Genomic DNA, 476,140 nt, shown 5'->3' with positions numbered 1-476,140 from the left:
TAGTACTCGAAATTACCTAAATCTAGCGCTGCTCTGGCCATCCAGGGAGCCGTTCAAGTAGCGAGACATCAAAAAGAGCACGCGCCAGGCGGGATAAAGCCGGCAAGTGAGCGCACAAACATGTCGCCTGACCTGCGAGGACAAGCTAGCAGAGAGCATTACGAACAGGATTGGATTGCATAGGGTAGGATTCTATCCTCGAGGCGCTTTTTGTTCTCGTGGCGCAGCCCCAAAACAAGTTAGGCCCAGGAACGCTGTGTCAGTTCCGGCTCGGGAGCGAATCTTGGGGATGCCGTGAAATCGTGATTTGCCCGTTTCATCTGTTTCGATGGTGTCTCTCTCTTCTCACGTTATTCTCGTCTTTGTCCTACATGGAGTTCTCCTAAAGAAGCAGGGCGAGAAGAGCAACATCAGACGAAAACCACAAACACGGAGATATCTCGTGATTGCAACATGCCCCTTCTCTTCACATGCATAGGCCAAAACGGTACTGTACAATGCAATGGATGTGGGGGTTGTTTTTGTTCAGCCAGTGTCGTTTCTCACTGTTTGAGTCGGAGCAAAAGGGCATCGAATCGTCGGATCGGAGAATTTCAGCCAATCCACCCGCATCGCCGGATTAACATGGCGCCGATAGCCTAACCTTAGCGGCGTGCACAAAAAAGCGGGCGCTCGCAAACCATCCGCACACAATGACAATATCAACACACACCACGGCAGCCCCAAATTGCTGACGCCCTGGCCGTTCGTGTTGTGGACATGTGGGCGCGTGTTTGCCGTGGAGTCCCTCTTTTTCCTGCATACCGCTTGCCACCGACACAGGCGGTCTGGAAATATTTGTCGATAACGCGGGCAGAATCCATTAGGCCCACGTCTGAACCGTACTGCTGCTACATTCCGCCTTTTCTGCCACCCGCCAGACAGGACCATCGTCCAAGCTGCCTCGTCACTGAGAGCTTGGATCCAAAGCCAAAGGGCGGAATCGAGTCGCCAGGCCCTTGTGCGCTACAGACTGCGAGCCGGGCGCCCTCAATCGAGGCCCGTCGTGCGCAATGGGTCGCAAGCCGAATCCCCTCATCCTCGAGTATTTCGTCCGCGGGCCCAAGCTCAACGACAACAGCAACCGCTATCCGCACACGTGCAAGCAGTGCGGCGAGAACTTCCCCAAGGGCCGCATCGATAGCCTGACGACGCACATCACCAAGAAATGCCCGGCCATCTCCGACTCGGACCGCATGCGAGCCTGCCTCGAGCTTCACGGCATCACCACCGCCAGAGCTGCCATCGAGCGTCCTCAGGGCGGGGCTCCCGTCAATGGCCAGCCCACCGCTCAGCTCGCGCTGCCGCAGGGTTGGAGTGCCCTGGAGACTCTCGCCGAAGCATCGCGCCAGGTCGATCTGAACGAAAACAATCGTGGCCAGAAGGCATCCGACACCCCTAATCCTGCTGCTAATGGCGGCGGCTTTGTGCCAGATCGACTGGAGCTGCAGGAGCAATTCACACTGGAGAATCCTCCCGCAACGTACGACAGCCGTCCGCAGACAAGCACCAGCCTTAAGAAAGGCCTTCAGCAGTCCCCATCTCGCTCGACGTCGAGCGTGGGGCCTGACTTGGCAGCTTTTGCAGGCAATGCCGTCGTGCAGGTGGCGTCACCGACTCCTGAGCTTTCACCAGAAGAACGTCTTCAGGCTCTCCTCCCCGCCAGCGAAACATCGCCAGACCCATCCAACATCTCTGTCGCTGTTGCCGCCACTGCCCGCTTGAATCCGTCCTTTCTCGACCCTCAGCTTGTCAACACCGACATTCCACCGCCGACTTCATCTCCTCCAACCGTAGAGGCTCAGGCAACTATCGATCCAGTGCCAGCCTCCCTACCCACCACGCTGCCCACCTCTATACCAACCACTCTCTCCGATGCGAATGTTTCCCAGCCGTGGGGCGAAATGACATACCTGGCTACTACTACCCCTATTCCCTTGCTCACGGAGAATTCTCCAGCACTGCCTCTAATGAGCCGCGGTGGTGTTCGAATGGACACGAGCGATGGGCTCATCAATGGCAGAGCACGCCACGCACGGTCGAGATTTACCCCTGCCAGACGCAAGGAGGTTCAAGAAGTCCGCAAGATAGGCGCTTGCATTCGATGCCGGATCCTGAGAAAAAACTGCGGCAAAGGAACGCCCTGCGATACTTGCCGCAAGGTCCTGGCACCCCGTGTCTGGAGGACTGGCTGTGTTCGCACACGTCTACACGAACAACTTGATCTATATGCTGCTGGCGTTCAGGTCGTTCTATCTCAAAACCGCATCAATCTCATTAAGGATCAGCTCAAGCTCACCAACGATGGGAGCTTGATCGAAGTATCCCATTTTCCCGAAGCAGGCAAAAAGATTGTCTTCGGGGCCTTGGTGTACCCACTGGAGCCAAACGAAACACAGGCGGAGGCTCGTGGAGACAAGACACCATTTCATCAGGTCATCATGATTGACCAAGATTCGGAGGATATCCCGGCCAAGGCCGAGTCGTACATGCGAGATGTGCTGAGTACCTTTATTGAGCGTGAGCCGTCAAAGTTTATGAGAGTGACGCTCGAGGCTGCATGTCAGCAGCTTTCAAAGGGAGAAGACGACCTCCTCAGGAAGGCCTTGGAGTTGTGGGGTCTTGTCGAGAGCATCGATCGCGAACGGCAGTGGACGATTCTAGAGAAACCGAGTGCCGAGGGAGAAGAGCCGAGATGGATAAAGGAAGCACAAAACGAAAACGACGCAGACATTTACACCATGATCTGCATGCAGCTCAACGCTGCCGCGGAGCGAAAGGCTAACAGCACCTCCAAAAGTCTGTTGAACCACATGGACAGGCTGCTCACCGACAGCAAGACAAAGGTCGGATTCAAGATCTATCTCACCGCCATCATCTTCCTCAACTGCGTGGAGAAGTCCACCTGGGCGTTTAAGGCTTGGGAGCAGGACCATCTCCGCCCAGGCTGGCCCCTTGAGCGGGACCCAAGCGTGTTCACCCAGCAGGGCGGCAATTTGGCTGGACTGCTGAAGATGCTCTTGTCCATTCGCAAGGCGTTGCCTCAAACCATGAGGGGCCTAGATGGGAAATTGACAGTTCAAGACAAAGACCCGGAAATCACGGAGTACTTCCATAATCTTGATCTTGATTGTAAGCTTTGCCCAATCCAGTCAATATTACGCTTCATATGCTAACCGTGTCACAGTCGATACCATCGAAGCCCGCCAAAAAAGCTCACAATTCTCTCCTGCCGACTCCCGTTCCCTCGAACTGGCGTTTTGCTCCCATCTTTTACTTCCCAACCTCCCGGCCTAAAGACTTACGAGTTATGAGACAACGACCTGGCGCAACTTCTTTTTTTCCCTTTTTATTATTATTCCATCACTCTAATTACCAACATACTGTGATTCTTCGATCGATTTAGATGACTAAACTGACTTTGCCTCACTGGCCCGGAGAGATTTATTTTTTTTATTACTTTTCAAGAAGAAGGGAGCGGCGCGCATTTAGATGGTGGGCGGGAAACAAAAAAAAAGTACAAAAAGTATGCAAACATTTAGACGAAACACTTTCACGATACGGAGGAACAGGAATATCAAGGGGCAAACCTCACATTCCCTTTCCTTTCTTGCGCCCCCCTCCCTCCGAAACAATCTTCGCATGACTCGGCGTTGGTTCTGGTCCCCACGGTTTCATCGGGCTTCTTTTATTTTTCATTCACAAAAAGCGAGGCACAAAAAAAAGCATGATAGATGGCCTGCTCGGTTAACTTTTTTCCTTTGTAAAGGGGAGGATATTCATCTTCATCTTTTTCTTTTTTCCTTTTGTATCTATTATCCAAAACTACATAGAGCGATGGCGCAATTTCCGGCTTTTTTTTTAAAGACGCCCACGCGCGCTGATTTATCGAATCATTTCGAGCGGTAGCCACACACAAAAAAACCAGTTCACACATTCAAAATGGGAAAACAAATGCTATAATAGATGATTGAATCTCTCTTCTTGTTTCCAACCCCGCCATTAATAATTTGCATCTCCCATGACTCCTCTATAAACTCAAACACCCAAATCTCCCCTTTATCCATGCCCAAACTTCTAGGTCGGCGACATGCTTCCACTGTCCACTCGCGAAACGCCCTGCCCCGGACGCTTGGGCTTCTTGAAGCAAGCGAATTCGTTCTTGCTTGCCTCCCTGAGTTTCTTGAGCACGTTGCGCATCTCAGGCAGCTCGTTCTGCAGCCGTGCGCGGGCGTCGTTGTCCGTGCGGCTGTCCAGCTCCTGGTAGATTTGGCTCTGCAGCTCCGAGGCCTTGTCAGTGGTATAATGGCTCAGCGTCTGGGCAATGAACTCGACGTCGAGGGTAGCTTGAATGAGGGCGCTGAGGGAATAGCGCGGACGTTTGCGAAACGCATCCAACAGCTGCAAAGATGTCTGCTCCAGCAAGAATGAAAGGACCTGAGGTGTCAGTGAGGCAGCCGTAGTGGAAACCTGGGAGTGGACAAGAACAAGCGTCAGAAGCGTCTCGTATACGTATGGCTTGGCCGTCTGAGGCCGTTCTCCTTGCGCTGGTGCCCAATCATGGTCCGCGAGGCCAGAGTGGATGATCTCACGCAGCTTCTCAGTAGCCTGCTTAGTGTAAGACTGGAAGAGGCGAGCGTCGATCTGGCCAAGCACGTCCTTGATAGTCTTGGACTCGTCCGTAAGCTTGACTGAAAATGCATTCTCAAATTGCGAGTTCAGATTAGGGACTACTTGAGACCGCAGAGCCTGCAGATTGCTCAATGTAAGGAGCATTCGAACGTTCTGATACAAGTATTAGCTTGGTGATGGACGAAAAATAGACAAGGGGAAAAAGCGTTCAAAACTTACTCGGTCTCCGGCATCAAGTGTGCTCTTGCCCACTGACGATGCAGCAATGCTGGAGGTAACCCCGTCCTGGCCAATGGACCACTCGTCATCCGTCTTCTTGACAGATCGCTCTGCATTCTCCACCATACCACTCAATGCCTTGTACAAGGTGGTTACGTACTGGCTGCGAACCATCTGGAGCAGCTTGGCCGGCGGCGGTAGAACAATGTCGCCTGCTCCCGGCTTCGACATCGCCTCGGAGATGTAGAGAATCTTCTGCATACCGGATAGAAGAGCGCCCTCGAATGCAGCAAAGCTAGCAGGCATCCGCGTAACATCTCCCGACTCTGCAGACGGCAGCCAGTCCTCTATAAACTTGATATTCTCGGCGTCCCGGTTCCACGCAGCGCACAGAGCTGTTACGCATCGCTCTCTGGAGACACCGGTCAAAGTCTTTAGTTGCTCGAGAACTTGGCTATTTCCCGAGCGAATGGGATCGATGGTGGCAAGGTCAGAGGCACCTGAGCCGACCAATGCCAGCATCCTGCAGAGATAGTACACTCCGCTAATGGAGTTTGACCAAGGAGGCCAAAACGCCAGCTTCTCCCAAGGCTCACCCTTCTTTGGCGAAGATGGCGGCGGGTTATTCGGGTCAAAATTGAATCGAGGGTCCCGTGTAGAGGTTGGGCTCAGGGAATTGCCGAAGCCGCCAGCTGAGGCTGGTGAGTTGGGCGAGACTGGGAGCGGCGAGAAGACCACACTAAGATCTTCAGGGGGCAGCCCAGCAAAGAAGTCATGTATGTGTCCACGCAACAAGTCCACCAATTCCACGATGCCCTTCTCAAGGTCCGTAACATTTTTCTGTGTTAGTTGGTGATGCCCTTGAGACTCATCGTTATAGCCTGTAGGCAGCGTCCTCTGAATATTGCCCTCAATGAAGCCTTGTGCAGTCTGCCAAAACTCGAGGAGGTCCCCAAGAATGCCCTGAGGAGACATTAGGCCGGTCAGAAAAGCAAGCATCTTCTCCCACAGCTCAATGACATCTGCGGAATCGCTCGAGGTTGGTTTACTGTCGATGCTCTGTCGGCCCAGTGTACGTAGGTGTGTGGCCACAACTTTATTAGAAGGCTTCTCATTGGCCGCAAGCCTTCGACGAAGCACCTCAATTTCTGCCTTTGTGTGCTCGGCCGTTGACTGAATCTTGGATTTGAGGTATTCGTATCGACTCAGTAACCATACCCATATCGGGTTTTCGTCGACACCAAGTTCCAGCAGTAGAGTGATGATGTCCATGTGCTGATCCGGCCCACGGCCAACGTGACTCTCGGATTTTGACAATGTGTGTAAGGTAGACAGCCTCTTCCATGCATCCCGTTTGAAACTTTGGATTTGGCGATCAACGTCATACCATACCCGAGCTGCCACCATGATCTGATAGAGCTGGTCATCTTCTGGCATTTGACGGTCGATGTTTTTTGATACTGCGCGCGCATCGTCGGCAAACTTCCTGGCGCGGTTGTATGCTTCCACCAAGGTCTCGTAGTCTTTCCTCTTGATACAGTCGGATATTATGGTGCTCAGCTCCAGTGGATCTTTGAACTGGTTTACGTATCTTTGGAATGACCTCAAGTGTTCCTCCTTTTCGCGCCCTCCCAGAGCTGGTCCCCACACATCTTCGGCTTTGGCAGAGACATCCAATAAGGGAACTTTGATGCCCAAAACACCGTATTCGCTTTCTTTAATCAGAGCATTCTTCTTTCGAGAGTCGGACGACAGGGCCAAGGGATTGTTTAGGCCAGCCCTGCCGGCACGTAAGCTCGTTCGACTGGCATGGCGACCATGGACGGAAGCTCTTGCAGGATTGGTCTCGGTTCCACGATATTTCATTTCTCTGTAGACATTGTCTATAGTTGCCTTTGCCTTGACAAATCTTTCAAAGTTGCTCTCCACAAGCACCTTTAAAGAGGCTGACTTTTGATCGATAGACTGCGAAAGGATATCCAAGCCCTCGAGCAACGTGCGCGTGTCAGCGTGTTCGTGTACCTGCGATAAGAACAGGGTCGGCGAAAAGGTAGTCGAGGACAGCATGAATCGGTTGCCTGTCAAGATGCGATCAGCCCCTGCTGCGGCAGACTCAAGGTGGGAGACTCACGAAGTCGCACGTCATCATGTGCCGGGAGGCCAATTTCTCTCAGCGAACGAACAACGCTGTCTGTGGTGCCCAGGGGATCTGGCTCGTCCTTTAAAACATGGTTGTTGGCAGCTGCTTTTCCTACCGCAGCCTTGCCATCGCCGGCGGCAGACTGGAGAGCCTGATATCGCGACTTTTGGCGGCTGTGCTTCTTAGAGTCGGCTTCGTCCCCGGAGGAGTCGTGGTCATCTTTCTCTGCAGGCCATTCTGAGGGGTACGAGGTGGGGAGCTGGTAGAATTCGAGGATTGTTCGCTCGTAATCGGACATGTTGTCGGGCTCGACGCAATGGCGGGGAGGATGAAGCTCGCGAGCTTAGGGACGGTGTCAAGGATGGCGGGACAAGCTCATGCATGCGGCAGCGGGAGATTGAGATTGTTGGTTTTCGGCCTTGAGGGATCAGGAATGTGTTTTGGCGAGAGGCGTAGCGACCATTGCCTTGGTCGAAGCAGGATCAGCTCCACGATGCGAGCACGCAGCTGCTGCTTCTCCAATGCAAGATCATGTACCACCTGAGTTTAGCAGCAGTCGAGGTACCCCGTACTATTCCAAGGACGCATGCTGCAACTAGCCACAAGCCACACCAGCCTGGTTTCAGAAGAGCAGCCACAGGTCATGTCAAGCCACGGGGTCACCAGCCACCAGCTGGCAGCTCTCTTCGCTCTCTCGCTCTCTCGCTCTCACCAGCCTCAATTCCTTAGTCATGGGGCGCTAGTTCGTGCAAAATCCAAAATCCAATCAAAAATCTGGAACACGGGGAAGGCCGAGGCAAAAAAGCTCAACCAATTAGGCGTAGCTCGGAGCCTGCAGCCGCAAACCGAACGGCTCCGAGGCGCCTGACCGAAGCGGCAGAGCGGAAGAAGGGTCGAAATGAGGGAAATTCCACAGGCGCGCCACAGGCCGTGTGGCTGGTGCTCTCCACTCAGCTCGCTTTGGAGCCACTCGCAGCGCAGTAACCAAGGCTGAAGCGTGCATATCGCCGGCTTTCAGTTTCGCCCATGCCGGGCCCGAGCCAAAAAACTTTCAGATGGCCTTGTTTATTCCTTTTTTTCTTTTATTCCCCTTAGATACCGCCAGCCGACCTCTTTCTTCCCTTTTCTCTCCTCTCTGGTAAACCGCCTTTATATATCCTCGACATATATACACGCACACCATCACAATGCTGGCCATTCGCTCTCTCCAAAACCCTGCCAGGCAGTGCCTGCGAGCAGCTCCCCGCGCTGCCGCCACCTGGTCCATTTCCGTATGAAACAACAGCGCAACAGGCGGACTCGATGAGAATATTGGCTAACGTCTGGTCCAGAACAAGCGATTCTACTCTCAGGAGCGAGTTGCCAAGTACGAGGGAACCAAGGATGCCAATGTACGTCTGCTCGACACATAATATGCGCATTTCCCCCCATCCGCGGCTCTCTGCATGATTTGCTGTGTTTCGTCTATGTCACCAATAGTCGAGGGTGGGGAGGAATAAAATTCACTCAAGGCGCAGAGCTTGGAACTTGTGCAGCTGCCCCGAGAAAGATGCTTACAATGTTGATAGGGCAACTTCCTCGTCAGCTTGATTGAGGGTGATGGTATCGGTCCCGAGATTGCTCAGTCCGTCAAGGACATCTTCGCCGCCGCCAAGGTACGACCACTTGAGACCACAGGATGGAACAATCCGCAAGAGGAGCAACAGATGAAGGCTAACAATGAGATATAGACCCCAATTGCTTGGGAGCCCATCGATGTCACCCCCATCATCAAGGACGGCAGGACCGCCATCCCCGACGCCGCCATTGAGAACATCAACAAGAACAAGATTGCTCTCAAGGGTCCTCTGGCTGTAAGTGGACTAATACTGATATAACTCCTTTCAGATCGCAACAGACGGATTGTGCTGACACATGTACTAGACCCCCGTTGGCAAGGGCCACGTTTCCCTCAACCTGACTCTGCGACGAACCTTCAACCTGTTCGCCAACCTGCGACCTTGCCGATCCGTCGCCGGCTTCAAGACCCCCTACGACGGTGTCGACACTGTCCTGATCCGAGAGAACACCGAGGGCGAGTACTCTGGCATTGAGCACGTTGTCGTCGACGGTGTTGTGCAGAGCATCAAGCTCATCACCGAAGAGGCCAGCGAGCGTGTCCTGCGATTCGCCTTCCAGCACGCCGAGTCCATTGGCCGCACCAAGGTCCGTGTCGTCCACAAGGCCACCATCATGAAGATGTCCGACGGTCTTTTCCTCAGCGTCGCCGAGCGCGTCGCCAAGGACTTCCCCAACATCGAGTTCGACGCCGAGCTGCTCGACAACACCTGCCTCAAGATGGTCACCGACCCCAACCCCTACAACGACAAGGTCCTGGTCATGCCCAACCTGTACGGTGACATTCTGTCCGACATGTGCGCCGGCCTCATCGGCGGTCTCGGCCTGACTCCTTCCGGCAACATCGGTGACGAGTGCTCCATCTTCGAGGCCGTCCACGGTTCCGCCCCCGACATTGCCGGCAAGGGCCTTGCCAACCCCACTGCCCTGCTGCTCAGCTCCATGATGATGCTGCGCCACATGCGCCTCAACGACCACGCCAACAAGATCGAGAAGGCCATTTTCGACACCCTGGCCGAGGGCAAGTCTCTGACCGGCGATCTCGGTGGCAAGGCCAAGACCCACGAGTACGCCGCTGCCATCATTGAGAAGCTGTAAAGAACGAACAGGCGTTTTTTTGTCACTTTTTGATACCTTTGTCACCTCTACCGCTGCCTTTTGCACCACAGCAAAACTACGCAAATCCATCAACTACACAACCCGCCATTCCGCAAAAACTCATAAACAACTCATTCCACGTAACTGGGGCTGCTCCCGTATGAACGTATAATCGAACGCCCCGGTTTACTCGCGCCATACACCATCTTGTTCACTCTTGAAAAAAATTATTTTCACTAGGAGGGGATTTCATTTTATCACGGTTTTCCAAAAGTGTATTGAGATATAGCAAGCATTCAGTACATCGAGGACCCCAAAAAAGGGAGGGGAGAGAGGGGAGGAGGGGGAGGAGGAGAAAAAAAGAAAGCGGTTTAGAATCTGTATGTACAAACTACTGGAACGTGTGTCAGTGCGTGGGTATTTGGGCTTCGCTGCTTGAGTTCCATCCACGGCATGGCAAAATCATCAAAAAACAAGTTTAAAAAAAAGAATGATACCATGAGCCTGTGTCTTTTGATGGTGTTATAATCTTGTACGCACTACTCGGTCAGTAGCCTCGTTTTTCATGCGGCAAGGGTATCGTCGTCGGCATCACTTCTGTCACACGAGCAAGAGAAGGTCATACCTTGTCTCCGCACGACCACATGCGACATGCGACAAGCGTACAAGTAAACACGGCCCAGCCAAGGAGAAACAGAGAAGACCAACGTTGCACGATTATTAATTTGTGCTCACTTTGCAACTCGCAGAAATGACGTAGCTCAGGGTAGTCTAGCATTAAGTAGAAGAAAAGAAGAAAAAAAAAAAAAAAAGGGTCTACTCTATAAAATCTAGACCGTTCAGAAACACGCCTATGAAGTCATGCCGGGGGTGTCACCACATCAAAACGATCGGACCATCCCATCGGAGCGGTAATAGGGTGTGTGCCGAATTGGGCGTGATTTACAAGCCCGCGTTGATTGTTTGCCTTGATATCAGGTATACACCGGATTAGGACTAAGAGATGATAAAGTAGCACTCGAGAGCGGGCGAGTAGATTATATTGCGGATTGGTATTTGAGATGCGAATTGATAGAATTGTCATCAGATATCCAGACTATGATGGGAGAGTCAAAAGAACTCAGATGATTGATATAATACAAGTACAGATTTGATACAGGAGAGACGAAAGCTACCCGCCGCCATCATATTGCAAGGAGCTGCGGTTAGACACGGTAGAGTAGAAGGTGTCCAAGTGCCGCGCTCGTAAAGAGGAAGGGAAAAAAAAGTGGTGTCGTAAATCGTGACGTCTCAGATTCCTTGTTACAGCCCAACCCCAGCCCAGTCCATGTGTGTCCATTTCCGTATCGTACGCCCGGTGAAAAACAAATCTTGTCCAAGACCCCAACTCCGACCCAATGCAGAAAAAAGGGAAAAAGAAAAAAGAAAAGGGCATGCCCAATTGCTGTGTGGCAGGATTGGCTTCCCCAAGTGGCTGTGCAAGGCCATGTACACGCACGCACACTTTTTTGTTGCATCTTGGCCGCTCTCTCCCGTGTAAGAGCACCGCATTCCAACCGTTTGAAAGCGGCCATGCAAAATATAAAAAAAATGAAACCCCCATGGGTCCAGAACCCCTTTCCCTCTAGCTGAGAAAAGACAAGCCAAACAGGCCCCTAACCATATTGCCGGATCCTCCGTCCAGCACGGCGCAGGCTTCCCTCTCGTCATCAGCCCATTGCTTGTGGAGGGAGCCCGGGCGATAAGCAGATCCTCGACGGTTGGGCCGGCTGGGGTAGAAGATATGGACGCGGTAGCACTCGCTGAACCTCGCCCACTTCCAGTCGCGCGGCGAGCGGCAAGCGCCGACCTGGTGAGTGGCTCGGATGACGATGCGGTAGGACTCGTCCGCACAAGGCTGGATCGTGATGTCATAGTCCATCAGGCACAAGCCACACGATCCCGGCGCCTCGAAGCAAGGGACGAGGCCGTCGCCGCCAGTCGCGGGCTTCTTGAGCAGCTCGGGGATGGAGTGGCGGAAGGGCGAGGTCGCCGGAAAGAAAGAAGTGTGCTCGCACAGCTTGAAGTCGCGCGCGCCGGTGCATTTGCGGAACTCGGCCACATCGCTACCAGCTACTGTCAGGACGTAGGTGCGCTGCAAGAACAGCTCGTCGTCCATGATCTTGGCCGATGTCGAGCACTGCACCGTCATCAGGTCTCGCCGCTCGCTCTGCTCGGTGCACAGATTCGCCAGCGGGATGCCGTATTCGGGTCCGTACAGGTGTCTGTTCATGGCGAGCCTGGCATGGATGTAGCTCAGGGTAAAGGGGTTGCCGGTTGGAGAGAATCGATCTCGGCTCATACACTTGAGTCTTTTCCCATCAACGCCCAGTTCAGGCCCAGACTGAGGTCCAGTCGTCTCGACGAAAGGATGAAGCCTGTTGCACGGGTGGCAATAGACAGTGCCCTTACCCAGGGGGTCCTTTTCGATCATGGGGAGGAAGCGCTTCTTCAAGTACGGCGGCAATGCCTTGTACGTCTGTGGAAACAGAGCATAAGTGCTCCGGCAGGTGAGCTTGAAGCTGAGGATTTCTGAATCATTGAGGTAGTCTCCGATGAGGAGCAGAATATCGGAGGGGACGTCGAGAATAGGAGTTCCTTGGGGAGCATCGTTGACGGTTGGAGGAGGTGTAAAGGCGCGGAACCAGCCACCTCTGCTCCAGAGAGTGGTGAGAAGCTGATCCATGTTGAAGTTGAAGTTGAAGATGAAGATGAGATGAGACTACCAGTACAGTATGTTGGGCACTGCTGATAATAATAGCCGCGAGGCTGTGGGGCTTTCGATGATTGATGTAAGTGTTTCTGTTTGTATGTGTGTTTGTGTACGTGTGTGCTATAAAGCTACAAGCCTATGTCAAGCTTCAACCAAGTGGCGATAGTGATCAACAGCAAGATTCAGATCGTAAGATGAATGAACCAAAGATTAATGGTAAAAGAGGAGGAAAACGAGAAATATGATGGCACAAACTACTGAAAGCTAGAAGAGCGGACATCCGGCAAGTTTAAAAAAGGCGACCTGGGCATAGCCATAGGTAGCCAGCAGAGCAGGCGGGCGAAGCCCCAGTGCTGGGTACCGTATTGCCCAAACAGGAACTTGGCGGGGGAGTGCAGTGGGGGGGCGTGCTGGTACAGGTACCGAGACCCCTGTAGCGATGGAGCGTTTAGTGAGATTCTGCATGCACTCCCCTAGGAATACGACTCGTACATGTGCTTGGACAAAGTGGTATAATGCAGTTGAGAATGCAGTACAGAGTACTGAGTAGGTAGTATTTGCATGTACGCAGTATTGGGGATATTTACAAGGTCCAAATTATCAATACCTTGGTGGGTAGACAGATAAGTTGATGATGGCCTCCTCCACAAAACACACAACTACCATGAGGTTAAAGACTGCTACTAATACCGACTTAAGCAGATTCTGACGACATTGTGTCGGAGCCAACGCATCGGTTGGGCGCGCAGAAGGGGTGGCAATCGGCCATGACGGTGGCCCAGAAACACGGAACATGGAAGCAAGACAAGGTCTCGGAATATCGCGTGTCGCAGCTCCATTTTCCATCAGAGAGGCTGGGGGCTTCGGTGGCGCTGTGTAAGAAAACAGCACAGGCACAGGGTCTTTATCCAAAGCTTCTACTGTACAGTATCCTGTCTTACAGGTCAATATTTAACCCATGTAAGCCAACGCCATGGTCTGCTTCGTACAGGTACAAATTCATGCAAATACCACCTTGTATACAAGTATATGCAGCGGCCCTTGTCCGGAGCCACTGCGGACGGGATTCGGGCGCGTAACGCGTGCGCTGCGTCGAGGTGCAGGTGCAGAGTGTGGCTGTTTGTCGTCCATGGCAATGATGAATCATCATTTCACACCGAAATGTGATTCCATCCTGGCCTCAGCCCCAGGTTGAAGCCTGCAGCTCTTATCAACCATGCAGCCACGGGATTGTTTTACGGTACAAAGTACAGGAACATCTAGACCTACATCTAGACTTAGAGTACATATACTTGAATGCTAAGCATACAATTATTTGATCATACCGAACTGTGATTCCATACTGGCAGTACGCAGATAGCGAGTACTGCCATCTGGATGGAACAATCGGATGCTTTGCAGCGAGCAGCTTGCCCCAAGTGACCACTAACAGCCACTACTGCCGCTGCACGTATATCATCCTGCATTCCTACGTGCAGCTGAAATAAAGAGCAGTCATGTGCGCTGCTCTAATCTATCAAAACCTTCCAGTAACCTTGCCCTACCCCTCACCAACGCGGAACCCTCAAGCCAATGACCTCGCCATGCCATCAGCCACCTTCTCTAGACGCCGCATTCAGCAGGGTCACCACGCAGCAAATGTCTCTGATCAAATCGTCCCGTATCTGGGGTAAACGGAGCAATTGCTCGCATGTCGCCAGTCTCACCCGGAACCGGAAAAGGAGCCTGGAGCTGATCTAATTGAAGCGACGGCGACGCGCAACCTCGCCCCCTAGACTCTCTGCCGTGATCTCGACTCAACGCCACCATGAATTATCCTTGCTCTTCAGCTCTTCAGCCGTTCAGCCGTTCAGCTGTTCAACTCCTCCCTCGACCTTTTCCAAGCTTCCCCAGCTATCTCTGCCGCTTCCGCGGTCTGGAAGCCTCGCCTCCCGTACGGCCAGCAGCACTACTGGCAATGGCGCACAATGTCTCACCCTGACGCAAAAATAGAAGCTTCCGAGAGGCAAAAGAAGACGAGCAGCGGCAGGCAGCTCCACTGCTTATCTCCATACCAGCCTTGCACATCGACAAGGAAGACAATGCAGAGGGAAAGGGTTTCGGAGCTCCGTTCAAAAAATACATTGATGCCACGCGCACAGCTCCTCAAGGCCGGGGTCAACCTCAACAGTTGCAATCGATGGCTGCCCGCACTCACCTCTTGCTGGCCTCGGTCTGTGTCAACATGGATCGACACACCATGGCGGGTACCGGTGATCGGCAACGGCGCCAGCTCTAGCGCCGCGCTCATGGACCGGACCAAACCTACACGCAAGCACTACATTGGAAAAGATGATCAAAAGGAAGGCCACAACGACGTCAACAGGGACAATGTGAACCTTGTGCGCCAGCTTGTGTCCTAGCCAAGCAAGCCACAGCCTGATAACACCATCTACGCAGCGCTCCGGCGTCATGCCACTACCCTCGATCAGTGAATGCGGGACACAGAAGCAAGCCACAATCGCAGCATCGCCGTGGGGTTGCAGACGTCTGATTTGCTGGCCTCCCGACACTCTGGCTACGCGTCCCGTCCTTTATAAAACACTGCAGGAGTAACAGGGCTGCCGTGTTGCCGCTGCTGTGCGACGGAATCCCTCTCATTCCAATCCAGCGCTGTTCTACGAACGAGTTCCGGCGTGCTTGTACCCTCATCTAGCAGTCTGAGCCGCGACTTGTGCCTACTTATGCCTCTGTTGATGCCATCACCAGCACACAAGTAGTCAAAGACGGCCCATCTCCACCCTAGCTTAGTTGCATGAATGCCCACGTTTCAACGGCAAACGAGGTGTGTTGACCACGGCGCTGATGGCACGAGATTGCCAGTTGAGCTTCTCGGCATTGATCACGAAACAGGAGCCGAAGTAAAACTGTACTACAGAGCTCGTATGTGCTACGCCTACGGAGTACACTGCCAGCAATGAGGAATCGTGCATATCCGTACGCTATGCCATTGGCCTATATAAGCATATTGTGAAAACACGGAGCATAAAGATGCAGGCTAATGCCGCGTCGAGGGTATCTTCTGCGACTCCGCCTCCCCTCACCCAATACCGGCACACCTGGCCTTGTCTGGCGGGCCATTCACTCCTGTCGATGCCTTGTTTGCCAACGACGTCCAGCCGCTTTTTCATCGGGCATCCACCGATTCTCCACATGCGGAGTGATACGGAGCGATTGGGATCCAGCAATCGAAGCACTGCCCTCGATCGGCCGATGCTACGACCTTGAACAGCCTATGGGATGATATGAAAGCCCCCAAGCCCCCAAAGAACCAGCCTATCTTTCCCACACATGCCTTTATGCCAGCTGTGCATATGATGTATCATACTGTGACCCAACTGAGCGAGTATTGTGAAGATGCCTAGCAATGGGTTCAGTGTGGCCTGTGCTATCCGAGTAGTAATACATTTCTATGGAATATCGTCACGTCGAAACAGTACCTCTCTTTACGAAACATTTGAATTGCACGAGATGATGGTGACTCTGCTCCATCGTGCATAGCTCGGAGGATACTCAGCCACAGAGTATATTCTTTCCAGTGAGTGGATGAGGACCCGTACATTCGCGCACATATACGTCATTCATCTGCATAAATGCAATGCCGCTGGCGATCCATTTGCTACATCACGGTAAGTAATTTACCTAAGTGCCTGTTCTTGTGTGTGGAAGACAAGGGATACAAGTCAGGTGGCCTTGTTTGGTTGGCTTCCGGCTGCATATCCAAAGTCCAGTATTCCCTGTCTCGTCGAGCGAGTGACGAGACTACGGTTGGTTGAGGCCGGATTGAAGGCCTTGGCACACTACTTTCTCATTCGCAGCTTTGATACGACAGTCGAGCGTTGCGAGCCACCAATCGGTGTTGGGGCAGGACAGGATAGGGAGAAGCACATTTTCATTAGCAGTGTACAAGTATCGGCTCTATCAACACGGGTCTATTCGCCTACAGCGTGCGTGATCAAAATGCTTTGACGCAAAAGCTAGCCTTGGAAAGCAATACCCGACGCAACATGGGTGTGCAAGTATGCTTATCTACATGTAGGCATGTTGCGCTCACCATCGGCCGAGACAGCCTCGTCTTGCCGCCGGCTTCGGCTGCCGCAGATGTACGTCAAAGGCTGTATTTGCGTCGAATGGGAGACTGTATATTCTGCTTCATCCCGCTGAGAAATCCATCTGCACCCTGAAAAAAAGGTACGAGACTTGCAAGTTGAGCCTGTAAGTGGGCTGATGTGACGGCACTGCCCAGAATCCTACACTACGATGCGTCCTGGGTTTCCAATTTTGCCATCTGTGCGTGTCCATGGTTTGACCCAGCCTTCTTACTTTGCCATTTTATAGCATATCAAATCTGAGTGTCACAAATGAATTCTAAAACCTCGCTATGTCTCATAAGGAGTCAGATATTATTTTTTATTCTTTTTGTAGAGAAACGATGCTGCCGCGTGTGGGAACACTTTCAGATACCCTATACTATTCGAATGCAACATGATTGTCCGTCAATCTCCCCTTACATGCCTTCCCGTAGCCAAGCTCACTCATCAAGAACACATTTCTCCTCTCTTCTGAGCATATACATGCAGATATTTGTCTCTGCGTGATTCAATGCGGCCCGTGGAGGAGGCCAAAGCGACGCACCATGAATCTCCTCTCCGGCGCATCGCTGCCAATCAAGCATATCACTTCAAATGCATGTAGGATCGAGCTGCCAGGGTTCTCCCTGTAATTTACGACACAAGTTCCTAAAGAAGTACTAAAATATATTACATTCTTTTCTTGGGCAGAGTTCTTGCAACATGCAGGACAAGCACATGCAAGAAAGGGCATCTATATCAAGGTTCAACCGATGGCCTTTCTTATGCCATCTACATAGAGATTTCGTCACGTCTGTGCACACATCAACCACTGCATTAACCCGTCCCGTTAATTCTTTTCTCCTAAGCTAAACTAAACTACCTATACTTGTAAATCTCCTACCCAAATCCGAAATTGTAACGCAGCATCCCCATGGATATATGCTTGCGCTTCGCTGTTAGACGCCTGTGCCGTTATGCCATATATGCTTCCCCCAACCGGCTCGCCCAGTTCTGTTTCGGTCCTGCAAAAAAAAGGTATGTACAATGGAAAAAGGATTTCCCCATTCGCTCCTCGCTTTGTAGCTGTATCAGTAGTTTCGTACGCGATTCTTTCATAGTCTCCCGCTGCGAATCTCCTTGTCAAAGATCTTGACTCCCCATACGTCGTAAAACTGCAGTGGTCCCACCGTCTTGAACCGTAGGCGTGACCCCCCGTTAAACTCGTCATCACTATCGCTCTCCGAGTCGAGACTATCTAGCGGAAGAGGCGGAAACATGTTGTGTGGGCCTAGGTTCGTAGCAGCCGGAACCTTATCCTTGCTCTTCCCCTTGGCCCGCTTGTTGTTCTTTCGCTCATCCGGAGTATCGTTGGTTTCATCAGACGGCCGGATGACTCTGTCGACGCGGTCGTCTTCCATTGCGATCCACTCCAGCTTGAGTTCTGGATAGTGTGACAAATTGTCTACAATGAACCTCAGGATTTCTCTAACAACCCAGATGCAAGTGTCGTTGTTGCGGAAGTGCAGGATGTTGATTGCGCGCAAGCTAATGAGACCTGAAAAATATTGCATGAAAATATGCTGCTCAAGTTAGCCTCTCGTATCCATTATGATTTCTTGCTTTATTGCTTCATTGTACTTACCACAGCCTGGATATTCATGCTCAGTGCCAACTCCTCGAGGTTCCGCCCCTGGGTGCAAATAAGAATCATCGTCTTCTCATTGCAGTCCCAGCGAGTGCCGCTAGCCTCATCTTTGATCATCAATCGCTTAAGCTTGCCAATGTGCTTTTTGAGCACAAGCCTGCGAATCTGTTCCATAGTTGTGAAAGTCGGCAATGAAGTAGTCTCGGGCTTGTTCTTGGGGCTGCGCTCCAGCAGGAAGAGGTCATGTATCTCTTCGAGCTGAGAGGCAAAAACAAGAAATTGGTTGCTCACGTGGTCCGTGAAGATGCTCCTCAAAGGCAACGGCCGCACCTTGTTTGCCTTTGTGAAAAAGGACCAGATAGCCGCCTGGTCACCAACATTGAGAAGGGTTAGCTGCTTAAGGCATGATAGATTGATTGTCTGCGACAGAACAGAGGCTTTGACAGGGACAAGATAAATGCTCAGGGACGTGAGCATCAGACCTCTAGTGCGGCGGACATAGTCACTCATACTGCTGGTGTTGACGCCCGCTGCTCGGCGCTCCGACTCATCCATCTCTTCCTCGATAACCTGGATTTCGTTCTGGAGGTCAGTGACCATGGCACTGAAGCTCCTGAGTTGGGCGTCAGCATCCTTAATCTGCGAATGATCTATTGCCGAGCCCTGGGCATGTAACTCATTGATCTTCTTCCCAATGGTTTCGCTCTGATTCCGGAAATAGTCCAGTTTCGTCATCAGGTTCTCCAAGTTGACTTTGTGCGCAGATGGCTGGGCGGCATTTTCAGTCGTTTTGGAGGGGGCTACGGCCGTACTAACACCAGGTGTAGGAGTAGCAGAGCCCGAGGAGGAACCAAGTTGGCCAGGTTCCGCTTCAGAGGTGTCCCCTTCCACGGGCTTAGGATCGGACCCATCTGGCAGATTTGAATCCTCGGTTTCTCCAAACACATCGTCGATAACTTCTATGTGAGCAATGTCGATATCTTCGGGAGACGCGTCACTTCCGTTCCTCTTTGGAGCCTTGCTGGACGGGCTCTCACCAGAGATCGTTGCCTCGTTCGCCTTGGAACTGGATCCTTCCGCAACCTCCTTAGCCGGAGGGGATATAACAGTTGCCTTGTCTTCTGCGGCTGATGAGCCGCCCTGTGATACACCGTTGGCCGTGCTTGTTGCAGCCTCCTGATTTGGGGGATTTGGCTGCCCGCTAGTCAGTGCCGAGGCTTCGACAGAATCTACATAATTCCGCGCAGCCTTGGCTATGGTATCGAGCATATCTTGCGCTGTGGCAGAGAAATTGGAAGATCCACTGGTAATCGTCATGAGTTTAGTAGAGGCGTTCTTTATGGATTCAATGAATGCTTCTCGAACATCTGTTGCCGAAACTTCCGATTCCTTTTTATCCTCCTCCTGATCAGATTCAACGATAGCAGCCGCTTTACGCGGTGCGCCAGGTCCGGGTGGGAAGAGCTGGAATATTCTACCAAGAACGGACTCTTGAAGTCTACGCTCTTCGTACACGCGAAATTGTTTAGAGTCAAAGCCGCCGTTGTTATTCTGGGCGGCGGGGAGAACCTGAAACTCGTCTTCGACATCCGAGTCGTCTGCGTCGGAATCAGGCGGCGGCCTACGCGACCGGCTTGCCAACCCATCCGAAAAGGATAGTTGTAGCTCAGTGAGCGTCGAGCTAGAGTTCTTGATGCATGCATTGAGCTCGCTCACGATGTCGAGATTTTCGATATCCAGCACACTGAGGCTCTGGAGGTTCTTGAAACCTGAAAAAGTAGAAGGCTCCTTTGCACCAGTCACTCGCTTCCCAGCCTTGTTCTTAGGCGCTGATTTGGACGACGGCGGGAGCAGAGCAGGCGGGGGGCCGCTGACAACAGGCGGCACAACACCCGGAGGCGGAGGCGGAGGTGGCAACAAACTCAGAGGAGCAAGCGGCGGAATGCCTCCCCAATGGGTTGTCGAATCTGGCTGGGGGTGAGGATCGATGGAGACGGGCAGCGGCGGCGGCTGCACGTAATACGAGTCTCCCGCCTGCATCCGTACATGAAGTTTCTTGAGCGATGCGATTCGATGCAGCTCGCGGTAGACAGGTCTGCTGAGCTCCACACGGATATTCCATCTAAAGCGCCGAGACTTAGCATTTCTCGTTCTTACAAGAAAACCCCCGACACTCGGGATCAAGGGCGCAATTGGGCTTGATGCACGCAACAACTTACCGGAAAACCTCGAGCGACCTGGCTTTTCTGAGCGTAAGATGCAGGAGCGTGTTCAAAAACTTGCCGCAGCTGGCGCTATACAAATAGGATTGGTAACAGCACTCCCCCTTAAGACCAGCGCTGAGAGTGTCCATGGATAGATCCCTCAGGTGCTTGGCATAGTCATAATTACTGGTGGTAAAAGTATCAAGACCGCCAGCAAGACCGTCGATGGGGGAGTCGAAGTTGAGATCGTCATCGTCGGGGAAGATGATGTGAAAGTTCCTGTATAGCTGAGCCGAGGCGAGTTCGTGGAAGTGGCGCGAGACGAGAGCAAGGCATATCAGATCGCTCTGGGAGCACTAGACGAGAAGGCCAAGGGGTATATGTAAGCATAGGGTTGCAAATGGGTAGTAGATTCAAATTCTCCAGAGAGATGGGCCTGTAAGAAGGGATTCCGTACATGTGAGATGATTTCCCGTTGAGTTTCGGTGGGCAAGTCGACGAAGGTAAGCCGCTGCTTGATTGGCTGGGCCGCCACCTCGTCGCCGGCATCGCTCGTGGCCATGGTGGGATATGTTGGGAGAGCGAAAGCAGGCAGGCGAGAGGGCGACGCTGGTGAGACGAAGCGCGCTCCTCAGGGCCACAGACGATGCCAGGAAAAGATGTCCTGACGGTTGGCGAGGATCGTCGGCGAAGAGCGCGCAATCAGCCGATGAGGAGTGGCAAAAAGAGGAGATGCGCCGCTAGGACGACAGAATGGGATTGCGGCGCAAAGAGGCGGCAGCGTGACCAGGCGCCGGTATCGAGATTGATCGAGTAATGATGCCGATGACGATACTGGTGTCGATACAGACGCCGACGTAGGAAGGGAATCGGAGGATGTGAGATGACGATGCCCGAGATTGCGACAGCACGAGATGGACGGCGTGAGGAGAAGAGAGGAGAGTAGCGAAAGAGTAACGAGTGCTCGAATCAGTGCAAAACTCAAAGTAAGTTGGAGCCAAAATGGCGTTGGTTGAACAAGGGCAAATCTGTGGCGCTTGTGGTGGACTCTCGGCCTTTGTTCCAACTTGTTTTGTCTGGGATCTCTCGACGCTTGGTCTGGAGTCGGCCTCAAGTGGGGAGGGAACTGATGAAGAATCAGAAGATGGGCCAGGCGGGTAGAGGGGCCGGTCAGCGGGGTGGATGCGAGGCCAGGCGACTTGTTTGGGCGGTTGGCGCTAAGTTTTGGAGAGTTTGGCCCTGTAATTATGGGGGTGTGCTGGCTTTTGGCTAGGGCCGGGCTGGGGGGCTTGGCTGGGGGGGTTTTGGGATAGTGGATGGGAGATGGAGTAAGACGACCAGACGATACGGCTGAAGGGACTGGACATGGAGTGAGGGGCAGCGGCGGGCGGGGCTGCGGCAGGTTTGGAGCTGCTAACCCGATGGCTGATCTGGGCAATCTGCTGTGGTCGGCTTCGTTCCATTGATGGCGTGCTCTGTCGGGACGAGTTGCGGAAGAAGACGAGACGAGCTGAGCAAGATTCACGGCATCTGTCTTCCCCATCTTCAACCCCTGTCTCCATGTCAGCACTTGAGGGCTTGAGGGGAGCGCTGCCGAGCAAATGCATGTACCTGCGTTGTAGCTCATCCAGCTCCCATGGTATTTGCCACTGCAAGCAATTCATCGCGCTCTCGAAGAGGGCCACAGCCGTCTATTGGTCACAACTCAGGTCACAAGGAGGTCATTGAAGCCGCGCTGACGGAAACGGCGCCAGCCGCCCAGGGTAGTATGTATTAGTACGAGTAGTAGGCGGCCAGAGGGACATGTTGAGCCGAGGAACCGTTGGCAACTTGTAAGTACAGTTTTGTAGACACGACACGACATGAACACCGGGGCTTTTCCCAGCTTGCTTAACGATAAAGCAAAACAAGTGTCGCCGGTACATTATATATAAGATTGATGTCTGCTGCCTTGCTGCTATTTTCCACGGCTATTAATAACAGCGAGCCTTTATTTCGATGAGTCATAACCTGCGTGTCGACTAATGCACTCTGCACATCAATACAGTAACAACGGCAGCAATTGAACCTGGTCTGAGAGGATTCCACACACTGTATTTTGTGTCCGCCCAACAACACAACTTAGCAAGTCACTGGTCCATCCTTGTCGTAGTAGTGATATGGATAATATAGTACTTAGCTAGGAACCTGAAACAACAGCACTCCATGATTAACACTCGATGAAATCAATTGACGCTCTTCCCAGCTCCAAATACATCAACACCACTCAACTCTCTATCCCAATACAACCTCGTGATATCTTATTAACCACTTACAACTCCCATCAACTCAACTCAACCAATACACAATCCAACCCCCCCTGGCAGCAACCAAATGCAAGGCAGCCCGGTTAGGCAATTGCCGAGCGGGCCTGGCGATTCTCGCGCCACATGTCCTGCTTTAGCCGCCCCCATCCTTTAGACGCCTTTGCCAACCAAAACACGCGTTGAAGCTCGTCTTCCTTCTGCAAGCTCTTTACGGCAGACTATTTCCCTCTCATTCCCCGGTCGACATTGAGAAAATGCCCGCATCTGCCTAAACGATTGTCCCTGCAACACGGGGCTCCGTGCACGGCTGTCAAACCACACGGACGTACCAGTGACCTCGCACGGGGGCAGCTGTTGGTGGTGACGACATGTATCAGTGACACGGCAGAACCCCCGTGAACCAAGTGGGCTGTGCAAAGCATGCAAACACCTGTGCTGGATCCGTCTATTTTTCAAACCAGCTAATGCAAGTGCTGTTGTTCTTGGCCCTTAAAAATAGCCGTCTCTGTCTTTCGATTTTCTCCAACAATCTTCATTCACCCTCTGCTTCATCCACCGCTCTTTTCATTGTCGCTCTTTGATGATGCGTGGGTAGTTGGAAAAGATAACGGAAGAAATTATTATTCTTCTTCTTAATTTATTTTCGTCATCTTTTTTTCCTTTTTTTTTTTTTTTTAAGTTTGTTTGCATTGCACTTTCGAGGCTCCAGACTGAGACGTCCATTCGTTCTCTTTACTTGCTCCAATCGAGCTCGATTCCCGCCACCTCACCCAACCACATCTTGCCAACCAACAGACTCTCTTCCTTGTTGTCGACTTGAGCAATACGGAAGCAAAAAGGAAAGAGAAAGAGGGAGATAGAAAACATACACAAAAGACACCATCGTCAAGATATCGACGCCATGGCAGACACCGAGGAACCGCAGTTCAATACGCTGGCGGAGAGGATAGCTGCGTTGAACAAGCAGAAGAACTTTAGCAGCGTCGGCACTCCTGAGGCCGCTCGCAAGAAGCCTCCTCCTCCTCCACCTCCTGGGCGTCCTTCTGCCGAATCCCGAAGCCAGACTGCCCCCGTCGTGACAGTCAACGGCTCGGCTCATGAACAAGCGCCTCAGCAGCCTCCGAGACCCGTCAGAGCGAATGCTGATGCACCGCCACCTTTGCCTCGTCGCAACACACAGAATGCGGGCTCACCAGAGGCTTCTGTCCCTCCGCCATTGCCCTCGAGGACTGGATCCTTCCAAGCGTCGCCTGCGCTACCCCCACGACGGCCATCAACGATTACTGTTCCCAAGCCCTCGGGACGGCGCAACTCTGCTTCATCAGAGGCATCGATGCTGTCTACCATGTCGTCTCTGTCTTTGACCAAAACGAACTCTTCTACCACGAGCAATGGGTCCAACGGGACTGTCGTGCACAAGCTGCCACCGGTCTGTGACATGTCCAGCTTGCCCCCTCTCCCACCTACAAAGCGGGAACTAGAGGCAAAGGCAAAGGAGCAAGCTGCCGCAAGAGAGGCGGCTGCTAGAGAAACCACCGTAAGGATGACGGCCAGACAGACGGCAAGCCAACCGGCCATCGAGCCACCCAGACCCAGCCTTCCTCCCAGACTGCCATCAAGGCCAGCCAAGCCCCAGCCTTCGACAAGCACCGAGGCTATAACAAAGCCTACACCAAAGCCTACGCCGAAGCCTACACCCGTCACTGTTCAGATCCGGGGATTCGGCAGTCGAACAGAGCCTCCCAAAATGCCTGCAAGGCCCAAGATTGATGCCGCGGCCGATGACGGGCCCCCTCCGATCCCAATGGCCTCTCGCCCATCAGTGGCCCAGATCCATGCCGCTTCTTCCCGAACGCCGCCGGTTCCAGCAGTGTCTAATGATTGCTGGGTATGCCGAGATTGGAGCGGCCCTGATGGCGTGGCTGCCCAATATCCCAGAGAACAGCTCCCCCAGCATGATGTCGTGGGATATCTTGCCCGCGTGCTCTGCGACCCCTTTCCGTCATACAACGACAAGGCAAGGGCCATCTTCACGTGGTTCCACCACAACATCATGTATGATACCAAGGCTTTTTTTAGCGGTAACATCAGAGGCATGACGCCTGAAGACACGATACGGTACGGTGCAGCTGTATGCCAAGGCTATGCGGACACGTACAAGGCCATTGCAAACAAGGCTGGTTTGGAATGTGTTGTCGTTGGTGGTCATGGAAAAGGGTATGGCTATACTCCTTTGAAACAAGGACAACGACCACCGCCTCCTGACCCAACTGGCCATGCATGGAACGCAGTCAGGGTTGACGGTGGTGTCTGGAGGCTTCTCGACGCCTGTTGGGGAGCTGGCCACATTTGCGGAGCCAACAACTTGTTCAAGAAAGAGTTTAGCCCCGTCCAGTTTACAAACAGCAGCGAACGGTTTGGTCGTACCCATTTCCCGTCTGACGGCAGGCAACAGTTACGTAATGACGGCCGCACAATTACCTGGGATGAGTACTACATCGGGCGCTCTCAGGGTGAACCGGTGGAGGTCTTTGGTAATTGTGGCCAAGAGGGCATTGCTGAAGACACTATCGAGCCTGCGTCAAAGCAAATATCTGTGCACAGCGGCCAAGTTGTCCGATTCCAGTTTGCACATCTATGTGAGCACTGGAAGTCAGAAAAGCATGGCCTTGGGAAGCCTTCCCTATTTCTGTTGCAGATTCACGGCCTCGACGGCCGCAACGATGACTTTATTCCGATTGAGACGGATGGCTACTGGTACTGGGCTGATGTCCACGCCCGAGACCTGGGAGCGCCAGGGCAGTCGGTCATGGTACTGCAACTGACTTCGATGGAGGGACGAGACGCACGAGGCGTGACGGCTCAACAGTATCTTGCTAAGAAGGGGCGGGTTGCGATGGCGTGGGCGTATGTTGCCAAATGGGACTTGGTTTGAGGACGAGGCAGGATGAGCGTAGTAAGAGAGGGGATTTGGATTTTGAAAAGAACATGGCACGTGGAACCGGGAAGACGGGTTATTGATACCCTCCGATATACGAATTATTGCACTGTAGCTAGCCCTGGTGTTTGGGAATTAATTTAGTAGGTAAAGACGAGAAACGTCTTGGTAATGGTATTCTGGAACGATGTATGACGAGGCTTGATAGGATAATGGCTGTCATGAGATTTGATAATGTTTGTTTTCAAGCTACGAACAATCTTTCATCAATTATTACCAGATATTTTGTACAGTATAGAGTAGCACCAGCTATCTGTTTCGTTGTGATGGAACCCAATACATCTTATTGCCATATTACGCCTCTATTAACACCCCCAGCCGTTGCTCAAAACCCCCTTCACCACCTCCTGCATCCTCTTTCCACAAGCTCCACACCACTCTGCACACGCCCTTCGAACTGACAGACTTGCACGTGCACACCCCCCTCCCTTGGAATTGATGACGAAACGCCACTTTCGCTTTTCCGACTGCTGGTTTCAAAAACCTCGAAGTTGATCGACGTGGCAGAAACGGAGCAAATCAGACGAAGCTTCGCATTGTTGTGTTTCTACCGGCTCGCCCCTTTTCTCCGGCATTGGGATCGCGACGGTGCTTGTTTGATGGAATTTCAAAGTCTTTTATTGCGCGTTTCAATGAATTGAAGATTCTTTTTCTTTCTTCAATCCCTTTTTTGTCCTTTGCGACGGGGCTGTCGAGCTCTCGAGCTACATACACAACCCTCCAAACTTGCGCCTCTACAACACCAACCGCCAACCACCAACACCAGTCCTCACCCAATCAAACAATGCAACCGGTCCAATTCATCGCCCTCTAAACCTCCTTCACACACACATCCAAAATCCTTCCAAACAGCCTCCAAACCATGGCTCCCTCCGGCTCCCCGCACGCCTCTGCGGCAACAAGCCTCTCCCGCACCGAAACGCTCAGCCTCGCCTCCCTGTCCGGCGCCTCGCTCGCCATCCTCGCCAACACCTTCCACGGCGACGGCGAGCCCCTCATCGCGTCGCTCGCGCTGTCGCTCATCGCCTTTTCGCTATGCTACGCCATGATCCGCTGGCTCGGGCCGACGTTTATCAAGGCCGGGTTCCGGGGCCGCGACCTGAGCAAGGTGAACGGCGCGGAGCTGCCTGAGTGCATGGGCGCGGTGTGCGCTGCCGTCTATCTCATTACGGTTATTATCTTCATTCCGTTTCCTTTTTACAAGGACATTGTGGCGGCGACGAGCGGAGGCGGGAATCGAGATGTCGTGGTGGAGATACATCATGCGAATGAGGGACGGTTCCTGCACCGATTCCCTCATAACAAGGTGAGATGCCATTCTCTAACTCATATATGAGCTACACATACTCATCATCATCATCACTATCATAGCTCGCCTCCTACCTAGGCGCCATCATCTCCCTCCAAACCATCGCCCTCCTCGGCATCGGCGACGACCTCTTCGACATCCGCTGGCGTCACAAGTGGTGGATCCCAGGCCTCGCCTCCATCCCCCTCCTCGTCGTCTACTTCGTCGACTTCGACGTCACCTCCATCGTCATCCCCGTCCCGCTGCAGCCCTTCCTCGGCGACCTCTTCGACCTCGGTTTCCTCTACTACGTCTACATGGCCTGCGTCGCCATGTTCTGCCCCCAGAGCATCAACATGCTCGCGGGCATCAACGGCATCGAAGTCTCCCAGTGCATCGTCGTCTCCCTGCTCATCGCCTTCAACGATTGCCTCTACCTCTTCACCCCGTATCCTCATCCCGCGACAGACTCCCACCTCTTCTCGCTCTACTTCCTCCTCCCCTGGATCGGCGTCTCCGTCGCCCTGCTCGCCCACAACTGGTACCCGGCAAAGGTCTTCGTCGGCGACACCTACTGCTACTTCTCCGGCATGGTCTTCGCCGTCGTCGGCATCCTCGGCCACTTCTCCAAGACGCTCGGCCTCCTGCTCGTCCCCCAGCTCTTCAACTTCCTCTACTCGTGCCCTCAGATCTTCGGCCTCATCCCCTGCCCGCGCCACCGCCTCCCCAAGTTCAACGCCCGCTCCGGCCTTCTCGAGCCCTCCGTCACCCCCTGGTCCCCCGATCGACAGCCGCACCCTCTCGTCGGCAAGGCTCTGCACCTGTTGCACCGCCTGCGCCTCCTCCGCGTCACCACCGACGAGGCTGGCCTCTTCGTCGAGACGAGCAACCTGACGCTTCTCAACCTGTGGCTCGTCTGGCGAGGCCCCCTGAAGGAAAACCGCCTCGCCTGGGAGGTGACCTTGCTGCAGCTGGGTGTCGGCCTCTTTGGTCTCTTCGTCAGGCATAAGCTGGCGCTGCTCATCTTTAAGGAAGACAACTGGGGCAGCACAGGACAGCATTAAACCACCCACTATACTAGAATTTCTCAATTTCCATCTATACATGTACATATTTTAATTCCTAGAGAGCAAGCAATGAGACACCCTCAAGACTTCAATCACACTCTGCAATTGTCTCCAATAGCATTTAAAAAGACTGAGAGTCCAATTTTCTTGCTCATAGTTCTATCTGGCTACCTGACTTTGAACTGATTCATAACAGAACTTTGGTCCCAACTCGAACAATCGTCTGTTCAAGAAAAAAAAAAAAAAAAAAAAAAGAAGATCAAACAGATTTGTCTGCATCCATTATTTCACATGTCGTCGTCTCAACCCAAAAGCCACAGATAACCCAGTGGCTCATCCATCATCCTATCCGGCCGCCGAGCAGGGAATCGGAAAGAAATATAAGAGTTCCCGCTCTATCAACCCATCCATCCCTTCCGCCCACCCCATCCAGTTAAAAATCATAAATAAAAAAAAAATAGATAAAAGTACACAGGACCCTCTCCCGCCCCCGCTCCCGAAAAACCTGGTTTTTGAAGTGTTGGTGGAAAAAGCAACCTTGTCCTGAAGTTACGCCCCTCCTCTTGAGAAAAGAAACAAAACATAATTTCCCCGGCCCTAGTGTCCAGCAGACTCCCTTTTTTGTATATCCGGAGTGCTTGGTTACCTTGAGATGCCTCTGACTGGCCCCAAACCTTTGGACCAGGTCAAGGATCCAAGATAGCAGGTAGCCTTGTCGTGTAGGCTCAACTCCCTGCATCGACCTTGCGGCTCGGCATCTCCATTGGCGCCAATTCTTCCATGTCCCTAAGTCGTCTTCCCTTTCCCCTAAACGCCCAGTAAACAGAAAAGAAGAGTAAAGTAAAAGAAAATAATCATGGGCAACATCCGAGCTGCCCATTAGCCTTGTATAAGAAATTGCAATAACTCCAACCTCCATTTTTTGAGACACGTCCAGTTGATTTCTCTTCCATTGAACGCGTTACACGCTCAATCGCCAATACCTGCAATGGACAACACAAAATGAACTCAAACGGCATCCTATCCTACACGATTCATGGGTGGCCATTTGTAGCGGCGGCTGTTGCTGTTGTAGGGGTAACCACCGCGCCTTCGACTTTCTCCATGGTTGCTGACTCTGCATTCTCCAGCTTGATCTCATCTGCTTCCAAAGGAGTAGACTTTGTAGAAATCAAACCCAATGAGGGTTTCACCGCTGCCTTGTTCATCCTGCTCTTGGTGTAATCGCTAAGGCTCAATTTCTTCTTGATCGGACTCGGAGCTGCGATAACTCCGTTGACGGTTGTGTTGATACTGGAGATGATTGCTGATTGAATAGCAGAGCTGCTTGCGGATAGAGGCGTGGTCGCACTTGGAGCAGTGGCCGTTGAGGCATCGAGTGCGGGCAAGGTAGGCAACTGAACTCGCAGCTCTGGTGCCTTTGGCTTCTCTGGGGTAACCTCCGCCTCACTTAGAGGAGCGGGTGCTTCTTCAGGAGGAGGAGGAGGGAGCACATCGGGCACTTGCGTATCTACTACGTCTTCTGTTGGAGGAGGAGACGGAGGCGGCTGCAATTCTATCTCAGATTTCGATGGGTCCGGTTTTTGATCGACTTCTGCGTCATCAACGTCCATGGCATCAGCCGTTGAAGGCCGCGGCGAAATAGACAGACGCTTGCGGTCCTCCTCAGCGCGAGCCTTGTGCCGGTTGTTGAGGAGTCGCTGAGAAAGCGAGATGATTCTCTTCTTGCGACAGGGGAGATCTTGCGGCTGGCTGAACCACTCGTCGTCTACGGGGTCTGTCTGAATGCCCATGTCGCAGTAGATGGGCCGCGGCGACGCGGAGGATTGCCTAGCTGGTATATCTGCCGAGCCCTGGCGGGCTGTCGTAGATTTGGAGGGGTTTCCAAGATTCGGTGACCTAGAGCTAGCGGGCGAGCCGGATTTGCTTCGGGAGGTAGTGCTGGCATCAGCATAGCTGCCGATGTGAGGGGTGGAGCCGGTTCTAGATTTTGACTTGGAAGACGTTGACGCCGTTGTGCCGTCCGATACTCTCTTCTTCTTCCTCGGTGGCTGCTGCTGCTCTTGCTCCATACGGCGGAAAGAGTCTTCCACCATGGCCACTTTGCGCTTGTCACGATCTGTAGGCTCAGTTAATATTCCTAGTTGATCAAAGGAGCCTTGTCGCAGCGGGGTTCGATCCCTGCTGGAGGGCTTGCTCCGCGCTGGGACCGAATCATCTCGGCCCTCACGCTCGGCATGCTCGTCGATATGACCTTCGCTGGCAGCACGACTATTTGTCGCATGGCCGGTGCTGCTTGGTGAGATGGTTTGGGCTTTTGTCTTGCGTGATCTCTTCTTGTTGCCGCGGGACTGACTCTTGCCGTAGAGATAGTGTCGATGGAATCGTGCGAAGGCGCAGTTATTATCTTGATCACATGCACAACCACCATACTCTGACAAAATCCGGTCAATCCAGTTGGAAATGGCCGTGTACTCTGTCTCGTCGAGTTCAAACTCATCCTGTCCCGCGCCATCATCATCGCTGAGGCCAAGCAGATGTAGCCAGCGCTGACAGACGCTCTTTTCCAAACGAAAGTCCCACGGCAGAGTAATCTGCTCGCTGGGCGGGATGTACCGGTCGCTGACGAGCCAGAAGTGGTAGTCCGATTTGTTGGTGAGAAACGTGTCTAGCTGAGCGTTGGGCTTGCAGCTTCTCCGGACGTAGCGGGCTAGGGAGCCCTCTTTGCGTGTGTCGATGTAAAGCGGTAGAATGGGATGGAAAAAGACAAAGGGGAGTGGCGACGAGAGATCAGCCCACAGGTTGTCACCATCTGCGCAGTAATCTTTCTGGAAGCCAATCTCGCCATTCAACTCGATGAGTGGCACGTCCTTTTCGATGGAAGACGTTGACTTGAGAGAGCGCCAGCGCAGGGTGGTGCCATTGTCAAGTGCCTGCGTAGCGTCCTTGATCTCAAGCTTCGGTCGCTTTCTCTCAAGTGCAGGCAGTGCGTCTTGGAAGACCTCTGAGTGTCTCCGGCCGACTTCCTTTTCCAAGGCAGAAGACGACTCTAGCCATCGTACCAGAGCGGTGGGAATGGCAAGATTGGCAAATGCATTGGTGCGAGTGTCGGGCACATCGCTGTATAGGGAGCAGAAGCTCTCGGAGTAGTGGTGGATTTGAAAATCGTCGGGGAGGTCGGGAGGAGTCGTGGCGGGACTCGGGGGGTGCGTAGGATTCGCCCGATTGTTCCCATACGAAGGGCTTCGCTTGGAAGGCTGGGAGCTCACGGACAGGGAGGGTCGGTGGGAGGTTTTTGATTTCTTGGCTGGAGGTGGGTGGTGGTCGCCATTGTGGCCGTGCTTGCCGCCTTCTGAAGGCCCATGAGTACCGTTAAGAACAACTTCGCTGGGCCTGGTTTTCTTCTTGTGGCTCTTGGAGGGGGGTCGCTTGACTTTTTTGTCGATGCTCTCCGGTTCCAGGATGGAATTCCTGAGCCGTAGAGTGCGCTCGATCGCCTTTTGTCGGTTCAGTGGTCGGGGCTTGCAGTCGGCACACGAGTGAGAGAAGTCCTCTCGAATGGCCTCCTCCCGATTCTCGGGATAGAAGCAGTCAATGTGCTGCCATGTGTCGCATGTCTCGCAGTATATTGTGTTTCCGTCGTCGTCAGAGAAATTGCAGATACACTTGATTGTGTAGGGCTCTTCCTCTGGCGCCTCGATCTTGTGGGCGACATCGTCGGGGCCGGTCGGGCCCACGAGCGCGATGTGGTTGGCCTGGTTGGAAACTGCGGCTTGCGTCGACAGCGGAGCTGGCTTGTCGGTCATAGTCCAAAGGAGGACCACGCTGGGTAGTCGATGTCGCAAGGGATGCGTGGATTGATTACTGTCGCGGTCTTGAGGGCATGACGGCGCCGGTCAGGACGCGCGCCGGATGGATGAGCTGGAGCGTCGAGCGGCTGAGGATCGCGACCAGCCGCGTCATACGCCGGAGCGGAAACGATGGCGCGGTCGAGTCTTGGACAGGCGGCAGGCGGCGTCTGGGCACTTTGAGCGTCGTGATTTGGGGATTGACTCAAGGGCAGAGGCCTAGTCGTCAGCCGTCAGTAGGAGCGAAAAAAAAATGGGCGACGGGGTTGAAGAGGAGGCGAGAATCACGAGCACAGCTATAGGGGTTTTCATACGCGTCGAGGGCGATGGTTGGACACTGAAGGGCGTCAAATGTTTCTCGCCTCGGTCGTAGAAAATTCGAACACGAGCGGGCGGGAGGCGACTGGATTGTTGGTCGAGGATGGTGAGCAGGCTGGTCTGCGAGAGAGTGGGATGAAGGGGGCAAAAAAAAGCGGCCGTGGGAAACAAAAGGAGGAGAGAGCAGAGACGAGGACCAGGCGGCAGCAGCAGAGGTCGGCGGGCGTCTGGATTGATCGGGCTCCTGAGGCAAAAGATTCGTCAACGGCCGGCAACGGGGATGGAGGAGGAGAAGGAGGATGGGGAGGAGCGACGAAACTGAGAGGGTGTCTTTGCTGCAGCGCGAGAACGAGTGCGGCGGCACCCTCGAGGTACGTACCGGCCAGGGTGTCCAATCATGCAGCGTCGCCAGTCCAAGTCCAAGCCCAGCCCAGCCGTAGCGGCACATCCAATCCGGTGTCGAGGATTCCGGGCCCCAGAGAGGAGAGTCCAGAAGGGAAGGGCAGCGAGCGAGCGAGCGAGCGACTGAGGGGGTACGAGCACGGCACTACGGGAGCAGCAAAGTACTGTGCTGCGCTGTGCTGTGCTGTGCTGTGCTTCGTAGTGCCTGTACCGTACTGTAGCAGCAGTGCCCGTACAGTCGCACTAGCATGGAGCGAGCGCTCATCTTGCTGCAAAAACGCAGCTTGCAGAGGGCGGCACTCATCTCAGCGCCAGGCGACAGAGGCAACAGGCGCTAAGCCCAACGGCGAATGGGCGGTGGGATAGCGACGTCTTAGTGTGCGTCCAAGGCCCATCCATGCACTGGGGCCGTGGGCGTACGAGTACCGAATACCTGCACGGAGCGCCGAGTACCTCGCGGGCTGGCACAGTGGTGAGTGCGCGCCCCCAAAAAGCGCGGCGAGACGGGGGGTGCGCATGTAGTGGTGGCCGGTCGGCAGGTATTCGGTGCTAGTGCCTGGAGGCAGTAGTACGACCGCTCGCAGCGCGGTTGCTGCCTGAGGCGGCGACGTCTGGCGGTGGCATTTGATTGCAGCCCATTGCACTCAGGCCGGCTGGGCAGGGTACGGAGGTACCCAAGAAGTATAGGGAGGTAGTGATAGGGTGCGGAGGAGGTGATGCAGTCCAGCAGGAGAAAATCTGACGGCGAGGGAAATCAAGGTCGAGAACGGGGAGCGGAAGACGGATGCGAGAGAGAGGGGAAGGGGCCGCACATGCGAAGAGAGAGGAGAAAAGAGTGTGCGCAGGCTTGTATGCGCGTCTAGATGCGAGTGCCGTCTGTAAGGTTTTGGGTGGGTAAAGGCAGCGGGTGGGTAATGCGAGAGCCTCTGGATGGCAGGCAGTGCAGCGCAATATGAGAGGAGAGCGTATGAGTTGGTGCTTGGATGGAGTCAGTCGGCATGTGAGATGTCCAAGGGGGGGCCGGGCGATGTTCCTGCACTCCATACGGAGTACATGGCCGCATGAATAATCTTGCGACCGTTGGACACCGAGACGAGAGAAGAGGAGCAACTCACTCGCCGCCATTTGTGCAGCGCCCTCTGGCTGGCATGTGAAGCCATGTCATGTCATGTCGTGTCGGAAGGAGATGGCGATGCTATCGACGCTCGGTGGAGCTGGAGGTTTATAGATAACAGGATTCAGCCGCAGCTTGGCGAGAGAAGCCTGCCAACCTTGTTCAGGACGGCCATGTTGCCTGAGGAGCCATGGGCGGAGGCAGCAGCCAGTCGCATATTGAGCAAAAGGCAGTAGAGTAGAAAGAAAGATATGATGGAGTGAGGGGTCGGAAGAGATGAAGACGATATGTGAGGGCAGAGGTGTGACGACTTCTTGTACCTGGACAGGTTTTTCTCTCTCTCTCTCTCTCTTTGTGTTCTGTTTCTCTGATAAACTGAGCAACAAATGAGAGTTGTTGACCTGGCAAGACGGATTTCCAAGATCAGAAAAAGTGAATCTGATGGATTCGAAAGCCTGTGATGCGGAACTGGGAGTTTAGCGCCCAGCCGCTGTACTGTAGTGCTACTGTAGGTATTCAGGCACATGCCCCCGACAAGAATAGAAGCACAGCAGTGGCGTCACTGCCCAGGTGGTCAAGGCTTGCCCGCCGGAAGAGGCCACTGCCAACGGCTTCCGTACTGTGCGGATGGTGTGGTTGCAGTGAGCAAGGCTGGTGCGAATTTACCACTTTGAGCCTACACGTCTGACCCAATCAATATGAGGCGGGAAATTGAAGTAATTAGCAAAATGGGACAGGATAAGATTTGAGTGGATGGGACGTGACTGGACGAAAAGATGGCCATGCCGGCAGCTGCTCTATTGGGCTGCATTTTTCTTCATCCGACGCAGCAGCAGCAGCCTTTGCATTTGCTTTGCCTGCTTTGCTCTCCATGCTTTGCTTGTGCAGGGCAGCTCGCGAGTACCTGCAAAGTACCTGTACCAGCGTCGCTGGAAGGAGTACGGAAACACAGCCCGCTCCGTACTCCGTCCCTACGACTCCGTGCAGGGCCTGCATACAGCTGCTATTGATGGGTACCTGAGTAGGTACGGAGCAGAGGAGGTATGAACGTTCGATCCAGCTCCCACGGCACAAAGGGGAGGCCGTCAATGAAGCCGTCGACTCCCATACTCGCACCATGTTTTCCCTCAATACGGCACACCAACAGGGCGCATTCTCTCCCCTGTCTACGGAGTACGAGTAGGCACCTACCAACTACTGGCGGACCAAACGCTAATACTTGTAACTACGACAACACGCCCTGAAACCCAACAGACACCATCTGCTCGTACTCGTACGAGTACTAGTACGGAGGCCCTCTCTCAAACTCGCTGCACCAACTTTGGCACAGTCAGAAAACCAACCCGAACTTGTCCCCAAGCGGGGAACATGCCTGCACCACGAAACAGCACCGCCGTCTCATTCGTCAGACGCCAGCCTCTAGTCAAGCCTTGCGCTCGTCATCCCAGCAATAGCCCTGCCGTCACAGCCCCCTGATTGGCCAGTCACATCAGCAGAGCACAATAACGGACCTGAGCGCTGCGCGGCGCGCGAATCGCGTCGCTTCAACCTTGGGTGCGAACTGGGGGGGTTTGAAGCTGGCCAATGAGGCTGTCTGCGCAAGATGTCGATAAAACCTTGGCTGGTAGCTACTACTGTAGGTTTCAGCACCTAGCGTGCATACGACTGGTCGTGTTTGTTTTTGTTTTTGTTTTGTTTTGATTTTTTGTTGAATTTCCACATGTCGCTGGGCGTTGAGCTTGCGACTTTTTTTCTTTTTTCCTTTTTTTTCCCCCTAGGGTACTCTAATGCAGCACCAACCAGCAAATCCGTCATACAACAATTTGGCCCCAAAGCACTTTCGTCAGCACCGTCAGCCTACGCCGCACAGCCTATTGCCGAGTTACAGAGTAGAACGCGGCGTTGCCCCTTTGGAAATTCCCAGTAAGATTGCATTGCGTGTCCCCGTGAGATGGAAATGGGGAATAATGATGTCGATGATCCTACGCCTGTGTTCCCCCTCATGGCTGATCACTGACGCCCATTCTACGGCGCACTGAATGGTAGAATCCCAGCCTCCGCAGGGCGACATCGTGTCCCCATTTCGCTCCCGCACTACGCTCCTCTAACCTGCGCCTCCTCCGGTCCACCAGCCTTCTTCGTGCCACAGTCCAAGCCTGCGCTCACAATGAAAGCACAAAATGGGTAAAATCAAAAATTCCGCCTCCAATGGCCCCGAAGGACAATTGAGCACGGGACGACTCCGCGATGTGCAATGCAGGCCTCCCACACTAGTACTCCGACTTCTTGATCTCGGAGTACTGAAACAAGGTAAGTATGAAGAGGAAAAGAAGAAAGAAAATAGAAAGCCGCGCTGCTGGAGGATTGTTTTATAGAAGATGGCCTGGTCCGTGCGCCATGGCCCCACAGCGCTGCCTAGAATGTAGTGCCTGAGGCAGAAACGACTAGAGCGAATCAACTCAGGCTCCGTCGCTTGCCAAACGCCTCATGCAAACGCCGTGCCGCAGTTGAAGGGGGCGAAAGACGGGGGAAGAGACGGTGAAGCAAGGCGAGGGAGAGAGATCGGCCGCACTTGCTCATCTGCGGAAGAGAGAGAAACATGAGGAAGGAGAAATCCAGCATCATTTGGCCAGTCTTCAGATGATAACCTGTGGATGGCAAGACGTGACTGCTGCTGTATGGATCCTACCTACCTAGTACGAGTACGGAGTACCTATGTAGTAATTCAACACGCAGGACAAAGCACAGTCGCCTTCCACTGCACCTTACTAACGTCTGGTGGCACTACTAGAGCCAAGGGCGCTACTGCTGCTTCTGGGTAGTTAATACTGCCTCTATTACTGTACTTGATTGCGCTTGCGCTCATTGTGCAGCCACGGAGTACGCCGTATTTTACGTGCGCAGGCCATGTACCTGTACCGGGCAGAGCGCATGCAAGGAGTATCAGCGCTACCCCAGCGTTATCTGTTTTGCCATGGAAGTGGAGACTGACTCTCCCCCCTGGCCAATCGTAGCCCCGGCCGGGTCTCATGACGCATCCAACCACCGCTGAGACGCAGCACGGCAGCAGAGCGCCCCGTGACGTTAGTGGTTTGCTGCCGGCGTCACTGTACATGCCCTACTGCCATTAACCAGTACGACGGCAAGCAGCGCCAGCCTCACCTCTACTTTTATCATCCATCTATTATCTCAGCCCGCCTGCTTTCGCCTCCGTTATAGAGCCGGCATCTCTTCGTCGTCTTTCATCCTTTTTTCTCTCCATTCTATCCTATTCCAGACTTATCAACTATTCGTAACGATGCGTTTCTCTACTACCGTCGCCTATCTGGCCACCTGCCTCGCCGCTCCGGCCACGGCCCTCGCCATCTGGGGCGAATCAGCCTCCGCACTGGACGCCAGCCTCAAGGTTCCTGGCGAGAACCCCATCGAGTTCTGCAACGCAGACCGCGATGACGACCTCATTCAAATCACCAAAGTCGATTTGGCTCCTAACCCCCCGAAGCCGTAAGAATCTACCTCGACAAATTCTCCCCGCTAACTGAGGCTAATGATTCCCGATAGCGGCAAGACGCTCCTCATCACAGCCTCTGGTGATGTCAAGAAGACCGTCACACAGGGCGCTTACGTCAAGGTGACTGTCAAGTATGGCCTCATCCAACTTCTCACCACAACTGCGGACCTGTGCGAACAGCTTGGAAATGTCGACCTTTCCTGCCCCCTTGAGACTGGAAAGATGACCATCACCAAGAGCGTCGATCTGCCCTCTGCCATTCCTCCGGTAAGCCTCTTTCCAAACCCATCAACGATGGCATCCCATGCTTACATATCTCGATAGGGAACCTACAACGTCCTTGCCGACGTCTACTCCGCCGATGACGAGAAGATCACCTGCTTGAAGGCCACTGTCAACTTCCCCCGACCGAGCCTGGGTTCCTTTGAAAACACTGAGGAATTGTAACTTTTGCTTTATGCTACGAGAATGATTACGGTGAATTGGCAACGAGGGAGATAATTCGGCTTGTGATTTTCAATTTCTTTTGACTGCTGGGTGTTTTGTTGTAATGGCATTGCTACGGCTGAGTTTGCTTCTGGGCGAGATATGTTGTATTCCTGGGGTGATATTCCGATCCGGTTCATAGGCACATCATTGCGGGGCTTTGTTACTCCTACTAGAGAATGCATGCGTAATATTGATCCCTGATAAACCAGTATACAATCGGCTGTTGATAATCATCTTGATATTATATATCTGTCTCGAGATATCTAGCTTCTTCCGCAAAGCCCTGCACCATCTGTCCATCTCTTCTAGTAATATGACTGCGTGGGTAGTGGAACGTTTACGCTCCCATTAGGTCACGCGCTCGTCTGTATACAGTGTCCTTCTCTGGGTCCCAAGGATGGTCTTTGCTCGGCATTTCGATGACCGTGGGGATCCCCCCGTTTTTCTGGGACATGTGTGCCTCTATGGCGCGTCGTATCCGATTGGCAATCTAGTCCTCTCGCCGTCAGTTCACTACATTTCACCGCCACCATTTCAACCTCTGGATGAACTGACATGCTGGCTGATCAATATGACGCCGACTTCAGGTCTCTTAGCTAATTGCACAAATGCCGCTTCGATCTGTGCGTTTGTGGTCTCGCTTTTGACAGTGAAGTAGTTTGTTTCTTCGGAGTCAAACACGTGCTGTAGACTGTGTAAGAAGACTTGCCAGCATCTCTAGTAGTAGCACTGCTATTGTAATTGCGGGAAGTGAAAAGATTGCATGTCCTTCAGGTGCAACTCACGCCGATGCCCGCAAGAAAGGGACCCGTTTGGTCGGGCTGTATGTGATGGATTTGCGTTAGCAAGATGCGATTCCTCAGCTAGACAGTGAGCGATTTTAGTCCAGAGGGCGAACTTGCCATTTCGGAAATGATGGAGAGGAACTCCACCTTCGAGAGATCGACTTTAGTAGCCATTGCGAGGGCGGACAATGGCGATTCTAGGTGTATAGATGGAAGAGATTTGACGGTTGTTGGAAGCTCCAGATGACTGCTTTTACTAGACTAGGTAGGTGTGCCTGGTAGTTGCATGTTTGAGTGGCCCCCGCGTTGAGCAGCTGAGGAAGATGTACTTTGGATGAAAGTATCGCCGGAGGCACAAGTGGCACCGAAGGGAGCAAATAGGCAACATGTACTACCTACGTACTTTATGCTTGACGAGGCTGTCTGTGGCTTGTTAAAGAGGCTTGACTGTCCTGAGGCTGCTGTGAAAAATGATGGCTGTCATACCCGGCATAAGCTACCTATATATTATCATCATTACAACAAGTCTATTAAGCCCCAGCTACTACATCACCTTGAGGATTTGAGGATTGCATCAATAGGACTAAAATAGGTACTTGACTCCAATGTACCAAACGGAACGTCACTGGGGCGCCCCGTGCGGTGGACTTGCGCTTCCCTTCTACTAATAGGAAGCAGAGGCGCTAGGCTTCAGACGGAAACCTTCAGCAGCAAAATCTAGCTCCAAAGTAAACAAATTCGCCGCCAGTCCAACATTTCTTTGCGACTTCTTTTTCTCTCCAACCACCACCCCGTCGTGGCCATTCCCTTTCTTCCCACGGTGCGATCAGACATCATAGTCTCTGTCGCCTGTGATTAATCGAGTGCGCGAGACTTTCGAATCTCCTCCTGCGAAGATGCCTAGACTCGTGCGGCGGAGACCGCTCTGGGAGCGCATCACGTCTATGCTGAATCCCATGGACTTCCTCCTATGGCTTTCGGAAGAGCTGGAGACGAGGGACTGGGACTCGAAGCTGGCGGGCACACAGCTTGGTTTGGGCATGAACTTTGCCTTTTTGCTGGCGCGCGCGAACTTCGGGTCATCGTCTGAGTGGTCTGACAGCGACATCTTTGGCGACGATATCAACCCTTCGTTGCTTTCTTACGTAGTAAGTCCTCCATGCAGCCATCGCATGGCGTCGCGCTTGATAAACTAACAATCTTGGTACAGACTTACCCCATTGTCTGGGGCCTCGTGCTCTTCTCTTTCGCCAACGCGGCTTATGCCTTGACGCGAACGCGAAAATACCGACTTTTCGAAGCCAACATCGAGCAAGCCCCGTCAACACCCTCGGCGCGACGAGTCCAGGTTCAATCATCTCCTATGACGACATCCTCGCCGCTTCAATACCTCGCCGACAAAATAACATCGGGCTCTGCCGAGTCGCGAGCGCATCCGGATAAGAAACGAGATGTGTGGGAACTCGCGGTATGGGACCCTCTGCCCATCTCCCTGAGACTGGTTTGCTTGTTCAGCCCGGGACACGTTTTGGCCTACCTCCTCTTTCTGCCGCTGGCGCCGCTGGATCCTCAGCCCAGTGTAACTGTCTTCAACACGATTCTCATGCAGGTGGTGCTCTCTGGGCAGATGCTTTTCCTCTCTTCGCGATTTGCGCAGCAGGCAAAGGATAACGCCATCATTCAAAAGGAAGTCATGAACGAGTACAACACCAAGTTTGTTCATCCTCGACTCAACCCCGTTGTCAGAGATGTTGGTACCCAGGTTGCGGCCGAGCACTCTCCCAAGGGTCGTGGATTTGTCCAAGTTGGCACACCGACAACACTGATTAGGAAGTCCTATGCGACGCGAGCTACCTCTTATACCGATTACAGCGATACCATGTCTGCTGGTCGCAGCAACATAATGAAGCCGCAGATGTTCAGCTCAAATGCCCCAGTACGCTCAGAAACCACCCCCACCAACCTAATCCAACCTCGCTCTACCTCTACGTTTAAGCAACACATGATGGCTGATAAGGGCACGGCTCCCACTACAGCCCCAATGCTAGCCTCAGCTGCGGCCACGGCTCCTATACCACTCTCGGTTACGTCCGCAAACACTACCCCTTTTGGAGGCAACATGGGCATATACAATCACAACAAGTCACCTCTTAAGAAGACTATCGGCCTTGGCACCTTTAACGAGCCAGCCTCGCCCCGAAACTCGCGAGAGATGGCGGCGCTGGAGCAGCAGAGGCAGCCTACCAAGCACGCTGATTCGTACCGGTCAGCGAGCGCTCTCAGCAGAAGCGTATCGAACCCTTTTCAGGGGGGGACAAGAAATAGGGGAACACAGCAAGACAGATCGATTAGGTGGTAGCCTTCTTTCGTGTTGCCAAAACTTGATTAGACTTATGGTGCCATCAAGGCAACGGATTCCCATACTTATGCGATGGAATGAATGTATTATTTGAAACTATATGGTAATATTCTCTGTGCTTGGATTCAGTATAGCATAGCATGTCTTCGGCGTTGGGCTTGTTGTTTTATGTGTATTTGGGGGGAGGCTATGGATAATGTGTATGAAGAATAATGCGACTTGGAACAGGCAGAGGAGGAGGAGTATCTTGCTTGTGTATGTGATATCTACGTCTTCTTGTTTGGGAGGCATGATGATATTTGCTGGGTGTCAACTACAGGCACCATAAAAGATTGAATGTATGATTTGGTTCCTACCAGCCGCCTATTCTTACCACTCGAGACGTGAATAGCTGCAAAGAGCAGGCACGAGTGGCCATCTTGTTGCATCACATTGTTGCCTGGGCAAGAGCTTAGCCCCTCATTGTTTGCGGTAGAATATAATTCGTCTGATATCCAGGACCGGGATTTCTAGACTTTGCACAATGAAGCTCACGCAATACATATTTACGGCCCTTGCCTTTCTTCGGCCCCGTTCGAGCAGCGATGAGTCTCCCGCGGCGTTCCCCCGTATATATCGATACATTGTCGATACATGGGTTCGGCGGCCACTGGCTCCTCTGATCTCGTTGACGGCTGTCGCTGCGCTCACCCTGCACCTCCTCAAGATGGCGTATTTCCTACCACCCAAGATCTCGGACGCCGCGATTCGACGAACTACATCTACGCCTCAGGCAGCTCCCGCACCCAAGAAACAGCAGCAGTCACTCATAAGAACCTGGACGGAGCGCCGACGCACTGCCTCGTTGGGAGAGTTTATGAAGAACATGTTTCCAAGTCAGCGCCCTGAACGCGGTGGCACCAGCAGGGGGCAGGGATATTGGGAGCAGATGGAGAATGAAGGGAAGGCACGGCCTCGACGGCGCATGCCAGATAGCCAGTACAGCGTCGGGGACGTTTCGGCGGATTCCAGTCATATTGCTCGCTGGAACGTCCCGAGAGAGCTCTCGGAAGACCAGCCGTCTGGTTTGCCGCAATCAATGCAACAGCAACAACCTGCTGTGCCCGCGAACTCGGAAGCCTCATCGCCGCCGAATGAGATACTGCCGGACCAGAGCTGGAGTTGGAGCCCTCATAATGGCTCTGAAAATTCAATCTCTGTGACGAAGGTAGGGGGGGTTTTACAGAGCAACTACGACGAAAGTAATGCCCTCCACACGAGCAGCTTGGGTATGGATACACAGACTGTGGCAGAGGGAAAGCAACCTCTTAGATATGATTTGCGCCGGGCAAGAGTCAAGGCTCGACGACGCGAACGCCGAAGCTTGAGGGAAAGCGGCGATTATCTGGGTGTGCAAGGAGTCAATCCCCATACCGGAGAGCTGGACATTATGAGTCCCTCTGAAAGCAGTGCTGGAAGCTCAGCGAGCCATCAGGGGACACCACACAGCCTTATGAGTGCATGGCGAGATATTTGGACCAAACACCACAGGCCGGGAGGCTCGCCCAATAAAGACGAGCACATGGAGGGTGAAGACCTTATGATTTCAAGGTCACTGAAGGGGAAGCAAAAAGTGAGAGAATTGAACAAAGGCGTCAGATGGAAGAGACGTGTGGGCGAATGGTCTTCGTTGCAAGAGCCAGACTTGAGCCCCATCGCTCAATCTTTGAAAAGTGCATCCCTGAGCTCTCGTGGGTTTCACTTCTTCCCCTCCCCCCCTTACATATCTTTTACAATCTCAATCATGTAAAAGAAGTGCTAACATTTCTGGGTTGTAGGCAGGCCATCTCACGTTCAGCATCCCCCTCAGGCAATCCAGCAACCAACAGACGTCTCTGACGGTGAATCGCTGCAAGATACCAATCCTCCTCATGCTAAGCCTCTCTCAATCAAGGGACTTGGCAGTCATAACGCTGCTTCATCGCCAGAAGTAACTCCCCCAACCCGCAGCTCGTCCAATTCCACGGTTATTCGGACCCCTCGTCGACAAAGTCTTGCGAATCCTCCTCTCATGTCTTAGGAGCTCCATGAGGGTGAATCAGGCCTTGACGAATCTGGCTCCCATGCGAGCTCCAACCCTGCAGATCAACCCGAGAACAAGCCTTTTTTAGGCATAGCAGCCGAAAGGGACGCCAACCAGCCGCGCGCGGAGGCGAGCAATATAGCCCTTTCGGCAACCCAATCTACCCAGTCGATCCTAGCTTTTGGTCGGAAACCAGAGCGCTACTTCTGTTTCCCAGGAATGACGAGCATGACTCTGTTCAGCCCGGATCAACACTCGAGGATAGTCAGAGAGCCGCCTCCTTTGACCCTTCTCGAACAAAGCCCGTTGGAGGCCACGTCCCAATTACAATCTACAAACAATCCCAAAAGGGCCCTGAGAAGGCCATCGGAGACGCATCGGAACCCACACGATGGGAAAGCTATCGAAATAAAGACAGTGAAGGGGCTGAAGCAGGTGATACCAAACATTCCAAGAGCACAAACATCAACCGGCCCGCTGCAGGAAGAGTCAGTCACCGCAGAGCTTCCTGCAACCTCCCACCACCCACATCGACGACTTTCCAAGGTGGAGATAAATCAGGATATGAGAGAATTGAAGGAGGGGGTAGCAAAACTGGACAAGCAGTGGTTGGAGCAACCTTGGTATCTTCAAACCAAACCCGGGACGGAACACGAGCAGACGAGCAATATCTTGTGCGAAATCCTGGGCAAGAGCAGCGAGATCAAGGACCCTGCCTACATACCCACCATCATCACTACTGGCTGCAACCGCCAAACTCCTCCCTCAGCCTCTCAGCCGGAAGAGCCGATAGGCCTGGACCATCTCCTTCAGCCAACCGGAGCCCGGCAAGAAGAATTGAATTGCAGTGTGCCGGCAGTGAGATCATCCAGGAACAACTCGGGCAACTTTCATTCAAACCCAGCCATGAGCTCCAAGCAGAATCCAACCTCACCAGCAGAGGCCAGCTTGGTAGGCGAACCACGAGCAGACACTACATGTCTGGAGCAGGAGTCTCACAAGATGCAGCTAGGAGAGGGTCTCTGGCAAGGCAGACGTTCAGTGAAGGCTATTATGATGGCTCCGGAAGAAAGCTCGTTGCGCAAGTCAACATTTATACAGGACCAAACATTACAGGCTGCGAATCAAAGCAAGAATCTATCAGCAGCAAGCCAAGATACGCAACAATTAGTGCCCGAGAGCGAAACAAGTCTAGCAGACCACCAAGTGCAGACACACAGCCCTCCGGAGAAGCATCGAGTCAGCCCAGAGCACGGAGGCGAAGACGACACCGAAAGTCTTTTGCCAGAGGACCAGAAACTTGAAACCAAGGCTCTGAATACAAGACCAGGGGAAAAGAGTGATGATAAATTGGAGGCAGAGGAACAGCTTACCGAATTGCAGCGTTTTCTGCCGTACCTGAAGACTTGGGCTCAGCTATACTGGTCAACAGTCTGGCCAATACTTGATCTACGAACTTTACGAGTCCCGCATGAAGGGCCAATGCCTTTGTGGAAGGCCTGTCTGTTGATAGTGCTCGCAACGCCGGCTGTGGGCCTCGGGTTTGTGGCGGTTGTCCAGGGAATGAAGTTTGTCATGTTCGTGGCCTGGCTGCTGGATTACTCTGCGGATGATGAATCGGCAATCTGGGCCTAAAGATGGGCTGTGGAGTCAGCATCTTGGCTTGAAGCTGGACAGATTACTTGCATTTCGTCCAGGGGGTTGGTTCGGGGTAGTTTCGGCCGGAGAAGTCGCGAGAACATTTTCTTTGCCGTAGTGATTAATTTGAGTATGATTATTATTATTATGGCCTATGGTTTGTGTTTTTTGTCTGTTTCAATGTGATTGCTTGCAATATGATTCGACGGCCGCCTTTGTTTCAATTTTTATCTTGCCACATCGTATAAGTGGATGACTTTAATCAACATCTGAAATCAGTATTACAAGAGAGTATAGTAGTTAATTTGGCGATTTTTATTTAGTAGATCCATCTGGGATACCCTGGAGGTTAATTCCAAGATATATGAACTTACAACAGAGCTAGCGCAATCAGAAAAGTGCTAGATGAGCAAATGGTTGGAGGCAGTGAGAATATGTTGGGAGAGGGGGTATTCGTTGTATTGGAATATACCTTAAACTGCATGTACGTCCAGTGGATGTAACTTTGACTGCCTAATATATCATAATTTAAGCATTGAAGCCACTTGGTGATACTGTGCAGCATTTAGCACTGGGTTTGGTTTGACTTTCTCCTAAGCGGCGATATAAAAGGTCGAGATGTCTACAAACCTAAGACCTCCTTTTCTCATTCATTCAGTCATCATACCAGGAGCACCAGCAAGCCATGTTTCGCACCGGCATGGTTAGAACTCTTCAAAGGAGAGCAAACTTTAGCTCGCTAGATACAGAACGGAATGACATTCTACGGAAAATATACGCACCGTTCGCGAAGCTGACCAAGGATTCACCTGAGTATAATGCTCTGGCAGAATCAGGAACGGTCTGGGAGGAGTATTTCCAGCCTGGAGATAGTGAGCGGTATGGGTATTTGAAACTACAAAAGGTAGGTGAGAAGATTGTCTCTCTACTCTATCCAGTATCTCTACTCTATCTAGTAGATCTACTCTATCTAGTAGATCTAGTAGCAATAGTGATGCTAATAGCGGAGCAGTTGTACACGCCTCTGCTAGAAGGTATCGATGCACAGAGAGCCTGTATATGGACTCCAAGAAGCAGAATGTTTCACAGTCTCATCGCGGGATACGCCCACCAATCCGTCTTTATCGAGAACAACAAGCTTCTGCTAGAACACAGCCAGATCATGGACAAACACCTCAAAAACGTTTTTCCTGATCTTGCTATGCCAGCTAGCAGCCTCTCTCAAATAGCACTCCCCGAAGCTCACTGTCTGTTGCCCAACGAGGATGCTAGCCAGGTAGCAGAGTTGCGCAATCATATCGTTGCATCTCGCTGGGTTACAGATGCTGCGTTACGCAATCTTAAAACGGCAGGGCTTTTTGAAGATGAAATTCGATCACTTTCAGCTCTTCTTCTCAGAGACACCACTGGTGAGAAGCTCTACAAGTCGGGATGGGGAGGAAAAACCACACTCGGAGATTACCGACCAACGCCGATACAGGTAAAGAGCAATCCTCTTACCATATTCCCATATCATCTCGAGGTTCCAGCATGCATGCGGCGCTTCATACAGTGGCGCGATAGAGTTACTCGGGAGAAACGCCTCCACCCGCTTATTGTAGCCTGTCAGGCAACTGTGTACTTTTTGCATATACATCCCTTCTTTGACGGCAACGGTCGAGTGTCTCGACTGTTGATGCAAGATTACATGATTCGACACGGCTATGCCCCGGTGGTGATAAAGGACCTAGATCGTGAAGAGTATGTGAGGATGATTAGAAGTGCACAGGAAAGCGACCCAGAGAAGCTTATTTACACGATTCTGACAACTCAGTTGGAGGAATTAAGGAGATTTAGGCGTTACAGGTGGATGTTAAGTGAATCAGAATATCTCTCTTGATAGTGGTTCTTGACATTATGTTAGTGAGGTATGCTAGAGCTACAAGAGCTACAAGAGATACTAGAGATACTAGAGATACTAGAGATACTAGAGATACTAGAGATACTAGAGATACTAGAGATACTAGAGATACTAGAGATACTAGAGATACTAGAGATACTAGAGATATAAGAGAAATTATACATTGCCACTGTTAAAAGGAGTTCCTGCGAAGAGCTCATGCCTAGTGGCTCTTTTCATGGTCAAGTTCCTCTTTCAATAGGCCATTGCACCAGCCCGCTTACGAGATCAGCAGAATTCGTGAGATGAGTCAAACACATATCAAAAATATAAGATGGCGCAGGCGAGTACCCCGATCTCAACGACGCCATTCCAACCGCTCGTCCATCGGACCTCGAGGATAACGTGATGGCCGATGTCGGCCCACAGTCTACAGCAACGACCACCCAGGCACCACGAAAGAAATGCTAATAGGAAATAATACAGGGGAAAGCAAGATGAGCGCCCTAAATCGCGCCAATCAATGTCAAACGGAATGCATTGCCGTCCAAACAAGGCAACGGAGGGCGTGTCGAGATACCATGTGCTAGGCACTTATACGAAGCAGAGCACTATAGGACATTGTAGACCAGTCTGAAAATTCACCCAATAAATGCCATCTTCAATAGTCATTCCACGTTACATCGTTCACTTTTCGGGTTATCAGACTCCTTTGAAGCAAATCTCGTAGCCATCATCCATCATCTTCAAACCCCCCTAACGCCCACTGTTCAACCTCCAAACAGATCCCACGCCAACATCTGTTGGACACACTCTAAGATTAACGGTCAGTAACGATTGCGTTAATGTCAGGTATTCAAGCACGTTTAGCAGTAGAGGCATCCTTATATATCCTCGCAGGCAAAATGCATGCTCGAACTCCACGCAACAGCCGTGCCGGCGGCACAGGTGGCGTAGGCGGTGCAGGCGGCTGTAAGTTTCGCTCTCTAATCCATGTAAACACCATCCTTGTTTTAAAATTCGGTTTATCAGGGCATTGATCCTTCGCCGTTGTCGTTATCGTCGTCGTTTCCAGATACAGTGTATTCGCTGATATTCTTGCCAATTTCGTGGTGGCCTCCGTCGTTATAGTTACCGTATCCTTCTTAGCCGTCACTGAGGTTGTTGACATCGTTCTTTCTTCCAGTGGTTGTATATGCAGCAGAAATCTTATTCTTTCAGAAGATTTCACGACAATTTTGAATATCTGATTGGATTCTGGACCCGGAATTACAAAGCCTTTCGACTTATCCTCGTGTTCATGCAGAATAGTGATATAGGTAAGTGCCGGCTTGGCGGGCGAGTGGAGTTCGAGCATCGTCATCCCTTGCACGCACTCTGTTGGCTTTCGACTCATCTCATAACTGCAACAGGGGGCACTTACTGACTGCCAGGACGGAGGAAGTGCCTTGATCAGGCAGAGTGGTGGTGATGGATCTTGTTGACTTGGTGTAATGCGATGCATCTTGTCTTTGAGGATCATCTCCGTCTTTATACATCCACCATCCATCACAGAAGCTGCTCATAAGGAATGGCCGATGCCATATGTGAACTATATGGAGAGTTAAACTATGTGGGGGGTATGATTTAAACTCAAATTGAGAGGCTCAACAAGGCTGGAACATCTGGTTTAACAAGGCTGAACCAGCTGTATAGCCTTTGGTGGAGAACTCTATTGCGTTGAGTAGTTTGTAGAGCATGATTCTTCGGGCCGACGACTCTTGCCAAAGTCATCGTTTCAGCTCGTGAGCGACTGCTTATTTCCGGGTGCCATATCTCGTTGCCGAGGAACCTTGAAGACTAGGTAAATGCTAATCGGTGGCATCTTTACAAATTCTGCCGTCATGTGGTCTTTAATACGTGAGACAATACGGAGTAATGATGGCCCTGTAAACAACTATCAGCCAGGAACCACAACGAGAAAGAAGCCACTGGCATAGGGCTGTTGCCATGAAGAAAATGCTTGATAATATCATCCATGGATCCTACCTAACCTCGTTCGTCAGAGCGGATCCGCTGTGGGCAACAAAAACCGTACTATGCTCCATCTTGTAGTAATGGAATGGATCCATGGATCCCAAATCGACAACGCATGACACGGATTGAGGGCGAACAATTACACGCTTCACAGACACGAACCACAGGCTGCGCAGACACGGCTAACACGATCGCCCCCCTGTCGAAAGCATATGCAAGTCTCAAGTTAGGTAATCCCTTGCAGCCAACCAGCTCAGCCCATTTAGCAATCGCCCGCTTCATCTGGCTGGCAATTCGGCTTGTCAAGGCAAAAAAAAGTGCCATCCTCTGTTTTGCTGGGGCAAAGCGTCGACGCACTCCGATCATCGGAGACATGCCACCGGTCAACATCGGACTTGGGAGCTGTGATTTGGGCTTCATCCTTCAGGATAAAGCAACAGCATCTTGCTGCTTCCCTCCCCCGCCTTTCTCTTTCTCTCCATTATCGGCTTCGTTATACCAGGTGTGCACATTGTGGACTGTTGCAATTCGCAGACGCGGTGAAATAGTAACAGCTTGAGCTTCGGTTTAAGCTCCATCGCCGCTTACCAGCTTCACCTTTCCACAGCTTCCGTGCCCCTCCTTTGGCTTAGAAAAACGTCACTTTTTGTGTGTTTCGGCCGCCCTTTCCCATCTCACTCCTCCCTTCTTCTCCCCCTTCTCCTCTCAATCACGACACAATGCCTGTATCAGTATCAACCCCGCAGACCCTTTACGACAAGGTTCTCTCGAGCCACATTGTCGACGAGAAGCTCGACGGCACAATCTTGCTGTATATTGGTTCGTCACCTGGCTCTCTCCTCCTTCGGAAGCTTTTAGCTAACCAGAGGGGCAACATTTAGACAGACACCTGGTCCATGAGGTGACATCACCGGTATGCCCGCCCAAGCCTCGGATCCCAACCATTGAAATCGCCGATTGATGAGTTATACTGATATTGTCCCTGCAGCAAGCCTTTGAGGGTCTCAAGTCTGCCGGTCGCCAGGTCCGCAGACCAGACTGTACTCTGGCCACCACCGATCACGTACGTTTCCATTATCGCATTATCCGTCACAGCCGAGGAAAGAATATGCTAACCCAAGCTGTGGCTGTGTAGAACGTCCCAACCACATCTCGAAAAGGCATCAAGGACATTGCCTCTTTCATCAAGGAAGATGATTCTCGGGTACAATGCGTTACCCTCGAGGAGAACGTCAAGGAGTTCGGTCTGACATATTTTGGCCTGGGTGACAAGCGCCAGGGAATTGTCCATGTCATTGGACCTGAGCAGGGCTTCACCCTCCCTGGCACCACCGTCGTCTGCGGTGACAGCCATACCTCTACACATGGTGCGTTTGGCGCTCTGGCCTTTGGCATTGGTACCAGTGAGGTGGAGCACGTCCTGGCTACCCAATGCTTGATTACCAAGCGCAGCAAGAACATGCGCGTCCAGGTTGACGGAGAGCTTGCCCCCGGTGTCAGCTCCAAGGACATCGTCCTGCATGTCATTGGCAAGATTGGCACTGCTGGAGGTACCGGTGCTGTCATTGAGTTTTGCGGCTCCGTCATCCGCGGCCTCAGCATGGAGGCCCGCATGTCCATTTGCAACATGTCCATCGAGGGTGGTGCCCGTGCCGGTATGGTTGCCCCTGACGAGAACACTTTCGAGTACCTCAGGGGCCGACCCTTGGCTCCCAAGTACGGATCCGAGGAGTGGGATAGAGCCGTTGCTTACTGGAAGTCCCTGGCCTCCGACGAGGGTGCCAAGTACGATATTGACGTATTCATTGACGGCAAGGACATCATCCCAACGGTCACCTGGGGCACCAGCCCCGAGGACGTTGTCCCAATCACTGGCAATGTTCCCGACCCCGAGACTTTTGCCACTGAGACCAAGAAGGCCGCTGGTCGCCGAATGCTCGAGTACATGGGACTCACAGCTGGAACTCCGATGGAGGAGATTGTTGTCGACAAGGTCTTTATCGGTTCTTGCACCAACTCCAGAATTGAGGACATGCGAGCTGCTGCCCACGTTGTCAAGGGCAAGAAGATCGCCGCCAACATCAAGCGAGCCATGGTTGTCCCTGGTTCCGGCCTCGTCAAGACACAGGCGGAGGCGGAGGGTATCGACCAAGTCTTCATTGATGCCGGTTTCGAGTGGAGAGAGGCTGGTTGCAGTATGTGCCTCGGCATGAACCCTGACATTCTGTCGCCCAAGGAACGCTGCGCCAGTACCTCAAACCGAAACTTTGAGGGTCGCCAGGGAGCTGGTGGTCGAACTCATCTCATGTCCCCTGTCATGGCTGCCGCTGCTGCCATTACCGGTAGGCTGACTGACGTCCGCAGGCTGGCTGAGTACACTGCCAGCCCTCATGTCCAGGCTCGTATCTCCCCCAGCCCTCCCGTTGAGGCTGCCCACGTCGATGAGCGCGTCGAGGATTCTGATGAGCGAGAGGCCATTGGCGATCAGCCCCTGGATCTCCAGCCCCACACCAACACCTTGACACCCAAGGGTGATTCTACCGGCATGCCCAAGTTCCTCACTCTCAAGGGAATTACAGCTCCTATGGACCTAGCCAACGTCGACACTGACGCTATCATCCCCAAGCAGTTCCTCAAGACTATCAAGCGGACTGGCCTGGGATCGGCTCTCTTCCACAACCTGCGCTATCTTCCCGATGGTGCCGAGAACCCTGACTTCGTCCTGAACAAGGAGCCGTACAGGAATTCGAAGATTCTGGTCTGCACCGGTGCCAACTTTGGCTGTGGCTCCTCTCGAGAGCACGCCCCTTGGGCCTTGCTGGACTTTGGCATCAAGAGCGTCATTGCGCCCTCGTTTGCTGACATCTTCAACAACAACATGTTCAAGAACGGCATGCTTCCCATCCAAATCTCCAACAAGGCTGATATCGATGCCATCGCTGCCGAAGCTCGTGCCGGAAGAGAAGTGGAAATCGACCTGCCCAACCAGCTCATCAAGAACGGTGCCGGTGAAACAATCTGCTCTTTTGACGTTGAGGAGTTCCGAAAGCACTGCCTGGTCAACGGCCTTGACGACATTGGCCTGACCATGCAGCTCAATGATAAGATTGTCGAGTTTGAGAAGAAGAGGACCATCCACACTCCTTGGCTGGATGGCACTGCCTACCTGAAACGAGGCAAGGACGGTAGACTGGCTGCCAAGGCGGTGCCCGTGCCCAAGACAAATCGCGGCGATGAGAAGAAGGAGCCTCTGGAGTGGTAGTTTGGGTGCTTGATGATTTCTTTTCTAACGTCTCCTTTTAATCTGTCTTGTGTCTTTCGTTCTTTATGATATCTCAAAGACGAATAATTACGCCGAGTCTATCATTAAATAGCCCAGTGCGGGTTGATAAGACAAAGGGATGAAAATTAGTGGGTATAGCCTTTAGGTAGCTTGCCATATTGGCCGAGGGCCATGAATCAAAAGGGAAACGCGTCGTTTGTGCGCACGTATACGAGACATGAAGATTATACGCAGTTTCTTTGTTCTGCTGATTGATAACGTGATCCATTTTGTTTGTCAGTTTATCGTGGCCAGTATTGATAATGATTCCAATGATACGATCGGATATCAGAATGAACCCTTGAGGATTCCAATATGGACAACAAATCCGGCCTCGGGACGGAGCTCTGCAGGCATCATCTGTCCTGGCATTCTCCAAACTCGAAAATGCTCCTTAAAGGCCACTAGCCAGCTATTGAACACATCATCGTTTCGTAATTGCTGTGCCACAATGCATAAACAAGGAAGCCCTTGGCCACTGTCCGTCTGACGTAACTTGCATATATCGACACAGGTCTGGATAAAAGGCTGTATCAGGGCGTAGTTGAAGACACAATCGCAAGCAATGAGTGCGTCGAAAGAGAAAACCGAGGGGGAATTGGTCAGCGAAGACGAGACTTGGGATGTTTCCCAGTCGAGGACTTGGAAGTGTATGTCCGCCACGGCGTTCAGGGGGCTTGAAGGAGAGGATTTGTTGGTCCCTCTCTTGGATTTGCCGGTATGAGATTTGGATGATGACGGTTGATTTTCAGCAATATTCTGCAGGACGAGCTTTTGGACGTAAGGCTGGTCCGTGAGAATGTATCGCGAGACCTTGGGGGAGAGGGTTAAAGCATTGAGGGGCGAGATTCCGCATCCGAGCTCGATGATGGTGCATGATGGGGTGAGAACGGTGCGGAAGAGCAGGTTTGAAGGGGAAGCAAGCCATTCTGCGAAAAGAGGTGTGATTTTCCAGAGGACTGTTTGTGTTGAGGTTGTGTTAGTGCATGTTGTCACACCAAGCATGCGGTATCTGCATCTTGCCAGAGGTTAAACGCAAGGCAGAAGCCAGGTGAATAGAACGTACCTGCTCCTGTCGTACCACCTTTACGACTTGAAGCTAACACGCCTGGAGATTGGTGAATGGTAATGTCTCTCCCACCAAGTTGCAGATCCAGGACCGAGGCGTGAGAATCGATGAAGCCTAGTCCTTGAGACGGGATGTCGTTGGCGTAGAGGAGAAAAGTCTCTAGGACAAGGTGTGATTTGTTAGCGAGAGAAATAAGATTTCGATTATATAAGGTAGGGTTGTGAGCTGCGGAGAAGGATAAAAGTGAGAGCGTACCTTCCTCGGGATCCTGGATTTCATCCTCGAGGTGGGAGATGAGTTGTTGTAGGGAGTTGGCCATGGATATATTCCTATGTAAGACAAAATCCCAGCTTTTATGAAACAGTAAAAAAAGAAGTGAAACTGCAAATAAAGATCAAACGCCGTCAAACGCTGCGCTAAAGCTCAAGAGCATGCATGCACGCCAAGTGGAAAACGAAGCATCGTCGTGATTATACCTCAATTTGGCACAAAGACCACCGTAATTCCCGGTCGCCGTATAGGGTAAGTCAAGGCGCGCCAACGACCCACTTTGCGCATCTGCTCACAAATCGAATGGCGAGTTTACGCTGCAGTCAGATTCTTATAATAACCCTTATTGGTACTGAAACCTGCCCAATACGGATCCATCGGCCATACTCGACCGACTATTCATTTATAATTGTTACAAAGATGCACCTCAGAAGATAAGTGAAGACCAAGTTGAAGCAAAATCGTATCAAGAGCTGTTATATATAAGCAACTTCGCAGGCTATGAGAACAAACCATTACAGACGGCCAAACAAGACATCATATGCAATTTTCGTCATATAAGAGTCAAACAAATAATACCCAACAGCCATAATTTCACCTTCGGTCCTCTCTTTTGCACATAGAAGAGCATGATACAGACTATCCTGTCCCCCACTCCAATCGTCATCAGGAAAAGTAGGACTATCGGAAAGAGGAAACTATATAAGGGGAAGAAAAAAGTAAGAAGCTATTCTTAGGTGCAAAACAATACATAGCAGAGCTTCCTTCATATAAGTACCAGTCGCCCGGACCACCAGCGAGAAAGGAGAAACATAAAAATAAAATAAAAAGGAACCATCAACAGAAGAAACCAAAGCAACGTTGAACAATCTACACAAGCCCGTCGTATAAAGACAATGCCGAAACAATCGTCTCGTCTCGTTTGCTTCCCTCTTTGAACTCTTCCATGTCCAGGCTGCCGTTTTCATCCTTGTCCATCATGCGGAAGATTTTTCGAACCCGCTTCTCGGGCGTATCTTCGTCCTCGGGAAGCTTGACCATGGAGCCAACCTATGACCGCCACGCGTTAGCTTTATGACAATGACTCGAGGTTCATAACCACTTTATCCCATACCATTTTGTAGATTGCCTCGACGATCTGGAGCATCTCATCGTAACTTATCTTGCCGTCGCCATCGATATCATACAACTGGAACGCCCAATCCAGCTTGTCTTCCATCTTACCCCGACTGGTAACACTCAGCGCACAGATGAATTCCTTGAAGTCGATACTACCAGACTTGTCGCTGTCAAACACGTTGAATACATGATCTGCGAATGAACTCGGGTCTCCAAACGGGAAAAATTGTCGGTAGATCTTCTGAAACTCCTCTTTGGAGAGCATGCCCGACGGGCAGTCCTTCAGGAAACCTGCATCGCAGAGTTCCAAAGTTAGAAAACGAAATTCGTTGTATAATTCAGCCCAATAGCGAGACGAGCAGATGAGGGACTTCTGATGGGACAGGGTAGAATGCAGACGAAGTTGAGGGAATGAGGGGATCCAAGACTTCTCCATCCCCTGTATCCCGGTGATGCTCACCTTTGTACCATTGCTGAAGCTCCTTCTTATCAAAATGAGTCGACTTCTGGAGCTCGGCGAGCTGCTCCTGCGAGAGCTTTGACTGCCTGCAATTGGAAAGCGAGTAAAATGTTAGCCTCAGCATGACAAGATCCAGGGCAATGCGTGTGTGCCAATCAGCTCCAGTAGAGGCTAGCAGAATCCTGACAGCTAGCCTCCCTTGTTCCCCCTCCCCCTCTTTCGTCGTAAGTGCTCGTGCACATATTCCTTGGCAATATGGGAATTCAAGACTGTAGGGGGGGTTGCGCAAGGCCCACTCACGATTTGCCCATATTTTTCCTAGGCCGATTAAACAGAGACTGTACTGAATGGAAAAGGAGCAGGCGCTTGATTCTTAGGAAGATGACGGCTGTAGAACGAGAGGGCGGCAAATTCCGCGAGGGAAGAAGGATGTCACGAGGTGCGCAGTGGTGAGGGTATCAAATCCAAAGTCTCCGGTGGAATATTGCGCAATCGACCGACGGTTAGGTATCTCGTCACAATTCGGCGCTCAAGGAGAATCAGCAGTGGGATTCGGCTTTGCGCTCGTTCTCGTGCTTGTGCTTGTCAGAGAGATGGTCGTCGCTCGTCGTGGGATGTCCGTCGTCGTAATTGCTGCAATCCTCCGAGGCTACCAGAAAGTATGAGTGCAAGCTCGGACTAGAAGCCAGATGGCGGGCCAACAAGGCAAAGTAATAGGATAGGCAGGATAGACCCGGACCGTGTCAAGAGTTCAGGCCACCGGAGGGAGAGGAAAGAAAGAGGGTTATATGGAGGACGGGGAGGACAATGAGGTCGGTGGGAAGGATATTCGTAACAAAGACGCACGCACGCAAACAAAGAAATCAAAGAATGCGCCGAATTCTAAAAACGGCTTCTTTTTTTCGGTGAGGCTGAGCCAATAGAGTCGGCCGTCGAAGCAAAAGGCGAGGCGAGGCGAGGCAAAAAGGGCTGCGGTCTGGAGACTTGGCTCGGGCCAGAGGCAGATGATGATGGGGAAAAGCGGAGGGAGTCTGTAGCAGAAGGAAACCTTCGGAGAGGGGCCACCTTGTGACGACTGGAGCTTTTGCTTTGCAAGAGCCGCATCGCCCGCTAGGGAACTTCCAGCGCCATGGTCTCAACTGTATTTGCTCTGAGCCTGCCGCTAGCTTGGGGGCCTCCAGGTGGTTGTTTCAGCGTTTGTCAGCGCATCACGTCGTCGTCCAGCGGGCCTGTGGCGGGGTTGGACACAGAGTCCCTCGGATCGGGGCTTTGTCGACAGAGTTGCCGACCGTGTGTCTGTCTTGCCCAAGTGTGCTAAAAATACGAATGAGGAAGCTCAGGATTGCAACAAGCTGCAGCCAAGCCAATACTTGGCCAATTCTGGACATCTAGAGAAAGACTACTGGCTTAATTTCTGTATATCAAGATTGCAAAAAAGCGCAAAAAGAGAAAAAAGATGGGGCTTCACCGGGATTCGAACCCGGGGCCTCCTGCAAAGGCGATTCTGAAGAATCGGGGACTTCAGGTGTATTTCCCGAAGCAGGAATCATACCACTAGACCATGAAGCCAGTTGTAGACTTGAACCCATCGCTGGTTGAAAGCGGGAGAGTTTAATACAATTTATATACGCAGCTCCCTTCCGTTTGATCCAGAGCCGGATTGGCTGTCTCAGTTGCCCCTTTCATCAGATGGCTAACCTGCAATCAATCAGACCGAGAAGGAAGCTCCTGTTTTGAACTTCAACAGGAACTTGGCAACTTGGCAAGCCATTAAACTATCAGACAGACACTAAAGTAGGTGGTGCACCGACTGTTTACTTTTATTTCTTAGGCATATCAAGACCTCGTATGATATGACTTTTATCCACAAGCACATTGTTTCACACCCATATTAACATCCTTGAATCATCACCATGCGTCAGCATTTTGGCCTTTCTTCTCGCCGCCCTGCTCAGTCTGACAATGTCTTTTCCGGCAAAACCCTCTCACACAAGCATTCCAGGTTATTTGGGACCGGTCTTTCGAAAACCTCAACTCAGTCACGCCCATACCCCTTAGAAACACCAAAGCCAGCCGAGACGGCGGATCTAGACTATGAAGAAGACGTGAAGCTTTGCAGCGGATCGAATCTTGCGCCTATTGGCTATGAAGAAGAAGAGATCTTTGGAGCTGATGCTACGCCTTCGAGCAATTGGGGAGCCAGGTCTCTACCGCATTGGCACGAAGCTTTCAAATTCTCCAACTCGGGGAAAGCAAGCAGTCTACGTAACCGATAGTGGAAAGATCACAGATCGCTTCCGCTTCCCCCCAGGAGTGAGGATGGCCATGGCGATGCTCGAGACTCTTCTTTCACCAGCAGCATTACAACTCTGTCACGTCCAGTAATATTGCAGAGCAGCGACCACTTCCCCAGGATGATGAACGACCTTAGGCTTGATGGGTCAGGACCGGCTCTTTTGATGTCGGATATCAGCCGCCATCTTCGGAAAACATCCTCCTCATATCCATCTCATGGTAAAGCATCGACTCGGATTCAGTCACCAGAATCAATGCTTCGTCCAAATAAGCTTAGTCTTACCGACTTGTCTCGCTTTAGCAAAGCCAATGACCGCCTTTCGAATCTCCGCTCTACTCTGTCTTCGAACGAAAGTTATGATATGACTATGGATACTACCTCCCCCGAGGTGATGGAAGAAGCTGTTACTGCCATTGCGGAGTGGCAAGGTCAGCCTCGACCAAGAGCAGCACCATATAATCAGTACGAACTGGTGGAGAGCACAGATGTGCTTCCCAGCGACTCTGCCTCGCAGCAACCGAGCCCCTCCGGAGCGCGTCATCCGATTGGTGCTCGTAGCTCATCGAAAAAAGCGAGAGGATTGATCTGGGAGAGCGTTGATACCATTAAAGATCAGTACGATGGTATCAACGAAGCGAATAATCGATTGGAGAGCCCTGCTCCTACCGTGCGATCGCCATGCACACCTTCAAATCAAGAGCCCCTTCACAAGAAGACTAAACGGAAAGCATCTGTCTTTTCTCTCCACAGCCTGGCCAACCCCCTTTCCAAGCACCCGAGATTTGGTCTACGGAAATGGGCCAGCAGCATGTACCAACAGGGGAGTCAAAGGCTCAACCAGGCCCGACTGAAGTGGATACGTCCTGCTCGACAAGATCGCCGGATGTTTGAAGCATGGAGATTGCGCCATCGGGGGACGACCCAAGAACCATCTCCTTGTAAAGAAAAAGCTAATAGGAACTATGGCATCTATTCGTCTGAGAGCAGGGTATGTGCGAATGAGGACTGGTGGATGGAAGGCGTCAAGATATTTGAGGCTCCCAAATGGATGAACTTTAGCGGCTTTTCTCGCTCTTGAGTGAGGCAATAGCTTGGGCGTGCATGTTGAGTTTCAGGCCGTCCTATAGATGAAATAGGTATTAGATTCATTCGATGAGTGTATAGGCTGTCTGTCTACATTATTTTATCCAAAAGAGAAAACCAAAAAAAAAATATATATATGCAATGTTCCCCAACTCCAAAGTCTAATCCAACACCAAGGCGCTATTATGTGCTCAACGAATAAGGTAGTTGCTTCACCAGCATTCACAGCATGTATCGGAACTTGTCTGCGTGTCTCCTTTTCTTCCCAGGAACAACCAAGCCCTCTTCCTCGACGGTAGTGCCGTCTGCTTGTCTCTCCTTTTCAGCCTTGTCCATCTTGTAGTTCTGTCGCTTCAAGTAGAAACGCAGGATGACAGCCAAGATGGCTACGGAAAGCATGGCCAGTGCGCAGGTCCACATACCGCGGGTGTAGTAGGGCGCCTCACGATCGGGATAGAGGCGGGTGCCGATGAGGGGCCCGCATTGACCGATGAGCTGCATAAGGGCGAAGCCGCCGCCCTGACGACTCTGGCTGGCCTGGTTGTTGATGTTCCAGGCGATGACGAGGGTGACGACATTGAAGAAGCCGATGGCAGCGGGATAGACTGCAAGGTAGCGGACGAAGGCGGGGATATGAAGGGGGTGGGAGAGGGCGAGGATGGCGTAACCAAATGCTGAGGAGAGGGCGTGGAAGACAATGGGAGCGGTTCGGGCGGCGAGGCGATCAGACATGTGAGCGGTGAAGAGGACGATGAAGAAGGCGAGGAGGTAAGGAGGCGCGCTGAGGGCCTGGGCAGTAAGACTGTCATGGCCCATTTCGGTGAGGATTTTCGGCAAGAAGACGGGAAGGGAGGAGTATGCCATGTTGGTGAGGAAGAACATGGCGGGAGTGATCCATGCAATGGGGTCGCGGAGCACGGAGAGGAGCTCACGAGCTTTGATACCGGATGACTTCTTATTGGCCGTGGAGGGCGAGGAGGTCTCGCGACGAAGGCGGAGGCGGGCAACTTTCTTCTCCCGCTTGGTGAGGTAGTGGGCCGTCTGGGGAGAGTCAGGAATGACGCTCCAGGCTATGACGGAGACGATGACCGAGGGGAAGCCTTCGATAAGGAAGAGGAGGCGCCAGGGCGCAATGGGGCTGAGCTGGCCAAGCTTGACGATGACCCACGCAAGAGTTGATGCGAAGCTTGTCGCAAGGGGTGCCGCTGAGATGAAAATTGCTGTACGGAAGGCCAATTCCTGCCTCTTGTAAAAGAAGCTCAGATAAAAAGGAACGCCCGTGAAGCCTGCCTCCCCGATGCCAAGCATAACCCGCAGCGTGATGAGCATCGGGTACGACACGGCGATGGCTTGCAGCGATGCCGTCACCCCCCAGGTCAGGACCAGCACAGAGACGTAGATGTGGGCCGGGATAAGCTTCCAGAGGAGGGACATCCACTCGAAGGCAATGTACGCAATATAAAAGGACGTGAGCGCCCACTCGTACCAGTTGTCGCGAGGAGGGCTGGACTGGAGATCCTCGTCCATGCCGGCGATGCGCGCGTTGCCGATATCTGGAGAGATGGAGTGTTAGCCAAATACAGATTTCCCAATAGAAGATGATTCATTGTATCAGTGGAATGCGACATACTGGATCGGTCGAGAAAGCTCAGCATGTAGAGCAGCGCCACGAAGAGCACCAGCTTGCGGTCAAACTTGCGCCTCACAGCCTTGTCCTCGTCCGGCGTGTATAGCAGGAAGCTTTCCACGGAGCTGACGCTCAGACCACGGCTTCTTCCCCTGCCTCCCGCTGTCGATGGTCCGGCGTCGACATAGTCGCCCTCCATGAGGCGCTCGCTGCTATGGCCACCTCCGATCTTGTATTGGTCCTGTCGCCTTTTCCCACTGCTCACCATCTCATACGTCTCCGAGCCACCACCGACCTGGGACCGCAAATCGTCGTCATCGTCTTCATCGTATACGTCGCTGTCTAGGTGGAATTCCTCCCCCGTCTGGGCAAATGACGGGGACTCAGCGCGGGGGATATGGTAGGCCATTGGCAGGCAATCTGGACGATAAGAGACGGCTTATTCTCTGTGCGCGGCGGCGTGATTGGCGGTCGAGGATGGTCGCCATGCGGTTGCAATTCGCCTCCAAAACAAGCACAGACTGGCTTCTCCCTCTCAGTGCTCCGTATTCTCTCCCAGAGCGGGAATGAATTGGCGGCCCAGGGGGTGCTGGGGAGGAAGATTAAGAAGCTGTTCTCTATAAAATTGTCCCCTGCCAGCTTGCGCGATAGCTACAGTGCAACTCCTATCCCTAGCTACACGTGACAGGGGACGACGTCATATGCTGACTTTGGCGACTTATACGATATTTAGTAAATGCAACAGGCTTTTTGCCAACAAGATTCCACGATGCTGCTTTGTGTTTATTTAATTTTTGCTTTCTTTCACTATCCCCTTTTATTTATCTCTTGTGTATTTTTCAACGACCCTCGTGCAGTACTGTATTGTATCGTATTGTTGTGCATTAGTAACTGCATGCTAATATGCTGTCGCACCTCACTGAGATGCGCCTTGTGTTTCACCAATGGCCTTTGAGCTCTCACAGAATAACGAACAATATCGTGACTTCATGGATTGCATCAATTTTTAAATTAACCTGGGCTCATCCATTACAATGTCCTTGTGCTAATAGTTACACGCGCCAATCCACCTATGCGATATCATACATATAATAATGTCTGTCGAATCCTCTAAGCTTTCTCCCAAGCCCAATTCCAAGCTCCCTTCCATGTCGCGCCTTATTACACCCAATCAGATCCATTAGCAATTGTGATAAGATTGATACAACTTATCCATTACTCAGAAGCCTCCTTTTTGCTAAACAACCGTCGCAGACCTGCCCTCGAGATCTTGCGCCGCAGAGAGTGTTGCTGGTCAACGGGCCGGCCGGCGGCATTCTGGCTGTTCGTGCTTCGCGGTCGTGAAGAACCGGCTGTTTGCTGTTCACGCTTTGGCTCGCTTTCCTCCTCGCCTACCCTTAATTCCTCTATTTCTCTCATTTCACTCTCAAAGCTCTCTTCATCGTCGTCCTGAGGCACGCAACGCTCCTCGTCTCCATTGACGACGACGTACCACTCGATAGGCGCCCCCTGTTGCAGCTCATCACGAAGCCTTTCTAGCCAGTTACCTTCATTCCTCTCCTTGACGAGAGCCTCATATCTGGCCATCTCCTCCAAGACGTTGACGCTTAAATCTATGCGAATGACGTGGTCTGCGACATAGGCAAACGGTCGCGCCGAGATTGATGTTTCCTCCGGGTCGTACTCCTCCAGCAGCTTCACAGGAGAAGATTGGTTGACTAGGACACTGTCCTCAGAGTCGGGAACACGTGATGGCGGCACGGTTAGATTGTCATCCTGATGCGCAATCTTCTTCTCCTCTTGTTTTGCCTGCCCCTGCTGGTTCTCCAATTTCTGCTCAGGCTGCTGCGGTGGTACGCGCTGAGGCAAGTAGTCAAATTTGGTGCCAAGGCGTTCGAGGATGACCGCTGAGGTGGCGCGTCCAGTGATCCAGTCCGGCGCGGCATCATCTAGATCCTCCAGGATAACGAAAATGCGGATCAGTCTACGCGTCCACCGAAAACCGTGACACAAGTAGGTTGGCATGATGGGGGTGAGCGATGATGCTCTGTGTTGTGGAATGAGAGGGAAAGTCGAGAGAAATTCGAGAGACAAAAAGACAGAGAAAAAGCCAAAATAAGCTGTCAAGGGTTGAAATTCATCAGAATCTCACATGTCCCATCTGAATCGCGCGCATTGTTTGAAGCACAGAGAGAGCGCGTGTTAATAGGGCAACGCATGCCTCTAGGGTCAGGAGCCACTAGAAAACGAAGGCAACCGTCTCTATCTTCCTAGGTTGCCGTCTTTTTTCTTTTCTCCTAGTCCTTTTTTGTCTCTGGCAATCTGCGAGGACTCTCTCTCGCCCTCTGCGAGTGAAAGGCCCAGAACAGCAACAGAGGAGGGTGAGGCCTCTCTGGAAGTTGCAGCTGGGAGGATCGAGGCTCAGGAAGGTCGAAGGAGCGGCACACCAATCGCCCGACTTGTGGCACGTGTCTGCAGTCTGTTTATTGATGCGACGGAGTGCCTTTAGGTGGGCTGGTGGAACATTAATGGCTTGACATGGAGGTTGAGGCGGAGAATATTGCTTAGGTTGCAATTAAATCAAATGACAGGCTTGATTGCGCAGGGTTGACGGTTGACAGGTATGTGGATTTGAAGAGATGAGATTCGGCGCCAAAGAGAGACTCAGCAGCATCGAGTTTTCACAATGCTGTTGGTAGAGGGTAGAAGCTCTAGGTACGAACAAGCACAAACTCGATCAGCCTCACTTGTCTTCTGCTTGCTAGTCTAGTGTGTAATTTGACGGGATGACAGCACCAGCATCCCTGCTAATTTAGTACCTGTATGGAGTACATGTAGTCTGCATGACATGGAGCTTCAATGTCTCAGATACTTGCCTAGCGCCTGATACGCCCCGCGTCCTTGCGCGAAGCAGATGGTAAATTACTGGGTCGTACTAAGTTGGGGAATATCCCAGCCGTTAATATCGAGGTATTGATGACAACAGCTGAGCTCTGGGGGCGCTGCTTCAAGCTCGGAACGAGAAGGGAATACCGTGCTGTCTCTCTGTCAACCTGCCACGCCGAATATTGCACAGATCCACCACCAGTCTATCTCGTATCGGCAATTTCTCTAATATTTTCCCCTTAGGAAAGCAAGTACCTAGTAGTACTGTAGCTGTTTAGCAGGTACCTGGTACGAGAGTTCGGATGGCTTGACATTGTACCTAAAACTTTCATCACAATTGCCGAACGTGGCGGATGTCACTCACGCGTGGGCTGATGTATAATTTCGGCCAAACGGGGGTGTGATAGAAACTCTATGGGGACGTTAATAACTGCTCGTCTTCTCCTACTCCCATTTACCTAGTTATATGCTTCAAAATGCCAGAGTGATGCTACGATACTGAAGTCCATAGGTAGCATTGAAAAGGCCCATTATTTGCGCATCCTCTATAAGACACTACTGCACTTACACGCGTGAACGAAGTCCCCGCGGATACGGTTTCCATAAGCATTAATGCTGTTCCTCTTTCACCTTCTTCTAGCATTATACGGCAAGTATGACTACCACCTACGCTTCCATTTTCTCTAGCAAAGTAATTGCTACTTCCGACGTATATAACTATGGGGGTAGCACGGTAGGGTGGTGAGATTGGTTATAAAAAGGCAATAGCCGAGCATTATATTAGAGAGTGACGAATACCACCCCACGTTGGCTATTCAACATCCCGGTCTCAAATTCAAAGCAGGCTGGGTAGTACTAATAGCAGAATATATAGGAAGTAGCAGAAATAGCGGGAGTAGCAGAAAATAGCGGGAGTAGCAGAATATAGTGAGAATAGTCCATACATTAGGAAATGTATATTTGTTCTAGTAATGGTAATAAAAGATCTTCATCCTGCGTTATTATGACATTCGGAACTCCTAGTCGCTGGAGTGCTGAATGCTGAATAGCCCTTCCCTTATATTATAATAACTGATGCAGTTTGAAGATTTGAAACCAATGGATTGTCCTGCATTCTATTTTGTTGGAAAGTTCGCTGGTCGAGCTTTTTTTATCGCAGCCCTGATGTCGTGTTCATCAACAGGAAATCGTATAACACCTTCCGGCATGTCAATACAGGAGTGGCCATTGTCAATATACCAAGTCAGTTGTTCTTTAAAGCTTCGCCGGAGTAAAACCCTATAAAGAGACACAGCGTGAGAGCCTTTGAGCAGGTTGCAATAGAATTCCCTATGCCTTCGTATTATAGCCTCAGCGGCCTGTCGAACCTCCTCTTTCTCATCATCGAGCTGCGCCACAACAGCTTGGAGGATCTCATCAGGCAAAACTAGTTGCTTGCTCAAGACCTGTCCAGCCGCTCGTTGGACGAGCTGATGATCATCTTGGAAATATGCTGTTAGAACCTTCAGAATCTCAACTGGCAAGGACGATTGCAGATCCAATTCTGAGATAATATCGTATCGGTTGGCTACATGCTGATCCTTAAGCTGTGTTATATATTTAAGAATCTCAGCAGGCAAAGTCGGCTGGTTGCATATGGTTACAAAAGCTGACTTTTTGACTTTATTATCCTCATCCTCCAACCGTAGTATTATATTCTGAAGGATTTCGTTAGATAAGGGCGACTGCGGACGCAGAGCGTAAATAGCAGCTTCTCGGACTCTCGGATATTTATCATCTAGATGGGCTGCTATATCCTTGAGGAGGTTGTTGGGTAATGCCGGTTGCTTGCCGAGAGCCTCGAGAGCAGCCACCTGGACTTCCTCATCCTCATCCTCAAGTCGCAGTATTATATTCTGAAGAATTTCGTTAGACACGACCGATTTGTATGCTAGGGTCCTAATAGCAGCCTCCCGAACACTCGTATACTTATTCTCTAGCTGGGCTGCAATGGTCTTGAGGATGTTGTTAGGTAATGCCGATTGCTTGCCGAGAGCCCTGATAGCAGCCACTTGGATAGACTCGTTCTCATCCTTGAGCCGCGCTGCAACATCCTCAAGAATGTTGTTAGGTAAGGCGGGTTGACGGCATAGAGCCTCAATAGCAGCCATTTGGACAGATTCGTCCTCATCCTTGAGCCGCGCTGCAACATCCTCAAGAGTGTTGTTAGGTAAGGCGGGTTGGTTGCCGAGAGCCATGATAGCAGCCACTTGGACAGACTCGTTCTCATCCTTGAGCCGCGCTGCAACATCCTCAAGATTGTTGTGAGGTAACTTCGGTTGCGTGTTAAGGGCCCGGATGGCAGCTTCTCGGACAAACCAGTTTTTATCCTTAAGCAGTACTGTTAAATCCTTAGATATCTCTTCAGGGAAGACCATCCCTAGGCGTAAGCCCATAATACCAACCTTTCGTGAATCCTCGTCCTCATTCTTAAGTTGTGCCACTGCATCCTTAAGTATATTAAGAACCTCGACAGGAAAAGCCGGTAGCCTTTGTAAGATTGTAGCTGCAGCTGCTCGAACAAGATTGTTTTCATCTTTAATCCGTGTAGCTACAGCCCCAAGAGCCGTGCTAGGTAAGGCCGATTGATTGCCTAGGGTCGTAACAACAAGCTCTCGGACAAACCCGTCATGGTCCTCAAGCAGTATTACTAAGACCTTGAGGATCTTGTCAGGCAAAGACGATTGTTGGCGCAAGGCCCAGATGGCGTTATATCGGACGTCCCGGTCCTCGCACGCTATCCAGGAAGTTGCCCATTCAATAAAAATTGCTGGTATTGCGACCCGTTTGTTTATTGACCGTATAATTTTTCTTTTCATATCGTCAGACCCTGCGCGAAAGGCGGCGTCCAATGCTTGCTCAGGAACCTCTCTCTCGTTCAATAGGTAGTGATGGGGATCTGATGCGTACTTGTAATGATAATGCAATAAGTAGTGACTGATAAATGACGAGACTTCTTCGAAATTGGGATCTGCTACGAATTCGCATTCAAAGAGTAACCACTTGGACAGTTGTTGTTCCAGGCCGGTTCGAAATGGTAAGTTGCTCGATACCTCACTCAAGCAATGCATGATCAGCCGTTGATGCGTAGGACCTAAAAGGTCGAGTGGTTCCTCTTCGATTTTCTGGAAAAACTCTTCGATATTGGCGGACATTCCTTCTCTCCCAGTATCAAGTAATCCCGCAACAAAGCGCCATAGGATATCGTAGCGCGCTGTGTATTTGTGTTTCTGAAGGAACTCGATAGGCTCAATCTCCTTTCTGCGGCCGAGCTCCACACAATTGAGTGGTTCTCCAGCTAGCCATTGCCGCACAAAATACCGTGCCGCAAAGTATTCCTGGAATGTAAGGTGTATAAAGTGATAGCTTCGGTTGCGGAATTCTGCGGAAAGATTCGAGGCTCGCAGAAATGATAGACATGGGATAGTCTTGGCTGGCAAGAAACCCGGGATGGGGTCGGATATGCGGTTCAAATACTTTGTTTCAAACTCAATTACATCATTGTATAGTCCAGTAAAGGCAAGGCTCTCAAGGAAGGAGATCTCATCCTTAACGAATTCTTCAATCTTTTGGCGACTGGCATCTTGAATATGATCCAGTGTTACCGGATTCTGGCCATGCGTTTTCTTGAGTCGCAACATATCCTTCCTCCACAAGCTAAGCTCTATAGCTTGGTAAAGGGCAGTCATCGTCTCCGGCATATCGCTGTCAATATCTTCCCAGGAATAACAAAGCGCATCAAGCTGGATTGGGATGCGTACAAGGCCCTGGATCAGCCAATGATTTTGAACGAAGGACTGAACTTTGTCGACTGTTTCCTCATCAATTTGGGCTGTTTTCGGGTCGGTAAAGACTATTTTGATATAGTCCTTCACCTGAGCTGGGTAGAATCCGATCGTTTCCAATTCGAGATCCAGGTCAGATGGCAGCTTGCCGGATGGCCGAGAAGTGACTATGATGTTGGGCTGTTTTAAAAGCTCGTTGAGGAAGTTAGACATACTGCCTTCACTCAGATCCTGGGATACCTCATCTAGTCCATCAAGGAGAAATAGGGTCCTGCTACTGGTAGTCTCCAACTCCAATGCCTGGGCCAATTCTCTCGCAAAGTCAGGCTTATTATTCGGCAGAGAAAAATATTCATGAGTGAAGAGCTGTTCAAAGTTGTATCCTGCTTGTTGTCGTCTTTCTTCCAGCTTTAGGTTTCGCAGAGGCACCCAAAGGACGCGGTCAAATAAATTGTTCCATTCGCTCCATGTACCTTGAATGAACTCATGGACAATCTTTTTGCATAATGTGGTCTTGCCAACTCCCGCGCGTCCTCGAATCAAGATTCTTCTTGGTTGTATTGTGCTACCGTTGGGCCCTTCGCGTTGATTAAAGATTGCCGCTAATTCGACCTGCATTGAGTCGTCCGGTGTCTCAAGCTTCTGTCGATGAAAGAGGGAAAACGGAGAGGGCGTTTCGTCTTTTAGCTTTGGTTTGGCTTTGTCTTGGGCAAGCTGTTCCACAATGGCAAGATTGATGTAGCACTGATCCATGGGTAATAGGTCGCCCGAGAGTCGTTCAATCTTGAGGTTGTCTGCAGTATAGTGCTTGTTTCGTATCCAAGCATCTGCGTCGTCAAGCAAGGAATTTGTACGAATATCCTGGAGAATTTCTTCGATTTTTCCAACAACACAGATGTAACCCGGGTCTTCAGGACCTTGAAATTTATTCATCATTATGTGAGATCGATCGAGTGGCAGCGGGTTTTTGACAATGTCTAGAGTTGCTGAAGAACTATCAACTAGCTAACAGGTGTTAACCTATCATCCGCTTGCCGTGAAAATAGTATAAAAGAAAAGACAAAATAGGCGAGGGTTAACTACTTACCGGCTTTGGCTGACAAACTAGGTCAAGTAGGGAGGACGGAAGCCACGAGCTCAGCGGGACTTTACGATGAAGGATCGTCATGCCCAACTCATAGAATGTGTGCACTTGGCAAGGATACGTTTCGTCTTGACACAGCTGAGTAAATTTGCGCACAAGTTCTTCGAGATGGAGAGTCGATCCCTTTACTGTGCCGAGAAGGGTGTTAACTTTTCGGCGTCGGATTAAAGCCCAGGCCCTCAGCCCAGGTTCAGCCCAACTTGCTACGTCTTGGAACGAAGTGCCCCGGAAGGGCGTAGCAAGGAAGACAATCCCGCGTGTTGATTGTCTAATAGCAGTGTATTCATTTGGCGGATGGCTAGCAATCAAGAGAGCCTTCATCAAAATAATGCCCCCAAGACATGATGCAATAAAGACAATCGGGCGGTCTTTCTTCTTCGCATGTCTAGTGTTTGGCATAGGACGTCGTTTGATACCAGCAAGCAAGAGCCGGGCAAACACCTTGGCTGTCTTCTGGATCAAATCTGGCTGTTCATAGAGGTCGGCTGGCCAGTCACACATAAAGATCCGGGCAGAGCCTACTCTTTCCGGAAGCATATGCGGACATGCCAGCCAGTTAACGTTCTCATCGGGAGACTTGGACTTCCACACCCACGTGTCGGGAGATTTCGTGTCCAAGCCATGGATTGCAATGATGTCGATGTCTGTCTCGGTATCGGCGCCCGGGGGAGGGTGGATCTGGGTGAGATTAACACCCCTCTGTCGCGCCATCTCTAGACCGGCTTAATGTGCGATGCGCTTTTAGTTTCTGGAGGAACCCAAACACTAGCACTTCGTACAATTTGAACAAGAGAGGAAACTCAGAGCAATATAGGAAGGGGAAATGGTTCACAAATGAAGGTAGCTTTGACAACACACAGGCAAACATGAACTTGAGACGCTGGGCATAGTTGGGCGGGAAGACGGCGAATCAGGAATGCGAGTATTTATCATCACAATATTGTACGGCATCGTGAACAGTGTTACATGACAGCATGATGCCCAATAGCATTGCAGTTGGGATGCGGCACGGCGCTTCCGTGTCATAGGCGCTGTACCAATCCTTCTGCCGGGTCTCTGACCAGTGATGTTGCTTATAGCCTGTCATCCTGTCGATTATGGGGCTTGGCGAACGGCAGGCTCCCGTCGTTAGCACTGCCATGAGAGTACATATAGGTAGCTTGATACATGGGTATGTTGTAGTTAATCCATCAACTGATACTGAACATCACTATACAACACCAATCAGTGTGTTGTCACGATAGTTTCGTACCTCACTTACAGTATGTCAGTAATGTTATATCCTTTATGCTGCTTTTACAGTACTGAATTTTCTGCAACCGGTATGCAGTCGCACATTTCTCGATACCCAAACTGCTTAACCTCTCTAGTACATGAAACGTTACCGCTAAAATAATCCTGGGTTTCACCACTGTATTTCAACTTTTCACCAGTTACACGATTCTAGGCGGAACTTTTCAACTCCAATCAATTGTCAATTTGCTATTTATATCTCTACCCCCCTTTTGCTTATCATGCTATATCCTGCAAATGCCCGTCATGCGTCAAGTTGAGATTGATCTTTGCTATTGGTCCCAAAAACATACCCAAAACATCCTTTCCGTTATGCAAAAATGCGACTATCAATGCTCATGTTTCGTTTATACATTTATGCAATGTTGGTATATGGGAAAAAGAAAAGAAACAGAAAAGTAAAAATGCAACAACAGTGTCATTCTTTCGTTGCCTTCGTATACCGAGGCCCGGACTCTCTTGGTCACGCCCTCTACAAACTCACGCCTCCGTCATGCTCGATTCCTTCCATGGATCCCAATCCAAAGTCGAAATCCATGTCTTTGAGCATATCACCAAGCTCTGCATCCGAAATGTTAATGTCCATGTTCGTTGGCACGGCGGATGGGAAGTTGTTCGCGCTGTCAGGCTCTTGCCTGATGGGTTCTCCGGATGCCAATTCGGGAAGCCTGGTGAGCAACCAGGTCTTGAATTTTCCCAAAAGTATAGGATCATCAGCGGCGGTGTGATCAGTCTTGAGAATATCCTTTGCCTTGGCTTTTAATCCTGTGTCCGAGGGCAAAACTCCCTTATCCATAAAGTATGCCTTGGCGTATTGCTGCAAGCCCCATTCCAGCTCGCGAGAGCAGAAAATCACGGCCGGTTTCTGGTTTGGAGATGATGTCAACTCCTCCAAGTAGCTGTTGACTGCTGAATGTCCTGCCGTAATAGACTTGGCACCGGTTCGCATCTCTACTTCGACATCGTTAATGACCAGTTCGTGGTCCTTGCGAATGGCATATGGTGGTGCAAAGCCCGTTCCACCTTGTTCCAGCGCCCACGCATAGCCAGGTGGGAGACCCGGGCCGGAGTCGTTGATTATTCCAATGTCTCTTTTAAACCTGTGAAGCCATTCTGCGTTATCGGCGGCGGTGTAGTTCCAAGGATCGTCACTAAAAACTTCGTCAGCGTGGCTTATCTAGAGGGTGTGCATTAGAACTTACTCATCATACAAGATCCATCGAGCTTGGTACTGCAGCTCTTCATCTGTTGGCACATGGCGATTGGGATTATTCTTGGACATGGTAGAGGTAACCCATCTCTTGAGTTCCTTCTCTAGCCTCCTGTAGCAGTTGGCATCGTTAAGGAAGTACTGGAACGACCTCAAATGATTGCCGTTCTCATCAAGCCTAGACTGGAATTCAGAAAAGGGGTTTGGCGCAGCAGTAGAGAGAGAAATCGAGATTTTCTCAGATGGTTTGCTGGTTATCCCAGTGGCGCCCTTAAAGGAACTTGATAGAGTCGTTTGACCAGGAGCATTGCGCTGCCTAAAAGCTGCAAGCCATTCATGATTATCCGCCACAGTTTGGTTCCAGCCGTCATCGAATTCGTAAATGGTAATACGAGCCTTTCGTTGCAGTTCTTCGTCTGTAGGCTCTCTACCCATAGAGCGCTGCTCCTTGAGGAACGCAACCAGCTCAGACTCCAGCCTGGAGTAGTTGTGGATGGTGGAGTCGATCGAGTTTGGATCTGTCGACCGGATCGACTTATGCTGGACATCTTCGCTTCGGGGCAGATGCGCACGCCGACGGAACGGTGCGAGCCATCTCGTCGATGCCGTGATCAGTCGCAACAACCAGTTAGCAACCGCCTCCGAGGGATGAGTGCACACTTCTTCGACTCGTCCCACAATCTTACGCGCTTCCTCCTGAAGCTCGTCATCCATTGTCGTGAGGCCCAGCAATTGCTTGGCCTTGACGTATTCGTGGAGCTGCCTCTCCATGGGGCACTCCTCGAAAAGGTTGTCCTTGCCGTTAATCTTGAGGGTTTGAAGCCTGTTTTCAGCCGCGCCACGGAGAGGACCAAACCTAGCTGTCTTGACAATCGTCTCGTGGCTCATGATGATGTCACGAAGCCATGAGACCTGCGTCGCGATTCCTTGCAAAGATAACAACTCGGAGGCGAAAATGATACGACATCCTTCCAGCAGCATGTCTTCGTCGCTTGGTGACCGGCCGTGTTGATCCCAAAAGTTGCTGCCGAAATAGGCCAGCTCTAGTTTGATCAACTCATAGGCATTCCTTGGCGATTCGGGCGGAGATGCGCCAGCATTGTACGGCAGAGGAGATTGTCGTTCATGATGAATCAAATCTATATTTCAAAAGTTAGACGCCTTGATCTGATCTATGGGATACTGTAATGGTCTCATACAGGGAGGGATCGAGTTCTCGACCATGTCCAACACAGGTACTTCAAAACCCCAGTCACCCTTCCAGTCCGCCATGGAGTAACCAGTCTTGAAATGCTCCGCAAGGTGGTCAACTCGAATAGTCCAAGTATCCATCACAATGCCGCAGAAACCGCACCTCGACCGAATCTCGGGAGTTGCCACTCTCCAAAGTTTCATTGCCCAGTCCATGAATTTGACGTTGTGAACCAACCGAAGGTGCTGGTTCAAGTGGTCCTTTCGATAGAACGTCCTCTCTTCCAGAGACCGCTCCTGACAGGCCGAGTGGTTGTGAGTCTCCACGTGGGCATCGTCTGGGTTCACCTCGCCACAGAATACGCAGCACATCTGCCCGTTGTCTGGGTTGACAGAGCGAGGACCATCCGGCGCACACACCCATCTCTCCAAGGACAGGTGAAGTGATTTCTCATGCCGCTGCCAGTCGTGCTTGGTTCGGAAGGTTTCCGTACAGAAAGTACACTGGAAAGTCTTCAGCGGGACAGAGAGGCTAGTTGAGCCTCCCTCCTTGCCAGGCGCCGCCCTTCGCCTCCTTCGCCGTCTTCCCTTTGTGCTAAAGGCCGCCGAGCCGAAGGAGCCCCATGACTTTTGCGAGCCATGAGAGAAGGCAGATCGAAGAGAACCACCACTGGAGTGGGATGTTCCCACACTGCTAGCAGAGGACTGATTGCAGAGTGACCTGCTTGATCCGTCGTCTGTATAATTGAAACTATAAGGACTGTTGAGACCGGAAGATACTGCAGATGACGACGATGCAGTAACGGCCCTGGCAATGGCGGTTACGGAAGCCGGTTCGTGTTCAGGAGGAGAGTGCTCCCAACGCTGAAGCGGGTTCATGGACTCGAGAGCAGGTGTTCCTCGTCTGCGTGGGATATCGATCGAGGCAGACAGATTACCAACATGGGGAGAGGTTGACCTCGGAGGCTGAGCCTTACCGCGGCGCCGGGCATTTGCCAACCAATTGGTTATCTGGGTTTTGTTGAGGCCAGTCTGGCGCTGAAGCATCTCTTTTTCCTCGTCGCTGGGATAGGGGTGTCTGTTATGAGTTGATAACCATGTTTTCAGAATCCGGACTGACTCTCGAGAGAACCTGGCACCAATCTTGGGCGGGGTTCCGGCCTTGGCACTGGCAATGCCATCATCAACTGAACCGGTTGTCTGCAGGTTCATCATGTCCAAGAAGGATGGGTTACCGAGAGGCTTCACTGGCTGGATGTTGATGAGGTCTTCCTGAGAAATGGAGTTGATGGGCATATCAGTGGAAGACCAGGAGAGTCTGGTAGACTCGGGGTTCAAACTATCAGGGATGACTCCCCCAAAGCTGCATTCGAGCCCCAAGGCAACACAGCTAGTACAGTAGCCCTTGTGAAGACCTTCTCTGATTTTTTTGCAAGAGTATCCGCCCAGGACGCAGTGAGCACAGGGATTCTCCGGTGTCTCCCAGAGCAATGACTCGGTGATGTCTAAGGGAACGGACTCGACTCCCGGGATCTGGGAGAAGTTGTTGTGTTCAAAGTGCTGAAGAGCACAGAAGCTGAAGTCATCCTCATTGACATTCTCGAGCACAAGACCAATGTCATCCTCGGCAGGGTTTCCGGTGGACGACATGTTAGGTACAGGTGGGTAGACGCTGTCAGCGGCTAGCCCAGCATTGTCCCAGTTGACATACTCGTCCAGCTCATCAATGGAGGTCATCTTGGTCGTTTATGTGAAAGGGCGCGCCGTGCTATCGTCTTGAGCAAGCGGAAAGGCGTGCTCACTTCATCCAACCAGAAGCCACAGAATGAATGACTTGGAAAGGGCGCGCGGCAGGGTCTTAACAAGACAAGATGAGTCGACCCCAGATGGCGTCCCACCTTCGGATCCGATCCCAATGAGAGAAAAACTCCGTCCTTGGCCACTAATGATCTGAGCCAAGAACAATTGAACGTTGTGGGATTGGAAATAAAGATTCAAACGTGATTTCAGTATTGACCTGTTGAAGAAAACCGCAGTTGGGATTGCAATAACAGGAGAAATGTGGCTCGAGACAAGGCGGACCGTTGCCAGTTTTGTTCATCCGCGCCTGTCCAAAAGGCGGTTCTGCCTACCCACGCGATCCCCAGCAGGGTCTCGCCGTAACGAGGACAGACAGCCCCATCTCCACGGCTTTGTGGCTCCCACAAGCGGTGCGGCATGGCGCTGGAGCCAGTGGGAGCAGAGTCATGAGTCTGGGCTGGTGGAGCAAGCCTCAGCCGGAGCCGGGGCATGCAAGGCAGGGATTGGCGGCGTTACGGTCGACATGAACTTGTCAATTCTGCGCCCTTCGTTTGACAAACAAGCAACCCATCCAACCGTGTGTCGCGGTACTGTGTGGGGGTCATGGAGAAGAGGCGAAACTGTAAGATACTACCTGTATGTACGGAGAAGACATGCCTCTTGGATCTTTTGCACACAGTACAGACACTATCTCGACGGTCGATGCGCAAATCGTTCCCCACGCTGATACATAAACATATAGCCCGATGACGGCCTCACTGGCTCGACCCCCTACCCTTCCGTCGTGGCCTGCCTCGATTACTCGCCAGATGGGTGTGAATCAATACGACGCCGTTGCGCCATGCGGAGTGCGGAGAAGGTAGGAGATCACGGATCTCTGATTACGGACCAGACGGAGTAATCATCGCTCTAGTACTCTATTGAGCACTAAAATTTGTTCCGTGTTATGGACACCGGCCTTGGGATTCTTCTTTGTTCCCCGACATGCCACTGTCCCACCCAGCCGATTCCTTGATTGCTGACTCCGCCAATTCTCGAGCTTCGCCGTGGCGGTGCGAGAGGTGCGGTGTGCTTTTAAAGTGAGGTGGTATTCAAGGTGCACTGCTCCTTGCTCTGTCTGAAATTATGAGTGATTCAGGCAGAATGCTCAGGGAATATACCTGGGAATATACCTGGAATAGCATGACATGACGAGAATGGGCAATCTGCTGCTGACAAACCTGTGGTCGTATGGTGATACGAGCCATGTGTATGTACGAGTATGTAGCATCATCTCTCAGACAGACTGACGCCGCCATTTAGATCTACTAGTCCGTCGAGAATTGCCCGATCTCCTCCAGGCAATTCCTGCAATGGACTGCTTCGTACTCGTAAGTGGCATGACAAACGCTTTGCATCCGATTATCAGAGCCGCCGGCGACACTAGAGCCCATAAGGCAGATGACTAGTATCTTGGGCGCCAAAGATATCGAAGCAACTAGGCCGCCACTACGCCGTAGTTGCTAAGGCATATGAAGATGGAGCGATGCCGAGTGGATTCACCTTGAAGCACGAGGACATAGTATAACAATAACGTTATACCTCCGAAACTAGCTCGTCCCATCGTCGTCGCCTGGCCCCGCGCGGACAATCCTGATGCCTGGCAGCTGGCGAAGGCTCTAGAAACTTCGGCAATAGCGTCCTTGTGATGGATGGTGTTGGCCGGTGGCTTCTGGCTTTGTGGACTAACCGCGAACGTGGTGCTGACACCGAGCAAACTCGAATCGGCGGCGTCAAACGGCACGTGGTGGGGCGGACGCTGGGCCGCATTCCACTTTGAGGACGGACAAAGTACGAGTAGTTCGCGGTGAGGCTTGATCAACATATAGCGAAGCTCTAAGTCGCCAGCAGCTCCGAGTCAGGAGGCCGTTGTTGTTCACCCCCATGGCGGTCAGTCTTGTCGCAGGCATCGTGGGGTTTGACGCCATTGGGGCCCTTTGGTTTGGGTGACTCAGGAAGAAGGTGTTGATTCTACTACGTTCCATTGGCTATCGTTTCAGATTCATCTCGGAAATGAGATGACCCATATCGTTTCTTGACAAGCCTGACGGTGAAGCATTGACGAGTATCTAGCTAATTGCCGATATTTACTTGCCTGGAGGTTGGAAGCCGTCCGATTTGTCACGTTTCGAATCACAACCTCGCTTGAACAAGGAGAGATGAAGACAAAGCCGGGATGGAATCATACATGGGACGATTCTACGTTGGTAGCACATGGCCTTGGAAAAGAAGCGTGACAAACAAACAGAATCTACTCGCACCTGTTTGAATTTCGTCTATATAGACATTCATAGGTAAGATGAGGATTTCGGATGCCAACATGAGACGACGGACTTGACGACGTGGTACTGTCTTTCCGAGAGACGATGGTTTTTGATATTATACAGCATTCCTGGCTGTAAAAATGATTCTACTCACAGGTGATGTTTTCATAATATTATCAGTGTAAGCTGGCATAGTGCAGTACACTACAGTTGCAACAGCTAGCCGCATTGAGCCGCTTGATTTGAATTTATCGAATATGTTTCGCAGAATTCCGGGGTTCTACAGTGGCATTGTTTATTTTGATAAATTTCAGTCTAAACTCAAGGCAAGTGAAGAAATATTGCGTGTCACTTCTATTCGACATGTACGGTTTTATCGATATTATCAAGTTGGCAAGAGAGAAAATGAGGAAAAGCCTGTGACACTTTTGATTGCGAGTAAAATCTCACACTCTTTTTATCATTACGCCTGACTAGGATTTATACTCAAACGCCTCTCTTTTGATCAAAGAATTGATGGTTTCGAGGCATTCGTGGACAGATGATAAATATGATGAGATTTATTCCATAATCTCTGAGTATTTTACTGCACCATTCCGCTCTAATATGCATGTGGTAGCCACCAATCAGGCCGAGTCAATTCACTCTTCTTCTTAAAGCCATATTTCCAAGGCTTTGCGACTCTTGCATCGTTGGTGGATTCTGAAGGGCTGCAGGATAATTTTTAACTTCCAAGAGCCTCTCTTATAGCACCGAGAGTGTTTGCCATTGCAACTCCTGGTAATACTCATCCGTTGTTCTGCTTGATGAACATCAACTGCTCCAAGATGCGGAGTTATGCGTTCTCCAGTTGCAGAATCTGTTCATTTAATACATTGCCCGCATTCTTGAATGCGGAACACAGTTTCTTGATTTCTCTGTTGTATCTAGCTCGCATATTTAGCCGCTAATCTACATCTCTAGGTAGCATAAGCCTTGCTTTACACAGTTGTCCACCGTTACAATTATGAATGGCAAGGGCGAGCTCGGCACTCATGGTAGCTGGCAAGGTTGGCGAAGAAAAACAAAGTCGGTGCAGCTGCCGACCTATAGGATCAGGAAGAAGAAAACCTGTCTCCTTGTGTAGCGTATCCTTCCGGTGTGGCGTGCAGTCAACTGACGGTGAATCGAAACTCGCAGACACAATGAGAGAAGCCACAGCGGTTGGGTCACATTGAAGGCGAATCAGAGACCTTATCTGTCCTGCAGGTTGGATCGGGCTGGCACTTTAAGGCAAAAATTTCTTCTGACATTGGGGATAGGATTCAGTCGGTGACGGAAGATAGTTTCAGCCATGCAGCTTCGGAAGAGACCCCGCTCAGGTGTAACTCGACATCTTCCGAAAGCTGGGGTTGGGGGAAAAAAAAGGGGGGGGGGCGGATCTGTGAGAAATGCGAGAGCCTGGTTTGTAGGTGAAGGTATTCAGCTTGTCTGTAGGGATCCAAGAATTGCGACTATGAAGTGCAACTCTCTCCGCTGTGTGTGATCTTCTGTGTGAGAGTGAGCTCGGGCTACATAGGTACTCAGATCGTCTACCCACGATTACACTACGGAATACAATTGCTATCAAACTAAACATCATGGACCCTGTAAAATCTTTATACATGGAGGCAACTCGCGACAGAACCGCTGATGGCCAACAGAGGACAACACACCCAGCAAACTCACCGTCATCAATGCAAGGGGTATGGATCCGCGAGAAGAGGAATCTCGGTAAGAGTGATTTAGGGAATGTATGACTTGAACGTCACGAGGATTGCTCGAGGACCCTTTCCACTCGAGCAGTGAAGCGGATCAAGAAGAAGGACCTGCCAAGCGCACCTGAGCGTGAGATGCAAGCCATGGCCAAGTTCTCACGAGAGCCCGTATTATCCATAGTCCGTACCTTTCAGAAAACCGCGATGATGACCCCAGCAATTTATTACGTGCTACGGCTGGTAAGAGGACAAGAACTCGCTCTCCATAGCAATGGAGTTATGCGAACGCGGAAACTTGGGTCAATATATTAAGGATCAGGATGCCCTGCCGGAGACTACGGCGCAGAGCATTACACAGCAGGTATTAGATAGCTTGGCCTCTATGCATGGAAGAACACACGCACATCATGACTTGAAGCCAGAGGTACTCACCTTCTAAGCCCCATGCCAAAGGGTTCCAGGCCTAACCGGGGTGCCTAGAACATTCTCATTGCAAGACTCAATCCACTAACAGTCAAGATCACTGATTTCGGGTTCACCAAACAAACCAAGGGCCAGCCTGGATACTCTATACTATTGGGTACAATGGAATTCTTCCCTCCAGAGATCATACTCGCATCTGAGATTGAGCAGGGAAAAGTGGACGTTCGTCCTTTTCCCGTCGATATGTGGTGCTTCGTGGAAACCGTTGCTCGAATGCTTACCTCACGCCTTACTTCATCACTGAGAGTTCGTTTCAGAAGTACTGCATAGACAGAGTATTCCCGACTGCTGCATTTGAAATAGCAAAGATCTCAGACGAAGCCATTGACTTCATTGCCTCCTTGACGAAAGCACAATCCTCTAGCAGGATGACAACGGTGGCAGCAAAGGCGCATAAGTGGACGAGGAGCAGTATATCGGAAAGACGGCCATCTTCAACCGCTACCAGCATAAATGTACCCCCAGCAGCCCAGCCTGTGGCTAGAAGCTCAGTTGTTACTCGCAATTCACAGTCACAGTCACGGTTGCAGCTGCAGTCCCACATACTTCAATGGGGAAGCTGAGTGAAAAGCATATTTCGTTTGAACTACTTTTTGGGTAAAACTGGGTAAAAGAAACAAAATGGTTGGTTGAGTTATCAATCAACCAACCGGCGTGTTAGTCGTTTGACGACGCTGAGGGATCTTGGGTGTCAAAGATGATGAGAGGCATCGGCGAGCCTGAATTGTTGTCGATTTACCTTGTGAATAGGTCCTTGTCGAGTTGTAAGCGGGGAAGAAAAAGGAGAGAAATGAAGAGGCAAGCAATTACAGTAACGGAGTCACTTCTTTGTATGTATCTGATATATAGAAACAAAAATTGCGTCATACTACTAAGCTTACAGGTGCTCAATACACAAGGTAGAAGCTCATGATATGACGCTCAAGTAGACAGACGTAGACCCAGGACGGCCCGTACAGGGATCAATCAAGCCACAAACACCGGCCCATGCCTCGCGAGAGGTGAATTACCCTCTCTTTCAATTCAGGCAGGCGTACCTGCAAATCTTCCTTCTAGATACGCCGTCCGTCCATCCAAGACGCTATAAGTCAGTTCCTTTTCCGATGCGCCACAATGGATAGCTGTATTTTGAGAAGAAAATAACAAGAAAAAAAAATTGAACAAGAAGAAAAAGGTCATTGACCAAGTAGCAGGAGCTCATTGGCCATTGGCAATCATGCCGTCACCGCCTCCTATCATTCACTCCCCTAGTTCCATAAGTTCTCGTTCTTTTGCAGCGAGCATCTCTCGCATTCGCTCAGCCTCTTGCTTCAGTAGCATTCTACGTTCTGCCTTGATTCGCTCGCTATCTGCATCGTTATCTAGAGATCTAGATGTCGCGTTCAGCGGCGTAAATCCACCACCGCCTGATAGCCTCGGCGATATGCTAGCAGGAGACCTTAGAGGCGGCAACGAATATTCTCCCCGATCCGCACTGGTAGGCGCGGGATTTAATGGCTGATCGGCACTTGTTGATGGATTGAGGATAGATTTGATGGAGGAAATTCGCTTCGCACTTTCGTGACTATCTGCGCCTTTGACAGAGTCTGTCTCCGTTGATGAGAACGATCGTTTTCGGGTGGGTGAGAGGAAGGAGGCAGGCGATAGGGAGGACTGTCTGTCGTCAGCTATTGCTGAGTTCATCGAGGCCAGTGGCGCCAGTTTATTCTCGTCATTCATCGACGGTGGCATGCTGCGTGAGGCCGTACTATGTTGGTGATAGACTGCCAAATCAGACGCAGACGCAGATGGCAGTGGTGAAGGATTTCGACTCGAGCGCATCGCTGGTTCGGGTTCGATGGTCAGAGGGTGGCCAGGGCGATGTCGAAGACCTAAATTTACAGATCCGTCCTCGTTGATAGTTCCCCTCTCCGGAGTCCTCTCCTGGCTTTGAGTTTCGACTCCCTCCATGCCCTCATCCATATCCTCGTCGTAAATCGCGGGAATCACTCGCTTTCGTCTTTTGATGGTGGCCTTCTTCATAGTAACTGGTCTATGCACACCATGTAGTTTGTAATAAAGTCCTGAACATCACCCCAACTGGTTAAAAATCATACAAGCAGAAATGAATGCCTAGTATCAACTCACCACAAGCATTGCAGATAGTATGTCCGCTTTCATCTCTCCTCCATAAAGGGGTTATTGTAGTGGCGCAGTTCTGGCATGCTATTATGACCGTAGTATCTCGCTCTTGCGACTGGAGGGCATTGATATCGATTGGAACAGGCTCATTTTTGGTCTCAACACGGCCATGGCATCCCCCTTGCCGCTGCCCAACATTAAGCTGGGCGCTTTTAGACATGCGATTATTGTATGCAGGACATCCGTTGCATCCTTCAGCGCCGCCAGTCCCGTTACAACGGCCGCCGCCGGGGCAGGTGCCTGACTGCGTTGCATCGGCGGCCACGTAGGTTGCGCCAGCGACATTTGGTAGCAATTTCGGTGCAAGGGAAGAGCTTGGCTTCGCAGCGGACGGCTGGGCCGAACCGGTGCTAGGTACCAGGTTGGGCGGCTTTTTCAGGCTTGTAGGCCGAGCAGCATTCCGGGCCTTCAAGTATAGGCCACAGGCGTTGCAGATAGTAGCACCCTGGGGGGATCTCCTCCAAAGGGGAGTTCGGGTGGTGTTACAGTTACTGCACAAGGCGTCAGCAATGGGATTCAAAGCAAAACGGCATTCCATGGGTCACAAGAGAAGCTTACCTGCAAACCTGCCCACCTTGTTCTTGCACATTTGCTGCCAGCGTTTTTCTGGGTTTGGGTGCACTTGACGCACTCCTAGGACTGCCGGCAGTCGACGAGACGTCGTCATCGATGCCTACATTTTCTTTTTCCCTTGCACTCGGAGGAGAACTCTCCCCGGCATGCTTATGCCTCTCGCCATCGTTTTCCACCGAAGAAGCTGACTTTATGGGCCCAGGCGGCGTGGTTTCACGATTCTTGGCTGACATAGGTCGAGAGGGCAAAGCTGTCCTCGCCGAGCCAGCTTCCCGCTGAGGGCCGATGGGCGGCGTCCCCGGCTGTAATGTTTCACTCATTTCCGCGCCGAGAGTTCCTAGGAATATCGAAGCCTGCTCAGTAGATGATGCCTAATACCACGAGATATGTTGGGCGTGGTACGAGGGCTGACAAATAATAGTGGCGCAAGCACGGACTCGTCAACCGGCCTCCGAGTCTACCATTTGCAAACGGGGGATGGTCGGCCTCGAGGTGGCGAATATATCAGGGCAACGTATTCTTGGAAGCACCGATAGAGAGAGTCGCTCAAAAGGCCGAAAAGTGACGACAGGTGATGGATCAAGATATTGGCTGGTGGTGGTGACGAGCCGGCAGCCACGTTGTGCCGAATCCGAGTCGTCAGGAGACAGGTAAATTAACGTATCAAACGGTCAGGATGGGGGCCAGATGGCCGAATGAACAGGCCACACCTCGGCCGAGAGCTCGTCGACGCAGCGTAAATCGTCTGGGCTATCGATACGGAGGTCGAGGAACAGCCGCAGCTTGCAGAGGACGGAAGGGTTCGAGAGGACCAAGCAAAGCCAGCGGCGAGTCCAGGGTTGGGCAAAAGTTGGAGGAATTGGGGAGCGGGGCCTTTGGAAGCGAGACGAGATGAGAGTCAAGGCGAGTCAAGGCGAGTCAAGGCAAGGCAAAGGCGGGGACGATGCGATGCGAGGCGATGGGCGGTTCGATTCGAGATGCTTCGGGCGATGTGGTGTGATTTGTGGTTCAAGCTTTTCCTGCAGCATGTACAAAGCTGGGTACTCGACTCTGTAAAGTGGCCCCCGATCTCTGGCCGAATCTGAGCCAGATCTGGAATATAATACGGAACGAGGCTGTTGGATACGGAGACGAAATGGTCGAGGCACAATGGCTGAGCAGATGCCGCAGAGCCCGGCAATCAAGATGCCGCTGTTGACGATGAGAGAAGCACGTTGGGCTCGGCACTAGAATAAATTACGAGTCGGTACACCGACGACGTATCTGCACTGGTAGTTGATCTGGGTGGTATCGAGGCCGCAGCGTGTTGGGCTGGCGTGATTGCCGTGCTTCTAGCACCTCAGAAGCGTCACTTCAGCATGCAAAATGCCCCGAACGAAGCCCCAAGCCCACTGCAAGCCCACTGCAACCCACCGCTGGTCCGCCGCCAACCCACCGCCTACGCAAGGTGGCCAATGAGGCTGTCGTGATACGCTGTCAAGATGCCTTTGCTTACAATAGTCGCCGCCTGATTGGCCGCAGCGGCGCAAATCGGTCGTTTGCAAGGGGCAGCCACAACCTCGCGCCTGCGTCGGCCATCGGCAAGGCTAGTCCCGTTGCAGCCTGCCCAATTTGACGCGATCAGACCGATAAGATAACGCGGTACCTGGATCAACGTACCTCGTAGCTCCAGCCGTCCGGACCTGTGATCTGCAGAAATACATCTTCTGTTCTTTGACGCTGTACAGTAGAGCAAACACCGCTCTCGCCGTCCTGATTCCACGATCTACCTGGCCAATTGCGATCGCATATCTGCCAGCTCCTATTTTCCTCTTCATCTGAGGCCTGAGCTCGACTCAATCCCTCCCCAGCCGCCCGAGATGGCCTCAGACATCGGCAGCCCCAAGCGGGAGCTCACGCCCACAGCGTCCCTCTCGTCGATCCCCCAGAAGCGCGCCTTTGACGAAGGTCACAGTCCTGCTGTGCCGTCACCGTTGAACCCAGACGTCAGGCCATCTTCTGAAGCTCAGCATGCCGACGATGCATCACAGTCGGGGCGTTCCAAGCCCGTCAGGACAAAGAAGGAGACTCTCAAGAAGCGCGAGGCCAAGGGCGGCGACAGCAACCCCGCCACTCCAGATCCCAAAGCTGGACGCGAGGCTGAGCAGAGCGAGAACAGCCCGTTGCGCTACAAGCTGGCGCCGCCCAAATTATCTGACTTTGACCCCCCTCGAGGACCTGTCATGACGCTGCATCATCGGGTTGACGGGCCAGGTGGAGAGGCAATCGAGTTCATGGAAACCTCAGACCAGTAAGCAACTATGTTTTCAAAGCCCACCGACCATGCTAAACTCCAAAAACAGCGTCTTCAACAAGAAAAACTTTCGTTACACTCCCTGTATCGCCGATCCTCTCTTCCCCTCTACGTTATACTATCGACAGACCGAGCCAGAGCCTTTTGGGCCAAGAATGAGCTTCGAGGATGCCGCGACTCACGTTTTCTTCGACAAATCCGGCCGACAAGTCACCACTGACAAAGGCTTCCGTATGGCGCGGGCCAACGTAGCCGTACGCGAAGGAAGATGGTACTGGGAATGCAAGATTACACAGGGCATACAGCCACCAAAAGACGGCGACTCAAAGTCAGTCGGTGGGAAGCATGTACGTATGGGATGGGCTAGGCGGGAGGCCTCGCTTGACGCCCCCGTCGGCTTCGACGCCTACAGCTATGGCATCCGAGATGTCTCAGGAGAAAAGGTCTTCATGTCCCGGCCGAAAGAATTCTTCCCTCCTGGCGAGGGCATAAGAGAGGGTGATGTCATCGGCCTCGAAATTCAGCTACCATCCGAGCATTTGCATAGGAAAATCATGGCCGGCCACTATAACCCTGCCGTAGATGCAGCGGACGAACCCGCGCCGTCAACTGCAGAAGCAGCCAACATTGTGCGCGACCGAGTGCCGATCCGATTCAAAGCGCACACATACTTTGAGAAAATCGAATACCATACTACAAAAGAGCTAGAGGATCTTATGAATCCTTCGCCGGCCGCATCAGCAAGCTCATCGACTGACGCTCCCAGCCCTACGCACCCCACACCTGCCCTTCGCACACTTCCCAACTCTCACATCAGAATCTACAAGAACGGCGTGCTCATGGGTACGCCTTTTGAGAATCTCTTGGGGTTCCTCCCCCCAGCATCCAAGCCAATGCCCCAAGTCGGAGCCCGAGAAGGCCTTGATGACGGCATGCTGGGCTACTATCCTGCCGTCAGCGTGTTTAGGGGCGGCGCAGTCGAGGTCAACTTTGGGCCAGATTTTTGGTATCCGCCAGCGGATTACGACTCTACAAACGGCGAGGTGGATATGATCCAGCCTGATGGCCTCAGCGCAAACTCTCTCCATGCTGTTGTCGAGCGCTATCAGGAGCAGATTGCCGAGGATATTGTCTACGATATTGTTGACGAGGTGGACTTTTGGATGCAGGATGGTGGTGGCGCTACGAACCAGGCGGGCGTTGATGAGAAAACGAAAGAAGTGGCCATGGCACCTGGAAGGGAAGAAATCAAGGAGTTGGTACAGGACGACTAATTTATGTGATTATTGTATCACATACTTACTGGAATAAGCCTAAATCAAAAGATACCCAAATACGCATACTACCAAAAAAAGAAATAAACATAGCAACCAAGAAAAAAAACTGCTAATGTCATTATCCAAAACCCATATCGTGCTCATCTCATTACCATAAGAAAGGGGGTATCGTTCCATCTCATGAAAGTAGACAACTTGTTGTCCATTAAGAGTGATTCTTTTCTTCTGCAGGGGCATCCGAAGGCAGCGCATCATCAGGCCCTGAGACCTCTTTCGGAGGTGCAGACTGTTCGCCTTCTGGAGAGGTTATGATGACTGGTATGATTCCCGCAGCTGCTGCAGCTTCTGTAGCTTCTGTAGTGTCCATAGCCTTTGCAGCTTCTGAAGCGTCTTTAGTATCTGTAGCTGGTTCGCTGTTCTCACCGGATTCCTCATCCGCAGAAAGCTCTGCTAGACGCCGGGCCGCGGCTTCGTTTCCGGCCGCTGCCTCTTCACGAAGAATACGCTCTTCGCGGCCGCGCTTGTAGCAGTACCAGAGGACCACAAGCAGTACTGCGCACAGTTAGCTTCATTACAACATTAGACAACGAAGGTGGAAACTCACGGCTTAGAGCGACGCTCCAAATGACATTCATGCCAATGAAAGCCGGCCATCTTGACTTCAAGACTTCCACAATCGCCCTGAGCATCCCAACAATTGCACCTGGTTTCTTCACCAGATCCGCCAAGTTCTGGCCCAAGAGCATCCTCTTGGCTGTGCCCTTCATGCCGCCCTCGACTACCTTGATCCCCTGAGACTCCGCCGCAGCGGCCAGAAGCTCTGGTGCCAGCGTACTGGTCAGTTTTTCAGGAAGCTGTGTAACAAGTTTCTGCAGCGACGAGGGCAGTTTTTCAAAGATCTTGTTGATGGAGCTATCACGGTCCTCAAAAAGCTTCGTAAGGTCATCGTAGGCAGTGGGCACGCCGTTGACAAGATCCTTGAAGACCTGCGTGAATTTCTGGAGGAGATCGGACGAGTCTTTGGATTCGGACACAGCCTTATTGTTTTTGGCGGAGAGGTTTAGGCGATCGAGAACGCGCGTGAGATCCTTCTCCTCGCGCTCGGCCTCTTTGGGCGTGACGTTTTCGGTGTCTGGCTTGAGCGTCTCGCTAGGCTTGGGGTTATCCGCTGGCTTCTTGTTTCTTGTAAACAAGAGCGACAGCCGGTTGGGTTTCTTTTCCGTCTTCTCTTTTCCATTCTTTTCTGGCTTTTCTTCGGCAGTCTCATCTGGTTTCTTTGCGGCCGCCGTCGCCTCCCCAGCGTTCTCTTTATCCTCGTCAGTGTTCCTATTCGATTCATCGCCAGAAGCTTCATCGCCAGAATGCCAATCTACATCGTACGTGTAGATGCGCGGCGGTAGCGGTGGTGGAGGGCCATCGTTGCTCTGGGCGAGGAGCTCCTCGAGGAATCGCTCGTCTTCAGGCTTGAGGATTGTTTTTTGGTGCTGGAGCTCCGAGCTAGACGAATCATAATTCTCGTCTTTCTTTCCGTCTTCTTTATTTGAATCCGTAGCTGACTTTCCCTCGCTCTTTGTGGTCTCCTTTGCACTCTCCTTCTCTTCTCTGTACTTTTTGAATTTCTTGTAGGAAAAGTATTCCAGCATCTTGCTCTATCTCGGTCGCAAGGGTCGGTGTAACGGTCGTGAATAGGTCGCAGTTGTTGGATAAAGGGTCGAGCGATAGGAATTTGAAGATGCAGAGTATAGGTGAAGTATCGCCTCCCTGGAATCTGATTAAATTAGTAGATCGTTGACACGTGCAAGCCAACTCGTCACGATGTCAACTTTATCCGAACAAAGGGTAGTCGTGAGAGTGATGTCATTGAGTACAGCACCCCTAAGCTTTGACCAATCACAACTGTAGCGCATCTCAGCCAAAGTCCTGGTGTGAGAGTACGTACCCGCTGCATTCAGCACTGTAGGTAGATGAGCCAAGTGATATCTACACAATACATCCAATTTCATAAAGACAACAAGAGACACATAGTAAATGATCACGATAGAGTTGTTCAGCATATTTCTTCAGTTGCACAACAAAGTTGTTCTAGGGTATCATTCTTAAATGGTAGTACCAAATCCCGCCCATCATACAGTCATGTATATCCGTGATAATACCAGCCAAGGTAATTCAGACGACAGCGCAAACTTTGTCGCTTTCGCCGTTAATTCATATCATCTCCTTATTCCTCCTCCTCGCCTTCGCTCTCTTCGTCACCTCCCTGCTCATGCACAATCTCATCTGCCAGCGCACTCCTGTGACCACCGCTCTGTCTTCGCCCCCTTCGATACGCCTCGGTCATTGTGATGGCTCTCTCTCCAACGTAGTGGTCCCCAGTCCATTCCCGGGAGCATTTGGGGCAGCTCGTTCCTCGCCGTGACCTCCAGAATGCCTCTTGACAGATGTCGTGCAACCGCAGTGTGCAGTCGGGATCTGAACACCTGAGCCCCCAGGTCACAATCTCCTTACATGCCTCGCAGAATTTAATCTTCTGCCACTCACCAGGTTCAGCGTCTGGATCATTGTACATATCAATGAGCCAGGGACGTAGCTCTAGGAGTGCTCGCGGTGTCAGCGAGTAGAAACCCTCTCTGCTAATCTCAAACCAGCCCCCCTCAACAAGACTTTCGAGGACGTTTTCCACCTCGCTGTGCTTCAACCCCCTATCTGTCGGAGCCTGTGACTGATCTTCTCCATCCCCCTGGCTCTCCCTGCGCGGTGGCCTTGCTAGTTTGATAGCTTGCATCTCGGTAATACAGAGCGACTCCAGCCGGGGCCGGTTAAACTTGTCAAACATGGCATCGAGAACCCGCTTGATGAAGGATAACTCCTCTGGGCTGTATATTGTGGCGAGCTGCGTCTGGGGGTCGGAAGTGGTGTTGACGAGGGCAAAAAATCTCTCCTTGGTGACCTGGTGCTGCGTGCTCCGAATCTCATAATCAAACTGGGATGCTGCGGCCGAAGCTTTGTCGATGTAGTCAAGGAATACCTCTTCCGAGACCTGGTCGGGCCTGCATTCTGTACTTTCTGGATCGCCAGCATTGTCGGCGTTGATGATGGCGGCAATTATTGGCTGTGCTTCTTTGTAGGTCAATGTCCCGTTGGCAAGGAGGGCCTGAAGAAAGGCCCTGTTGCCATGCCGGTATCCGGACTGGTTATCCATGGATCGTGTTCGATGGGCTATGCGTTCTTTTATAAGTGAAAATGAAGAGAAGGGCCCTTATGACGGTAAAAGTGCCGGATGGTCCCAAGAACTTCTGCCGGCTCTCACTGAAGCAGATTCACAAAACGCGTGAAGAACGCGTGCCTCTTTAATCGAATGTGGCGGTGCGTGGCTTGGCTTGGCTACTAGCACTCGAGAGATGATGAGAAAAAAATGGCCATTATCAACCCCTAGCTATGATGATGATCCTTCATCTACCTCTATATTATGTCTCATAGAAGATATACAGAACCAATCCGATGTATTTTAAATACATCTCACCATCTGCATAAATTGCCGAGCACTATTGCGCATCTACATTTCTCTGGATCTATACGGTTACTACCTAGATACTGAGTACAGGAAACCACTTAGTAGATAGCTGTATTGAGAGCAGTTTACAAAGTTGATCTCGTTAAAGTTATTTATTATTCTTGCTAGAATCCTCTTCATTGTGGAATAGACTTCTTCTGCTCAAGATTTACCATGGAACTTATACTCTTCAGTTGATGCATTGAACACAGTTCTTGGTGTATAACTGCGCCACAGCACCGCTGACTCATCACTTCGGACTGGCTAACCACTACACGTCGGCTTTGTCCTAATGAAATTCAATTCATCACTGTGTCAACACAAGGCAAATCCCCAAAATACTGACTGCTCTTTGCTGTCGATATATAAATTACGCCGTACCACCGAGCATTCTCGACAACCTCATCGTGGCACGCAATTGTCGCTGGGATTTATTTGGAGCTGCTCTTCCTTCGTATCCCTCAAGGTTTACAACACGATCTATCAGTGTGCTCTTTGAGAGGTCACCAGGATTAGCAAGCGTCTTATCACGCATCTACTCAAGCATCTACAGCCATCCTTTGTCTCTTCTCTTTCGGCTATTTGTATGGGATATCCGAACTCTTGAAGGCGCTTCAGGTCAAGGGGTCACGAGACCCACGTGTCGGGATAGGCAGCGTGTGGTCGTGAAGCATTACAGCAGCAGCACCCGTCTGGAGCGAGCTGTATCATGATCTAGAAGCCATGGACACCAAAGATTTTGATGTGGTCCGCATTGCAAGGAGCGATGGAGCCGACACCGGACCAGGGTATTGGCCAGTGACAACGCCAACACCAGCGGCTACCACCGCCGCTAAGAAGACAGGCAAGGAAGCCACTGTCGCAGATAAGACGCCGCGAACAAAGCCGCAGATGACAAGGTTAGCTGAAGATGACCCGAGATTTGTGGAGTGGCGGATCAAGTTGGGAATTCTGCTGAAGCAGGAGCTTTCACCCAACCCAGACGGTAAGATTCTCCTCCCAGCAAAGGCGCTGTGATGCTGCTTGGACACCACCTAATGACGTTTTCTCCACACAGAAGGAAACCCGTGGTATGTGCAATTCCCACGAGGCTACTGGTTATATGAAAAGTCCAAGCATCTGTGGGTGTCTGGGTACCCCACCAAGACAAAGCTATTCAAGAGTCCGCAGGAATTTGGCGTCCACTTGATATGGCTGCTGTCAGCATCCAAGGACTACAGCGACTGCTACTGTGTTCACTGCAACATTCATGGTCCTTCAAAGCCTCTAGCTGCTTTTGAAGAGGCGGTGGCAGCGCAACCTACATCTCAAATCTCAACTCAACCCTCTATCCCAGCCCCATCCCCAGTCCCTGCCCAGGCTCAAGCTCAGGTGCAGGCGCAGGCTCAGGCTCAGGCTCAGGTGCAGGCTCAGGCTCAGGTGCCAATTCAACCTCCTATTCAGGCCCTAAGCGAAGTCCCAGCGAAGCCTGAGAAGCTTGAGAGACCCGTCAAGGTAACGCCAGTTCCTTTACCCACAATTCCAGGCCAGCCATCTCTCAAGCCGGCCAATATTACCCCTCGTCCACAACCAGTGCAGCAGCCTCAGCAGCCTCAGCAGCCTCAACAACTCCCACAGCAACTGCCACAGCCAAAGCCTATACAGCAGACTCCTGTACCGCTGCCCACACCAATTCAACCGCGTGAATCGCGCGAGCCGATCCAGCCCACACAATCCGCTCAACCCACTCAGCTTATACAACCAAACCTGTCCCAGCCACTCCCTACAGCTGTCCCGAGTCCTTCAGCTCCGGTGCCTGCTGCTGCGCCTGCAGGTGCCACACCGCTTCAGCAACAAACACTTCAGCAGCCAAAACCCCAGGCTATCCAATGGTCACTTAAGGGGCCACTGCTCTTCCGGGCTGGAGAGCTCGTATGGTACCAGACCGGTAATACCTGGCGGCTTGGGATTATTTCGGCCCCTGGTACTATGACCCCCAGTGGTATGACATTCGAGTTATTACCTATTGGCCATGCCGTGGTGCCTCAAGCAAATGTGACCAAAGCTGAGGCCGACTTGCGGCCATTCCACTGCTATAGCGTCCCTTCCGTCGACATTGCAGAACTCAAGGACAAGGTGTTTGACGATGTGCCTTGGGAAAATCTGTTTCAGGCTGCGGGGAACAATGCAGTTCGACGAGATCTTATTAACCTCGATGCTTCCAAGATGGCTGCCTCAAAGGTCGATTTCTCTCACTCACTTTGGACCCGTCGCGGTGACGACCCCACCGGAAAAGCCGTGTCCTATTACGGCTGTTTTTTCGGTGCTGAGCGCCTCGAAATCGGCGATGCCGTACGGGTGAAAATGGCAGGGGCTGAAGCGAACTCCAGCCAGACAACCGTGATGGGCTTGCTGCACATCTTCACTAGCGCCGACTATCCCGGCTCTGTTTTCTTCCGCGGGCCAATCTATCAGCTGTCGAAGGGCCCTAGTCCCGCAGGCACCGTCATCGACGATGAGAAGGACAAGCTGCCCCTCGCGCTGCAGGAGGAGGTTCGATGGCGGACACAAGTCACGCGAAGTCGGCAGTGGTGCTGGATTCTCATTAAGGATAATGTTGTGTTTAAAGAGCAGTCTATTCGAGGCCGCTTTTACCCTACGCATCGACTGATGCCTATTTACAATATGAATGACTTTAGGGGCCTAGTCGCGGGGCAACCGTTGAGGGATCAGCATATATACTTGAATAATCGGATGGATGGAGCAGGAGGGAGACACATTGGGCGGAAGGCGAATCGACTCGATACGCTGGGGCCTTGTGTGCCGCACACGGCAAGGCTGGTGCTCGAGCCACACATCATAGAGGAGTAGTTATTTGACTTTAGGGGATGGGCGTAGTTCAAGAGTGTGATTTGTTTATCATTTGTGAAGAAAATGGAAAGGCAACATGGAGTTGGAATGCCCCTGAAATGGATGATGGCATAATACAATAATAGTGTGTATTTGTTCGAGTTGGTAGGTAGAGTATACAATTCTTTGGGCAGTGCCGTCACAGAAGGAGGTACATATAAGCGTAACACTCATAACAGATATACAAATATATTTATATATACCAATCGCCACCCTCATCAAAGAGAGAGGGGGGGATGGGACAGAGAGAGTGTGTGATTCTTTTTTTCAAGTTGAGCCTTTTTCACGGTAACCAACATGTGGTTAGAACGATGGGGAGACGAATAATCAAGGTTGACAATATGAGTGTTAAGGAGATGATCAAATAAACGATGTGGGAATGTGAGGAAAACCAGTCGTGCTCTCTCGCTTTTTGCGCTTAAAAACAAAAAAAATCTCAACCAAATAAAAATCACAAAAAAGACCAAGACAAAACAAAACTACTCGTTCATCAATGAGCTGACCATTCCGAGTGAAGCCATCTTTTTTTCCCCTGGCTCGTCCACCGTATCCACCACGCGTTGCCCTCCTCTTAGCCAGTAGGTAGAGCGATGGATCCGATAGATCGCTGCTCGTTTTCCATCTCTCCCTTTCTTTGGGTTGTTCATGACAAAGGAAAATGAGAGTTGCTGCTTTTCTGCAAGTTGGCTGGACCAACACTGAGTAATATATAATGGAGAGAGAAAAAGAAAGTCGTCCCAGATGAAATTCGATGTCTGACAGAAAGGGGAGAGGTGAGGAAGAGGAGATGAAGAACGCTTCAGCAGGGAAACGACGCTCTAATAAATTCGAATAACATCGTCAAAGCCGTCTATGTAAAAAACAAAACAGACGTAAAGGTGAATGGAAAACGTGACGGGAAAAGAAAATCGCTCAAGGATCGATGCAGACAACAGCTTCTCCGTGCTGGTCAAACCAAGACAGACAAATCCTACGTGACTTTAAGATTGTCCAGTTTGACTTGTATCTGTTTAATAACCTCCGGGTCGGGTATCGGTTCCACCTTGCGAGGCCGAGCACGAGGAGAAGCCTTTGATTTTGGATTTTTACACTTCCTGCATTCCGTCCCATTTGCGGCGTCCGTGGGATAAACCGCTTTACACTTTTCGCATTCGTAGTGAGGTACACTGTTGGGACCAAACTCGTCGCCAGGATACCCAAATGGATATTTGTCCTTCTTTGGCCTGTCACATATTCTAGTCAGCACTTGATCACGCTACTTTCACGAAGGCATGAGTCTGAATGAGTCAACTTACGGGTCTCGAGGGCAGTCTGTGCAGCGAACGTGACTGCATCTCTCACATATTTTAGTCCCAGCCATGAATAGCGTCTGGCACTCATGACAGGTTCGTCGGACACGTTGGCGAGGCTTTTTATGGACAAGGTCTTGGCCTCCCGTCTTGCTTGGGCGTGTAAGCACGATTTTCTTGTCCTCCGGGCCGTAGTCGGGCAGTATCGGGGCGTTCTCGCGGTTGGCCTTGATCTTAGCAGCTCTCCTTTCGCGACTGGCAATGGCCTCGGCCTCAGAGAGCTTCGGTGGGTAGCGCGTGCATTTGGTGCAACGGCCGTGGTTGCAGTTGGGGCATTCTTTAGCAGCGCCAAAGGTAGCGTTGCAGCGATGACAGGTTCGTCGGATGCGCATCCTGATGGGCTTGTCCATGCGAAGTACGGTATCGCTAGGGATGGCGTTCTGCCACTGCATCGGTTGAATCTCCAGGCCAAATCGTTCGTTCAGCTTCTTGGCTCGCTCTTCAAACAGCTCCAGCTTGGAGAGTTTGCTAACCCCGGCCATACCCTCATAAGCCCGCGCTTCGGTGGTTTTGACGGCGACATGGCTAATACTTGGACTATATTAAAAGGCTTGTTAGCACACTGCAATTGAGGGCCCGGAAGTGCCAATGATTGATTGTCGCATCACGGCAAGTGGCCGAAACAGGGCAGATGGGCAAAGCCCAAGAAAGCAATTTCAGCGTCACACATACGTCTTGGGAGCGCCTTCAGCTCTGGGCGCTGGAACCGTGACAGGTGCAGCTTCGCTGACCTTGACAGTCTGTGAGGGTGCGACAGCTTGTGGTTGACGCTTAGAGCCGGCCGAGTCGCTTCGCCGCCAAACGCCCTTGACCTTGGAAAACACCTTGCTCATTCCCTTCTTCTCCTTCTCGACCTTGGGCAACGATGCCTCTGGTTGGGCGGAGGAGCTCATGGTATCGTCGTTGGTTGCAACGGTCGTTGTCTCAGTACTAGGTGAACCCCAAAAAAACCGTTTGGCACGTTGAATCCGGTAGGCTGGTAAACGGGTATCGAAATGACAGTCCTAGGTGACCTGTCGAAACAATCGGAATCCTTCCGCAGATTTTCTTTCCTTTTTCCGCACTCTCCTTTTTTGCCTCTCTTTTTTTGCTTTTTTTGCTCTGTTCGGGAATAGCTACCGCTACCACGGTAAATAGCGATCCTTCGGGGTCGTAGGTTTTTTCGTTGGTTGGGCAATGCTGGAATTGAAGTCGACAAGCGTTGTGAGGGCCTGGACCTAGAAATGGAGGGGGGAAACGGCCCAACGACAGCGCATCATCTGACGACGTGCTGCGACTGAAGTGAAGCCGGACACAGCGAGGACTCGAGGGCTTTGGAGTGGTGTGCGAAGATTAGAGTCTGAGGAGAGCGACGGGTCGCACAGCGTCCTGGAGGTCCAGCGGTTTTAGCGCTGGTGCCGGGCTGGCCCAGGTGCTGCTAGGCCTGCAGCTTCAGCAGTCTTAGCGCGCAGCAGCTCGCACCGTGGACGCACCGTGGTCGGACCCCTGCGTTGCGGCGACCGAAACAGGCCAGCGCGGCGTCAGATGTACCGTGCAGGGTGCTATTCGCACTTACACGGACCGGCTCCAGCAGTCCGGGATGGCTCCTTCCTCAAAGCAGCACTGGCTCCCTGTTATCTGCAGGCAGGTACAAGGCACGGACGCCAGGAGGCCAATGCCAGGCAAGTACCTACCTGTACAAGCAGGGCAGGCGGAAATCGCCTCCGCCAACTTGGAAAAACCATCACCACGAACCACATTCCTGGCATCGAAAGTGGCGAAGAAGAATTCATCGGCTCGGCGAGGTGGAACCCAGGCCGACGGAAAATCTTGTTTGGATTTGCCATTTACCTACCGACCGTCGCAGGTGCAGGCGCCGGTGCTGCACGCTGCCTCTGCTGGCGACAAGTCAAGTCAGTCCAATGCTGCCAGCTACGACCAGTCCAGGTACCGCTACCTGTACTCACTACTCACTGCACCGTGCGATGCAAAACTGGTGGGCGAGACTCTGAGCAACCGCGCGACTCATGGGGAGCTCCTATTTCAAGCCCCCACTCCCTAGGTATTAGCAACGGGCGACGATGGGGCTGCTGCCATGGGTGTCCAGCGCACCGGAGCCTGGCGCGGGGTCTGTCCATTTTCCGCCCCAAGCACGCTGGGAAACACGACGCCAACGACGCAAGAGGGTCCAGACAATGGCCTGTGGTTGGGCGAGCAGAGTTTCGGACCCAGCACGCTGGGAGGATGGTGTGCGGGAAGCGTGTTACGGGAGCTGCCAGCGGGAACACCAGTCTTTGACTCCCGTCAATCCGCACCCAGCCCGTCGGGTCCAAGCAGCGGCGGTCGGGCTTTGCGCCAGACAGATGGCACTCCGCCAAGATGGACAGGATGCATCCATCCAGACACCTACAGTAGCGCGCTGCAGCACGTCCTGCGTCTGTGAAACGCGCAGATGTCAGTGCGTGCGAATATCCTGCTGGCACCACGATTGGCGCACCAAACATCGAATCGAGGAGGTGATCCGGCCATGGGAAGGTGGGGGACCTTTCCGACGAATCCCGGCTCGCTCTGGTTTTACATTACTGTACGGAGTACGGAGTACACGTGTATCCTCCCTACGGAGAATTCCATCACAATACTGCGACCAGGCCTCCGTTGTCGAGACAGCCTCTACCGAGCACAGGGCGACGGCCTACTACGTCCGAGCATTGGGCATTTCTCTCAGTCCAACACATGGCTAACAGGGCTGCAACATGGCGATGGAATTACCGACTTTTGAGCTTGACATGGGCTGTCGTATTCTAGCCCTATCACAAGTAGGCGAAACAAGCCCGTGCTAGTGCTGCCAGGAGTGCTTTGGACGTTGACCGAACGGCCTGTTCTATCTTTCTGTACCGACCCTAGGGTTGATCGACCAAGCTCCGGCAGAATTCATCCAGGGGGGAGGCTGTCCTAAACCATTTCGGCAGCCTCTGAAGAAATCTCGGGCGCATGGGTTGGCCTTTGATTATCGCAAAACTACTATATTTCCGAGTTTGTACATCCCTACTCATGCTCGGACATACCATTGCAACAACCTCGCGAAAAACGCGAGGCCGTTTTTCAAGGTTACTACTATGATGTGGCGCGGTAGATACAAGTACGATACAGGTATGTATTTGCGAACTCATACAACCGCTCTGCATAGCTCCAGGGCAGGCCGGTTTCGTATCTCACATCTCTGGTAGGAATTATTACTACTTCACGGAGTATTGTTACTCGTCCTACCCTACCCTCTATAGAACCGAATCCGTCCGTCCGTTGTCATACCCCAAAGAAGTCGTGTGAATCGCGGAAATTGCAAAATGCCTTCTTCTTCTACGGCCATTTCTGGCAATCACTGGTCTGTGCTGGGAACGTGGACAACAACAATCGCAAATTAGGCACCGGGGAGGAGTACGCCGTACCGGCTACCAGGTATCAGCAGCCAGCTTTCGCGTCTGGCACCGTTGCTCATGCAAGTCGACGTTATGGGCCACCTTAGTCTCTACCATGAAGCTTAGGCGAGACTTGCAAGAGTTCGCCTGCACACGCCATCTACGACGCCAACTCTCACAACTATCGCGCTTCTAGAACGGCGAAAAGTACCAGCTACTGACTAGCAGGCTGCACATCAACAGGAAGCGTCCATGTCTCGAAACAGGAAGCTGGCCCGACAGTATGGCGTCGAATCCCCGCACGACACGACATTTTCTGACACTGTGGCTCTACGTCGGCGAGTTTTCTGATGTGTCAACTCTCACACAGTTAGCTCAAACGCGCCCGCTAATTTGAGACCCTGTCAACTTGGAAGGTGCATCATGCAGCACGTCCAGATACCCTAGCCAGGCTTCGTTTCCGCGGCTTGGCCTCTGTACCCGGTTACGACTCAAGAGAAGTCACAGCAACCAAAGGAACATGCTTGTAAACTCTGCTCCCCTTGATGGCCTGAAGGGGGGGGATGCCTGTGCCGGCACGTAACGAGCGGCGAGAACAGACCAGTCACAGACGGCAAAGGACCGATGCTTTCTTGGCATCCTTTACCATCCATTGCCACGAGCCAAATGCAGATCCACATCCACTGACGGTGAGTTGCTGAGGGCGATCGCTTAGCATATACTAGGCGGTCACAACCCGGTGTTGGCCGATTGCGACGACGACGGGAAAGAGGCAAAAAAGCTGGTAATCTAAATACAGGCGCAAGCATGAATGCGAAACGTCATGCTGAATTTTGCTTCACCGACAAAACGAGGCCACAAGTGTAATGACCCCGTGGCGCAATGCCCAAAAGCTCTCAGTTGCCTCGCCCCTTGGGGTAGCATTGCCGATAACATCATTTCGGGATTTTTTGCCCACATACCTGGGCAACCAGGCCAGCTGGTACGCTCTACAGTTCTCTCACCAGCATGTCGCCACACACTCCAACAGGGTGCATGTGATGTGGCAGAAATATCTCCCCTTTGTGTGAATTCGATTTCTGGCTCTTGGTCAATGAGCTTACATTATCTCCGAGGCGAGGGTCTCTCTGTTTGCGGGGAGGCTATTCGGATGGTGTGCATGGCTGCAGATTGCTTCAACAGCTGCAGACTACCAGTAGCGCACCCAACAAGCCGTTACATATTAGTACGCTGCGTCCCACAGTCCTGGAGACCGGTGCAACAACGAGACAGCGTGGCATGCAGGTCGTTTCATTCTTCCGCGAAGCGAATGGCACCCTCTGAGCCACGCATACAACCAGATGAGCATACAAATGGCTCGTCACAAATAATCCCAAACACAGAGTGCATTCCGTGGGGGCGCTTCCCTCGGTTAGACAGCGAGCATCGCTTCTCGGCGAACGATGATGTTGTTACATCATAGAGGTGAGTCCGACAACTTGCAGTCTCATGTGTCCTATAAATATGCATACCTGATATGCAACCATCTCTCCGTATTGGTACTGGCCATTCTTTATTTCGCACAGTGGTCATCGATACACGTACATACCTACAGTATTACAGCAGCTCTTGCTTCCGAGCAGCCCCGCGGAAGATGAGCTAGATGATCCGAGCATATGGAGTGGTATCCATGTGATAATTGCAGGGTTAAGTACGATGTACATGTGGTAGAAGTGAGAAACTGCGTCAACCGCGAACAACCTCTTACTTCACAGAGCCTTGCACAAAGTCAGGGCTCATCGCGCTACTACATGTGTACCAACGCTGACGCTTCTTAGGCGAATGCAGAATTGGGGGGCTGATTCTTTCAACGCCAATGTGGAGGCCCTCCGGCGTCTCAAAGCTGCTGGCATTCAAAGTCGGTGAGCCTCCAGCGCTTCCCACAAGCCGGCAGTCAGATCTACTTGTGCAAGCACGAGTAAGCTTGGATGAAGCAACTACTAGCACTTGCAGTCTAGTGCGAGCTGCCATCCGATCGGTTTTGCACTGGCCCGGGAAGCAACCCGATTTTCGTCGCCCGTCGGTGGAACCGGGACCATCAGCGTGCGTCGAGGACAGCGCGCCCTGCATTGCACCCTGGGCCTGGGACCGAGTATGTGGATGAGCCAATGGGCCGGGCAGCTTAATAATGATACCACCACACCATCACTGCCGCTCTTGAGACAGAGCTATTAGCCTAAGTTGCAGCAGAATGCAATGTGAGTGGTTCTGTTTTTGGGTTGCAATCGTACGATGATAGCCACGGGGAAACGTCGTTGGGCTTCCGAAGAAATGACGTCCCATCCCTGCCTCCCTACAACACATCTGCTGCTGCCACCTCCTGTCTTCAAGCTGTTCGAACAAATGGCTCAAGGTACCGAGACCAACTCCCTCCTCCACCAAAAAAAAGGGAGCGTTCCATCACTAGGTCTCGCTTGTGCTAACCAGCTTCAACTGCCAAGCTTCAATATACGATGAGTGGAAAATTGCCAAGCCCGAAGTGACATTCCAAAAAGCCTTTCGCAACACCAAGCGTGGAACCAACGATGAACTGTAGGCGAGGTGGTAGACTACTTCGTATGTATAGTCCCGAACCCTCGGTAGAGAGGCAGTTGTCCGACAAGCGATTTCACAGCTAGCAGCAATATTCAAAGTGCGGAGCAAGACTCGGACACAGGCCGACGATATGCGGCCAACTACTGCCCGAGGAGGGGCAGTGATGTAACTATCATTCGTATGTTATTGAGTGATTATTTCCTTTTGTTGACAGCATCTCCTGGAGGTACCATTGTACATACAGCTACTTTGCAACCTGACGGTTTACCTCCTTACTTACCTAGTATTAGTAGTAGTACGGGATGTCTCATGGGTATCGAAGCAGTTTGCCAACAGTGAAAGTGTGGTCTTCAGATTGCAAACAACCCCGTATATCGGGACAATGAGATAGGAGAACTGCTACTCCAGTAACTGACAAATGCCTATAACAAAGTTTAACCCTAAGCTTTATAACTCCGGAGATTCCAGTAGACGGAACTGCCATCCTTGTTTCCCTAGCTGCGGTTAGATTCGTCTAGCAGATTAGAATGGAGTCCTCCACTACGGAAGGCCACTTTAAAACGGACATCTTGCGTGCAGATGCTGACTTTGAATGATGCAAAATCCTTCCACGGTCGGAAAATAAGTAGAGGTAGCTAATTTACTCCAATAGCAGTTAGTACTGGGTCATGGTGTTCATGATGAATAATACATAATACTCTGTTCTGCGAGGAGCTACCCTAGGCCATGACATGTTTGCATCTACTCTCAATGTGATTTGAATGCCACAAAGGAAAAGGAGAGAGAGGGGGAGAAGCAAATATGAAGATAACAAGAGGGAATATTAAATTGCATTAAAAAAACTAGTTGATAAATCATATTGTAATGCTATGCTGTGTAGAAAGCAGCATGTGGAATCGGCTCTTCACCTGTTGGTATGGCCCAATAGAGAGTCTTTAGACGCAGGCGTTCCATACTAGACAATAGAATTAAAGTCAAGGGAAATGAGTGATGATCATAAGATATTATAGTAAACAGTGATTATCAACTTGATTGTATTTTGAAGATCAGATAAATAGCTAGATACATGTCAATAGAGGAGTGCGAGTGGTTGCTCTCTCGATAAATTTATACTGTCATTTCTAAAATTGACGACTCTTGGCGCCATTCTTAGCCACGGATACACTGAACTGATCTCGCCTCGTTGAACCAGTATCCAGTCCACTTGCCAGTATGTCCATCGTTCCAGGTTTGCAAATCGGCAATTCCAGGGGGCCAGATGCCACCAGAGTTGAGGTTACCAGAGGTGGCGACGCAGTTGCCGGGCTCAACAAACATTGAGCAGATCCAGCCTAAAGTATGAAATCATTTAGAATATGGAAACTCGAATCTCTTGGGAGCTGTTTATGGTACAATGCTTACCTGAGTCGGGTCCGATTGATCCCAGAGTCTCCCAGGGCGAAGTCCAACAGCCACCATCGGTCATTTGAACATCTATGCACAGGTTGCTTGGTGTCCAGTTGCTAAGAGTTCCCGTAATTAGAACGTTTCAAGAACATGTAATGAGCGAGAGATAACTTACGGACCGGGGCAGACGTATACACCATCGCCAGCAACTCCGAGACTCAGCAAAGAGCTCGCGATAATTGCGGTGGTAAGTGACTTCATTTTGATTCAAGTGCCTGGAAAGAACACCCAAGAAGACTGTATAAAGTTGTTTTACTTTAATGATTAAGCATATTCAGCGCAGGATTCACCTCCTTTTATAGTCAAGATTTTCCTTTACGTAGACGTGGGCAGGTTGTGATAATAGTACCATCGTATTTCACAAGCGTACATGCATTAATAGCACTTGCAAGCTGTTTGGCGAGCATCTCATGACTTTTGTGGACAAGCTCGCTTCCTCTACGCAGAAACACCTTTCTCGATCGAGCTCGAGCTGGCACTACCCAAGTGCCGATGTTCCGAGTAAGCTGACAAAGTTCCACTTTAGAGATGCGTAGTTGTAGGCTTCAACTCCATCAACACTTGTGATTTGCGGGAATTGGTAAAATTGAGTGCCGTGGTAAACTACTAATATGCCGACGATGCGGTGAAAGAAGATTTGTCTAGTCGTGGGATTTTGGGCTGACAACCGCATTACGCTAGAGGCATTATTGAACGATTGGTAAACATCTAATCTGAACTGAAAAGGCATATAATGAGAATTATAGTATTTGTTTTACAAGAAGAAGCATGCTGTAGCTTTCTTTCTATAAGCGAGAAAGCCGAAGCGGAGATGTGCAGGGCTGAGCTAGATGCGCTTATTGGACTGGGTAGGCATCGGGGATATTTATAGTATGGCGATTCCAATCGAGAATTTGCATTCTCCTAATGCCGGAGCTTAACATGGGTATCGTGTGAGCCTGCGTTCTTCATGTTGAGTACCTTATGTATATGGCTTTAGTGATTGGCATTTTAAGTTCAAACAATTACTACTAGGTAGCTAGTTTCGAGTCCTAGTATACAGATAAACCGGTTAGTTAGTTACTATCTGAGCAATGGGAATATTTATAAGAATGATGGACATGATCGGAAGACAGCATGTGACTCTACCTAACTCTTCGATCTAATTTACCGGTAAGCGGGGAAGTGGGAGACGGCTCTCGTTAATTTCAGGTATATCACCCGAAAGACACCACACCTTTTACATGTGTAACTCCTTGGTAAGCTATATATATGTGTGTGTAAGTTTCATGTAGTTGCTCTAGTATTGTGCTGTGTGGCTCTATAGGTGCAGGATGCTGACGGCTTAAGTTAGGGGTTGGGGATCATGCATTTGGTTGGAGGATGATGATGATTTAATAGTACAGGTGTGGTAGACTAGTAAACATGGGGTTTGAGACACCACGTGCGACAGAATATACTGACGAATAGAATATGAGATGCTGGTTATTCATGGGTGGAATAATCGGCTATATATAAGATGGAAGCGGGCGTTGAGGGAAGATGGGTGGTGCCATAATGGATGTGGAATTATATCGAGGGTTGTCAACCAATAGTGCTTCTGGGTTACTGAAATGATGATTCATTCGGAATTAACGTAGTATTCTTGTGCATAGGCAGTCAAGGACTGGTTATCCTTAATGGTCTTTTCAGAACAGAGTGGCGAGGCTCTATTCACTCTCACATCTCGTCGTCGATAATGGTGAACTATGAAGATGATACCGAGAATGGGCAAGAGCAGTAATCTTATCTCTGTTAGGATGTGGAGAATCCCTGGATATTTTCAAGACATACGCAAAGTCTACAATAGCATGGCCGAATGAGAAAGTTGCCTCATATTGTGCTTCATTACTCTATATTCATTTTCTCGCGTTCTCGTTAAACCAGGTCTCTAGTGACTTTCAGAGCAACATGATGCAAAGTACAAGTACAGGCGCTACAACGGCGCCAATGTCGTCACTTCGGCTCATTGCCGGCAAAGGGCGCAAGTACCGGACACCAGCGCCAGTAAGGAAATGAACTTTGATGCGACAACGCGTGGGCGCGGAAAATATTGTCTCAGCACCTCCATTTGATCCTTCGAGTCACCTCTCGCAGCAACCAACCGCCCGCAACAACCGCCATCACCACGCATCGCTCTCTCTTCAGCGCGCCAGACTGTGCAAAAGTTCACTGCACGGTCACCACTCTCATCCCCTCTCGACCTCTTCTCTCAGCTATATGACCCAAGAGCCTCTCAAGACTCCAGCACCGCTTCTCAACACCAACCATCTCGACTCCCTCCACCTCTCCCAGCATGGCTCTCTTCCCCGCGATGCCAGTGGCCTTGGTCGAGACCGCTCCGGCTCCAGCCTCGGCGCACAGCATCTTCGCCCCGGCCCGGACCAGCATCAGCCCCTCCCGGGCGACGATGCCGGGGTCAATGCCGACCAGCTGGACGAGAAGCTACGACGATTGAGCCTTGACAAGGGCCTCGACGATCGCCCTTCTGTGCCTGGACAGCGGATTTCCGAGTATGAGAAAGCTCTGAACCCCCAAGCTGCAAAGCAAGGCCCTGGATTCCAGGTCATAAAGCGCTCAGAACCCCGCTCGGATGGGATCCGTCTCGATAACTTTCCAAATGGTGTGTTTTCTCCTATTGTACGGCGTGTTCACGTGCGAATACTCTACTGACGTATACTGCCAGAGATCCTGACGCACATTTTTTCTCACCTGCCGCCCGACTGCCACTCCTCGGTGGCGCTGGTGTCGAAGCGATTCTGGGCCCTGGTTACCACTCATCATGCTTGGCGCATGGCGTTTATGCGTTATTTCCCAGGACACACTATCCTAGAGAGCAATGGCAAAGCCGCCGCCGCCCACCCCTTGACCGGCCCATCTTCCGATGTTATGCGCTTCGAGACTCGATACTTCCCTCGACTTACATCGCTGGCTACTTGGAGAAGCGAGTATCTTTTGAGGACTCGCCACCTGAGGAGCTTGGCCCGTGGCAAGCCAGGGACTCCCTCGGGAGGGAGCTTGTCTGGCCGGGTCGGCCGCGCCGGGAAGAAAGCAAGCGCGGTTTTGACCTACAACTCGAAGCTGCCCTGGCAGGTGACCAACCTCCACGCAGTCTTCTTGAATGGAAAGAAGCCGCCACGTGTTATGCAAGGAGCCGGAGATCTCGGTGCAGCAACCATTAGCGATCCCACCACTGGCAAGATTGAAAAATGGGGTCTTGAAGATCTATTTACAACCCCACAGCTGGATGAGGTTGCTCCTAATCTGGTGCCATATGGCTTGGGAGACGGCCCAGCCGGTGTCCCCAACGTGATGGATGTGAGCTATACTTACGGCATGATATCTGGCGAGGGATTCCCAGGTGGCCGGCCGTTCTTCCGAGGGGTCAATGAAATGCGTGGCCGCTATATCGGTGCAGAGATCAGCGCTGTGGACACCCACCCGGACATCCCCAAGATCCCCGAAATGTCTGATGCGATTTGCAGCGTATGGATAGCCAAGTCGTCGACCGTTACATCAACCACTCAGTCAATGTGTGGCATGCTAACAGGCTCGGCTCTCGGCATCATTACTGCCTATTCGCTTGGTTGGGATACCACGGGCCCGAGATATGCCAATGGTGGTGTCACAGCACGATGGGTCATTAGCCCTGGTGTCCCCATCATATCCCTGAAAGTTGACGACAGCTTCAACCAAAAGCGCAAGTCATCTTCCAGGGTCTGGGCTGTGGCATTGAATGCGCTAGGCGAAGTTTACTATCTATGTGACGTGCCTATCGGAAAACCAGTTCGAGCTTCTGCAGAGGAAATGACGAGAAATGCCTGGTATGCTGGCCGTACAGTATACTGGCACCTTCTAGAGGCAACTCGCAGAATTGCTCGGGAGGACGAGCTGGACAAGAACGCAACCCGTGGAGGGTATTCGCCCCGATCACCCTCAGCCAGCATGCATCTCAGCCAGGAACAGCTTGTGGCTGAGGCCCGAGAAATAGAAAAGTTTATGCGCTACAGGCCCTCCCACTTCCGAAAAGTGTGCGAAGGCTGGGATATGCAGCGGAAACTAGAGGTGGATTTCGCAAGTGATGATAGCAAAGGTGCTGGGGAGAGCATCTTCGTGATTGACTGCGGTCTGGCCGAGAACCGCCCTGCTGGTATTCAACGTTACTCGCGTTCCTTGATACCTGTGCAAGCCACTCCTAGCGAGTCAACGACACCTCTTGCTCCGGTTTCTACATCACTGTTTGGTAGCATTGGAGGGTTTGCCAATCGGATTTCCCCGATTTCCGAATCTCACACACCCTTGTCTCCGCCGCCGACTCCGAAGTCACCCCCCATGCCCTTGACAGTTATTCATGACTGGTCCAAACAAGTGTTTGATCTCAGGGGCTACAGCCACGATGTTGTGACGTCCGTCGCTTTGGATAACTCACTCTCCTCGCTTTTCACGCTAGGGGAAGACCCTCTGCATACAGCAAATGAAGCGTCCTCTACGACGAGTCCTTGGGCCGATCACGGGGCAAGAGAAATCCCCGGGCGTAGAACTCGCTTCATCGTTATTGGAACCAACAGAGGTGCGGTTCTTGTTTGGAATGCCCGGGATGACGATAGAACCCGTGAGATACAACCACTACGCATTCTTCAAACAGAGTCCCCAGAGGTAACTGCAGTTGCAGTTTCTGGGCTGTACCTCGTTCATGGTGGCAGTGATGGTCTTGTGCAAGCCTGGGATCCTTTGGCATCCACGGCTGAGCCTATCAGGACCATCAACGCCAGGTCAAATGGGCGAGTCCCTCGTCACATGTTGGTTATGAATCCAGCACTACAGGAGAGTACGTACGCGGCCGTGAGAGCCATACACCTCGACCCTGATCCCACAACCCTTCAAGGTGTTGTCTCTTTTGGAGCATTCTTGCGATATTGGTCATATGGATCAAATGGTCATGCCGCAGGCCGTAAACGACGCGTCCGACACTCTGACATGGACGCTCGGCTCGCCAGTCGTCGTCAAGGCCATGCAGTATCAGGATACATTGCCTCTGAGGAAGCTGAAATGCGACGGGAAAATGAACAGCAGGCTCGCGAGCACAGCCGCCGCCTCAAGAGATTCGGCGCGCTGGGCGACTTGACCGAAGAAGAGGCGCTCCTTTATGCCCAAATGGTCTCCGAAGAAGCGTACAACGTAGAGGAGCAGCGACGGGCCAGCGATTCGGCAGCTGATGCCAGCCTGGACACTGCTTCTTCCGTCAGCGAGAACACTGTATCGACTCTGACGCCAGATCCAAGTGTCGCCGGTCCGTCTGCTTCAGAAACCAGTGGCGTGGCCGAAGATGAGTACGAACAGCAGATTCAACAGGCAATACGATTATCCTTGATGGAAGGGGTCAACAACGATGTGGCACAATCGCCTCTGGATTCACGAGGTAACAGCTCTGGTGATTTTGACTTTCCCGTGAATGTCAAGTACAAACAGAAGAATGGTAAGAAGGGGACTGGCTCGCCGTCCGCAAGCCACACACCCGTCGGTGGTCCTTCACGACACACCACTACCGAAGATGAGGACTTGGCCCTGGCCCTGAGTCTTAGTATGCAAGACCAGGAACGATACTCGCCGCCACCGCAGTCAGCAGATGCGGACTTGGGGCTTGGAATTCAGCATGAGGAGTTTCCCATTTTGCCTGGTGATGGAGCTGGAAAGGGGAAGGGGAAAGGTGTGCAGAGGTGGTGATGGAGAGAGTGTGATCTTGTTGCGAAGAAGATGAGCAGAAATCGTTTCATTCTACCACATGGGCACGGTATTGCCGTGTCCCATCTTTTAAAGAGTGCTCTAATCAGATGCTCGAAACCATTATTAGTGCGCGTATGTTTTAATACAATCGTTGCTTTTATAACCCATCCTGTAAACATTTCCTAAGGAAGCAGCTGTGTGCCCAACGTGCGTATGGTAATATTGTACATGATAATTCGAATATCCAACAAGCATCCCATACGTTATTTAATGTATACTTTACAGATTTGCGTCAACGGCCAAGAAGTCGTAAACGGCGATCAGATGAAACATGACGATACAATTGACATGCAAGAGCTGAACCGTTACATCACTCATGCAAGTATCCAAACGCTTATTACGAAAAAGAAGCACATAACGCTGCCAATGGACACATCTCGGCGCCATGAAAACGCACCACTCTCATCGCCATCCTCACGATTACCATGACCACCCGTCTCAACCGGAAAATCAGGTGTCAAGGCTCTATTAGAAGAAGATAACGTCGCCGTGACGGAAGACCCAGGATAAGTCAGTGTCTGCGACGACACGACCAAGCCGCTGGGACCGATAGTGATAGTCTGGTTATCTATGACGGTTGTCTCGAAGTTGTTCAGATCGCCGTCTTGGTTGATGGCATATGTCGCGCCGTTGACAACGACGAGAGACGGAAGGACTTTCCCCACAGTGATGCCTCCAACTATTTCGTATTCTGTGGCTTTAGCGTTTGCCGAGGGCCCGCCGATGGTTGTACCGTGGAGGGATATGCCCCTTGGGCCGATTGAGATGGTTTCTCCGTTGATGACTGTTTGATTGGGGGCCATGTTGAGGCCATATGTGATGGTTGTAGAGTGCAGAACCACAAGAGAAGTGCCTATTGCCGTGAGCATCTCTCCTCCCGTCACGATCTCGTGAGTGGGCTGCGGCGACGGCAAGATGAGAGTTTCGCGACCGACGGCAATAGTTCCTGCTCCAAGAACAACTCTCTGACCGTTGATACTGGTGGTGGTTTCTTGGAGTGGGATTCTCACAGTGTTGCCGTCGATGATAGCTTGCGTGCCAGAAACTATTACTGGAATACCTCCCAAAGTTCCACTTGTCGCTGCCGGTATAGGAGGAGATGATGCTTGTGGTGCGGGTTTCGTGATTGTCGAGCCCAGTCCCACAACTGCAGTTGGGAAAATAGTGAATACTTCGTTTCCAACTGTGACTGTAGTTGTCTGACCTGGCTTCAGGTTAGACACGGTCTTGCTATTGATAATGACCTGTTCTCCCCCGGCGGTGAGTTGAAACGTGGGAACCGGCCGCTGCTTTACGCTCTGCGGGGTATCAAATGTAAGAATATCGCTCTGCGAATCGTCTATGGCCTCTACAGTCTTGTGATGGCCGTCTCCAATGTCGCCAGTAACCCATGTTTGGCTATAAACGGGAGTTGGTTCAGGTGAAAACACCACGGATGGATTCTTATCGGTCGTGATGAAAGTTACGACATGCCGAACTAAAGAAAGAAACGGCCTCATTGTGACGATGACTCCACCTCCACCCTTCCCAGCGGCATCAGGCGTCTGTGTAATAGTTTCAGGAAGATCAATGGAAAACGTGGGGAGCGGAATCGGGAGGTCAGACATAAAAAGGTCGTACGAGGGAGAGGCAGAGGAAGGGGCTATGACAGTTAATGTTGACGTTGAGTTGGATATACGGGTGGTACTGAAAACCGTTATCAGGGCTTCGCCAGCAGGAGAGCAATAATTTGGCGTTGTGATTGGTGAATAAGGGGGAGTGTAATCAGTGCTGTTGCCATAGAATGTAACTGTTGAAGTATAAACAATAGAATATTCTGTAACGGCCTTGTCACTAGCCAGTGGAGTACATGGCTCTGTTGAACTTGTGCTTGGTAGTGATGAAGAAGAGGTTGGAAACGTAAGTTTTTCGTTAGTAGTTGCAGCAGCTGATGAGCATTCCGATGCATCGCCATTTCCACAAATAGTGAAAGAACCAGTAGTAGAACCAGTTGTTGATGTCGATACTCGAGTCGGAACTTCTATTGTGCGTATATCCTCGGTCGCTGGAGGCGGAGTAGTTCTTCCGGGGTCGTCGATTTCAGTGCCAGTTATGTCCACATTACGTGATGGGGAGGACGTTGAAGGAGACACAGAAGATGGTAGCAAGCTACTTGTGGTATTATCTGTTGATGGCACAGACGCTGTCTCGGATATCGATAGTACATCGTGCTTCGTAGTTGGATCTGCCAATTCTGAGAGTGTCACCCCTGCTGCTGTTGATGCTGCCGTCGATAGGCCATGCTGAACAATTTCAATGCTGGTGTTGGACTGAAACTTTCGCCGCTGGTGATGATATAGAATCTCTGCATGAAAAGATTAGTAACACCATTTCCACACAAACAAAGCCAAAACCTCAACGCACCTGATCTTACAGCTGCCGTAGCACACTCTATTAAAAGTGATGCGTAGAACAACAGAACATTTGCGTGTTTCATCGTGCTCCCAACGGCCTGAATCCCTCAAGTCGGTGAGTGACTAAAATGGAGCGTACAGATGTAGAAGGAAACAATTTGGTAGGCCATCAGAGTGCTATCACCACCGGATTGTAGTGATCAAGAATTACCAGGACTTGATAAATTCACTAGAAGATACAAAGCAAGTGCAGGATTTTGCACAAACAATGATCAGTGCTAGAAGTAGGCTCTGGGTTGTATAAGGCGAGAGGCAAGAACAAATAATGAATGGGCTCGGTTTGCTACATGTATGCATGGGAAAGCCTTGTGCGGAGCATATGTGAGTACGCCAACGTCGCACATAGGCACAGGTACAACGTATAGCACACGGCATAGATCATAACTGCTGTGGTCTGCCGCAGACGACAAGAGGCGAGTGGAAGTCGGCCTTCAAACTACTCCGTGCATCCCCTAACAGTTGTTAGCCTGGTGCTAGGACCAACACACGGTCTCGAGCTCCAGAAAAGGAGACGAGGTATCGAGTGACTTTGGCCGCAGCCATATGACACATAACATATTCTGTATTAGAGCAATATGGGTGGTAGCATGGACTTCCAGCTGCTGTTGCTTGGCCCTGGTGATTCTGTAACAGCATTCTGCAATCTTGAGCTGACCGAGCCGCGAATATTGCGGCTATCTGTACGTCCATGCTTGAAGGATTGGGCCAACTCCGCAGCCTGCGTTCAGCCATTCCGAAATTGAGGCATCGAGAATGGGGACACAACGCTAGACGATGGAGAGAGCGAAATGGGAAGACGCGTCCATCCAACCAATAGACGTGTATGTATTCTGGGTGTTGGGAGGGGCATGAGCTAATAATTAAAAAGGGAGAAGATGGTCTTATTGTCTCATTTGAGACTTGAGCCTGCTGTCTGTTAAAATTTCCTGCAGGAGATGGGCTGAATAATAGCCCATGCCCCGGCTGCAGGAGGATTCACTGTGTGACGCAAGTATCAAGGACATGGCTGCAAAGATGGTCGAGAAAATGGCCGCCTTTCAAGCCTCCGCTAGAGAGCGGGTGGCGGAGAGCGGGTTATGCCTCGAAGGGGGTGCTTTCCATGATTGACCGATGTGTAAGTTGAGTAGCAGTCGGGGCCTCAGTAACGGCTGGGTTGCTTATTGGATGGTCCGAATACACGGATCGCGACAGCTTCCCATCTCAGCTTCGTGTGAGCACTCTAACTTCGGGTGGTCTTGTTCTCCCTTGGTTGCAATATTTTCTAGTCGTTCCATACCCTGCATGGCTCATTGAAATAGCGGGTGCGTACCAGCAAGAGAGATTATCACAGACTAGTCGGCGGAGGAGAAAACCTGACATTTGCTTTTTGTCTATTGTCTGAGACATTGCTCCCTTGGCTCAGCCGTTCCGCAACCTGTACAAATAGAAAGGTTATGCTCGGTTTGTGCACACCAGACCGCTTGTAAATCCCTTGCTCAGCCGACTATTGTTGCTACTAGCAGCTGCAAGGAGTAGTAGTGCGGAGAACTTGGCATCTAAAGGCATGCCATCGATAGGCCATGTTCTTGGTGTCGTTGCAGGGGGTGCCATCCTTGTTTCACTGGTACCGTACACCATCCATTTCATAGCTCCAAGGCCGATTGACAAGTCATCTTTTTCATTTAGAGCCCTGTGTGTTTGGTTCGACTCCGCATGTCCATCAACGATTTGGTTTTTTAGCTTTCAGCGGTGCGGAAATGGCGTTCGTATCGAGAGATGAGCATGAGATTTCGGGAATAGCTCTCTCAGCGCGTAGGATCCTTCGTTGGAAGATGTAAATGGTTGCGATTCAGCAAGGGGTTGGATAAAGGTCCTGGCCTGTCTTGTGTTGCTGCTGCAGTCCTCACGATTTGATGGCTGTGTCATAATCTGTGGTCGAGAGAATGAAGCTGCATGTGGCTGCGTAATTGATGATTTTGTAACCGTTGGATCGCATGGGGTTTAGCCAACGAATACAAACAAAGTGCACGTCTTTTCTGGAAAATATATGTCATATGGTTTGTGATTGCTGCTAGGTGGTTTGCTTGTATGTTGTCGAGGAAGAAAAGCCCTGCGTCTATTTTTTTTTCCCCCCGAAGTTATCTAGGGTAGGTAGCTGTTGGTGTTGTGGCATCGTCAGTACCAAGTACAATGACTACCGCTGTTACAAGCCAGTAACTCGCGCCATTCTCAGGTATTGCGAACTTCATCAAGCACAGTCGCTTAGCAGGCAGTTAGAGTTTAGTACCTAGTGCCAAAGAGGTACCTTCAAGTTATAGCAGTTGGGACACCGAGGAAGGCACCCACCCTCTTCATATTCATATTGATATTACCTGCTGGCTATTTACCGCTTGACCATGCTTTCAACCCCAGCAGCATCGCAAATCTCATTACTGGCCTCCAATGGAATACTGCCAACACATTTTGAAGCCACTCAACCCGCAGGAGTCTACCAAGCATCTGCTGTGCTAATCTCACTTGGAGGGAGTAGCAATACGAGTACTGGTGGGCAGCATCGCTAATATTCCATCGCGGCAGACAAGGCACCCGTATGCGGCAGGGAGCTTAGCTCCGGCACACACGTCCCCGGTCAGCACTTTACTTGTACATGGCGCAAGGGCAAGCTACAACGAACGGGAGTCAGTACGCAGAGCAGACAAGCAGAGCACTGGTGGGCGTTTGGACCTCGACTCTCCAAGGAGGGGCCAGTCGCTTGGCAGCCTCTACAGTACGGCATACCGGGATACTCGAGACGAGAGCAATGGCTCGCATGATACGGGCAGTGGTACATACTCGTACGACTGCCTGGGTCCTGAGAACCGTGTGGGATGGTGGGGAGGGCGGGTGGCTCTTGTTGATCCCGGCTCTAGCCATCGAGCGGTGGATCCCATCTCCAGATACTGCTGATCCTGGGCTTTGACCCCGGCTGTCCAGATGCTGTTGCTGGTGCTGTTAGACTCCCGTTCATCTCAATAAGCCAAGTCGGCGTTGTTCTGCTGTTGCAGTATGACGATACCATGGCTGGCCTCGGAGGCGCCGTGCGCTCGTTTGAACGCGAAAACCATCGAGGAACATTCGCATTCCAACAACGTTGAATGGCCATAGACAGCGCTCTGTATTTTGTACCAGAGCAACAATTGATGTGCATCACGCAGTCACACCGAGTCCAGGGCGGTTGCCAGGCCAGGCATGTGAACAGCGCCCATCAAGCCTAGTGCGGTGCTGGCTTGTATTCCGTACATGTCCGAAACCTCGTGAAGCCTAAAAGTACAGGCAGGTAGACTACCCTCATGTCTCGCCATCAGTGTCTGACCCGCATGGCAGTTGGGCCGAGCACTCTCAGCACAGCTTCGTCACCGAAAGTGTCGCCAGATCTCTCATTCTTCCACTCTTGTAAGCATACTCTGAGTAGCATTTGCCAACAGGCTGTTACTGGCGTTGAAGTGCGCAGGTGAGCTGACTGCTGGGCGTACTTGCAGAAATAAGATTCATGTACTACCAGCACGGGCACTTTGATGGGCCAAAGCGCTCCCTGCTTTTTACATTTCAGACACATGGTGATGATGAAATAGAAGCGGTCAAGCCTAGACTGTCTCAACCCGCGTTGTTATTGCAATATGCTGTCTTGCATTGCAGGCTCATCATCCAGGGCGCTACGTGCTTCTCTGTAGCTGCTCCAAGAGATTCGAGCACTCCATTTTACAGGTATCAAGGAACATACCCGGTGGCGCGTCCAGAAAGCGTGGGCCACCCCCAAAGTGTCGCCCCAATGAGGCATTGACAACTGAAACCATTCCCCATCCCTGCTCCCGTTCTGGCTGGCAGCCATTACGGCTAGATATTACTACTGGCATTAGCGCTTCCGTGAGCCATTGATGGCTTGGTGGCTAGACCAAACTGGCGTTGCTAAGGTGGTCGGAGCGCGCTTCAGTATCAGACATTCGGGATAGAGTCCCTGCTCATCCCAAACTGACAGCTGGAATGTTCTAAATGGGCCCCCATCGGGTAAGTGGCAAGTGTGCAGAACAGATGTCCATCCCTTTGGGTCGAACTGTCAAGGGCGCCGCCCCATTTCCCGACGAGGTTTTTGGAAGATCGGTCTAAAGCACCCGTGTTGTGTACATGTATCCAGTACTCGATACCGTTGGCAGCATCCCCCCTGGCACGAGGTACACCACCAGCCATCCATTCGAAGGGCCACTGACAGGTGGCCCAAGCCTTGCATTTCTATCCCTCACCTTCGTTTTTCTTCATCTATACACCGCAGAGGCAGTCCCGTGGAACCTCATGCTGTCCAAGAGCAAGGTGTCCTTGCTGCGTGAATCTGCCTGCCGGACCACGAGGTTTGTGGCGTTCCCAGTTAACTGAACGCTGCAGATTCCCTACGGCCCCACGACCTTAATCTTATGGATGCAGTGCTGCGGTAGTGTCAAGAGTACAACGCAGAAGCTGAGAGACTTTCATAACACCAGGCTCTTCATCCCCAGCAATACTGTAACCTGGGGGGATTCTTAACACGAAAGCTTGCGGCGTCGCAAGGTCGCCATCGACGAAATGCGTCGTGATGTCCTAGTGATTGTAGCAGTAGCCGGTCTTGCTTATGCAAATGACCCGGCCCCGGTGTCATTTGATGCCGGAGATTGGTATGTTTACTTTTTTAAAGCTGCCTTCTGTTAATACCAACATCAGCGTTATAAACACTCGTCATCGTGTGACTAATGTCGAATTGATAGGCTTGGTATTGATGGTAACTGGTCAACCATCAAAGTCTTACTGGGCTCGAACTCGGATCTCGTCAATGTTCTTATGAGCACGTCACTCTCTGAATTTTGGGCCATTGGACCTGGAGGCTGTTTAAAAAGTACGTCCCAATCTCGACTTGATCGGGGGCCTCCGTTATTCGCAAGAGATTTCGCGGGATCAGGCCATAAACGTCCATCTATCAATCAAGGAGCTGACTCGGGCCTCATAGAGGAACCACACTGCACGGCTGCTCGCGGTGGTATTTACACTCCATTTGCATCTAAACATTGGTCATACATGGGAATTTGGCAGCTCGGTTTGGACTACTTGGGCTATGGTGGGAACGGCCAGTATGGATTGGACACAGTCAATGCATACAGCACGATTACCGATATTGGATTCGGCATGTCCAATGTCCTCATGTCTGCGATCAACACAACAGACTACTATTTGGGCTATTTCGGCCTCGGTATTACACAAGGCAGCTTTGGTCATGAAGTCGCTCAATCACCTTTAACACAAGCCGTCCATACCTTTGGATGGATTCCCAGTTATAGTTATGGCTATACAGCTGGCGCTGCCTACCGTACGTCTTCAGTTTACCTACATGAACAGCCAGTGCTAACATTAAAGGACAGGAAACATGCCCGTATCGATTACCTTGGGCGGCTATGACACGGCTAGATACGTGCCACACAGCGTCGACTTCACCTTGACTCCGCAAGACAACATGCCTCGCGCCTTAATCAGAGGCATCGAAGCATCTGTGAATAAGAGCACCACTAAGCCCAAAAAGTGGCTATCCGAAACAGCAAGCCTTTCAGACTGGAACAACTCTTTCACAGCCTTGATTGATAGTACCACGCCATATCTGTGGCTACCAAACACAGTCTGTGATGAGTTTGCAAATGCATTCAACTTGACATATAACAAGACATTTGATCTATATACCCTTACGAATGAGCAGTATAACAGCTATGGCTCATCAGATTCCTTCACCTTCACCTTTAGCTTTTCGAGCTTTGATAACCATGACAATTTTGGATCTCCTCTGGATGTACCGGGCCTGGTAAACATCACTGTGCCAATGCGAGCATTCGTGAGCCTATTGCAATACCCTTTTATGAATCAGACAATCAAATATGGAGACCCGGCCGTGCCATATTTTGCACTTCGGAGGTCTCAAAATGATTCCGCAATCATCATCGGCCGATCGTTTCTACAGGAAGCATACCTAATAACGAAGTATGACGAGGCTGTATTCTCAGTTCACCAGGCCAAATTTCCTCAACGGCCTATAGCAGACGCAAACTTGATAGCCATCAAGCAACCTAATAACAGCCCTTACCCGCCACCACCGAAACAGACAGGCACGAAACTAAACACAGGACAAATGGTTGGCATCGCTGTTGGTGCCATTCTACTGTGCCTATTCTGCCTTGTGAGTGTATGCTATCTGTGCCGCCGAAGAAGATCGCAGGAAAAGGGCGAGGAGACAACCACCAAGGAAACCAAGGACAGCGCATCCACAATTGTTCCGGATACACCAAGGATACCGAAGCCTGCCTTGTTTTGTAAATTTACACGACGCAAAAGGTTACAGAGCGATGTGACAAAGTCCACTACCACTGCCGTTCTCTCACATTGCATGGAGGCTCCAGATTCGGAAATCTACGAACTCCCAGCCCCTATGGCTCCCGTTGAACTTGATGCAAGTGATGGAGAGGATAGCGGCTCAATAATTTGCGATACTATTCCAGGCACGGACACGACAAGGAGCCTCAGCGCATATGAGGTAGCGAGGAGGAAGATGGACCGACAGCTTCAGGGCCCTGTTCCTGAATACTCGCCACCTCAGCTAGAGATTGTGCTGCCGCGAGAAAAGGCAATATCACATGATACCGGCGCAGCTTATGCGGCCTGGAGTAGGGAAACAACACCTGTCTCGCCAATGAAACCTGGATCGGGAACCAGCTCTCTTCCAACATCGCTTCCCTCACCCATCTCTTCTGGGTCGGGGTATAGTAGTCATCCGGACAATACGTCGCAACCAGCTGTTACCCCTGTTGCGACTCATATATCAGACAGTGGCTCAACAGGTGTGCACGAGCAGAGCGACGAGGAAAGTACGCGACTGGGGGCTAGGTCAAACTCAGGAGACTCAGAAAGCCAGGGCCAAAGCTCATCTCCAATGGCGTGCCAGAAAACCCCAATTGACCCAACAAACATTGTCTGCTTGGGCAATCTCCCAGAAAATATGCAATCGCTCAGACACAGCATCATGTTGGCGCATATCGTGAGCCAAGAGAACCGCGATAGCATTAGTAGCTTCACACCCCGGTTCAAAGCTGAGTTCCATCTTTCCGAACAGAGTCTAGGAAGCAACTATACAGATGAGGAAGAACGAATCATGCATGAAGTGACGCGGCAAGCTACATTCTCCCTTGCCCGGTCAAAAGGGGAGCCATCCTCTGCTGAACCGACAGGAGAGCGAGGAGAGGAGCACAATTTGGGCACAAACAACCCTTATTCTTCACGGGGAGAGGAACGAATAGATGGGAATGACCTCATCCATGTCCCTCAAATGGCAGAAAAGCGATATAGCTGGGAAGACTAACGGCCAATTTGCCAAAACTCTGATTCTGCCCGGTAAGATAAACGTCAAGTATCTGTACTTTCTTATTGTACTTCTTCCTTTTATCACTCTTTGTTACAGTCCTTTCATTTTTCTCTTTTTTTCGTCTGCTACATAGCTAGCAGTGGAGTTTTCTTTGGAGGAATGGGGCTGGTGTATTCTCCGAGCTATTGGCATTTCACAGGTGAGACCATGAATGTATTCAAAAAATCTGGACCAGGGAGTTTTTATGGCGGATCTTATACCACCACTTTGCACCGCAATTTTTTCTTTTCTGTTTTTATACAGATTCTTTTTTGTAACTTGTACACCAGAGATGACGGATACCTATATATATATATATAGTATGAGCAGGTTGCCAGAGGAGGGCATGTTTTGAGTGGTGATGGCGAGGCTCCTTCACATGGCTCTCTGGCTTCTCTTGTCGCATGCTTAGATAGAAATAATAAAGTTAGAAAAAAAAATATCAATCAGATTCGTGAATACTTTCGCTACTAACTTGAATCGTCAGGTAGTAATGGCCTAAACAATAGCCCATACCCCATTCTAATGCACTCTATGAATATCATGTTTCGCCTCTATCTGCGCACGCCTTCACCAAATTTCCTGCCACCATGTTATTGCTCTCAACATCTCCTTACGAGTCTCCTCGTCCCCATTTTCAGTAAAAGGGTCAAAGACGGCGCGTTTGCATGCATCGGCCATCTTCGTGGAGCCTCCGCAGACGGCAAAAATGGCCCTCTGAGGAATCAGCTTCTCCAGCCGGGGAGCTTCCTTGCGAACCAGATCTTGGACGTAAATCTTCTCGCGCTGGTCTCTTGAGAAGGCCGTAAAGACGAGCAGCTGAGAGTTTTTCTTGGCTGCATCTTCCGCGAGCGCACGCCACTCGTCCTCGAAGAAGTAGTCAGCTGCGCGGTTACGGTTGCCGAAGAAAATGATCATGGGTGCTGGGAATGGATGCGTAAGGCGTTCGTGGATGAGGGACCGCACGGGAGCGACGCCGGTGCCCGTGGCCATGGCGATGAGCGGCCTCTGGGCATTGGCGGTGCCGTGGATGGGCGAGAGGACATGCTTGTAGGAGACGCGGAGGGTTGCGCCGGGGAGGAGGCTGGCAAGATAACGGGAACAAAGGCCTTCCCGGGGCTTGCGGAGGATGGTGCGATATTTTACCATGGCGACCAAGAGGTCGACTCTGGTGGATGATTCGTGTGAGGGATGGACTGCACTTGTACCTCCGTTGGCGATGCTGAAGTCGCGGCCGCGGATGAGCGGGAAGACGTCGAGGAGACGCTCCGCCGGGATCTTGACCGAGGTGAATTCGTCGAGGACCTCGATGATGCTGCGGCGAGAGCGCGTGGCGTAGTCAAAGTACTCATCCATGTATTCAGGCATGTTGAATTCGAGCAACCGCTCACGGTGGTACTCGTCAGACGAGAAGTAGGACATATTCTTCAAGAAGGAGCGGCGCGGGATGGCGGTTATGTCGATGTTGTTGAGGAGCAGGTCGCGGAGCGTACATGATGCCGGAGCGTACAGGTTGTGCGGAAGGGACTTGCAGGCCGACAGGTCAAGCGGCCTGTCGGCGACGCTGTTCCAGTCCATAAGGTCAATCAGCTTCTGAACGTCATGCGGGAAGTTCTTTGGGTAGAGCGTGAGGCAGTCTCCCGGGACGCATCTGACCCTTTCACCAGATGGATGAGCGGGTATGTCGAATGAGGCGAGGCGGACATCCTGCCAGTGTTCCTGCGGCGTCAATCTTTCGTTCTGTGTCAGGGTTGCTGTCCATCCGGCTGGTATCGGCAAGAGACCTGGGGGTGGCAGGTTGGGCTCCGTGGGCGTGGCATTGGTGTGGTTTATTGAAAGAGAAGACACATTAATCTCCTGAATCTTTTCAGAGAGAGCATTTAGAGCTGGGCCAAGAGACCAGCGGGGAGGAAGAATGGTGTCCTCGGGGATGGGCTCCAAGCCCGACGGAGGTGGGTAATGCTCCAGGAGGTGCTTTTTCAGGTCCTCAGCCCATCTGATGAAACTACCGTCGATGCTAGAGAGATAATGTATGAGCTTCTTGCCAACGTAGATTCCGGGCCATAAGAAAGAATATAGTTGGGCCTACCCATCTGGAAATTGTTCATCTGCTTCATAAGTGTCGATGAATGTGGCAGCGCCAAGCTGGTCCAGTCTGCGCACAAGCTTTCGCGCAGCCCAATTAAACCTGGACACAAGTCGTTCATGATTAGTTTACATGACCATATTGAGACATAGAGGTAGTGTATGAAAGGCATTTTTCATACTTGAGATACGTGCTGTCGCCAAGGCCGAAGCAAGTGTACCTCAACCGACTCAAGCAGTTTGGTGGCAACTTTTTCCGCAGGAGCTTTTTCCAAAAGAGGAGCGAGTTGTGAGGCATGTCACCCTGGCCGGTTGTTGAGATGACAAAGATGACGAGCTGGTGCTGTAGTAGAGCATTCTGCAACATGGGGGTTGTCGTTAATCACATGTTCCCGGACATCTTCTCCTGTTAAGCGACAGACAACGTACAAGATCTGTAGCATCAAGCTCCTCAACATGGCTCTCGAAATGGAGCCTCTGGCACAGCCGGCCAAGCTCTTCGGCTATATCCTGGGCATTGCCTGTTTCTGACCCATACAGGACCAGGACGCTTCTCTCTTGGCTTGCCATGGCGACAAGGGTAGACGAACTGCCGAACGCCAATCGGATTGTTGCTATGCGTGCTCACAAGGAACAACTATGACTCGCATAGTGTCGAGAGAATTGCTTCTTCTCCAGAGTGTAGATGCGCCTATCGCATTGGCATTTTTATTCTTGTACGAGGAGTCTCGCTAGTTTGCATGTAGGAGAAAAAAAAGCGGGTGTCCGATGCCGGGCTGCAGCCGTTTTTGGTGGAGTCCATCTGATCTTATCGGTTCATGCTGCTTTATCTGATCAGAATTGCCTCTCCCGGCATGGAGCCACGTGCCGTGACATGCAAGCAAACGAAGTTAGTAAATCAAGACAATGGACGAAAATAAGGTTAAATCTACTGTTTTGGACAGACTGATGATGGTATGGACCTTGAGAGAGTTTGAGCAGGATACATGTATAGAATTCGGCCCGCAGACTTGAGTTCCTAGGAAGCTTTCCTGAGCAATGATTTATTTCATGTCGCAAGCATCATGTGTGAATCTGATGCCAAGGTACAAACCAACACAACACAAAGCCTCACTTCAAGCTACTATGCGTGATTCCATGTTTGCGTTGCACATGTCTGCAAAATCTCTTTGCGCTCAGCAACATTTTATCAGTGCTTTTTTAGTCGCCAACGGACTGGGTATCTGGGGACGGCTTGCTCCGTTCTTGTGGCTGGGCTAGCAAACAGCTCGGGGCAAGCTCTAGACACAACTACAGTACCACAGGCAACCTCGGCTGCTGGCAAAGACACAGAGCAGAGCCAATGAGTCGGGGAACCGCTGTTTCGATGATGCCCAATCTTAGTACCTACATATATAAGGCAGCATGGCAGATGCCCTGCGCAAACAAGTGTCTGCCCGGTGAAATCAGATTTTAAGCGAGACAATCAGCAGTGCTGAAGCTTCCCAGGATTGCACTTGTTTGGCCATGGCTCGGGCCACGTTGCCCACCTTAGCTGGGTGGATCGGCGACCAGGGCATCGAGATCCCCCTGTGCGACCATCCTATCTGGACGATGAGCCAAAGTTGAAGCTCAACAGATGGATTGGTCGCCGTGGTCCCTTGCAGGTGTTTTAGGCATGTTGGTCGTGTCTCCTGTTGCCTGTGCCTGTGCCGCAGCAAATAAGCCCGAGTGGGTAAGAAACCGGAGAGCCTGAGTAAGAGGCGTTGGTGAGTTGTCGGTAGCTGCACGTCCACATCAGACGACTGAATAAGCGTGGCTGCCGTCACGTCATGCTCGAGCTGCGTTACTGTGCTCATCCCCTTTCCCACCGATAATATGGAATGCAGTACTCGTATGGGATCCATCGATATTAGTATTGGATTGCAATGCTTGGGAGCAAACTGCCGCCTCCTATGTAAATGCAAGGGAGGCATGGCTGGAATAGGGGCTTCTGATGCAGTGGCAGCTGCCCTTGAAACAAAGCTCCCTCACGAAGCGCAGCATACAGTATTGCCTTAGCACTACCTAGGTAGGTACGGTGGTAAATTATGGGGAGAAGCAAGTTTCACAGCGTTTACGGGCGGTACCTGCCCGTTGGCAGCGCGGCAGGCACGGACAACCTTGGATGCACTGCATTGGATGATGTACTGATAGCACGGTTTACAGTTCTGCCAGGTACCGTCTGTCCATCTGGATTGCATCAACCGCGCCTCTGTAATGGAACCTTATAACATGGAGCACCCACAGTGCCTGTATTACTAAAGTACCTACTTGCAGCTTGCGTGTTCAACTCCGCACCTGCTACCTGTGCAGTAATAGTGCTCCATCGCAGGATATTAGGCCATCCAGCAGGCATCTTAGAATAGGGGCGCATTGCAGTGCCTTGCCTGACCACCAGCTTCCACGAGTTCCAGAATGTCAGGAACAAGATACACCTTGACCGCATCTGCCCAGGGGCCGCCGGGTACTTGCAACGCCGGTACTGCCTGGTAGCGCTACTCGGTACCCCAAAGCCGGGGGATACATGCCACGACTTGCGCAGGAGGGGTCTGGACTTGCCGCAGCGCCGCCTGAGCTCCGCCCAAGCTCTGCGCGAGTGCTGCCTGCCTTCCCCTCCTCCCTCGTACCTGCCGGGTCGCGGGGTACCTGCCTGCCGAGCCTGAGTGCACCTGCGATGCTCGTACCTCCCCCCCTGCACGGTCCTTCCCAAGCACCACCTCCGAAAAAATATTTCAGTTATCGCACGCCTCGCCTCTCCTCCTCCCCTTTTCCCTTTCTCTCCATCACACACCTTCAGTCAACCTGTGTTTCCGCGCAACGCATCGACGTCTGTCTCCTCTCAACTTGTTTCTAGGGCACCAAGCTACCCTGACCCAACTCCCTCCCTCATTGCACCAGAGTTCAAGTCCGACTCTCTTCCACAACCACACGTCATACGCCGACTATAGCATCTCCTCTCCATCCGACTCGTCACCATGTCTGCTACCAACGTGGAGAAAGGCCCCGACGCCAACCCCGTTAATGACGCTGCAAACGCTCTGGGCAACCTCTCAATCAACAAGCCTGCCGATGATAAGGCTGCCGCCAACGAGGCCGCTTCGGCCAGTGCCGCTGAAGGTCGCCGTCTGTACATTGGCAACCTGGCATATGCGACAACTGAGGGAGAGTTGAAGGATTTCTTTAAGAGCTACCTTGTGTAAGTAGCCCCTCGTCCTTTGCACCTTATTTCTTTGTTTCTACCTACCACGGCATTTTTGGGGGGCCTCTTCACTTCTCTTTGACCTTGAGGCCGGTGACAAAGCACATCCCACCGTGAACGCTTCGGCGGCCCAACTTTGCGACGGTGTCCTGATTGGCGGTGAATGTCACTCCGCCCCGGCATTGCTAGCATTGCATCACGCGATTAGCCTCTCACCTATTTCTCACCCCCGCAAGCCCTCAGTAGAGCCTGCAGTTTGCCTGTGCCTCGGTTTCCCATCTTTCTACTGCCAATCTCTTTTGTTCTATTTCATTTCATCATGCAGAGCATGTACTGACGGCCCAATCCTCGCAGCGAGTCTGTCTCGATCCCCAAGAACCCTCGTACTGACCGCCCGGTCGGCTACGCCTTTGTCGATCTCTCTACCCCCAACGAGGCTGATCGTGCCATTGCTGAGCTCTCTGGCAAAGAGATTCTCGAGCGAAAGGTTTCTGTTCAGCTCGCTCGCAAGCCCGAGCCTGCTGGTGAGAAGCCCGAGGGCGCCAACGGAGAGGGTTCTGGCGCAGAGGGAACCCGCCGCCGAGCCTCTGGCCGTGGCCGTGGTCGCGGCCGTGGTCGTGGTGGACGCGGTGGCCGTGGCGGCCGCAATGCCACTGGCGTAAGTCTCTCCCTTCCGGGCTGTTGTCCGACACGGTACTGACATGATTGTTTCAGGAGGGCGATGAGAAGAAGGAGGATGCCTCTGCTGACGCTGCCGGCGAGGCTGAGCCTCTGAAAGACATTACCAACACAGCCTCGGACGAAGCCAAGGGCGACAAGAACGACAAGAAGAACCAGAACCGCCCCCAGCGTGAGCGCCGCGAGCGTGGCCCTCCTGCTGACGGCATTCCTTCCAAGACCAAGGTCATGGTTGCCAACCTGCCATATGACCTGACCGAGGAGAAGGTGAGTTTTGTATAGCCCAAGTTTATGAAGATGCGTGCTAAGTTATATGAGAAGCTCCTTGAGCTCTTCAAAGAATACGAGCCTTCGTCAGCCAAGATTGCTCTCCGACCCATCCCCCGCTTCATGATCAAGAAGCTTCAGGCTCGTGGCGAGGCGCGCAAGGGACGTGGCTTCGGCTTCGTCACCCTGGCTTCCGAGGAGCTCCAGCAGAAGGCCGTTGCTGAGATGAACGGAAAGGAGATTGAAGGACGTGAGATCGCCGTCAAGGTCGCCATCGATAGCCCCGACAAGACCGACGAGGAGGCCAATGCTCCCGCAGCCGCCAACGGCACCGAGGAGGTCGCCGCTGAGGCCCCGGCTGCTACTGCTTAAATTTAAGCGCGGCAATTTTTTTTTCACAGGCTGAACACATTGCCGCCTACGTTTGATGAGTACTCTTTATGATATGGCACGCGATTTGGACGATTTCAATTATGACGCCAGGACTGGCTTTTATATCTTCATTGGGGCTGGAAGGGAGCTACATTCAAATATTGCTTCAACTCTTCATATCCCCAAGACGGTATAACGTGCCAGCTACTTCTTGACAAGTTAATATTTCCCCTCCTTTGGAGCATGGGATTTGAAACCGAAAAAAAAAGGCCGCTTCAAATGTTTTTTTATTTTTCGTAAATGCCTTTCCTAGTTACTATTTTCTTTTAGCTATGCGGTAACTCAAACCAAGGGCGGCAGGCAAAAAGGAAAGCGAACACGAGAATGAAAAGAGTATATTTTGGCTGTGATTTGCTGCATTGTGTCCTTTGAGTGATGTCTTTGTCTTGTTTGTCTCTCGATGGCTTTCCTTTCTCTGAGTATTCTGAGTTGTGCATGTGTAAACAGACAAGCCTGCCCTTTGTTGCAATTGGCGAGGGATTCATTATACGACTTGGAAATGCTTGTACAATTATATCAGGCATCGACGATAACAAGCATGATGGATGCACCAGTACATGGATAATGACCCTGGTAATCTACCTCCCAGTTAGAGCTGCCCAGGCTTGGCGGGCGCAGTTCTTGATCCCATGTCGGCATTGATACACAATCTACTGGATTCGGGGTCCGCTTGGAGGGACGCCTTGTTTGCAGTGTTCGAATTGATTCTCGCCGCCCAGATCAAGTTATCACGGTGCAGCAAGCTATACGAGGGAGAGTCGAACCATGTGCAAGGTGCAATGCTCGTTGTATTCCGGTTGCTGCAACTTGAGGATTCCGATAATACCAATGATGGCTTGGATGGCGATAACGGGGCGAGAGGCCTGCGTCTCAATGGAGACAGCGCTGGTGCTATTTAGTGGCTGCATGTGCTAAATGATAGGCATTTGATTCATTCCCTGGCACAGCATGGCGATAAGAGGCAATGGGTGGCATTGTCCAGGGCCAATAGCCTGCGAGCGGCGCAAAACCTTGGGGGAGGGAACAATGTATTCTATCTACCAAGGTTTAGTCCACATCAACTCTAAATGGATGATATAAAACCAAAATAAAATAAAGACCGGAAAAACAACAAATGTTTGTTGTTTATCTCTGAGTTTCATCACTAATTAGAAGTTTGCATATAGGATGTCAAGAGATTTGGATGCAAGTGTACGAGTATGAAAAAGGTACAGGCAGCTTTTGGTGGCATCTGACCTACTGTTTTGGAGACTTTTGCGTCTGAACTGTAATGTGCAGCAGACCTGCAGAGCACGGCGAAATTATGGGGTTTCATGTTTGGGGGCTCCAAGACCAAAGGCCCCGCTCCCCTTGCCGCGACAACCTCCCTGCTGCACCAGAAACATCACGCGCCAGAGCCGTCGAGTCGTTGCAAGTTCGCCTTTTGTTTTTGTCACAACTCGCAGCCGCTGCTTTTGCCTTTCCTTCACCTCTCCATCCACGCTCTTCTTCGGAACGCAATGGCTTCCAAGGCCATGTGGGAGGTCGATCCCGAGACTCGGTCCAAGGTACGGCGCATCTTCTTGCTTGCTCCTCGTCCCCCCTTTCGCCAGCCGGCGCATCGTCTGCTTTGGCAACGGCCCTGATGACGGCCAAACAACTGACCTGGCCCTGATTATCCTACTATAGTTGGCCGCTCTTCAAAAGGAATCCAAGAACAATGTCTGCTGCGACTGCAATGCCCCGTCGCCACAGTGGGCGTCGCCCAAATTCGGCATCTTCATCTGCCTGACGTGCGCCGGCGTCCACCGCGGGCTCGGCGTCCACATCTCCTTTGTCCGAAGCATATCCATGGACGCCTTCAAGGCCAACGAGATTGAGCGCATGCGCCTGGGCGGCAACGAGGGCTGGAGGAAGTTTTTCGAGGAGCACGAGGACACTAAGATGAGGGGGCTCACCTGGGACGACGCCACCATTGCCGAGCGATACAGCGGCGAGGTTGGCGAAGAGTGGAAGGAGAGGTTGACATGCAAGGTTGAGGGACGAGAGTACGTTCCCGGCGAGAAGAGGCCCGTGACTACACAGTCGACCCCCGCCGCTGCGAAGCCGTCTACTCCTCTCGGCGGTTCCGCAAACCGAAGCCAGAGCCCCCAGCAGGGCGGAAAGGTCAAGGTGGACGACAAGTATTTCGCCAAACTGGGAGCAGACAATGCCTCACGGCCCGATGACCTGCCTCCCAGCCAGGGCGGAAAGTATGCTGGTTTCGGAAACATGCCTACCTCCGACAAGTCCAGCCAGGGAGGGATGCTGCCGCTGTTTGACGATGTTCAGAAGGACCCAATGGGCGCCATCACCAAGGGATTCGGCTGGTTTGCCTCCACCGTGTCCAAGACCGCTAAGACGGTGAATGATGGATACATTCAGCCCACTGCGAAGAGCGTGAGTTATTTCCCCACTTGTTTCTATGAGTCCCGCTCTGCAGATTAGCAGCAATTACTCTACTTAAGCTAACACTTTTGCTTTCCCCTATCTCTAGATTGCCGATGGCGAGTTTGCCAAGCAGGCCCAGTTGACGGCCGCACAGATTGCCAAACAAGCACAACTTGCCGGCAAAAACGCACAAGAGGGCTTCACCAGATTTGTCGAGGGCCCCGACTCCAGCAAGCGAAGCGCACCTCTGGATGCCAGCCGCAAGGACTTTTGGGATGATTTCTCCAGCCTGGCGGAGCAGCAGAAGCCCAACAATGCCATCGGCACAAGTGCTATAGGCATGGGGAAGAAGACGACCCCAGGAGCCCCGGCTCAGAAGCCCAAGACTGGCGATGAATGGGATGATTGGTAAACAGTTAAGATGATTTCATGTTTGCTGGCGTTGGAGTACTATGGCCTGGAGAGATACACTTTGACGAAATATGAGCGTTTGGAATAAATTGACAAGATGATAGCCGTCATCCAAGACACGATGGCCCATATACCAATTATGACGAGTGACCTCGAGGCGAATTCAGCTCGTTGAACGAGCCTGGATGAAGAAACGGCATGACGGAAGCCGCTGAGACGCGCCTGTTAGATACCAAGTAGGTGGGTATGCATCTGCTTTTATGTGTGTACCTGCTGCTCAGACTACAATAGGATGGTATTGCTGGAGAATAATGCTGCCAGGGGGAGAAAAATTCATGTATATACAAGATGCATCTAAATAATAATTCATTTTTCCCATCCCGTAATAATTATGTTGTATCCATGACATCTCCTGCTTTCTAACTTGGTCGAATCAATGATATCTCTGGCCCGACGCCGGGATGATGTCACGTGAGTGAGTATCCGAGGTTGCACGGGAGCCGGCCCTAGCCGGCAGCTGTAGGTTTCGGGTTGTCTCTTGGCCCGGCTATTTCATGCTCGTATGTCGAGATCAGGAACGTCCCTCATTCTGGTCACATCCAACCCATCAAACACCCAGAAATTACAATGTCTGCCCTGCGGATTCTCGTCCCTGTCAAGCGAGTCATTGACTATGCAGTAAGAAGAGCCCCGATTTCCCATTGTCCGCTTTGAGGAGCAGGCCAATTGATCCAATCGTCAACAGGTCAAGCCGCGAGTCAACAAGGCCCAGACGGGCGTGGAGACGGCCGGCGTCAAGCACTCGATGAACCCATTCGACGACCTGTCAGTCGAGGAGTCGGTGCGAATCCGCGAGAAGAAGCATGCGCCCGGCGGCGTCGAAGACATCTGCGCCTTCTCGGCCGGCCCTCCCAAGGCACAGGAGATTCTGCGGACGGCCATGGCCATGGGTGCTGACCGCGGCATCCACGTCGAGATCAAGGAGGGCGAGGAGTTGGAGCCGCTGACTGTGGCCAAGCTGCTGAAGAAGTCGGTGGAGGAGCAGAAGAGCAACCTGGTGATCCTGGGCAAGCAGAGCATCGACGACGACGCGGGGCAGACGGGCCAGATGCTGGCGGGCCTGCTCAACTGGCCGCAGGCAACGCAGGCGAGCAAGATTGAGTTTGGGCCCGACGACGCCGTGACGGTGACCAAGGAGATTGACGGCGGCGTGGAGACGGTGCGGGCGAAGCTGCCCATGGTAATTACGACGGACCTGCGACTCAACACGCCGCGGTACGCTACGCTGCCTAATATTATGAAGGCGAAGAAGAAGAAGCTGGACAAGAAGACGCTTGAGGACTATGGATTGACGAATGAAAAGAGGCTGAAGGTGCTGAAGGTTACAGGTGAGTTGACTGAATTTCTACATGGCTGTCTACTCTTCCGGGATGACATTGAGGCTAATATATGTGTGATGAACAGAGCCGCCGCAGAGACAGGGAGGTGGCAAGGTTGAGGATGTCGATGGGCTGATTGGAAAGCTGAAGGAGCTGGGCGCTCTGTAAAAGGGGGGATGCGTACATTGTAGATCTGGTATACTTTGGTTTTAACTAGACGTTCCATTTACACCTGGTATGGTAGATAGTCTATTACAGAGGAAATGATATATCAATGCGACGTCTACCTTAATCAATCTTGCATTATTACAAAAACTTAAAGTCCATTCTCTATCGGATTGCACCTCTACAGCCTCAGCAATTGACTACTTACCTCTACGTCAACCAATGCCTCGACATTGTTCCATCTGTCCCGCCATCTACGGCTATTAAACTCATCACGTCAAACCTAGTGGCTTCGCAGCAGTTACTCGCATATGCATGTGCAAACCATGTAAACCATGTAAACCATGTAGGGCCACGCCCTGCCGCCATGCCATGCCACCTCTGCCTGCGCCTTTCTGCATCTCCAAAACTCGTCTCTCCCCCTGTCTTCTCTTCTTCTCCCGCAAATCCCGCGCAATGACTGCATTGTCAAAATAGGGCACACGAGCCACAACGATATCGGCGCCCCAGAGCTCGCCCAAACAGGACAAGCCGGGCTTGTCAGAGCGGCACTAACAGGCTTGCAACGGCAAATCCAGCCAACCATTGGCCAGCAATTAATCGTTGGCCCAAAATCATCAATGAGCAGAAAAAAAAAACCGATGGCACTAAACTATTATCTGACCCCTCCGGTGCACCCTTTTCTTCCTCTCCTCTTTTTTTTCTCTTCTCTTTCTTCTCTTTTCTTCTTCACCATCTGTCAGAAGAGTCAACAGTCCAATCGCACTTTGTGCAAAAGCCCGCATCAGCTCAATTCAATCGTACCAAGAGTGCCTTGTGCCTCGATTATATATCTTCGACCTGCTGTTTCTCAATCCGCCCTTATGAACGGGCGCCCGTCGGAGTTCACTTCTCAGGTATGTGACTCTTGTCTCGCTCTGTGCTGTGATGTATATCCACGGCTCCCCACGTGCCTTTTACATACAACTCCATTCTCCCCCACATTGGGCAGCGTTGGAACAGCCCTTGTTTGCTTGAATTATAAAGCTCTGCGTCAATTGCTTTCAAAATGCTAATATTGTGTTCTACAGGACTATCTCTCTGGTTGGTGTTACCGTGACTCACCCCCTCATGATGTCAACTAACAAGAAGCTTCATATAGACCACCTGTGGAGGGCTTTGTCAGCTTAAAGCAGGCCTCCCCCAACCGATAACTGCCTCTCACCACCTGTAATTTACAAAAACAAACCTCGAAACCTCAATCCGAACTCGCCGCTGCCATGTTCTCTAAGCTGGCAGCTAATTTTGCCCAACGAGCGGCTGGCTCTGCCGCGGGCACCACTCGCCGGGTGGCTTTCCAGACGCGATTCGTGTCCAGCCAGACACTTGCCAATGGCAGCAAGGGCAGGGCAATTCCTTTCCAGAAGCCTGGGTCTGTTCCCGCCACGTTTACCATTCGAGTAAGATGCGCCATATAGATCCTTCTAACACATATACATGACTTGTATAAACCATGTACTGACATGAATGTCTAACAGGATGGTCCCGTCTTCCGCGGCAAGGCCTTCGGCGCCAATGCCAACATCTCTGGCGAAGCTGTCTTTACCACGTCTCTGGTTGGCTACCCCGAGTCCATGACGGACCCCTCCTACCGTGGCCAGATTCTTGTCTTCACCCAGCCCCTGATTGGCAACTATGGCGTTCCCTCCAACGAGCGCGACGAGTACAACCTCCTCAAGTACTTTGAGTCTCCCCACATCCAGTGTGCCGGTGTTGTCGTCTCCGATGTCGCCCTCAACTACAGCCACTGGACCGCTGTCGAGAGTCTGAGCGAGTGGTGTGCCCGTGAGGGCGTCCCCGCCATCTCCGGCGTCGATACTCGAGCCATTGTCACCCACCTCCGAGAGCAGGGTTCATCCCTCGCTAGGATCTCTATTGGTGACGAGTACGACGCTGATGAGGATGAGAGCTTCGTCGACCCTGGCCAGATCAACCTGGTCAAGCGAGTCAGCACCAAGGCTCCCTTTGTGATTGAATCCCCTGGCGCTGACCTCCACGTCGCCCTCATCGACTGCGGTGTCAAGGAGAACATCCTCCGCAGCTTGGTCAGCCGAGGTGCCTCGCTCACGGTCTTCCCCTACAACTACCCGATCCACAAGGTGGCCGATCACTTTGACGGAGTCTTCATCTCCAACGGCCCCGGTGACCCAATCCACTGCCAGGAGACCGTCTACAACCTTGCCCGCCTGATGGAGACGTCTTCCATCCCCATCATGGGCATCTGTCTCGGCCACCAGCTCCTCGCCATGGCCGTCGGCGCCAAGACCATCAAGATGAAGTACGGCAACCGAGCCCACAACATCCCCGCCCTGGACTTGACCACCGGCCAGTGCCACATCACCAGCCAGAACCACGGATACGCCGTCGACGCCAGCACCCTGCCCAACGACTTTAAGGAGTACTTTGTCAACCTCAACGACGGCAGCAACGAGGGAATGATGCACAGGACCCGCCCCATCTTCTCGACCCAGTTCCACCCCGAGGCCAAGGGCGGCCCCATGGACAGCTCCTATCTCTTTGAGAAGTACCTCGAGAACGTCCGCGCTGCCAAGAGTGCTCAGCGCGTCTACAAGGACAACCGACCCAGCCAGTACGTCCTCGACGTCCTGAGCAAGGAGCGTGTGGGCGTCGAGCCTGTTCCTCTTGTCGGCTTTGCTTAAAGAAGAGCCGAACTCTAGGAAATTTGAATCTTGAGGGTTTTTCTATTTAGGGCGTTTTGAAGTAATTGGGGGAATTGACATTGTTTTCATGGTCTTTGCTTTGAATGCTATAGTTACTCTTAACTAAAAAGAATCACAATTATTTCATATCAATTACAATCAAATAATCGCCAGTGACGACTTTTTGACTATTCCTATAAGTGGTAGGTAAAATAAGCGTCATGATCAGAATCACCGGCTTATCGTAGAATTGTAATTGAAGCAGGCACTCTTGTAAGTAAAACACTTGGACACAAGATCACAAAGAGATGTACGTAGTAGGTTAGGAGGTACCTAGATAGATCGACCAGACGTATGTACGTAATCGTAGCAGACGTAGGAGGTAGGTGGAGAAATAAAGATTCACAAGTCTTTCCAACGGAAGAGAAATTGGACAACTTCAAAATATACAAGACTCATACATCTGTATACACAGGTATCCTACATTAATTCATACACGCATAGGTCCTCAAGCAACCCAATGCAGCAGCCCCTCAGCCAAATATAGCAAAATTCATATCCATCTTTCCCTCGTAAGTCCTCCCGTGTTGCCACACTATTATTGTTATACCCTTTATACCACCCTCCCTAAACGCCATGAAAACCGCTAACTCCCTGTATCCATACATCCGTTCCCCATAGAGCCCCCATCCTCCCCCATATCACGGCGTGATAAGACCCCCCCCCCCCCCCCCCCCAATTTCACCGTCATCTGGATATATCTAGTCCCAGCTACTCGCAGGATAGCCGCTGCCAGAGCGACGGCTGGAGCCTTGATTGCTGGGAACATATCGATCGCCCCGGGATCGAAAGTGGGGTGATGCTCGTCGCTGCCGAGGACCGCTTCCGCGTCCACCACGGCGCTCTGCTTCGCGATGAGGAGGTCGAATGCCTTCGAAAATCTCGCGGCCTCGATCCACAAAGTTGTCGCCGCCCTCGAAGGAGTAGCGGTTAGAGTTGAAGTGGGAGCTTGTGTCCTCATTTCTGTAGACCGATATATTGTCCAGGCGGCGGCGAGCGACACTCTCGGCTACGGCCTGGTATGGAATGTGAGGGCGGGCTTTGGTGCTTTCAACAACATGGTCCAAAGAGCTGGCGGTGGAACGCGGACCTGCACGCCTGCCTCGTGGCCCGGTGGGTGGCGGGCGCATCGTCTCAGAATCCCATTGTCGGCTGCGGTCACCCTCAAGATCCCTTCCTCGGGCACGATCATCCTCGCCCTCATCCTCGCGATGGCCGCGATGCGCCCGAGGGCCAATGGGCATAGCATTGGCACTTCCGAGGCCCATACGTGGCGGCGGCGGTCCAGCAGGGGCAGGTCGTTCTGGTTGTCCTGCTCTCGATGTAAACGTAGATTCTACCAATGCGGCCTGGACTGTCCCACGAGAAGGTCCATCCGTATAAGCCACCTGCCAGCGGATTGACGACCGTCTACCGCCAGCTTCTTCCGTCTCGATCCATTCGTCGACTCTCTCAGGGGGGATAAAGTCTACCGAAAGCGCCTTGCGGTTGCTTTCATTAGGCCAGACGGTGTCGTGGAGTGCAGTGCGAACTCGTTGGGCGGTGGCTACCGAATCGAATGCAACAAAGGCATGAGTACGGATCTGGTCCAGGTAGAATCTGGCAATGGCGTCCTTTCCCTTGTTAGAATCATGCGTGGCGGCAAGGCTGACGAGATGGTTCTGGAGATCATCGGGGCGCAATGGGCGCATCAGGTTGCTAATGTAGATCGCGGTAGTAGGCGCGTGCAGCGCCGGCTCCACGCTCCTCTCCATCTCGACGGGCGGAACGTCTGCCACGGTGGAGGATTGTTCTTCGCGCGAGACACTGGTCATATCAATATCGGCGCTCGTTTCGTCTGCAGCAGGGGCTTCATCAACACGTGCACGCTTCTGTGCTATATCTTCTTCGGTAGGTAGCGGGCTATCAGAGCGTCGCTTGCGCTTCTGGGCTTCTGGCGTTGGTTCGATAGAAAGCTCTTCAGTAGGCTCATGTGTGGGCACCCGTGAGGGCTCCTGCGAGGGTTCTTGTGCGGGTTCTTGGGGGGTTGGGGAGGCAGTTCGTTCGAGGGGCTGCTCGTTGCCAGTTGGCGGGCGACTGGCGGCTGTCGCCTCACGATCCTGACCAGCATCGCCTTCTGGAGCTTCGGAAGGTTTCTCAGAGACCGGCGCGGTTGACTCAGGCTCAGCGGGAGCTGGAAGCGCAGGGTGATCCTCCATTGGCTGCGCAGGCTTGGCTTCCTGGCCTTGATCGGCTGTCTCCTCGGGGGATGGATCACGATCTTTCGTGAGAGAGGGCTGCGCGGCTTCAACGGCATCCGGTTCGACAGCTGCTGGCTTATTCTGCTCTTCCGATGCATTTTCGCCTTCCTGCTGCGCGGCCTGTTCGTCGGCAGCCTCCAGTCGCGCAACTAGCTCCGCCTTGAGACCGGCATAGGGCAGACCGCGGCTCTTGAGCTCTGCTTTGAGGTCGACAACTTTGAGCTGCGACCAGTCGGCCATGGTGATGCGTTTGTAGATGCACTTCGGCACCTACTACCAATGACTCGAAGGGGGGTAAAAGGGCGGCGGTTTCTTGTTTGCTTTGTTGAGTTGCTCGTGCGAAAGGGGGCGAATGCGGCAGGCGGCAGAGCTTTAGATGTGGAAATGCGCGATGACGAAGCTGGTTGGGGCCAAATGGAAGAGATGGGCAGAAATGCAAGGCTTATGCGACGAGTAAAACGACGTTATGGATGCAGATGCGAGTTGGAGAGCAGCGCTTTTCTCCGGCTGGGTTGAAGGAGAGAGGCTGCGAGGCGCGTCGCGAAAGCGTTAGACGGTCAAATGCTTGTGAAGCTGCCCCTGCAGGGCTCCAGTTCAGCTGCATTTTTTGGGCCAAGTGGATGGACCAAATCGTGATTATGTAACCGACGGGTATTCCGATTCCGGGCTAGCGTCCACTCATTGGCACTTCCATTTCACTTCCATTTGTGCTCCGTACTTTGTACTTTGCAACTGAACTGACGCTTTGCGTTTGAATCCAACCAAGGCGTCAAGGCTTGTATCACGACGCATAGCTGCATGGAGTAGTACATCAGTAGCGCATTTCCTGCAGACGGTTTCCAGTAGCTGGAAGCTCTGGCTGGTTTGATGCTGCCCCTCGTGACCACCTGCTGCGAGCGACACTGCCATGTCCGCATTTGCTTTAGTAGTTTGGGGTTAGGCCTCTGCACAGGTACTGCATCTACTGTATGTATTGTACTCGTACTGCCCGAGATACCTACCGCTTCCCAATGACTCCAATGCTCGAGGTTCTCATTCTCTGGGGTCTGGCCATCAGTGCACTCGCTTCATCGGAAAGGCAGCATCATGATTTGCCCGTCCAGTGCAGGTTAGGCGTTTTACTTCATGCGTGAATTGAGTTTTGACTTTTGGCGGATCCCAGTGACGTGAAGCATGGAAAACACATACTGTACATGGCCCATGTACCTTGGAAAAAGAGCCAAGCAGGCATAGATGGATTCCCACCAGGATCCGATCCGCTTCACAAAATGCAGGCCTAGCAAGGTTCCCCGCTTCAACTCAATCAGTACCGGTGCATCGCTGGCTAAAATTCATCGAGACCCGGCTCAAGGTGAGCAAAGTGGGGGTGATCAAAGTATTACTCCGGAGTAGGGGCAAACGCTTGTCCCCGCTTTGGTTTGACGTTGACTCTTTCTCTCGTGAGTGCCGTCAGGCAGCTCATGGAGTAGAGGCATGAGGTGATTTGTAGGCGGTGACGGTGACGGCGACAGCAGTAAAAGGTTAAACAATAGTAGTAAAAAAAACTGAGTTCCAGATTCATTCCATTCATATCATAATACTACAGCTAGTTCTTCGATGAACACGGCGGATGCTATAACATCGACCCGCAAGATTTACTACACAGCCAAGCTTCCGCTGGCGATTATATGGCGTCTGTATTGCTGCCATTTACACGTCGAGGCCGTCAACGACGACTCCCTTGCTCCAGTTCCACTGAAGGAGCCTGGTCACCTCGTCTGCACATTTATCATCCACCAGGGCGCTGACGAGATACAAAGCCGCATCCACGCCAGCGCTCTGACCCCCCGCGGTCACCACCCGAAGACCACCGAGGCGCATCGCCGCACGTCTCACGATGGACTCGCGACGTGTGTTGGATTGCTTGAAGGAGATGCTTCCCTTTCTGTTATGCAAAAGACATGATTAGCAAACAAGTCTGCCCGTAGATGTAGAATCATGGTAGTGTGACAACTTACCGGCCGTGAGGTCGTCCAGCATCGGACGCGCGGCGGGTGTATGGGCTTTCGTCTTCAGTGAGCTCAAAGCGAAGGTTGTTGACGACATATCGGGCATCCTCGATGACGTCGGTACGCTCAGTCAAGAGTCGGGTAGCAGCATCGCTGCAGAGGTTCTCAAATTTGGTAAAGTGGTCGGGGTGGGTGGTGGCAGAGAGGCCACAGAGGATACCCTCTCGGGCGAGCAGGTGTGAGCCGGTGCAGACGGACAGGACGGTTCGTTCTCTGGCCGGATCCTTCTTCTGAAGGTCGGAAAAGGCGGTGATGAGGCCAAGTGGCTCAAGTTCCTTTTGGATGATCTCATCGACGTTTCCGCCGAGGATGACGAGAACGTCAAAGTCATCAAGGCGTTCATGGGCCTCTCGGAAGGTGATTTGGGATTGCACAATGGCGCCTTGGGTAGAGAGGACCTGGGGCTCACTGCCAGCCAGAGTTATCTCAAATGCTTTGGTGGCTGTTTGAGAATGCGGGGAAAGCTGGTTAGCATTTGGGCCCAACCTTGACAGCCTCGCAATACGTACAATCATCAGCAAAGTCATGCTGCGCCTGGGCAAAGACAGCCAATGGGCCTGCAAAGTCAAGCATATCAAACTTGGGATGCAGAGCAAAGAGAACGTCGAGGGGTTCCTGGTCAGCAATAGCTGAAGTCTTATTCGCAGCCATTGTGAATGCGGGGGAGGTGTTCTGTGTGGGAGAGAGACAAGTGTGTGTGATTCAGATGGAATTGACGGCTTCAGAGTGCAAGCCGACAGGTGGATGATGCGAATTGAGGGATGAAGAGGAGGTAGACGTCTTTGACGCTGTCAATTGAGATGTTTGAGGGTATAATCAAGGCGGATGAGGAGAGGAAAAGAAGAAAGAAAGAGTAAAAACCAAAGTCGAGGAGCAGAAGAAATAGCCAGTAGCTCCAAGTGAGGGGGAGGCGAGGAGGGGCTCGCGGGAGGGGATCACGCGATGACGGTTCAATTGGTCCAGCAGCTGCTGCCTCAAGCTTCAGGGCTTCATCAGGGCATTCGGGCGGTTGGGATGCTGACCTGACTGTGTGTGGCTCGATACATGTCGAGTGTCTGCGACATTCACGGCCGTTTACGTACCACCTTTGCGGAGCCCATCAGCAGGTCGATCGAGCCACCGACAGGCTACTGAAGCTCGGGTGCCCGGGGCTTGCAGCGCTAGCAGCCAACGGGTCCAGCGGGCCTCCAGCGGGCTCCAGCGGGCTCCAGCAGGGCCTACCAGGGCCTACCAGGGCCTGTAGTGCAGTGGCCCAGAGCTGCTTGCAAGTGCCCTAAGCTGTGCTTCAGTGGAGTCATGCGGGAGGGGATCATATTGATCAAGTCATTGCGGGGTAAAGGTACTAAGGGAGTTGGGCCCAGCGCAGTACCGAGAACCTGCTGTGACGCCCGTGGCGGGGTGCGTCGGAAGGTTCCCTTAACATTTTCTGCTCGTTCTGCGCCTACGCCGCATCCGGGTCTAGCGCAGCCATTTCCTGCCTGGCCTCTACAAATCTGTCGCTGCAAGCTCGACGTCCTCTCAAAAGCTTGTTCTCCATCCGGCTAAACCTCAGCAAATCCAGCGCGCAACACCATCTCCAAAAACGCGAGGTCCCTGATTTTGGCCAGCCTGACGCCTGCAGCGCATCTGCTGCCTCTGTTCCTGCTGGAGAGACCTGCCGGAAGCATCCACGATCCAGGCGGTGGCCACGGTGGCCTCAGCTGCGGCCTGGTGCACATCTTGCCGTGATGGCTTCTACAATGTGAGTCGATCGCCCATCAACGGGGTCTAGTTTATGGGGGTTGACTGGCCTGCACCTCGGATTGATTGACTGACCCACCGTGGCAGATCCCTCAAGGAGCTGTCCAAGGCCATCAAGGACTTTATCGTCGAGCCAACCCTGCCCCTTCCCGATGATCTCAGCGAAACAATTGCCGGCTACTTGCGGAGGCGTGAGAAATATGACGAGGCTGCGTCGGATCGGCTGCAGGAGGAGCTGCTGCTCATCTTTGATAAGAATGTTCGGGGCAACCCTGCCGCGTCTGGCGCCTGGCTGAGCATCTTGCGCCGGCTGTTTACTGTGCTGCGGACTCCCGAGCGAATACTGGTGTGGCTGGACGCTTGCAAGGGCATTCTCGACAAGACGGGATTCGACAAGAACGTCGTGGCCGAGGCCATGGAGATACTGAACGAGATTGTCACCGTTTCCGACGAGTACCACGATGACATTGGCAAGGACTCGGCGTCGAACCCCCTCATCGATCGACTGTTTGAGATATGGATGGACGATTTTCACCCTGCCCGTTTCGAGGGCTATCAGCCGTCGGAGCACACTGAAAAGATGATAAGCGATGCGCTGGGGCAGTTTGGGAAGAAGCGACCAAAAGTATGTACATTCATACGTTCACCGCCGTGTCTTCCCATTCCCATCTCTCTTGTTCCCTTTGTGTTCTTTTGTTAACTGCTCGTTACTAACCGGCATCCAGGAATTCTTCTCCTCCTTGGACGGCTACCTTATCAAGAAAAAGTACAGAAGAGCCAGTCTGAATTTCTTCTGTTCATTTATCCAGTCACAACCGCCTCACTTACATCAAGTGGCTCAAACCCCTTTATTTACCGATCTCTTGACATGCCTTCAGCAAGACACTTCGACCACTGTCATCTCGGCTGCGCTGACCGCTCTCATCATGCTACTGCCGCACATGCCCAGCTCTCTGGTGCCACACTTGCCCACTCTTTTCAACATCTATACCAGGCTACTCTTCTGGGAAAAGGAGAGGTCGGGGACCATGGAGTCGCCCTTTCACGATTCCGAACAGGCAAGCCGGTGGGAGGTTTTTGCATACGACCCGGAGACGGAAGACACCAATATATCACACCTATCCAACTACTACACGGTCCTATATGGCCTATACCCTATTAATTTCATGGACTACATTCGCAAACCGCAGAGATATATGCGCCATGCCAATGTGTCCGGTGCGGACGAGATTGAAGTACAGCCGACGGAGATTCGGCATCAGTCAGAACAATTCAGGAGATGCCATATCCTTCACCCTAATTTCTATACCCTCACAATCGAAACGGAAAAGACAGATTTTGGGCGGTGGATCAAGAGCGAAGCCGCCGAAGTCGTCGCCGAATGTATGGCGCTGTGTATTGCACCAGAATCCCAGATGTTTGGCGAACACGAGCTATTGCATCTTCCAGACTCTTCGGCTCAGGCTCTCAACGACGAGTTGAGCCAAGTGAGGTCAGATCCTGGGTTGCTGAGCAGCTCAGTAACCAAGGTGAATTCGTGGAGGAACACTCACATGTCGGCGACAGAGTCCGTCACCAGCGACCGTACTCCCTCAACATTGATGCGGCGTGGCTCCCAATCTAGCCATCACTCGGCAAGAGACTCTGGCGAAGCTGCTCGAGCCAGGGATATGTTTGGCGTGGATAGCCCCTCTGGCACTCAGCTGCTCCAGTCGGCTTCCCATACTCAGCTTCAAGATCTCATCAGGTCGAATAAGGCAATCAAGAGCAGTCTTCACCAATCCTTGGCAAACGATAGCGTGCCTTCTCTTGCTCTAAGTCATCAGGAGTCTATTGTCGATAGGCCATCTACGATGATGACGCTGCCGCCGCAAACTCATACTCCCGTATCGGCTGGGGACAGTAGCAACGCCCAGATTGCTCACCTGCAAAGACAACTCATCTTGCTGCAAAATGACCTCAGCTTTGAGAGATATCTCAAGCAGCAACACATGGCCCATATCGGCGAGCTTAGAAGAAGGCAAATGGCGGAGGCTGCTACAGAGGCAGAAATGCAGAATCTGATTATGATGAACCGAAACCTCAAGAGCCGCTACGAAGAGGCCAAGATGGCTGAGATGCAGGTCCGCAAGGAGTCAGAAAAGAGCCGGGCCATGGCGAAGAAGTGGGAAGCAGACCTTGCCAACAAGCTGAAAAACCTGCGTGAAGAGTCAAAGAAGATGCAGACGGAGATTGAATCGGTTCGGAAAGAGCTCGAAGAGAGCCTGCGAGAATGCGAAAAGCTACGGAAGCTCGTGTGCGACGCCGAGGTGAAGGAGCTGAATGCAAAGCAAAACATGCAGTCGATTGAGATACACGGCGCCGAGATTGACCGGCTTAAGGCGGAAGTTGAGCGACTGTCGCTCTCGGAACGAGACTATCAAGCGAGGGAGGTTGAACGAATGGCGGCGGTCAACGCAGCCGAGGAGGCCCAGAACCAGCTGGAAACGCTCAAGCTGCAGTTGACAGCTTCGGAGGCAGAGATGCAGCGAGCAAAGAAGCTTTTCCAATCCCAGGTGGCAACGCTCCAGGCACAGCTCTCTGAAGCTCGTGACGAGCGGAACAGACCAGCGGTAACGGTGAACATTGCAGTCGAGAGCGCTCTTGCGGCTAGCCGTGCGAAGCAGGCAGAGATGCAGAAGCAATACAGCCTGCTGACGCGCAAATACACGGTGCTGCAGTCGTCTCTTCTGGATATGCAACTGGAAGCATCGCTTGCAACGGAAAAATCGAGCATCGCGGAAGGTGAGGAAGACGGCATGTCGTCGTCTACAGGCCCAATGTCGATGAAGTCAAGGCCGCTGCGACTTCTCTCAACGACGGAAGCAGCCGAGGGAGCAGGGTACAATATCACATCTTCTCCCGGATCAAACCCTGGGACTCCTACATCCTCCGTGCTGCAGCCACTACAACCAACCAGCTCTGCGGGTACGGGTGGGACAGATGGACAGTCGTCGTCGGCCAATCTGTCGATGAGCCCGGAAAGAAGCTATTTCAGCGGTAAGTCGGACATGGCTTGCTAACCTCATGCACCCATATTTGATGATTGGCAGCACTAACACACGCACACAGGTGGACTCCAGAGTATGATTCGAAGGGACAGTAAAGACAAGGCCAAGGAGGAGTCTGGCAAGCCCAAAAAGGAGAAGAAGACGCTGGGACTAAGGGGGATCCGGGGATTTGTTGGCAGTAGCTAGTTGATATTTGGGTGGATTATTGCTCCAGATATCGATTTCTCTTTGGGTGAAAATGAAGGATAACTGTATGCATATTTGCAAGGGCAACTGACTACTCGTGGGTATACGATAGAACCGGACATGGAACAGTGGTGTGGAGTGTACATGCATTTGGGAGCCGATGATATGATGACTAGAGCCAGAGCCCAGGACTATGGACAATAATGAGGACACGAGTATAATTTCTTGGTCAGAGAATTGGGAGAAGCAGAGCCATGTTAACGAGTATTTTGCCGTGAAGCACCATTTCCTTTTCTTTTTCTTTTACTTATATATAGGTACAGTCTTGTTTCAACCCAAGATGGAAGACATACTACAAAGTGCCAGCTCTTAAACTCAACCTCAGCTTCAAGACAACAATCACGTGCAACTGAGAGAATCACAAGCTGAGACAACAGAATGGAGGGCTAACTCCAATAGTAGGGGCGCCATGCAGGTACAGCTTACGAAGCCTGTGGTCCCCGAGCCTTTTAACTTTTTCCTCTGCGTTAGCGGGAGCCACAGCGCGGGATTCGGAGCCGGAAGGATTTGGCAGCAAAAGTATATGGGATTGAATTCAGGGGATGGGACATTCAGTTGGATTGGTCTGTTGTTTTGATAGAAGCCCGAAGTATATGAGCTGGGCTGCATTTGTAAGTGTAAGTGCGGTGTAGTTTTTCTTTTTCCTTGGGAGGGAACTGCACCTGTTTGTGCTTAGCGGCTAAATGGAATACGATGCTTGACTGCCCTTTTGGTGAACACGAGGTCACGAGGGGGGGTTGTATGGAGTACTAGGCGGTATAGCAGGTGGTTGGTGTTGGGGTTAATTGTTATTTGAGTGTTGGCTGAGCTTGGAATGGCTGTGTTGTAGAGGCGAGGGTGTCTGGGTAGATAGCAGTTGTTTTTCGCGATATGTTGTGATTTTTTTGGGTATAGAAATGGACTGTTTTGTGGAATACAGAGAGGCATAACCTTGTGTCGGCGTCTCGGACCGAAGAGGAGCGAAAAGACAGCATCTGTCAGTGGGTTTAGCGCGCCACGAGCGAACCGGGGGGATGCCGGGCAGCCGCTGTGGCGTTTTTTTCTTTCTATTTTTTTCTCTCAACTGTCAGTGACGGTTCGCTGTCTGTCACAGGGATTTGATGGGTAGAGGCGATGGGTGACGTGGTGGGTTGGACGAGTCACGCTGTCTGTTCGTATCGCATTGATCCCTACCAGGTTGCCAGGCCTGACGCTCGTTCTATCGACGATCTACCGACGATGGCGATGATGCTATGGCATGGCCAATGACGTCGTTTTCGCCATTCGGTCTTGGCGTGGGCACAGCATGAGCTGAATCGAGCGGCATTTTCTCTTTTCTCTCTTCTCTCTTCTTCCACGGCTGCTCCACCGCGACCAACAAACCGGGTTGCTCCATCTTGGGTTTCCATATTTTTGGTGTCTTTTGGTGGGCCGAGTTGAGGCCGTTGCCAATGAGTTGCTGCTATGGATGGCGATGGCTTGCTTTGCCCTCGTGGCCTGTGACACTTGAACCCCTGTGGCTTGATTTAGAAGAGCTAAAACCGATCTACACAAGAACAGAAACAGGTAGAGAAAAACACCGAGATGGACAGAAAGAAAAACAGCTCCAGAAAAAAAAAACGAGGCGGTGGTGTGGTGACACTGAAGTGGGTGCGTTTGTGCATTTGTGCCTTGCTTTTTTCGGCATCCACGCCAGAATCTCGTATCCCAACTCACTCCGCTTCCGCTGGCTGACGTCTCTTCTGGCTTTCCTTTTCAAGGCTGACCTCCCTTTTCCTCGTCATCTCTTTTCTTTCTTTTCTTTCTTCTTATACCGTCTCTCCTCTAAACACCAAAACAGTCGCTTTCATCCTTATTTCTTGGTCTCATCCCCCGTGGCTGTCGACCTTGTCCCTTCGCTTTGACCTGTGATAGCAAGTAGACATATCATCAGCCATACTTTGCAAGGACATTCGCTTGTTTTGCTCGGCTTCATCTCGTTCGCTTTTTTTGGAACCGACGACACCTGATATCGCCACCTCAGCCCCCCGGATTTCCGTCTTGTCATCCGGATCTCCCGCCGTGTTATATAGAGGAATAAGAAAGCAGCTTTATCGACATCAGATATTGTACTGGAATTGAACAAAGGAAAAATGCCTTCTTCATCCACCCTCCTCACTCTGGCCACGGCCATTTCGGCCGTCAACGCCGCCTACCAGGGCTTCAACTACGGCTCGACCTTTACCAACGGTCAGCCCAAGGCCCAGACTGATTTCGAGGCCGAGTTCAAGACGGCTGCTGGTCTCGACGGCACCGATGGCGCCTTTACCAGCGCCCGTCTGTACACCATGATCCAGGGCGGCACCCCCAACTCGCCCATTTCTGCCATTCCCGCTGCCATCAACACAAAGACCAGCCTGCTCTTCGGCCTGTGGGCGTCTGCCGGCGATGCTGCCTTTGCCAACGAGATTGCCGCTCTCAAGGCCACCATTAGCCAGTACTGCGGTCAGCTCGACGGTCTTGTTGCCGGTATCTCTGTTGGTAGCGAGGATCTGTACCGAATCACCCCTACTGGTGTTGCCTCTCATGCCGGCCCTGGAGCTCAGCCCGGAACTCTGGTTAACTACATCAACCAGGTCCGTGACACCGTCAAGGGCTCTTGTCTGTCTGACGTTCCCATCGGCCACGTCGACACCTGGAACGCCTGGGTGCTGGACTCGAACAAGCCTGTCATCGATGCCGTCGACTGGCTCGGCATGGACACCTACCCCTACTACGAAAACACAAACGCCAACAGCATTTCCAACGCCAAGTCTCTGTACGAGGCCGCCCTGCAGAAGATCCAGAACGCTGGCCCTGGCAAGGAGGTCTGGGTCACTGAGACCGGCTGGCCCGTCAACGGCGTGAGCTCTGGCGATGCCATTGCCTCTACGACTAATGCTCGTGACTACTGGGTGCAGGTTGGCTGCCCCAACTTTGGCAAGACCAACGTCTGGTGGTACACTCTTCAGGATGCCGCTCCCGATGCTCCCAACCCCAGCTTCGGTGTCATTGGCAGCCAGCTGACCGAGACGCCTCTGTTCGATCTCTCCTGCAAGAACATCGACACCAATCCAAGCAACCCAACGTCGACTTCCGCAGCCCCCAGCAAGCCCTCTAGCTCCTCCGCTGCTGCTTCGTCCACCAAGGTTACTACTCCCACCTCTGAGTCCAGCTCCAGCTCCAGCTCCACCTCCACCTCTGTCTCTACCACTACTAACTCAGAGCCTCAGTCTACCAGCTCAGACTCTCAGCCTAGCAGCTCGGACTCTCAGACCACCACCGACTCTGGCTCCCAGTCTACTACTGCTTCAGAGCCGCAGACTACTAGCTCGGAACAGCAGACTACGACCTCGGAGGCTCAGACTACTGGTTCCTCGGGCTCTCAGACCACTGCTTCAGAGCCTCAGTCCACTAGCAGTGCGTCGGCCTCTTCCGCCGCCCCTACCACCTTTACTACTTCTGTCCCCTTCCCCAGTTCTAACGGCTCTGTGACCGCCTCACCTACTGGTGGCTCACCTACTGCTCCTGGGTCCAGCTCGAGCGCTTCTCCTTCCACGACCAACGTTCCTGGAAGCAGCGGTAACAAGCTGAGCTCTTTCGGAGCCGCTGCCGCTGCCGTTGCCGTGGCTGCTTTTGCTCTGTAAAAAGACAAAAAGCTTTTGGCCCCGTTGGTGTAAATAAGGGCCTTTTTTTAATGAATCAGAAACAAAAAGAATGTCGTGAGATTGATCTCGAGGAGATACATACAATGTGGAGGAAATCATGTCTTTAATGAGTTTTGACGGGGGTTTCGGCATATCTACCTAGAGAAACCTCGGTAGATTTGGTTGTTTGGTTTCTTGTTTTTAATGCCTTATACGTCTTGTCTATGGATAATTTCCTGTGGACTACTTAATGAATGGCATTGGCACTTACGGATAAAGGGGGTTAACGGATTACAAGGATGAATGATCACACTCCTTTATGATGGATGATATAAAGATATAGGACTGAAATATATGACAATACTATTTATATTGACCACTTGCACATGGTGTACTACATTTATTGATATTGCGAACGCAGGCATCAAGGAGGTCCATACGTCGAGCGGTCGTCGCCAATAACGTCCCAAAACTCCTCCACAAACTCTCTCTGTCCTGCCGTCGCCGGCCTCACGGCGAGATACCTCCGATTGTCTACGGGCGGATTCCAACCCCCGGGATGGCCGTCAACCATGACACCACCAGCCTCGACAAGGACGCACCAGGCAGCGGCAACGTCCCAGGCCCAGGACCCGCACTCCCAAAAGGCGTCCTGCTGGCTGGCAGCGACACGGCAGATTGCGAGGGCGGCGGAGCCGGAGCAGCGCAGGGAGTTGACGAAGCGGCCGCCATCGGAGGCGGTGCGGAGGAGGGTGGTGAAGACTTTGAGGTTGAGGGCGAAGTTGGGGCCTTGGCGATCGGTGCCGAAGTCGATGGCGATGCAGGCCGGGGAGAGGCCTTGGAGGGGAGATTTGGGGGAGAGTAGCTGCTGCTGCTTCGTAGTATTTCCGTTGTTACTGTTGCTCTGTGTGGTATGATATACGCCGTGGCCCTTGATGGCGGCCCAGAGCTCGTCACGGAAGGGATTGTAGACGACGCCTACGGTGGGCAGTTTCTCCACGACGAGGGCGATGGAGACGGCGACGTCGGGGAAGCCGTGGACAAAGTTGGACGTGCCGTCTATGGGGTCGACGATGAAGGTTGGGTCGTCTGTGATGGTCTGGCCGGGGTGGTATGTCTCTTCGCCGATGAAGGCGAAGGAAGGATAGTGGGAGGCGAGGTTTGTGCGGATGAGGGATTCGACTGCTTTGTCTGTCTGGGTGACGATGTCGGCAGCTGGAAAAGAAGCAGATTTATATGAGTTAGTGATGCTTTTTTAGCGGGTGAGAAGGATGGTGAAGGGACGGACTGTTTTTCTTGGAGGAGGTTGTGAGGGGGGTTGGGTTGGCGGAGAGGATGATGGTGCCGGCTTCTTTGGCGACGGCTATGAGGCGATCACGGAGAGTCTGGAGGTCTTGCAATGCCAAGTTACTGCTTGGACTTGTGGTGGACTCCATTTTGGATCGATTGACACCGAATCCTGTGCTAGAAGCAGAAGACAAAGACGAGGAGAGGGAATCAGAGGGCGTGTTTTGAGCATCATATACGTATCTCGTATGGACTCCATTGTGGACATCTATTATGATATTTCATCTCCAGAATTATACTGATTGAACGAGAATAAAAGCAATCTTGTGGATGAAGTTTGACAAGTGCATGGATGCGTGTAAGTGAGGCCATCAAGGTTCGTCGGCAACAGATAAGCGCCGTCATCGGCTAGAGATAAGCCGCCATTATTCCCAGATACGAGCAGCGGGAATCGTCCGCTCTCGCTAGCAAGTTGCAACGCCTAAATCGAGCACGTTTTTTTGGACTCGCGCTTCCCAGTAAAGCTTCCCCTCACCGTCTCACCGGGGCCCCTCCTTCCTCAGAGTGTGCAATGGCTTCAAGCAAGTGCTGACCAGCCTAAATGCCCCCAAATACCCAGCCCCACGTGATTGTGCCTACAACAGGTAGCAATGCCCGTATACTCCCTCTGCTAAGCCGGAGATGGACTCCAGTAATGTAATGTAATCCAAACCTCTCTCCCCTTCCTACATACCTATTCCAGTCACCGAGATTCCTCCCGCTTCAGATGCATCGTGAGGCCGGATCGGAGCCGGATCCGCTATTATGCAGACCCTAGAGCCAAGGAGCTCCGGCGTGCCGCAGCAGCCCTATCGGGGCCGAGTCCGGAGCGGCTGCCTCACCTGCCGGTCGAGAAAGGTCAAATGCGATGAGCTCCGGCCGGTTTGTCACAATTGCACGAGGCTGAAGCGGCGCTGCGTGTATAAGCCGAGAAAGAGTCAGCCGGGCCAAGCAGTGACACCTCAGACCCCGGAGCAGCTCATACCGGACGGATCTGCTGATAACAATGCCTCGGGATTTGGACAGTCGGCAGAGGTGGAATTAGCCTCGCAGCAGTATCCGAGTCCGCTGTCTGAAGGAAAGGATGGCGTTTATATACAAGGGATTTCGCTTGATGGTGACCTCAGTATTACTGATGGCACCGAAACGAACCCATTTCTATCGCCGGATAGCTCCATCGTGGATATTACTGCGCGCTTGGAGAAGGCGCTGCGGCAAGATGCCATATCTGGCACCACAGACGATGCTGAATTTGAGCCCGCCTCGCCTCCAACCTTGATATCCCGTGATATAGAACTCACAACCACTATCGATGTTTTGGCCATTCGAGAGGTGCCTCTGCAGCCGTCGATTTCATTCTTCATTGAGAGCGTCGACTGCCCAGCTATAGCTCCTTTTGATGCTATCAATTGGCGGCGCATGAAGGCTCAAGTTGCCGAGGTTGGCATGAGCAATGAAGCCGTGGCCGAGGGGATTGTGGCTCTTGCTACGCTTTATAAGGGGCAGATGTACGGTCTGCCGCTGTCCAAGGCCATGTCTCTCTATCAGTCTGCCAAATCGACATACGAAGAGCTCTTGGCCGATAGTACCCAAGATTTCGACATCGTCTTGATAGCAACGTTTCTTTTGAGTTTATTCGATGTTGTACAATATTACGAAACTGTTCCTCTTCTCAGAGAGCCGAGCGAAGCGTTTCTCACCAGATTAAGGGCATGGAAGCAAAGTCAACTCCCATCTTCTCCACTTGTAATCAGAATTATTGCCTGGTTGAGGATACTTCATACAACAACAATACGCGGTGGAGGTACGGGGCTCCTCTCGGATGACATTTATGAACTTTTCTCTAGCTGCGGCGATAGCATGCCCAACATTGCTGCGCCGTTGAATGACCCCTCGGACACATCGACTCACATTTATGAGATGCTCACCACTCCGATCTTCTACTTTTATTTTCAGCTCCAGATGATATCTGGTGAAATTGCGCAAATGACCCATTACCACCGCTCACGCACCACTGGCGTGGACCAAAAAGATGTAGTAGAACAAATGGCACACATCAGCTCTCGATTGCATACTCTGTGGGATAATCGCTGTGCCACTCAGCGCCAAACTTCCGAGGACCTGCGTGCTCACCTTGCGCCCAAGGTTGCCGATCCCATCATTGCACTGGTTGGAATGGCTAGTGCGGCGTACCATGCTGAATTTATTGAAATCGGTCGCGTCTTAGGAGACCCCATATCTAGATCTGCAGAATCAAGGCAGGCAATGCACCATTTACGAGAAATCGTTGACGGGGATTGGAATGCTCAGGAGGAAGGCGTTTTGAAGACGGGATATCTCCGCCCGCTCTTTTTATATGCAATTGAGTGCATGGATCAAGCCGAGAATAAATGGGCTGTAGAGCGGTTGGAGAAGATCAAGAATCCAATCTGCCGGAGCGACTTTTTCGCTGCGTTTGGCAGGGAACTTTCGGAGGCACAGCTGCGAAAGGAGAGGAGGGTTACGACCAAGTTTTTCTGTATATGGTATTTTGGAGTGCCGCCTCCATTTCTGTGAGGATGTAGCGTGGAATGATGGGCCCTTTATTAAAATGGGATTAATGATTGTAAATACCGGAATGTAAGGCCAATGGGAAATGTATTTGGTTTTTGGTCAGGTAGTTATCTTGGGTGGGAGGCGTTGGTCAGGGGAACGGTAGCTATTTTCACCGTTTGTCATTACTTATATACATTGATGCACATAATCTCCAGACAAAAAGCCCATTGAAAAATTGGAGAGGTTGAAGAATGGATCGGTTCTTTACTTAAGTAACGTAGAGCAAGTATAAGGATCAACACTGTCTTATCAACTACTGATTCGCCGTTTATATGTACTACCATCATGCTCTACCACCTTTTTGCCTTTAGTTTTCTATCTCGTCATCTTTAAATCTTCTTTTCATCGTCCCCGCAAATAGCCTCAGTCAAATCAACCGGCGTCTTGGAAAAGTTTCGGGCGGAAATCTTCCTCTCAAACAAGATATCCAACTCGGCCGTCGTCCGATCCTTGGGCTCAGGAACGCAAAAGTAAGTAAAAGTGATGGAAATGAGACACCCGCCGGCCCAGAACAAGCCCGTCTTGGCGCCCCAGTTCCAGGCCGTGGGGTTGAGCTGGTAAGGGGTCAGGACGCCGGCGATGATGGTGGTGACGGCGTAGGTCCAGCGGGCAAGGACGACGGACTTGCTGCGGAGGAGAGAGGAGGGGATCTCGGAGCAGAGGGTGTTGGTCAGGGGTCCGATGGAGCAGTTGTAGAGGAACGAGGAGACGATGAGGAGGGAGCCGATGGCCCAGGCGAAGGCGGGCGTGGGGGATCGGGATTGCGGGACACCGAGGGCGCCGACGAGGATCGTGATGATGAACATGAGGACGAGACTCCAGAAGTAGATGGTGCGGCGGCCGAAGAGGGGGAGCAGAACCCACTGTGTTTTTTTTTTTTTGGAGGTTAGTATTGTTACGATATGATCTAGTCATCCTGAGATAAAGGGGGTGGTAAGTTCTCACAGAAAAGAAGCCGCCTACAATGGCGACTGCGAAGCCCACGATTGTCATGTTAAAGGCCTGAGTGGTAGGCAGACCAGCCTGCTGCAGGAAATACGTAGAGTATCCGCGGAGAGGATTGCCGTTGAGCGTCTGGATGCAGTAAATGCCAATGACGATGAGGGTTCGCCGAAGATTTGTCCCCTGAAAGCAAGCGAGGTACGATGTCTCGGCGTTGACCGAGCGCTCGTGCTCTGTGGTGACCACCATGAGGGCAATGTTCTTGTCAATGTCAAAGTTGACGTTTCTGTCCGACGTGAGACGCTTGACGACGGCCCTGGCTTCCTGGAGGCGGCCCTTGCGGACGAGCCACCAGGGGGATTCGGGGGCGAAGAAGATGGCGGGGATGAGGATGAGGGGCCAGACCCATCTAGATGAGACAGAATGTTAGTCGTTTGTTTGGATGGAGGTTGAAATAGAGATGGTGTTGAGGATTTGACTTACTGAACTGCGAATGGGATTCTGTAGGCCCATTGAGAGGTCATGGGGAGGACGCCGCGGAGGATTCCGGTGGCAATGAGTTGACCAAACGCCTTTTGAGCTGTTAGCTTGAAACTGATATTGAGGTGGATTATGATTGATGGTACCCAGCAAAAGTTGACGTAGTTGGTGAGATAGGCACGCAGGCAGAGGGGAGAGATTTCAAGAGCATAGACAACGGGGATTGTCTGGAACAGTCCGAGAGGGATACCTGATGGCCATGTTAGTGACCAGCAATCAACACTGTTTATTATAAACCACTCACCGAACAAGACCTGTCCAACCTCAAGAACCGTCAAACTGGGGGCAAAGAAGGTAATAAAGATGAGCCCAATGACACTCATCATGCCCAAAAGCATCGTCTTGCGGAACCCAAACCGCTCACTCACGTAACCCGCCAACAAGAGCCCAATCAACTGTCCCGCCGACGACCCATTGCTCAAGCCCGTCTGCCACGGCGCCGAGATCTGGTACGAGCCCGGCTTGACCTCCTGGCCAAAGGCCTTTTGAAAGGTCGGCTGGGCGAAGAGCGTGCCGATCAGCTTGGTGTCGTAGCCCTCCATGACGACGGCGGTGGACATGACGATGCTCCAGAAGACACCGGTGGGGTAGAGCGAGAGGGCTTGGAAGAAGGTCAGGTCGTGTTCTTGGGCGTTGGCATCTTGGGCGTCTGATATGTCGAAGGCTGTGGGCTGGACAGTTTCCGCTGGGGGGTCTTGGGATGGGCGACCCATTGTGATGGGGAGGAGGAGGAGGAAGATGAGGATGGAGATGGAGATGAAGCAATGGTGATACTAAACTAAGATGATTATTTCCTGTTGTTGTTCTCTTTGTCTTTGCAATTGAGTAGATAGAGGCAAGTTTCAAGAGGAATTGGAGGCCTTGTGATGATGCGGTGTCATTGTCGCAATTGGCATTGTGCTCCTCTTATAAGATTTCGTCTGATCCCTCACAACTCCCAATGTATATGCAGAGTAGTACTAAGTATGTAGTACCAAAACACCAAGACAAGCGTTCAATAATACGAAAGGGAAAAAACCTGGGGAAATAGAGTCTAGACCGGCGGACCTTGTCGATGCTAGTCCCAGCTTCTAATCCATGCCAATTGAACAGCCAAGCCAGTCACAGTGGCAGATCCGGCAGCGTGGTTTGCCTTACCAGGACTTTAAAGCAAGGTAATACATATAATTTTGGAGAATGTGAAGCCAGAGAGCTCGGTATAATTGCCGAAGAGACGAGTTGAGGCAGTTGTTGGAAGGGTGTCTGCTTATCTCCAGGCGAGGCGCTTATCTGGTGCCGAGCAGCCAAAGAGAATACGGCTAAGAAGCACGCCGGGTGGGCTATTTAGGCAAGGGAACTTTTTTGGAGGCTTATTTTGTTGTTTTAGAGTAGGGCGGGTAAATAGTATTGGTCGAGGCTAACATGACTCGGGAATGTGTAAGACGAGGTTGTCACTGTTTGGTGGTAGTATAGTTTACATGTGGTTTTCTTTTTCTCTCGGGTGATGGCCGAGAGCTATTGAATTGAGTTTTACGAGATGGACATGGGAGTAAAATCTAATAAGCGATGATATAGTCAAGGTGTTTATTTGGTGGTAGATTAATACTGAGAGCTGTAGTGGAAATACATGCATTAGACGTGATCACATTTATGAGTGCATTCAAAGGCTACATTAGATTATATGCATGTGTATCTGTAACTATGTATACAACAAGAAAATCCAGCACCGTCTTACTCTTGCTCCCCGAGATAAAACAGTCTCGGAAATGCATACATGTTTTCAAACGTGCAAAACTCCACCGGCCCAAGATCAAACTCCCGCTGCAGCGCTGGCAAATGCTGCGCAAACACCTGATTCAGCGCATCCCTGTTCTCGCCATCAATGTGCCTCATCAGATACGCCATGCTAATATGAAAGCCGTATGTCTCGTGGTTCGGCGCTCTGAAGCCCAGGGTATCGGCAAGTCTGTCACGCAGCCGCCGCATGCGCTTCTCCTCCTCCGGTGTTGCTCCCTCAATTTCCAGTCCGATGCCGATGACGGCAGGGTCAAAACCCCGGATTCGCATCTTGTATGGCGGCGCGAGGCCCTCCTTTTCCAGCTCCAGGCCGAGGGCCCTCAGCTTGCGGGAGAACTCGCGGGTGCACTCGTCGAGAGGCAGCTTTTCCATTCCAGGAGGCCACATGCCAGGCTCACATTCCTTGTCGCGGAGGCCGTCGAGGACGGTCATGTGCCATGAAGGCTTCGGCAAGAGATGGACGAGCTTGGAGAGCACGGGATGTGAACTCAGAGATGCGTGGAGGGCGTTCATGCCGGGCTGGAGAGGAGAGTCGGCGGGAACATGGCAGACTGTGGTGTTTCCGGGAAACCGCTGGACAACTCCATCGGCTGAGAATTTCTCTGGGATGCCAATGGGATAGAGTGGCCGCTCAGCTGTGACGGCAGCTGTGGTTACTGTTGTTGATGTGGTAGACATATTTGCTTGAGACGAGGATGTGATGATGTGATGCCGTAGATCCGCGGCCAGCAGGGTTGAGCGATTGAAAAAGATAAGAGTGAATTGGATGAAAAAACCCGCGTCTCGTCACATCTTGTCAAGATTTCTGATATTTCACGACTTTATAACAAGCACGTGGGATGCGAGATGACGATCGGTAAACCATCCATGGGATGCTCGTCGCTACGAGATAAGCCCATCGCCTGGAGATAAGCTTTGGATGTCTCTTTTATGGAGATGCGAGACCGGCATTTTCTTAGTGCCAGGTACGGAGCTTTTCATAGACTTTGCAAGTGTACAGTAGTGACGGATCGGATGTGCCAGTTGCCACGTGCGTGCCGGAACGCCAAGTCGGATGATGCCATGATGGGTTGATGATGCTGACAGATGGATATGACCAAAGTATTGAAACTTGGAAGCGAAGCTCGATTGTTTGTTTGGGGGGAGATTGATATAAGGTTAGCATGCAAGGTACTGGGTATTGAGTGGTGATCATGCCACTAACACGATGTTGGATTATCTAAGCAAAAGACCATGTTAGCAGCTAGATATACCAATTGGCAGCTTCTCTATTCATCAAATCGTTTCTTTACATTGATTATCTCTTCTATAAAGTCATATTCATAGGTTAACTGCCATTGTTGGTCGCAGTATTTGACTCCAAGTTTCCGTATTGCAGCTCAAATTAACATCATGCCTATCCGCTATTTTAAGCACTGCAGTTCAGGCACCATGTACCCAGACAATTGACAAAACAGGCAAAAAGTGGGTTCCGTAGCATTGACTTTCGTGTCTTTCTGGCGTGTCTCGATTTGGTCATCCCTCACTCGACAGCAAAATCACCATCACCATCTCCTTCCCAGCCATTGACGAGGGAATTCTCAGGCTGCTCGACGCAATGGCTCGAAGCAGCGCCTTTAGGACTCTGGCGGCGGCATGCGTCTTTTTGCTGGCGGCCTGTGCGGCGGCGTCGCAGATCAAGGGGGCCCCGGCAGCTGTCGAGAGTCTAAGCCTGGAGGAGCTTGATGGCCAGCTTCAGGTACGGGTGCAGGATATAGCTTCACACCTGTGATATTCATGGCATATGCTGACTGAAAACCTTCTCTTCTTGCGCGTCTAGACATGTCCCGTTATCCAGGAGCTCAACGCCGCCAAGCGCGCCCATTTCGAGACTGCGCCGTCGTCCTTCACAACGAAGCTCTTCTCCGTGCTCTTCCCCGGCTCGCCCGCAGTCAATGCGCTCCTCGCCACGCTGTACATATCCGGCCCGCCCAACTTCCTGCTGGCCCTCGTCCCGACCAACATCGACCCGTCCTCTCTGTCCGTCATGGTGGCCTTTGCCGTGGGAGGACTGCTGGGAGACACGCTGTTCCACTTGCTGCCGGAGATCTTTGTCGGGGAGGACGAGCCGGATAGGGCCAGGTTTGTGCTTGTCGAACCAAACCGCAACCTCATTCTCGGATTTGGCATTCTGGTTGGCTTCATGACGTTTGTGGCTATGGACAAGGGCTTGCGGATTGCGACTGGCGGCGCTGGACATGACCATTCACATGGACATTCTCATGATGAGGGGCATGCTAAGAATACAGATGTCGGCATCTCCACTGGAGCAGACACTCACAAGAACGAGGCCAAGTCTCGCAAGACAAAGAAGGGTGACAAGAAGAGCCAGGCCGACGAGCAGTCGCAGCCCAAGGAGATCAACCCCAGCGTAAAGCTGGGAGGCTATCTCAACTTAATGTGAGCACCCCAGACAGATACAACAGACTCCAACAGAGCATCAGTCAAATACTAAACCCTCCCCTCCCCTCCCAGCGCCGACTTCACCCACAACATCACCGACGGCCTCGCCATGTCCGCCAGCTTCTACGCCTCCCCCACCATCGGCGCAACCACCACCGTCGCCGTCTTCTTCCACGAGATCCCCCACGAGGTCGGCGACTTCGCCCTCCTCGTCCAGTCCGGCTTCTCCAAGCGCGCCGCCATGGCCTCCCAGTTCGTCACCGCCATCGGCGCCTTCATGGGCACCCTCATCGGCATCGCCGTCCAGGAGTTCGGGTCCGGCCCCGGCGGCGACGGCGAGCTCATGCCCCGGAATGCGGGGCTCTGGGGGACAAGCCTTGTAAGTTCAAGAACTAACCCCCCTCTTTATACTCTCTCTTTTTTTTTTTTAGTAGGTTGGCGTATTAACGTGTATACTGTTAGACATGGGGTGACATGTTGCTGCCCTTTACTGCCGGAACCTTTTTATACGTCGGCACCGTCGCCGTCATCCCGGAACTGCTAGAGACGGGCCCAAACAAGATGCTGGAGCTGCGGAAGACACTGACACAGTTCACAGCCGTTGCTGTCGGCGCGGGCATCATGTTGTACATATCATGGCATGAGTAAGAAAGCGACTCAAGGAAGCATATACTGAAATAGACACACTAGATGTGTGAAGCCGATATGGCCAAACATCATATAGACAGATAAGCATATCAAAAGTCTAACTCGGCATTTCAACCCTTAAATCATCTCTCCTACCAGACGATGCTCAAAAAGAGGTCAAATGGAACACGGACTCAATAACTGTGCATCATATCATGTTCATCAAATGTAATACCAAAATAAAAACTACTCAAAACCAATGTTCAGGCTATCCCTCCTCCTAATCCGGTATGCCATCCAACAATGAAACAGCCCTACCATCCCATCTATACAAATAAATTCATGGTGCCTAACCCATGAGCGAAGAAAGAAAGAACAAAAACGTCGGTATCTTGAAAGACAAGAGGAAACAAATAACTGAAATGAATATGATGAGCAAGCCATTGGGGAATCTCCCGTGTGTGCCAAAACCCTCCGTTCATAATCCCATCACTATCAAACTCCACAGGTCTCATTTCAATGGACATGTTACTTTTTTTGTATGCTTCTTTTTTTTTCGAGCTTGAATTTTCCCGGTATAATCATTGGTGGTATCATTTGGTATCGTCTCATTCATGCGTGCATCCTTAATCTTGGAAGAACTTGATGACTTGCTGCAAATCTCTCAAGCCGACGCCGTGCTTGGGGTAACAAATGTAAACCTCTTCACCCAGGGCACCAAACTTTGATCGGAAGCCAGCCTTTCTGCGCAGCCCAAGACTCTCGACAATGGAGCGATAGGTGGTGGCAAGGAACTTGGCTCGAATGCCGTGAAGGTGCTCACCAGGAGTCAGCTTCTCCGACACACCAACACCGAATGTCACCTGGCCGGTGACGCACGACAGCGCGTGCTCAATGAGCACCTCGATGGCGCCGTTGACGGCTCCGGGGAAGTCCAGAGCCCACTTAACCTGCCAGCCGTGGCGGGGAGACAGCTTGGCCAACACCACCATGGCGTGCACCTTGCCGTCCTTCTCGGCGGCGAAGTAGCGTCGGTGCTCCGGGTCGACCCAAGGGCGCACCTCGGTCAAGTGCACCTGCTTGCCCTTGCGGTTGGCCTTCCAGGCCTCAATGGCAGGGTTAGCGCGCGAGATAAAGTCCTCGTCGGCCTTGACTTCGTGAATCTTGACGCCCTCACGCTCGACTCTGCGGGCCTTGGGTCCGCCAGCCGGGCTCTGGTGTCTCGCAGTGTCAACACGCTGCTCCTCGGTACAGGAGAGGGTTCGCCAGCCCAGGTCGTGTGCCAGAATCTTCTGCACATCGTACGAGACAAGCATCCACATGGGGACGAGGCGGAGCTCTGTCACGACGTACTTGACATACGATGAGATGACGTCCTTGTACTGCGACTTATCACAGAGAGGATCACCAGTGATCATGGCAAATTTCTCCTGCTTGACAAATCCAATGGCAGCGCCAGACTTGTGTCTCCAAATCTCAAATCGCTCGTCGAGCCAAGAGGTGTTGGAGGCATCGCCATAGTTGGCAATGAGCTTCTCGACCGGGGGAGTGTGGAGTGCGGCATACGGCTTGGTGGTATCGGCCTCGGGGTGGGGCAGACCGGGCTTGCGGTCGGGGAGAGACTTGGGGTCGCGGTAGAAGAGCGAGGCATTTCGTACATCTCCGAGCTCGAGCATCCAGGTCACGATACGCTCGAGACCGAGACCGGCTCCGGCATGGGGTGGTGCACCGAGGTCGAAACCGGCCATGTACTCTTCCATGCCCTCCTCGGCGATGCCAGCAGCAGCCATGTTGGCACGCAGCTCAGCGGCATCGTGGATACGCTGGCCACCAGAGCAGATCTCTTGGCCGCGGATGAAGATGTCAAAGGATCGGGTCCACCTGGGATCTTCGGGGTCTTTGTGGGTATAGAAGGGGCGAGCGTTTGTGGGGAAGCGGTCTAGCACATAGTAGTCGGTGTTATACTTCTCCCTGACAAGTTCGCCAAGTCGGATCTCGTCGGATGTGGAAAGATCCTCTTCAGGGGCCTCACGGCCATCGTCTCGTAGCATCTGGAGACCGTCTCTGAAATCGAGAATGAGCGTCTCGTCCAGATACTTGAACTCGCTGCTAGGCCATCGCTTCTTGAGGACCTCGACCTCGGGCATTTCGTAAACGGTCTTGAAGACATTCTTGAGGAATATATCAAGCACCGCAATGACCTCGTGGTAGTCATGCTCAATGGCCATTTCAATATCCAAACCAGTGTACTCGGTAAGGTGGCGATGGGTGTTTGAATTTTCCGCGCGGAAGACGGGACCAATCTCATAGACACGACCAAAGTCGGCAGAGACAGACATTTGCTTGGCGAGCTGGGGGCTCTGGGCCAAGAAGGCCTTGCGACCGAAATAGTTGACCTTGAAAACAGAGGCGCCACTCTCAGTGGCAGCAGGCTGGAGCTTGGGTGTCTGGATCTCCAAGAAGCCTTCCTTCTCGAGAGTGTCACGGAACTGGCGAGCGACCATGGATCGGATGCGGAACAGGGCCTGGTTAGCCGGGTGTCGTAGATCAAGGATACGCGATGACATGCGGTTGCGCATGGCCTCGGGGGGTCTGTAGACGCTGAAGGGAGCGCTCTGAGCTGGGTTCACGAGCCACAAGCCATGAATATCAATCTCGACATTGGAGACGGTGGCGGATCGGACAGGCTCAGGAGGCGCCTTGAGCACGCCGTTGATTTGAAGCAGCGACTCAGCAGGAAGCTTCTGCACCCATTGGACCATCTCCATGTTTTCCCTAGAAAGGACGCCCTGGATGGAGTAGGTCTGGTCACGGAGGAGAAGGAAATCGAGGGCCTTGGAAAGCTGGCGCTGGGTGTGTATACGGCCGCGGAAGTTGACTTCGGTGCCGATGGGCAGCGTATCCAGCTCGGCAATGGTGTTGAGCTCGTACGGGTGCGTTGGCCAGTCAGAGCCGCTGCTGCGTACGCTGTCAAACGACGTGGTCGAGTTGTCCATGCTGGATCGTGGAGAGCCCTGGGCCGACCTACGACCGCCTCCCTCGTTCATCGTCGCCAGAATCTGGCGCGTGGCCTCACTGTGGATGGCCGGAGCAACGGGCGAGTTGGGGATGGACAAGGATGAACCCACGGGGGTCGCAGACGTGGGCGTGGCATTCATCATGTATTGATGGTAGCTGTTGCGGTTGCTGCTAGTGCTGCCATAGGCCTTGGGGAGATGGTCGCGAGGCACGGAACGGTCAGGGCTTGCTCGTCTGCTGCTTCTCGTGCTATTAGACCGCAGAGGAAGGCCAAAGGCCGAGAGGATGGGGGAGTTTCTCCCGCTGTCTGTGCCCGGCATGATGACGATATATGAATGACAGGCTTATTTTCAAGGGTATTGTTGACTGAAGGACTGAGATGTGTAAAAACAGAGGTACAAATAACAAGTAGCCCCTGGTTTATCGCCGCCAAAACCCGCGGATCAACTTGATTGATTGGTTCAAGAGTCAAGATTGTAGATTGTACAATGAGCGAAGAGAGTGTGGCAACGCAACGCAACTGGGCGGGCACAAGTTCCGCTATGCTGTCGACGTCCGGAGCTCGCGGGGCTGGTTGGCGGGGTCGCAATCAGTCAACGAGCAGATGCAAGCTGCAACTGACTGGGGCTCTCTAATTGGTGCGGCGCTATGGTTCCCTTTCAGGACTGATGATGTTATCGAAACCCTGGCCCTGACAGCTTTTGCGTCGTTTTTTCGCCTTGCTTCACGGTCAATGACGCTGGACTGAATCACTGCAGCGTCGAGGAGGAAGCTGTCAAGCGGTTGCTGGGGGTCTGATTCGCCCGTGGGAGCTATTTTTGGCTGTCTGGCAATATAATCCGGTAGTGATATCTCGAGGGAGGGTGACTAGCACCAGGATAGTGGCGAAAGCAGAAGCAGGTTCAGATTTCCACTGCACTGTTCTGATTCCTATGTGTGTTGTGTGTGTGCCTTGAAGCTCCAGGCAGCAAGTCAATGGAAGCGGAGGATGAAAGGATGGAAGGGAGGAGGGGGAGGCGGCAAGAGCTGCTGCTGAGACTGCTCAAGCCTTATATAATACAGACAGCAACTTCAAGCACCTTGGGGGGTGCAAGTGTCTCTGACAAGGGTGGGCTCAGAAAGAAAGAAAAAAACTTGAATCCATCAATACCTCTTACAGATGCTACCAAATCACAGTCACAGTCTCAGCAACTCGCAGATGGCCGAACCGAGCTACGGGGCCTCGACCTGCTGTATCCACTCCTCGGCAAAGCTCGTGAGGCCGTCAGTCAGTCTCTGCCATAACGCAAAATCCAGATCTCCACCCCTCAACCTTAGACTCCGCCCGAACCCGACAGCCTATCCGCCTGGCACGTTGGAGACGGAATTATCTGTGTCATTGGGTGGCAGCTGAGGGGGCGGGCGAGGTAACTCGCGGTTAGAGGTTCCAGTGGGATGCCATTAGTTAGCACTTATCTAAGCACATGCATGCAGGATTCCGTTTAAGATTCTCTCTTGCTAGTCTTTCTAGTCCCTGGGCGGCCTGGCTTGTGAAATTCTCCTCTAGACTCTGCGCACTTTCGGCCGGCACTGCTAGTTCTCTCCCGGCGTCACACGACGAATTAACGCTGTTGGGCGACAATCGGGCAGCCGCATTCAGCACGCACGCGGACTACGGACTCTAGATAGGGCGCGAGGAGCATGCCTGGGTCTCAAGCTGAAACCGCTTCCCAATGATGAATAATGCTGTACTCCGTAGGCATCGGCGCATATATGCAGGTGAAATTCTACAGCCCTGCATTAGTAGCCATGATGTAATTGTGCCATTATCTACAGAGTACAGAGTACCTAACTTCAGTCCTACTGTACCTCCTACCACGGAATCAAAGACTCATGAATACTCAGGGTACCTTACCACTTGTACGCGTACCGTGCCTGGAGAGCGCCTCGCCTGCGAATTGCATTGCTAGTGCTGCCGATTAGTGGTTAAAGTGACATTGTGCAGAATTTTCCTCGCCTGTCGCATACAGTATGAAGCGCAAAGGTGCAGTCACACACCATCCCGGAATGCTGACATGAGAGAATTGCGAACTAGCCAACCACAGGCCAGTAAGAAGGCTCAGAGCATCTGCCGGCGTCTTATAATCTCTACGCTATTCGACTTGCACCGCAACAGACAAGAATCCTTTGAAGACTATGCCTATTAGGGCGTTGCTAGGTGCTGCTGCTACTGTGCAGATGCTGGAGTTGCTGCAGGATTGCCCTGTATAGCGGCCGAGACCGGGCAGCTTGATATCGCGTGGGATGAATGAATATTCACGCATTTGCTCTGTCTCTATCATTGAACCAACGCACTCAGCTGGAGAGATTCATTCAAATGTTTACTAAGTGATGTGCTCTATAATGACGTCAGCCTTTGTAAGACTCCAAAAACCAAGAGAAACCCACACACAGCAAAGCACAAGGATATCATAGACCATCATCTGCATCGATGCACGGACCGGCATCGTGCGATCAGGTCGCCAAGCCATCATATGAGCAGCGCCAGATCCCGCATCTCTGTCTGCAGCCGCCGCCGAACTCGACCGACGTCATGGCAGGTCTGTGCTCGCTTTCCAGCTCCTTCTACTGCTGTACAGCACTATGTATGCTGCCGGACCCCTGCAAGAAATTACGGAGTAGCCTCTCCGTTTTACTGGGGTTGCTGCACTACTACTGCATGCAGTATCGAATTGCCCACGGCCTCTGTCGCCCTGCTTTCTAGAAGTTCGTATTTCGAACAACCAAACGTCTTTCAAAGTCCCGGGCCCCAACAATCTGCCAAAATGAACAAACCAAATCGCCTCCTCAGCCATCGTCGGCGCCATATCGCAACCACCAGCTTCTCCTCCTCCTTTCAGCCCCTTCAACCCATCAGATAGTCTCCCAATCCCCCCCCCCCAAAGAGACTTTTCGCCGATCCCAACTCTGCTAGCGCCAGTCCCGACGCTGCCGAACCCGCTTCCGTCTCTTGTGTCGCAGCGTCTCCACGAAATTGATCAAGCCAGCCATCAACTATTAGTCCGTGGTTCCTTTGGCGTTGCACCCACCAAGTGTAGTGTTCCATGCAGGCCTTTCTATTCTTTCTCCTCTCGGTTTCTGCTGTGTAAAACGCGCGCTTGCCATCCTCACACACCTTCTTCACTGGCCGTTCCCTACTTAGATAAGGACTATCCCAATGCTTGGAACTTAGTAATAAGCCCTAAACGGGGGGAGCCACTTCCACTCGTAGTAACAGGGCAAAACGATATGGGACTTGTACTCCGCATTTCCCAAGGTCAATCGACGACCTCGGAGTACCGATGACGCGTTATCCAGACTGTAGCAGAACAGCCGCAACGTGGCAAAACACAGTACTGGCGGTTCATCCCCAAGATCAATCTCAAGTATCGCCTAGTACCTCGTCTTCTCCTCTTCCATCTAAGCCAAGCCGTACCTTTTCCGTGCCTCGTGCGCCACCCCTCATCTGATCAAACTTTTTTTCTTTCTCTTCCATCTTTCCATCTCACCGGATTCGCTCCACGCCCCTCTCCCTCCATTCACCCCGCCTGTCTCATCTCATCCCCAGAACAGCCAATCCGCGTTCGCCCAGCCTTTCCGCAAGTCTGGCTGTATAGAGACCAAATTGTCCTTCTTTTGATACAGAAATAGAGGCGGATGACACTGAGCGCGCCTGCCACATGGAGATCATCCCGGAACCCATCAGGAAACCGACAGTCCCGGAACCTGATGACTATGTCAACCCCTTAGAGGCAAGTTCCCGCTGGACCCTGAATGCGCGTGCTCAGGCCATCCGCTATGCCTCCAGCCTTGGCTTCAGCATCGCCAACCGCACTGAGCCAGCGGCACCTACGCCCTCCACCGAGTTTTGGGTTGATTCGACGCTCGCCGAATGCAAGGGCCCCAAGAAGATCAGGGTCGAGGTGTGGACTCCGCCTCGCCTGTCCATCGGGCCTCGTGCCGCCGTCGTGGCCCTCCATGGGGGTGGATGGATCCTCGGCCAGGGCACCGACAATGCGCGCTGGGCATGTGCTGTCATGACCTCGCTGGATGCCGTCGTCTTCACTGTCAACTATCGCCTGGCCCCCAATTACCCCTTTCCGACGCCCATTGAGGACTGCGTCGATGCCATCCTGCAGATCGCGAAGCGCGCTGCGCAGTTTGGCATTGACCCCAATCGTATGATCCTCTCGGGCTTCTCCGCAGGTGCCACCACAGCCCTCTCCAGCTGGCTCATTCTGAAAGAGCCTGCGCGCTGGAACTACACGCTGCCATTCGCCGTCCCCCGCATCACTGGTCTCGTGCTCTTCTATCCAGGCCTGGACTGGACAATCAACAGGGCAGACAAGAGGCTGAGTTGCTCCCGTCCCGATCTCACCTTGTCCAAGGGCCTGACAGACCTCATCGATGCCTCTTACGTCTATCCTCCTATTCCTCGTCACGAGCGTGCCGACCTGAGGCTCTCTCCTGGTTTGATGCCGGATGAGCTCATCAAGAATCTGCCGCCCGTCCATCTATGCTTATGCGAATATGACATGCTTCTCGCCGAGGGCCTCCGCTTCTCAGAGAGACTAAAATCCCTGAAGAAGACGGTAACTGTCCGTGTCGTCGCCGGGGAAAAGCATGCATGGGACTGCCCTCCGCCAATGGTGCAGAAGGAGAGCGTCGAGGTTGAATACGGAGAGGCGACCCAGGCCATGGCCAATTGGTTGGGTCAGGAGCACGACACGGACCGGGAGTCGATGCGGTCCATGAAGACGAAGCGTCTGCGGATCCCCCGGCCCAGTCTCATGGCCTTTCGGTCGAAATCAACAATAGGGCCCTTTTGATTATTTTTCCTGTGATTTCACGAGCCTATAGCGTTCCCATTTTTCACTTTTTCTTTTTTTACCGCCATCGTCTCTGATTACCTCAGCCACTCATGCTAGGCAGACAAAGGTTAGAAGACAAGACAAGACAAGACAAGACAAGACAAGACAAGACAAGACAAGAAATGCGTGCATGGGGTATGGTTACACCCAGGCGAATGCTACTGTATTTAGCGAATGGTTATTACTGGCGTTGGGGCATGCATAGAAGTGGCGAACGGGAGAAACCGGTGTTGCTTTGATATAACCGGGAAATGCCTGGCAAGATATAAATGTTATTTTTATTTCAACCATCAACGGAAGCTGAATATAATCGATTATCTTATGTCATCACTAGCCATTCTTTGTTCATCTCAAATTTATACTGTAACGTTAGAAGTTTCATACGAAGTAAGAAGATGTGATGAATGGATTTTCCCACGCCTCCCATCGCCCACCCCTTCATCACATCTCTAATGTACCTCATGCACGCCCACGGCTTTCACATCCGCGGCTTTAAGCATGAAGCACCAATCAATAGTATCGACACTTTAGCCTTTTCACTTCCAGTCTCCGGAAGCATGGAGCCGGGAAGTCAAGTGGATTTGGGTGCCTTGATGCGGGTCAAGCACGTGGATCAAAGGTCCGTCCGTCGGAGAGAGGCATGTGCCGGGGGTCGATCGATGGTGTTGCTTGGCAAGATCCGCCGGAAGGGCGCTTAACGACAAAATAATAGTCGTTGACAACGGAGTACTCCGATTCGTTCTGGCACAGTGAAGATGTACGGAGGGTGTGTGGGATATCTAGTTGAAGCTATTTGTGGTGCCGGTTCGGAAGGTTCGGATAGGCTATTGGGATCATGGGGTGCGGATTGAGCACGAGGTGGCTTGATGTTTTTGGAGAGGGATTGGTGATTTTGAGGTGAATAATAGTACTTGGAGTTGGAGGTTTTTTTTATGATTGTGGGTTAATTAGAGTGCTGACGAGATGGCCGAGGGAAGATGTGCCGGAGGAGGGGGTGTTCCCTATTTTGAGAGGAGGGGGGTGATTTTGGTGATTTTGGGGTTGCACAACTCTGGATGCCTCACGTAGGGAGAGATAGATGGACACATGATGCTGCTTTCGGGGATATTGATGGATGTGATGGCTGTTGACGAGGTGTTCCGGAAGGGATTCCCAGATGGGCAGCCTTTAGATGATCTGGGTGAGTGAGATGGTGCTAACCTGGAGGATATCGATGGTGGCGATGGGCGCATTCAACGACCGACTTTCAAGGGGCAATGAGCATGGAAATACTTATTCTAGATATATGGCGTTAATTTGTGGATGATTTGATTTTATTTCCTTTTCTCTCTTTCGTGGTGATGGGTATTTACCCGCTTTGTTGGGTTTGATTCATTGTATGAACATGGCCTTGTGGTGTAATGCGAGTCAATGTATATAGTATTTTATATAGACGAGGCGTTGACTGGACTACACCCAAATTTCTCATCGAATCCGATATTCTTAACTGTATTCTTAAAAGTATCTATCATAAGACATAATGCAACCACGCCTTCCGGCACATTGGTTTCCTTGGGCTTTGGGCATCGCGCAAATAGAATCCTTGATATTGCATTCTACGAGATATAAAGCAATATTCGAAAAAGCTATCATTAAACTAAAGTCTTGTTTCCACTAGAATAGTGTGATCAATGCATTGGCTACGCAATAAACGTAAACTCACAGTTTCTTGGCGTACGCCCGGCTACTACCGAGGTAGATCTTGATCAAAGCTGCGCTATCATGACTCTCGGCAACGGAGCACATATCCAGCATCCACCCACCAGATATAAATCACAATTGTAATGTAACAACATTTCTAGGCATTCAATACTGCCTCTGAAATGCATTATATCAAAGGACACGCAGCTTTCAATTCATCTCCAAGACGCTAGTATGTTTGACCCAGCTAATAATAATAGATATACTCGCCTCATGTCGTTCCTTCGTAAAATTACTAATATGTACTAGAACGTGCTAACAGGCCGCTTGAATGCTAGCCAATTTACCACTTAGCCTCCTTGCTCTCGACAAAGGCCTTCAGAATGGTGACAATCTTCTGCAGAGCGGCCAGGTAGACCGTCAGGTCAGAGGTGACCTTCTCCTGGTCGGCTCCCAGCTTGGTGTAGAAGTCGTTACGGTAAGGGCAGGCGCTCATGGCAGCACTGAAGACGGGCTTGATCAGGAAGCTGTGGTGAGGCTTCAGGGTTGAGCCATAGGCGGTTCGGAAAGAGTCGGCAAGCTCCTCGGTGGGCTTGGCGACGTTGGCACTGAGGGCCAGGCAGGTAAACTCGAGACCACTGGTTCGGGAAGCCATTGTTAGTGACAGAGTTGTTTATGCAGAGGGCCTGGTTTTACGTACCGGACGAGCCACAGAAGGCCCTCGGTGGCAGTGTGCTTCTTGGTCTTGAGCTCGTTGCGGCAGAGGTCCTGGATGTTTCCAGACTCGGCGGGAGCGGCGAGCTGGCGGTCACGGAGTTTCTAAGCGTGAAGTCAAACACGTCAGCAACTAAACAACTACCCAATTGACTAGCTACCTTGTAGGTGGACTTGGGGGCTCGACACTTACCTTGACGTTGCCAAGCATATCATTCTTGACGGGAGAGAAGGCAACAGAGCCCAGAACATCTAGACGAGCAAAATGATTAGCCGTAAAGCTCTCCCCGGTGAGTCTGAATGCATAGACGCAGCAGAAACCTACCAAACATGGTGGTCAGGGACTCAGCAGCATCGAGGAACTGCGTGGTAGCAACGGCATTGCCATTTTCGGCATCAATGGGCACGTCGACAAAGGACTGCTTGAAGGTGTGGACGATGGTGGCGCCCTCGGGGATGGAAAGAGCAGACATGATGAACTGAGTTTTTGCTTTTCTTTTCTGTAGATGCTCTGCAAAACGGAAACAAGAAAATGGAGACGAATTGAATTGGGGGGAAAAGGAAAGGAAAAGAGTATCAAGTCGTAAGTCGGTGAATGCTCGACATTCTGCTTGGGGAGCTGGTGGGGGCAGAGGCACAGGTGGGGTTTTGGCCAGGTGTCTCAGGAGAATGCGAGAAAGGGGCCAAGGGTCAGGGAGATTTTATGGGGCAGGGCCGGATGTACCTTTCCGTGGCTGGGGCGGCGAGGAGGTACTTGTACTCGTACACATGCATGTACTATTTGATATACGAGGCTGCTTGAACTCAGTTCAGTTCAGTACCTACCTAGGCAGTATTACTTCGGGGAGACGAGGAGGATTAAGGAGGCTGGGAATTATTGTGTCCAATGTACGTATGTAGTACCGGGCAGGTACATCGGAGAGAGACTACATGGACAATGTTATTGAAGGTATCGAGAATGTACTCGCATCCCACCGTCAATTGCTTCCACAGCTCGCCGCCAATTGGAACACGTCCATGCTGCTGCATGTGCATGTACTCCGCATTTATCGAGGCATGGCATTGGTTTCAACCAGATCGCTACCGGCACCGAAGCACCTGGAGGCTTACCTAAGGCAAAGTCAAACCCGTCCAAGCAAAGGGACAGCAGTGGACCTATTACGCGTCAGTAGAGCGCATGTGAATTGTGATTAAACGATGTTTACTGCCACTACAGAGTTCAATCACATAATCTATTCAATTCTATAGTCTAAATTTAAATTCAAATGCATAGATATAATTTTCTTTTTATTACCAAGTCCAGAATCGGATGATTGACGGCAAATCTTCATCTGTCTTGCCTCCATCCCATGTGCCTTGCAGCGTCAGGCATCTTGCTTCTTTGCAGCTAGCTTAGATCTCCTAGATTCAGCATTCAATTAACAGATGCATTCACACATTCTAACATTGTTATTTATAGTTAATTACAAGAATAAATCAACTCATATGAGAGCTGAAAACAATGGCATTGAATGGCTACGTCACCTTGCTCAACCAACTTGTCCTTTCGGTAGTCTCCAGGGTCCTTGAAAGTCATGACGTCACGATTTTGCTGCTGCAACAATCAGGCCCCTCCACTCAATCAGCCATCGAAACCTGCCCAAACAAACGAATTCGGGTGTCACGCAACCCCCAAACTTGAATAACCCGCCAAGGCCATGTGAATGCCGCCCAGCAGCCGCAGCTGGAACAAATTGGCTTTGCATTATCACCCAAGCTCGCCAATCTGGAGCCGCCAATCTTTGCTGTCATTCGACCTCAGCCCCGTGGCGCCGCCAACATCGGCCGCCAGTTCCCCCTCTCCGAGACAGCTCTGCTGCTTGGTGATGGACAGGGTTTGTTCGGCTAGCTCTCTTCGGGTCGATCCTTCGTCATGGTCTCATCTTGTCAAAGTCTGCTGAGCTTGGACCCCCGCTTCCTTGATGGCTTCGTCTTGGCATAGCTACCATTCCAGCTATATATATAGTCTAGATTGTTTTATTAGATCCTCCCATGTCGTCATGCCGCTTTACTGAACCATTGACCTGCTTATACCATTTAATATTGTCTTATTTCATCAGCTGTTTCCTCAATCTGTGATGCCCATCTCCCATCCATCTCCTATAACGAATCGCCTACCATCAAACCAGTATATTAGTTCCATCAATTTCAGTGGTCAAAATGGCAGCTCCTAAGCCCGCACAACAAACTGGAGGCCATGGCTTCCACGGCTTCATGGATAGCTTAAGAGGCAAGCTCCACGAGACAAAGCTCCACGACGCCAAAGTAGCCGTATCAAATAAGAAACACCAGATCGGAAAGTTTGGCAACTTGTTCAATAGAGACCACCGCCACGACGAAGAGCACGAGATTCGCTGCGACAAAAAGAGGACTCAGATCTGCGCATCTCATCGTTTCCAGTCGTATTTCCCTGAACGGGAAGGGAACCTCGTCAAGTGGTATGTGGATGGGCGGGACTATTTCTGGGCTGTATCTGTCGCTTTGGAAGAGGCCAAGGAAACCATCTACATTGAGGACTGGTGGCTCTCGCCAGAGCTCTTCTTGAGACGGCCGCCCCATCAGAAGCAAGAGTACAGACTCGATCAGATTCTGAAACGAAAAGCGGAACAGGGAGTCAAGATCTTTGTCGTCGTTTACAAGGAGGTCGAAGCCGCACTTACCTGCAACTCGGAACACACCAAACATGCCCTGCAGTCCCTCTGTCCGGAAGGCACTCCAGGATACAACAACATCAAGATTATGCGACACCCAGACCACAATGTTCTCGAAAATGCGGCGGATATGACAATGTACTGGGCACATCACGAAAAGTTCATCGTCGTCGACTATGCTATAGCTTTCATCGGCGGTCTTGATCTCTGCTTTGGGCGATGGGATGCTCGCCATCACCCGCTGTCAGATATCCACCCCGATGAGGTGCAAAAACAGGTTTGGCCAGGCCAAGATTTCAACAACAATCGAGTCATGGACTTCAAAAAGGTGCAGGACTGGCAAGACAACGAGCTCAGCAAGGCGGACTACGGCCGGATGCCCTGGCATGACGTCTCCATGGCTGTCATCGGCCCTTGCGTGTATGACATTGCTGAGCACTTCGTTCTGCGGTGGAACTTTGTCAAGCGGGATAAATATAAGCGTGACGAAAGGTTCGACTGGATTATTCTAGAGGGCCGTGAAGGCGAGGATGAGGACTTGATCGGAGTACAGCGGCCAAAGTATCCGCAGGGCGACTATATCAAACATCCCCTGAACCCCCTGAGCACCAAGAATCTGCTCGGTCGAGGAACTGTCAATGCTCAGATCGTGAGATCCAGTGCCGACTGGTCCAGCGGGATCCTGACAGATCGATCTATTCAAAACGCATACGCAGAGACTATTGCCACCGCGGAACACTACGTCTATATTGAGAATCAATTCTTCATCACTGCTACCGGCGATAATCAATCCCCAATCCACAACACTATCGGTGCGGCCATTGTTGAAGCTGTGGTTCGAGCAGGGAAGGAGGGTCGGAAGTTTAGGGTCATTGTCGTTATCCCTGCTGTTCCAGGGTTCGCAGGCGATCTTCGAGACAATGCCGCTTCTGGCACAAGAGCCATCATGGATTACCAGTACAAGTCAATATGTCGCGGAGAACACTCCATCTTTGAGCAGGTCAAAGCTCAAGGAGTTGACCCTACCAAGTACATTTTCTTCTTCAACTTGAGATCCTACGACCGCCTAAACAAGACACCGGCAATTACTCAAGCGGAGGAGAGGACGGGCATCAAGTACCAAAAAGTCCAGCGAGCCCTCGCCGAAGATATCATGGGTGAGGGAATCCATGGGACGTCTGATCCCATAGAGAACGAAAGAGACAACCACATGGGCCAGGAACGCGAACAAGAAAAAGGTCGCATCGAGGCACTGCAAGCAAAGGAGACTTTTGAAAAGGCCAAGCCCAAGGAAGAGGTTCAGACGTCGATTTCTGTAGCACATCACGCCATGGCTGACCAAGATCCTTTGGAAGACGAGCCATGGGCAGACCCAGAGTCTGAAATGAAGAACTGGATCCAGGAGGAGCTCTATGTGCATGCCAAGCTGCTCATTGCCGATGATCGAGTGGTGATTTGCGGCTCGAGCAATCTCAACGATCGCAGCCAGATGGGAAATCACGACAGTGAGCTGAGCATTGTCATGGAAGACACGAATATCGTGCGAACGACTATGGATGGAAGGCCGTTTGAGGCAGGATACCACGCAATGAGTTTACGACGATTCCTCTGGCGAGAGCATCTCGGCCTTCTCCCTCCGCAGGATTTTGATGCGAAGGATGACATCAACGCCCTGCCACCCAGCGTCGAGCCCAATAACAAAATTTACGATAATGATGAGAGCTGGAAGTTTGTAGAGGATCCGCTGAGTGACGAGTTATGGAATATGTGGACGAGTCGAGCAGACAAGAACACGGAGCTCTTCCGCCACCTCTTCCACGCTGATCCAGACAACCACAGTAAGTCACTTCCCGCAGCCTATTGGCCGCAAATGATAAGAAGCAACAAGTATCACAAGACTAACCACAAGAGCTACCTAGTCAAAACATTTGACGATTACGACCGCTATCTGCCGCCCAGAGGCGTCAAGCCGGGCCACATTTTCGACCAGTTCATGCCGCCCGAGGAGGCGAAGAAGAAGCTGGCGCAGATCAAGGGGCATCTGGTGTGGATGCAGATGGACTTTTTGAAGGATGCAGAAATGGCGGAACGGGGGCTTCAGCTTAATGCATGGACGGAGAGTGTGTATACTTGAAGTGCTGTCTCTTTCATTTTGGGGGAAAGGATTAATAAATATTCACCGCCTTGAGTTGGCTATAGTAACAGAAAGTCGTAAATAATTCCAGGTACTTAAGGAGCTGTGTACCTACTTAAGTAATATTGACCTAAAAGATCATTTCAACTTGGGGTGCTGAACAGCCACTCCCTAGGTATTTTTATGATTCTTCGTGGGTAGGGCTGTTGACATTGAAGGGCTTGAGACGCCGCTGATGAGCAAAAGACGGCAGTTGCAATAAACGAACAGTGATTATCCATCCATCCAACCATGAATTATGCACCTCGGCGCCTAAATCGTAGCCTCCAGCCACATCGATGCATTATCGGCCAATGCCTGCGAATTTCGTGCATCTACCAGAAACCTCGTTGCCGAAGCGCGGCCGCATATACGGTCGCATCAAGCAGGGGGGGAGAAGCGAAGCCCTATGCGAGAAACTACAAGACAAGTTAAGCAGTAAAAGTAGCACCAGAGTCTTGTTTGTCACAGGCCAGTCATCGCGCTCGATGGGTGTGAAAACGAGAGGAGACGAGATTTGGGACACAGTAGCGGCTTGCGCTTGTGGACTGGAAGCGCCGCAGTGGTGGCCAATGGTAGGGGCGAGGTGGTCACAGAGGGGACAATCACACGCATAAGCTTGGTGACATGAGGTTGATATGAGTGATGGAAAGGTTTTGGCGTTGACAAGGAGCGAGTTTTGCTTGTTTCCCCCTCTTTTGGACCTTTGACTGCTCTTTGGCTTTGGGTTGGCACCTGTTTTGGGCAGGAGGTGAGAGTTGAAGCAGGTATTGTGTGATGTTGAGTCGGTGAAGACGATACGAGTGGTGGAGGAAGCTGGAAGTTGGGGAGCAAAGAAGCTGAGCGGCAAACATCAGCAGCTGGTAGCGCTGAGTGACAGCAACAAAGACTGCCAAAGGGGCAGAAGAAAAAGAAGAAAAGCACCCGACAACACATCACCCGGCGCTATTGCTGGATCAGCTGTTGCCGTCGACTATGATCTTCACAGTTGAGGCTATACTCGTATACTCGCAGATCCTTGTGCAGGAACCCTTGTTTCTTTGGGTGCCCAAGCCCTCGGCAGGATTCGTTTGACAGCGGCAACACGCCGCAGCCTGTCAGTCCTTCTACCAACGAGGCGGCAGTCATCTGTTGTATGCCATCCATATCTATATATCCATATGTGTGTATCATGCTTGCGGTCTCGTTTCAGCCTTTCCATCTCCTGTCGGCCCGTGCTGCGTGGTACATCCATGGTGCTGCTGCGCTGCTTTGGGCTGTCTTCAGCAGCTGCACGAAATCAATGCTCGCTTCACGCCGGTCCAGGGGTCCCCCGCCAGCTACCAGCTTCTGTAGCGGCTCCTGTAGCGCCCCACAGGGCCTCTAGCAACTCTAGTTACAGAGCGGTATGCTCACTGCAGTAACACTAACAGTACCTAACAGGCGCCGCGCCCCACGCTCGCCGCCCAAACCCAATCCAGCGGCTATTCCTGAGCCATCATGGCATCACCGCAGCAGCCCAGCAAATCACCAGTTCAGGCCAAAAGCCCTGGCTGCTCCCTAACCCGCTGGTTGCTTTAAGCTTTTTTGTCCTTTTCTGCAACCTTGCCTTTACTCTGCTGTGCATCCAGCAATTCACAGCATCTCCATCGACTCGCCTCGATCCGATTGCTGCTCTCTCTTGCCGTCGTAGCTGTCAAGGAGAGACCCCGCTTCAGAAGCCAAAATCCACGACCACGAGATACAAAGGTAGAGGTGGCACAAAGCCTACGTTGCAGCTCCTGATCTTACGTTGCCTCCACACAAAACAGCTCGAGACACGCAAGGCTACTACGCAAGCCGCTTCGCCTCTGCGTCTTGCTTCGACCTCGACCTCAGTCTTGGCCTGCGTCGACAATCTCCCCTTCGACCTAGCTGGCATACAAACGGCACCAGTGCTTACAGCTCCCTCTCGTTCGTTCTCCGCCACTTGTGCTGCTGCTCTTCTCCCCTCTCGCCAGCAACCAGCATCCCGATTCCGATATACATCTCGTGCAGCTTGCCATCGCACCACACTGCTGCATCCCGCTGGCCGTCTCTGTCCTCCGCGCCGCCGACGCGCATGCGACTTGCTGGCCGTCTCAGCCTTGGCCATTGAGTCTACCGCCAGTCGCACAAGATGACGCAGTCTCCCATGATAGCCGCGCCGCCCAAGGCAACCAACGAGATTGACTGGGTCACGCCTTTGAAGTCCTACATCCGCGACACCTACGGCGATGACCCCGAACGATATGCCGAGGAGTGCGCAACGCTCAACCGCCTGAGGCAGGACATGCGAGGCGCGGGCAAGGAGAGCATCACAGGGAGGGATATGCTCTATCGTTACTATGGACAGCTGGAGCTGCTGGACCTGCGCTTTCCTGTGGACGAGCAACACATTAAGATATCATTTACATGGTGAGGTTCCGTTCCATAATATGATCGATATCCGCCATCCGGTCGAGAAATGCTAATTACAAATCTACTCATCAGGTTCGACGCATTCACCCACAAACCTACGACGCAATACTCGCTCGCATTCGAAAAGGCCTCCGTCATCTTCAATATTTCGGCTGTTCTTTCCGGCCACGCTGCCATACAGAACCGAGAAGACGATTCTGCACTCAAAGTTGCCTATCACTCGTTCCAAGCGTCGGCCGGCATGTTTACATATATAAATGAGAATTTCCTGCATGCTCCTTCATTCGACCTGAGCCGAGAGACTGTCAAGACATTGATCCATCTCATGCTTGCCCAGGCACAGGAGATCTTTTTGGAAAAGCAGGTCAAGGACCAGAAAAAGCCTGGCTTGCTGGCTAAGCTGGCTTCGCAGGCTGGATACCTCTATGGGCAAGCTGTTGAGGGCGTGCAGGAAAACGTCACAAAGGTCATATTTGAGAAGGTCTGGCTGACCATGGTCCAGGTAAGCTGCAAAGTTGCCAGGGGAATGTTTACCCTGCATTCCGCATTATTCTCTGAATTGTGTATGCAATGAGATGGCTAATCTAGCAATGAAATCAACGCAATTACAGATCAAAGCCAATCTTCTCAACTCCATAGCGCAGTACTACCAGGCAGTGACAGACGACGAGGCTGGCCAACATGGCGTGGCGCTATCACGACTCCAGGCTGCCGACACCCTGGCCAAGGAAGCCGACCGATTAGCGAAGAGCTTTCCTACTGCCGTTCCGACCAATGCCAATATCGGTGCCGATTGCAGCATCCATCTGCAGGAAATCACAAAACGACAGTGCTCCATAGTGCAGGAACGGCTACGAGAAGCCATCAAGGACAATGACTACATCTACCACCAGACAGTCCCCGCGGAAGCGAGCTTGCCCCAGATCGCCAAGCTACCAGCCGCGAAGCCGATTCCTGTATCTGAACTTTACGCAGGTCAGGACATCCAGCGCATCACCGGGCACGATCTGTTCTCCAAAATTGTGCCCATGGCGGTGACTGAATCCGCCAGCTTATACGATGAAGAGAAAGCCAAGCTTATACGGGCCGAGACGGAAAAGGTAGATACGGCGAACGGCGAAATGGCAGCCAGTCTGGACTATCTGCGACTTCCAGGGGCGCTGCAAGTGTTGAAGGGCGGTTTCGATCAAGACATTCTCCCCGACGAAGACTTCCGGCAATGGTGCGAAGACGTTGCCAATCACGAGAATCCTGTGAGCATCTTTGAGTTTCTGCGGAGCGAGAAGGAATCTATTGTGTCTACTCTGGACAAGAGCTCCAAGCAGCTGGATATGGAGGAGAGCGTGTGCGAAAAGATGCGATCCAAGTATGAAAACGAGTGGAGTCAGCAGCCCAGTGCACGCCTCACGACGACCCTACGGGGAGATATTCGCAATTACCGAGAAGCTCTGGAGGAGGCCAGCAGGAGCGATGGCCAACTAGCAGCGAAACTGCGTCAGAACGAAGCCTGGTTCGACGAGATGCGGGGCGCCGTTGCGAATGGACAAGTTGACCAACTCTTCTCAAAGGCGGTTTCTCAGGCCAAGGGAAGAGGCAGTAACGCCGTCAGTCCATCTGGAAACGAGCCGAACCTGCTGGATGCCGACTTTGACGAATCTGGACCGACGGTCGTGGAGCAGATTGCAAGGGTCGAGGAGACTCTCAAGAAACTCAACCTTATCAAGAGAGAGAGGAACCAGGTCCTCAAAGATCTTAAGGAGAAGGTAAAGAAGTCGTCTCATAATTTCGCCAATCTTATTTTGCGGACGACAGACTGATAATTAATGAAACAGGTGCACACCGACGACATTTCGCAAGTCCTCATCCTTAACAAAAAGACAATAGCAAACTATGAGCAGCAACTCTTCAAGCAGGAATTGGAAAAATTTCGTCCTCACCAGAATCGCTTGCTCCAGGCCAACCACAAGCAGTCGGCCTTGATGAAGGAACTCACGGCTACATTCAACACTCTGCTGCAGGACAAGCGCGTGCGGGCGGAGCAGAGCAAGTATGAATCCATCCAGCGACAGAGGCTATCGGCGATTGGCAAGTATAAGCGAGCTTATCAGGAATTCTTGGATCTGGAAGCTGGCTTGCAGAGCGCCAAGAACTGGTATTCGGAGATGAGGGAGACGGTGGAGAGCCTTGAGAAGAACGTGGACACCTTTGTGAACAATCGGAGGTCAGAGGGTGCGCAACTGCTCAACCAAATCGAACAAGAACGGTCGTCGAACAAGACGCAGCAGGCAGAGCTGGAACGGGAGCGGCTACGAGGCCTCATGGAGCGGATGTCGATGGAGCCGGGGCAGCCAGCGGCACCACCCAAACCGCCCTCGCAGAGGCCAACACCTGCACCCCTGATGCAGCAGCAAAACCAAGCTCCCCGGTATGGGCAGAGCGGCAGCAGCAATGGCTACCAGGGACAGTTCCAGATGCCTACATCGCCGCCACCAAACCAGCAAAACTTTCCGGGTTACGCCAGCCCTCCTCCTCAAAGCACCTTTTCGCAACCTGTATATAATCCTAGCACATACGGCAGAAACCCTGGGCCGACATCGCCACCACCGAACCAGACGTCCTTTAATATGAACGTCATGAGAGGCCCTCAATCACCACCGCCGACACAGACATCTTTCGCACAGCACCAGGCGTATAGCACGTATGGGGCCTTACCTACACAACAGCAGCCACCGCAGCAGCAGCAGCAGCAGCAGCTCCCTCAAGGAGGATATATACCTCCTGGCTTTGTGCCACCACCGCCTCCACCGGGCCCTCCTCCGCTAGGTCCTCAGCAGACTATTCACTTCGGGCAGCAGGATTATGACTCTGCAACTGGCCACCCACAGAGCGCACAGCCTCGGTCAGCTCAAGCACAGCAGACACATGATCCATGGGCCGGGCTGAATGCATGGAAATAACGAGAAACAGCGCTTCTGGTGAGGCTATCTACCTAATGGGTATTGAGACAGTTGGTTGGATGATAATGTGAAGGCATGGTTTAAAAACACGCAGAAGAACCAGGGTAGTTTTGAAGGGTAATGTCGGACCAGGGGAAGAGGGTGTAAAAGAGACGGACAAAGGGATAGAAGTATGTATGCTGACGGCATCAATAATATGTTTCTTTCTTTCTCTGTTCATGAGCATAGATGGCAACAGTGTATTGCGAGAAATTCCAAACGGCTGGGCCATTGGTCTTATTGCTTAATCCTTACTCCCACCAGTAGCGTCACTGCTATTGTAATATGCCAAGTTCATGTAGCGCATCTTGGCGTTGTGTTCAAGTGATTGGCCGCAGATCGGGCAAAGGGGCTGTATAAACAACGTGATTTGCTCCCACGGTTCACATTGATCAACCGAAAACCGGACAAAGTTCCCCCATGAGCAAGACAGTAGCACAAAATTGGAGAAATTGCGGAGTAGCCAAGCGTGGAATCCAACTATTTGGCACCCCGCAAAACTCGGTCCCCCGGAATATTTAGAGCCGGTGGGAGGCGTTTAATTCGACCGCTAAAGGGGAGCCATAGCGCCTTGATGTTGTTTTAGCAAGAGTTCGGCTTTTGGAGGCGAACAGGGGGGGAATGGAGGCGAGACGGGGTTTGTCCTCCGCTTTCTTTGGTGGCTGCGGGTGATGCTGCAGGTGTTGGCAAGGAAGTGATTATTCTGGGAGGCTGGAGGACAATTGAGATGGGCAATGGCGGATTATTGAATCGATAAGGATATGAGTGGTTTAGATGAATGTCATTATGGCATCAATCAAATTGATATGGAGGTGGAAATATCCGTCGGGAGAGACTGGACAACTCGAATTGACGCTGTGGCAGTACAGCTGGAGTCTGTAGGTGGGTTCTTAGGCCTCGAGTTAGTGAGCGAGGCCCTGAAGAGCCACCTGCAAACGGAGTCAAGACACCCCGCTAGCAGCGTCGAGTACGTACCGAGTCGCTGGCTATAATATTAGCCGACGGCCAATGATGTATCTCCAAATAAATCATGCAGGCTAAGGTAAGATATCTATATAGTCTATCTTGCGACGACAACCGACAGGCGACGCGCGAGGACAGAACTCGACCCTTTTCCCATCTTCATCTTTCTCTTGGCGGGCATCAATTGCATTTTATTTTGAAAAAGGACGGATTGGATCGGCGATTGGCGTGTTTGTTTGGTTCCTGTTTTGGAGATCCCGTCAAGACCGGCTTTTCGGCCGTCATCACCGCTCGTCAGCAGAAACAAGAGACAGACAGACAGACATAGAGAAGATGGTGCTCACAGGCAGCGATGTCGCCAAGCATAACGACGAAAAGTCATGCTGGGTGATTATTCATGTGAGTCGCTCTCTTGCTTGTTGGTCCAGACGGGGTGAATGAAGCTGGTGGACTGACTCTCTCTCCGTCTCTCCCTCACTAGGGCAAAGCATACGATGTCACAGAGTTCTTACCGGGTATGTCATGAGAGAGCCGGAATAAGCATTCGTTTGCCTACTCTTACTGACGTGGGATATCAAAACAGAGCACCCTGGAGGAGAGGAAATCATTCTCAAATATGCCGTATGTCGCGGACTCCTTCACTCACTCATGACCCCCTCATATCATGTCCCTACCTACTTGCTGACACCAACATCCAGGGCAAGGACGCGACAGAAGAGTTTGACCCGATTCACCCCCGGGACACGCTCGACAAGTATCTCGACAAGTCTCTGCATCTAGGGCCCGTGGACATGTCCACCGTTGCTCAGGAGACCAAGAGAGAGGACCCCGAAGAGGCCGAGCGCCAGAAGAGGATAGCGGAGATGCCGCTGCTGTCGGAATGCTTCAACCTGCACGACTTTGAGGCCATTGCGCGGAGAACCATGAAGAAGGCTGCGTGGGGATACTACTCCAGCGCAGCCGACGATGAGATTGTACGTCTTTGTTTCTCCGCCTGTCAATCCAAAGCCGAGGTCTGGCTTTTCGCTAATCATCTCATGTAGACACTGCGTGAGAATCACAGCGCCTACCACAGAATCTGGTTCCGCCCCCAGATCCTCGTCGACGTCACAAACATCGACCTCTCCACCACGATGCTCGGCACCAAGGTCGACGCCCCCTTTTACGTGACGGCCACGGCGCTGGGCAAGCTCGGCCACCCAGAGGGTGAAGTCCTGCTCACCCGCGCCGCCCACAACCACAACGTCATCCAGATGATCCCCACGCTCGCCTCGTGCTCCTTTGACGAACTCGTCGACGCCAGGCAGGGCGACCAGGTCCAGTGGCTGCAGCTCTACGTCAACAAGGACCGCGACATCACCAAGCGCATCGTCCAGACGGCCGAGCGCCGCGGCTGCAAGGGCCTCTTCATCACCGTCGACGCCCCGCAGCTGGGCCGCCGCGAGAAGGACATGCGCCTCAAGTTCACCGACAGCGGCAGCAACGTGCAAAAGGGCCACAAGACGGACAACAGCCAGGGCGCCGCCCGCGCAATCTCCTCCTTCATCGACCCTTCCCTGAGCTGGGCCGACATCCCCTGGTTCCGCAGCATCACAAAGATGCCCATCATCCTCAAGGGCGTCCAGCGCGTCGAGGACGTCCTTCGTGCCGTCGAGGCCGGCGTCCAGGGCGTTGTGCTGTCGAACCACGGCGGTCGCCAGCTCGACTTTGCGCGCTCTGGCATCGAAATCCTCGCCGAGACGATGCCCGTCCTGCGCCAGCACGGACTGGACAAGAAGATCGACGTCTTTGTCGACGGCGGCGTGAGGCGCGGCACCGACATCATTAAGGCCATGTGTCTGGGCGCAAAGGGCGTCGGTATCGGACGGCCGTTCTTGTACGCCATGAGCACGTACGGACAGGCCGGTGTGGAGCGTGTGATGCAGCTTCTCAAGGACGAGATGGAGATGAACATGCGGCTAATTGGGTGCGCCAAGATTGCCGACCTGCACCCTGGATTGCTGGATACGCGGGGTCTGTTTGTGCATAGCAACTCGACGCCGGTGGATTCGTTGTCACAGATTACGTACGATCCCCTGGTTGTTCCCGGCCAGAGAATCAAGGCGAAGTTGTAGGCTGCCGTGGATGTTTAAGGGGGAGAGGGGGGGTTTTGGATAAATAATCGTAGAGAAAGAAAGACGAGACCAAGAGCAAGATAGTGTATGATAATAAACGAGCAAATGGATTTTCATAAACACAAGTCTAATCTATTTAACCAGATACTTCTCCAGATTAGTTTATACGTGCCTCATTATGTGAAAAAAACGTCCAATATCATAATAAAACTTCATCCATCTACAGTAACCCCCCTCCTCATCACAGTCCGCTCAAAAACTCCCGCAGCGTCATCGGTTTCCTCACCGCATTATTCAACCCTTCATGAAACGTCACCCACACCTTCTCCTGGCTCGCCGCCTTCTTCTCCGCCAACCCGCCCGTCACCTCCGCCAGCGGCTGCGCCTGGATAATGCGCCCAAAGAAGTCCTTCTTCACCACCAGCCCGTCTTCCACCACCGCCAAGTCATGCTTCTGGCTCTGCGTCGGCTGAAGGAGCTGTTGCTGCGGCTCGCCTTCGCCGATGGCGTATCCGGCTTGGAAGCGCGCTTGGCGAGCATGTGTCTCGCGGAGGGCGAGCGTGCGACGAAGTTCCTGGTCGAGGACCTGGCGGACGGCGAAGCGGGTTGGGGCTTGGGATGAGAGAAGAGCTGAGGCTGTTTCATAGGTGGCCAGGGAATCAATGTCACTATGAGTTGGGTTGTTAGCTCGTTCACTTATACACGTAGGTGTGATGAGGTATTGGAAAGGGGCCAAACTTACGGGTCCATGCGGTAGACAAACTGCGGACCGCGACTAGACATCACATCGCTCTCAATCTTGCCTTTATGTAAGGCAATACCCACCTCGGCGAGCACTTCCGACGCGCGCTTGACCATTGCTCGCTCACTCTCCTTGCGCACACTCGCAGTAGTGCCCTGACTGCCGCCGACGACAACGGGCTTCACATCGGGCGACAGCATGCGGGCCAAGTAGGGCATGAACTCCGTTGAGACGTCCTCTGCGCTGCGGAAGAGGCGCATCATGGTTGGGCTGAGCTGGCTTTGGAGGGACTGCAATTGGGCGCGGGTTTGCTTCTCGGCTTCAAAGGCCTGGAAGTCGGCGCGCGGGCCGGAAAAGGGGATTGTAGGGCCTACTTCTTCTTCTCCGGGAACGCCAGATCGCTGGTTGTGGTTCGACCCCATGCCGCTGGCAAAATGCCGAATTGGTGACGCGAATAAGTGGTGGCAGGCTAGGACAGGCTGCGCTAGATAGGGCGCGAGTTCCCATTCCTGGCTGGCAAAGAGCTTCGACTGGCAGGCATCGTGAAAGTACAGCCAGTCGTAAGCTTGATTCGGCTTCGAGAGATAGGAATCGTCGTTGAACTCGCGGTTCGGATACTCTGCGAATATCTCCGTCACAATGTGACTGATTTCGCCGCTCGAGTCCACCATCTGCCGAAGACACTCCATGGCGTACTTCTTTTGATGCTCTCCAAACCCAAGCTCCGTCTTTGGCTGTTCGTGATGCGTCTTGGACTTGGCCAAGTTGAGAGCTTGCTTAGGGAAGCCACCTCCTTCTTGAAAGAGGCGAGAGATGATATCTTTGACGCTGCCTCGCCCGAGTCCTCGAGCCCCCGCCGAGCCATTAGCAAGTTCCTGGAGGATGTTTCGCTCGATCCAGTCTCTGGTGAGGCGTTGGTTATCATTCAGGCTCGAGGCCTTGAACCGGGCGGCCACCCATTCACCCACGACCATGACACCTCGAAGGTCGCCTTGCACGGTACTTTCTTGCCCTCGCTTGGCATCAATGCCACTGGCCATTCCCCATGCCGTTTCACATAGTTTGCGTGCTGCATCCTTGTCACATGGAATACCCTCCTTTTCAAATACTGTCTTTAAGCGACCAACTACAGTGTCCAGTGTTGGACGGCCGACGTGAATAATTTCGGCAAGATTCGATTGCCTAAGAGGCCTCAGAGAAGGATGGTAGACGTCGTTGCATATTAGAATCAAAGGTCGCATCAGGCGGAAATCGTCGCCCTTTTTCTTTTTGCCATCATAAGACTTGGTTACCCCTGAAGAGTTCTTTTGGTCGATGAGTACCAAGTCAATCAGGGCTTTGATGAAGCCACCCTCCCCTGAAGCGCCAGATCCCGTTACCACGCCGTCCACCTCGTCCACCACGACGCAAGCAGGCTTGGCAACTTTCTGAGACCCGTTCAGTGCCTTTTGATTGCTGACATTTTTGACGCTCTCCGTCCCAAGACTGGTCCGGATTCGATTCTTGACAACGTCGCGACTGCGGTCATCGCTGGCGTTGACTTCAATCACTTCGTAGCCGGCCTGTTTAGCGCAGACATGAGCTAGTGTAGTTTTCCCCAGTCCAGGCGGCCCTGTTAACATCAAGATCTTTCGATGAGGCTTCTCCTCTTCAGCCTGAGAATGAGGGCCGTTGCGTCTCTGTACTTTGGGCTTTGCTTTGGCTGTTCCGGGAAAGACGAGCGGATCCCACTTCTTCAGCCAGCGTAGGACAAGTCTATTTGTGCTGTCGTCTCCGCATAAATCCATAAAGTTTCTCGCGCGGTATTTCTCGGTCCATAGCATAGTCTTTTTGGGTTTCTTATCGGATATAGATGTAGCCTCCATAGATCGAACAGCTGAATTGGTGTCCGGGGATGGTGGGTTATGCTGCTTCTCAGCCAATTCGCTTGTGGCGGCGTTGATCAGATTGTGTATGTCCACGCCATAGTAGTCTCGCTTCGCCCGCCCTTCCTTGGTTTTCGACCTGGCTGCCACCATAGATTCGTAAGATTGGGCAACAACCTCTTTGCGCTGTTTAATCGTAACTTCACTACCACTGCATGTTTTTAGCTTATAAGTAGTCTTTGACCGGCTTCCAAAGATTGGCGCAGTAAGTAGTGAGCTTGGTTGGGACCAGTGAGGCCCTGTTTGTGTTGCAGTATTCTGAGTATCCTCGGTGAGAGTCGCATGAACTGTCGGGTGGTTGACTACTGGGCGCCCCTCGCGGAGGGCGATGTTGCTGCCATCTCCATTCGCATCTCGAGCACCAAATATGGGGCTCTGTGGCCTCTGCTCGTGTTGGACCTCTACTTTACGCCTCTTGGATGGAGACCTGGAGCTAGCTCTAGGCCTATTCTCTATATCTGATTCGGAGTCGGAGTCAACGAAAGGCCCAGTGACGCGAGGCTTCTGTGTGGGATATTGGATATCATGAGGTTTGGCGCGCTTTGTTGGAGGAGACGGAGGGTCGCTCGGAAAGGTAATTGGCGAGGATGCTGACAGCATTTTGCTTGGATTAGTGGTTCAATGTTGAGAAAAATAAGAGAGGCTCAAAATATACACAAAAGAAGGGAAGAATTGAGAATGTCATCAGCCAAATTCAATGGTGGCTGCTCATACAATACTTTGTTATACCAAGAAAACTCTCGACGCGTCTCATTATGGGAAGTGGGCTGGGACGCGTTGAGTGGCCCCGCTTTCGGTGGCTGCTCGGTGGCTCGGTGAGTCGGTGCGGGAGCGTCACACCGGCCGGCAGAACATCGGCTGCGTGGCACCACCAGAAAAAATGACACCCACATATCGAGCTCTAAACAACGGCCTCAGTGATCTCGTCAAGCCGCAATTGTCACCGGTCGGCTCGCCAAGATGAGAAAGCCGTACCGTTTCTACAGTTTAGCCCGTCCGGTAAGTTCAGAACTGCCTTGGAATTGGTCACGCTGCCGGAGCCACGGCGGCAGCATGAGGGTTGAGCTCGTGTGATGGCGGGGATCCTAGTTGCTGATGTTGAAAACCCTACAGAAACTGCGACAATCATGGAACAAATACAACCTGTATAACCTGTACCGCCAAACTGGTCGAGAACCCCAAATTCGAGGCACTCCCACATTCTTCCAGCAGAAATGGGCGGCCAAGGCCAAGACCCGATCATACCACGGAGAGCACATTCCCGAGAAGAAATGGGTGCGGCTCTTCTCCCGTCGACTCCTCTCCGCTGTGGACATGCCACCAGAGTATTTGGCGGCGCATGATGGCTCTGAGCAAGCCGCCGGCCGTGGTTCTGGCTTGACGACGTCAACAGTTACGGCCGAGACATTCTCCAAGGTTCCCGCACTCAGCACCCAGGAGCGCTCAAGGAGGAGACCCCTCTTTGGCGATGTGAACAAGCTGCTGTCGGATCAATTCAACAACATGACCCCTTATATGCAGATGACATTTGCGCCTTTGGAGAGGAGGCTGGATACGGCAGTCTTTCGGGCTCTGTTCGCCAGCAGTGTACGACAAGCCCGTCAGTTTGTCATTCACGGAGCCGTCACAGTCAATGGAAAAAAGGTTTGTTACATCTGTCTTTACGATGTGCATAGTTGGATGTCATATATACTGACGCAGTTACGCAGATGGTTCACCCATCTTACCAGCTGAATCCCGGCGACATGTTCCAGGTTGACATTGAGAAAGTCATGTACGGCACGGGCGTACAGAAAGAAGCACAGGCGCACAAACGACTTCACGAAAACCTTGAGGCAAGACAAAAGAAGGCGGATCAAGCATTCCAAAATGCTGTGAAGAAGCTGGGCGGCGATGCCACCACTGAGCAGGCCGCCGCCGAGGGAGAGACTGAAGGCGAGAAGCCTGAGGCTGAGGCTGAGGCTGCCGAGGGTGAGGCCGCTGCGAGCGAAGACGCCGGATCATTGACCCCCGAGGCCCAATGGAAGTTAAACAACAGGGCCTTGAAGTTTTTGTTGAAGGATGTCAAGAAGATTTTGAAGAACAACCCCAAGGACCTCACTGCCAAGGAGAAGAAGCAGCTCCGTCTCTTCCGAGCAGATGCTAAGCGCTTCCTCTCACATCCTGAGAAGAGCGAGGCCGATGCTGTGGAACTCATTGATGAGCTGCAATTACAAATGAAGAGTCACGAGCTGATGCGAGAGAGCTTTGAGAAGCTTGACCTGAAAGAGGGCCAGGACCAAAGCCAAGCTGAGGCTGGAGCTGAGGCTGTCCAAGCCACTTCAAAGGAGGGCGAAGAGCAGCCAGCGGTCAACAGAGAACGAGAGGTTGAGAAGGGTTTGGAAGGCCTATCAGATGAGCAAAAGACCAAGGCCAAGCGGATAATTGGCGATGCCCAGCTATCTAAAGATGAGATGAGGAAGCTCGCCCGGCTGCTTCAATATGACGAAGAGAACCCCATTGACGACTCGAAGCCATACGCTACCCCATGGAGGCCCCGCCCTTACATGTCAGCGTTTGCCTTTATTCCCCGTTATCTCGAAGTCAACCCCAACATCTGCGCCGCCGTCTACTTGCGACACCCGGTTGCTCGAAAGGGCACGGCCGAAGTCCCAACACCTTTCAGCTACTTGACTAGTCAACTTACCCATAACTGGTACCTTGAGCGGGGTTAAGGAGAGGGCGTTTAGAAATGTTTAGGAAGGGTGGCGTGTATATGATGTATAACTCTGCGAAAAAGAGCGAAAAGGAGAAAGATTACAGTCCATGTAGGCTATGTATGATGATAAAAGTTGAGGTTGGGTTGGATTTCCTCCCATGCCTCGGCAATGTAATAGTATATACAAAGGAACTATGATATGAGAGCCTGAAAGAAACCCAAGCCCCGATTGTGGATATTTCGCTGTCCTACGCCCAAAGGATACAGAACGCAATAGTCCCTTAAGAAGATGATATTAATCGGGCTATTTGATTACCGTGGCATGTGAAAGAAAGCTCTTTTTGAAAACCAGTGCCCGAGAATAGTTGCCACCGATAGACAGCGCAGCAGTTGTCCTATTGAGTCAGCGAAGGATGAAACTATCGAGCTAAAGATGTTGTAAGATTTTAAACAGTCATACGAGAATGCTCCTTCTAGAGAAATATTATAGCAGTTGCTAACTATATGCGGAGTGTATTAACAAACTGGGCAATCTTTTACAATGGCGCTCTATGTATGAAATAGGCAAAACACTACGAAAGTTTCGTTTTCTTTCCTGACAAATTCATGGCACGGCCTTCCTATTGGTGATTTCCAAGTTCAATTTGTCCAATCACTGTTAACCATCTTGATTTGTAATTTCTTTACTACTGTCTCTCTTCTCAATGCTTGTTATTTCGCCATTATGCCTTTGCCTCCCTTCATAGTCACGCGGAATCCCCCGTAATTTTTTTTATACACTATACAAATGACCTTACATATGCATCTATTCCATAAGCGGCCAACGGATAGCCATTTAAATATTAACCTTGAATATTCTCTTCACAGATCAGCAGCAGGAGGCAAAAGTCCTCACCACTAGTCCTAACCAGGCAGCGGAGCCAGTGTTACAAGTCCAAGAAAGAGGCTGCTCGGTTTCGCGTGCCTCGCTCGCGTCGCCTACACGCTGTCTGGAACGGCCGATGACAAGAAATTCTCCGTGTCGAAATATGGGGAAAACAAGACGCTGCTTTATAATCGTGCTACTCGTGATGCATCAGTCCACCAGGTTTTTTTTCCCTCCCAGTCAGGTGCCTGGCCAATCCCGACTTTTCGTCGCGGCCTGTGCCTGTCCACTTTTTACGAGATGTTGCTATTACGGGAGAGAAACCAGCAATTCGGAATAACCGGTTGCTGGCGTTCCGAGAACTGCCTCCGTTGTTTGAGTGAGTGTTTTGTTTTTGCTTGGCCATGCGACCACTTTACCGTGACGGGTCAATTCTCCAGCTGCTTGCTGTAGATGCCGTGTAGAACCGCCCAAGAACCCGGGGTTTGATACTTGAACAAGTACAAAGGACAATTGCCCCATACATGTACAGTTTATCTGTTTGCTCGTCAATGTGATTTTGCCCCGTGAGACCGGCAGACCGGGTCCAAGGCAATCAGGCAAAAAGAGGGCGAGCCTCAAAAGCCGCTCCAGCCTTAGACCCCGTTCTGCCGGATTTTTTGGAACATGGAAGCTTTCGCAGCGGCCGCGATTCCGACCTAGCGGCATTCGCCACTAAAATGTTCCAAGTTTCGGCGAGCCGCCCGGCCACGGCCTGAAGGACAACCCAGCAGGGCCCTGACAAAGCACCAATAGCAGGCGTCGCATTAGCCTGTAGAAGCTGAAGCTGTACGAGGCTTCAGGGCATTACGGCCACCGAGACCCGTCTGGACCAGAGCCCGTTCAAAGCCCGTTAAATCTCGAGGCGCATGTCGTGTCGTCAGTCTCACTCCCGATACTTCATCTCAACTCTTGCCTTCGCATCCTTGCTAGACTTGTCCTCCTCTCTCCCTGCACTAGAGTACTACTCCATTCACATAGTCCCACCACTGCTTCAGCACCGTTTTCGCCATTGCATTTTATAGCAAGTCGCTGCTGCTGTGCCTCCATCCCACACATTGCGCAAAGTCAATCCGACCGGGAGTCCCCCGCATTTGTCTTAACAGTCTCTAATCCGACCTCCGGAAGCGCCGCGACCAGCAACCGACTGTTGAATTGATTCAACATCGCGGCTGCAGGGCGTGTTATGACAAATCACTAGAGTCCCATAGGCTGGATCTTCGCCCAGGAACGCCAAAGGCTGCGAGACTCCTCATCACGACATCCTCCGGCTGAATCACCGCCAAAAGGCGTTTTATCCAAGTCATCCATTCCGAAGCCATTCCGCCCCGACTTTATCCCTGTAAACACCCCAGAGTCGATGTGACACCGCGCGCCAGCACAGTCGATGCTAGCGCTCGATTTGGCTATTGCTCTTTGCACAACACAATCCGCATCTCGACTCTCCAGCCATAGCTGTAACCCCCGTTCCTCCCTCGCCATGGAGGGCATGGACCTGACGGCCGCCTCGTCCTCTGCCGCCTCGACGCCTGCTTCTCAGGCAAAGAAGAAGTCCCGTCGAGGAGCCGACTCGACCAACCAGAAGCGAAGATGCATCAGTACCGCCTGCGTTGCTTGTCGGCGACGCAAGTCGAAATGCGATGGCGCGCTGCCCAGTTGCGCCGCTTGCGCCAGTGTCTACGGCACTGAGTGCATCTACAACCCAAACTCAGACCACCGCCGCAAGGGAGTGTATCGAGAAAAGGTCGACAGCATGAAGGCCCAGAGCTCGACGCTACAAATCATTGTCGAGGCCATTTTGAATGCCACCGACGAGGAAGTGCCCGAAGTCGTAAACAAGATCCGGACCTGCGACAATCTCGACACAGTGGCTCAGGAGCTCCTCAACATGGGCTCGGGGATCAAGGGAGAAGATTTTGACGACCAGATAGATGATGAGTCCATGGCTTTCCAGCCCGTGACAGGGGAGCAAGAGCTCGCTGGCAAGATGGGAGAGCTGCGACTCGAAAATGGCTCAGTGCGCTTCATTGGTGGCACCTCTCATCTCATCTATCTGGGAGATCCTCACCACGATGGCATCGAGTATGATTCACCTTCTGAGCCCGGAATATGCGAGAACCCCATCACTTCATGGACTCGGGTAACCACTGATCCACGCCTCATCATGCACCTCATGAACATGTACTTTAATTACCACTATCCCTACTTTACCACTCTCTCGCGCAAGCTGTTTTGGCGCGACTTCATGAGGGGCAAGGCGGGCTTGTCGCAAGGCACCGCATACTGTTCTTCGCTGTTGGTAAACGCAATGTTGGCGCTGGGTTGCCACTTCACCGATATCCCGGGTGCTTTTGGCATCCCCGGCGACAGCAGGACGAAAGGAGACCATTTCTTCGCCGAGGCCAAGCGACTGATTATCGAGAATGACGAATATGAGAAGCCTCGACTTGTGACGGTGCAAGCCCTAGCACTCATGTCTGTGAGAGAGGCGGGTTGTGCAAGAGAGGCCAAGGGCTGGGTCTACAGCGGCATGAGCTTCCGAATGGCTCTCGACATCGGCCTCAACCTCGAAGTAGAGGGCTTAGACAAGGAGCACATGTCGGAAGAAGAAGTAGACGCCCGACGCATCACGTTTTGGGGGTGCTTCTTATTTGACAAGACCTGGTCCAACTACCTGGGCCGCTTGCCACAGCTCCCGAGGAATTCCTTCACCGTTTCTAAAATCGACGTCTTCCCTGACGAAGATGCGGCGCTGTGGTCGCCTTTCACTGATAAGGGCTTCGACGAGTCTCTTGCCCAACCATCAAGGACACGAGCAGTTGCTCTCCACTTGTCCAAACTCTGTGAAATCAGCAGTGATATACTTGTCTTCTTCTACCACCCAAGCCACATAAAGAGGGCCAGCAGCAAATCTCTTGAGCTCAAGAAACTCGGCGAGCTTCACCAACGGCTTGAGGAATGGCGGAAGAATCTGCCCAAGGAATTCGAACCAAAAGAGGGCTTGTTGCCAAACGTGATATTGATGCTGTAAGTTGGCCCGTCTGTTTGCAACTAACAACCCATGGGAAGTATGTGAATAGCTGACTTGAAGCTCCTTTAGCTCATTCTTCCACCTCCAATATATTCACCTCTTTAGACCTTTCTTGAAATATTCTCCAGCCGCATCGCCTCTGCCATCTCATATATCACCAAGACGGATTTGCACCGCAAATGCAGGTGCCATTTCAAAGCTGATGAGGCTATATAAGAAATCCTGGAACCTGCGGCAAATCTGCAACATTGCAGTCTACATGATACACAGCGCATGCACGATTCACCTGCTCAATCTACCAGAAAAGACGGCAAAGCGAGATCTGACCCATGGCCTAAAGCATCTGGAAGAGATTGCGGAGGATTGGCTCTGTGCAAGACGGACGCTAAGTATCCTCAGCGTTTTGGCTAGAAAGTGGAAGTGCGAAATGCCAGAAGATGCCGAAATTATCCTCAGACGGACAGACGAGAGATTTGAATACTACAGCACATCTGAAGTCCCCTCGCCTGGATCGAGCAACATGGCCCCTGTTTCGCCAGTGACCTCAGAGGAAGGGGCGGTGCAAGCTCCTCGGCATGAGTATGGACTGACGATGCACCCGACGTCAGAGCCCATAGCTCAGCCGGTAGCACAGACGTCTATCGAGGAGCGGATGTCTATGGAGTCACCCATGTCCCTGGCCAACAGTAACCCTCATCCGGATCAGCAAGGCATGGCCATGGATCCCACGCAAATGGATTTCCAAGATATAATGGGGTGGTCACAGCAACTGGGGATTCCCTTGAACTCGGGGTCGCCGGGTCTCTCATCCGCCACTCAGAGCCACGTCTCGTCGGACATGGGCCACCACCAAACCCGAACTCAGACCCAAAACCTAGGTATGGACAGTCGCGAGTGGCTGTTGAGCGACTCGGCGCGGCTACACCAAAGCTTCGGGAGCTGGGATATGAGACCGCAGGCAGGACCTGCGAATCAAATGTTCATGTTTGGCAATGGTCAGGGAGACGGTGTGGGAGTTGAGACTCCGGATTTGAGCTCCTTTGACTCACTCACCGAGTCGTTGACGACGCTCAATGCGTGGTTGCCGTCTGGGCTGGAGTAGAGAATTTGATAGGGAGGAGTTTTTTTCTTTTTTTTCTCCTTTAATACACCAAAAGTAATGCTGCACACATGTGGTCGTGCTTGCACTTGAATGACAAGCCCTTTTGGCAAGACATAGGGGAAATACATCAAGGTGTACCTTTTTGGCTATGATTTCATTTTAGGTAAAATGATGGAAGCTGTGCTTTGAGAGCGAGGGTACGGAGTAGCTATAGGTCCAAGCCATCTAAACTCGGGATACCCTATCTTTTTTTTTTTTTTTTTTTTTTTTTTTTTTTTTTTTTTCGCAATGTTGGCCCTTTGTGGTCCATGCAACGTGTTAGCAGGACAGCGGCTGAGAAATAGTGCCGTTTATCTACATGTAGGATTATGTAGTCTAAGACATTCCCCTTTCTATTATGGGGCGCTAAATGGATGGAGTCGTGTATGAGCATGTCACTGAGGATACTTGTAATCACTTTGATAAGGAGACGATGTAGGAAGAAGGCGTGGAATTGGTCCAACTACATGTTTCCTGAACGGGGCAATGGAGAGAGAGAGGGAAGAGTTTCTACAGTTTGAGATTTGCCACGAGTGGGCACAATTCGATAATTCCAAGTACTTACCCTTTATCAAATGGTCTTCTTGTCGTCTGCCGTGTATCTTTACCGTGTCGTTGTCGTTGTCGTTTGTTTCGAGGCGATCCGCTCTCTAGACAGGGATCGGCAAACCCTTGCAAGGAAAAAGCAAAGAGAAAAAAAAGTCACTTTATCGATCTTGATGCGCCCGCTCGGTCGTCGGTGGCTGGCCCCTTAGCTCGCCTCTTTTGTTCTTTCGAGCACCTAGAGACAACATTTCATCAGCGCCAAGCGAAAACGAGACAAGGCAACCATTTTTATGGTCTTCAAATCGAAGCGAAGTGCCCCGAGTATTCTCCCACTGACGTGCCGCCGTCCTTTCGTTAGGGCCCCCCCCTCTCCCCTCTCCCCTCTCCCCTCTCCTTCTCTGCCTTGTGATTTTTTTTTTGTTCTGTCTAATATCGGACTCGGTTCCAGACACCGAAGGGACCCCGGGGGATTTCGACTTTGGGGTAATTGGGCGCATTGCTCACGCCGTCGTACTGCTAGTGGAAAGGAGGGAGGTGTCTTTGGGCGGGCCATTCCGAAAGGCCCAGCGGCCACAAGGCACACGTGAACAGGCAGGGGAGGGACCGTTTTTCCTGTCTGGGCCTGGAGAGAATGGGGTCAGTAGGTCATTCGTCTCTTCGGCTGGGCTTGTCTTTTTTGGTTCCCCTCAGTTCTTTCGAGGGAAGGAGAACGGGCAGAAGGGAACAAGAGGCAATTGGGTCGCTTTTGAGATTTCGGGACGGCTTCTCTCCCACCCCTTGCAATATAGGTATGCAGAGCATCGAGAAAGAGGCCGTTTTGCTGGGGGACAAGGGGGGGTGTTGAAATTAGAAGGCTTGAGATGACATACCGCAAAACAAGATACTCGTACAGACCGGTGGACCGCGTCTTGCTTATCTTATAAATCAGACAGAAGCCATTGCCATTGGCACCGAAGTCGCTGAGCTCTCTCGAGACAGAAACCAAACCAAACCAAACCAATGAGTCCCGTCCCAGGCAGAGCTAGTATTAGTATTGCCATGCCTTGCGAAAAGAAGCGGAGCGCCACTAGCAGGCTAAAAGGCCCGGCCATGGGGCAGGAGGATACCTACAGTAGCAAGGCGGGATGGAAAACAAGCAAAGCAGCCGAAGATTCGCTTGGGTAAACATGTCATATTTTTTCTCTTTTTTGCCTTGGATACAACTTTCTTGTTCCAGGCGAGCCGCAGAGATTGGGTCTCCGCAAGACACACAAAGAGGCAAATCGGGCGGACTAGAGAAACATGCTCAGCGGCTCGAGCTGCAGCAAAGATTGGCGCGGGTTAGAATCGTTCCAAGAGGTGAGATTATGGGGGGGGGGTCCCCTCACGATAAGACGGGCCACGGGACAGGGGGAAAATGACGAAGACGCACTCACACACCCCCAGTCGGCCGCAGGAGACAAATCTTGTTTGCAAGACGCCCACATGCGCCCCGGAATTACCTGTAGCGGTGCGGTGCAGGCACAAGCACGCGTGCGTACAAGCGCAGAGGGGATTGGCATTGCCAATTGAGCTTGAGCATTGGCTTCGGCATCGTGGCCAGTCCTCCAATATTCGTTCTGCGTTCGTGAGGTTTCGCCGCGTCTGGGGATGGGCAGGAGATTGCTGATTGACTATGAGAAAGAGGCAATTGGTTAGTATCTCATCAATTCGCTCACCCACACACACAAACACTCTATCTCGCCTGTCTTTTTTTCCTCAGTGTCGTTTTTTCGCCTACCATGCGGATAGGGCCGATATTGACAATTGCGGCGACGGGGAATGGGGTGATTGTGAGAATGAGAGCTGATGAGCAGACCATGACTTACCGTTAATTGCCAATGGGCCACTTCACGATATTGCATGGCCTGATCCCCAAGTACATTGTAGAAATGATTTTTTTCAGCTCTGGGAGCGGCGATCTCCCTCTCCCTCTCCCTCCTCCTCCTCTTCTCCGTGTGGGAGGGAGGTGCGCGAGCTCTACGGAGTATCAATTGTCGGGTTAACAAGTTTAATAATATCACATCTCCATCTCGTCGGGATGATCAGGACAACTGCCTTGGTTTGTAATCGGAGTTTAAGGCTGTTTCTGACTTTAACCTTTTGCCAATTGCCGGGAAGCCTGAGTCTGGAACCATGTCGATGATGCTATTTTGCAAAAATACGAAGCTGTTTTGAATTGCCAAAAAAGCTCCTTCTTTTTGTCCGCCGTCGCCCCGATTCTCCTGTTCTTACGAGCGATGTACGGAGGAGCTGCCGAAATGTCCCCCAGGAGTCGGCCCATGCGTTCCCACTCCCCAGCTTTGGGGCTTGGGCTTTTGCTTTTTTCGGGATGCCGGGCTTGTCCTTGTCGATCCAAGCCAAGCTGGCCCTTCCCCCGCGGTGGCGTTTCCTGGAGAAAAACCAAGGACGACAGAGCTGGATTGGATGTGTCAATTGGGCTGAAACGGCAAATTGTCATGATACGAGGACAGGTAAGATTTCGCGGTTCCCCGTCAAAGGTCGCACGTCGGCGTTTCTATCTCGCTCTCTGGCGTTCCGCAACATGGGAACGATATCCCGTCTGCTTGGGAGCAGGGCAGGCACCGGGTTTTGAGCATTTGGCGGGGAAACGGGGAAATGGGGAAATGGGGAAAATCTGGAGATGTTCCCAAATATACTCCGGAGTGACAGCTTTGACAGATCTCGCACTCGACAAGGCTGGGGCGCGGGTCAGGGTCGCATTGGCAATATAAAGGCTGCTCGGCCGTTGCATCGTCGCATCGTCGTTTGTTGATGATGCATAAACTCACCTCCAGGCTCAATTCATTAGGCAGCGGATCAATGCCAGACCTTGGCTTTGCGCGACTTCTCGTGGGCGCGTCACTGGCTGCAAAACTCCGGGGTTCGGCCCGAGTACCGTTGGCCACATGCAGGTCTTGGTCGAGCTTGAAAACAGGGGCCTCAGCGTCCCATTTCGGCGCTATACTAGGCGCTATACTCCGTACTAGAGCACTACAGTCTACTATACAGTGCCTTAGTAGGACAGGCAGGGTGAGGCAGGGTGTGGCAGAGACTTGGCCCGGCCGATGCCTTGCGGGACGCCGTTGGTACGAAGTACGCGGGGCTCTGCCGGCGAATCTGGGGCATGGCCATGTATCGAGTACCGCGCGGAGGAGCCACTGCCAGGTCCCGGCGAGGTAGCTGCGTGCTTGTGTCGGGCTTCGTCCACCAATCGAGGCGCCATCGACATCACCCTCTTTGTCAATCTTAACTCCCCCGTCTTAATTTCGTCGTGTCAGTGATGCGGTAGCGGGTATCGTCACCGGTATTCGCGGTTCAGGGGGCTACTGATCGCGCTTACATACCGAGTACCTGCTTTATGCCGTAGCAATACGAGCACAGCACAGACTGCCACCCCATATTATAGAGGTGGTATATAGCGGTAATACGACTCCCGTGTCGTGTCTTGCGCGGGTATTCGTATCGAAACTCAACTTGTACGAGGATTCGTATTACGACGACACGACACGGACGAACGCATACCTACCTACTTGGTCATTGTCATTGTCACTGTCATCACCTGCTCAGATCAAGTGGCCTACAACTATTCTAACCGACATATACTATTCATAGCTAAAGCAAACTACTATACTTAGCAGGCAATGCTCTCTTCTCTGCCGCCGCGGCTCTTACTGGGTTGGGGAGTTGACGCATTCAGACCTCCTCCATGTGTACAAGTTTCCCTCTCCGGCCCGGGGTAGCATCATATATAGTCTTTTTTCCCGATGACTTGTCTGGAAGTAGGATGCCGCTTGCCATCTGCCCACGTCTGCAGGAAACATGAATCAGGTCCCGAAGGCGCTGAGGGTGTATCGCCGCAACGCAATATATTCCATCACCCCCGACTTGGACTTGGAGGGGAGATTTGGCCCGCGCGATGCTACCAAGCACCAGCGCCAAGCTTCATCAGAGCTCTCTGCTTTGGGCTTGGCCTCGCTGCTGCTGCTCTCGTGTGCAGTCCAAACCCCGGTTCCCATTCTGCCGTTTTAGCTTAGCTTGCTGGGGACAGCGCTAAAAGCTCGCGAGCTGGTCGGCATCATGGAGTTTCTGGAAACGGTTGCGAGGATCCGTTAGCAAACGGACGGAGAATTAACATCGACCTGGTTATGTAATATATCCCGCAGCTCCATGTTGCACCCTGACTTTGAGGTTATCTGCGGTTATCTGCCTACCTAAGACACCAAGCCTGCTCCAATAGAAGCCGGATAGAAGATGCTTATACGAGTACTTGGAGCTCTCAATGGGTCGTATTCCCTGATGCAGAAATGGCAAATAGGTAGCAACGTGCAGCACGTGACTCCAATGTTGGCTGGGCAATTCGTCGTTCCTTTGCTCCTTTGCTCCATCCACAGGAGAATCCTCTTCAAACTTCTGCTGCTGCTTGTTTCTCTACGGCAATTCATCGCCCTCGAGATGCTAGGCAGACAGGCAGGCACCTCCCCTCCCCGATCACGTTGCTACAGATCGACTATTGAAAATTTTATTCTCCGTCATCTTTCACATCTCAGAAACTCCGGATAGCTCGCTTCACAACCACCCTAGCGTGAATTGCCGCTGAAATCGTCGGAGCTGGAGAAACCGTCAGCCCATCCATCACACACAGCATGGCTAGGCTGTCTTGTTCTAGGATTTCTCCCACATGACACCATGTTACGGCGCGCCTCAACTATCGAAACCCACCATATCCACCGCGAAACTCGGTCAATTTCAACAACTGCCAATGCGAATGCGTCGACGTCTAGGCAGTCAGATGGCTGAAACTCCCTGCTATTATGCACTGCCATTGGTAGCATCGTCTTGAAATGCCTCAAGGCGTAGCCAGCGAATGATTCAGCACAGCTGCCGACTTTGGGGCGGCTAGTTGGAGATCAAGCGACCCTTTGTCTTAACAAAACCAGCCGATCCGCAGATCTCATTATAGTTGCCAATTAACCTTCTGAAATGGGAGCTTCTTCCGGGCGCTAGGTCAAAGGATTTTGGCCATTGACAAGACTCAAGCCGGTGCGTAACGTGCCCATGGCCAGAGTTTGTTTCACCAAGACGGCAAGAAGCCAATTGCTCCTAGTGTTCTGGCCAATACGTTACCAATCATCCGCTCTTCATGGTGTTTTCCCATGTGAATCGCAGGACAAAATAAGCGGGACTGCAAATTGCCAACCATGACCTCGAGACAATACGGTATACATACGCATAGACATTATAAAGTAAGTGAGAAGCAGTCTCTCTTTTTTGTCCCTCTCAATTTCTGCAATAGTTAACTTACATCTATCGGGTTTTCCCACTACAGTGAGTGTTGTCTCTTTTGCGGAATCGCCTCTTTCGTCTACCGCTTGCATGTGAATCGGCACCTACCCTGGCAGATCTTCCGATCATCCGCCAATGATTGACAAAAATCATGGCACCTACCATTTTCGTCACAAGCCCCGTCCAATGATCGCCTCAACGCTTCTCTGCGGTTTACAGGTACGAGGACTTGCTGATCTTTCAAGTATCTGATGTTAAATAGGGCTCGCCAACGTCCTTGTTTCATTTGGCTTGGGCCATCAAGTCTGTCTGAGACCCAACTCATCAAGCTGAGAATAATCAGGGAATCAAAAAGAAGAAAAAAGAGGCGAGAGAAAGGGGCGGAGAGCAACTCAACGTGGCAGAAGCTGGGGCTCTTTCCATAGAACCGCAATCATAATGCCTTCTCACAACTCCATTTCTTTTTTGGCTACATTGGCTTCCGTTGCAGCCGCAGCCTCTAGGATTTGTCCCAGCAACACTCCACTCTCATGCCACAACACTACCGTCGTCAACGACTCTTGCTGCTTCATTCCATCTGGTCAGCTGCTTCAGACTCAATTCTGGGATACCGACCCCCCCACCGGCCCTTCTGGTAAGTAGTTCCCTGTAGCCTAGCACGATGCAACTCAATATTACCTCCCAAAGTGGGGATAACTGCTTAATGGTGCTGCTAGATTCCTGGACCATCCATGGGCTCTGGCCGGACAATTGCGATGGTTCATTTCCCCAGACGTGCGATGCCAGCCGGGCATATTCCAACATTACTGACATTTTGACTGCCATGGGTGCCGATGACACCCTCCATTACATGCAGACCTACTGGAAGGACTATCAGGGCCATGACGAGTCTTTCTGGGAGCATGAATGGGGTAAACATGGCACTTGTATCACTACCCTGGATCCCGGCTGCTACGATGACTACGTACCCACCGAGGAAGCAGCCGATTTCTTCTCCAGGACCGTGTCGTTGTTCAAGACGCTGCCTACTTACCAGTGGCTGGCTGATGCTGGCATCACCCCGGACGGCTCAAAATCTTATGCCCTGGAGGACATCCAGTCAGCACTCTCCCAGCAGCACGGCGCCGACGTGACCCTGGGCTGCGAAGGCAAGAGTCTGAATCAAGTCTGGTATCACTTCAACGTCAAGGGCTCTTTGCAAGACGGCCAGTTTGTCGCCACGGCCCCGGATGGCGCCAAAAGCACCTGTCCCGACTCCGTCTATTACGACCCCAAGAATGGAGGTGGCGATGGCAGCCGTAACCCCCGCGACTGAAACGGTGGATGGGACGATTCGAGACGAGGGCCAAGACATACAAGGCAAGACAAGACGGGGAAACAGAGAAACATGCTTGTACAAGGCCAGAGTGTGGGGATCGGCGGACGGGACGGGGATCTTTTGTTCATGCATGTATATTTGCGCTTCGTCATGTATACTACACTGCCATCTTGTGACTCGCCAATAACGGTGATGGCATCTTTTGGCGATGTCGATGGAAGCGCAGACGCCATCATGGATGTCTCTTTGCTACTGCCACCCGGACGTCTGTTTATTTGCACCTTTGGCGGCCCGACAAGCGGCTTACGAGTGCAAGGCAGAATTATTGTCCTAGCAGCAGGCTACTGTCAGTTGGTCCGCCACCAGAATTGATCAATGTACAAGTACGGAGTACTAAATACACACATACCGAAACCCGCTGCTCTCGGATTGATACCGGTGATAGTGGCATTGGCCCCTATAATAATCGGTGCTAATGTACTCCGTAGCTAAGGTACAGTTCAGTAAACTAAACTAAGCCGCAGCGATGCAGAAAACGGTGCCGAACAAGGGCAAGTGGCCCGCGATGACACGGACCTGTGTGAGTCCTTGGCGCTTTCCACTTGCAACATGCGCTTGCGACTTGCCAAGCAACGAAGCAAAGAGGCAAGCCACCGCAGATTTTAAAGCGGCGATGGTCAGGCACTAAACGGCTGCCCAATCACAGGCCGCCCACGGGAATTAAAGCTGTCTGCCGCGCGATCTGGTTGGCCCATGCTTGCCCCAACGTCTGCAGGCAGGTGCGAGCTACTTGGTTACTCCCGTGAGCGTTCCTGCTCTTGCGGCACGGCTTTGTTCTCCGCGCAAGGACCTCAGGGTTGAGTCTGACCTGCTACTGCCTTGCTTCGTATTCCGTGTTTCGCAGGTCCGTGCTTTTTTTTTTTTTTTTGGTCTCTCCATCTGGGAATTTTTTTTTCCGTGTCTTTATTTCCACTTACTTAGCCTCCCCTCTTTTATGTCGGCGACTCGCTTTTATCGTTTTTACTATACTGTACCCATGGTGGACGCTGAATCTCTTCTCTTCTTTGTCTTCCGTCTGCCTCATTTCCCTCGATCGCCATGACAACCATCTAATCAAACATGCAGTCAGATGAGGGGATGCCAAAAATTTTTCCTCGCTTAGCCCAACGGAGACCATTTCCGAGCGCCGACTCCCTCTCTTTTCTCCCCTTGTCCGGTTGTCATTTCCCGGCACGCCCTGTTCTTCGTTCGTCTGGTTGGGGCAGCAAGCCCAAAACCGTGGCGCCACTTGGACGACCCCATATCCGTCGCATGGCCCCCCTGTACGCCTTTCCAGAAGCGCTTAGAGTGGCTTGACCCATTGGGAAACGGCTCCGACTTGCCATCTTGCTGAGCTCAGGTCCGAGGCCACGGTTGATGGACGGCAGAGGCAAAAGCCACTGCCCACAAAGAGGCTGGCCTTGGTCTGGCTCGAGAACTAGCCCACCAGCAAAATGGCCACCAGCATGCCGCCAGTGCCTGCTGGGACGGTACACCTTCCAAGCGCCTCCACGGCCGACGACTAACCCCGCATAATGGTTCGCTGCTGAAACCGGTCCTTACCACGGCAATAAACTGTCGGCTTCGATACGCGTGGCGTCAAGTCCCAACAGCCTGCTAATGCATGTACCTGGGACTCTGAGACTGACAGGCACTGCAGGTTGCCCGACGGAAGAGCATCGGAAAATACGTCGGAGGGACGCGGCTCTATCGCCTTGAAACGGTATATCGATTCGCCGACCCTGGCGGCTCTCTGAAAATGCTCCGTTTTCTCGTCCCATCTTGGTTTATACAGTACACGAACGTGTTGGACGACGAAAATTGCGGATTAGTACCTAGCCTTCTCTCTCTGCCGCGTTTACGCCATCACCCCCCCTTTCTTTTCTGCCTCTTCTTTTTTTGACTTTTCTTTCTGTCTGAGGAACAATAATAATAGTCCGTCTGCCCCTTTGACAACGACCACGTTGTGATGGCGCGCCTTTGCGGCTTTGCCTCACCCCCCCTTTGCTCGATCGTGATGTAGCGGGCCCGGGAGTCATGGAGACAAGCAGCTCGAACTGCGAAAAGACGGAAACACCTGCTGGCAAGCACCAGTGTGATGATGCTACTAGTATCTCCGAAAATCCCTAGCTATCTAATAGCAATCGCCCTAAGGAGGCGCACCAATTGTGAATGCATCACTGCACCCCAGCATCTCCACTCACAAGTCCACCTCCACAAGGTGCTCCATCCCCATCCCATCCCATCCCATTCTCCATCCATCCATGACCATCACTTGGCCACCATCAACTCCGCCTCCACACCCATCGACGGCTTCCCTTGTTCGCCCACCCTGGCGAGGTCTCCTACGGGGCCGCCCTCATAAGCCTTGTCTAATGGAGGCCCTCCAGTGCGTTGCGTGAAGCGAACAGCAATAAAAATTCAAGGCGTCCCCATATATTAGTTCCATGATGGATCTCTCTTGTTGTATTCTTTAACTAACACCACCCCAGTCTCTGACCTGACTGCCACCTCTTTCGCTGCATTGTCATCATTGTTTTGTTTCCGTCATTGACTGGTGCTTTTGCCATTGTCAGGCTGGCAGCCGTGTAGCTCGTCAAGGCGCGCTCGCGATACGGAGTTTTGCCTTTTTACCTTTCCCCTCTTTATGCCTCGTGCTCAACAAGTGAAAGCTGTCATCGGCGAGTCACGTCTCCGTCAAGAGACCGATTGATTTGCAGCCGAACAGTTCATCTCTGGAGGATGCCGGCCTAACGAACAATCAATCAGTCTCTTCTAAGCGCTTTCATTGGGTGCCTACTTTGTGGCAGAAGCAGTAATTGTCATAGGAATTTTCTGGTCCCGAGTTTGGCGCATTTTCTGCGCATTTTCCTGTATAGCGGTTTGCTCCCTTTTGAGGGCTACAGCCCCGTCTCCTCAACGCAGCTTTTATCGGAAAGATAAAACCAGCAACAGCAATAGCAGTCCGAGTTTCACACGGAACCACCGCTCTGAAAGCATCTCGGACTGAATATTCCAGTCCTGCTTTCGAACAGTGCTTTGCTGTCATACAGCTCAGCCGTCTCTCCTATTTCATCATCTGCTGCTACCCATCCCAGCACGCGCTGCATCCTACCAGCCCGTCTCAACAAACAGCAACTTGATATCCATACGCTCATCATCCTCATCATCTTCGAAATAAATAATAAACGCGCCAAAATGTTGTCAAATCCTCTCCGTCGCTATTCTGCGTATCCCGACATCTCCTCGGCGTCCTTTGACCCGAACTACCATGGATCTCAATCTCACCTCCACTCGATAAACGTAAACACGTTTAACAACAACGGCCACCCCTATCCTATGCAACACCTTTCGCAACACGCGGAACTTTCAAACTCGCGTATGATAAGGGCCAACCCGGCGCAGCCCAAGCAGCGCCAGGGCTCCCTTGTTGTTGCTAGAAAGAATTCAACGGGAACTACTGGGCCAATAAGGAGAAGAATTAGCCGCGCCTGTGACCAGTGCAACCAGCTGCGTACTAAATGCGATGGTTTACACCCTTGTGCCCACTGCATAGGTATGATACCTCTCATTCCCTATGGTAAAGCTGCTTCTATAGATATGTACTAAACGTTACTAGAGTTTGGTCTTGGCTGCGAGTACGTCCGAGAGAGGAAGAAGCGAGGTAAGGCTTCGCGCAAGGATATTGCTGCCCAGCAGGCGGCTGCTGCAGCGGCACAGCATTCTGGCCAAGGCCAGGATGGCCAAGAGGACCGCAAGCTTTTACGCCAGCACAGTGAGTCCTCACGTGGCAGTACTGAACTACCTCAAGCAGCCCACGACCCGTCTCAAGGTCACATCGAGGGCTCCGTTAGCTCTTTTAGTGATAATGGGCTGTCCCAACATCCTGCGATCGGGGCGATGGATGGTCTTGAAGATCACCATGGCCACGTCGGAGTTGATCCTGCCTTGAGCAGAGCTCAGCTGGAGCCGTCGTCCGCAATGAGCTTGGGTGGATATGGCGATGTTCACCACAACTACGATAGCCCCGGCATGAGTGGGCATGTGATGGTGGCCCCTTCATATGGCCAGACTCAAACCACCATGCCCGGGTATTCGGGCATTAACTATGCCACACAAGCCCCGAGTCCGGCAACTTATAGCAGTGACGGAAATTTCCGAATCAGCGCCGGTCATATCCACGAATACCCCATGGCAAATGGGAGCTCGCCTTCGTGGGGAGTCTCACTAGCCTCGCCTTCTGGCCAGTTCCAGCTTCAGCTTTCGCAGCCCATTTTCAAGCAGAGTGATCTGCGATACCCTGTCCTTGAGCCCCTATTGCCTCACCTGGGCAACATCCTCCCCCTTTCGTTGGCTTGCGATCTGATTGACTTGTACTTTTCCTCATCTTCGTCGGCGCAAATGCACCCAATGTCTCCATACGTTCTGGGCTTTGTGTTCCGAAAGCGCTCTTTCTTGCACCCCACAAACCCAAGACGGTGCCAGCCTGCACTTCTTGCGAGTATGTTGTGGGTAGCAGCGCAGACCAGCGAGGCGTCTTTCTTAACAAGCTTACCCTCTGCGAGGAGCAAAGTCTGTCAGAAGCTGCTCGAGCTGACTGTTGGACTTCTCCAGCCCTTGATCCATACCGGCACAAACAGCTCATCCCCCAAGACTAGCCCGGTAGTTGGTGCGGCTGCCCTGGGAGTTCTCGGCGTTGCCATGCCGGGTTCACTGAACCTGGATTCCCTGGCCGGCGAAACAGGTGCCTTTGGCGCCATTGGCAGCCTCGACGATGTCATTACCTATGTGCATCTCGCCACAGTCATTTCAGCCAGCGAGTACAAGGGCGCCAGCCTGCGGTGGTGGGGTGCGGCATGGTCTCTCGCCAGGGAGCTTAAGCTTGGCCGTGAGCTGCCGCAGGGCAACCCCCCTGCCAATCAGGAGGACGCTGATGCCATCAACGAAGACGTGGATGAGCACGACCTGAACAGAAATAACACACGCTTCGTGACGGAAGAGGAGCGTGAGGAACGGCGACGAGCGTGGTGGCTTGTTTACATCGTTGACAGGCACCTGGCTCTCTGCTATAACCGCCCCCTATTCCTCCTTGATAGCGAATGCAGCGACCTCTTCCACCCAATGGATGACATCAAGTGGCAAGCGGGCAAGTTCCGCAGCCATGATGGAGGTAGCGGCGGCATTAATATTGATAGCTCCATGACAGATGAGTTTGGCGACAGCCCGCGCGTTGCTCGTGGGGCTCACTACGAGTGCCGTGGCCGCAGCATCTTTGGCTATTTCTTGTCTCTGATGACAATCCTGGGCGAGATTGTCGACGTTCATCACGCCAAGAGCCACCCGCGATTCGGCGTTGGATTCCGCTCTGCGCGGGATTGGGACGAGCAAGTTGCTGAGATCTCCCGACACCTAGACATGTATGAGGAGAGCCTAAAGAGGTTCGCCGGGAAGCATCTTCCAATGTCCACGAAAGACAAGGAGCAGCATGAGATTCACGACAACGGGGCCGTGCCAGACATGCAGTCTCCGCTCTCGGTGCGGACCAACGCGTCCAGTCGCATGACGGAGAGTGAGATTCAGGCCAGCATCGTGGTGGCCTACAGTACCCATGTGATGCATGTCCTCCACATTCTCCTCGCAGATAAATGGGACCCCATCAATCTTCTGGATGATGACGACTTGTGGATTTCATCAGAAGGATTCGTAACGGCAACCAGCCATGCAGTATCGGCTGCTGAAGCCATCAACCAGATTCTCGAGTTTGACCCTGGCTTGGAGTTTATGCCATTCTTTTACGGTGTCTATCTCCTCCAAGGGTCCTTCCTCCTCCTCTTGATCGCCGACAAGCTGCAGGCTGAGGCGTCACCAAGTGTCATCAAGGCATGTGAGACCATTGTGCGAGCACACGAAGCTTGCGTCGTGACTCTGAGCACAGAGTATCAAGTAAGTCTTATCATCCTCAAGGTAAATACTTCTGTGAATCGAAGACTAACAGGTTCATTAGCGGAACTTTAGCAAGGTCATGCGAAGTGCGCTTGCTCTGATTCGGGGTCGTGTGCCAGAGGATCTTGCTGAGCAACAGCAACGACGTCGCGAGCTTCTTGCGTTGTACCGATGGACGGGTAACGGAACCGGTCTGGCCCTTTGAGGAGACGACTTGATGGTGCCCAATACACCGGAAGAAATAAACAATACCAAAGAGATAAAAAGCGATCAAGCGGTGATTGTCTCTGTTTCAACATATCAGCCAGTATGGCACAGACGAATTTTCGTTTCAGTTTGTTAGCAAGTGTGCGTTTAGGTTAATTGGTTCTATGGTGTTTGAGGATATTTCATTTCTAGGAGATTTTGACGGATAGTTTAGGCGGACTGAGGCGCCTGGTCAGGTTGGCAAGAAATTATGAGCGACATTATGGTTATGACGGAAAAGATATCCTTGTGATTGTGTGTATGGCAGGCATTGGTCAAGGACATGTTATCTGTATATTGGTATAGGATTTTGGTTTTTTCTCCGCCATCTTGGTGGTGGGCTATTTACTAAGGATACGAATTCAAATTGTTGTACGTCTAGGCAATGACGAGCTTTTGACTGAAGATTAAGAAGTGACTGTTTGGTTTCTGCCTCGAAATAATAGTGAGGGCTGACTGCTTATACGGTTTGAAGCAACTTTGCTGAGGCCGGTGCAGACAAACGGAGATGGCTGGCAGCAAATCGACGGTGAGGGCATGGTGGCGCATATCTAGTAGATGTTTTGTTCGCCTTAGTTGTAGCCTCATGACCAAATACAATATGAAATCGGCCTGTTGCTGTTTCTGCCAAGTAGCGGAAGTAGCAGGTCAAGGAGAGAGCAAAGGTGGTTGATTCACAGCAACAAGAACAATAGGGGCCGAAGCGTGAGTTTGACATGTCTGTTTGCTGAAGCAAAGAGCATGGGTAAGCGGGAAAACGAGGGGGGGATGTATTTGTTGGTGGTACGGGCCGTGATTTTCACCGAGAGCAAAGGCGTGTTTCTTTTTTATGGGCGGGAGAGATGAGAAGTGGCATTGATTCACCCTGAGCTGGCAATAGATGGGCTTTGTATTGTTCTATTGTTCTCGTTTGTTTTTTGTAGGTATGCTCAAGATTTAGGATAGATGGTTGTATTAATTTCTCTAGCTCAAGGTTCTCTTATTACTTCCCTTCATTCTAGTGGTTTAACATATAAGTTGAAGGCGAAGATCTTTGGGTATATGTGAAGCGAAAGTGAAGTGAAAGTGAGAAAAAAAAAAAAGAGGTTCGTTTCTCTGCCACCACCCCTCTTCAGCAACGCACTGCCCCCCCTCGCTCCCCTTTTCTTTTTTTTCTTCTCCTCCAAACATTTGTGCCAATCTTCACCCTTCTTCAACCACCGACCTGCAATCATCGCCGTTTCACCCCCCCAAGCGACGACATTGTAAGCTCCTTGTTCAACCGACTCATATATCAATCTCGTCTCCCGAACGCAACAAGGCTATTTTCTACTTTCCATTTTTCTCGCCCCAGACAAAAAAACGAGAGAGGAAGAGTCTTCTGTTCTATAAAAAGCAAAAGAGAACCATGCTCTCTCCACAGAGTTCAAACGGGACTTTGGGCCTCCTCTCTCCGCCTTTGGCAGGCAGAAAATAAGAAGAAAAACCGCCGGCACGAGCAAAAGAATTTGAGACGCAGGATTTCTTTGTTCTTCTTCATCTTCATTTTCCCAACCCTCCTCTACACATATTTTTCTTCCTTTCTCTCGCTCTATATATTTTGACGGCTCTTTTTTTTTTTTCTTGCAAACATTGTTTTGCCCCTGTGCTGACCCTTTTTTTTTTTTTTTGCTCTTCTTCTTCGTTGTTTATTGATAGGAGTCTGCTAGGACGATACGCTTCTTCTCCTGACATACTTCTCTCTCTCTTGTTGTTGTTGTTTCGTTTTTTTCTTCGTTTTAGAGAGACACTGGCTTGTTTGCTTGTTTCTCCGCTGAAGAAGTACCAAGACACACACACGCCTACGCCTACACACATATACCGTACGCAAGCCCAAGGGGAAAACGCTTTCAGATGTCATCCGCTGGCAAACGCTCGCTTCGTTTGCCCTCTTCTCCGACTCAGGGGCAGGCGAAGCGACGTCGAAATGCGGCCGCCAACTCACTGGCTGCTAGTTTTGGCTCAGCCAACGGCGAGGTTTCTTCGTCTTCTTCGCAGCTAGGCATGAACATTCCAGAATCGGCGCTGTTTGATCCAGCTTCGGCATATCACAGTCTACCGCAGAGGTCTGTTGAAGCAACAGGTCCAGCCGCCACGCCAATTATAAGCATGTCAGCACCCCAAACATCGTCTCGAACACAGACAAACCGCCAGCGAACATCATCGCTCCGCATGGGAGGCTGCTCTCTCGACGAAATACTCCTGTCCATCCCCCAAGGCCTCGCCTCAGCCGAGCACGCCCGCCGCAAAGACGCACTCCAGCACGAAATCAGCTTCCAAGAGCGCAATCCGCCGATCCTGCCGCCGTCCCAGGTCCAAGACTTGCCGCCAAAGCCCTTCATTGCGGACTTTCTTAAGTTCCCTGATGGTATCAGTGATCTGGAGCGTCTGCAGATTGAAACGCGAAACAATGAGATTGCGGCCGAGCACCAGAAGATTGATCGGCAGCGGAATAACCAGGCGGCCAAGAAGTCGCGCCAAGCTCGTCTTGAGGCTTTGAATAATACGCGGGTGCTGCTCAATGAGAAGACGGCTGAGTGTGCTTGGTTCAGGATGAAGGTTCTCGCGCTGGGGGGAAGCACGGCGGATTGGAACATGGTGCCCGCGGGCGTCAAGACACGGCTCATCAAGGAGATTGATGGACGGGTCAAAGTCGTCGAGGGCGAGATTGCGGATGTGAAGAAGCGGGAGGAGGCGAAGAAGAGGGCGGATAGGAACAAACGGAGGGCGGAGGCGAGGAAAGACGAGGAAGAGCAACATCTGCAGTCTTCACAGTAGGGGTATGGGGATCAAGGTGTTGGGTTTGGGATGTTCGGAATGGAGTTTGAGGAATACGAGGACTGGGAGTGATTTATTGTGGATGGCGAGAGAAAGATCGGGAGGGAGGCGTTTGAACCGAATCAAGGATGATCCAAGTTGAATCTACATGTTGGAGAAGGGCGCCTATTCTTTCGAGGTTGCTTTGGCTTTGGAGGAACGAGAGCTTGTTGTTCAATCGCGACGCTCCACGATGCTTCTTTTGGGGGGGCTATATGAAAGGGGCAGGAATTTGTTGAAAATGGTAAAGGGAGAAATATCGAAAAAGGGCGCGAAGAGGGTGTTTTGACATTTGATGAACGTTGACGGGTCTTTCTTCATTCTGCTCTAAAGCTCTAGTCATACGAAATGCAAAGCCAATGTTCTCTAAACCAAAAAATCTAATAGTCCCCCTCTTTCTCAATCTATATCCATGTCCTAGCCCGCTCTTTATAAAATTTCTTCATCATGATGGATGTGTCTGTTTTTTCGGATTTCGTAAGTTTTGATCATGCTCGTCATCATTTCCGTCTATGCACCAGCCTGCCCTTGACCCAGACCTTCTTCGTGTTGCGGTCGTCGCCATTGAACAGCCACTTGGCCACTCTATCGTCCCACGTCTCCCACCCAAACATGTCGACGAAGCCGTGGTCGTCATCCTCGTCGTGCACGTCTCCTTCGTCATTGACCTCGCCCAGGGTCACCAGCTGCGCGTCCCACTCCATGCCCACTTCGAAGCCCCCGATCTTGTCCTCCAGCCCTACGCATCGGGCTCCTCCCCTCGTGGCGAGGTACAGCACCTCTTCCACCGTCAGCTTGACCCTCTCCCTCTCCTTCTCTTGCTCGATGCCCATGGCTACATGCCGGCTCACCATCGCAGCCTGTCTAGCCGCTTCCAAGATCGAATGGCTGTATCCGCCGCTGACGTCCGTCCCCAGCCCAACGTCAATCCCCTTGTCCCACATCCACCGCACCCTCGCCGACCCACTGGTCAAACACGTGTTACTGCATGGGCAGTGAGAGACCTTGGACCCCTTGAGCGCAATCAGGTCCGCCTCTTCCTCCGAGATGTGCACCGCGTGGGCCAGCACCGTCCGCGGCGTGAGCAGGCCACACTTGTCGTAGAGGCCAGTGTACGAATCGGATTCCGGAAACAGCTGCGCCACGAGCTGAATCTCGCCGGGGTTCTCCGAGACGTGAGTCTGGATGGGGAGGCCCGTCTGGCGGTGCAGCTCTGCCAGGCCGGCCATGGCCTCGCTCGAGCATGAAGGGGCGAAGCGAGGCGTCAGAATGGGTGAGACGACGTCAAAGCCGGGGTCGATGCGGCGCACGTGGTCAATCGTCTGCTGTGTCGCCTCCAAGCCATCGGCGGCCGAGGCATCGCGGTAATAGGCGGGATTCATGTCAGTGCTGTCCATGCAAACGCGGCCCACAAACGCCCGTTGGCCCATGGACAGACACAGGTCAGCCAGCAGGTTCGTCGCGGCGACGTCAATGGTGGCAAAGTAGGTGGCCGTTGTGGTTCCGTGAGAAAGCGTGCGGCGGATGCATCTGGAGTAGACTCGGCGCGCCTTGGAGAGGTCCTTGAGGCTGGCTTCGAGGGGGAAGGTGTATGTCTCGAGCCAGTCCAGGAGACTTGATTTGCCAAATATGCCTGCGTTGGCGTACTGAGAAGCGTGGATGTGCGTGTCTGTGTTGTTTGTTTTAGTATAAGCATCCAGAGACTGTGACAATGCTACTGCTGGTATTCCATAACTCACCCACAAAGCCCGGAAAGAAAAACTGTCCCTCCGCAGCCTCCGTCACGTCCACCTCTGCCTCATCCCACCCCAGCTTGCCCAGCAGCCGCGCCTTGACCTCGCTCAAATCTTGCGCATCCCGTTCAATGGCGGCAATCTTGCCTTGGGCGTCGATGGCGATTCCCGCCTTGTGCAGGAAATCCAGGTCCTGCCGTGTCTTGGAGTGCACAAAGGTGCCCAGCAGCAGGAGCTTTCTCTGTGGTGACATGTTGGATTCTGGCTTGGTTCTTGTCTCTTGTCTCTTGTCTCTTGTCTCTCAATCCTTCTTCCCCGTCTCTTTTCCTCTCTCTCTCTCTCTCTCTCTCTTTCTTTCCCTCTCTTTCCCTCTCTTTATACGCAATGATGGCCTCAATTCCGCCTGATTCTCCTATCTCTCTGTGAGGATGAAGCTTTCTAGTTATCAGCCTCCTTTCAACACGACTAATAGGAGACCACAGACGTCAGCAAGCCCCACAGCAGCAGATGGAGATACTGTATATACTAGTAATACAGTACAACCAAGTAATCATAATATGCGGCTCTTACCGTCAGCTATCCAGACTTCAATTTCGCAAAATCCAGCAGGAAACGACTCAATCCCTCCAGAAGCTGCTCCGCCGGGCTCTTAAATAGATGTCGCTAGCCAAGGCCTCCCCCATGGTGGCTCCCCATATTGCGGGCTCCCAGGATTTGGGGGAAGCAAACAGCCACATGCAAGGGACAAACTTGGTTGTCAGAAATGCGGCTAAGCTCGGCGGTCGCCGTGGACCGACGTGGGCAGAACGGTTTGCACCGCCTTTGAGATTAGTCAGCGGGAGTGCAACTGATAAGGCCTCAAATATTGATGTGATATATCAACTTCACTCAACCACGCATTCTCTATGCTGTATGACTTGACAATGGCGTCTTCTATTGAACCAATCGGCTAATGATTAGTGCATATATGGCCAAGTTTGGTGTTCTAGACCTGTAATTGTCGCACAAGATGTGCTCGCGTACAATACGAGAGGGAAATACACGACAAGACAAGCGTTGTAGTTCCTGGAATTCACTTATACTAAGCACCAAGCACACGCTTCAACTAACTGACAATCTAAAAAAGAAAACATATTCGCATTACATATCTATTGTCATGTTAATTGCATCACTAGTATAAAGAAAATCTTAGGCATCTATTGGCCTCCCATTCCATCCATCAAATAAACATGTAGTAACACCACCCTTTTATTTCCCTCTGTACGCCCCTGGCCTTCACTCCTCTCTCTCATAATGTTTGTGTTGCACCGTTTATTTTCATTCTTTACGCAGCCAGTCCAGCGCCCTCGTGGTCGGCACTAGCGCCACTCTCGCTTCCAGTGGTCTCCTCGTCCTGCACATACTTCTCCCAGTTGGCCAGGATCGCGCCAATCTTGGGCGAGTTGGTCAACTTGTACACATCCTCAAAGTACTCCTTGGTGAGCGCAAAAGGCTTGGCTGTCACGTTGGGAATGTACTTGCCCACCAGCTTGGACGGGTCAATCGTTGTCTTGTGGATCTTCTTGAGCAAGAAGGATCGGAAGGGCTTGACACCAGATCGCAAGAAGGTCGAGTGGAAGGGCACGTCGATGCCTCGGAGAGGGATGGTGGCAAAGCCTCGCTCCAGCTCCAGCGGCAGGGGCTTCTTGAGAGTTGCCTCAGCGCATCCGCGGATAATCTCCCGCAGAGCACCCTTGGCCTCCTCAATGTTGCTGCGCATCTCCTCCACATCAATTTTCTGCATCTTGAGGAAGTTGGTAACTCCTCCAAGAGTATCCAGAGCTCGCAGATCACCAGCGCAGACGTACTGCATGTTGGCAATGTTGTAGTTGACAATCTCCAGCAGCCAGCCAGTCTCCTCCGAGATGTTGTTCACGACAAACTGAAGCGCCTCTTCGTTGAATGTCTTTGAGATACGGCTGGGGTTGACGGCACACATAGAGTAGTTGGAACGACCAGTGGCATCACGCTCGACGGCCACCTGCATCGTCAGACCACGGTAAAAGACGACCGAGACCAGACTCTCAATGGGCATGACGTCAGCCAGGGCAGCCAGGGCTGAGTATTCACCAAGAGAGTGTCCAGCAAAGGTGCTGTCTCGGGGAACAAGTCCCTTGGACTTCATGTCCTCAAAACTGGCCTTTTCCATCAGTGTCAAAGCAGGCTGAGTAAACTGCGTTGCCGAAAGGAGACCGGTGGGTGATCTGTATGTGTAGAAAGTCGTCTTCTCGTCAATGTCCTTGAAGATTCTCTCCGACTTGACGGTGCCATCCGCGGCCACAGTCTCAAAGGTCATGGCCATGTAGTTCTGGCGGATAGCCTTACCCCTGGGACCACCAAAGTGCACGGTGAGCTCCTTGGGGTTGTTCTTGACAATGTTGGTGATGGAGAAGCCTTGAAAGAATCAGTTAGTAAGAGGCATGTATATGTAAGATGAAAGAACAATTGAAACTTACCATAGTTGTCGAGCAGGTACTTGTCGGCACGGTCCCAGACCTCCTTGGCCACAGGGCTGCTGCCATAGAGATCCATACCCATACCTTGCTCCTGCGAACCCTGTCCAGTAAAGACGTAGGCAGTCACAGGCTGCTCCACCTCGGCCTCACCCAGCAGAACCTTCTCCTCAGTCTCGGCGTTGATGGCCTCGAGCTTGATAATCTTGCGACCCGTCACCATGCCCACGTGCTGCAGCTTGACTTGGATGGCGTCGTTGGGGAGAACCATGCCGACCAGGGAAGCGTGGAAGCTACGAACTCGGCCAACGTCGTTCTCGGCAGCCCACGTCTCAATCAGGCTTCGGACCGCGGCACTGCTGTACATGCCGTGGGTGATGGTGCCAGGAAGGTTGGCATACTCCGAGAAGACGCGGGACACGTGGATGGGGTTGTAATCACCCGAAACACGTGCATATGTCTCGTTGGAAGCGGGTGCTCGGAGCTGCAGAGGAGTTCTGCCGCTCAGAGGAATGGCATTCTCAAAGTTGATCGGCTGGTCAAGCAGGGTACCGTGACGCTCAAGGTAGTCAATCACGGGGTTACCGTGAGACTCACCAGCCTCATAGTCTACGCTGGCGACCTGGATGATTTCCTTCGTGGGAAGCTCCAACAAGACCTGGCCGCGAGTCTCAACGCTGCTGAAGACGCTCTTGTTCTTGAAGCGCACCAAGCTCTGCAGGCGGAATGTCAGGGTCTGGCCCAGCAGGTTGATCTCGTTAGGGATCTCGTCAAGGGCAAACCACTGCTTGGATCGCAGCACGGCCACGTCTTTGGTGGTCGCCAAGTGCACCTGGACCGGAGTCTCATCCTTGCGCTGGAAGGTGTTTTCGTAATCCGTGTAGGCACCACGGTACAGGAACTGAGAGGTGACCTCCATGACCGGCTTGCCGTCTCGGGTGATGGTGCCGCAAACTTCAACCATCTTACCGGACTCTTGGTTGATGACTGCGTTGATCTGCGCAGTGGTCGTCACTTCGTCACCCATCTTGAGGGGCTCAGCGCCAGGGATCATGCGGAAGCCGTTGGACAGATGCACCAGCTTCAGAAGGTCACCGTCAATGGTGCGAGGGAAGATGGGCTTGGTGATGGCCTTCCATCCAAGCACAATAGCAAAGTCCATGGGCGCATACATGACCTTGCCAGGTCGGTTAACGAAAGCTTCACCGGTGTTGCCAACGGCATGAACGAAGTCGTTGATGGCTTCGGCCGTGATGGTGGTGCTGCCTCCGTCAAACTTGCTCGTGACCATGGCATCAAGGTCAAGGGGATCATTGCCGAACCATGCCTTCCAGTAAAATTCCTTGATGCGGTCGTTGCGACCCTCCATGACTTCACGGATGGGTGCGTATCCAGCATCGGGGTGGTAGGTGAACTTCAAAGGCAGCGCAACCGGAGTTCCCAGGGCGGTTGTCTCCTTGATCATGTTGATGAGGATCTCGTTTTCGCCGTTCAGCTTGACCTCAATGACATCCACATACTGGTTGTGTCTTGGCTGCTCCTTAACGACAATAGTAGTCTTGGAGGGCTCATTGGGGTACTCAATCTCGACGAACAGGCCACGGACAGGGGCAAAGATGCGTCGAATGGGGTTTGTCTGGAACTTCTGGCCCTGCACAACGACATCCGACATGAGGAGAGCATGTCGCCAGTTGCGGTTGGGTCCTGCAAGCAGAGACAGCCAAGAATCAAGCGAGGGCATGACACTGGCAGGAGATGAAGAAAGGCGGTATGTGTTCTTGTGAGTGTCATAGCTGACGGTGAGGCCTTCAACATCAAGAGGAATCTCCGTCTCAACAAGCTTGCCACCGAAGTACTCAGTGGCAGGAATAGAGGCCTCATCATTGTTGTAGAAGTCCTTGGTCAAAGACGCAATGTGGGAGTTGTGAATGTTGTCAAGAATGTCCTGAATGGGCTCATCAATGACGGTAGAGAACTTGGCGGCAGTGGGGCCCTGGAGAATACAAGTTCGGCCAACATCCTGGCCAATGACGGCGTCGAGGTCTTCAGACTGCCACAGGGAATCCTTCTTGAAGTAGAACTCGAAGTTCTCATCAAGGGCGGGAATGAAAGTGACAGGCTTCTGGCCTGGTCGCAGGCAGAGAATGAGGAAGTATTGAACGTCCTGTGCGTTGATGATCTGGTGCTCAGCCTCGGGGTAGTTGGCGAGGATTCGATCAACGGCGCTGTAAGGCTCATCAAGGTCGGCGTAGCTCTGGAGGAGAGAAGGCTGGCCAGACTTGGTGGTGAATCGCTCCTCGACTCGGTGAATGAAGTCACCAGTCAGACGAGTGTAGGATCCATCGATCCATCGGGACTGGTGCTTGACATAGAGGAGCTCAACCAAGCGTCGGACAACCTCTGCGTAGGTCATGTCCTCGAGGTCCACAGCCTTGCCATCCTTGTTGCAGCCGAACCAAACCTTCTGGAAGTCATCATTCAGCTTCTTGATGATGTAGTCTCGGTTCTTCTTCAGCTCAGCAACTCGCTTCTCCTTGGGGATGTTGAAGATCTTCTGATCCATCTCCGCCCAGAACTTGACACCGCGAGTAGCCAGCTTGTGAATTGGCTCGCCCATTTCGGAGCGCACGGTGATGACGCCACCAGCAGGGCCCTTGTAGGTCTTCTCCCACTCTCCATCATCGAGACCAGGAGCGTCGATAATGGCCTGCTTGGCGTTCTTGCTGGTGTGGGCCTCCTTGGCAACCATCATGCGGCTTCCAAACAAGCAGCCGTCAAAGGGCATGGGGGGGTATCCGTACTTCTTGGCCCATTCACCAGTGATGTATGGGTAAGTGTCATCGGCACCACCAAAGCCACTGCCTGCAACCAGGACGATGTTCTCCTGTCGGCGGATTCGGCCGTACATCTGGAGAACAGGCTGGTGGAAATCTTCGAAAGAGTGGTGGCCACCGCCACGGCCACCAGTCCACTGCAGAATGACGGGGAACGTGGGGTTCGCCTTGGCAATGTTGATGACTGCCTGGATGGCCTCGACTGAACCGGGCTTGAATGCAATGTGCTTCAGGCCCAGAGTCTCAATGTACTCCTGAGCAACCTCGATCGAGGGAACACCGGCACCAATCGTCAATCCTTCAATCGGCACACCTTCGGCACGAAGTCTGCCAAGGAGAGGAATCTGCCAGCCCATCGCGCGAGGGTTAACGTAGATGAGGTTGACAGTAATACCGCGGCCCGCAGGAATGGCCTTTTCGATCTTCTCAAGTGCGGCAGTCATCATCTTGGCATTGAAGTAGCCACCACCAGCAAGCTCGATGTGGTAGCCGGCGTTCATGGTAGCCGCAACGAAATCCCACGGGACGGTTGCAGGAGTCATACCAGCAACCATGACGGGGGGCAGACCAAGCAGACGGCTCATCTTGGTGTCCACATACTTTCTGCCGCTGGCAGTCTTGACCAAGCGTGGGCCGTGTTCCTTTACCCAGTCAATGGCAAACTTGACAGCATTCTCCTCGTCTCTGTCGAAGATCTCAGGCTTGTATCCGAGTTCACCAAGGGTGCCCTCAATGGTTCCGGCAAGGATGACTCGGATACCAGTGCCCTCCTTGTTTCGGCTCGTCAGTGCTCCAAGACCAGAGATGCCTCCGGGACCAAAATCAAAGATGTGAGTAGCCTGGGGGAAGACGGTTGCCTTCTCCCAGTTGACAGGATCCCGTGTGATCAATCGGACCAGGGCTGGCACGATGTTGCCGCTGGCTTCGGCACGGAGATCCTTGCCGGTGTTGGTGTCGTAGACTGGGATGCCCAAGGCACTGGAGTCGATGCTGATATCCTTCAGATCTTCATCGATAATGATGGTGGCATCCTCCAGGTACTTGCTGTGGAAAGGAGCAGTGATGGGAAGGAATCTGTTGGCAAATCGAACCTTTCGCTCAGTGTGGGGGACACGGGTCTGGTCGAGACCGGTAGGAGCCTTGACTTTGCGAAGCTGAGAGTTCAGACCGTACAATGAGGTAGGAGGACCCGTAACGACCAGGTTGCGGGGGCTGTTGATGAGGGAAACGCCGATGTGACGGTGGCTTGGAAGATATTGGTTTGTGGCATCAATGTGCCTCTGAACCTCCTCCTGGGACAGGTCACGGATGCTCAACATAGGGGTAGGAGTACCCTCACCGTGCTCCTGAGACTCTCGGAGCATGGTTGGCGTCATGGATGTGGTGGGGAAAGCCTGCTGGCTTCGAGTTCCAATCCAGAAGAGAATGGTCAGGATGGAGCTGGTGATCTCGCGCCACGAGTCCCAAGAATCAGCAGCCGCGGTAGCGGCCGCCATGACAATACCTTGGGAGTGACCAGTGGTTCCACTGATGCGTTCTCTCAGGAGACCGGGGTGAATACCCAAGACCTTGCAAGTAACTTCGTAGTGCGCCATCTGAACCAGCCCAATCAAGGGAAAGCTGACAGGTGCAGTGATGAGATAGTCAACGTCCGGGGTGGCCTCTGGTCTGTGAAGCCATGACAGGATATCAAGCCCCTTGGGGAACATCTTCTCTGCGCTGGGGTGGTTGGAGAGAGTCTGGAGAAGCTCGGCAGCATTTGCAATGAGCTCTCCAACGAAGCTTGAATAGGTCTTGGAGATCTGACGAAGCTCGTCAAAGTACTCCTCAATGTTGCCCTGGCCGCCAAAGATGGTGTAGATCTTGGCCGAGTTGTCGTCAGCAGCCCTCAGCAGAGCAGACTCATGAGGCTTGATGGTGCGGTTTGAGACGGCGCGAGCAATGTAGTAGCATCGAATGACCTCGAGCTTTTTTGACTCGATTCCAGGCAAAGTGGCAGCCAGAGCGTGGACCTCGTTGCCTTGGAGGTAAGCTCGCTCGAATTCGTTGAGCAGCAGCTTGAGGACCTCCTCGTAAGATCCCGCCGCATCATCCTCTCCCTCCTCCACCTCGGAGGCAACAAAGCCCAGATATCTGGCAACTAGCTCGGGTGTCGATGAAGGCTCGTCATCTTGAGCGAGCTCGTCAGTTGCCGGGGGTAGGCTGGCAACAAACCGATCTTTCAGTTCGGAGGCGTGGAAGTGGAGGTTGGTTGGAACGAGAAAGGAGGTTTCGAGAGAGCCGTGAGAGAGAGTCAAGGGTCGCAGAGAGGCGCTGGATCGAGGAGTAGAGATGCCCGTCTGAGGGCCAGTCGCAGTACCGTACATGATGGCGGTGTGAAGAGGGTATAATGAGGGTTGAGTCTGCGGGGTAGAACACGATCAGTGGATTGGGATTTTTTTGGATTTGGCGGGAGCAGCGGAGGCAATCAAGTGACAAACCTGAAGCAATTGACAATTATTAGGGCAACAGACGGAATGTCACTTCTCGTGCCTTGTCTATAATTCCAAGTAACGCGGAGAGGTGTGCAAAGCCCAACCCGGAAGAAAGAAAATTTGTTGCCTGAAGAATCAAAGTCTTACAGAGTGTTGGCAAAGGGGAGGGCGGGCAAGCTTGAAGATGCGGGAGCAATGAAGCACAACCACACCAAGCAAACACGATGAAGATAAATGAAAAAGAAGAAGAGCAGTGCCACCACTATGAGGAAAAGATGGGAAACCCGGACGAGAGGAGGGGGGGAGGGTTGAAGCCGAGATTTACAGTCTAGATGCCGCTCAACGTCCAAGTCGCGGCGGCGCTAATGAAAATTCACAAAGCGACTACTTTAGCATCCATGGAGGTACGCATAGGATAACAAGTACACAGCATGTACATGGGCCAGGCCAGGCTCGCCATTCGCAGTGACCTCACAGAGGGAGCTTGCAACAGACTCGCCAACTTTTTTAGTTCTGTTGGGGATAAGTCGAGAATTTCCCCTTGCCCCAGCCTGGGCTGGACCCCACCATGGGCAGCCGAATGTACCGGTACAAGGGTCCATTTTTGGGGAGGGATGCTGCAACAAGGAGTGTTGAGTGTGTGCAGCCATGCAAGCGATGTATTGCTGTCTGAGATGCAAACACAATGTCTTGTTTGTATCAGATGGCCGGTGAGTACTGTACATAGTATGCTGTATATGCGCGAAATCGAGTGAGTGGCAGACAACTTCAGCCTTGGTCGATCATCTAGACGACAATGATAGAAAACGATCGGCACCACGATAAGGATCGGGGAAATAAGGATAAAATACGCCTCCTTCATGGCATGGCAAAAAGCCACCACATGTTGTCGGCTGTTTCTTTTTCCACACGAGCTGAAAAACGACCTTTCCCATGTACATTTCTGTTGAAAACAAACTTTCGTCTTCATCCAGGATCCAGGTCTACCAAGTGACGATAGATTCGAAGTGGGATGCGAAGTATATTTCCTATACAGGCAATGCCCTCTGCTCTCAATTGCCGACGAGACGGTAGCCTGTGGGAGGATCAGTAAACAAACAAACACCCTGTGATGTGAAATCAGCGCCCTTTGGGGTTTCAACACTTTGATTCTCTCTCTCCGTGTAAGTCATCGTCGCCGGTTGAGTAATCCTCAGCCTCCAAGGATCATTCTCAACCGTATTATTGAGTGACATACGAGTATACTCGTACACCAAGCCTCATGCTTTGGCTAGCATCAATCAAGGTTATTTTCGGACCTCCGAGGGAAATGGGATCCTGATAGAGGCCGTCGGCCCGTTAGCGGCGATGATTATCGTCAACTCAAGCAGGTCAAAACAAGCAGAGGGCAGATGCAACGGCCAGGCAACTTGAATATCCCTCCGAGGCTACTAGATATGCGTCGTAATGCTTCCTCGGTCGAGGTTATCTTGGCCAGAATCAAAAAGCTAATTTTGGGGGCCCCTGGCGAATCCAAAGACACGGCAGGCACAAACTAAGACGAATCAGGCCATATTGACCCCCTAGCCACACCCAGAGATACACATTGTAGACAAGAAAAGATTCCAAACGAATCATTTACCTGTTTGTCTCAGACGGCTCAACGATAAGCATCGCTCCGGAGGGTGGTTTGGGTGGATGGATGTTCCATTGCCAGTGGCTTTTGGAGACGGACCAGGTACAGGTACATGGCCGTTAGATCCGTTGCCACCCTTTCCCATCCAAAACACCAATTCGAGTGGCGGGGTGCAACAAACTTTTTTCTGGTGCTCAGCGGAAGGCTGCGATTGTGCTTATCTTAGCACAAGCCATCCAGGGGGCGCGTATCGATACGACGTGGACAAGCAGACAAGGAAACCTCAACTGTTATCAGGGCGAGCCAGGAATTACCACCATTTTTGCGCCCATTTCGCAATGCTCTTGGGCAATTGCTGCGAGACATCAATATGTTCTGCCCCTCACCAATTGGGCTGCCACGCTCCCTTAGGGCCATGTACTATGTACCGGTACGGCATCAAGTACAGCCTGGCTACACCATCAGAGGGGCCCCGCTGAGGGTTTTGCAGAGAAAATTATTCTTTCTGGCTGCAAGAGTGGCTTCATTTCGAGGGACCAACGCCACGGCACCCAGAGCCGGCTCCATCGGTTCTTACCCCAGGGGGCTTAGCGCGTGAATATGGTTGAGCAGCCCAATGCACCTGCAGCAACCGCGTGGAGGGTGAGTGCCCATGTCACTGCCTTGTACCCCGGTACTTGCAGCCAGTCTCCCCCCCAATACTTTTTCCAGCGTCGTCCACAGGCGGTGGGTCGGGATTCAACAATCAAGACGCTGGCTTCCTTCCATCCGTCCAACCATCGAGGGGGGAATTGGAACAGCAATCAAGCTTTTCTCGCCGTTTCTAATCATAATCCCAAACCATCCCGCTCTGCTGCCGTTCCTCATCTTCCGTGTCTGCCAAAAGCCCTTCTCTCCTCTGCTGCCCCTCAAGGTACGGAGAGTCGGACCAGAACACCATCAGCACTTGGTCGAGCAGCCCAAGCAGCACAAAATATTAAACCATCCCCCAGGCAGGCGTTTCGTTTCGGTTGAGAAGCGCGATCCCCACTGCCGGCGGTCTGATAGACGACTCCGACTACCCGTCTATCTTCCCAATTGATACCCTCCTCTAACACCACCTTTCCCGCCTCACGACGCACCACCATCACCATGCGTCCCGAAGTCGAGCAAGAGCTCGCCCACACGCTCCTCGTCGAGCTTCTGGCATACCAGTTCGCCTCTCCCGTGAGGTGGATTGAGACCCAGGATGTGTTCCTGGCTGAGAGAACGGCCGAGCGCATCGTCGAAGTCGGCCCCGCAGATACCCTCGGAGTCATGGCAAAGCGCACACTGGCATCTAAGTATGAGGCCTACGATGCCGCCAAGTCGGTTCAGCGACAGATCCTCTGCTACAACAAGGACGCCAAGGAGATCTACTATGATGTAGACCCTGTTGAGGAAGAGCCTGAGCCCGTTGCCAGCTCATCCGCTGCCCCCTCCAGTCAACCCGCCACTGCCAGCGCTCCTGCGGCTGCTGCGCCAGTTGCTGCTGCTCCCGCCGCCAGTGCTGGACCTGCAGCTCAGGTTCCCGATGCGCCTGTGCAGGCTGTCGACATTGTGCACACACTGGTTGCGCAAAAGCTCAAGAAGCCTCTGACTGAGGTGCCTCTCAGCAAGGCCATCAAGGATCTGGTTGGAGGTAAGTCGACTAACCCCTCTCTTCAATTACCCCTCCTAAAGATAAAAAATCTTGCTTATCGACCAATTCTAACCGTGTGTAGGCAAATCCACCCTCCAAAATGAGATTCTCGGTGATCTTGGAAAAGAATTCGGCTCAACGCCTGAGAAGCCCGAAGATACGCCTCTCGACGAGCTCTCTGCTTCTATGCAGGCTACCTTCGATGGCAACCTTGGCAAGCACACACAATCCCTCATCGCCAGGCTCATCTCCTCCAAGATGCCTGGTGGCTTCAACATCACAGTGGCAAGGAAATATCTGGAAACAAGATGGGGTCTTGGCCCCGGCAGACAAGATGGAGCATTGCTGCTGGCTTTGACCATGGAGCCTGCCGCTCGTCTAGGAAACGACGGTGAAGCCAAGGGATTCCTCGATGGAATCGTTCAGAAATACGCCGCGAATGCCGGTATCAGCCTGTCATCTGCGGCCGCTACTGGTGGCTCTGAAGGAGGTGCGGGAGGCATGATGATGGATCCCGCCGCCATTGACGCTCTCACCAAGGACCAGCGCGCGCTGTTCAAGCAGCAGTTGGAGCTCTTTGCCAGATACCTCAAGATGGACCTCCGGGCCGGCGACAAGGCGCACATTGACTCCCAGAAATCAGAAAAGGTCCTCCAGGCCCAGCTGGATCTGTGGACCGCAGAGCATGGCGATTTCTACGCTTCCGGTATCGAGCCTGTCTTTAGCCCCTTGAAGGCTAGATCCTATGACTCGTCCTGGAACTGGGCTCGTCAGGATGCGCTCACCATGTTCTATGACATTATCTTCGGCAGACTCAAGACCGTCGACCGTGAAATCGTCAGCCAGTGCATTCGCATCATGAACAAGTCAAATCCCAAGCTCCTCGAGTTTATGCAGTACCACATCGACAACTGCCCCACTGAGCGAGGCGAGACCTACCAGCTGGCCAAGGAACTTGGTCAGCAGCTCATTGAGAACTGCAAGGAGGTTCTGAACGCATCCCCTGTTTACAAGGACGTTGCTGTCCCTACTGGCCCTCGCACCACGGTTGACGCTCGCGGCAACCTCAACTACGAAGAGGTTCCCCGCGCCAGCTGCAGGAAGCTCGAGCACTACGTTCAGCAGATGGCTGAGGGTGGAAAGATTTCTGAGTATGGCAACCGCACCAAGGTGCAGAATGACCTGCAGCGTATCTACAAGTTGATCAAGCAGCAGCACAAGATTTCCAAGACTTCTCAGCTCGAGATCAAGAGCTTGTACGGCGATGTTCTGCGCTCCCTGGCCATGAACGAGAGCCAGATCCTCCCCAAGGAGAATGGCAAGGGCCGAAAGCCAGGTCTCAAGGGCACAAACCCCAACAAGGGCAGAGTCGAGACCATCCCCTTCCTCCACCTCAAGAGAAAGACTCTGCATGGCTGGGACTACAGCAAGAAGCTCACTGCTGTCTACCTCAACTGTCTTGAGGAGGCGGCCAAGGATGGTGTCACTTTCCAGGACAAGTATGTCCTGATGACTGGCGCTGGTGCCGGTTCCATTGGTGCCGAGGTCCTGCAGGGCCTCATCAGCGGAGGTGCCAAGGTTGTCGTTACCACCAGCCGATTCTCTCGACAGGTCACCGAGTATTACCAGTCCATGTACAGCCGCTTTGGCTCTCGCGGATCGCAGATCGTCGTCGTTCCCTTCAACCAGGGAAGCAAGCAAGATGTGGAGGCTCTTGTCGACTACATCTATGACACCAAGAACGGTCTTGGCTGGGATCTCGACTTCATCGTTCCCTTCGCCGCCATCCCCGAGAACGGCCGACAGATTGATAGCATCGACTCCAAGTCAGAGCTGGCTCACCGTATTATGCTCACCAACTTGATTCGCATGCTCGGCTGTGTCAAGACTCAAAAGGCTGAGCGTGGCTTTGAGACTCGTCCCGCCCAAGTTGTCCTCCCTCTGTCCCCCAACCACGGTACCTTCGGTAACGATGGTCTCTACTCCGAGTCCAAGCTGGCTCTTGAGACCCTCTTCAACCGATGGCACTCCGAGGACTGGGGCCACTACCTCACCATTTGCGGTGCCGTTATCGGATGGACTCGTGGTACTGGTCTCATGTCTGGCAACAACGTTGTCGCTGAGGGTGTGGAAGCGTTCGGCGTGCGAACCTTCTCCCAACAAGAGATGGCCTTTAACTTGTTGGGCCTGATGTCAGCTACTATTGTTGATCTCTGCCAGTCAGAGCCTGTCTTTGCCGACTTGAACGGTGGCCTGCAATTCATTCCCAACTTGAACGAGTCCATGACTAAGCTTCGCAAGGACATCATGGAGACCAGCGAAATCCGCAGAGCCGTCAGCAAGGAGAGTGCCATCGAGAACACCATTGTTAACGGAGCCGACTCTGAGGTTCTTTACAAGAAGAAGACCATCGAGCCCCGTGCCAACATCAAGTGTGACTTCCCAACCCTGCCCGATTGGAAGACGGAGGTGGCCCCTCTCAACGATCAGCTCAAGGGTATGGTCGACTTGGAGAAGGTCGTTGTCGTGACTGGTTTTGCCGAGGTTGGTCCTTGGGGCAACTCCCGAACTCGATGGGAAATGGAGGCCTACGGCGAGTTTTCGCTCGAAGGCTGTATCGAAATGGCCTGGATCATGGGCCTCATCAAGAACCACAACGGTCCCCTCAAGGGCAAGCCCTACGCTGGCTGGGTTGATGCCAAGACCGGCGAGCCCGTTGATGACAAGGACGTCAAGCAGAAGTACGAGAAGCACATTCTGGAGCACTCTGGTATCCGTTTGATTGAGCCCGAGCTGTTTGACGGATATGACCCCAACCAGAAGCAGCTGCTCCACGAAGTCGTCATTCAAGAGGACTTGGAGCCTTTCGAGGCTTCCAAGGAGACTGCGGAGGAATTCCGACGCGAGCACGGTGACAAGGTGGAGATTTTCGAGATCCCCGAGAGCGGAGAGTACATCGTCCGCGTCAAGAAGGGCGCTTCGCTCTGGATCCCCAAGGCTCTGCGCTTCGACAGACTCGTCGCTGGTCAGATCCCAACTGGTTGGGATCCCAAGCGATATGGTGTCCCCGAAGACATCATCAGCCAAGTGGACCCTGTCACCCTGTTCCTACTCGTGTCAGTTGCCGAGGCCCTCTTGTCGTCTGGTATTACCGACCCATATGAGTTCTACAAGTACGTTCACGTCTCTGAGGTTGGTAACATTGTCGGCTCTGGTATGGGTGGTGCCAAGGCCCTGCGCAGCATGCACAAGGCCCGATACCTCGACAAGCCTGTTCAGAACGATATCTTGCAGGAATCTTTCATCAACACCATGGCTGCATGGGTCAACATGTTGCTGCTCTCTTCCTCTGGACCTATCAAGACCCCTGTCGGCGCTTGTGCTACCGCCATTGAATCTGTCGACATTGGCGTGGAGACGATTCTCGAAGGCAAGGCACGCATCTGCCTTGTTGGTGGCTTCGACGACCTTGGCGAGGAGGGTTCTTATGAGTTTGCCAACATGAAGGCTACCAGCAACACTGTGGACGAGTTCGCCCATGGCCGTACACCCGGCGAAATGTCGCGTCCTACCACCACTACCCGAAACGGCTTTATGGAGTCTCAGGGATGCGGTGTCCAGGTCATCATGACTGCTCAGCTCGCTCTGGACATGGGAGTCCCTATTCACGGTATCCTTGCCTTCACCACCACCGCCTCTGACAAGATTGGACGATCCGTCCCTGCACCTGGCAAGGGTGTCCTCACATCTGCACGAGAGCACGCCGGCAAGTTCCCATCGCCGCTGCTTGATATCAACTACCGCCGCCGCCAGATTGAGCGTCGCAAGAAGCTGATCAAGCAGTGGGAAGAGTCTGAGTTGGAATTCCTGCACGATGAGGTTGATGCTATGAAGGCCCAGGGTGGTGCCTTTGACGAGAAGGAGTACGCTCAGGATCGCATGCTGCACATCCAGAAGGAGGCCGCAAGACAAGAAAAGGAGCTCCTCCGAAGCATGGGCAACAACTTCTGGAAGAGCGACCCAAGCATCGCTCCACTCCGAGGTGCCCTTGCAACCTGGGGCCTTACCATTGACGACCTCAAGGTGGCCTCGTTCCACGGCACATCCACTGGCGCCAACGACAAGAACGAGTCCGCGGCCATCTGTCAGCAGCTGCGTCACCTTGGCCGAAGCGAGGGCAATGCTATCATGGGTGTCTTCCAAAAGTTCCTTACTGGTCACCCCAAGGGTGCTGCTGGTGCTTGGATGTTGAACGGCGGCCTGCAGATCCTCAACACTGGAGTGGTCCCTGGTAACAGAAATGCCGACAACATTGACCCCATCATGGAGCAATACGACCTGATTGTCTACCCGAGCCGTAGCATCCAGACCGACGGAGTCAAGGCTTTCTCCTTGACCTCATTTGGTTTCGGACAGAAGGGAGCTCAGGCAGTCGCCGTTCACCCCAAGTATCTGTTCGCTACCCTCGACGAGAAGACTTACGATGCGTACCGCGTCAAGGTCGAGGCCCGACAGAAGAAGGCCTACCGCTTCTTCCACAATGGAATGATCAGCAACACCCTGTTTGTCTCCAAGGCCAATGCTCCTTACACTGACGAGCAGCTGAGCGCTGTTCTGCTGAACCCTGATGCTCGTGTGACCGAGGATAAGAAGACAGCAGAGCTCACATATGCGGCCAACTTCATGAAGGCGTCTGAGAAGGTCACTCCTGCGGCCACTGTCAAGGAGACGCAGCAGGTCATCGAGGCGCTCGCTCACAAGGTGACGAGCAAGAACAGCAACGTGGGCGTTGATGTCGAGGATATTCCCTCATTCAACATTGACAATGACACTTTCATTGAGCGCAACTTCACCAGCCAGGAAGTGGCCTACTGCAAGACTGCTCCTAGCCCGCAGAGCTCGTTCGCCGGCCGATGGAGCGCCAAGGAAGCCGTGTTCAAGGCTCTTGGTGTTGCCAGCAAGGGAGCTGGCGCTGCCTTGAAGGACATTGAGATTCTCAAGGACGATACTGGCGCACCTGTCGTTACTGTAAGTTGTTCTAAATACCTTATATTCATGGAAGAGCATTCCGCTAACCTGTTTTCTAATAGCTTCATGGTGAAGCGGCTGCTGCTGCTAAGCAAGCCGGTGTTAAGGAGGTCTCGGTCTCCATTTCACACGCCGATAAGCAGGCCGTTGCCGTGGCAGTTGCCCATTTTTAGATGCCACCATGGATGATGGCTTGATTATGCATCGCATTTAGAATGGGATAATGGGTTTGAATCATAGGGGCGTTGCTGCAGAACAGGAGGCTCTATTGATTCAACTTTTAATATGTATCATGGGAATGACGGCATGGACAGGTAACAGATGCATTAGATTTATGAGACATTTACTAGTACGACATATTAGTTGAATGACCCTTTAGAAGGTCATCTAAAGATTTTTTATTATTTTATCGATTTCTACCATTATGTCTGATCATGCAATTGCTAATGCTCATTGTGATCGATTGACGGCTCGTATCAAACGCCCAGTTTCTCCATTTACCCTAAACCTGACAACTGTTATCAGTAATGTTGATATCCAAAAGTGTAACGGACACAGTGGTGCCATTGGGTATCAATTGATTTCGTAGATTGACGGTTGGCGCATAACATCTCTTTGTCTGGAGAGCTCTCCTCGTCGTAGTTGTCCACCGCCGTCGATATTTCTTGAAGAGCTCGTCCTATTCTTCTTCTTATCCGGCCCGAGTGTGACATCCGTACATGATAGCATTCGTTACTACCATGGCCATTATCATCCCTGTCCCACCTTTTCCCCGATTTCCTCCACATTCTATGCATTTCAGCATCGTCGTTGTCAGCGTCGTCGCTGCTGTTGCGCCCTTTTCTACTGGCCACGTCCCCTTCCACGGCCTCCTCTGCCTCCGCCACGGCCCCCTCTTCCCCTGTCGCCGCCTCCACGGCCGCCGTGATCGCCTCTTGACTGGTGGCCGCCGCGACCGCCACGGAAGCCGCCCTGCTGGCCTTTCTGCTGCTCGGTGACCTGGTCGATGATTTCGTCGGGGACGCGAAGGTATTTGATCTGCCAAGCCCCGAGAGGGTTAGTTGCTGGTAACAGAGGAACTGCTAGTGCGTGGTGCTGAAGGGGTAAGAACGTACATTGTTTCCTTTGACGTAGACTTCTGGGAGGCGCATGAATTTATCTCCTTCCTGTGATTGCATGACGCATATGTTAGAGGAACCGGACCGGGAAAAAAAGAGGTGCGTCTTTTGGGGGAGTCGTTGTAAGCGTACCGGGCTTGTCTGCACAACCTCTTTCAGGGTGAGGTTCATCCACGTATCGCACATGACCAGGTGACCATTTAGAGTCTCTCCGTTCTTGAGTTCGACCAGCATGGGGTGGCCCTGGGCCGCGTTGAGCAATCCGAGAGGGAGCTGCGATCATGCACATTAGCAGCGATTCGTTTCGGCGAGCAGCATTACGAGGAGCCGGACAAGGCAGGGCAGGGCAGGGCAGGGCAGGTCATACCATGATTGGGGAGTGTGCCTCTGTTGGGCGGAGCGCGAGTGGGATTCCTGCTTGTCGGTTCTCTGTCGCAAGGGCTGATGTCGCGTGAGGACAAAAAAGGGCTTGTGGCTCTATTTTTGGACGTTGAGGTTGCGAATGGAAGCTGATATGTGCTAAGTCAGAAAGCTTCTGGAGGAACCCCGCCATGTGCATGACCCCGGCTGCCAAGTACTCCGGTACGTACTTTGTGCGGACAAGGTACATACGAGCGTTCGGAAAGCTTTCCGCGCCAAAATATTCTGAATGCCTCAACTTGAACAACGACACACACAAGCGTGAGGAGTTGAAGCTGCGTCTGCGGCGAGTTGAGTATGCAGCGAGGCCAATTGCTCTATGACGGGCTATGGCGCTGCTTGTGCCCGTCCTTTGACAAAGTAGCCCTACGCACGGCGGTTCATCGACAGAGCTTGCCTCGCACACGATATGCCAGGGCGAGGCCAGTGCATGTGCGGCGCTACGAAACAAGTTCTAGTTTCGCATCATCAAACGGGATATCAAATCATGGATCTTCTCAGCCAAGCCCTCAGCCAAGCTCTCAGACCAGCGAGGCGCAACAGGGAGAAGAGAGCAACGGCGGTAACCTCACAGATGCCGTGACCCGATCCTGGAGAGCGAGACTTCTTGCCCCCACAGCACCATCAGAGGAGACACTCAAAGCCAGCACAACTGAGGAGATTATGGCAGCTCTGGCTTCGCTTCGAGATGCGAAGAGGTGGGCGCCAGCCAACAACCAAGAAGTTGACCAGCATCTACGAATAGTTCAGCTAGTACAGCATCTCATGCGAGTCGAGGATCAGCCTATTACCCCTTTTATTTACGAGTGTCTCATGGACGCCATGGCTCATCCTCGAGGCTCCGTCGACGGCATACGCCGCATCCTGGACGACATGGTCGAGCAGCAGGGGATGAAGCCAACGTCGGAATTATGCAACGCCGCCTTGAGAGCGCTGATGAATCATCCAGACTACGTCTTACGGCTGGAGATTCTCAGTATAATGCAAGAGTATTGGTTTACAATCGACACGCCGGTGAAGCAGACAGTTGCAATTGGACTGCTGCGGGACGACCAATATGAGCTGGCGTATGCAAGGCTTACGGAGATGATTGAGCAAGGAGCCAATGTTGACCCTTGGGTCTACGACATCTTCATCTTGGTGTTTGGGAAGCTCGGGTTCTTGGATGAGATGTTGCAGCTTCTCTATAGACGCAAGAATATCGCTGGCAGCACAGACCCCATGGTCATCAATCTGACATATTACGCATTGGATGTGTGTGGTCAGGCATATCACCATGCGGGGACTCTCTTTGGCTGGCTCTCGGTGGTGCAAAATCACCTTGTGCAGCCGTCAGATGGCATCCTTGAGAACGTACTAGGGACGGCGGCTAGAAACGCAGACGCGCAGCTTGCGACAGAAGCACTGGACATGGTGTCACAACGAACAAGAGCCCAACCCTACCACTACGAGGCCGTCGTAGAGGCCTTTGCTGGCAGCGGAGACTTGGCAGCAGCAATACGAACCCTCAGCATCATGGCAGAAAACGGCATAAGGATCGGACGTGGCTACACCAGAACGCTACACAAGGCACTCAGGGGTCGTCCGGAGCTCTTGAATGACGCCGAAGCGGTGGTGCGGGAGGCAGCCCGTGCTCGTTCCGTGCCTCGTGCGGCCGCGGCTGCTGTGGTTGAGTCAATTGCAGAGGCCGACGGCAGCGCCAAAGCTTTGTCTCTATACCGAGAGCTGCCGACGCTCTGCGACGTGGAGCCGCCTAATGCAAGGATGCTGCAGAATCTAATCATCCATAGCGCTGATGAAGCTACGGCCAAGTTCTTCACAAAGGAGTATGCAGATCAAATTTCAGAAAATGATGACCCGACTCAAAGCACGGCGACCTTGAGTCTTTTGATTACGAAGTGTGCTGAGATTGGCGAGATGGACTTGGCGTTCCGATTCGTGAAGCAAGCCATGGCCAGCGGGATTACGAAGAGTCGATCATTACGATGGATCAGCGTCTTGGTTGAGCAGGCAACTACGAGAGAGGACAGTCGGGTCTGGCCTGTGGTGGATTCACTCCTCAACACGGGCGACGAAGACACGGCCAAGAGCGTGCGCAGGATTCTGCAGCAGAAGAGGATTTCAAAGCTAGCCTCGCAGTGGAGGACGAAAACTCCAACCACGGCGCCCTGAGTGGATGTAGATCTAATAAGAACCCCATCGGCACAATGCAACTACAGTGGTGATCCAAATAAGACTGAAAGCGATGTGGGCAACGTAGCCACCTATACGCATCGATTATGTGACGATGGTCAACTTATCAACTCCTCCGTGTAGGGAAGGCTGAGTCGTTTTGATATACGGTTTATCAGCGGAAGGTTCATATTTCCGATCGGAGAAAAGGGGTGCATTTATAAGAAGCCGCCCGTTTGTAATGAAAGATTAGATGGTAGATTCACACCACATGTCGACATCCTAGCGACATGCCGTGTGAAAAAAGTCTCCAGTTGGCCAAGTCAAGGCCCAGACACAGAGCTATTAGATTCATTCCGAATGCGGCAACTGCAGGGCCCTAAGGGTGGAATATTCAAAGATTTTCAGACAGGCATCACGCTATTGAAGTCCAAACATTTCGGACGGGGCATCACGCTGTCGACGTCGTTGCCCCGTCCCGGAACTGCTCAAGGCCAGATATTCACGGAAGAAACGAGCCAGCCAACCGGACGTCGTTGAATATTGCGTCCCGGGTGAATCGGGCGGCACGGGAGCCGGCGCCTTGGGCTAGGCTGGGCAACAGTCGTGAAAACGTGTGAATTGCGACGACGGATCCCACCTGTCGAAGATGACAAAAGACGGCCTATCGTCTCTCCGAGGTGACTCACCGGTTCACCCAATAGGGCAAGGCGAGCAACGCGGCTCCTCTCTCTCTAGTGAAATCTCGGAAATAGTAATCAAGATGCTCCCTGAGCTCAAGTGCTCAAAGGATTCGGCCAAGGAGCTAGAGCTGGGAGGATCAAAGAGAGAAGGACGAATCGTCACAGTGGCGCTGACAAGTCCCATCAACAATTATTAATGCGTGGGTGGCTGCTGATTGGGCTTGAACGAAATAGATTCCGATTGGGCATAGACGGGAGGCGGGCTTACTAGTGGGATCTGATACAGTTGTGATTGGCTGCTGTTTCGAAGGATGGAAGACGGCAGAGGCTTCAATTCCACATGCTGGCTTTTGACTTTTTGGCGGCTTGTGCTTCTCATCGGGTGGGCAAACGACGCGAGCGGAGAGCGAGATGGAAGAGAGGAGGGAGAAGAACTGATGAAGCAGAGATGACGGCGGTTGAAGAGCGTTTACCAAATTGGGCAAATTAGCCGTTTGATACGAACAAGGTTGAAGTCTGTTTTGTTCGACGGCGAAATACGAGTGAATGGGATGAGCAAACAGAGTTTCGAACGATTTTCAACTGTTGAGCCCGTTTCAAAATCTGACGTTGATCGCTCGGGTCAAAAACCGGAGCAATGGCCATGACCTCGGACTTGAGAAGTGGAATTACGACACAACACAACGGCACCATTTGTCAACAAATAATTGCCTATCTCACTCGAGCCTGAAGCTCACTGTCCAGGGCCAGCACTATCTCAGCAGCTGGAGATTCTAGACCGACCCCAGCACGTCATCCTGCATCTGGCGCATCTCTGCAATCTGCTTTAGTCGCCTTACTCCGAGCCAATCTGCATATTAATCAACAGCAACTATTACCTCCATCTGCGTTAGGCCAGCGTTATGCCAGCGTTATGCCAGCAGCATGCTAAACCAGATTAAGCATCACTTCTACCAGTGCCGACGCCCAGTTCCTCGGAAATGGAGACACTAAGCCATCGTCTTGTTGCAGTAGTAGAGTTCTGACCCTCGGCCCTTGTCATGCTGGTTGGTAAGCCTCTTTGCCCGTTGGGTGAAAGCCTTTTTGTTTTCTCTGCTGTTCTTTTCCGCTTAGATTGCAAAATTTATTCTTTTCTCTATCCACCCGGCACTTGCTAGCCTCGCCGGTCAGCCAATTAGCTAAATCGTCACTTCAGTTCGCAACACGCCCTTCAGACCCATGACAGCGCAACCCCGAATCTCAATCTCAGGGCCGAATCGCTTCGGGCTTAACACAATTGCCTGTTACAGGCAGAGCTGTGCCCCAAGCAAAATTCTGCACGCCTCACTGGATACCTCCGGCGTCCGATCGAATACCGGCTTTACTAAGCTTAACCCCCCAAAAGTCCGCGCCGGGGGGATGTGGTGTTAGCAACGGGCTATGCTAGATTGCATCTTGTCCACTATACTCGGGCTGGCGTCACTAGCATAATGCTATGATGCGTGCATGCTTTGTAACTTCCACATGCCAGCCCGGAGGTTTGGCAGTTTTCCGCTGACACATCTGAGAAGCTTAACATGCCGCATGGATACTGGCAGGATCCATATTCGCTTGGCCAGGCTAGGGCTGATGGAGCATGAGTCCCAGAGCAATGGAATCCGTGCGAATCTATCTGGATCTTGCAAATAACCTTTCCATGGGGGTCGGATTACAGATCAAGAGGAGCTGGTGTGGAGCCGGTTGGCTTGCTCAATCTTGCGCAATGAAGCTCGGGGAGACAAGTGACGGGGGGGTATAAGAACGAAGCTTGTGGCCGTTTACTATCGGGAGGTCAGACTACCAGACATTCCAGAAACATTGGCTTCTTACTCCTGAGCAAGAGAGGCTTGATATCACGAAGCGGCCTCGTATATACCCGACTGTTTATTAAACATTGTGACACACAACATAACGCTTACACATTAATCACATCATCAACGGCCTTTATATATAAACAGCCACAGCCACCGAGCTTTGCTTTCCGTCTCGACAACTTGAGACTTACCAGACGTATATATATAATATCACATCGGATATACACACTTCCCTGTGTCGATTAATCTTGAGCATCACAAAGATCACTCATCTCTGTCTATCATGGCGGACATCATCCGTGACGCCGCCATTGGGCAACTCATTCGCTGGGTGACAAGGAAGCGATATCTCAAATACCCCGAAGAAAGGGACGACTTCACTCTCCCCGAGCCCTGGGTTCAACTCGTCAGCGGCGTCCCCATTACATCTCACAACACATCCACATCAGATACCTCCACAGCTGCCGAGGGCAAGGAGACGGGCGGCATCCTACGCACGCCGTCCAACGGCAGCACCCGCCGAGATGCATCTCCGCCTCCGTCCCGGGCGCCCAAGGATGAGGAGCAGCCTGCCGAGCCCGAGACGCGGCATTCGGAGGAGCACCACGAGGTTTCGCACGAGCACGCACAGCATTCGGACCTGGGCGACATGACATCGCGGAGACGCCACGAGGATCAAGAGCACGAGCTCGAAAAGGTCAAGTCCATCCCCATTGTGCCGCAGACGACAAAGGATGGCGCCATTCTCGTCGACTGGTACTACACAGACGATCCCGACAACCCGTACAACTGGAGCAGAAACAAGCGTCTCGCCATCAACGTTATCATTTGCCTGTACACCTTCGTCGTCTACACCACATCGGCCATCTACACCACCTCCGAGGGCGGCATCATGCAGCGCTTCGGCGTCAGCGAGATCAAGGCCACGCTGGGTCTGTCCATCTACGTGCTGGGCTACGGCATCGGCCCGCTCATCTTCTCTCCGCTTAGCGAGATCCCATTGATCGGACGCAACCCCGTCTACATCACCACCATGTTCCTGTTCGTCATCATCTCCATCCCGACGGCCTTTGCGCCAAACTACCCCGGCCTGATGGTTCTGCGATTCCTGCAGGGCTTCTTTGGATCGCCGTGTTTGGCGTCTGGTGGTGCTTCGCTTGGTGACATGTACAGCCTGATGGCTCTGCCCTATGCCATGATGTCTTGGGTCGCTGCCGCATACTGTGGACGTAAGATACACCTCCCCTCTCATTGTCCTCCTCCTCTCTGTCCTGTTTCTCCTAGCTAACACCTTTTCCCAGCTGCCCTGGGCCCTCTCCTTTCTGGTTTCGCCGTCCCCAAGGAATCATGGCGCTGGTCTCTCTTCGAGTCCATCTGGGCCTCCGCCCCCGTCTTCATCTGCATGTTCCTGTTCCTCCCCGAGACCAGCAGCGCCAACATCCTCCTCCGCCGTGCCCGCCGCCTGCGCAAGCTCACTGGCGACTCGCGTTTCATGTCCCAGAGCGAGATTGACCAGCACAATCTGCACGCTGGCGACATTCTCCTCGATGCCTTGATCAAGCCTCTTGAGATCACCATGAAGGATCCCGCTGTTTTGTTCGTCCAGGTGTATACCGCCATCATCTACGGCATCTACTATTCATGTTAGTTTCCAGTCACTAAATTTTAACCCTTTTTTCAAGCTCTCAAATACTAACCCTCATAACCAGTCTTCGAGGTCTTCCCCCTTGTCTACCCCGTCTTCTACGGCATGAACCTCGGCCAAGTCGGCCTCGTCTTCCTCTGTATCCTCGTTTCCTGCATCATTGGCGTCGCCATCTACTCAGCCTATCTGTACTTCTACCAGAACCCACGCATCGACAAGTTTGGCTGGCCCGTCCAGGAAGAGCGTCTCATCCCAGCCCTTCCCGCGTCCGTCGGCCCAACCATCGGCCTCTTCCTCTTCGCCTGGACCGCCCGCGCGTCTATCCACTGGATCGTGCCCACCATTGGCATCACCATCTACGGCGCAACGGTCTTCATCGTCATGCAAGCCATCTTCATCTACATCCCTCTCAGTTATCCAAAGTACGCCGCTAGTCTCTTCGCTGCAAACGACTTCTTCAGAAGCGCTCTTGCTTGCGGCAGTGTCTTGTTTGCGCACCCGCTGTTCCACAATCTTGGTGTTGCCAGGGGCACCAGTCTCCTTGGAGGCCTGAGCGTCATCGGTATCATCGGTATCTGGCTGCTGTACTTCTACGGCGCCAGACTCCGAAAACTCAGCAAGTTTGCCGAGTCTGGAGAGGCGGACGAGGAGCCTATTACTCAGGAGAAGAATTAAAGGGCGCTGCTAGAGAAGAGAATTAGAATGCAACAAGTTATATGAGTTTTAAGGATGAAGATCCTCATGAATACCCCCCCTCTCTGGATTAATTGGATGAATATATTTGCTTTGTCGTGGCGGGATGTTTGGGGATACGAAAATATTTTCGTTTCCTTTTTTTTTAATGAGTCAAGATGGGCATGGTGCCAGGTATTGGATAAAAGGGAGGTTTTCTGGGAGGTGGTCAAATCGATTCAGCTAGACTTTTTCTTTTGAGAGCATCATATAATAATATCATGACAAAGCGATTTCAAAACCCATTTTTGGGACCAATATAGTGCATCATCATACCATGTTTTGTCTCATTCATACGCTCATCCATTGCCATCCCATTCCTATATCTCTACCCGACGGAGGTGATTCTTCTCCTTAGAGAAAATATATGTACATATAGTAAGGTTGGAGAGCCCGGTTCGTAGCAACAAGGGAAATAAAGGGATGAAAAACAGCTGAATAAACCCCCCCAAAGGGCCAACAATTTATTCAAGCTCACACAGAGCGTTTAAGCTAAGCCATGCCAAAGCAACAAGGGGAAAAGAGAAACTCCATTCGCGCCATGAACTGGGGATGCCCCTCTGAGGGCGCAGATAAAACCCCCCTTACTCCAAGCCATCTGCAGTTCTCTCGCTTAAATCACAGTGAACAGATGAGAATCAAGAATGAGCGGGAGGAAAAGAGGAAAAGAAAAAGCCCACCTCCTACGCCGATGTTTTGGTCTCCATCGCTGATCCATCTCATGAATCCCCCGGCATGTTCCAGCTGTAGTTTGACCCGTGCCCAGCGGTACCCGCATAGCCAGCTCCCGACTGGTTATTGAAGCCATACCACGCCTGGTGCTGTGTTGCTTGTTGTGTGTGCTGTTGCTGCTGGTGCTGCTGTTGCTGCTGGTGCTGCTGTTGAATTTGCGATGGGTATGCGGAATAGTTTCGGTCCGGCTTCAACGCATTCTGGCCTGGCCTGGGCGTCGGATTTTGTGATCCCACGGTAAAGGTCAGCCGCGAATTGCGCCTCGGATCCGAGTTATTGTTACTAAACTCTTGGATTTGCGCGCTTCCCCTTGACCCCATGTGTGTTGTCTGGTTGGTATGGGAGGTGTTTCGGGAGGCGGAATTCCCATAGGAGCCATACGTCTGTGAGCCCGCACGATCTGCAGACAATTTCGTTGCTATTTGTATGGTACCAGCAGTCGTCGTTGTCGCATGCGAATCGTGGCCATAGCCAGAGTACGAGGTGGTGCTGGCCGCATCTCTCTGGTACGAGTATGGCTCGTACGTGATTCTGTCAGTTGACACATCCGGCCCTCGGGTGCTAGAATAACGATCGTAGCTATTATATGTCGCTGAGCCAAGCCCCTTCCCATGGGTATTAGGCTGTTGCCGCTGCCGTTTCGGATCTGACATATTTGGATTCTGAAAGGCATCTGTTGATGTTTCGTGAACCGCACCTCGTTTCTGGAGCTTACCGGTCCGTGAGCTGCTTGCGGCTCGTGAAACATCATTCATTGGCGATACAGCCCCAGAACGTTGAAGTGATGCCGCAGCCACGTTTTGTTGATGGGAATCCTCCAACGTCGGGGACATCGCCGTAAGAAGCCAGGCACTGCTTCGGCCAGGTGAATCGGCTATTCCGTAGGCGGGCTCCTGGGAGTTCTGATTCTGCATCGATGTCACAACTGCTGCTACAACTGCTGCTGCTTGAGTAACTGGGTTACTGCCATTGGACCAGTCCGAAGTTGTCGTGGAATTCAAGGGGCTGATGCTGTCCTCCTGCTGAGTGGTCCTCATCCCCACGTTGCGCCCCGACCCTTTTGCTGAGAATTTGGTTGGCTTTTTTCTGTGTTCATGAGCCATTGGCTGCGTCAGCGTCTGGTCCTGCATCTCCGATGCCAAGATGTTGGAGTAGTAGTGGCGTCCCTGTGGCAGGAGTAGATCAGACAGCGGCACACTGCTCTGGTGTGAAGGCTGAGAGGAGCCAGCTTCGGAGACCCCCATGTTTGTGTGTTGGAAATAGTTCTGCGGAGGATGGTGGTGTTCCCAATCATCAACAGTAACGGCCATATTGTTTGCTAGTGCATCTCCAATCGGCATATGGTCGTCTACAGAGTCATCGGGCAGCTCAGGATAACCTTCCGCATCCTCTTGGAGCTGCTGGTCTTCAAGACGTGTTTCATCATGTAATTCGGCCCCTATCTCGTCCTGCTCATTCTCATCCTGCTCTTCTTGTTCATCTTGCTCATCTTGCTCATCTTGCTCATCTTGTTCATCTTCTGTTGTGATGAGGGCACTGGACTTCACTTTCTTTGGCTTGGGGGCAGCATATTCACAAATCAAACCCGCCTCCCGACACCCGCTACATATTGGGGTTTCTCTCGGACACTACAAGTGCACCATTAGTATCAACAACTTTTTCAACCCCGATTAAGATAAGCGGTTATTTGCCGTCTTACCTTGACTCTGCGCTGTTTACACTGAGCGCAGGCATTTCTTGATTTGCCCGTCCCCCTCCTCCGTCTCGATTTCTTGACGCTTCCGGCGAGGTCTGAATCTGCATTTGCTTCTCCGCCATCATCATTTACCGTTGGACTCTTTCTCCGACTCTTCTTCTTATTTGTGGGGGTAGACGTTTGTAGCACCAGTTCATCAGTAGTGACCGGGCCAGATGAGCTTCCTTGTATGTTACTCTGAGTCGCAGGGGTAGAAGACGGATTTGAAGCTGAAGGCGGGGTAGAGCCTTCTTTATTGCCAGGATGGACAATACGGAGACGCTCCGCGCCATACTTAACGAGCATGTTGAGTGACTCCTTCTGTAGCTCTGGAGATTGATTTGCAAAAATGTTAAACTGCTCTGGCGAAAGAGAGTCTGGCTCAACACCCGCACCCTGAAGCATAACCATGGCAACGTTTCGACGTCGCTCCGCCTCTTCGGGCGAAACGTTGATGGTGAGCAGCCCTGCAGCGGAGTTTTGGGCAGCCGCTGTCTCATCCTGAGCATGCTGCTGTTGGCCAGTTGAGCTGCTGCTCTCCTCTCCCGATTGGAGCTGATTTGCCTGAACAGCGGCAGTATCCTGAGAACCAAGTGCGCTTTGCTCTTCTGGAGCCCCGACATCGTCTGTTTTCCTCTTTCTTTTCCTCGACTTGCTGCCTTCATCCCCCAGCGTTTTTTCGGCATCTCTTTTTTTCCTCGATAAGCCTGGCTGCCTCGGTGTCTTGAATTGTTTATCAGCGGTGGGGAGAGGACGTCGTGGAGATGGAGGCTTGAATAGGATCGCTAGCTGAGCAACTGTGCGGTGGAGAGGGATATGGTCATAGTCAATGGATATAGTTCTACTGCTTCGGGAAAAGGAGATGATGAGTGATCCTCGACAGTCAAACGCAGGCCGGCCTAAGGCTATGTTAGCACATATACAAAGTTCGCCAGGACAATTGGAGATCGGATGCTCACTTGCTAACAGTGGATCAATCTCTCTCTGTGAGTAGTCTGCAACCAGCGGCTTGACCTGGCTCTTGTGCTGTCGCTGCCAGTGCTGCATGGAGCCCTTGCAGACATACGAAAAGGTCCAGTCCTGCGTTGCTCGCGACACCTCCCGCACCGTCCATTCGCTTCCATCAACCTGGCCAACCACAGCGACGAGGCAGTTGGCAATGGACCGCTGCAGCACTGGATCGTCGGCCGGCTGGTTCAGCAGAGCGTCGCTCACACGCACCACACGGGTCGCCTGCCCTTTGTCTGCATCCGTAGACACGCTCGTCGACTGGGCTCCTCCCAGCGACGGATCCAGCGTGCTCAGCCCCTCCAGCGCATGATTGTCTCCCTCCGACACTCCAAGCGTCAGCTGGGCCGATGCTGAAAGGTCCAGCCTTGTCGCAACACGCTCCGCCCGGGTCTCGCTGACTTTGTCACCGAAAACATCTCGCAGTTGTGACTGCAGCTCCTCAACAGAGGCACAAGGCCTGCTGTCGAGCCTGCTGGGCTCCTCATCTCGGAAATTGAAGCTGGCGAGGAAGTCCATCGGCCGTCTGCCCAAAGCCGGTACCGTGGGCGATTGCGCGCTGCGAGGGCGCTACAGAAATTGGGCCACGTCGGGCTCTTGCTGCAGAGACGAGATGAACAGGCGGCGTTTCAATAACAGTGAGGATGAGTCCGCTAGTGCTGACCATGGCGGTGGAATTGGTGATGGCAGATGGCGATCCTAGACCTGGACATGGACATGGACATGGAAAGAAAGAAGTACTGGGGGTGCAAATCGGAGGGGGCGTGAGCTGAGCACCATCACGCGGCAAAAACACACCTTTGGTTGGTGCATTTGCTGAAGTAGCCGCCGTGTTATACTGGCTCTCAGGCGTGCAAATATTTCATTTGCATCATCACAAGGCAGGCTATACAATTCGTCACTATTTAATTTTACTTTGTTGCTATATTTCACTTTGCATGTATTTTTCGTCCCAAATAATGACCAAGTGGCAACAGCTTCACCTGGTCAATTGGTTGGAATCCAATACACACGTGGCCGCAAAAAGCGTAAAGTGAAAAGGCCCATGTAAGTGAATCGCAAACGAGATCAGCAACAGAAAGAAAGCAGCATCGCATCAGTAATTCTCAAAATCTGGCTCATAAGGCTACATCTCATAATTAAATACGTGGAAACTAGATAAAAAGCAAGAAAGAGCCGCACCATAACCTGTACAGAAGAAAGCCGGTGGTTTTGTATACGCTCGTCCAACACTTAGCTATTTTCCTCAACCCATTGCTCTATCCGCTCTACCAAATCGGCTTTCTTACCGCTCGTGCTGATCCCCCTTGCGCCGGCAACATCCTTTAGCTGCACCACTGTCATTTTTGAGAGGCCTTCGCTCTCGACGGCAAGCTTGAGTTGCGCCATGCTAAATGTCGATCCGCTGGGTCGCTCTGCAGCCGCCTTTCTCTGCTTTGCAGGGCGGTCTGAGGTCTCATCTTCCGCCTCTCGTTTCAAGGACCTAGATCTGACGGCCCTATCCGCCTCGTCTTTTAATGTCTCTGCCCAGTCTTCCAAATAACCACCGGCGCGCTTGCTTATAGCTTTATTCTTAGGCTCTGTCAAGTCTTCGGGCTTCTCCGGTACCTCCTCGTCCAAGGCGAGGGTCTGCAGGATCTTGTAGTGCCACTGAAGAGCCGGGTTCGGGTATTTCAAGGGGTTATATATGCCCTTTGGGAGGTTGAGCTGCTGCACAATCACTCTCATTTTTGTCTTGAGATCCTCTGAACAGTCAATCCTGCGGTCGGCACTGATCTCTCGCATGTCATCTGCAGCGGGGAGAGGATAAATCCACAGTCCGGCTGGCAGATATGGGGTCCCAGAAGTCTCATCAGATTGCTCTCTCGAAGGAATCAGAGCAGCAATCATGGGCTGTGCATTGGACCGAAGGACGCACCAAGCGAGACCAATCTTGTCGTCGTTTAGCAGCTTTTGCCACAGGGCTGAAAATACGCGTGAGGACCCAATGTAATCCTCTTCGCTTGGGAAGATGAAAGTGGATTTCTTTACGCTTGCCCAGGCGGGAATCATGTCGCGCTTCTTGAATCCGATAATCCGAATAATGGGCGAGCCGAAATCCCGGAGGTTTTTCTGTTCCTCGGGTGTAAAATATACATACTCGCCGCCAAACTTGTAGGCCTTCTTGATCTCTTGCTTTTCGACAGTTCTCGCAGAATCTTCTGCAATTCTTGTTGTCTCGCCTGTTGCAATCTGGGCTTTTTCCCCATCAAGCCAGATGTAGCACGTTCTTGCTGGTGCTTGTCGTTGCACGATGTTGTAACCCTTGACGGTTATCCGGAGCCCAGGCGCAATTTCAAAGGGCAGATGAAATAATGCTCTCTTGGGCGTCTGTTTGGAGTTGATATTGGAGATGAGCGAATTTAGAAGAGACAATCCATCGCCAGATTTAGAGGTCCGGACTTCAGTGCCATTGGCCTCTGCACCAGGATCGCGATAGACAATATCCTTGGTCTTTGTTAGTTGCGTGGGGAAATGGTGGGAAAGGGTTACAAGACATACATCGTAGAACTTGCCAAGGTCAAACTTTGACTCTCCTCTGGTGATTGGGAATAAGTCAATGGTAATACCCAAATCGTACAGATCCTTTGCTCGGACAGCAGCCGCGGACCTCGCCGCTTTATCTGATGCATGCGGATCATCGTTGTCGGTCACAATGAATAGTCGGCGACTACCAAAGTTGGCAGCCTTTGTGGTGAATATCTGGTTGGCGCAGAAGAGCACGTTTGACATGGAAACAACATCGGTAGTGGCCGGCTTTAGCACCTCCTCTTCGTCCTCTTCATCTTCAACCAGCGCCTTCAATGCCTTGACGTCGTCGGCCGCAGGAACATCGAGGTCAGTGAAGAGGTAGCAATTCGGGTATCCTAACCCGCCGCGGCCATCTTTTTCCTCCCGAAACTTGGTCTTTTCCGTCCCGAAAAGGAGGATGCCCATCATATCTTTAGGATTGGAGATGATGCGCTGCTCCATCAGATGGTGGGCACATTTCAGCGCAGCTTGAACTGGGCTGTCCCGGTCCGCCTTTTTGGAGGCAGAAGCAGGAGGAGGCTCAAGCATTGATGGACTGATTTCAATGGCTAGCAGCACCGCATCTTTCTGCGCCTTGAAGTTCTAGACGAGAAAGTGTCAGAGAGACAACTTCAATGGCAAACCGGCTACAGTCAGCCAGACTGCGACTTACAGACTCATCAAGCTCCTGCTCTCCATCTTCATCCTCATCGTTCTCGTCCCTCCGCCAATCCCGTTGTTTATCTGCCATTTTCGATTGAATGCAAGCAATGGAATTGGTTCAGTTTTCCTTTCCCCCTTTCTTCTTATATTTACTTCCCGGGGACATCAGCCATTCACATGAAAGACAGTGAGAGCCAGGCAACCACGCCGCTCAAAGTGGATGCGCTGACAAGCTCTCAGGCAAACGCGAACGAGTCAGGCAGAATGCGACAGGGATCCGCGAAATCACGTGCAGCTCATCCAAATTGCCGACAGCCTTATTGGTGGGCTGTTGATCGGGGCCTGATAGAGGGGTACTTGTTACCGAGCATATACCGAGTCGATCTGCCACCTAAGCCACAAGTAGCCTCTTAGCGGAACGTCATTCTGTGCTCGATTGCCACTCTCGGAGCTTTCATCAGTGATCTCGGCGCATCGGTGTCTGACATTCTTTACGGGTATTCAATTACTTGTTCTTCCCGCAATGCTCCGAGTTTTCTCTCTTCAACCACCCAAACTTTGCATCTCAACATGGCGTTAAGGCTCACCACACAGCAATTCTCCAAGGGATTGTCAAGGAGCGCAGCAGCTCCTCTTGGCATCTCTAAGCTCGCCAATCATGCCAGACATTTGGCCACGCCCGTCCATCCTGTGACGCAAGATGCGACTGGCTCCAAGGGACCAACGGCCATGGTGTTTCTCAACATGGGCGGGCCTTCGACACTTAACGAGGTCGGAGACTTCTTAAGTCGACTTTTTGTATGTATACCTTGAATCCAATGCCTTCTTCAATGCTCAATGCGCTAACCTCGAGGTGGGATACACTAGGCTGATGGAGACCTGATTCCGTTGGGCAGGCTTCAATCATACATCGGGCCATTGATCTCAGCACGAAGGACGCCAAAGATCCAGAAGCAGTACGACGCCATCGGAGGTGGCTCCCCTATTCGAAAATGGTCAGAGTACCAGAGCGAGGAAATGTGCAAGATCCTAGACAAGATCTGTCCCGAGACGGCACCACACAAGCCATACGTCGCCTTCCGCTATGCGGACCCATTGACTGAGGAGATGTATCACAAGCTGTTGGCAGACGGCTTTGGAAACGGAAAAGGTGGAAGAGCGGTGGCATTCACCCAATATCCGCAGTACTCTTGTTCCACAACTGGTAGCAGTCTCAACGAGCTGTGGAAGTGGCGGCATAGACTGGAGGGCAAGAAGGCATCGGAAACTGGCAATGGTACCATTACTTGGAGTGTCATTGACCGATGGCCCACTCATCCAGGGCTTGTGGAAGCTTTTGCTCAGAACATTGAGGCAAAACTAGCCGAGTACCCAGAGGAGCGGAGGCGCAATGCCATTCTCCTCTTTTCAGCGCACAGCTTGCCCATGGACGTGGTCAACCGAGGTATGACATACGCTTGCGACCCTTTTTTTCGTCATTCTTCCCAAACTTACCAACCAAACAGGCGACCCATACCCCGGCGAAGTTGCCGCCACCGTTCAAGCCGTGATGGAGCGACTGAAGTTTTCTAACCCTTACAGATTGTGCTGGCAGTCTCAGGTCGGTCCGAAGGCTTGGCTGGGGCCTCAGACTTCTGACACAGTGGAGAACTATATCGAGAAGGGCCAGAAAGACCTGGTCCTCATCCCAATCGCATTCACCTCTGATCACATTGAAACTCTGTACGAGCTCGACATTGAGGTCATTGGCGAGAGTGGACACACGGACACGGTCAAGCGTGTGGACAGCTTGAACGGCAGCCCCGTGTTTATCCAGGCGCTTGCTGACCTCGCAAAGTCTCACCTTACCTCCGGCCAGGCGTGCTCACAGCAAATGGGCCTCCGGTGTCCCGCATGCAAGAGTGAGAGATGTGCCGAATCTAAAAAATTCTTCGCCAGCCAGCAAGCTGCAGTTTCGGCCGCTTCGGCTTAAAAATCTTGACAATGGACAAGGAAAATGAAAATTGGACATGCTTGGGGATTCTTGGAGGGCGTGGTACCTGTAATATATTTCACCAGCCTACTTTTATGGTATGATTACTTGAGCTCGTATATACAAGCAGCATCTCGACTAGGTAGGGCTGAGTGGCGGGAGGCTCTGGACTGCATAGACGTGGATAGACTATAACTGGCACTCGCCATTACATAAACGCACACCAGACCTTGCTGTCACGGCGAGGATCCCTCGGAACGGATCGTGCGGCTCCAGACTCGTTCAGACGCTGGGGGAGAGGGCAGACAGGCTCGGCTATCGCGACTTGCGAGCCCATGCCTCAGCGTCTGTGTGGCCCTGATCCAGACCCACCGGAGCTCCATACATGTGCAAGTGCTTCGTATGTGAGCATCAGTATCTGGTGTATTATACGAGGAGACGTTCGTGGTAGTACAAGTACGAGTACATGCGAGCTCCCGTCAACTGGCGGACATTGCGGTATCGTTGCAATGGATGGGATGAAGCAGAACGCGATGCCAGCCCATCATATTCCGGTGGTTGGTATCTCTGACGTCTAGCTGCAGATGGAGGTTGGAATACGATGCCGCCCCTCCGCATCGCTAGCCAGTCATGATGAGCTATGGTCATGTCGCGAATGTTCCGGTGATGCCACCTACCAGTCTGAGAAGGGGGTGAGAATCCCAAATTTCTGTCTACTTTTTATAGTAGTGTATCTAAGCAGAACGAACTGGATATGGAGTCAGAGGAAGGCAGTGCGCTTATATGCTGAGCTTGAAGGAATATTCACTGCTTGTCTCACTAATACAGTAATCCACATACTGCTCCATCCAAGTAAGCAGTCAAATAGCCATCAATAAGAACCACTTTCCGTCGTTGAGCATGTGGGGGTTTGTTTGTCGTGTGGGGCGTTCCCAGACAGTTCTAATTTCGCCCGTCGATCATGTGTGTCTCGCCACAAAGAGGGAGGCAGTCGAGTTGTCAGTGGCCGACGACAGTATCGTGTGGATATCGTGTATCTGCAGGTGTCATGCACTCTGTCAGCCATGTTTATATATGTGGGATATGTTTAGGTGATATACGAGATTGGTGGACCTCTTATGTTTACCACTTTTGCTATCTGCCAGCTTACGTGTTAGTACATGTACAATAGATCGTGAAGAAAATCTGTGGATCAGTGCTCGAGTGGGCTCTCGGCAGCACATACAAGTGCTGCAGAAACCGTAGATGGTCAATCTCGAAATCCAGATCACAGTACTCTCCAGCTTCCATCCCCAAGACATCAACAATACCCGTATTTGCCTGCATTACTGGCTCATCGCAGTTGATGGGATGATTTACCCTACAATTCCCAAATAGGCAACCCTCTGCCCCTTCATGTTATTAGGCACCGCGTCGGATATTAGCCTCTACAAGGATGTACGAGTAGGCAGTTCCCGGCAGGTTTTGGCTTGCCAGCGAAGCGGTTTTGGTTGTTTCACAGGATTGCCACTTTTGCGCTGGCGGCACTGCCATTGTTTCCTCCCATCCAGTCAAACCCGCGTGTGAATTTCTCGGGTGCCAAAGAGCATATGTAGGGCGACTGTCTCAGTCCACAGAAGCCTCGGGATGTTTGCTGCAATTCTGCCGTCCCGTCCAAGTCGACCTGTCCGTGCCCGCGGTGTTGAGTCGAGTCCCTCCCTTGTGCAGTGCAAACAAGCAAGCAAATGAAGATGAGCTTTGCCAGCCTATTAATAGCAGGGACCTTGCTCTGGGCATGAAGACGGCTTGCAGCGCTGGTACCAGTACTGCGCGTCCAAGTACAGGCGCCCGGCAGTAATACGAACAAAGGAGTAGCGAGTGTGCGGAGCAGTGTGGAAGAGAAACGCCTGGAGCTCCTGAAATTAAGTGATATACATTAGGTGCTACCGGGAGCAGTTGTACCTGTACTCGCACTCGTGCCATGCCTGTCGTATCAGCGAGATACCCAAGCCGTCCGTCATGCGACCCTTAAGATTTGACTCGAGCATTCCCAGACGAGGCCGCAAATTTGCTAGAGTTTGATGCCCGCCCAAGCCTCGATCCACAGGCCCGCGCAATGGGGATCGCAGCCGTTCTGCATGGCGTTTCTTCTTCAATCAGGGTTCGCGCCAATGTACCGAGTACATCCAGCTATGGGGGCCCCTCAACGCTGGACAGCAGTGATCGCGTCTCTACTCCGGAAAAGCCTGGAAAGGTACCTGGACCAAGCCCGATCCGCCGCAGCGCCACAGAGCGGATGTGTGTGGCTCGTGCGAAATCAAAAGCTGCGGCCAATCAGCGGCGCCCGACGGCGAGACATGCCCTGCACCTCTGCTAATTGACCACCGCGCCAGGCCATCGGTCCCCTGGAGGACTAGTCCCGCTGCGGCCTAGCCTGCTAATGCACCCCCTTTTGCCATTGATATTGACCACGCCAGGTTGAAGCGAGCAGTGCTGCTGCTCATGGGCCACAGGCTGCTCGTGCAGCACAGTACAGGTACAAGTACAGCCTACAGGTAACGGGCGCCTTATTGGTACCTGGTATTGAGTCGTATTAGCAGCTGGGAGCAGCAGCTGGCGTGGTACGAGTACTCATACCCCGAGCCCCGCGGCAGCCACTGCACCACTTCGAGTACCGGTACTCCCAGCCAGTGGAGTCGGCCCCCTGGGAGGCTGCCAGCAGCTGCTGCACCAGCACAAATTCCTCCCCGTCATCACCCCCGAAATTATCTTCCTCCTGCTCGTCCTCAACTGGCCTCATTGCACTTCACTTCTTCACTCTCCGTCATTGCTACTTCCTCTCCGGCTGGTTGAGCACCTTGACATTTGTCCTTCAATTCACCGCGGTCGTTTCTGCCTCTTGATCCCATTTCTTCGAACCCATTGACACGCGTCGTTATCTGCTAGGGTCTCAGCGCATTTCTCCTTGGTAGGTCGTTCCCACGGTTGAATCCCCGTGCACGCCGCCCACGATGCCTTCACAGCGTTCCCGGAGCAGACTGGCGCGGCGAGCATCTGCCTCTTCCGACTGCTTCCACCTGCTGCGCGCGCGAGCTGCCCCGGGCCCTGAAGCCACCGAAGCTGCTGTCCACTCGTGGCTCCTGGCCGTTTGCCTGCGCTTCTCCTCCCTGAGATGGCCTCACAGCTAACCAATCGCGCAGAATCTCGTCCCTTCTTACCATTCTTTATTAAACTTCCTTCGGCCGCTCCTTATACATCAATAATGGGTAAGAATCTTTCTTTCTTTGAGCTATGCGTGGCCATGTGTGTCCCGTCCGCGAGAGGGGGGCAGGAGGCTTTCTGAACGTGCCACGAGGCACTTCACCACGGCAGCGGGCTTGAGCAACACAAAGCATTGGCGCCTCCTTTTTTCCCACGCACAAGCAGTTTTCGCGCTTTGCTCCCCATAACCACATTCGTTGCTCGCCATCTACTGTTTCTTGGGTCGCTTTTTTGGGCAAAACAACATTTCCGTTGCTTCAAGTACAAATTCCTTATATCCGACTTTTGTAATCCGGCATGACTTTCGATCTGGTACACCATGTCAAATCGCGGGCCCGCAGCCTCCAGCTCGACAAAACTGCCCTGACGCCGGCAATGATTGCTTTGGAGCAGGTTGCAGCCCAGGCCCAGGCAACGAAGCGACTTAGCGGTTTGCCAACGGGGCAGAACGCGGCTGTCCAGTTCTCGGTGCCTGCCTTTGTCCCAGCGGCCATTCGCCGTTACCGCAGCATGCTGGAGGTTGACGAACCGCCTAAACTTGGACCATGGAGCCCCATGTCTTACGAAGAGCTATACTCAAGCCCCATACAATCTGCCGTGGGGTCGGATGACGAGCCAAGCTCTGACCAGTCGACGAGATCGTGTTCTTGGAATATACATTCGCCGGTGACGGTTGAAAGCCAAGAACCTGATTTCTCCAGTCAGAAGCCTGCGCCCTGCCCTCCTGCCCGGTCACCATGCATAGTTCATCTCATACAGCATTCAAAATGTGGACGCTAACCTTTGTCTTATGCAGCTTCCAACGGTGCTGATTCACCACAGGGCGTTGCCTCGCCACCTCCTGGTACGTGTTCTGCCTCCATTGCCCCCTTTGCCAACACACCTGTATTTTCTAACATGAGCGCCACAGCCTCCCCTCCCGCTGTTTCTGACAACAAGAACATTGTTCGAAGAAAGCTGACCGGCTATGTTGGATTTGCCAACCTTCCCAACCAGTGGCACCGTAAGAGTGTGCGAAAGGGCTTCAACTTCAATGTGATGGTTGTTGGCGAGTCTGGTCTGGGCAAGTCGACCCTGGTCAACACTCTTTTCAACACCTCCCTGTATCCTCCCAAGGAGCGCAAGGCGCCCAGCCTGGACATTATCCCCAAGACTGTCACTATCCAGTCTATCAGCGCCGATATTGAGGAGGCCGGCGTTCGTCTGCGCCTGACTGTTGTTGACACCCCCGGCTTTGGCGACTTCGTCAACAACGATGAGTCTTGGCGGCCTATTGTCGACAACATTGAGCAGCGTTTCGATGCCTACCTCGATGCTGAGAACAAGGTCAACCGAATGAACATTGTTGACAACAGAATTCACGCCTGTGTCTTCTTCATCCAGCCCACCGGCCACTCCCTCAAGCCCCTGGACATTGAGGTCATGCGACGCCTCCACACCAAGGTCAACTTGATTCCTGTCATTGCCAAGTCCGACACCCTGACGGACGAGGAGATTGTCAGCTTCAAGGCCCGCGTGAGTTTTACTCTTTTCTCGTTGCAGTGATTTGGTTTGCTAACCAGCTTGTTTCTAGATCTTGGCCGATATCAAGTACCACGGTATCCAGATTTTCGAGGGCCCCCGATATGAGCTCGACGACGAGGAGACGATTGCCGAGAACAACGAGATCATGTCCAAGGTTCCTTTCGCTGTTGTTGGCGCCACCAACGAGATCAAGACCGCCGACGGCCGCAAGGTCCGCGGACGTGAGTACCCATGGGGTATCATTGAGGTTGACAACGAGGAGCACTGCGACTTTGTCAAGCTTCGACAAATGCTCATCCGAACGCACATGGAGGAGCTCAAGGAGCACACCAACAACAACCTGTACGAGAACTACAGAACCGACAAGCTGCTTGCTATGGGTGTTTCGCAAGATCCTAGTGTCTTCAAGGAGGTCAACCCTGCCGTCAAGCAAGAGGAAGAGCGTGCCCTGCACGAGCAGAAGCTCGCCAAGATGGAGGCCGAGATGAAGATGGTCTTCCAGCAGAAGGTGGCGGAGAAGGAGAGCAAGCTCAAGCAATCAGAGGAGGAGCTCTACGCACGCCACCGGGAGATGAAGGAGCAACTCGATCGCCAGCGCCTAGAACTCGAAGACAAGAAGCAGCGCGTCGAGAGCGGGCGGCCGATAGAGAAGGAGGGCAAGCGAAAGGGATTCTCACTGCGATAAACGGCCAGTGGTCCCGCCCGATCGATCTCGAGTTGCGAATTGCTTTCCTGCACGATCAATATCAGAATATCCATGATGTCCATACAATATCTGCTCGACGCCTTTCCTTTTCTCTTTTCGATTCTTTGTCTTTTTTTTGTCGCCGCCTTCTCGCCACTTTATTTTAATCATAAACTCGTATAATCGCCGCCAAGAAAAGTTTGTCTTCCAGAAGGGGGGGCAAGGAAAAACTTTGTTATGAAAACTGGTCATGCAGCATGGAGAAAGTGCAGGACTATGAAGCATTGCAAAACTTGACTTGGTATGGTGGTCGCAGCCAGATGGGGCTGACGCTGCTCCTCTCGAGAGGGGCGTCTTTTTACTTGTCAGAGCCTCATGGGAATCGTCCCAGGACTCGGCAGGCAGGGCGATGCTCTAGAGGGAGAAGTCGCCAGTAATGTCAGGTTGTCCCCTGCCTTTGGAGCAGTTGTTGGGAGGGTTGGGGCCGCCGTGCGAAAAGTCACTCATTATTCATTCCCTACACGATCGTCACACTTACGCTTTCCTTTGAAATCTATGTCGGGCAAGATATGGCCGAAAATACCCTGCGTCTCCGTCTTTTTCTCTCGCCACGCCTTTCGGATAGCTCTTTGTTGCCTGTCTGGATGGAGCAGCGGACTGCGGATTTGAATTTGACTGGAGCAAATGGATGGCTGGAGGAGGGTTGAAACCGCAACTGTTGTATTTTAGTCGTGTGATTGACGTCTCAACACACGATGGTATGTCTAGGCTTGTTTGTCGTATTTTCCTAGCTAGTTTGATTTTACAGTCTCTATTTCCTTTTTTTTCAAACATCTTGAACCCTGTGCGCGTGAAATTAAACAATGCTTGATTCTCTTTTAGCTGCCTAGCTGGACGCTGCAGCTATTGTATGTATAATGTATCGTACAGGTACTTGCATATCCATTTGCGAATTCGTCCATGCTGAAACAAGCATTCCTTGAACTATGCATATTTCCATGAAGTGGATCATGAACTTCCTTGGTTTCATATCCTAGCCAAACTGGTGACCTTTTCAAGCATGAGTGCGTTCAATGATGCGTGATACAAATTATGCTGGCATGGCTTGCGAAGATCCAAATATGAGTTTTGAAGAGCAAAAGAAGAGAAGGGTGTGTGGTTTTTTTTTTCTTTGGCGGTTCCATGGTGGCATCTGCCTAGGTAGTTTGGTTCGTCTCGGTAATCTCCCCCTTTCATTAAAACCTGCTGTATTTCATTTCATTTTCCCATTTTTTTTCTGTCTTGATTCTTTTTTTCTTTCTTTCATATCTCGTTTAAACTTGATTTAATGTCGTTTCATATTAGCCAACTTCACCTCCGTTTCGCATTCCGCAGCAAAAAGGCGCCCACGACACCGGCGGCGATGCCAATGCCGCTGATGATGGCAACACCCAAAAGGCCCTCCTTGGCGACCTTGTCGTCGATGAGCTGGCGCAGGTCGGTGGCCTGGAGGTTGGCGGGCTCCCTGTCGAGGAGGAGGTCGTTGTAGCGGCGGGCCTCGCCGTAGTTGCCGAGCTTGTAGTTGCCGAGGGCGAGGTAGTAGAGGCATTCGCGGCGGCGCTCGGGGGAGACGCGGAAGATGTCGGAGAGGAGGCGGACGCCAAGTTGCTGGTCGTTGCGGTTGTTTGATTTGACGAGGCCCTTTTTTTTTGGCGCATTTGTGAGTTTTTATTCCGTGAGGGATGAGAGAGCAGTTTAGGAGGAAGAGGAGAGCGAACCCAGGCGTAGTTAAATTTGGTCTGGACGCCGACCATTTCGCCTTCTTTTTCGAACTGGGCGCGCAGGACGCTGAGCTCTGAAGGGTTCAGAGGCCTATACAATTGCGTTTAGCTGAGAAGGATCGGATCGCGCGATGCGACGGGGGAGAAGAGGACGAACGTCTCTGCGTCCAGGGCATCTGTCATTTTGAAGAGCGAGTTAGTTAGCTATGCGTATTCCGTTGTAGTTTTTTCGGCATGATGGTTGGAAAGGAGGAGGAATTGCAGCTGTTGCGCCGAGAAAGAGACAGGAGCGCCGTCTTACAGGGGAGTTCTGTAACCATTTTCGGCGTTTTAAGGAACTTTTGTAATGATGGCGGCGCAAAAGAGTTCGTTTCAGCTCAAGAGAAGCGACGACGTTCGAGGGAGAGGCGAGGCGCAAGACGAGGACAGAGTCGCTGTCCTGCAAGAAGGAAATCTGAGAGAAGAGGGAGAATCGAGGAGGGGGAGAGAGGGGGGAGGCGAGGAAAGACAAGACAAGAGGAGAGAGCAGGGGAGAGAAACAGCTGGAAGAAGAGCTGATCGAGGGCCGTTGGCGTAAGTATGATTGTTTGGTCTCGTGAGTTTGCCGATGCGGCTTGGCTCATGGGAAAAGCAAGCTTGAGCCGAAGTGTGGCTGGTGGAGGAGCTTTGCGGGTGTGGCTGAGGTGGGATGACGTTGGCGAAGGAGAGGAGGGGTGTGGCTTGTTGACGGGCAAGGGTTTGGTCGTCCCTGGCGACAGGCTTTAGAGTCTGTCTGGTTCATTAACATTCACTCGCTGAATCTTGATTTTGGGGGGGTTTCACCAACTAAATACTCTGCTAGCAATCATATGCAACCGAATCACGAGCTACGCATAAAAGAAATCATATAAATCATCTTGGAGATTCTACACGCCATTGAGCAACCGCCACAATGCTTCTCGCCGAGGATCCAGCTACTGTACGTTGACCCAGACACAAACAATCCCAGTTGACTCGCCCAAAACTGACCGGCTCGCCCGCAGCTCATCCACCACACCATCAACAACTTCAACATCCAGCCCGACAAGCTCGCCGTCAGCCGCATCGCCGAATCCCTCTCCACCCTGCAGCAAGCCCGCGAGCTGCACGTGCGCGACTCCGACTCGACGCTCAAGCGGCTCGCGCGCCAGCTCAACACCATCAACGCGCAGCACGACGAGCTCATGTCCTCGCACTCGTCCGCCGACCACGCATCCACCATTGCGCGCCTCGACACGCACAAGTTCCGCGTCGCAAAGGCCGCCTCCGACGCCGAGATGGAGGCCGAGCGCCTGGCGCAGCAGGCGGCCGACCTGGCGGCCCGGCTGCAGGAGCTGGAGCTGCAGGGCGTCGACGGCTCCGAGGAGAGCCGCAGGCGGGATCCCGTCGACGACGAGGTGCTGCTGCGGCTCAAGGTGTACCGCAGCTTGGGCATCGAGATTGAGCGCGACGAAAAGGACGGCGAGTGGGCGCGCGCCGTGGTGCGGAATGATAGGAAGGGCGATGTGCATGTGGTGAACATGGACAAGAAGTTTTCGCGGTACTTTTACGCCAATTACTTTTGGCAGACACTGTGATAGAGGAGGATACGGGAATTTAGTTTTGGGGTTTTGGATCGCTGTGGGAATTGCTTTTGTTATTGTCTTGGGAAAGATACCATTCATTTCGAGGAGTTGGAAAAGTGCTGGTTTGGACACGGCGTTGAATACTTGTTATACGATGCATTATTGGAGATTTATTACGACATGCGAGAGCAAGGAATGTCACATACTGGAGAAAAAACCATGTATTAATCTCATCATGGCTATGTGAATACTGTAAAGCAAAGGAAAGAAGAGCAGAAGCAGTAAAAAATTCACACTATAATTTACAAATTTGAGTCGCATGCCTATCCCTCCCAGTCCGTAAACGCCGAATCGGATATCCATTCATATCAATCAATACCTTGCCATGAGAACACACTTGAGCCATATTCCCACCAGTAAGAAAACGAATGACAGGGCAGCAGCCATCCGCCGTCATGAAGCCTTAGACCTTTGGTTCCGGGGCCAGTTTAGCGATCCAATTTTCCGTTTCCCACATTCGTCACATCGTAAATGTCTGCTGCAATTCAACGCCTGCCGTACCAGAACCCGCAGTTAGAGAAGGTTCCTCTTGATTGCTTTGGAAGACATTGTCATGGGAAAGTAGCCGTCATTCTGGCTGGAACCGGGCATTCCCAGGCGCGGAGCAGAGGGCGCTCGAGCCTTGGAGCTGTTTGGAGAAGCCGTTGACACCACCCTCTTCTCGGGGCTACGGGCGCGGCCCTTCATCATGAGGAAGCCACCGTCTGCCGCGCCGGTCGGGCCGCCGGACAAGGTGCGCCGATGATTGCGGTCGTGCAACCGGTCAGGCAGGTCGGAGCGCGAGTTGATGGTGGTCCAGGCTTCGTCATCGTCGCCCAGCCGCCATCCGCCGACGCCTTCAAAGTCTCTCTCGGCGCCGACACTGGGAATGAGGCCCAGCCCAATGTCGCTGGCGGGAGTTGCGGATCCGGCCGAGTAGACGGAGGAACTGAGTCTACGGCGGCGATGCCTCTTGAGCAGGGTTGACGAGGCCGAGGGACTGACGCTGTTGTTGCGGCTGTTGATGGACGACGACGACGACGGAGTTCGCGGAGGTCGCAGATGAGCCTTTGTGGCGCTCTCGGTGAGGTGGGACAGTGACTGCGACACCAAAGAGAGCGCAATGTCGAGGTAGACGACAAAGACGCGGAAGATGAGGATGGAGAAGGCGAATGTGGTGGTGATGCCGGCGAAGATGGCCAGAGGGATGGTTGTGATGAGGAGGAAAGGCACGACGCAGGCGTAGATGGGATTGAGGAGCGCCATGGGGATGCGAGAGATTAAGCGATTGCAGGGTGGTGATGGCTCATGACATGGCTTGTGGCTGATGCGGGTTGAGTTGCTGTGGCTACTGATGATGATGATGGCGACGGTGATGGTGATGGTGAGGATGATGAAGAAGGATGAGTTGTAGTGGCAAGTGGAGAATTGGTGGTTGTAAAATGCTGTGGTATCGAAGGAGCACGCGACACGCCAGAGCAAAATTAATTGTTAAGCCAGAATAGATGTATGTTTATCACAATGGAAGCCAGGCAAAACACGAGGAAAGAAAGGAGAAAAGAAAAGACAAATCCCAATCGAGTCGCTGCACTCGTGGACTGGATGGTAGCACGAAGCAACACAAAGTTGGGGGCGGACGTTAGACGAGACAAGGAATGGAGACGATGGAACAAGCAGCAGCACGGAGCGATTAAGTAGTGGGTCGGCTTGATAAGGAGGAAGGGAAGAGGGAATCTAAAACATAACAAGGCGAAAGAGGGGAGAGAGACTCGGTTAGATGAATGGTGGCGGATGGTCTAGAGGGAGGCGTCAAGGTGTGCGGCATTGATGTTTGGGAGGTTTAGAAATCCAGGGTTGCGTGCAGATGGATGGACGGATTACTGATGCGGTGCCTGGAATATCACATGTTTTTTTCCCCTGTGCTTGGCCGGAACCGGGGTATATTAGAGCACTAAAGCCAGCCTTGTATAGGTAGGTAGTAGCTGTAATAGTACCTGGACATTGCAGAACACAGGGCATTGAATAGGAGACGAGTGCCTCTCTCACGCTCCAAAGGAACAGGCAGCCAAACGAAAGGAGGACCCAGAACATGTCGCATCACACACACCTGCATATTTGGCGTCGCATCTTGCGCACGTCTTCATCTATCATGATTCAACCGCGAGTGCGGGGAAGCGCCATGCCGCGGCGTGGCTGCTTGGTGCTTATTCAGGGGAGGGTGCGAAGCTTTCGGCGGATAAGCAGCTAACGAGGCGTAGGAGAAACTCGGGATTTTGGCATTGGTGAATATGATGTGAGATGTGTGGCGATGGCATCAAAATGTCCATGCCGTGATATGATGCTGCTGCTGACTCTGTGCTGGGTACCGGTATCTCGATAACATCAACACCAGACAAGGCTGAATGAAAGATGAGATGAGATGAGATTTGCGTCCAGAGTGGATCGCCGGCAGACGGCCGCTCATCCCCGCTTTCTCCACCTCTACAACGGTTCGCGATTCAGTAGCAAGACATGCATCTCAGCTCTGTTGTTGTCTCAGTCAGCCAAGCAGACAAGGCTGATTCATCATCACTCTTCATCACTTAATCAGCTACACTCATAGCTATAGCTAGTATTGAGAGACATCTGTATGACAAATGGGGGGAAGGGCTATTCAGCACCCCAGGTGGCTATCCAGCACCCCAGCGACTAAGAGTTGTTCCGAATGGAGTAACAACGTATAATGAAGATCTTTCATCACCGTCTATTACACAGTTCCTGGAGTATCTGCCGCTATCTGCTACTCTCTATATATTCCTCTAATATCTGCCATCATTACTACCTAGGCCGCTTTAATTTTAAGAATGGGATGCTGAATAGCGAACGTGGGGTTCCGGTGCTCTATCCCCATAAAAACAACCTACCTAAGCCTCGCTATACACTACTGCATATTCTAGCTCACTTACGCCTACATATGTAAACATAGCGTAGCATATTAGAATATTTTGAAAATAGAGAATGGCTACTTATATACGAGTATATATAATATACCTGGAATGCTTAGATATAACGCTGTAGGCTAAGTGCTGCAGGTTAAGCGCTGCAGTCAAAGCCCGCTATAGGCGCCCCCGGAGGGTAATAATATAATTCCGCCTTAATCAATCCCAAAGACCTTGATCCAATAAACTGATCGCGATCTATCTGGGTGGCCTCGCTCTATCAGGGTAACTTTAAACGAATGGGAAGACCTTGAACGACCTAGCTGGCCGCGATCTATCTAGGTGATCTCATTCTATCAAGGTAGCTTCAAACGAACGGGATAACCTCGAACGATCCGGTTGACCTTGATTGAACGGAATGACCCTGGTCGGCGCAGCTGCTTTGCTTGCACGCCCTTATAAACGCCTTTAGCGGGCATCAGACTTGTATCAAGCCACAGCCATGTGTCAACACCACCAAACCCAGCCCGATGATGCGCAATCTCAACATCCACCAGTCAGACCGGTCTACAATGATGCTTTTCCGTGGCATCTCGGCGCCTTTGACGCGCACTGCCATCCAACTGACACCATGGCTTCTCTCGCCTCTCTCGCCACTCTGCGCACCCGAGTCCTGGCCATCATGGCCACTCGCTCCCAGGACCAGCAACTCGTGGCAGAGGTAGCAGCCGAGCATGGCATTACAGATTCACTCTCCAGCTTGACATCAACTTCGGATACCGATTCAGCCCGCAGAGGATGCAAAGTCGTTCCAGCCTTTGGATGGCATCCCTGGTTCTCCTACCAGCTATATGACGACTCCATTCCCAATCCTACATACAGCCTCCCCAGCACCGAGGATTCCAATACTTCTACTGAAGAGGATGCCAAAATCGCTCATTACAAAGCCGTTCTCACTCCCTCTCCCCAAGATCCCTCTTTCCTCTCTTCTCTACCCACCCCAACCCCCTTATCATCCCTTATATCATCCACTCGCCAATACCTCACTTCTTTCCCTTTTGCTCTTGTCGGCGAAATTGGCCTCGACAAGGGCTTTCGTCTTCCTCAACAGCGCCTCCCCGACGATGATTCCTCTAGAGATGAGAGTCTCACTCCCGGCGGACGCGAGGGCCGACTCCTCAGCCCGTTTCGCGTACAAATGCAACACCAGCAAGCCATCATGCAGGCGCAATTGCGGCTAGCAGGAGAAATGGGCAGAGCCGTCAGTGTGCATGGCGTACAAGCTCACGGCGTCTTGTATGACACAATAGCGGCTTGCTGGAAAGGCCACGAGAAGAAAGTCTTATCCCGTAGAGAGAAAAAGAGGATCGCCCCCGGCGCCGAGGAAAGCTCATCCTCTTCTGATGACGAGGACTCCTCTTCCGAAAATGACGACAGCATGCGCAGCAAGGAGAAGAGAGCAAAGAGGAAAATCGGCGGAAAGCCTTTCCCGCCGCGGATATGTCTTCACTCCTACAGTGGCAGCGCCGACATGCTGAAGCAGTGGCTCCATCCCTCGGTCCCCTCGACCGTCTTCGTCTCCTTCTCCATAGCCGTCAACATGAGCACTGACGGGGGCAAGGCGAAGCTGGAGAGCGTCGTGCGCGCCCTGCCGGACGACAGGATCCTCGTGGAGAGCGACCTGCACATGGCGGGCGACGAGGCCGAGGGGCTGCTGGAAGACATGTATCGGCTGGTGTGTGAGATTAAGGGGTGGGATCTTGAGTACGGGGTTAAGACGATAGGGGCAAACTTTGAGAAGTTTATATACGGATAGATGGGGGTTTTCTTTTCCTTTTGAATATCATACGTATACCGATGAACACATTATGAGGAAGACATGCCACTACTCTTTAGCGTTTTTAACACGTAGTCAATATAAATTAAGTGTTTCTTATTCAAAATATCTTGAAAATCGCGTCGTCTATTGCATGCTTATTTCATCCTGTCCTCCCGGTAGTATATAACGCCATTGTCCAACCAATTTGACTATTATGGTTTGCTTGTTTTTGTTTGTTTGTTTTTCTTCACAATGATTATTATAAGTATTATGATATGAATCCCTTTTTGGATCCCCAAACCGCTCTTGTCCAGAAAACGGAGTATGAAATCAACAGTCGCCAGGCCTGTTATCATAATACCTCTCCTCTACCTCGTCGTAGGCCGGTGGGCTCACATCCTCGGTGAACCTTGGCGGCTGCGTCTCCTCACTCGAAGTCGTCGTCTCCTGAACAGCAACCAGGTCGCTGAACACAGAGGCTGCCTCCTGGAAAGACGCGAGCTCGTCCTCCATCGAGGTATCCTCCTCTTGGAGCATCAGGCGTGTCTTTTCGTTGAGTTCGATGCGTTTGGGCCGGATGAGGTCTCGGATACTACAAAAGAAATTCGTGGTGCCGGTTCGGCGAGATTGTCTTTCGGCACGGCGCTGGGCGCGGGCTTCACGGCGGCATGTGCGGCTGCTGTGGCTTCTCGCGCGGCGGTTGTGCATTCGTTGGCGGATGGATCGGAGAGCAAAGAAGAGAGCCAGGTGGAAAGTGAAGATTATTGCGAAGAGGGGAAAATAGGTGACGTTCTGTTTGGCCAGCAATTAGACTCCATCGCATTCGAGTTTGATCTTCATATGATGGGGGCTTTGGGGGTTTAGGAGCTTGAGAGAAAATCAGACTACTTACCCTTGGAGAGTGAGTTGGTGTCAGTCGTGTAGAGTTGGAGTCGGCATCGTCCCGGTAGTAGAAAAAGCGCTGTCCTCCTTGACCGTCCACCTGCATACTCACCACAACATCCTCTTGCTTGTGGTTAGGATGAGGGTGGTGAGGACGATTGCCATGCTCGTGATTGCGATGACGATGATGATCACACTTGGGAGGGAGTCCAAGCACAGAGTTCACCCAGTGCTCCATGGTGCCCCGAAGAGTAGAAGATGCCAGTTTGGCCGTCTGGTAGAATGTTTGCAGGTTAAAAGCCGTTGGCGAAGGCCGCATGCCCAGCTTTTCCAATACTTTTCTCTGCTTAGCCTTGACGTGTTCTCCGAGTTCGCGCATCTGGGTTTCCAGCGATACGATGTCTCCAATGTCTGCCTTGATTTCGTCGTCGACTTCTGATAGGCCGGTGAGGGTCTTTATCCTATTCAGCACCCTCTCTTTATCGACCCGAGTAGGAGCATGGCCTTCGGTTGTGTAGACAACTAAATCTCCCCCCACGTCGTAGACCTTGACGGGGGTTCGCTGTCTGAAGCTCGTCACAAAGGACGTCTCGGGGACAGTCTCCCCGTCTAGCGAGAGGATCGTCACCGTCAGGTCCTGATCCCAAGGCACTCGTCGTGCGTGCTCTCTGCAAGTAAAGTTCCAGCTCGCAGTGACGGTGTGGCCTTCCAGGGAGGCAAAGGTCCCTTGGCCGGTGCCGTTGTCATCTTGAGAGAGGAGGAATCCATCGATCCTCACGTTGGCTTGACTGCAAGCCTCTGAGGATTCCTGGATGTCAAGATTGAATACCTTTTGCCGAAGAGATGGTGTGAGTTGATTGTCATGACACTAAAGCATGCTGAGTCTTCTTACCAGAGTTTGATCGACTGTCTTTGCGTCTCTGGAAGCGCTGGTGTCTACTACAGCAACGGCAACGGAAAATGAAGATTCAGCCGGAACACCTGTTCGAGTAGGAAGGAAGAGACGAGTCAGTAATAGGCATCGATGAATGAATGACTGTGTTGTGTTCGGATAGGGTACCCATTCAGGGCAACCAGACTTTGGCCACCCAACCACCTGTTTGCCTCTCATGCTCCTCGTTTTGTCTCTCTCCCCGCCACAGTTACAATACAATACAACAAAATACAATACAATACAATAAAGTAAATCATGGCATACACACCTCGTGATGATACCGGATTCGTCGGCAGAGGCCTCGTCAACACGGCCGTTGGCGCCAGCATGAGCGTCGCCGCCTTGCTAAGACCACGCATTGTGGATTCCAGGCAACGATCTATCGGACGCCGTTCGTTTACAACAAAACACCAACGAAACGACCAAAACAAGAGTCGCAAGGAAAAAACAATGCTCGATGGTAAAAAAGAATAAGCTTAAAGAAGAAGCCTAGAATTACTCCGCACAATGTAAAAGATAGTGCGACCTGAGGAGACGCGCGTCCAAGTACGAAGACGTTGGGAGACCAAGGGAGAGGGGAGGGAGGAGGAGGAGTAAGAAGGGAGGGCTTTTTTTTTTTTACACCGTTCTCCTTCTTCTGCCTTATTGAGGCTGCATTGCAACGGCTACACGAGACTAATGCTCCTGCTGCCGTACGAGCATCGTGAGGGCGCCTTACTGGAAGAAGCAATCAAGATGCTCCATCCAAATCGGTCCACGTATTATTAGGCGTATTAAGACTGGCATTCCGGGGCCAGAAACATTTGATGTCTCCCTTGGAACGAGGCGCAGCGAGGGAGCTGATTTGAGGGCTTACGGGGGACAGTTTGCTCGTACGGGCGGAGTTCAGGCGGCCGAGACGGTTCTTTACTGGGGACGGCAGGCAGTTAGCCCGCCTTGGGCGGTTGCAGTGAGTGCTAAAGCTACAGTGGCCGGGGCCTGTAAGCACCTTGATTTGGGATCATGGACTGGATGTGAGATTGAGGTTGGTCATCCATCCAATCGATTGTTTCCTAAATATCTGCACTCAATTGCTTCTTCGACTGCCGACAGATATTCTTCCCCGGCCTTCAATTCAAGCGCAACAAGCATTCTTCTCGGCTACTATTTCGAGACCTAGTGGGATACAGTACGACTCAGTTCGCGTGGGCAGGGGCTGTCTCGCAGCTGAAATGGAGACCCAACAGGTCTCAGAAGGACGCCATCCAGCGAAATGCTATCCATACCGTAACCTACCTTGCTTCGGGTCATGTAACCAAAAGGACCCAAAGTTGCATCTAGGCTGCATGTCGGTAATCCGGCCAGTGGCAGATGATGGCATCAAGGTATTCCGCCTCTCCCTTTTCGGCCAACGTCCGTGACGCCCTTTTCGCAGGCCACCCGAGCTCTCCCTCGGCCATACGAGCATTACCAAATATTTGTCTGTTCCAAGGGGAACTAGGCCAAAGAGGAGGCGAGCCTTGCTCTCCAGAGGGACTTGACAGGCGGGAGCCTCTACTCCGTATGCTGCCCTAAAAAAGGCTTGGCCTCGTATGGCGACGATCGAGAATCCGGTCCTGCGCACCTTTATTGGACCCAGCCCCGTCGTCGACGAGAGGCCAATCAGTTGAGCTGAAGCCGGCGTCTACCGGCCTCGTATCGTCAGCAGGTTTCAGAGAAAGAGAGCATAAAGGGCCTGTGCCTGGGCTCCTTCTCGCCGTTACTGCCAAATGCTGCAGAAACCGCCTCTGCTGCGCCGCCTCGTCGAAACAAGTTCCCAGTGGCATCCCGGCTCGCCCGACAAGCCATTAGCCGATGAACCCACTGGTTTCCTCTTCTTTGGCTGGAAAAAATGATTTACGGAAAGCATGTGCCGCCGAAGGGGCGTCTGTGCGTCTGGATCTCCTTTCGCGGCCGACGACGAATGATAGGCGAGACGATTCGCAGTCTGACGCGAGGATGGCATCAAAGCGGGCAACGCAACGTGTTCAGGTGAGCTAACCAGGTGGCGGCAAGCCAAGCGCAAATAGTCTGCTCCGGAGCAAGCAAAAGCTTTCAACACGATGCGATACGATGCGATGCGATGCGATGCGATAAGCTATTGCTTGGCCTCGCCATCCTCCCTGTCCGCTTCGTGATCATCGTTCGTTCTCGACTGCTGCCAGATGCAGCTGCCAGGTTCAAGCTGCATCTTAGTATCGCGTAGCCGAATGCCAAGGCACGGGCAGACAAACAAGCTTCTTCCCAAGACCGATCTGGCGTGGCGCGCAGCACCCTTACTCAGGAGCTTATACGAGGTGTCATCTCTGCCTGGCTCCACAGAGCTAATGGAGCAGAGGGCTTTCGTTTGATCAGGATCATCTTCAGTGTCAGGCCTGTTGTGTCACTAGCACGGCGGTTGCGGAGTACGCCGTTACCATAGCCACACGCTCTACCGCGCCTGAGACGGGCCTTTATTGGTGCCATGCCCAAACAAAACGCTGGTTTCGTGCTAACTAAGCCGACATCCGGCCCTGCTTGCCGTGTCTATGTCACAATTCATGTTCCGCGGAGGCCGTTTGATTTTATAGAGCCGCAATGGTTCAATTCCATCTGCCTTTGGGCTGGGTCGAATGCAAACGCCTTGTGTAGAGGTGGTCCTCTCGTCATTTCCCTAAGAATAATGGATTATGGGCCATCAACTGCTTGCCTGCTCCTTTCCAGCGTCGGGCGTTACGGCCACAGCTCCGTTGTCTTCCACGAAATCCCAGACTGAGACACTTCAGCCCTGTGGCTCCATCTGCGACCTCTCTTAGGGTCCGACAACTCTATCTGGTCAATCTCCTCGGGCATAATGACCAATACCCGAAAGTTCCTCCGTGCTAGCTCATCGTTTACATCGTCGACTTCTTGTCCCAACTCCAGGCCAGGTTCGGGCTGCTGTGTCAGAGGAGTGCCGGGCAGTGGATTTCGGAACGAGCCTCTCATTATGGGACTCAGGTTTCCAAAGCTTGCGGTAAGCTCTCTGCTCCAGCTCCATGCATCTTTCTGCTCATCGTCTACAGCCCTCATCCAGGGCTGCAGAGCAGCTCTTACAGGTGCAGCTGCATCCAACTCGATATCCGGACCAATCACATAGGCACGGCCGCGGAACCGCCACTGCGTCCTGGCTTTTTCCATCCAAAAGACGGCTTCGACCGGACCTCCGATAGCAGACTGGACCTCTGACGCCGAAGACGGCTCACGGCTGCTGCCGATAAGCTCGGGGACTTTTTCCATGCGCACGTCCGTCGTGATAACAGGCAAGTCGCTGGCGTAGACGGCTGGGTTGAGCGGCGCCGGGTTCCTAGGATTGTCTGGCAAAGAAGCCCACATGCCTCGGAAGACGACAGTCCTGGCTCTAGGCACAAACTGATTGCCATCGAGGGGGTGGAGCGTGCTCAATGTAAATGTTGGACTGCCCACCTGCTGGATGTGTGAGAGGAATGTAGAGCGCCACGGCGCCTCGTAGCTGGCCATTGTGTGGCTTAGGTGATTGAGAAACTGTCTTGTGCGTCGCACAGGTGTCGTAGGAGTAGTCATGAAGATTGCTCGCCGTGTAGGAGCGTGCTCTATAACTTGTCTTGTGCGAGATTATTGGATGAATCCTAAGTGAATGAGGCGATTTTGGGGAGCTGTATCTGGACCCACTTGTAGCACCTGATGTCTGCTTGTTATAGCGATTAAGCTCACTAATACTCCGTAGGCTCGACTCTTATTATCTACCTAACTACGGGACCTTCTATGGCATATCAAAGTATCATTTTCAAAACGATTTTTTTTTTCTTTCAATTTCCAAAACAAGGACGAATCTAGCTATATGTTGTCCCCCAACGTTTTTTTTCTCCATTGGCGGCAAATTGTGCTTCCATGCTGTTCCTTGCAGTAATATCTTTCTTTCCTTGATTGCTAAGCTGCCAAGATCGCGTTACATAGTGAGACTTGCTACCCTGCAACCAGCATAAAAATGCCAGTTCGCGCGTCATATGCTATGCCACCAAGCGATAAGTCTTTGTTTGATTAGAATGATTTCTACAATGTGGCGCTTCCTTTTCATGCGATAAAACGCCTACGGGGTGATTGCGTTGGGCCTGTTGCCCTACCTGCAATTCGTCATTGTTATTCGAGGGCATCCTATAGTTGTCCTCTGCATAACTCAATTCCTCAATTCCTCTACCCCCGGAGCAAGTCTTCCTTGCAAGAGTCCATATTAATCGCCGTACTATTTGAAACTAAGGACGGGATCGCTGCGGTGTATTAATCTGACCGACCTCGACCAGCATTTTTGCACCACTCTTCTCAACGGCTCACTATAGCGGCGCCACGCTTTTGCATCGTCCTAACGGTTAGTACCTGCTCGGTACCATTGGCGACAAGACGCCGTTGACCGCATGCGGATTAACTGTTGCTGCGAAAGGAGGCTCTCGAGGGCTTCCAAGCCTCAACGGCTCACACCGGGCTTACTACTAACGTGTCCTTGCCTAGTAAAATACGTGGTCTGCTGGTATTCAATACTACTCTGCACTCACCTCCTCATCTCGCGTCGCCTCCAGAGCTCATAAAATGGTTAGTGCGCTGCGGCTGAGACGCAGAGCAACAGAGGCCTGAGCTGGGATTTCTTTAACCCCCCCATTTTCTGCATCTCGTCATCCAATCCAGCGGCTCCTCCACCCTTCCCGCTCCTATTTGATTATCCGCCCCCCTTTGAGTATGTTATTTCCAGTGCTCAAATCCGACAACCAAGAGGGACAACCAAAGAAAATTCCTCCCAAACAGAAACAGCTCCCCCAAAACGACCCGATTTTCCCACCTGTTATTTCCGGGGGACAGTGGCGCGAACAACACGGATCGAGCTCCGCTGACACAGCAAACAGCGCGAGGCAAACCAGGGCCTTTCAGCTCAAAGCAGGCCGGACAAGGCCAGCGCGCGGCTTTATCACCAGTCGGGGATATCATCGGGGAGCTTGGGAGGGGGCGGCTCTTGGATTACGTTAGTACAACGGCATATGGATCTGTCGCTTTTCCAGCAAGGCGGCAACGGCCAACACGGCCGCTCCGTAGCTGTCGGACGCGGCAATGCCTCGTCGGCCTTGACCCCCAGCTCCGTGTCCAATGCCTCCATCGCGTCGCCCGGATCCGTGTCCGGGAGCCTTCGTCTGCCGGGCATCGGCGGCGGCGGCCCCGGAGGCCTGGGTGGGCTCGACTATCGCGGCATTGTCTCTCATGATCATGATGTCGAGTCGCCGCTGCCCGAGACTCATGCGAGTGGGCCACCAAAGAAGAAGCAGAAGCGAAACAAGCCCACGCTGTCATGCCACGAGTGTGTTGAACGAAAGACAAAGGTGCGTGCTGCGCGCGGCTGGTCTCGGCCAGCCCTTGACGCGAGACAAATGTTCCCATTCCCTTCTTCTTCTTTTTGTTCAGGCCGTACGAAATGCCCCTTACTCGCCTCGTCGTGTTTCTTTGCGTGGTTGCATCCGGTCCGTTCGAGTCCGGGTGCCTGCCGCATCACGAATGGCGGTGGAACCGACATTTGAGGTTCCTTATCTGCGAGTTCCCGTCTACTTGTGCTACAGCATGATCTCATGTGTAGATTCTGCCGTATGCCTGTCCTTTTGCCCCAGTTGCCCTACTTCTTCTACGTGTATAATTCCCCTACTTCGGCCCACTTCCGCCACGGCGGCCAAATTTTGAGTCATTCAGGGGGTCCTTTGGTGTGTCACACAGCGATATCACTGACATATTCCCGGTAGTGCGATCGTGGTCGACCACATTGTCTTGCATGTAAGTCAGATCCAAGCTCTATCTATTGACCTACCTTGTCTGCTAATTTTGAAAATCGCAGGCATCAAGCGGCAAACTGAGTGCATATATGCCCATGTTGCCAACGTAATTGAGTGAGTCTGAAGAACCAGCGTCTCGCCCAGTCCCCTTCCACGGACAGCTTCAAGGGTATTCTAACGTAATATCTCGAGTAGGGAGACGTCGAGGTCGGCTGCCAACGGGCGCCGCATGACCAAGCCTCCAAAGAAAAAGCCCGGGTCTTTTGGAAAGCTCCCGGTGCCCAACATTGCGGACAGGAACGCCAACAGTACTGATGACACTCCGTCGAGAGGTGCTATCGCTCTCTCCATCGGCTTGCTATCAAATGTTCCGTACTCTGTGGCCACTGCAAGCAACGTGTTTGGAATAGGCTCGGAACATCCGTTTGCAAATTACTGGACTTGCGAAGGAGGTCTACCCGAAGTCATATCCGTACTCCCCGAGAAGCTCCAGGCCGACATCCTGCTTTCTCGGTATTTCGAATGCGTCGACCCGGTGTACCCCATGATCCATCGCCAGACATTTTATGCCGACTATGAGCATTTTTGGCAGATGAGCATCCCAGAGAAGAATCAGGTTGATGCCGCCTTTATCGCTCAAATCTTTGTCATGCTGGCTTTGGGCACCCAATTTGTCACGTCAACGACAGCACAGGAGAGGAAACAGACGGCTGAGTTTTATGCTTCAGCTAGCAACCAAGCTTTGAGAATGTTCTCCTATCTCAGCACAGCATCAATCCGTTCCATTCAGGCCATGGTTTTGATGACTTATTTTCTCATCAACGACAACCATGCTTCAGACGGCTGGGCATTTGCTGGAATACTGATACGACAAGCGTATGCCATGGGTTTGCATCGTGACCCCAACATTGGTAGGTCGCATCAGATACTACTCCTTGCATGACATGATCCCCCCCTCGCATAATAATCTTAGCTTCTTTCTCTGCTTCTCTCTTCGTCTCTGTGATAGGCCACTAAACTCACCGCACACTCTTTAGTTACACCGGATGCTAGTCCATTTGAAAAGCAGCAGAGACGCAAGGTCTGGCAAGCGGTCTTACTGCAGGACACGTTCCTCACAGTACTTTTGTCCCTGCCGCCATCTGCAACGCACACCGACGTGTCAGTCGATGACTTGCTCGATCATGGATCCTCCATTGCAAGCAGCGATCCAACAGACAACGCCTACATCCGGGGCTCCTGGACGCTGGCGAACCTAGTGCAGGAAACGATATGTTCCCCACGTTCTCTTGATGTGCCCATTTGTGCGACGGCGCGACACAAGTCAAAGCTGATTGCCGACTTCCGAGCGGTGTATCGGTCATTTCCGGATGTTTTCCGCTCGTGGGACACTGAGAGCTTGACGGCGTTGGCCGGGACAAACAAAAGAGTCGTGCGTCAAACGCTGTTTCTCACGAGCAACTACTTTCACAATCTCATGTTGGTTCACGCATCAGAAAGCCCGGACGTTCCGGTGAATGTGCGGGGCACGCTGGAGGCTGCTCACGATGCCATCGGGGCCTTCTTCTTGCTATTCAACTTGCTGGAGAGCGAGGCTCGCGTCTGGTGGGTCTTTAATCACAGGGCTTTTCTTGAGGCTCTGTGTATTGGCAACGTCCTGAGAGAAGCATCCAAGGAGTCCCTGGGCAAGGAGCTACTGGCGAAGGACCCGTTGTTTGTTCGAGCCAAAGCAGACATCAGTAAGTGGAACCGCCCCCAGTTCAACTGAGTAGTGTCAATTTTTCTCCGTCCCTTTATTCCCGAAAGCCATGATGTACCCGTATAGTCCCAGTGTGCTAACGACGTTGGCAGCTCGAATGATTCAGATCATGCAGCAGATGGCCGAGGACTCCGAGGTTGCCCGGACCAGGGTACAGGTGTTGAGCCAATTTCTGCTCTAATGCGTTAGGGGCCCCTAGTTTTACGGCAACTTTATTGAGACGTCTTTTCTTTCTCGTTTTTGTAGAGCACGGTGTTGGAGGACACACTCAAGTCTGTTTTGGGTAATTCGTTTGGCTATGGAACAGTACTGTGCATGTCTCGGGCTTTCCCCTACGACGGCGGAGTACTCGTACGTGTATTTGCATTTGCGACGGAGTGGAGTTACGAGGTACAAAAGAACGTGTTGAATATCGAATAGGTACGCGAAGGGTTGTATTTGAATCGGGCAGAATTACGGAATGCCTCAGCCGCAAGGGGAGGTGGGTTCTGCCACTGATGGCATGACAGCGGCTGGAGGTTCTGGAGTACTGGTACATGGCACAGTTTATATCATGTTCCAGGCCCCATTCCAGCCGCTTCTGAGGTCGGCGACTGTTGGACCACATGGCAGGCCTGCTGAGCCGAGCCTTTCTGGCTAGGATCGGAAGGACAAGGTACCGTCTCCACAACAGATCGGACAGGCTGTTTGCTGTGCCCTTTTGCTGTCTGGTCTTTGGTCTTTGGTCTTTGCCTGAGGGAATTGTGGTGGCGGGTACGAGGGTTGACATGACCAGTTTGCTTGGCCGGGATACAACAATCTGCAAGTACGTGGTATCTGCGGGTCATTTGCGGTGACGAAGTACTGTACAACATGCTGTTGGGTGGGATTCGTGCAAGTGCTAGGATAATATTAAACTTGAGACGTGCATGGGGCGAGAAGCAATAATGTGCGAAGAGCAATACTCGTGGCCTTTGATGTGAGGATTTTCCAGGTGACTCGTACATTAAGCCTGGGTACCTAAGGCAATGTTGAGTGCTGGGAGGTTGCATCGCATGCTACCCGAGAGCGAGTACTTTTGCCTTTTTTATTCTTTTTATTCCTCTGCTCTGCTACTCTGCTCTCCTCCTTTCCTTTCCTATTGGGCCAATTTGTTTAGTGGACGGACTGGATTTCCTTTTTATTTCCCTTGTCCTTTATGCTTTGCGTTTTTTGTTTATCTGATTTGTTCCCTGATTGGGTGTTATTGCGAAGATGAAGGATGGGGGTGTGCGGCTGAACGCATGGTGTGGCAATGACGTGGGTTTTTAAATGAATTCAATGTAACGGTGTGACATTGGGTATATTATCAAGTGTACTGTACTCCGTACGCATGTATGTACAGTAGCTACGGCCAAGGCAATAGGGCATGTCGTATTTTTGATGCAGTGGGCATAATATGTCATGGAGGATGAGTGCAAAGCATGAGCATCCAAGGACCAAGAATGATGGAGATGAAAGGATGAGTGCGATCTCTTTTTTTTGATACTGGAAATGGAAAGAGGATGGCGTATATGTAAGACGAATACTCCGAAAGGGCATCTTTTCGAGCTCAGCGGCTGTGTTTTGTACGGACATCGCCTTTTTGAATACTGTACTGTACGTGCTCGTGCGTGGGATCGGTGACGAGAAGGGAGGAAGGGGATTCTGTGGAGGATTTGCTCCTACCTCTCTGCATGTACGAGGGTGGACTTATACTATAGAAGGCCAGCTGGATCGTGATTTAGAGTCCACCCCTAGGATGACTGACTGATATTGCAAACGCAGGTTTTTGGCGAAAAGAGAGGATCTACGGGCTTGGTCTGGCCGAATCGAGATTCAGGCAGAAGGATCACAGTGGAACCCCCTTTTCTTGGATGTATCTGTGCTCTGCCGAGTTTCATGCTGTTACTGGGAAAAAGAATTGAATCAAAGGTTTGTCAGGAAGGATAGTAAGTAAGTAGTATGTTAGATAGTCGTAGCAGGATAAGTAATCATGTTTAAAATAAAATGATTAGTCGGGCAGGCTGTTGTTTGATTACTATTTACCAGGTAGTCTGAGGCGCTCATTGTAGCCCGGACGGAGGCGGACAATGACGGACGAAATGAAATTCGGGCTTCCGGGACTAAGGAGCGCAAGTTGAAACCGGGGAGGATATAGTAGCAGTAGCCGTAGCCGTAGCCGTACAAGTAGTAGTAGCCGTAGCAGTTGAATTTAGGTATGGTGGAGCGCAAACTGGCACTGTGCCGGCGAAGAATACCTGTCCACAGCTCTCATGCAGGCTGCCGCGCATAGGTGCAAGCAAGCAGCTTGTTCGTCGCGGTCGTATCAGCTAGCCCGAGATTGTATATACATGACATCGTGCTTTTGATTGTTTGCGAGAGGGAAGCGGGGGGGGGGGGGGGGGGGGGGGCGAAGAGGCATGTAGAGTACCTACGTGTTATTACTGGTCAAAACGAGACCCTATGGGGGACTTTTGCAAAGAGCGAAAGATGATGATTTTTCTTCTCGGTACATATCAATACGAGGTATCTCGTGTATCTCGTGAGCGCGAGGCATTAGGTCCTTAGTAAGTACTCCGTAACCAGGTCAGAAAATGGGAGTGAGGGTAAGAGAGTACAAGTACGAGTAAGAAAAGTGCGAGAGTGAGAGTGAGAGGGTGAGAGAGGACCAAAAAAAGAGCCGCCAACAGACGCTGCCGTCGGAACTGGGATGCGGCACGACCCCTGGTTCGTCAATATTAAGGCAGAGTGTGTTGCAACATGAAAGCAAAAAGAATTAAAAAAAAAAAAAAAAAAGAGAGAGAAGAAGAAAAAGTGGGTGCAAGGATCAAGAGGAGGGTTGCATTCCCATCGCCAGTCTGGATTTGATTGATTCCCCATCTGTTTATATTGCCGTATCCTGCAGGACAGTACGGTACGGTACAGGATGGAGTACTTTGGCTCAGTACCGTTACGGTAGGTACCTTGCCTGGTGAAGATGCAAATTTCGAGGGCTGGGATTGGGATCAGGATTGGAGTTTTTTTTTTTTTTTTTTTTTTTTTGGTGGTACGAGGAGGATTTCTGCTGGCATGTGGCGTGAATCCTTTTTGCGTACTGTACACATTCCTCTCTTCTTTTCTTGTCGTTTTCCCTTTGGATGAGATGAGCTACAGTACAGTACTGAACGAGTTGGTGTGGAGGACGGAGCGACGGGACGCGGATTTTCCATCTCCTTTGGATCTTTTTTCTTCAAGGTTGCTTTGCTGGCGAGAGGATTGCTGAAAGATGGTGTGTTGGGCTGGTTGTGGATTTGGCCGTGAATGATGCTATTCGATGCAGCTGGCGAAGAATGCACCAGCGATATGCACCAATAGCATCCTCTGCGAAGCGATCAACTTGCATCTCCGTCTCGTCTCGTTTAACAGAAACGATGCAATGCCAATGCAAGAGGGAAAAAGAATCCAAACTCAAAAAGCCAAGCTCCATGCCACTAGCCCTTAGTCTCGCATCCATCATGATCGCCCGCGATAGCCCACATAATCCTCCGTAGTCAAAAAGCGGGAGAGACAACCAGAGCCCGTTTGTGATCTGGTTGCAGCGCTTGGCAGAAGAAGCGAAGCAGCCCGACCATGTTACTGTGCAAATTACCTCCAGCTATGTATCATTTGCTGTTAGGCGCTCTGCCATTCTGCCGCCGGATTTGGCTTGGGGCTGGAGCAGGGTGGCGAGAGGGAAAAAAAAGGGACATAACAGCAGTTGATCCAAAGCGGTAAGAGATACGCTCGCAGGGCTATGGATGGACTGTGCTCGTAATGCGGCACGACAGAGATGACAGGCCCTTTTTTTTCTTTCTTCTTATTTTATTCTTTTATGTGAGATTTTTTATTACAGTACAGTGAAACAGTATGACGCCCATCGTGGACCTGGGGTTTAATATCCAATTGCCACAACGAGCAGCACACGTTAGCAATAGCCGTACATTAACGTCCTTTTTTAGTCTCGAGATTAAGGCACTCTTTCTTAAGCGAAAAGCTCGGCACGATTTCCCTAGCGCTTCATCGCTTCTGCTGTGGTTTGGCTTTTTTTTTTCTAAGTGCCGGGGGGGGGATATGCAGTCCACATTCACATGCTGTGTCAACAAGGAGCCCCCGACAAAGCTTCTCCATGATGATGTGTCTTCATGGTTTTTTTTTCTTCGCCTTGTTCCTCCCTTTTGATCCAATAGCAGCAGGCCGGCGATAGCATATGATGGGGAATCGGCGTTAGGATTCCAAGAACGCTGTTTGGTTGAGCGGACATTGCCGGCGGGTGCTTTGAATGGATGGCTTGCGGAGACCATTCCATTTCACTATGGAGCATCTCGTTTGCTCTGGGCGAGTCATTGTTCAGCCGATTTTGCATTCCAATCTTTCATAATGCTTTGCACGTGTCTCCATGGGCTGTGTATTACACGTACGAGGAGTAATACCTAAACATAGAACTCCGTAATACGGACCCTTTTCTCTTACTCCAAGTTGCCTATTACGGCAAGATGTCTCCAGCATGAGTATTGATACTACAGTACTATGTACATTTCTTACGAATATGAAGGAGTATTACTGCATGGTGTCCGTACGACCAAGAGGGCTTCGGCAACGTCTCCCGGCCTGCTGCAGTGAAATCACCCTCAAACGCGGTGCCTACTGCTGCTAATGCCGACAGACCCTCCTTTGCGGTGGAGATGGGGATGGACCATCGCTCGCTGCACCCTCGGCATCTCGTCGTCGTTGCCATGATGAACCTTGCCCGGTCCACAAGGCGACAAACAGTGTCACCATTACGATGCATGCATCGTTTCGGCTTTTCGAATCAGAGCACAGTGGATGAAGGGGGGGCGTGGGAGAAGAGGAGGAAGAAACAAAGAAAGAAATAGGGAGGCTGATTGCTTCGTTCGTATCGTTCAAGTGCCGGCCCTGATGGAGCTTGTGGAAGATCCCCTTTTCCCCTGTTGACCAAAGCAGCCCCATTCATCGACACTTGGCTTTTGGGGATAATTCTTTTCCCTGCTACATACATACATATAAGAGATCCCTGTAAAGAGGAAAGCGTACAGTACAGAAAAGGGAAGAAAAGAGAATGGGCGATAGCCGGAGTCGGGCATCTCGATACCCCTTCGCCGTCGGCAAACTACCACCACCCACAACTATACCTAGCACGACGTTTTAAAAAAAAAGGCTTCTACAACTAGACCCCGCGGTTTCAAGTCTCAAACGGAAATAAAATGCACAAACGGGCTGGTCCGGCCGTGGCGAGAGCCGGGCATAGCATAGCCATGCTTGAACATGCAAGGACATGGAGGTTGGCATAGATTCAAGCCCAACTTTAGGGCAAAAACACGCCATCTGCGCAAGGCCCTCCCCTTGCCCTCGCATCCAATTGCCTAGTTGACATCGGATCGAGGAGAATCCCTGCAGCTCTTTTTTGCCTTCTTTCTTGCTGTCATTTCGTGAATCAACGTCTCATGCAGCAGCGTTGCAATGGTCAGAATTTAAGACTCCCATCGCTGCCTTGACCGCATTTACGAAATCTATTTGAGTTTCGGCCTTGTATGCACGTCTGCAGGACTGCAGCTTTGCATTATGCACTCCTTCTCTTCCTTTCACATGTACTTGCAACCAGCATCATCCAAATGGCCTCTCTTTATTGTCTGCTCCCCGGTGTTAGTCCCACCCCGGTCTCCTGTCCCTCAGCGCTACCTTGCGGCCCGAAAGACGATGATTTTTTTTTAGAGGGGGTTTAAGTCGAAAATGTACAATATTACGCCCGTAGATCCCCTTCTGATAGGGCGCTAGCCTGATGCGTGGATCCAGTATCATCATCTCTGATCAGAAGATTGAAGGCCTGTTGTCGTACCTCGACGTATTCTGGATGCGGCAAAAGCGGCGAGCGGCAAGACCCGTGGTTACGTAACCCTGCGCCGACGGTACAACGTTTGCTACTGTACTCCAAACAGTCGAGAGACAAAATAGCGAAAAGCTCTCCGTAAATGAGAAAAAACAACGAGCAGGGATTCGCCGGCGCTTTTTTGCCCACTCTCAGCCAAGCCTAAGCCAAGGGCCAAGCTGCAGCTCCCGATGCGGTACTCCGCCGCCTGACTCGCCTAATCTAGTACATGTGGCAGTACATGTGCGAGGTGCAGCTGATTGGCGGCAGGGCTGGCGACTTGTGATTGCTCCAAAATCACTCGCTCGCTGCAATGCGCCAACAGCAAGCTGCGCAGACCGTCATTCTGCACTGTCGTTGGATGCGGAGCTGGAGCCAGTCAGAGGCCGAGGACAAGAAGTGAGAAACGACCTTTTGCGTGGCGGAGGTGTGCGCATGCGGTCACACTTGCGCGTGCCGTGCTGTGCCGTGCTGTGCTTTGCTGTCTGGACTCATGAGTTCCATGCGAAGCTACAGCATTCGGGGTACTGCAAATGACATGGCTGACAACCTTGAAAGTTGGGGTAAATATCGAGTCGGGGTGAAATGAAATGGTTCCTGTTCGGCTCTGCTTCCCGCCCGGGCTAACATTCGAAAAAGAAACACCAGCCCTGCTCGAAACCAGCTCCAAGCCCGTCAGCTTCTCGACTGAGCAGGTGTCTTTTTGCTGGTTTCCACGGCCCGAGGCGCCTCTTTGACGGACTCAGCATCCGCCCCGGAATCACATCCCGGGCCTGAGCAACCACAGTCTACGAAGTCGAGGAAGTATATCCAAACTGGTTCCCCCCCTTCTTCGTGGCGTCCTGGCACAGTGTGCCCCGCTAGCACACCAAGGTTTCCTTGAGCTCTGCCTCCAGTGGGGTTTCATCCGGATATCGCTGCGAACCAGAGACGTCCATGTTCTACCAGGCCCGGCCGCTGCCTGTTCGGTCGACATGCCCCGTGCCAGGTTCGCTCGCTCATGCCAGAAGCTCTTCTCCGGACGGGGATTCCCTACACGGAGGACAGGCAAGCAAAGAGTGCTGAGCATCTTCATCTGGTCTGGACGATTCGCTTGTTCGCCTAGCGAAGTCTGGCATTGACGCCACAGTGCCTCCATGTTGAGCTCCGTTTGATTAGCTCCGATCCCTTAATCGATCAGCCAAGGTCAGAAAAAGACCTCTGCTCAGTACGGAGTACAAACAACGAGAATAACACCGAATGGACGCTGATACAGGTACATGCCTTGCAAGAAGGAAGAGCAGGTTGCAGCGAATACTGTTCGGCGAAGTCCAGAGACACGGTCGCCGGGCGGAGTGCAACACCCAAGTGGCCAAAGCAGTCTTCTCTCTCTGTTTCTCTGCGTGTCTCTTGCTGGAAAAAGGATACAAGACATTCGGATGCCCTGCGATGCAAAGCAGACAGACTCTTGGCGCATTGTGTCTCACTGCCAATCACTGGTCGCCGATCTACCGGGGACGACGATTGGATGCTTCATCACTGTCTCTCTGAGAGACTCCCACAACGTCTCGTCATCTCGATGCTCGTCGAACTGCGTCTTGTGTTGCTCCCAAGCATGCATTTTGAGAATGCAATTAAACAGTTGGAGCGTGTTAATTGATTCAGACTGTGTGTGGCATCTCCCTGTCATCAGGAAAAGCACCCCCCGGTCTGCTCCGGATGTTACTATTCCGCAACTAACTCTCCCGCGCGCTTGTGCCCTTGGCTGCCGAGTGGGATGCATGATGGCTGATGGACTTTTTTTTCTCCCACATATGATGAGACGCTGCCTCTAAGTGCTCCTGGCGTGCTTGTATGAGTATGACGGCACGCAAGATGCATGAAAATGAAACAGACGAGAAAACCCGGGGTAGAGGGCTGCATTCGCAGTTACAAAAGAGCCATGTTGGTTAAATAATAGGTGGGTTGGCCTGTGCCTGTCCATTGAAATCAAACGGGCAAACGTAGCATAGAGCCCCGTACTTCGTATAGCCGGCCTATGTAGCATCGTGCCCCCTTCCGCTTCGGATCTCGAGATCGGCACTTGGCCATGAGGAAACAGATCCGAAAACGCACGCCCTTTTCTCCCTCCCTCTCTCTTGCTCAACGGCAAACACCAAGGTCGGCCGAGAAAAGGGATCGCAATATCCCCAGCTTTGCGGTCGTGGGCCTTCGGGTCTGATCCGCGATAGTTGAGCTGCAGCGGGCCGCCTTTGGTCGGCGACTATTTCCCTCCGTTTTCTGGCGTCCGTGTTGAGATCATGTTGCTCCCTGTGGTGAGCCGCCCTGTGGATCATGGCCCTGTCAACCGCTACGACCGAGGACGGCCCAAGTATGTCATCGACCAGTTAGGTGTTTAGCAGGGTCGAGTGCTATTCCCGCCAAGGCCTGCACTGACGGACGAGCTCAACCTGACGCCCAACTGCATGAGGAACCCACAACGACCACTCCCAGATTGATTGATTGATTGCGACCTGCTGTCCTGCTCTGCGTCTGCTTCCACCTGAGCTTCTGGACGACGCGGACAGACCCGCTAGTACGAGTATACTGTAGTGAGCCACAATTCACGTCACAGCAGGTGTTGCGGGTGGGACAGGGCACCATCATCAAGCACGAGAGCTCGCGCACTGATGCCGTCTCTCTCCGTGAGCGAGTGTCACAGAGATCTCGACGAGCACAGGTCGCCGAAAGGTTGCAGCCGGCCGTGTTTCCAATCCTCAACACAGGCCAGGCCGGCTATGGCGCCTGATGAACGGCGACGTGGTGCCAGCGGCGGGAGCACAGAGCATCCAGCTCGATGCGAAGTGCGAAGAGAGGTTACACTCTCCGTCGTAGCAATGTGGCATAACAAGAGGCTTGCTTACAGTTGCAGTCGCATGGCAGACTGGGCTGTGTTTGGTTATCCTTGCATTCTTGAATCTTGACAGAGAATACCAGTGGTGCAGATACAGTTTGCACCATCGAGAGAGCCGTGCCAAACTCTGCAGCCTTGCCAGGCGCCGTACGAGTACGAGACTGGAATACTGGAATACAGCGCACGCGGGGAACCTTTTCTGAATTGAATCGGCTTGTCGCTAGATTCGAGCCTAGCGGTGGCATCTCAGCCCCCGTCTCGATTGGCCGTGATGCTAAATCACGGCGGCGTGGAGAGCCGACATGGCGCGGCTCGCGGAAGCATGACCACCTTGCAGATCGACGAGTTGATGCTTACTCGTGCTCGCGCTGGTGATTTCACAACTGCAGTGCTGTACTCGTATTGCCGCTCTTTTCCTTTGTCTTGTTACGTATGCACTTGTGCGCTCCTTAGTCGTCGGCCGTTGATCCATCTCAGCTGGTCGCTGTCCAACAGCCCGTGAATTGGCCGTTGCACTGGAATTGAAGCTGCACTGTGCCAAATACAGACTCTTCGTACGGCCCTGTATTTACTTTCATTGCTGTGCCACTAAGCCCTGCTCCTCTCCATCGGGGTTTAGAGGGGCCGCCTTGGTCCCCACTTGGAATTTGCAGTAACAGAACCCTTTTTTGCCCACAAAACGCCTGGTTGGATTCGCATTAGCCCGCCCCAGACAAAGGAGAATGAGACGACAGATGCCAACGCGCAGAAAAGCTCGCATCCATGCGGGTTTTTGCTTCCCAACAACAACAGCAGCAGCAGCAACCGTAGCAGCCGCAGAAGCCGGCGAATTGCACCGCAGCCACCAGGCGGTCGGCTGAGCCGGCCAAGGTACCGATGTCTGTCGGAGTACAGGCCCGGTACGAGCAGCTGCTGGCAGCTCGCACTCCCGAGGCAGTACATCCCTTGTATGAGCGCACAAGACAGCTGGGCCATGGTACAAATACCTGATCGGGGTAGTACCTGCGCGCCATTGGCCGAGGGCGGCAGATGCGGCATCCGTGGCCATACCCCCCCGTTGCTGCGAAGTTGATGCGAAGTTGAGACTGCAGCAAACAGCGGCACAAGTACAGAGTACCCCATTCCTGCGCTGCATGCAGGCCACCCACAGTGTGTGCTGCAGCTCACCTCGGCCCCAGAGGTACAAGAGGTACAAGCGGCGCGACCTTTGCGGAGCGCGCGGGCGGCCACTGTAGCCGCGACGCCTGTGGATTCGTGTGGTCGGCCAAGAGTGACACGGAGACTCAGGATCCGCGAACTGTGCGTATATCACTGTGCCGTACGGCGGCCCGTGCGCGGCCTGAGTCCCATGTACTGCGTACCTGCTACCTGCTGGCAGCACCTTTCGCAGTGCAGGCACCAACCCTTGCCTCATACAGCGACGCCCCCAGCGCACACGCCCCCAGCGCACACGCCCCCACTGCAGCTGCCGCACTGTGCCAGTACCGGTACTTCGCACTCGTGCTGGCACGCCCAACAACAGCGCACCTCCGCCAAACCTTGCAGCCAGCGCTGTACTGTACCGTACCTTGTAGCACCAGTACCGCTATCCTCGCTACCTCTACAAGGGCCCCGTCTCAATTGACGGCTGGCCGTTATTAATATTACACCACCCTATCTACCGCGCGCCTCTCCTCTCACTCTCTGTTTGCGTCCTCGCTTTTCAACAGCTCTGCCTGCTTTACTCCGCGGATCACCAAGCGACCCTCTTGTTTCTTCTTCCTTTTTTCTTTTAATCCAGCTGTCGTTCGGCCGACCTGAATCTCGCCTAACCAGATCTTACATCTCCCCCTCATCTTCAACAGCGGAAGAAGAGCATCGCCGTTTGCGCCCATTGACGACGAAAAAAAAAAAACACCCCAGCCAGCAGCAGCACACAGACACTTAGACACAACACCCTCTACTATACACTCAGTCTCCACCAGCTCAACGAAACTCTTCCCCATCCTCTTCTGACACGAGCGGAACACTCGACGACTAGCTCTTCCTCCTGAGCCTTTTTCTCTCACCTCGCCAAGGACAAAGCTGGTTACTGCACAAGAGTAGAGGTTCATCACCAAGACCGTCTATTAGTGTTGCGAACTCAACCAGACTGACACCAGACGAAAGCCCTTCTCCCGAGACGAGAGGCTACGTCTATCGGCGCCTTGGAACTTGACCGAAACGGGCCCAAAACGACTCCATCGATTCATTGTTAGGTGTATCGTCACCTAACACCGCCACGATTGCTCCGTCAAGAGTCTCGTCGCGGGAAACCAACTTCCGCGATATGGCTATCGAGGCTCTTAAAAATCTTATAAACAACATACCCGACTGGCAGACGAGGCTCGATGAGCTGAGCGGCCAGGTTGACAAGCGCCAGCTGGAGCTAGCAGCTCTGGCCGAGGCAAACCCCAACAAGGAACCCGAGACCAGATCACTGAGGAATAAGGGCTCAACAGAGTCCCTCAAGCCCAAGGATGATGGCGCAATGCACATCTGCTTCCCCGAAGATGTACCCGCCCAGCAGCCGGATATTACGACAGCTCCCTTCCACAGCAGCAGACAGCGTCGTTCATCACCGCCGAGCCCAGCTGCCGAGAAGCGTCCGGCGTTTCCCAAATCTGCAACAGACACCAACGGAATTCCCTGCAACCGAGTAGTCAAGAAGAACAAGATGACATCGATTTGCTCTGCGGATGGGCCTCGCCAGACATACCGCACGAGGAATATGATCATCGTCTACTACGACAGCTACGTGCAGGGCTTCTTCGACGACCTCGTCAGGTTCATCTCATCAAGTAGGAATCTGATGCGGAAAGCCAAGATGGCAGCCAAGGTGGCCCAGATCAAGAAGCTAGCTGAGATGGAAATACCAGATGATGACAACACTGGTGACGACAAGGCTGCTGAGGCTCTTCCTTCGCTACGATACATTAGCAGTCGGCGGTATGGACCTGCGGCCATGCGCCTGGGCCACCCTGGCCTGGCCAACCAGACACCTGATGTGTACGATGAGCTGGACAAGGCTCTCGAGTTCGTGCAGAGCACATGTGAGCATGGTGCCCACCAGTTTCTAAGGGACGCCAAGTGCAATGAGGAGGTGCAGAAGATTCAGAAGCGTATAGGCGAAGTTCTCGTCATGGCCAAGGAGGAAATGGACCGCGTCGAACGCGAAGAGCCCGAGATGCTAAAGGAGGCGGCCGATGCCAAGCCACGTACCATGAAGCCAATCACCGTAAGCCGGACAATGGTACCCCATCACAAGGAGGTCGACGATATCCACTCGCGGAAGCTCGAGGTGGCAGACTCTGCGGCGCCGAGACTCCCTGTTATGCACGTGGCCGATCGAATCGAGGCGGACCCCGATGCTGGCCAAGACGATTTCGATACCGAGGCCATGCTTGCAAGGATACGATACAACTCATCAAGGCAGATGCGTATGCGTGCCGTAGTAAACTAAAGGGGAAGGGAGGGAATCTTGTTGTTGCATAGCCGATGTAGTTCGGCGTGGGATCAGGAAATGTCGCACATTTCCTCGCCAATGACGGAATGAAAAAAAAAACACTATTTTGTTTTAACGATCCTGGTATGCATAGGAGTTCAGGAAAGGGGGGGTTATATCTAAGCATTTCACACAAAGGGTTACTGAAGCCAAAGCTATACGGGAGTCCCGCATATAGCCGCGAAAGGGGGCATATGGGCGTTTCTGTTTTACAATCATCATTGATTCTTATTTTCATTTTTCAGCTTTTCTCTTTTCTCACCAATACCTCCTTCATTTGGAACTTTTTTTTTTTCTTTTTCTATTGCCATTTCAGCTTTTGGAGCAAAACATTTCGGATCAGACTATACCGGGACTCCTAGTTGAGGGAAAAATTGCATCTTGTCGATATCTCGAGATGGAAGGGCAATGCAGTGCTGGATTCTGAGCCTGTTCCTCTCTCTTCATGACTCTTCATTTCCTTTCTTGTCTGTTTTTCTGTACACGAGTCTTGGATTTGGGGATTCGTTGGTCTGTTCAGCCCATAACCTTCGCTATCTGGTACCATCTCTACAGACGTACCTACACAAATACCATCTGGGCTGTTGTTTTCCTTCTTCTTTTCTCTTTTTTTTTTTGGGGGTAAATGGTATCTGGATATTCCCACTGCGGTTAATTGGAATACATAGTATATTTAATGCAAAGCTGTCAAATCCATTGCTAGTGTCTTATCTTCAACTTTGATATTTGAAAGGCTCCCATGATGGAAGCGTCTTTAGTACTTGTAGATTCAAATACTCACCTAGGTACAATCAATAGGTAGTGGGTTGGGTGCTATTTAGCAGCAGCCTAACAAACTCAGTTTAGTGATGCTAGTGGACGGCCAGGCGCTAAACCCACCCGCTACTGGCCCACCATCCACAGCGGTGACGCTCATAAGAACAAGCGGCGTAGGCAAGCTTCCGTGAGGCTGCGGGCTGCTTTTAGCCAGGTGACGTCCCTCCACCAACCTCCAGAGAGCAGAGCTTCCATCACTGAGAACCTCTCTGGAACCAACCCACCCTCTTGTACTCACGACCCCGACAACATCTTGCGATACCGGCGATTACTCGTCCATCCTGCTGTTCGTTTCGTTCACGTTCAAAATGACGGCTATTTCCTCCCTGGCCGAACGATAAGACGCCACATCCCGCGATTCCCCCTCCTTTGCCAACTGTCTCGACACCTTCTCTAGCTGCTCGGAGGACGAGGGGCTATACCTCTTGCTCATCTTTCTTTCTTCGTCTTTTTCGTTTGAAGCCATGGGCCAAGGGTTCTCTCTCGCTACGCCGTCGGCTGGCGCGGCAGGCATAGATATTGCGCAGCTGCAGGACATTCAGTACGAAAAAGGTATAGGAAATGCACGCTTCATGAAGAGCATCCGGGGGAGACATGAGCACGGCGTGGTGCTGGTCAAGGTGCTAGTGAAGCCCTACCCGGAGGTGCAACTGGAGATGTACAAGAAGAAGATCATAGGTGAGCTCTTTGACGGCTCTGCCCGTAGGGCGATGTGCTGATAGCTTGAACAGAGCAGCGCAAGGCGTTGGCGGGCGTTCCCAATGCATTAGGCTTCCAGCGCATCATCGAGACGGAGACGAACGGATATCTGGTGCGACAGTTTATGTACAACTCGCTCTATGACCGCATGAGCACGCGGCCATTTCTGGAGGACATCGAGAAGAAGTGGCTGGCGTTCCAGCTTCTCTGTGCCCTGCGAGACTGCCACGCGCGCGACGTCTACCACGGCGACATCAAGGCCCAGAATGTGCTCGTCACGTCGTGGAACTGGCTGTACTTGACCGACTTTTCATCCGCCTACAAGCCCATCATGCTCCCGGACGACAACCCCGGCGACTTTTCCTATTTTTTCGACTCGTCAGGCCGGCGGACGTGCTACATTGCGCCTGAGCGCTTCTACTCATCCAGCGAGCCCCCGCCGCAGAAGCCCAAGATGACATGGGCCATGGACGTCTTCAGCGCAGGATGTGTTATAGCCCAGCTGTTTCTCGAGTCGGAAATCTTCAGCCTCGCCCAGCTGTACAAGTACCGGCGCGGCGAGTATGACCCCGTCATTACTCACCTGAGCGTAATCTCGGACAAGGACGTGCGCGACATGATTGCCCACATGATCCAGCTTGATCCCGAGAGGCGGTATTCGGCTGAGCAATATCTCGACTTTTGGAAAGATAAAGTCTTCCCCAGCTATTTCTACAACTTCCTGCACCAGTACATGGAGCTGATTACGGATCCGTCGTCGGGGAATAGCCCAATGTCGGGTGCTGAGAAGAACTTGGGCGAGTCGGATAACCGCATCGACAGGATCTACAATGACTTTGACAAGATTTCATACTTCTTGGGCTATCAAGCCGAGAAGCAGACATCAGGGCCGATAATGCCCAAGTCGAGGCTGGGGTTGGACCATTTCCCGGTGAGGTTGAGTATCCCGACTCACGAACACGCTGTCTCTGCGGATCTCGAGCCGCCCGAGGACGACGGAACGCTCATCTTCCTGACGTTGGTAGTCTCGGCTATGAGGACGACGGCCCGGGCTGCGTCTAGAATCAGGGCGTGCGATTTGCTGTTGGCGTTTGCAGAAAGGCTGACCGACGAGGCCAAACTGGACAGAGTACTGCCGTATCTGATGACGCTCTTGCGTAAAGAGGAGACGGACATGGTGCTCGTGACTGTAATACGAGCCGTCACTCAGCTGCTGCAGCTGGTACGGATGACCACGCCGATAAATTCGCACGTTCTGGTTGAATATGTCCTGCCCCGGATGGAGATTGCTCTCGGAACAAAGTCGTGGACGCCCAACTCTCTGGTACGGGCGACCTATGCGTCCTGTATAGGTAGCCTCGCTTCTACTGCTCAGCGTTTTCTGGAAATGGCATCAAGCCTTAGGGCGGACGGATCAATGCCGATTACCGACCCGGAGGTAGAGCCTGGAACTGATGGCGCTGCTGCCAACTTTGAGAGCATGTTCGATAATGCAAACAGACAGCTTTTTGAGATTCTTGAGAGCCATACGAAGCAGCTCGTCGAGGACCCGGATGTCCATGTTCGACGAGCATTCCTGACATCGGTGCCGGAACTCTGCATGTATTTCCAGGATAATTCTAATGACATCCTGCTTACGCACTTAATCACCTATCTGAACGACAGGGACTGGATGCTGAAGAGTGCCTTCCTAGACACCATTGTGGGCATTGCAACTTTCATAGGAAGCACCAGCCTCGAAGAATTCATACTACCTCTCATGGTTCAGGCTTTGGCGGATCCGGAGGAGAGTGTGGTGCGGTCAGCTTTGCATTCGCTAGCTCAACTTGCAGGCCTGGGACTACTGTCCAGGTCAAAGATCTGGGAACTGGCAGACTTGATAGGGCGGCTCACCATGCACCCAAACATGTGGATCAGAGAATCTGCAGCAGAGTTCCTATCCATGGCTGCCAAGTTCTTATCCCAGGCCGATGTGCAGTGCATATTGCTGCCGATGGTTAGGCCATATCTCAAGATAGAGTCCCTTACCGACTTTTCTGAGCTAAATCTTCTTGACTCCTTGAAGAAGCCTCTTCCCCGGCAAGTCTTTGATCAGGCGTTGACTTGGGCTGCCAAGACGGATAGGGGGGTGTTCTGGAAGTCAGTCTTGGGAAAACGGATGTTATCGAACCAAGTGGCGCTGGCCTCGGCGGCTCGAACATCCAAGGAGTTGATGCCTTCTTCCACGAGCAAAATTAGCCGCAATGAAGAGGATGAGCAATGGCTCGAGAAACTAAGGAATTTTGGACTGAGGGCCGAAGATGAGATGAAATTTCTGGCCTTGTGTGAATATATATGGCGGCTTAGCAAGAGCAAGACGCGAGACACTGGCGTCGTCACGCCCACCGCTGAAGATGAGATTATGCCTACGGGATTTGTTCAGCTGAAGGAGTTGGGTGTGTCTATTCAGACGGTGTTTTTCGACGAAGGCCCCCTAAAGGACCCCTCTGCCGCTCTGCCGGACCTGGAGCCCACACCCCCCATAGCCGGGCCATATACGATCGCGGATGCGTTATTGGACGCTTCCATGACGATAGACGATACAGTCGGTAAGAAGAAGCGTCTCCATTCTCATAAGAGGGTACACAGCATAGGCCCTTTGCCTTCTCGCAGCACGGGACGCCTGTTGTCTCCTACTGGGAGCGGAAGGGCTAGCTCTACCGATTCTCGGATGGCACTGAATTCTCCTCTCGGGCCCGGAGATGATTCCGTGTCTATCAAGGACGGATCATATTCTTCTCGCAGAGGCATCCGGCACCAGTCAAGTGCCCTCAGCCTCTTGGATCGCAAGGACGGCCACAAGTCTATCCCAGAGACTGGGACCAGCGATACCAATGCCTTTGGGCAGGTGGAAGGGCCTTTTACCCAGACGGCGCCGGTGAAAGCCATTTCTCGGCCGAGCACAGAAGGCGGCGAAGCTTCCCGTCTGAGGCAGGTGAGGCATAGCTACGAAGGAACAGATCCCCATGTTCGACGAATGCTCGATAATATGTACGTCGAAAACTTCCCTCGCGACGTGCTAGAATTTGGACCAATGGTCCAGCCCATCTCTGGGGATAAGAGTAGATCGGTCAACGTCCCGGGCGCGGATCCTCCCTGGAAGCCCGACGGGCATCTCGTGGCGACGTTTGCGGAGCACCGCGGACCCATTAACCGTGTCATTCCATCTCCGGATCACATCTTCTTCATCACGGGCGGCAACGACGGTACGGTAAAGGTGTGGGATACGCAGCGGCTTGAGCGCAACATCACGAACCGGTCTCGGCAGACTTACAAACATGGCGAAGGTGCTCGCGTCGTTGCCCTCTGCTTCGTTGAAAACTCACACTGCTTCGTCAGCTGTGCGTCCGATGGCAGTGTTCACGTAGTCAAGGTTGACACGGTTCCCACTAGTGGTGTTATTAGATATACCAAGCTGCGGGTGTTGCGGGAATACCAGCTACCGGAAGGCGAATATGCAGTGTGGTGTGAGCATTTTAAGCAAGAACAAAGCTCCATTCTTGTGCTCGCCACCAATCTATCGAGGATCCTCGCCATGGATTTGAGAACCATGACTTTGCTCTACGTGCTGGAAAACCCAGTCCATCACGGAACGCCAACGTGTTTTTGTGTTGACAAGAAGAGAAACTGGCTGTGCGTGGGGACTTCCCATGGAGTTGTCGACCTATGGGATCTCCGATTCAAGATGAGGCTCAAGGGATGGGGTGTGCCCGGGAAGGGATCTATTTATCGGATTTGCGTGCATCCCAACAAGGGCAGAGGCAAATGGATTTGTGTCGCTGGAGGAACTGGCCAAGGCGAGGTTACGGTCTGGGACCTGGAAAAGACGACCTGCAGAGAGATTTACCGAACTGGTGGCAATAAGGATGGCCAGAAGGGATACACTGCGTGGGAAGTCGATGAAGATAAGCCTGAAGGAATGCTTGGTCGCTTCGCCACAAATCTTGAGATGAGCGACATGGGAAACGCAGATCGAGGGGTACGGGCAATGGTTGTGGGCACAGGAACGTCGGAGGACTCTCGCGAGGTCCGCCATGCGTACATGCTCACGGCAGGGTCCGATAAACGACTCAGATTCTGGGACATTTCTCGAATCGAAAACTCTTGCATCTACAGCGGTCTCCAGCCCGACGAAGTTCCGCCCACATATGCGAGCACGCATCCGACGACATCGATGACGCTCAACACGGAGCGGTTCGCAAGGCATGCGGCGTCTGCGCCTAATGCGGGGACCGGATCTAGGCAGAAGGCCCCCAGGTCGACGGTGATTTCCATGCAACAGCAGCAGTTGTTAAAGTCGCACCTAGATTTGATCATGGATGTGGCGATTCTGGAGTATCCGTATTCGATGAGCGTGTCTGTGGATCGATCTGGCGTGGTTTATGTGTTTCAATAGAAGATTTTTTTTTTGATTTTATTGTTTAGATAGCGGAAGCTCTTGTTCGAGCTTGGGTTTGGGCTATGGCAAAAGGAGGGAAATGGATTGATTGGAGTTGCATCTTTTAGATGGGTAGAGCTACCTCCGTGTATTTTATACGTTCTCTGCATGAGGCGAGGCATGGGTGTTGTGTGGGCTATACCTGCAGCGTTTTGGGGCAGATAAGCGGCTGATGATCAACAATTATGATTGATTATGCTACATTGTGTGAAATTGTAATCCCTGTTTATACTATTTCTCTAGTAAAACGGGTCTTGTAACTGTGCTCATAAGAAGATGTAAGTGAGAGGGAGCTTCTGAGGTGAAGTTGATGTGTGGCGTTAGCTAGATGTGGCGCTGCCAATGTGTGGCGTTCTTAGTAGTGAAATTTCCGCGCCTTGTCCAAACATTTCAGCCTTGCCTGTCTTGAAGTTGGCATGCGACACCAACTGGCGACCTCAATTGTTCCTCTTTCACGGCGTCTCCCCATTCTCACCTCGGATTTTCGCGACGACAATTCGTTTAGCTCTTAAGCGTCCTACTCGATAGCTTGATCAATTGATACAGGCAATTTATAGGCAATTGCCCCGTTGAAGCGAAGCTCCAGAAGCAAACACACGTCCCACGTCCAAACCACCAGCCTCTCGAGGCTATCTCGACTTCTCCCCTTCCACCCAAACCGACGCAATCCCACGATGCGGCTGACGGCCGAACTGATCCGGGACTCGCTGTCCTATCTTAATCCCTTGAAGGAGAGAGAGCTTGATCTCCGAGGTGCGTTTATGCCCAAGGGGAGGGAGGGAAGGGAAACTTGAAAAGAGCAGATGCTACACACTTTTCTCGGCCTCTTATTCATTTTTCACCTTCTTCTTCTTTCTCCTTTTGTTTCTGGAGTTTTTTGATGAAGGATCTTTTGATACATTTGAGGCCTTTTGTCGGTGCCGCTTTGAATAGGACATCGAATTCCCGCGATTGAAAACTTGGGTGTTGCGGGCGTGAGTGATCATCCTCCTCCTTTCCCCTTTCCTCTACCTAGCATGATGGAATGATGTCGGGAGAAACGAAAGGCTGACACTGGATTCTTCCACTTTGATGATGTATAGCCCCACGATGCCATCGACTTCACCGACAATGATATCCAAGTGCTGGGCAACTTCCCGCTCTCGCCGCGCATAACGACGCTGCTGCTGGCGCGCAACCGCGTCACGAGCATCCAGCCCACGGTGGCGGCTGCCATACCTAACCTGCGGAACCTGGTTCTGGCGTCGAATCACTTGGTGGAGCTCGCGGACGTGGATGCGTTGGGGACGTTTTCGCGACTGACGCACTTGGTGTTGGCGGATAATCCTATCACCAAGAAGGAGGTGCGTTTGCAGTATTCACCCGCCCTTGCTCATTATGGAATTTACTGATTGTGGTGGTGTTGATTTGGTGTAGCATTATCGTTACTGGGTCATTTGGCGGTGTCCGTCTGTCCGGTTTCTAGATTACGAAAAGGTCAAGCAGGCGGAGCGGGACAAGAGCCAGGAGCTATTTGGCACAGCAGAGGAGCCTACGGCTCTAGCAACATCGGTATATAACCCTCCCCTCCCCGTCTTGTCTTTCTAATACAGGATATTAACCGGAATCGCGTGATTAGGTCATGGGCAAAAAATCCAAGACGTTCGAAGTCACATCCAACGGCTCATCCGCCGCGCCGTCGAAGCTCTCGCGGATAAAGCTGACGGATGCAGAGAAGCAGAGGCTGCAGGAGAGGATCAAGAACGCAACGAGCTTGCAGGAAATTATTGCGTTGGAGAAGGAGCTCAACGAGGGAAGGTTACCGTCGGGGATTTACGGCGATGCTATGGAGGAGTGAGGATGGTTGGGTGGATGTGGAAAAATAATATCTTCTTTTTGGCACAAGGTTGTTTTTTTGCTCCATGGTTATTTGATTTACTGTCGCTGTTGATTTTTTCATTTTTACAGAATGCTCTCTTTGATGAAGAGATGGGAGAGCAGGATTATTTAGTTTACTCGGGCCATACACTGTACATGGCGGTAGAAAAAACAAAGAATCGCCATGAAATATAAAGTCTTTCCAGCTATATATATAAAAATAACAAAGCTCCATAACAAATGCAAAATACAAATAAGTAACCAGCCATATCCCTACGGACCATGACAGAAATGCCTGACGGTGAAATGCTTGACCCTAGCCCGTCATGTCAACGTCGCCATCATCCTCAGGCTGCGCTGCCTGCCTCATCTCCAGCTCAAGCTGATCACTGGGGTCATTGCTCTCGTCCTTCTTCTCCCTCTCCTCGCCGCGAAGAGACAAGGTGAAGGGGTTGGAGCCGGCCTTTGGCTGGCCGTTGACGGCGGCGGCCTTTGCGGCAGCGGCCTTGGGCTTCGCGCTGCTCCCGTTTGTTGCGGCGCGGGGGGCGGCGTCGGGGAGAGGCTCGCCGCGGAGACGGGCCTGGTTGATCGCTTTTGCCTTTTTGAGGGGGACGGTCTTGGGGGCGACGTCTTCTAGGAATTCGAGGTGGTCGCGGTGTGAAATTGCGTTGGCTTTTTTTTATGTGGTTGGTGGTTAGTTTTTTTTTTTCGGGGGGGGGGGGGGGGGGGGGGGGAGGGGAGAGAGAGAGCGTAATAGGGGGAGAGAGAGAATTGGTGAGACTTACCGACGTCTTTGTACTGGATGTTGCGGCGAGGCTTGCGTTCTAGCTTTGCTTGGGTGTGGGCTTCCTCGGCGAGATGCTGGATGAACATTTCCTATGAGCGAAGGTTAGTTGGGGAAGAGGTGAAGAGAAAGAAGGGGAAAAGACGTACGGCAGCCAGGGTGATGACAAAGGCGGCGTTGTTAGAGCACATTTGGACATCTGGGTCTTGGCTGATGATTTTCTTGACTCTTGATACTGGGGGGAGGAGTTAGCTTTTTATGAAGGAGGATGATGAGGATTTGGGGGGGAAGGGCTTACATGGTAGTTGGGTTTGGCCGGTGGGCTCCTTTCGAGGAGGGATGGCGTTGGTGTTGTAAGGCATGATGACTGATTTCGTCTGGGATTAAATGAGAGGGGTGTTTGAGTTGCCTTGATGAGAGTGTCGTGGTTGATGAGTGGATGGCCTGTGTGAGTGAAAACTCGTGGATCACGCGCTGTGAGATCCCCCTTAGGGTCTGCCGGGAGAACGAAGGCTTCTCGATGATAGCAATCTTGGTCTGTGTAAGAGGAAAGAGATCGTGTATGCGTAAGAGGCCAGAGTTGAAGACTTGTTTCTTATGGGTGGTTGAGAATGGCGGGATTGGGATGAGATGAGGTTGAAGGCTAAGGGAAGGCCTTGTAGACGTCGTTTGGGCTCAGGGCGATATTAAGTAAGCTGCTGCTGAAGATGCTTTGTAGTTGAGGCTGGGGGGGTTCATGGAGCTTCAAGCAAATACGGTTTTTGGTCTAGAGGAGTGCAGAAATATTTTCCATCCGTAGTAACGGTCTGTAGAAGATGATGGGATCTGGGTGACTGATGAACGTCTCTTTTTCGTTCAAATGCTCTATAAAGCAGACGCGACGCTTTGACGCGACCTGGACTGCGTACTGTAGGGTGTCGCAAAATAGGGCCGCTGCATCCACTAAAACGCCGTTTCTAGTGGAGGGCTTCAGCTGCGGCGCATGCACTACGACGGAGTCTCTGCCCTGGAGATCTGCTGCTACAGCGGGGACGGGGCATGTAGTGCGTGCTGCTTAATGCTGCCCGGGCTTATCTTATCCGCAACTGCTTGCATCCATTGATGTCGACTTGCAGCTCTATTTGCGACAGCGTCGCATCAACGCCCTTCAACACCAGATCCTGCCGATCCAAACCATAGAAACGACGAGCGCAGCGCTACCGTAATCGTAACCGAATCGCATCGCATCGAACCACATCGCATAGCATCAGACAAAGCCGCACGCAAAAGGCGTTGGCGATCGGCGCCGTCGACCCAATCAAGCATCCACTCGCCATGGTGTGCATGTCGGAATCATGAATTCAACATCAATTTCCACGGCTGCGCTCAGCCCCGGCATTTCACGGCGCCCGTCTATCAGTTCTCGAGTGTCCTTTGCCGTGTCCAACGCAGAGCAGGGAGAGACGCCGAGGGAGGGCCAGATCGAGGAAGAGATTGCCGAGATCAAGAGATATGAGGTGAGCGAGTGTGTGTTGCCATAGCATATGTATCTGCTGGCGCTGACGGCCATGGTATCCAGGACTTTACAACGATAGGTAAGAGCGAGACAACCTCAAGAGGCACACCTCCGCAGACGAGACTGACCCCGATGCCACGCAGACTGGGTGCAAGATGCTGCGCGAGAACAGGCGCGGCGCAAAGCTCGTAGGAAGCGCACGGCAGGCGTGTACAGACTCGGCCAGCCCGGCTGGAGATATCGGCTCTGGGAATCTTATGATGCTGCGCAGGGCTGGATCGTTGTCACCATCATCGGAGCGGCCATCGGGCTGAATGCGGCGTTTTTGAACATTGTGACGGAGTGGCTGGCCGATATCAAGACGGGCTATTGCACGACGGGGTTTTATCTCAACGAGAACTTTTGCTGCTGGGGAGAGGACAATGGTAATTTTTCTCTTTAAATAATACCCATGGTGTGTTATGTGGCTCACTGACTCTTATTATACAGGCTGCGAACAGTGGCATCGCTGGACTGGATTTGGCCCCCTCAATTATTTCATCTACTTTTTATTTGCGGTGAGCAAACCTACTTTGCTTTCAGGCACTTATTTTGACTCTGTGAGCATTCTAACTCGCCATGCAGACCTTGTTCGCTTGCGTGTCGGCAACACTGGTCAAGTGTTATGCTCCGTATGCAGCGGGATCCGGCATATCGGAGATCAAGTGCATCATTGCTGGCTTCGTTATGAAGGGCTTTCTTGGCTTCTGGACTCTGCTGATAAAGTCTATCTGCTTGCCCCTGGCCATCGCCTCCGGCTTGTCTGTTGGAAAGGAAGGGCCCAGCGTTCATTACGCCGTTTGCACTGGCAACGTCATCTCAAGGCTGTTCAGCAAGTACAGGCGCAATGCGGGTAAGACCCGCGAGATTCTCAGTGCCTGTGCCGCGGCGGGTGTTGCTGTTGCCTTTGGCAGTCCTATTGGAGGCGTGCTCTTTTCACTTGAGGAGATGTCGAGCTACTTTCCGCTCAAGACCATGTGGCGCAGCTATTTCTGCGCTCTGGTGGCCACGGCGGTCCTATCCGCGATGAATCCCTTTCGCACGGGACAGCTGGTCATGTTCCAGGTGAAATACGATCGAGACTGGCATTTCTTCGAAATCGTTTTCTACATCATCATTGGCATTTTCGGCGGACTGTACGGTGCCTTTGTCATGAAGTGGAATCTTCGAGCGCAGGCCTTCAGGAAGAAGTACCTGACAAAGTACGCCGTATTAGAAGCGACGCTGCTTGCGGCGGGAACCGCCATCATCGCCTACCCCAACGCTTTTCTTAGGATCGACATGACGGAGAGCATGGAGATTCTCTTTCTTGAGTGCGAGGGAGCTGAGAACTACCATGGCCTGTGCGACAAGGACAGGAGGACCTGGAACATCATATCACTGATTCTCGCGACGGTGTTGAGAGTGTTTTTGGTCATCATCTCGTACGGATGCAAGGTGCCCGCCGGAATCTTTGTCCCCTCCATGGCCATTGGCGCCTCGTTTGGGCGAACCGTCGGCATCATCGTCCAAGCCATATATGAAGCAAACCCGAGCAGCGTCTTCTTTGCCGCCTGTAAGCCAGATGAGCCATGCATCACGCCGGGCACGTACGCCTTCCTCGGTGCGGCGGCAGCGCTGAGCGGCATCATGCACCTTACCCTGACTGTGGTCGTCATCATGTTTGAGCTTACTGGGGCGCTCACATATATCTTGCCAACCATGATTGTAGTTGGCGTGACCAAGCTTGTCAGTGAAATGTTTGGCAAGGGTGGTATTGCCGACCGCATGATCTGGTTTAACGGCTTTCCGTTTATCGATGGTAAAGAGGACCATAACTACGGCGTCCCAGTCTCTCAGGTCATGCGAAGCTCCGTTGTGTCTCTGCCTGCCAATGGGCTGACGCTTGCCGACATTGAGCAACTGCTGGCCGAGGCAAAATATCAGGGGTTCCCCATTGTGTTGGATAGCAACTCCAAGATGCTGATGGGATACATTGGCAGGACTGAGCTACGGTATGCCATTGATCGAGCAAGGCGCGAGCGTCCCGTTTCTCCAGACGCAAAGTGCGTCTTTTCATCGCATCTGACGCAGACTCCCGCCATTACTCCCATCACACCCGCATTTCGCTCAGACGTCACTGCGACGTCGCCTCTTGATTTCAGCCGCTATGTCGACGCCACGCCTGTGACGGCGCACCCTCGTTTGCCTCTGGAGACGGTCATGGAGCTGTTCCAAAAGATTGGGCCTCGTGTCATTCTGATTGAGTATCACGGGAAGCTCTCTGGTCTGGTAACCGTCAAGGATTGTCTCAAGTACCAGTTCAAGGTGGAGGCGGCGGAGAACCCGAAAGATGACCAGCACATCATTGAGGGACAAGAGCATCTGTGGAGTGCGCTTCGCAGAGTGGGCTTTTGGGTTTCCAATTCGGTGTCGACGGTTTCGCGGGGCCACATTAGACTTAGTGGACAATTTGACCATGAGCGGACGAGTGCGAGTGGGAGGAGAGAGGCTATCTTGGATGGGGACGAGGACGGCGTTGACGAAGGCGTTGAGCTTGAAAGAAGATAGACTGGACTGGCATTTTGAACACGGAGCGAGGCGCTATAGAAGCGTTGCTTTTTGATTTTTCATCTGCCTTGTGTATATACATTGATTGATATCTAAAGTGTGCTATGCTGCTATGATTTTGAATATGACCAAAACAAGCAAATCATGCCGCTCAGCTACGGAGCTCTCCCAAGTCAGGGACGTCCTCATCCCGGTATCTCTCTCCGGCGACTACGTCCTCGTCCAGCTCAAGACCATTGCCAGCAGGCACTGGTTCATACGCCTCGCTCGCCGTGCCTTTGGCGCCATCACCATCGCCTTCATCCTTGCGGCCTGCAATGACGCTGCCGGCAACGAGGAGCGTGGCGCCAGCCCACCACATTGGGGGCAGGGCCTCTGAGAAGATGACGAGGCCTGTGAAGGCGGTGACGAGGAAGTTCGTGGAGGTGTTCATGATGGAGACTTGGGTTGCGGATTTGCCGCGGGCGAGGGCGGTGGTGAATAAAGACCACATCTGTTTTTTTTTTTTTGTGTGTGAGTTGAGTTTAAGTTTGTGAGATGATGAAGAGGAGGGGGTGAGACACTTACGATGCCGTTGAAGGTGAGGTTGAGGACGAAGAAGATCTGGGATGGCATTGTTAGCACTTGTGTGATTTGATTGGGGGCGTGAAAGGGGAGGATTTACGGTGCGGACGATGATTTCGACGATTTGGGAGTGGGATTGTATTCCGAGAGCTTTGGCGACGGCGGTTGATAGAGTTGTTGTGAGTTCAGTAGTGGTTCTGAGATGAAACAGTCATGTTAGTGAATATGCCTGCAAATATACTTGTTCTCACTATCTATTGTCTTGTAGGTAGCTTCATTCATAGTATGCGTGTGTATATATATGCCCATCCTCTTCCAGCAAAGCAGTCATCAATAAAAAACAAAGTAAATAAAAAATAAAAGATAGATCTTACAGCTTCGCAAACACGCCGTTAAACGCCGCACAAGCACCGCTCGCCACGGCGAAAAACATCCAATGCTTTCTCCACGACGAAGATTCCGGGCTGTCCATCTTTGCGGTTGTAGAAGGAGGAGGAGATGAAGACGAAGCGGGTTTGCTGGTGCTGGAGTTGTGAGGCCGGGATTCCGGAGAGGTCGGTTTGACCCGCCGTTTGCGCGCGTCCATTGTTACTGGATTCGGAAGAAGGCCGTATTAGGTAGGCAGTGTGGTTGGTGAGGGAGGCGTGTTTTTTTAGGTTTGGTTTTTTGAGTGGTTGAAGATGGAGGGTTGAGGGTTAGATGGGCTGGAAGAGGGGAGGGATTGGGGGAATGAGAAGTAAATTGGGGTTTGGGACTGGAATATGAGAGACGGATTGATTATTTGACGACGGGCTGGTGATTGCCAATTGAGGCTGATGAGGACAGCTGGAGTGTGGAAAGCAGTGAAGCCACAGCAGAGTGACAGTGAGTGGGAGAGTCGACGGTTCACCGCCACAGTGGCGCTCTTGTTGCTGTGGCTCTCGTGACTCCAGGGGGCAGCAGCAGGCACATGTCGAAAAGCATCGTCACATTACATGGCCTTCAGCGTAAGAATCCTCAGTAAGTATGTATTATTCATCTTGTCTATTTCATCCATGGCCCGATCGAGACCCAGTTTCCCAATATTTGCTTAATAGATGAATCAATGCCTTGTCCATGTATCCGTAACCCCCAAAACGCCGTTACCGCCAGTCCTGTCGCCGTTATTGATGGTATACCTCCCTGCTCTCTTTGTTCTTGCCCTCCCATTCTCGTCCATCGGTATGCGTGCAAGCCATTCTCCCGTAGGGCTTTACTACTGTCCTTCGCCGGGTCTCTTTGCGTTGCAGCTGACAATCTTGACCTTGTCTGCCTGAACAGAGACGCTGCCGTTGTCCATCTTGAATGTCACGTTCTTGATGAGGAAAGTCCACACTTCGTCGCAGAATCGGTATGTGTCCAAGCTTCCCTGTTTTTTCAATGCACTTGTCAGTCTCTCCCAAACTCGACGCAAGGCTCCAAGGCCCGGAATTGTAGCATGCGCATTTTACCTTGAATTGGAGCCGGCTCTTGACGTTCTTCTGCAGCGCCTCGGTGATTGCCTGGTCAAAGTTGCCCAGGATCTTCATCGCCAGTTGCGGATGGATGCGCTCTTCGCTAATCAGATCATCGAGCGTGTCGGTCAGGGCGAGCCCAATACTGCAAAAGCATTAGAAACGACGTCCCTTGGTGGCGGCTGCAGTGAGTGAGTGGCGCATTACCTGCTCCGACGGTAGAGCTCGTAGAACGATTGCGCGCCGCTTGCCATGGTTGGAAATGAATGCGGGGGTATGCAGTGTAAAATGAGCGAGGCGCTGTGAGTTGTTCAAGATTCGAAGAGTCAAGATTCAGCGAGAGAGAGAGAGACGATGCGCCTTTGGAGGAGGAGGTTTGGGTCAAGTTCCGTCAGTCGGGACTGCTGACAGAAGAGTTGTAGCCTAGCGCAGTGACTCTGAATTAGGTAATGAAGGGTGTGTACGAGTATGTGCTGGAGTTTTAGGTATAGCAGCCCGTGCTAAAGGCAGTTTACAGCAGTCGGGATAAGGCTAAGCTCGCTGGAAGTCTGAACTGGGCTCCGACTCGACGCACCCCGGAGAGCCTCCAGGCGGTCCCACAGCGGCTGGTGCTGGAATCCGGCTGAGTCAGCAGCAAAGGGGAGCCGTTTGTCATGTGACGTCGGCCATTGTCGCGCCTCTGTGCTCCGAGAGCTTGAGCCAAGCTTGCAACAAAACGACGAGCCCCAGCACTTCTGCTTCGACTCGAACACCAGACGCAGCACCAGCACCGTGCAATACAAACCATGAGTCTCACGTACGGAGTCGGAGGAATCGGGTCGTTCCTGACCGTGGTGGGAGCGTGTATGTGCCCTCATCCTGCCCGACTGTCACATCCATCATCGTCGCTATCCATGTCGCTGGCGTCGTCATGATCATCATCAAGAATGGAATGCAATGCAATGGCACTAACACGGGCAATCATCAACAGACATGCTCTTCACCGGCAGCGGCGAGTCCTTCAACGTCGGCGCCTTTATCGAGTCCGTGTCGCCCTACGCCTGGGCTAGTTTCGGCATCTCCCTCTGCATCGGCCTCTCTGTCGTCGGTGCCGCCTGGTAAGTCCTCAGAGAACAATCAACGCACCTCCCGCTAGGAAACGAAGAGGAACAAGAGCGACACGACGAGACCACATCACGAAGAGGCAGACCTTGCTAACATTATTATCTCAAACCACAGGGGCATCTTCATTACCGGATCCTCCATCCTCGGCGCCGGCGTCAGGGCCCCCCGAATCCGAACAAAGAACCTCATCTCCATCATCTTCTGCGAGGTCGTCGCCATCTACGGCGTCATCATGGCCATTGTCTTCTCCTCAAAGGTCGAGGCCGTCCACGGCGCCGAGCTCTACTCTGCCGATTCCTACTTCACTGGCTTTGCTCTCTTCTGGGCTGGTCTGACCGTCGGCGCCTGCAATCTCGTCTGCGGCGTTGCTGTTGGCATCAATGGCAGTGGAGCTGCGCTGGCTGATGCGGCCGATGCCTCATTGTATGTGCAAACCATCCCCTTTATCCCTGATATCTGTCGCTTTAGCGGATAACTGCATCTTCGCATTTTCATACTAACCATTTCAATTTAGGTTTGTCAAGATTCTCGTTATTGAAATCTTCAGCTCCGTCTTGGGACTTTTCGGCTTGATCATCGGACTGCTGGTTTCTGAAAAGGCTCCTGCCTTTGGCGCCAAGCCCACTTAAACACGCTCACAAGGGGGGACCGTTGGAAGATTTTCGCACTTTATATCACAGCCTATCTCTGTCTCTGTGCGGCACCTACTTTCTCTCCCCGGGATGGTAGAGAGAGAAACCCGACATATGCATTGCGACGATAGTTTTTGGTTGGGCGTTTGGAAGATTGGGCTGTAGACGATGTTAATTTTTTTTTCTTTTTGTTACATTTGAAGCTGTACGACTAGCCCCGTGTATACTAGCCAAGGGTAAAGACAGCTGCGGATGCTCGAAATCTACCTAGTAGGCATCATTTTGAAGAGTTATAAATGTGTAAAAGAGCAAGCAACAAATTTTCGTCCCTTTCCCTCTCCCTTCCCTGTTCATATTGACCAAGTACAAAATAGCCGTACTATCTCACAACCTGTGTTTTGGGTATCAGCTACCAAACTACATACCAAACTGCCTCACCATTTCACCCTCCGCGTATAGAATTCATTAGCAGAGCGTCAACCTTGGAGCCCTTGTCCAGCTTCCCACTGCCACCGGGCAAGCAAAGCAGTGCATTGGCCGATCTCAAGCTGCCCACCTTGGAACTGCGCTGTCCTCCGGTGCTGCTCGCCGTCAGGAGGCCGTCCTGGCCGATGGTCACGACGGCACGATGGAATTCCGGTCGGGAGTCTAGATTGAATTCATGGGCCAGTGTGACGGGGACCTTGGGGAGACCGACGGGAGAGACGCCAGACTGCTTATGCAGAGACGGCAGGACGAAGAGGTGGAATGTCACGAGCGCGGAGGCGGGATTGCCGGGGAGGGAGAAGATGACCTTTGACACACGGTTGCCAGCATTGTCCTTGACGGGGATGGTGGCAAAGGTGCTTGGCTTGCCCGGCTTCATGGCCACGCGGCCAAAGTGGATGGTGCCGCCGAGGGAGCGCTCGATGGTGGGCTTGAGGAGGTCGAGCTCGCCCATGGAGACGCCGCCCGTGGTGATGAGCACGTCGGCTTCCCGGAGGCCGGCGCGCAGTGTCTCTTCGAGGGTGCCGGGCTTGTCGCTGGCGATGCCCAGGTCGATGACGGAGAAGCCCCATTCCCTAGCGGCGGAGATGAGCGTGATGCGGTTCGTATCGCGGACTTCGCCCAGCTTCAGGCCGCCGGGCCGGTTGTAGTCGACAATCTCGTCGCCGGTGGAGAGGATGCCGATGACGGGCCGCTTGAAGACTTGGGCCTCTGCCACGCCAACGGCAGCAAGGAGGCCAATCTCTCCCCCGACTCCGGATATCTGCTCTCCCTTTTTGAGGATCACGGAGCCTTGCGCAATGTCGCTTCCAATCTCGCGCACATTTGCGCCGTCTGTGACACCGCCCGCTTGGATCTCGACTTCCTTCTCCTCCTTACCGTCGTCCGTCATGGTCTTGAGCGTCGTGTCTTCCACCATGATGACGGCGGTAGCCCCTGGGGGTAGCGGAGCGCCTGTTGTTATCCTGGCGATTTCTCCCTCTTTCAAAGGTGGTATCTCTCCAGGGGCGGCATGGGACACGCCGGCCACGGGGAATACGCCCTTTACGTTGCCGTCTTTGGGCACGACGACGGCATACCCGTCCACGATACTGGCTCGAAAGGCTGGCACGTCTTCTTTCGCCTTGACATCCTCGGCCAGCACCAGGCCAACAATCTTGTCGTCGACTTTGACGGATTCCGTTTGTGGTTCTGGCGTGTGCTCTGAGATCAAAGCAAGAGCGTCATCCACGGAAACCATGGGATAGGGGGACTCGCGGTATCGTTTCGCGGAGCCCAGACTGAAGTCGTTGGATAGATGAGATGCGCTAGTGGAGCTTGGGGTGGTGAATCTCTGCAGATTTGGGTGGCCGTGGCCCTGTCCGGGACCATGGCTGTGGCCGTGAGAGTGGCCGTGGTGATGGTGATGGTGGTGGTGCTGTGTCGATGCTTGGGACGGGGAACGATCAATGCCGGCATCAGCCTCAAGCTTTTTGATGCCACCGGCATGCAGGGCTCTTGAATTTGAACCTGCTGCTTGAAGACAGGCATGCGGCAGCGTCTTGATGATGGCTTGGAGGTTCTCCTTGGCCCCCTTGGGCGAGCCGGGCAAGGTGACAATGACAGTCTTATTCCTGACGCCAGCTGTGGGGCGGGACATCATGGCGACTTTGATAGATGGTCAGCTTGATGTACGATTGATGGGTGAGATATCATCTTTGCTTGGTGACTTACACGGCGTTATCGCGAGAGATGCTGATAGCATGGCGTGGATCAGGCCGGGAGCCGTCTTGTGTATCATTGGGGCAACGGCCTATTCAAATGTGATTGGATTGTTAGTATGGAGAGTCTATATCATGATTGGACTCAGGCTTTTAAATAAATCCAAATCCAAATCCAAATCCGCCTCACTCACCTCTGGCGTCACATCTGCGACTGAAAACCCGGTGCCGCCGGTTGTGACGATGAGATGGACCGGATCAGGGCCGTCCGTCCATGGCATGATACTCCGCTGGATGTCCAGGACATTGTCCGAGACAATGCGTTCATCGACAACATCCCACCTGCCGGCGCCATCCTGCATCAGCACCTCGCGGAGCACCGTTGCGGACGCATCGGCGGAGGGATCTCTTGCGGCTGTGGTTGAGACGATGAGAATTGCGGCATTGAATGGGCCGTCCATGGTGACGAGGCTTGACAATATCGCGAGAGAGCTTATATCCAATCGGGCGAGGAGATGAAATCCAAAATATTTCCAAAATATCAATACCTGTCCCTATAGCTATACCACCGACCCCAGGAATTCCAAACCCTGCCTACTAATCCACGATAGCTACTAGGTAGGTATTGAAAGTGAAAGAAGATGCAAGTATGAGCTTCTGTTGGGCATGTGTTGGGAGCTGTCCAGAAGCACGGAACGATGCAGTGCTAGTCCGAAAGCCTGCTGTGCTAGTGCCAAAGTAATTGCTCCCAGCTAATACCATTCAAGCCAAAGTCGCGGCTGGGCGTCTCCGGATGCAAACAATCTAATATATGTACTGTACTGTACTCCGTGCATGTGGGATTCCGCTCCAAACCCTCAGAAACGGCATGTAGCATGCGGAGGTTTTTACGGGTGCACAGTCGTGGAGCCCAGCCCAGCCACCCCGAGCAGTTCCCCTAAAGCGCCGCTTTTAGTGCTTCTGATAAGCTTCTCGGGCGCTGGCCAGCAGCGAGTTCCAGCGCGTGCAACAGTGGCCCCCCCACCCTGCAGATACCCCGAGACCCGAGTTGGCGCCATGGACTATTTTTCGGCGTCAAATCTCATCGTCTGCTGCTCTGCTGTAACATTGAACCTCGTTTTTCGTCCACTCGCATCGCTGATCCTCGCCACTACGGGGGCCCGGCATTTGCTCTCTGCCGAGTCTTTTCCCACTCGGATCTGACAATCTGGCAAATTCGCGACGTGACTGACTGGACTGACTGATCCATCATGGTGCGCATCAAGGAGCGATACCTGCTCGTCAACATCATCTACCCTCCCAATGCCGCGGGATCCAGGGCTCGCGTGCCCGCTCTAGTTGCCCAGCACCAGCCGACCATTGCGAAGCTGACGCCGCAAGCTCTGGTCAGGGCCATCAAGGCCGAGGTGCTGCTGCTGTATGGCGACTATGGCGCGGGAGCTTTGGAGGGCAACCTCTCAGGTGAGAGAATCCTGCTGTTATATGCTACACTGTATCTTCAAATAGTAGTAGGACTAGCTAACCGTACAAACTCTAAAATAGTCAAATATCTGTCTCTGGCCACATCCACCTTCATCCTCAGGTGCAATAGGGCCCATTACCGGCTGCTGTGGTCCGCATTGACCTTCATGGACCGCGTCCCCGTCAAGGATGGCCGGCCATGCATCTTCCGGGTTGTTCGTGTTAGCGGTACCATCCGCACGATCGAGGAGATCGCCGTGGACCGAGCTCGGAAACTCATCCTGGCAGTAAAGGCAGAGGCCAGCTCTCATCCGCAGTCCTCGCTGTCCATGGATCTTTTGGCCAAGGATGACGCCATGCTGGATGTCGTGGACAATGACATGAGCGACGACGGTATGGAAGATGGCAGCTGACGTGGCAATTGGTTATTTATTATTTCTTTCTAACTACCCGGACACCGATATCCTCCGGTATCGTCATGTCGCCAAAGTCGGGATCCATCTCTGCCTCCGCGGAGGGAGCTGGTTGTGGTTGTGACTCGTCCACCTCCATCCCGTGCTCCTCCTGCACCCTCCTCTGCTCCTCCTCCTCGGCCTCTCGCTCAAGGCGGTCATACTCGTCCTTGTGATCGATCCACCGCTCCTGGATGTCCTGTACATCCATCATGGACGCTTCATTCCTCATTGCAACCGCCCATACCGTGTCATTGGCACCTTCAGCACCTCCGAATACATAACCCCCTGCGCGATCAATCACGCGGAGCAGATGCATCATGCTCTTCTTGTTCTCGACCGCCAGCACCTCGTACCGGACTAGGCCATAGCTTTCAATCATGTGTGCTATCGCCTCGTGCAGTCGGCCAAACTTTTCGTTCCGCATTCCTGGGGATTCCGCCTCGAGGAATGGCGTTAGATGCGTCAAGTCGTCGACATCGGTATAGTATTCTAGGTTGAACGGCAGCTCGTCGTATGATGCTATCTTGTCGATTTTAGAAAGCACATTGACGTGTGGCATATCCATCTGGATCATGGCCCGGAGCGAGAGGAGGACGTTGGAAACATAGAGGGATGGCTGAGTAAGGCAGAAGGAGTCGGAGAGGTGTACACAGACAAACTAACACAGGGGACAGTTAGTAAGCCCTGTTCGTACTGCTTCTGGCAAAACAAACTGACTCTAAATCCAATCTTCTGAAGCTTGTAAAAGACGTTTCTTAGCGAGTTGTGATGCGTGTAGAGCTCGACTTGGCCGGGACAGTCGAACAAGATGTAGTCTTCCCCAAACTCTTTTAGCCCTTCTTCCAGCCATTCGTAGTTGTTCTCAAGCTCCTCGAGAGCATATAGGATGCCGCCGTTGGGTCCCAGGCGATCTTCGCGCATGACATCCTCCAGCTTAACCAAGTCGCGAATGTCGAGAGCGCAAGGGTAGTTTGTATGGTCGTTGGCAGGGTCGAGGTTTACGACGGAGCACGCACGCCCTATGGCGCCCATAAACTGGTGCACTGAAGGAAGACAAAAAAGAAGAGCTTCATGTCAGTACCAAACTCTGGTCCAGTTCAGAGCAAACATGGGTTTCAACATACTGCCATCGCAGTAGGTACTCTTTCCCGCGCCGGGGCTTCCGAGAACAAGCTGCGCAAAGGGCATCTGGCAAGGTGGTTGATTCGCTGGGTCAATGTGGCATCGTCAGTCTCGAGGCTGAAGGTGAAGCCCGCTGTCGAAGAGAAGACAGAGCGCGGGTTGTTGGAGGAGAAATGGCAATACCTGCTTGACTTTTGCGGCACAGCAGACAGGACGACTAAGCACGCCAACAAATTGTGGCGCTGAGCTGTGGTAGTATGTTTATAAATAAATTCAAGTCTAAGTTTGCTCCAGCGACTATATTGGTGGTTCTAAGTTATAAATAATCGTTCAGATTAATATTAATTATCGGTCTTTATTCCAAAGCAATCTCATGTACGCATTAATGATTAACAAGACAAAATACAGGCCTTCTTGCTAATGCGCTGTGAATCTCTTGACATAAAAAAAAGGTGGGGTGGTGGGGTGCTGATGCCGGCAGAATCTCGGCTCCGAAGCTAAGCTCGAGGTCAAAACCACATGCTTGAAAATTGATCACAAGCTTCCCTCTTTTTTTTCTCTCTCTTTTTAATATCTCAAAAACTTGTCTCCCCAAGTTTGCCCTCGCGGCAAAACTCGCCCCAACGGCTTCCATTAGTCGCTCTGCATGATGCTGGGCAATAATGTGCAGCACCATCTCCAACCATGGCATCTGACTTGTCAAATGCTGCTCGGTTGGCTGGGAGCCTCTCCCAGAGCGTCTCTGGCGCCATGGACTCGCCGTCCGGCCCGCTCACCATGAGCTACGCGACCGTTGAAGCTGCCCGGGCCTCTTCCGGCTGGCTCGGACTCATCGGGTGGCTTCTCTTGAGCATCATCAACTTCATCACCACCGTCCTGTACTGGGCCATCCGCACAGTGACCATTACCTTCCCAAGTGTCCTGTACACTCTATTCTCCGCGAGTTGGACAGTCACCATGAATGCTACCACGCTGTATGCTGCCAATCCCTTGGTTTTGCTGAGCCCCTCAAGACTCACAGCCTCACTAGCATGTTCATCGTTGCAGCTATCGTGTCGGCGGTCAGCTGGGTTGTCAGGTATCGCATCTTGAATATGTATTCAAGATTGCCCCCTGAACCTCAACGGAAGGAGCCTGAAATCGACTTGTTCCCAGATACCCACGAAGGTGGTATCAAGTCCGGCCTGGCCAACTACCTGGACGAGTTCCTGAGCGCCATCAAGATCTTCGGTTACCTCGAACGATCCGTGTTTCACGAGCTCACCCGAAGCATGCAGACTAGAAAGCTTATTGCTGGGGAGACTATCAATCTAGAAGAAGAAAAAGGCTTCTGCATTGTTGTTGATGGCCTGGTTGAGATTTTCGTCAAGTCGGGTAGAAATCCTCGAGCGCCTGTCAGGAGCGGATCTCAAACCGAACTCTTTGATTCTTCTGACGATGAGGATTCTCTGCCTGGTCAGCAAAGGTATCAGCTCTTGACTGAAGTCCGCAATGGAGCGCCCATGTCGTCTCTCTTTTCCATCATGTCACTGTTCACAGAAGACGTGAGGTTGAAATCGCATGAAGAAGAGACTACTCTTCGACCGACTGGAGGTCGACATCACGGACGTGGCGATCCGCTGAAAGAGTCTGCTGGAAAGCTTTCTCACGCTCCCACATCCATGCCAAGCACGCCGCATCTGGATCCTAATGTGGAGCACCCAGGTGTTAGGTACGGCGATAGCATTCTGTCGAATGGCGCAGGTGCCTCAAAGATCCCGCCCATATCGTTGGAGCCTGCTGTTGCCTTTGAGCCTAGCAAAGATAGACCAGGGCCGCCAAATCGGCTGTTATCAAGCTCGGCACACCCTGACATCATAGCCAGGGCAACAGTTGATACCACTATTGCAATCATACCTGCAAGTGCCTTCAGAAGGCTCATCAAGATCTACCCCAAAGCTACCGCACACATTGTTCATGTGATCCTTTCTCGGTTTCAAAGGGTAACGCTTGCACAGGCGTTCAACTACCTTGGTCTAACGGCTGAGGTCCTGCAGACCGAAAAGGACATGGTTAAATTTACCACGTGCCAGCTTCCCAACATTCTTCGTGGAGACGCTCTGAACAGACTGAAGGAAAAATTTAGTCGCGAGCGGGAGCGCATTGGTGAAGATCAAGAGACCAAAGGCATTGCCCTGCACAACTCGGCAGTTAATAGACGCCGAAGGTCGAGCACAGCTCTACGAAAAGAGATAGCCATGCAAGCCATTGCCAAGAATCGATCTGTGTCCTCTACTGCAAACATTGCTGCATCTGCGCGTGATCCCCGATTGGCCCGCGGTCTCAACCCTGGGGATCTCCTCGCAGGCGCACAGCTCACTCAGGCATTGAACAGAGTTCCTGTCCCGCCAACTCCCGTCCGGTCCCCAACAGATGTTGGTGCAGAGGAGAGCATATTCAGTCCACTGACCCAAAAGACGTTTAATCCATTTGATTCGGGACGGCATGCTCGCATCTCGACGGATCGGGATTCAGTCGATGAGGATAACCTCTTTAGAGCCTCTATTCTCGAATGTGTCTTCAAGTCCCTTGGCCTTGATGCGGGTGGAACCTCGTCGAGAGATGTCGACTCGATAGAAGGATCCCCGAGACTGGTAGGATCCCCAAGGTTGATCTCTACAGACCAGCGGCGTGCAAAGACCATGTACACGAACAATGCATTTGGCTTCATCGCACCGTATGATGGGTCGATTGATGGGGAAACTGAATCATTGACTTCGAACGGCTTGGCTGGCCACACTCCACCAACTGCACATTCTCTGGCCCACGACATGATGGATGAAGTCGAAATCGTCTTTTTCCCCAAAGGGTCGGTGCTTGTAGAGCAGGGTGAGCGAAGCCCTGGCCTCTACTATGTCGTAGACGGGTTTCTAGACATTGGCACCACGGTAACTGATGGTGCGCAAAACATCTTTCAGAAATCGGGCTCGGCATCCTTCAGCGCAGAATCGCTTCATTCAGATTATCGATTTGAAGGCTTGTCTACCAAAGATTCGAACCATGGTACACCGTACTCTTCGCATCGGGACCAAGGTCGCCGCCGAAGTGTTGCCCTCATTAAGCCGGGTGGCTTGGCAGGGTATATCGGGAGTGTATCTTCTTATAGATCCTTCATTGATGTCGTGGCCAAGACGGATGTCTATGTTGGATTCCTTCCTCGAGCTTCTCTGGAAAGAATAGTCGACAGATATCCCATCATCCTCTTGACAATGGCCAAGAGGCTGACTCACATTTTGCCTCGACTCATCCTGCACATTGACTTTGCCCTCGAGTGGGTTCAGGTCAATGCTGGTCAGGTGATATTCCATGATAGTGACGAAAGCGACGCCATATATATTGTTCTCAATGGACGTCTTCGCCTTGTGGAAGATAGACAAGACGGCGGAGTATCAGCGCGGGCCGAATTTGGGCAAGGCGAGAGTATCGGAGAGCTCGAGGTGCTGACCGAAACTGCGCGCTCTGGGACTTTGCACGCCATTCGGGATACCGAGCTCGTTAAATTTCCTCGCACTCTCTTCAACAGCCTTGCCCAGGAGCATCCTAATATTACTATTAAGATTTCCAAAATCATCGCTTCTAGAATGAGGGCAGCCGTGGATGACTCCACCAAGTTCTTTGCCAAGGAAGCAGGCTCTGGTGCTGTGAACAATCAACGAAAGTCAACCTTGAACCTTCGGACTGTGGCTATCTTACCGGTTACATCTGGCGTTCCCGTCGTGGAATTTGGGCACCGTCTTATGAATGCGCTCGCCCAGGTAGGGCCACAAAACGGCGCAACCTCGCTGAACCAGTCTGGGATCCTGAACCATCTGGGGAAGCATGCGTTCAACAAGATGGGCAAACTCAAGTTGTCGCAATATCTCGCTGATTTGGAAGAGAAGTACGGATTGGTGGTATACGTGGCAGGTAAGCTTTTTCTTTTATTACTCTTCCATCTGAAAATCCACATGCTTTGTATGATGACAAACTCTTTACACCGGAGACACCGTCTTTGATGGCTATGTTAACTCTAATTTTTTCCTGATCGCATAACTTATTGGCTCACTTATTGTTGCAAACATCTCTTGTATTGATCTATACGCTAACATGAGTGACTCTCAAGATACCAACGTCAACTCGCCATGGACGCAAACCTGCATCACTCAAGCTGACAGTATTCTGCTTGTTGGACTAGCTGAAGGCTCCCCAGCCATTGGAGAGTACGAGCGCTTTATGCTAGGGATGAAGTCAACGGCACGAAAGACTCTGGTTCTGCTTCATGCTGAGCGATTCTCGCGACCTGGTCTTACACGGTCGTGGCTGCGAAATCGTATGTGGATCAACGGTGGCCATTATCATATCCAGATGGCGTTTAGAACAGACGCAATGCCCGCCCATCCTCCGTCGAAAAAACTAGGACAAGCTCTCAAGGAAAGGGTGCAGGTATTGCAAGCTGAGATTCAAAAGTACACTTCGAGGAATGTGCATCATACTCAGTATTACTCGCCTGATACACCGTTCAAGGGAGATTTCCATCGTCTTGCTCGTCGGCTTTGTGGAAAGTCTATTGGACTGGTTCTAGGCGGCGGTGGTGCACGAGGCATCAGCCAGATCGGAATCATCAGGGCGATGGAGGAGGCCGGCATTCCGGTTGACATCGTCGGCGGCACATCAATTGGAGCTTTTGTCGGCGCATTATACGCCCGCCATGCAGACGTTGTGCCCATGTTTGGATTTGCAAAGAAATTCGCGGGTCGCATGGCAAGTCTCTGGCGATTCGCTCTCGATCTGACGTATCCATCTGCCTCTTACACAACAGGGCACGAGTTCAATCGAGGCATATTCAAGACTTTCGGGAATACGCAAATCGAAGACTTTTGGCTGGAATACTACTGTAACACCACCAATATCAGCAAGAGCAGGGCAGAGTTTCACACGAGCGGATATGCGTGGCGCTACATTCGAGCTTCCATGTCCCTTGCCGGTCTGCTGCCTCCGTTGTGTGACGAAGGCAGCATGCTGCTCGATGGTGGCTACGTGGACAATTTGACGGTATCACACATGAAGGATTTGGGAGTGGACATCATCTTTGCCATAGACGTTGGAGCGTTGGATGATGACACGCCCCAGACGTACGGAGACTCGTTGTCAGGCATGTGGGCATTCTTTAATCGGTGGAATCCATTCTCAGCCCACACCAATCCGCCCACGCTGGCAGAGATCCAGGGCAGACTCGCGTATGTCTCGAGTGTGGATGCGCTGGAGCGGGCAAAGACAATGCCGGGATGCATCTACATGCGCCCGCCTATTGATGGCTACGGAACGCTAGACTTTGGCAAATTTGATGAGATTTACAAGATGGGCTACGAATTTGGGCGTGAGTTCTTCCAAAAGCTCAAGGACGAGAACAAGCTGCCGCTCACGGAGGAGACTGAGGCGAAGAAGGCGCTGCGAAGAACAACAGCACCTAGACGAGCCAGCATTTAGACATTCAATATTAGATAAGAGCCTGTGTTTTATTCTCTTGTTCTGAAGGCAGACTAGACGGCATTGGGCGAAAGCTTTAGCAGCGTGACGATGGCCAATGAATGGATGAATAATGTACTTCCGAGTTCTTCTTGCTCACCTTGCCGCCTTGTTTCTAAGTGAGACTGATACCTTTCGAAGTTGTGATACAGACGTGCTATGACGAAAATGACGAGTCTCGACTGACCTCAAGTGGATCGTTAGCCCAAGTCTGTGATCGCCGATCGCGATATGCAGGGATTGAGCCGCTTGATTTTGCCGGTTGGCTGCAGCCAGTGGGAACATGAGCCGCAGCGCGAGTGACATCATTTTGAGGACAATCGCCAGGTTCAAGTTTTGCTATCTCGGTGAAGCCTGCCATGACGCGTGGCGGAATGATGGTGAGGAGGAGGTTTGTTTATAAATCATGAGCAACTGCACTCGCTGTTGAATGCGGGGAGAGCTCATCAATCACAACAACTTGACCAATCAGTTATGAAGAACTTTACTCTTTTATAACCTCTTGTCTCTATCTATCCCGATATAAGTGCATATAAGTGCAAATGCCCTCCTCAAGACGAGATTATCCCAGCAGTCTTTATCCCGAAGTCGGATCAAGCTACAAGTCCAGCTACAGCAACAGCGACAGCAACAACAGCATCAGTAGCTATTCTTCTCGGAGGAATAGCACAAACCACCACAGCTATGGCGACTATCCACGAAGCAGGGATCATCGCCACCGCGACAGAAACGAAAGACATTTTCGAGACGCTCATTCCACAAATACAAAGGACTCTCGGCGCAGCTACTCCCACGATCGAAACAGAGATGACAGAAAAAACAGCGGCGGTAGCAGCAACAGCAGCAACAACACTATCAAGCAACGCACCAGAGGCATCTGGGAACGAGCCATACCATCAGATTATCGACCCTCGCAGGCCGATCCAGATGCGAGGCGGGAGCGGCTGTCCAAGGAAAAGGAGTGCGGGGGGTTTGACTGGACGCAGGGGATGGTGCTGGGATTGATGGGGGCGGCGGCGCTTTTCAGTGTGGAGAGGTCGCTTGTTAGGAGGCAGAAGAAGGATTATATTCAACATTGAATGGGAATAAACGTTATAGTGTTTTGCTTTGCTCTTGGTGGGAGTCTTGCTTTTTCTATTATGACATTATGAAGGATACTATGATATACGATACCAACACAAATACGAGGTCTTGCATGAGGACATATATATATAGTCTATATATTCATCTAAAAGTATCAACGCCTATATACTCGTGTCTAAATCATTCCCCTCCCCTCTGCAAAATCTACTCCAGCTTCAACTGCGCCTCAATCGTCTCAACCAACAAGTCAAACAGCTTCTGCACATGCTCCTCCCTGATCGCCGCCACTCCCGTACACACTCTAATCGCAAAGTGACCATTCACCACCGTGCTCGTCAAGTAAAACTGGCCGCTCGCATTGATCGCCTCATACAGCTTCTCCGTCCGGCTGTTGATCTGGTCCTCGCCATCGCCCTTGGCCCGGAACGACACCAGGCCAAACCGCGCCTTAGTGAAGATGGTGAACAGGTCAGGCCGTGTCACGAACTTAGCCTCCAGAGACTCGCCCTGCGTGACGCCGTTCTGAATGTGCGCTTGCAGGCCGCGGATGCCGTAGCTGCGGAGGACGAACCACAGCTTCAAGGAGCGGAATCGTCGGCCCAGGGGGATCTGCCAGTCGCGGTAATCGGTGACAAGTTCGTTGTCGCTGTACTGGTTCCGCAGGTAGGGGGGCTTGATGCTAAGCGCATTGATGAGATGGCCACGAGCGCGAACCCAGACCGCGGAGCAATCAAACGTCGTGAGCATCCACTTGTGGGGGTTGTAGTTGAAGGAGTGGAAATCAGCCATGGGCTTCGCCAGGGGCTTGTTCTCGTCGAGGAGCAGCGCGGCACCGGCATAGGCTGCATCGACGTGGACCCAGACCTCGCCAGGCTTTCCGGCTCTCGGAGCCAGGGCCTCGGCGATGCTGGGAAAGTCGTCGACAGCGCAGACGTCTGTCGTTCCTAGCGTGGCTGTCAAGTAGAACGGCTCGAGGCCCTTTGCCTTGAGCTCATCGAGCGTCTTTGTCAGAGCTTCACCCGTCATGGAAAAGCCATTCTCTTCTGACACCGGCACCGTGGCGAAGCGCACTCCCAAGACTTGTGCGGCCTTCTTGGTGCTCGAGTGTGCACCTGCACTTCCCAGAGCAACCAGCTTGCTGCGGAGTCTCCAGGTTTCCTCCTCCTTCTCCTCACCCTCAGGCAGATGAGCCGTTGCCTCGTTCAGGTACTTGTCCCTAGCGGCAACCATGACCGTCAGAATAGCCTCGCTCGCGCTTCCGTGAAGCACGCCACCGCCGTGAGTCGGTCCGCCACTCAGGAAGCATTCAGGCAGTCCCAAAGCCTGGGCCAACCAATCCATCACAATCGTCTCCAACTCAGTTACCGCAGGGGAGCAGATCCAGTTGAAGTGAGCACCGTTGAAGGCATTAGAATACATCTCAGCAATGGCGGCAGGGTAACTGCTCGAGCAGGGGAAGAAGGCCATGAATCCGGGAGACTGCCAGTGCGTGATTCCAGGCAGGATCTTGGACTGGATATCGGACTGAATCGACTCCCATGGCTCGGGATCAAGAGGCGCTGAGGCAGGAAGAAGCGGTCTCAGGTAGCCGGGCTCAACATCAGCGACAACTCGATGATCAGAGATGTTGTCATAGTAGTTGGCAACTGTTGGCAGATTTCAATTCACTCATCAGTCTGATGTTGCTTTGAAGTAAGGATATATAAAGAAACAAAGACAGATACTCACTCTCATCGATGGCCGCCTTGGCCGCCACCCGAAACTGTTCTGTATCCATTGGGTTCGCCATGTCTGTTTCTGTCGCTTTCTGTGTTGTCGATATTTTCAAAGGCTCTCGCTGGCTTGTTATGAACCGTTTTTGATGCGTTCGAAACTCCAGATTGTGGCGATTTCCATCAACTTTTAAAATATCGACTCTGAACCCTATGTTTTTCATCCCCCCACCAGTTCCGACTCGGCGGCATAAGCCCATGTGGAGAAGCCACTTCGGATTCTTCGCCATCTTAGCGTTTTTTGGTCCCGGAAACACGACCGAAACTGCCATCGATTAAGGACTTGGCCATCCTTTATCGGGGTAATAAAGCTCGGGCTCTGCAGCGGAATGAGTGGACCCCATCAACGCAGTCTGAAATCTTTTCCTGGATTTCCGATTCCGTTCCCCACACCAACACGCTAGCACTCGTTCTGTAGAATGTTGAAAGCCGTCCTTTCTTCTTCGAGGAGTTGTAGAATCCGTGGCCAAGTTGATCTTGCTGCAGGAAGGGATGCAATGTCAAATATGTCGTTCTTATCGCGCCCTTTGATGACACGACGCCTTCTGCATGATTCGGCTAGATGTAAGTACCGATTCAAGCAGACCAATGATTAGTGATGCCACTTAACGTTGGAGTCTCACATGCCGCCAAAGTTTCCGTCAGCGCCGCTCGCATTCATGGCGGCATGGCGGCGGCAAGATAAGAACCCGTCTCCATATGCTGAGCATTGAAAATAAAGCAAATCACACGACATGACACACGATTATAGCCAAGAGACTGAGTTTGTTTTATCACTGACAAAGTACCCATGGCATATGGGAGGCGCTGCACTTTGCTACCTGTAGTTGTTAATGGCCTTTCATGATGAAATGTGGCAGCCTCCGAGGAGAAGACACTAGGAGATTGAGAGACTGAATGATGAAATTGGAAACTGGTAGTATTTGTACTCATCAACATGTACTAGACAAACTATCAATCAGTCTACTTTGATCGCACTGGCCGTGGAGATTTTTCTGTCAGCATGCGACTCTTCTCTCATCCTTATTTCGGGGGTAACGAAGAAACATACCTGTATATCCTTCGCACAAAGGCATATGCGCTTAAGAATCCAATGGTACCTGTCAACAGTCCATACACACAGCATGCCATAAAACTATAGGCAAAGAATAGCATGCTGCTCACGAAGCCGCTAATGTGCAGCTTGAAGAAATAGTACCATAGTGAATAGAGAAAGACCCAGAATGCGCTTGCGCCCCCGACAAAGAATGACTGCCACCACCAGTGGTAGTTTTCTGCACAGAGCTGAGCGTAGATGGTCACAATGGTCACTTCAGCAATAGTAACAACTAGAATGGCAGACACCACCGCTAAGAAGCCAAAGACGTAATAGTAGCCGCTCTTGTCCTGCCATATAGACTGGAACACAAACAACAGCTCGATAAAGATGACGGCAAAAGGGATCAAACCGGCCAGAAGCACTGCTTGGATTGATTTACTATACCAGGCTTGCCGAGGAACCTGCCGAGGGATGGTCGTCGTCTTGGTCGGATGCTCCCAGGCACCAGCCTTGTGAAACCCATAGTGAGATCCTGCATATACAAGCGGCACCTGTATACAGAGCCAGAGAAGGAGGATAGCTACAAGTGTCCCGAAAGGTATTGCGGTGCTTGACGCTTGCGCCCATACAAAGAGATTGAGGATAAAGACAAGGCCAAATGTGAGGCCAGGAAACAGCAATGCCGTAACTAGTGCGTTTGCACGATAATCGGTTCCGTCGAAGCTCTTGAAGACGCGAGCAGAAAAGTAGCCGGAGAAGAGTCCTGCAAAGATGAACAGGCCTACTCCAACGCTGATGAATCCGCCTCGGAAGCTGGGATTTAAGACTCCCAAAGCACCGAGAGAAACTAAACCCATGGCCATGAAGAATAGCTGCATTCCGGACCCAACAAGGGGTGCGAGGAGAATTCCAAGCCGTGGTTTCCGAAACACATCTCCATGGAGCAACTTCCAGCCTGTAGCCTCTTCCAGGGCCTCACCCTCATCGGACAAGTCTTCATCGTCGTCCTTGTCGGCGTCTGCTCCCTGGCTCAACAAACCCGAAGATTTCTCGCCTTTGGCTTTGCCCACTCTCTTGGCTCCGGCCTTTCCTGCTTCCGCTGAGATACCCTTGTTGATATCGGAATGGATAGTCCTAGCAAGGATAATCATGACAACTCCCGTCAACAGCCCACAGATAATGAGCGAATTGATAATAGCCATCCAGTGAATACGTGTGCCTTCTTCCTGGTTCACAAAGTAAAGATCCCAGCGATGAGCCCATTCGATACTGTCATCTTCGCGGAAGTAGACGGAGTAGGTATACGGAATACTTAGTGAACCAGGGCTGCTGTCATCGTCTTCTAATTCGTTAGGGTGGTATGACAGGCCATCATATTTCAATGGCGCATCGGACGTCCTGTTAGGAGCGATGTACAACTCAAAGGGTTGGTCGATATTTTGAATGTCCGCAGGGCATCCCACACTATCCTTTTTGTTTCCGTTTCCAACACTCTTGGGATAGACTTCAAACCCCACAACAACCTTCTCGCCACGATCGCCAGCTCGACCTGATGCTCTGCGGTACCGGATGACAATGGTATGGTGGTTGTTAAGATAGTAGTGATGCTTGCCCGTTTTTGTTGAGACCTCAGCATACCCCAATTTGAAACCGGAAGCGTAATACTTGCGCGTCTTGTCGGCAGTGACAAAGCTGGTTGCTCCAGGAAGATTGTCCACGATCCACTCGGCCACGTATCCGTCTCGAATCAGCTCCTTTGACCAGCGCATTTCACGGCGTGACATTTCTTTAGTACAGAGCAATGTACACGGTGTGTCTTTTGCCATGGCAAGCTCTATGTCGGATGTAATGATGCGGTCACCGCGCAGCACCTCTCCCAGGTTTAAGGGCACGCTCTGACCGCTCAGCAAACCGCCGCCGGCCTTGTGGTCTCCCGTCGGAGAACAGGTAAACGGTAAGTCATTGTACGCATATTGCAACTGCGTGTTGTCTGAGTAGACCTTGTTGACCATCAGAGGGATCAGTTCGCCGTCCTTGTAGCTCTTGATCGACCAGCCTGCGATGTGATGTGTTAGCAGCCTGTTGAGCAATTACCTATCGACATACACCGGTGGTTATACCAGGGATATAAAACGCCGTTGACGGTGACAAGAGTAAAAGGCAAAGCAGGCCGCGGAGGCCAGTCTTTTGTGTGCCAGCCATGCTGATACGCCTTAGACAGCTGTCCTAGTTCCTAACTCTCCTCCCAGTAACACCATCCACATATATGTTCTTCTGGACTCCAGCTCTCCCTTTATCTTTATATCCGTGTTCAGATCGTCAAATACTCGGCTTAGTCACGCTGTGCGCAGTCGATAGGAAGCTGTCGAGACGCTTTGACGTTTGCGGCTGCGGCAGAGCTCCCTGCTATGTAAGGACGGGATCCAGACCACGAGAATGCAGGACTCCGGAAATGCAGATTATGTCTTCCAATTGCGAGTGCCCGATCGAAGCGGCATAATCGTGCTGGTCCAACGGGGTTGCTGGAGCTTCGGCTATCTCTTGAGAGGATCTCGTTGGCGTCGCTCGACCAATTGACCAGATAAGAGGATGGACGAAAGTCTACCTTGCCTTAGATACCTTTACAAGGGGGACTTCGCTTCAACCCACAGCGCTTCCGGCACTAGGGAGGAACGGACTCTAAGGTAGCACCTGCATTCCGATCGACGAGGATGGTTAACCATGGTTTTGCCGATCGCGATGCCCCACTGGGATCTGGCCAAAGCAATGAGACAAAGCCCCACGTGCGTCTACTTTTCACATGTCTTATCGCGTGTAAAGCCCAGAGATGATGTATTTAAAGTGCTGTAGTAATATCTTTAAAAGACAATTTGTGCTCTCTTTATGACCACTTGTTTTTTCATTCTATATCCTTAATATATCTTGCAACTACTTGATGTGTATGTTTTGTCGACAAATAGATAGGTAGAGAACGCACCAATCCCGGGCATCTATCAATTGATCGCGAGGCCAGTCCAAAAGGTCTCGTCAGAACGTGAAGAAATAGATAGACGAAGAATAGATTTTCGATTCTACTCTGGTAGATGCCAAAGAGTAACACGTTTCGAAACTACATGGTAGCACCCTTGATGCACTCAGAATTGATCGCCTTCATGCTGATTGAGGCTGAATCATGCCGAATACGTGCGTCTTTCCCTCTGTCTCCCAACTAAGTTTGCTGCCTGGAGGCTCAGAACTCCAACCTTTTGTTCTTTTTTCCCTTCTCGGATTTTCACTCTCCGATGCCTCAAGCCAGTGAATACTGCCGACTTTTACTGCTGATTGTTGGGCTTTTCTTGCTCTGATTCGATATTAGCTGATGGATCTCCGACGTGGAGGGCCTAATTCAGACGCAGCTCCATATAAGCAAGGTATCGCGGCGGGTATGAGGGACGAACCGGAGTCAGATTTATTCTCTTCATTCTCAGTTTGCTGGACGTCCTTGTCTGAAGCTTCTTCGACTTTCTTGGGGCCATGCGCAATTAGTTGGCCCATCACCAGGCTAGGATCGTATGGGATTGAGGGCGGCATTGTTTGTTACGCTTAGGAGATCGGGATATAAAAGCTTGCGAATATGGTGTCGCTAAATGCACTATTAGATTTGATTGACAATGTTATCTATATAGTCTGTGCAGTAAATTGAAGGCCGAGCAACTATTAATACTTTGATGGGTAGCTCTATGGCATCTCCCTAAGATACGCGGATTGGGCAGCGTCCGAATTGGACGTCGTTGAGTTGAATGTTACTGGGTGGGGTAGCCGCATTCTTCGGGCTTGTAACATTTGCCTCAACAGAGCTGAGATGTAAAATGGTGGAACGAACACCCGAGATGCATATCTGGCGTGAAGAATCTGGGGACTGCTTGGGGACTGATAGCCCAGGATATTCCGCCAAAGAACTGGCCCATGCGGGAAAGCAAGTATTGTAATAAATCTTGGACTCTTATTTCGGTTACTACTATGATAAGTCGAGCCCGTATGCACTTATATACAGGGATATAGACCTAGTACCTACCTATCTATTGGTAGATGCTTAGCTCAGTAGATTCCCCTCTCAGATCTCTTTGAAGTGGATGAATCTGTCAGCAGATATCGTCTGAAATGGCTCATTTACTCCGGACGCCCTGTCTAGCTTTCGCCCGTTACTGCATCATAAAAGAGTAGCTAACTACCTGCTAATGATTCCAGGTTCGTACCTATCTACAAGTAGTCTTGATAGCCACAAACCAGACCGCGCATTAACATTACTAGACTGACTTTGTATGTGAGCCCCTTTTCCAATATCAGCCTTTGGACGCACATTCTATCCAGATGAGGGAACCATTTGTGAAGATAAATTAATTCTTTATCACTAAATTGATATAGAAAGTCATCGCGATGGTTCATAATGGCTCGAGAACGATCGCAATCTGTAGCAAGGACGGATAACACAATGAGCCCCGAATTTGCTAATAGCCATGATTGAAGAGCCGTAATTATAAGCCGGCGAATCTCACAAAGCTGTTTACACTGAATTTGTTATTTCTCCTACGAACTACATGCAGGTAGCTGACTACTTTCGCCCTCATTCGGCAATACATGCGGTGATGATATGCCTAGAATTGGTAACACGCCTTTCCCAAAAAGGCATTACAAGAAGCCTCATGCTGACGCATCGCCGGCTTGATTGGGATAGACTCTGTCTCCTATACAGACAGTCTACGGAGTACATGATGAAGCAATTTGCTGAATATCTATCGCACAACTCCGTCGGACCAATTAATCCAGCTCATTACAGTAAGAGCATAAGATATTATTGGTCCATGAGCTGGTTACGAATTGAAGTGGATATCTAGACCATGTCATTCTCAGGAGCTCTGCGGACAAGGTGGTGGAAGCGGAGAATGAAACGGTCAATATTAATAAGACCGGATCTCTTTAATATACGTGTCGCACTTAGTCTCTCTCTATATAATATCCCTCTTACTACTTAGAGTCTGCATATGCCCCATCTTACGCGTCACCTTGTTGTTTACGCAGACTCCAATTCCCTATATCTAGGTGGCAGAGATCTTTGAACTCATCAGAATAATCTCAACCGACTAACATGCATATCATTCTCACGGGGGCGACCGGCCTTGTCGGCTCCGGCGTCCTAGACGCCATGATCAAATATGAACGGATTACCAAAATCTCCGTTTTGAGTCGCAAACCGGTTCCAATGGCCGACGCTGCCAAAGATCCACGGATCAACGTCATCATCCACAAAGATTTCGAACAGTACGATACCTCTGTACTTGAAAAGCTTAAAGATGCCCACGGTTGCGTATGGGCTCTCGGAATCAGTCAGTCCAAGGTCAGCAAGGAGGAATACATCAAAATCACAAAAGACTACACCCTGGCAGCGGCCCGCGCATTCTCTACGCTGTCGGCAGGAGAGGACCAGCCCTTTCGCTTTGTGTACGTGTCCGGAGAGGGTGCCACGCAAGAGCCGGGCCATTTCACGGCGACTTTTGCGAGAACAAAGGGAGAAACAGAGGTTGCGCTTGCAGAGATGAGCAACGAGCTTCGCACCATGCGAGCATACTCAGTCCGACTCGGTGGCGTGGATGCATCACAACATGATGCAATAAAAGAGTATATCCCAGATCCTGGCGCGATGTACAGAGCAATGGGAAATACTCTCTATCCGGTGCTTAGGTCACTGATGCCGCTGACCTTGGCGCCAACCGACATCACTGGCGATTGTCTTTGCAGGATGGCGATGGGTGAACTGGACGATAAGCTGGAAGGACCAGGTGCTTCCAAGACTGGATTATCCTGGACCTTGAATAACAAGGCCATGAGAAGGGTAGCCGGGAGGTGATTCATACATCAGGATAAAGGGGTTTCAAAATCTTGAGGCATGAGTCTTTTGTTGCATCATAATTTATTTACTTAGCTCTGAATAGCATAGGCATTGTCATGTCAAGGACGTCTATCTGTTCATTGCCTCAGTTCTAGTTCCGTGATACACTTCTCGGCTACTTGTAGAACATTTACGTCAGCTTAGAATACTATTAGTAGACGCAATACAACACTTGTGACAATAAGCTTCTAATAGGGTTATGGAGTCAAGACAGAGTAGTAGCGTTGAGAGCCTGCTATAGCATTCACAATCTCTGTTTCCTGTTTTCTGGTATTTTTCATAGACTACCGTGAATTTACATGTGATGGAGCCGCAAACATCATCTCATGGCCTACGTAACATTGATTGGAGACCGCTGAGTAGATGAAAAGTGGGTGCACAGATTAAACGCGTAATTGCTTAAAAATCCAACTCCAATGCCATCGACAAGTCCAAAATCAATGCATCATAAGTAATTCGCATAAATGGCGTCTCAAGTGGCGTTGCGGTATGAAGCATGTGGGTTGGCGATCGCTTGAATTAAGGTAGGTCATCGGTGGATAATGCTACTGCAGGTAACGAATAATCAATCGTGCGTGATCCACAAGAACATCCGGAGTAGAGGGAGTATTAGCGGCTTAGCAATAAAGTGTAAATCGAAAGACAAATCCATTTGTTGGTTGTCTGTACGGAACACCGTTGATATGATCAAATTCAACGGGAGGCATCCCTGAGACTGGGCAATAAGTAGGGATAACGGTCACATGCCAGCAATGAACTGGTGGCGTTGGCCAGCTGCCCTTTGTGACCATTCCTCCTCCTTCTCCTTTTCATTGACCAAGACCCCTTCCCGTTCGGCTAAGGTGAGTAGCCCAACTGTGGCGTTCAAGAACATTCTACGGGTGCGGGAGGAAGGGTCTCCAAAAGAAGGCCGTGAAGAAGAAGTCGAGTCACGGAGGAGAAAAAAAAGATAGAAAAAAGAGGATCTCGCGAAGCTGGAGCAAAAAATAGATTGACTTACTAGGACGTTTTCGGAGATCGTGTGTCAAATTGTGCAGCAATCTGGGGCAAAAAATGGGGAGCAGGGGCGTGTCTGACTTTAGACTTTGAAGCTGTTCACTTGAGGTGGAAAAGACTTGGCTTGGACAGTCATCGCAGCGCTTTAGGAAAGTATCCAGCTACCAAGAGAGTGAGGGGTGCGAAAGAAAAGAAGATGCTGAGCAGCGCTAGGAAGCGGAAAGTACCTGTACTGTTGCCTGTTCGCTTGTTTTTCGTGATGTGAGCTGGGCTTGTTTAAGGTAGTGGAGATGCTGAGATAGCTCCATCTTAACCAAAGTTTTCCCCTAGGCGATGGGTTTGTGTGTCCCGTGAGTGGTTGCGAGATCACTGATAGGAATGGTATGGCTCCCAAAAAGCGATATCGGAAAATTGCTGGCTCTTGATGATCTCGTGGAAGGTGGTTGACAGAACCGGCGCCTTTTGTTTTCAACAAAGATGCAGATGCGGCTAGCAGTAACTGAATTACTTCGTAGATGCGTGCCGATTCTGGACACGTGCGAGATGCGAGTGAAGCCAGTGGACGATCTTAGTGCTCGTGGTTGGCTGCTTCAATATGTTGACGACAACACATCAAGCGACTTTAGCCAATCACTCAGGCCCCGTCTGTCCTCCTGGCACACCAAACTCGCACAATCCAGCTATTGCCACTCAATTCACAGTCTTTTGCGTCTTGACAGCTCGATAATGCCCGAGCGACAACAAGGGGCGGAGATGCATGTTCATTCCCGGCCAACCTCCGATTCAGCGCCGAATCCACCATCGTGAGCGCCCACACCTTGGACCCGAAAAAAGGGTTGCGATAGAGTCCAGACCGAGCCAGAACACCGTCTAAGCTGGCCAGCCATCCACACGACCCAAGGGTCCCGGCACGAGCTTGGTTCTTTTGGGGCTGTTTTTTTCAACTCGTGCGCATCCGCTGAGACAGGGGCTCACGATGGGGAAGATTTTTGTTTTTTCTCTTTCCTGCTTGAGATTTTCAACTCTCGTAATGTGTATCCATCCATCGTGATTTAGCACCCGGATTGGGAGTCGAGGCCATGGGGCAGACCTGAGGGCACGCCGGGGAAGGCCGAACTGATGGGGATCTCTGTTGAAGAATCGAAGCTGCCTTGATAGTGCATAGACCATGAGGAAATCAACTCACCAACATGAAGTCACAAACACTGGATCTAGTGGCAAGAGGCAGAGCAGATCAACAAGGCCGGTTTAGAGGATGTGAATGTTTGTACGGAGTACATAGTAGTCTGAAAAGCTTGGTAATACAAGAGTTACTATGTACTAGTTTAATACGCTACGGTATGTGGACGTTGTGAGACCCCGCAAAACCGGGAAGCCGCGATGAGGAGCAGAATTGAAAGAAGCAGGCGCATATTAGCCAATGCCCTAATGTGCAGTCGTACCGTGTTGTCTTAGGTGGTAGTTTGTACGGTTACAGGGCTACACATTGCCAAGCTAAGCCAAACGCGCCCTGACAATAATGCCTAAAGTGTAGCTGATACCTCTCAGCGATAGTACCTAGGTACGCAAAGCTTTCTTGAACCTCATCAGTCTACAATCTACAATTCTGCATCTTGCTTCTTCCATCTTCCCGAGATTCCACCTATACGTCGTTTATCCGCACGCGCTTGATTCAATTCTCGCCATCTTCCTGCTCCGTGATCATAGCCGCTGTACCTGCGCCGAAAAATGGAACCCTCAATTAACGAGCTCCACGCGGACTGGCGGCACTGGCGAGTGGGCTTTGGCTTCTAGTCTTGATTGCCACACTCCCCATCACGCCAGCTCCTCTCTCACGCCCCAAGCAACTTCTCAGGGACCTGCGTTTTCCAGGCGCTTCCGCAAGTACCGGTACTGCGATGGCGAGGTCTAGCAACCCCTCCATCCCTCCTTGAACAAGCTCATGATGACCTGGTCATGTCGACAAGAGCCAGTTGACTCAGCTTTAAGGGCGTGGCACTCCCCCGGCTTACTCTGATGCCATCTTTCGTCCTGCATCTTGTTATTTGAATCTTTTCCCATCCGTTGCTGCCGTGCTTTCTTCTGTTGTCTCCCGCTTGTTTATCTGCTTGTTTGCATTCTATAATACGATTTGGACGCCTCGAGACATAATTCTGCCGTCAGCTTACATACTCCACGAAACCTGCATTCCAAGTCGAGGAGCTGCCGTTCATCAGCTATATATTTACCACCGCCATTAACCCTACTCTTAATATCGAGCATTCAGAGGCGAATTGCTGCCATTGATCATTATCCAATCTTAATCTCCTCCTTTCCAGCATCACCTCTGGTACTCGAAACATGTCTGCCTCATCTCAGGGAACAACCCGCCCTTTCAAAGGGTCCAAGACTAGCTCTATCCAGAATCCTGCTATGGAGGTCAAGATAGACCAGCATTTCAACGCAAAAGTCTATACTTCTGGATCTACCATTGCTGGTCATGTTGCAGTCCGCGTCTTGAAAGACACTGCTTTCCACAATCTGGACATTGTCTTTGTTGGCATTTCTGCGACGCGACTTGATTTTGTTCAGCAGTATCCCTCACACTCTTTCAGACCATTTTTGAAGATTCGTATGCCACTTCAAGAGTCGGATTTGCCTGTGGATCGGATATTCCGAGCCGGAAACGATTACAAGATTCCATTCCACTTTGTTGTTCCTCATCAGCTCACCATCGGAGCCTGCAATCATGCTTGCTTATCACAAGACGTCCGGGAGCGACACTTGCGGCTTCCCCCCAGTTTAGGAGCTTGGGAGGCCGATGATCAAGCTCCAGACATGACTCAGATTGAATACGCAATAAATGCGAAGGCTATTCACCTGGGAAATGGAATCGCTACAAAAGTCATGGAAGCGCATCATATCCTCAAGGTTCTTCCTTCGCTCCCCGAAGATGCGCCACTTGATATCACTTTTCTCGATGAATGGTATAAGCTGTCCAAAACCAAGACCATTCGGAAAAGCCTGTTCTCGAGCAAGACGGGCCAATTTACCGCCAGTGCAATTCAGCCCAACGCCGTGATCCTTTCTGCAGATGGACACAAATCTTCCATGACAAGCGTCCGTATCAACTTGGAATACGCCCCCTCTTCGGCTGAGACGGCCCCTCCCAAGATTAACTCAGTTACTGGCAAGCTCGTTTCTACCACCTTTTTCAGCGCCGTACCTGTGGACCATCTGCCAAACTTGGGCAGTCGGACGAACTGCGAGAGCACCCCTTGCTTGAATTATACGACGACACACTCACTATTTACTCTTCCGGTGGAATCAGTGTCATGGATGCAGCAAGATGCATCGTCACGGTTGCGACGAGATTCAGGCTATTCAAGCACTGTGGTGGATGGTGATGCTTCCGACACAGATGCTTCCGAGAGAAGAAGGCGGCAAAATAGCAAAGAAAAGAGCTCCAAAAAGCCCAAACTCTCGACCGTCAGGCACACAACGGATATTGAGATTCCGTTTACCGTATCCAACTCGAACAGAAAACTTTTTCTGCCGAGCTTTCACTCATGCTTGATTTCTCGATCTTATACACTGCAGTTGATTCTGTGTGTGGGACCGACGAAAACCGCCATTTCGCTTGCAGTACCTCTACAGATTGGCGTCGAGACAATCTACGAACCCCAGGGTCACGAACTTCCTAGCTTCGAAAGTGCCGTGGCACAGGCTGAAGAAGAAGAAGCAGATGCATACTTGCAGCCCCGCGTGATGCATGTTCCGGAATCGGGGCTGCAGAATGATAATGTGTTGCCAGGATATAATGAACTGCGCAGGAGAACCATTGGCGTTGCCTATGGGAACGCTATGAGAGCATAATCAGTCGTTCTTTTTACTTTTCTTTGTTTTGCGTGAAGATTTGCTTCAGGGGTTCGTCAGCATGGAGTTGGGGATTCGCTCTGTTTATAAAGAAATGTTCCTAGTCAAGGGCTCCTTGTTTTGCTCATTGCAAGTTAGCTATTCAGCATATTAATATTATGGAAAGTCACCGAAAGGCATCGTGGCTGTTGAATGCTTGAAGTGGGTGACGGTAGTAGCATGAAATCTATAACCAATATCAGGAATAGAATTCAACGAGGGAAGATAAGATGAAGTGAATAATATCAGTGACTGTGAGCCATCCTGTACGGCAACCCCCTCGGCCGAACCTTTCTTCCGATGCAGGCAACTTCGTTTGCTCAAAACCTCCCCGAGCTTTGACCATAGTTCACACTCCTGTTCCTGAAAATAACATCCTCCTCCGTTACTTTCCATCCTTTGTCGTTTCCGTAATCTCAATTGGAATAGCTGATTTGCATTTGATTCGTAGCCTGCCCATGGCGCCGGCAAAGCGAAAGTATAGAAACCAAGATTTACAGGATGGCCAAGCTCAAATTTCGGAGAGCAATCATTCTGCGCAATCACAGTCTCAGACTATTTCCTCCAAGAGAAGCAAGCTTGGAATAGATGGCAATAAGGCCAGTGCCAATGAAGAAATGGAAGAGACCGTCGAGGAACTGGAAAGCCCTGAATGCTCAGAGGATACCTTTCCTGATCCTCTCCCTCCTTGCGATGACGCTTCTCCATTGAAGCACCGGACGCTGAACTATCGAGCGTTGCAACAGAACGCTTCGGAATCCGTTCCTCCTCTGACTCCAAAAGAGTGGAAGTGCGGCAAGCCTCACAAAGACGGCTACTTTGCAACCTACTTCCAACAGCCATGCCGTTTTACCCGGCCACTCATCGATAATTCCAAGAATCTAGACAATCTGATGAAAAACAAGAAAAAAACAGAGGGCCGGCGCTTGAAGGGTGCCACAATTGTAATCCATGATATTACATCAAGCTCTTGGATTGCTGGCTTAGTTGGCCTAGAAAACACACATCAACTTGTGACTTAGTTGGACAGAGATGGTAAAGTGCTCCAGAAAATTGAAGCTGTAATGCCTCTTCTTTGCGCCTATTACTAAACTGCACTCTCAGTTGCTCGTGTTCTGGAGCCCTTTATAAGACAGTTAAAATTTAGCAACATTAAGAAGTTTGACCAGATGAAGAGTGTTTTGAAGCATATTCAGCTCCTTCATACTCAATATGACGTTATGCGGCGCAATTTGGAAACGACCCCAGGTGTTCTTGTTAAGAATAATCAGGATGTTGTCCCGACTGGGTCAGAGCCATTGCTGCAGTCGAGCAAATGGTCTAGAGTCCTCACCACAATTGCTTGCGCGTATCGACTCTTGACGTTGTTCCCAGGCCGCTTCAAAGAGTATCCTTCAAAGGGCGATGACATCATCTGGGGGCATAGCCAAAATAATTGGCAAGCCGCGCTCTGTGTTATTGAGCATTTTAGATTTCGACGCAAAGCAAAAGTACCCCTGGAATGCAACCCCCCACCATTAAAAGCAGCGAAATGGTTTGGTTATGATACAGACAATGAAGTTGAACTCGCAGATCTGTACGCTATTGGGAAAGGGAACAGTGTTTCAGCCGAAATAGTATTATGGAGATTATGCCCGAGTATTGTCCAGTGTCTTGATACGAACTTGGACAGGATGGCTGATTCACACGACATCAATCAAGTACTTGGATTTGGTCACGCTGACAGCCCATCAAAGCAAGCCACCTCAGAGCGTGTTTGTGAACGGATTGAGTCAATCCTACAAAAGTTTGGTCCAGGTATCGATATCGAGAGAGATATTAGAAAAAGACCGAACAGTATTCACTTTCGACCTGGGGCCTGGAGATGGAGATTTGCAAACGGTGAATTTATGGAATGTTTGATTAAGTTCCTCGTTCGAAGAACAAATGTCCAATATGATGGCTATTTGGATCCCGGAATCCACGAGTTGGGGCGGATTTATCAATTGAACGCCGCAGTGGATCATGGGGCTACCGGTAGAGCGAGGGAAAGCCATACACAGGGAGTCAACGAGGCATCTAAGACCATACAAAGAATACTTCAAATGGTTGCAATCCGCCAGGAAATATTTACAGCGGTCGATTCACCGGATCGGTCAGAGAGTCGTCCTGGAAACTTGACCACGGCAATTCGCATTCGGACAGTTGAGATGGCATTACAAGATGACCACCAAGCTTTCATGTACGATTTCATCATGGAGCATCTGTACAGTTTGACGATCAGCACACGAGATTCAGCATCATTGCATACGAGCCAAGGGCGGACACGAAAGTCAACACCTACCCGCGTTAATATTGGATCACAAAAGATACTTTCCCTGGCGTCTACGCATATCGATTTTGCCCTCTTGACCAAGGCCAACGTGCGCAATATCCGATTCATTGCAGAGCTTGACGAGAAACTGTCGGGTTCATCTGTAATGAATGCGGCACTGCGGCATAATCACAGTGGTGGTCTTCAGTGGTATTTCTATCACACTTGCCCGAGCAGAAAGTACCCCGTACCAGATAGTGTTGGCCTAATGCGTTATATCTGCTTCGATTCCCCCAAGATTTCATGTGTCGTTAAAATGGCAGTGGAGTTGAGGCAAGAAAAAAAAGCGACTGTTGATTTATTGCCGTCATGCTCTGACACAAGCAGTTGTGTGTGCCTTGCTTACCCACATGGGAGTCCGGACGTTGCAAATTCGCAGGCAGCATACAAAAGCACAGAGAGATGATGCGCGGGTTTTTTTTCACCAACCTAAGCTTCGATGTGGACTGTTTGATAACATATATGTCGCTAGACACCGTTGGAGTCGACTATTATACCTGCTGCTCACACGGCATTATCCTGGAGCTACCGGAGACTGCAGCTATACTTTTTCAGACCATCAGCCGTCCCAATTTCCCAGGCGAATTCTTTTGGGATATTCTTATCTGCAAGGGAACATTTGACTCTTACCAAGAGTCTTGCTTGATGGCCGACCAAGCCAACATTCTGGCCACTGGAGCGCAGATCCCAAAAGAAATTAAGGGGCAGATTCGCATCATCTGCGCCTACGAGCTCCTAAGAGTCTGTCTAGGACAGCGGGTAAACCTCTATCCGCGGAATAGATTTGAATGGGAGTTCTTTGATGACGAACAAGACATTTGCGAGGGAGAGTTTTACTCTGCCCTGGCGCAACTAGTTCTCAAAACCCCAGCCCTGGGCAAATATTGCACGGAAAAGAATCTTGGGAGGATCAGTGCCTCCTGGAAGCCTGGCATGGAACTCACTCCAGATCATATTCGTGGTAGAATGCCGGTGTTGGCAGATGGTGTTGCTCTCCGTGATTTTGGAGACGATGAGAGGGGGGATGAGGATACGAGTAGCGGGGAGGGTTCCGACTTTGCAGCAGAATGCGGTATGGATTGGTGGGAATAAATTCGAGTCTGCAGTGTTGCATGAGCTGAACTGAGTGGATGCTATGACGGAAAGAGACGCTGCTGGTAATATTTACCGTTGGCTGAGATACACATCCTAAGAGACATGATTGGTATCTATGGAGTGGTTAAAATCACCGTACTTTGCTATTTACAGATACGTCGCGTGCTATTATTGCGACCTTCCAGTGATAACGAGTAGCCGATATTTGCTAAAATACACTAAATAGCTGAGACGACACTTGATCACTGAGATCTGTTTTAACTTGTCCTCTTGCATTTGGGATGCTAGAGAGCTACCCTGAATCTCTCCATTGTCATTGAATTCATAAAGCTAACCAATTTGTTATCAGACTTGTATCAACTTGCTATTCACAAAGATATGCGCTACATCCAATGCCATGCTCATCAAAGCACAGGCAATCCAAAATTCAGATACTAAAACCCCTTCAACTCTCCTGACTCTCCTCTAGTCAAACACATCAGTGACATATCTCTCATTGCGCTGCTTGTCCCACCAAGCCTTGGCCTCCTCCTCCGTCAGCTCCTTTCCAACAGCCGAGGCCCTCTCCTGAACAAGCTGGATGCAAACAGCCTCGACGGCCTTTCCAACATCGCGGCTGCCGCACACAAGGACCTTGGCGCCCTGATCCCACAGCTTGAACAGGTCCTCGCGGTCGTGCGACATTCGGTGCTGGACATACTTGCAGCCAAACGACTTGTCCGAGGCGCGCGAGTAAGCCTTGCGCATCTCCACAGCGCCAAGCTTCTCCCATCGTTCAAATTCCTCAGTGTAGAGGTCGTCCATGTCCGGCGAGCGGCATCCATAGAAGAGCAAGGCCGGCGCAATCTTGCGGCCCGCAGCAATCATGGCAGCGCGCTCTTGCACGAAGCCTCTGAAAGGAGCCAATCCAGAGCCCGTGCCGATGAAGATGAGAGGGGTGTTTTCGGCATCGGTGGGGAGATGGAATGCTTTGGACTGGCGGACGGCAACGTGGAGTCTATCGCCGGCGGCAAGAGAAGCCAGGAAGTGGGTGGCCACTCCAAAGTGAGAGCCTTGACCGGACAGTGCGGGCTGTTCGAGAACGGAGTAGGTAAGAGTGAGTTTGGAGGGATCAGCCAGAGGAGAGGAGGAAATAGAGCTGTGAAGTATGTTAGTGGAAATGTTAACGGTGATATGTTTCAGGGCTTAAACTTACTACTGGCGGACACGCATGGGGGGAAGCATAGTCAGGTATGTATCCAGGGGCAGTTCGAGTGTTGGGAATCTCTCCAACAAATCAAGAACGGAAACACGCTTAACACTAATCTCCTGCTGGTAATCATCTCCAGCAAGCTTCTCGAGCTGAGCCTTGAGCTCCCCATCCTGAGTAGCCTCGACCATGACGGAGATATTCTATCAAGAAAAAGGTTAGCACAAGTTTCCAACCCAGTCATTCTGGCTGTATCATCTATACTCACCCTCTTGGTTGCTGGCTGGCTTAGCTCAACATACGCTCTAAACACGTCGTTTGCAGAAACAGGCGTATCCGTAGGGAGAGCAGTCGGCTGGTCCGAGTGAATAGTTAGGACGGCGTCCCAAGAGAGCTGGAAGCGGCGGAACACTCGAGCTACCGTATCCTTCGGGTTGAAAGGTAGGACAGCCAGGTAGTCGCCAGATCGGTATGTCATGCCTGTAGGCAGCCGGATCTCGATGTGGTTCTTGGTAGAACCGCTGGTAGTCAGCGTTTTGGCGTCGGTGACGAGGGCCTCTTCGACGTCTTGACGCAGTGTCGACTTGCGAGGAAGCGACACATCGACGATCAAGCCGCCGGCTGAGCCTTCGGCAGAGACTGCAGCAGCACCATACTTTTCCTTCAGAGCAGGCCAGAGGGATTCGTCCTCCCAAGCTTCAAAATCGCTAAACATGTCACCCGCAGCGTCGGTGGTAGCTAGAGGAATGAGGCGGGTAGCGCCATGCTCGCCCAGTTGCGCATCAACGAGTTTAGGGATGCGGTGGAAGGTCTGAACCCAATCGTGGTGGCCACAGCCGAAGACGGCATATGACACGCCCTCCACTTCATTGCCCTTGAGGTTTTCAACCCAGTCTACGAAGTGAGCTGCATTGGATGGCGCCAGTCCTTCGTATGAGGCTGTGACAATGACAACTGGGCGATCCTTAGGAAGGTTCTGGTTGGCAGCGTCAAGAGGGGCAAGGTCTGTGACCTGGAAGCCATGGCTAACTGCATCAGTAGCCACTCTTTGAGCCAAGGCCTCGCAAGTGCCGCTGTTTGAGCCGTAATAAACGGCCAAGGGCTTCTGGGATCCCTTGCTCGCTTCACCGGCCGCCTTCTTGTCCGCATGGTGCTCATCGACAACGCCCTTTCCAGCCAACCTCTGCTCAAGCTCTGTGGGGGTCATTCCGTGTCGAAGGGCAGCTCGCATAAAGAAATCCTTTGGCTTGATAGTCAAGGACGCAGCAATTTCCAACTGATAGTTGGGGTCGTCGAGACTAAAATTGAAGTTTTGGAAAAGAAGAGCCATGGCGATGACAGCCTCGTTCCAGGCAAAGCCTCTTCCAATACAGCCTCGCTTGCCGTTGCCAAATGGCTTCCAGCAGTTGGGGAATTCTCTGTTGAGTCGAGCAAACTCGTCATCGAGCATGCGCTCCGGCTTGAACTCATTGGCATCACCGCCAAAGACCATAGGATCAAGGTGTGATTTGGCGAGAAGGCAAGTGATTGGCTCGCCCTTGTGAACGAGATATTTGCCTCCAATAAGGGTATCTTCAAGGGCTTCAACAGAGAAGGCAGGGATTGCGGCGCTGAGGCGCAGAGTTTCTCTCAGAACCTGTGATGTCCCCTGTAAGTAATCTTTGTTTTCTTAGGAGGAAGATAATAGAAAAGGGATGAAGGGGGGGGGGGGGACAGTAAAAAATACTTACTGCTTGGATATATACAAGCTTGGTAACGTGCTCGACTTTAGCAGGTCCACGGCCAAGCACCGCGTCAACCTCCTCCTGAACCTTTCGATAGGCTGATGGATTCTTCAAAAGGTGGTAAAATGCAAATGACATGGTGCCAGATGTTGTCTCATGGCCCGCAATCAAGAATGTGATGAGCTGGTCCGTGATGTTGGCATCACTCAACTTCTCGCCAGTCTGGGGGTCGACGCCGTTCAACATGGCCGCGAGCAGGTCCTTTCGATCAGTCGGGTTCTTCCTTCGAGCCTCTACAACGGCATTGGCCGTGTCTCTCATAATGGCAATGTCGTTGAAGAACTTTTCGTTGGCGGCGCGGTAGAGGAAGTTGGGGGCAAAGCCAGGTCTCCTGTTTCGCCTGCTGCATTCCGCCAGGAAATCGCCCATGGCCTGGACAAAGGGGTGCATCTTATCCTTGTAGTAAGAATTGAAGCGGTAATCCATAGAGCACAGCGCAATGGTATCCAGCGCCAGCTTTGTGAATTCGTCAGACACAGGAATGGGCTTGTGAGGGCCGTGGCGAGCTATTTTCAGGGCCAGCTGGGAGCTGATATCATGCATCTCATCAAACATGTCGCGGATGGGGAGAGGTCCAAAGGCCGGGACCAGGACACGATGAGCCTTGCCCCAGTTGGGCTCATCAGAGTGTGCAGTGAAAAGACCATCATGAACACCCTCACGCACAATCTGTATGGTAGCCAATGTCAGTTAGTCCATGTTACTGCGGTTGACTCAAACACAACACGACACAGGTTTTTTCAGCTGGGAGAAGGCTTGGTTTACATACCCGGAGAACAGAGCTCAGCGACTTTTGGAAGCGCTTCTCATCGCAGACTTCGTTGACAAGGGCCTGGGTGCTGACGAAGACGGCAGGGCGAGTGCCCATATGAAGTCTGTAGATTTCTCCTATTCAGGTGTGTTAATGAAGATTGCACAGTGATGATGATGATGCTACATGTGCAGTTGTAGTTGCTCGTGGAGTATAGGTAGGTACATGTAGGTAGGGGGAGACATCGATAGGTGGATATCGATCGCAGATACGCGGAACGGGAAGAGCAGATACATATTGACATGTTGATAAGGGTGCAGAGAGAATGAGGCAGATGGGGGTAGACGTAGCAGGAAGAGAGAAAGATGGGCATCCAATGGATATCCACGTATCCTAAAGATCCAAAATCGTCTTACCATAAGTATTCGCCAGACGAACTACATCGTCAATCGGGTTCGCCGAGAACTCGCCCAAGTTACCCAAGAGGGGCAACCCAGGAGGCTCAGGAATAGGAACAGCTTCGGCCATTGTCGTGTCGATCCCAAAGCTCAAGAACGAAGAATAAAAAAGGTGAATTGCAAATTTGACGTAACGTCAAACACGCAGAAGAGGAGAAAGAAGGAGACAAGAAAAAGGCCCAAGCTTGAAGCTGAAATGCCCAATGCGCTACTAAACGCGTGTAACTCAGCTTAAACGGAGCTTGGCCTAGAGCTGATTCAAAAGGGGATGAGGGGCGGTGATCGATGGTGGGACAAGGAGGTTCTTTTGTTTTTTTTTTTAAACCCTCTTAAACCCCTTCAAAATACTGCTGCGTCTTTGTCTTGTTTGGGGAGAGGGTGAGGGCGAGGAATCGTCGTGTTATTTATCTGCGAGATCCGGGCCTCGAGTCACAGCATACGAGCCAAGTGTCTTGGCCATCGTTTCAAGAGAAATGCACCATGGCATCATCATCATCAGCCTCATCCTCATCGTAATGCTCAATCCCCGCCGCTGACTTCTCAGTCCATGGGCTCCGTGGCCATTCGGCCCCTAGCAGCACCGAAATCGTGTAGAACGTAGCATCCATTGACTAGTTCGGTTGGGGTGCCCCCCGAATGCCGTCTCCGATCTCTTTCTCTGCTCGTTTCCTTCAGGCCCTCTCCCTTTGTCTGTCTGTCTGTCTCCCTGTCTCCCGGCTCCCGGCTCACAGCCCAAGCCTCAGCTCCCAGCTCCCACTCTGCAACCCCCCTCCCTACGGCCACCCAATCTCCATCGCCGTAATGACAACGGCAATCCCGTTGGTGGGGTCTAGCGGCATCGTGGTGGAGCTGGCAGACGTGATTTGCGACTTGGACGAACGGTGGGGGATCGGGCTCTGGTTCCCGATTACGGTAGAGCTGCCGTCGCCGGTATGCCTCCAACAGCATTTAGCTTGTCTGTTATCTGTCTTGTGTCTTGTTTTCATCTGAATCGTCATAAGGAGAGAGAGAGAGAAAAGTAGCGAGCACTTTTTGGAATTTCCGAAACCCCCCTATCCATTCGTCAAAACTAAGGATCCATACAATCGTGAAACGGCGACTCGGCCGAACAAGCACGGACTTGGACTTTGGCTGTGACTCGCAATGCCGCCGCCTGACAGAAAATCCATCCGTCCGGACAACTTGTCGGCCGATGCTATTGTCGCATTGAGTTTCCTAGCGGGGGAAGCAACTTCCTGCAGCAGTTGTCGGCGTCTCGTCTCTGCAACTCCAATGCTGTCAGACGTCCGCTAAACGTAAGAGCGAAGGATTCGATCCATCCGAGCCAGTGCCACGACACCACCATTTGCTGCTGCACTCTGCACTCCTCCAAACCTCGCAAAATCAAGCAAATAGTACTGTAATACTCCTTGACTCCGTCCTATCAATGGAATTTCCAAAATTCACTCTCTGCGGCTCCGTCCCACCAACTCCGACGCTCCGTCTCCGTCTCCGTGCATCACATTCTTTTTTTCCTGCAAAGAGTCCTTCTTCCTGCTAAGCCTCGGCGCCTCGGCTCAGGGCCGGCGGGGCCGCTCTCAGATGCCAAATTGATCTGCAACAGACGAGCAACAAACGCGTATTCCTGAGTAGCGAATATTCAGGTTTTGCATCCATGCTATTTTATACCTAGTATTACTTAATATCCAGTAAGAGCTTATAACTACAAGCTTGAGTCAAAATACCTGCCAGCCATCAATTAGCGGCCGCCACCAAAATAGAGCAACTGCCGACGGGCTGCAGAGAGGATTACAGTAATGTTCTTTCACCCCTGCCCAACAGAATACTGTAGCCTCCACTGCCGAATCCCGTTTGCCCCCTTTGTTAAGTACTAAATCAATCAAGTATACGCTTGTACATGCCATGTTGAAATCTTCAGCAAGTCTCTCATCGCCACTTTTTGCAACCTCTTCAGCCGTGGGGTTTAGCCATCCATACATAACTTGGGTTGCATGTTCTGCATGTTTGTTAGGTGCTTCTCTAGTGTCGTCTATATGCACACATACGAATATACGAAGCGTGCATACGGAGGGCAGGCATGTTACATTCATGTCATCCGTTGACTAAGCCTGCAGCTCTCCAACAGCTCGAACAAGACTATTCACACGCGCAATACTACTTAGAATATAAATAGGTACTATCCGCATACCAGCCGGGCGGCAGTGGCTTCGGTACGAGCATGTTACCCCAAAGTCAAGTCCACGGCGGTGGATTGCGCTTCTGCAACCACTATTGGCTATATATCGAGAATCACAACCAACGCAACCAAAAGAAAACAAAATGGCCCGAGTCTCAAAAGTCCTCCCTTTCCTAATTCTGCCTAGAATACAAACAAGCTTCAGGCAGTTGCAATTCATCGCGCGAGCTGTTTCGTTTGCAGCAGCAAATCCCCACTTTGTGTGTAAAGCCTTCTATCATCATGTCGTTATTTGATACGCACCACTAACCTGAGCGCGGTTGAAACCCAATTGTTTAATGCCTCGTTTTGCTTGGCTTTGTTTTGTTATACTCCGCCCTCTCTCTCCTTCAACAGTCAGAGCAGCCTATCACATCAATCCCCGCTACATCTGGTTGTCAGGTGTCTGGGGTTATAATATCCATCCTTCGGCTCCTTCCTCGACAACCAGCCTTGCCTACCAGTAGGCAACGGAAGGATGTGATCCCTCATGAAAATCATGAGAAGGGTCCAGTTCCAGTAACAAGCGAAATCAAACGCTATTCACGGTTAGAATCGTCTCTGGAGCCTCCTCCTGTGAACCTATCCCTGAGCCAGCTAAAAGGTCCAGAACTAGTCTGTTGGCCAGGGTTGGGGCTGGCACTGGCGTTGGCATTGGCACCGGAACTGGAACCGGCGTTCTCCCTGTCCCGACGGCCGCTCTGTGGTGGACTGGTTTGTCTCGGGCGCACTCTGTAATCTGCGAACGAGGACAATCTCGGGCTCGTAGGTGAAAGAGAGTTTCGTGAGTTTCGCCGTTGCGTACGCCAAGTATCGTAGCTCATGGCAGATGGAACGCCCCAAATCCGATCTCTCTCTCTCTCCCGCGTATCATGCTCTTGCTGCCGTTCCCCCCGATCCCCGGGCATGCCCCAGATGCGTTGTCTCATATGCTCACGGTCTTGCCGCTCTTGTTGTTGTGCTGAGAGATCTCGCATGGCCTCATTGATTCGGCTCTGTCCTTGGTTTGGAGGACGAGATGGGCCTGCCCCGGGAATTGGAACCGGTTCGGTACGGCTCATCCCGATCCCATAGAGATCATCCGAGCGTGAGGAACCAAAATCGCTAGACTGGGAGGAGATTGGGGGCGGGCTTGTACGCATGCTTGGACCGCTCCTTTCATCAGGCTTCTCAATGGACGCTCGGCAAACCGGGCATGTGTTGTGCTGTTTGAGCCAAAGAGTGACGCACTCTTCATGGAACCAGTGCTTACAAGGGAGAAATGCAGCCACATCATCCACCTTCATGTCATCTATACAAATGGTGCATTCCGTTTTCTCTCCTTCCAACATGGAGGCATCTACAGGCCGTCGGTCCAGGCTGTCAAGGGCCTCAGTCGACGCGGGCGGCGCAGCATTTGATTGTGGATGCGCCTCCATGAGGTTTGTGATTATCTGATCCAGGGCTTCTTGTGAATATACTGCATCTCCAGCGATAGCGTGTGCCGGATTGAACAGATTCAAAATCTCCTGGAGCCCTCGCGCAAATCCCGGAGTAGGACCTCCTGCCTCCCGGCCACCTGTAGGTGGTGACACATCCCGAAGGACATTGGAAAAGAATCTAAATAGGCAGGCGATTCGATTAGTTTCCGAAACAAGACGGCATTAATATGATGCCAATGCAAGTAAGTGAACTTACGCTTGAAATGGGTCAGGGTGGCGGTCCTGGCCAGGAGAAGTCGGCCCAAAGAGTCCCGGCCCAGAGCCAGAGAAAATGGTCACGGAAGCGCTACCACTGCCATTCGTGAATGTAGCGCGATGGATATGCGGTGCTCCATATCGGCCTTCTTCTGATCGTTGTTCGAAGAGATTGGTTCGTCGCTGGGGTGCGATATCCTGAATCAGACCGAGAAAACGCTCAATCACCGGGTCGACAGCGGGATCATGGTGCTGCATTCCTGGGCGGTCCCTAACACTGCGGCGCCAATGAAAGCCGTTCGGTCCAAGATGTTCTTCAATATCAGCTTCGTCTGGGTCAGAATCATGGTCGTTGCCGTGGTTGTGGTCATGGTCATCATGGTCGTGGTCCCCGTGTGGAAACCTGTGGCGCAGCTGGGGCAGCCGGGGAGATTCTGGTTCCGAGTCGTCATCGAAGGCTCGAGGATCGTTCTCTAGGCTTACCTATGTATTTGGTCAGACAAGGTCGGGCAGGGTAAGGGACACGGCGACAACGTACGATTTCTGTGATATCGCTTCCACATCTGGGGCATAGTAGTCCACGCTCATCGCGGTACCATTCACTAGCGCAGGCATGGCAATAGACAACCTCACGACCTGCGTTGGCATCGAGGTGCCGGTGTGCGTGGTCTGGAGATGAACCGTCCATCTTGTCCCTCCAACCTGCGGTTCAACGCAGTCAAAGGGCCGAGTTCGGCCAGGCGAAATGCACAGCGGGCCAAAATCAGACCGCCAGCGTCAATATCAACGGCCAAGAATGGTCGAGTCGTAAACAGGCAAAGCTGCGTATATTCGGGTCGTAGTCGGTCAACGAGAGACGAGACGCTAGGTAGGTAATATTGCTCGGCGGGTATTAGTCAAAGAGGCGACCGGGGCGAAGGGAGATGGAGATCCGAGTCGTGGGTGAGTCAAGGTAAAAGAATAAGAAGTAATATAAATCCCCACGATGGTGCTCATCAAGAGACAACGGGGTGGCAACAGACACGCAGCGTGCGCGCGTAAATGATCGACCAGCAAAAAAATGGCGTGCGATGGATAATAGGTTCCTGGAGTGGGCACAGTAGAAGAGGAAAGATCACGCCAAAATGGCCCCAGGCTGGCGGTGACGAGGTCGCAGCTTCTGAGTGGAACGTCGCCACAAAGTGATAAAGAAGAGAAGAGAAGAGCAGAGAAGAGAAGAGGAAAAGGAACAAGGAGAGCTGGCTAGCAAGGGAGATGAATAGGCGAGGAGTAATAATCCAGCAGCGAGCCGATGCTAAATGTATGTGTGTAACTCGGCCATGATTTGATGCTGGTAGGCGGGAGAGTGACGTTTTGTCAGCGCGGCGCGGAGCTCTACCGACGGCACTAACAGTATTAAGGCACTAGAGTTAGTTGGTTAGGTATAAGTGTAGGTAGGCTTGGTAGGTAGGGATAGGTAGGGATAGGATGAGCTCGGGTGCTACAGTATCAAATCCATGTGTTATAGTTGCGAGGGGCAGTGAATGGAAGCGTCTAGGCAAACAAGCCGGATCGGTTTGATTGCCCACCTCATCCTCATCCTCTCAACTCTCGAGACAGCGGGGCTGGACACAGACGTTACAGCGCACCTTGTATTTTTTTGTTGGGCAATGCTGTACCTGTCAGGTATAATTGGCCGAGAGAACTGCACTGCATTTGCTGCGGTTTGTGCCACCGAGAATCACCGGCTGCGGTGCTTCATAGGCTACGGAGTACAGTTCGGGGAGTATTGGGGGCCTGAATACATGTACATGTACTGTTGCAGCATGCAGCTCCTCTGCTATCTCACATCGAGGGGGTTGGGCACAAGCAGAGCCAAGGCAGAATGGCTGGATTTAACAGGTATGGAAATGGACTTAAGAATCAAAAATACGCCTTGGCTTGCTATACTTTGTACATGCTTTTTCTGTTTGTTTGCTCTTGTTCTTGCTCCTCACTTGTCGTGCAAAAGGTGGCGGCATCTCTGTCCCGATACCACCCATTTAATCAAAATGTATCTACTAACATGTCATGTCCATCACTTTATCCACTTCCGTCAAGATTAATAGCTTGCGTACCTTGCCTGTTCGCATTTAGAGCGGTCCAAGGCACCCAGATCCTTGCAGGCATCTATGTGTAAACTATCAATACCGTGTGTCATGCCTGTATGACTCTAGCCCCCATGTCAACCCGATATCAGCCTGCCTTTAGGGCGCCATCCCCTTGCAGCTGCGCATGCATGGATGGAATTACACAGAAGCCCCGGGAATATATTCCACTTACCCCGTCTCGTGGTTTTGGAGGTTAGGCTCACATGGCTTGGATAAGGCTGGGGTGCGTTATTCTGATGCGCTGTTAGTGGGGTGAGAAGTGCCGCATGAGCCTCTCGGAGTCTATCGTCCGGCAATATATCAAGATGATGCATCATAAATGTAGCCGGTAATCAAACAGAGACCTTTGGAGTCATACACTAGACGCATGTAGCATATGCCGTGTTCTGGATCCGCGCCATATACCCCAAATGCAAGACAATTGTAAGGCTCCAATACCTGCCAGCTCGTGACGGCCCAGCATACCACTTATCTCGTGATATTGTTAGTAAACCTACCGGGTCTGGTTGTCCCAGATCAAGTAGTCTCTAGTTTGGCCCAGCTCGCTTGTCTGGCCGTTCAATCACAAGGGACGCTTGAATGGTATTTTCCAATTGAGGGTCGCCCAATATCGTAGTTGTCTCGAAGTTTAACTTTTTTTGAAATGTTTGACTTTTGTTCGTATTGAATTTGTACAATTTCGTCTATTATCATTCCTTCAAAAGAAAATCTACTCCTTAGTGCTGCTGGCCGCCTTCAGCTTGTCCTCCTTGTCCCACTCAATCAACTGCTTTGACCAGCTTCAACCAAAATGTTAGCAAAACGACCACTTCCTTCAGCATTCCCACACAATCAGACATAACGTACTATCGGCTAGGATGCCACTCCCACGGCTCCGGCTTGTGCGCCCATCGTTCCCTGTCGGCGCTGAACTTCCACGTAATGGCGACGATGCCGAACATGGCAGCTCCGGCGATGAGTGTGTTGGCACGCCAGTTGGCAGGCTGGGCGTACCAACCACCAGCAGGCGACCAGACGTGCTTGGGGTAACTGTATTGGATTTTCTGCGATTAGGACGAGGCGTCTCGAGAGGCGATTCAGTTGGTTCGACGAGGTCAACACTTACGGGATTTTTCCACCGCCACCCTAGGAACCAGTTAGCAAGCTGCCTTTTGCAGAAATCAATGATACCATAACTTACCATTTTGAAAATGTATCAAAAGACGTCTGTGTAGGGTCTTTTGGCGCGCAATTGCAGCGGATAACTGGTCAGTTTGCTATCAAGCGCTCCAAGGAATCCAGCAAGAAGCAAGTAGAGAATGGTCCCGCCACAGCGAAATGAACGGCCGGGCCGAAGTAGTTCCGGCTCTGCGGGTGTGGCGCCAGTTTCGAAACTTGCGAAAAAGTAGGCGGGCAGCGGCTCACACGACTTTTTGGCACTTCCGAGAAGAAATCGACGCAGAATCTCTTCCCGACAAGGCACGACGGGACAGCGAACAATCGTCTGATCCTTGCCTCAACCAGGACCTTTTTTTTTTTCTTTACTTTTTTTCTGGTCCTCCTTCCACGCCTCTCCGTGACCAGGCTGAGGGGCATTGGGTCAGAGGGGGGAATTTTTTTTTTTCTGTCGTCCAACCTTGTATCTTTAATTTTTCCTTCCCCCGCGAACCACATGAAGAGGATACGACCCTCACGATGGAGCGGCCAATTGCTCCAGGCCCGATGCGGCGCCGGCATCGCAGCAGCTAGACAGCCCTTCCTCCTTGCCGCCCGCTGCCAATCGACGTCCTCGGCCGCTGCGCACGACTCTACACCCATCGACTCTCCTCCTCCTCTCCCCGCTCCCTCATTCGCCCGGGCCGCCCAGTCGGCAAAGCTCGCCGCCCTACACGCCCGACTCTCCCTCTCGAAAAAGATCCCGCTACAGACGCTGGCCAGAGCCCTGGTAACGCCGTCCGCAGACGCCAATCCCAACTTTAACAACACAAATCTGGCGTATCTGGGAAGCACAATCGTCAACTACCATGTTCTCGAGTACCTCGTCTGCAAGTGGCCCCGCCTGCCCATGGCCATCCTATACGAAGCCCTGAGGGCCTATTCCGGTGACGCCTCTCTACAGCAAATCGCCAGGAGATGGGGTGTGGAGTCTGCGGCTGCCCCGGGAGAGGAAGTCGACCCAGGTCTGTTGCAATGGAAGGCAGGCGAGGAGCAGGTGGTGAACACGCGGTGGGGCTACATCCGTTCTGACAAGGCACCGGCCTGGAGACGAGGATTGAGCAGCCGTGTGGTTTTGGACAACGACTTTGGCGACCAGGTCAGCAGCGCCGCACCCGAGAAGCCGGAGTTCGACAGCCTTCAGAGCGAGGCTTTTGGATCCGTTGTCCAAGCCGTGATTGGCGCCATCTACACCCACTGCGGCCGTGAGGAAGTCAAGGCCTTTGTCAAATCGCACATCCTATCTCGAGAGCTCGATCCCTCAACACTCTTCGAGTTCAAGCTCCCAACCCGCGAACTGGCCATGCTGTGTGCCCGAGAAGGTTTCGAAGCTCCCGTCGCCCGTCTGGAGAGTGAGACTGGTCGATTGTCCCGCACACCCGTCTACGTGGTGGGCATCTACAGCGGCAAGGAGAAGCTGGGTGAGGGTGCTGGCCCTAGCCTGGATGTGGCCCGGAGAAAGGCGTCCATGGCATCACTGAAAGCCTGGTACCTATACAGCCCTGGAAACAAAGTGCGGGTGCCCAGCGACATGATGGAGGAGGGCGCCAAGCCCTGGACAGCACCGTATATTGACATTGGTGAAATCATCTAAGCGGATAAAGCGCTGCTTGCTCTACGGGTGGCAATAATATCCCGCAAAAATTTCCGGTTGGGCAGGTTCTCAGGTGTATATATATATACATGTACGAAGTGAATGAAGAAGCAAAAAAAAAAGGGCAAGGGAGCGATGGTCGGGTTATGAAGATGGGAGTATGTTTGGGTTAGAAATGCGCCCCCCACCCACTGTATAATACAAAGCATATTGTAAAATAAGTTGGAAAACTGTGCTCCCCTTGCAAAAATAGTACAATGTGATATACAAGCCAAAAACAGGACCTCTTTTCCTCAAAAGGCTCTCTTACATGTCTCTTTGAGTCTAGCTGAACTGGTCTCCGTGGTGAAGAAGAGCGGCCTCTCCCTTTTGCGCCATGGCAGTGTAGCTGTCAAGCCGGCGCTGGGCTTCGTCCTGCTCACGCAATTGCTTCTTGCGCTCGTAGACGGCACGTACCGTGGCCCTGATCTGATCCTTGCCTTCGTCATAGTTGGCACGCGCAAGCTTAACAACGCTGTCTATCTGATCCGGCGTGTAGACAAAGTTCCAGGTGCTCAGATAGTCCGTAGTGCCGGGAGAGATGCCGGGAACCTTTTCATTGGAAAGAAGCGGGAGGTAGACGACTGTGAGACCTGCATTAGGCTCCATCAACTTCCACGAGGTGTCGTCTGTGATGGGTTTTGTAATTGGCGGGGAGTCTGTAGATCGCTCCTCTGTTGTCCCTACCCATACAGAGCAGTAGCCGAGTTCTCCAGCCTTCTCACTACCGGGCTTGAACTTGGATTCTTCGTCAGGCTTTGCTTGTTTGGTGTCTTCGCGCTTTGCGGCGGCCTTTCGAAGGTCCTCTTGGTTAGCCTGAGCTTTTTCCACCCTGCGTTCTGCCTCGGCTGGGGTCGTAGCCTGAGCTTCTTCGAGCTCTTTTCTTGCCTGCTCAGGAGTCTCGTCGAGTTTTGGCCAGCCGATGCCTACCGGCCATCCCTTAACTCCTCGCTGTCGCGCATAGCCATCCGCGACAGAAAGCCAATTATCCGTCTTAATGTCGGCTGAGGCATCAAAGGCAATGAGAATGTCGACATTTCGTCCAGGCCGGAGCAGTGGGTAGATGGGCAAGTTGTTTGACATTCCCGCATCCATGAGCTGGATATACTCTCCGTCCAAAATGCTCTTGGGTGTCGTGCTAGGCAGCTTCCCGTACATCTGATAGGCGAAGTTGGGGATAATGGCGGGATCTATAGGGTGTACTTTGCTCAAATCTTCGTTTCGACCTGACACCAATTCATCTATCGTCTGGAAGCCCGTGATCGTTCTAAGAAGAGGTCTAATCTCGCGATAATAATGGCTGAGTGTTGCGCAGAATGCGCTTCCAAAGATGCCCATCAGGAGAGGGGTCCTTATTTCTGGTAGGTGGAATCCACGGTCAGACACATCACGTCCATCAGAAAAGCGTCTACCGAGGGCCCATGTTGGTATTCCAGCAGAAAACTCCTCGCAAAAGAACTCATAGGGGGTGATCTCGAACCACTGAAAGTAAGGTTCTTTCTTCATCTCTTCCACCGTGCTCATTGGGGTGTCCTCCTTTTGGGAATCCTGAGATTCTTCAGCGGGGATTTCATGGCGAACAGCTGTGTATATGGGTAATGGGCGCTGCCCATGCCGCAGGTAGACTCGCTGGTTCGATAGCTTAAAATCTCGAGCATCAACGCCAAGTTCGCCCCTTGGAATCAAGTATCTAGCACCCAGGAGAAGCCCGTATATATCGACGAGACCAAAGTCGGCATGTGCATCTCCCTTTAGCTTTTCCACCAGTCCGCTTAGCAAATACTTGCTTGTCGGCAAAGAAGTGAGGGATTGAAAAGCAACCGGCGGATATGCTATGTGTGTTGATGCTCTTGCTTTCAAGTGTTGTATAAGAGAGCCAACACTGCCTTTTGAGAATGAAGAAAGGTAGAGCAACTGAAGCCAGCACGAACCACTCACACCAGCCGTATACGTAACACAGTCGAAGAGTCCGTCCTCATCTGTCGCAAACATAGATCCACTCCCTGCTATCAGGGCCCGCATCCCCCCTCCCGATCCGCACATGGCAATGGTTGGCACATCATCGGGATTGATATCCTTTTCTTTAAGTCCGAGATAGTTGGCCAAGGCCGCTCTAGTGACAAGTTTCCGTCTCAACAGGTAATCCTTTTCTTCCGCACATAGTTCCGAAGAGACTCGGACATTAGCAGAGTACCGGATCTCGGGGTTGACCAAAGGGTCGTGAGCCTCCTGCCATATCTCCTCCGCCAGCGATCCTGGAGATACCGATAGCTCCCGTTGAAGCTTTCTCACATAGCCGGGTATGTTTTTCCACCAGTCCGGAATAATGGCATCAACCAGCTTGTCAGACAGAGCAGCCCATTCGAGTTCAGCCGTGGCCGAAAGGAACTCGAATTGCCGCGCAAAGTAAGCCCACGCGCCCTCGTCAGATTTCTCAGTCACGAGTTGGTAGGACTCGTGAGAGTCTGTCTCTTTCTCTTCATCTCTTCTCTTCTTTGTTCTTTGGCTCTCGGACAGGCGAGCAAAGTCCTCTGTCGGATACAGCCACCAAGTGAAGAGCCCCAAAGCAAGGACAGTTGCGGGTAAGCTCGTGCGCGGCCTTCTTCTTTGACGCTTTGACTCTGTGAAGAAACTGCGATCTAGTTGAGGAGCTGCCGCTGGGGGTTGTCGTGCAGCCCTCAGACACGGGCTGAGAGGTATCAACGGCCGCGGCAATTTCAGAGGGTATCTCATGGCGAACGTATGATTTCTGGCTCTGAGCCTCAGCTCACGACAACCAGATTGCTAGTCAAAATAGTAATGACATCAGCCTTGAAGTGATGAAGAGACTGTGAGTTGTGTTGCCGCCGATCTTCACTCCAAGCAAGTCATAGTAGCGAATTGGTTAGGCTGAGAGATGGCAATTTTTACAGACTCGTCAATTAATTGTGAGTTTTGGCGTGATGAGACAAAAGCACTGAGCGAAGCTACTTTGCGTTGGCGTAGACGTTACGTCAATGTTCAGGTAGCTCGGTACCTTTTGAGACTGCAGGCTGAACACGCCACTAAGACGTTGGGTAGCATGTTTAGCATGTGGGAGCTTCAAGCTGGCGCTGTTTTTGGCACTACCACTTGTTACTGCCAGATAACATGAGAAAGATAAGAAAAAAAGAGAGAAACTCAATGCTCAGTTTTGGCTAGTTTCTCTGACTCTTCACAATTCAATCAGCCGAATGCGAGAATGATCGCTGCCTAGTTGAAAAAGACCCTAGGGTAAAGGCTGCCGGATGACTCTTTGCACTTGAACCAGGATGTGTATGAGCAACACTTGAGAGGGATTCGACGTGTATTTGCCTCCATGGGACTGCGACAGATTCATCCTGATTTTGAACCTAGAATCTGAAGAATTTGTAGATTAACTATAATCACCCATATTCACTAATTAGCATTATGTTAAGCTTTAGAGCTGATGCTTATGATTTCATGAGATATGCCGTGGCCCATATTTGCTAAATCTTGTCTTAGAGTTTGCCAATGCCTTAGGTACCTAGGTACTTGTAGTCCACTGCAAAAGGGCATCGATCAGTACCTCAAGTGTACTTCCAATCATATGCCAGCGGATAGCCCATCTCAGTGCTTCCAGCACACAAAACCTACCAAATAGCGGCTCATTCCGGGTTGCCAGCAGGTACCTCCAAGTGGATGGGCGCTTGTCCAAGGCTGGTGGTGGGGTTGCCGTCTTTTTAGTGGAGCCCCAGCAGATCTCGCATAGATTTTTTGCGCCCCAAATAACTTTTTTCGTCGCGACGGGGATCGCTGCTCCAACCTTCTGTTTATCATCAACCTCGAGGTCCAGCCATCGCATTTTCTTCTCTTCATCTCGCATCATTTATTCCGGAGCGGCACGTGAATTGATCTGACTGGTGAGTTTTTACTTGATTTAGCGGCAGTGCAGCTCGTCATTCGGTAGGCGATTCCGGATCGCTGGAGCTGCGTGTCTGCCGTCGCCAGAAGAGACCGAATTACTCACACCTTCGGCGCCTCTACAGATTCGCAATCATAAGTCTCGATACTCCCCTCTAATCGCCAAGGCGTTATATATTTAAAGAGAACCATTATTCGATTCTCTCCTCCCCAAATTTCATCATGAGCGAAGCAGAGGCTGTCCAGAACCCTATCGAGCCCGTGGCTCCCGTTGAGGAGAAGCCCGTTGAGCAACCCGAGGCAACTGAGACAACTGAGGCAACTGAGGTGGCCGAGGTAGCTGAGGCCAAGGAGGCTGAGGAGGCTGAGGAGGCTGAGAAGACCGAGGAGACCGAGGAAACAGAAAAGAAGAACGGCGCCAACATTCTCAAGACTACCGCCAAGATTGACCGCGACAATGCGGCAAACAACCGCAAGTTTGATCCCTCTGTCCGACAAGTGACTGATGACCCCGAGGAGATCAGAAAGCAGGTGAGAAAGCCCAATAGACCATACCCCAAAAGCCATCTATACTGACTAGTCAACTCGAAACACGCAGGTTGAATTTTACTTTGGCGACTGGAACTTCCCCCAGGACAAGTTCATGTGGGAGACGTGCGGAGGATCAGAGAACAAGCCCATGCCGATCGAAAAGATTCACTCATTCAAGCGTATGCGCTGCTTCCAGCCCTACAGTGCCGTCGTTGCCGCACTCAGGGAGAGCAAGGTCCTTGAGGTGGTTGGAGAGGAGGGCAAGGAGGCCGTTAAGCGCAAGGTGCCCTACAAGCCCATGCCCGCCGGCAAGGCTAAGGCCGAAGCTGCCACTGTCTACGTCAAGGGCTTTGGCGATGAGCAGGCTGATACTCAGTTCGAGCTGGAGACCTTCTTTGCCCAGTTCGGTGAAGTCAATGGCCTGAAGCTCCGCCGCACCAACGAGAACCTCTTCAAGGGCTCCGTCTTTGTCACATTTGCCGATGAGGAGACCGCCAAGAAGTTCCTTGCCCTGGACCCTGCTCCCAAGTGGAAGGATCACGACCTGAAGATTATGTCCAAGCACGACTACTGCGAGGAGAAGAGCGAGCTGATCAAGCAGGGAAAGCTGACACCCAATGGACCATCGCAAAAGAAGTTTTACGAAGGCCGGGATTTCGGCAAGAGGACCACCCGCAGCGGTGCATCTGGAAATCAGGATGACTGGAAGAAGCGACGCGACCAAGACCAGAAGAGTGGCTTCAGAGGAGGCCGCGGAGGCGGCCGTGGTGGTCGTGGCCGTGGTGGTCGAGGTGGTCGTGGCCGAGGCGGCCGTGATCGCGACTCAGGCCGACAGGAGTAAGTAAACCTGGTTGATTGATGGATGAAAAGTCAAACTAACATGGCCACTAGGAAACGCGTGGACGCTGCGGCTACCAACCTGAAGAGACCCCGAGAGGACGATGGTGCTGCAGCCCCGGCTGCGAAGAAGGTTGATACCAAGGCCGAGTGAAGAAGTTGCCGTGGACAAACAAGTTCTTAGTTTACTCATTCGCCATCTCATGTTTGAGATGTAGGACGACTCTCTCTTCGGGCATCTAATCATCATAAAGACGAGCCAATTTGATCACGGTGCTGAGATTGCACCTGGCTTCGGTCTACCCATATCTACAGTTGATGGGTTAATATTGGGCGTATCTTCCGTTTTGTTTCGTGTATTATATACATGTGTCGGTTTCAAGGGGATATATATCTACCGACAGGAAGCTGGGCTTTAGCTGAGATGGCTAGTCTCTTTTGTAGCAGCTAAACAAGAAAATGATGAAGCCCGAGATGTCTCATTCATTCAATCCAAGAGCAGTATGTACATGCATAGATTCGGCATAAGTGATCCTACCAAGGTATTTTAAAGATGGAAGCGAAATGGATGCCGCTTTAAGCTAAGTACTTGGTAAGAACCCTGCAGGTGTTGACGAATCATCCATTTTTGGCACAACTTGCAACTCTGCACTGCTATTGGGCAGTCCTAAGGCAGCAATGCAACAGTATGGAAGGTACCTCAGACCTAGCCTTGCCGTCATGATACGGGAGCCATGATGAGGCAGGATCATCTGGTTCTATCTGATTGACGACGAAGACCATCTAGATCTTGACGATTTACTTTCGCCTCTCGTTATTTGACGGAGCATGGGGCCGCGCTCTGCCTTAGACAAGCGATCCAGATTATCCTATAGCGCCCATTTACCCCATTCTCTAGACGATGCCGCGACCACCATCCAGCAGAGATGGCTTCCATTTCGCCGTCATCTGTGCGCTACCTCTTGAATTCGATGCTGTCTGCCACTCGCTCGATGAAGTTTGGGAGGGGCAAGATGAAAAACTAGGGAAAGCTGCCGGCGACTTGAATTACTATACACTAGGATGTATGGGGAATATCCCTGTTGTTGTCTTCCTTCTGCCTGGGAAGGGGAAAGTTGAGGCTGCGAGCGCTGCGGCTAGTCTGCGCTCCAGCTATAACAATTTGAGTGTCGTTCTTGTTGTCGGTGTCTGTGGTGCCTTGCCGAATCTGTTTGATGATACCGAAGTCCTGCTTGGAGACGTCATCGTTAGCAACCACGTTGTACAGTATGACTTTGGTGGCCAGTACCCAGACGGGTTTAAGCCAAAGACATCGATTGAAGACAAGCTCGGCAGACCTGATAAAGAGGCCCGGATCTTGAGTGCTCTGCTCAAGACTCAGCGTTACCGTGACAAGTTGGAAGACAACGCCTTCGAACTTCTGCAACAGCTTCGGGAGAAGGTGGGGAGAACCAAGTATCGGGGCATATACAACTATCCAGGGACCGCACATGACAAGCTTTTTGATTCAAAGTATCGCCATAAACACCAAGACGCAGATGCTTGTGAGGTCTGTCGCACGTGTGACTCTAATGACGACCCAGTGTGCGAAAGTGCTCTTGAATCTATATGCGCAGATCTTGGGTGCAGCGATTCCTATCTGATTCCTCGGGGCCGTCTAAGAGAGCGACAGAGAGCAGAAGAAGCAGGCGATATGGGAACCCCGGCACTGGCCATCCACACAGGCGGAGTTGGCTCTGCAGATACTGTGATGAAATCAGGTGAGGTGCGTGACAGAATATCAAAGAGAGACAAGATAATCGCCTTTGAAATGGAGGGAGCAGGTGCTTGGGATGAATTACCGTCATGTATCATCATTAAGGGTGTATCTGACTACGCCGACTCCCACAAGTCAAAAAGATGGCAGAAGTATGCTGCGGCAACTGCGGTGTCTACGGCAAAAGCTCTACTATTAAATCACTTGGAAGACAGACATACAAAGGGACAGACTCAGAGTTGGTTTGCTCTATCTATAACTCTCCTTGTTCTCTGCTAATCAGCGCTGCTAGGCCGGGTATTCTCCGTGCCCTTCGCTGAAAACCACAGCTTTGTGGGCCGCGAGGGTGTGGTCAAGTCCTTGATTAATAAACTGTTTGATAAGAGGAATGATCGCATTGCTTTGGTCGGGATGGGAGGGGTAGGGAAGACCCAAGTGGCCCTGAAGACTGCCTATAAGATGGAAAATGAAGAACCAGAGTGCAGCATACTCTGGCTGCCTGCATTCAGTATGGCCGGCTTCGAACAGGCATGTACGGATCTTGTGAAGAAGCTGAACCTTTCAAGCACCCAAGACAATGATGATGCTAGGGAGCTAGTTAAGCAACATCTGAACTCGGAAAGCTTCGGCCAATGGCTTCTCATTCTGGATAATGTGGATAGTGACGATGTCCTGCAAGGATCTGAAGGTGTTCATGGGATATACCCCTACCTACCACGGAGCCGGAACGGTCAAGTCTTGATCACAACACGGTCGCGGAAAATAGCCGTCGAGTTTGCAAAGCAAAATGTGATCGAGATCACGGAGATGGAGCATACAGACGCCAAGAGCCTCTTGCAGAATTCTCTGGGTTCCGAACATTTGATATGGGAAGACCATACGGTCAACGAGCTGCTGCATTTATTAACCTATCTGCCGCTAGCCATAGCACAGGCAGCGGCCTATATGAATATGTTTAAAGTGCCTATCGAAGAATATCTTAGGCTTTGCCGCCATTCTCAACAAGATATGATGGAATTAATGCGAAACCGATATCACGACGATACACTTTACCACGAGAGCCAGGGAGCGGTAGCCACAACATGGCTGAATTCGTTCATTCAGCTCCAGAAGAACAACACAGCGGCCGCAAAATTACTCTTCTTCATAATGTGGATAGAGCCTCAAGCTATTCCTCAGTCGATATTGCCTGATGTAGGGTCAGAACAAGAAAAAGTAAAGGCAATAGGGATACTTTGTAGTCTTGGCTTCCTTCGGGAGAGACCGAAACGGAGGATATTTGACATGCATAGTCTAATGCATATGGTCATGCAATTTTGGGCCCTCGATCAAAGAATTGATACGACAACCAAGGCAGTCATGCTCCGTCATCTTGCTATAGTATTTCAATCAGCTGAGTGGGATGAGCGAGACTTATGGCGAGCCCACTTGCCGCACGTACTCCACGCATTCGGGGCGTATCGACACATAGACCCGCTTCCAGCATCGGACTTGGGCTATTGGGCGGGAAGATGTTTATACCAAGACGGGCGGCTCGGAGAAGCACATGCAGTACTAGAACAGGCTGCCGAAATTCAAGACCCAACGCTAGCACATGATCATACAAACCGATTGGCATTACAAGATGCTTTAGCAGCAGTATATCTAGCCAAGGGGCACATCAAGGAAGCAGTTATGATAAGAGAGAATCTTTTTAAGCTTAAAAAAGCAGCACTATCTCAAAATCATCCAGTACGACTAGCATCGCAACTTCATCTAGCAATAGCATACCAATATGCTGGACGGAACGAGGAAGCGACTACACTCCTAGAGCATGTTGTCAAAGTCAAAGAGGCAACGCTACCTCAGGATGATTCATCACGACTATTATCGCAACATCAGCTAGCAGTAGCTTATTGTGGCAATGGACAGATCAAGGAAGCGATTACACTCCTAGAGCATGTTGTCAAAGTCAAAGAGGCAACGCTACCTCAGGACAATCTATCACGGCTAGTATCGCAACGTCAGCTAGCAGTGGCTTATGGTGCCAATGGACAGGCCAAGGAAGCAATTGCACTCCTAGAGCATGTTGTCAAAATCGAAGAGACAATGCTACCTCAGGATCATCTAAGGCGACTTGGGTCGCAATATGAGTTAGCAAGAGTATATAAAGACAATAGGCGGACTAAGGAAGCGATTACACTATTAGAGCACGTTGTTAAAATCGAAGAGATAACGCTGCCCCAGCAGCATCCATTACGAGTATTATCGCAAGAGCTGCTAGCAGTTGCTTACGATGCCAATGGACAAACCAAGGAAGCAATTACACTCCGCGAGTATGTCGTTGAAAAGCAAAAGATAACGCTGCCTTGGAACCGCGCAAAGCCACTTGGATCGCAAAATAAGTTGGCAGCAGTATATCAAGCCAATGGGCAGATTGAGGAGGCGGCCGCGCTAATGGAGCAAGTTGGCAAGCATCGAGAGACGACCGACGCAGGATGACTTCATTCTTGCAAAGTTACGGAGTACACCTCGCCTATCTAGTACTATATTAGCGAAAACCAGCACCAACTATAGGAATTTTATTGCGTGGCTGTTCAGTACGAAATGTGCATCGGTGGAAATGTGTCAAAACTCGCCCAGTGGAAGTCGTTCACTGACCAAGTAGACGACATGCGTTTTGGGAAGGATTACGATACTCGTATAAGCTTGTATTAATAAGTAGCATACGGAGTATATGAAACTATTACTTGGCAAGGTAGTTTGTATTAATTAATGTTCAATATTTTCCTCATAGACAAAATTTCAAGACATGCTTCGATATGTCTGAGTTTCAAGAAGCTTTAGCTTAGGTAGTTTATGGCATACGGACTCTCGGTTTTATTAGAGCAAGATACTTATTATTCGGCCCGCGCCCTTTCAGTCTTCATGTTAGTGAAAATGTGGACACTCTTCCCGCCTCTTAGAGCAGGTAGTACCTATAGCAAGGTTGAGATAGCCGAATAAGAATAAGCAAGGTTCGTGTATGGGACCGCGCTACTCACGGAGAGGCAGCCCATTAAATCCGAACGCAAACGAGCACTCACTTTTGCCTTTCTTCTTGCTTCGACATGTAAATAGGCGTTAGAAACGCCATCAAGAGAGAAACACCGAGTCAGCAGTCCTCAAAAAGGGTAATTCCATTCTAGTTTTTTCCGAGAGAGTGCTTATCGTGTCAGATTTCTCTCTTTAGTAGAAAAGTTAGCGGTAGCATCCCAAAATTTCCATGTATTGATAATCAGGGCAACGGAGATTCCGTGGGCGTTGAACTCTCGCTGCCCCAGCTTTTTCAGCTAGAGGCCAAACAGGCAAAATTCAAAGGAGAAGAAAAAAAAAAACTAAGGTTACGCTTTTGCCTCCCCAGTTGCTTTCGGTGCCGCATCGGCGAATTGAGATCTCGACGGCCAAAGGAGATCGGATGAAGCTGCCGCGCAGTGGATTCGAGCATGTAACGGAAATTCCCCTATGATTGCATCCTTTCGGGGAGTTTTTCTAGTATTAATTCCCGTTGTTGTTTTCTTTCTTTTCTTCTTTTTAGTATTCTTTTTGTTATCTTGTTTTTTTCATTCGCTCTGAGAATCCGCGCCTAATCTCGCTCGCTCCCTCCAACTTATTCGGCTCTGGATTGGATCGGATTTTGATGTCGCGTGCTCTTCGGTTCTGTCATTGATCTGTCTGCTTCACCATTACGATCCAAGTCTTGAGTGTGCTGGGGGAAAAGGCGATTCTGAGCAGCTGGATTAACACTTGTCTGTCGGACTGTATACCGCCACAGCGCTCCTTTTTGTAAAAGAAAGAAATCATCTTAGTGTCTAATTGACGTGCAAAACCACTCTCGTCTCTCCTACACTGCTTATAAGTCGCTTGGGTCTTTTGCTCCCAAGCAATCGATGAGGTCATGATGTCTGGCCCAGCCTCGGAACCAGAACCCAAATCGCTAGAGGAGATTTCCTCTACGACCCCTAACCAAAGCAGAGACGAGGGAAAGCATGGCCATCTGGACACGGAGAAGCCTGAATACTCGACAACTCTCTCAGACTCATCCGGGGAAGACGATGCCTCAACCATCCACCGCTCGGAACGAGACTTGCCGCTGTCTCGAGGCCAGTCCATGGCGCGAACAGTGTCCGAGGTGAGAGACGGCATCCAGAACCAGAGGGATCTGGAGCTGGGAGACGATGTCATCGAGAAATCGCCCACAGTCAGGGCCGATGACCCGAATTTGGTCAAGTGGAACGGCCCCGATGACCCGGAGAATCCAAAGAACTGGCTTCACAGCAGGAAATGGGCCGCCGTCTTTTGTGGTGCGTGCCAAATCCTCCACCGTCTTTTATATCATGAGGTTGCTAACGGTGCTCACAGTCTCTTGCTTCACCGTCATCTCGCCCATTGCCTCGAGCATGGTTGCTCCTGGCCTTCCCCAAATCAGCAGGGACTTGCATATTACCGAAGAGATCGAAAGCGCCCTCGTTCTGTCCATCTTCGTGGCCGCCTACGCCGTCGGCCCTCTAATATGGGGCCCCCTTTCCGAGCTGTATGGCAGAGTCATCATCATCCAGGTCTCCAATCTGTGGTTCCTCCTCTTCAACCTAGGCTGCGGTCTCGCTAAGACGAGTGCCCAAATGTTCGTCTTCCGCTTCCTCTCGGGCATTGGAGGATCCGCCCCTCTTGCTATAGGTGGTGGTGTGCTAGGAGACCTGTTTACCGCTGAAGAGAGAGGAAAGGCCATGAGCATCTACTCGCTGATGCCGCTGCTTGGCCCGGCTCTGGGGCCGATCGCTGGAGGCTGGGTCTCGGAGCGGACAACTTGGCGATGGGTCTTTTACAGCACCACGATTGCGTGTGGCATCGTCCAAACAGCGGGCCTCTTTTTCCTTCAGGAGACGTATGCACCAGTTCTATTGCAGCGCAAGAAGGCGGCCATGATTAAAGAGACGGGCAACACCAACCTCGTCACCGAATATGACGATCCAAACAAGACTCTTACCCAGACGCTGACAGTCGCACTGACTCGCCCGTTCCGCATGCTATTCACGCAGCCCATTGTACAGGTCATGTCTCTATACATGATGTATCTGTACGGCCTGACATACTTGATCCTCTCCACCTTCGCCAGCCTCTGGGCCACCGAGTATCACGAAAGCCCGGGCATCGCCGGCCTCAACTACATCTCTCTCGGCCTGGGCTTCTTCCTGGGCGCCCAGATCTGCGCGCCGCTACAGGACAAAATCTACGCTGCTCTCAAGAGACGCTACGTGCCAGACGGCGGCCCCGGGCGTCCGGAATTCCGCGTGCCGCTGCTGATTCCAGGGGCGATTCTCCTGCCCATCGGCATCTTCATCTACTCGTGGACCGCGGAAAAGCACACGCACTGGATCGGGCCCAACATCGGCGCCGTCGTGTTTGGCTGCGGCATCATCATCGGCTTCCAGTGCATCCAGGGATACATGGTGGACTCGTACACGCGATACGCGGCCAGTGCCGTGGGAGCAGTGACTGTTCTACGCAGTCTGGCGGGCTTTGGATTCCCCCTATTTGCGCCAGCCATGTATAGCCGCCTTGGATATGGCATTGGAGGGACGGTGCTGGCGGCGTGTGCGATTGGGATTGGGTTCCCGAGTCCGATCTTTTTGTGGTTTTTCGGGCCGAAGCTGAGAGCCGCGAGTAAGTTTGCGGCGTGATTGGGGAGGAGCTTATGAGAAATACAAAGGGGGGCGAGAAAACGAAGATGAGAAAGTGAATAATATAGTGGCACACGATGGGAAAAGTCAATATTGTGACGACAGGAACAGGTATGAGACACACGGGTTTAGAAGCATTCAAAAGTACTAGCATGGTTAGATTTCTATGTATATAATGTAATGACGAGTCCAAGAAATTCAAATCTCAAATTCTATACAATTTTTCTGTTGTATCTTTTCAACTCCCACAGTTCCTGTATCTTCATTCTAGCATCAGCACCCCTTTTCTTATCTAGTAGAGTAATCCAAGCAATTCATCACCTTATATCCAACCACTTTCCCTCTCTTAGACGGAGTAATCCATCTTCTTATCCCCAATAACACCCCAGAACTCCTCCACAAGCTCCTTCTGTCCGCTCGGCGCTCCCCTGACAGCAAGATACAACCTCTCATCCACCGAGGGATTCCATTGCCCAGGATTGCCGCCAGCCATGATACCTCCCGCCTCCTTGAGGATACACCATCCCGCGCAAACGTCCCACGCCCAGCACCCACCCTCCCAGTAGGCATCCATCTGGCCCGCAGCCACAGCAGCAATGTTCAGCGCCGCAGAACCCAGCGACCGCAGCGAGTGCACCATGGCGCCGCCCGTCTCCTTGGTGGCAGCAAGCTTCTTGAACACTTCCGTCTTGAGCTCGTAGTTTGGCCCGTCGCGGCTAGAGCCCCATTCGATGGCGAGGAGGGCATTGGCCAGGCCCTCGAGCGGACGCGGAGAGGCGGCGAGGGGCAGCTTCTGCGGGGTCGTGCCCTTGATACGGGTCATGTAAGCGCCGTGGGACTTGATTGCGGTGAAGAGGAGATCCTGGTAGGGGTTGTAGATGACGCCGATGACGGGCTCGCGGTCAATGGCGAGGCCGAGGGAGATGCAGGCGTTGGGGAAAGAGTGGACAAAGTTTGTTGTTCCTGAGAGACGTTAAGTTAGTTTGAGCTTGAAGTTGAATATGAAGTAAGATGCAATAAGGAATGGAGAAGTGAAGTAATAAATGACTGGAAATGGAGACAAGGCATACCATCGATGGGATCAACGACAAAGGTCGGCTCTGGCCCAAGTTTGGTCCCAGGCTTGTACGTCTCCTCGCCCATGAAAGAAAACTCGGGATACGCTGCCGAGAGGCGCGACGAGACCATTTTCTCGACAGCCTGGTCGACCTCTGTGACGATATCCACGGCTATATATCTCGTCCTCGCGTTAGCCTGTGAAGTGCAACTTGTCAAGAAGACGGGCTTCTCGTCACGCACAATTGAGCTTTGTTCCCGTGCCGATATCAGCTGGGTTAGCAGATAGGATGGTGCGTCCGGCCTCGTAGGCGACGAGCACCATTTCATCATGGATGGCCTGCAGGTTGATGTCCGCCATTGTGAATGAGTGAGATGAGCCTCTTTTCTCCGTCTCTCTCTCTCTTTTAGCACTCTTTTCTGTTGTGGTATCCGCCTATCCCGTCTTACAATGCCGTGTATATTATGAGTTAATGAGTCAATGGGGCAAAAAGAGTGAGAATGAGAATGAGAATGAGAGAAACCCGGTGCTGCTGGTGTGAGATGAAGCCGCGAAAATGAGGGCCGAGGAGCTGCCGCAGTGGGAACTGGAGGGGCAGCTTGGGATGACGCTCATGACGTGGGGCCGCTGGTTGGTGATGCGCTACAGAAGGACATTTTGCCTCAACAGCTTCAAAGTCAATAGAGAGGAAATAAAAAACATCCGTACATTTGGAGGCTTTAAATAGAGTAATTTCAGCAATGGTTTATACTTTACATTTTATGAAAAGCATCATTGAGTCAAGTGCACAACCAGAGGAAAAGCAAAGTTTGGCGTCTTCCAAAGAGAACAAATGTCATTCCGTGATGAGGAGAAAAGAGCTTCCCTCTCCATCCTATTCGTATGCAGTCATGCGTGTAATGCAAAGCTCCCGTTTTCCACATCAGAAATTAATCATAAAAAGAGTTAGGAAAGCAGACAATATAAAAGAAAAAGCCTCCAAGGTACCGCATCATGAGGTAAATAAAACAAGGTTGTCGTAAAAAAGCAAGCCACCCTCAACATACCGCCTTTTTTTTCTTTGTCCCATTTTCGGCCCCTTTTCTCCCTTCCTCCCCTCCTCCCATCAGCAGCTCTAGACGTCTTCTCGGAATATCGATCGCCGTTCGGCATGGCTACTGCCAGAACTGCCTGGTCGATCGCCCGTCCTATGTCCTGGTCCTCCCATGTCCATCGGTCGCGGACTGACGCCCCTGAGGCTTGCCTGCGCATCATCGTCAAAAGGGTTCTGACGGCGCCCAGCCTCGGCCGCCGTCGCCGCTCCAGCGTCTCTGCTTGGTCGGCGTCCTCGCTCAACGTCCTCGTCATAGCCTGCATGAGCCGCCGGCCCCGTGCCCAGCCGACTGCCGCCGTAGTTTGCGCCCGTGTACTCAGTGTGGCCTCCCAGCTCCTGTTCGTAGTAGCCGTATCCGTCAGCCTCGTTGCCCACGCGCGAGTCCCACGCATCGTCCGGGTCCAGTGGGCCAAAGCCGCGATTTCCGGGGCCGCTGCCGCTGTGCAGCGACTGCTCGTAGGCGCCCGCTGCCGACCGATCATTGCGATGCTTGAACTTGCGCATCACGTCATTGAACCAGCCGACGACGCCGCCGCGAGCCGGTCTCGGCGGTCCGTAGGGGGTGTCTGCCTTATGCCATGGCAGATACGACGATAAACTCGGAGGCGGGAGCTGTGCATTTCCCCATGGTTAGCCATACGGCATCAGATACCCTCGCAGCATTGCTGTTGTGCTGCCGTAGCTCCCGAAAGCTGTGCTTATCCATGGTTGCTATGCGCCACCGCAAAAACAAAACAAAGCAAAACAACAAGAGGCGCAAAGGAACAAAAGACTCACTCCCAATCTCCGCGCTCGCAGCTGCGTGAAAACAACCCATCCAACCGCCGCCGCCACCAAAATCACCACAATCGCGATGACGATGCCTCCTGCGGTGGAAACCATGATCTCCTAGCCTCGTATCGCCTCTGGATCTGCTTTCCCCCCCTGCCGGCGAAAAAAACAAAGAAGAACGTAAGCGTGCGAAGCGGTAAAGAGAGGCAAACAAATCCTCAATCGACAGCTCGATAATGCGCTCGAGAAAATCCGGGCATCTGCTGATGTCTGTTGTCGCTTGTCAACGCAAGAGATGCTGCCAGTGCTGCTTGGCTGTCTTTGCTGGGAGGAGCATTGAATTGAGTGCTCGGGTTTTGGGGTCTGGGAATGCTGACGTCGAGCGACTTCCGCTTTGGGCACCTTATCGCTGCTATCGGGGCCACAGATGCCTGTACTTGGTTCCTGCGCCTGGAATACAGTGGGCCCCCTTGCTGGTTTTAGGGACTAGCAGAGCTCAGTCATCCACTGCTATAATTAATCCGCCTCGAAAGGCGTTCAAAACGAGCCTCGTCGTGGCTCTCCAAGGATAAATAGTAAGCAAGCAGCAAACTACCAGGTGCTAATGAACTACTGCTACGACTAGGCAGATTGGAGCCGGCTATTTTTAGCCCGCAGCAGCTCACCTCTTCATGGCAATGGGTAATTTGCATCAACGTCTGTTCCATGGACGATTGTGGCCAAGCAAAATCAATGGATTGCCTCTCTATGGGGCGCCATGTGAGGCTTTCTTAAACCTGTTAGACCAAAGCTTGTAGTCTATTAGGCTTGCAAAGCTTGTAATCTACCTACTCCTCAATGCCAGCTTCTAAACTTTAATGCTGAAGATGATATAAGAAAAAACACCTAAAAATGAAAAGAAAAACAAAAACAAAAAAAAAAGCCAGTCATAAAAGGTATCATCTCAAAATGTTTCACGCATCAGCCATTGTATGGGCACTCGTTCCACAGCCCTCCGCTCCGCACAAATTTGAGGCTGTCAATAAAGCCGCTCAGCTTACACCGTCCAAATCTATCGGAATTGCACGTTCGCAGCGGAACCACTCGGTCGTTCAGAACCACCCGCACTAGCTCCTCGCTTGCATCGCTGCACTGCATCTTCTCCAAGTACATGCGGGCGCCAAATGGCACTGCCCAGGAAGCAGAAAATCCGTGAAGGTGGCGAGGCGACACCTTGTACTTGAGAGGCAGATCCATGGTTGAGTTGAACAGCCCCAAGGCCGCGAAAATGGAAGACATGGTGTTGTCGTGTGAGAAATCTGCATACAGCTTGCTATTCAGAGGGAAAGTCTCGGGCGAAGAGTCGAGCGTCGAGTTCGTCGTAGTGTCGTCGTCCACGGGCGTACCGGTGAGTCTGGAAATCAACTCGTTGCCAAATCCAACTCCCTGGGATGGCCCCAGAGGATTGCCCTTGCCATAGCCATACCATTTATCCAATGCCTGGAAATAGTCGTAGCTTGCCCACTCATCCATGGAGAAGAGCCTGCAAAAGTCGGACGCCGCCAGGCTGACGTTTGCTACTGTGTTGAACGGGCACAGATCCATCATATAGATGGTCTCAGTCAAGGTTAGATTTGCACCTGGCAATTTGCTATTGAGCCTCTTGTTGATGGCAGGCCCAAAAACTCCAAGCCAAACCTTCTGGTATGCATCCACGATCTCGGATGCAGGGCCCTCTTCAAAAGCAGGGCATGATCCGTGGTTCAGCGTGTTGTTAAACCCTTCGGCTTCGGGGAGCACCAGGATGCTCTTCACTGGGCTTGAAGTGCTGCGATCCTGAGCTCCATAGTATCCCTCGACGAATCTCTGTGCCGACACAACCACCCGATCAGATCCCGATGCTCGAACAAAGGGATCAAATTCAGAGGCCAGGTCCTGGTATCGCTGGAAAAAAACAACTCCAGAGTCAACCATCTGTTGCTCTCCAAATGGAGTGAGATCATCGGCGCCAAGGTGATAGTCGTAGTCTTTCAGGAATTCGTACCCTTTGCCGTAGTCCTTGACACTGCTCTGGATGCGTTGAATCATATTTCTATAAAGATCAGACTTCTTCCGAGTAGGCGCTCGTGCTCCGTGCCGTGACAAGATCTGAGCAAAAGTCACGTTACACCCGGATGGGACTGATACATCGATGGTAGAGGGGACGGAAAACACGGGCGAGTATTGGCCCCAAATATGTGATACATCCATCGTGCAGTTGCCGACTGCCTCGCAAGCTGAGCTTGACTTGGCTCGCCTTTCAACGATATCTAGGTTAGCACTTCTCCCTCAGATGTCCTCCCTTGTTTGGTGCTTCGATTCACGGCTTTGTGTTTTTCATACCCAAGTGAGACCATGGTCAGTAATATGGCAAAAAGCGCCATGCCTCCGAGCGACATTTTAATCAGTCTTGTCTGCCCCTGTGATGAAGATTCGTAAATGGACTGTCGCCGACTCAGCGTCCGTCGATTTAGCACCCCTAGCTCTGGCTCTGGCTCTGGGATCGCGCTGTATTTGTATGTGTCTCGCGACACAGCGCCCCTGATGGCGGCTATGATTCTAGGCGCAGGCATGATTCCGGAAGGTCGATATACAACATTAGACAACTACTCTTGGCAAGTCTTGCAACAATCAGCGTTGCGCAGCTCGGTCAACCGCGAGAGTATAGCAAGAGAAATCGTGTGCTCGGGACGCGGCAACGGATTGGTCGAGTCAACCCGCTCAGGCGCCAGCATCCAAGAGCGGGATCGTCAGTTCACCGTTCCCTTTGATATGGGGAAAAGGATGGTGGAATGCGACGCTTCGCTCTTGGCTTGGATGAGTTGGGAATAGTTGGGAATGGCTGCACTTGGCTGAGCTTTATTCAGTGCCTGGAGCTTAAAGGTGAAGGGTTGGCTTATGTAAGGTAATTGAGCTAATCAGGGCAGGTTACTCGACAATACTTCAGATCTCTGGCAATATGTAAGGGGGGTGAGGTACCTGCAGACAAAGTCAATTTATTGGTGGTCCTGAAGAAACAGAAAGTCAATGGAGCCGAGTTGAATCATGTGCTATACATGTTTTATCATCTAGTCTAGCACATTGCTTTCAAGGTTGCATTATCCACGCCACGCCAATGCAGCGCGTTACAGCCCAAGGCACTGTTCGGCACTTTGGGTTGGGCACTAACACGCAGGTGCCGAGTGTCTCTCTCTCTCACGAATAACAGCAAAACACTTGGTGTAAGTATATGTTAACAACCAAACTCAGATACACCAAAGATGAAGCCGTTACTCCTCTCTCCATCAATCGCTTCATTACATTTGTATATATTTATTTCCTTTGTTTTAATTTTCACTCCAATAACGCCCAAAGTGATCTTTTGGATGTCGCTCAGCTGCATCCGTCACTTGTCATCTCCAGTGGTATAATCCATGGGTGCATTAGACCCATTCCTTTCTATCCCAGCCCAGCCTATACCAGGCCTGCCCTCATTCATTACCCTCCAATCATTCCACGTGGTCTATAATATGTGGTCCAGCACATGAGTAATATGTATATACATTAGTAACATCGCGCATTTATGTACGAGGCCCGCCCTGTCACATCGCGAGGCCAACATTCGCCGCACTCGACCCCCGGATGCTGTTTTTCCCAAATGTGGCGCTTCTGTCGAGAAAAACGTCATCTTCTTGCCTAGATGGAGTGCTCTGCGGTGACCAGGCCGTTGGCACACTGCGGTCTCCATCATACATCGACCAAGAAGACGTCGTATCAAAAGTGTCGGTGCTTCGCCTGTCCGGCCGTCTAGGCGGTGTTACGCACTGATAGTATCCTTCATTTCCTTTGAGAGGACGCGGGGCATTCGTAATAGAGTCTAGGCTCTGATTTCTGGCCCGCTGCGGCCCCTGAGCCAGCAAAGTAGAGAATCGCGAAAATGACTTCTTCTTCCGTAGTGGCGGTGGTGTTGTTAGTGGTCGGAGCCTTAGGGGGAGCGGCGGTGGAGGCGACGGGGGAGGTTGCTCCTCTCGCATCGGCTGTGAAAACTGCGTACTATTGAGCGTTTCCTCGTACTCTTCCAACTGGCTGATGTGCATAGAGGCTGTCACAGGCCAGGCGTTGGGCAGCGACACCTTTGTGTTTAGGCGCTCAGCAAATGAAGGCGCCGCTGGTGGCAGCGCAGGAAGAATAGGAACTTCCGCCGCGTCTGCACAAGTACCGGATAAGCTAGGGAATTTTGTAGGGAGAGCGGTTCATTCAGTAAGCTTACCAGGCAAGGTGCGAGCCATTGAATGGGCTGTTGATGGTCTGCTCGCTGTGTAGAGACTTTGTCGCTCGATAATGTCGTTGATCTTTTTTTGCAATTCCTCCACTTCATTCATGGCAGATGCCACTCGTTCTTTAATCGTCTCCATATCAGACGGCGTATAAGTGCGGGTGCGAGTCTGTTTATCGGAAGCGAGGTTCAACGGTGATACCTCTGGGCTGCTTGATGATGAGGGAGGGGCAACACCCTTTCGAGGAATGTGAAAGGATGTCGATGAATGGCTTCTATCATGGCGAAGTGATGGGTCATCGTAGGGCCTGCCCGGAAGATGGACCAGAGATGGCGGTGTCATCTCATTAGGAAAAGTAAAATCTGGAAGTATTGGCGACAGTTCTTTTCCTGAACTTAGAATGTTTAACTGCAGCGGCTCAAAAGGAGTCTCAGGTGTGTCCGGTGTCAAAGGGCTCTCCCATGGGCGATTTGGTCTCTGAGCGGGAAACGGGAATTGGAATGAGCCGGAATCGACATGTCGGAATTCAAATGGTGCTGAGATTTGCAACCGAGGTCGTGAAGCGTCCGTCTGCGCTCTGCTTCGCGAAGAAAAGCTTGGCTGACTTGATGCGAATGTTTTTTGCACTTTTTGCCTCCAGCTAGGCCGGGAGAGCTCAGCCTCTGGAATGGCCATTGGCGGCGGATGAGATGCTGGTTGATTGCTGATAACAGGGCAGAGGCGATTATTGTCGGCTGAGGTCTATCCGTAAGTGAAGGTTCTCGAACTATCTCCATACCCCAGCAGCGAATGCAGTGAGAGAGAAAGAGAAGGAGACAAATAGAATTTTTTTTTAAAAAGAAAACATACGACGCAGAGGTCTCTCGTCAATACGAAAAGCCACCGGTTCCCAGCACGTGAAACAAGTCAAGCATGACGCATATGCTTCACCAAAAACACCCGTCGAAGCTTTCATACTGGGGAGAAGAAAGCAGCCTCATGCCGACTGGGCCGGCAAATAACTTTTTAAAGTAGGGGAGAAAAAGCGAATGAAAGACCGTCCAGCGAGCCGATGACATAAAAAAAAGAGGGCAAGGTAGATCCGGCACCCCGACTGGAAAGTTCAAAAAGAGGGCCGGGTGAGCTCGTAAATACTACTTCGCATCTGCAATAGCGCAGCTCACCCGACCAGGAAACTGGAGCCCTTTGCTCGCCAGTTTCCAGCAACCAAGAACACCTCGACAAGCCTAATCAGTGGCGGCTGAGCATCGTTGATGGTGAGCCAGCAGTGCCGAGACGGTGATAGGCTGGGCCGCAAAAGAGACCGTCCAGTCGGCGCGTAGAACGCTGGATTCGGATGGCTGGCGCTACCCACAAGATTGCAGGATCCACAGACGGCGTCAGACGGCCGGGCTGGCACAGCGAGTCGATGTCTTGCATTCGCCACGGATTCTTTCGTGGCTTTGCTCCAGATGGTCCGAGGAGGGGTCGCGTGGGCTGCCAGCATTGGCCAGCCATGGCAAGCTCGGGTTCCCCTGGTGGCCCTGGTTAGAGATGCAGCCGTCATGGGCGTCGCCTTTGTCGTCTAGCGTTTGCATGTTTCGTGAACAAAGGGCGGCCATGTGAAAAGGGAAACGAACCCAGGCGAGATGCGAAACCAACAGAGCGCCACGCAGCCGAATCTTGCCTCATCCGGACCATCATTTTGCTTCTTTGGGCCGTCGACGCTCGATTGGCGCGCGCTCTTGACCGTTTAATTTCTCACTTCATTTCTCTTGTTGCCATCCAAGGAAATCAGCAGTGTTCCAGCCAGCGCTGACACACCGTTGTTGCGGTTTCTCAAACTGAACGGGCCCTCCACATTCCGAGAAAAGAAGTGCCTATCTTTAGCTCTTTAGCACCTGTTGGATATGATCATGATGACATGGGCAAATGGGCAACGCAGGCACGCAGATATGGTGTGAACAGCTTCGTGACTTGACTCGAGACTCACCACCTGACGCCCAATAAAAGAGACGGTCATGTAATACGGTTCTGCTGCGGCCAGTGGCGTGGGGAGACGAGAGCAGGGCCGCGGCCAACAGAAAGCGAGCATACGAGCGAAGCCATCATGCATGTCTCAGTTTCTTCCACACTTTCCGGAGGAAGCGCACCTATGCCATGCCTGTTATAATGCCACGACCTTGCTATTTTTTGGTTTGATTTTTTATTTTGTCTCTTGTCTTAGAATAGCCTTGATGGTGGAGACGCAGCCATGTGAAAGAAGAGCCAGAGAGACAGCAGGTGAGATTGCTGTGCCACAAAACGAAGCATGGATGGCTTACAGCACCTTACTGTAGAGGCACAACAGCACAGGAGGTACGTACCGACCTAGTACCCGTACTAAACCTTTTTACTCGTAGCCGTAAAAGTCCTTCCGCAGTATAACCGATATCGCATGCGACTCCGTAGCGTACGATAACCTTGCCAGGCTTGCCTATCCTGGACGTGTGTGAGGCGGTAAACCCTGGCAGTATACCAAAATATCTGAGACTTCTACGACGACGGGAAGACGCACATCGGCCGCTCAAGCTAGACGAATCCGCCGAGGCTCTTCAAGATGGGGAAACGAGCTTCAATCGATGCCGACGGAGCTGCCGCGTTCCGAAAGCGCCAGAAAATCACCCACGATGTTCCCACTGGCGAGGATGTGAGCTCTGGAGAGCAGCTCCGAGGCCTGCTCTCGTTCGACCAAGACATGCGCCGAGCAAGACATGGTGAGTTTGGAGGCCTGTTTCGCAAAGAATGCGTCCACAATTGGGAATTCAGACAACTGATGGCTCTCAATCAGGCCTGCAATCGTTCAAGAGGCTTCTTGACAACATAGTCTCCGGTGATGGTGATCGATCCGCGAATCTCGGCATTCTACGAGAATATCTCGAATTAGTCAAGCCGAGGCTCGAGGGCGAGGATGCCGTCTTCCTGAGTGACATCATGGAGATGTGGTCATTTGCTGCCCAGGTGAATGAGGGCGGCGTCATGTCCTCTGTGGCTGTTGTTCTCGCCCTCGTTCTAAATGTCGTCTCGGATTCATTGGAGCTCGTCAAGCACGGGCTTGGTATCTGCCAGTCGCTTGTCCAAGATCGTCAACTCAAGTCAATATCGAAGAATTTGTCCTCAGACAAGACGAAAGGCTTCATCATATCACCCACACTGCGCCTGCTTCGAGAAGCTGTGTCTCTGGATGGGGGCGCCTACGCAAGACGGATAGTTCGCGCCAGAACCTTTACTTTCGCGTCGCTTGGCAGGAACTTGGAGATTGGCAACACCGGAGACAACCAAGGAGACTCTCGGAAAGCGTCAGTGAGAACAAATGCTGTTCGATTCTTCTTGAGCTGTCTCAAATACTTGCACTCTGACGGCCGAAAAGAGCTACTCACTCAGAAAGAACTGCTCTCGCATTTGACCTTCATGATCAAGAGCGACCCTTCATCCCTCGTCCTGGAGATTTTGGATGGCTTGAAGTCTCATGTGTTGGCGGACAGCAAGATCTCCCGAGAGATCAAATTCAAGTGCTTCAACACCAAGACGTTGATGCGAATTTTGGCTCTCTATAGCTACTCTAATAGCACAGAGTCAGAAAGCGAGGTCGAGCGAGTCAGCCAAAGAGCTCATGAGTTTCTCATGTACGTCTGCACCAATCCGGTTGCTGGAATCCTATATCCTTCCACGGGTCTTTACCCCAAGGAGACGAATGAGGAGTTTTCGGTCCAGCTTGCCAAGCAGAAGGGTTCAGCGCATAGCGTTGTGGGCAAAGATGATACATATCGCGATGGAGTACCCGTTTTCAATTTTGTCCTTTCCGAATTCGCGGCAAAGCTGCGTCCTTGGTCGAGCATGAAGCACAGCCAGCTATTGACGGCGATATTCGAAGCCGCTCCGGAACTCATAGCAAACTACTTCTTCAATAACCAGTCATTCACTTTTGAACCAAAGTTGACGATGACCTGGATCGGGTATGCATCGTTTCTCTTCGATACGATGAGGATCCCACTTCCCGCTTCGTTTGGTGACAAGACACGCTTCGCTCTTGGTCCTCCTCCTACATCTGTCCTCCTGGATAATATTTTACCACTACCGTTAAATCAAAAGGTCATGATTCGGTGCCTTTCGCCCAACTCAAACCTAACATCCTTCTTCGCGACAAGGATGCTGGTCGAAGCGCTGGAAAAGCTGTCCGTAGCCATCAAACTGCATGAAGAAGGCTTCCGAGCAACAGACGCTCGGTGGTCCGAGGCAGCTCGAAGGTTAATTGATGCTTTCTGCAGACGCATCCCAGACATGAAAGAGATTGTGCGAAGTTATAAGGCCATTCCCAGTGAGAATGCGTTACATAAAACCATGGCAAGTAGGCTTCTTCTTCTGTATTACGAGATGATTCCACAAGTAGCGCTGGCTGCAAACTTTGATGTCTCGCCCTTTTTTGTCAGCGTTCTACGGAGTTTACAGGATGGCAATTCCGATCAACAACACGATGGATTCCGTGAGATGGAGCTAGAGAATCTGGTGTCGATGGCCAGTTACTCTCCCGGCATGCGATGGTTTGCGAGAATTGAGATTCTCACCGGCAAAGGCCCATCATCGCCATTTACCGCGCTTCTTAAACTTCTTTCCAGCAGTGATCGAACTGCACCCCTTCATCAGTTGAAAAAGGTGCTTGGCGATGTCGCTGTGGAAAATCAGCTCGTTTCCTCGGCTACCAGACTGAAACCTCTTCTTCAAGCCCTTGCATTGAGCATAAACGAAAATAGCCCAGAAGATATGGACAAAGTTTGGTCTTTCCTGGATAACTGTATCAGCCGCTGCGCCACTTCGCCAATCAAATATCTCGACGTGCTCGAGAACTATCTTGTTGACGGGAAGGATGACACAAAAACGGTCACTGATGACCGCAGCTTCAATCTACTCGCCGTCGCTATAGCAGAACAGCTGCCCTTCATCATTAAGTCAGCAGATGCTCAAGAGCGAACTTCATTATCAAGTTTCATCTCTCTATATTTCAGTGCATTATACAAGAAAAAGGGAAGCGATGCTCTTAAACGAGTCTACACAAATATCGAGGAGTGCTTCTCTTCTCACTCCGTCAAGCTCGCAGGTTTGGGAACACGAAAGATACCAAGAAACTCAACTGGTGGCAACCAGGAGGGCGAAGAAGACGACCAAGAGGAGACAGGAGAAAGCGCTCAACAGAAAGAATCCGGATTGGACCAGGCAAAGCTTGAAGAGGCGCTGCACATTCCATTTTCAAGCTCAGAAGACACTGGCGTGCTTCTCAAGTGGCACTCTAAAGCCGTTGAGGATCTGATTGAAGATGGGTTGATTACAAGCTTGATCCGTCTCCTGGCGTCCGAGCACATCAATATTCGCAAAGAAGCCTTGACAAACATCCTCAAGATGGCCGTGAAAATAGACGAATCGGCATACGAGGAGAAGAAGCAGATCTGGCTGCTCCTCTCCGAACTGGCCGAATCGTCGCGGCCGCAGGTCGACAATGGCCCCGTGCCATCAGCATTCATTGCCTTTTCCATCCACGCGCTCGACATCCTCAAGAACCCACTGCATCCGCTCTATCCAAAGGTCAACAGCTTCCTGACACGCAGCCCCGTCTGGTCGCCCGAGAAGCTGCCCTTGGCCCACGACATCCTACATGGAGAGCCCTCGGAGGACGACAAGTACTACACCGAAATCGCCTGGTTCCTGACGTACATGCTCGACGCCCTCAGGACACCCTTCGACTTGGGTGTCTTCCACAAGAAGCGCTGGCTCGAGAAGATGCTCGCCCTGGGCAGTAACCCATACCTTCGCTCCAACCTTCGCATCCGCATCCTCAGGATCGTCTATCGTGCCACGTGCATCGATTCCGGCAGCACTACGCTGATTACCAGGTTTGGCCTCCTCACATGGCTCGACGCACAGCGAGCTGCATGTGGCGTTTCCGACGACGCCCACCTTTACAAGGCACTGATGGAGCGGGCGTGGATAACGTGTGATCAGACGAGAGTCAACGCTTGGAGTAAAGGAGGGGTGGAAAAGCTTTTGGGGAACTTGCAATTGCATCAGTGAAAAGAACGGGCAACTTGAAATTTCCCCCGTTCGTTATTTTGTCATGTAACATAAGATGAGATACCCAGACGGATGATGGCCTCCGTTGAGTGTAAATAGAATGGATAGAATTGAAGCCATGCTTTGGATTGTTCATCTTACAAGTACTTTTACCAGTATGCGTTTTAATACCGATACTTTGACTTCGTGGAAGTGAGATAGCTAATCACTTAATATTAGAGAATGAGTATCTATTCAACCGTTACTGCTTTGTTCTAACTAATAAAAGACATTGCCATCTTTACTAAGATATACCGCCACAGGCACTGCTAATCATTACACTGATTACAAGTCATGACAATTCTGACATGTTACCCACAGTCAAATGGGAACGTAACCAGAATGCCACCTCGAAGGCATATAAATTCAGCCCTCCATACTGCCAAACTAAATACGAGATTGATCAACATCTTCATGATCCAAACAAACGCCCACTTTCTCTCCAGCTATTCTCTAACTTAATCTCAATGGCCGAGAAAAAAGTCACTACCGTCATCGGAGCCGCCGGTGCTCAAGGAGGCGGCGTTGTTACAACTTTCCTCATTGATCCAGTCCTGAACCAAGAGCGGATTGTCCGTGCAGTGACTCGTGATCCCACTAAAGAAAAGGCTCGAAACTACGAGGAGCAGGGTGCAGAGGTTGTTGTCGTAAGCAACGTACTTGATCACACGTTGAAACCCGGCTATTGATCACTTGGTTGGTTCTATGAAGCACAGTCATATATATCTACCGAGAATCATGTTCAAGTAACCAACGGCACAATTCCCAACGTCCACCACTTTGACGGTAAGGCTGAAGTCGAGGAATATGCCCGCAGCACCGGTATTCCAGCCACAGCACCGATTCCCGTGTTTGACGTGCTGAGGCCGGCCTCGGGTATTTCGCCTTTGAGTCGTTGTGCGAGAGTCTAGCAGTTCTTGAAGACGAACCAACACCTTTGGCCAAGTTTCTAAAGCAGTCTCCAGCATTCAAGAAAATCAATCATATTCAATCATATAGAACGCTATAAGAGACGGGCTACGAGCAGCAAAGTAATAGATAGTCACAGTCAAAAACATATTCGATTACTCAGAAACTCCAACATGCGCTCATACATATATACATACAAGGCTCGTTCCCTCATCCATTCTAAACCTAGAAACACCAAAAATTATGAAAATAAAAACCCGTACGATGCATACAACGTTCTCGCTTCTTCTCCAATCTTTCGCTTCGAATTTTCGCTTCGTCTGGGCCAATCGAGCCAAATGACGAGAAAGTGAATGTGTGGGAGGATTTGTGACTGATTACCCTGTTGGATAAGAAAAGCAGCAACCCCCAGTTAAAAAGAAAAAAATCAGAAACCCCTTCATGATTAAAAAGCTATTTGTGGATCGGATGTTGTCATGGTCATTGTTGTCACCGCCGCTCCTTTGATATGTTTTTTTCCTTGTACTACAATTGACCAGAGAGGAGAGCCTCAGTAGCTACAGTAGAAAAACAAATTAGTTAGCCGATCTGATAATACATAAACGGGGAAAGGAATGTTGAACTGCACGACATACCGCTATTAATGTAAGCTCTCTTCGCATCAAGAGGAACGTCGAAGCGGCGTTCCAATTCCTGCTTCACGCCCTTCTTAGTGACGGTCATCAGATCTGCCGTCTTCAAAATCTCGCGAATTTCCGCCAAGATAGCATCATCGCTTGGAAGGCCAACCATGTCCTCCGGAGAGAAAAACTGCGATCCACCATACTGGCTCATGCGGTTCATCTCGGAGGGCGCCATGGACATGCGGGACATGTTGCGGGTTTCATAGGGCTGAGCGTGAGTTGCTGCCTGAATGAAGCCTGTTGTAGAGGCGGGCCGGCTGGGATAGGCATACTCTGACATGGCGCCGTGAGCCTTAGTTCCGTAGCTAAAGCCAGAGACCTCAGACCGCGTGTCATCTCGCGAAGTCTGCGTCTCCCAGAGCTCGGCCTGGTATTCCTCCCACTTCTTCTTCGGGATAGATGAAGGATCGAATTTGCCTTCATCCGAGATGAGGACCTTCTTACCGTCTTCGCCAGCAACAACACGCGTATTACCCCATGCAAAGTCATCCATGTTCCAGAAAGCATACAGAGGCAGACCAAAGCTGAAGACGGGGATGGCAATAACATAAAGCACCATCCAACCAACCATCTCCCACTTTCGACGGAGGATGAAGATGATAGCTTGGAGACCATAAATAGCACCCAGGAGAATGAATGCTGTGACGGGGACGACATTGGGATTCTGCACCACGCGCACAATCAGATAGACAATATAGGCGACCGTCACGGGCTGAACAACAGTACTGAGCAAGTCGACAAAGACGACAAAGCGCATACTGAAACAGCAGAAACCGCAGAGCTGGGACAAGGGGATGAGCTCAATCAGATTGTGCACAGTGGAGTTGATCCAACGACGTCGCTGAGATAGGAAGACGCCCCAAGAGTCGGGAGCGATGGTCCATGCGTGAGCAGTGAAGATATACTTTGTCTTGTATTTGGAGTGGAATTTCAGCAGTAGGGTGGTCAGGAAACGATCTTCACCTAGATGAAGAAGGTTCTTCATGTGCAGCGTATCGACACGGATAGTGGAATACGCCTCAACGACTTCCTTGCTCACGAAGAGGGGTTTACCCGTCTCCGCAGCACGGATACGATACATAGAGAAACAACCGGGCAGACAGGTGACGGAGCCGAACAAACTCTCAAAGGCCTTTGACAGATTGTGGGAGATGTAGTACTCGTAAACCTGAATCATGGTGATAAACGAGCCCTTGGCGTTGGTCAGAGCAGTTTCACCGCACACAGCAATGATGCTAGTATCGTTGATAAGCGACGCAACCATGCGAGTGGCGGAATCCGCAGCAACCACTGTATCGGCGTCGATCTGGAGCATGAATTCGTAGAAAGCGGGGTTGACACCAATGATGTTGCGTATCTGGTGGTACATTTCAAGCTCCATCGGGCTCATGGGCAGATTGTAGTGGACTCGGTTGAGGAATCGCATGACGACCATTTGAGAGTCTCGCTTACCACGGTTGCCAGGGCGAGAGACCTCGGACGGCTTGCCGATCTTTACAATGACCAAGAAGGGAACAATGTGGCCTTGGACTTCGTAGAGACCTGAGTATACCTTGCCCATGTTGTGCTGCTTCAGACCTTCACCAAGCGACTCGAAGCTGAGAGGTTCGGGATCGACAGATTCGGACACACCCAGAATGTCCAGAACAATTCTAGGCGTTGGCCTGTCGTTGCCCTGACCGATAATCATGCCGTCGCAGACAATAACCAACAACTTGCGCTTGTCATCATACTTCATTCGCGCAGCTGAATCGATGGCACGTCGCAAAGATTCCTCGTCCTCAGTGTAGGCGGGAATCTGGCACATGATGAATTTATCGAGGTCTTCAGGGGCGTTTTTACCGCCAAATTGCAAAGCAGCGAAAAACTTAAATCCAATGACTGAGCAAAGCAAAATAGAGATGGCAAGAATAAGATACTCTGCAAACTGACATCGTACAGAGTTTCTGGTATCGACATCACCAACGTAAAACAAGTTGTCCAGGCAACGCTTCATCCGGGTTTTGCTAGTAGCATCCAGCGTCAGAGAGTTCCAGTACTTGGTGATGTCCTGACCAGGGTTCGTCTGGAAAAGGGATGCGACAGACGGGTCCATGAAGTTGGTAAGGCTATTGTTGGTCGGCATTTTTTCTCCAGGAGGAACGCGCAGGTGGCGACCACCGGCAAGATAGGTTGTCATGTCGTAAACCTTGCTATCCAAAATTGCAATGTTTTGCGCCTGCTTGCCGAGCGACTTCACATATTTGGCGGTGTAGCCAATGTTACCCTTCTTGAAGTTTGACTTTAGATAGTACATTTGCTCATAAAACCAGTCTGGTCTGCTGTCATTGGTGAAGTAACGGAAGTCGTGGTACTTGGAGTTCTGGTCCGTGAGGCTGAGAAGAGCAGGAGATCCGGTAAAATTCGTCGTCTTGTAATCCAGAGTGACGGCCTTGTTGATTGCACCGTCCACGCCGTCACAAAGAGCGGATACCTGGACGGGGAAGAGGCTGGTGATGTCCTTGCCGGCATAATTGAGAAGAGACTGCTGCTTCAGGTAATTCGGGTAATGGGAGGGGATGAAGGCTCCCAAGTCAATCACAATGCCACGAATAGCAACGTACGCACCCTCGCTCTTGGCCTTGCCATCGAAAGCAGACAGCTCCTGAGCACTGTAGACGTGCTGGGTAGGGCAAATGAGCATGGGGAAGACGACGATGAAGAAAGCAGCAACACAGCAAAAGAACCAAATAAGAAAGTTGATGGCAAGCTTCTCACGCCATGCGATGCGCACATCTTTTCGGGGCATCCGACCAATCAACCTAATGAGAAAGTCGGGAACGAACCAAGTGAGAGCGTACACAATGAACAGCCAGCGCTTGCGGCTTGCGCTGTCCTTGTATTCTTCAACCTCAACCAGGGCCTTTTCATTGCCTCTCTCGGCCATCTGCTCGCGGGTATCAAGATTCTTAAACATATCTCCTGCACCAAACGCCGAGGCACCCGCCTCGGAGCGAGTATCATCAGCAACAAAGTATCCACTCTTTCCCTTCTCACCGTAGCCCATAGGGGTGTGCCCAGCAGACAAGAGGCGCTCCTTGGAAGCGCCAAACGCGTGATGATCGCCAGGTGTGAGGCCATCTCCCCCTTCGCTGTCAAATGCCGACATGGCACCCCGGCCAGATGCCGAGCTGGAGAAGGACAGCTGGGCAATTTCTAGCCAGCAACGCTCGCTCAAGAAGACACCGGTGGCACCAACAGAAACTTCATTACGCGGCCATTGCCTCTCATCGATTGCAGCCTCCGCCCGCTCACGCTCGCTGCCCACAAGCAGAGCCTCGCTATTCGCCATGCCCAAAAACTCGCCAAAAGGCACGAACAAGCTGAAATCAGCCGAACGCAGACGCTGGCTGATTTCGGCAATGCCAAACGTTTGGATCTGCGTTCGCACACACTTACTGTCGAACTGATTGGCGATGCGGCGGTCATTGGGCTTGATACAGAAGAAGAAGTAGGCATTGGTGGCCGGGTCCGTGACGGCTTTCTGCACGTTATCGAGAGATGAAAGGAATTGGCCAGAGGCACCTTGTTCTGACCCTGCCTTTGCCGCCCCTCGCTTGGGCTCACGCGAGTCGCTGCTCTGTGACATTGCGTCAAAGTTATCTTGCGTCTGGCGGCGGCCGGCGGGATTGGGCCTGTTGGGGCGGGCACCCTTGCGCACCATAACACTCGGGGCACGCATAGGCTTTGAGCTGATTGTAGCCTGCATCACAGTTGTGCGCTCCTGGGGGTGGGTGACGGTCTGCAGAGCTTCTTGGCCGAAGAGCTTGGCCACGAAATCCGATTTTGTGCTGTTCATCATGTTCATGAGATCTCCAGAGATGATCTCGCCGTTTTCTTCAATCAAGCCCCTGACGGGATACTCGACTTCTCCGGCGAAATGCTTGACTGTAAAGCTTGCGGCCAGGTTCTCAGTGTGAAAGTTGCTACCTGGCAGCTTGGCGGTCGCGGAGCCAACCTCGATGGCAGGGTTCTTTCCCTCAAACCGCTTGCGTAGGCTCTCGAGTAGCTGCATATCAGTCCTGTTTCGACGGGTCTGATCATCGAGAATGCTCAGAAGGCCATTTCCAGGCTTCAGGAGACCCTTGACAGCATCACTATTGTCGAAATAGCTCGTTGCGGACACGGTGACTTCCTCCGTCTCTAGCATTTCAGCCTTGCGATCAAAGAAGTTATGGAGAGTCATGTTGTAGATGGCCTCATTGGCGGCATTGGCGAGGAGTTGATCCAGAGCCGACCCCGTGGAAGCCGCCTGCGCGAAACCGGGGAAGTCAACAATGGAGATGGTGTTGGCAATGCTCTCCTCGGGGGCGCAGAGACGCTGGTTCATATTTTCGACGATCCAGGTGACTAGGAGCGAGTAAAGAGTCCTAGCCAGCTCATTCGCGTGGGCGCGGGCACCGTTGGGATCGAGCATGACGGTAACGCGCTCCTTGTGAATCATCTTGGTCTTGTAGCCCAAAGTGGTTTGGAGCTCAGAGGCGTTAATACCGAGGAAGGCAGCAATGATGGCCAAGACGTCCTTATTCTTCACAGCAGTGAAGGTGGTACCTCCCTCATGAGAGAAGCCGCCACTATCATCACCAGTTGCGCTGGTGCTGTTGGAAGTCTCGAATTCCAGCTGGCCAATATGAAGAACAGTAGCGAGAATTTGGCAAATCTCGGCAATGTCATTCTTGGGGAACTCGAGCTTTCTCATTGCGGTCTTGAACAGCTGAAAGCCCTCGGCGTCATTGATACCCACCTTGAGCTGGGTTGGATGCCCAAGAAACTTCCACCTCTTGCTGCCATTGTCATTTTCGAATCCCAGATGACCCCTCTCAGCCTCGCTTGTGCCAGCCACAAGGTAGTATAGGACGTGGAAGTTGCGCTCGCCAGTCGGGACATCGGTGATTCGGCTCCTCTCCAAACGATGGTCGAGCACTTTACCACCAATAAGGATGGGATTTGTAGACGCCGAAGTGTCGTATTGCAGCTCGTAGAACAGACCAGCCCTTGAGGCAGTTGGAGTGGTTGCGGTTTTTGTAGTCGTCAGTGCATCGAACACGTATGCGGCAAGCGAGAGTTTGGTCGACAAGGGAGTGGATGATTTCTTGAGCAGAGCCGTAACGAAATGGTTGCGGAGCGTCGACTTTCCGGAGCCAGATTCTCCCCTAAACAACATACGCGTTAGAAATTGAGTTACACATGACCGAGTTCGAAAGGGGTAGCAAGAGAATTAGAGCTTTCAGGCTCTGTATCTATATCTTCTTCAAGTTGTCCTCAAAAAAACAGAGCTGGGGTGATATAAAATGGAACAGAACAGAAAGAAAAAGCAAATGGGTCTTGAGCTCAGCTTACAGGAAAACAACGGCTTGGTTTTCAGATCGGTGGCCAAGACGCAGGTATGCACGGTCAGCCACGTCCTCAGCAGCTGCCATAGAGCTGCCATCTCGGCCTCCATCAGGTCCCTTTGTCGACGATGTAAATGTGTTTACGGCGACCACTCCATGGGATGAAAGATAGGTGGCTTGGAGCTGCAGATGGAATCGACTGGCGAGATGGGCCGTTATCTGCGTGTCGGACTGGGAGTGTGCGGGCAATTGAGGGAGAGAATGCTGCGTGTGAGCCCCTCCATTGCCCGCCGAAGTAAGAGGCAAGCTCATGCTACCCCAAATGATGGACTGAGAATCTGAAAGGAAAAAAATGCCAACTCGGTGGCTCTACTGCCGCGCAGGCGAAGGCAAGCGGACGGTCCGCGGCAGGTTGGAGTATTATGAAATCGCTGTAAGAAGAAATCCGCGAGATACGTCTAATGGATAACGAATGTGGTTAAAGAAGCATGGGAAAATCAAAAAAACGCAGCGAAAGCCTCAAACAGACCGCGTCGAAGTCAGGCAGATGAGTTTGAAGTTATTTTCTTGGACGGGTTGGCTGAACGGCGGGAAAGGGGCCCGTGGTTTCTTGCTTAGGTACTCAACTCCTGCCCATGCAAGCACCGGACTGCAGACATACAGGTGTGATGGGCCAGCTACTGTACGAGTTCCAATGTTAGCAGCAAGTACCCAGAGGTACTGCCTAGGCGGTACTCCTCCAGGCGCTGTGCCTGAATTAGGTACTCAGTAGGGCGCCACTGCTGCGAGCGGCAGCGAAGGGGGCGTGACAAGAGTGGTGGCTTTGCGGACAAGTCCGTTGGGCGCAGAGAATACGAGCGCAGTTTGGACTTGTGCACCCCCCTTTCAGCGAATGTTGTGCCCACCCGCACTTGGAGTGGTGACTTGCGGGTACACGCAAAGGTATTATTAGCATTCGTGCGGCGAGCACAGCCTGCCCTGCTGAGGCCCCATCGCTGCATGCATGCCTGTCTCCTGGTCCGAGTCCCCGCTGTGTCCCTGTGTTTAGCTGTGTGCGCGTGTGTGTGCGTGTGAATGCAAGCATGTACAGGGGGTGAAGTGGCCGCGACTTGGGAGGTACATCAGAGACATGCGTGCATCCGAGGCCTGGTGGAGCACGGAGTACAGGTGGGAGGTTGGAAGGCAGCAGGTACTTTGCGGGTTCTCTCGTGGATGTCGATGCCACCATGTGCAGGAGATGTTGTGGGAAAGGCAATGTACCGTTCGCCCGCAACGGAACCGTACGCGGAGTGTGTGGCGAATGGGACTTGCAGGCCGCGAGGAAAGATTACCTTAGTACATGTACGAGTACTCGTATACCAGCTGTAGAAAAAAGGAGAATGGGAGAATGAATTGAATGAGGCTGTTATAAATGGCAAGAAGCCGCGATGCTTTCGCTCCGCTTCAAGCGTCTTTTAGCATGTACAGCACCAGGTATGTAGATATGTACTCCCCAAGTCTTCGATCAAGGAGCAGCTAATGCGGTCATTGAAGGTGTCGCTACCACATAATGAATCTGATTGATGGCCTGTGCACTTGGCATCTGCCACTACCCAAGCAAGCCAAGTCCTTCGACCTTATCTTTGGCCACACTTTGAAATCTTGCTTCACTACTTTATTTTAGTCCAGAGTTCGTCACGGCTACTCACAATCCGCTGAACCTTAAGGCACATCACGTTGCCCGCACATGACAGCCAACGTGGAACATGGAAAACTTCAATACGAGTGCCTTTACTAGCTTGCAGTATAAACCCCCTTTTTTCCCGTGCTCTCTCTGGCACCGCTCGAACTAAATGTCTGCCACCTTAGATCCGAGACTTGGCAAAGCGGTTGGCGTTGACTGGAATCACAGAGTACTTGTAGGTACCTCGCCTGCTGCCACCGTTCGCAGTGGGACCAGCCCGATCCGATCCACCGGGCATGTACAGCATGTGTATGCACATGGGCCGCTGCTCTGAGGCCCACAAAGGGCCATCGACCTTGTCCGCCGAAGATTGGATTGATCCATCAATACTAGTTTTTTCTTTCTCAAGGCCGTGGAGCAGATGCCCCCTTGCCTGGTGCCATTTCAGGTCGATGCCATTAGGGGGCTCGATGGATAATGCCCCGGATGTCTGGTACTTCCGGGTACCTGTTCTCTCCTCGCTGGATTACTGTACCCGTACCACTGCATTGACCAGGTCGCCGCAAAATTGCCCTGCTGCCGGTGAGAGCGGTCATAGACAGCCGCACTGGTCGGCCAGGTTCGCGCGCCTCGCTGACGCCTTCGTTGAAGCCTAATAAAAGAAAGAAAGGATTTCATCTTTCGATACACTTTTCTTGTGCTCGTGTTAGTCAGATACTATACGAGTAAAAGGCAAAGGCTATTTGGAGTATACCCTGTGCCTTCTATTTTCAGAGCATCCATAGAAAAGGGGGGGCACTCCCACACTCTTAGTACCTAACCTAGTGCTAAATCTAGCTGACTCGAAAAACAAACTTGGAGCAAGCACAGCTTACTTTGTGCGCTGCTTGAGTGGTCTGACGACACAGCCCTAATGCAAAGACAACAACAGCATAGTACAGGACAACTAGCTGCTCGGCATTCTTTTTATAACCATTATCGCCAGATCTCCCCCAAAAAATACCCGATGACAGATGGGATACGGACAGCTTTTGTCGGAACACGAGGCGCTCTCTGTCATGCACCGGATGCATCCAGCCGTTTGTTGCGAGCGCCAGTATGACCGGCTAGCAACCTTGCCGTGAGCGACGCAGGCATTTGGCTGACCCAGCGCTGTCCGCTGGTCCAACAGGAGATGCTAGCGCCAGTGAGACGACACCCATTTTCCGTGCATTTTTGGCATCCATTCTCGAGCCTCAGTTGTGGCCGAAATGTCTTACTTGGGTGTTCGGAGAACATACCTGTGCGAAATACGGAGCACTGTAGGGGTACGAGGCACGGCAGCCGGAGCAGTCCGGAATGCGGACTACAGTACAGGGATAGGCGTGGTCGATTTGCATAAAGCTGCATAAAAAGCATGCATCGAAGAGCATAACCGCGCTGGGTCTTCTCCCTACATGTAATACTTACATGCACTGATGGGGCCAAAAGCACAGGTTGCAACTAAAGTCGTACCACTACTACCGTGTGTAGGGTACGCGCAGCTGCAAGTGACCAACGAGATGCTTCAACTTCTGTGGGTTTGCAGTCTCATGTTTCCCCTCCTCCCCGCATGTCAGGAAACACCAGTCCTTTGTCTTTTTTTTTTAGGTTTTTTTTTTTTTCTTCTTCCCCTAGCCTGGCCATTTTCTTGGCCAATCGTTTTCTACATACTTGTACGAGTATGCAAGTCCGGCTCAAGTTTTTGCCTAGGACCGGCGATCAAGGCGGCATGATGCGACCTCTGACACAGCCCAGCAAAAGCCGGTCTTGTGCCCCTCACAGGAGAAAATACGAGCATTGAGGTGGTGCCGTGGTTGGCCACAATCACGTCGAGACGGACTCACTCCATCGTGACACGCAGAGAGCACAGCATTGACGGCGTCAGAGCGTCGCTGGTTTCTCGTATTGACTGCATCCGCCCGCTCCGAGTCCCGTCTCCCAGCGCCAGACGTGCGGTAATGTAGTATTTGTATGCAAGAAGGATTACATAGTACTCGTACTGGCAATAGTAGTTTTATATCCGCATCCCGATGGGGAAGACGTGTGAAATTTCGATTTTAGCCGTGGAATATTCCCTACTCCATAATAATAAATTACATGTGCTCGCTTCCAGGCATTTCCAAGTTGTTAGCACGGAGCAGAGCGGGTGTTGGCATGGGGCTCGGCTGCGTTGTACCAGGAGGTATCTGCCCGGGAGGCGCTGATGTACATGCTGGTACTCCGTACAGCCTCTGCCTGTTGGAGGTGGTGACATTCGAGTTGATGCACAGCACTCTGCCAGCTGCAGTCGATGTCCGTGGATCCATCATGGATGACTTGATCAGCACAGATTAGGGCAAGAGGCCCAGTGGAGAGAGCGAGGGTTGCATTCAGCTCAGCCAGTATTGCCAGACTACGGAGTACGGAGCACGATACGATACTTGGGTAGGACCAGCAGCCTTGTGCCGTGGCAACCGGGTCTGGCTTCAATCGCTCTGGATCGCTAAAGCCCAGCATCTGCGTCCTGGACTGTATGTACCACCACAGCTGGCAGCCTCTACAAAACACTACCCGCAGTCGTAGTACTGCTGCTAGCACGGAGTAGTGCTAGCAAGCCTGCTAGTCCTTAGAGTTGAGGCACCCAGCGGGAACGGCTTCAGTGAGCACAACCGCCCGCTACCGTCCAGCCGCAGGCGTATGACAGGGCTCCCTTGCGTCCAACTCGAGCAGTACTTGCAAGTACTCCGCGCCGGTTGGCGGTGGCGCCGACGGGCTCGCTAGCTGCCCATTGTTTGGCACACGCCCCCTGGGCTAGCCTGTGGCACAGCTGCCGCCAGTACCCAGGCCCAGGTACCTGCCAGGTAGCCCCTGTAGCTGGTCTTCTAGTGCCTACACGGCAGCTCCTCGATATGGGCGAACCACCAATCCATCGATTCATCCTTCTCAGAGCCGCGAGACTTTTTCTCTGCAGTTTTCCCAGACCACCTCTGCGCCTTGGTGAGACTGCCTCATTCGCTTTGGCAGCTCTACTTTCAATCGTTAATCTCTGCATCTCTGTTTGTCTGCTGTGTTCCATTTTGGCTATTGCCTTGCTTTATCTGTCTTGCACCTCTCTTGCGCTACCCAATAATCGAGACAAAAAGAAGCAAAGACCAGGGGGGAAGAAAAAAGGAGTTAATACGGCAGTCGCGTCTTTGGCTTGCCACCAGTCGTCCTTCTCGTCTCTCGCTCAGCATTGAAACAGCAGGCCATCTTCATCTTCATCTCCGTCGTTTTTTCCCACTTCTTCTCTTCTCATAGCCTTGCTTGTTGTTATTGGACCAGCCGTGCCACATACACTTAGGGGCTGCTTAACAATAACAAACATCAACATCAACAACAACAACACGACGTAATCCCTTCAGCATCGTTATAGAAGGTTCCATCGATCGAGGGCCTTTACGCCCACTCCTCCTCCGTCATGGCGAACCGACTCTCCATGTTCTCCATGGCCTCGGAGGCTCGAGGTGGTGGACCTCAGTCTCAGGTCTCGACAACCACGCTTCTCAACTCCATCCACAACATCTATCTCTCCTCACAGCCTCATCAGCTGGATGCGAGCACCAGTGTTGTCGTTAACACCTGGCTCACAGCTGCTCAGGGCGGTCCTGCCGTTGATGCTACACTCGCGTCGCGGGCTTGGGAACATGCCAGGCGGCGTGCAGAAGACGGCTGCATTGTCTTGGGGTAAGAGAAGAATGCCTATACAACCGCCATCGTATTCCTCAACGTTGCTAACAAAGACTCTAGCTCTCTACACCAGTCGACTCCCTCCCTTCTCGTCCCTTTCCTGTCCTCGTTCCCGTTTGCAATTCCCTCCACCGTCTACAAGGCTCTCGAGGCCGTCCAGCCGCTTCTCCGATGTGTCACTCCACACAACCCAGCGGCCCAAAGGCAGGCAGGTCTGGGCGTGACCTTGGCCTTGAACCTCGCCGGCAACCTTACTGGGGCTACGCTGGCCCTTTCCCAGGGTGGAATTGATACTTCCGCGGGCTTGCTGAACATCCCTGCCGAGGCGGGTTATCGCGCCTTTGATGTCTTCTACTATCTCTTGACCTCTGCCTCAACACCCGCGGAAAGAGAATTTTTGGGTCTCAAATCAGCATCCGCATACACTCTCCTGTCCCGATCTGGCACATACGACCCGCCCTCATACCTACCCACTGCAGACGATTCCGCATCGGCCGATGACTTCCGCCAGGCTCTCAAAGACATTGGCATTAAGGGTTCCGCTCACCGAAATTTCATCTCTACTCTTGCCGGCCTGCTCAAGCTTGGCGACACGCTTGATTACAGCATTGAATCCGAGGCGCTTGAGGAGATTTGCGAGGACGTAGGTGGTCTGCTTGGAATCGACCCGGAGGTCGTTCTGCGCCAGTGCAGCACGGAGGACCGTAAGACTCTGGTTGGCGGACTCTATGAGTCCCTTGTTGATTGGGTCATCTCAAAAGCCAACGATGCCATTGCTGCGCAGTTGGTCCGTATCAAGGATGGCGATGAGTCCTTGGACGGGCATGGAGTCCGCACCCCCACTTCCAACGAGGACAATGGCGATACTGTTGCCATCACTGTTCTCGAGGTGCCAGATCCTGCCATTAGTAGGGCGCTGTGCATGCGTTCCGTCTTCGACGATACCCAAGGTATCAATGCCGAGATGATTGGCGATGGTTTCGAAATCCCCTCGGCTGGCTCTTCTATCCTTAGGGAGGTCCAGCAGGCTGTATCCGAAGTGGCACCTGACTTGGGAATCACAACCGGTCCCCAAGGCCGCGAGCGCCAGCATGAACTAGAGAAGAGGGAGGTCATCTTGGAGAAGGCTGCATACGGTGCTGATGAAGGCAGCTTTCTCAAGAAGCTGCTCTTCCCCGTTGAAGGCCAAGGCATCAACCTGGGCAGGGCTGGTCGAATTGACCTACCAACGGTGCTTAGCTCCAACCGTTTGTGGTATCATCTCTGCCTGCACCCCACTGATGATTCACCCGCTAGTCTTGCAGCGCTGCCTTCCATCACTTCTGCTTGGTCGGCCGGCACTGTCTCTCGTCAGTTACGCTCGTGGCGTCTTCCGGAATGGGCGAACCGTAGGCACAGGAACCTTGACTTCACCGCCGACTTTGACGTTGACGAATTCGTGCAGCGTTATGCTCCCCTTGGCTGCAGGGATGGCCGTGAAGGCATTGAGACGTGGATGCTGGAGCGTGGCTGGAGCAATGGCGAAGTCTTCATTGGCAAGGAACGTATCTGGATTCGCGAAAATGCCTGGTGGGAGGCGGAGAGCTCGCTGGATATCAAGCCGGGCGACGAAATCCATCCCATCCACAGCAACCCTTTCAACAACGGCTTTGATACCGGCTATTCGGGCAACGGTAGCGGGTATTTCCCCCCAACCGGCATGGAAAACAGTGCCAATGTCAGCCGCGACCATTTGGTCCACAATCGCGGCATGAGCCAGGGCAACATGAGCCAATTCACACTTGGCCAATCACCGAACCCTCAGGCCGCGCCATCCATCGCGCCCAGTGCTATGCGTGCTGGTGATTATGGCTTGGGAAACAAGGGTGACACCTACAGGGGCGATGGCTTTTACAACCCAGAGGCCGCTGCATACGACACTGAATATGCCGATAATAAAATTGAGTCAAAGGAGGTTGACAATGCCCGTCGGGCATGGGTTGCTTTTACCTGGGCCATGACCTGGTGGATTCCGTCCCCCTTGCTTAAATGGATTGGTGGCATGAAGCGCCCGGATGTCCGTATGGCCTGGCGTGAGAAGCTCGCGCTGTGTATGGTGATTGTTCTCATCAATGGCATCATCATCTTTTGGATCGTTGGGTTGGGCCGGGTTCTGTGTCCCAACATGGACAAGGCCTGGAATCGAAAGGAAGTCAGCCAGCATCAAGGCACCAACGATTACTACGTCAGTATTCGCGGCGGCGTCTACGATCTTTCCAAGTTCTGGAAGCAACAACACAGTGACACAAATGTCAAGACCACCTCAGATGTCATGCTGCCCTTGGCTGGCGCGGACATGGATGATTACATCATTCCTCCTCTGAACGTTGCTTGCCCGGGTCTCGGCCTCACCGACACCTTTCAGCTCGTCCTCAACAACACTCTCGAATTCTCGACTGCCCAGCATCTTCAGGGTCCTCACTTTCAACCCGACCCTACCAGCAAGCTAGCTAATGCCAACTGGTACTGGGATGTCTTTGAGCCAGCTATGGAAGAGATGTACAAGGGCCAGCTCGTCTACCTTAAATCGGACGTTCAGAAGCAGGGCAACGAGGACCAGAGAATGTGGGCCATGTATGGCAACCAGGTATATGACTTGACCAACTATTTCCATACCCTGGACGTGTTCAACAACGACCAACGATACACGTTCCTCAACCAGGATCTCACCGACCTGTGGAAAAACAACCCGGGTACAGATATCAAGGAACAGCTCGACATCCTCGTCAACGATCCTAACAACAACGGTACCGTGCACGCCGATCTTGCCAACAGCTGGCTCTGCATCCAGCGTGTTTTCATCAAGGGCAGTACAGACTTTCGTGTAACCCCTCGATGCGTCGTCAACAACTACATTCTTCTCTCCTTCACGATCATGTTGTGCGTTGTTATCGGCCTCAAGTTTATATCCGCACTTCAGTTCAGTACCAAGCGACGCCCCTCCCCCCAGGACAAGTTTGTCATTTGCCAGGTCCCTGCCTACACAGAAGGCGAAGACTCATTACGAAAGGCACTCGACTCGTTGACAGCACTGCAGTATGATAATAAGCGCAAACTTATCTGCATTATCTGCGACGGCATGGTTGTGGGTGGAGGCAACGATCGTCCTACTCCCAAGATTGTGTTGGATATTCTAGGCGTAGACCCCAAGGTTGACCCTCCTGCCCTAGCGTTCAAGGCTGTTGGTCCGGGTAGTGACCAGCTCAACTATGCCAAGGTCTATTCCGGTCTTTACGAGTATGAGGGCAATGTGGTCCCGTATCTAGTTGTTGTCAAGGTTGGCAAGGAGTCGGAGCAAACCAAGTCCAAACCCGGTAACCGTGGCAAGCGTGACTCTCAGATTCTTCTCATGAGCTTCCTCAACCGTGTTCACCATCGCTCCCCCATGAATCCACTCGAGCTCGAGATGTTCAACCAGATTAACAATGTTATTGGCGTGGATCCTGAGCTATATGAATATCTCCTCATGGTTGATGCGGACACCTGTGTTCAAGAGGATTCCCTCAACAGACTGGTTTCCGCGTGTGCTCACAACGCCAAGATTGCTGGTATCTGCGGCGAGACCAGTCTGGAGAACGACCAAAAGTCTTGGTGGACAATGATTCAGGTCTACGAATACTACATCTCTCATCACATGGCAAAGGCCTTTGAGTCTCTGTTCGGCAGTGTTACCTGTTTACCCGGATGGTAAGTAAATTCTAAAGTAAACCGATATCCGTATTTCTTTTTCCATATCAACTGACATGTGTTCGCACAAACTAGTTTCACCATGTATCGCCTCAGAACCGCTGATAAGGGCAAGCCTCTGATTATCTCCGATGCCGTCATCAGGGACTATAGTGTATGCGATGTCGATACCCTGCATCAGAAGAACCTGCTCTCTCTGGGTGAGGATCGATACTTGACAACTCTGATGACGAAGCATTTTCCTTCCATGCAATTTAAATTCCTTCCCCACGCTCAGTGCAAAACGGCCGCCCCAGAGTCGTGGAGCGTTCTTCTGTCCCAACGTCGACGATGGATCAACTCAACCATTCACAATCTTGTAGAGCTTATGCGGCTCAAGGATATGTGCGGCTTCTGCTTCTTTGGAATGCGTTTTATTGTCTTCATCGATCTCTTTGGCACTATCATTCTCCCTGCGACATGCGCTTACCTTGGGTACATGATCTACAGCGTTGCTACTCACCCGACCTCGGTCCCGCTGTGGTCTCTTGTCATCTTGGCTGCCGTCTACGGTCTTCAGGCCTTGATCTTCATCTTGAAGAGACAATGGCAGCATATCGGCTGGATGATCATTTACATCCTTGCGTATCCCATTTACTCGTTCGCATTGCCTGTCTATTCCTTCTGGAACCAGGACAACTTCTCCTGGGGTAATACCCGTGTCGTTATTGGAGAGAAGGGTAACAAGCAGGTAGTTGCCGTTGACGATGAGGGCTTCAACCCTCGATCTATCCCCCTCCAGCTGTGGGACGACTATGCGTTGTCTAACGGCCTCCCCGGTCGCCGTGGCACCACCCAATACCAAGAGAAGCAAGATGCGGTCTACCAAGAGCAGTACGAGATGGACGAAATGAAGTCAGTCTACTCAGCTGGCCCTCAAGGCTCGGTTCTTACGGGCATGCATGGCCGTAATCCGTACATGCCTCCCTCCCCTGCGCCGTTTGCTGCCAGCCACATTGGTGATCCAACCTACATGTCACAGCGACAGTCAATGATGTCCATGGGTACTGCGATTCAGGATCGCAGCCAATCACCATACTCGGATTTCCCCCAGCGGACGAGTGTGATGCATACCCGTGGCCCTTCTAATCTGATTCCCTCGCCAGGCCTTTCGCCAGGTTTCAATGGCATGAACCGCTCTTCTTCCGCCATGAGCTTTGGTCGAGGCCATGAAGCAAACCGGTCGACCGCTTCGTTCGATTTCATGGGAGGTCCTGGAGGCATCGGGTCATCGGATGCCGCCATCATCGAAGCCATCCAAACCGTGTTGCGAGATGTTGACCTGGACACTGTGACGAAGAAGCAGGTTCGCGCACTCGTTGAGCAACGCCTGCAGACCGAACTCGTTGGGGAGCGTCGCACGTTCGTGGACAAGCAGATCGACCGCGAATTGGAAAACATGTAATGATGCATATTGGCATGGGATGAACGAAAGAGGGGACGAGCATGTCGGCAAATTAGAAGCCTGGTCTTTTTTTTTTTTTAATATCTATCTTCATACTAATCATTCTTTTGGGAGGAGGTGCCAACTCCTTCGTACGATACTCCACTGACTGGATGAAAACGGTTACATTCTATGAGATGACAGAAACTCAAAGATCACATTGCAAAAAAGAAAGAAAAAAAAAAGGAGCTGCATCAGCAAGATTTGTTACATGGCAAGAGAAATGGCGTTTTATGGGTATGGAAAGTGAGAAGTATGCCGCCTTTTTACCATTTTGAGAGAAGAAGATTAAGTCATTGGGTTATGAATTGGTTATGCGCCTACTTATTAGTCTAAAGCTTGCACGAAGTCTTCTGAAGCCAACCTTTTGGGGGGCGGAGAACTTGGTCCTTGCTATAGCGATTGTTTATAATAGTCATCTTCATTGAAGGTTTATTATTTTTTTACATGTCTTGACTGTTATTGACTGTGTTCCAATGGTGTGAAAGAAGGGCTGATGTATGTTGGATGTCGCCATGTGTGAAGTCGAGTCATTGTGTAATGGGGTATGAGTTGTTCCAAGCTGTTTTTTTTTTTTTTTTTTTAATTCTGTTTGATAGGGATTTTGAATATATATATACGTGAATATGCGAGATTAGTTTGTGGTGCAGTGTGGCTTTGAAGCGATTGTGTCTTTCTCTTCGGCCAGGTTTGTTCTATTCATTGGTTGCTGATTCCTACGATACCACAATAAATCAATCATAGGAGAAAGCAGCAGCATTGCAGATCATTTGACAAGTCATAATGTATTTCCCCAATTCTAACCAAATAAGATACAACAAAAGATCACCAGCAACTTTAAATAAACATACAAATCTTCTGTCTCGCCGTAGCCAACTTGGCAATATACTAAAAGGGGAAAAAAGAAAAAGAAAAAAAAGAAATCGGGTATATATCTCGTTCAACTTTTCTTGACGCCCGAATCACTTCTTGTCGACTACTTTTCCGACTCCCTTTAGGCGGAGGTAGACGTCTGTTCCCCAGCCATATAAACTCTGAACGGCGATGCCGCCGCCAAAGTACTCGGCATATGCCCTGCTCAGTGGCAGACCATACCCCAGACCAGCAATTGAGCTGCCCCCGGTGCTAGCTGTTGCAATCGCACCCAGCCCGTCATTCCCGGTGGAACTAGGGACGTCGTCGTCCTCGGAAAAGGTGGTAAAGGAGTAAGACCAGATATTGGGCAACACGTCTGGAGGTATGCCGCCGCCTCGGTCTCGAATGCGGATCGTCACGCCTGGGGCATTGTCGTCCAAGGGCTTGATGGCGTCGCTCTTAAAGAGCCCCAAGTCCTCAGACGGTGGCTTGATGTCGGGATATTCGCCAGGCTGGTGCTTCAGCGGCGGCTCAGGAGCAATGGTGACAACGATGGGCTCGGTCGATTTGTTTTCAATGGAAGCTCGGAAGGCATTTTTGAGGAGCTCCGTGATGATGTACTCTAGATGCATTGGCAAAAACGCAAAGGTCGTTTCTGGCTCGCCATTGATGATTAACTTTGGCCGTATTCCATATCTGAGTTCGCAGATGTCAGCCACAAAGCCCGCACAGGATTCAATTATCAATGCAGGCTTCAAGGCGGTGTCGATGACGCCAATGTAGGAGGGATGCTCGGGGCATGGCGTAGGACTGGCGCCGGGGTCGAAATGAGGCTGGCTGCTGAAGTGCAAGGCAATGTGCTGCTCCGAGATGAGGCGAGTACCAATGCGGGCGCGAAGATGCTCATCCAGGAAGCGTGTAACCTCCTCCGGGGAGATGTATTTGCGACACTCGAGGAAGCCTTTAGCAAGAACCGGTATGGTGTCGGTATGGGTAGCGACCAGCTCAGCTAGGACATTTGTAAATTTGATTTCGTTGTCGAGCGTACTAATTGCCCGGCCTTTGGAGGCAGCTTGCCAGTACGGGAGAAGGATGGATAGAGAATGCAGGTAGTTGTTGTAAATTTGAGAAATGTTGGGGTTAGATACAACAATGTACGGGAGGTTCTGGAGGGCCTGCAGGCGATGTGCAAGACGAATCGGGATGAGGGAGAGGGTGAAGTTGGCCGACGCGAGAAGCGATCGTTCGGATAATGGCGGCCTGCCTTGTCTAGAGAAGGAGACTTGTTACTACACCAAACGGTGCATATATATATGGAAGAATGAGCTGTTGCTTACCTTACGAGGTCGGCCAGTCTCAGAGGATGCTGGGGCATTTTGGCCAAGGCCGAGATCTCGGCGTCGGACACATCGTGTGCGTTACTAGAGGTAAAGCACCGTAACTGGGGCCGCAGAAGCGTTGGGGCTCGAATCCCGAGCGGCCGGAGCAGCCTCATGTGTCTGAACGTGGCCCTCATTGCAGCATTGCGAGATGCAAGGGACAGTCGCAGGGGGGCCGATTAGAAGTCAAGCAGGCAATGAGAGATGCAGTAGAAGATATGCCACACCACGCCTTGCTCTCGTATGCATAGGCAGGCTGCTAACTTTCCTGGATAGATAAGGGGGAAAGTTCCGATCGTCGGTAAGAGGTTCAGCGATCTTCGGCTCATTCCACTAGCACACGATAGAGCTGAGTCTGTCCATGTCCTCGAAGCAAGCTTGGCAAGCCTGGCCAGTTGCGGGATAGCGGCGCCGTGTTGAGCCGGTGCGGCGGGCAAGGCCAGTGGCGGCACAAGCACAGCGAATCACCAGCGCCAGCAGCCTGGAGTTAGTTTTGCAAGCTGTGTAAGCTGTACGTAGTAAGTCAGCCGCCAATTTAGTTTCGTAGTGTTTAGAGTGAGTATAAGATATGGATGGGCAGAAGCAAAATGCCATTGAACGGTCCAAACGATATAGAGTTCAAATGTCCATCCCCATGGAGAGAGCCAGTCACATGGCGATAACAGCGGCTCTCCACTCTTATCGGTACATACGTCACGTCACCCAGAGGGAAGCTAAGCAACTAAGGTGACAAAGGAGGGGAATCGCGAGATCCATGGCGGGGCAGCATCAGGTCCAAGCTCAGGGACTAAAGGCATATCTCTGCGGAGTACGGGCAAACGGGGTACGGGATACTATTCACAAGTTTTGGCGCAACAAAACTGAATATGCGGAGAGAACCTCTATATTGTGTCTTTCTAATGTAGGTATTTGCAGACGTAATCATCAATCAAGAAAGAGCTCCATTTACTGTGTTGTCATGACCTTGTCCTCCTCCACAGAGTGCACCGAGGGGTCTTCGGCGAGTGTAACAACTGTGCCCTCGGGGTATGAGACACTAGATTGTGGCAGGCTCCAGTCAGCAATTGAAGGTAAATAGAATATTCCGTCTCGGGTGGGGAGGGCCGTGAACTCACGCGAAGCCTTTGATCAAGCTGTACTCATGGGTGATTGTGGCGCCGGCGTCCTTAGCCTTCTGCTTGGCTCTGGTACCGTGTCAGTGATTGTCGTCAGGGGCGGAACAGGAGCCCAACTCACGCAGCAAGCTGTGCATCCGTAGCATCTTCCTTAAGGGTGACCTGTAAGAAGAGGGGAAAGAGTGTCAGCACAATACATATTGCAACAGAGCCTAGAACGCAGCGGACTGCTCACAATGTAAGACGGCATCTTGAGTATGGTAGACGTTGATAGTAGTAGGTGTTGTGATGTGGTTGTGGTTGTGTTTGTTGATGCGGGGAGAAAACCGAGGCCGTCACTCCTCTTATTAGTACCCGTTTGCCAACATCGATACGTCACGCTCCTCCCAGCCACATGCCTTAGCCTCCTCCAAACGCGGACGTAGCCGAGCATGATGTAAGCAAAAAGACATCGATATAGAGAGACACGTACGCATGCTCGCGTGTACAATCAAAAGATCCATTATTCCATCGTCCAGGAGCCAGTTGTAGCCTTGCAGAGATGAGCTGTTGTATGTAGGGCGAGTTAGGCTACGTTAGGCTGTGCTATGCCGGTTTACTAGTATCGATCTAATAAAAAGGGGTAACACAACGACGTCGGCGGCTTCAATGACGTAGCTTTGGTTCAACTTAATGCCCTCCCCGACGGTGCGTTTCCCTGTTTGCGTGGCTTTGGCAGGTAATGTGGTCCGTCAGCTGCTCTGATTCACCAAGACAGTTTGCGTATGTAATACGGAATAGTCTTGGATTATCTGTGAATATCCTGGGACATGAGCTAGGGAGTTTATCGGGTTCCAGCGATTAACACAGGATGCCCAAGTTACTCTATTACTGCCAACTATAATATGCAATGCGATTTCAGAGTTGTGCTGAATGTCTAGTACAAATTGTCTCTCATATTTACTATACCTCGTCTTGCTTCCCTGCATTGAGTAATGATATCCAGCACATCAAAGACTGACACGCTCTTATCACAACAGGCTCTTATTGCCACAGATACTCATCCTCGATCAGATATTTTGTGGTTGGCATTCTACTTTGAATGGCGAGAGCTGTCATTGTTAAAACATCGAAATCTAGCTCGACGCTGCTCACCTACCCTGGACAGATGAATTACCGCCCGATGCTTACATAACCACAGTATCAGATATCAGCTGCGACGGGTTCATGCCCAACAAAGAACCCCGGTGCGCAGCCTGAAGGAAACGCATGCAAGCAACGATTACTTGTAGGTATGGGGTGCATTTTGCAGATGCTACTACTACAGTACAGGGAGCCCCCCGTGTTGCAGCAGCATATTATGCACTCGGACTCAGTAATGCCACCACTTTCGAGATCTCGCCGTGTTGCCAATTTGCCCTGCTCCTGGGATGATGGCATCCAATGATATAAGCAGTGACAGGCATCGAAACGAGAAACGGCCAAGCAACACGGACCATCCAATGATGTCAGTCGGCTCGGACAGCAAATACTGTACACTGTCAAATTGCCAGGGAGGTCCGGAACGGAAGCTTGAGCTGGGCCGGCCTGTTCCTAACCGCCTCATCTCATCGGGCCACTGGCCAGCGCTCGCTTTAATATGGGGATCGACGGCCGCCTTTGATGAGTCCCGGAACTGGCCACTGGAAGCTGAATCAAGCCTGTCTGCCGCCTGATCCTTGGTCCGTGATCTGTGGCTGACGATACCGTCCGGACGGCTCGGGCTGGCCTGAGCTCAGCTCAACTCGACCTGGTCTTCAAGGTTGTTCTTCCTGCGTGTTAGTACTATAGTAATATGTATGGAGCTGAAGGAGGATTGCAGGCACGCGCACGGGACAAAAACAGCTTAATACCAGCCGTCTTAGTGGCCACGGATCATCCCAAAGAGTCAAGCGACAGACAAGGCCCGGGAACAATGCGGAGCGCGAGCAGCCCAAAGCGGGACGCCGCCCCCGTCGAGATACTTATTCGTATTCGTGTTCGATACGCGGACGGGCGGGCAGGTTTCGTGAAAGTCAATTGGCTGCCTTCTTCAAGAGATGCCCCAACAGTTTTTTTCTCTCAAGCGGAACGCTGCCGTTTGCGACACCTGCTGCAAGGGATGCTGATGTGTCTTGGGCCAACGAGCGGCCGCCATTGGTGCGCGGCGCACAGGAACGAGATTTGATCTGACCTTTGAGTGAACGAATTCGAATGCGCCGATGCTAGTGGCATCGAGTTGTACAGTAGTACAAATAGTACAAATAGTACAAGTAGTGCAAGTAGCTGTGCTGCTAGAATGAGTGGACAGTCTGACGCACTGTCTCGTATACTTGCGTGATGTGTACTTGCTGGAGCACCCCTTTTTCTTTTCCGTGGATGCGGTGCGAAATAGTACCTACCTGTACGCCATCAATGGAGCAAAAGAGTGCTGATATGCAGGAATCGGCATGAAAGATGCTTTCCCCAGAGTTTGCGAGGGCGTCGCAGGGAGATCAAGCAACTCATCATACGAGTTCTCTTACGAGTGACGAGAGTCGGCCGACCTGATTGAGAGAGAGAGCTCTCAATGTTAAAATTGGCAATTATACCCTTCCGGCCTAGAGATACCTACTCGTACACGAAGCGAAGCATGGAGCACCTGTATAGTAAGCAACCAACACCATCCCCGGCCACTAGTATGACAGCCAAGGCTTCGGGAGATGGCATCTAATCGATAGATACGACACGACGCCTCTCCCAGAGAGTGCGGAGAGCTAGGTACATAGTATGTAGAGCCATGTGCTTGCAATCGATAGATGATACAAAGCCTTGCTCTCTCTCCATCTTGGACGAGCTTGGGCCTGCAATTTGCACCATATTTCCGAGCCAGGGATCCAGGGACGGGTAGGCGATACACGCCTGATAAACGAGAGCAAGGTGGGCTGTTAATTAATGGGTACATGTGCCCTAGGTCGACGCGAGGTCGCAGAACGGCATCAAGCCTAAAGCCGAGGGCGCCGCGGAGGCGCAACCTCTAAGTAGCACAGAGAAGGTCTAGGAGATGCGAGATGGATGCGCGGAGAAAGAGAAAAAGAAAGCAATGAGAGAGAGAGAGAAAGCCCAAGTTCAAAGCAATACCTACCTCTAGGTAGATATGCTTGCTCGTACTGTGCAGGTTAGGAAGCACTTCCACAACACGTCCCTGTATAAGTATAGGTACTGTACCGTACGAGTAAACCCGCTGGAGATTCACGAAACGCCATGCTGTCATATTTTTCGACGCTAAATCGATAAGAGCGAGCAACTGGGTAAAAAAAAAAGAGAGACAAGATTAAAATTGGCAGGGGGCCACTGCGCAGTCAAGCACACAGGGGGGCATTAGCTGCATTTTGGCTCGTGGAGGCCGTGGGTCGGCGCGAAATCATTGAATCCATATTGAGAAAAATCTGTGCTGAGTTGCTCCGTCAGCGTCTCGTCGGCCATGCACCGCATCTGCTCGTCAATGCTACACACACGATCCTGTAGGAGAGCCTGATGAGTACCTGTTATTACCTCGTACATTAGGTACCTTCAATGTTTGTAGAAGCAACTCACGCCCTCTGCTAAACCTCGCGAGAGCACCTCAGCTGGGAGAGAGTAAAGGTACTTGGAGCGTCCGTACCGGCCGAGTACCGCACCTTCGTAGACTATACCTTTGTATGTTGGCATGTCTGTCAAAGGCGCTGCTGCTGCTCCGAACTTGTACACCGCACTCGTGGGTCGCCGCAATTACTAATAGAGACACTCAGAGCTTTAGTATCCAGAGCTGCTGCTAGTCGCAAAAAAGTGCTCGCAACTTACCCGTACCTGACCTCTGCTAATCCCCAGACGGCCCTGGCCCGGCGACTTTTGTTTTCTCACCCCCTGTCGACCCTAAATTCTTTTATATCCCTATCGCCGTCACTTCGCTTGCCCCCGTCGGTTCTCTCTTCTCCAGGTACTGTCAGGCTCGGCGGTGCTGCGACTACTGCTGTACAAGTGCTGTCTGTAGTAGAGCATCTCGTGTGCTATAGAGAGAGATAGAGACCTTCTGATTGACATCAAGGTCATCATCTTCCCTCCCTCTGCCCGCCATGGACGCGCTCAATGCCACCCGGGCGTCCTCCGTCTTGACGTCTGTCCTCGCCAACTCGAAATATGTCAGCGCCAACATCCCTCCCCAGGTCGACTATGTGATCGATACCATTGCTGCCGCGGGGCCGTGGACGTGGTTCTTCACCATCTTGGCCATATGTGTCGCCTATGACCAAAGTATGTTGTTGCGCCCTTTAGCCCGCAGCGGCTCGACAGAGAGACGAGTCAACTAACGAGATGTCGCCATTCAACAGTCAGCTACCTGCTCAACAAGGGTTCCATTGCTGGCCCATTGTTCAAGGAGCCCTTCATTGGACCTTTTCTCCAGTCCATGGACCCCAAGTTTGAGGAGTACTATGCTAAGTGGCTGAGCGGTCCCTTGAGCTGCGTTTCTGTCTTCCACAAGTAAGATTGACCGACTGCGCCTAGAGACAGTGCCAGAACCAAGGACTAACATGGGTTTCTTCGTAGGTTTGTTGTTATTGCGTCCACCCGAGACATGGCTCGCAAGGTGCTCAACTCCCCGGCCTATGTCAAGCCCTGTGTCGTCGATGCTGCGTACAAGCTCCTCGGAGAGGACAACTGGGTTTTCCTCGACGGCAAGCCCCATGTTGATTTCCGCAAGGGCCTCAACGGCCTCTTCACCCGCAAGGCCCTCGAGTACTATCTGCCTGGTCAGGAGGAGGTCTATAAGACGTATTTCAAGCGCTTCCTCGACATCACCAAGGAGAATGGCGGCAAGCCTGTCCCCTTCATGCCCGAATTCCGTGAGCTCATGTGCGCCGTCTCTTGCCGTACTTTTGTTGGACACTACATCTCCGACGAGGCCGTCAAGAAGATTGCCGACGACTATTACCTCATCACTGCGGCTCTTGAACTCGTCAACTTCCCCATCATCCTCCCCTACACCAAGACTTGGTATGGAAAGAAGGCAGCCGACATGGTTCTCGCCGAGTTCGCAAAGTGTGCCGCCAAGAGCAAGGTTCGCATGGCTGCTGGAGGAGATGTCACCTGCATCATGGATGCCTGGATTCTGCAGATGATTCAATCTGAGCGCTGGCGTGAGGCTGAGGAGAAGGGCCTGTCCACCGAGGGCCTGGTGAAGCCGGCACCCATGCTGCGCATGTTCCGCGATTACGAAATCTCCCAGACTGTCTTCACCTTCCTTTTCGCTTCTCAGGATGCCACCAGCAGTGCCGCGACATGGCTGTTCCAGATTGCTGCCCAACGACCCGATGTTCTTGACCGCGTTCGCGAGGAAAACTTGAAGGTCCGCAACGGAGATCCCTATGCTGAGCTGAACATGGACCAGCTTGAGTCTCTGACCTACACCCGCGCCGTCGTTCGAGAGCTTCTGCGATACCGCCCACCCGTCCTCATGGTTCCGTACAAGGTCAAGAAGCCGTTCCCCATCACCGACAAGTACACTGTTCCCAAGGGTAAGCCAAGTTATTCCATGATGTTTCTTTTGAATGTTGACTGACATGTTTCCACGCACGTAGGTTCCATGTTGATTCCCACGACGTATATGGCTCTCCACGATCCCGATGTTTACGAGAACCCCGACTACTTTGATCCCGAGCGATACTATTCAGGTGACGCTGAGGTCAAGGGTGCCAAGAACTACCTGGTTTTCGGAACCGGCGCTCACTACTGTCTGGGCCAGGTTTATGCGCAGCTCAACCTGGCTCTGATGCTCGGAAAGGCATCTGTGCAGATGAACTGGACTCATCACGCCACCCCTCTCTCAGAGGAGATCAAGGTGTTTGCAACCATCTTCCCCAAGGTAAGAAATCATTAGGATGGCACTAGTGAGGAACGGAGCGCTGACAGTAGCTTAGGATGACTGCCCTCTTACTTTTGAAGAGCGGAAATAAAGGGACGAAAAAAAAAGGAAGCATGAATGAACGATAAAAGAGGAAAAATAAAAGCCCCCGTGTTGCGGTTGACGGCATAATAGGACAGATGGGAGACGTTGTGATATCGAAGCGATATATCCGGTTGGGCGATTGCCATTCATGGCGATAGACGGCGTTTTTCTTTGCACACCAACGGAATCTGCTTGCCAAGGAGTACTACCGACCTCTGAGCTGCCCTGAAGCTAGGATGGGAGTTCAGGATTGGCCTTGCATAGCTAAAGGGGATGGTACATAATTTTAATACCCAAACATCACTGTATATAATTATTTTAGCCAGCGGTAGCATGATTGCCTCGCTGCTGGGATGCCACGAAGAGACCAGGTCAGGCTTAGCTGACGGAATGAATGAAAGAGATGAGAAGATTTGACTTGAGAGCGTCTGTTGGTGTGAGTAGATCGTGAGATTTGGTGGGAGCGGATGCTCGGCGATGCCATGCGCCTGTGTCTGGGATCCCGATTTGACTTGATCTGATTCGGTAAAAAGAACCAACAAAGTAACGACCTTGAAGAGCAGCCTCTGAGGCTTTTATATCGCGCCCCGAGTGATGCGGGCATCAAGGGGTGTATAGAGGATTAGGCTATCGTCCGGCAACCTGCGAAGTCGTGCCATGCTAGTAAATTCCAGGGCGCGCGAAGGAAGCTCGACATTTGGGGCCGTTTAGCTGCACATGACATGACGTCGCGGGGTGATTTCGGATATCAACTAATCAACCCGGCAACTGTTACTACCTAGTAGCTAAGCTTACCATCGAATACCTACCAATTGATTCATCATTGGTGCGTTGTGCTGGCGTTAGGTTGAGCCTCTTCTATCTATTGTCGAGTGCAGAACAACTCCGAAGGGAAACCAGCGATTGTTATCGGCGAGCAAGCTGGGCAGTCAGTGTCTCGGGCCAATTGCATTTGCGCTCTCTTTACCCGTCCCGCTTCCCGACGACTTGCCTATCATCACCCACACCCTTGTTTTGCGCCAAGAGGGCTCTTTCTTTCTTCTTCTATACGCATACCAGAGCAAAAAGGAACGCAATGGCCGCTCGACAAGCTTGCCAGCGGATTCTGCTGCGGCGCCTCTCGCCGCGGGGGATCGCCGCCTCGACCTCGGTCTCAGTCTCGGCTTGCGCTGCCAGGGCGTGCTCCGGCGTGGCGGCTCGGCCGCTGGCGAGGTGGACGAGTCTTAGAAGCGCTGCTGGTGGTGCTGGTGTGCGATGGTATTCTGGGCCGGAGAACCAGGTGCCGAATAGTCGGATCTGGGGCTTTGACGAGATCAAGGCGCTGGTCGAGGCCAAGGAGCCCAAGGAGAAGATTGTCATTGTCGGTAAGTCACACACATACGCATAGCCTATCTCCCCCCTTTATATCTCCGTATAATGTTCACTGACACAACCTTCCGCGATACAAAGACGTCCGCGAACCCCACGAGCTCCTCGACACGGGCAAGATCCCCGGCGCCATCAACATCCCCATCACCTCGGCCGTCCAGAGCTTCCACATCTCCGACGAGGACTTTGAGGACTTGTATGGGTACGCGCGCCCGCCCAAGGACGCCTCCCTTCTCTTCTACTGCAAGGCCGGCGTGCGCGCAAGGGCTGCTGCGGGACTGGCGCAGCATGCCGGGTGGGCCAGTGTTGGCGAGTACCCGGGCAGCTGGCTCGACTGGGATATGAACAAGGGCCCGGTTGAGGTTGTGAAGCCGGGGAGCAAGGGAGAGACAAAATAAATTTACTGCGTTGAATTGACGGAGCTAATGCCAATGTTACGACGTATATATATATATATGTGTGTGTGTGTTTATATGAGTACATGTGTATGTGTGAATGTGTAGACACCAATGGCTTGGGGAAGACCATCGAGAAGACAAAAGGCTATGGATGGCTCGAAATCAATTAATAAAAATCTAAATTCATGATTCTGTCATTCATATCAAGGCATACTGTAGCTACCCGTGCCGTTATAGTGTACAATGCTTTTGCCAAAATACCCACCCAGTAATAGTCTCCTTAGAAACGTGCCCTCCCTGTGTGACAAACAACTCTTCACCGTAACGCTGAGACGTCCACCAAATACTTGATTGCATTGATCTGAGCTCATTAAAATTCTGGCTTTTTATCGGCATCTCCACCCGCTGGAGATCGCGCAACCGGGCTTCCGTGAGCAAAGAACAGGATCTTGATCGTCAAGGAAAGGCCGGCATGTAGTAAAATGACAATAACCAAGAGGATTTTGCTGACCTGGCGATCCGTCGCGCTCAGAACAGGATACAAGTTTCGTACTAGGAACACCACAGACAGGCCGAAGCCGACACCAACAAAGACCCAGTTAAGGATAGAGATTGGCGACCAGGAAATGAGGGCAACAGGGATCCATATTAGATTTGAATATCCGTACAGCGCCCAGCACTCCAGGAGGTTCGCCGACTCGCTTCCAAAGTACCGTAGAGCGAGGAACAGGGCCACGGGGATGACCAAGGTGTATCCGTAGATTAAGCCGGCGGCTCCTGCATGTCCATCATCGTGTTAGTCCCATCTGAATCAACGACAACCTCCCCTCAGAAAACCTCAAGTAAATAATGCCGTTTCATACCGCTTAATAGTCTAAAGTCGTAGGCAAACTGGCTCTTGCCCGTGGTTGACAGGTACTGGCTGATGGTGCCGCCGAGGAAGAGAATGAGCACCACCGTCGTGGCGATCCAAAACGGGCCGTACAAGTCGGGATTGCCCTCGAGCACGTCGAGGAAGTTTGCGCGCGGGAACAAGGCGGCCCAGCAGCGCGACAGAACAGCCGATGTGTCGACGTCGAAGAACTGCGCATAAAACGACATGCTCCAAAGATAGCGCTTGGACGATGACGACGAGGATGTCGCTGGCGGGGGCAGGCCTGCTGCCGGCGCCTTGCGGCCGCGCGATGACGACGACGGCTCGTTGAAGTTGGAGCTGTGGAATTCGAGATCCTCTTGGAGGTCGGTGTGGCCGAGGTCGCCCTAGAAAGACGCAAACCGCAACGCCAAAAGCTTAGCAAGGCGACATCCTTTTTGCGGGCATCGCAGGCCGGGATAATCAAGGCAACGTATGCGTCCCTTGCACACAACGTACCTCGTCGTCCACATCCACTACCGCATCATATCCAGAGCCGGACATTTTGGCGTCTTTGGGGGGTGAATGTGTTGGCCAAGTCCCGCTCGCAAGGATGCTGTCCGAATATCAAAAGATGGCTGAGGTCGGACAATTAGTTCTGGTTCGGGTCGAGTCTAAGCTGTCTCTTCTTAGAGGCTTGCTGGCTTGAGCTTGGGGATAGCTTGCCACGAGATGTCGTTGTATCACGTGATCACACACACGCAGCAATGCGGAGACGACGAATCAGGAACTCAGGCTAGCCAAGGTACATAGAGCTGCCGCCAAACAACGAAAAGGATCAATTCCCTTTTTAGTAATTATCTGGATGATATTTACTTTGTTATGCCATTCGACCAATTGACGTGGAAGAGTTTGTGATCTGGTACAGCCTGCATGTTTGAACAGTATACGTTAATCATATGTATTTTTTTGCTAGATAATCTATCCGCAACCCAATCATTTCTGTGGATCTAACCGATGGTCCATCATATTTTGCTCTTTCAGCTTCATAGGCGCTACAATAACGAGATACCCTCTTCAAGCTCGAATTTGCTCCTCTCCAGGGCTCAGCTGCCTAGGGGCCGGCACTTCTGAGAAACAATATTGGCGTCAGTTACCGAGTCACTGGCTGTTTCCCAGAAAATATTTTAACAACAAGCGGCCATCAGGCATCATCTAATTGATATATTTTGCCTCTGCCCTGATGCTAATGTAGAAACAAAATCCGGAATAAAGCAGAAGCACCTCTGTCCTTGCCACCCCAGATTGCCAGAACCCAGACGCCACATCCTTGGTGAAATGATTTATTTGAGCTTCTTCTTGGGTCGGAGCTGGTTGGTGTGACCGCACTTTCGCTTACGGCAGTTGGTAGCACGGGGAGGGAGACGGGCCTGAAAACGCCGTTGTTAGTAATTGCGAAATTGCGATTTCTCAAGTGGAAAGTTGAAACTAAAAACGTACGTAGCACTTGCGGCAGATCATCTTGTCGCAGTTGAACTTGGAGGCCAGAACCTTCAGGGAGGGCTCAATGACACCACCACGCAGACGGAGGACGAGGTGGAGGGTGGACTCCTGCAAATTGATATTAGCATTTTGCTCCGTTTCTTCTTCCGTTTCTTCGCATTTCCCAGTCCTTCATCCTGCGTTTTGCGCGAGGACGAGTTGAAACGCAGTTCCCTGATGACGCACCTTCTGAATGTTGTAGTCGGACAGGGTTCGGCCATCCTCGAGCTGCTTGCCAGCAAAGATCAATCGCTGCTGGTCCGGGGGAATGCCCTCCTTGTCCTGGATCTTGGACTTGACATTGTCGATCGTGTCGGAGGACTCGACCTCAAGGGTGATGGTCTTGCCCGTCAGGGTCTTCACGAAACTGATCGCATTGTTAGTACGGACTTCCCGGGTTCGACGTCGGAGCGAAATCTGGTATTTTTTCAGTCTGGGCTTACATCTGCACTATTTACGGTTAGTATTTCATCCTGGCTTGCTCTCTGAGGCGTGGCGATGGTACTCACTCTTGAACGATTTTTGTGATGCTTGACGATGTGAAGGTTCGATCGCTGATTCTGCGCGCAAAATTGGTGGGGCGGAAGTTCAAATCATAGAAAACCCTAGGTCAGTAGCCGACGCACGTGACTTGGAGGACAAAATCGCCTGTTATGGGGAATTGAGAGGGCTTTCCATTTCGCTGCTAGCGCTGGTCCGACGGCCCACTCCGCCTTAGTCCGCTATTGGAAGCACCTCAAAGTGCTTAAAGTGGAGCTTTCCACACCATGTACCAAGTACCTCGTCCCAACTTGGAATTCTGCAACAAGAAGCAATACTATCAACAAGTACAAGCTTCAGCTTCTACTCGGTGGTCGATGAGATGGACAAACAGTTTCTATCATTTTCATGCATTGGCTCATAATTGGATGTCTTAAACTACCCCTCACTCAATTGTCATGCAGCGTTGAGGGTCTCCCGCTATGTCATCCTTGTGGGTGAATACATATACAAAGCTCCCTCCGTTGACTGGATGCATCCAACGCATCTAATATTGGCTTCTCATGCCCGATTTCTTGGTTTGCCAGACCACCATGGTCCGTTCAATCCTGTAAATGGCGTCTGTCATGGTTTCAAGAGAGACGCCTACCACCAAGCCTACATTACAGATACGTTAGCTCTCTTTCATTGCCATGGGACAGTCATTGTGCCAATTGCAGACCTACCTGCCGCCTTGTAAAGTTCTGTGGCTATTTCGGAGAGGTGGTCAACATTGCGAAATGCCTCATATCTTGGCATCGATAGTGAAGTGTATTCTGCTTTGGCTGGATTAGACCGGTTGTATTCGAGAGTCTGATTGAGTAGACCCTTGGCAGCGTCATCCAAGTCCTTGGTAGAAATATCCTCTACTTGATTTGTGCTTGTGGGTAGTTCTTCCACCGGAAAGAATTTTGTGATTGGATTGTCGCCTTGGCATAATCTCTCAGCGTTTATACTTAAGAAATGGTGAGTCTGTTGATGATAAAACTTACTTGTGGTATCAATGAGACTGGAGACGTGAGCAAAATATGCGTCAAGTTCGTCATCCTCCATAGAAACCACCTGACTAGGAGTAACCTTGTCAAAGTCGAACTTGGTAGTCTTTATATCGCGTTGTGTTGGCAAGTTCCCTCTACCTTGTCGCCATCTCTCCCAGTCGAGGGTGGGCATTTGGAGGGAACTCGCATTTTGAAGCCGGGATATTGAAGTATGGTCGGAAAGGGGGAAATACAACTTTGTGGCAACAATGAGAAGAGCCATCAGCCGTATCTCTGGATAATCCAATCTAGGATTTGTAAATTTTTCTATCGGAAAATGGAATTGCTGCCCCAGGATCGACGCCAATTTTCGGGCCGCAATGATGGAATCAACTGTTGTCTGGTTAGAATCCTACTTGTCCATTGGCAGAATAACAGCTCTTACTGGGCAGCGCAAGCTCTTTTGCAAACTGTATCAGCTCCGGAACATGATTAATCTCAGGAAAGACGAGACTATAATTGAAGTCGTACGATAACACCAAGTCCATAACGACTCTGTGTAGCTCATCGCCCTCTATAGAAGAGCGAAAGGGTAGCTTCAAGACCTGGATGTATGCGGCGGGCATTCGATCTCTCATTTCCTGAGGCAGATGTTGATACTATACGCCGGTTAACATGGAGACGTCAAGTATTGGGAGTATAGTTACACCCACGCATTTTTTGTACGGAATGCTACCGTTCCTGGCCCATCGAATGATTTCTCCAAGGTGAATTGGTATCCTCAAGAGGATGCAGCCTAGGTAACAGATTGCGAGTGTATCGGGGACGCGCGGCAATGGCCATTGCAGGCCCAGCTCAGGATCCCAGCTCTGCTTCCTGGATTGTGGATGCCATTTTGATGATGATGAATCTTGAGAGGGCTGAGAGGGCTGAGAGGGCTGAGAGCTGAAAATAGCCAAATCTTCGTCATCTCCCTGGGCATCGTCACCAATACCCGAATTCGACCCTCTGGTTCGCAAATCCCACAAGTCGCGAACGACAGTTTCCAGCTCTTCCCTGTAACCCTTTTCATTGACGAGCCACGCCACTTGGCTTCTAATAACCAATTGGAGAGCTTCAAGGTAAAGATCTCTACCGGCCTGGCCTGTCAGTGTAGGCGCTCTCTTCCCTCTGTCTCTCGGGGCCTTTTCACGGCGAGATACAGCCCCCATTTTACCAGAGTCTTCAATGTCACCAAGATCGAATTGGATAAAACCCTATGGCGAATCAATCCAACAGTCCAATGGAGTTCATTAAGAGTCGCCTACCTCGATTTGATGGCCCCGAGCGCAAAATCTCAGTCCGTCTTGCAGGTACCATCTCTGGCTACCGCATTCGGGGCATCTTTCGCCTCGGGGCATTCTCCGGGTTTCTCCTGGCCCTTCCATTCTGAGCGTGCGCTTTGTACCAGGCTGAGAGCAAATAAATAGAGACTATGGGTGGCGGTGTTGAGTTATGGTGAGCAAGTGTAGACTTCACGGTCTACTTATGCAGCACTTGTGAGAGAAGTTTGTCTTCATATTGCACCACGGTTCTCAGATAAAGGAAAAAAAGAAGCTCTGGAGTCTCGGACTGATGGCGATACAATTAACCGAAACTGCAGACTCGTCCAACTGAAAACCACCAGCGGATACGCATGAAGCTTGAATGCGAAGCCCAATGTTGTCTTGGTCAAGGTACAATGACCTGCTGGTGGCTCTGCGTAACGCTACCTTGGATTTTATCCACTATAATTTTTACTTACTGCAGCCACACATGTCGGAAACTCTAATGACAGCTGCAGGAATTCTGAAGAAAACCCACAGCGAATCTGCAACATATACTAGTAGATGGGTTTATTTTACGATTGCGTACGTCACAGTTTGCGTCCATTCACTCATTGCTGCAAGTCCAATGTGCACGTTCATTTTTTCTTTTTCATTTTTCATCATGACGGCCAGCTACGCACACATATCTGTCTGGGTAACTTTGGCGATGACTCGTGGAGCGTACAAAGGAAAATGTAATGGCCCTCAGAAAGGGCGTTTGAGTTGCCGAGCATTGTAACTAGCAGAAAAAATCCCATCCATCAACCTTCGAACGCAACGACCCATACATCAACCCAAGGATATTCGATGTTACGACGGCCGTAATAAACGCCTGGAGGTGGGGAGGAAAAGAGGTGACGAGGGGCTATAAACAAATCCTAAATCTTCGTAGTGCTCATTTGGTGAGGGAGTTAGGATTTAATTTAACCCTGCTTGGGAGCCTCCTTGGCCTCAATGGCGGCCTCTTCACCCATGGAGGTAAGGACAACCACGTCTGAGATGGGGTTAGAATACACTCCAATTTCATAACACTCTCGGTGTAAATATTGCAGAAGGGCGACTCACTGGTATCCTTCTCGTCAACCTTGAAAAGCTTGTTGATCTTCTCACCAATCTCGCCATCGGGCATGCGGACATCATCCTTGGTGTCACCGTCGTCGTTCATGAGGGAGAGGAAACCATCGTCAGAGATGTCGAGCTACCAAATCGTGTCAATAAACCTCTGCTTTTTTTTTTCTCCTCTTCAACCTCTCATCCTGGGAGCTAATTTACTTACCAGCTGGTACTCACGACGGGTGACGTTGGGGACATCCATGTTGTGGGTGGAGGGGGAGAGATCTTCGTACTTCTTGCCAGTGAAGATGTCAAGGGCGACAAGGTGGACCTTGGCGTGACCGTGCTTGCCGGTCTTGGAGGTGGACATGTCGACGATCTTGCACGGGCGACCCTTGATCACGACGAAGCCGTTCTTGCGCAGAGCAGAGCACTGCATGGGGTAGGTGAGAGACGCGCCGGCGTCGGCGGACTCGAAGGTAACATCATGCTGCAGGCGGATAAAGTGATTAGCATTTGAGTATTTGGAGCTGATGAGGAAGCAAGTGCGAAATGATTGCGGTTTGATCAGGTGTTTTGACGTTGATCTCGCAGACGGGGCGATCACAAGACGCAGAATCTCATCTGGCAAATCTAGCAAAAAAAAAAAAAAAAAGCAATATTGTGATGTGGGGTGTCGCTCAGTCGAGGGGCAGCCAAGATGATTGCGGGGTTGTTTTTTTTTTTCCCTTTGCGCAGAGGCAGCGCAGCGAAAGCAGATGATGGACTTACCTCCTCAGACATGGTGATGGATTGCGCAAAAATCGAGCTTGTCGTGAAGTAAAAGAGAAAGAAGACGAAGAGTGGGAGAGAGTCTGCGTGGCAGACAAGTCAGTGGAGAGTGCTGAAAGTATGTGGAGAGGAGAAATTGAGAGGTGAGAGGAGAAGAGCAAAGGGTGGACGGAGGGGGAAGAAAAGGTGCGTTACCTGAATTTTTTTTTCGCCTGTGTGATTGGCCCTGGCGTTAATGGTGCTTGAGCGACGGTGGGACACGGTTTGCACCTGGTTTTGAGGGAGCAATTTAGTACCTTTTTGGCCCAACCGGTAAGGTTTGGTGCTCTTTTCCGTTTTTTTCTTTTTTTTACCCGCCCGCCAGCCTTACTGTACTAGGGTGAGAGTTCCCAAAAACGCAGGACACGAGCGTTGTCACGAGCCGTTACAGTGCTTGGGAGGAGAAGAGGAGCTGAGAGGGTGCAGGCGTACTCACCGAAGCATTATTTAGGTATTACCAAAGTCATTTATCTGGCCGCTTTGCCTGGAGCCTCATTGAAATCTACTACCTGGTACCTCTCCTCCCTAGGGCACTAGCCACGCAGCAGGCAGGTACCTCTATCGGCTTCTCTTCAAGCTAGCTGCCTTCTCTGGGCGGGAGGGGAGGTTGCATGAGCTCGGTACAAGGGAGACGATCACAACTCCGCATCCCGAATCTGCAAAACGCCTGACATGATGCATCTATTCTGCCGAGCTGGTATTTTCTGTTATGCCCAGGTACCCGCACTTACAGAATTGCAAAAAGCAATCGCGAGAATCTATGAGGATGAAGTACCTACTAAGCTAAGGTGCTTGCAACTACCACCGGAAGGTTTAGTGCTAATAGGGCTTTCCCTCCCCCCAAAACAGAAACATCTGCAATGCCCTGCCAAAGTTTAAATGCGAGCTGGTAGCAGAGCTCTGGTGCACCCGAGTCTCGCGTATTTCCGCTGCATGGTACCTCTTAGTAGTCGCGTGATGTTTATGCTACCTCTATGGATCAGCGTGGTCAACGGATGAATCTGCATAACGCTGCCACAGGTACAAGTACATGTACTCGTATATGCATCATACTACGCTCAGAACCAATGTATAGGTAGGTACCTGCGGTTGTTGCGCAGTCACAGCCAGATTCAGAGTCCTGCCTTTCTCAACCCTTTTTCCAATGCATGTCTTTTGCGCTGTTCCGGCTGACTCGCAGTACTGCATTTGGCTTCACAGCTGTGAGCACAGATTTGTGGTGGCGTAAGCTTCCAGTCTCAGCGATGAGGCCTCTGGGTAAATGGGGCTTGGCAATGGGTGCTCCTCCTCCATACTGTATGTACCTCTTTTAAGCAGCACTTTGTAGGAAGTACATCAAGCGGTAGCTCTTAAAGACAGACACGTTCTTAACAAGAAACCAAGAACATCCATACTACCTAGTAAGTATAGATAGAGTAAACATTGGTAAATCTGGTAGATATAGAGAGATGTACTGGTAGATTGATATGATAATTAGATTCAACAACTACTAAATACAGGCATTCTAGAGAAATACATACATGTATCCTCTCTCCTCTGATGCCTTGCAGCTCCTCGTATTCCGTCCACCGCCTGCTGATCGTGCTGATTGCCGCTATAGCGCTCCCCTTGACCAATCGTGGCACTAACTGACTGCCCCAAGTCCGTCTCCACCAGTGCATCAGTACCCGACAGCTAGCAGCGACAGTTCCATGCGAGTCCATGGTACCTGTATGTTCATGCTTAGATACGACCAAAGTACCCGCCATCGACCCAAAACACCAGTGACAATCTGGCATTCAAACCATCTCCCCCAAGCTATGAGACGGTCATGATCACGAGACGCCCTCTCTTCTCCAATCGATAACCCCATCTCCAACTCCGGCTCCTGCGCATCATGTGGCTCGACCGGCTTGCAGCATCCCAAGCCAGCGCGTCCGGCCCTTCGACTCCCCAAATCACCAGCCGACACAACTCGCCGCTCCCACGAAGGACGTCGAGCACCCTCAGCCCTTACATCACATCGCAGAGGCAAGGGCCCTCCCCGAGGGGATCATCTCTCTCCCTGATATCAAGCGACTCTACGACATCGTTACTGGCGTCGTCACGCAAGCCCAATGGCTCAGATGCGAGACAGCAGCCCGGACAGGCTCCGGACTCGGTGGGCGTCTTGGAGAAGCTGCTGGCGGCAGATTCCGAGGTCGTGGGCAAGACCCAAAGCAGGGCAAGCTTGATTACCCAGGAGGATCTGACACTTGACGTCGACTTCGGCGGGCTCTCTCTAAAGGAGCTGGCTGCCGGGAGCTTCGACCAAGATGCCCTAGGCTTGCGCCGGCCGCAGAGTGCGAGCGAATGTGCGTCGCTCTATGTCCATGGCTTTGATATGCAGCCATGCTGGCCGTATCCTATGCTAACTTGCCAATTGCAGACGAAGAGGACAAGGCCCGGTTTGACGCCTTGCATCGGTCCATTGTTGCGTGTGACGATATCCTGAACTCGGTCGAAATGAATCTCGCGGATTTTCGCAACGACCTTTCTACCGTATCAGCTGACATTGAGACTCTGCAGACGCGCTCCAGCATATTGAGCAGAAGATTGGAGAACCGAAAGCGAATCGAGAAGGCCCTTGGCCCATTGGTGGAGGAGCTGAGTGTGTCACCCGATACCATTTCCAGGATAACGACGGGCCACATCGACGAGCTGTGGGCCAAAACGTTGAATGAGATGGACAAAAGAGCCTCGGCCATTAAGAAGCTGTCAGGGACACAACAGGGCAAGGCCAGCGAAGAGCTTGGCCCCATCTTAGAGAAGCTAATCTTGAAGGTGCGGTCCTTTCCTTCGCCTCTAGTCAGCCATGGAATCAACTAACATGTGGCATCGCAGGCTGTAGAGCGTATTCGAGACTTTCTCGTCGCCCAGATCAAAGCCCTTCGATCGCCTCACATCAACGCCCAGATAATCCAGCAGCAGAACTTCCTCAAGTTCAAAGATCTCTATACGTTTCTGCACAAGCACCATGCGGCTCTTGCGGAAGAAATCTCGCAGGCGTACATGAACACGATGCGATGGTACTACCTGAATCAATTTACACGATACGAGAGGGCTTTGGCTAAGCTCAAGCTCCATATTCTGGATAAGAATGACGTTCTAGGGCAAGAGGATGCAACAAGGAAAACCGCTGTCCTATCGAGCAGCCGCGTTGCGGGCCCGCCACATGATGCATTCAATCTTGGGCGCCGGATTGACATGCTACGGACAAAGAGCACCTCGGCCATTTCATCGTATCTGGCGGAGGAGGACCAGTCAACTCACTATTTGGAAGTCCCCTTTCGAAACTTCAACCTGGCTCTCATCGACAATGCCACGGCTGAGTATACCTTTTTGGCGGCTTTCTTCGCACCAGCCCTGTCTTATTCACAGATATCTAAAAACTTCAACTACATATTTGATCCAACGTTTGAAGTCGGCAGGGTGCTTTCAAAAACGCTAGTCAGCGAGAGCTTTGATGCCCTGGGACTCCTCCTCTGCATCCGACTCAATCAGCATTTTGCCTTTGACCTTCAGAGGCGAAAAGTGCCTGCCGTGGATGGCTACATCAACGGCACCAACATGCTACTCTGGCCGCGGTTGCAGGTTATCATGGACCGTCATTGCGAATCCGTCCGACTGTTGACCAATGCTGCCCCTACGAAACTGGCCAAGGCCGATCAGATAAAGATGTCGGCCGCACCGCACATGGTAACTCAGCGGTTTGGACAGCTGCTACATGGCTTTCTGGCCCTGTCCACGGAGGCTGGAGACGATGAGCCCGTTGTCGCTAGTCTACGCCGTTTGCGCTCCGAAGTCGAAGCCTTCCTGTCTCGACATGCGCAATCGCATGGTGACGCGAGGAAAAGCGAGAGATTCCTGTATAACAATTATTCTCTGATTCTTACCATTATCGGCGATGAAACGGGGAAGCTGGCTCAGGAACAGCAAGAGCATTTTGAGGAGCTGAAGCAAACGCATCAGGGTGAATCATAGATGTACATATCACGCCGATGCCCTCCCCCCCTAAAAAACTATGATTTGTAATGGCGCGATAAGCGTTGGATTGAGGCATTGTCATGAAACTAGGGTTGGATTCTAGCTTCACTTATTGTACGGCGTCAGGAGGCATAGCATGTTCACGGTACAGGGTTGAATAATTAGACAGGCACATCTGTAGGAAACATACTCAGTCTAGACTACCAAGCCCTTGTAATTACTATAGCGGATTTTTTTGGTCCTTGTTTTATTTTATTGTTCCCTCTGTCCTTTTGGATTTTGTCTATATTTCATTTGCCCTTGCCCTGTATGTAAAAGAAGATATCAATGTTGGCCCGGGAAAAGGGACCATATGTACTGGAGAAGAGTAGGGTTCCTCCGAAGGTAGAATGCCACGACTCCGACCATGATGGCTGTTCCAATGAATTTGACAGGGCGCCTATACATCCATATCTTTCTTCTAACACCAATTCTCAGCTCTTGCCACTGTATCTCCTTGACTTGTTTCTCGAAGTAATGATGCCCTTCCTCTAGCGTTTGCCGTGTGCTATCATCAACGTCTCTGCAGGTTTTGAGCACACTGGATCCCGAAATCTGATGCCACGATCGGAGGGTCTCCGGGGGGTGACGGACGAAAAGGTCCACGGATCTCTTGATCAGGTCATCTAGATCCAATTCTGGCGGGACCCTGCCAAGAATGACTTGAAGCATATCGGGCTCGTCGATCTCAAGGATCTCCTCCCGGCGGTCTATGACAATTTGGGCAAACAAGTATATGGAGAAGGTAGGCTCGCGAGCCAAGATGACATCAAACAGCCGGGCGATATCCTTATACCGCTCTATGTTGTGAGCGTACATGGTGAGCGTACCAGCGAGCGCATAGAAGGGCTCAATGCTGGAAAGGTGCCGACGGAGCTCGATATCCGCGCGAGCGAGGATGTCGGGAAGCAGCCTTAGCTGTGCGGTTGTGGCGCTGAGGCTGGGCAGCATGAAGTCGCGGATTCGCAGAACGGAGAGCCGAGAAACCAGAGGCGCTCGTGCTGCTGGCTCCAGAACTAGCAGGAATACCTGGCAGATGTCATGGTATCCCTGGAAGTAGCAAAGATATGGAAATCGACGGAGAACCTCGACGATGAGGTCTGATAGCTCTTGTTTTCGTTTATGTAGCTCCCGTTCGGACTGATCTAAAAGGCGTGGTAGAAAAAAGAAGATGTCAGCTCTTATACGTCGGCAGAATCGTATGACACAGGATGGGAGAGGCATACCGCTAGGGTAATGAACAAAGGACCGATTCACGTCGAGTTGAACTTGGTCTTCATCCCTATGGCGTGGCAGCTCTTTCCAGTCGCCGCCGGGGGCATCGGGATCGGGATCTTCTGCGCGCGTGCCGTCACCATGGTGTTGCTTCTCGTCGGCAGGGGGGGACAGGCCAAGCAGGATCGGCCCTAGGCAGATAGATGGTTTGTTAGCGACATGTTCAGAAAGAGGGCAAGAGAAAGGCCGGAGACATACAGGCAGCCTGGCGCAGCGAATCGGCAAGCAGGCCGCCATCCGACTCGGCGAGAGCCCTCAGGCGCGTGGCATCTCTCCAAGTGCAGGCAGCCAGGATCTCGCTCGTCTTCAGGGCCACGGCCGGCGAGTCGAAGTTGTCGACGGGCTTCTCGGGGGCAACAAGTTCGTCATCGTCATCGTCGCGGCCAGCGGGATCGACCAGCTCTTTTTCCAGGCTCATGTGCTAGATTGGGTGCTTTTGATCTTTGAAAGAGGTTTTGAATCGGGCTAGTGCTGGTGACGTGACGCTTGGTTGTTCGTTGGAGCTACGGCACATTGGATTTTGGCGGGTCACATGCAAAAGCGAGCAGCCACTGGTTTGTAGGTATTGATGGCTTCAATTGATAGCCCAAACACGTCCCTAAACCATCTTCTCTTTTGGTTCATTCTTCTTGTGCAATGTTAATATGTTTATTTTGATGTCTTTTAAACATCGTGTATATATTAGGTGCACAGTAGCTTGGATACAATTTTAGGTACCTAATATATCGGCACGATACTACTCTAATAAGTTGTATCCATGGATGAACCTGTCCACGTCGCTTGGGCCATTTTCAAAGCTGCCCAACTGCAGAGCTAGAGGCCCATCCACCGAATTGCCAGGGTACCTAGGTACAGAGTATTTGTGCTATCAATTCTTTTTAATTGGCATGACCTGTACTTGATTTTATTCTCTACAGCATGCGGGAGAGCAATAACCGCTTCTGTTCTGCTGGTGCGGTTGTGCGTATTTTTTCATAGTATGATATTGTTACTCAGGTACATGTGCCTAACATAATTCATAGAGGCTCGACCATGAATCGTCGTAAGTGCTAATTCAAAGCTGGGGAGCTTTCTCAATGCTTCGAGGTTCTCATATAGTTAATTGTTGAAGGTCTGTATATAAACAACAGAATAGAAGCTACACTTTACGTGTCTAGCATACCTCCTACGACGTAGGTACGTTGTATTTCTTCAGCAACCCAAGTTCCGCCTAGTACTGTGACAACTTGAATATGGCGACATTCTTGCATTTACAAAGGCTGGGAGGCAGGGAACCAGGTTTAAACCGCAACAACACGCAAAGCCTGTCCTCTCGCAGAGACCCACCAATGGGAAAAGCTGGTTGGCCAGGCTCTGCACCCTTTGAGCTTCAGATCCTTGTCTCATCGCTCACCGAGTGGAGACGGCCAGGGAAGGCTGCAGCAAGTGGTTTACAACAGTCTCCATAGCAAAACATGAAGGAATGTGAAGAGATTCGAGAGACTGTGCCTCATCAGCCCATGCTGGATGCGAGTGGTAGATTCACGGTTGGTCCTAATGGAGGTAGCGATTTAGCAATACTACCTTAACTTATATGCGACAAGCGCTGACACATATGCTGCATATAGATGTACACGGAATGTCTAATCAACAGCCTACATGTACGTGATTGGTCACGGCATTCGGTAGGGTGGAAGTGAATGGTTCTAGGCTCGAGGAGCCTTGATGCATCCTTTGACGAACAGATAGTATTACGTTTTCTCTCTTTTTCTATTTTAAACAGAATCCTAAATCCTCTATTAACGCAAAATCCGCGTAGCAGCGAATGGGCCGCCTTCATCTTTGCTACGTGGCTTACACTTATACTTGAGAACTGAAGTACAACATGCCGACTGAAGCCGCACGGATGAACTTCCTCCAAGAGCGCTCTAGCGGTTTTGGCTGGTTCAATCAAGTAGTGTCGTCGGCCGTATGTAACAGATATATCAACTTTTTGATACTATTTTGGATATCTAAGGAAAAGATGATAGTTGCTTTGCAATGTATTGCCTTTGGTCCATGAAGCAACGGAGATGTACTAGTATGTGTGACTCGACATCTTTGCAAAGAAATCAGAGAGACACTCTTTGACTCTTACCCCTCAGTCCGTGATAAGAAAGGATGGGGCATGCATAATAGGCTCCGTACTCTCCTGTCGCATTCATCAATGAGGGCGGCAGGGAGAGAGGCTAGGGAGAAAAGACCCCACGCCCATCATGCTTGTTCAAAGCCATGGAATCATATTAATCAAGGAAAACAAGTGAATACTGCAGAAAAATTCGAATGGTGGAAATGTATAGGTGAGCATCAAGCTCACGATGTCTCCCCCCACGCCTGAATCAGTCCCGTCACTATCTACCGCGGTGGCGGCTGATCCCGTGTTTCACATCTTGAATCAACAAACCCTCATTTACCATGGTGGCTTCATGCAGTGGTATTGTTCTTACCCACCTGCCACGCTGTTGACCATTCTTACAATGCTAGAAGAGACTAGTGTCTATGTCTTCTCAGTGAGTGAGAACAAGTGGCAATGTCTATTCGAATAGATCTAATTGAACCCATCCCACACGGCTTTTCGCACAAATTAGATGCCTGATACGATGACTGGTGGATATGAGAAGCCGTCATGGGTGCTAAGAACTGTGTTAGCCGAAGTAAACCTCAGGTACTTGCCTCCAGAGACTATCCCACGGCTGCGGCACATGTATGGCTCTGGAGGTCAGCCTATAAGGGATATCCTATTTACGATATACGACATGTGTTGCCTTTTGACTTCCTGGTGGCATTCAAACCTGAAACAAGAACCACGGTAGTACATACTACTAAAGTATCTTAGTATTTAGGCACTTGTGAACGAATAAACGAAGAGGACACAGACGACCGGTTTGGCTTGCTTCTGCTAGACGATGTACTTGGATGCGAGGGGAATGTGCGTGTCTCCCTACTACTGCATACTAAGCTCCTTAGCAGATACTAATATCTGGATAAGTAGTGCCCGGATACACTTGAAATTTGGTTCTCCTACCGGAGTCGGTTGTCTAGTCTTGAAAAATGCTGCGGACGGCCGGCTCTATGGCTAACAGGTGTTATGTCTGCAATCGCCGAGAAGCGCTCCTGGGCACACTGGGGTGAATGAGGCTTACACGTCCAGTCATATATCGAATTTGCCCATGTACAGTTTAGTATTGGTACTGGCTGTAGTTGATGTTGGTGCAGTACATGAGCTTGAGTAGCGCCAAGTGGTGGATACACGCAGCCAACCGCGGCCCCACTCCACATTTTGTACAGCTCGAGGTACTTGTTAGTGCCCGGCAGACAGCTTCTTCGCCGTTCTGGCACTCGATGCCGTCCTGGAGGAATAGCTGTGGTACTTGCGGGCGCACCTGGCCGTTGTTGTAGCCAATTCCTGCATCAAGTAACCCGAGCTGCAGGATACCTCCGAAGCAGGTACATGCGGATCGGCCGAGACGGTTTGACGTTGCCCGTCCCATCCTGCCTAGGCCAGCCACCAGTGAGCTCTTCCTCTGCACCTCCAACCTGCTGCCTCCAGCATTCTCATTCATCCTTTGGCCTACTTCTATCCACGCTCTTCTTCTTCTCCCCTTTGCCGAAATTCTCGCCTGATTTAGCCGTGACTCGCCTGAAAACCGCTCACCCTCCGTTACCTCTAGCTCCAGCTCAGGCCGCTGCCTTTAGCTTGGCGTGAATGCTGCAAAGACCAGACATCAGTGCCCAGCGCCTCATCACGCCTCAGCTAAATCGACAAACATTGTGAGCACTGCACGTACCAACATCAACGTCATCAGAGAGTGCCTAAGCCCAGGCCTTGCACTAGCATCACCGTCCGTCTTCCTCCTGGCCGTTGGCTGATGTGATCACGACATTGTCCCACTGAGTCAAAGCAACAAGGACAATGCTCCTCTGGCTGTGCGACTTGTTCTGATATTACACACTCCTCCCACCTATCTGCCGTCCCTGTTGACTACTAGGTAGTGCAAGCAGAAAAAATAGCTCCACCGAACTTGAGTCACTTGCTTCGCCTAGTCCCCCGGTCATCACGTCTTCCTGGATGATGTTATGATAAGACACTCATAGCATGGCCTTCCAAACTAGAGTTCTGAGAGATGGCGAGTGGGTTACTGAAACCGTCAACCTGCAAGCCGCCTTGAAAGCATCTGCCGCACCACAACTGGCCTCTGAACCCCTGCCACAGCCCCCAGTATGTGGTATTCTGTCCCAGACCATTGTTGAAAGCCCCGTGGTCCGATGGGTGCTTCCCGTTCGACTGCGCTCCAGCACTCATAATGATATTGCCTTTATTGGTGTAAGTCTCCCCCCCGTCCTGAAAAGCCATTCTATGGAGTCTGGCCGCGTATTTTCCTAGTCTAGTCATGATGTTCTTGTTTACTATCGTAGGGCTGTTTTGGCTGATATCCACCAGGAACATTTTGTCCAAATCAGTCAGCTTGGGAGGGATGGTCAGGTCCATGATGTCCTGCGCAAATCCGACTTTGGTTTCCGAATTCGAAATGCTGTTGTTCTCGGCGACAACCTAGAGCATGGCTTAGACGATGACCCATACGGTGTCGCTGTCAAACCAGAACCGCCGTCTTCGCCGCTGTCTCCAGGTGCCCATGGGATTTTTAATGACACCCAAAGCAATTCGCTCCCCCCACAGCTGCTCGTATTGATGCTGGAGTCTTGCCAGTTGCTTTTTCTCTTTGTGAGAGAACGACCTGACCACACGTTGGAGTTCGTCATAACCAAGTACGATAACCCTCGGCTGCTGCCTTACATGGGTTATCAGCTTGCCGTGGACCCATCTTCGCGATATATGGCTGCTGCGACTCCAGAAGGCATCTTCGTTGTCTACGAGTTGGAGGCATTGTCGGAGCTCAATAAGCAATACACAGAACAGGGATCCATCGAACCCATCATGTCCATACGCATCCGTGCAGTCAGCGGCGTCATTCACAAATTAGAATTCTTATTCCCTCGCCGCGAGGATGAGTATCATGTTATCCTGCTCCTGATCGTTGCTCGAAGGGAGCGGAGTCGTGGACCCCCTGTTTCTCGAATGGCAACGTACGAATGGGAGCTGGGTGAAGATCTTCAGACCATTTTTGCTGAAGAAAGGACTGGCACTCGACTCCCCAGGGAACATAGGATGCCTATGCTGCTTATTCCAATCAGGTTCAAAACCGCCTTTTTCGCTGTTTCTCAGTTCCATGTCGGCATCGTAAAGTATGCACTTTCGGGCTCGCCTGAATTCGAATCGTTACCGACACAACCTCCTGAGCCTACTTCGCTGTATACTGGCAGTGGTGAGCCGCTCTGGGTCGCCTGGGCGAGGCCCTTCCGCCGGAAGCAGTATTTTGAAAAAACAGACATTATCTATCTGGCCCGTGAAGACGGCGCGATTATTCATATTGAAATTGACGCCACCGAACTGCTCCCCTCGGTAACCAATGTTGGATGCGTGGGCGCCAATATTGACATGGCATTTGCTACAGCATATGACATCTTTTCTGATGTTCTCATTATTGGTGGAGACTCTGGCCCAGGCGGCATTTGGAAGGTAAGCTCTCGTCGAGCGGCATCAGATATATCATGAGCTATGTTGACAATAAGCTTTATCGTTCCCTTTTTTAGCTCGCTCCTCGTCAGGATCTCCAGAAGGTTGGAATCCTTCCTAATTGGTCTCCGGTCGTTGATATGACAACGACAAACGAATTCTCAAGCTGGTACGGCAACAACGCGGATCATCAATTAGCGCAATCCAGGACAACATCGCAACAGCGGAATAAGATACGCAAACAAGACAGCATTTTCAGCGCATCCGGTCGGGGCCTCGAAGGAAGTGTAGTGCAATGGAGATGGGGAATAGAGGCTCGAATTGGACTGGACATCGAAACCGGGGAACCCATTAGACAAGCATGGACATTTACAGCGCATCGTAACAACGATAGAGAGCTCTATGGGCTTTTGGCGCTGCCGCATTCGTCAGTTGTTCTTCGATTGTCAGAAAGTCTGGATCAAGTCGATGCCATACCACCTGAAGACACGCCGTTCGATTTGGCATCTAGGACTCTCCACACTGTTCAAGTGTCAGAGACTATAGTTCAAATTACGGAAATGTCAATCAATGTGGCTACTCCTACAGCAAGGTAAAGTGTTCCGCCAGGATTGCCGTGACTTTGAGGCTGTAATTCTGACTTCCTGGCCAGCTCACGATGTCTCATTGCAGAAGCCGTTGGCATGCCCGATGCCACGGCAGAAAGTGCTTTTTGCATTGGGCATACCGTCGTATTCTCCACGCATGTCGGACAAGTCTCTCGGTTGCATACCATGAAAGCTGAGGGAATCGATTTTGCCATGATAGGGAGTTGGGATGCACAGGGTGAAGTAACCTGCGTTTCAATATTCACCGTATCGAGCAACAGCTTCATCGCGGCCGCTTCCATGTATAATGGAGTGCCATGGATATCCATCTACTCAGCCTCTGGGGAAGCTATTGTTTCGAAGTCCATCACATCTGGTCAAGGTATGTCCTACACCTACTTGAGCACGGCACTGCTTGCCTGTCTACTACTACTTCAACGGGCTTCGATTGACATGATATGGCAGATGGAGTTGATGGTGCTGAACTGGAAGCACTAACGAGCATCTCGGTAGCCCACCAGGGTGAGGATCAAGTTGACCTTATTCTGGGCTCTCGTTGCGGCAGCCTTGTCACTGCTCGAATATCCGACCAATCTCCGGACAATATGACATGGAACTCTGAAGCCATTGGCGTGGCTCGAGTTGAAGTATTTCCATTTTCAGTCCCTTACACCGAAACGTCGACGGCTTTTGCTTGCTGTGATAATAAACTGATCCTACTCAGCAACTTTTCTCCAGATGATTGTAAATTCACCAGCAAACACTTCGTATGGCCAACAGATTCTAATGAACCATCGATGCCCTCCCCTCCGATTCATTCTGTCCACAGGGTACCGCAAAATCTCTCTGGGCAAGATGGGCATATATCTCTTCTAATCCTCGCGGGGTCAAGGCTACTCTTGGCTGACTGCGGCCCTCGCATTGGAAATGTGCCCAGGTCTATCTCTATTCACGGTACTCCGACAAGAATCATATTCTCGCATGTGTTGAACTGCCTAATCGTCGCGATGGTTACGGATGATAGGCCCACTCTGCTGTTTATTGACCCCGAGACAGGGCTGATTATCTCTGCTCCAACCGACAAGGATCGGCATCGTGTTGAATTTATTTCTGGCCTTGGCCGTCCCGGCGACAGGATATTTGGGCTCCATGAGTGGCTATACAAGAAAGATGGAAGGATGTTCCCTTTCCTTCTCGTAACCACCCAACATGGAGAGCTCATTATCGTATCTACGGAAAAGTTCTATGCTCGCGAGGGTGACCCCGACAGTAGACAACTGAGATACTGGACACGATATAAAAAACGTCTCCGCGGTGAAATCTTTTCGATTACAGGGGATTCAGAAGGACTAATATATTGCGTCGACCGGACACTTCATTGGGAAGTCCTCGATCTGGTGGAGAGAAAACTGAGACCTGTGAAACAGTTCCAATTAGACTCTCCAGCAACGTCTCTGCGCGTCTCAGGGGGCAAGCTCTTTGCGCTGACGGCTCTACACTCTTTAGAAGTGATAGACTACCAGTCTGAGGATGAGGAGACCATGGAACTCCTCCATGGTGACCAAGTCTCTAGGCGAGCGGTCCATATGATAGACGTGGGCGATCCGACTGACGGTCATGGTCGGTGGCCATTGACTCTCATATCAGACCAGGGAGGTATCATAGCTGGCGTCTGGGTTCCTCTGGGGCAACGGGACAAGGAATTCGACGTGGTATTCGAAGGCATGCTAGCATCTTCCGTGAGGAGATTTGCGCGAGCCCACAGCAGGCCGCCATGGCTCGTAGACAATACTCAGCGACGCTATGGGACACTGCCGAGCACTCATGATGGGACAGACATCATTGGCGTTTCGCTGGATGGTTCAATGCATCAATTTACGTTGCTTGGCCCTGAGCTTTGGCGATTCTTATTCACGGTCCAGATACTGGCCCAGAGAAAAGGCGGCATTGTTCCACTCAACACGATACATCGCGACGATAAGGTGGACATTATGGATCCGGATTTGCACCCAAGTTCAAAGATGATGCACATAGACGGAGACCTGCTGAAGCGGTGTTTGCATTTGCACATGCTAGAGAGGATTGTGAAATCCGAGGCTACTTTTGCATTATTTTGTGGTCACCTCGATGCTATAGGGGGAGGGAGTTACACTACTGACTTCAAACGCGAAGGCGAATCGAGGCGGCGAGAGAGATACTTTGAGCTTGGCTATGAGATTATCAAGTTTCTCGTCTCACCTACATTGTAAGGACAGGTGAAATTTTGTTATAGCATGATTCTGTATAGGCGAACACGGCTAAGCAGCTTTGGTGCTGTATGACTGGTACGATTTGGGCCTTTGGTATTTTCACAAGGGATGGATGGTATATGAAGTAAGTCTACTGGTTCGATTTTTATCATCTTGCTGCCTCTAGAGTAGGAGTATATCTGGGTGCTCTTTGATTGTTGAAGGGTTTCAATGCTTGTACAATCTTGCAGGCAGTAGGGTGTTGCCCCGCCTGGATTAACAAATTTGTGTGATTCCAACATAAGGTAGCTATGATATGCACATTTTGGCTGGCATTGAATGGCTGTATTTGCGATGCTGGGTACTAAATACTCGCCTGCTAGTTTCCGCATGGACACAGGAGATGTAGCTGCTACTTTGTACAAAGCAGAGCATAGCAGCGCATAGCAGAGTAAAGCAAAGAGTGTTAAATGGCGGGCCATCAAAATATCATATCGTGTCCCGCAGATGCCAGGCATGAAGGACCGACTCCATCGGCCCCGCAAGGCGAAGCCTAAAGGCCAGCCCACTTACTGTACAAGGCTTTCGTCTAACCACCACAAACAATTTACAGGTGGGCAGAAGTGGCGGGCGATTAGTGCGGGACAGCTCAGTATTATCTCTGGCCTTTTTTTTTTCTGGTGGCTTTTTTCCTCTCCCAGTGCATTATTCCTCCATTCTTCCGCTTGGAGATCCATCTTTGCCCATTCTCCCATTCTCTTCATCACCGTGGGGTTGAATTTTCTTTTCTAGGGTTTCTTCACTAATTGCACTGCCCCTCCTCTTTTTTTCGACCTTTCACCACCGACCAAAAACTCCAAGATGGCACCAAAGAAGAAGGGGAACAAGAATGCCCAGGAGGACTGGGAGGCGGAATTGGGAGAGAGCATCGCCCCGGCTGGAGATGCTCCTCCTGCCGCTGAACAGAATGGCGAGGACGATGAGGCTGCTGGCGGTGGCGGCCTGATGGCCATCATGCGCAAGAACAAGGAGAAGCGCAAGAAGAAGGGCATTGTGGACGAGGAGCCGGCACCTGAGCCGGTGGAGGAGGATCTGTCTGCCAAAGCACCAGTTGAGGCATCTCTGGACGATGACGAGTTTGCCTTGCCGCAGAAGAAAGGAAAGGGTGGCAAGGGCAAGCCTGCCCCGGCAGCGGCCGCGAAGGATGACAAGGATGACCTCGAAGAGCCGGGCAGGATACTCACAAAGGCAGAGAAGGAAAAGCTGAAGAAGGAACGTGAGAAGCAGCGTAAGAAGGAACAGGTTTGAACCCCCCATCTCATCAACACCATTGAACATTTTCAATTCTTAACAATCATGATGAATTAGGCTGCCAAGAAGAAGACTCCAGCACCTGCGAAAGCCCCAGAGCCGGCAAAGACGACTGCCAAAGATGAGCCCGCGGCTGAACCAGCGGCAGCTCCCGCCCCCGCCCCGGCCGAGACGGGAGGTAAAAAGAAGAAGATTCCGGCACATCTCGCCTTGATTCAGAAGCAACAGGAGGAGTTGCGTCGCAGGCAAGAGGAGGCTGTCCGTCTGGAAGCCGAAGCCAAGGCTTTGGCCGAAGAAGAGGAAAAGCGACTGGCCGAGGAAAACAAGCGCAAGGAAGAACAAAAGGCTCTCAAGAAGCAACGTGAAAAGGAGCGTATTGAGCAGCTGAAGAAGGAGGGCAAGTTCCTCACCAAAGCACAGAAAGAGGAAAAGGCTCGAAACGAGCTGAAGCTCCAGCAGATGCTTGCAGCAGGCATCAAGATTGGGCCTCAGGAAGAAGAGGGTGCACCTAAGAAGAAGGTGGTATATGACAGCAAGAAGAAGAGAGGCAAGAACGACAAGGTAATGAACCATTCCTCCGCTCTACCAATATCTCTAGCTAATGTTTGATTTCTCCCCCTTTTACAGAAGGATGAAGAGGCTGCTTTGGCTGAGGCCGCCGAAAGAGCTCGACTCCAGGCCGAGAAGGCCCTTAAGGAGGCAGAAGAAAAGGCTGCAAAGGAAAAGGCCGAGGCTGAGGCCAAGGCCGCCGCCTCCAAGGCTGCTCGGGAGAGCGACGTGGAGGATGACTGGGAAGCTGCTGCTAACAGCGAAGGGGAGGACGTCAAAGACAGCTGGGATGCTGATTCCGACGAAGAGGCGGAGAAGAAGGCCGCTGCCAAAGATAAGAAGGAGGAGGAAGACGAGGAGGAGGAAGACGAAAGCGAGTCCGAAGAGGAAGATTCCGAAGACGAGGCTGTATCAAAAGCCCAGCAACTCGAGGCTCAACGCAAAAAGGAGGCTGCCGAACGCCGAGAGAAGGCTCACCAGGCCGCCCTGGCCGCTCGATCCAAGGATAACCTGCGCTCTCCCATCTGCTGTATTCTGGGACACGTTGATACCGGAAAGACAAAGCTTCTCGACAAGATCCGACAGACCAACGTCCAGGAAGGCGAAGCCGGAGGTATTACGCAGCAGATTGGTGCTACATACTTCCCCGTCGACGCCATTAGGCAAAAGACGGCTGTGGTAAACAAGGATAGCGAGTTCGAATTCAAGGTGCCTGGTCTCCTTGTTATCGATACCCCTGGCCACGAGTCTTTCTCCAACCTCCGATCCCGTGGTTCGTCCCTGTGTAACATTGCTATTCTAGTCGTGGACATCATGCACGGTCTTGAGCCGCAGACTTTGGAGTCTATGCGCATGCTTCGTGAGAGGAAAACGCCCTTTATCGTGGCACTCAACAAGATTGACAGACTTTACGGATGGAAGAAGGTTGACAACAACGGCTTCCAAGACAGTCTGGCGCTTCAGAGCAAGGCGGTTCAGAACGAGTTCAAGAACCGCCTGGAGCAGACCAAGCTGGCGTTCGCTGAGCAGGGATTTAACTCGGAGCTCTTCTACCAGAATAAGTCCATGGCCAAGTTCGTCTCGCTTGTGCCAACATCAGCGCACACTGGTGAGGGTATCCCGGATATGCTGAAGCTTATCCTCCAGCTCACCCAGGAGCGTATGGTTGGCTCTCTCATGTATCTGTCCGAGGTGCAGGCAACAGTTCTTGAGGTCAAGGCCATTGAGGGTTTCGGTATGACCATTGACGTCATCCTGTCCAACGGTATCTTGAGAGAAGGCGACCGAATCGTGTTGTGCGGTACTGAAGGTGCTATTGTGACAAACATCAGAGCTCTGCTCACTCCAGCGCCACTACGCGAGCTGCGTCTCAAGTCGGCATATGTTCACAACAAGGAGGTCAAGGCCGCTCTGGGTGTCAAGATTAGCGCTCCTGGCCTAGAAGGAGCCATTGCTGGTTCCAGGCTGATGGTGATTGGTCCTGACGATGACGAAGATGACATTATTGACGAGGTCGAGTCAGATCTGGCAAACCTTCTCAGCAGAGTCGAGACCTCTGGTCGTGGTGTCAGTGTGCAAGCCTCCACTCTTGGTTCACTGGAAGCCTTGCTCGACTTCCTCAAGGACTGCAAGATTCCAGTGGCCAACGTTGGTATCGGTCCAGTTTACAAGCGTGATGTGATGCAGTGTGGTATCATGTTGGAGAAGGCACCAGACTACGCTGTGATGCTCTGTTTCGATGTCAAGGTCGACAAAGAAGCTCAGCAATACGCCGAGGATCAGGGAATCAAGATTTTCACCGCCGACATCATCTATCACTTGTTTGACAACTTCACCAAGCACATGGATGAGATGCTGGAGAAGAAGAAGGAAGAGTCCAAGATGCTGGCAGTCTTCCCTTGCGTCTTGAAGCCGGTTGCTATTTTCAACAAGACTGCTCCTATCGTCATTGGTGTGGATGTGGTCGAAGGTCAGCTCAAGATCAATGCGCCAATTGCAGCTGTCAAGACCAACCCAACGACAAACGCCAAAGAAGTCGTTGCCCTTGGTAGAGTGTAAGTTTTATTACCGCGTGCAATTCAACCCAACCCATCCCCCCTTTTCTATAATCTCTCTTGTCATTTTCAGTTACTGATACAGTATATTCTTAGCACTTCTATTGAGCGAGATCATAAACAGATCCCAGTCTGCAAAAAGGGCCAGCCTTCTGTTGCCGTCAAGATTGAAATGGGTGGTCACCAGCCCATATACGGTCGACACCTGGAAGAGGCCGACACGCTCTACAGCCAGATTTCGCGAGCTAGCATTGACACCCTGAAGGAGTTTTACCGCAAGGAGGTGACCAATGAGGAATGGCAGCTGATTATCAAGCTGAAGCCCCTGTTTGACATCTGAAGTGGTTGATAAGGAAGAGAGCAGAGGACAAAGAATCTTCTGCTGTTTCCTCGCCCACACTCACCAGCTATCCAGTGCCTCTGGCCTCACAGCTTCTGTCATATAACAAAACAGACTTTGTTCAAGTTTGTTTTGTTAATATCTCTTCTCCTCTTATTACATCCGTTATCATAAAAGCATTTGACTTTTTCATACCTCTTTTCTGTTTTTGGACTGTTGGAACATGATTTTTTTTTTTTTTTTTTTTTTTTTTTGCCTCTCTTTCCGTGCTTTGTTTGTTTGGTCGCAGGAAATAGCATGGAGGGAAAGGGGGGATTGCGGCTGGTTAGATTGTCAAAAAGAAGCGACAATCATATGTATCGAGTATAAAAAAGTAGCGGTTGGAGAGAAGAAAGAAAAAAAATCGTTTCTATAAAACTGGTGTATTGCCTCTCAATGGTAATGAAAACATGCTACGAGGAATAAATCAAGAGGCTGGAAAAGGTTTCAAGTTCAAATAGGCCAGGGTGTTGGTGAACACGAGAGTAACGGCGGAAAGTGAGATTACAATGGACTTCTTTTTTTAAACGTGTTTGGCATAAACAAACTTGTCTGCTGCTATCCGACTTGAAGTGACCATCGAGTAATGCTCGAGTCAAAATCTAAAAGAATTCCCTTCATGTGTATAAAAAGGTCATAACTACTTGGGGCATATGATATAAATGGATCTAGAATGTGTAGACATGTTTTCCCTCATGACAGTCCCTCCCTCCGTGTTTTACCAAAAGTCAACTTTTTCTATACTGTATATCCTTCTCGGGAGTTTTTACCCTCTCTCTGCCACAGCGTGGTATTTATTTGGGGTCACCAGCCTCCTCAGATTCGGTCTGAGGAGCATCGGCATCCTTCATCTCCTGGTCTGATCCGCCCTGGGCTGCCTTTTCGGCCTCAGCAGCCTTGCGAGCCTCTTCCTCAGCGGCTCTTTTGGCAGCCTGTTCGGCCTCGACGCGCTCCTGGACGGCACGGCGCTCAGCATCGACTTTCTCAAAGTGTCGCTGAACGACAGGTCCGGCAAGAGCTCGGATCTCCTCCATCTTGGAGACGTAGACACCCTTAGTGGCATCGTCGCCCTCATCGTACAGCCAGTCCTATAATCGCATTTAGTGACATGTTCTCACGTAACAGAGCGTAGGGGGCGCGCCATTCACATACCTCAGTGGACTCGAGCTTAGCTCGGATGGCGGACTTCTCGTCCTCGCTGGAAAGATCGGCGTACTGCTCGTCAAGCTTGGCTCGGAGATCATAGATGTAGGCCTCGAGCTCGTTCTTCTTCTCCTCTGTGTCAGCGACAAGCTTATCCTCCATAACCATGGCGGATTCCTTCTCCGTCAAAGCAGTCTTTGCGCTGGCATCCAGTGATGAAGTGCCGCTGGCAATGGGCAAATCGCCCTTTCGGACCTGCTTCTTGACCTTGCGGGTCTTTGTGGTATCGGTATCCATAGCCTGCGAAAAATTTGTGTCAGCCAAGTTTCTATCTTATCGACAAGGGTGGTGGGATACTCACATCAGCATCTTTCTTGTCGTCCTCCTTCTTGTCATCATCCTTGACCTCTTCCTCGACCTCTTGATCCTCGACATAGTAGCCGTTCTCGACATTCAGCACACCGTGAATGTTGACTCGGGCCTTGAGCTTGCAAATCATGAAGTCTTCCTTGCCATCGGCTTTGACGCCCTTCACAGAGAAGCGGCCAATCCAAGGGTTCGTTTTGCCAGGAAGCTCTTCAGAGTTAGCATAGCGGGCCTCCAAGTCAAAGGGCTGCTTTCGGTAGAATGTGAGAATCTTGGTCGAGGGCAGGACACCACCCTTGTTGAAGACGGTCAAGCTGGTGTCCTCATCGGGAATATCGGGAGCCTTCTCCCATCCAAACTCAATGGGGTAGCTGATAATATCCTGAACAGTGAAGTCACGAACTCGGAAAGCCGGGGACAGGATGGCGCAGCTGAAGGCACAGCCTCGAGCAATAGCCTCATCGGCGTTCATGGTGTAGGAAAGAGGCTTCTCGAAGAAGGCCTGGATGCGCTCCTTGAGCACGGGGACTCGAGATCCACCACCGACGATCTCAATAACGTCAATATCCTCCTTGGAGAGCTTGGCCTGGGCAAGGGCCTGCTCAAGGGGCACGTGGATACGAGCCAGCAGAGGCTCGACCATGGCCTCGAACTCTTGTCGAGTAACCATGGCGGAAGCATCCACGTCGTTCATCAGGGACTCAATGTTGACGGGAGCCTGCTGGTTAGCAGAGAGGATCTTCTTCGTCTTCTCAGCGGCAGCAATGGTACGAGCCATAGCTCTACCGTGGGTGTTGATGTCAACCTTGTACTTGCCCTTGAACTCCTTGGCCAAGTGGTCCACAAGGGCCTTGTCGAAGTCTCGACCACCGAAGTTGCGGTCCCAGGCAGTGGCCTTGACAGCCAGCTCACCCTTCTTGAACTCGACGATGGAGCAGGTGAAGTTGCTGTGGCCAATGTCGATGAAGCAAACACGGCGGGGCTGCTCCTCGGGAGCTGGGAGGTCAAGCTTGGTGATACCCCAGCCAAGAGCAGCGGCAGTGGTGTCGTTCATGAGTCGGAGAACCTTGAGGCCAGCAATCTCGGCAGCATCCAACAAGGCTCTGCGCTGAGAGTCCGTGAACCAAGCAGGGACGCTCAAGCAAAGGTCGGCAACGGGCAGCTTCAGCTCGTTGGCAGTGGTCTGCTTGATCTTGCTCAGGTACATGGCAACGAGCTGAGTGGCTGTGAACTTCTCGCTGTTGCCGAGATAGTTGACCTCAGCACCAACCTGTCCGTTGATGTCGACAAGGGGTGCGGTGACATATTGCTGCTCGGTCTGGATATCGGGATCGTTGAAGGACCGGCCGGCAAGACGCTTGAGGCAATTGACGGTGTTCTTGAGGTTGGAAATCTCCTGGGTCTTGGCCGCCTCGCCGAGGTAGCGTGATTTGGGGCCAAATCCTACCAGAGATCTGTGTGTCGCAGCAGCGTTAGCAATGATTGAGTATTACATGTGATGGGGGGTATTTATCGCTGATAAGACGAAGGGAGACCGGGGGGGTTATTGGGGGCAGCGGGACGTACGGCGTAGCTCTGTTGGAGACTTCATTGGTGATCTAGAGGAGGATTCCTTGGGTCAGTTCGGGGCCCAGCTCTGGTGAACGACTTGATTCTGAATTGATATTCACTCACCACATCGACGCCACGATTTCTCGCGACTGCAATCACCGTCTTGAGGGTTCCGAAATCGACACCTGCGCCGCAGGGAAGGGTTGGTCAGCATGAGAGGAAGTCTTTTCTTGATCTGTAACAGACAGGGACGCAGTATAGAAATAAGCATGAGAATGAACGAGCGGCAGAGGGGAACGTACCGACGACGGAAGTCATGATGCCAGTCTTATCTGTGTCTTTTGAAGAATCTCGATACAGGCGCACTTGGGTCGCAAGTGAGGGGCCCAAGTCAAAAAAGAATCCGACCAGGCAGAAGAAGAAATGAAAGGAGAGGGAGAGAGGCAGGAAAGAATCGAGCCTTGTGGGTGGGGAGCGAGAAAAGTGAAAGCAAAAGGACCAAAGAAAAAAAAAACCTAGTAGAGGCCGGTCTGATAGTGGCGGTTGCGATACAAAGTGGGATGCAAAATAGTTGGGAGGCCTGCTTTCTCCCTTGGGTGGTGGGCGGTGAGATCAGGTACTAATTGATGCGAACCTGAAGAAAATTTAGTGCGTGCTGCCAGCTGCTAAATACCTGTAGGCTTTCTTTTTTCCTCGCTCTGCGCTCTGCTGCCTCTGGAGGTACCTGTGCCGGGCGCGGGGCGCTGTTGGGCATGTATCTGCGCCGCCAGTGCACGGCAAAAAGGTACTCGGACCTGCCGCCCCGCCACGTCCCGGCAGGTACCTCATGGAATGTTGAAGAATTTTCCAGACTCCACGAGAAAGCTGAGCGCCGGAGCCTGACCACAGCCAAGGAGAATTAGCAAATGGAGGGACGGCATTGCCTTGTCGCGTTACCTAACCAACAGCCCAATGCCAGCTGCCAAGAGCAAGTCGCTGCCAATCGCCTGTGCTGTACATGTAACAGTCCCTTGTTGACGGGCTAGGTAGGCGCCTTTGATTGCAGATATTATGCCAACAGGTACTTACCGCCTTGGTACCTAATTCTGCCTACCTGTACTCCGTACCTAGGTAGGTACTAAAGTATTCGTTTCTCTTCTCTCTTTGTGATGTAAACACCCTGAACTACTACCTAAAAAGCATTAAGCTTTGTCTCTTTGTGCACATTGATTTGTTAGGTCAGTGGCTTTCTTCCACGAGAAACAAGCCCTCAATCACAAATTACCCCGCCAATACGCCTTTGTCACTTCTAATGCCCCTCCTTCAAGCCTTGACTGCCCCGCCATGCCCAGGAATACAGAAAATTACAGCGCTGTTGTAACAGTCATGGCGTTAGAGAAACAGGCCTTGGCACATAATGGCGCAACTCAATGACAACAAACCAGCTCATTCTCTTTTCTACGCTCTTTAGTCGAACAGGCATAATTCGTAATCATAAGCTGTTCTCTAGCTAACTCAGAGGAGGGGAGAAAGAACAAGTAGAAAACAGAAAAAGAAAAACGAGGCAGTACGTGTCTATAGGTATGTATGCAATAACTATGTTCAAATGATATAACCAAAAAGCCACACCGTTATGAAAACTGGATGCTCTTCTCATCTTTCTGGTTTTTGTATTCGTGAGAAAGCCACCTCGGCCAGCCCTAAGCCACCGTCTCACGGATCTGACGACAGGTCAATGAGCTCAACATCCGGCGATTCTTTGCTTAATCCAGTACCGGGTCGGGTGGTTCGCTGAAACTGTGCCCGTTGGGCTATCGCGTACTTTCTCCTGTCTTCTTCTCCCATGAACTGATCCATTGAAACGGCCCCAGGTCCGTTGAGCTCGAATCCCTCCAAAGAGCCTCTCTGCATCGCGTCCCATGAGGAAGACGGAGTAGTAGAAGACGCAAGCGGTGTCTCGATGTCAACATCTGACTCGTCAAAGTGTGTATAGAGTCCTGCCGGCGTCCTTTTCCGGGCTGAGAACATGCCGTCAATGCCATCAGGGGGTCTGACAACACTCCTCTTGCGTCCAAGCCCAGCGTTAGAGGATGCGCCCTTGGCCGCTGCCGCCTTTCGCGCCTCGTGCGCGGGTAGAAAGCTCTCGGGAACCACATTGAGCTCATCGCCCTGCATCTCGGCTTTCTCGGCCGCCTCTCGTGCGGTTGTGTTGTTATCGGCAGCGGCAGCATCCGCTCGTGGCCCTCCCCATGTCCGCTGGCCAGCGGTGAATATGCCATATACCATATAATACCAGTTGAAAAAGGGGTTCAAGACAAACATTAATGGGTATAGCCATATTTTAAAGCGCCGAAGCTTCGCGCCAAAGTATATCATGAGTAACCAGTTCAGCCCAAGCGACACTCCGATGAATCCAACCGGCAGGTCCTTAACTTTGGCAACAGTCGATATCAGTGCGAGGACCATGATGAAGAAGAGAAGTGCAGTTGTTCGGATGGTGTTCTGCATGAAGCGGACAATGATCAAGAGAGGATATCGTTTCCACAGCCGCCAGTCAGTCAGCATACACACCTCGTTGGTGATGAAGCCTAGAAACCATCGCCTCCGCTGCTTAATAAGGGAGCGGTAGGTCTGTACGGCTTCAGTTTTACAAAACGCCGACGTGCACATCTGAATCTGGTATCGCTGCTTGGCGCCAATCATGAAGAGGTGAGTGAGCCAGCGATCCTCTCCCAGGTGGCACTTTGCAAAGTCGAACAGGTCCTCGCACTGCTCAGCCTTGTCAGCAAAATAATACTTGGCCATCCTCCTAAACGCGGAAAAGCGAAGCATGGTCAGGGCAACCGGAAGACACGTCACAGAGCCGCAGCCGGATTCCACTGTGCGCTCAAACAACTGGCCGTGAATGTACTCGATATCCTGAAGCAGGGTGATGATGCTATGTTTCCTCGTGGTCGACGTAATGACGCCAGTCATGGCCAGCATGTTTCTAGAATTGCCGGGACTTAGCTCCATATCATAAACAAAGTTCTGCAAGCAAACTTTGTCCAATATGCAATCTGAATCGATGAAGAGGATGAACAAATTGTCGTTCATCTTGAGGTATTGTTCGTACACTCTATCAATGAGTTTAAACGTCGATTTCTGGCAGTGTCTCTTGCCACCGTGAGGAAACCGAGAGATGGTTATGCGGGCTTCCTTGTATGTGACATCGATGCTCCTCGGATAGGACTCCATGGTTAGGGGAACTCCTAGCTTTTCTATCGTATTGAGATAGAGCTCATCTTCCTGGTCTCCATCGAAGGAGAGGAATACATGAATGCAGGCAGCAGGATAGTCGCAGTCAACAACAGAGTTGATAGCTGTGATAAGCACATCAGGCTCTTCCTTGTAGCATGGCATAACAATCACAACTTTGGGCGCGGTGACATCATCAAGCACTTGCTTCATCCTCTTTGTGCGCCCAAGCTGATTGGTAACAAGTTGGTAGACGCAGAAGAGCCAGGGCACTGTAAGAAGGATGGAAAAGCTCCAAAAGGCAAACCATTGGAGAACAGAGACAACAGATTCTGGCCAGTATTTGGAGACTTGGCTTGGCAGTGGCAAGGTTACCACCATGATGGGGAGAAAGATGGCCCTATAGAAGGTGGTTGTCAACAAGCAAGATTCTCTCCTCAAGTGTGGCATAGCTTTTTTATATATATCTACATGTATATTCTCACGAACAGACGTACCTGAAAGCCACAAAGGCTATCCCGACAACGACACAGAGGACGTTGATAGACCAATGTTCAGCTTTTCGGAATGCCTTGTATAAGCAATACACAAAAGCTGCCAACCAGAGGAACCACTCCAGTAGGGCCATAATCATGACGACTCCAACGATGGCCGTATAAACAATCTAAACCGGTGTGCATCCAGGCTCGTATTAGTCATTTATCACCATCATCTGTGAATTGGCGACGATGTTGGGGCACAAGAGTCCACTTACATCTTTAACGGGCCATTCTGGCCCAGCCGAGTCGCCCGCCATCCTGTCTCCCCAGCTACCACAAGTAATGGGAAATAGTAATGAGATTCTTGGTGCTGAGAACAGAGCGTTGTTCCGAACCCCAGTTGAGAGGCATGCCAGTACGAAGGTTTAAAGATGGTTGCTGAATTCTTTCATGACAAAATCATGGATACACGCACGTACACACACCAAAAGATCTTTTCAATTGGTAGGGAGAAAGAAAAAAGAGACAGAACAAAGAGAATTCAAATACAGATTGGGGCCCTAGATCGCAACGGCTTTATTCTTGCATGCCACCAGCCGTCAGACCTTTGCCGAAGGTGAGGCTGAGTAGAGATTGGTCGTGACACCCTGTGGCGAACAGCAATGAAATCCCAGTCTGAAAAAAGTGACAAAGGGAAGACGGAAAAAGCAGTCGATTTGGCTCGCGTATCCGTGTATCACAGCATCCCCGCCCACGCTGTAAATGGGAAGCCCGATTTTACAACCAGCGAGCGAACTGCGAAGCGACAAGCAGGGCACAGAGCCGAGAGCAGATTAAAAACGGCAAACGAAAAATGAAGAAAAGAACATGGACAAGATGCTTATGAGAGGAGCGGCAAGTGATGTGCACCACCACCTGCTGGATTTGGTCGTACGGGAGAATTCTCTCGGAACTGGTAAGACCCAGGCAGAGAGACTAATGTAATAGCAACGGCTGCAACTGTCATCACGGCCCAATATGGGGACCACGACCTACCGAATCGGGACCGATTGGCAAAAGCTGGAAGAAAAGACAAAACAGGAACAGCAAAGGGAAAAGGAAAAGGAAAAGGAAAAGGAAAAAGGAAAAGATGAAAATCCCTCCCCGAATTACGTTCGTTGGGTCTACGCAGCAGCAATACGGGCTGCACAGCACGTACGAGTACTTACGATTACTCTCTGGTACTCATATTGATTGGTTAATCCTAGTACCATCTGAGTACCTAATGCAGAGCTCGGACGCCTTAAAATAGCAACAATAACATCAATCTGCCGTTCAAAGAATCACCTTCTCGTTGCATTGGGTACCTTCAATGCTTCGAGCTTGCTTTAGTAGAGCGGTAGTACGTGGTGCATTTACAAAAATACAAAATATCAGCCCGGTAGCAGCATGTAGACTATTTAGATGCCCGTCACAGCAGTGGCCTGGCAATCGCCATGTCATCTCCTCTGGCCTCAATCTTGTCTGGCGGTGGTACCTTAAATACTACATCAACATGCTACAACAACATGAGTACCTACATGTAGCACAGAGGTGCTCCCATGCAAGGGCTTTCAGTCCCAAGTCCCTTGCATTGGCCCCTTTGATGCCGCGACACGGCGGTATTGGCTCAATCTGTCGGTGCCACTCCTCCCATCGCGCCTGTCAACCACAACAATAGCTTTCCCTCGCCAAAGCTCATTAATATCGCTCCAGCCACCCTTCACACCCAGATAAGCGTAGCATTTAGGGAAGCCCCCATAAGGAGAAACCGCTCATCTCTACAGCAACCGCCCTTCTGTAGTAGCTCGGCAATCATGAAGCGTAGCTAGAGTAGATGCTCAGGCTCAGATTGGAGCTTGAAACCCTCCCCCTGTTAGACTTGGCTTTCATATCAAGTAACAGTGAGATGGCAAAGGCGCGTTGTGCCTAAGAGGCCTTATAGGCAACTCCCATTGTCAAGGGTGATCTGCCTGCTCGTGGTATATGGCACCACTCATTGCAACTTTTCGCGAGAGAAGCAGGCTGGTGCGCCAATAATGCCAAAATTCGGTGGTCGTTGAGGTGCCCAGTTCTAGCGACAGCACGCGTCGCTATAGTAATTGCTCGTCGATATACAGAAATCATTGCTACCAATCCACGTCGCTAAGCTGCAGTTTCCGAACACGTTGACCGCGATCCTTGTTCGGCTTATCTACCCGGTTATGGTAGAATGTTGCCGGTCGTTCGTTGCCTATTTCAGTCAGTCCATGTATACAAGGCAGTGATGGTAAATGTGGCCAGGTAGGTACACTCACCATCTTGATCATCACTCTGCTGAAGGTCATAGTTGAGGACGAGATTTTTGATCCGCTGCTGTTCCTCTCTCTCTGCCTGCTGCTGTGTCTTCATGGCAATTGCAAATGTCGAGTCCGAAGGTAACTCGACCGTACGAGTCTAAAGTCTAAGTCAGAATATGTTGCATGGGGATTGGTAAACCATTGGGGGGGTTCTGCCTCAAAGAAATGGAAAGGAGGAGCAGAAAAGAAAAAGAGAAAAAGAAAGTTTAGCGATGGCAACGTACCTGTTGCCGATTACCTCTCTTTGTCATCAAAGAGAATGCCATGGTACCGCTCTGTCCTGTCTCCCCAGAGCCGGTGGAGATGGACTCCCGGTTTCTAGATCGTACAGGGAGCGGCACATCAAACAGCTGCTTGCGCTCAAATTTGCGAGATTCAAGGCTTTCCGACATCATTTTGGCGTATTCTCGTTCAAATTCCGCTTCATCTTCGGGATCTACAACTTCCTCTTGCCTGGTCACAATAATGGCCTCGTCGTATTCACTCTCATGGGTAGAGTCATTATCGCCATCCTGTCAACGATGCTGTTTAGTAGGCCTGTCATATGGCAATTGCTCAAGTGGGTGTTGCGCCGTACCTCTGCTTCCTCTTCTTCTTCTGAAGCGCTGTCATCGTCACCATCGCCATCCGCTTCTACGTCGTCCATGTCACCGTTTTCATCCTCAGATGATGGCCCACTTGTAGCGTCGTCTACTTCAGCAACTCTGTCTACTCCTGCAGTCTTCTGGTCCTGAGCGATAGCAAGTTGGAAAGCCTTGGTCGCCTCTTCAATATCTTCCACGAATTTCCATTGAGGCCTTGTTAGAGCAAATGTATCGAGCACAAGAAACTCAATGTCTAATGGCAGAGGGGATTTCGTATGGACATAATACTTGAAAATCCATCAGATTAGTCACATTTCGTAGCAGACGTTATCGGCTTGCCTTACCTGGAAAAATGAGAGGAAATAGTCAAGCTTCTTCCCAGCAGCGCCTCGATTGAAGAACATGCCACAAGTTTCTAGCATGATGGAGATGAGGCGGATTCGGAAGTAATCGTCTGGTGGATCAAAGACATTGAGCTTGCCCATGACAGGTGGCCCGCCTATGAGCAGATTAGATTGTTTGTTTCCAAGGCAGCCGAGGCCGGTCAGGGAGAAGATGGAGCCTTACTATATCCAAATAGTACGATTTTGTACATGGTATCAAAAATTACTGGATGTTCTAGCATACGGTAGTTGTAGAGCTCGCCGAGGTACTTGACCTCGGCGACGCGGCGCTGGGAAAATCGGAAGTCGTTCTGCTCTAGCCCAAAGCAAATAGATTCTAGGACATTATCAATGATTTTGACTACAAAGTGCGGATGGTGCCGGTAGAGCGCGCTCAAAAGAATGCCGAGAAGATGAATATTTCCGTATTTCACTTTGCCAGGTTTAGAAAAGACCTTTTCTAAAATAGCAACGACCTGGTTTTGAGTATTAGTTAGCTGAAATGGGAGAGAGAAAGATTGTAACATCTAAGCCACAAGATTGAGAAAGGAAAGAGAGAGTAGATCCATACCTCTGTTTCTTCCCAGTGGAGTCTGCGAATCTGCTTCAGGATTTTGCTGTAATTTCGTTTAGTCATATCGCCATAAATCAACTTTCGAATAAAGAGCTCCATCGGTGTTCGCTCTTTCTGCTCAATGGCAGGCCGTTCTGGAGGGTCAACATGGTACACAGCATTATCAATGAGCATTCTCTCTGGCTGGCCAATATGTTGCACAGACTTCTTCCTCTGCAATGTCTCGAGGAAACTTGCCATTCGAGGCGCTGTTTCAGGGTTCCTGAGAAGATACCGCCCACAATTTTCAATTAAATTGCACAGAATCTCAATGTTCATGCGAGAGAAATCGTCAAGGCTGACTTTAAGGCAGTGGAAAACAACATGCTCGGGGACAACTCCAAACTTGGTGAGCTCTGCCAAATACCGAATGTTGCTGAGCCGAACTTGGCCCAAGAAATCTTTCTCCTTGCGGCGCTGCAAGCTACGAAATTCTGCATCCAGATAGTCGACTAGTCCCTTTGGGACATCTGGCATATATCTCCCTAGAGTAGCAACCAGACGTGCCCAAGAAGGTAACAGATCACTCCGGCCTTTGGGGACTTCCGTCAGCGCCTTAACCAGTCGGTTGCGAGACGCCTTGGAATTGAGAAAGCAGAAGTCAATGGCTGTCTGATCAATAATATCCTTGTTCGTGAGATCAGGCAACCGAGCCAGTATGGCATCTACCTGGGCTCCAATAGTCTTGTTAGCAATAGCCATCGATTGATCATCGATGGGCTCCGGGGCCTTTGTAGTTTCTGTGCTCTCGGCTGATTCTGGTTTCTTGGCAGTCTGCTCTTCGGTCTCCGATTTCTTCTTCTTGCCATCATCTAGAAGGATGGCCGGAACTTTGCCCTTGAGGTCAACTAGATTTTCGTAGAACCGGCGTTCGTCTTCATCTTCCCAGATGCCGGCACCATCAGCCATGGATCGCAGGTAGTCACCAGTCTTAACCAGGCCTATAGAGCTATTTGAGGCTGCAAGGGGATCATTGGAATCTTTCAAGCTTGGCATTTCCGCGCCAATGGCGTCGGCTATAACCTGCGCATTGGCAACAAGCCTATCCTGAGCCTTTACTTGCTTCTCATAATTAGCCTGCCTATCTTCGAAGACCTCCCCAGACTTGACATATGCCTCGGCGTTGCGTCGTGCTTGGCTGTGGATTGATTTCTGATCACGAACAATGTGATTGGCGACGTCATCGAAGTATTTCTTCAGTATTTCCTTGAACTTCTCTGCCAACTCGGGAGGGGTGAAGGGTTGGTCTTCGGTCGATGGTTCAGTTGCATCTTCGCCGGTTGGCAAGCTATCATCTTCCCCGGGTTTGCGACTTTCGGGCGTAGTCGTCCGGATCCCCAGAATATCCCAGCTGAAAGCCTTGACGAAGATGACGAGCAGCGGTAAGTTGGCATGCTCCCTATCGTAGCCGAGAAGGTCTTTCAGGACTTCGAGCGGAAACGGGTCTGAAGAGCCGCCAGGTTTGGAGTTGCCTCGAGTCTTCAACTCTACCGATTTGCCGGTGGCGCCTTTGGTTGCATCGTCCGGTTTGCTGGCATCGTCCAGGGTCCTGAGTACGCCGACTAACCAGAGTTCTGTGATAACCCTGAGAAGAGCACGCTGGCGGGTGATGCGTTCTTTCTCCTCCTTCTCGCGAACTTCTGCCGGTAAACTCTTTAGAATGTTCTTGTCGGGCGTGGCCATACCCTTCCCAAGGAGCCAGGTAAGGTATTCGGTGAATTCGGTAGGGCCAAACCGTTGGTGGAGAGCGCTCACGATTTCAACCGCGGCATCGATCTCTCCCGGAGACTTGAGCCTGCAAAGGCCTTCGTAGCAGGCAGATATAATCTCGGACAGGTATTTGTGCAAGCTCAGAGTCCGAATCTCTTGCAAGAACGTCGAGAGGGTCGCAGCGCTGATGGCAGTCCGAAGCCTTTTTATAAAGGCCGTATTCTTCTTGAGCGACGAGTCAAGCGAGCTGCTGACATTGATGAGGCCTTCACAGAGAGGTTAGTTGGCAGGCAACCAAGCATTGGGGAACAGAACCGGTCTCCATGCTATACCTTTGTCGCCATCCCAAGCCTTTTCATTCAGAGCTCGGAGCTCTCCTGGAGATCACTGTCAGCCCACGAACAAGCCGTCAACAAGGTCGCAAAATCAACACGCACGCTTTCTTGCGCGATCCATGGGAACCCGTAAGGTGAGTCTGGGTTGCGACAGCCGATTCTGGTCGAGGTACTACATTCGAGCGTAACGCTGCACTGCTAAGGGATGTACTGCCCTGGAACTCGGCACTGTTGTTGGGCAAGGCGAACCAGCAGCATCGGTGCGTCCGAGGGAACTGATCGGACAAAGCAAGATAGTCGTTGAGCAGTTCAGCCAGATAAGGTAATCATAGGCAAAGACCTTGGTCTTTTGCGCCACGAGATTGACGCAAGGCTAAAGCTAAGGCTATGCAGAATGGCTAGAACTCCGATAGAGCGAAACTCGGATAAATACCAACCTTTGTCGTCAAGAGCTTAATTCACCTTGCGGCGCTAGACTAAGCACAGGCACTGGCAGCCGGAACAACGTGACTGCGAGATCGGGCTTAGCCTAATGCGATAACGTGCTCCTGCGTGCTAGTCCATAGATAGTTACGGGCAGAAGTGTATTGGCCAATCAGCTCGAGACATTTCCATCAAGCCTTCTTTAAATGACATCTTCGGTGAGCCTCGTGAAGCCAGAGCAAGCGTCGCTCAATGAATACTTGTTTTCACCCAAGAAATAAAGCAACAATAACATCTGCATAGTCAAATAATCGGTTCTAAAACAGGCGTGACATCAGTATCGATAATTAAACTGCAACTTCAGAAGATACAACTAAATGAATCCAAATCCTGCCTGCGAATCTTCAAAGTTCAAACAAATCGTCAACTCTACAGGGTAGGGGTCTAAGCACACGAGCGATCAAGCAACCCCTACATCACGAAAATGCTGCTTCCCACGGGTGTAGCGGCTGATGAACGGATCGTTAAGATTCGTTCCACAAATATCCGCCGGTGTATGATTCGAACTCAGCCCCGGGGAAGGTCTCATTATATTACATAGCGGAAATTGCTAGACATCACTCACACAGAGTTAAACAGAGAGAAATAAGAGGTGTTTCGTTTTCCTCCAGAAAAGTATGAAATCCTATACACGCCCCCGGCCCATTTTTGTCCAACGCCATGCAAGGTCCTCTGGACCGCATTTTCTCGATACACTTTCTCGGAACTTTACGAGTGCCGAGTATTGGGTGATTCGGTGTAAACCAAGCCGCAAGCAAACATCAGATACTTGGCGCATCGTTACCTACTATAGGTATACTGTGCTACAGACCAGTGGCTCCGCGCTAAAAGAATCGAAGTTTATGGCCACCGGCTTCAGCGCCTCCAGCTTCAGTGCCTGGAGAAGAATGCTCGGCACCGCCACTCTCGCCGCCTCCAGCTCCATGAGTCGTTGGGTTCGGGTAGTAGAACGCAGACACTGCGACAGCCACATAAAGTGTCACAAGGAGGAAACCCTCGAGATAGTTACTCTTTTGATCCTGCAAAAATCGACCAACGGTCAAGATGGCAAGGAAAAGCATGACCAACTCAAAAATGCCAAACTCCAGGTCCAGGGTCTTTTCAAGACCCCAGGCAACAATGACGACCAGGGGAGCGTTGAAGAGAGCTGTCTGAAGGGTGGCACCCAAGACGTGAGAAAGGGCAAAGTTCATCTGATTATCCCATGCTTCGTCAATGGCCGTAATGTGCTCGGCAAACTTCTCGACCAGAGGAACCAGGATAAGACCCATAAAAGCATCGGACACCTTTGACTTTTCGATAATATGTTCAATCTGCAAGACGAGAGTGATGGCAATCAAGGTAACGAGAGCCACGGCAATACTTAATGCAACGATACACTCTGTCATGGTGAGCTTATCCTTGGCGGCGTCCTTATGGCCGTCACGGTCGCGCTCCTCGTCCATTTCAAAGATGGCATGGTAAATACCGTGATGGGTTCGGGCCTGGAAAAAGACATAGACGCAGTAGGCGATAATGAGGAGGACAGAGACGATTCGCGAGATGCTCAGGGTTTTGTGAGCAATCTGTTCCGCCGTCAAAGTGTTATCGTCCGGGAGGCCTCGCATAAACACAGTGGGAATAGCCAGCGCCACGCCCCTAAAATCACCGGTAAGCTCGCGTTAAATCAGTGAAACATGGGACAAGTCTTGTCCGCAGACAAATAAGTGGGGGCAACATACGCCGTGAGAAGCAAACCACTACCAGCCTCACTGATGGTGTCGCTAAAAGTCTGTTCCTCGTGGTATATTCCACCGACGAAGAAACAGAGGCCCAAACAAAGTAACATGGTAGCTAAAATCGAACCGAGGATGGCGGCTTTTATGACGAGAAACTGGTCTTTGGAGAGCAGAACCATGAAGAGAATGATTTCGACGATGGAGCCGACCGTCGTCTCGATGAGAACGCCGAAAACATGGGGAACCTTGCGTGCAAACTCCTGACCAGCGAATCCGATGAGGTTGGCACAAGGTGCCATGGCGATGTAAGAGAGAATGAAGATGAGAGTGTGGTTATCTGGCAAGGTATCTAGAAACGACGACAATTGCAGCATTAGCAATCGCCCAGTTGAAGCGGGAGAACATCACCATGACCAAATGGGCAAAATTCCAGCTCCAGCTCCAGCTCCAGCTCCAGCTCTCAGAACTTACATCGAACGGCCAATGCGACGGGAACAACGGGCCACAGAACATTGACGGCCGCGCTGGCCTTGCATGACGAGCGGAAGCAGATTCTGAGGAAGTGCCAGGGGTGAATGCCACCGCGGCCACTCTCGCCGCTCTCCTTGATCTTGAACAGGCTCATGCCGGATCCTTTCTCACTTCGCCACTTGGTGCGCTTGTAGTGGTGATGATGGTGGTGATCTGTGTTTGGGGGCGGAAGCGTGTCTTCGCCGCCGTAGGCCTTGCTGTAGACAGGGCCGGGCTCGAGGGCGTCGTTTTGGACAAGACTTCGCTGCTGGCCATGAGAGCCCAAGCGGCGATGACTTGGGCTAGCCATCGCAGCGACTCGTGAATCAAACGAATCGATTCAAGTGGGGCCTTTATCTCCCTGTGTCCCCTGTTGTTTCTGATGCAACAGCAGTTCGCAAAAGGTGTGGTGGCCCAGACGTCTACTAACAGTATGCAGTATGGTATGGAGGCCGCCAAGCGTTTGCAGGCGAGATGAGAATCACAGAGAGAGAGAAAAAAAAGGACCCAATGCTGCAGCTTCAGCTTTGGGCAATAGTCGATACTAATAGTAGTTCTTCCTGTGGCGCAGGTCGTTCAAGGGGGATGGCGACGTGGCACGTCCCAGGTGGCCCCCGATGCCTTTTGTCGGCTTCGGCAACAGAATCTTGCAGGCGTGTTACAGGTTCGCCCTATTGCTGCCAGCCGCCAGGCAGGATGTGGCCGGGATGTGAGGGTAAAGCCCGCTGGGGGAACAGGAGCAGGCGACTATCGGCGACGAATAGTAAACATCGAGCCCAGCTGTCAGCTCGCCGTTGCAAATGTCGGTGGCTGAGGCGCCAATTGACGGAAGAATTCTCCAGCTCGTACATGGATGATGGAGTTGTGGCATCTAGGCCCGAAAAACGAAGCACCCATGCTTGGTGGTGGATACGCGCCTCAGCTTAGCCTGTGGATAGTGTAGGATGGTAATCGAGATATAAAGTATGCATAACGGCACACGACATGGCCTTGTGCTTACTGTAATGTTATAGTAGTGCCTATACTTAGTAGGGAGTGGTGATGCAGAAGCGGAGTCGCCGAAGAATTGCTAGCACTACTACCTGGGTATTGATCAAGTTGCTGTACTTCCATGTAATATACCAAGCAGTCTACTGTACGAGGCGCCTATACGAGTACTAGGCGTCACAGGCAGATAAATTGGTACTGCTGTATATATGTGCAGATGTAGTCGTCCAGACATCAATCACATCGTGGGCAATTCCTCACTGACATCGTTGATGCCCAATGCCCATCATTCTCGTCCAAAGCGGTAAATTGAGCGAGGACATGCTAACTATAGCCACTAGTCGCTGAGTTGCTCGGTGTGGTCTGCGCGCTCCACCACGAAAACGCCTTGTTCGGAGTTAGAGATGACGGTGATTAATAAAACGCAAGGCCATCGTGGTACTTCAGGTTGCTGAGATGGACGCAGATCAATTGTCCGTGCTGGCCTGCCTAGCTAGATGTAGTATGAAGAGTAGAGATTGGGCTTGTAGAGTCCATTGTAGCATGTCAGGGGCAGCTGCGGTATAGGATCAATTCCATTTCTTTTTCCTCTTCTCTCTATTTTCATTGTCTCCCTCGAAATTCCTTCCCCGTAAGACAGTGTTGGGTGAGATGGTTAATTAATCAATTAATTCTTTGGCCAAACACACCCCTGGACAGAAGATGCTTAAAATAAGTATGCATGACTTTAGCGCTGGGCTTGGTTTGCTGCCTCGCGCTATTTGTGCCTTATTCCCAGCTCTAATTTCACCACCATGCTCGCTCTCGTTGATACAGTATATGATGTGATGGGAATGCGGCAGTAAGCGGCCAGAGCCTGCTAAGCACAACTGAGAGTCGCCTCCTCGAAATCTTCAAGTACGTAATATGGAGAAACCGGAAAACAAATTTTTTTTAGCCATATTCACCAAGTTTAGTAAGCTGTTGCCAAACCCCTTGCCATTCAATGGCTCATTTTCTCATTTCCCTGAGAAGCAGGTCGTGTGTGCTTCATGCTTATGGCCTAGAGGCTCTCCCCATGCTAGGAAGCCGCATCTGGCCCTATTATTTCGAATCAACCCCACAGGCTCGTAACTTCAAGCACAGCAAATGGATAACTCGTGATTTTTACTCCACCAATTTACCTAGTCGTCCCAGGCCCTCACAGTGATTGAGCCGAATCATTGGCATGAAAGCCGTCGAGTGTGACTGTTACGGCACCGGCTTGAACAAGCTGAGAAACAATATTAGTCAATTGGTCATGGAGGAGAAAGAAGCTCGCGCGAGCTTCAAAAGGTAAACCTACAGAGCGAGACAGGTCCTCTATCAGATCATTGGCATCCTCAATACCGACGCAAAGGCGAATGAGGTCCTCGGGCATTTGCCGTTCCTTTCGAGTTTTGGCGTCGATACTGGCATGGCTCATCTGGCAGGGCATGCTGATGAGACTGTTTACACATCCAAAACTGACACTGATGGTCCACAGACGGGTTGCCTCTACGATGCGCTGTGAGACCGTTGCATCACCCGTCTCAAATGATAAGACTGCACCAGCTCCTCTGGCGGTAGCCCAATGCAGATCATATTGAGGATGAGATTTGAGACCGGGGTATCGCACTCGGAAACCATGCGATTCTAGGAACTCGGCGATAGCCTGTGCATTGGTTTGCTGCTTTTCCATGCGGATAGCCAACGTCTTTACTCCTCTCATAAGAAGGAAAGAGTCGTTAGGTGACAATCCACAGCCAGTTGAGTTGATTGTAAAGTATAGTTTGTCGCCAATGGCCGCATCGTTGCATGCTATCACGCCCGCCATGATGTCGTGATGGCCAGAAAGGTATTTGGTCCCCGACTCATATACAATATCTGCACCCACATCTAGGGGGTTAAAGAGCATAGGGGAAAGCATTGTGTTGTCAACCACCACAAGAGCTTTCTCGTTGACCTCATGCGCCAGCCGTGCGATTGACGGGATGTCTACAATTTTGATCAAAGGATTGGTAGGGGTCTCGAGGAGTACCATGGTTGTCTTCTCTGACAGGCGCTGCTTGACAGCGTTGACATCTGTTGTATCGACATGATGTACAACGATTTGCTGATTGGTCGCTAGGTATGTGAGCAATCGATGTGTACCACCGTAGAGATCGTCACCAGTAATAACTTCGTCACCAGGACGCAGAAGTCGCGAAATGACATCAAGAGCACCCATTCCAGAGCTGACAGCCAGGGCACGGTTGGCATTCATGATTTTGGCGAGATGACGCTCGAGGTGAGTGCGTGTAGGATTGCCGGATCTTGTGTAGTCGTATTCCTGCTGGCCGCCGCTGGCCGAGGTCTGCTTGAAGGTTGCAGACTGGTAAATTGGAGTGCTGGAGGCGCCATATTGGTCTTTGCCTTCGGTATATACTAGCTCAGTTGCAAGAGCATAGCGGCGTCGCCCGTTTCGAGGACTAGATGGCGCCGGTGACGGCGGGAGGTCGTGGCCGTCAAGGTCGAGACGCTGAAGGGGACTGGCAGACTTGCCGGGTTGGCCGTCAGGCAACGGAGCTGCCATCGTCGAAATGTGAATGCAAGAAAGAACAGGATTGTTTAGGACAATGCGAGAATCGGCTGGTCAAGATTGATTGACAACATATACTGTGTAGTCCCGTTCAGCCCGATAGCAATGAAAAGAGGCTGCTAGTCCGCAAGAAGAAACCAAAAAGTGGCCTAGGCGGTGATGATGGAGATGAATTGATGCTCCCGAATTCCTCCTTCTTGCGGAAAAGAATAGGGAAGCAGAATAAAGATGCTGTTTGTCAAGCAATTCAGGTCGGTAGTTTGAAGGTGCAGTGGAGAGGTAATTGGTCAACCAGGTGAAGTCGCAATTCTCTGGAGAATGACAGTAGAGGGGCTGCATTACTCTTTGGGGCGTAGTGCTGCGATACCGGCAGCTTCATAATTTCCTGCTCAGGTTAGGGCCATCTTGGCTATTTCGCCTTACTTTACCCGAAACACCATGAAAGTGTGGAGGAGTGAGTCAGCATCAAATGAGTGGGGAGCAGCAGCAACTAACAGCAACATTTGACGCGACACTTAAAAGACAAGGTGCTGTAAATCGGAGACGCGGGCGTTTTTGTATTAGTAGTCAAACATACTGTCTGAATATTCTTGGTCTGGGAAAAAGCTATATTCAATTCTATTTCTACATGAACATAGTAGTATATGTATATGCTCCGTATATACCATCTCTAAGTAGAATCCATCCGAGTGCTCAGCCGGCATGGGCCACGATTTCGCTAACAAGATCGCCCTTTTCTTCGCTGTAGTAGGAGCAGATCTGAGAAGGTAGCGGCACTTCTTTATAGTCGTCGTCTGGTCCAGACAAGATGTTCAGGTTGACACCAGTACTCTTGCTTGTGAACAGCTTGGTGGCTAAGCTCTCCTTGCTAAGATAGACCTGCGCGCTATCAATCTGGTCCAGCATAACGGTAGGCACCGTGCCAAGCACCTGGAGTGCAAAGTTGTTCGCCTTGACCACATCCACGGTGGAGACCAGTGTGTCAACGACGAGAGATAGGCGAGTGGAGTTTTCAACAGTGACTTGGTTTGCCTTGCCCTTGATAATGATGGTAGTGTTGTTGCATCTGCTGATCAAGACGGAGTGGGTGAGAGATGCCTCAATCTCTATTGGCTGAGCCTCTTTTTCGAAGTTCTCCTGTGAATGAGTTAGTAAACGATAGCTTCACCATGTTCATCGGCCAGGCGACTTACAATAGTCCACTTGTTAGCTTCGAGGACCTTTCTAGACGGTTTCTTGACTCTCATGCTCTCAGGCTTAGGCTTTTTGCCTGGAACGGGGCTCTTTGCTCGGGGAGCATCTGTGACTGTAGATCCTGCACGAAGAGATGGGTTCTTGTGAGTCATCTCCGACCTGTCCACCTTGCGTAGGCCTTTCGTCACAGCTTCACCCCTGTTGAGCTCAGAGAAAACTGCACCGAAACCTCCAGCAGGCGCTGCGGCAGCGGAGTCTGCAGATTGAACTGGTATATCTAGGACAGGGGGCGGGCCAGGCGGCGGCGGAGGAGGAGGGGGTGGTGGAGCTCCACCAGTAGAAGGAGCGCTGCTTGCAGCCGGCTGCTGTGACGGTTTGCTAGACTCCAATGACTTCGCAACCTCATCGGCCGGCTCTCCCCTTGGGTTCCAAGTGACGCCGGAAGCATGGTGCTGCTTGATATAGTCTCCAAGGTCATGGAAGATCTGGTAGAAAGACTGCACCCACTCAACCTGCCTGGGATCGCTGTGACAAAGTTTGGTTAGCTGCTTGATCATATTGCTAGCTTAGATATTCCACATACTTCTCCTTTTGCTCCTTTAGAACCCTGTTTCCAAAGAATTGCGCAGCGCTCAAAGACTCCTCGACGTGGTTGAATGGACGGTGATCAACGGTCACCCAGCCCAAGACCATGATTCCATCTGCAACGGCGCTCAGGTTGCTATACATCGGATCGGGTCGGTTGGATTCTTTGAGCTCAGTTGCGGCCATGAGCGCATCGGTGATGGGCTTAAGCAAGTTCTGGTAGACGACTAGGCTAGATCCTGAGGTATCCGGCTTCTTAGCCTTGGTAGCGATGAGCAAAAACTTGCGCTGTTCTTGGAATCCCTTGAGGACTTCAGAGGCCTGCATAGTAGCACAACTGTCAGCTCTCCTGGCTCGTGCCCTCCAAATATTAACATGAAAAGGGGGATATGGACCTGCTGGGCAACAACTCCTCCAAGCTGATTGCTGAGTTTGACATATTTGTCAATGCTAGTGTTTAGAAAGGCATCGAAATCTTCTATCGATTCGGGAAGCGCCTCCTGAGGCGGCTCTTTCTCAACGGGCGGCGGCGGTGCTACAGCCGTTTCCGACAAAGGAGTCGCAGGCTGTCCAAGACCGGGGACATCTTTGGGAAGTTCGGTTGACGAGGCAATATCCTCGAGGCGTGAGGTTGCAGCTTCAAGCCTGCCAGACGATCAGTATCAAAGGTTGAGGCGATTCGGAGCGACGGGCATCCCAAATACCGTTTGATGAGGGTTGTAAGGTTATGCATGTGGTTTTGGGCCGCCATGGTGGCAAATGTAAATAATGGCCTCGCGTGTGCAATCGAAAAGGCTATGTCGTAGCTCGCTGGAGGTAGTTGATAAGAGTATATAAACACATAAAGAAGTTATTCGTGGCCAGAATGACAGTGACGAACCAAGACTCCTGGCCTAGCACAAAGTAGTACGTGATAGCTTGCTGATTGGCACCGCCTAATCACAATCTCCGTGGAGGGGTTCATTCTGCTAGCAGCAGCTACCTGGAACATGCAGAAATCCACTTGCGGCACTCCGTACTCCGTACTACTGGGTAGGTACCAGCCCACCTTTGGGTGCCTAGTAGGCAGATGGATTTCTCTCTGCATCTGGCCGACAATTTTCCGCAAGGCAGGCATTAAATGGCTGATATGTACTCCGTATTGTTGAGATATACGAGAAATACCCGTATAGCATCTATGTACGTGTATATTTCTGTTAGCTAGTAGAACTCTAATATTGTACGGCTTATAAAATACGAGTACAACAGGTGTACTTTAATACACCAACTATTTCATTATGGGTGATCACTACACACCCATTTATGTTTTTTATAAAAAATAATAATAGGGAGTAATTAAAATTTGTACTTTTTAATTTTATTTAATAAATTTACACCTACTTAACAGCATGTGTAGGTGCCTACGTTCTATAAATAGATAGGTACATATTTAGAACACGGTGCCCATCTGGGTGAAATTTTGCGAGAATAGATACTAGATAGTAGATTTGGTGCTAGATTTTTTGTGGAATGGCCGCAACTGGGTCAAGGGGTCTTCCCTGGATACGAGACACTCCAACACGTTACGTTTAGGCTTTGCCTCCTGTCTTGTCACAAAACCACCAGCTTTGATCAATCCAATTCCATCACGCAGGTGGTAGAAGCCGCCCGCGTGCACTGCGCGATTAATAGAGGGATATTCATGTTGTCATAACCCTCCCTCCTACGTCTTTCAACATGATGCCCCGGCATCAGTCCAGCGGGTTTTCGAATGGATATCCACGTGCCGACACCTTCGATATTTCCCCCCATAGGTGATATTCTTTGCCTTTCTTCGCACGGCATCCGAATCAATTGGCATGCTGACCGATTTGCTCGCAGATTCCAGCCGAGAGCTACTCTCCCTCTCCACAGAAAACGCAAGCAGACATTCATTCGTGTAGGAATAGTCCTCGTCCTCCTCATCCTTGTCATCATCTGGTTTGGACAGCCTAAATCGGTCGCTTCTCTCATCTCGCTCGGCCTTCTATCTGGATATGAAGATTTGAAACTTGAAACCGTCCGATACTATGACCTCACCAACGTCCAGGGCAGCGCACGTGGTTGGGAGCGTGAAGAGCGTATCCTTCTCTGCGTGCCTCTTCGAGATGCCGAGCAGCATCTACCAATGTTTTTCTCCCATCTGAAGAACTTCACGTACCCCCACAGCTTGATCGATCTTGCTTTCCTCGTCTCCGACTCCAAGGACCGAACACTGGAATCTCTGGTTGAGCATTTGGAGGCTATCCAAGCCGATACGGACCCCAAACAGCCATATGGAGAAATCTCAATCATTGAGAAGGATTTTGGCCAAAAGGTGAACCAAGACGTTGAAAGTCGTCACGGATTTGCTGCTCAGGCAAGCCGCAGAAAGCTCATGGCTCAAGCGCGCAACTGGCTTCTCAGCGCTGCTTTGAGGCCGTATCATTCTTGGGTATACTGGCGTGATGTGGATGTTGAAACTGCACCATTTACGATTTTGGAGGACTTGATGCGACACAACAAGGACGTGATTGTTCCCAGTATGTCTACCCCGCGCCCGCACTTCTCCTGTCTTGTACTGACAATGCGACAGATGTTTGGCGTCCCCTTCCAGATTGGCTCGGTGGCGAGCAGCCCTACGATTTGAACTCTTGGCAAGAATCAGAAACTGCGCTTGCGTTGGCCGACACATTGGATGAAGATGCCGTTATTGTCGAAGGTTATGCTGAATATGCCACATGGAGACCACATCTTGCCTACTTGCGCGACCCATACGGCGACCCGGATATGGAAATGGAGATTGACGGAGTTGGAGGTGTCAGTATTTTGGCAAAGGCCAAGGTGTTCCGTACCGGTGTTCACTTCCCCGCCTTTAGCTTCGAGAAGCACGCTGAAACGGAGGGTTTTGGCAAGGTGAGTTGGCATTGTCCCGATATTTTTTATAAACATCAACTGATGAGTGTCTTTAGATGGCAAAACGAATGCGGTTTTCCGTTGTTGGATTGCCTCACTATACTATTTGGCATTTGTACGAACCCAGTGTTGACGACATCAAGCACATGGAAGTAAGTAATTCTGTTACCCCATCACGTGTGTAATCCTCTGTGCTAACCACACTTCACTGTAGGAAATGGAAAGGGAAAGAATTGCTCGTGAGAAGGAAGAGGAAGAACGAAAGATCAAGGAGGCACAGATCAAGGAGGAATTTGGTGATGCCAATACTCAATGGGAGCAGGACAAGCAGCAGATGCAAGATTTGAAAGACCGCGGAAGCGTGAAAGAGGCTGGATCGAATCAGGGCGCAGCCGCAAAGGCAGCAGGGGCTATAGAAGGACAAAAGAACTAAGCACGGGCTTGAATCATTTAGAGTAATTAATGTATTTCGGACGATATGGGTTCTTATATACAGATGCAGTATACATCTTGCCCCAGCTGGTCGTCGACAACAATAGCAGAATCTAATATAATAACGCCTACCAACGAAAATAACTATTCCAAACCACCCCGGCCCAAGACATTCTAAGCTCCGTTACTTTAGTATACAAGGATCCAAAAGGCCTTGCCATAGAAAATTCAAAATAAACTTGCTCTTGTAGAGTTGCCCTTCAACAAACAAGCTCTCTATCCTCACGGCCGGACTAACCTGGATTGGCAGGCAGGGGATTATTCATAGCGCTGCCATCATGTTGTAGCAGGTGGATAGTCCAACCCATTGCTCATAGGGCCATAGACAAGTATCAGAAATCTTGATCTTTAGCCGTTCTCCTGAATTCGAAGCGTAGAAGATTTTGCCAACCTGGTTACCCTTCTCTGTAGCCTTGTAAAATACAAAACATAATCCAACACAGTCAAAGATTATCAGTCGAACCGCTCTGGGAGAAGAATAGGTGCAACAAGAGTCCAGATATACATGCCGTGGCAGATCCAGGCGCTGACAATCTTGACCCAACTTGCACCGTATGTGCGGCCAACCGTGGCAAACTGGCCATCTTGAGTAGACTCCTCGTCGTAATTGAGAGTGAGCAATGTCGATACCCATGCCGTGGCTAGGAAGAAGATGATGTGGAACATTGTGTAATTGTACTGGGTGCTGGATCTCTCATCATCATGCGCATGATCTCCGCCATCGTCGCTCTCGTCGTCAGAGAGTAGTGCATCGGCCGGTAGACTACCCTCCTCGACAGCACGACGCAGAGCCTCCGCCCGCATTTCACGGCGATCCATAGGTTGCTGCGTGACCAAGTCATGCTCGTCATCTTCGGGGAGTCGAATGCCGTCACCATTGCCTCCCAAGCCAAGGCTTTGGGTAGCGGCGCGGGTAGTAGTGTAAGCAATCGTAAGCATGGTGACAATGGCTCCAATGACGACGGAGGTGGTTCTTGTCCCCTGAGCGCGAACCAGGGGGTTGCAGTTCTTGTCATCAGGCTCCATGGAAACAGCTGACATCGTCAAATAAGTGCAGTAGACAGCAACCATTGCGGCTTGAGCCAATCCAGCTTTAGGGTTGTATTCCTGAACCGTGGGGTTTACCGACACAACGGAAATTATCAGCCAGAGAATGAGGTTGACGGTAATGGCGGTTTGGTTCATGGTGCAGTTACCCTGGGCAAAGAAGATGTACTGAACGACGGTCATTGCGATCGATGCCAAGTACATGCCTAAGGTCGAGCCAACGAGGACGAAGCGCCAGAACCTAGAGTCAGACTCTTCGATCTGCCCCAGACAGTACTCAGCCCAAGTGTGTGCCAAATCCACGAGTAAAATGAGACCAAGGATAAGGAACAACATGGCAGCCGCAAAAGAGACATAATTTCCCCAGAACATAAAGAACTTGTCTGGGATAAGGAAGGACATAACAATCAGCGCCAGCCAAGCGATGATCTTGGGTCCCCAATAACCGTTTTGTATAGCGGCTCGGGGGCTTTTGGAGGACCTGACGCCGAAGAGGAGACCAGCGAAGATAAGGTGTAGAAGTCCGAGTGCAAAATTGATCCGATGGGCGGCCAGCCACCCATAACACTGCCCCGTGGGGCAGTTGATTTTGACATAGTCGAGCGCAAGATGCTGTAGTTTCTCGATGGCCCAATCTGTGAGCATAATCCATGCTAGGATAGAGTTGACGAGGAGAAGCAGAGCGTAGGCGATACGCGTAGCAATGCTGCAAGACTATCAGCGAAACATCACACAGCCTGCAGCGAGGCGGATATCATACCTGTTGCCGCATTTGCCACACGCGCTACACACCATAGAGCATGTTGCAGCACCGCAGCAGCTGGCGAAGCAAGATACTACCTATACAGCGCAAGTCAGCAAGCCAAAAGTCAACAAGCAAGCCGCATCATCAGCGCTCTAAAAAAACAGTGAAGCACCGGGTAATATCCCGGACTTCAAGATAGCACAAAGGCTAATGTGAACATACCGTGCCCATGCTGGGTACCGCGAGCAGCGGTAGGGAAAGTAGGGCGCCCATCTTGTAAACTAACGGCGCATGTGTGGAAAAGATGGCAGATCGCAGGCACGCTACGAAAGCGGTTGATGGTGTTTGTGATGGAAGAGGTTTTGAAACAGGATGAGGCGTCCGACTGACGACAGACCCGTGACCAACATGATGACATAACTGCTCGTATACAGTTAGGCGCAAATTAGCACTATGCTCATAGTATTGGCACCACGATAAGGGGCTCGCTTAGATGCATAAACGTCACTGTGCTTACCAGGTAGGTACCTACTATGTAAATGCATTTAGTCCAAGTCCACATCTACCTATCTATCTAATCTACCTACTACTACTATCTTGGATTTACACATAGGTAGGTAGGCAGGCAGTTGGGTACATAGGCTGATAATGTTGTAAAATTGGCCAGGCTATTTAGTATAGTAGCCAAAAGACCACTGGATTGGTATCAAAATAAAAATCTAACATCTCAAAAATAGATCCAAGGGTGTAGTACAGCCATCATATGCTCACTATAACTGTTAATAGCATTCAATACCCCAGCCTCCAGTCTATACCAAGGATCCTATATACAAACACCTTAGTCTTCTTCATCGAGCTTGTCCTTCCCCTTTAGGTATTTAGCCCTCTGGTAGTGAATTATATACAGAGTGATGAATAACCCCAGAGCACATGCGGTCGCGGTAACAGCATATGCACCACGGTAACATGCAATGCCATCGTCGCAGGATCTCGTGCCATCAGGTTCAACGACGCTGTGGTTGTCATATATTCTTCCATACAGCAGATTGAAAACATTCCCAGAGGCGACAGGAGCCAGAGTCATGAATCCCCAGTTCTGACTCAGCCCGCGGATGCCAAAGGTCTCTGCAACAATGGAGGGGAAGACGCCGAAAAGGAAACCATAGGCCAAGCCGGAGAGGCCTGAAACAAATACAAGCTTGTGTGGCATCTCAATTTGCAGCGCACAGATTTGAGCAAGAAGAAAGATGAGACAGGCCACGGCAAGGCACCAGATGCGGCTGGCACGAAGGGTCTTGACCAGGTAATCAGAACCAATTCCTGCATTGAGAATTAGCCAGATAGTTAGATGGCAGAGGGGATGGACGCTTAAGAGTGAGTCAACGTAGCCTTACCACTTAGCAATCTTCCGACGAAATTAAAGACAGAGAGAATAGACACATGTACCTGCTGATGACTAACAAGGAACGGCTCGTCGACCGAGGGGTCGTAATGCTTCCAAAGGGCGTTTGCGTCATTTCCAATATTACTTGACAGCACGTTAGTGATATCGACACATAAAGTAGCGAAGTGGATATAAGCGGCGTACTTGATAGTCATGAGGCCAGTTCCAGCGAGGATTGCCATGATAGAGAACAGCTGCCAGAAATCCAGGCAGACCAGGAGCTTCACCCCTCGGATATCTACTCGATGAGACACATCTTGATCAACACTACTGCGCCCAACTATGTCGGCAGTTACAACATCGGGCATCAAGGATGATGACTCGTCAATCAGGGGATCATCACCAGCTTCGGGATCACTGAAAATAACGGCGCGACTGGCGTCGGATGCTGGAGGGGTCCGAGATGATGTGTCCAGGTTTGGGTCAACGGCATCAGGATTGGATGACGTACCAGGTTCGGTTATGCTGCGCGTCCTCTGTCGAGCAGGTTGTGATTCGGGTGTTTGGGTGGGCACCTCCTGGTAGGATACCTGAGGGTATACCTTTAAGAAGAAGTAGCCGGAGAAGGTAAGGCCAAAAGTGCCCCATGACAAGAGCATCAGAAAGGAGCTGGTGCTTCCGGGAAAGAAAATGGCCCCGAGAAAGGAGAAGAAAAAGGCGCTGAGCCCAAATGCAGCAAGCGGGAAGGCCGTAGCCGTGCCGCGATGGCTGGGCCAGTTGAGCGCAGATGTCTTGACAGCTCCTGCAAATGCCATGCAACTGCCCAGGCCGGTCAGATAAGAGAAGAAGCAGAGCACAGGGACAGAGCCCGCGGCTTTCTCAAAGGAGAGGCAGAGGGGCACATAGCCAATAGCCAGGAGAAAGGCGCCGGCAAGCACAGCAGGCCTTGATCCGCGCTCGTCCACAAACATGCCAATGGGAACACCCAGAGTGTACATGCCCAGGTTACCGAATAGGCCGATCAGGTTGCTCTCCGTAGTGGAAAGCCTGAGTTTCTCGGCGAACTGGGGTGCCCATGCCGAATAGACATACTATTTTGAGGTCTTGTTAGTCGAGGCTATACATATTCCGCTTGGGCATCTGGGAAAGGACAAAGAGGCAGAGTGAAGCAGTGGCTCGATCCTCTACTCGGACGTCAAGAGGCTAGCAGGTTGTATGTACGGGATGGACGATATGTAGAATGCCGCAGACAACGACATAGGGTGGTGTCTCACGTTTGTGCCGCAGGCCAGGGAGATGATAGTTGCAGCGACCGTGGCGATAAGCCGCCCACGGTGTGCGTCTTGCTCCTGGTGCATGGTGAAGTTTCTCGAAAGGACGCAAAAGTAACAAGAGCGTTGTCAGGAGCAGAAAGGCAGAACTCAAGCCCCTAGATAATGAGTCCTATACCGCGTATTACGTGAGGCGGCGATGGATTTTGTTGTCTTAGATAGCAAACGCGACAAGGGCGGCGAGAGTCAGGTTTTAAGACTGCTTCGCGATGCCCCTGAGCCAAGATTCAGGAAATGCAAATATAATATAGATAATCAATCAATACATGAGATGCGCAGCAATCAGGGAAGATGGGTCATGGTTCTTCGGAGCGCGACGAGGTTGCTGCAGCGCTCTCCGGCAGTTTGCGTCCACGAAGCTCTCGAGAGCAGATGCGAGGTGCTGATGATGAGCTGGGCTCCCAGCAGCCACTTTGGTAGTAGTTACGTACTGTACAGTCGCAAACTGCCATAATCTAGAGTGCGTGCTCCGTACTCCATACTTTTTGCTCCGGAATACGGAGGCGGCTTGGCGCCTATAATTAGTAGGTAATAAGTACAAGTATGTAGCGAGTGCTACAGGCTGTACGGAGTACGAGGCGCCCCCATGACCTTGGCACGGATCCAGGGTAGCAGGCGATAAGAGGAGCACAGTGGAGTTGTGTGACGGCTTCATTCCATGTTCCCGTAATGGCAAGCGGTCAACAATCTGCCGTTGGCAGTATTTCCATCGCCTGAGCCGAGCCGTGAGAAGCATCACTCGCGCGCGCTCTGATGGGATGGCGGGTTTTATGTTTCATGCTAAAACCAAGCCGCATCACCCTCCAAAGGACGTACGGAGGCTCCGCGGCACCCCCATTAGTGCCTTTGCATTGGCCCTGAATCCCTTGCCCCGTAGCGTTATCGATAGGGCTCCTCTGGCTGAGTTGGCGAGGTACAAGCAAAGCTGCCGCAGGTACCACCAGATTTTCGGTAACCCAGATTCTTACCTCGGCTCGTGGGACTCGCTACATCCGGGGTCCAGTGGAGCCGAAGACCCGATAGCGGTAAGCGGCGGCCTAGTCCAGCGTTATTTCTTGCATTTGGCATGTGGCCGCGGTTTGTACGTGTATGGCGCTCCAAACTGCCCGCATTTATGAAGCACGAGTTTATTCTATATGATTCTTGCGGTTCCATTGCACTCTTTCGTCGTGTTGACCAGTAAAGGCATTTGTCGCTCTGTCTTGTGAAGACTGCCTACTAAGGCTAGCTATTATCCGACGCCTCTTCCTCTTGCTGTTAGCGAATGCGGTAGCATCGAATCACACCTAGCACCGCTTCCACAGTTTGCGGCACCAGATCCCATGAGCCGCGGTATCTGAGCGGATCTCCAGCAGCCGATATAAACACCACGCCTCGACACGGCCGCCCCCCTTTGCCTCCGACTATCCTGCCATGTTGTCAGCAATTCGTTCCCAAAGACCGACAAACACCTTTCGACGGGTTGCCATCTCTGCTGTATGAGACACTTCCCATTGTCTTCTTTCCTTAATCCTTTTGCAACTTGCTAACTTACACGCCTGCTTACAGCAGACCCATCGCTTCGCCATGGCACCATCAAAGCGCAACAGCAGCTCGCTTCCTGCCGGTATGTTTCTCCCATGTGCAATCCCTCCATGTAACAGAACGACATTGCCCTGTCGATTTTACTCTTCAACTTCTCGCCCTTCTCCGCCCTTCTCCCTGAGACGTTTGTTGCCCGAGCTAACACCGGTATCCGGCACCAGGCTATGTCGAGGACAAGTCGAAGGGTGCAATGCTCAGATTCCAAGACTCGCTCCCTCGCCTCCCAGTTCCGACGCTCGAAGAGACCGCCAAGAGATATCTCAAGAGCTTACACCCCATCATCTCTGCTAGCGAGCTTGAGAAGAGCAAAGCGGCCGTCGCCGAATTCATCAAGCCCGGCGGAGTTGGCAGCAAACTCCAGCAGAAGCTCATTGAGAAGAGCCAGGACCCCAAGACGAAGAACTGGATGTATGAATGGTGGAACGACGCTGCATACCTGAGTTACCGCGACCCGGTAGTGCCATATGTCAGCTACTTCTACTCACACAGGGATGATCCCAAGCGACGCAACCCCGCCAAGCGAGCCGCAGCGCTCACCAGCGGTGTCCTTGAGTTCAAGAAACTCGTCGACAGCGGCAGCCTCGAGCCGGAATACATGAAGAAACTGCCCATTTGCATGGACAGCTACAAGTGGATGTTCAACGCGAGCCGTGTTGCGGCCAAGCCCGCGGATTATCCCATCAAGTTCTCTCACGAAGAAAACAAGCACATTGTTGTAATTCGCAAGAACCAGTTCTTCAAAATCCCCCACGAAGTTGCTGGCAAGCAGCTCAACGCCTCAGAGCTCGAGGCCCAGTTCAACCGTGTCTACCAGATTGCAGAGCGAGTTTCGCCTGTGGGAGCCTTGACCTCAGAAAACAGAGATATCTGGGCAGATGCGCGTGAGCTGTTGATTTCAGCCAGCCCCAAGAACAAGGCCGCCCTGGAGGTCATTGAGTCTGCGTCATTTGTGGTCTGCTTGGACGATGCGTCTCCCGTTACCTTGGAGGAGCGTGCCCACCAGTACTGGCATGGCGATGGCGCCAACCGCTGGTATGACAAGCCTCTCCAGTTCATTGTCAACGACAACGGTACATCGGGTTTCATGGGCGAGCACTCAATGATGGACGGTACCCCGACACATCGCCTGAATGACTACATCAATGATCTTATCTTCGGAAACAAGATCGACCTTTCAGACCCCAACGTCCGATCTGACTTGCCCGAGCCCCAGCCCATCAACTTCGATATTACACCCAAAATCCAGAGCGAGATTGACCGTGCCGTCACCGACTTCAACAGCGTCATTGGCCAGCACCAGCTTGCTGTCCAGGCGTACCAGGGCTACGGCAAAGGCCTCATCAAGAAGTTCAAGTGCTCACCAGATGCATATGTGCAGATGATCATCCAGCTAGCCTACTTCAAGATGTATGGCAAGAACCGCCCGACATATGAATCGGCTGCCACTCGACGCTTCCAGCTGGGCCGTACCGAGACGTGCCGTAGTGTTTCTGACGAATCAGTCGCTTGGTGCACATCAATGGCCGACCATTCAGCCGACGACAAGTCGCGAGTCGACCTCTTCCGAAAAGCCATTGCGGCCCATATCGAGTACATCTCCGCCGCGTCGGACGGCAAGGGCGTTGACAGACACCTCTTTGGACTCAAGAAGCTCCTTGAGCCTGGCGAGGAAGTCCCGGCCATCTACAAGGATCCTTCATATGGCTACTCTTCATCGTGGTATTTGTCCACCTCACAGCTCAGCTCAGAGTTCTTCAACGGCTACGGATGGAGCCAGGTGATTGATGGAGGATTTGGAATTGCCTACATGATCAATGAGAACAGGTAAGAGCCTAGCATGCCCCCCCCCCCCCCCCCCCTTTTTTTTTTTTTTTTTTTCTTTTTTTTTGTGCAGAGAAACAGCGCTGATATTCACTATAGCATCAACTTCAACGTTGTATCAAAGGGGCTTGGAAGTGACCGGATGAGCTACTATCTTAACGAGGCAGCGGGCGAGATGCGAGATCTGCTGGTTCCTACACTGGAGCCCATCAAGGCCAAGCTATAAAGGTCTTGTTACATGCATACACAGATATTACTTGTATAGACTCTTCCTTTTATGCGCTGCGCGTTGGATAAATGTAGATATAATACACCATTTTTGATGCATCTTGCAAAGGCTTCTGAATCCAATCACGTATGCAATTGGGCGATGGCGACATTGATAGCAGCGACAATGAGTACAGTACATACATTTGCGCCAGGTTTGCTTATGCAGCTGAGGTACCCTAAGTTTAGGTAGGTGCAGCCAGGAACCAATTTCTTACCCACCCATGAAACATTTAGAGTAGCAAGGTCCGTAAGCTTATCAGTATTGCAGATAAGGTACAAGTGACAATTTGCCCAGCATGTATCTGTGACGCAATTTAGATAATTGGCATGCGATAGTCCGCATAGTTTGCATAGTTTACACTGCAAACACGCTAGATGGCGCGCCCTCGCATTAACCGTGTCTAGTACCCTGTACTTTGCGCCAATGTACCTTGATAAGTCGCCTGCAGGCACATCAGGTCACTGCCGCCCGATAAACGTGCTGCCGTGATATCGGACAGCAAATCTCAATCTTCAACTTTCACACCTCTCGCCAAGCTGGCCATGGGCTCCCGCATAGACCCGGATCCCGCAGAGGAGTCCGAGCAGCAATTGGAGCAAAATGCTGACATAGACTTTGTGACCTTTGGCATGCTCATTATCGGTGAGGCGTCCCCGCTACGGCCTTGTTAGCCTCTAACAGCCTGGGGCTGACCAACCGTGTCCACGCGATTTCACGTCAAGATGATATTGATTTCCTTCCACCAACGCCTTCTCGCAACAACGTTCTCGGAGGCGGCGGCGCGTACGCTGCTCTCGGTGCCCGCCTGTTCTCTCCCCAGTCACTCTCGACGACGGTGGGATGGATTGTCGACCAGGGCTCCGACTTTCCGCCTGCGGTCACCTCGCTGATCGACAGCTGGAACACTTCGGCCGTGGTGCGCCATGATGCCAACCGATTGACCACTCGAGGATGGAACGGCTACACTGGCGCCGGCGACAAGCGCGAGTTCAAGTATCTGACGCCCAAGAAACGCATCACGAGCGATGATCTGCCTCCCAATTTGATCCAGTCCAAGTCCTTTCACCTCATCTGTTCTCCGACCCGTTGCCAGGAATTGGTCACCACCATCATCTCCCGCCGCAAGGAAGCTTCGCCGCCCGAGACATATACCAAGCCCATTTTCGTTTGGGAGCCTGTGCCTGACCTCTGCAACCCTGACCAGCTCCTCAACCTCACCAACACTCTACCTCTGGTGGATGTCCTCAGTCCGAATCACAGCGAGCTTGCCGGCTTCATGGGCGACGACGGCTTGGACCCGGTAACCGGAGACATCTCTACGAGGGCCGTTGAGCGCGCTTGTGAGCAGCTTCTGGACAGCATGCCTCTGCAATCCTTCGCCATCGTCGTGCGGGCTGCTCACAAGGGCTGCTATGTGGTCAAGAATGGCGGACGCAAACGCCGCCCTGGCCAGAACTCCAAATCAACTCGAAAGAAGAATTATACACGAGGCGGACTACGACCTGATATCGACATGACGGCTCTATTGGCTGATCTCATCCGTGACGAAGATGGTATAATCGTTCGCGACGAGATTGAAGTCGACCCTGGCGTCGAGCGATGGATCCCAGCCTACTTTAAGAATGGCAGCGACGTCGTCGATCCTACAGGTGGTGGCAACACTTTTCTCGGTGCCATGTCTGTTGCTTTGGCTCGGGGGAAGAGCTACGAAGAAGCCGCTGTTTGGGGAACTGTCGCAGCTAGTTTCGCAGTTCAACAGGTGGGCATGCCGACGTTGGATCGGCACGAGGATAAAACAGAGACTTGGAACGGATCCGTTGTGCTAGACCGACTGCGCGAGTTTGAGGCAAGACTCTAGAATCATATTACGTACATACCATTATCATATCTTTTTATTTTCATCAAGCTGTGACTCATGATTGCCCCGGGTTTCACCTTGTAGTATCCTTGACGTGTCCACATAAGAAATTTGGTGAAATATTCCATCCCTATCCTGTCGCCATCTAGATCTGCCCCCCAACACCAGCCAAAGTCATATCATTGGATCTTAAATCTTGTAGATAACATCACCGTCACCAAACCTATTGTACTGGTTAGCTAGGGTCAATCGTTATGACAACCGGCTGAAAAACTTACATGATGTGATTTGCTTCCTCCAATTTCTTGAGCGCCTGAATAGCTTCAGGTCTGCTAAAAGCCCCTCCTTCGTTGCCGCCAATTCTGTCGTTGATGGCTTCAATCACCGCGTCAAGAGGAGCCGAATCATCCTCAAACACGCTGGTATTAAGTAACTGCCCCAGGTTTGTCCTAAAGGCGGATAGTCGTTGACGGGTGAGAGCAACATCCTCGATTTCTAGATTGCTAGCGGCGCTAGCCAGTCCTTCATCTTCAACTTCTCCCTGAGTCTGAGATAAAACTTGAGATGCAGGCAGTGTCGATGCGAAGGAGCTCTGAGTATCTAAATCATGAGATGGATGAGAGCTGCTGCCCATGTCGGCTTCCACTGCCTGGGTTTGGCGGCCCGAGCTTTGACTTGTGGTACCGTTTGTTCCATTAAGCCTCGAATTTCTAGTCTGCATGCGCGTAGTTGGTTGTCGAGAGGCGCCCCTGCTCGGTTGGCCAGTTGATTGGCTTTGTTCATCGCCTTCTTCGTCGCTATCATCGTCGCCGCTCTCATCGCTGGATGAGGCCAGGCCAGCAGCTTGCGTACGTCTGCGCTTTCTCCGTGAGCTATCCTCCACGATTTCTTTAAAGAGGGCAAACCGCAAGATACCCTCGGCAGCAATAGCATCTCGCTCTTCTACCCGACTGGATAATCGCGACTTTGCGTGAGCAGTAGCCAATCGGATTATTGTCTCAAGAGTACGAACTGTGAGAGGGCTTGTCCGCCTTTGATTTCCCTCCAAATCGTCGTTTCGAAGACCAACATATATGTCGGCAATTCGATCTGACGCTTCCTGGGAAAGGACAGGCTTGATCCGCTTAGCATATTGAATATACTTCTTCATAAACGGTATACTTAGGATCTCCGTTTTTTTGTTGGACCCTCGGCCTAATGTTCGGGTCACGCCTGCATGCAGCATTGCATCGTACTTTTCATAAACATCTGTTGGGCGTTGCGAACCAGCCTGCGTGTTTGCAGAGACCCCTAGGGATTGAGAAGTTTGCTCTCGAACAGGCGCACCCTCCTCAGTACCCGCCTGGCGATACCTGTGCATGCGTAATACATGCTCAGAAACTTGTCTATCTCTGGTGTCTTCTATGTCATCTGTAACAACAAAGAGTAAATCGAATCGAGAGAGCAGGGAGTCTGGGAGTGCAATATTCCTGTGGGGATCCTTGTGAGGATCATACTGTCCGAAGATGGGATTGGCGGCTGCAATAACAGAGCAGCGAGCATTCAATGATGTGTGAATACCTGCTTTGGCGATTGTAACTGTTTGCTGTTCCATCACTTCGTGAATGGCCACCCGATCAACGTCTGACATCTTGTCGAATTCATCGATACATACAACTCCTCGATCAGCCATAACCATAGCGCCAGCCTCCAGTTTCCGCTCTCCGGTTTCCTTGTCTGTAGTCACCGCAGCTGTCAAACCGACGCCAGAAGAACCACGACCTGTTGTTGCGATAGCTAGTGGCGCCGTGTTGAGGACAAATCGTAAGAGCTGGGACTTGGCGGTAGAAGGATCGCCAACCATCAAGATATTGATGTCTCCTCTCAGGTGGGTACCATTCTCGAGGTTCTTTTCCACTCCTCCCAGAAGCATGAGCAAAATGGCTTTTTTAACATAGTCATGACCGTAGATGCTTGGAGCAAGTGATTGAGAGAGAAGGCCGAGAAGGTCCTTCTTCTTAGCGACCTTGTTGATATTGCGGATATCCGTATCAGTAATCGAGGCAGTGGCTACCCCGCCACTAGACTTGGACGACAACAGGACGACGTTGTTGGCCAAAACGACTGTCTTGAAGAGTGCGCTGTTGTGGTTGGCGTTCCTGTTACCCAGAGTGCGAAAGATGCCAACAAGCTGAATTCTATCACCGGGTTTTACTTGATCAACCAAATCATCATCCAAGATGACGTCAACACCACGAGGAAGTTGACCAGCGGGGGCTCGTTCAGGCATCTCTTGAATGGAAATTGTCTGATGATCACGGTAGGTGCAGAATCCATATTCCGTCGTAAGGGGATTTCCATCGTCATCTTCTTGCGGGTAGACGCTAGAAGTAGTGACTCCGTTGGTCATGGTTTGGTCCTGGTATTCTCGAAAATGAAATTTATCCTTGACTTCGTTGTAGTGAACGCTCCGCACAACCTTGGGCCTGATGAGAGAGCATCTGGTTACGATGCCTTCCACAGAGACCATGTGATTCAAGTGCTGCGACGACAGCGTGCGAGGATTGCAGGCGTTGAGGCCAAAGTTTCCAGCCCATGCGCAGTAATAAACGGTGTCTCTCGCCGTTTGATCAGGCCTGGCTTGGGGCAGCGTCTGCACAATTTCTTTGAGGGCATGGTTGAAGGCAAGAGTATAGTCGAAGGGTTTCTGAAGGATCTCTTGTGCAAATTCCGCATTATGATCTCGCACGTGGTCTATGTTGACGGTAAGGCGACGCTGGTTCTTGCGTAGCATCAAAATAATGTCTGATCTATAACTTCGAGCATGAGGATCGTCTTGAGCAAGGTTAGCGAATGCAGAAACCGGGTTGGTGGTAACAGGGCTGATTCTCACTGGGAACTAGAAACTCCTCAGCCTGGCGAATGCGGTCCCGCACACCGTCATCCTGAAGCATAAACGAGTCCATGGCGGGCAGTTGTCTCAACGCAGCGAGCGAACAAAAGAAATCGCCAGATGGAGGCTTGACCAGAGCTGTGCCGCGTCGAATCTCTAAATTGAAATGCCCCTGCCCGCGTCTCGAGGTGGGTAGGTACCTGCTAGTAGGTACCTACCTGTTCGCGTCGCCCAGAAAATGCTGTAGGTACCTTCCCTCCTAGGCAAGCCCACTGACGGCGTATTGACACTGTGTTCTGCCACCACTGACTCGCAGCATCTACGGAGCACGGAGTATTGCATGCACGGCCTCGTACTGGGTACTTGCCTAGAATGCAGGGAGTATACCCTGCTGTCTCAAGCATGGTGGGGGCGTGCCGACATCTTAGCAAGTTACCCGTGCAATGAGTGCGTGGCCAAGAGCTGCGACTGAGAGAGACCACCAGGGCCGCCTTACTACCATTGCTCTGGCAGAGAAGCGATGTATACACCGAGCATCAGCCTAGCGACTCTCTTTTCCCCTATTCCCTATGACGGAAAAGAAGCCAGACGGCTCCGAGATAGAGATCTTCGCGAGGGTCTTGGGGTTTAATTACTGAGTCCCCGGTTCCGCCGACCCATGACATAGCGTCACAGGTAGAGGCCACGAACAGCGACTGAGTCTTGCCACAGCCGCACGAGTCTGATGCAAAGGCTTTGTCAACCTCGAGAGCTACCCTCGATCCTTTGGTCGTCGCCATGGCCGACCGCAATGCTCCGGGAGTGTCATCGCCGCACCAACCTTCCTCCTCCGCAGCGCCCCTGGCTGGGACCACGGGCTCTGGATCCGTCCGGTCGCGCAATCGCCGTCCCCCCAACCATGGCAGCAGCGAGACTATAACAAGAAACCATGGCCTTCTGGCACAGAGGGCTCAGACTGCCAAAGGGAGAGAGGGGACATCTGGTTTGGGGCAGGTGCTTGGAGATTCCTGGGCCCAGAGCTGGTCATCAGTCCAGGGATTCGCATCCTCTCTCCTCTCCGTAGCAGAGAACCCAAGCGACATGCCTCGGCCTCGATCAGACGCCCAATCCGAACAAAGCTTTGCTTCTTCGCTTTGGAATCGAATCCCACCAAGCATCGGCGGCAACGCCAGCAAGAGCCCTAACCTGGGGAGCTCTCCCATTCTGCGAAGCCAAAGGGCAGCCAACCAAGTGGCGGCTGGATCGTCGGACCAGCGAGAATCTGCGCTGAAAACCGCCAAGAAAGCCAGCGTTTTGGAAAACAGCCAAGGCCCGAGTGGAGGGTTGGACGTCACGGGGAAGTATAAACGTCGAAATTCTGACGAAATTACCTCAGAGAACTCACAGCCGGAGGAGTACCTAGTATACATCCACAAAGTTCTGCCTATCGACACATATGCTGGAATTATTCTCCGATATAAGTGCATGGAAGATGCGTTTAGGAAAGCGAATGGCCTCTGGTCCAGGGACAGTATCCAGGTTCGGAAATGGGTCATTATTCCAGTCGATGCCTGCGAAGTACGAGGTCGTCCTTGCGACCCTCCATCAGGCAATCAAAATCAGAGTACCACGGATTTCTTCGAAACAGCAGCAGCAGGATCAATGGCGCCACAGACTACACCCAGTGGCTACTCCAAGCTATCCAGTGAAAGGGCTACGCAGGAAGATGAGAATGCAGAAAAAGAGACAATGCCGTGGTCGCACGTCAGATGGGTCAAGATAGACTCACTGCCTGAGCCGGTGGAAATTGGGCGTATTGCACGCCAGAAAATGGGATACTTCCCACCACGGAGGAAAAAGGCCGTTTCTTTTTCGTCGACGCCGCGACAGAGCCTTGATACCACGGAGCAAATAGAGCAGCCATTATCCAGGAGACAGAGCTCAGTGGGCGATCAACCACCATCGTTGGGCAGGGGTGAATCTTTTCGCAGCCATGGAGATGGCGATGGGCCGGATATGAGACCAGCATGGATGCGACGCTCTGGTGGTGTCGGCTCTTTGAGCAGGAATATCCGCGCCCCTGGTCCGGACAAAGATTACTTGAATTCGTGGGCCAAGAAACACTTCCCCGGCCTGAATATTGACGACCTGCCATCCATGTCGGTGATGGGGTCAGAGATGGCGCGATTCGGGTTTGATCATGAAGCTGCCGGGATCGTTGAAGGCACCATTCAAGAGGGGGGAGATGCAGAGTCACCTTTTAATCAAAATAACGGCTTAGACAAAGCTGCGGCCGCAGTTGAGACCTGGCTTCGAACTGCGTGGTCGAAACGCTCCATGGCTCCTTTAATTCCACGACAAAGGAGCACAGCCGGACAAGATTTGGGAGACCTGATAGAGCTAACGCCTACACCTGGTGCCGAGGGCACGCCACGCCTTGATATGTTTGATTCACAAATACCATCGCCATTCCTTGGAAGTATAGCGGATGCCGATTCTAGCATAAAGCGATCAGGATAGAATTTGATTACACAACATCATTGGTTTATGCCCGGTTATGGAGTATTCTGCATATGTGCATATTTAAAAAGCTAGAAGTTATTTATTGTCATACGAAACTGCGCGCTGTTTATGGTTTCAACAAGCACTCTTGAACCCGATCTTATTCAGATTTTATGACCATCTATCAACTTGCCTGCCTACTTGAGCCATACATCATCTCTGGCGTGTAAGCAGATCTCACTGGAGGCATTGCACTATACCCTTTCTAGGTAAGCAGAGAAGTGCTTGCAGTATAGGTATACACTGTGCGCTACAAGAACCAACAGCACTAACAAGTCGCCTAAAACAATCCACTAGTACAGGCTTGTACAGTATCAATCAATACAGCTACCTACAACATTCAACATCTCTAGATCAACGTTGATCAACCGCGCGTTGGTCAATCAAGAGCCTCACGTTTTTTTTTTTTTTGGAAGAAAATCTCAGAGTCCACCAGTTCGTAGCTGATATTAAGTGAAGCCAATTTATAGACTAAAGCAGGAATAATGCGCGATCGGCCAGCGGCGGCGAATAAGGTGACAAAGAAGTCGCGAAATGGACCTCGCGGCGCAAACGCGAAAGCGAGGTCCGCAAAGCGAGCCAGAAAATTCCAAAGCGAATTGAATGATATGACCGCATCCCCCGGCTCAAGCATCGCATCCGAAGTAGATGATGAAGCCAGGTCTTTGGATCAGTCCAAGTCAACCAAACAAGCACGAGGCCGACCCAAAGCATCCAAGGACCGAGACAATATAAACAGTTCCACGGTTCAGGCAAACGATAATGGAGATGCTGATGACACGAGTGGCGTTGAAGATCAAGATTCGAATGGAGACGATGTTCGGCGACAACTCTCCGAATTAAAGAAGAAATATTCGAAATTAGAAGCAAGGTTTCAGGAGCTTCAGGAGCTAGGTGTGAAGAAGGCAGAACAAAACTTCGAGCTACTCAAGGCGCAAGCCGATGAAAATACAAGAGGTGAAATAGCGCTAGATCTACAATTGCAAATATCAACACATTGCGGGCTAACATGTGCGATAGTGGCCAATGAGTTGATCGCGCAACTCAAGGAAGAGATAGCCGAGCAATCCAAATCTATCCAGCGAGCAGAGAAGGTGCAGGTACAGCTAGGCCAGAGCGAGACTGAGGCAGACACTTTGCGCACCCAATTAGCACAGGCGAACCAATCACTGTCGCAGGCCAAATCCGAGACGAAGACGCTTTACACAAAACTGGCGGCGAGTAGGCATATTGAACCAAACAATAAAGGATCAGCAACTGGGAATCGGGCGGCGGTTGCGGAAAAGGAAAACAAACAGGTCGCCCAGCAAGTCAAAGAAGACTTGTTCGCTGATCTGACAGGCCTCATCGTCAGAGATGTGCGTCGCATTGACAAGGAAGACGTCTTCGACTGCATACAGACTGGGCGCAACGGAAGTAGGTCAACACCACGTTGTATTACAGCCAAGGGGGCAAGGCTAACGAATTTGTCCAATAGCTCTCCACTTCAAGCTTGCGTTGGAGGATATGGATTCAGCCGACAGTTACGAAGACGTACAATTCGCATACCGTCCGCAGCTGGACGCCAGCCGCGATGGCGATTTGATAGAGGTTCTTCCTGACTATCTCACCGAAGAGATCACATTCCCTCGAAATCAGGCGTCCAAATTCTATGCCAGAGTAATAAAATCATTAATGGATCGTTTGGATTAGGATTGTATGATGAAAATAGAAATAGAATCACGGCAGCCGAGCATTGTGATTAGTGGAAGCATGCGCCGAGTATGCAGATATATTCATAACAGTTGGAAATTGACTGTATTTGTATATGCCCTACAGTGATACTGAAGTAAGCATGTGAGAGCAAGAGAGAGGTCGCGTATAAGTTCTACCACTGCCATGGGGGAATTAGTCAACTGCCGGCATAGCTCGCGGGGAAGCGTAATCACATGTGGGAAAGAAAATTTGGTTAGAAACGCGAAGAGAGAAAAAAAATTAAACAAGAAAATACAAACTTTTCAGCGGTTGATATACGAGTATATTCCTATTCCCTCAAGGGATTATTATTAGTATCTTCTCCAGCTACATTTATGGTGGTGCCATGTATTGTTGCCTGCCGTGCCGCATTCTGTTATACGCGCCACAAAACAGTAAATGTACCGATAAGTAGATTGCCCTGGCTAAGCCGTGGAGGTTGACAGACTAGTACAAAGGTAGCGCAGCACGATACTGTAGGTAGTGCTTGGAAAATCGGCCGAGGCAGCGCGCTTCACGTTTTACCAAGATTGAAGTGCTGGATGCCGCTGATCAGCTTCCTAATCTCAACATTTGGATGAAGCCATCTCGAATCTGCCGACACACACGTTTACCCTGCGCGCCAGAGTTGGAAAGGATCTAGGACCGACCGTATCCGGCTCAGGCACCAAGAGTAACGAGTAACGAAACGGGTGTGGCCTCGCCGAGCTGCTAACGGAGTTGAACCAAGGTTGTAACATGCCTGCGTTCGCTCTGCCGGTTTGACCCTATTGTCCGATCGTCGAGCAACCCGTAGCCCCCTTTGCCGGTTCTCGTCTCCAAAACACTTCTCTTCTCCTGGTTGTGTATGCGCTTGGAGCTTGGATGCCTTGACCCGGCGCCCATTTGCGTAGCTAAGCTTGAACTCGACCTCGCGCCGGGGAGGAGGTTGTTCGCCTCCTCCTGCCATCACCCCTCTCTGTCCATCTGACAATCCCTCGATCTCTCGAATCCCGCCGACCAGCGACCACACCCGCATCATGGACGTCGAAATGCCTTCTGGCGACAGCACGTCGCACGCGAGTCCGCAGCAATCGCAACCGCAATCCAAGTCCTCTCCGCTGCCCTCAGCTGCCGCGAGCGCCGCCGCCGCCGCTGCCGCCGCCGGAGCGGCCGCCAACCAGATGAGCTTTAGGAGGTATGATAGCTGTGATTCGGTGATAACGGCAGGTTTCTAACCCGCGCGGTGTTTTCTAGGCAACGAGCGTCACGGGCATGCGAGGTATGTATCGTCTTGCAGGTCGCATAATCATCACTTCTCCATGAGCCGAGGCATCCCAGCGGGTCCGCTGACCACTTGGCTTTTGGCATTCTACTGGACTCATGCTAACCATTCGATAGACATGTCACGCTCGAAAAGTACGTTTGACAAGGCTTGCGCTATTCTCCATGGGTGCTCTTGCATGCTAACCCGATGGCCTCCAGGTTCGATGCGACGCAGCTAGTCTGGGGGTGCCATGTACCAACTGCGTCGCCTTTCAGATAGAATGCCGCATCCCAACGCCGAAACGCAAGAAGACCCAGGCCACTGGGACGCAAGCAGGCAAGGATTCCGATAGGTGTGTTCCCGTGTCAAGCTTCGCTGCTCTCTATTCATGCTCTCCTCATGCTGACCCCATTGTGTCTTTCTTCTCTAGCGACCGCGGCGAGACTACTGATGATCCGTCACGGCAGACCCCTCACAGCTCTACCGCTGCCTCGTACTCTCCAAGAGCTTCGGCCCCTACTGTGTCGCACACTGCTGATGGGACGCCTCCCACATCTCTTACAGAAGCTCAGGCTAGGAAAGAGGAGGTTGACAATGGTACATATCTGAACTTGGTGATGAAGCCGAAATTCACACGAGCCCCCATTACTGAGGCTGGCCGCGTTGCATACCTCGGCGAATCATCGAATCTTACTCTGCTCGTCCACGATCGCCAAGGTTCTGCGGATGTCGTTCACTATCCGTTGCCCGAGAACGTGAGGGGTTCGCGAGCCAGGCTGACCGAGCTCGATAATGTTGAGATCGATATCCTTCACCAACGGGGCGCCTTTCTGCTGCCTCCACGGTCACTATGTGACGAGCTGATTGACGCTTACTTCCAATGGGTTCATCCCATTGTCCCGGTCATAAACCGGACTCGCTTCATGCGACAATATCGGGATCCTAAGAACCCGCCGTCGCTGCTCCTCCTCCAGGCTGTCCTTCTGGCCGGCTCTAGAGTCTGCCAAAACGCCCAGCTCATGGACGCAAATGGCTCAACTACTCCGGCTGCCCTGACTTTCTACAAACGGGCCAAGGCTCTATATGATGCCAACTACGAAGACGACCGCGTCACTATTGTACAGTCCCTCCTTCTGATGGGATGGTACTGGGAGGGGCCTGAGGATGTCACCAAAAACGTCTTCTACTGGAGCCGGGTCGCGACCATTGTTGCACAAGGCTCGGGTATGCACCGATCTGTCGAGCGGTCGCAGCTGAGCAAGTCCGATAAGCGGCTCTGGAAGCGCATTTGGTGGACGCTGTTTACGCGCGATCGATCAGTTGCCGTTGCTCTTGGTCGTCCAGTTCACATCAATCTCGATGACTCGGATGTTGAGATGCTGACTGAAGATGATTTCATCGAAGATGAATCTGACCGAGGCAGCGAGTACCCGCCAGACCCCATCCATGTGCAATTTTTCCTGCAATACGTCAAACTCTGTGAAATCATGGGGCTTGTTCTCTCGCAGCAGTACTCGGTTGCCTCTAAGGGAAGGCAGCGGAATGCCATCGACCTTACTCACAGCGACATGGCCTTGGCTGATTGGCTTCAAAACTGCCCCAAGATTGTCTACTGGGAAATGCCTCGCCATCATTTCTGGTCTGCGCTTCTCCATTCCAACTACTATACAACCCTGTGTCTCTTGCACCGGGCCCATATGCCGCCAAGCGGCTCGCCTCGATTCCCCAACGATACTCCATACCCGTCAAGAAACATTGCCTTCCAAGCGGCGGCTATGATTACGTCCATAGTCGAGAACCTGGCGGCGCATAACCAGCTTCGGTATTGCCCGGCCTTCATAGTGTATAGCCTTTTCTCCGCCCTCATCATGCACGTCTATCAAATGCGTTCCCCCGTGCCATCTATACAACAGGTGACGCAGGACAGGATGCGCAGCTGCATGCAGGCAATGAAGGAGGTCTCTCGCGTCTGGCTCGTGGGAAAGATGGTCTATACCCTGTTTGAATCCATCCTTGGCAACAAGGTGCTGGAAGAGCGGCTGCAAAAAGCGGGAGGGAAGCGACATCGTAAGATGCAGCAGACTGTTGCCCAGCTCGAGCAGCTCAATAGGCAAGACGCATCCAAGCGGAAATACGATGACATGGCTATCGACTTTACGAGCAATACCCCGACTCCACAAGAGTCGTACGAAAGATCCAGGCCGCAAACTCCCAGTGCTACCAAGAGTGAGAACAATGTCGGCCAGCGCTCCTCCGCAGCGTCTCCAACTGTTCGCCAGACTGGCACAGATACCTTCATGGGCGGCACCAACTCTCGCCCCCAGACAAGACCTGCAACACCATTCAACCCTTCATTTTCCGTCCCGGCAACGCCACCAGACTTGTACTTGGTTACGCGCAACTCGCCAAACATCTCGCAATCTCTGTGGGAGAACTTCCAGCCTGATCAGCTTTTCCCTGAAAGTTCAAGCATGCCGGTGTTCCCCAGTCTCTCGCCTCCACAGACACACCAGACTCTGGATCAGAGTGCGCTAAATCAAATCCCTGGAGGCGGCATAGCGGCGAGTATGCAGACCAATCAGTTCAGAGGTTCCGGCCAAGGGGCCGGCATCGTGCCGATGGCTGGGTTCCAGGGGCAATCCAACTTGTGGCAGTCTGGCTTCGATGGCGGACTGCAAGACGGCCAAAGCCCCGATAGCTGGAGCACAAGCTCTGCGCAGGGACAGCCTGCGCCGACAACACTCAATGTAGAAGATTGGTAAGTTTTTGTGACGGGAGAGCGTTGCTTGTATTTGCAGCTAATGATGCGGCAGGTTTCAATTCTTTGGCATCAATGGAGATATGAGCAGTATAAATCTAGACATACCCTTGAGCTAGAGAGTCGTCCCACGGTGGCGCTCTATTGGGTTGTTTAGGCTACTTACAGTCTTCAGATATGACGGTAGGCAAACTGGACTGTGTGCTTGTCTCGATGGAAGCGTGTTTAAGAGGCAGGACAGTACGTGATTTATCGAAGCGGTTTTTGAGGACGACTTTGATGTGAAACTAAGGCTTGGCTCTCTATACGTTTGGTTCCTCATGTATTCACCATCTGTAATAACAAAATATTTCGCGTGGCCGACGCTCTACGTTATCAGATACACCAGCAGCCTGGGTGAAGTTCTCGTGGACACGTATATTAACCGTAATTTATATTGTATATCCTTAAAGTTCCACCAGGGCGCTATATCACTGTTTGATCAATATCAGAGGTGTGGGGAAGATTATCTTGAGATCGTGATAGGAGTTCCGCGACGTATACGCTAGCCGACATGAAATATTACTCCGGCAACTAAGAGCAAAAAAGGCAGGGAAATAAAAGAAAGGGCTGTTACTCCAGGCCGTGGAGTAGCCTCGAGGTCTAATCCTGGGGCTCAATAAACGTTTCGTCAATTTCTCCGTACGCATCAGTCGCTGGTATATGGTTAGACCCCTTTTGACGTTGCTGAAGCACATCTATCAAATATTGATCACCTGGATGTTTGACAAAGTCATCAGTCCTGATTCCACGGAATTGGGCTGGATCAACTGGTCTCTTGGAGGGGCCATCGCGGCCGTGTTGTCGCATATACTCTCGCACAGGCGCCATGGCAGCATCGCGGCAGGCCTCTTTGATATCGCTCCCCGACATGCCGGCTGTGATTTTAGACACATGATCCAAGTCAAAGTTGTCAGCATCCACTTTGGCGTCCTTGAGAATCAGTTGCAAGATCCGGCGCCTTTGTTCCACATTCGGTAGCGTTATGGGGAACTTCTTGGGCATTCGTCGGAGAATCGCTTCGTCAATATCGTGCATGCGATTCGTGGCACCAAGCACGACGATCTGCGCCGGAATGCCAGAAGAATTACTTGATGTCAATCCGTCCCACAAAGTCATGAACCTTCAATCTTGTCAATATACAGTGTATAGAGGCAGCGGTATCGCCCGCTGAATGGTTGGTAAGGGTACTTACTCGGCTTTGACCATGCCGCTAGCCTCATGTTCGCCGCTCCTTCGCGTACCCAAAACGGCATCTATTTCGTCGATAAAAACAATAGCTGGTTGCATCTTGCGAGCCAAGGAGAAGACAGCTCGAACGATCTTGTTGGAGTCGCCGTACCACTTCTCGGTAAGTGTTGAAATATGGAGATTGATGAAGGACGCGCCGCTCTCTTTGGCCAATGCCTTTGCCAGCATCGTCTTGCCGCAGCCAGGTGGCCCATACAACAGAACTCCAGACGGTGCGGATAGCAATGAAGCGGCGTGCTGATAGAGATGTGGCATTGTCAACGGATATATGACGGATTCTTTCAATTCTTCGATAATCATATCCAGGCCACCAATGTCTATTCAAGTTTCACGTCGAATTAGTGGCGAATTCCCCCGACAACATCGAATAGCCAGGACTTACCATCAAAGCCGACATGTATATCATCGGGCGCGACCATTTCAAGCGCTATTAGGTTCTCATATTCATTTAAAACCAGCTCTTCGACTCGTGAGCCTCCTCGAGCCCCGTCTGCCCCATGGTCTCCAATGCCATCAATATGTCGTCTCCGACTTAAGCGATCAAGATGGGCTTTCGCCTGACGCTTCGCCTGTTCGTGCTTCTCTTTATCGGGGTCTACCAGATTGCTCAAGATCGGATTCAAAAACGTGCGAGCAACGTAGAGACCAGCTGTCATCTGGAGTATTTCATTAGTACATTGACGGATATGGATGCAAAGGTCTATTACCATGCCAGCAAACAGGACAATGTCCAGAGCGACATCTCCTAATTTTCGACGCTCGCCCATTCCGAGGATCCAGCGCAGCCACGAGGCTGTGCGGTTGGGCATTGGGAGAGGCTGATGAATTCGGGAGTTTTAACGGGAAGTACCTCGTGCCGAGGAGTATCGAAACGGTATGATGTAATTGTTTAGCATATGATTTAGGCTAAAGTAGACTAGCGTTGTATTTCAAAGAATATTAAGACTAATTGTATTAATAAATATCGAAATAATAGTATAATATTATTGTTTATTTAAATAATAATTTTATTCTATTATAAGCTATTGATTGTTTTATTCGTTAGTGTTTAATTATTATTGCGCTTTAATTTAATATCAAGAGAAAGCAAAATACTTAGATTTTAATATATATTGATATCTTACAATTATCTATATAATGTATATTAACTATAATGCATAAAGCGATAGTAGTTGAAGTAACGCTTGTTATATAAACATCTATACCACATTATTCAGTGTAAATTACTGCTTTTCTTCCAATTCATCCACATCTCCTTCCAAAAAAGTACCGAAATTCATTAATGACCATGGCTCCGAAGAAGAGTGAAGAATGACGAGCCATGCAGCCACTACATTAACCAAGTAATGAAGCATGTATGCATGTGAAACGCCGTAGATTGCAGCACAAAGCGCCGTGCCAAAAAGAAGCCCGCTGGTAATATGGCGAAATCCACTTGTTATTTGTGGAACCATCTTGCCTGTTGTCAAATTCTCCACCAGTAATATAAATGGCATTATAGACAAGACATTGTGATGGGAAGAAAATGGTGTGAGCCAGTGAACGGCAAGGTTACGAACCCAGACCGCTAATATAGGTAAGTTGATCGGGAGAACCCACATCATTAGCAGAAGAATAGAGTGTGAATAGTGATAATAATTGGAGTTAGCCGTTGAGGGTGTGACAACGTATATGCGAAGGGCGCGAACAACGGTAAGAATCTGTACAAGGCAAGCGACTAAGTACGCGAATTGGTACGGAATGAAAGTCGACACCAGAAATAATAGGATAATAGTTGAAATCACCCTTCGTCGAGGAGTAGATGGTGCAAACACCGGCGATGGGTTTAGCAAAAAATTGCCGTTGATCGTAGGTAATGCCGTAAACACGGCATATGCGACACCAAGGATTCTTGTCAAAGCAAGAAGAATATAATGCAGGACAGTACAGACGCCGATGCATACAATGCCGATAAAAGGCACAAGATAGATGAAGAAAGGGTCGTCGGTACCAATAAGAAGGTCGTTCTTATGAAAACTGATTTTCGAAGAGAGATTCGGATTTGCCTGGTTGCTGTCCACAAGCGCAGCGAGAAAAATCGTCACTCCGCTGGGGGATATAGACAATAGAGTTAGACAAGAAAGTAGAAGCGGAATTGACTGTCGCATAGACAGATCTAAGCTTTCGGAGAAGGAGATGAAGATGCCAGTCCTATCATAAACATTGAACTGCTTCCGAAGTACCAACGCAACGATGAGCAAAGGAAAAGCTGCAAAAACGGTACGATATCGCATATACAGCTTTCCGAGACTCCCCAATACATCCACGTAAAGGTCAACTTGTAGAGGCCCTTCACACGTCGGGTCAGACCAGATACCAAAAGCTAGGCCGTCAGCACCCGGCGGTGTTAATGGAGGCGGCATATATGGGGCGACACCATGGAAGCTGATTCCAGTCGCCTTAGCATTGACAAAATATTTGGACTCATAGGGCCTTTGAATATATTGGCGGATTAGTGGCGCAAACAGCTGTTGCCTTCTAGCACAATGCTGATTTTTTATCACCATATCATAAGCTATCAAGCTTGATTTGAGGGCCGGTATATTGATATCCATAGCGATGGGGCGACCAGCAGGCAGCCGGAATGATAGACCAAAGGTGAGAAGACGAGTGAGGCTGATGTCTTCCTTCTTTTGAAAGGAAGCGTGATCACTGAACTCCGCAACAGCAAAGCCATGACCGATTTTCGTTGCTCTGTCAATGACGGCAACAAACTGGTGATCAGAGAGATATTCAGCGTCATATTGTAGATACGAAAAGGGATATATCTGGGGTTCTCCGTCAAGGTAGAAAGGGGTCTGAATATTCGCCGTTGATGCTGGAAGAAGGACCGTGTCAGACGCAGCATCCTTACATGCTAGTCTCGTCGGCGTAGTACCGTTCCTCGATAGATCTATCATGGAGGAAAAGATCGAATTGGTACTCATGTGTTGAAAGGGGGAAACGCTGCACAAGAGGACTTGCAATTGGTTGCTGTCGATAGGTGCGCTAAGTTGAGCATCAGTCAATAAAGTAAAGCGTTTTGGCTCAGGAGATCCATGAGGTGGCACGGGAAGGAGATAAGCCTTCGGCGTACCCTCAGAACCCAACTGTGAGAGAATTAGCCGGCCTCCGGTTGGCACTACTGTACTAGACGAGTCGTCCAAGGTAAGGAGGGTTGTCGGTTCATTCAGAGATAGAGTCTTCTCAGCAATCGTTTCCAGACCAGTCAAAAGTCGCTTCTTAAAGACTCTCATCCTTTGTGCTCGGGGTTTCGTTTGAGAGGCGCGATGAACGTCAATGATACTATACAAAGTTTCGGCCAGAACTTTTCGAAATTGATCGCACCACAGAATGGCTTGATGATCCATGCTTGTCCATACCGTTGGTATTCCCGAGGTAAAAACAGTGAATCCATGGGTTTCGGGCACAAGTGATTCGATACTAGCGTAATCGGACGGCACGACAGTATCTAGGTTTCCACCAGCGATAGATACCAGAGTGACATGCCATAACGGATTGTTGCTGGCCCATTTTTGGGTATACGCACGCCGCCAATAGTCATTGATTTCATCATAGATCTGAACGATCCGGCCGTCGAATGTAACCGGAGGACGCGCATGCGGTGCTGACATAGTGATGATGGTATTAATCGAATTCTCCTGGTAGTTTGGTTGAACCAGCATTGCCCTTGCGACAACTCCTCCCATTGAATGTCCAAGGATTAGGACGGATGTAGGATCGGGGAGGTGCGAATCTCGAGATGCTCTTTGTGGTTCAGAGTATAGCGAAAGGATGTATCGGACGGCTTCGTTGAGATATTCGGCTTGGTCAAGCAAGGTCTGGCCGTGGAAGGCAGTGATGTCTTCATTGAAGTCGACTGTGAAGAAGTCAAGAGTCCTTATGCCAGAATCTAGCTGGTGACTGTCGTGCTGAAGATAATCATGGAAGTAATTGGCAGTCTCTGCAGCAATGGGTCGGACTTGTTTATAACTTCCGGCATTGCCTGGGATGAAGAGAACCGGAATTCCGCGCAACTTGTTGCCATGGTGTGAGCTTTGATGTACCTATTTTCCGAGTAGGGGGATATGAAACCAACCTGACCGCCATCAATACCCTGCTCGCGATAGAGATATAGAGAGTATTTGCTTGCAAAACGGGTGTGTTCAGTATCGAATTCGGAGAAATGAATGTAGGAAGGTCGCATATACGACATTCGACATCCTTTGGGCTCAATTTGGCGAGTCGTGAGAGACCGAAAGATAGCGACCAAGAGGCCAACACCAGCCGTAGCAACAAAAAAGGACAGGACCGACATGAACCAAATGCTGCGATTGCGCGCCCCCGAGCTGGCTAGGGGGGGCTGTTTGGTCGTGGTCATACTGGGCGACGAAGCAGGGAGCGATAGTGGTGAAAAGGATGCGACTGCTGCATGGCTGGAAGGGTGCTGGTGGCCATTCGCCTGATTCGAATAGACGCCGTTGAGTTGCCTTGGAGCCGATGGTTGACGGGATATTAAGCCATTGAGGCGGTGTTCTGACTCGGCATCTGGGTTTTGCAGCTCGAGGGAGGTTTTACCACCGACATCAACAGACGACGAGCGCCTCTTCATGGGAAAGGTCGAAGAGAGACCTTTGGTGAGGCCGAAGCTGTGAGTGGCTATGGGTTGCTACGGCCAGAATAAGGTGATAGCACTTTGGGAAAAAGTAATGAAATTAAAGCAGAAAGTCACACGGCCGAATGCGACCCATTCCGCCGTCATCTGGTCCAATTAGAGTGAGCACAGCGAGGCGCAGAGCGCTAAGTGGATAAAATCGCGGGAAAGCAGCTAGATAGAGTTGGGGGAGCATTTCGCGTCATTTTAGAAATTCGACATGCACACTAATGTAGAGAGAGGTTGGGTAAAGATCTAACCCAATATGTTTTATAAAAAAAAAAAAAAAAAGAGAGAGAGAGAGAGATAATAACATTTTCTAATGAAGAAAGTTTTAATATAATTTCTCAATATTATTATGCATAAGCTCAATTCATTTTTAATAATCATTATTATCTAGATGCTGATTATAGATAATACAATACACGTGGAAGACTGGTGGCAATTTAAACTGTGAAACACATGTCCGCAAAGTGCAAGGTTGCTACTAAATGCGGTTAAGCTAGGTACTACTACTAATCGCACCTACATCATATCTGACTATCATCAATCCGATTAGACGCCCATGTCTGCCAGCATACGATACGGAGTAATACACCACGAAACAAAATATCCCATGTCGAAGCTACGCGGATTTTCACCACGCCAATGCCTATCTGTATAGAGTGCCGCTATCCTGTCAAAACTCTGTGGACACAATATTCCGGAGCCGATGACAAGTCCAATGGGCACTTGATCCGTCTCACTGTCTGCCGAAAATGTGGTCATTTCTGTGATAAATATGTAGAGCACGACTTTGTTGTGCTCTTCATCGACCTGGTCCTCATTAAACCTCAGGTCTATCGCCACTTGCTGCACAATACCTTGATGCGAGATGGCGATCGCTTCGACGTACGTTGACCAAGCCACCCCCTCCCTCGCCAGCTTGATTAGTACGACGGTATGCTCATATTCTTGGCAGCCTTCCATCATTCGTTTGGGCGTGTTACTTCTGCTGTTTGATGTCTACTTGACATGGGCGCGAATAGAGAAGCAAACCATACCGTCGTCAACACCCGGCGAGAGTAAATTAGGGCCGCTGGCGGAACAGCCGATTGTGATCCAGTACATGTTCTTTCGTCGGTACTCTGCATCTTCATCTTTGTTACACCGTCCACTAACATCGCTGCCGTAGTGGTTCTTTGCGCCTTGTCCACCATCGCTTTCCATTTGAGCATCCGATTTTTTACCTCGTCCCACTTCTCGCCGCTGAATATCACAGGACTGATGCCACGGTATAACCGCCCGAACTCGGTATCGACAGCCTTACTTGTCTCATCCTCGACCAAATTATTTCCAATATTGATGGTCATCTGGGAATATGATGTGCCCGCTGCCGCGAGGTCCCTAGGTTGGGCTGTCGTAGCAAATAATGTAGAAGCCCTGCGGATTCTGCTTGACTGCAAATACTATGTAGCCTGCTTCTTGGCAATTGCCGGCGCATCTGTACGTTGGGCTGTGGGCCAGCTGATATTGATCTCTGCTGGGCTGGGCGATGTAGACTCCATCGGTGATAGCAGCGTTGCTGCAGATGGCAAAGCTCTTTGGGCCTTAATGAAGTACATTAGGGATTGGGCTGGCCGTTTAGCTGTAGGATAGGATAGAGTGATCCTCGACAACCAAATCAATGTATTAATCAGACCAGCGTTACATATACCATGTTGCTATCTTATGGTAACAGCGTAAACACCGGCCTGTTTTATGAATCCCGATGCCTCAACAGGTAGATTGGTCTAAAGCCACGTCGGCACCTCTTTGTACACTAATAATGATGGCTTGCAGGACAAGAAGGCAACTCCCAGTGAGAAACTCGATAGCAATACAAGATGATGTGAATGAAGTAAAACCCCTAACGCCAATCTGCCCGATACGCCCGAAGCTGCGCTTGCCGTAGCCAGCAATCAACTCTAATTACTGTGTCCCAGGAATTCCTCTCGCAGATCGCTTCGTCTTGGTGCAATCAGTGGATGGAGTTGGGCGAGGAAGGTGATTAGCCACATGAGATAGCAGCTGACGATAGCCAAAATCAGAGATGACCGCCATAAACTATCAAACACAGGTTATTAGCCAGGTAGAATTCGAGATGGGGTGTGAAAGACTGACACTTGATTCTCGCCTTTGGGGGACAAGAACCAGGCCGCTGCGCTCAACGCAACGATGACCAGGAGGCCGATGAAAATGGAATATCTGTAGACGAATAACGTATCATTGTGTCAGCCCAGTTTCTTTTGCGCCATCACCAATAACTCTCACCCTTGAGCCATTTTGCTGAATTGCGATCGCAGGGTAGATTGCTGTGTTGACGAAGGACGAGTGGCACTGCAACTGACGAGCTACAGGTTCGAAGCTGCACCCCAGAACGCTCCTAAGGATATTATGAGCCTAGATCACGCACTGCATTTCTAGACGCCGATCGAGTCGCGTCATCCGGTGGGTCCGAAATAGAGACGCTAGCCAATATTTTAATGATAAATAAGTATTTAATCAGAGATAAAAGGTTTTATAAAATATATTTAAATATATTTTGTATTAATTATATATTAAAAAATATTAAATATTAACTTACAATAATATGGGTGTGTAAAATAGTATAATATTTTGGATCTGCTTTTAAAAAGAAAAATAAAGACATTATAAATATACTATTTTAACATATAATAAATATTTAGCCTTCTCTTTCTCATTATCCTACCCTATTTTCGTTTACAGGGGTTCATAGTCACGTTTAACTACATGTACTTGTACTTGTAATAATATGCCGCTACTCCGTCCAGTTCCGGCGTCGAGTGAATATTGTGGGTCTACTCTACGACCAGCTAGATTTACACTCAAACTTCTCCCCGCGGTTCGATAGGATAGCGAAACCAAAGTTCAATTGCGTATTGCCTCACATTGGCTCACAATTGACATTCGCCAAAATGCGGCCGACATTTCGAGCCCTCGCCAGCTATCTGGAGCCCGGTACTCCTACCGGACTCACAGGACTATGGACTCACAAAACACCCCGGTCAACTCTGTTATACCTGTATAGCACAACACTTAACAGGCTGCAATCCATACCCGAATCATCTCTCTACCGCCAATCTGTCGAGGCGACGACCAAGCATCGCATGGGTCTAGTCGAGAAAATTGTCCCCCCCGGATATGAGGAGTGGACTGTGAAGGCCAAGGAGCTGATGCGAAAATATCCCCACCAATTTGAGGCTGCCAGTGATCGAGTCGATGGTAGTGGTGCTAGGACCTTCAAGTTTGGCACTCGCGTCTTTGTCGTTGGAATTGAGCATGATGCGGGAGATGTTCGGTCGCAAGAATGGAATGGCGAGAGTCAGGTGGGCAGCAACGATCCGATCATTGACGCCGCGGAACATGAAAACATCAACGACGAAAAGCTGCAGTGGGAGGATGAGCCCCAGCTTACGGCTGAACAGTGAGCCTACTGCCATGTTTCAAACATTTGTCAGGCAGCTAACAATTGAAACAGGGTCAAGGAGCTTGAGCAGCAACTAGGTGCCGGTCTCATTGAAGAGGTCATTCAGGTGGCGGAGGGCGAGTTACAGCTAATTGAGACCATGGAACAGGCGCAAGTGTAAGTCGTTTCGAAGGCAACGCCTCTTTTTGACATGCAGAGTACTTGTTGTTGCTAACGCTGGTTCTAGCTGGGATAATCTCGATGAAAAGCCAGCTCAAGGGCAATGGACATATTTTGAGCGACAGTCGTCATGAGATTCGGAGCTATATACTTTATAGGTTCTTTATAAATAATTTAAAAATACAATACAATACTTACTATGCTGCTATTGCTAATTACCTTATATATCCCTTTAAAGCTTTATGTTATTATTGGTATTGTTTCGACTTTTTGTGTTATTTAAAAACTACACCTTTATAATATGTATAATATATATAATTTCATCAAATATGTTTAATAGTTGCCTAAAGTTATGTCAAATAGTGTTTGTATTAAATATTTGCTATTGTGGATACTACTATGTAAGCTATTAGTAGAATGTATGAAGGCGCTAGCCCGTATTTATACTGTGCTGTCATTCACGGTGCTTCTCTGTGTTAACCTTCTACATCTCCCAGGCGCTCAAACTTGCATCTGCTGGAATTTATGGCCACTATCAAACAAATCGATGGCCGTAGCGTAAGTCTTTCATGAGCTTTATGGAAACACTCAGCTAATATTTGGCCATTAGGTCCATCAAATCCAATCGGGCCAGGTCATTGTTGACCTATGTTCTGTTGTCAAAGAGCTAGTCGAAAACAGCGTTGATTCTGGGGCAACGATCATAGGTTGGTGTGCTAAATAGCTGCAGAAATATCTAGCCGTGTCTCTCGACTGACCTGTAGTGAAGACGTTCGTTTCAAAAACCAAGGCCTCGATTCAATTGAGGTTCAAGACAATGGATCCGGTATCTCGCCTGCCAACTATAGCTCTGTTGCTCTTAAGCATTACACGTCAAAGCTTTCTTCCTATTCTGACATAGAGTCGCTGCAAACCTTTGGCTTTCGTGGCGAGGCTTTAGCATCCCTATGCGCCTTGTCAATTCTAACAGTGACGACCTGCCTAGAACAAGAATCTCCCAAAGGCTCCAGATTAACGTTTCACCAGTCAGGAGAGCTGGATAGCACAACCGTCGTTGCAGCCCAGCGAGGAACTACTGTCACAGTGGAAAATCTATTCCATAATTTACCTGTCCGACGCCGAGAACTTGACCGTAATATTAAGAGGGAATGGCACAAGGTCATTGCTCTACTTAACCAGTATGCGTGCATCCAGACGAACGTGAAATTCTCCGTATCTCAACAACCTACGAAAGGGAAACGAATATTACTCTTTTCCACCAAAGGCAACCCGACCACTCGTGACAACATTATCAATATCTTCGGCGCAAAAACTCTAACTGCTTTGATACCTCTCGATCTTCACTTGGAGCTTAAGCCCTCCGGTACCCGCTCTGACGTGCGAATTGGCGACAAATTAGGACCCAATAGTCATGACGTTCGTATCGTGGGCCACATCTCGAAACCTGCCCATGGGGAAGGCAGACAGACCCCGGATCGACAGATGTTTTTTGTCAACGGTCGACCCTGTTCGCTACCTCAACTGGCCAAAGCGTTCAACGAAGTTTATCGATCATATAATAACTCGCAATCACCTTTCATTTTCGCCGATGTCCAGCTAGATACTATGCTATACGATGTAAACGTCAGCCCTGATAAGCGATCTATTCTACTGCATGACCAAAACAACCTCCTGGATACTCTTCGTTCCTCCTTGTCTCAGTTGTTTGATACCCATGAAGACAGTATCTCAATTGCCACATCAACTCAAAATGTGAAAGCACAGTCTTCTTATAGTAAATTTACTAAGCCTGGACAACTCCCTCGACTTTTGGGCGAGTCAGCGTATAAATCCTATACCACCACCGCGGTAGAACACAGTCCCAGTTATGAAGATAACAAATCCAGTTCTACGACAGACACCGAAGAGCCAGAGCCGGACGATGAGATTCCTCAGGCATCGCGATCCATGAAGACAAGGCCACAGTGTAATACGAAAGAGAAACTGCACCTACATAACGGTATCGAATCAGTGGTCAGGAGAGATATATCATCTTCTCCAGAGAAACCAGCCCCAGAGCCTACTCATCTAAAGACTGTCTTGGTAGACCACTCCCCTCGACCTAAAGCTTCATCGGCTACATCCAACATCAATACCGTCATAAACCAGCCCCAGAGATCTCATGGTCCTAATTTCAAAATCCACCCAGAAATTTCTGACTCCACCAGTCCCGTTGCTTCTGATATTTCTGTAGAGGATCAAGGCAGCCAAGAGTTACACGCGGTAGTAACTCCTCTACGAGAGGTCACTAGCCTGGCCAAAGCTACAGATGTGGAGGGCAAAGCCAGATCTCTCGAGCCTGAAAAATTGCATTCCACATTACCAGAACCCGGCGAAGCAAAGGAACTTCTTCCTTCAGAAATTTCTAGATTAGATACCGAATCTATCATTCAACAACCTTCGCCGACACGGAGAAATCGCAGAGCTATGGATAATAATATTTCTAGGCAATCTCGGGATGACAAGCAGTCTCTTGAAACAGAGCCTGACTCTCAACACCTCAAGTCTACACTCGTAACAACAGATGGCGGTTCTCCGATGAATACCGCCAATGCAGGAGCTCTTTCCGTAGAATCTCGAATACAGCCCTCCAAACCCGCGCGGCGAAAAGACATCACAACGGGCTATATACAAAGCTTACATGTGGAGAAAGGAAAGCTCCGACTACTACATAATAAGCGTCCTCGTCTTCGTACCTCCCAGCCTGGTTCTACGTCGCATAATGCTTCTTCTGTAGAGCGAATTGATGCCAGCGATGCAGAATCTAGGCTCCCTCTTATCATTTCAAAGGGTGACTTTTCAAAAATGAGAATCATCGGCCAGTTCAATCTTGGGTTTATCATCGCTGTTAAGCCTGCCAGCCGCCTAGGCTCTGGTGTCGAAGGAAAATATGATGAGCTTTTCATCATCGACCAGCATGCGTCTGATGAGAAGTATAATTATGAAAAACTTCAAAACACCACTGAGATTCAATCTCAACGTCTTGTGCATCCTAAGAGACTTCAGCTGACAGCTCTAGAAGAGGAGATAATACTAGAGAATGCAACGGCTCTAAATGCAAACGGGTTCAAAGTAAACATTGATACAACAGGACGCTTTTCTGTGGGGTCGCGATGCCAGTTGACTTCATTGCCCTTGAGCCGTGAAGTCACTTTCAAACTGGATGACTTGGAAGAATTGATATCTCTTTTGGGCGATAAATCGGCCGAGTCTTCGTATATCCCCCGCCCTTCCAAGGTTCAAAAGATGTTTGCTATGAGGGCATGTCGAAGCAGCATTATGATTGGCAAGGCCATGACAAAAAGCCAGATGCATTCTCTTGTTAACCACATGGGGGAGCTGGATAAGCCTTGGAATTGCCCTCATGGACGGCCAACAATACGACACTTGAGTCGACTGCAGGCATGGAGTGGAGTAGGATGGGAGCGTGATCTGCAAACTGATTCAATTACGGCCTGGCACGATTATATGGGAGAAGCAAACTGACGATCATTTACACGTAAATCATTGGATAGATCCATGTCGCCATATACATATGTACACTCAAATATATAGGAAGCAGGTCTGTGCCTGTTTACTGTCCAAGATATCGTGGGCAGTTGACGATTAGTAGCCAGACTTATGTATACACGCAGCTTTTTTTTTTTCTTTTTTTCTATGATGCCCATTGTATTCATCTCTGTGTGATGTCTTTACCTCAAGCATCAAAGACTCAGGTGGATGAAGTAGCCCATGGAGAGGGCTCTGTCGGTGTATTAAGATTGATATTCAAAGGAATACACAAGCGTTGTATATCTCAAACACACCCTTGGTCTCGTTGAAAGAGCATTGTGTAGCTTAGACACATTTACTTGATCGCATCCGCAGGCGGTGGCCGCTCGCTAGAAACTATGATCCGCATTGAGGCTACAGTGACTCTCCATATCCCAACCATGTGTCAATCTATACATGTGTGATATCGCAATGGTAATTTATTTGGGCGGATTGCAGTAATTCCATAATTCCAGTGCGTTTTGCCGACTCTCTCGAAACCAAAGTCGCGATCTCACCTCACTTGCTGTTAACCACATTGCTGACAAAAGTTGTGGGGCGGAAGATATCTAGCCAACGCTTCACTGCTTCAACTCAGACTGAAATTGTGCCATACCACTCTCGTTCTAACGGCATTGTATGAAAGCACAAGGCGGGATGGCTAGCATCGACGATGTAAACTTTGAGCTCCCCAAACTACGCACCTCCTTCTCTCTAGAGGTGAGTATCAGCCACCCATACTCGCACCGCTCATAGCTAACACATCCGCAGAATGACACCAGGTTCCTCGGTAGTGATGATAATATTGCAGGCAAGCATCCAATTCTGCTACCGGAGCTGTACTTTGCCCGTGAATGATGAACTGCTAACCGCCCAAGCAATGGATAGAATTCTTTGATGTCAAATTCTGCCCTTACCAGCCTCTAGATCATGAACCTGTCTTTGCCGCTATCAGCAAGAAGCATGTAAGCTCCCCGGAAATATAATCACACACTCGCATCGCTCATCAACCGGCAATGCAACACCATCAGTTTCCTAACGCAGCGAATTAGGTTGTTATCTGCCGACTCACAAAAGATACAGGTGATGTCAATCCCTGTCATGTAATCAATGTCATAAGAGACGATGATGTAAGTGACTTGCCCTCCACCATAAGGTGAACTTGACTAAACAACTCATAGGATGAGGCTGCCAGTTGTTGCTGTACTTGGACTATGGATGCCGTAAATGGCAGGCCCTATATCTGCATTGGAGGCGTTGATGCCAAAGTCAAGATATACGACGTAGTTGATGGCCGGTTGGTTGAGGTAGGCACAATGACTGTCAGGACGTGAGAGATTGGACATGGACTGAATGTTTTCATTTTATAGTGCTTTGTCGGCCATGGCGGGGTTCGTTTTCTCTCAACTCTTCACCTTCGGCCTCATGAACTCACCCGAAGCAAAGGACGTTAATGACTTAGCCACATCCCCTGTCAACCCGTACATCATCGCTTCAGCCTCCGACGACACAAGTGTACGGATATGGAGTGTTGAAGAAAAGCATAGGAGTCAACCATGCTTATGCATTCTCGCCGGAGAAGGCCACTCTTGGAATCTGCTCAGTGTGGTAAGATGCTTCACCTTCACCCTACCCCAAGGCTTCCACTGACGCTTCTTAGGCTTTCCACGAAACCGGCCGCTATCTTTTATCCGGTGGCCACGACCAGATCATAAATTTGGTATGAGGCTGATCTGTCCAACTCTACTGCAAAATACTAATACCTCTAATAATACAGTGGACTATTCCCGATCTCCCCAACGAGCCCATTGATACGCCTTTACAGGTCCATTATCCTCATTTCTCAACCTCAGCTGTGCACAGTGGCATTGTCGATTGGTAAGATCATCGAAAAGAGAAGTATATTAGCAGTACTAATATGTTTATAGCGTCTCATTTTATGGGGATCTCATCCTATCTAGAGCATGTCACGATAATGTGATTGTCTTGTGGAAGATCGAGGGATTCTCCTCGGACGACCCTCTACCACCCCAGAGTACTGCCCCCACGCCACAAAATGTGCTCCCAACAAATTATGAAGATCCCGGACGACTTACAAGGTCTGCTTTCGTTCCATTGACCTCCCCTCAGTGCCCCGTCCAATATACACGGTTATTGGCCTTCCACACTCCGAACTGTGGCCCTCAATTTTTCATGCGCTTCAAGCTCCATCATGTGCCCAACCAAAATCCGGTGCTTGCATTTTGCAATGCCGCGGGCAACATCTTTTTCTGGGATTTAAAGCGGCTGACTGCCCACCGTGATATCATGTCGACGCTGGCAAATCCTGTGGACAAAAGCAAACCAATACAGTTACCTAGCTGGCAGAAGCCCGTCATCCCCCGTTCAAAAGCAGACCCACCAAATAAACCTCGAGCAACCGGTAGTGAGCAGCAAGATTCGTCAACTCCAGTATATGTAAACCATGCGGATTCCCGGGAGTTCAGCCCAGAGACATTGGAATCATGGGCGACCAAGTATAGCATGGATGACACTCACGAGCCGCTACGGCACCATAAGATGGAGTCATCGTCGGCCAATTTTGTGGGCAGGCAGGCATCCTGGAGTCCTGGGGGAGATTGGTGTGTCGTAGTTGGGAGCTCAAACACGGCTTTATTGCTGCAGCGTTGGGCTCAGAAATAATGCCACGATATAAGAAGGGAGCAAATAAGGCAGCTGTCCCAAACGCATTATCTTACTGCCCATATTTGCATCCACAGATCTCCGGTTTCATATCTAACTCTTAGGCAGAAGGTAGATTTAAAATGCGAGACCTCTATAAATTAGCGACCTATGCCATGTCCAAAGACTTGACACAATGTATGGTGCTATGACCCTGACATGTTGTGATTTGATGAACTGAGATCAATGGAGAGGAGTGAGGTTATCTCCCTTAACTGCAGAAAGCTCTCGTTTTTGGCGTAAGGCAATTGATCCACCAGTTTCTCCATCCGTTGGTTGATATCTCGTAGACCAGCGAGGGAATGTTGGCAAACTGCTTCTCTTCGGCTCTTGACCCAGTCTTCTTTTGCCTCATCCTGCATCCCAGAGTCCGCGACTTCAAAATCAGATCGCCTACTAAGAGATACATTCGTACTTGGCAATAATAGTAGAAAATTATCCTGCGGTGCAGAGTCTCCAGGCTGAAGTCTCGACTCAGCCTCCAGATGGGCGATTGCTCTCAGATGCTCTGCGTAGATGGTGCTCAGCTCGCAGGTGAGTAGGGTCAACCAAAAGTCGACTGCTGAGAGCTTGTGTGGCGCTTTATGATCATATGCATACTGACGAATCAATATCTCAAAGTACGACTTGAACTCGCTCATGTTGGCAGAAAACCCCCATCGGGGTGCGATCTTTTGAATCCCATCTCCGGTAGCCGATAGTTGCTGATCAATCTCTTGCAGCTGCTCTCTCTGCCGCATAAGGATCTCCGACCCAATTGACCAAAGATGATGGAGGCGAATATCGATGGCTTGAGCGCGGGGCCGAAGCTGAAGAACGATTCCAAACGCTTTTGCTGCTTTTGCGATATCTCCTTGAGCCAGGAATTGCTCAGTCGCACGCAATAGTACATCCAGATGGCCTTTGCGATCATCATCCCGGAGCGTCGATTTCTGCTTTCCGTTCTCAGACCCAGATCGATATGTTCTATCTTGCTCCTCGGAATCTAGCCCACGGTGCGGAAATTGTTTCACAGATAATCTTGGGTTCTCATCTGGCTCCGAAATACCTGCCACAGCAAACTGGACATCGCTGCTTGATTGGTTAGAGCTGCGAAAATATTGAGCGCCGGATCTGCCTTGACCCCCGTATAAAGGCATTTCGAGATTCATGAATAACACTATTAGTTTGTCTCTTGTCTCTTTCTGCTTCTTTTTTCTCGTCTTTTGCCTGACTGTAGAGCCTTCTATTGTTTTTACGGTGATAGCAGTTAAATAAAGTTTGTGGAGAATTACAAATTTCACCGGGTACTAGAAAACCGCACGCCCCATCCCATAATTGAAGTTTATACTACAAATGAAAGTGAACTTCTTTCTCATATATGTTCAACGTCCTGTTACACCATATTATGTGGACTGGTCGTGTTCAGAAGCTTCAGAGCTACTGGGATAGGTATTTATATTATGCGTAACTCATCGAACTAAGGTTGAAAGTCCTACTTGCATTACATAACAACTAAACGCATTAGATATTCTTCAAGCCAAGTCACGATTTCTTCGGTAGCTGGCCTAGTAAACGCCCTCAATGTCAGCCAGCTCCTTATTATAGTGCTGAGAATTTGGAGGTGCTGCCTACTTCTTGCTCCGTTTGCAGGGTCTCGAGGACCGGGGCGAGTTCACTTAGAATCTCGTATGCCTTCTTATGATATTCCATTTGGGCAGCGACCAGTTCGGCAAGGTTACGAAGCGGTTCAGGGGTGTCCAGAACCTAAAAATGCCCGATCATTAGCTTCAGCAGCTCTACTAGCAATGTAGGGCATATAAACCTACGTTCTTCATAACGCCAACTGCTTCCTCCGTTTGTGTCACGAACTCGTCTTCTGCTTTCTCAATTTCTTCTTGAGCATCAGCGCTTAGCTCTGCTTCCTCTGGCCGATCAGCCCGAGCGTGACCACCAAGTTTAAAAGTCGTTCCCTTTACACGAGCCTTGACAGCATCGAGGGTCAATCTTGAGTTTTCCACATTCTTTCTAGCACGAGCCGCAAATGTAAGATTGGTATTAAGAGTCGTGTTCCATCCTGCTAGGAACCGACTTTGAATTTGGGAATCTTGAGCAAGGCGCGCATCGCCCACTCGTTCCATGGCAAGTGCATATTTCTCGAGAGCCGTCGCTAGAGGATCCTCACCAGCACCAGTGTGATGCTGGTGGAGGAGCTGGCTGCTGGATAAGCTCGCACGAGAGATGGCATGGTTGAAAGTCTTCGGTTGCGGCTTCGCGGATGCAGGAGCCACGAGAGCTGCTTGGGCCTCTGCAGTTGATGTAGCCGAAGATAGAAGGCTGACCTTCTCACTCACAGTTCGACCAAGATCTTGGAATGTCTCCTTGATATTGGGCGGGTAGTCATAGGCTTCATTGGTATATTGCGAACTGTCCAATTCTCCATATTAGCAACCTTGAGAGCTTCGAATTCAGTTTGAGCAACAGACGTCACCGCAAGCATCTTCTGGTGGGCTTGTTTCAGCGCATCGACCTTTTTTTCAAGGTCGATATAATCGGCAGGGAGCTGAGTCTGTGGCAACACACAATTAGTGCCACACTTCCATGCCCTGACGTGGCGAATCGCATACTCTATCATCTGCCTGACCTAACTGTTCCTTGGTAAACTGGAAGGTTCGTGACGCAAACGGAGTAATTTGCGCACCGAAATCGCTGCCGAAGTCGTAAGTATTAAGTATTGCTCAACAGCCATTTGATGAATGACGACTTACGAGATACCCTTGCTAAACTTGGAGAAATCCATCGTGAATGTTTTACTATAGCTTAGATACAAAGCGAGTGCGTATTTCAAAGGAGTGACATAGAATGAAGCTTCAGACAGGTTACACTTAGGGAACTAGTATCTGCGACATCTATTAACACTGTATAATAGTAACATAAAAATACAGAAACAGTATATATAGTAACATTTTAATATGCGAAAATTAAAAAAAAGGAAAATAATTTAAATAATTTAAAGGATATTATAAAAAATTAAAAGTATAAATCTAAAGTTTTCTTTTAATATAAAAGTTAAAATTAATATTATAATAATTAATTAAATAAAAAGTTATATATTAGTGTTTAAATTAAAATATAAAATTAATTTATAATTTAATATAATATATAATAATTACTAAATTTAAATTTTAAAAATATAATTTAATTTTTATATTATTAAATTATATTTTAATTATTATATATAATATAATTTAAATTATTATATTAATTTTAAGAATTAATTATTAAATATTATTTAAAAATATATATTATTATAATATTTTAAAACATTTAATAAATAAAATAGTTAAAATTATTAATATAATATTTTATAATTAAATTTAAAGTAAATATTTTATAATATTTAAAAATAATAATATAAAACTTTTAAGTATATATTATAATATTATAAAAATAATTAAAAATAATATAAATTTTTTTATTAATAATTATTAAATATTAATTATTTTAATTTTAATTTTTATTATAAAATATAAAATAAATTAAATAAAAAATAATAAAATAAATATTTTATTATTATAAAATTTAATTATAATTTTTTTAAAAAATAAAATAAAAAAAATAAAATAAAGTTTTATAATTATATATAAAATAATTATATTTTTATATTTTTATTATATTATATTTTTTATAAAATTAAATTTTAATATAATTAATTATAAAATAATTTTAATATAAATATATTATATTTATTATTAAATTAAAATATTTAAATTTAAAATTTAATATTTAATTTTATAATATATTAAAATAAATATTATTTTTATCTTTTATAAATTATTATTATAATTTTTATTTTATTTAATTTTTATAAATATTTAATATTATTATTTTTAAATATAAAAATTAAATTATTTAAAAAATTTAATATTAAAATAATTTTTATTAAATTTTTAATTATTAAATATTAATAAATTTAATAAATTTATATTTTTTTTATAAATAATTTAAAAATTTTTTTTATTTATTTTTAAAATTTTAAAAAAAAAATTATTATATTAATTATATTTTTATTATAATAATTAT

General features: G+C 51.4%; 155 protein-coding genes across 155 annotated transcripts; 79 read left to right on the top strand and 76 right to left on the bottom strand.

Moving 5' to 3' along the window:
* Nucleotides 1-1,052: 1,052 nt before the first annotated feature.
* Nucleotides 1,053-3,336, top strand: TRIVIDRAFT_48572 (uncharacterized protein; the record flags this gene model as incomplete). The annotated part of the gene is made up of 3 exons (XM_014099100.1): nt 1,053-1,533; nt 1,618-3,171; nt 3,227-3,336. The coding sequence occupies 3 exons, from the start codon at nt 1,053-1,055 to the stop codon at nt 3,334-3,336; spliced, it is 2,145 nt and encodes a 714-aa protein (XP_013954575.1).
* Nucleotides 3,337-4,116: 780 nt separating this feature from the next.
* Nucleotides 4,117-7,328, bottom strand: TRIVIDRAFT_48499 (uncharacterized protein; the record flags this gene model as incomplete). Its single annotated transcript, XM_014099099.1, has 3 exons — nt 4,117-4,824; nt 4,891-6,968; nt 7,022-7,328. 3 exons carry the CDS (start codon nt 7,326-7,328, stop codon nt 4,117-4,119), a joined length of 3,093 nt encoding a protein of 1,030 aa, XP_013954574.1.
* Nucleotides 7,329-8,217: 889 nt separating this feature from the next.
* TRIVIDRAFT_48718 (uncharacterized protein) lies at nt 8,218-9,745 on the top strand (the record flags this gene model as incomplete). The annotated part of the gene is made up of 5 exons (XM_014099098.1): nt 8,218-8,301; nt 8,368-8,421; nt 8,599-8,685; nt 8,761-8,883; nt 8,954-9,745. The coding sequence occupies 5 exons, from the start codon at nt 8,218-8,220 to the stop codon at nt 9,743-9,745; spliced, it is 1,140 nt and encodes a 379-aa protein (XP_013954573.1).
* A 1,062-nt stretch (nt 9,746-10,807) lies between these two features.
* TRIVIDRAFT_216402 (uncharacterized protein) lies at nt 10,808-11,321 on the bottom strand (the record flags this gene model as incomplete). Its single annotated transcript, XM_014099097.1, has 1 exon — nt 10,808-11,321. A coding segment is annotated over one exon (371 nt), but the record flags the coding sequence as incomplete, so codon positions are not given.
* A 48-nt stretch (nt 11,322-11,369) lies between these two features.
* TRIVIDRAFT_48445 (uncharacterized protein) lies at nt 11,370-12,470 on the bottom strand (the record flags this gene model as incomplete). The annotated part of the gene is made up of 1 exon (XM_014099096.1): nt 11,370-12,470. The coding sequence occupies one exon, from the start codon at nt 12,468-12,470 to the stop codon at nt 11,370-11,372; it is 1,101 nt and encodes a 366-aa protein (XP_013954571.1).
* Nucleotides 12,471-13,012: 542 nt separating this feature from the next.
* Nucleotides 13,013-14,899, top strand: TRIVIDRAFT_203000 (uncharacterized protein; the record flags this gene model as incomplete). The annotated part of the gene is made up of 4 exons (XM_014099095.1): nt 13,013-13,043; nt 13,200-13,457; nt 14,028-14,166; nt 14,335-14,899. The coding sequence occupies 4 exons, from the start codon at nt 13,013-13,015 to the stop codon at nt 14,897-14,899; spliced, it is 993 nt and encodes a 330-aa protein (XP_013954570.1).
* Nucleotides 14,900-15,893: 994 nt separating this feature from the next.
* Nucleotides 15,894-17,102, top strand: TRIVIDRAFT_68837 (uncharacterized protein; the record flags this gene model as incomplete). Its single annotated transcript, XM_014099094.1, has 6 exons — nt 15,894-15,935; nt 16,038-16,165; nt 16,268-16,483; nt 16,576-16,639; nt 16,728-16,751; nt 16,962-17,102. The coding sequence occupies 6 exons, from the start codon at nt 15,894-15,896 to the stop codon at nt 17,100-17,102; spliced, it is 615 nt and encodes a 204-aa protein (XP_013954569.1).
* A 619-nt stretch (nt 17,103-17,721) lies between these two features.
* Nucleotides 17,722-21,020, bottom strand: TRIVIDRAFT_48522 (uncharacterized protein; the record flags this gene model as incomplete). Its single annotated transcript, XM_014099093.1, has 5 exons — nt 17,722-18,189; nt 18,252-19,337; nt 19,404-20,349; nt 20,534-20,814; nt 20,916-21,020. The coding sequence occupies 5 exons, from the start codon at nt 21,018-21,020 to the stop codon at nt 17,722-17,724; spliced, it is 2,886 nt and encodes a 961-aa protein (XP_013954568.1).
* Nucleotides 21,021-23,665: 2,645 nt separating this feature from the next.
* TRIVIDRAFT_171474 (uncharacterized protein) lies at nt 23,666-25,991 on the top strand (the record flags this gene model as incomplete). The annotated part of the gene is made up of 1 exon (XM_014099092.1): nt 23,666-25,991. One exon carries the CDS (start codon nt 23,666-23,668, stop codon nt 25,697-25,699), a length of 2,034 nt encoding a protein of 677 aa, XP_013954567.1.
* Nucleotides 25,992-26,624: 633 nt separating this feature from the next.
* On the top strand, nt 26,625-28,114 carry TRIVIDRAFT_48362 (UDP-N-acetylglucosamine:dolichyl phosphate N-acetylglucosamine-1-phosphate transferase; the record flags this gene model as incomplete). Its single annotated transcript, XM_014099091.1, has 2 exons — nt 26,625-27,068; nt 27,134-28,114. The coding sequence occupies 2 exons, from the start codon at nt 26,625-26,627 to the stop codon at nt 28,112-28,114; spliced, it is 1,425 nt and encodes a 474-aa protein (XP_013954566.1).
* Nucleotides 28,115-29,151: 1,037 nt separating this feature from the next.
* TRIVIDRAFT_48337 (uncharacterized protein) lies at nt 29,152-31,923 on the bottom strand (the record flags this gene model as incomplete). The annotated part of the gene is made up of 1 exon (XM_014099090.1): nt 29,152-31,923. The coding sequence occupies one exon, from the start codon at nt 31,921-31,923 to the stop codon at nt 29,152-29,154; it is 2,772 nt and encodes a 923-aa protein (XP_013954565.1).
* Nucleotides 31,924-37,037: 5,114 nt separating this feature from the next.
* TRIVIDRAFT_83352 (putative phosphatidylglycerol/phosphatidylinositol transfer protein precursor) lies at nt 37,038-38,008 on the top strand (the record flags this gene model as incomplete). The annotated part of the gene is made up of 3 exons (XM_014099089.1): nt 37,038-37,303; nt 37,361-37,577; nt 37,635-38,008. 3 exons carry the CDS (start codon nt 37,098-37,100, stop codon nt 37,755-37,757), a joined length of 546 nt encoding a protein of 181 aa, XP_013954564.1.
* A 128-nt stretch (nt 38,009-38,136) lies between these two features.
* On the bottom strand, nt 38,137-38,459 carry TRIVIDRAFT_48653 (uncharacterized protein; the record flags this gene model as incomplete). Its single annotated transcript, XM_014099088.1, has 2 exons — nt 38,137-38,289; nt 38,355-38,459. Coding segments are annotated over 2 exons (258 nt in total), but the record flags the coding sequence as incomplete, so codon positions are not given.
* A 1,021-nt stretch (nt 38,460-39,480) lies between these two features.
* TRIVIDRAFT_116749 (uncharacterized protein) lies at nt 39,481-40,943 on the top strand (the record flags this gene model as incomplete). Its single annotated transcript, XM_014099087.2, has 3 exons — nt 39,481-39,732; nt 39,795-40,520; nt 40,602-40,943. The coding sequence occupies 3 exons, from the start codon at nt 39,481-39,483 to the stop codon at nt 40,941-40,943; spliced, it is 1,320 nt and encodes a 439-aa protein (XP_013954562.1).
* Nucleotides 40,944-41,466: 523 nt separating this feature from the next.
* On the top strand, nt 41,467-44,640 carry TRIVIDRAFT_224085 (uncharacterized protein; the record flags this gene model as incomplete). The annotated part of the gene is made up of 3 exons (XM_014099086.1): nt 41,467-42,673; nt 42,761-42,948; nt 43,003-44,640. The coding sequence occupies 3 exons, from the start codon at nt 41,467-41,469 to the stop codon at nt 44,638-44,640; spliced, it is 3,033 nt and encodes a 1,010-aa protein (XP_013954561.1).
* Nucleotides 44,641-45,328: 688 nt separating this feature from the next.
* TRIVIDRAFT_224084 (uncharacterized protein) lies at nt 45,329-46,469 on the top strand (the record flags this gene model as incomplete). Its single annotated transcript, XM_014099085.1, has 3 exons — nt 45,329-45,547; nt 45,656-46,383; nt 46,457-46,469. 3 exons carry the CDS (start codon nt 45,329-45,331, stop codon nt 46,467-46,469), a joined length of 960 nt encoding a protein of 319 aa, XP_013954560.1.
* A 2,788-nt stretch (nt 46,470-49,257) lies between these two features.
* On the top strand, nt 49,258-52,029 carry TRIVIDRAFT_83353 (uncharacterized protein; the record flags this gene model as incomplete). Its single annotated transcript, XM_014099084.1, has 5 exons — nt 49,258-49,357; nt 49,420-49,451; nt 49,527-49,601; nt 49,674-50,051; nt 50,145-52,029. The coding sequence occupies 5 exons, from the start codon at nt 49,258-49,260 to the stop codon at nt 51,798-51,800; spliced, it is 2,241 nt and encodes a 746-aa protein (XP_013954559.1).
* Nucleotides 52,030-52,160: 131 nt separating this feature from the next.
* Nucleotides 52,161-53,089, bottom strand: TRIVIDRAFT_25973 (uncharacterized protein; the record flags this gene model as incomplete). Its single annotated transcript, XM_014099083.1, has 2 exons — nt 52,161-52,819; nt 52,927-53,089. Coding segments are annotated over 2 exons (822 nt in total), but the record flags the coding sequence as incomplete, so codon positions are not given.
* A 577-nt stretch (nt 53,090-53,666) lies between these two features.
* TRIVIDRAFT_77402 (putative neuronal calcium sensor NCS-1) lies at nt 53,667-55,748 on the bottom strand (the record flags this gene model as incomplete). Its single annotated transcript, XM_014099149.1, has 5 exons — nt 53,667-54,249; nt 54,314-54,609; nt 54,779-54,864; nt 55,079-55,427; nt 55,625-55,748. The coding sequence occupies 4 exons, from the start codon at nt 55,087-55,089 to the stop codon at nt 54,070-54,072; spliced, it is 573 nt and encodes a 190-aa protein (XP_013954624.1).
* Nucleotides 55,749-56,691: 943 nt separating this feature from the next.
* Nucleotides 56,692-58,152, top strand: TRIVIDRAFT_48513 (uncharacterized protein; the record flags this gene model as incomplete). Its single annotated transcript, XM_014099082.1, has 2 exons — nt 56,692-56,981; nt 57,069-58,152. 2 exons carry the CDS (start codon nt 56,692-56,694, stop codon nt 58,150-58,152), a joined length of 1,374 nt encoding a protein of 457 aa, XP_013954557.1.
* Nucleotides 58,153-58,379: 227 nt separating this feature from the next.
* On the bottom strand, nt 58,380-59,983 carry TRIVIDRAFT_48432 (uncharacterized protein; the record flags this gene model as incomplete). Its single annotated transcript, XM_014099081.1, has 2 exons — nt 58,380-59,710; nt 59,788-59,983. 2 exons carry the CDS (start codon nt 59,981-59,983, stop codon nt 58,380-58,382), a joined length of 1,527 nt encoding a protein of 508 aa, XP_013954556.1.
* Nucleotides 59,984-61,245: 1,262 nt separating this feature from the next.
* On the bottom strand, nt 61,246-61,809 carry TRIVIDRAFT_137730 (uncharacterized protein; the record flags this gene model as incomplete). Its single annotated transcript, XM_014099080.1, has 2 exons — nt 61,246-61,560; nt 61,642-61,809. Coding segments are annotated over 2 exons (483 nt in total), but the record flags the coding sequence as incomplete, so codon positions are not given.
* A 1,351-nt stretch (nt 61,810-63,160) lies between these two features.
* Nucleotides 63,161-68,349, bottom strand: TRIVIDRAFT_192935 (uncharacterized protein; the record flags this gene model as incomplete). Its single annotated transcript, XM_014099079.1, has 5 exons — nt 63,161-63,213; nt 63,869-63,948; nt 64,354-65,618; nt 65,688-67,499; nt 67,582-68,349. 5 exons carry the CDS (start codon nt 68,347-68,349, stop codon nt 63,161-63,163), a joined length of 3,978 nt encoding a protein of 1,325 aa, XP_013954554.1.
* Nucleotides 68,350-69,403: 1,054 nt separating this feature from the next.
* On the bottom strand, nt 69,404-73,069 carry TRIVIDRAFT_154909 (uncharacterized protein; the record flags this gene model as incomplete). The annotated part of the gene is made up of 4 exons (XM_014099078.1): nt 69,404-70,082; nt 70,134-71,280; nt 71,341-72,579; nt 72,673-73,069. The coding sequence occupies 4 exons, from the start codon at nt 73,067-73,069 to the stop codon at nt 69,404-69,406; spliced, it is 3,462 nt and encodes a 1,153-aa protein (XP_013954553.1).
* A 5,824-nt stretch (nt 73,070-78,893) lies between these two features.
* TRIVIDRAFT_192933 (uncharacterized protein) lies at nt 78,894-80,728 on the bottom strand (the record flags this gene model as incomplete). Its single annotated transcript, XM_014099077.1, has 3 exons — nt 78,894-79,717; nt 79,782-80,326; nt 80,394-80,728. The coding sequence occupies 3 exons, from the start codon at nt 80,726-80,728 to the stop codon at nt 78,894-78,896; spliced, it is 1,704 nt and encodes a 567-aa protein (XP_013954552.1).
* A 1,539-nt stretch (nt 80,729-82,267) lies between these two features.
* On the top strand, nt 82,268-83,975 carry TRIVIDRAFT_68854 (uncharacterized protein; the record flags this gene model as incomplete). The annotated part of the gene is made up of 2 exons (XM_014099076.1): nt 82,268-82,698; nt 82,751-83,975. The coding sequence occupies 2 exons, from the start codon at nt 82,268-82,270 to the stop codon at nt 83,973-83,975; spliced, it is 1,656 nt and encodes a 551-aa protein (XP_013954551.1).
* Nucleotides 83,976-84,462: 487 nt separating this feature from the next.
* TRIVIDRAFT_128176 (uncharacterized protein) lies at nt 84,463-85,450 on the bottom strand (the record flags this gene model as incomplete). Its single annotated transcript, XM_014099075.1, has 3 exons — nt 84,463-84,498; nt 84,596-85,252; nt 85,352-85,450. Coding segments are annotated over 3 exons (792 nt in total), but the record flags the coding sequence as incomplete, so codon positions are not given.
* Nucleotides 85,451-86,196: 746 nt separating this feature from the next.
* Nucleotides 86,197-87,177, bottom strand: TRIVIDRAFT_48509 (uncharacterized protein; the record flags this gene model as incomplete). Its single annotated transcript, XM_014099074.1, has 1 exon — nt 86,197-87,177. One exon carries the CDS (start codon nt 87,175-87,177, stop codon nt 86,197-86,199), a length of 981 nt encoding a protein of 326 aa, XP_013954549.1.
* A 1,065-nt stretch (nt 87,178-88,242) lies between these two features.
* TRIVIDRAFT_114557 (uncharacterized protein) lies at nt 88,243-90,372 on the top strand (the record flags this gene model as incomplete). The annotated part of the gene is made up of 3 exons (XM_014099073.1): nt 88,243-88,513; nt 88,586-88,815; nt 88,972-90,372. Coding segments are annotated over 3 exons (1,902 nt in total), but the record flags the coding sequence as incomplete, so codon positions are not given.
* A 1,015-nt stretch (nt 90,373-91,387) lies between these two features.
* On the bottom strand, nt 91,388-92,659 carry TRIVIDRAFT_68858 (uncharacterized protein; the record flags this gene model as incomplete). The annotated part of the gene is made up of 3 exons (XM_014099072.1): nt 91,388-91,640; nt 91,713-92,303; nt 92,439-92,659. 3 exons carry the CDS (start codon nt 92,657-92,659, stop codon nt 91,388-91,390), a joined length of 1,065 nt encoding a protein of 354 aa, XP_013954547.1.
* A 686-nt stretch (nt 92,660-93,345) lies between these two features.
* On the top strand, nt 93,346-94,188 carry TRIVIDRAFT_68859 (uncharacterized protein; the record flags this gene model as incomplete). The annotated part of the gene is made up of 2 exons (XM_014099071.1): nt 93,346-93,741; nt 93,808-94,188. 2 exons carry the CDS (start codon nt 93,346-93,348, stop codon nt 94,186-94,188), a joined length of 777 nt encoding a protein of 258 aa, XP_013954546.1.
* Nucleotides 94,189-98,884: 4,696 nt separating this feature from the next.
* TRIVIDRAFT_68860 (uncharacterized protein) lies at nt 98,885-99,382 on the bottom strand (the record flags this gene model as incomplete). Its single annotated transcript, XM_014099070.1, has 3 exons — nt 98,885-99,066; nt 99,137-99,237; nt 99,297-99,382. The coding sequence occupies 3 exons, from the start codon at nt 99,380-99,382 to the stop codon at nt 98,885-98,887; spliced, it is 369 nt and encodes a 122-aa protein (XP_013954545.1).
* A 2,235-nt stretch (nt 99,383-101,617) lies between these two features.
* TRIVIDRAFT_132511 (uncharacterized protein) lies at nt 101,618-104,575 on the top strand (the record flags this gene model as incomplete). The annotated part of the gene is made up of 2 exons (XM_014099069.1): nt 101,618-101,822; nt 101,886-104,575. Coding segments are annotated over 2 exons (2,895 nt in total), but the record flags the coding sequence as incomplete, so codon positions are not given.
* A 722-nt stretch (nt 104,576-105,297) lies between these two features.
* TRIVIDRAFT_224066 (uncharacterized protein) lies at nt 105,298-107,459 on the bottom strand (the record flags this gene model as incomplete). The annotated part of the gene is made up of 2 exons (XM_014099068.1): nt 105,298-107,327; nt 107,387-107,459. 2 exons carry the CDS (start codon nt 107,457-107,459, stop codon nt 105,298-105,300), a joined length of 2,103 nt encoding a protein of 700 aa, XP_013954543.1.
* A 4,549-nt stretch (nt 107,460-112,008) lies between these two features.
* Nucleotides 112,009-114,814, top strand: TRIVIDRAFT_192926 (uncharacterized protein; the record flags this gene model as incomplete). The annotated part of the gene is made up of 5 exons (XM_014099067.1): nt 112,009-112,097; nt 112,188-112,315; nt 112,427-112,783; nt 112,836-114,323; nt 114,363-114,814. 5 exons carry the CDS (start codon nt 112,009-112,011, stop codon nt 114,812-114,814), a joined length of 2,514 nt encoding a protein of 837 aa, XP_013954542.1.
* A 612-nt stretch (nt 114,815-115,426) lies between these two features.
* TRIVIDRAFT_77403 (uncharacterized protein) lies at nt 115,427-117,511 on the bottom strand (the record flags this gene model as incomplete). Its single annotated transcript, XM_014099066.1, has 4 exons — nt 115,427-116,873; nt 116,946-117,011; nt 117,124-117,299; nt 117,371-117,511. The coding sequence occupies 4 exons, from the start codon at nt 117,509-117,511 to the stop codon at nt 115,427-115,429; spliced, it is 1,830 nt and encodes a 609-aa protein (XP_013954541.1).
* Nucleotides 117,512-119,979: 2,468 nt separating this feature from the next.
* TRIVIDRAFT_127694 (uncharacterized protein) lies at nt 119,980-121,469 on the top strand (the record flags this gene model as incomplete). The annotated part of the gene is made up of 4 exons (XM_014099065.1): nt 119,980-120,158; nt 120,516-120,819; nt 120,879-121,106; nt 121,158-121,469. Coding segments are annotated over 4 exons (1,023 nt in total), but the record flags the coding sequence as incomplete, so codon positions are not given.
* A 1,568-nt stretch (nt 121,470-123,037) lies between these two features.
* TRIVIDRAFT_48541 (uncharacterized protein) lies at nt 123,038-124,359 on the top strand (the record flags this gene model as incomplete). The annotated part of the gene is made up of 3 exons (XM_014099064.1): nt 123,038-123,085; nt 123,207-123,956; nt 124,054-124,359. The coding sequence occupies 3 exons, from the start codon at nt 123,038-123,040 to the stop codon at nt 124,357-124,359; spliced, it is 1,104 nt and encodes a 367-aa protein (XP_013954539.1).
* Nucleotides 124,360-124,943: 584 nt separating this feature from the next.
* TRIVIDRAFT_77411 (uncharacterized protein) lies at nt 124,944-126,031 on the top strand (the record flags this gene model as incomplete). The annotated part of the gene is made up of 3 exons (XM_014099063.1): nt 124,944-125,036; nt 125,104-125,746; nt 125,823-126,031. 3 exons carry the CDS (start codon nt 124,986-124,988, stop codon nt 125,903-125,905), a joined length of 777 nt encoding a protein of 258 aa, XP_013954538.1.
* A 615-nt stretch (nt 126,032-126,646) lies between these two features.
* TRIVIDRAFT_90070 (uncharacterized protein) lies at nt 126,647-128,753 on the top strand (the record flags this gene model as incomplete). The annotated part of the gene is made up of 4 exons (XM_014099062.1): nt 126,647-126,798; nt 126,973-126,985; nt 127,044-127,341; nt 127,420-128,753. The coding sequence occupies 2 exons, from the start codon at nt 127,162-127,164 to the stop codon at nt 128,599-128,601; spliced, it is 1,362 nt and encodes a 453-aa protein (XP_013954537.1).
* Nucleotides 128,754-129,362: 609 nt separating this feature from the next.
* On the bottom strand, nt 129,363-131,141 carry TRIVIDRAFT_224059 (uncharacterized protein; the record flags this gene model as incomplete). The annotated part of the gene is made up of 1 exon (XM_014099061.1): nt 129,363-131,141. The coding sequence occupies one exon, from the start codon at nt 131,139-131,141 to the stop codon at nt 129,363-129,365; it is 1,779 nt and encodes a 592-aa protein (XP_013954536.1).
* Nucleotides 131,142-132,411: 1,270 nt separating this feature from the next.
* TRIVIDRAFT_77416 (uncharacterized protein) lies at nt 132,412-133,760 on the bottom strand (the record flags this gene model as incomplete). Its single annotated transcript, XM_014099060.1, has 3 exons — nt 132,412-132,825; nt 132,899-133,391; nt 133,459-133,760. 3 exons carry the CDS (start codon nt 133,598-133,600, stop codon nt 132,591-132,593), a joined length of 870 nt encoding a protein of 289 aa, XP_013954535.1.
* Nucleotides 133,761-134,676: 916 nt separating this feature from the next.
* On the top strand, nt 134,677-138,156 carry TRIVIDRAFT_81118 (uncharacterized protein; the record flags this gene model as incomplete). The annotated part of the gene is made up of 4 exons (XM_014099059.1): nt 134,677-134,690; nt 134,777-135,314; nt 135,415-137,728; nt 137,801-138,156. 4 exons carry the CDS (start codon nt 134,677-134,679, stop codon nt 137,923-137,925), a joined length of 2,991 nt encoding a protein of 996 aa, XP_013954534.1.
* A 1,629-nt stretch (nt 138,157-139,785) lies between these two features.
* TRIVIDRAFT_181202 (glycoside hydrolase family 17 protein) lies at nt 139,786-142,010 on the top strand (the record flags this gene model as incomplete). The annotated part of the gene is made up of 1 exon (XM_014099150.1): nt 139,786-142,010. One exon carries the CDS (start codon nt 140,097-140,099, stop codon nt 141,627-141,629), a length of 1,533 nt encoding a protein of 510 aa, XP_013954625.1.
* Nucleotides 142,011-142,053: 43 nt separating this feature from the next.
* TRIVIDRAFT_68873 (uncharacterized protein) lies at nt 142,054-143,065 on the bottom strand (the record flags this gene model as incomplete). Its single annotated transcript, XM_014099058.1, has 2 exons — nt 142,054-142,844; nt 142,918-143,065. The coding sequence occupies 2 exons, from the start codon at nt 143,063-143,065 to the stop codon at nt 142,054-142,056; spliced, it is 939 nt and encodes a 312-aa protein (XP_013954533.1).
* Nucleotides 143,066-143,720: 655 nt separating this feature from the next.
* On the top strand, nt 143,721-145,511 carry TRIVIDRAFT_68874 (uncharacterized protein; the record flags this gene model as incomplete). The annotated part of the gene is made up of 1 exon (XM_014099057.1): nt 143,721-145,511. One exon carries the CDS (start codon nt 143,721-143,723, stop codon nt 145,509-145,511), a length of 1,791 nt encoding a protein of 596 aa, XP_013954532.1.
* Nucleotides 145,512-145,879: 368 nt separating this feature from the next.
* TRIVIDRAFT_48416 (uncharacterized protein) lies at nt 145,880-147,745 on the bottom strand (the record flags this gene model as incomplete). Its single annotated transcript, XM_014099056.1, has 5 exons — nt 145,880-146,413; nt 146,496-146,901; nt 146,976-147,064; nt 147,119-147,222; nt 147,277-147,745. The coding sequence occupies 5 exons, from the start codon at nt 147,743-147,745 to the stop codon at nt 145,880-145,882; spliced, it is 1,602 nt and encodes a 533-aa protein (XP_013954531.1).
* A 926-nt stretch (nt 147,746-148,671) lies between these two features.
* TRIVIDRAFT_68876 (uncharacterized protein) lies at nt 148,672-149,486 on the bottom strand (the record flags this gene model as incomplete). The annotated part of the gene is made up of 2 exons (XM_014099055.1): nt 148,672-148,678; nt 148,747-149,486. The coding sequence occupies 2 exons, from the start codon at nt 149,484-149,486 to the stop codon at nt 148,672-148,674; spliced, it is 747 nt and encodes a 248-aa protein (XP_013954530.1).
* Nucleotides 149,487-150,405: 919 nt separating this feature from the next.
* Nucleotides 150,406-152,845, top strand: TRIVIDRAFT_209709 (uncharacterized protein; the record flags this gene model as incomplete). The annotated part of the gene is made up of 5 exons (XM_014099054.1): nt 150,406-150,546; nt 150,628-151,247; nt 151,323-151,629; nt 151,713-151,894; nt 152,145-152,845. 5 exons carry the CDS (start codon nt 150,406-150,408, stop codon nt 152,182-152,184), a joined length of 1,290 nt encoding a protein of 429 aa, XP_013954529.1.
* On the bottom strand, nt 152,081-154,945 carry TRIVIDRAFT_90082 (uncharacterized protein; the record flags this gene model as incomplete). The annotated part of the gene is made up of 1 exon (XM_014099053.1): nt 152,081-154,945. The coding sequence occupies one exon, from the start codon at nt 154,922-154,924 to the stop codon at nt 152,504-152,506; it is 2,421 nt and encodes an 806-aa protein (XP_013954528.1).
* Nucleotides 154,946-158,857: 3,912 nt separating this feature from the next.
* Nucleotides 158,858-159,724, top strand: TRIVIDRAFT_17079 (uncharacterized protein; the record flags this gene model as incomplete). Its single annotated transcript, XM_014098950.1, has 1 exon — nt 158,858-159,724. A coding segment is annotated over one exon (867 nt), but the record flags the coding sequence as incomplete, so codon positions are not given.
* A 1,933-nt stretch (nt 159,725-161,657) lies between these two features.
* On the bottom strand, nt 161,658-162,691 carry TRIVIDRAFT_77427 (uncharacterized protein; the record flags this gene model as incomplete). Its single annotated transcript, XM_014099052.1, has 4 exons — nt 161,658-162,102; nt 162,165-162,283; nt 162,372-162,430; nt 162,504-162,691. The coding sequence occupies 4 exons, from the start codon at nt 162,649-162,651 to the stop codon at nt 161,808-161,810; spliced, it is 621 nt and encodes a 206-aa protein (XP_013954527.1).
* Nucleotides 162,692-164,431: 1,740 nt separating this feature from the next.
* Nucleotides 164,432-167,104, top strand: TRIVIDRAFT_77430 (uncharacterized protein; the record flags this gene model as incomplete). The annotated part of the gene is made up of 2 exons (XM_014099051.1): nt 164,432-166,706; nt 166,788-167,104. The coding sequence occupies 2 exons, from the start codon at nt 164,432-164,434 to the stop codon at nt 167,000-167,002; spliced, it is 2,490 nt and encodes an 829-aa protein (XP_013954526.1).
* A 2,074-nt stretch (nt 167,105-169,178) lies between these two features.
* TRIVIDRAFT_77433 (uncharacterized protein) lies at nt 169,179-172,622 on the top strand (the record flags this gene model as incomplete). The annotated part of the gene is made up of 4 exons (XM_014099050.1): nt 169,179-169,456; nt 169,532-169,961; nt 170,071-171,222; nt 171,292-172,622. 4 exons carry the CDS (start codon nt 169,179-169,181, stop codon nt 172,414-172,416), a joined length of 2,985 nt encoding a protein of 994 aa, XP_013954525.1.
* Nucleotides 172,623-173,751: 1,129 nt separating this feature from the next.
* TRIVIDRAFT_48635 (uncharacterized protein) lies at nt 173,752-175,532 on the top strand (the record flags this gene model as incomplete). The annotated part of the gene is made up of 5 exons (XM_014099049.1): nt 173,752-173,817; nt 173,900-173,933; nt 174,002-174,039; nt 174,117-174,392; nt 174,462-175,532. 5 exons carry the CDS (start codon nt 173,752-173,754, stop codon nt 175,530-175,532), a joined length of 1,485 nt encoding a protein of 494 aa, XP_013954524.1.
* Nucleotides 175,533-175,646: 114 nt separating this feature from the next.
* On the bottom strand, nt 175,647-178,799 carry TRIVIDRAFT_181187 (uncharacterized protein; the record flags this gene model as incomplete). Its single annotated transcript, XM_014099048.1, has 3 exons — nt 175,647-176,200; nt 176,275-177,836; nt 177,960-178,799. 3 exons carry the CDS (start codon nt 178,797-178,799, stop codon nt 175,774-175,776), a joined length of 2,829 nt encoding a protein of 942 aa, XP_013954523.1.
* Nucleotides 178,800-179,147: 348 nt separating this feature from the next.
* Nucleotides 179,148-181,101, top strand: TRIVIDRAFT_77439 (uncharacterized protein; the record flags this gene model as incomplete). The annotated part of the gene is made up of 3 exons (XM_014099047.1): nt 179,148-179,198; nt 179,313-179,843; nt 179,909-181,101. The coding sequence occupies 3 exons, from the start codon at nt 179,160-179,162 to the stop codon at nt 180,911-180,913; spliced, it is 1,575 nt and encodes a 524-aa protein (XP_013954522.1).
* A 2,189-nt stretch (nt 181,102-183,290) lies between these two features.
* TRIVIDRAFT_154783 (uncharacterized protein) lies at nt 183,291-185,352 on the top strand (the record flags this gene model as incomplete). The annotated part of the gene is made up of 2 exons (XM_014099046.1): nt 183,291-184,828; nt 184,902-185,352. Coding segments are annotated over 2 exons (1,989 nt in total), but the record flags the coding sequence as incomplete, so codon positions are not given.
* Nucleotides 185,353-187,790: 2,438 nt separating this feature from the next.
* TRIVIDRAFT_202950 (uncharacterized protein) lies at nt 187,791-189,939 on the bottom strand (the record flags this gene model as incomplete). The annotated part of the gene is made up of 7 exons (XM_014099045.1): nt 187,791-187,817; nt 187,935-188,171; nt 188,367-188,517; nt 188,638-188,665; nt 188,773-188,929; nt 189,330-189,511; nt 189,885-189,939. The coding sequence occupies 7 exons, from the start codon at nt 189,937-189,939 to the stop codon at nt 187,791-187,793; spliced, it is 837 nt and encodes a 278-aa protein (XP_013954520.1).
* A 2,322-nt stretch (nt 189,940-192,261) lies between these two features.
* On the top strand, nt 192,262-193,138 carry TRIVIDRAFT_154635 (uncharacterized protein; the record flags this gene model as incomplete). Its single annotated transcript, XM_014099044.1, has 2 exons — nt 192,262-192,457; nt 192,540-193,138. The coding sequence occupies 2 exons, from the start codon at nt 192,262-192,264 to the stop codon at nt 193,136-193,138; spliced, it is 795 nt and encodes a 264-aa protein (XP_013954519.1).
* Nucleotides 193,139-196,378: 3,240 nt separating this feature from the next.
* Nucleotides 196,379-199,328, top strand: TRIVIDRAFT_58714 (uncharacterized protein; the record flags this gene model as incomplete). The annotated part of the gene is made up of 4 exons (XM_014099043.1): nt 196,379-196,736; nt 196,800-197,401; nt 197,462-199,123; nt 199,185-199,328. 4 exons carry the CDS (start codon nt 196,379-196,381, stop codon nt 199,326-199,328), a joined length of 2,766 nt encoding a protein of 921 aa, XP_013954518.1.
* Nucleotides 199,329-201,241: 1,913 nt separating this feature from the next.
* Nucleotides 201,242-202,165, top strand: TRIVIDRAFT_68890 (uncharacterized protein; the record flags this gene model as incomplete). The annotated part of the gene is made up of 1 exon (XM_014099042.1): nt 201,242-202,165. The coding sequence occupies one exon, from the start codon at nt 201,242-201,244 to the stop codon at nt 202,163-202,165; it is 924 nt and encodes a 307-aa protein (XP_013954517.1).
* A 333-nt stretch (nt 202,166-202,498) lies between these two features.
* Nucleotides 202,499-204,530, bottom strand: TRIVIDRAFT_77444 (uncharacterized protein; the record flags this gene model as incomplete). The annotated part of the gene is made up of 3 exons (XM_014099041.1): nt 202,499-203,873; nt 203,944-204,402; nt 204,508-204,530. The coding sequence occupies 2 exons, from the start codon at nt 204,188-204,190 to the stop codon at nt 202,705-202,707; spliced, it is 1,416 nt and encodes a 471-aa protein (XP_013954516.1).
* A 526-nt stretch (nt 204,531-205,056) lies between these two features.
* TRIVIDRAFT_171412 (uncharacterized protein) lies at nt 205,057-211,629 on the bottom strand (the record flags this gene model as incomplete). Its single annotated transcript, XM_014099040.1, has 2 exons — nt 205,057-206,370; nt 206,433-211,629. The coding sequence occupies 2 exons, from the start codon at nt 211,627-211,629 to the stop codon at nt 205,262-205,264; spliced, it is 6,306 nt and encodes a 2,101-aa protein (XP_013954515.1).
* A 2,854-nt stretch (nt 211,630-214,483) lies between these two features.
* TRIVIDRAFT_48659 (uncharacterized protein) lies at nt 214,484-220,213 on the top strand (the record flags this gene model as incomplete). The annotated part of the gene is made up of 3 exons (XM_014099039.1): nt 214,484-215,012; nt 215,095-220,040; nt 220,103-220,213. The coding sequence occupies 3 exons, from the start codon at nt 214,484-214,486 to the stop codon at nt 220,211-220,213; spliced, it is 5,586 nt and encodes a 1,861-aa protein (XP_013954514.1).
* Nucleotides 220,214-220,883: 670 nt separating this feature from the next.
* TRIVIDRAFT_68894 (uncharacterized protein) lies at nt 220,884-221,528 on the bottom strand (the record flags this gene model as incomplete). The annotated part of the gene is made up of 4 exons (XM_014099038.1): nt 220,884-221,078; nt 221,156-221,206; nt 221,291-221,431; nt 221,526-221,528. The coding sequence occupies 4 exons, from the start codon at nt 221,526-221,528 to the stop codon at nt 220,884-220,886; spliced, it is 390 nt and encodes a 129-aa protein (XP_013954513.1).
* A 713-nt stretch (nt 221,529-222,241) lies between these two features.
* Nucleotides 222,242-223,750, top strand: TRIVIDRAFT_48766 (uncharacterized protein; the record flags this gene model as incomplete). Its single annotated transcript, XM_014099037.1, has 1 exon — nt 222,242-223,750. One exon carries the CDS (start codon nt 222,242-222,244, stop codon nt 223,748-223,750), a length of 1,509 nt encoding a protein of 502 aa, XP_013954512.1.
* Nucleotides 223,751-226,548: 2,798 nt separating this feature from the next.
* On the top strand, nt 226,549-228,585 carry TRIVIDRAFT_154984 (uncharacterized protein; the record flags this gene model as incomplete). The annotated part of the gene is made up of 4 exons (XM_014099036.1): nt 226,549-226,680; nt 226,867-227,494; nt 227,567-227,908; nt 227,975-228,585. The coding sequence occupies 4 exons, from the start codon at nt 226,549-226,551 to the stop codon at nt 228,583-228,585; spliced, it is 1,713 nt and encodes a 570-aa protein (XP_013954511.1).
* A 321-nt stretch (nt 228,586-228,906) lies between these two features.
* TRIVIDRAFT_231145 (uncharacterized protein) lies at nt 228,907-232,813 on the bottom strand (the record flags this gene model as incomplete). Its single annotated transcript, XM_014099035.1, has 3 exons — nt 228,907-231,002; nt 231,074-232,008; nt 232,069-232,813. The coding sequence occupies 3 exons, from the start codon at nt 232,634-232,636 to the stop codon at nt 229,362-229,364; spliced, it is 3,144 nt and encodes a 1,047-aa protein (XP_013954510.1).
* A 537-nt stretch (nt 232,814-233,350) lies between these two features.
* Nucleotides 233,351-235,508, bottom strand: TRIVIDRAFT_83371 (uncharacterized protein; the record flags this gene model as incomplete). The annotated part of the gene is made up of 3 exons (XM_014099034.1): nt 233,351-234,604; nt 234,659-235,270; nt 235,341-235,508. 3 exons carry the CDS (start codon nt 235,416-235,418, stop codon nt 233,351-233,353), a joined length of 1,944 nt encoding a protein of 647 aa, XP_013954509.1.
* A 388-nt stretch (nt 235,509-235,896) lies between these two features.
* TRIVIDRAFT_83372 (uncharacterized protein) lies at nt 235,897-237,522 on the top strand (the record flags this gene model as incomplete). The annotated part of the gene is made up of 3 exons (XM_014099033.1): nt 235,897-236,128; nt 236,198-236,774; nt 236,836-237,522. The coding sequence occupies 3 exons, from the start codon at nt 235,901-235,903 to the stop codon at nt 237,300-237,302; spliced, it is 1,272 nt and encodes a 423-aa protein (XP_013954508.1).
* Nucleotides 237,523-240,083: 2,561 nt separating this feature from the next.
* On the top strand, nt 240,084-242,751 carry TRIVIDRAFT_181161 (uncharacterized protein; the record flags this gene model as incomplete). Its single annotated transcript, XM_014099032.1, has 5 exons — nt 240,084-240,249; nt 240,482-240,547; nt 241,339-241,386; nt 241,453-242,057; nt 242,116-242,751. 4 exons carry the CDS (start codon nt 240,544-240,546, stop codon nt 242,749-242,751), a joined length of 1,293 nt encoding a protein of 430 aa, XP_013954507.1.
* Nucleotides 242,752-244,040: 1,289 nt separating this feature from the next.
* TRIVIDRAFT_81132 (mitochondria fission 1-like protein) lies at nt 244,041-245,082 on the bottom strand (the record flags this gene model as incomplete). Its single annotated transcript, XM_014099031.1, has 4 exons — nt 244,041-244,431; nt 244,509-244,602; nt 244,669-244,687; nt 244,813-245,082. The coding sequence occupies 4 exons, from the start codon at nt 244,829-244,831 to the stop codon at nt 244,102-244,104; spliced, it is 462 nt and encodes a 153-aa protein (XP_013954506.1).
* A 360-nt stretch (nt 245,083-245,442) lies between these two features.
* Nucleotides 245,443-246,106, top strand: TRIVIDRAFT_48413 (uncharacterized protein; the record flags this gene model as incomplete). Its single annotated transcript, XM_014099030.1, has 2 exons — nt 245,443-245,469; nt 245,534-246,106. 2 exons carry the CDS (start codon nt 245,443-245,445, stop codon nt 246,104-246,106), a joined length of 600 nt encoding a protein of 199 aa, XP_013954505.1.
* Nucleotides 246,107-246,667: 561 nt separating this feature from the next.
* Nucleotides 246,668-247,399, bottom strand: TRIVIDRAFT_48663 (uncharacterized protein; the record flags this gene model as incomplete). Its single annotated transcript, XM_014099029.1, has 1 exon — nt 246,668-247,399. One exon carries the CDS (start codon nt 247,397-247,399, stop codon nt 246,668-246,670), a length of 732 nt encoding a protein of 243 aa, XP_013954504.1.
* A 2,154-nt stretch (nt 247,400-249,553) lies between these two features.
* TRIVIDRAFT_48331 (uncharacterized protein) lies at nt 249,554-250,867 on the top strand (the record flags this gene model as incomplete). The annotated part of the gene is made up of 1 exon (XM_014099028.1): nt 249,554-250,867. The coding sequence occupies one exon, from the start codon at nt 249,554-249,556 to the stop codon at nt 250,865-250,867; it is 1,314 nt and encodes a 437-aa protein (XP_013954503.1).
* Nucleotides 250,868-250,961: 94 nt separating this feature from the next.
* Nucleotides 250,962-253,045, bottom strand: TRIVIDRAFT_231140 (uncharacterized protein; the record flags this gene model as incomplete). The annotated part of the gene is made up of 4 exons (XM_014099027.1): nt 250,962-251,662; nt 251,763-252,581; nt 252,645-252,733; nt 252,955-253,045. The coding sequence occupies 4 exons, from the start codon at nt 253,043-253,045 to the stop codon at nt 251,201-251,203; spliced, it is 1,461 nt and encodes a 486-aa protein (XP_013954502.1).
* Nucleotides 253,046-255,416: 2,371 nt separating this feature from the next.
* On the bottom strand, nt 255,417-256,202 carry TRIVIDRAFT_58728 (uncharacterized protein; the record flags this gene model as incomplete). Its single annotated transcript, XM_014099026.1, has 1 exon — nt 255,417-256,202. The coding sequence occupies one exon, from the start codon at nt 256,200-256,202 to the stop codon at nt 255,417-255,419; it is 786 nt and encodes a 261-aa protein (XP_013954501.1).
* A 1,526-nt stretch (nt 256,203-257,728) lies between these two features.
* On the top strand, nt 257,729-261,078 carry TRIVIDRAFT_213406 (uncharacterized protein; the record flags this gene model as incomplete). The annotated part of the gene is made up of 6 exons (XM_014099025.1): nt 257,729-258,064; nt 258,476-258,506; nt 258,568-258,619; nt 258,701-259,416; nt 259,543-260,244; nt 260,357-261,078. The coding sequence occupies 6 exons, from the start codon at nt 257,729-257,731 to the stop codon at nt 260,443-260,445; spliced, it is 1,926 nt and encodes a 641-aa protein (XP_013954500.1).
* Nucleotides 261,079-268,445: 7,367 nt separating this feature from the next.
* On the top strand, nt 268,446-268,933 carry TRIVIDRAFT_224021 (uncharacterized protein; the record flags this gene model as incomplete). Its single annotated transcript, XM_014099024.1, has 2 exons — nt 268,446-268,516; nt 268,738-268,933. The coding sequence occupies 2 exons, from the start codon at nt 268,446-268,448 to the stop codon at nt 268,931-268,933; spliced, it is 267 nt and encodes an 88-aa protein (XP_013954499.1).
* Nucleotides 268,934-270,759: 1,826 nt separating this feature from the next.
* Nucleotides 270,760-272,797, top strand: TRIVIDRAFT_77465 (uncharacterized protein; the record flags this gene model as incomplete). The annotated part of the gene is made up of 1 exon (XM_014099023.1): nt 270,760-272,797. One exon carries the CDS (start codon nt 271,347-271,349, stop codon nt 272,517-272,519), a length of 1,173 nt encoding a protein of 390 aa, XP_013954498.1.
* A 1,044-nt stretch (nt 272,798-273,841) lies between these two features.
* Nucleotides 273,842-278,753, top strand: TRIVIDRAFT_181149 (uncharacterized protein; the record flags this gene model as incomplete). The annotated part of the gene is made up of 2 exons (XM_014099022.1): nt 273,842-274,021; nt 274,120-278,753. The coding sequence occupies 2 exons, from the start codon at nt 273,842-273,844 to the stop codon at nt 278,509-278,511; spliced, it is 4,572 nt and encodes a 1,523-aa protein (XP_013954497.1).
* A 474-nt stretch (nt 278,754-279,227) lies between these two features.
* On the top strand, nt 279,228-280,390 carry TRIVIDRAFT_48361 (uncharacterized protein; the record flags this gene model as incomplete). The annotated part of the gene is made up of 5 exons (XM_014099021.1): nt 279,228-279,306; nt 279,487-279,527; nt 279,636-279,896; nt 279,970-280,104; nt 280,172-280,390. 5 exons carry the CDS (start codon nt 279,228-279,230, stop codon nt 280,388-280,390), a joined length of 735 nt encoding a protein of 244 aa, XP_013954496.1.
* A 336-nt stretch (nt 280,391-280,726) lies between these two features.
* On the bottom strand, nt 280,727-281,556 carry TRIVIDRAFT_154990 (uncharacterized protein; the record flags this gene model as incomplete). The annotated part of the gene is made up of 5 exons (XM_014099020.1): nt 280,727-280,822; nt 280,892-281,082; nt 281,196-281,286; nt 281,344-281,429; nt 281,493-281,556. The coding sequence occupies 5 exons, from the start codon at nt 281,554-281,556 to the stop codon at nt 280,727-280,729; spliced, it is 528 nt and encodes a 175-aa protein (XP_013954495.1).
* Nucleotides 281,557-282,528: 972 nt separating this feature from the next.
* TRIVIDRAFT_154813 (uncharacterized protein) lies at nt 282,529-285,278 on the top strand (the record flags this gene model as incomplete). The annotated part of the gene is made up of 4 exons (XM_014099019.1): nt 282,529-282,700; nt 282,833-283,114; nt 283,179-283,246; nt 283,314-285,278. The coding sequence occupies 4 exons, from the start codon at nt 282,529-282,531 to the stop codon at nt 285,276-285,278; spliced, it is 2,487 nt and encodes an 828-aa protein (XP_013954494.1).
* Nucleotides 285,279-285,429: 151 nt separating this feature from the next.
* Nucleotides 285,430-286,314, bottom strand: TRIVIDRAFT_192887 (uncharacterized protein; the record flags this gene model as incomplete). The annotated part of the gene is made up of 4 exons (XM_014099018.1): nt 285,430-285,771; nt 285,846-285,881; nt 285,943-286,039; nt 286,217-286,314. The coding sequence occupies 4 exons, from the start codon at nt 286,312-286,314 to the stop codon at nt 285,430-285,432; spliced, it is 573 nt and encodes a 190-aa protein (XP_013954493.1).
* A 595-nt stretch (nt 286,315-286,909) lies between these two features.
* On the bottom strand, nt 286,910-287,583 carry TRIVIDRAFT_90125 (uncharacterized protein; the record flags this gene model as incomplete). Its single annotated transcript, XM_014099017.1, has 3 exons — nt 286,910-287,229; nt 287,312-287,459; nt 287,522-287,583. The coding sequence occupies 3 exons, from the start codon at nt 287,566-287,568 to the stop codon at nt 287,077-287,079; spliced, it is 348 nt and encodes a 115-aa protein (XP_013954492.1).
* A 482-nt stretch (nt 287,584-288,065) lies between these two features.
* TRIVIDRAFT_216385 (uncharacterized protein) lies at nt 288,066-289,338 on the top strand (the record flags this gene model as incomplete). Its single annotated transcript, XM_014099016.1, has 4 exons — nt 288,066-288,157; nt 288,285-288,411; nt 288,533-288,841; nt 288,933-289,338. 4 exons carry the CDS (start codon nt 288,100-288,102, stop codon nt 289,045-289,047), a joined length of 609 nt encoding a protein of 202 aa, XP_013954491.1.
* A 154-nt stretch (nt 289,339-289,492) lies between these two features.
* On the bottom strand, nt 289,493-291,697 carry TRIVIDRAFT_58736 (uncharacterized protein; the record flags this gene model as incomplete). The annotated part of the gene is given in 5 exon segments (XM_014099015.1): nt 289,493-290,870; nt 290,966-290,969; nt 290,980-291,183; nt 291,250-291,328; nt 291,431-291,697. The coding sequence occupies 5 exon segments, from the start codon at nt 291,695-291,697 to the stop codon at nt 289,493-289,495; spliced, it is 1,932 nt and encodes a 643-aa protein (XP_013954490.1).
* Nucleotides 291,698-292,486: 789 nt separating this feature from the next.
* TRIVIDRAFT_155021 (uncharacterized protein) lies at nt 292,487-293,110 on the top strand (the record flags this gene model as incomplete). The annotated part of the gene is made up of 2 exons (XM_014099014.1): nt 292,487-292,697; nt 292,779-293,110. The coding sequence occupies 2 exons, from the start codon at nt 292,487-292,489 to the stop codon at nt 293,108-293,110; spliced, it is 543 nt and encodes a 180-aa protein (XP_013954489.1).
* Nucleotides 293,111-293,129: 19 nt separating this feature from the next.
* On the bottom strand, nt 293,130-294,362 carry TRIVIDRAFT_77474 (uncharacterized protein; the record flags this gene model as incomplete). The annotated part of the gene is made up of 3 exons (XM_014099013.1): nt 293,130-293,810; nt 293,870-294,195; nt 294,277-294,362. The coding sequence occupies 3 exons, from the start codon at nt 294,338-294,340 to the stop codon at nt 293,130-293,132; spliced, it is 1,071 nt and encodes a 356-aa protein (XP_013954488.1).
* A 596-nt stretch (nt 294,363-294,958) lies between these two features.
* On the top strand, nt 294,959-300,312 carry TRIVIDRAFT_90132 (uncharacterized protein; the record flags this gene model as incomplete). Its single annotated transcript, XM_014099012.1, has 3 exons — nt 294,959-295,248; nt 295,305-298,219; nt 298,416-300,312. 3 exons carry the CDS (start codon nt 294,959-294,961, stop codon nt 299,777-299,779), a joined length of 4,569 nt encoding a protein of 1,522 aa, XP_013954487.1.
* On the top strand, nt 300,289-301,416 carry TRIVIDRAFT_216383 (uncharacterized protein; the record flags this gene model as incomplete). The annotated part of the gene is made up of 1 exon (XM_014099011.1): nt 300,289-301,416. One exon carries the CDS (start codon nt 300,361-300,363, stop codon nt 300,895-300,897), a length of 537 nt encoding a protein of 178 aa, XP_013954486.1.
* On the bottom strand, nt 300,289-303,334 carry TRIVIDRAFT_213400 (uncharacterized protein; the record flags this gene model as incomplete). Its single annotated transcript, XM_014099010.1, has 3 exons — nt 300,289-302,547; nt 302,630-302,668; nt 303,325-303,334. The coding sequence occupies 3 exons, from the start codon at nt 303,332-303,334 to the stop codon at nt 301,106-301,108; spliced, it is 1,491 nt and encodes a 496-aa protein (XP_013954485.1).
* A 297-nt stretch (nt 303,335-303,631) lies between these two features.
* TRIVIDRAFT_192879 (uncharacterized protein) lies at nt 303,632-305,914 on the bottom strand (the record flags this gene model as incomplete). Its single annotated transcript, XM_014099009.1, has 3 exons — nt 303,632-303,650; nt 303,725-305,768; nt 305,833-305,914. 3 exons carry the CDS (start codon nt 305,912-305,914, stop codon nt 303,632-303,634), a joined length of 2,145 nt encoding a protein of 714 aa, XP_013954484.1.
* Nucleotides 305,915-308,837: 2,923 nt separating this feature from the next.
* On the top strand, nt 308,838-309,596 carry TRIVIDRAFT_48435 (uncharacterized protein; the record flags this gene model as incomplete). The annotated part of the gene is made up of 1 exon (XM_014099008.1): nt 308,838-309,596. The coding sequence occupies one exon, from the start codon at nt 308,838-308,840 to the stop codon at nt 309,594-309,596; it is 759 nt and encodes a 252-aa protein (XP_013954483.1).
* A 3,450-nt stretch (nt 309,597-313,046) lies between these two features.
* Nucleotides 313,047-314,489, top strand: TRIVIDRAFT_48595 (uncharacterized protein; the record flags this gene model as incomplete). Its single annotated transcript, XM_014099007.1, has 1 exon — nt 313,047-314,489. The coding sequence occupies one exon, from the start codon at nt 313,047-313,049 to the stop codon at nt 314,487-314,489; it is 1,443 nt and encodes a 480-aa protein (XP_013954482.1).
* A 1,712-nt stretch (nt 314,490-316,201) lies between these two features.
* TRIVIDRAFT_68922 (uncharacterized protein) lies at nt 316,202-317,973 on the top strand (the record flags this gene model as incomplete). The annotated part of the gene is made up of 2 exons (XM_014099006.1): nt 316,202-317,210; nt 317,354-317,973. The coding sequence occupies 2 exons, from the start codon at nt 316,202-316,204 to the stop codon at nt 317,971-317,973; spliced, it is 1,629 nt and encodes a 542-aa protein (XP_013954481.1).
* A 468-nt stretch (nt 317,974-318,441) lies between these two features.
* TRIVIDRAFT_68923 (uncharacterized protein) lies at nt 318,442-322,228 on the bottom strand (the record flags this gene model as incomplete). Its single annotated transcript, XM_014099005.1, has 6 exons — nt 318,442-319,114; nt 319,172-319,368; nt 319,434-320,813; nt 320,896-321,618; nt 321,719-321,837; nt 322,117-322,228. 6 exons carry the CDS (start codon nt 322,226-322,228, stop codon nt 318,442-318,444), a joined length of 3,204 nt encoding a protein of 1,067 aa, XP_013954480.1.
* A 2,090-nt stretch (nt 322,229-324,318) lies between these two features.
* Nucleotides 324,319-326,737, bottom strand: TRIVIDRAFT_81140 (uncharacterized protein; the record flags this gene model as incomplete). Its single annotated transcript, XM_014099004.1, has 3 exons — nt 324,319-325,972; nt 326,051-326,532; nt 326,588-326,737. 3 exons carry the CDS (start codon nt 326,735-326,737, stop codon nt 324,913-324,915), a joined length of 1,692 nt encoding a protein of 563 aa, XP_013954479.1.
* Nucleotides 326,738-328,887: 2,150 nt separating this feature from the next.
* Nucleotides 328,888-329,206, bottom strand: TRIVIDRAFT_154950 (uncharacterized protein; the record flags this gene model as incomplete). The annotated part of the gene is made up of 2 exons (XM_014099003.1): nt 328,888-328,957; nt 329,025-329,206. Coding segments are annotated over 2 exons (252 nt in total), but the record flags the coding sequence as incomplete, so codon positions are not given.
* Nucleotides 329,207-329,829: 623 nt separating this feature from the next.
* TRIVIDRAFT_58745 (uncharacterized protein) lies at nt 329,830-330,966 on the top strand (the record flags this gene model as incomplete). Its single annotated transcript, XM_014099002.1, has 1 exon — nt 329,830-330,966. The coding sequence occupies one exon, from the start codon at nt 329,830-329,832 to the stop codon at nt 330,964-330,966; it is 1,137 nt and encodes a 378-aa protein (XP_013954477.1).
* Nucleotides 330,967-331,290: 324 nt separating this feature from the next.
* Nucleotides 331,291-333,738, bottom strand: TRIVIDRAFT_48339 (uncharacterized protein; the record flags this gene model as incomplete). Its single annotated transcript, XM_014099001.1, has 1 exon — nt 331,291-333,738. One exon carries the CDS (start codon nt 333,736-333,738, stop codon nt 331,291-331,293), a length of 2,448 nt encoding a protein of 815 aa, XP_013954476.1.
* A 1,449-nt stretch (nt 333,739-335,187) lies between these two features.
* Nucleotides 335,188-336,430, top strand: TRIVIDRAFT_127920 (uncharacterized protein; the record flags this gene model as incomplete). Its single annotated transcript, XM_014099000.2, has 3 exons — nt 335,188-335,439; nt 335,507-336,276; nt 336,310-336,430. Coding segments are annotated over 3 exons (1,143 nt in total), but the record flags the coding sequence as incomplete, so codon positions are not given.
* A 747-nt stretch (nt 336,431-337,177) lies between these two features.
* On the top strand, nt 337,178-340,513 carry TRIVIDRAFT_192871 (uncharacterized protein; the record flags this gene model as incomplete). The annotated part of the gene is made up of 3 exons (XM_014098999.1): nt 337,178-338,270; nt 338,325-339,337; nt 339,731-340,513. 3 exons carry the CDS (start codon nt 337,178-337,180, stop codon nt 340,511-340,513), a joined length of 2,889 nt encoding a protein of 962 aa, XP_013954474.1.
* Nucleotides 340,514-342,161: 1,648 nt separating this feature from the next.
* Nucleotides 342,162-343,731, top strand: TRIVIDRAFT_48515 (uncharacterized protein; the record flags this gene model as incomplete). The annotated part of the gene is made up of 2 exons (XM_014098998.1): nt 342,162-342,354; nt 342,413-343,731. 2 exons carry the CDS (start codon nt 342,162-342,164, stop codon nt 343,729-343,731), a joined length of 1,512 nt encoding a protein of 503 aa, XP_013954473.1.
* A 346-nt stretch (nt 343,732-344,077) lies between these two features.
* On the bottom strand, nt 344,078-345,148 carry TRIVIDRAFT_48797 (uncharacterized protein; the record flags this gene model as incomplete). The annotated part of the gene is made up of 3 exons (XM_014098997.1): nt 344,078-344,694; nt 344,802-344,960; nt 345,031-345,148. 3 exons carry the CDS (start codon nt 345,146-345,148, stop codon nt 344,078-344,080), a joined length of 894 nt encoding a protein of 297 aa, XP_013954472.1.
* A 459-nt stretch (nt 345,149-345,607) lies between these two features.
* TRIVIDRAFT_77487 (uncharacterized protein) lies at nt 345,608-346,962 on the bottom strand (the record flags this gene model as incomplete). Its single annotated transcript, XM_014098996.1, has 2 exons — nt 345,608-346,493; nt 346,659-346,962. The coding sequence occupies 2 exons, from the start codon at nt 346,761-346,763 to the stop codon at nt 345,903-345,905; spliced, it is 696 nt and encodes a 231-aa protein (XP_013954471.1).
* A 650-nt stretch (nt 346,963-347,612) lies between these two features.
* TRIVIDRAFT_48755 (uncharacterized protein) lies at nt 347,613-349,069 on the bottom strand (the record flags this gene model as incomplete). The annotated part of the gene is made up of 2 exons (XM_014098995.1): nt 347,613-348,927; nt 349,014-349,069. The coding sequence occupies 2 exons, from the start codon at nt 349,067-349,069 to the stop codon at nt 347,613-347,615; spliced, it is 1,371 nt and encodes a 456-aa protein (XP_013954470.1).
* A 1,117-nt stretch (nt 349,070-350,186) lies between these two features.
* Nucleotides 350,187-351,331, bottom strand: TRIVIDRAFT_213395 (uncharacterized protein; the record flags this gene model as incomplete). The annotated part of the gene is made up of 2 exons (XM_014098994.1): nt 350,187-350,856; nt 350,920-351,331. 2 exons carry the CDS (start codon nt 351,266-351,268, stop codon nt 350,252-350,254), a joined length of 954 nt encoding a protein of 317 aa, XP_013954469.1.
* Nucleotides 351,332-353,150: 1,819 nt separating this feature from the next.
* Nucleotides 353,151-357,007, top strand: TRIVIDRAFT_83385 (uncharacterized protein; the record flags this gene model as incomplete). The annotated part of the gene is made up of 2 exons (XM_014098993.1): nt 353,151-353,661; nt 353,736-357,007. 2 exons carry the CDS (start codon nt 353,505-353,507, stop codon nt 357,005-357,007), a joined length of 3,429 nt encoding a protein of 1,142 aa, XP_013954468.1.
* A 506-nt stretch (nt 357,008-357,513) lies between these two features.
* On the top strand, nt 357,514-357,957 carry TRIVIDRAFT_68935 (uncharacterized protein; the record flags this gene model as incomplete). Its single annotated transcript, XM_014098992.1, has 2 exons — nt 357,514-357,693; nt 357,763-357,957. The coding sequence occupies 2 exons, from the start codon at nt 357,514-357,516 to the stop codon at nt 357,955-357,957; spliced, it is 375 nt and encodes a 124-aa protein (XP_013954467.1).
* A 58-nt stretch (nt 357,958-358,015) lies between these two features.
* On the bottom strand, nt 358,016-364,325 carry TRIVIDRAFT_90152 (glycosyltransferase family 2 protein; the record flags this gene model as incomplete). The annotated part of the gene is made up of 3 exons (XM_014098990.1): nt 358,016-358,512; nt 358,591-363,830; nt 364,018-364,325. 3 exons carry the CDS (start codon nt 364,320-364,322, stop codon nt 358,481-358,483), a joined length of 5,577 nt encoding a protein of 1,858 aa, XP_013954465.1.
* Nucleotides 358,129-358,308, top strand: TRIVIDRAFT_192865 (uncharacterized protein; the record flags this gene model as incomplete). The annotated part of the gene is made up of 1 exon (XM_014098991.1): nt 358,129-358,308. One exon carries the CDS (start codon nt 358,129-358,131, stop codon nt 358,306-358,308), a length of 180 nt encoding a protein of 59 aa, XP_013954466.1.
* Nucleotides 364,326-365,854: 1,529 nt separating the features above from the next.
* Nucleotides 365,855-367,168, bottom strand: TRIVIDRAFT_68937 (uncharacterized protein; the record flags this gene model as incomplete). Its single annotated transcript, XM_014098989.1, has 5 exons — nt 365,855-366,062; nt 366,215-366,325; nt 366,549-366,583; nt 366,954-367,018; nt 367,123-367,168. Coding segments are annotated over 5 exons (465 nt in total), but the record flags the coding sequence as incomplete, so codon positions are not given.
* Nucleotides 367,169-369,133: 1,965 nt separating this feature from the next.
* Nucleotides 369,134-375,056, top strand: TRIVIDRAFT_77496 (glycosyltransferase family 2 protein; the record flags this gene model as incomplete). The annotated part of the gene is made up of 3 exons (XM_014098988.1): nt 369,134-369,399; nt 369,463-373,128; nt 373,204-375,056. The coding sequence occupies 3 exons, from the start codon at nt 369,134-369,136 to the stop codon at nt 374,570-374,572; spliced, it is 5,301 nt and encodes a 1,766-aa protein (XP_013954463.1).
* Nucleotides 375,057-375,573: 517 nt separating this feature from the next.
* On the bottom strand, nt 375,574-376,841 carry TRIVIDRAFT_68939 (uncharacterized protein; the record flags this gene model as incomplete). Its single annotated transcript, XM_014098987.1, has 2 exons — nt 375,574-376,735; nt 376,804-376,841. The coding sequence occupies 2 exons, from the start codon at nt 376,839-376,841 to the stop codon at nt 375,574-375,576; spliced, it is 1,200 nt and encodes a 399-aa protein (XP_013954462.1).
* An 852-nt stretch (nt 376,842-377,693) lies between these two features.
* Nucleotides 377,694-378,253, bottom strand: TRIVIDRAFT_216375 (uncharacterized protein; the record flags this gene model as incomplete). The annotated part of the gene is made up of 4 exons (XM_014098986.1): nt 377,694-377,881; nt 377,961-378,029; nt 378,082-378,122; nt 378,196-378,253. The coding sequence occupies 4 exons, from the start codon at nt 378,208-378,210 to the stop codon at nt 377,791-377,793; spliced, it is 216 nt and encodes a 71-aa protein (XP_013954461.1).
* Nucleotides 378,254-380,666: 2,413 nt separating this feature from the next.
* Nucleotides 380,667-381,647, bottom strand: TRIVIDRAFT_68940 (uncharacterized protein; the record flags this gene model as incomplete). The annotated part of the gene is made up of 4 exons (XM_014098985.1): nt 380,667-380,858; nt 381,082-381,243; nt 381,455-381,481; nt 381,534-381,647. 4 exons carry the CDS (start codon nt 381,645-381,647, stop codon nt 380,667-380,669), a joined length of 495 nt encoding a protein of 164 aa, XP_013954460.1.
* A 328-nt stretch (nt 381,648-381,975) lies between these two features.
* TRIVIDRAFT_81149 (uncharacterized protein) lies at nt 381,976-383,929 on the top strand (the record flags this gene model as incomplete). The annotated part of the gene is made up of 5 exons (XM_014098984.1): nt 381,976-382,229; nt 382,307-382,457; nt 382,524-383,491; nt 383,555-383,838; nt 383,894-383,929. 5 exons carry the CDS (start codon nt 382,052-382,054, stop codon nt 383,927-383,929), a joined length of 1,617 nt encoding a protein of 538 aa, XP_013954459.1.
* Nucleotides 383,930-385,219: 1,290 nt separating this feature from the next.
* On the top strand, nt 385,220-385,661 carry TRIVIDRAFT_8939 (uncharacterized protein; the record flags this gene model as incomplete). Its single annotated transcript, XM_014098947.1, has 2 exons — nt 385,220-385,286; nt 385,372-385,661. Coding segments are annotated over 2 exons (357 nt in total), but the record flags the coding sequence as incomplete, so codon positions are not given.
* Nucleotides 385,662-386,058: 397 nt separating this feature from the next.
* On the bottom strand, nt 386,059-387,105 carry TRIVIDRAFT_68943 (uncharacterized protein; the record flags this gene model as incomplete). The annotated part of the gene is made up of 3 exons (XM_014098983.1): nt 386,059-386,465; nt 386,552-386,948; nt 387,061-387,105. 3 exons carry the CDS (start codon nt 387,103-387,105, stop codon nt 386,059-386,061), a joined length of 849 nt encoding a protein of 282 aa, XP_013954458.1.
* Nucleotides 387,106-387,489: 384 nt separating this feature from the next.
* Nucleotides 387,490-388,630, bottom strand: TRIVIDRAFT_181110 (uncharacterized protein; the record flags this gene model as incomplete). The annotated part of the gene is made up of 5 exons (XM_014098982.1): nt 387,490-387,971; nt 388,042-388,152; nt 388,270-388,450; nt 388,527-388,533; nt 388,593-388,630. Coding segments are annotated over 5 exons (387 nt in total).
* A 617-nt stretch (nt 388,631-389,247) lies between these two features.
* TRIVIDRAFT_48665 (uncharacterized protein) lies at nt 389,248-391,006 on the bottom strand (the record flags this gene model as incomplete). Its single annotated transcript, XM_014098981.1, has 4 exons — nt 389,248-389,972; nt 390,025-390,238; nt 390,293-390,835; nt 390,887-391,006. The coding sequence occupies 4 exons, from the start codon at nt 391,004-391,006 to the stop codon at nt 389,248-389,250; spliced, it is 1,602 nt and encodes a 533-aa protein (XP_013954456.1).
* A 509-nt stretch (nt 391,007-391,515) lies between these two features.
* Nucleotides 391,516-392,874, bottom strand: TRIVIDRAFT_90171 (uncharacterized protein; the record flags this gene model as incomplete). Its single annotated transcript, XM_014098980.1, has 4 exons — nt 391,516-391,919; nt 391,991-392,123; nt 392,202-392,468; nt 392,750-392,874. 4 exons carry the CDS (start codon nt 392,759-392,761, stop codon nt 391,849-391,851), a joined length of 483 nt encoding a protein of 160 aa, XP_013954455.1.
* A 1,790-nt stretch (nt 392,875-394,664) lies between these two features.
* On the top strand, nt 394,665-396,790 carry TRIVIDRAFT_68946 (uncharacterized protein; the record flags this gene model as incomplete). Its single annotated transcript, XM_014098979.1, has 3 exons — nt 394,665-395,121; nt 395,196-395,590; nt 395,651-396,790. 3 exons carry the CDS (start codon nt 394,665-394,667, stop codon nt 396,788-396,790), a joined length of 1,992 nt encoding a protein of 663 aa, XP_013954454.1.
* A 240-nt stretch (nt 396,791-397,030) lies between these two features.
* On the bottom strand, nt 397,031-398,550 carry TRIVIDRAFT_181102 (uncharacterized protein; the record flags this gene model as incomplete). Its single annotated transcript, XM_014098978.1, has 3 exons — nt 397,031-397,977; nt 398,059-398,238; nt 398,306-398,550. The coding sequence occupies 3 exons, from the start codon at nt 398,523-398,525 to the stop codon at nt 397,118-397,120; spliced, it is 1,260 nt and encodes a 419-aa protein (XP_013954453.1).
* A 475-nt stretch (nt 398,551-399,025) lies between these two features.
* On the top strand, nt 399,026-400,978 carry TRIVIDRAFT_202892 (uncharacterized protein; the record flags this gene model as incomplete). Its single annotated transcript, XM_014098977.1, has 8 exons — nt 399,026-399,067; nt 399,130-399,149; nt 399,238-399,279; nt 399,741-399,747; nt 399,966-400,055; nt 400,426-400,635; nt 400,714-400,843; nt 400,962-400,978. 8 exons carry the CDS (start codon nt 399,026-399,028, stop codon nt 400,976-400,978), a joined length of 558 nt encoding a protein of 185 aa, XP_013954452.1.
* A 1,243-nt stretch (nt 400,979-402,221) lies between these two features.
* TRIVIDRAFT_58763 (uncharacterized protein) lies at nt 402,222-406,536 on the top strand (the record flags this gene model as incomplete). Its single annotated transcript, XM_014098976.1, has 5 exons — nt 402,222-402,449; nt 402,567-403,703; nt 403,778-404,292; nt 404,353-404,669; nt 404,753-406,536. 5 exons carry the CDS (start codon nt 402,222-402,224, stop codon nt 406,534-406,536), a joined length of 3,981 nt encoding a protein of 1,326 aa, XP_013954451.1.
* An 840-nt stretch (nt 406,537-407,376) lies between these two features.
* Nucleotides 407,377-410,769, top strand: TRIVIDRAFT_112883 (uncharacterized protein; the record flags this gene model as incomplete). The annotated part of the gene is made up of 4 exons (XM_014098975.2): nt 407,377-407,817; nt 407,884-408,387; nt 408,454-410,429; nt 410,526-410,769. The coding sequence occupies 4 exons, from the start codon at nt 407,377-407,379 to the stop codon at nt 410,767-410,769; spliced, it is 3,165 nt and encodes a 1,054-aa protein (XP_013954450.1).
* Nucleotides 410,770-411,602: 833 nt separating this feature from the next.
* TRIVIDRAFT_58765 (uncharacterized protein) lies at nt 411,603-414,186 on the bottom strand (the record flags this gene model as incomplete). The annotated part of the gene is made up of 6 exons (XM_014098974.1): nt 411,603-411,896; nt 411,961-412,227; nt 412,313-413,771; nt 413,884-413,915; nt 413,992-414,053; nt 414,171-414,186. The coding sequence occupies 6 exons, from the start codon at nt 414,184-414,186 to the stop codon at nt 411,603-411,605; spliced, it is 2,130 nt and encodes a 709-aa protein (XP_013954449.1).
* A 1,374-nt stretch (nt 414,187-415,560) lies between these two features.
* Nucleotides 415,561-417,880, bottom strand: TRIVIDRAFT_68951 (glycosyltransferase family 2 protein; the record flags this gene model as incomplete). Its single annotated transcript, XM_014099148.1, has 3 exons — nt 415,561-417,484; nt 417,582-417,748; nt 417,839-417,880. 3 exons carry the CDS (start codon nt 417,878-417,880, stop codon nt 415,561-415,563), a joined length of 2,133 nt encoding a protein of 710 aa, XP_013954623.1.
* Nucleotides 417,881-418,935: 1,055 nt separating this feature from the next.
* On the top strand, nt 418,936-419,670 carry TRIVIDRAFT_92940 (uncharacterized protein; the record flags this gene model as incomplete). Its single annotated transcript, XM_014098973.1, has 1 exon — nt 418,936-419,670. One exon carries the CDS (start codon nt 419,098-419,100, stop codon nt 419,260-419,262), a length of 165 nt encoding a protein of 54 aa, XP_013954448.1.
* A 40-nt stretch (nt 419,671-419,710) lies between these two features.
* TRIVIDRAFT_77520 (uncharacterized protein) lies at nt 419,711-423,945 on the bottom strand (the record flags this gene model as incomplete). Its single annotated transcript, XM_014098972.1, has 9 exons — nt 419,711-419,814; nt 419,873-420,017; nt 420,145-420,432; nt 420,498-420,792; nt 420,850-421,003; nt 421,072-421,363; nt 421,459-423,476; nt 423,543-423,587; nt 423,648-423,945. 9 exons carry the CDS (start codon nt 423,664-423,666, stop codon nt 419,711-419,713), a joined length of 3,360 nt encoding a protein of 1,119 aa, XP_013954447.1.
* Nucleotides 423,946-424,852: 907 nt separating this feature from the next.
* TRIVIDRAFT_202887 (Ca2+ transporter) lies at nt 424,853-426,566 on the bottom strand (the record flags this gene model as incomplete). The annotated part of the gene is made up of 3 exons (XM_014098971.1): nt 424,853-425,666; nt 425,750-426,095; nt 426,218-426,566. 3 exons carry the CDS (start codon nt 426,564-426,566, stop codon nt 424,853-424,855), a joined length of 1,509 nt encoding a protein of 502 aa, XP_013954446.1.
* Nucleotides 426,567-428,178: 1,612 nt separating this feature from the next.
* On the bottom strand, nt 428,179-430,032 carry TRIVIDRAFT_90179 (uncharacterized protein; the record flags this gene model as incomplete). The annotated part of the gene is made up of 2 exons (XM_014098970.1): nt 428,179-428,495; nt 428,568-430,032. 2 exons carry the CDS (start codon nt 429,813-429,815, stop codon nt 428,424-428,426), a joined length of 1,320 nt encoding a protein of 439 aa, XP_013954445.1.
* A 384-nt stretch (nt 430,033-430,416) lies between these two features.
* Nucleotides 430,417-432,460, bottom strand: TRIVIDRAFT_77527 (uncharacterized protein; the record flags this gene model as incomplete). The annotated part of the gene is made up of 5 exons (XM_014098969.1): nt 430,417-430,958; nt 431,015-431,540; nt 431,599-431,921; nt 431,996-432,245; nt 432,305-432,460. 5 exons carry the CDS (start codon nt 432,349-432,351, stop codon nt 430,515-430,517), a joined length of 1,590 nt encoding a protein of 529 aa, XP_013954444.1.
* Nucleotides 432,461-433,191: 731 nt separating this feature from the next.
* Nucleotides 433,192-435,026, top strand: TRIVIDRAFT_83396 (glycosyltransferase family 62 protein; the record flags this gene model as incomplete). Its single annotated transcript, XM_014098968.1, has 5 exons — nt 433,192-433,393; nt 433,461-434,140; nt 434,194-434,513; nt 434,570-434,665; nt 434,728-435,026. 5 exons carry the CDS (start codon nt 433,317-433,319, stop codon nt 434,944-434,946), a joined length of 1,392 nt encoding a protein of 463 aa, XP_013954443.1.
* Nucleotides 435,027-435,037: 11 nt separating this feature from the next.
* Nucleotides 435,038-437,116, bottom strand: TRIVIDRAFT_77531 (uncharacterized protein; the record flags this gene model as incomplete). The annotated part of the gene is made up of 3 exons (XM_014098967.1): nt 435,038-436,758; nt 436,813-436,892; nt 437,020-437,116. The coding sequence occupies 3 exons, from the start codon at nt 437,068-437,070 to the stop codon at nt 435,459-435,461; spliced, it is 1,431 nt and encodes a 476-aa protein (XP_013954442.1).
* Nucleotides 437,117-437,635: 519 nt separating this feature from the next.
* Nucleotides 437,636-439,539, bottom strand: TRIVIDRAFT_154843 (uncharacterized protein; the record flags this gene model as incomplete). The annotated part of the gene is made up of 5 exons (XM_014098966.1): nt 437,636-438,117; nt 438,192-438,325; nt 438,386-438,598; nt 438,689-439,272; nt 439,456-439,539. 5 exons carry the CDS (start codon nt 439,537-439,539, stop codon nt 437,636-437,638), a joined length of 1,497 nt encoding a protein of 498 aa, XP_013954441.1.
* Nucleotides 439,540-441,078: 1,539 nt separating this feature from the next.
* Nucleotides 441,079-443,253, top strand: TRIVIDRAFT_213380 (uncharacterized protein; the record flags this gene model as incomplete). Its single annotated transcript, XM_014098965.1, has 3 exons — nt 441,079-441,118; nt 441,258-442,920; nt 443,017-443,253. The coding sequence occupies 3 exons, from the start codon at nt 441,079-441,081 to the stop codon at nt 443,141-443,143; spliced, it is 1,830 nt and encodes a 609-aa protein (XP_013954440.1).
* Nucleotides 443,254-443,747: 494 nt separating this feature from the next.
* TRIVIDRAFT_181081 (uncharacterized protein) lies at nt 443,748-445,088 on the top strand (the record flags this gene model as incomplete). Its single annotated transcript, XM_014098964.1, has 2 exons — nt 443,748-443,830; nt 443,911-445,088. 2 exons carry the CDS (start codon nt 443,818-443,820, stop codon nt 445,044-445,046), a joined length of 1,149 nt encoding a protein of 382 aa, XP_013954439.1.
* Nucleotides 445,089-445,320: 232 nt separating this feature from the next.
* On the bottom strand, nt 445,321-447,991 carry TRIVIDRAFT_48757 (uncharacterized protein; the record flags this gene model as incomplete). The annotated part of the gene is made up of 3 exons (XM_014098963.1): nt 445,321-445,646; nt 445,731-447,860; nt 447,919-447,991. 3 exons carry the CDS (start codon nt 447,989-447,991, stop codon nt 445,321-445,323), a joined length of 2,529 nt encoding a protein of 842 aa, XP_013954438.1.
* A 1,115-nt stretch (nt 447,992-449,106) lies between these two features.
* TRIVIDRAFT_126760 (uncharacterized protein) lies at nt 449,107-450,153 on the top strand (the record flags this gene model as incomplete). Its single annotated transcript, XM_014098962.1, has 2 exons — nt 449,107-449,482; nt 449,681-450,153. Coding segments are annotated over 2 exons (849 nt in total), but the record flags the coding sequence as incomplete, so codon positions are not given.
* Nucleotides 450,154-450,754: 601 nt separating this feature from the next.
* Nucleotides 450,755-452,257, top strand: TRIVIDRAFT_181076 (uncharacterized protein; the record flags this gene model as incomplete). The annotated part of the gene is made up of 3 exons (XM_014098961.1): nt 450,755-451,416; nt 451,480-451,875; nt 451,937-452,257. The coding sequence occupies 3 exons, from the start codon at nt 450,945-450,947 to the stop codon at nt 452,149-452,151; spliced, it is 1,083 nt and encodes a 360-aa protein (XP_013954436.1).
* Nucleotides 452,258-453,212: 955 nt separating this feature from the next.
* Nucleotides 453,213-456,316, top strand: TRIVIDRAFT_223962 (uncharacterized protein; the record flags this gene model as incomplete). Its single annotated transcript, XM_014098960.1, has 5 exons — nt 453,213-453,370; nt 453,430-453,454; nt 453,574-453,591; nt 453,658-456,197; nt 456,253-456,316. The coding sequence occupies 5 exons, from the start codon at nt 453,213-453,215 to the stop codon at nt 456,314-456,316; spliced, it is 2,805 nt and encodes a 934-aa protein (XP_013954435.1).
* A 523-nt stretch (nt 456,317-456,839) lies between these two features.
* TRIVIDRAFT_58777 (uncharacterized protein) lies at nt 456,840-458,254 on the bottom strand (the record flags this gene model as incomplete). The annotated part of the gene is made up of 4 exons (XM_014098959.1): nt 456,840-457,359; nt 457,432-457,804; nt 457,870-458,143; nt 458,195-458,254. The coding sequence occupies 4 exons, from the start codon at nt 458,252-458,254 to the stop codon at nt 456,840-456,842; spliced, it is 1,227 nt and encodes a 408-aa protein (XP_013954434.1).
* Nucleotides 458,255-458,710: 456 nt separating this feature from the next.
* On the bottom strand, nt 458,711-461,886 carry TRIVIDRAFT_48510 (uncharacterized protein; the record flags this gene model as incomplete). The annotated part of the gene is made up of 2 exons (XM_014098958.1): nt 458,711-461,542; nt 461,605-461,886. 2 exons carry the CDS (start codon nt 461,884-461,886, stop codon nt 458,711-458,713), a joined length of 3,114 nt encoding a protein of 1,037 aa, XP_013954433.1.
* Nucleotides 461,887-462,807: 921 nt separating this feature from the next.
* Nucleotides 462,808-463,797, top strand: TRIVIDRAFT_155005 (uncharacterized protein; the record flags this gene model as incomplete). The annotated part of the gene is made up of 3 exons (XM_014098957.1): nt 462,808-462,996; nt 463,121-463,277; nt 463,334-463,797. 3 exons carry the CDS (start codon nt 462,808-462,810, stop codon nt 463,795-463,797), a joined length of 810 nt encoding a protein of 269 aa, XP_013954432.1.
* Nucleotides 463,798-463,809: 12 nt separating this feature from the next.
* TRIVIDRAFT_77541 (uncharacterized protein) lies at nt 463,810-464,531 on the bottom strand (the record flags this gene model as incomplete). The annotated part of the gene is made up of 3 exons (XM_014098956.1): nt 463,810-464,244; nt 464,302-464,385; nt 464,452-464,531. The coding sequence occupies 3 exons, from the start codon at nt 464,460-464,462 to the stop codon at nt 464,106-464,108; spliced, it is 234 nt and encodes a 77-aa protein (XP_013954431.1).
* Nucleotides 464,532-465,048: 517 nt separating this feature from the next.
* Nucleotides 465,049-466,004, top strand: TRIVIDRAFT_77544 (uncharacterized protein; the record flags this gene model as incomplete). Its single annotated transcript, XM_014098955.1, has 3 exons — nt 465,049-465,625; nt 465,680-465,784; nt 465,855-466,004. 3 exons carry the CDS (start codon nt 465,117-465,119, stop codon nt 465,919-465,921), a joined length of 681 nt encoding a protein of 226 aa, XP_013954430.1.
* Nucleotides 466,005-466,312: 308 nt separating this feature from the next.
* TRIVIDRAFT_48473 (uncharacterized protein) lies at nt 466,313-469,312 on the top strand (the record flags this gene model as incomplete). The annotated part of the gene is made up of 3 exons (XM_014098954.1): nt 466,313-466,345; nt 466,398-466,494; nt 466,557-469,312. 3 exons carry the CDS (start codon nt 466,313-466,315, stop codon nt 469,310-469,312), a joined length of 2,886 nt encoding a protein of 961 aa, XP_013954429.1.
* A 702-nt stretch (nt 469,313-470,014) lies between these two features.
* Nucleotides 470,015-472,039, top strand: TRIVIDRAFT_223956 (uncharacterized protein; the record flags this gene model as incomplete). The annotated part of the gene is made up of 9 exons (XM_014098953.1): nt 470,015-470,077; nt 470,129-470,207; nt 470,246-470,322; nt 470,410-470,487; nt 470,539-470,654; nt 470,728-470,965; nt 471,018-471,077; nt 471,135-471,235; nt 471,286-472,039. The coding sequence occupies 9 exons, from the start codon at nt 470,015-470,017 to the stop codon at nt 472,037-472,039; spliced, it is 1,566 nt and encodes a 521-aa protein (XP_013954428.1).
* Nucleotides 472,040-472,257: 218 nt separating this feature from the next.
* TRIVIDRAFT_128970 (uncharacterized protein) lies at nt 472,258-473,142 on the bottom strand (the record flags this gene model as incomplete). Its single annotated transcript, XM_014098952.1, has 2 exons — nt 472,258-472,492; nt 472,553-473,142. Coding segments are annotated over 2 exons (825 nt in total), but the record flags the coding sequence as incomplete, so codon positions are not given.
* Nucleotides 473,143-473,483: 341 nt separating this feature from the next.
* Nucleotides 473,484-474,901, bottom strand: TRIVIDRAFT_216360 (uncharacterized protein; the record flags this gene model as incomplete). Its single annotated transcript, XM_014098951.1, has 6 exons — nt 473,484-473,625; nt 473,693-473,824; nt 473,887-474,484; nt 474,544-474,626; nt 474,685-474,766; nt 474,826-474,901. The coding sequence occupies 6 exons, from the start codon at nt 474,855-474,857 to the stop codon at nt 473,593-473,595; spliced, it is 960 nt and encodes a 319-aa protein (XP_013954426.1).
* Between the last annotated feature and the right edge of the window lie 1,239 nt (nt 474,902-476,140).

Source organism: Trichoderma virens (assembly GCF_000170995.1).
Source record: "Trichoderma virens Gv29-8 chromosome Unknown TRIVIscaffold_80, whole genome shotgun sequence".
Lineage (NCBI taxonomy): Eukaryota > Fungi > Ascomycota > Sordariomycetes > Hypocreales > Hypocreaceae > Trichoderma > Trichoderma virens.
The sequence above is the reverse complement of the archived record's forward strand: the minus strand, read 5'-3'. Positions and strand labels throughout refer to the sequence as shown.